At 39.6% G+C, this 555,594-nt stretch overlaps 8 protein-coding genes and 1 long non-coding RNA gene across 26 annotated transcripts; 4 read left to right on the top strand and 5 right to left on the bottom strand.

Annotated features, from left to right (window-relative positions):
• Positions 1 to 457: 457 nt before the first annotated feature.
• On the bottom strand, positions 458 to 14,567 carry MSANTD3 (Myb/SANT DNA binding domain containing 3). 5 transcript variants are annotated; one of them, XM_058831706.1, is made up of 4 exons: positions 14,459 to 14,481; positions 11,039 to 11,192; positions 7,647 to 8,092; positions 458 to 6,332 (listed from the first exon to the last, which is right to left on the bottom strand). In XM_058831706.1, exons 3-4 carry the CDS (start codon positions 8,059 to 8,061, stop codon positions 5,923 to 5,925), a joined length of 825 nt encoding a protein of 274 aa, XP_058687689.1. In that variant the 5' UTR covers positions 8,062 to 8,092; positions 11,039 to 11,192; positions 14,459 to 14,481; the 3' UTR covers positions 458 to 5,922. The 5 variants fall into 5 exon arrangements, with proteins under 5 accessions (XP_058687689.1, XP_058687688.1, XP_058687686.1 ...); XM_058831705.1 differs by lacking the exon at positions 11,039 to 11,192 and having other exon boundaries at positions 14,459 to 14,567; XM_058831703.1 differs by lacking the exons at positions 11,039 to 11,192; positions 14,459 to 14,481 and adding an exon at positions 14,026 to 14,127.
• A 67-nt stretch (positions 14,568 to 14,634) lies between these two features.
• Positions 14,635 to 34,660, top strand: LOC131575775 (uncharacterized). The gene is made up of 17 exons (XM_058831701.1): positions 14,635 to 14,741; positions 15,406 to 15,484; positions 16,437 to 16,505; positions 16,966 to 16,996; positions 17,988 to 18,047; positions 18,357 to 18,455; positions 19,859 to 19,995; positions 21,834 to 21,956; positions 23,419 to 23,461; positions 24,358 to 24,471; positions 24,835 to 24,949; positions 26,964 to 27,009; positions 27,312 to 27,371; positions 29,444 to 29,551; positions 30,536 to 30,632; positions 31,636 to 31,833; positions 32,637 to 34,660. Exons 2-17 carry the CDS (start codon positions 15,434 to 15,436, stop codon positions 32,714 to 32,716), a joined length of 1,431 nt encoding a protein of 476 aa, XP_058687684.1. The 5' UTR covers positions 14,635 to 14,741; positions 15,406 to 15,433; the 3' UTR covers positions 32,717 to 34,660.
• A 2,811-nt stretch (positions 34,661 to 37,471) lies between these two features.
• On the top strand, positions 37,472 to 92,315 carry TEX10 (testis expressed 10). 6 transcript variants are annotated; one of them, XM_058831900.1, is made up of 16 exons: positions 37,472 to 37,539; positions 37,975 to 38,200; positions 40,860 to 41,048; positions 41,637 to 42,343; positions 47,862 to 48,105; positions 50,070 to 50,182; positions 50,943 to 51,181; positions 55,642 to 55,777; positions 58,361 to 58,536; positions 59,268 to 59,445; positions 74,532 to 74,620; positions 75,791 to 75,924; positions 87,514 to 87,594; positions 90,073 to 90,254; positions 91,189 to 91,399; positions 92,079 to 92,315. In XM_058831900.1, exons 3-16 carry the CDS (start codon positions 40,869 to 40,871, stop codon positions 92,190 to 92,192), a joined length of 2,784 nt encoding a protein of 927 aa, XP_058687883.1. In that variant the 5' UTR covers positions 37,472 to 37,539; positions 37,975 to 38,200; positions 40,860 to 40,868; the 3' UTR covers positions 92,193 to 92,315. The 6 variants fall into 6 exon arrangements, with proteins under 6 accessions (XP_058687883.1, XP_058687886.1, XP_058687887.1 ...); XM_058831903.1 differs by having other exon boundaries at positions 55,645 to 55,777; XM_058831904.1 differs by having other exon boundaries at positions 50,946 to 51,181.
• Positions 92,316 to 92,549: 234 nt separating this feature from the next.
• On the bottom strand, positions 92,550 to 178,122 carry INVS (inversin). 4 transcript variants are annotated; one of them, XM_058831929.1, is made up of 17 exons: positions 177,988 to 178,122; positions 174,249 to 174,418; positions 168,477 to 168,643; positions 141,740 to 141,913; positions 139,350 to 139,517; positions 129,378 to 129,558; positions 125,686 to 125,795; positions 120,423 to 120,594; positions 116,199 to 116,354; positions 114,511 to 114,740; positions 113,387 to 113,493; positions 109,981 to 110,193; positions 102,950 to 103,251; positions 100,827 to 101,634; positions 96,571 to 96,803; positions 95,500 to 95,580; positions 92,550 to 93,443 (listed from the first exon to the last, which is right to left on the bottom strand). In XM_058831929.1, exons 2-17 carry the CDS (start codon positions 174,352 to 174,354, stop codon positions 93,328 to 93,330), a joined length of 3,324 nt encoding a protein of 1,107 aa, XP_058687912.1. In that variant the 5' UTR covers positions 174,355 to 174,418; positions 177,988 to 178,122; the 3' UTR covers positions 92,550 to 93,327. The 4 variants fall into 4 exon arrangements, with proteins under 4 accessions (XP_058687912.1, XP_058687913.1, XP_058687914.1 ...); XM_058831930.1 differs by lacking the exon at positions 177,988 to 178,122 and adding an exon at positions 177,362 to 177,912; XM_058831931.1 differs by lacking the exon at positions 177,988 to 178,122 and adding an exon at positions 176,826 to 176,845.
• Positions 178,123 to 178,144: 22 nt separating this feature from the next.
• ERP44 (endoplasmic reticulum protein 44) lies at positions 178,145 to 226,421 on the top strand. 3 transcript variants are annotated; one of them, XM_058831937.1, is made up of 12 exons: positions 178,145 to 178,360; positions 197,490 to 197,562; positions 199,346 to 199,385; positions 200,814 to 200,929; positions 209,672 to 209,856; positions 210,255 to 210,370; positions 214,246 to 214,303; positions 215,622 to 215,738; positions 219,949 to 220,060; positions 220,526 to 220,667; positions 223,671 to 223,773; positions 225,835 to 226,421. In XM_058831937.1, the coding sequence occupies exons 1-12, from the start codon at positions 178,304 to 178,306 to the stop codon at positions 225,934 to 225,936; spliced, it is 1,221 nt and encodes a 406-aa protein (XP_058687920.1). In that variant the 5' UTR covers positions 178,145 to 178,303; the 3' UTR covers positions 225,937 to 226,421. The 3 variants fall into 3 exon arrangements, with proteins under 3 accessions (XP_058687920.1, XP_058687921.1, XP_058687919.1); XM_058831938.1 differs by lacking the exon at positions 178,145 to 178,360 and adding an exon at positions 178,714 to 178,732; XM_058831936.1 differs by lacking the exon at positions 178,145 to 178,360 and adding an exon at positions 184,994 to 185,140.
• Positions 226,422 to 228,566: 2,145 nt separating this feature from the next.
• STX17 (syntaxin 17) lies at positions 228,567 to 254,147 on the bottom strand. Of its 2 annotated transcripts, none has more exons than XM_058831940.1 (8): positions 254,009 to 254,147; positions 248,443 to 248,624; positions 244,366 to 244,431; positions 238,567 to 238,786; positions 233,331 to 233,449; positions 233,197 to 233,247; positions 231,519 to 231,605; positions 228,567 to 230,827 (listed from the first exon to the last, which is right to left on the bottom strand). In XM_058831940.1, exons 2-8 carry the CDS (start codon positions 248,563 to 248,565, stop codon positions 230,588 to 230,590), a joined length of 906 nt encoding a protein of 301 aa, XP_058687923.1. In that variant the 5' UTR covers positions 248,566 to 248,624; positions 254,009 to 254,147; the 3' UTR covers positions 228,567 to 230,587. The 2 variants fall into 2 exon arrangements, with proteins under 2 accessions (XP_058687923.1, XP_058687922.1); XM_058831939.1 differs by having other exon boundaries at positions 254,017 to 254,097.
• Positions 254,148 to 282,157: 28,010 nt separating this feature from the next.
• NR4A3 (nuclear receptor subfamily 4 group A member 3) lies at positions 282,158 to 311,528 on the bottom strand. Of its 3 annotated transcripts, XM_058831933.1 has the most exons (8): positions 311,121 to 311,527; positions 308,454 to 308,609; positions 304,981 to 305,867; positions 302,700 to 302,829; positions 301,577 to 301,749; positions 296,090 to 296,289; positions 294,747 to 294,925; positions 282,158 to 285,342 (listed from the first exon to the last, which is right to left on the bottom strand). In XM_058831933.1, the coding sequence occupies exons 3-8, from the start codon at positions 305,863 to 305,865 to the stop codon at positions 285,080 to 285,082; spliced, it is 1,830 nt and encodes a 609-aa protein (XP_058687916.1). In that variant the 5' UTR covers positions 305,866 to 305,867; positions 308,454 to 308,609; positions 311,121 to 311,527; the 3' UTR covers positions 282,158 to 285,079. The 3 variants fall into 3 exon arrangements, with proteins under 3 accessions (XP_058687916.1, XP_058687918.1, XP_058687917.1); XM_058831935.1 differs by lacking the exon at positions 308,454 to 308,609 and having other exon boundaries at positions 311,121 to 311,528; XM_058831934.1 differs by lacking the exon at positions 311,121 to 311,527 and having other exon boundaries at positions 308,454 to 308,681.
• A 179,132-nt stretch (positions 311,529 to 490,660) lies between these two features.
• Positions 490,661 to 493,262, bottom strand: LOC131575221 (uncharacterized). Its single transcript, XR_009276738.1, has 3 exons — positions 492,618 to 493,262; positions 491,465 to 491,581; positions 490,661 to 491,036 (listed from the first exon to the last, which is right to left on the bottom strand). It is a non-coding gene; the product is annotated as an uncharacterized LOC131575221 (long non-coding RNA).
• Positions 493,263 to 501,043: 7,781 nt separating this feature from the next.
• On the top strand, positions 501,044 to 508,150 carry LOC131575535 (endogenous retrovirus group 3 member 1 Env polyprotein-like). Its single transcript, XM_058831123.1, has 3 exons — positions 501,044 to 501,377; positions 506,014 to 507,926; positions 508,124 to 508,150. The coding sequence occupies exons 2-3, from the start codon at positions 506,520 to 506,522 to the stop codon at positions 508,148 to 508,150; spliced, it is 1,434 nt and encodes a 477-aa protein (XP_058687106.1). The 5' UTR covers positions 501,044 to 501,377; positions 506,014 to 506,519.
• Positions 508,151 to 555,594: the final 47,444 nt, after the last annotated feature.

Genomic DNA, 555,594 nt, shown 5'->3' on the forward strand with positions numbered 1-555,594 from the left:
AGACTGAAGCACACAACTATTCTGAAGCTGGACTGAACAACAAAAGGAAAACAAACAAATCTTAATCAACATTTTAAAAATTCACCTAAATAAAATAAGGACAATCTACAAATCTGTTTTGCTTTATTTCTGTTAAAACAGAGACTTGTTTTCTTAAATACATGTATGTCTAATGTAGGCTTTTTTTATCTAGTCAGCTCATCATTAAGAAGGGAAGAGACTGCTTCTAACAATTTGAATGATTAATTAATATATTTTGCATGTGTGTGTGTGTGTGTGTGTGACTATTTTGACAGACTAGAAGATTTGGCAAAAAATACTTCTTGATTCTTAGAGAAGTTGACTGTCTGTGTGTGATTCATCCACACACTCTCCTGAATACAATAGTTTTACAACCCACAGCTATGGAGTGGACAACCTTTTCCTTTTTCTTGCTGTATATCCTACACCATTTTGGCAAACTGTGTGCTGGACAGATTTCATGTGATTTTCCAGAGTGTGTGTGCATGTATGTCTGGATAATGTAGTCTTGGAAAACTGTCCAACTTCAGTTTTACAAAGTCTAAGGTCTAATAACTCTGGCGGGATTCCTACTCGAAAGTAGCTACGTTTCTTATTGTCAGGCACTTGTGAATGCTATGATAGAGGTGTCCAGAGTCTCAGAGGAGAGACAAGTGAAGACCATGAGGGGAAATTGTTTGACATGTGTGACAGTGTTACTGCTTGGGACAGCTAAAAGCTGTCTTAACTTTGCCTCATTCTGAAAACCAGCCCTTTTTTTTTCTTTTTGACTCTGCAAGTTTTTAATTTATTATTAACATGACTGATGATGTTGTCAGATGCCTAATCCCTTCACCATCAGAACAGTAAAGTTTTCAGAGCCACAGCTAGTACATTTCTATTTTATAGCTCTACTTTTAGGTCCAGCAATCTGTTCAGATTTCTATGTGCACCTTATTTAGATACCAGAGAATTAAGCTGATCATCAGTACAGAAGTCAGTCTGTGATACCAGAAACAGAGACCACTGCTTGCTTTCACTGGAAAACATATTATCCTATTCTTATAGATGGCAGAGTAGAAGAAGTATAGAATAGTCATCTTCCTTTTTATCAAATGTAAAAAATCAAGGAAGAGTGAAGATGTGTGAAGATACAGTCAACTGTCTTGAGAAGAAACAAAATAATAATGTGGAAAGACAGGTTTCCACATTAAATCTTATGAAACCAACTAAGGTGCATCAAACTTTGAAAACAGCAGGCTAGCTCAAAATATGAAATAACAGGACTACTTGTGTGGGACTTGTCTGGGAAAAAAAATGTTTAGATGTTATTTTAAGATTTACATGTAATTCCTCTACCCACAGAGTAGCAAAATACAAATGTGTAGCAGTTTATCATTTCAATGTCATAATGAGAAATACACCTGAAAAGATACTACATGAATGTGTGGCTGTACAGACTGTAACCACAGAGATTCAGAACAAAACAGGAACATCATAATGCAAGTGGGGAAGAAGAAAAAAGACTCATAAAAGCCACTGTAACTACAACCAGAAGAAAAAAAAATACCTGCAAAAGATCATTGAAAAACACCTATGCAATCATACAAATCCTTGGGAAACTATAAAATGTGGTGTTGGAAACACACAGAAATGAATGCTCGTTACACAAAATTCAGCACAACATCCTCAGCTGCACTTTATGCCCAGAAAAAGGCAGCCCTGAGCCATCCCTCTTTCTCTGGTCACAGGGCTGTAATGGGAATATTGCAACCCTGAGTAGCAATAGTTCAAAATCTGAGTGCTGAGTTCAGCCATGCGAGGTTGCACCTGCTCTGTAAGGATCGCTGCTCTGAGAGTGCATGGGGAGGGCTGTGTTTTCAGCTCTGCCTAAACACATCTCTGCATTGCAGGAAGGAGCTTCAGAGAGAGGACCTGTGACAAGTAGCAAGTTCCCTTGCTCTGGTGATAGAGAAGCCTGGGTATCGAAAGAAGTAGAATAGATGTCAGGATAGGCTGTTTGTCAAGGTAAGAACTTTCATTTGAAGAAGCTGTGAAAGGATTCCACTGAGACTTTTCAACTACCGAGAAAGAAGTTTTTTTGTCAGGAAACTTCAAACCTCACTTATGCAGAACCCCAAGGATTTAGGAAGAATCAGAATCACTTCCACAGCTTCAGCATCCTACATTATCTCTGGTTCCAGTGAATGACTTTGTGGGCACAGATTGTCCTTCCACCAAATAACATGGAGCTGGAGTGGAAGAAGTGCTCTTCTCCATACAGGCCTTTTCAATACTAACCTCTCTTCAAAATCCTCTGTTTCCTAGCCTGCGTGAGGAATCCAGAATGTACTGGCAGCTGTGTGGAAAAGGTAACTAACCATCCTTTTTGTGGAAAGGGAAGGTGACAGTAGAGGAGCACCAATTTCATGTTCAAATGCTGTGATATGGGCAGTCTGGGCAAGAGGAAGGAAAGAGCAAAACACACGTCTCTGAATGAAATCCCCTGCTCATACTGCTGGTTAAAAAACTAAGGGTGAACAGAAACATAAGGAAAAAATTCAGGAGGAAAAAAAAATCAAGAGATTAAAAAATTTATACTAGGTAACAGATTACCTCCAAGGAAAACAGCACCTGAAGCTAGGCTCATGTTAATTTGGGGAGCATAAAGGAATTCACCACACCTTGTCTAGAAGGCCATTGTTTCTCTACATAAGAATACAGAGGCTGAGAACAATGGCCACTACATATCTGGTACACGTTTTCGTATGAAGTTAAGAAGGGATCATTTTGCCCTGTGTAACTTTTAAGTTAATTCTTGACAAAAAGTTTTATAGCAAATTGAGAAAAGAATGGGGAATATTCCTCTTAAAATACTGCTGTATTCTATCAGTGGAAAAACCTGGAGAATATACATATATACCTTGGCCAAATGGTTAACAGGAAAACACAATTATGTGAAAGTATTTGAATAATGTGAGAAAAAGGGGGAGAGAAACAAATGTACATATTGTCTGAGATGGCTATATTACATATATGAAAAGTCAAACACAAGAAAAGATAAAATCTACTACCAGAGGGAGTAATTGCAACAAAAACAACAACAACAGCAAAGGCAAAAGTAATTTCTTGAGTAATTTCAATTCCATCACATTGATCACTTTATAAAGCCAAAGCCTGGCAAGGAGATACTTACTTCTTCCTGTTGATATTTTAAATTTTTCTGTGTTTATCACCCAATTTTACAGCAACCAACAGTCAACTATAAATAGGAAGGCAAGAGCCTGTGTCACCTGTGAACCATCTATAGCCTGTACCACAAAACCATCTTGTATAATTTATGTTAGGTGTAACATTCCCATTCTTCCTCTCTGCATGTAATGATCATTCTTTCTTTCATACCTTCATCTTGGCCCTTTCTAATATTTCTCTTATGATCTTCCTTGTTTAAAATAGAACCTGAATTAAAAGGGTCAGTTGTTCAGCCTAGGGACTGTAACTTTTTGTCTCAGAATAAGAAAATACACCAAGAAGCAAGGCATTTTCCACTTAGTACAGTTTGAAAACAAGCTTACTTTAAAGGATTTTTAAATATAAAAATAAAACCATCCTTCATGAGCAATTGTATAACTTCCAGGAGTTCAAGCTATCCTTATCTCACATTTTGTGATATCCTCTCTAACTATTTCATAATTTTCACAGGGCTGTCTAGACCCGGATTGTCTCTATTCTTACCCTCTTCACAGTGCTGAAATTGTCTCCATTCATTACCTTCTAACACCTGGTTTCCATTTACTCTCACTTAGAAGGAGTGCAGGTTAAGACAAATTTCTTTCCTGTCCTTTTCTTCTGGATGGCCTGAACAATTGTCACAACCAGTCAAATAACTGACTCATCTTCCAGACCACAGAATGCAATCTCAGAACAGTAAGGTCCTCACTTCTGTTTACTTTTCTTTTGCCTCAACTGTTACTACACCTTCCAAAAGTGTTTTTGTTCAGCAGAAAAAGTGCCCATAACAATATCCTTCTTTGGAATTCCTGCACTTTCTTCACACAGCCTATTTATAAGAACATGGAGTTTGTAGTCAAAAAGATCTGTCTTCAGATTCCACCCAGGCCCTATATTTTTATCTTGCAGCAGCCCAGCATATTGTTTTTCTCTGTCATATAAAATGAGTTGTAATAAATAGCTCCCATTGTGATTGCTGGTTTTAGCACATTTAAGAAAGTAGCGCAGGTACCACACTGTTAACCACAGCGAATCCTGCGGCTGATAAAGGCAGTGCTCACAAAGATGAATCACCAGCAGTGAAAGCAGGTCAAAACACACACACACACACACAAAACCCTACTCAATCCAAAACAAAACCAAAAGGAACTCGCTCCACCAGGAAGGATATCCAGGGAAAGAGATAGGAGTGTAACTGGGAATGCATGCCTTGTAACATACTCTGCTTTGAATACATTGCTCACAGTATGGACTTGCCCTCAGGAGTCATGATCTGAAAATACTTTATTGAATAATGTGATACTCATATTTTTCAATGAAAATGTATGGTTTTGTCCATTTTTCTCACTACTTCAAATGATGGTTGTACACCTTCCTGTAAAGCAGGTTTTCACACACCGGAAGTTCTTATGAATCCTAAAGGGGTTCTGCATTTTCTTAGCTCTTGCCCCACTAGAATAAATGATTGCCAGGGTAAAGATTATCTTTATTTGTGCTTTCCTACTATCTACTATTCTGGACATCCAAAATTTGTGGGGACCTTCATGTGAATGCCTTCATTCAAATCATGTCCATCACCCCTCACTGACAGCAAAGGCAAGAAACACACCACCATAACACACAGGACATAACAAAACAGAACAGAACAGTGCTTCAAGACAGGAATGATTCCCTTGAACTGCTTCCCACCCTATCAGAAGGAAAAGAGGGTGAGTCTTAGTATTTTCTTCTAGCTAAGGAGAAATAATCAAGATAGCTGCTACACCATCAAGTATTGCATAGGAAAATACAGGGAGACTTTGCCAATGGACTGGCTGGCTCACTGCATTTTGAGAGCTTTATGAATCCTTAAAAAGCTCTTCTCCTCAGAATGACTTCAGGTGAACAGCACACAGTGCAGCACACAGTGGCAGCAGCATTTGACCCTCCTGTTTGGGTATTCTGATGGGTATTCTCTTTCAATACAAGATGGGCCTGGGAATGACAGAACAAGCACAGTGGCTTTTGAGGAAAAAGTGACTTTCTTTTTAACTTCTCAAGTGTCAGAGCTCAAACAAGGAGGGCCATTCCACAACCATTCTCTCAGTCAGCCAGCCAGCTGGGAAATATTACTGTTCTTCAGAAGGAGAGGGCTGTTACTACAGTGGCCCTCTTGCTACATCATTCATTTTCACATCTTCTATGAAGAGTAAGTTATGGACTGTATTAACTAGTTTATTTTCCCTAAACCTCAGCATAATGATCCAACTAATAGCTGTCAATTACCTTTTGTCTCAATAGGAGAGAGCAACTCCAAACCTTGCCTCTATTTGGGAAATGGTAGATAGGAAGAGATAGAAATGAAAACAAACACTACAGCCTGGTGTTTAAAGCTGTTAAGTTTTCTTATGAACACCCAATGTAAGAACACCCAGAGTACCTTAAATTTGACAAGGATCAAGGGTGTTCTGAGAGAGGAAAATACGTTCACATTCTAGAACACTGTGCATGTCTGTGAGTTAAACAAATCAGAACTACCTACAAATGAACAATAGAGTTTTCCTCTTGTTTCCCTAAACATTAAGAGTCATAGTGTGTTCACTATCAGCCAGGCACCTATCCTGTCACTGTACATTCACAGTAGAAAACCCTCTCTCCAGTGCTTGTTACTCATAAATGTGCTAAATCAGACTGCCTCTGCCCTTCTGTGTTCTAAGGTGAATTAGGAAAGGGTCTGTTATAGGATGATACAGGCCATTCTTTTGTAATGGTCTGCAGTTTTCTCTCCCAATACATTTTCTTTTTATTTAGCACTTCCATTTTTATCCTGTGCTCTTCTTCAGCCATCTCACACTCTCTTTCTATTTGCTGTATCTTTGCCACATGGACTTCATTCATTTGGATTAACTGGAGTTGCAAAATTGACATTTGCTGATGATGCTCTTCCTCATGCATCTTTTTCAGAGCACTCTCCTGAGATGCTTTACTTCTGTAGTTCTTATCTGCTGCTATTCTGATATCAGAACATGAAGGCTCAGGCTGGGAGGTACCTTCACATACTGGAAAATGTACCATCTCTTTGTCTTCATCACAAAGTTCTCTGTTTGACACAACAAACGACTCTATAAACAAAAGAAGAAAGAGCATTATAGTATTCTCTTCCCTTCCTTCAAGAAACAGAAATGTGGTAATATAAGTTACTGACACATGCATCTAAACTTTGTGCTCCAGTAGCAAAGCACAGGAGCCACTACATAATGCAGTTCTGCTGCAGAATACTAAAGGCATAATAGGCTGAACAGAACCACTTGGGGCTCTGTTGAAAGACCTTCTAGGCTATAGTGGGAGTTCAGAAGACCAAAGTGAATGTAGACACCTGTAAGTGGACAGCTAGATTTAGGTGGCTGAGCCTGGAGCAAAACCTTAATGCAGCCATTTAAGTTAAATCCATACATGACTTGCGATATTTTTATGAAAGATCTGAGTGTCAGGTGAAGCTGTATCAATATGAATATCAAAGGACTGAGGGAATACTAGGAAGAACACTTCTTATTACTTCCTTATTTCTGCTGTAGATATTGTAAACACAGTAGTGTATATTTTTAGGAAAAAAATCACATTATTCTAACTTTGAGAAGGCTCTGTGAATTCTTTCGAAATAAAAGAGACTATGCAGGGAACAGAATAATTGCCACTGCAAATGAGGGCCTCAAAATACATTCCTATCCAAAGCGCAATGATTAATTATGGTAAATGCAATTATGAAAGACACATTCTAAGAATGTTATCTAACAATGTAGCTGCTGTTGTCTTTTGAACAAGGACAGTCTTCTGTGTGAGATCCTGACATGATAAAATTTGCAAGAAACTGTTGTAGCTGTGCTCCCTTCTGGTATTGAATTATTCCTTCTGGGTATGCTTGCCAAACAAAGAAGAATGTAGAGCTGAACTTTTTCAGAAAGGCCATTCTCCAGTGTGGACTGCAGTGTGAAATATGGCTGGCTCTACGTATTCTTTTTAGTCCTTGAAAACAAAAGAGGAAAGACCTGCAGGGAACTGTTGCAGCAAGCAATTGTGTATCAATTTGCTGCTGGTGGCTTTTGTCTTTTTCTTTTTTTAAACCAGCAAAAGGATACTTTAGGAACGATAAAGATAGCCTTGGGACTGTTCTCTAGAAAGCCAGCAGGATAGCAACTGTGATGCTTGCCACAAAGCAGCAGATATGTCAAAAACAGATGAAAAAAAATTATGAAAAACCTCACACCCGTTTAACTCCCAGAGGCCAAGGGAAATACACAGAGCCTTGTAATATCATAGCTCGGAAATTACTTTTCTATATCCAGCAGTCACAGCTAAGTGGAGAGATTTGAAAAAGAATCACTGGCAAAATCACATACAAAGCAATACTACTCACATCATTACAGCAACATTTATACCTTGACTAGAAGCATCAGGCTGATATTCAGAGTCTTCTTCTGGTGGGCTCTGCAAAAAGTACATTTGCTCAGGCATTATGCCAGCAATCTTCTCTTTCCCTACGATGTGAGTATTTATAAGTGGGCTAATACTTCTTTTTACCTTCTCCCGCCTTTCATGTGCCATTATCTTTTTTGTCCGTGCCTTGATATTTTCCCAGCATTTCTTTAATTGTTTGAAGTCTCGCAGTGATACACTGGGCTGTGAATTATATTCATGAGCTAGTGCTTGCCAGGTGCGTTGTTTCAGAGCAATAGTTCTTGCATCGCTTTTTTTACATTCAAGCACGTATTTGTATTTTTCAACTAAGGCAAGCAGCACACTCTTCTCCACTTCTGAGAAGTATTTAGCAGGCTTTATTATTTCGTTTTGCATTTTCTACTGATTCTCCAAGAAGCCAAAATTCCTATGAAAACAACAATGAAAGAAAAAAAGAAAAAAAAAAAAACCACAAATTAGAACTGGTTGCAGTATCAGGAAACTGATATCAAGGTTGCAGTGTTTCAGCAAAAAAACCCTCCTCAGGATAGCTTCTGATTAATCTTATTTTCTAGAATAGCTTGTGAGTAGTTCTAGAGTACGTAATGGAATGATCAGGTAAGATATAATACAATTACGCATTGGTTTATGTTGCCGCTTCAGTGGATACATAGTGCCAGAAGTTAATAATGAATAGTTGTCTTTGTTACAATTTGTCTTGCTACAAAATACTCAGTATATACTTAGTATCCAACTCTTAATATCTTGTTTTCATGTTCATTGCACGTTTTGACTCGCAGAAAGTTTTCAAAGCCCTGAAGGTAGGAACAAATTCTGAAATCCAGCGCTCGCTAGCTTCAGGTTTATGTCTAAAGCCACCTTCAGCATGTTTGGGCTGCCTTTGGTATACAAAATACCATTTTTTGTCCTTGTTGATTGTGTATAACTAATTTATCCCTTCTCTCTACAATATTTGAAAGCTGTATGAGCAATGATAGCAAGAAGCTTTATTTTCAAAGACTTTTCAGGTTGGTTCTCCCCCGTGCTCTGTCCCCCCACCTCCTACTCAAGTAGGCAGCAGGATCCTGACCTGTATTGCAGTGCTGAGAAGCAGCAAGAGTTGCAAGGAGACAAGAAATAACTACAGGAACCAGCCACGTGGAATGTACAGGTCCTTCGCCCTTGACTGCTGGCCCTGCACGTGTGGCAATTCCTTGCACTTGTGCAGCTGATCACTCTGGGGAGCCAACAACCAGGCTAAAAAGAGTTTTGGCATTACTCAACACAGCCACTGCTATACACTTAGAGTGTGTCAGCAGCCGCTTCTCTTCTCAAGCCTGTTAGTATATACTACAGGAATAGTCAATAGGAAAAAGGTAGCTGATAACAGGGAATTCTTGGCCATTCAAAAAAAAAAAAAAAAAAAAAAAAAAGGCAAAAAAGCAGTGTTGCCTTGAGTTAACATGACTGTGAAACAAAATGTATTTTTGCTTCTTTTATCTTTTCACACTTCCCCCCCCCCCACCCTTCCTTTCTGCTGTAACTATGTAGCCCAAATTACTTTTAGATTTTGGACAGAAATGCTGCCTTAGCTCTCATTTATTTTATTTTTAATCATTAAACCCAGTGATACAACATATATAACTGGTTCATATCCCTAACAGTCTAGGATTCTCCCAAAATTAATTTTCTAGTCTTTTGCCCATTGTTTCTACTACTACTCTCATAACATTCCTTGACAATGCTCTAGATATCACCATCAGGTTTCCTCCTCTCAATATATTTTTCCTTAATTCCACTTCACTAGGACTTTCTTTGTGGCATCCTTGTAGCTCCTTTCCTCCAAACATCTTAGTACTTCGAGTTATTCCCATCTCTTTCAGTAAAGGTAACTACTTATATTTTTAAAGCAAGCTAACAGACAAGCTAATAGCGAAATGAGAACCCAAGCCTGACATAAAAGCAGCATCTCTCTCGAGTAGCCCATAAAATATGACAAAGCCCAGCTGCCCTGATTTCAGTGCGGACAGACTAAATTTTCTTCCTGGAGGCTGGTACTGTGGTGTGGTTTGGATTTAAAGAGAATAATGCTGATAACACATGGATGTTTTAGAAGTTGCTCAGTGGCGCTTATTCCAAGTCAAGGATTCTCAGTTCCCTGTGCTCTGCCAGAAAGCAGGTGCACAAGAAGCTGTGAAGGAGCACAGCCAAGACAGCTGATCTGAACTGATATTCTATACCATAAAATGTCATACTCAGTGTATAAATGAGGAGGGAGTTGGCCAAGTCCTGCAGGTGGTGGGCAATTGTATTGTGCATCTTTTGTTTCTCTTGAGTTTTCTTCCTCTCTCCCCCTCTCTTTTTCACTACAAGTATTATGATTATGATTATATTTTATGTTGTTTCAATTATTAAACTGTTCTTAGCTCAACCCACAAGTTTTACTTTTTTTCTGATTCTCCTCCCCACCGGGCAAGGGGTGAACAAGCAGTTGCACAGTACTTGGTTGCTGGCTGGGGTTAAACCATGACACCAGCAAAACAAAGGAGTCAAAGAACAGGGGACACAGTGAAACAAAGCCTGGAATAGCAATACTGAAGCAAAGTGAATAGAAGTAAGTAACAGTCTAGGTCAAGTCAGTAGCTAAGTTGTACCCCTACTGAAAAAGGCAGCAAACACTTGGTTTGCACTTTCTGTCAGTGTGTGACTGGTTATCTCTGGCCAGCAGCTGGGGCAGCTGGCACCTATGTGGGTCCTGGATAGTCACAGTTCTGCTCTCTCTTACCAAATCCTGGTGTCACAAGGACATGGGAAAGATGAAGTTTTTTGCAGCAGACAGGATCTAGGGGACTAAGGGGAAGATCCATAGGAAAACAGAAGGTAATAGTGCTACGGCTCATAGAAGAGCTAATTTATTTTACATGAAAGCAAAAGGAGGAAGAAAAAAGAGAGCTGGGTGGCTGAGCATAAGGAAGAGAGTTTCTTGATCCAATATTTCCTCTGTCACACTGTATCAAGTTATTTTTTATGGTCTGTGAAAACTTAAGCCACCCCCAACGTTGGTGACAAGAATTCTTAAACAGCTATAAACTCACAGAATAAACTAGGTGTAAGAAACTTCTTTCATCGCATACCAGTCATTATGATGTCTAGGTCTAATAGAAGTGAATCTGCTTCAGTAGCTCCTTAAATAAAATACAAATTAGGAAGAAAAAACAAAACCAACCAAAACGTAGTCAGGAAACTGACATCCTAGAAAAGATACTGAAAAATGGCAAGTTCTCTCCATGAAACCACTCTGAGAACAAGTAAAATAAGACACCTATAATGGAATCAGCCTCTATCTATTAATCTGCTTTACTTACATACTTACTGCACCATTCCAAACCATTAAGTTGCTTTAGACAGCTGCTAAAATGAAATTCTTGGGACTAAATATTGGTTCTCTATCTTAGCCTCAATTCCACCAAGGAATGAGGTGAAATGCAGTCCCACCAGTAAGTTGCAAGGCTCAATAGCTTATGACCCTGAAAAACAGGGATCAATCCATGTGGTTAGAAAGGACTGATTCTACCTTTCACTGATGCATGTAAATCTTACTTCTAGTTTTGAAAAGGTGAGAGAATCTCAGACAAAAATCGTTACATGTTTATATTTAGAAGATCCCTTTATTTAGAAAAACTGGATTTTCAGAACTTTGGAGACTACATTCAAAAAGTTAAACAATGTTTCTAGGACTTCTGTATTCCAGGTGCTCAATATTTAGCTCCACAGACTGGCTGAGATCAGCTGATGTTAGTAAATATCTGACATCATAATCATCAAAAATAAATCTCTATAACCATTTATAAATATGAATTCTGATATATTACCAAGTGATGTACTAGAATAAAAGCTCATCTTTCATGGATGGAGCAAATTTAATTATCACTTTCATACCACACTTTAATTTACTTCTATTATTTTTTTACAGTGGCAGCATCTGAGATCCCCAGTCATAAGTTCAAATACTAAATATTAAAGAATGGCAACGTAAGTCCTACTCTGAGAGAAGACTGTATCAGTCTTTCTTTACAATAATTACATTCCTAGTATTTGTTTTCCTTGTATTTGTTTCCTAAACATACACATTGTACTTGTGTCCTTTCTGTGAAGAAGTCAGGATTACGATCTAGGATGCATAAAGGAACTCAAGAATTGGTGTGGGTAGTTTAATACACAGAAGAAAAAGACTTTTGGAAGACTCTTCTCAAGCTCTTACATGTTTAGCCTACTTTCTTCAATGTATTAAAACCCATTTGCAATTAGGTGAACAAGAAAGCACTCTGAGATGTCATGAGAATTTAGAATACCGAGAAGTTGCGTCAAAACACCACCATATATTTATATTCACCCCTTTTTTCTTTATGCATATTATTCACCTTCTTGCAGCCCACTGGCTCCTCTGCAGAATATGAGAAAGGACTCTCACAAGCCCACAGAATTTCCATTTTGAGGCTAAGCAGTCCTTCTAGGACATATGCCTGAGATATAATTTAGCAGGTAGGAATCTGTGCTAAAATCAAAGTAGTTTACTGTGTATAGCTCATCCCATAAACCGGATTGATTTGTGTGGGCACATGAGGACAGCTGCAAAGTAAATTTTAAGAAACAAAGACTAGAAAGCTTGTCTCACTCTTACAGGTGCCTAGGCACCAAGACACATGCAGTAAGAAAGCACTTTATCCTAAATATCTTCTCCTGGCATGACTCAATTCAAAACTTGCCTTACAACAAAGCAGTGTCCTAAGTATTTGTCCTCTCATACAAACCTCTACAGCTTTAAGATAACAGAAATATTTCTCAGCTCCTCATCTTTACTGTGAAATGTTGTGCTGCATTCTTCTTTTAAAGACTATAAGGCATGTGATGTGATCTTCTGGAAGAATAGCTTGAAAAAAATTTACACAAGTTAGGAAATGCACATATGTTCATAAAAATGTCATACACGTGCATTATTTTGCTTGCACACATCTAAATAGACACCCAAGCTCCAATCAGTTGCAAAGAAGCCCAGAAAAAGGAAGAAATTTGGTTTAAGTTGGCACATGTGAGCATTTTTAGTCAATGAAATGGTTTTTTAGCCATAAGAAAATGAAGACAGAAAGTTATGGTGGAAGATTTACCCCAATTGTTAAAAAGGTTACACTAACCAAACCTAAAGAAAAGAGTTCATTCGCAAACTGTGGTCACTTATGGGGTGAAAATGAAGTTTACTGACCAGTGCTAACAGAATTACTACCAGAAATATTCAAGGATTGATAAAAACAAAATTTATGTCTCTAATGTAAATTGCAGGTGAAGCGCTAAACCTAATCAGCCAGTAATTAACAACACTGCATATCCATCATAATTCTGTCCTTTTCATCCAGTGCTTGAGGACCAAAGAAAGGCATGGAAATGCAATGACCCAAACTAGTCACAACAGGTTTATATTTCATTTGAATGACAGAACCAGCAGTAAACAGTGTTCTTCTTCCTCAAATGTTAGGTTTTCCTCGCCAAGCTTCTATCAGTGTTCCAGGCCTGACCCTGCCTACCTTGAGACTTGAAATCACTAGGTAATTAAGAGCACATTGCAAATATGAATGAGATCTATACTCATAAAAATGTGTTTTAATCAGATTTTTAAAAAATCCCACCTCCTTGGGTGCTTCCCCCCACGCTTTAATACAAATGATGTTATCATGGATCATCCAGCAAACAAACAAGATAATCTATTAGTAAAATTCACAGTTCTTTACCCAAATTTCTCTTGCCAGATTTTATACAGCTATACACGGAAAGATATTAAAATATATACGTATCCATATCATATTATACTATAGAAAAACACAGATAGGTTTTAAGCGGGTCATCCCGCTACCCATGGAGGACATCCAAAGCACTTCCCGCAAGCAAGGTAATGGATGCAGGTTGTTATTCCGAACGAATGCCAGAAATCCATCAAAAATAGGCATAATGTAGTAATCCTACCAGACTCTCCCGCACCCGAACTTCTCAAACATTAACTCGAGCTTGGTGGGGTTTTTTTAAGTCTCCTCGCTAGCTCCTCTTCTGCTCGAAGGAGAAAGGAGAGCAGGTCCAGGCTCCACAAAGGCGGCGGCTCCCCGCCGGGCGGGCGCGGAGGCTGCGGCGCGGTGCGGGCGCATCAGCCGCGGCGGCGGGGGGTGCTCGGCGGGCGGGCGGCCGCTGTCACCCAGCGCCCGCGGGGACGGGCGCCGGCGGCGGGGACAACCCCACCCTGCGGCCCCGCTGGCTCCTCGTAACAAAGCGCCCCTCGGCTCCCTCCCTCGTTCCCTCGTTCCCCGCCTCCCTCACCTCCCCGCCCGCAGGCCGCCGGCACCGCTCCCTCCAGCTCCCCGCAAACCCCGCGCTGGATTCCCGCCCGCCGCAGCACGGGCGGCGCGGCTCCGGCCTCTCCCGCGGGAGACACCGCCGTGCCGCGGGGACAGCCGGCCCGGGCGATCCCGGGCCTGCAGGTGCGGCGGCGCTGCGGGAAGGCGGCCGCGGGGAGATGCGCGAGTGTGTTTGTGTGTGCGTGTGTGTGTTGTGCGGAGCGGCGTGCGAACACCCAGCGGCAGCCAGGAACGGGGTGGGAAGCCCCGCCTGCACCGGGCACGGGCGGAGTTCCCGGGACGCACGTCCCTGGCGCGGTGTGCCCATCCGCATGCCGATGGCGGGGCCCCGGAGCGGAGCGGGACGGGGAATCCCCGCCCCGGTGCGGCGGCCCCGGACCCAGCTCGGGCTTTACCTCCGACAGCGCCCGCCGGCCCGACGCGCCTGCGCGCCAGCGCCCCCAGCGGCCGCCGCGGGAAGGGCCGGGGGTGCCGCGGCCGCCCCGTCCCCATCCCCGCCCGACGCCGCCGAGCTCAGGGCCGCGGTACCGGGGCTCCCGCCACCCTTCCGTGCCTCTTCCGCGCCCGGGGTGGCGCAGTTCCCGCCCGCAAGCGGATCTGTGGCAGGTTCCGGTGCGGCGGCGGGGAGCGCCCTCAGCTCCTCCTGGCTCTGGGCGCTGAGGCGCCCGGCCCGCTGGGGTGAGTTGCGCGCAGCGGCGGCCCGGCCGTCTCCCGGCTCCGGCGGGAGCAGTGTCTGTGCCCTCCTCGGCTTGGCTGGAAGTGCCGGGAAGGGCGCTCTCCGGCGTGATGCCGCTCTTGGCGCGGGGCTTGGAGCTTCAGGGCTTCCCTGCTTGCCTTCCTTCGCTCCTTTCCCTCCCCCCTCCTTTACTTCCTTCCCCCCTTCCTTCGCCGCCGCGATTCGTGTGGGAGCGTGTCCCTTTTCCCAAGCCCCGCCGTGTGCCTCCTGTTCCCCAGGCACGCCTCGGGCGCTGCGTGCTGGCTCGTCCCGATGTGTCTGTCGTCTGTCCCAGCCCATGGCCGCAGTCCTATCCCAGGAGAGAAGGGGGAAGCTTGAAATGGTTCGGGTCGGGTTTTGTTCCTGTAGTTTTTGTTCTGCGTAATCTTCTGGTGACGTTAATGTTTCCCGAGGGAAGCTCGCGGAGTACAGTTGTTTCCATGCTGTAGTTTTGCTCTCGGTTTGAAAATGGGATCATTAGCCTGGAAATTTAAAGGTTGAATATAACTCAAGGCGAGGCACAAGTTAAAGCTGGAATGTGCCCAGCCTTCATATAGGCGGAACAAAAATACAAATAATTTTGTGAAGCTAAAATAACAGTTTGCAATCTTTCTGCAATTTTCCTAGAGTTTTTTTTATCGTCTAAAGACTCAATATGGACCCTGAAAATGAAATAAAGAAGCGAGTAAACCCCTTTTACTGCAATGTAAGTATTACTTACATTACATTACATTTCTTACATTACTTAAGATTGTAGCTACTACAAAGTAATTTTGGTGGAACAAAGTTGTACTAGATCAAGTGTGAACATTCTTTTTGCTCTTGAGGAAGCTTGAAAAATAGCACTGGAGCTGAACTTATTTTGTTTGCTTTGTTATGTTTGACTTGGATGTGTGTTAAGAATTTCTTATTAAAATGATTATATTAAAATTATTATTAAAATGAATAATGTTATGTTTCGAAATAAAGACATTCTTTTTAAAAGTGCATGGTTAAGTGTAGGTAGGTCCTTTTCAGAACAAAAAATCCTGATCTCTCTGGTTGTCAGGTTTATTGCTGGTTTTTTTAAAGCATACTGGGATTTTTTGAGGAGAAGAAGGTAATTAGGCTGCTGTTGTTCATACGTGTGAATTTAAACTAGACTGCTCGCATTCTGAGCTGGCCTAGACATAAAACAGCTGTGACAGGGAAGTTTTCCAAAGTGAGTGAGGCAGGCTCCAAACTGATCAGAGTGTGTTAGTGTGGATGCAGCACTGAGGGGAGCTGGCTCACCTCAGGCAGGTGTGTCCTGGCTTGTCACAATTATACTGTGCTTGCCTGTGGCTTGCCCTTTAGAGTGCGTGAAGAAGGTGTTGGATCTGTCTTCACTTATCCACACGTGCCCACACAGAAAGTGGTATGAGATAGCTGCAGAGTTCTGGAGTGTCTGAAATTCTTACATGATGTGGGGATTCTGGTTCATTCAACTGTGTTTTGGTGGTCTTGGAGCCTTATAAAATTCAGTTTTAGGAGGCTGCTCTAGGTCATTTTTGAAGTAGTATTACTTTTATAGAACTTAACCTATACCAACAGTTTGATAGTAGATCTGTTCTGGTATCAGTGGTATTTTATTTCTCTTGGTCTGTGTGCAGTGCTAGAAATACTTCTCTTTAATCTAGATTTGCAAAATCTGGTGTTCTTCTGCATTAAACTTGCAGACTCACTTCCTTGGAGCAAAACACAAGACGGTAAGATCAGTTTTTGAATGCACATTTTGTCAGATTTTACCAATTTATTTAGCAATAGATTATGGGGTTTGAAATCTAGTTTTTCATGTGGTGTTGAAACATACAATTTCAGATATTTAACTAGTTTGCTAATTTAATGTCTTTTCTACTGTGATAAAGTAGAACTTGATTTTGTACATTAGTCCTGTCAGAAAATGTTATAACTTTGTGTCTAGTAAGGACAATACATGAGAATACTTGGCTGTTAATAAGGGGAGAAAGGAGTTATTTAAATCATAGACAATCTCCAGTAGAAAAAGGGATGTTTTTAGTTTTTCATTTTCATGTAATTGTTCACCTGAGATAGTCGATGCTGTTGGTATTAATCTAACTTACTTTATATATAATGAAAGATTTGCATTGTTGTTTTTTGGCTCTTAAGTGTCTTTCTTCCTTGTTGGTTGATAACTTGGTAACTTAGGTTGAAGAAGCATTGAAACTTCATGGCATGTGTAAGTGCAAGATTTTTTGCTTCCTGCTGTGTTCTGTACCTTCATCTTTCTCCCCACCCCAATGTAGTTTATGAAGCAAATAAGAAAAAAGACTTTCCCAAGACTTGTGCTTTAAGACCTGTCTTGTGTTTTTTAATGATATAGCTACCCAATTAATCAGTAATTTGAGCAAGAGGTATGCATAGTTGATTAACAAGTGATAACTAGGATACTAAAAATCACCTACATTAAATTTTTGAGAAACCCTCAAGAATTCAATGCATTAGAGACCTTCGAAATTTAAAATATAATTTAAAAACCTATGCTTCTTAAAGCATGTAGAAATACTGTATATACTTTATATTTGTTTTTGAAAATGGGTTAATTTGCTTCAGCTAATTAAGACATTTTTAATAGGTTTAATAAATCATTAAACCTTCTCTGGGTCTTGATAAACTGGTTTAGTTCCAGAAGGAATGAAGGTCTAACGACATTCACAATTGTTCTCATAATTTGGTTTCATGATTCACCAAAATGTATTTTCAGGTTTCTACAGTTCACTGCTCCTAGAATTGAAAATTGTTGTTCAAGTCAGACGTAGTCATTGGACCTACCATAGTCCTTGGTCTGAGAATTTTGTTTGGACTGTAAAGGAAATTTAAGTGATGAAATATTTAGCAGGTGTATGCTGCTAAATGTCCTGAAATTCCTGGATGCCCTGAAATGTTTAGAGACATTGAACTTGATTGATCTTTCTCTTTGCCTGCTTCATAAATAACTTTGTTGTTGTTTGGTGTGAATGTTTTTTGTCCTGGAGCACGGTGCTAATGACATCAGGGTAATTGGTAACATAGTTTAGTTTTCCCATATCAAAAAAAGCTCAAAAATTTTTTATAAAGTAGTCAGTTATTTTACAAAATTGTTCTTTCAGTTGTACTAACAATTTTATTTCCACTTCTTTTGGGTTCTTTCTTTTGTTTTCTTCCTTGTTTTTTTGTTTGTTTTTTTTTAGTTAAAACAGAAAGTTGCTTAGGAAAGAAAGTGAAAACACCTGCAAAACTTCCTGATTTTGGTAAGAAGGTTTAATGCCTCTCCCCATACCTCCCTGAAAAAAAAAAAAAAAGTGGAAGAAATAAAAAATTTTGAAGTACAGCATTACAAGTGGTGTCTAGATCTTAGCAGGTCATTGGGAATTAATTTCTGATCATTGTACTTTCAATTTGCAGTAATATTTTGTAATAATACTTAATTTTTGCAACCCAAATGCTTTAAAAAGTTTTATAATGTATAATTTTTTTAAAATGTTTGATAATAACTGTCTTAATTTATGATGTGGTATCATGTATGTACAGGGATTCACTTATATGTGAATTTCTTACAGTGCCACTCAAGCCAGAAAAGTTTCATGGACCAGAGAAGTTTCATGCACAGACATTGGAAGACCAGCTTAATACGTGTAAAGATTCAGAGCCTGCACTTGGTGAGGGTTTTTATTGCTGTTAATTGCTGGTTTTATGATATTTACCTTTAAAGAGTTTTTTTAAAATGTAAAATTAGGTAATGTGTAATAAAATCTTCTTATGGGTACACTGGGTACTCAATAGTATGGTATGGAAGTGACATATCATAGTGACAAAATAATTGGATTTGGCCTGGAACTTACTTGTTTAGATATCTCATGTTGACAATATCCTCTAAGAACAATCTAAAGTGATATGACAGAAATTAACTTTAACTTAAAAGATCAGTGTGGCTCTTTGCAATTTTAACTACCCATCCAGTGGAGGGGAGATAGGAGTTGACAGAAAAAACAACCGGGGACGTATATTAAAATATGTTCTAAATAGTTAAAAAATTATTGTTGCTATTATTTTTTAGCCTTTTTTTTTTTTTTTTAATGTTGAGTCTTATGTGGTGTCTCAGTTTGGAAGACAGGTGTCTGCTAGGGAGGGCAGGAGCCTCCCTCGGAATGAAAATGTAGACACCCCCCCCCTCCCCCCCCTCTGAATTATTATAATTCTGAAATCAAGGGGCTCTCAGGCAGAGATCTGGGGATAGGAATAACAGTTCTTTACTAGTATGTATAACAAGGCAAACAAACAACAATAACTACAGCGTCAGCAAGAAAACAGAACCAGGGACCCCATGACGGCTTTCTCGGCTGAGACGGGAAGGGATGGAGGAGAGGCTTTGTTTCACAAACCCTCTCGGGCGGGCAGTCCCGGTGCTCGTGCGGGGCTCTGCGGAACAGTCAGCTGGACCAGCAGGGATGAGCAGAGATCCTGGGCTGGTGGATGAGGTGGATCAGCAGCTCCACGGCGGTGCCTGGCACTGCCACACGTCCCGGCAGGACAGGGGGTGTGAGGCCACCAACGAAGAGGGAAGAAGGAGAAGAAGCAACAGCTCCGTCTGGGTGATGGCGAATTCCCTTCTCTCAGCAACAGGTCTGAGAGTGTCTCCGTCTCCAGCCCAAGAAACCAGCCAGCCCCCAGCTGTCCCCGCCCTCCCCCCTGGGCCAGCTAGACTCCCTGTGTTTCACAAGCACCCACTAAGTACCATCAATCAGGTTTTACCCGAAATTAATGGGCAAAAAATTCCATAGGTAAGACAGAACAAAAGGAAGAACGCCCAACCCCCAACATGTGGTAAACGTAAGGCATCCTAAAAACATCAGTTTTATATCTTTGATGTTCAAAAAGTCTAGACAACCAAAAGATAAAATATCTGATGGTTCTAAAAGTTCATTGATGTATTTGACATGCAGTAGTAATCTTTTCCTTATATGTCAGCCCTTCAAGATCAGTTCTTTTGCAACCAGCATTGATGATTTGTTCCAGCAAACTTAAAATTTCCTAAGCTGTTTGTGTTTTTTATTCAATACAGGACTTAATTACATAATAGAATACCGAACAAAAGACAATGTTCCTTTTCTCTATGAATGTCAACTATGCTACTGTAAAACAGGACTGAGTAACATGTTCATGCATGTTTGTGGTTCCAAGCACAGACTGGCATACTTGGTAAGTTTGTTTGTTTGTTTGTTTGTTTGAATGTAATAATTTAAAGGGAGAATTTTTTAGTAATATTTTGATTTTGTTAAAAAACTAAAATTAAGGTTTTACATTAGCTTTTGTGAAAATCTTGTATTGCAATTGTACAACTGTGATGAATAGACTTAAAATTCTTATCATCAGTGATCTGTATGTCTGTCCATTGCATCCATTGCTTGAAACTGAGTTTAGTTTATTCTGTTTTGGTCAACCAGTAATGAAATCTATGGTTAAAATGGACTAGAAATAGATATTTGACTGATTTTTGTATTATGTCAAAGAACAGGATCAGTGAAGAAAGTATTCCATCTTTAAGATGCTTTAAAAGGAGCGTATTTATAAATGAAAGTGATACGTATTAGATAATGTAATACATGTTAGATTCTGTGAGTTGGAATCAGTGGGGGGACGCAGCTGCAGGGGGAACCCAGCTCCAATTCTGTTTTGAGGCTGGACAAGACATGTCTGTTCTGTTGCTTGTTTTATGACAAAGCTCTTCAGGTTCATGCCAGCTCACAAACATTCAAACACATTATCATTTCCAATATGTTTAGAGAAATGAGGCTCTCCAGTCTTTGAGTATTTGCTTGAGTCTATTGACTTAGGATGGGCTTTAACAAAACTGAGAAAGCATAGTCTGAAAAGTATTTTGATACTTCCCATAAAAGCCTCTCAAAATTGGTATTATATTCAGCATATCTTAAAGTCATAGACAGCTGAGTTTACACAGTTTTTTGGGGCAGCTTTAGTCCTAATGTTGGGTGTGCTGCTATAAATCTACAGTGATGTCTTTCATAAACACCATGCTGTTTCTGGTCATTAATTTAGATGTATATGCTGAGTTCTGATGTTCTCAGCTACTGCATTTCTTTCTTACTTGGAACTGTTTCCTGCAATTCTGAATCTTACACATGTTAACTGCATCTCTGCTAAATTCCTAAATACTATAAAAATATAATCATTTATGAAGGATAACTTTTAAGTCGTGAACCTGAGCTGGATTAACCCTAGGTAGCAGAAAAAGGCAAGAGACTAAATGACTGGAATTTGTTCTGCTGAAAAAGGAGCCTGAGGGTCCTGGTGGATAACGAGCTCAGGATAAGTAGTGTACCTTCAAGTCAGTGAAGGCTAGCAGCAAGCTAAGCTCTACTAACAAGGGTACGGCCAGTAAATCAAAGGAAGTGATTGTTCTCCTGTTCTTGATCCTTGCTAGGCCATATCCCCAGGGTATTGTGTTCAGTTTTGTGCTACTGCAGAAAGGAAGCTATTTATGAAATTGAGCTAGTCCGGTGGAGAGCTGCCAAGATAGTCAGGGGGCTGAAGCACACTTGTACTATGAAGAGAAGTTAAGGTAATTGGGTTTTTTCTGTCTGGAGAAGAAGAAGTGTCAGAGTGATCTAACAGTAACCCTCCAGTACCTCAGAGGAGGTTATTAAGAAGGCAGAGCCAGACCCTTTTTGGAGCTTCTTGGCAGGAACATAAATTCAATCAGGGGATTTTCCTACTTGACATAAAGTTTTTGCTCTGAGGGCAGTCAAACATTGGAGCAGGTTGTCCAGAGAAAGGGGGAAATCTCACTCTCCAGATATTTTAAGACACAAGCAGGCAAAGCCTGGTGCAACCAGTTCAGCATTCAGTGTCAACTCTGTTTTGAGCTGAAGATTTGGCTTCAGTTCCCTAAGTTATTCTGTACATAACCATTTTAATAAGTTCTGCTATGTATATGTAGAAGTTATCTCCCATGATTATTAACTGTGCTAGATCTGGAAAGAGTTTGTGTGACTTAAGGACTTGCATTTTTTTTCTAGAGACGACATTATCCAGAGATAGCACAGTCTGATGAAGTTAAGGGTAAAGGCTCTGAACTGAACAAAAGAGTTAGGGAAGTTGGATTAACAATTGAGAAGAAAGAAGGAAGAAAACAAATACAGGTACGTTTCTCTTAAGAATTCCAGAAACTTTATATTTAATAAACAAAGAATGTAATTTCCATTATGGTTGGAAGGTAGGAAAATACTGTTTTTTAAAACTTTATTACAGGTGCTTTTTGTCATTTTAGTAATCCTTCCAGGATTATTCTGGACAAAATTTCCCTATCTGAGTGCATAAATAATTCAAAATATATATACTAATATTTAATCAATTCTCAGCTTTGTGTGTAAAATAAGTTGTTTCTTTGTTGCTAGGAAACTGCCTTTATAACTTTTCAGAATATTTTCTGCTTTGTGAGCAGCTTGTGGCAATTCTCAGAGGAGCCAGGTAGAATTTCTGATAGTACAGATGGAAGTGTGGGAATTCTCAGGTTGACATGAGATTATCAGCAGTGCTATGGGATCACAGAAGTGCCATAAGCTTAAATTCTTAGTGAGCTGCACCCTTAGAAATATATTCTTGTGGAGAAATCTTCATATTGCTCTCTCTTGGTACCGACAATGCAGTATTATTTATAATACCTTTATGTGGACAAGATATTGGTGAAGTTTCTTCTTGAGGTTCACCTTACCACCAGTTCATGAGAAGTTTATTGAGGTGCTTACTGTTCTTCATGGTGCATGATAAATTTGTTTTCTCCAACAACTTCAATTTCTGTTAGTGTCCTGCTTGTTAAGCAGTGTTTGTTGACAAGATCCTTTGTTAATGCTACTTAATGTGCACAGATGTCTCCTTCCAAAATGGAGTTCCCAACGTTCCTATACTAAAGCTGGCAGTGTTACGCCCATCTGAAAAAAGACCTGTGTTTCTTTCTGTGTGATAGTTTCACACTTAGGCTCAAGAGCTTGTTCTGATCCTATCCTTTTCTGATAAAAAAACATGTATTGAAATATTTTAAGATCAAGTCAAGAATGAATGCTGTAGAAGGGAGAGATTTCAGATTATCAAATCCATTCTGTCTGCATATCCTTAATTTTTAACTTCTGAAAAAGAGGTCAAAAGAAAAGCAGCTGACTGTTGGCAGCAACTTTTTCATTTGACATACTTAAATTTCTTCTTGGCTTGAGACTGTTTATTTTATTTGAGATTTATGTTCATAGATTTGGAAATATTTACTTCCATCTATATCTTCTAGACCTTTTTGTTTTTCTAGGTAGTTTATTATATCCATAGCAATCCATTCTTGATTTAAGGAACTTTTAAAACGTGTGTCATTTTACTCCTATATCTTCTGAAACCAGCTGTTTAATTTTCTTTTTTTTTCTAAGCTCTAGAAGAAATTTATTTCTGGTAAATAAATGTCCAGGCTTATTGACTTTTTGAATATCCATTGAGGGATTTACACACGTGTTTTACACTACTGGTCATATATTCTTAAAAAAAATAAAATTAATGCTGATGAAATATCTACAAAATATTTTATCCACAAAATAATGAACATACACGGGTTTTTATTTTTAGGTTGTTACAGGTGTTCCAACAATGAGAAGGAAATGGCAAGAATGTAAGTGTGCTCAGTGGGGTGCAAATTGTCCATTTCTAGTTTGGTCCTCCTTTGATCTAAATCAGACCAGGGTAGTCTCTCCAGTGCCACATACTCACAAGCATTTTGGTGAGCTGGACAAAAGGAGCGGGTTGGGGCTCTATGCTAGTAGTTAATTTGCAGTACAGAAAGCCACACAGAATTCTTAAAGCACAGCTATAGCTCTTATCCCTGGAAGAAAATTTACTGTTTTACTAGCCATTCATACTCACAAAATTGTAGGAATGTGGTATCTGTGAGATTTCCCCACTCAGTTTAATGTTTTAAAATTCATTACACTACAATGTTGTCCAGGTGGACAGACTGAATGCCACTTGAGGAAATGGCTAAACTTTGCTATGATTCTCATTGCCTGAAAAATAAAGATTTGAATCAAAACTAATGTACTTAATTTTAATGTATATTAGCATGTAAATGGTAGTTTAAAATAGCTCAATAGAAGTAATGAGGTTAAATTAGCAGTGTTCTACTCCAAAGAGGAAAAATAGCCATTTTGAATCTAGGAAAGTGGTCTGAAATAAGCTGGGTCCTATTCAAATTAGATTTCTCGACTGTAACCCATTGGTAAATGTGTCTTACTTTGCATGCAACTTTGTGACACTCTACTACATTTACAGTATTTATGTATTTTAGGAAATGCAAGTATGTAATTATAACCAGGCTATAAAATAAACTTTGTTGCTGATTTGTAGTTCGTATTTAATATGCTAATACATAATAATGCTTGTAAAATTATTCTTGGTGTTTGTAAGTACTATTGCACAGAAACAGAGCAAGGTGAAATTGAAGTGCAGTAGTATAAGCAGCCATTATCAAGATAATGTCCATTGTACTACATTTCAAGCATGTTTGTTTAGTTCCCACTGCAGAGGACAGCCCTTTAAAAGCTAAAGTTCAGCATGTGGATGCGCCCCTTAGTAATGCAGAAAAAACAGATAATAAAGATGGGAAACTGACAGACCTTATGCAAGGTAAGAGGAAAAATTATTTCTTTATTGTTTGTTTTTTTTTAACTTTCACCAGTGCATGAATTATTTACTACTGTATATGCCTGTTCATGGCTTCCACAGCTGAGTTATAAAGGTGAACTTGCACAGTTGAGTGGATGGCCTTGGGGTCTGTGGCAAAGGAAGGAATAATCCCAATGTTTGTGAAGAAAATATTGTATTTCTATTGATTTTTTTTAGGTTCCATTTCTATTTTACTTCTTCATAAGATACTTTGCCTCCACCTTTAGGTTTTATTGATGTCTTTAGAAGTATTCTTTGTTTAGAATATTTTTAAAATTAAGACACTGGAAAAGCATTGCTTAATATACTTTTTTATTTTTTTAGATGAAAGTAATGTTCAGGAGGAGAATGAAGAAGGACAGAAAGAACAGGCAAAACCAGATGAAAACTTTGAACCTAATAATGCTATTGAAAGCAGCAAAGTCAGCAACTCAGAAGGGTAAAAGAAAAAAAAAATCACCACCTGCAAACCCATTTAAATTAACTTAAAGGAAAATGTTGTGCATGACCATTTCTTGTAATGGATTTGCATAGCAAAATCCATGTCTACTGAAATTGTGCTCAGCTGCAAACTTCTGTCATCAACAGAAAGCCTGTGTATGTAAAGTGACCTCAGACTTTGCTCTGGATGCAGCTGGCTTTTGTATTTAACTGTTGTCCTTAAGGTATAATTGTCATGTGCTGTTCAAAATATTCAAGAAGAATGTTTCCTCGTGGTTTAAAGCTGCCTCTGTTACAGGTTCATGTCATGTAGTTAGGGTGGTATGTGAACTGATCTTGGAAGGGAAAGACAATCAGTAATAGTTGACACAGTTGGGGTTTCTTCTTTACAAATGATTGTAGGAATACTAAGTGTTTCAAAGGAGCAGCAGTGTTTTAAAATGGTGAAACTGTGCTGGCTGCTTGTGAGCATCTTATTAGTAGCAGAGTTGTGAGTTGAATAGCTGTCAGCCTTTGTGTAAGGAGGACATCTCCAGCATTGGTCATCTTTGTGTAGCACCAGGAGCCACAGGAGGGCATTTGGTAAGGGATATACAGGCATCAACCCAAACACAGAACTTTTGTTCCAACAATTTAGTTATTTATTTTTTTCTTAATGGTGTTCCCTTGGAATGTGTTCTAAGTTTAAACCAGTAATATCTCTCCCAGACATGGAGGGCTAACACCTTTTGCTTGTTTATTGTTAAAGGAAAAATTTTCATGCTCCTGAAGTACATTTTTTCAGACTTGCCTCTCTAGAGCAACCATTATGGAAAATGATCAGTTGAAACCAGATTCAAGTCCAGGTTTATGAATCTTTGTGTTTACTTACTGACCTTCAAATAACTAACAGTTCTGAATCAGACCTAGTTTGTGGAAACATGAAGAAGAATAGGAAATGAATAAAAGCTCAGCTATCCACCTTTGGAGATGCCGAGGTGTATGCCTGGTACTGATCTTCACTGTGCAGTCTCGTACTTCTAAGAACAGCATCCTTTGGAATCACTTAATGTTTTTCTTTTAATCTGGCTCAGATGGATTCTGGCTGATTATTAGCAGCTAAGTGTTTCAGTGAGAGACTGATTTGGAAGTTAATTACTAAATTAGGACTTCATCTTCTTCCTTTACTATTTATTTATTTTTGTGAGGCTATTGAGAAGATATGAACTCAATATATAGTGTCTTAAAAGAATTAAGATCAGATCTTCATTGACAACTTGTTTCCACTTAAAGATTCTGCAGTGTCTGTCTGAGAATTTCTATGATACCTCATTTCTTTGTAGTTAAGTTTCTGAACAAAGAGTCATCTGAAGATGTAAATTATTTTATCATCGTCTGCTTTTACTAAACTTTTGATTCCTAAGAAACATTTCAAGGCAGAAGAGGGCTTAATCTTGGCAACTATGTGGCTTTGGTTAATTTAACAATCACCCAGCTACTCTCAGCCCAGGTTCCTGGGCTTGCAATGGGATGGAATGTATCTGTAGTAGTTGTACTGGCAGAACAGCACAAATATGGCACAGAAATGTTTAGGCATACAAATAATTTTATGCCTATTATTTGTGTGTCTGCATTGTAAAACACTGATTTTTAATAGCTGAATTTTATAAAGGCAAGTTTGTGAAGTGCTGATAAAAATCCAGATGTAATTAGGAGCCTTGTCTATGTGTACAATGTGTACAAAAATCTTAAGTTATTACCACCAATGTCAAGCTTTTTTGTTAACTCTGGGTTTTAGCGCTTGTGTGCTAAATAATCACACTAAAAAAAATCCAAACCGCATGGATAATTTTTATGATGATCTGGGATGACTGGGATTTCTCTGAGGAAATAATATGTGACCTTTCTTTCAGAGTGTGTCAGAACTACTGTAGTAGTAGTGTGTCAGGAATTTAAACTGATTATTAGTTATTGGCTGGCTACGACATTTTGCTGGATCAGCCAACTGAATGTTTTATTTATTCTATTTTAAGGTGTGAGACCAGTAAGCAATCAGAGGAAGAAAACAAGGAAGCTCAGGTGAATATTTTTCTGTTAATGGGTTACTACAGTTTCCAAATAGCTGGTGAAATAATTAATATATAACTGGCAATGGTGTTTGCTTATTCAAATTAATATTGCTCACAATAAATTAGCTACAAAGTTACTAAGGCAAAACTACTAACAAGTTTTTTTACTACTTTGTTATCAAAACCTATGTAGACATTTCATAATAGTACAAACAATTTGAATTTTAGAGTAATCATAATTATTATGATTACTTTATTTGTGTTTACTGCATATAATGCATCTCAACACCATTTTCTTTTTATGTTAAACAGCAAGAACTTACAGCAAATCCTGAAGAATTCACTAGTCAAGAAGAACTGTTGGGTTATTTGGTGAGTGTTAAGTCCTACCTTGCAAGAAAATTTTTGGGAAAAAAAAATAAAAAAAGTAGTCACTGGTTTGCTAAGTCAAAAATGTAGCAAGTAATGAAAGGCAGATTGTAGGCACTCTGGTAATCTAACAGATTACCATTTTGCCAGAAGGCAGGATTCAGAATAAAATGAATGTCAGTGAATTTACAATGTGTCTATTAATTTTCAAGTTTCTAGACATTGTTTTTGCCAAAGTACTGGTCTACTGTCAGACGAATTACTTGCATTGAAAATTCATTTTTTTCAACTATATCTTAGCTTCACTCCTCAATTACATGTTTAGGTAATATTACCTTTATAAACTTCTTTTCTCCTTTGTTTCTATAACTGGTCTATAATTTTCAAATGAGGAATTTGGAAAGATGTAATTCAGTAATGGAAAGAAGCAGAATGAAGATAAATATCAGAGATATGTAGAAAGGAAAGAAGGGGTTTTCAAGAAATAAAATGCAAGCTGTGTATTTAAAACAGGGCTTTCCCCCACTGCCCTTTCCCAGAGTGCCATAACTGCAAAATCTGCCTCTCTAAAATACGTGTCAGAACACCAGAATTCTGTTCAGTTGTTGAAAATGTGTACTATGTACACATGCACAGCAGTGATACAGTGAATAAGTGTGGCAAAAATGTTAGTTTCCATTTGTTAGATGTATCAACAGCAGTTGTGGTCTTGCACACATAAATAGTAATTTTCGTAAAAGCACTGACAAACTCCACAGAAATCTTTACTGATAGTTGCTTTACTGATCTTGACTGAGTTGCATGGTAATTCAGGCTCTATTGGCTGCCATAAAATGGTTTTTTCCTTTTTTTTTATAGGGAATTATTAGGTATAGATATTACAACTTGTTAATAAAACTTGAATTTGTTTTGAGGCATCTTCTTGCTTAGTATGATTGTCCTCTGAGAGGAAAAGAGGACTGCTGGGAATGTGATTGGAACAGTGTTCTGTTTTGGAAAGTGTGAAGATCATTTATTTTTGCATCTACAGTAATTTTTTCAAAAGCTGCTTTGTGTTTCTATTGTTGTTGATTCAAAGGTTTCTTCTGTGGTGAAAAGTAATTTTACAGGTATCTTTTTTGCACTTGCTGTTTGTATTCTCTAGAGCTGTCCAATAATTATCCATGCTATATTTCTTTTATTACCTCATAGCAAAGATATTCTTGCCACAATTTAGTCTTTTTTTTCCAGCTAGCTTTTGACAAGATCTTAATTAAGTACAATTTGTGCAAACCAGGAGACAGAAATACTGTTAGTGTTAAAAATACAGTCCCTCTTAGGCTGTCTCATACGAACTTAATGCTAAGTTCTTATTACTTATTTTCCATTGTCTGGTGTGTTTAAATGTGTTTGTTTCTAATCCAGAAGACTTTGAGCCGTTAGTACACACCTGGAGTTCTGTTTCTTTGTCCCCAAGAAAGTGTTTTCAGCAGAACTTTCTAGGTGTAGACAAGTGGGTGGCATATGTAGCCCTCTCTGTGAGTGCTGTTGGTGCTGGAACTTGCTTCCCTAGTACAGCTTCACAGCTTCAAGACTGCCTTTTCGTCAGACTTCTAGGGAAAAAGAAGGTTAATGTAAGGCAAGACAGCATGTATTTTTAAATTCAGTAGCACTCTGGCTTTTTGCTACATTCTAGAGAAATATGTTATGACTATATTGCCTCAGTGAAGGTGTACACATTCATTTGTATGCAGATGTCTTGGCAGGAGATCAAAATACTTAAGGAAAAGTGTTATCTTCTATATATTTCCAGGCATATTTTTGTGTTACTCCTTTTCAAACACAAATTATTGTGTTGGGTAGCTGCATCTTCCTTCTCTTAGGATTCTCTTTCATTGTACCTTCCTCCCCCCATTTATGGGTTTAAAAATAAAAACTGTATTTGTTTTGTCATTCCATTCAAGTCTGACAGAAGGGTAGAGACACAGAGAAAATGAGGTGTCTGCAGGTGTTGTTTATAAATTTTGATACTTCAGTTTTTCTGAGAAAAAATGTTTCATGGTGTGTTGTTTTGTTTTGGTTTTTTTTAACCCTAGCAAAGTTTTGAGATACTGAATGAAGACGATGCTTCATTTATCCTGAAAGTTACACAGACTCTCACAAGTGCACTGGTGGAATATCGTCAGCAGGCTGCATCAAACAAAGTAATGAGGATTTTGTTTTGGTTTTGTTCTACAAACCTGTAGATTCCTGTGATTGTGTTTTTATGATTCAATAAAACAAAAAATGATGTGGAGACTGTATTAGAGACTATCTTAATAGTTTCTGTACAATGGTGCTTGCTTATTTTTTTGTTTATGATGGAAACTAAAAATCATATTGTCACTTATTTCCCCTGCTTTTCCTTACATCAAAGTTTTTCTGCTACTTTTGCCCATTTTTAATTTTAACTTAAGCTTTTCTCATCTCTACTGGCTTGCCTAACACTCCTGTTCTGTATCCCATTTCTATTCCCAGGCTTCACTTCATTCACATTGTAATCATGTATCAGTGACATGAATTTTTTTCCTTATACAACTTACGGTCCCTAGTCTTACTCTTTGGACTCTTCTTTCTGAGGTCTCATTCTTCTTCCATTGTTAGAAGCCCAGTTTTTCCCCTCTCTGCTAATACTTCTGACTGACTTATCTTTACATAGGCAGTACATATGGAGGTGTTTTAAGTACTCCTCTGAGGTTGCTGACATGTTACAAAACATTGAAGTTCTAACTGAAATGACTTCTAACCTACAAGTTGTGGAAGACCAAAATGTTTTCCCACATTAAGCCTTGTTAGTATTCTAAACTGTGATCTTTAAATTGGTAATTTTTTAACTAAATTTTCTATTTTGAGTGTAAAATGCTTCCTTTTTAGATCTGGCAAGTTGAGAATTAGGCTTAATGAGTATCACTTTATTGCCTAATGCAGAGCTTTTTCAGACATAGAGAGATATGATGGGCAGTGTATACACAGAAGTTATTTGCCCTATGATTTGCAAAGAAATACTTGATTTTTGCAGATTTTGTAGCAGAAAAATTGGTCTTTTATTTGGTTTGTGACCATTAAAAATGTAGTGGCTCATTGTTCCAACAGGTTATCCTGATGAGATTTCAGACCTTTTTTTTTTTTTTTTTTTTTTAAACTCATAGGACCACTTAGATACTGGATATAATGGAGAAGCAGCACTAGAATATTCCACAGAACAGCCTGGCCTGCCTTCAGCAGATAGTAATGACTTTGACACTGGTAATGTTTTGCTTTGCAGTCTTTAGTGTGCTTTAATCGTAACACCAAACTTTGCATAAATGATAGTAAGCCTTTCTTCCTGCTTTTCTAAAAGCCGTGCTTAAGAGAATAGCCAGAGAGACTAAAGAAAATAAAGCCAGAGTCAAGTAGCATAAATTAATAACTTTTGGATTTTTTTCCCCATCCTCTACTTGTATTAGAAAGAGAAGAGTATTAAAACACATTGATCCTACTTAACTGTAGGATTTGGGGAGAAATTGAGTTAGTACCAACTCTGACATTCCTGTGTTTGAAGGCAACTGTTTCTGAAGAGACTTTCAAAGTCTCTTTGGCTTCTTTTTTCCCCCCCAATATTTTTTTCCCTTCTTGATGGAGGAGATGTTTCCTTCAGGTTTAGTCAAATTAAGATGTTAGTAGAAAGTTATATAGTAGAGGATGGATAATTCTCTTTAATACCTGAATACTCCAGCTACTTGGCGTCAGTACATCTGATTAATTTTTTCAAAGAATCCTAGACTTGTTGGAGGTAATATTCTTCTGATAGAAACAAATGGCTGTTTTTCTTAAACCTAGGAAGTACAATCCTATGCTTAGAAAGACAAAATACCCATAATACTAGTGAAGCTATTTTGTGTGACCTTTTATTTTCCTGTACAGTGTCAATTTTCTAGTTTTTGAGAAAGTTTAGCTTTTGAAAACCTCAATTTTTACAATAGTAATAGCAAAAATTGCAGTGACTTTGAATATAAGAGATGTGAAACTTTAATTCTGTTTTTGTAAGCGTAATGGAAATAGCTTTCACCTACCTCCCCACCCTTGTTTCTCTAGGATTTTCTGTAACTGGAAAGCATTCCTGACTCTTGGTGGTTTGATGTGAACCCTACCAGCAATGCTGCTGTACCAGACTGGACATGCTTGTTTTGAAAAATCCTATCATGAGAAATAAATAATGAAGGCTCTTCAGAATCCTTTCTTACTGAAAAATAATATTTCCCTTCTTTAGACTACTCAAGCAGCCGATCAGCTGAGCAGTTCTTACCAGTCAATGAAGATGAACCCCAGAACTTCTCAACTGGCTCTTTGGAAATAGCATATGAGAACAACATCACAACCGAATTTTTGAACAGTGTAAGGAACATGAATGCTGAGGAAGTTACTGCCACCCTACGCAAAATAGCAGCATCAAATCCAGCTTTCAGAGGTAATTTTCATAGACATGTATACGCAAATACACACATATATATATAAAAATAGACATACACATAACACCATTTATTAGCTCTGTGAAATATTAAGGATTTATATGGGTCAAAGAACCTTGAGGTATTAAGAAGGGCTGAAGAGACTTCTTTTTTCCCAGCCTTTTTCAGGATCCAGTTTAGGAATGGTAAGTCAGAATACCTGCTTTCCCATAAATGCAGTAATAATTGCTGATTTTTTTTTTAATTCTTCTCTCATTTTTGCAAAGTAACATTTACATGGCAAGAGACAGTAAACTACAACCAAGCATATTGCTATTAGAAAATTAGAATCTTCTCTGTGCTATTAGTGGAGAAATGCTAGTATTGTGAATACCAACAGTGAAGAATTTTTTATTTACTAGGTCCTGAAAGAAGTGTATTCGCACAGTAACATAGAAATAATAATGAATCAGAAACAAGTAGTCTTTTGCTTGCAACTCTCTAATGAGTGTCAGCTATTAAACCTTCCCACATCTTCAGTCAACTACCGCTCTCTTTGCAGAAGTTTCCTGTGTACTCAGAATGTGTTTAGGAATGATAAAGGTTAAAAAAAGAACACTAAAGATGAGTACATTGTAGAAAAGTTACAGTTTCCAGGCACAGATTGTTCTCAGTTAAGGTATTTTTCTTTTAATAAGGAAAGATCCAAAACTCATCTCAGCATCTGAATGTCTCAATATAACTTGTTTTTAAGTTTTTAAGCGAATTTTATCATAAAATTGCTTGTTTTCTGATTTTGTTTGTTTGTTTGCCTTTAACTAAGGAATTGATATACCGAATGTTATAAGGATCCTGACTGAAAGTGGAACTCTGAGAGGACCAAGCAATGGCAGCACACAGTGACACGGTATTTAATAGAGATATTATGTGGGGACTGACAGTGGTCAAATAAGAGATTTTTCGGCTTCAGACACTAGCTTGAGCATGTGGGAAAGTCAAGTACACAACACTCTCACTCTGGCCTGAGAAATCACAAGAGGGAATCCAAACAGTCCTTGGAGAGGGAAAACAACCTTTGCAGGTGTTGTTTGTTCCTTGTTGTTTACTTGTAAACTTGTAAATGGTCAAGGGGCGATGTTCCTAACTGTCCCATGATGGTGATGTGTTAGTTTCATGACCAATGAGAGTTTTACCTTTTTGGACCTGCTCAGAACTGTTTATAGAAGAAGATCTGGAAGCATAAAACTTGCTCTCTTTTGCAACTAAGGCTAGAGAGTCTGTGTTGTCACTTTGCGGTTCCTAATACAGTGCAACAATGTTATAGCAATGTTTACTTTCTGTAAGTTTGTTATTTTACTTCATTTTACCTCAGTGGAGTTATTTTGTAACATTTAAGTTTTGTACAGTGTTTTTTTAAATTAAATTCATAATTTGGGTTTGATATTCTTGTTATTTATTTCTCCATTTAGCTGAAAGTTCTGTATTGTGGAAAGGTTGTAAAGCTCATGTTCATTCTTTCCATCTTAAAACAGCTCTTTAAAACAGGTAACTTGTATTTTTCATTATTATTAAACACTGCACATTGACAGTCTGATCTCTTGTTATTGTTGGTTCTTTTAAAAGAATTATCAGCAGAATGAACTACTGCACTCAGCAAAACAAGCTCATCCTACAGCTAATAATTGGAAGTTATTCACTGTGTCTGTTGGGACTGATGAAAAACCATTTCCCATATAAGGGTTACTAACAGGGTCTCAACATTTTTTTTCTTAATAAGATGAAAAATAATAATAAAAAGTCAGCGCTGTAAGTCTCATGCTGAGATGAGAAGTGCCTGGATTATAGCCGATTTGGGGAGCATAGAAGCTTCAGCAAAGTTAGTGGAAGTTAGGTATGTTTTGCAAATTTAGAGATATATCCCAAGGTGTAACCAGGCTCTGGCTAAGAGGCACTGATGTGGTGGTAAAAGCATCTTTTGTCATTTATCCTGCCAGTATGAGAATGAAATGAAAGCTGGCTTATACTGTCCTTCAGGCTCCTTTAACATTACTTTTTTTCCAACTAAAGTAGTACCGGTTCTGACTGAATGTACATGTCTATATATTAATGACTTCTACTTTTGTAGGAGGGTGAAAAAAACATTTTTAATAGTTAGAAATTTGCTTGGGAAAAAGTATTTTTTTTTTTAAGTGAAGCTGTCTGAGTAAAATTCACTTCCTGCTTGTGATGCTGGGTAGCATTCATTGGTTCTAATTAAAGCTCTTCAGCTTTGCAGCCAAATACTGGTATAATTTAAACATGCTGGGGCCAGATGGCAAATGAACTTTTTAGTGTTAACTTATATTTTTTTGGAGATCTGGATGGAATTTGAGAATATTCATCCTGATGGTTTCACATCTCCATACCATGGAATGCAAGATGCAGTAAAACCAAGGTAACAAAGAAAGCGGCAACAAAATTTATGAATTTTATTATATGAATAGACCCAGGGAGGAAAACAGTTTACAGACAAATCACTGTTTTAAAGCAACTGAGGAATTTCTGGAATGCACCTAAATCTGTTCTTATCAGAGGCAGAGATGGAACCAGAGTTCTTACAGTTCATTTACTTTGTATAGGAAATGTTAATGCCTGCTTAACAAAGGTGAAATTAGTCAGTAGGAATGCTGAAAATATAAATATCTTTTTCCTGTTTGTTTTCAAGGTGCAGAACTCTCTTTGTATTAAAACAATAAAACCAGAATATTCAGCTGTTGTAAATGGCCATGTCTGAGACAGCTTCTTTTTCCTCTTACTGTGGAATCATTCCAAGTGGAAATAAAGTTACAATAAAGTCGAAATAACTTGGATTTGAGGTGGATTTTTTTGCTTGGGTGCAGGAGGGGCATGCTGAAAAAAAAAAGACCCCTAAATCTGTAGTACACAGACATAAAATGGTTGAATGGTGTGCTGCAGAATGCTGCTGTACCTCTCAAAGACATCTGAGAAACCTGAACTGGGTAAGAGTCACCAAGTGTGTGTTTCTGGAAACACTTAAAAAGAACACAGTCCAACGTAGTTAATGGGGGTTAGGTGTCCTTCCTTTAGTTCTGGCTCACCTGTGGAATTTTTACCCATTAGCTGTGGGGAAAACCTGATTGATGGTACTTAGTGGGTGCTTGAGAAAGAGTTCGGCTGGGCCCAGGAGGGAAAAGGGGCAGTAAAAAAGGGAAGGCAGAGGCAGCTGGCTGGTTTCTTCAGCTTCAGAAAAAGACACTTTTGCTGGGAGCTGTTGCTGCGGAGAGAAGGGAATTCGCCATCACCCAGACAGAGCTGCTGCTTCTTCATCTTCCTTCTTCGTTAGTGGACCTCGCACCTCCTGTCCTGCCGGGACGTGTGGCAGTGCCAGGCACCGCCGTGGAGCTGCTGATCCACCTCATCCACCAGCCCAGGATCTCAGCTCATCCCTGCTGTTCCACCTCATCCACCAGCCCAGGATCTCAGCTCATCCCTGCTGTTCCACCTCATCCACCAGCCCAGGATCTCAGCTCATCCCTGCTGTTCCAGCTGACTGTTCCTCAGAGCCCCGCAGGAGCACCGGGACTGACTGCCCGAGGGGGTGTGTGAAAACAAAGCCTCTCCTCCATCCCTTCCCGTCTCAGCCGAGAAAGCTGTCACGGGGTCCCTGGTTCTGTTTTGTTGTTAATGCTGTAGATGTTGTTTGTTTGCCTCATTATACATACTAGTAAAGAACTGTTATTCCTATCCCCAGATCTCTGCCTGAGAGCCCCTTGATTTCAGAATTATAATAATTTGGAGGGTGGGGGGTGTCTACATTTTCAATCCGAGGGAGGCTCCTGCCCTCCCTAGCAGACACCTGTCTTCCAAACTGAGACAGTAGTCCATTCAGCTGTACAATTACTTCTGTTTTTATTTTTTTCTTTCTTACCTGGTGCAAATAGAGGCTGAAAAAGCATTGTATTATTTTGTTCTTGTATCTGCCTCTGTTTTGCGATGGTTTGGTGTATTCTTATACTAAGAGAAAACTGTATTTTTGTTCCAAAACACATTTTTATGTTTTACTTGTGCCAGTACTGCAAAGTAAGGGAAAAAAAAAAAAGGCATTATATTTACTGATAATATTTAAACAATGCTGTTGTCTGTATTTAATATTATACAATTTTGGTTTCTCACAATAACAGCAAGGCAGACTTCTGTGGTAACTGGAGAATTAATAAAATTAAAAGTTAAGCAATAACAAGAAAAATTAAACCAAGAGAAAATTAATTTTGTGTAAAACTTCATCTAGGTTTTACGTATTTTACTGAGATCAGAGAGATTCAAGGAAATTATTTTTAACAAAAAGCTGCAGCACTCCTATTCCTTGCAGAAAGGGGAAAGGAGAAGGGTGTTCACAGGTTAATTGACAAGAAATGAAAATTTTAAAGTGTGTAACTGCAGAGTTACTGTCCGGTGTGAATTGAGACTATCTCTGTTGTAGAAAGGTATAGAAACACCCTCCTTGTTTGTTGCTTCCTGGGCCTCCCAGAGTTTTGCACTCTTTCTGATACGGGAATTCCTTACCCCTTGGGAGCAGCATGTCCAAAAGCATGTAGCATGCCTCATGGTTTATATGTGATCTCCTATATGTGAAATAGTAACAACCTCAAATGCCAGTGCTGACTCTGCAGTGCCTTTACTGGAAGAATCGCTGGATCAAGTAGGTTGGAAAAGGCCTCAGGTCAAACCTAACCCATGACCCAACACCACTACTATACTGTGGCACTCCTGTCTTTCCTTAAACACCTGAAGGGATGGTGACTCCATCACCTTCTTGGGCAGTCCATTCCTGAATTCCTCCTGATGTCCAACCTAAACTAGCTCTGGCACACCTTAAGACTGTGTCCTCTTATCCTGTCGTTGATTGCCTGAGACAAGAGGCTGACCCATACCTGGCCTCACTCTCTTTTCAGGTTGTTGTAGAGAGTGATAATGCCTCCCCCTGAGCCTCCTTTTCTCCAGGTTAAACAACCCCAACCCCAGCTCCCTCAGCCGCACAGGATTTGTGCTTATCTGGGTACTGGTTACTCTTAGTGTGTTCTTGTTGTCTGCTGTGGTGCTGGAGCAGCCATGCTTCAGGGCAAGGGAGTACATCTTCAAAGAACCACAGAATAAACCAAGGTGGAAGGGACCCACAGGTATCGTCGAGTTCAGCTCTTGGCCGGGGTATATCCCGCACAGGATACCCTTAGAGTCACACTATGTGCTTCAGAGCCTTGTATAAGCACTCCTTGAACTCGGCCTTGGCGCTGTGATCACTTCCCCGGGGAGCCCGTTCTGGTGCTCAGCCACCCTCGGGGTGAAAAACCTTTTTCTTACACCCAACCTAAACCTCACCTGGCGCGACTTGGGGCCATTCATTCCCTCGGGTCCTGTCCCCTGGTCACCACAGAGAAGAGATCAGTGCCTGCCCCTCGTCTTCCCCTCTCGAGGAAGACGTACAGGGCAAGAAAAGCTCTATCCCAGCCGAAGTCTCGGCGCTGCGTTCCCGCCGGGCTGGGGACACCGGCGGGACCCCCGGGGCCGCCCCGCCTGCAGGGGGCGCCAGCGCGCGCGGTCGCGGCGGAAGCGCGGGTCCCCCTGGCGCGCGGGGCGGGCGCTGGCGGCGCCGCTCACGTGGGCGGCCGCTTCCGGGCAGGCGCTCGGCGGGGGCGGAAGCGGGGCTGGCGCTGCCGCGCGCGTGGTTGGTGAGTGAGCGAGCGGCCGCGCGCGGGAGGAGCAGGAGCAGGCGGACGAGGAGGAGGATCGGGATCCCGGCCCCGGCCCGGACCCCGGAGCGGTCTTCATCGGTCCGTCCCTGCTCGCGGGGGCCGCCGCGCTCGCCCGGCCCCTGCGCTAAGGGCCGCCCGCCTTTTGTGCGACCCGCCCTCCCCTCACGTTCCTGCGCCAGGGAGGCGGCGGGAAAAGCGGGAGCCGCCGCGGCGCGGGCCGGGTGCCGCTCCCGGGGAAACCGGCGGCATCGGCTCCGCCGCGCGCCGCCGCCCCTGCCCCACCTCCCCCGGCGGCTTCTCCGCGCCGCCGCTCCCGCCTCACCCGCCGCTGAGGGCGCTCCCGGGGGCCGAACTCGCGGCCTCCCCGGCGCCGGGCCGGCACTGACGCGCCTTTATTTGAACGCCTCGTAGAGCGACTGGAGCGGGGCGGAGGGAAGCGGCGCTCGGGGAACGAACCGAAGGATGTCCCGGGACGGCGTGGAAGGCAGCGTGACGGCCTAGACCCGCGGGAGGAGCGGCCGCTTCGGCGCTCGGGTACGGCGTGCGCGGGGTCGGGCGGTGCGGTGCGGTCCGGTCCGGTCCAGGCGGCGGCGGGGGATGCGCTCCCGGCGGGGGAGCCGCGCGGAGGTGATCGCCTGTAAGTACCGCTGTCCTGTGCCGGGAGAGGGCTGGCCCCGGGGGAAATCCTAATCAGATAGGAAGAGTTTGTTAGGGCGTGTGCCTTGCCTTCGGGTTTCTCAGGATTTTCCTGACTGGGCAAGGTAATAAGGTTCCCTAAGGATGCCGCTTGTGAGCTGCGAGGGAGTGAAACTGGAATCATTTGGTTGGAAAAGAGCTCCAAGATCATCGGGTCCGACCTGTAACCGAATTTTTTCTCTGAGCCTGAGTTGAGGATGCCTGAGTGATATCTGAAATTGTGTCTGAAAAGCGCTTCATGCTACTTTATGTTTAAGGAAGCCTGCATCGATGGGAGGTAGTTTTAATGTTTTGGTTTGTAAAACCTTGTTGGTGCTTAACTGTGAGGTGCACTTAGCTCAGTCCTGTTAGAGGAGGGCCAGGTGAAAATACACAGAATCACAGATTACTTAGGGTTGGAAGGGACCTCTGGAGATCGTTTGGTCCAGTCCCCCTGGCAAGGCAGCATAACCTAGACCAGGTGACATAGGAATGTATCCATGTGGGTTGGATTGTCTCCAGAGACCTTCCTAGGCAGCCTGTTCCAGGGCTCTTATACCCTCAAAATAAAGAATTTCTTCATCATGGTGAGGTGGAACTACTTGTGTTTCAGTGTATGGCCATTGCTCCTTGTCCTGTTGCTGGGCACCACTGAAAAGAGTCTAGCACCATCTTCTTGGCACCCATCTTGGAGAAATTTAAATGCCTTCATGAAATTCCCTCTCAGTTTTCTCCAGACTAAACAGGCACAGCTCCCACAGTCTGTCCTCATAAGATGCAGTTTGTGTCAAAGGCAGTTGTTTCAGCAAGAAGTTTCATTGAAATGGTTACATACTTTCATCAGCTGTATGCAGTTTTGGCTGATGTCTTATTATTTAGTCACTGTGGTGTTTACACGACTTTGGTTTTGTAAGGATTTTATCTTTTGATATAGCATGGTACATATGAATTAGAAATGGATAGTCTTAGATTACCAATTATTTCCAGAATATTTAATGTGAGGTAAGCCATGCTGCTTTTAGTAGGAGAAAGGATATTTTACAGGCCTTCTCATTTAAAAGAACATAATTGACTGTTCAGGTGTGTGCACAGCTGTATTGTGAAGTTTTTATGCTGATTGGGAGCCAAACATCTACTCTTGTAAAAGCAAGCCTTGTGAGTGGAAGTAACTTGTGCCTCAAAAACTTCTAGCTATTTTTATATGTCAAGTAGTGAAATTCTTATAATTTTTTCCTAAAAGAGGCATATGGTAAAAATCAAACGTTTATAAAGCCGTGGTTGTTATAGTTGGACATTAAAGGACATTTTTATTTTGGTGCCAGACTCCAAGTTTTTTAAAAGTATTTTGAGTTGATAGGTTACTTATGCCTAATTTGTACTTAAATTAAAATGGTCTTGAACATAATTTTTTAACCTAGTGTGTGAAAAGCAGAAATTAAGTTGTAGTCAAATGTTGGTGTAATCAGTTGTTTAAATTGTTTTAAAATAATAGAAAATGACAGTTTGCTTTAAAACATTCTTTAATGATTATCTTATTGGCGTATATATGAAGTACTCTAGTACAGCACGAATTTCAGCTTGAAGTCCATTGGGAAAATCAGCTGTAGGAATGATGATCACATACACCAAAATAGAATCATTTTTCGGATATGTTATTTGGAAATTTCTGGGTTTAGACAACTGTATTGTTGGGGTTTCTGGCTTGGGTTTTTCTTGATTCAGTTTTTTTTGTGGGAGAAGTGGATAGTGGTTTGTTTGGTTTTTTGGTTTTTTTTTTTTTGAGAGGCTTAAAGGAATCTGGTGTGGTGTTTTTGGGGGCTTTTGTATGTTAATTTTTTTCTTTTTTAATCTAGTAGAGGTAAAGTACTTTAGTAACAAAACCAAAAAATCCATTTAGAAACTTATGGGGGTTTTAATTTGCTTTAGTTATTGTACTTCTATTCCCATATGTTTGTACAGCTAACAAATATAGAGGCTCAGATACCTAATTTCTTACGCCTTATTGAAAGCATCTTAGTTTTCCATTCTTTTTACTCTGTTGTTGCGCATTTGACCTCTTCTTCCCCCCCTACTTCTAGTAATTTTTAAATGCGCACTTGATTTTTCAGCGTGTACTGGAAGTTTTCTTAGGTTTTTTGTGTCCTTTTATTGATGAAGGCTTGTTAAAACCTGTAATTGTACATGTGCAGACTGTGTGCTGTTAGTGATGGACTGGGTAAGGAATATACAATTGAAAGGGAACAGTTTTCTGGGCTCCTTGGCTTGGCAGTAATAAAGTATGTAAGAAGTTGCTTTGTTGCCAGGAACTTTTTAAAACAAAAACCAAATCAGCAACTTAACTCTTGATAAAGCAATGGCAGATGCAGATATCTGGATGCTTTATAATAAAGTAGTTCTCAGAGCATAGACGACCAAAGGAGAAGCAGAATGTTTTCTGGACATGGAAGAACAGCTTCATGGTCTGCATGTCTGTTTAGTCTAGTATCTTGTCTCAGGAGTGGACACTCGTTTATGCATAGACAAAAGAATAAAAACAGTAGCCATTGTTAGGAAGTTGCTGCTCATTGGTGGAAAAACTACTTTTGTTGTGTATTTAATCAAATTAAATTCTCTTTTTGCAGAGAATCAGGATGACTAAAAAAAGGAAACGTCAGGAAGATTTCCAGAAAGTAAAATTAAAAGTTGGGAAAAAAAAGCCTAAACTAGAGAATGCAACTGATACTACCTTCAAGACAAAGGCCATACAAATTCCTGAGCAGCTTAAAGAAGATGGATTGCTTCCTACGCAAAATAGAAAACTTAACATAAAGGTATACTGTGATACTGCATTCTGAAATGAAAGAAAATTGCTTGCCTTTTATCTAGGTTTACTATGTTTACTGCAATTTGGGAAAAAAGCATTTATTTAAAAAAAAATAAATGCAACAGGCTATCTGAATGCAGCCCCATTTTTAAAGAATCCTGTATTTCTCTGGGGGGTGAATTTGTTTTCCTTTCTTTGTGTCATCTTCTGTCTCTTTCAGCTCTCTACTTAAACTGAAAAAAGCTATTGAGGCTGAGGTTTTGTAGTTCTGCTTTTGAGAACGAGAGTGAGAGGACTTGCCTTTGGTCATCCCTCTATTGAGTCAGTAGGGTTGTGCATAAACTTAGGACCGAGACCTAAGGACAAGTCACTATATCTTGTTTTTCCTATTACTGAATTCTGGTTATTTGTTAATTGTTGTGCTATAAATGCATACCATGTTTGTTCTAAACACGTTTTGCTGTTGTGAACAGCAGTACATTGTAAGAATCTTCTGTATTTTTAACTGTTTAGGAAAAATGTGCAGAAAATAATGGGGAGGAAGTCTGAACAGCTTAAATAATGATGGCACGTGTATATGTTTGTTTCCTTATAGGATCTGCTCTCACAGATGCATCACTATAGTCCTGGGGTTAAGCATAATGCACTTCTTGGACTCAAAGAACTCCTGTCTCAGTATCCCTTTGTAATTGATGCACACCTTTCCAGTATAATAAGTGAGGTGGCAGCTGTGTTTACAGACAAAGATTCCAGTGTCAGAGGAGCAGCTGTTCACCTGCTGCAGTTTTTGGCTTCAAAAATAAGAGCGGAACAGATTGCTCCATTTTTTCCTTTGGTAAGTGCCCATCTCTCTAGTGCCATGACTCATATCAGTGAGGGAATTCAGGAAGATTCATTGAAAGTCTTGGACGTTTTATTGGAAGCATACCCAGCTCTTCTTACAGACCGCAGCATTATATTGTTGAAGAATTTTGTAGAGCTTATTTCTCACCAGCAACTCTCAAAAAGACTGAAAAGCAGGGACAAACTTTCCTGGATGCTCTCTGTTAACCCAAATCGCAGAGTAACTTCTCAGCAGTGGAGGTTGAACGTACTTACCAGGCTCAGGAAGTTTCTCCAAGCAGTGGTAGACGGATCCAGTGATACAGAGGATGAAGGGCTTCAAGAGCAGAAGGACAACTCTCATTCTGTGAGGAACCCCATATGTATTAGTTGGAAGCTCCATGCAAATAATCAGCAACATATACAGCTGTTTGAAAGTGGTGGCTTACGACCAAAGATCAACTCATCATTTAGACTGAGGTGAGAAAATGTTATCTAGTTTGGGAATTAATGTCAACTGTGATTTCAGCTTGATTTTTTTTTTGTGGGATTGTCCCATTGCCATATTGTAGGACATTAATGTAATGTGTAGTCTTACTGTAGAGACTTGAAAATACACAAATACTCAGCAGATAACTGTATTATGCGTATGTCACAAACTTTTCCATTATAAAGTCTTTATTTTATGCTATTAGTAATAATTTTGGATTACCAGCTCCATTGGGATATTTGTGAAATGCAAACTGACAACTTCTTGCAGCATGTCAAACAGACCTAGGGACAAGTAGGCAAATTTCTTTATGTGAAATGTAAGCTTGTTTGTGATAATGAATTTTACTGAAATTTTGTGCTTTTATCTTCAAGAGTCTGTCATAAGCTTAGGAGTCTGTTATCTTTGACTGTAGTTCCTTTTGAAAAGGACAGCAGGGTGAGACGTGTCTGGTGGTATTAAGGCTGAGTTTCCAATTCTAGATGTTTTAATCACCAGTTTATATATTCACTGTGGATGAAGGATGTCTCGGCTGAGACATGCTGATGAGTATGAGAGTGTAATGTGCTTAGTCACAGAAAGGTTTGTGTGGGTTTCAGTAGTACTCTAAACAGATGTAAGTTGAAGTTAAGGGAGAAATAAACAATTGTTTTGATTTCTCTTCTTCCTCTCCGATTCACCCACTAGAGGGGAACCTCCCCACCTCACTTCGTGGTACTTTTTGAACAGTGGCATCCTTATATGCATTACTGTGGATGTTACATACCTGCTGGCAGGAGACCTGAAATAGCGACTTTAAAAATGGAAGCAGTTTAGCTGTTAAACAGCTCTGTTCCCTGTAGACACCAAGGTGGTTTGAAGAGAAACCACAATCCTTTTTTTACTGCTGAAGAGGACAAAATAAGAGGTATAAAGCAGTTATACCAAATTCATTTAGAAAGTTAGTGACAAAAAAGGGTATGAAACCCACTGCATACTCCACTACTATGTCCGTCTTATGCCTTTGAAGGAATGAAGTGCAGAAGGTGTTCTCTTTGAATACCACAGATGTGGAACAGAATTAGCGGGTGTTTTCCATCTCTGTCAGGGAGAGACATCCATTCCTGCTCTCCTAGGCTTCCTCTTTGGAGGTAGCATATTACTTATGGTAGGTATAGAAACATACTAAGCTAAGTAAAAAGTGCAGCTTATTCTCCTAAAAGTGGTTGTCAGCATAAATGTTCAGTCACGACCAACAGTATCTGCTGCAGATAAAATTTTAGCTGGCAATTAGGCTGGTGAAGCCCCCTTGAGGCAGGGGAAGGTTCAGTGCTGAGCACAGAATTATCCTGTTGGGTTTCGTCTTTGCAGTCAGAAGCACACAGTTGTGGACCACTGTATATCAGAGAATGCTTGTATTGTGCCCTGGGTGATATGCGGTGTACCAGGCCGTGTAATACCATTGTATCCAAGGTCTAGGAAAATAAACTTTACATCTGGTGTCACCTGAATTGGATTCTACTTTTCTGAGGAGCTAGATTTTGGTGGAACATCGTGATATACTTCTGGTTATAAATACTTATGAAAAGATGTTTGCAAGCATGAGGAGGAGCCAGAAGAATAGAAGGAAGCATGGCTAGAATCCAAGGCGAAATTGGCAAAGCAAGCTGATGGCAGCAGAACAGAAGAATAGAAAGGGAAGGATCATCTGCTGAAGGTACTAAAATGTTCTTATTTTATTGCATTTGTGCATATTTTTGGTGTATTCATTTTTCACAAAGGGCCAGTACATCTTGTTTTAGTGACGATGTGTGAAGTTCCAATAGAGAAGAGTTGTGGTGGTGATTTTTGTATTTGCCACTGAAATAATTTCTAATAATCTAAAGGTGTTTTATTCTGTTGCTTCCAATCCCAGTTGTTGCCTTTTAGAAACATTCCCAGGCCTCTACTGTGGCCCCTACTTCAAGGACAAAAATTAGTTGTAATAAGAGGTGCAATACCCTGTGTATGTGTTTAAAGTCAAATAGTCAAGTCTAGGACTATCTAAGCATAATGCGTTGACCAAATAAGTACCTATTTGCAGTGTGTATGTATTGATGGTCTTGTCACTAATACTGCAAGTAAGTTTCAACTTTGTTCTTTAACAAAGAACAAAGGCTTCCAAACAGCATAATTGTTTGCTAAATTTTTAAAGTTCCTGTATCTGTTTAATCTTGAAAGTTCATTGGACAGGACTGACATGTCACTGATAAGCTGGTGATTATGGAATGGGATTTTTCTGAATCAGTTTGCAGTATTAGTGTTTAATAAAAGGGATAGATTCTGGACTTTGAAGGCTGGGTGATTCAATTATGCAAGTCTTAAGACTTCATTATGTTATGTTGTGTGCTAGATCTTCCTACTGTGTGTAAATTAAAAATTGCAGTGTATTAGGAAATTGTTGGAATGTATTCTTTGCATTATGTGCTGACTATGCTGCTTTTTGCATCAAACTCATTTCAGGTGTGGAAAAACGGAAAGCCTTCACAACTCAAATGTGGTGGTACCAAGGCATGCGGTGATGTTTTTTTCACTGGAAGAGAAACAGCTGAGCTTCAGATTCTGCTGAGGACGATATGAAGCTGCAGAGAAAAGCTAACTTGAGGGACTGAAATGAAAGATGAAGCATAGCCAATAAATACGTATACGTGCATCAAAGAGAAAAGGAAAATGCAGTTCACTCAGTGTGCTGTGTCTTTGCTGCATTTGGCAGTGCACACAGAAAAGGAGGACAAGTAACCTGGCTTAAACTGCAAGCCATAAAAACTTAACTTCCAAAGACTTTTTCTGTTTTAAAGAACAGCAAGTTGTTTCCTTATTTTCTGTTTCTTTTACATTTCCTTGACTTCCCTTTGCTGAATTTCTGTTGTCTTCATACTGTCGAATGGCAGATATTTACAATTTTTACAATTTTTGTTTGTTTGGTCCTGCTATATAAAAATACTGTCATTTTAAGGAAAAATGACGGCTTTAAGGGGTACACGAATATCTTGCAGCTCCCTCCAATAATATTCCATTCTGATATAAAGGTAATATGCTTTGCAGTGTTTCTGAGAGTCATACTGCCACTCAAGTGTAGTGATAATAGATATGTGACAAGAGTAATTGATATCAAACCTGCCCAGGTCAAGTGAACCTGTATTGCTAAGGATACTGTACTAATCAAATAAATGTTGGACAGATTGCTGTAATACTTGGTCACCATCTGTTACTGGCACTTAAATTTTATTTTATGCTCTTATTGTTAACTTTGAATATGTGGAGGAATCTTACCTTGAGAGATAGGGGCTTCTTCTGCAGGGATACATGAAAGCCGTGCTAAGTATTCTTACCCAAATGCTTTCAGCAGCTGTGAGAAGTATCCCTTTTGGCATGAATTTTCCCTTTTTCCATTCCTTGTTTCAGAAAAGTACTGAAACAGTTGTGTGTGTGTTATACTTCTGTAGGAATTTTCAGCTGTGAATTACCAACTTCTCAGGATTCATGCACTATTCACTTTTTTAATTGGGAAATTTTTGTGTTCCTTAAATAGATTGCTGGAATTCCAGAGTTCTGCTGTAATATTAGGTATTTTTAAAAAAGAAATTATTAAAGACTACTACTTCAGAACTATTCCAGCCAACTACTGAAATTTCAGACTCTCATCTGGGAGTGTAATCCTGTCACAGCATAGCATTTACAGGGCAACTCACTTTTTCAATGGGATTATAGTCTTGTTATCAACTGTCTTTAGAATTCATTGTGGTTGTAACTGAAAGATGGGGTTTGTCTACTGTATTTGAGATGACTGAGAGCTAAAAAGTCTAAGATAGAACCATTCACCTTAAACTCTTTCTAGTCTGAGAGAAACTAGTGTCTACTGCAGTGCCTGCACCACAGAAAAGGAATAAGGCAACAAAAGACAGATAAACCAAATTATATTTAATGAATATGTTGGTTGCTGCAGTTAAAGCTAAACTTTATAAAATGTTTAGATGTTAGATAATCGTAGTAAATACTGAAGTAATGCAAAATTTTTTTCTTATGATCACTTGTGTTTCCAGTTATCCCTTTTGTTTTGTGCTGGAGATCTAAATTCTCTCCCCCATCTTGCCTTCCTTGAAAAATAGCTTGTATTTGTCTCACACTTTGTTTTTATTCCTTCTCCCTGTTCCTTTGACATGTCATTAATACCTGGGTTTGTTTTGGTTTAGTAATTTTCGTGATCAGTGATATCATCAAGAAATGGCAGAATAAAATTTTCTCTTATTATTTGTATCATAGATGATGGAAACAACATGTAGGTTCATAGAAGGATATAACTAATTGGATAATTTAGAAATTACTAGGGAAAACGGCTTTACATCTTCAATATAAAATTAAACTATTTGTAAACAAAACTTCTGCAGATCTGTGGAAAGTTTTTCAGTTCTTATTTTGAGAGTATATGAGTATACTCATATACTGAGTGTATATATGAAGAAAAATGACTTGGTGATCATCGCTGAAATGGAAAGGAGTTTAACAGGAGGTTCAGTTTGCTAATGTTAATGTACGTTAAGAAATCAGAATTACGATAAGAATTCCCTGCTATGAATTAGGAAGCTAAATCGTGGTGGAAAACAATTTCACAAATGATCAATTGAAACTGTTATTGTCTTGTTTTAAGGAGTCTGTACTCCTTAAAATTATCAGAAATTATTCAGTTTTAGCTCTTTAAAGAATCTTCTATTTGAATTGGATACAAATTGCTTAAATTTATCCAGTAGCAGGATTGGGTCTCATCTGCTGATTATCCCTTCAGAGACACAAAGTGTTATTTGAATGGGAGGAGAAAAAGAGTTTGTTTTCTTGATTTCTGGCAGAAGTTATTTTAATTTAAACTGTATCTTATTTTTAAATGTTTTTTTAACTTCGTTATCAGATAATTTTCTGTTTAGTTGCTTTTCAGAGCATAATGACTAAGCATCAGGTGGGAACTAAAGGTATATTTTTACAGGAACATTTTTTTCCACATTTAATATGAAAACCATTGTGTTTATTATAGTTTGAGATGGTTAACTGTAATAAACCTCATGCATTTGACAATACCTTGTAGTCAGCTTCGTTATTTTGCTTTAATTAACTTAAAATGTTTTTTTTATTATTATTTTGTAGTGCTGAGTATACTTAATTCCTTCCTGTTGGTTGAAGGTGATGGGATAATGCATATCACATTTCTCCATTTCTTAGACTTTACATATAACAATGGAGAAAGAAATACTGAAATCTAAGAAGTTGTTAAAAAGCCACACAAACTTGCAGGGAGACTTGGGAGCAAGTTTGCTGTAGATGGTTTGAACTCTCTTTTTGCTGTACTGAAATACCTAGCAAGAAAGCCAGCAAATATTTAATGTGTAAAAAAAATAACTTTTCCCGTTATTCAGAAAACAGGAAAGTGGTATTACTGTAATCTTGTTTTGAAAGGTGTGATCTTTATATTTTTATGCTTTTTTTGCTTTTGTTGTTTAGGTCTCTGGCAAGTGTAATGGACAGTGCAGAAAAAGGCCTGTCCTCGGCTGAAAACTTAAAAAGTTTTATTGAGATAATAATTCCATTACTGATTGAGTGCTGGATTGAAGCATCTCCTGCACAATCAGCTCCCATTCTTGGAAACCTTTTGGAATCAGAATCTCAGCAGCTTATGCATCAAGTTCTTAGCATAATACATTTATTGTGGAAACTCACAAAGCGACATGATGAAACATACAAAATGGTAAGGGAGAAATGGCATAATGCTGACAGTTCATTTTGTTTTGATAAGAAACTAGTGGTTTAATGATTTGAAGTAGTGAAGAATCTTTGTTGAGAGAAAAAGCCTAGGTGTTGAATAGATTTTGTATCTGGATTTTGTTGCCTCTTACTGTAGAAAAGATTCTGTTGAGCTGAGCCATGAGTTCCGTAAATAGTCTCCAGGAATCCTCCTTGACTGCAGCACAAAAGCTTTGGAAACTGGAAGTGATATTGGACAAGAGGGGCATTTTGTCTCCTAGATAACCTCTAGAATATAAATTGGAACAATGTCTAGGATGGGGTTGTTTGTTCCTTGTTTTAGTGTGTTGAAAAATTTCATGGGGTTGGATGGGAATGAACAAACCCTAAATGTTTGGAAAGGTAGAAGATAATAGTGGTCTGAGATTCTGTAATTGCTTGGTGCAATGTGTTGCTGTGTCATGATTGATAGGATCTTAAGACATTGAATCAAAAAGAATTTTAGGAGGTATTTTGCCCAAGTTATTTTCTCTGTCTTTTACTTAGATAAATGAATTGCTTTTTTTTGGTATCTTTTGCTACTTTTCCAAAAAATTTTGCGAATTGGAACCCAATTTCCACTTTGGCTATTGAGTAGTTGGAAGGAATGTCTTGACAGCTCTTGGTTTAGCCTGTGTATAGAACTGTGGGTCCCTTTGCTAAATGGAAAGCTATACATAGGGAATTATTGGAAAGCATTTGTGGAATCATTACATTAGGCCAATGTTATCAAACATACACAGCCTTGAGAGATGGATTCAGTGTGAATGAGCAAAACACTCTGTTCCTCTTTCTCCTTCATCTTTTCTAGAGGCCCTCTTGGAAGTGGGCAAAAAGCAGGCACTTCAGCTGGTAAATTCCTGTGGCAGCCTCCTGTCCCTAGCCTTTTTCTGAAGGATCCTGCAGAGCTGCTGCCCTTAGCCATAGGGTGCCTGTATTTTGGTCATGTGAATGGCATGCTCTTCTGTCAAGATATGAGCTGGTTTGGGTACACACAGTTGGATTATGACCTTAAGTTGTTTGTGGGGAGAAAAAAAATCTGACATTCATATAACTTGGTTTTTTTGTGGAGTGAATTTCATTTTAGATAAATGGCTTGTTTTGTCTTTATAGTTACCTTTATATACAAAATGCATTCAAATGGCTCAGTTTGAAAATGAAAGCTTTGCTTATTTAATAGCCTTTGGACTTACAGGTCAAAGTAGCTATTACAGTCACTGTGGAAAACCACTCTGAATATGCTTGATGGAAAGCTATTGATCTTTGAAATTGTTTAATGGCCATTCTCTGTTCTTAATGGTTGAATATCAAAAAGATTATTCTGCCTGATCAATTTGATAGCAGTTCAGGCTTTTTTTAGTGGTGAGTTCTGCTGGACACTTTGTGGAATGGTGACTGTTAACTTGCAAAGCAGAATTATTTTAAAATACTGAATAATTTTTCTGTAAGGGTGGCCTTTCTACTGAAAATATTTTGTCAGTAGGCTTTCAGCCACAAGTACATTAATGATATGGAAAGATGAAAGAAGTATTAGAGTACATTTTAATGGAAAACTCAGGACAGTCATTGCAAGTAAACAGAGTCCTCTCTGATTTTAAGAACACAGAAAAATTTATATAAAAGTACTTTCATTCAGATCTGTAATTCAGTTTAGTATTACATGTATCCACATAAATATGGGCTAAAAAATACAGTGGTTTAGTTAGGATTACATGTTGTTGCTCAACCTTAACTTACAGCATCTTGTTCCTCCCTTGTTTTGTGGACCTTTATGCACTTCACTTGAAAGTAAAGATGTATAAACGACTGGCAAACAGAAGTTAAAGTTCCTAGTTTCATTGATTCCAATAATGAATTTTGGAACATAATTGGTTGGATTTATTTAATTTTCTACCATGTTTTCTGTCTATCATCTGCTTTCCTTAACAGGAGCTGTGGCTTCGGATGAATTACCTTGTTGATTTCAAGCACCACTTCATGCGTCATTTCCCTTATTCTTCACAAGATACAGTAAAACACAAAAAGAAAGATCCGTGCAAAAGGTAAGAATAAAATCAATGTCATGTAGCAGCTTCTAATTTTGAAAGATAAGTGGGACAATGTGACATGTAAGTTTTTAATGGTGGAAAACTTTTTATTGCGTATTTCTTGAAGATCTTTAGAGATGCCATTATAGGAAGGTTGCATTGCTTCAAATTGAGAAGTTTTAGTTGCTCATTATAAGAGTATTGTATAGGAAGTTGTCTGAATAGTATCCAGTAGAAAATTAAGTGCTGCCTTAGGGAAATGAAAGTATTCAACTCTTAAATTGGAATTTGCCTGTTCCTAAATGGTGATTGTTTTAGGCTGACTGGTTTCATATTTCTCCATGTTTTCCTCAGCTGACTGGTGAATTACATTAAACATAGTTCAAACATTCTTTTCATCTCCCTATAGTCTTCTTTATTTGTATTTTGGGGCTGTGTGAGCACAGCTAGGAGTGGAGATATATGGGGCACACCATGTCTGTCCTGTAGGGCAAAGTGATACTAGAGCAGAAGCCAAATACACATTTCTTCACTATTGAGCTGTCAGAGCAGATGCACCAACTCTGTTTTGGTACAGGCCAGTAGTAAGTTGTCTCCTCTCTCTGCTCCCAGATCTGAGACTAAATTCATGCTAAAGTTGTTCTGAAATCATTCTGCACCTTTTCAGTCTACATAGAACACTGGTGTATGTACAAGGGGTATCAGATGGTGTCTATTTTTATTTCAAAAATAATTTTTTTAAATCTTTCTGTTCTTCCCCCCCTCCTCCTCTTAGCAACAGGAACTGTATGAAATCCTCAAACAACATAGACCATCTTTTACTGAATTTAACCTTGTGTGACATAATGGTTTCGTTAGCAAGCACTTCAACGCTTCAGACGGACTCTGGTTGGCTGGACATGATAAGGAAATTTGTGACAGATACTCTTCAGGATGGCAGCAAGTTGAATAGCAAGCAAGTGAACAGATTGCTTGGGGTGACTTGGAGACTAATGCAAATACAGCAAAATAAGGGTAAGATGAGTAGTTTCTAGAAAACACAATTATGCACAGAGAAAGTCTGAGTTGTTTTAGTGTTTTAATGTCTACACCTTATGTTCTCAGTTGTTACATCATAATGTATTTTGTCATAGAGGTAAAACAAATTTCATGATAATATGCATGTAGCATTTAGCATTGCAGTCTTTTATTTGGAATGCTGTTAGATTCATGCTGTTCATATGCAAAGTACAAATATATTTGTACCTGTTTTCTGGTTTTGCTTCTCAAGATACTCTTATAAATGGAAGATTAGCTTTATATTGAAAAAGTAACTACTAGGTTACTAGAGGTGCATGGTACTTTAATATCCCTATCCATATTTAAAGTCATTAACATAGCTGATAGACTCTCTTGAGTAGTGTCAGATGAACATTTTAGTTCTGTGATGATGTGAAATGCCAAGATACTTTTGATGGAAGCTGCTGTTGAGTGTTTTCCAAGGTGTTTGATTTGAATCCTTTTCCAAGAGAAAACATTTCTGGTTATGATTTGCAGGACCAGTCCAATATTTTAGCTTGCTTTTTTTCTTTCATTTCAAGTACTACTTGGTTGTATTCCAAATGAAACCTTCGATAGAGAGCTTCAAGAAAGGACTTTGTCAGTAAACAGAAAAGTGACAGCAGTCTTTTATGTTTTAGCAGTGTGATAGAAATGAATTCCACATCCAAGTAGTTTATAGAAAAGTCCTTAGCAACAGATATAATTGTTAGAGTTGTAAAATGAAAAGACGTCAAATGTACCTCAAATACATTTTGTCAGTTAGTTATATTTCCTGCCAAATCCATTTTAATTGGGCATCTGTCTATTCCCATGTCCCTGGTGACAAGGGTAATAACTACTCATTCCTATCTGCACTTCAAATTTAGCTTTGTGTTGAAGGCAAATAATAATGCAAAGTCAGGCTGTCGCACCACCTGAGCTAAAGCAGAGGAGGAAAGTAGCTTCCAAACAATTGTTAGACTGTTAGATCAGATACTTCAGGCCTTTCTTGGTAAAGAAATGTTGATTTTTTTTTTTTATTTATTTTTTTTTTAACTTTGCCAGACTTTTACCAAACAGTGGATAATGGCTTCTGTTTTTCTACTCAAAGTAGCCATTTTAGTTCAATAATTTACCTCAGCAATCCAGAAAATAAATAAGCTTAAAAAAAGTTAAAATGAAATTGTGCAAGATTAATATGTATGGATCTTTTCTGCTGATCCTGTAAAAGTTCAGTGTGAAATTAGTTACTTCACAAAGCTTTGCCTGTGTGGATGGTTATCTCATCCCTTCAAGATAATACTTGAGCAGTATTGAAAACCTGACTAGATGCTGGATTGTAATTAATCTACCAGCTAGTAGAGGAGACACAGCCTTGACATACTGGAGAAGCAAGAGGATGGTTCAACAAGAAGTGCAAAGCCCTGCACCTGGAGAGGAACAAGCCCATGCACCTTTACATGCTGGGGGACAACCAGGTGGAAGCAGCTTGGCAGTAAAGGACCAGGGCTCCAGGTAGAGCCAGCAATGGCCCTTGTGGCAAAAAAGCCCAGTGAGGTCCTGGGCTGCTTAAGGAGTGTTGGCAGCAGGTTAAGGGAGATGATCCTGCCCCTCTACTCTGCACTGGTGTGGCCACTCCTGGAGCAGTTTGTCCAGTTTGGGGCTCCCCAGTACAAGAGTGGCATGGACATACTGGTGAGAGTCCAGCAAAGGCTATGAGGATGGTGAAGACACTGGAGCATTTCACCTGTGAGGAAAGGCTGAGTGAACTTGAGATAAGATTCAGGAAGCACCTCATCAATGTATGTAAATACTTAAAGGAGGGGTGCAAAGAGGGGAGCCAGGCTCTTTTCAGTGGTGTCTGGTGGCAGGACAGGCGGTGGGCACAAACTGGAACACAGGAGATGCCATCTGAACATGGGGAACACCCTTTTCACTGTAAGGATGACCAAGCAGTGGCACAGGTTGCCCATAGTGATAGTGGAGTCTCCATCCTTGGAGATAGTCAGAAGCCATCTGGACATAGTTGTGAGCAGCCAGGTCTAGCTGATCCTGTTTCAAATGAGCTCAGAGTCATTCATTCCCACTTCAGTCATTATGTGATTCTATGGAATAAAAACTTTCTGTCCTTGATTGGTTTTTCTGATAACGCTCTAGAGATTTTGAACTGTGTTTTGTCAGATAGGACTGCAAAAGATGGTGCATACAAAAAAATTAACTCTTGATTTGTTGAAAACCTATTTGACATTGAGACTAAAGCCTGGAAGGGTATGTGTTTTTTAGAAGAGAAAGCAAAGTGAAAAATTAGCCATTACAGTAAAGAAAAATGTGTAGAGCACAATGGAAATCAAAAGAGGGGAAGTTTACATAGAAAAACCAAAAGAGCTAATGGAAAAGACATTAAATAAAGCCATGGTAAACCTCCTGTGCATTATGCTGCACAAGCATGGTTCCATTTTTCTGGATTGCGTGTTTTGAGTAGGGATTTATGCTGGGGTGAAATGCACATATCCCCCTTTTTCTGTGAATGTGTAGAAGAGCTTGTAGCTGTGTTGTCTGAAGATTTAGCTCCTTAAGCTTAAGATCAAACCTGGGACCTCTTTAGATCAAACTTAGGCCTCCTCTAAGGAGGTCTGCTCCTTTCTTGTGTTTCTCAGATATTACTTCAACAGTAGCTTGCCCACTATGTGTGTTTTTGATAAATTTTCTTCATGCAACAAAAGAGAGCACACTCAGTCACTTCAGAAGAAGGCTTGACATGTGTCAGTTAAAACTGAAGTATTTTAAAACCTCATGAGTTCTTCAGCTGTGTTTTGGACATCTGTATAATGTGGGCCTTTTAAAGTATTACTTTTTTAGAGTACATTTTAAAACTGCTTCCATTTTTAAACTTGTCCTGTTCACATGAAACAATTTAAATAGTAGGACCTGTTTTAATTAACACGCCACAGAATTACTAGGAAGTGAGAATTCTACTCACTTAGAGTATTTATTTATTTTTATATTTTTTCAGTTAGCAGTTCATCAATTAGCTATAAACTACATAAAGATGTAATTGTGACTTATTTAAGAACAAGCCATTATTCTGTTTAAAAAATGCTGTCCAAGGTGAATCTTCACCTGAAGAATATGTGAATTGAGTAAGCTGATACTCCTGATACATTGAAAATAATTTAGTAATATTTATCTTAGTTACATGAAGTATTAGAATGGATTTTATTTTTCTGTTGAAAAATATGTTAGAGTTCAGCTTCTAAATGGCTTCTGCTTCGTGCTTGCATGTGACCCATGCCATTTCAGGTGATTTTTATCCTTATATGGTAACTTGAAGTTGAGTAAGAGTTTTACAGACCAAGACTGGCCCCTGACTGGATCATTTTTAGAAAGGAACGTTCTTTTCTGTCTCTGTGGGCAGAAGTTGCTCTGTTCTTTGGAACACAGTATTTTATCTGGTTTTGCCACATAACTTAGACTGATCTGTGGCTCTGGACGAAAAGATGTTTCTCAGCTTTGGTTTATGAAGATTATGAAGTGATTGCAGCTACTTAAGGGTGCCTTAATTGGATTGAATCCCTTGGGACCACAAACTCTTCTGTGACAAACATCTCATACCTCTCATGTATTGCATAAGTTTTAAGATGCTTTCCTATTCTTTCCAGGCTTGTCTTCCCTGAATTCAGGTATTTTTCCATGCTTTGGTAATTTTTCCATCCAGTGGTTTAGTCTGGTTTTCAGAGAAAATGTTTGGTCTCTTTTTCAGTCTATTACAGTAAATTCTGTGTTTGCTGGCTAATTTTAGCCAATTTGGTCACAGTGGTAAAGCTTTCAAATGTTGTTTTAAGTCTGGTGATAACATATGGTTGATGAGTGCTTCAGAGAGGGAAAGGTTGCAGGGAAGTTAGCAGTTCTTGCAGAGTCTCACCAGCAGCTTCTTGAGGTATTTCTTTTCTGTTTAATTAGCAAGTGTAACTTGGAGCCAGCTGGTTCAGAGACAGGGAGAGCTGCTGGTGAAGTTAGCATGTGTGGTGGGGAGAAAGGGATAGTACAGAGAGAACTGAAGGCACTGTGTTAGTGAGGTTTTGGGGAAAGAAGTAAATGAGTAGAGAACATTGGTCTGAGGTTACTGCACTAGGGGAGAAGGATTGGAAGATAGCTGTGAAAAGCAGGAATTTTTTGGTTCTCAGCTACCTTGCAGCCTGTCTTCAGGAAGTTCTGAAGTTTTCACTTGCATGTTATCTCTATTCTTTTGTCTGTTTTTTTCACAAGCTGCACAAGAAAGTTTTGTTTCAATGGTTTAGAAGTCAGTCCAGAAGTTACTTCAAAACATTTTGATACTTCCCTCTGGAGTTCAGTGTAAACAGTTGTAGATAAAGATCACAGCTCTCTGTGTGTATACATGTATAAAATCAGAAGATTAAAAAGTATTACTTCCGTTTTTTTTATTTTTTTTCCAGTAGCAACGGAACCCTTGATAAGAGCAGTATATACACTATACCAGCAAAGGAATCTGCTCTTTCCAGTTCGTACATTGCTTTTGAAATTTTTTAGCAGAGTTTACCAAAAAGAAGATTTGAGGACACAAAGAATCAGGTAAAAAAAAAAAACAACAAAAACATATTCTTTTTCATTTCAAAACAATGTATTGGTTTCAGGAGTGAGAATACTGCATTTATATGTAGATGTCATAGAACTTCATTCTGAATCTGTTTTCACTGGAACTAGAAAGTTCGTGTGCTCTGTGAGATGGAGATGTATCAGCTTAGTCATCTATCTTAGCCTAAGTACTAAACAGATCTCAATGACATAAATTTTAGCTTGAAGTACACTGCTGCAAGCTTATTGTACTGATTGTGTGGCAGTCAGTGGGCGTGTCAAGATAGTGCAGCTGTAGCCATGGAGCATTTCCATCACTTCAGCCTGAGGTCATGAGCTTGTCACTTAGTGCCTTTGGTGTTCTTATAGTGGCCGTGTAGCCTTTCTGACTTACCTTCAAGAAAAATACTCTTTTGTTTTGAGGGTGTGGTTCTAAAGAGACTGGGTTTAAGGAAGTGTTCTTGTCCTTCTGGGCTCCTGGTTCATTGTGGGATTTATTAGATCATGGGCAGCTTTCAGATATCTGACTTGCTTCAGATGTAGTCAGTAAGAGGAGATTATTCTCTCTATGTAATGCTGCTGCAACAATTTTTCATTAATCAGATTGTCCAGATTGTCTCCAAATCTTAACTCTTCTAGACTGTATTTTTCAGCCAAGTCATCTAGTTCCAGGATGTAAAAAACCTTAAACCCAAATCATGTGTTGATGTGTATCCGTTAATCCTGCTTGTTTGGGAATGTTTAGGAACCCTTCAGGTACTGTTAAGCTGCTGTAAGGCTTTGGGAAGACCTTCTCTTCTCCAGGCTGAGCAACAGCAGCTCTCTCAGCCTGTCTTCATAGGAGAGGTGCTCCAGACCTCTGATGATCTACATAATTTCCTTGGACTTGCTCCAATAGCTCCTGTCCTTCCTGTTTCTGGGGACCCAGAGCTGGATGCAGCACTCCAGGTGGGCTCTCACCACAGCAGAGTAGAGGAGCAGAATCCCCTCCCTTGACCTTCTGCCCATACTGCTTTTGATGCAGCCCAGGCACAGCTGACTTTCCAGGGCATGTGATCTATTTCTGCCACTAAAAAAGTCAAACCTTAGATCTCTCAGAAGTCCTGGCATCTGCTAACACAGTAAAGTTTTGGGAAAATTGTTCCCTTCTATGGCTTCTTTGCTTTGTTACATTGTTGTGGTAATGCCTGAGTACATGTAATTAGATCTACAGCCAGAAATAATCTAATGCTATGCTCTGAACATTATAAAAAGTGTAGAGAATATGAAAGACATGGAAAAACACTTGGGAATATCCCATTTTCCTCCTCTTTTCACACAGAGTGAAAAAGAGATCTTTTTCATACTGACTAATTTCCCTGAGGTTACATAACCACTGTTCTCTGTACTTACCTGAAAGTCTTGAGCATCTCATTCAGTTTCATGTGATCATATGACTATCTGGAAAGCTTTAACCTTCTATCTTTAGACATCATAAACAGCAGTAGTTTTGCTGCTGTTCCTCCTAGTCTTCTACATGGTTCTGTGACATTTTTAGTAACAGAAGAATTAAATCTCAAAAATTCTTTGCAAAAAAGTATGACTACACTTACGTCTGACAAGACATTTTCAGACAACATAATATTTGTGTACTGCACTACTCCATTTCTTTCCTTTAGAAATAAGTGGGGTAGCTCCTGGACAACATTCATACTGTTCCATTCAGTTTGACGTCGTAGCTCCTTCAGCCCTCCTATGACTCTTCTCATTCTTTTAATTTATTTTTCCTCAGAAGCTTGTCAAGAGCAGTCTAAGAGGAACAGAATTAACATTGGGACATTTTTCCAGATTTTTTTGTGAATGTGTTTATTTTTTAGGTGTGTCTGTATCATGAGCTTTTCTCGTCATTCCTTGGACCAGTCTAAATCAAGAGCAACTGCAGCATCCTTTGGCAGGGAGTGACAAAGCTCAGCTGTGTCAAGACCCAACTTACTTTTGCTTGTTTAATCGTGGCTCCTAGCTTCATTTGATTCTAGCATCTGCTTCTTTCTGTGGAAGATGGATCAAATGTTTTATTCCCATCCACTATTTCCATTTCAAGTAATTTTAGACCTCTGACCTCACCTCCAACTCACCCACTTCAACGGTCTGTTCTCCAGGCTTTTCCTGCTACTGAGTGGTTCATGTCTATGCAAGGCTCTTCCCTCTTGTGTTATGGGTATTTAATATCCTTTAAAGATTTTTGATTGACAGGTCTTCAAGAGTGAAATATCTGCATCATCATGATGCTACTTTTGTTGACATCTTCAAAGACCTAATTTGAACTTCTTGATTTGCATTTGGCAGCTTTTTTTCTTGTGATCATCACTTTAGTAATAAGCTGATGTAATGCTTTTGGTTCCTAAATGATACTTGATTTGACAAGCCAGGGTGACATAGAAATTGTAGCTTATGAAAGATAGGATTAGTCCATACAGTTATTTCAGTTTGAGCCAGAAAGGAGAAATAAAAGCAACTTGGTCAAGAACAGGAAGAGGAGTTTGGAGTTTCTGTTGTTTTGTCTTTTATTTTTCTCCAACTGATTTTTTTTTCTTTCTTTAGAAGTCGAAGTAAAGTTTTATCTCGTTGGTTGGCTGGCTTACCTCAGCAACTGGCTCTGCTTGGCTTGAGGAACCCTGAGCTTTCTAATCAGCTCATTGATATCATTCATTCCGCTGCTTCTCGTTCAAACAAGGAATTGTTGCAAAGTTTACAAGCCACTGCATCTCGAATATACGGTAAGACTTTGGCACTACAGCACGAGGAATTTTGTCCCTCACCTGGCAGGCGGGTTGCAATAGGTGAAAAATCCTGTTGTTTCCTAGGTGAACCTAAAGACTGGATGGGGCAGGGTTGCAGATTGGTTCAGCTCCCTAAAGGTTAAAATTAACTGTGCGTGTCATTTACTAGAGAATAAAATGATCGAGACCTTTAGTTCAAATTCGTAGGACTTAAATCTGATAGACTGGAAACTTTAATTTTTGTGTGTCAGAGATTCACAGAATCATTTAGGTTAAAAATACCTCTTAAGATCCAGGTGGTAACCCAGCACTGCCAAGTCCCCAGATGCCACATGTGTTTTGAACACTTCAGGGGATGGTGATAGCACCACTTCCCTTGATCCAATGCCTGACTACTCTTTCAGTGAAGAAATTTTTCCTAGTATCCAATCCAAACCTCCCCTGGTACAATTTAAGGCCATTTCCTCTCATCCTGTCACTTGTTACCTGGAAGAGGCTGACTTACCCTCACCTGGCAGCAACCTCTTTCAAGGTAATTATAGAGAGTGATACAGTTCTTCTCCAAGCCTCCTATTTTCTAGGCTAGTATTGCCTTTTTTTTTTTCTCCTTTTTCCCCCCTCTTTCATGTCAGTTATGACATCCTTATGTCAGTGGGTAGCTGAGGTAGCTGGTCAGTGCAGCTGGGGTGTGTCGGGCGCGTGCTGACCGTGCGTTGTGTGTGCCGCAGATCCGCTCGAGGGCACGCTGGTGCTGCTGCCGGCCGAGGCGCAGCGGCGCCTGGTGCAGCTCGTGTACTTCCTGCCCTGCCTGCCCGCCAGCCTGCTCGCCTGCCTCAGCCGCTGCTGCATCATGGGCAGGATGTCCTCCGACCTCGCCGCCACCCTCATCGGCATCCTGCACATGAGGTACCGCGCTCTGTGCTTGGCTCTAGCCAAGCCTGGTGGGAATGTTTAGTCATGAAGTGTGAACTTGGTGTCAGTTTGCACACAGAAAATCAATATAATGTGCAGGAACTGATGGTGTGGTTGGCCTGTTCCTTTGACTCCATCTTTACACTGCCCGATTTTCTGCAATACATGCTGAGAAAATCATACTACTATTTAGGTTGAAAAAGACCTTTAAGACTGAGTCCAACCATTAATCTAGCACTGCCAAGTCCACCACTGTTTTTAAGTGCCATGTTCATCTATCCATGTTACTATACTGTCCTTGTGTATATTAATGAAGTCTGCCAAGAATTTTCATCTTGAAATACAAACATTAGTGCTTTTAGTACCTGGGTCCTTTCATTAAGGATGCAAAGCAGCATTAGCCCATTGCTTACAAGATCTGTAAGGCTGCACGGTATTGAGCACCTTCTACCCAGAACGTCATCATCAGTGGTCTTGTTCTGCACTTATTGCAGCTTTTCCTTGTGAGTGCTTCAAGCTGACACAGGTGATAGTGAAAAACAACCAACTAGTTTTTCCTCATGTTCTGCTTTCTTTCAGCTCACTTTTTCTCCAATTACCTCACCTAAATAGCCAAATTACAGTTGCTAGGCAAGTGCCTTGTTCAAAATTATTCATGCTCTTGTTTTTTTTTTTTCCCTGGCTTGAAAGAGGGTGGAAGTCAGGGAGTGAAGCTGTTGTTCCATTTAAGTGAGTGGAGGGCTTGGTGAGATTTCATAAAGGTGTTTTGCTTTGCTGCTTCTGGGAAAAATATGTTTCTCCATTGGTCAGTATTGTGAAACCTTGGATAAACAAGCAGGAATTAAGCTTATGTGAGTTATACTTAAAGCGATTCTTGATGCTTTTTGGATCTGAAACATTTTTAATTAAAATAGAACACAAGACAATGTGCTGTCAAATATAGACCTGTTTGTATTAGCTGTGTAACATGGGTAAGGTGAAGTAACATAAGCAATAATGGTCAAATTTGTATACTATATGTGTGATGCATTACTGCTGTAAAAGTGAAATTCTGTCTAGTTTTGGCAAGGTGGACATAGGATTTTATTTTTAAAAATTAAAAATTGTCTGCTGTATACTGCAAGCTCAGTGGCAAAGTATAACCAATTCAAAGGCAGTCATTGTAAGAACTAAAGTCAGTAATAAGGAATCAGGTGCTTATTTTATTGTTAGATCTTAGTGGATCTTCATTGTGGGAGATTTTTGTAGTAATGGAGTGGCTGTTTTCTAAAACTTACCATAAAGCTGGAGGTGGATTGTGGACATTTGATCCTTTTGGCAGAAGATGCAAGTGGCAGACGGAAGGCTGTGTTCTTACCAAAAGTAGGTTACATTCTGAGAACAGAGCAGGAGTAAATTCTTCGTTTTCAGAGGGGCAAGGGAAGTATTTTGATTTTATGGCATTTGGAACACATTTTAAACTTGATTTGGATACAAAGACTGTAGATAATCAACCCAAGAAGTCTGTCTGAAATCACTAAATGAAAGAAAAATGTACTGATGTTCTTACAGCAGTGCAGCTTTTTGTATTGATAATCCCTGACAGTCCTTACTTTCTGGAAACCTGCAAGTTTTGATGAAACTTGAAAAAAAAAGATTGCTGTTGACAGAGTATTGTTTTTATTTGATAAGGTTCTTCTCACTTCACTGTGAGGAATCAGTATTAAGAACAGGAAGTTGATTAGTTCTCTTTAGAAAGCACATCTGAAAATAATCAAGATTATTGGATAGATTAAAATGACTCTTTCATAGACAAAGTAAATGTAAGAGATTGAAAATACATTCTTATAGATGACACCTTTTTTAGCTTTGGCTTAGGTGAAATGTATTTTGTGGAAGACTTTCTCCAGCCCCCTCCCCCCCAATCATCATGACAGTAAATGTTTTATCCTAAAAGATTAATCTAAGGTGCCTTGAAGACTTAGGGAAACAAAGTGATAGAAATGCTTTTGGCTGAGGAGGGTGTCCAAAACACAGTTGCTTTGACTATGTAAACATGCAAAGATAGGGAGATAAGTAATAATAAATATTAACTTTTCAGGAACAGAAGAATCTGATATTTCTTCTCCATTAGAAAATAGGTTTTTTAGGAAACAATAGTAGGTTTTCTAGATATGAACCTTAGGTGGGTTTTATGAGCTTCATAACCTGTTATTGCACACAAGATAAACTGATTTTCTATCTTTTATCAGAAAGGCCAAGCTGAACTATTGTATCCAGTTTTGTGGCTTGTTTTTAGGTAATGACATGGACAGACTGGAGTGATTTTCAAGAAGAGCAAAAGATGCAATAATGGGGAATGACTGACAAATTGGCATCTTAGGCTGAAAAGGCTGGGAAGAAGTCAAGAGTTAGCTGTGTAAAAGGCTGTTGAGAAGGAATGGGAGAGTGCAGACCTTAAATGTCATGAGAATGTTGGTCTGAGTGCTAGCAAAGTTTTATGAAAGCAGAGATACAATACTGGAATGGGTTGTGTAGCAAGGGGATACAAATATACTTCACTGGAAATACGTAGTATCAGGCACTCAGGTTGGATATGGATGGCAGAGGGTAAAGCCTTGAAGGAGGTAGAGAGACTGGTTAATGCCTGGTCATCATTTACAGCTCTTGTGACACTCAGAATTAAACTTTGAAGTTTTTCAAATTAATGAAACTGTAAAAAAGCGTTTTAAATTCCACATTTCTGTGCCACAGCTTGGTTTGTGGGGCATTTTCTCTACTTATAGATTGTGACTTGGCCAGAGAGAACTGTCCCAAATCCATGGGGAGCCGTCATTTACGATTACCCCGCTGCTGTCAGTAGATGGCGCTGTTTCTCTTCCGGTACATTCCCGTTCTCTGTGCTGGGGTGGGACTCTGCATAAATTTCTTTTCTCCTATGGAATCTACTTATCCGTCAGGCTTTAAATGGATTGCATTCAGGAGCGTCAGAGGGTTTGGTACTTGTTCTTAATTTCTTCAACAGCCTTTTTTCCCATGCTATTTTGACGGGTAGAGGATGGCTGCTTTTACACTCATCCGCGAGTGCTTGTATGGAGCTGTATTTGTCAGGGACCAGCTATGTTAAGTACTCACTGAGAGTACCTATAGATCATAATAAAACTTGCAGTTTTTCCCTGAACAATCATTAGAAACGCAAGGAACTCATAGGTTTTTTTTGTGTGTAAACTATAAAACTAATAGTAAGTGTATTCAGATGGTACAAAGTGAAGCCCTGTGACAATATCAAGTGGTAACGTTAAGTTGTAATTATTTTTGTGTTGCATTTCAGACCTTTTTGTTTGGTTGTTTATTAGAAGTGAATTTTGAAAATATTCAATTTTTATTTTTGCAATGTTGAAGTGAATACCCAAGTGGTGTGTAGGAGTCCATTAAGTGGGCTCTGTGTGCTGAGAATGAAAATGATGTTAGCAATATTTCCATATAGAATGGGAAGGTTTTTGAGGCCCTGGGAGGTTGGTTACCTATACTGGTTAATTATTAGAATGATTTCTGTAGCGCTTTTGGTCTACATTCACTGAAACTGGCACAGACCAAGGACTGTTCTGAAAAGAGAGCTGAAATGCAGCCACCCCATTTTGCATGCTGGTATGAATGTGGCCACATTTGCACTAATTGGTCTCTGTGCCAGCAAACAGACATTGCTGGTGTTGGGGTCACTGGATGGCTACAGCTGGTGAGTTTCAGGTGAAACTGAGGATCAGAAGGTGTAGCTGCTCTTCTCATCAAATGCCTGCCTTGTGCTTACTGTATGGGATCTGAGATGTGAGTAGCTTCAATAAACACAGGTAGGTAGAGTTCTGAGAGATGGAAGTGTGCCAGGGTTTTGGGGTATAAGTCATACAGAAACAGGTGAAGAAGGGTGTGGAGCTACATGAGTGAACAGTCTGTCACTTCTGCCTGAGAAATGAGAGCAGCTTCTTGACAGGAGATGAGTTCAATGAGTTAGCCTCTGCTGAGCTTACATTTATGGAGAAAAATGGAAGGATAGTATTTTAGAAAATGTGTTGCATCAAATCTACCAGATGAATTTTTTTGGTGATCTTTTAGCTGGTATTATTTTGATATATTGAGATAGGCAATTCATCTTGATGCAGTGTGCCACATTTCTAGAAGAGTTAACTTCAGTATTTATTTTTCATTTATGAGTTATTGGAATAACTGTTAAGTAAGCAACTAGTTAAAGGTGAATGGTTTAAATGTTGGTTTGGAATATACAATATATGGCATGAGCATGACCCTCTTTGGCTTGAAATTCCAGTTGTAGCTTTTCCTTGACAGTGAAGTTCTGGTAATTCCTTGAGGCTATGGACAGGTAGACAGTTCTCTCCAGGACGTGAAGAAATATATAAATCATTGATGGTTTGATAAGGACTAAGGTAACAAACTTTAGCAGTATCAGAGGTAGAACTGGAAAAAATTTTGGTATAATCTTGCTGTGTCTGCTTTCTGCGTTAATAGGGTGGAAGGGCTACTTCAAAATGGTTTTAAAGAACTAGTGAGGCATGTGCTTATTTTTTGAGCACTTTTTGGAAGACTGACTTTGAAGCAAGTATTTTTGTCAAATGTGGAAATGTATGAAATGTTGTAAATGTACCTTCTTATGTAAGGTAGATTACTGTGTTTGCCTGAAAAAGTGGTCTGCTGTTTACCTACCAAATTTTGTACTATTACAGCTGTAGAGAAACCCATTTGTCAGGCTCTGTGGTTTTAGTTGCCACTCAGTGACTTTGTGGTGATTGAGGGTCAGATACTCTTGCAAACAGAATTATCTTTTTTCCTTTATTTTTTTGCATATGGTGATATGTTTAAGGTGATTAATATATAATCTGCATACTTACTGTTATGTGTTCTATTCTGTGAACTGTGGATTGAGAAATGCAGATTATGGGATTGTGATCAAATACATAAATCAGGAAGTTAGATTGCTGACTTTATGGGAAAATTGTGTCTCCTCTCATTCCTTGAAGTACAAATAAGGAAACTGAAATGCAATTTATTTATGTGCCTTATTTGTGCATAATAGTTATGGTTGTTTTACAACTTTTTATCCATTGGAACAGTGTGTCTGGAAATTATTTCACTGTAATAGAGAGTTGGACAGATAATATTTCACTGTCTAGATAAAAAACAATGGGAGTTAATTTATGGCATTTCTCTCTTGAAGTAGGGTGTCCATAAATGAGATCTCCAGTGGCTTCAAACAGCCATTTCTTATTCTTGTGGGACTCTTTCCCTGCTGGGGTCTTGCCAAGAGTTGTTTCTGTTTCTGTAGAAAAGGAGCAGGGTGAGTACCATATAAATAAAAGCTGAGTGCTCTCTGGCATAAATTGTGAGGGAGTTCCAAGTTTTCACAGGTTTGAGATAACCCTGGGGGTAACTTGCATTCTGCTTGATGGATCTGTAAATGGACTCTTAAGAGGTAGTGCCTTTAAAATATTCTGCTGCTTTCCAGACAATAATGAGGGAGCTCAGCTGGTGTCTCATCAAGCATCCAGGCATGCCTACTGGTTCCTGCTATCCTCTGGAATCTGGTGCTTAGAAAGAACTGAGACGGACATGTTAACATTTGTTTGCTGTACGATGTAAAATTCTGTGTCTTCAGATACATTACTCAGAGATGTTTTAGGGTTATAATAGAGTTCTTTATGGATATTTCCTTTGTAATTAAATGCTGCTTTTTCTTTATTTAGCCATCCTAGTTACTTTATCTGCAACCTTTGCCAGTACAGCATGAGGGAGGCACAGTGAGACTGCAAAATGTAGCTAATGAAGATCCTCTATACTACTTGATTAAAGAATTATTAAATGCATAACTGTAGTCAAGAAAAAGAAAAATAGCACATTTCCCCAAAGCGTTTGCAACCAGGAGAGAACTTGGAGAGGATATTGTAACCCATTGTTGTGGTTAGCAACACTGATAGAACAACCGAATTCAGTAATTCTCATGCAAGTAAAGTGTAGAAAATATTCCAGAACAGTATATTTATTTCAAAAAGATGTGGACAAAATGAAAGTTTTGCCAAAATAAGCTTACTTCATATTAAATAAATAACATAGAACAAAAAAGAGGAAACTCTAAATTCACTACAAATGATATATAATGGAAAGTCAGCTCAGTACATCTTGGAGAGTAAGTAAAAAATCATACATGTATAGACAGGTATAGTAGTTATGAATGGGTTGATAGGAAAAATGGAACAATAGTAAGGTCTTTGCTGAAGTACCTTTTCTGGCTATATTTTTACACCCCTCAATTAGAAACAAAAGTAAAAGAGGAAAGTATCAAAATGGTAACAAAAGTGCATAAGGCACTATTGAATAAATGAAACATTAGAGTGCTCTCAAAATTCTGGCTTTTTCCTGTTGGGCTACCACTGAGGATGAAGGGTAAAAAAATCTGTTTTCCTTGCTGCAAGATGAGAAAGGATCTGTAGTTCTTGAGAATCAGACCCCGGGGTGGGTTACAGCATTCCTTCATCCACATCTGGTCAGCAAATTTCCTTTTTCTTGCTCCCTGTTTTGTACATGTGTAGGACTTGAAAGAGGGAGAAGTCCAAGCTTGTTTTAAGGACACAGCCCCTAAGTTTTTCCCCAGGTTGGCTGTAGTGTGAGGTTCCTAATCAAAGGAAAAAGAATTATGTTGCTGCACTACAATTGCCGCCGTCAGTAAATGCCGTTTGCTCATTAGTGAATGTTTCTTCTGATTTGTGCTCTCATTTATAATGTGAAAGCAGTGCTTTGCTTCAGACAACCTCTGCAGCTCTGGAGCAAATGAGCAGCTGACAGGCTTACTTTTAACAATGCATAGCTTAAATTGTTGTTTTCTTAAAACAGGCTTCATATTTTTCCTCAAATCCCTGGTAATTCCTTTCAGATGTTTGTTGTATTTTGCTGCATTTTCAAATGGGAAGACTTGATCCTTTAAAAGAGATAATGAAAGTTAAAACAAAAAACACACACTAACAAACCAGTGGCTACACATGGTAACCTGATGGAGGAAAAGGAAGATAAAAGCTGAAAAGGAAGATAAAAGCTCTCACTTGCTCTTGGAGCTTAGATTCAGACCCTGTACTACCTGGAGCTAAGTTGGTCTGAATGATGAGATGGGTATATGGTTGGAGAAGTATTCAAAGATGCAATTTTTTTGGTTTTCTCTCTCTTTCCCCCCCCTCCCCCCCTTTTTTTTTTTTAGCAATTTCAACATAATTTTCTGACAGTCATGGTTTCCTGTCTTTTTCAGAACTGATATGAAAACTGCGAGTGCTGGTCCTCATTAGCAATAGAACTCAAAACTGATTTGATTAAGTTGATGCAGGGACATGAGTTTATACTTTATTGCAGTTGCATTTCAATCTGACAGAAATTATTTTTCATTAAAGCTGAACAGGAATAAACTGTGCCAAAGCTGAGATAAATATTGGCACAGGGCTTTTTAATGTTTTAAAATGTTTTACAGAAGTGCAAGTACATGCCTACACTGATAGAAAATGTTGTATATTTTTCTTCCATAAAGGTGCAACAGTGCTGGTATGGTACTTGGATGTGATTTTGCTCCTTTCAGTGTGTTTTCTTGTTTATACACACAGTTCCTGACAATGATAATATGGAAGTGTTTGGGATGTATTGTAACATACCTTCCATGCTCATAGGTAATTCTGTAAGTGATCCATTACCTTGTGTTTGACAGGTGTGTTTACATGTAAGCAGTGTTTTAAATGGCAGTCAGACAATGCAGCTGTCATTATTACACAGCTGACTGGCTGTAAAGCATGCAGAGCTCGTAACAGTCCTGTGAGAAGGCTGCCTAGAAGACACACCTGTACACTGTTGTCCCAATGTGGTTTTATCAGCAGAGCAATGTTTCTGGGCTCAGACTGTTCCTGGGCACTGTGCTGAAGGATTTGAATGGGTCCTCTAGAGCTAAGGGAAGGATGCTGCAGTTTCTCTGTGGAACTCTCCCACTTCTGATGCATACTGATCAGTAGCTGAACAGATCTGTGTTGATAGATAAACTCTGGGCTGATGCTAACCTTGCTGGGCTGAGACATCATAGATAGCACAGGTCATAAAAGTAAGAAGCCAAAAGAAACAAGGGAGCCTTTTCTCTACACTTCTCTGTGTATCAGTTAAGATTTTTTTTCTTAATGCAATTTCTGGTTGATCACAATGGAGGATTCACAAGTGGTAAAAGAGTGCTGTTCTACATACCTGTGGCCCTGGGTTGTGAAGGAAAACTCAGCTCTGTTTCATGCAGTGGAAACAATTCTTTATGATCCTTGGTTGCTGTGTGATTATTTTGGCTATTGGGGAAAAACCACTTAGCTTTTCATATTTCCAAGGCCTTAACTGAACTTTGGATATGCCAAAAGGCCTGCCCTGCTGTATCCTGATGAGCTGCAGAACATCAGAATGTGGGAGGTGCTATTGTATCATTTCCACTATTGGGTAGATAAAATGACCTAATTGCTTTGTCAAGAGACAAAAAAGACAGCCTTGTCTAATATAGCCTTATATATATATATAGACTTGATTAACTTACATGTCTAAGTACTTATGCTTACTAAATAATGTGAATGCTTGTGGACTTTTGTCACCAGAGATGTCTGTCTTCTGCTGTATGAGCTGATCAGTTCTACCCACCATCTCCTGCCTTTAAACCAGGTATCTCATGATAGAAGGATCTTTGTTTAGATTTTGCTTAGATTTATGGAATTTTTTTCATAAATGTTATAGGGTCTTTCATATTCATGTGCAGCTACCATTAACAAGACTTCTAAGAGGAGCCTTATGCAAAAATTTTTCTTTCAGAAACCATTCTGTCTGTTCCCAAGCATGACACAGGTGTTCATGTGTCAGCTAGTTTCATCTGTTACAGTGTCAGTTTGCCTGGTGCAGGCACTGATGTTACAGACCTTAGTTATTTTTAAAAATAAAGCATACCAACCTGTTCCAAAAACACCCCACCAAAAAGCAACTGAAAAACAGCCTAAAACAAAAATTTTATTTTTATAATAAAAATTTCCATACTCTTGCAGGTGTCAGGGAAGTTCTCAGATATCAGGTTGCTCATGGCTGCTAGTTCAGTTCATCCTTGCCTTCTCTTGGAGGTCTTCTGCAAGGTGAATGCCATCTCATCCTGGTAATTCCCTTTTGGTTTGTTTGGTTCCATAATATTTTGCGCAGCTGCTTGAAGTTGCAACAGGTTATCTTGAGGAGCTGTCCTGGGAACCAGAAGAGTTTCTTCTCCGGTGATCAGAGATGGGCAGAGTCCCTGTAGCTGCTCTCCTATAACCTTTTCCTGCTTGATTGCCATCCTCATGCAGTGGTTGTCTGTTTGGTGTGCAGAATTTCTCGAAATTTTCTGCTCTTCTATGTGTTTGAAGGACAATTTAATAATAAATTAATAATAGTATCTTGGTGGTTAAAGCACTTACTGAGGTTGCGGAAAGTCTGTGTTCACTGCCTTCATCTGAAGGGAAGATTGATTTCCTCTTTCTTAACACAGTGACTTAGTCACTGAACTATTCTGAGGATGTGTACTTAATAATTTTATTGAATGTTACTAAATTTTCATAGAGTTGAGGCCTAGAATGCATAGTTAGGTTTTTTCAGGAAATGAGTGTATCATCTACTGACTGTGCCTGTAACTGTTTAAATGTTCTGTGTGGAACAGAAGTATCAGTGAAAGAAATAGAGGGGAAACTCCTTTTACAGTGCTTTTATAACCTAGAATTTAACAGTTGTCAGAGGGCTGGGTTTAAGTCTTTGATCAGTGGTTGATAAATCAATTCAAAATAGGATCATTTAGTACAGTACAAATTGTGTATCTCAGGCTGTTGTCTTGCCAATGTTCAAATAATTCTGTAAAACTTCAGGAATGCTCTGCGCTAGATATTCCCAAATTCCCAATTATGATGCTGGGACTGTTTTACTGGAAGGTGAGAGAATTGGATTTTATTTTCCTTGAATAGAAAACACAAACCCTTGAACTTGCACTTCTTGAGTGTTAGAACCCTCACATTTATGAACAAAAGGGTAATAGTATTAATGCCTCTGAAGAACTGTGAATCTTGCATTTGCTTTTTAATGTTTCACTTTAAAATACTTGGAGACTGAACTCACGGTTGAAATTAGTCACATTTTTTCAATTTTATTGCTAAAAAAATAAAATCAAAACCCAACACCAATCCATATTCTGAGGAAAACTTGCTTAGCAAATGCTAGACAGGTGCATTGCTGTCTGTGCTGGATTTTGAGTTTTATAGGAGGACAAATGGAAGGATAATTTCTAAAATGAATCCACCAAGGTTCATTAGAGTTCTTCTGTTAGAGACCTCTAAATTACCCAAAGACTCCTTTGACTGTATAAGCCAAAATCAACACCTTAAATCTGAACCATAAGTCAATTAGTACCTAGTTTAGGTCAGGAGGCACAGAGATAGTAGTCTGCAGCTGAGGAATAACTACTCTTGCACAAACTGCAGTTTTATTTTGCAGCTGTGTGATACAGTCAACCTGAAAATAACAGCAGCATGAACTAAAGTAGTGAAGTCCATCTGGAGGTAAAAGAAAAGTTAGCAGCAAGTGATAAAAGGAATGTACTGCACACTTGCTTTGACAGAGAAATACTTGTTCTGCTACTGACAAGAGAAGCAATAATTTTTAAGTTAATTAGATTCAGCTTTTATTTCAATAGCATTTGGTGTACAGAGCAGGTTACCTAAACGTGCAATTCTAAACCTCAAAAGAGAAGTTCCCACAGAGAGCAGGTGACCTTATGGAAATTACAGCATGTAATTCATCACAGTTTATGTGGGTTTGGACTACATGACTGGAGAGGTCTCACTCACACACAGTTTGATAACAGGTTCCCATTGTCAGTAATAATTTATACAAAAAAGACAACTTATAGTATGCCTATTACCTCTTTTCCCTATATAAAGCAGATAATTTTTTTAGTCAGATGTCTGACATGTAATTTACAAGCATCTTGAAAACACATTTTAAAAGTGCATGCAGTCTCCAACTATTCATGGTAGTCTTAATGTATTAAACTAAGGTTTTAAAAATATTTTTTATGCACTTGCAGTACATCAACATCTGTTCTAGAATGGAATCTCCTTTGTTCTGTGTTTATCTTATTTTTTATTTTCTTTAATGTCAACTTCAAAAATTGAGCAGCTTTAACAAGTGTCTACATTATAGGCACTTGGGTTCTAAGGTAATTGAGGTGATGACAGCTGGTTAGACTTGTATTTAAACAAACCTCTGTGCTGTAATGCTGCTGTATTTGTATTATTATAAAGACATTGGTTTTGGTCTTGATTTATTGTGAGATTCTCATGTGGTGTTTCAATTACATGATTTCATGGTTTTCTTCCATCCTGCTTTCTGTGCGGAGTACATCATGAGCACTGAAGGAGCGTTTTACTTCATGTGAGAGTTTGGCCCTGTTTCAATAGGAAGCTCCATGTTTTCTCTATTGTATTATGTCCTGCTTGGAAAACAAAGGAATTCCCTCCCCCTGCCCTCACCCATGGAAGTATTTTGTTGTGCTCAAGTAATTTTCACAGCTGCAGGAGATGGGAAGGTGATGTTTTTCCCAGTTTAAAGATGAGGAACTGAGGCAAGGAAAGGTGTAGGCAGAAGTACGTAGAAGTACCTGGATAACTTTAGGAATTCAATGAAACATTTGGGTTCTGATTTTTCAGAATATGTAGCATCTTTTGTCTTGAAGATAAAATATTGACCTCAAATTTACTTTAAGTGGAGAAGTAGAGATCAGATTGGTGCTGCTCTTAGAAATACTTGAAGCTCTGTCTCTCCACAGCTGTTAGTGAAATTTTCATATTTTAATCACCGTTGAGCTGTTGCAGCACTAGAGATAACTAGGATGAGAGGAGCTTCCAGTATTAATAATATGAGCTTATTCTGTCCTAAAAGTAAAAAAAGAAACAAAAATCTGATGATACTTGAAGAAATGTGTTAACACTGATTTCTGTCCTCCAATTTTAAAAAGTATTTGTCTCGCATTTTGTATAATCTACCTGAATTTCTGAGCAAATACTTTCTTCTACCTTTTTAATTATGCCTCATACACTGCATGTTACAGATGATGCAATAAATAAGCACAGGTCAGACTATGTTATTCTTCATTGTGTAATCCTGACTGATCAATTCATCCGTGATTTGAATGAGACATAGTTTTGGGTTTTTTTCCTTGAGAAAATATGACACATAGTATTATCACACTCTAAGGTGTACTCTAAGTGTAAGAGAGGCCAAGCTGAAGATCAGAGGCAACCTTCTCTGTCACTTTCTAAATTTAATGCTAGATTATTTTAAACTGTAATGCTCTTTTAACATTGAGGCTTCTCGTATGTATGTAATAGCTTTCACTTTCTAAAAAAGTAAACTGCAGCTGAATTTAGTGATCTTGATTTTGTGTGTGTGTGTGTGTGACTCAGTGTAGCTCTGCTTGTAGAGATGAATCTTAACTTAAACCATTTAATAGCTCTGTCAAGGGTTTGTTCCTTATGCTGCCTTCATGTTCCCAGGGCAGAACTGCAGGGATTCTCTCTGCTTCCTCTTATGTCTGTAGCAGTGGCCCTTAGCCTGGTGTTTTCTTAGGATACTTAACATGCTTCTCCTATTTGTGAGTTTGTAGATGCATGGGAAAACAAAACTGATGAAGTGTGTGATTGCCAGATGTTTAAGTAATAAGATTTGGAATTATTTTTCCTGTCCAAGCATCTCCTGAACCTATTGCAGTTTCTGCTTGCTAACCTTCAGTGAATCTTGAGTTTTTGTTCAGTCTCTTCTGGAGGTTATGTAAAATTCTTGAGTGCACTGGTCCTAATTGTAAAGCATTCAAAATGGTTGCATATGGAAGTGGAATTTTTCCAATATTGAATTATTTTTATATATGATTATTTTAAACCAGATTCTAACAAGATTTGTCATGCAAGTCCCTACTTCCTGAACTGGGGCTTATCACATGTTCTTTCTTTCTTTCTCTTTTCCTACCCAAGACTTCTTTATTTTCACATTTGCCTGATTGCCTTTGCAGCTCCTCATCTGTCATTATCTCTCCCAGCCTCTTGCATTCCCACCATTTTGCTCAATGGTTGCATCACAGTTTGAATTTCTGTGTCTAGTCTAGCAAGTCCTAAACCCTCTTGAATCTCTCTCCATGCTCCTCAATGCTTACTTTGGTGGATTGAGTGACCTCAAGTCAGACTCATGGTCTCTGCATCAGATTTAAGGAGATTCTTCTGCTGTGCTGAACAGGACATGGATTTCACTCTCTCTTTTGGTGTATGGATCTGATTCCTGTGTAAATATCCACCTTATATAGGGAAGTAGTGGCAAGAGTTCTTGCTGATTTAGTTGAGTATGTGGGAAGTTTCTTCCATACTGTAACAAATGGGACTGGCACCTGGGCTGGGACCTCCTTGGAAGAATGGAAAAAATTCACTGTTCCCATTGCCAAGGGATTTGTCCTGGGAAAACCTGCCAGCCAAGTAGCAGCCTTAGGACTGGGGAGAGATTGAGAGACTACAGGTTAAGAAAAGGAAGTAGTCAGCCAGGCCTCAGGGCAGGACCAAAGGCCTCCTAGGAACCAGAAGGGAGCATGCAGAGCTAATCACATCACCTGAAATACAGCAAATCCCTACTGCCAGGCATTAATGTGAAGTGGGAGCTTTATTTAATAAAGCCTTACTTTGTGCTCTCTCACCTATGATTTTTCCCTCCCTAGAATTAACTATCCTACATGGTAATCTGATGGAATCCTGAATTTTTTCTTTAATTTAAAGAAATTCTGGGTTTTTTCTCCTTTCTTTTTGAGTAACTCCAGACACGTGCATATTCTAGCTGTCATTTTTGTGGATGCTGAAATAATATGGATGGATTTTTGTGGGTGGCAAAATGTATATGCCTGGCACAAAAGTATTCCAAATTTGATATTTTTGCTCCCAAAGCACGGAGCTGTAAAAAATTCCTGCGTAACAAGCTTTCCAGATTTTTGTTACCCATGAGCTAAGCCATTTTGGCTGTTGGCACAGAGAAATTAGGAAAAGAAAAAAAAGATCCAAGGCAGATAGTTGGCTTGGAAAATTGCATTCAGAAGCTCTGAAATTTCACAAGATTGTAAGAGTGGAAAGCAGCAATCTCTTACAGCAGAGATCCATAGTCTGCAGCACCAGTGCCAAAAGCAGCATACAAGGCAATTTGAATAATGTGCATTTCTGCATAATGTGATCTGGGTCTGAGCTGCAGCCTGGTGAGGAAAGCATGTGTTAGATGTCCTTGTTCCCAGCTCCTGGCTTCCTCCTGGTTCAGCACCAGCACATGGGCCAGAGTCTGCCATTAGGTGGTCACTGGTGTCTGTTTGCTCTGTGTTTCCACAAGCACTGGCTTCTCATTTGAGACACCAGAGTAGGCTGGTGCTTCACTTGTTCCAGATTTCCCTTGAGATGGAAAGTGTCAGACAGCTTTGATAACGGGTTTGCTCCTGTCTTTGCATATTGCTCCTTTTTGTGTTCTAAATTTCCAAACAACTTTTTTACTTAGCTGTGTTCAATAGCTTCAGCAGTTCTGAAAGAGATGCTGAGACTGCCTTCAGATGGGGTTTGTTGTTCATGTATTAAAAGTAGTGGATAAGATGAAAAATATAGCCCAGCATTTGTAATACAAAAACTTTTACCAAGTAAGGGAAATAAAATTAATTTAATTTATGGTGTCATCAGTGTACTGAAGATTATACCACTATTAATGAAAAGTTGCTATTGCAGTTAATTTAATTATCTTAGCAACCTAAGGCCAAGCAGGGTTACAAAGTTCAGTATGTCTTGTCTCTGAAAGAGCCAGTTCTGGTTTTGGAGCTATTTAAAAACCTGTTCTAACAACAACAGTTAGAAACAAGGATGCTAAAATTGTAACAATTTAGGCATGCTAATTGATTGTATTGTGCAGGTAGGTTGTGAATTCTTAATTATATGTTTTTTAATAAACTGTCTGCTATTGGTTTTGTGTAGATCATCCTTTGCAGGCTGGAAGTGCCAAGTGCAGGATAATTCAGTGAATGATGTGGACTATTTCAGCTTCTTGTTTTCAACCCTTATAGGTAATCCATATGAATGTAATAATTCAGAATTAACAAAATGAAATTTGTTTTGATAGTCAATTATTGAATTTAATTTAGAGTAAATGGTTTAGTAAGTACTTCCTGAAAGTAATTCTAATCTTGTTGTATATTTTTGATACGAGATTTTATTTTCTTGATCTAATTTTTGACACTCTATTTTTACACTTTTCCATTTGGGCTGAATATTTGCATACTTTTTCTTCATTCTAGCTTACGTAGGAAAGTATGAGGAAAGCCTAAATTCAGCATATGACATAAACTAATTTTTTTTTCCTATCTTGAAGTAAATGCCTTTTATTGGCTCATAACAATATAAAAGATTGCCTCTGGGATTTCCTGTAAACGTGCTTACGCTATTAAAAACATTCCATCAGAATCGAGTAATCAGAGTACGTTAAAGTGAGCTGGCCAAGGTCAGTGTGTGAGCAGAGCTACTTCTGCTACTTGTTCTTACTCAGCTATAAAAATAGCTGTATTCTGTGGTGATGCAACTTTGGGAAGTTACAGTGGTTAAAGTGGTGTAATATTGCTAAGAAGTAACTCCTGCTGACTTTTGCTGTGGTAAAAAATAGTGTGTTTTCTTCATCACCTTGGTTATTTGTAATGTTCAGCTACTTTGTATTCAAAAATTACCTTTTTGTTCCTAAAACGGTAAAAAAAGTGCTGAACTAATAGCAGAGAAAATGGAAGCAAAGCCCAAGTAACTCTTGTGGAGTACTCGTTTTTTTAACTAAAACACCTAATACCTTTTTAGAAATAATAAGCTAAATGATATTTTTTTTTAGTCCTGAGGTTATATTATTGATTACTAAGGTTGCTGATTTACTGTGACTACATGAAGTATTTTGCATTATACCCATTCTTGTTATTTTTTAAAAGATGCATAGATTTAAAATAGCATAACACCGGTCGTTTAAAATTTTTGTATATCACATTATAGTACTATTGGGTTTTAAAATATTTTTGTTTTCTGTCAAAAGTCAAAATTTGTACTTTGATGTACTTAGTTTATTAAATCAAGGAAGAGCTTCTAAGAAAAAATGATTATGTTGACATAGTGTAAAAGACAGTGTTTGTCAATGATGCTGTTGAAGTAGAACACCGTTTGGCTTGTTTTGTGATACTGTTGTACTGCTTCTTCTTCCCCAGGGTTTTCAAGAGAGGAGCTGACTAGTCTCCAGGGCATTAGAGGAAAACCACACATTAGCCAGACACAGCTTTCACCTATCCGTCTTTACCTAACTGATCTGGACCAGTTTTTACACCACTGGGCTGTGACAGAGGTAATACATCAACACTAATTCTAAATGACAGCATACAAACTCTGAGTGCTCTCCATCCCTTTTCCAGAGATGCCTAAATCCTGTCTTGATTTGAGTTGAAAAAAGAATGAAAAATATAAAAGCTGTCGAACAGCCAACATTTTTTTTACAGCCATCAGATAATATTTTGAAGGAAGCTGCTTTAAAAGTTGAATGTTTAGACACGTAGTATGCAAAGCAATACTCAAGGAAAAAGTTGGTAGAAACCTTGGTGGAAATTCTTAAGCACTAATATTAGAACCAGCAATATGTTTTGACTTTCAAGAACAAATTAATTTTAGAAATACTAATTATAAAGAGTTTTCCTGGAGAATAAGTGCCGCTATTAATTGAAAAGCACTTGCATTAAATAAAATTTGAACTTGGAAGCAATATTAAGTTGGCATTAGTCATTATTTTGAATGATTCCTGATTAGTATATGCTGGGATTAGAAACTTCAGTCTGAATTCAGTACCTAGCATCATAAGAGCTGAAAAATTAATTGGATTGTTGGTTCTAAAGGGATTTGAGCCACAAGATTTTATTCATAAGAGGTGGATTAGCTGTCTTTCTGCATCAACTCTTTTTATTGTTTAGCTCACCAAAAACCACTTCAAGGTGTGAAATCATGTTTTGATGACATGCCAATTTGACAGCATTTATGTAATCATAGTCCTGAATTCAGAAAGAAGAACTAAACAGAAGGTTTTAGTTGTATGTTTTTTCATTCAAGAAAGCAATATAGTAGATGTTTTCTACTTCATAGTGCTTAAGTGATAACCCTCTGAAATTGATGATAGTCTGAGATTACACATTGAATCTGTGCTGCTATGTATTAGAAAGTATTTTAAGCAGGGCTGTTGTTTGGTACCATGACTGACTCACATATTTAGGTGTTCTGCCTTCAGTCATTCAGCCTATGGAGCAGCTGAACTTTCTAATTTGTTTTGCTTTGTCTGTTTTATCACCAAAATACCTTTCTCCAGTATGGAGGGATCAGAATGTTCTCTTTCCATATCCTGTTGCTCTGTGAATGCACAGAGTGATTATTTGTTTCTCAGAGTTAGCATAATCCAGCATCTGAAGGATTTATGTACACCTTCCTTGTTTCTGAAAATGTCACCTTCAGTGTTTTCTCCTTCCTCTTTTTGCCTCTATTCCAAAAATCTTTCAAAATTGGCAGTGAAATAGGACTGTTTTCACACAGGGAACAATGAAGTAGTTTGATTTCTTTTTTCTGTGTTTGGTTCTTGGTTGCAAGTTTGAGTGTCTTCTACCACAATCTTTAGTGTTTTGGTGCTATCAATGAGAGTTAGTGTTTTCAGAAACTTGAGACTCACTTTTGTTAAAGTAGCTTTTCTGAGGAAAGATACAAGGTGCTCTCCCAAGTTGTTAGAAGGGGATGGTGATCACTAAGCAAAGAGCTAGATATCCTTGGTTAGTAATGAAAGATGATTTGGGCATCTTGTGGGGCACTGCACTACTTCTGCACTTTAGCCTGAAGTCTTTTCTGGAGAATGTTTTATGGAAGACAATAGGAGCAAAAATCCCATGCATCAAAAATCTGTGTGAAGAAGGATGAGACCTTCTAGCCCCACCTGATTTTGTAGGTTCTTAACCAAAGAGAGTTTTGAACTGTCACTTTTCTCAGTGAGCGTGGTCAAATACTGGAATAAATAGCCTGGAGACATTCTGGTTCTCATCTATGGATGTACTCAAAACCATGCTGGCCACAGCGTGGGGTGACCTGTCCCAGGTGACTCCAACAGGAGCCTTGGATTAGAGGAACTTAAGGATATTCCTTCTAACTAGGGATTCTGTGATTATTTGAAAACTCCTTCTGACAAAAAACAGGTGTTTTTGTTTCCCCATCAACAAATCTCTTCGTAATTTTTGCTTTTTAGACATAATGAAATTCACAGTTGAGTAAGGGTTTGTAGTTTTCTTTTATTTGGTAGGTTTGTTACAGTTATATTTGATATCAAACTGCTCCCATTAAAGGCCTGCCACGTACTGCAATGCTGTTTGGGGTGTGCCCCCCACATTTGCTAGTTTTCTTTTTTCCCCATGGAGTTTTGTGTCCCTACAAAAAAGTAGGGACACCTCCTCAATAGCTTGCTTTCGTGCTGGAGAAAAATCAAGACATTCTTGCCTCTGATCTGGTAGTAATGGTGACATATCTGATTGTGTTACAATGAGAAGTGATCATTGGTGTTGAGGCAACCACTTCCTTTTATGGGTTGCAGAATTCCATTCATTTTTCACTTGTCTGGTTTTGATTTCAGATGCAGTCATAGATATGGTAAATGACACATAAAAGCATTCTGAAGCTCTTCAGTTTTTAGATTACTTTTTTCTCTGTGTTTAAATATATAATACAGCAGCATGTTCTTTAAGTTTTGTGGGGTTTTATCTTTTCCTTGTATTCATCAAACATGTTGATCAATATGCTATATAATGCTCAGTTTCTGAAGAAATTATTGTGGGAACTGTAGTCCATTAAAACCTTTGGGATTTGGAGTCTGGACCATTTTTTAAAACCAATAAGGTAAGGAAGAAGATAAACAAGAAAGAAAAGGGCAGGCTTGGTTAAAACTTTTCCATTCAAGATTTGCCACAAGCTTCACAGGAATACTTTTCGTAGATTAATTAGTTTTCACTACGTACTGAACAAGCTAATTTGTTCTCAAACGGAAAAAAAAACAAACAACAGCAATAACAACAAAAAAATCCCAGCCAAAAAAGCAAACCCCAGAGTTGCAGGCTCCAGGGAAAAGAAAACTGCCAGCAAATCATGAGGCTCTCCAAAGTGTCTGGCAAGACAGTGTGATATGAGGGCTCTGTCTGCATTGAGTCTGAGGGAGGTAGGTTTGGAGACTGCCTTCTTCCAAGTGGACATAGTTCAAGGTATGCTAGAATTTTGGAGTCAAAACATTTCTAGCTGTGGCAGAAAATTACTTTATTTAGATAGAGCAATGCTACAGGAAATAATAAACCCCAGCTTGAATTAGTCATGCTTTTGCTGGAATTTGGTTGTAGTGCAGAGCTTCTGAAAGCTAACCTTTCATCTGTTCCCTTGCTGGAGAAGGAAGTTTATGGTGATGTTGTAATGTTAAGCAAAATGTTTGTAGTAGGTTTAGATACCTGCTAAATGAGAGCAGTGGTCGTTGGCTGCAGACCAGGCCTCTCTTCTATGGTGAGAATTGTTTGTTTAAGAGTTCTCATTATGTAGTTGTAATCTAGGATTTCTTCTCAGTGGAGAAGTATTCTAATGTGGGTGAAAATAATTAAGGAACTTTTATGGAATTAGAATTTAATACCCTGGTTTCCTATCAATAAATAAGACTGGTCATCAGATTCCTATTAGTCCTTCCACTGCCTTCTTTCATCTCTTCCATCTCTAGTTTTGTCTAAACTATGGTTAATTTTTAGCTTTCTGCTGAAAAGTTGCAAATACTAATTCCCCGTAAGTTTTATAAAAATAAGCAGGTGGAAGAGAAAAAGCTCTAGATTAGCACAGGGTGGGTTACGACTCTGCTCCAGCATCCTGCTTGGCTGTGACCGGCCTGCAGGAGCTGTCACTTGGCCAGCGGGTTTTTGGGGTTGTGAGGCAGGAGTCGGGGTGGTGGGACTGAAGAAGGGACCGAGGTAAATCTGGAGGCCAAAGCTTGTTTGCCTTACTGCTCAACTTTGTTTCCCAGTGCAGGAAAAGGCAGTCCTACCTTCCTGTCCATAGCTGTGCAATGGGTGATGTGTGTTTCTAAGGGTAAAGCGTTGTAAGAGGGAATTTCACGTATAACATATGTGTGCCAGAAATGTGGGAGAAAAAGCAGTGTGCCTCTGGAGAAGGGACAAGTTCTGGAAAGGAAGAGAATAACTTGAGGCATTTTCAAAGAGCAGTTTGGACTTCTGGAGTGTTATTATAGCCAGGGCACCTGGTAGCCTGTGGATAACAGTAAGCACTTCTGCTAAGAAGTAATGCTTTTAGGTAGTTTTTAACAAAACCTGTTTTGAGATGGATATTGTTTGTAAATTATTTTTCTTTTGTCTGGAGAGTGGTAACTGGAATGGTGGTAATCTGAAACCATGTTATTTTTTTTTTTTTAGAAGCTTTTAAGTAGTGATGATTTTCAGTTGAGGAGCAATGCTTTAGAAAAGTGTCTCTTTAAATGCTGTTTTGCATAGCTCTAAAGGTTAGTCTTCATGATTTGTCTAAAAGAGATGTTAAATGTGGGAACTTTGGTTCCTTTTCTGGAGGAACTTCTGCTTAAAATTACTTCTGTCTTGTTAAAGCCAATTATTTAAAATCACCCCCCTGTAGTTGAAATAAATGGGACTCCAGAATAAATGGTTGCAGCCCGAGGGAAGAGCTTCAGCCTTGGCTCATTTTAACTGTGCCCATAGTGTTTGTCAGTGATATTGTTCACTCCCCTGTAATTGAATTGCTCTGCCGGGATCAAATGAAAAAGCGCCCACAGAAATGAAGAGTTTAGCAAGGTAACCGTGTATACATGGTAATTTCTGTTGTAATATTTGATGTTTGTGACGGTTGAACGTTTTAGAGGGGGAAAGCAAATGATAATTTGAGTTTGCTTGAAGTCGAGATTCCAGAGCTGTATCAAGCATACAGCTGACATGAAGAAATAAAATATTCAACCAATTGTTCAGAATGTTTAAGAGCAAACACTAGGGAAGGTCAGCTGCTTTTAAAAGCAGACTTGAATTCAAAAACCTTGAGATGCATGTAGTATAATATAGTAATCTGTGTCAAAACCTGTTCTGTCTTATACGTGAAATACAGTTGGGAAGGCTGGATCTTCACAGATGTGCTATGAAAAATTACAGCAAATCAATAAAGATAGCGAGTCAGTGCATATAAATTAAAAGCCCTGCAAGGATGTTTGTCTTGAGAAGTAAATGGTGGTGCTGTAGTGCTGTATCTTAACTTGAAGCAGAGATTAATGCTCAAAAAAAACAACCTCAAAAAATTTTACAACATAGATTTTGAATTGAAGTTCCTGAAAGATTTCAACTTGTTGTCTTTATTGAGATTTGCAGGTTAGGGTTACACTAGGGAGAAAAGGCAGCTAAGGGTAAATAAATTTCCTTCTAAATAAAATTCCTTCTCAACTAGGAATATGGTACAATTTTAATTTTCTTTGAAGAAGACAAAAAAATTCTGTATAAGCCTGTTAGTGTTTAGTAATGCTACATCCTATCCCAGCTTTAATGTTTAGAAGTGAGAATAACTATTTTATTGGAAAGTAATGCAAAGTCCAGAGAAACAGAACGGAAATAATTTAAGTAAAAGGAATGCCTCCTAAAAGTAATAAAGCTCTTTTTCAGAAGTCTCTTTCATAAAACGTAAAACTTAAACCCAAAGCAAACAAAAAGCACCAAAACTAGCCCCCACCAGTAAAAAAATAAATAGTGAAACACAGAGTTCCAGAAAACCTAAGGCGATCTTCAGGCCAGTGCTCCATTGTACCTGCATCATATACTTCCAGTGTATCTTGTAACACCTTGGAGCTGGGAACTCACTGCAGTGTTACTGCACAAAACAACTCCACAGGTACTGTGTATTGTGCTTTATATTCAAATCCTGGCTTGTGATACCTAACCTAAATTTGCTCAGAAAGACTGGCTAGACTGGCTTTGTGGGATAAAAGCTAAGTGCAGGGTTTTCACTGCACTTTGTTTTAGCTGCTAAGTGCAGCTAAGTTTCTGTGTTTTCAAGCCCTTTTGTTTGGAGAAGAGATAGGCAGGTGAATTTGGAGACTTCAACATCAGATGTTCCTTTGACTGTCCTGCATTGTAGTCTGACAAGGAGGCATCCAGAGGAGGAGCAGCTGGCTCTGGTGGCATTTTATAGCTGTGAGGAAGCTGCAGAGCTGTGAAATAAGGGCATATTATGGCTGCAAAAGGATGAAACAAAAACTGTTTTGTGCTGTCTTTTCTTTGAATTATGTTAATAAAATGGCTCTGGGAAGAGAACCCAACCTGTGATGTTCTTCAGGTATGGCTTTGTAGCACAGTGGCTGTTGACCTTAAGCCCTGGTTTTGCTTATAACAATATTTTCAGAAAAGCCCCTCACTTAGAGAACCAGGGTGGTTGTCTCTAGCCCTCTCTGCCTTGTAGCACCAAATCTTGCTGGTACCCAGACTTGAGCACGTGTTCAAATTGTTGCACAGGTGAGCTGTGGTGCTTGCCATTCTGGTATTTGTATCTAGTAGCAAATAAAGATAACTTCCCTTAGTTTAATTGATACTCAAATATAGATTTTGTATCAGACCCCGTGACAGCCAAGGAGCCTGCAGCCAGGCAAGCATCACGGTTAGCAGATGCAAGATGAATTTGTGTGCTGCAGTTACCCTGTTTGTGACCAGGACATAAACTGTGTGTCGTAATTCTTCTAAGTCTTTGGAAATACCAAGTCTCTATCAATATGTGGAATACCATATATGTTCTTAAGTATATGTTCTTAAGTATTTGTAATTCTTTAATAAGCTTCTGCATTCCCATTTTGCTACCCCAAATGTAAAATTAGCCCAGCAGTGGGTTTTATACCCTTGTTGCTCACCTGTGTAATGTTCTCCTGCAGACTCTGTTACTCTTTTTGGCTATTTCTTTTTTTAACTTGGATTTTGTTTTATTGTGAATGTGTAGAGGTTTTGTGTGGAGGTTTTTATGTTTGGTTTTTTTTTTTCTGGAGTCAGTGAATCAGGAATACCTTTCACATCCGCCCCTGTGCGCTTACCCAAGGCAGATGAACAAAGATCTCTTGTTGTACGCAGCTTTCTCAACAACTCAGGGCACTGTTAATATTGCCCTGTCAAATCAATTTATTTCAGAAAGAGAAGCAGCACCTGTCAGGGGAGTACACTGTCTGATAAGCGAGGGTGCTTCGGGGGAGTTGGTCAAGATTCAGACGCCAAGCTTCATTGCCTGCCCCATCACCTGAAAACTTCTCGTTTTCCACGCTCCACACTAACATGTTACACTGGATACAGTCCTGCTCCAAACAGGCATTTCACTAGGGCTGGGGAATTCACCACAGAACAGCCTGTTACATTTTAGTTATCCATGTCTGAGGTGCATGTCTATGTGAGTTGAAAAATATATTTTAAAGTTCACCTTAGGTTACAGTATCTGGTGTGTGCCAACTTTACTTTTTTTAATAAAATCACTTCTCAGGGAGTCTGAACTGCCTTTGGTCGGACTCTACACAGTGGCTCGCTAAAATACTTGACCCATTATCTTTCCTGCTTGCTTGGGTTTCACTCTGTGCTCTTGCTTGTGTGTGTCTTCAGAGGAAGATGAGTACTTTTCTTTGAAAAAAGAGTACTTTGCAGCATTTAATGAACTTGAAATAATACAAAAATTTTCTCTAGACAGTTGCTGATAAGGTGTTTCCTTGAGACTTTGAATCAGGATTCTGTCGTGTTACAGGAAGCATTGAGGGAGTGGGAACAGTTCAATAATGAACAAAACGTTAGTCTCGGTTCATCAGGTGTGCTTGTTCCTGTTGCCATGAGGGCTCACACTGAGACTGGGCTTCCTTGGGTCATCCCAACTCTGTCTTCCGGAGGTGAGAGCATCTTAGAGATGAACAACATCAAACTGATGAACTCCTCTGGTTCTGCATTAGAACTGTGAAAAGCCTGTGTGGGATTGCATTGTCAGTCAGGGTAGCTGTCAGTGGCAAAAATGCTTTTAACTCATCCAGTTGAAGTAAAATACTCCATGGTGTCAGGATCTCCAAAAAACTTGGATCAGGCTGTGCTTCTGAGGGGCCTTTCTAGCCTTTTTTTTTTTTTTTTTTTTTTAATTTTTTTTTTTCCCTGTTGTGGTTGGCTGCTGTTGGAGTTTGTCTTCAGTGTGGCAGGCAAGGAGGCTTCTGTAGCAGTGACTTCCCAAAGCACTAGTAGTGAACCTGCTCTTGCAGTTGTATGGCTCATGATACTTGGGCTTGTCTGATCAATAGGGTTTGGCTTGAAAATCTGCCAGTGGGTCACAGAGCCCCTAGCATTTGCTGCATAATGCTAACAGATAAACCCTGTGTTTAAGAAAATGCTTTTCTTTAGGTTAATTTTTTTGAGTGAACATTCAAACAAAATTAAAAAGGACACCCCAACAAAATATCTAAGCTTAACCCAAACCTGTTATAAAATACTTATCTCAAAAAGAAAAAAAACCTCCCTGATCAAAAATGCCTGTTCTCAGTCCATTCACTTCAGGATTGCTCTGAAACAAAACTACTCTGGCTTTGGTCCAAAATCAATCTATGAATGTGCCAAAAATGTGATAAATGCTAATCAAATGTAATGTAATGAATCAGCTGTGACATTTTATTATGGAAATTAAACATCATGCAAAACCTTGCCTAAGGAAAATAAATTGTCAGGGAAAATACTAATTTTCATGTGATAATTAAGTTTTCTTTTCCTTTCATTTACATGTCTAAAAACGTTTCAGTTTCACTTTTAATAACAGGCATTTGGTATGAAAGCCATTTCAAGCAGGATTTAATTTATAGAATTGAAAAGAATCGCCTCTTGCACTTAATTGCAGGAAAACAGAACTGATGTAGGGAATGGTGGTGCTGTTTTGAGGGTCAGAAAGATCTAAAAGATTGAAAAATCAACTTGCACTTTACCACAGCCCTCCTAGGGAATTATGCTGCTGTCCAGTGGTATGATGCCTGTTTTCCTTGCCAGTTCAGGAAGAATCTTGAGGGTGGGCATATTGTACCCATTAAATGCTCCTACAGTTTGTCCTCTCAGGGAGGACAGGGAGAGCCTGAGGGAATGGTGGGCTTGCTCTAGGGACATAGTCCTGAGGGTGAAATATTAATAATGAAATGGTATTTTTGCTGGGTGGGACTGGTGGATTTGCCTTCAAGGTCTTTAGTTTGTGGGTCTCTACTGAATCAAAAGGAATCTCCCTGACAGACTGTGTCTGGTGTGATTTGCTCACAGGCATATGGCAAACCCCTTTGTAAACTTCCCAAGCTCTGTCCTATGATCAACAAATGCCTCCTGCATTTTCCCCTTTCATAATCATCCATCTCAATTTCCTTCTCATCTGCATTCCCAGCCAGCCATGATTATTGTTATGTTTAGTTGTTTGGTTACATTTGTTTTGGTGCGGCATTTTTCACCACTTTGTAAGTGACATTAAGATCCCTTCTTGGGTGTCATTTTTCCAGCCCAGGCATGTTAAGTTCTTTGCACTGACACCAGTAAGACAGGATCTCTGTGCAATTTTTCTGTGTCTGTTTGGTTTGAATTTGCCTTTCCTGAAAATGAGTGGCTCTTTGCACAGTATGTCAGAAGTGGTCTAATTCTTAGCAAGATCTTACAGAGTAGTATTGAAGAGATGATCCTTATTCTGTCTGAGCACTTCTATTTGGATTATCTTTATTTTTACATCCTGAAGTAACATTTGCCCATTTTCTGGTTGTCTCACAACCATTTGTAGTCAGCTGTTACAGAATTTCCTCCTCATTTCCAACTGGTAAAACTCATAGCTGCATGCTATGAGTTTTTATCAGTCTCCAAGCACATGACCCACCACATCTTTTTCACTGAATTTTTTCTGTAGCTGTTACTCATCAAACCTGTGTGATCTTTTCCATAGGTTAGTCCAGTCCTCCTGCCTTTGCAGGGTTTCTCAGCTTGAAGCTGTCATCCAACAGATTTCATCAGTGCAGCTTTACCTTTTGTGTAAGTGCTGCTCATTGAAATACCAGCTCAGACTGGTGTCACAGTTTGTCCTTGACATGACAGTCCCCAGTAATAACCTCTGTTGCAGCTTGACTTTATCCCTTGACACAACTAATAACACAGATGTTTTGAGTGGATTTCTTGGGAATATTCCAGAGTACCTTAATATTTTATCACTTTCAAATTGCAGTGGACAAAAGCCCTACTATATTTAGGATGGTGTACTCAGTTTTGTTTCATTATGTTTCATTATAAAGTAAATATATAGTAAAGATATTGAGTGCAAGAGTATCTATGAAATTGTCTTTTAAAAAGTCCTACTAGTCAAATGAAACACTTGCACTACACCTGTGATACTGACTAACATGAGCAATGTCCTGACAGCCCAATAATGTTGTGTTCCACTAGGCAGATGTGTTAAGGATCTCCTGAGTTTGGCTGGCATAAGCAGGGCTAAAACCAGGTGTGGCATGTAATTTTGGAAAAAGCTGAATGCGCTTTGGTATCATGACAAATGGTGCTGCTTGGCCATTTCTGATTAAACTAGCACTGGCATCCACATTAGTTAAGGCTGAGTTTTCATACCACAGGACCTTGAGTTAATGGTTCTTTCCCTAACCTTTCCCATCCTCCAGCTGCAAATGTTGTGGACTATTATTTTTGATAGTTGATATGTTCTATTTTGTCATTATCTCAGTTTTTCATTTTGTCATACTATGTTTTGGTGTCTTGACCTGCCTGAACTCAGAAGTCTCAAAATCAAAACACTGAATGACAGAATTTAATCCCTCAGGTCAGATCCTCCTGTGCAAATTCTCTTTAGATTTTGAGTCATGAAGCATCTTAGAGGAATGTGTCTTGTGTAGTTGAGATATTTGTAAAATGCCTGGACTTGAATTCTTTCATCCTTCGAACATCTGATCTTGCTACTCTCTGATTCCCTTAAGCACAAAGAGAAGATTCCATTCCTCATGTATTGGTTCTTCTGTTATCCTCATCCTTTACAGGACATCACAATTGCTCATGGTCTGATAACACACTTAGGCTGTGCACATTGGCTTCTCCAGAGGCTTTAGTTGCCACTCTGGTGAGATAAGCAGTGGATGTGAACAAAGAGAGGACATCCAAGCTATCCAACTAGCTTGCAAATTATTGGAGTAGAGGGGAAGGAAAAGAGGAAAAGAGAAAGCCATCTGCTGAGGATTGCAGTACAGCTTACCAGCAGTTCTACTGGAACTCTTGCTTCTTCATCCTATGCCCAGGAGACTTAAACATTTTATGGTAGTTTGCTAGTGCCTGATACATAAGCACCAGAAAGTTCTATGCAGTTTATAAAACTAGATTTTCCATAGTAGTATTACAATTTGTATTGGTTTTGAACATGACATTTTTGGTGCTGAAGAGGAAACTATGTTGCAAAATGGATCTTTGCTACAGTCTTTGTTGTATTACTTTTCTGTTTCACTGTGACCCCTCAGTTTCATGCTTGATACAGTTATTTGGGGAGTTGTTTCCTGAAATTCTTCAGCTCCAAGGAAAGGCATTTGGAGGCTTGGTGTGGCAGTCTTGCTTGATAAGAGTATTTTTTGCCTTCTATCACACAGAATGTGGAGAGCCGTTCCCAAAAACCCTAAAGGTGTAGACCATCATCTCTTTAAGCACTGAACCATGTATGTAGACAGTCTGTTCATTTAAACTGTAAAGAATCAGTACTTTGAGACAAAGCTGCTGCATGTCCCTGTAGGTTCTTTGGATTTAGGTCTGTCAGCAAAGTCTGACTGCACAGTGAGTGATTGCTGGTTGCATTTGGAGTGCTTAAATATAACTTTGTTTTGTTAAAACAGGTGATCTGTCACAGCTTGTCCACTATACCTTCACAAAGTCAGTGTTTTGACATTCTCCAGACTGGCATCTGTAAATATCTTGTAAGTACCATTTGTCTTCTATATTAAAACTTCCTTGTGATAAATTTGCTAACAGTGTCATTAATCCTCAAATACACTTATCGTACGTATTTAATGTATAATTTCAGCATTTGCAAAAGCTTTAAACAAGATTTTTGGGGGACTTTAAAAAATACATAATAACTGTTGGTATCTAAACTTATATGGGTAATTTTGCTCAGATTTGTGAATACTTCAGCTTGTCTTCAAGGCAGTTTGTCCATAAATGAAACACTTCCTGGTTTGGTTTGCTTTTCAAAAGAGTGACCAGCAGCTTTAGGTGAGGTTTTTTACCTCATCTATATATTTAAGTATCTAAAGCATGCTAAGAAGATGGAGCCAGGTTCTTTGTGGTGCTGAGCGATAGGACAAGAGGCAATAAGCAGAAACTGATGCTCAGGAAGCCCCACTTGAACATGAGGAAGAACTTCTTTACTGTGTGGGTGACTATGCCCTGGAACAGATTGCCCACAGACAATGTGGAGTCTCCCTCACTGGAGATACTCTAGAACTGTCTGGACACAGTCCTATGCCATGTGCTTTGGGATGACTCTGCTTGAGCAGGGAGGTTGGACCAGATGACCCCTTGTGCTCCCTTCCAACCTGACCCATTCTCTGGGTTTTACAGCCTGTATTCTAATCCTGAACGTGCCAGAACTGAGGATGGGGATGGCAAAGCCAGAGCTGGGTAACAGAGAAGGGTCAGGGACAGAATCTGAAATTCCCTGTGATGCTGCCTGATGAGAGGGAGGACACAGGGACTATCCCTGCCCTCCTGTCAGGGTGGTTCTGTGATCTAACCAGCGTCTGCCATTCCCTGTATGGAGCCATATTGAGAAATTACTAGACTGAAGCTTCCATAGGGAAGCTTACCTATAACCATAGTCTGGATTTTTAGGGGTGGATGTTGACTTAAATCAACTTTTAAAAAGGCTTATATGTTCTACTCCCCTGTCCCTTTAAGAGCAAACCATTAAGTGGGTTTTTATAGTTGGCAAGGCTGCTGCCCAGTCTCCAACTGGCTGCTGACACCTCTCAGGAAACAAAGGCATCATGGAGGCAGCATCCTATATGGGGACTTACCTGAGCAGCCTCATCTACTGGACTTGTATAAATTGAAATGTCTCTGTTTCTGTATCTTTCAGACTGGCTGACCAGCACATTCCATCAGTATGTTGGCTCAGTTGGTCTTCAGGATGGTTCTTTATAGATCCATCTAGATCATTGCCATTATTTATTTATGGCTGATCAGGAAGAACATTATTCATTTTAATTGTTTGGTGCCTCAGTGTCCTGTAGTATTCAGCAGGGTCGTGGTAACAGCTGCAGTCCCACCTTCTGTCAGGCAGGACCATTGTCATCCTCCTCCTGCCTCTGCACCTGACTGGCACAGGGTCAGCCTGGGACAGCGATCTGTGCTCATGGCCCTGAAATACACCCGGTGTCTTGGGCTGGAAGGATTTAAAAGTTTCAGCTTGTAGTTGTTCTGTATCCCTTACCTCTCACAAGTAATGGTATGAATGAAATACATTTCACATTTCTGTAGCTTGTACTTTATTGATCTTCTAAACATTTCTAAAAGAAACAGCTGACCTTGTTAAGTGAACCAGCTCCCTCTGTCAGTTTAAAACAGTGTACTTGCAGGTGAGCAAATTAGACTACTCTCAAACTCCTTAATAGTTTTTTAAAGGTAAATGGTGCCACACTAGCAGTGCATGATTTTTTTATGGCTTTACAAGAGAAAATTCTAGGGTACTTACTCCATAGTAATTCAAAATTTAAACTGCTTTCTAATTCACTGCCTCTACAAAAACCAAGATTTTTTTTTTAATTATTTATCATGCCTATAAAATCGTTACTCAAGATGATGTTCTCTCTTTAACAACCGCAGAGCATCACCCCACTTTGGGCTCACCATATATTTCATTAGCTTTGATTTACCTCAGTTCATAAAGCTCCTGTTGGTCTTCAAAGGAGACTCACCCTGGTGACAATTCAGTAGAAGCTTTCCTTTCTGTAGCATAAATCAGAGTTTTCTTCTACCTCAGTGACTGCTCAGTGCCATTTCAAGACTCAGAAGGCCTTCCCAGTCCCATGATATATGCTTAAAAGGAAAGACCTGTTCTGCCCAGAAGATTGTTCGTGTCTGCACTGTGATTCAGAGCAAGGCTCAAAGTAGTGCCGCTTTTCAGATATGTTTGAGATGAGTGTTTGTTTGGAGGGGATGGAATGAAGATGTCAATTTAACCTTCTGTTGGTATGAATGGCAATTTATTGGGAAAGCAGGGATCTGAAAAAATGCAGTGGTCTCTAGAGTTTGAACAGAAACAAAGTAATGCATGTCACCATAGGAAAGCTCTAGGTTTGTGTATATCCCAGCAAAAAATCTGTTGTATAAAGTGATGAACTTAGGTTGTTGGGTTTTTTGTTTTGTTTTTTTTTTATCTCATTTTAATACAGGTTGGATTGGTTGTAATACCTGATAGCACAGCTGGATCTGTTCTGTGTGCCATAAATAAGCTCTTGGATCAAGCCTGCATCATAAGTGAAAACCTGCACAGGTTCTTGGCCTCTTGTTGTTACAGTCTTCTGTACTTCCTGTTAACTATAGACAGAGAGGATGCAGAGCATTTACAGAAAAGGTAAAGCTGCTTTTCTTACTGTCTTGTCTCTGTCTTTGCAGCCACGAGTATTTAGAGATGTGAAATGAAAGGATACCGCCCTCCCTTCAGAGTTTTTTTCCTGTCTCTCTTTTGCTTGCTTCAAATCAGTACTTAGATTTAAGAAAAACACCTGCAAAGTTACCAGGAATTACTTAAAACAGTAACTGAAGAAGGTTTAATCTCAAATTGTTTTGCTTGGATGTCACAACTATCCTGATTTTGTAAAGTTGGATATTTATACCTTAATCTTTAACCTTAGCTTCATTAGGTACATTGAAAAGCACCATGCAAAGGATTTGGCTTTATGAGTACATTGATTTGATGTTTCAAACTTCTCAGGCATCATTACATAGACTGCAAAGCCATTTGATTTAAAAAACCCAAAAGCTACAGATAACAAATTCAAATAAATTCATCTGAAACACAGAAATGTCTTTAAACAGGTCAAACTTTTCCATATACAGAAAAGTTGTTGAAAGCTTCCTGAAAATTGAAAGCCCAACTCCTCCTTCTCTTACTGTATTTAATGACTTGCATTCACAAACAGCTGAGTCCATTATTTAATTTCTTATGAATCTTAAAGATTCAGGTGTACCTGAAAAATGACTGAAACAAAAACCTCTTCACAGCTGCATGAAGCAGAAATTCACTGTGTGAGAGATTAAACAATATTTGTAGCTTCCAGGGCAGGCCCTTAACTTTTTTCCAGTGCTATACAAAATTTTGGAGTATTTTCAAGTTTGGCATTTTCTGGTACAGATTTTCTGCTTTGCCACTAATTATGGTGAATGCAGCTGGTATGATTGAATCCACAGAAGCAAGTTTCCTTGTACAGCCATGCAGCCAGTTCACAGAAGCATCCTTGAAATGTGTGTCCTCAGTCATTTCAGTTTTGATTATCTTTTCCTCTCAGGGATATACTGTGGAGATCATGCATTTCTGCATTAGCACTCCTGCCACGGCTACTGAGGCTGATGCTGCAAAGTCTGCAAGTGAGCAGGATCTGTCGGGAGGAGCTGCCCGTTGTTGCTCAGTTGCTTCGCTTACTGATGCAGCACGGGCAGCTCAGGAGCCATATGATCACAAATGAGTTTCTGGTGCAACAGATCATCAAGGACATCATGGTATGAAAGTTCTTGTTTCCTAGAGACCACATGTATGTCATGTTTATTTTTAAAAATCATTGCAAATGTTCAAGAGGAGCTGTTTTTAAATGGTGGTTAAAGCAGATATAAGACATTAAGGCAAGGTTCTCTAACCTGCAGGTTAGGGAGGGGGTTGTTTCCTTTTAGTGTTGAAAATACCACAACCAATTCTTGTGTTGTTCCACCGCGGGTGGGTTATATGTGTTGCTGGGTTCTTTTAAGCCACCTATATAATCCTGAGAAGAGGGAATTCCTGGGCCTGGGCTGGGTGGTCTGTTGGTAGCAGTTCCCCTTAGAGTGGGTTGGGGAACTCTCCTGCATTGGTAGCACCCTGCTCATTTGCATTTTAATTGCCTATAAATTGCAGAATTGCAAAGTAAGTGAGCCACTCTAATTAAGAATAAGGAAAGCACATCTGGTGTTAACTCACACACTTGGTAATGTAATGACTTAGTGTACCCAGTTGTAACACTTTATTATTATTTAACAGACACACAGTGTTGAAATGTATAAAAGAGAGGAACAATGTCACTGTGTGCAGGGGAACAGGGCTGTCTTGTACCTTTAACAGTGCACCTGATTACCTGTAAAAACAAAGCCAGGTTTTGCAAATGCTGTTGGGGAAACTGAGTGTTACCTTTTTTCTCCTTCTTTCTAGACACTGAAGAGTGGTGAAGTTCAGGAGCAGTGGCTCACAGACCTCCATTACTGTTTCAACATCTACCTTGCCTCTCATCCCCAGACACCTGGCCCTATAAACACAGTATATTGAAGAGGTCAAACTGCATTTATTGTAAAGCATTTACTTCTATTTAGTTTTGAATGGAATATGTTGGAACAAAGCTTGTCAATTTTTTTGTAAGTGAAACAATAAAAATTTTACAGAGAACTGCAATACCTCTACTGCCCTTTTTTTAAGCAAGTAGATGTTACTGAAAGGGATTTTACTAAAATGTGGTGACGATAGTGAGGGGTGTTAAAGTCCAGTTCTTGATGCTGAAGAGCTTGCAGAGAAACAGACTTAAATTGACTCTGCTCATCTCTTACTGTGAAGCATCACATTATTTAAAAAAAAATAGAATTGTGTAGTACCAAGTAGAAAAAAAAAATCAAAACCAGTATGCTTTAGAGTAACATTTTTTATTTTTGCTGAGTTCATATTTTTAAATACTTTGAGCAAGGTAAATACTGTACACTGTGGCAGCTCCAAAGCTATTTAAAAAACTATTTTTCCTAGAGTAGGGCTCATCTTTTCTTGCTTCTCTAATGCACATAGAAAAAGTTATTAAAAAAATGTGTGATCATTTCAAAGGGTAGAAAACACAGCCCTAATAGTTTCCTTAGGTTGTGAAAAGCAGTTTCTTTAGTGTTTTTTGTCAACAGGTGTACATGTCCTTCCAGATCCACAGTTAGCTAAGGAACAATTGTTTCTTTAGTAGAGAAGTGGAGCATGAAGGCTGTTCTCACATTCCTGATTGGATTTTGAAATTAATTTAATGACCTTGAGGTAAAATTGAACACTGGTCTCTCAGAACTGTAATATCTTTAGTACAGTTTCCCTCTTCTTTGACACTCTGTTTGATGAACACATTCAAAATTCCTACTTTTTGCAATGGAAAGCTTTTATTGCCCCTGCAATGTTATTGCAATACTGGGCTTAGTGCTTCATTTTCTATCTTCAAATGCAATTCAGATTTCATCCTGTATTGGTGAAGAAATTAACAGTTGCATTTAGAAACCACTTTGTACACAAAATGAGTCCAGCTCCTTAGAAGTGTGCTTGGCATGTAATGCTGAGATAATACAAAACTGAAAATGTTCAAGTTTAATACATCATAGATGGCTTATACATTATGGAATATAACAGCTGTACTGGAATGGATTTTAAATTCCAAACATTGTTTTGCTTAATGCTTGAGTCTTGTATTTTTTGGTTTTGCAGCAGTGGTTGGTCTCATGTTGTATGAAAATTGCCTTGATTTTTCCATGTTCTCCAGCAAATTAACACACTGTAGGTTGCTCACTGTAAAAGAACAAAATAGTTTTGATGAGTAACTCTAGTGGGTGAAAAGCAGCTTCAAATACACTGTGTTCTAGATTTCATAAGCAGCGAATCTCCTGGGAGCAGAACATGCCTTTTTCCTGGTAATCACTGCTGATTGTCTCTCAATAGAGTTTGTTTCTGCAGCACTGGGTACAGCTTGTGTGGAACACAGATGATGATGCTGCTGCTGCGTGTGGGACTTCAGCAGCCTCTCTTGAGTGTAGTGAGGTTCACTCCCATAAATGAATGTAGGACTCCAGACTAACACTAGACTTGTTGAAGAGAGAGATGGTGTTGAGCAATCTTTAGCAACATGAAGTAGGCAGTGGGCTCTTCCTAGAAAGTCTGGGAAACTGGTCCAGGGGCTAAAGTGAGTGCTCTGAATTGCTCGTGCTATGTTTCTTTATTTCCTTTATTTCCAAGTAACATGCTTGTTTTCCTTTCCCAGGTTTGTAAAGATCAGCTGCAAACATTTCAGTGCTTTCCATTCTAGCCAGGGTCATCCCAAGTGCAAATCTAAATGTTTCACTGAGAGTGTGAGCCCAGCACATTTTAAGGACGACTTTCTAAAGCCAAGAGTTGCAAAACCTGCTCCGTTGCAACTCTGAACACACTTTAATGTCCAAAGTGAAACAAAGAACCAGGCTGTCTGGTTCTGCTGGAGAGCACCTCTTTAAGTGCCACTTGCTGAATTGACAAAAGGAATCTATTTAATTTTTAATAGCCAGCAAACTAGAAAAAGAACACATTTCAAGTTTTGAAAATGTTTTAATGGTAACAATTTTTAAAGGGCCTATTTGCCAGAATATTCCAAAGCATCCCTGTCCCTTTTCTACCTTTCTACCTGTCACCTGCCTTACTGAATATTTCCTTTGAACACCCTCTGCATATCCCCCCTTCCACAATGTTTGAATGAGTTGGGTGCCAGTCCCTGTTACAGATTTGTCACTGCACACTTCTTCCAGGAGCTCTATGAACATTAAAATTCGAGCTGACAGTCAGCCTTCACCTTCCCAGATGTACCTTCTGCAAGGGAAAATGAAACTGAACAGTCCATTCTGACCTACTCCAGGCACCTACGTCAGAAATGGAGTATCTGGCATTAGCCACTGACAGCTCTGAACTTTTCCAACAAACGTAATGTTGTCATGCACAAAGGCAGGCAGATGAAAAACATGTTATTGTCTTTTAAGTAAGGGCTAAAGTTCCCTGAGCTCCTATTAGGTGAATAAAAGTAGGTAGTGTTCTAAAGGAACTGGGCAGAGTTCCTATCACTAACCTATTCGTCACCAAGTTATGAAAGCAAAGGCCATTCCAGCCTCAAGAGAAAGCCTTTTTATTTCAGAAGACAGGGAGATCTGTTGTCCTGAAAAGTTAAACGAAAAGAACTAAAAGCTCTTTTAAAATTTAGATTTGTATCTGCATGAAGAGGTGGCAATCAAACACCTGTCTGGTCATGCCTCTTAATTAAAACAGTTCTCAGACAGTGAAAGAAAAAGGCCTCTGTCTCTTAGTGAGGCAGAAATTCACCTACAGTTCTAACAAACTCAAGGATAGGTCCACCGTCATATTTCCTTCTGACTTCAGAGTTGTGTTAAACTACTTGGAAAATGTATTTTACTTCCCTTTGCAAATTACCTGAACTCCTGTTTCCTTGAAGCAGTTGCTGTGTTCCCATCTAGCTGTGGCCTGTCTGACCGAGGTGTAGCACAACCAAGAACACCAAATGCCCAGTGGGGCACTGAAATTTCACGTGGTGAAACACTAACATGACCACAGCTCCCAACCCCAAGTAAGTCCATAATACACTTTAAACAGTCTGACAGATGGAATTTAGTAAAAATGTTTTTCATCTAAATGACTCAAGGATAGAAGTGCAGTGCTCAAATAAGCCCAAAAGCGGTGAAAGGAGGAGCGTGCAATCACAACAGTTTGGCAGTAGTTATGCATTTTGATAAGAGAGCCTAGTCCTTAAGCAGATTGTTTTCTCAGGTATATAAACATCAAAGTATTCTTAAAATGAGATGTGTCCTACCTGAGACCAGCTGCACATCAGAAAGTTTCAGCTTAGAAGGAGGTCTTGTTGACTGACACACTTTGCCTTCCTGAGAACGTCCTTTAACACACAATGTGAACAGCTCTGTGTTTATCACATGAACATGTGGCTACATACATAGCTACAAACTATTTCAGTAAGATACAGCATTATTCTAAAAGTTACTCTCATTTTTAATGGGGAAACTCATGAGACATTCTGTATGACAGAAAATCATGACAACCACAACTGAAATTTAAGTAACGTTAAAATACATTTTGCAGCTGTTAAAAAAAAAAAAGGAAAACAAATTTATTAGCTTTATTTTATCCTTTTTGGTTCTCAAAGCTACAGAGCCATGATTGAAGTAACTTACCACCTGTTAAAATACATATAGTTAGCATATCCTTATTCCATCAGTGATCCATACTGTAAAGGAACTCAAGGTCTAGAAGCAAGACCTCTTCTTCTAGGTGGCCTCTACCTTTTCTTGAAGATGCATTCCTTTGCACGTCCACATCCAGGCACAGTGCAAAGCAGTGCAGAATTATAAAAGACAATCTTGCTTTTGCCAGAAAGACCACTTATCTTCATACAGAAAGTTACCAGCATTGAACATATTCTTCAAATGAAAATATTTTTAAAACAGTAACAAACAAAAAGTTTAAAACAATGCTTTAAAGAACCAAACCATGATCCAGATAGCCACTCTGCATGGATACAGCCAGCTATCCCCAGCTTAACTGCTCTGTTCTCTTTCCACATTGATATATGGTGAGGAGCTCTGGCAATGGAATTATTTGATTGCTCAAGATCTGTGCTGAAACAATGCTGTGTGGGGATTCAAACAGCTTTAGCACCAGCCATTTTAAATCACTGGGTTGTTTGGTTTTTTAACCTGAAACAGAAATATAGCTGCCCAGAACACCTGAGATTCAGACTAGTTTTTATAAATAGCTGAAATCCTTAACAATTAGGTAAGAAATGCATAGACTAATACACTCTGTTATAAAAATAAAAGCACAGTCACTCAAAATAAATGATACAGAAAATTACAGAAAAGAAAATTACCATATATCTGCTTTAGGATGGACTGCTTGCTGGTTTTTATGGCTGAGCTGGTTTTGTTTAAGGATTTCAGATTTTTACATGAAGGAACTGATTTCAGAGGGCTATGGTTCAGCTGTTTCTTCCAAGCAACCTGAATGAAGAAGGCAGCTGTCTCTTGTCTCCATTTGTCTTCATCTTCCTTGCACTGCCGCTTAGCACTAAGGAGCTGAAACAACTCCTGTCTTAGCTGGTAACTAGAGAGCAGAAAAGAGAAGAGCACTTGTTTTAGGTGACCTGTTTTTACTTCTGTGCTTTCCACGCATCAGTTCACATGGTGGATTACATGAGTAACTGGGAAAACAGAACTCCCACTGATGTGCTAAGTCACTTGGATGAGAAATGTTTGTTCAGAAGAAAAAGTAGGAGTTGGGTTCAATTTTGGATGCATCCATTATTTCACACAGTTACTAAAGAACTGGCATTACAGGTATCAAAAGTTACAGTGCTTCGACATCAGCTTATCAGCTGTTTTATAAATAGAAAATCATCAGAAGACAAAACTATAAATATTTATGGCAATAGTATAATCAGCACTGCTTCCCCATTTTCACTATATTCACAGCTTAATAACACCAACCTTTCTCATGCGCCTTAGCACTTCATGTCCTCAGTCAATCAGTGCAAGAGACAAACCAAATCTGCCTCCTGTGGGTTCAGCTGCACATTTCCTCTGCAGAAAACTGAGCTGTTCTCCACCCCTCCTCTGAAGATGCTCCCCTCACCTTGTTTTCAGCAATCTGTGTTTTTTCCCTTCCCTTCAAAAGCTCCCTGTTTTCTGATCCAACCTTGCCTCAGCTGCTTTGATCTTGCACGCAGTCACAGCCCTCTGCGAGTGGCAGCAGCAGATTGTCTGTCCCTCACACTCCGGTGGCAAATGGCACCAGCAGCAAGGAGTTGTTGGGGTTTTTATTTCCCTTGGATCAGACTTAAGTATTCAATCGGATATTGGTGTTTCACACTCACAAGTCAATTAACTGGCTTAGCAATTAACTCTGAATCCTCCCAGTACAAACCTGTCACAAATGAGCATTGAGTCACACTTGTAAAATATGAATTTTAAGTGTTTGGTAACAGGCCAAAACACATTGATCATCATCCCCTCTGGCATTCAAAAAGGCTTCTACTGGATGCCCCGGTAAAGCAAAGGAGGAAGGAGAGAGAAAGAGGTGATTTTCTTCTGTTGCTCCCTCTGCAAAAAGTTCTACATTAAAAGACAGCCAGCCAGATACAAATTGTTTGAATATATGTTCTGAGCCAACGAACTACCTAATTCAAACAAAGCAGCAGCCATATACAAAAAATGAGTACATAAAAGCACAACAGAATGCCAAAGGGGGATGATATGCTCCGTTACAGCCCAAATAATTTTAAACCTCCAATAAGCTTAGTAAATTACCTCCGTGAAATTTGCTGGGTGAGACAAATGTATTTAATCTTAATTTAGTGAAGCTTCAGAATTCAGGCATGTACTGTTATGCAGCTCATTAAAGTACATAACAAATGCAGGCAGCAACTGCATATTGTCAGGGCCTGCAAGTTTTGAAGCATGGTATGAATTCAGAAGAGGAGTGTTATTGAGACACAGAGGGAAAAAAATGATCCAGTTTTCTTAAATAACATACCACCTTTAACTTTTCAGAGGGGTAAGAGAGGAAAAGAAAGTGAAGAGGGAGCACAGTTGCAGTGACTTGCTAACATAATTTGAGCTAAGGATGGGTTAAGTGAATACTTAACTGCAGAAAAAACAATTGGTGAACTGTTTTATGCTGGAGCAGAAAGCTACTGTCTTGGAATTCAGTAATTGCTGCCAGAGGCCTTTGCTGATACGTGAAATGACCCACTCACAGTCCCTCCACCTTTGCACCCAGCTGTGATTTCAGTTTGTAGAGAACCTCTGGTAGTTTTTAGCCACAAGAGAACAACTGTGAGGTTCTGACACTGAGAAGATGTAGGTAGTTATCTGTAGAGCAAGTGCACATTGTTTTAATTCAGCTCTCTCATAACAGATCATTCTGATCCTAGTGAGAAAAAAGGAGAATGGGACCAACTTTGATACAGTATCAATCTGACATGGTCAGAACGCTTAGTCAACAAAACTACTGCACATAAAAGAAAAGTGGAATATTCATGTGCAGAACAAAGCTGGCAAGTGGTATTTTCACTCATTGTTACAGAAGCTCTAATCTTAAAAGCCACTGCTGGCCAAAGTATGCACACAGCAATAATATATTAAAAAAATACAGCTTGACTCCAGTGGGAGAACAACAGCAATCAACTTATTCCAGCTTCTGTTGGCTCCCTGTGGGCCCTGGAGCACAGTACAGGCCCCGGTGGCCCCCAGGAGAGAACACAGACACAGAATCTGTAAGCCTCAATGAGCAGGATAAGCAATTAACCTTTGGCAAGCCACACACCTTAGAGTACACTTTTGAGGACTAGATTTATAAAGTTTGCAGATTTGGGAATTGAAACATTCTCTTGAGAACGGCAAGTTTAATACACTTAAGTAGACCAGTACCACTCTGCTGTTGTGTTTCCCTTCAATAAGTGATTCAGGACTATAAATCTGCAGTGAGACAAATGCATTTAATGCAAATTTAGAGAAATTCCAGAACTCAAGTATGTACTTTTACCTTTTTCTAATGTAGAATTACACAATAACATTGTATAATTTTATTGCTGTCTACAAGTACACGCTATTTACCATGTGCAAGTTTGGGAAAAAAGCAAACACAGGACAGTGAAAGAACTGCCAAATGAATGTCTCCTGCAGCGTTGCAGAATTTATGACCCTTGTTAGTGTTCTATGAGTTCTTGCAAACAGAACAGAACAAATATATTTATTTTTCACTATTAAGTATTTAAATAACAAATGTAACTTAAGCAATCTTTAATTCCCACAATTTCCAAAATGCAAAGTGTTAGTAAGCGCATGCGCTTCTTGGAGAGAAGGCACACCACCCCTGTTTCAGCAGGTGGACAGTTTAGAAAGGCCTATCCAAAATCTGTAGTGTAAATGGAATGCAGATTTCTGTGCAGGTAAGCCAGCTTAATGCTTGGATCCCAGTTCTTGTGGGGAGATTTGCACAAGCACTCGCTACACATCGCTTCTGCTTTGTCTTAAAGCCATGGCACATGCCTGCCCCTCTGAAAGGATTTTTAACTGGTGTTGAGTGAAAGCAGCAGAGCCAGCAGCAGCAGCAGCATCACTTGCAGGTACACTCTCCCAACCTACTCCTGGCTTCATTTAGCTTTTGGTATCTAAGAAATTTGAACACATAAGACAAAAACTTGGGATCTACATCAGAAAAGGCCGAGGAGCAAGCAGCATAGAGGGCAGAAGTGGTGGAACCCTTGGAGAAAAAGTAGCTGCTTTGCTTCACAGTTCAGAGGAACATGGCATGGAGTCACAGAACCACAGAGTGGTTTGGGTTGGACCATCTTGTCCACCCTCCCTGACATGGCCAGGGACATCTTCAACTCAGAGTCCCTCAGAGAAACTGTTAAAACTAGTGGGAGACATGGAAAGAATACTGGTAAACACAAGCAATTTATAGTTTTCTGCATTCAGTAAAATCAAAGAAAGTTTAAACAAAAACAAGAAATAAGAATAATTTGCATATTATATACTTCCCTTACATACTCTTCCTGCCGATTTTGATAAGAAATTAAATATTAAGGAGCATGTACTTTTAGAATGACTGCATTTCTGAGGTTGAAACTCACACATTCATGAAAGCAGGATAATGCTGTGGAAAGCATTATGTACATTCTTCTGTACAACAGTTGTTCCTGCTTAATCAAGGCATTCAAGCTACCTCCAAGTTTTGGCAATGAACACTCAAAGCTCTCAAACATTCCGTGGTTTGGTAACGTGGTTAAATGTTAGGTCAGAGCACAATTTCAAGTTTGTCACTGAACTCCAGGTTTAGGCAAATCCTGATTTGCACTCTCTAAAGAAATATCAGTGCTTGAAATAGAAGTTTAACGATTTCTCTATTAAAAGTCATCACTTACACCTTGCAGTTTTTATGAACTTTCTAATGTAACTGTATGCAACTGAAACCCACTTCCCCTTGTGTAGAGAAACATTATTAACTGCCTCGTTTAGCACTGGCAACATTGAAAGCCAAGTAAAGCACATTGCCAACAAGCCTAGTTTCATTTACATCTACTTGTATCTCACTCTTCTCTACTCACTGAAACAGAAACCTTACCTTCTCCACATCCTCTGTATGACTGTGGCAGCATAGTTCTTCTTCCGAAAAAGCTCTTTTCTTTTTCTTTCTTTTTCTATGATCTGCATTCGAATCTCTAAAGGGATTAGTTCAATATTTGTACTTTGCCATGGAACAGAACATAACTGATCATCTGCATTCCTGGATACAATTATGCCTGTTTTTTCCAAGTTCAAACTGTCATCAGAAGCAGAACATGCTATTGGGTTTCTTGGCACAGTCCTGGTAGGATCTGCCTCAGCAGACAATAATGAAGAGGGCTTTTTTGCTATTTCATTGTTTCCTGCTTTGACGGCTTGTTCTACAGCATGCAGGCTGTCATTTCTGGTGCTTATAAATACTGTTTTGGCACTTCCTGGTCTGCTAGAACCAGCTGGTGAACATCTCTTATCGTTTACCTCTTTATTTCTGGGTTTCTGCTGGCGCCTCTTGCCTTTGGAAGAAGCTTCACCCGGCTTTGAGTTTTGTGCCATTCCACTGGTACAACCAACATCACAGAAGAACACAGACCTTCCTTCTCCGTGGTCCCTCTTGCCAGAGGGAGGCTGACTTGGATCCCTCAGCTTCTCCCCAGCACTGGCAGTCCTATGGGCAGAAGCAGAAAGCCTCCTGCTCCTCCGAGCACAGGCACCCGTTGTGTCGACAGCACGTTCCTTGCGCTTTTCTCCATCCAGTTCTGCAGCAGCCACAACCTGATGTTTCACTTCAACTTTTGTTCCCTCATTTGCTTTGCCACAATGGAAATGGACACAACTTGACTTGCTTTTGATGTGTTTCCTCAGTGAATCTTTAGACAGAGAAATTGAAAACAAATTCACTCTCTGATCCAGCAAAACACAGTTTTTGTCTCTGTTTTTTTTTGCTCAGTTACCTTTGGGGCACATTAGGATTCACTGAAATGAACAAAAACTGCAAGCAGGAAGAATCAGAAGAGGACATGATTGCCTGTCACAGTAGAATCCCAAACACCTTCATTTGCTTAATGTTTTACAAATGGTTTTCTTTCTAACATGACATTTGAGTTACATGCCTGAAAAACTCCTGCGGTATCCATGCTGTATCCTGGCACAGGATAACCCACTGACCCAGGAAACTCAAAGCACTTGGCTTCTCAGTACTTCCCTTGACATCCTGAATGAAATTCTGAAGTCCTTCCTATTCCTCCCTTGCTGCTGTGTGATCACTGCTCCTAAACACTCTGATGAGGGTGACTCGGAAGCCTGGAGAGCAAAAGTGAAAATTCTCCATCTTCCATTCACCTTCCATTCTGCTTGGAAATTAACAGGAGAATGAAAAAATAGACCAGAGAGGATGAAATGTAACAGACAGGATGTTACAGGGCAGGTAGGAGGGGAAAAAGAAAAGAAAGAGATCTCTGAAATACTGTCATTTCAGAAAATCATCCAAAACCTGGTGAAACCATGCTATATTCGTAATGCCTTTACAGGATATCCTTTTGACTGGATAACCAGATCAGAAAACACTCAACAACTGAATCATAGTTTTCACAGGCCAAAGGGTCTAAATTTATATTTAATTCCAATAAAATGCCCAAAGTCCATTAAAGTTTTGGTCACAAGAGGATTGATCAGAACACCTAATGAGAGCTGAGTATACAACTTCATGGTTTGATCCTTATTGCATCAACTTTCCTGGCATCACTTCAGTAACAAGAAGAGGATGGATACCTAAAAAAGGCATAGCATTCTTTCAAACATGGATTGTTTGGATTGAGTGAGAGGATAAATCTCGTTCGAAAACCGGAGTTACCATTTCTCCATTAACATTCTTCGTGTGCACCACAGATAGGTCAAATACCTTTAAACTTATTTATCCAAAGAATGCAACTAATAGAACAATTGCCCACAGCCTGTTTTTACATATTCTGGGTATTTTTATAGACACCATAAGACACTGTACTGGTGTTTTTCACTACTTCACACAGACTAAAACAATCTGTATCTAACTCTACCCTGCTGCACAAATTGCTTAGGTGATGAAAGAATATGAAATCAGAGAAAGACGAAATGGGTTCTATATATAAAATCCCCCCAAGAAGTGGATGAAGCAGATAAACAGCACAATTAAAAAAGATCACAAACCTTGCTTGATCTTATGACCTTCGCTCTGAGGCTCTGCTGACAGGCAGCTCTCCTTTGGGGTCCCTTTGTCATGACCAGCTTTAGGTGAACCTCTGCTGTTCCTCCCTGCCTGGATCTGTGAAGCATTGAGGGACAAAAGCCTCTTGCTCTGTGTGTCAGCTGCTTTGTTGGGTAACACCTGGACACTGGTAGCTTTCTCCCGATTTGTGGTATTCTGTGGTACCCGAAACTTATTTTGTTCCATGTTCTGCATCCCTTTCTGCAGCTTGGCTTCTTTCCTCTTACTTTCCTCTTCACGTTTCCTGCAATTACAGTCCATACCATAAGAATTCTGAAGATTAAATCTAGCATGTATCTAACTTGAACACACTCCTCTAAAAATCTGACACTGCCACAACAAATCCCTGATTTGACATCCTTTTCATGAGAAAAGGACACATATTGCACTGAAATGTCTTAGCTTGATCCAAAACAACAACTGACTTGCAGCTACAGCATGATGAAGGTTAAGTCCTTGTCAGCCAGCTGCCCATTCAGTTTGCAGTTGTTTTGACTGATCTTAAAACACTTTACTTATTGAAAACAACTATATTTAGGGGGTTTTATAAATACAGAAAAATTAAAAGCAGGATTTAAAAAAGAATCATAACACTAATAATTGTGTTTGTAATTAGTAATGAGCAATATTTTCATGTGAGTAGTAATGCAATGCACTGTATTTGAAAAGCAAAAGACTTTAACAAAAGACACAATATCTTTGAAAATTACTTTTTAGTACTTAAATGTGTCATAGTTAGTACAGACAATTATAAACCAACTTTGAACTAGCTAGTGGTACTAACATGCTGCTATGTATTTGTCATTGGTAGGTAATTAATTTTACATAAACATTATATGTCATATAAACGACAAATACTGATAATATGAGATGTGAATTAAAAACTTGTGTGCACACAGTTTGTCATTACAATGGTGACATTTGGATTTCCAAAATGAAGTAAGTCATGCATCTTTTAATAGTGTTGCCATGAAAGAGAATTTTGGATGAACTTAGGAAGGGTGCATCCATTGAATAAAATTTTGCAGCCTATTTTGAAACAGAGTGGGCTATCATTACACTTTAGCTTTTAAATTCTTGCTAGTGCCAAGCAGGATAAACCAAACAGCACACGGCAAACATTACATACCTACCTCCCACTGAATCTGTTTTTATAAATTAAGCCCTGGTTGTTGGATGAAGTGACACTTTTCCTTTTGGAACGGACAGGCGGTAAATGCCGTATCATGTAGCTGCCTGGTATTTTAACTTGCTTCCAGTGCTCCAACACAGTGTGCAGGCTGTTGCCACATCACCTCCCAGCATGGCGTGTGACAGGTGAGTTATGCAGCACGCCAGCCCCAGTTCCTGTGAGCGGTGTCACTGCCAGCGCATGTCACTGCAGCTTGAGCTGCCAGCCAGAAGCCCTAACTTTATCTGTCAGTGCTATCTTATCAACTATGCTCTGCAGAAGAAGCTGATTGAACTTTGCACCTGAAAAGCTGCTAATTGATCTAAAAAAATACACTCCTAGCAGCCTGGGATTCAGTATTCCCTCTGGCATGAAAAGAAGAAGTGGCTACTTTCAATTAATATTGGCATTCCACAACCGGACTATGTGGGGATGTTGGGACTGTGTACAGTATGGATCCCACTGCCATTACTGTGCCATTTGAGCTGATAAATCAGATTTTGCTATTCACAGAATAGTAATTTTCTATTCTTCACAAGAATAGGCCACCTATTACCAATGTCCTCTATTCAGGGTTTCAGAGAAGGAAGTGTGAGATGGGCTGTGTGGTACACAATCAAGCTAGAATGACCTGCAGTCCTCTGATGAGCAGATCAACTCAAAACAATAAATTCAGCAACGTACCAATTGTAAAGTTATTGAAATGACACCGGACCAGAAACCAAGAAGTAGCAAAGGGTTGTTTTTTTTTATTTAAAGGTCTTATCTGTGTGCTAATTTTTCAGATTCAACTGAAGAAAGAATAAAGGGAAGGGATTTCAAAGCTCCCTATTTGTAAAGCATCATCACAATTGTCACAGTACAGCTTAGTTGAATAATAGACTCCTGAATACATAAGAACCTCCTCTTGTGTTTTGCTTTATTTAATCAGAAACTCAGCTTGTATTACAGTGAAGGATCTCTTTGAAATTAAAATTTCCAAGTTTTACTGTTGTCCAACTTGAGAGGCTAGGTTTCTTGAACGAGTGAAGGAAGTAGACAAGATTCTAACTTCAGGGCTCTCAGACATTCTCAGGAGGTTCTGGCAACCTAACAGGATCCAAATTTGGGCTCTCAAGTTAGACAGCTACAGCTCAAAAGTGGTAACAGAGCTGGCAGGCCAACATTTTACATTGTAAATGCAACACAGTTTTGTCCTGAATGGTCATAAGCTTGCATTTTGTTGCAAAAGTGAAAGAATGAAAAGTGAGCCTTTAGCAGATGGAAAGGAACAGTTTCAGCCTTACACACACATTTGTGAAGACACAGAGATGCTTTGAATTTTTGATTCTGCTAAAATGAATTCAACCTTTTCTATTCTGTTAAGAATAGAAACTTAACTTTTTTATCTGCACACTGAAGATTATTTTAAAAGAGAGTGTTTTTAAAGTTATCCTTGCAAAAAAACCCCCAAAAACTTACTTAAAAAATCTCAACTGAAAAGAGATTTCCAGGTATGATCCTACTACTGGTAGAGCTTTCTTGGACTAAGAGGAGTTATATTTCATGTTGTATTAACAGTATCTCCTGCTACACAACTAGCATGATGATTATTTTCAAAAGAATGATACCACTGACTCATGACACATTCAGCTTCTGATCTATAATAATCTTTTAACCTGATAGTTCTTAATAAATCTGTTAAGACAATGGTTAATTTCTGTCCAGCATTCCTATGTTGACGGGTCTTCCCAAATGTGTAGAGCAGTCTATTAGTTTTTACCTAAGTCCTTATATTTTCCTCAGTTATTTCTTGTATATATTTTACCACCATTCCAATTTCTAATTTAGTCTTCAATGTGCTTACCATCTTCTGCATCTTGGTGCTATTTTCAAATTCAAATTTACTTTTTTAAGTGAAAATACAAATTCAGGATGGATTTATGTGAAATTCTCATCAATACACACTTCCAGTTAAAAGGTGAGAAATGAGAAATTTCCCATGAGGATGTATGAAGACTTCAGGCAAGTCTGAATGACAGCTACTGTTTCTCCATGGCCACAAAACTTGTTATTCAGACACAGAAGAAAATCTAGTTGGTTTCATGTAATTTCTTCTGAAGTAAAAAAAAAAAAACAACCCACAGATCAGTTCAGTCTACTTAGCATCTCTCATGGACCAACTGTTTCTTTACTCTTCCTCTTCCATTGAGTATGTTCATAATGGTTTATTGTGATTACCTATCACACATCCTTTGCCAGTTCTTACTTAGCACCTCAGCTTGTTAGCTTCATCATTGTATGTTCTTATTACTGTCAATTTTAGTAATTACATCAAATTTCCAATATGTGCTTTTCCCTTTTCAGGTTGCTGAAGAGCTCATTATTCTCTCTGTTGCCACACTCCCCTATCTTTTCTAAGAATGCAGGGGTAACCACCAGTCTTTTGTAAAACCTCATAATCTACTTGTACTCTCTTGGAATGAGAACATTTTTCTAAATCTACTGAAGGCCGTTTAATTGAACTGCTTATTTTCTTACTGTTCTTCTCTTCCTAAATATCATGAGCTACTTATTCACTTTCATCCATTTCCCTTTCACATCCATATTCTCAATCAGTTTCCTTCAATTGGTCAGAATGAAAAACAGAAGTACGGATTCAGGAACTCATCCTGAGAAAGTGAAAGGGGTGGTGAACAAATGAGGAATGAGTTCTGCAGTCTTTTCAAATCCAATATATTGGAAATGAGTTTTCTCTGAATATGTTTTAAACACTTAAATATTATTTTCTTGAATACCTGGTTTTGCAAGAAGTAAACCAAAATACTCTTTTTGAAGTCTGGAAGTCTTTTTGACTCAGGAAGTCAGCAAGGCTAACAGGTTGCTCAAAACAGGGTCAGATTGGGTGGCCCAGGTTTTTATCCAATTATGTCTTGAAAACCTTTATGGACAGAGACCATATAACCTCTTTGGGCTGTTCTACTGCTCAATTGTCCCAAGGGTGAAAGAATTTCTCTTTATTTTGCCTGTTAAAAGTTCCCCAGAGACCAGAAACACCAATCAGACTACAGTTCCCCAGATAACTCTTTTGGTCCTTTTTGAAGCTGGGTGCAACATTTTCTTTCCTCCCATCATAGGGGACCTTCCCTGGTCTCTGTGACCTTTCAAAGACATTGACCTTTTAAGGGCATCAGTTAGTTCCTTCTGTAGCCTTGGATGCAGCCAGCCTGGTTCCTTGGACTTCTATGGGCTGAGTTCTCTCAAACCTGACTTAAGCCTCATTCACAGCTGGCAGTTCTGCTTCTCCTTGAAGCAATTTTCTTAGCAAATAGGTGTGGGAGACCTTCTTCTGGTAGACTGAGGAACAGGAGGCATTGAGTACTTCTGCCACACCCATGTCTGTTGTCACTAAATGCACCATTCAGCAACAGGCCCAAACATTCTTTGCTCAGTCTTTTACTAATGTATTACTGCTTTTATTAATGTAGAAGCACAAACTCACTTCATAACCTGGAACATTTCTTTAAAGTCTCAACTCCATTTGAGTTTTGGTGTTTCTGACATCATTAACATGCCCAAGGAATGCTTCTACACCCTGCCTTTGCAGTCTGTCCCAGCTTCTGCCTCCTGTAAACTGCATTTTTACATTTGAGCTCTGTCAAGGATTCCCAGCTTACCCAAATGGGTCTCCTGCTGTGTCTCTTTGCTCAGTGATGTAAGAGTAAGCATGTTGTTCTGGCCTTCATCAAACTTAATTTTATAAATTACAGTTTATTTGATATAGGTGACAACATGGGAGAAGATATTTGTATATAAATATTTCACAGGCTTTAAATACAGTGATTGTAATTTTATTAGAAAACAATACATGTATAAGATGCTGGCTTTTTGTTATGGTTAAAAGGAAAAAAAAAGCCCCACAGAAGAAGAACAGATTATCTAAACACAAGCAGATTTAGGAGTGATTTATCTTAGAGATACTCTCTAAAGTAACATATTTCAAAGCAAGATTTAAATATCTACACTGAAATTGTTGGGGAGAGGGTGTGTGTGTTCAATCTAGGAGTTCACCATCATTCTGGATCCCCACATAATGTCTACTTTTATCTGGAGACCAGATTTTTAAACACCAGTAGGGATAATAGTTTTTTGTATGCAGGAACACCCTGGCGAATTTTAGCTGTGGAATGCACAGATGGGTACACAGAATGATGACAGCATAATGTCCCCTTCAGTTTATTACAGATCATAAAATTGCAATTAAATAAAATTTGTTATGTGACAACCTGATTTGCTTGTACACTCCAATTGTACTGTAATTCTCTTTTTATGGTATTTGGTACACAGACTTTGTTTCTATTGTTTTCAAACAAATCAACAACAGCTAAGTAAGTTTCAGAAACTACATCAGAAACTCACAAAAGAAAATTATTATAAAAATATCCCCAAATTTCCATGAGGCAATTCTCTTCCATTTAATCTTCTACATGGTGGATCAGAGATTCCTCTAAAAATGACTGTCATCACAAAGGATAAAACTATCTCATTTGGTAAAGTCAGTTGTGACCACATAGCAAGAAGCAGAGCTCTCCACTTTAAAAAGAATTATTTTCCAAGGCAGCTTCTCCATGCATGGTTTTGACTTACATTGATTTCAGCAGAAAAGACAAACAGCGGGAGAGCTACAGGTTACAACTTCAGGATGTAAAGATGTGAGTAAGAGATGAGTTATCTGGTATTTCTAGCTTTGGTTGTTCCTGGGGAATAATAATTGTTTTATAGTAGCAGCAATCAAACCCAATGAAGGTCTGACTGGCCAATTATGCAGAACATCAAACTACCAAATTTGATACTGAGTGGAGCACAGCTGAATTTGTCTGTGATACACAGATGCAGCAAAAATACCCCTAGCTGCAAAAATTATATTGTATGCTTTTTTCATATGATCTCTCTTTATCAAAATGCTCCTCCCAAATCATGCAGAAATCCTTTCAGACTATTATATTTTTTCATTTCAGAATCAGATTTCTTCAAGAGAAACCAGGTGCTAATTTCATACTAAGAATCTTAAGGATGAACTCCAAGCAAGCAAAGTATTGTGATAATCATTTATCACATACCTTCTGATTCTAGAATTTCACCACTGTGTTACCATTACCACATTCAAATTGGGTTGAAACTCAGCCAGACCCTACATATCTTGCTGACAACAATTTGAATTGCATGTTAGTTATCTGCAATCCAATATAACCAATTCATAGGAACTCTCTAATTCAAGACCAGAAAATACAAGTGCAGAGAATGATAAGGCCCAAAATGAAGTTGCAAATAGAAACCAGGAGTTCAGATTGCTAGAGAAACAATAAGTTAAGCCTTACTAAACCAGGCTTCCCTGGTTTGTTTCCATCTTTTATCTCAGCTACTGATTTCTGTTCAAAACCGATAGCGAGACTTGATAGGCAAATAATTATTTCTTCCACTACTTAAAAGGGGTACATGTTTTCCAAGCCTTTTCATCATCATGCAGAATATCAGCCAAAGGTTCATGGATGCTAACATGCTATTTCATCAGTTTTTGGTATTTTGCCTTGCTGTGGTACATTATTAAGGTGGTTATATGGTCTAAGTTTGTTATTTAAACTGGGATTATATGGAAAATAACTTCCATCTGCCTATAGTTACATGGAAGTTATATGCTTCCTTCAGTTTCATGAATTTTACCAAGAGGAACAAAAACCGATGAGCAACAGATAAAATCAAACACTGGTAAATACAAACATGCAACTAATATGTGCTGGAGTAGATTTAAAGTCTCAGACTTACTTGGCAGCAGCATCTTTTCTCAGCTGTTCATGTTTCATTAAAAGATTCTTCCTCTCTTGAAAAGCCTTTCTAACTTTGTATCCTTTGTAGACAGCCTGAATTTTGAAAGCAGCAATATCCTGAATGGCAGCTATAGACAGAGCCCCGTGTTCTAACATGAACTGAATCACTTCATGGTGTTCACCAAGCAAGGCATAATCAAGTGGAGTATATCTAAGAAAAACAAAACACAAAACCACAATAATTACTATGGATCTAGAATTCTAGCTATAATGTGCATTTCTTCACCCTCATTTCATAATAAAGCAACTTCTAGTATGAAGACAGATTAAACACTGTGCAGTAGGCTGTTTTTCTCATCTTTTTAGGCATTATTTTTCTACCTTATTTATTCCACACACTGTGGTTATGTTTAAAACTTATTTTAGCCTCCTAATATGGAAGAGGGGAGAGAGGACCTGAAGTGTTTGGACAAAATCTCCCAAAGCCCCACCCACAGAATTAACTGCTTTATGAAAGCAGTCTTAAAAATGTGTTATTGAGGTTTCCATATAGAAATATAAAGGAAAAGTGAGCTAAAATATTTTTGTGTTATTTCCATAACTTCTAAAAATCTACTGTTAAATCCGGTTTCGCTTCTGTAATGTTGGCTGAAGACACCATGACTGACAGAGCAGCAGGATTAGATCTGTATCAAAGAATACTATCTTTTTAAGGCACTAGGAAAACTTAAGTCTGTTTTCAAATGAACAGAGGTGTTCAAAGTATTAAATTGCTTTGGGTTTTAATGATGCCCGAGATGCCTAAGCCTTTTTCAAAATAATTCCCAAATTTCCCACTGTTGACATGGGAGCAAAATTTACCTAACTCCCTCACCAACACTGAAACTTTAGGGAAAGACATTTAAAGACAGAAAATTATCAGTCACAAACCATAATCAAGACCATATAACATGAGACTATCCAATAACAAGTGTCAATGCATGTGATTGTGAAAATTAGGGCTCTTGTTGATGGTAACTTGCTGGGACACAGTGCTGGTAAGCAAAGAAAGACAGAAAGCACAATTAGACCTGCCACACAGCAATGGTTTGATGGAAGGATAAACAGTATCTGAACTGAAGTGTCTACAGGAATAAAGACAATGACATAAGATGAAAATTTGGATGTCAAGGTGCTGATAGCATTTAAAGAGATACAGACTTTTGATAACCCAGAAACGGGAACTTCAGAAGGAATGTTGTTTCAGAAAAACACATTTTTTAAAATATTCAAAATTAGGAATACTTTAAGACACAAAAGACACTAAAGTAAACTTTATGCTGTACTGTGTATCTACCAAGACAATGTGTTCTATTGCAAATCCCAGTCACTAAGAACCTTATTTTTAAATGTGGATTCTCCAATTCCATCCAAGCTACATTTGAAATTTAAAAAGAAAAAAAATCACTCAAATCTGAAGAGGGATTTTTATGAATGGACACTTACATACACTCCTCTGTTGTGTCAGTTCAAAGCCTGATGTAAATTTCCTTTTCCCTTGGTTCTCTCTAAAGCAGATAGCTTTTAAATCAAACTGGCCTTACAGGGAAACACATGAAGACATCAGCCTTCAGCTGTTATAGGCAATTTAACAAGAAGGTGGTCAGGCAGTAGCTTGATGCACCCAGGACATTAAGTTGGATTACGAAATAAATTTTCAAAGAACAACAAACCAAATACCCTCCAGATTTGCACTTGATCATATAGCTGGCAAGCAAGCAGGCACTTTAAAATTCTACAATCTCAGTTCTATCTTTACTCTAATCTTTTAGTTATAACCACTGTGTTTAAATTTTTAACTGATATCTCATACTACACTCTAAGAAAGTAAAGAAGGGAAGCTTTTTTTTCCCATAGGAATATTTGGGGGAAAAAAAAAGTCACATGTACTGAAATTGTTACTGATTAAAAAACAATTTCATCCAACTACAGGTGAACTATTTCCATGAGGTTGTTTTTCCTCTCTCTTACAACACTCAACTTGATTTTCCACTTTCCAGACTTCCAATATCTTAACAATAAAACAAGGTTCATAGATATTCATCAAGATGCAATTGTACAATTTATATATATATTTTAGGAGAATTATATTTAAATATTGATCCATACTGGGGATCTCTTTTGTTCTGCACATGCACTTGTGCTTATCAGCAGACATTCAGAATACTGCTAGTTGTATTTTGAGTAATCTACATTTATATATTATATATATATTATTAATTCCAGACGGAAAACAAAAATACATACTATCTGAATGACTGTGATAAACCAGAGCTAAGGTATTTTCTTTTCATTTGAACATCATTAGTGTATTTCCACAAATAAGGATAACACCAGTTTCCAATCTGGCAAAACTGTGGCTTTTAATCTTACTTATTAAAAGTAATTTAATTAAAACAGTTTTTTAAATTTTCAATCAAAAATTACTAAAGAGAGCCTTAACACTACTTAATTGGAAACAAGTTATATTTTCATTTGTGTTTCTCAAGAAAAAATAAGAACAGAAAAAGAGGAGAAATCTGAGTGGTTTAGAGTGGAGAATGAAAGAAAAATGATGGACGAAGAAAGCATTTAAAACCTGGGGTTAAGTACAGAACTCTCAAATTTAGCACTGAAATATGGGGTTGCAAACACCTTAAGTTATTTAAAATGCTGAAATATTCAAATTTATATGGCATGCTGTTCATAATCTTATAATTATGAGGAGGTCATCTACTTTAAAAAAAGGCATTAGAAATTTCTGCTAATAGTAATTATCTTCATGGTCATGTGATTAATTCGAACTCCACAACCCAAATCATTTTTAAAAAACTATTATTTATATGTCAATGAAAGACAAAGAAAAGAGATGCAAATGTGCTGTCTCTTTGTGATTATAGGAGACTTTTTTTTAAAACCAAGCCTTTAGAATACAGGTAGCCACCAGGTACTTTATAATCACCATTTTAAAACATAACATTACATTTCTCCCATTTTCTTTCCTCTTGCTGTATTTGTGTCAGATATAAAACAAAAGATTCCAGTCTATTCCAACAGCAGAGCTGCCTTTTAATCCTTTGTCCACACATATCTGCCTTCAGCTCTATATAAATGAGGAAGATCTTTAATATTTCCAACAAGGCTAGAGTGAGTAAATACTTCCAGAAGTTCATGGTTCAGAAGTATAAAAGTTGAAGCTGCAACATCTTAGCTAAAGAAGGGAACTTTCACATTAGAAAAGCTGCTTACGCTGAAGCCCAAGGTTACAGCACTCCTTTGAGATACAGGATGACGATTCCCTTGCAGAATCCGAACATTTAACATTTAAATGGAAGGCAGCAGCGCTTTGGCACAACTACAAAGTAACACCTTCAGACAAGCAATACCTCTCCTCGCTGTTCTCCATGTGATTAGGGAAAGCATCAAAGCTGAGCAGTAACTTTATAGCATCAAGGTAGCCATTGTTGCAGAGCCAGTGCAGGGCAGTTCTGCCCTGTAAAACAACAGCACAGAACAAAAATAAATATTAGCCCCTCCATGCCACAATAAAAGTCATAAATCATAGTCCAATTCAGTGCTTTTCTGGACATGAAGATAAAAAAAGTTCCTCTAAATAAACTTCCTTGTTAAAAAAAGAACACAGCACTTAAAAAAATTTTTTTTTTCTTTAAGAAGATTTCAATACTAGTGCTTTTTCACCTAAAACAGCTGAAAAGCAGCAATAGAAGATTAGCCTTAGAGTTGCCTTCTTTGCAAAAGATGCACAGCGTGCTCTGTAGAACTCATAATGAAAACCACATTTCCATTACCTGGAATTATCTATGCCCTACAACAAACAGCTACAGAAAATTTCAATAAATTGGGTGAGGCTCTTTTGACTGATGAGGTTCTACTGACTTCTGAGAAATTACGTCATATAACAAAGAAATCTGTTATAGGTTGCACAATTATTCTGGCTCCTAATTCCAATTACTGCCTGAATAATGGCACAAAAGAACGTATAAACCAATCAGTATTTTTTTTTTTTTTTTTTTCACCTGGAAGAGTGATACATATTATTTGGGTACTTAATGTGGACAAATAATTGAAGCAGTTATTGTGCCATCTCACTTGCAGTACCTTACTTTCTTACTTGCTTTCTCTCTGTATGCTGAAGAACAGACTAAAATCATATTCCCATGTCAGCTGTTAATAAGGAATGATAGAAGAAATCAGATCATTAATATGATTCCTCATATTATCACGCTTTGATAAGGAAAAACCAAAAAAGTGATCTGGAAAAATACAAATCTTCAATTCATGTTACATATTAAAACACTACTTTTCTTTCGAGATTTTAGAAGTGAAGGCACAGGGAAAATGACATCAGGATGCATTTCCTTTAGTGACAAACAGCAGCACAGATGTTACTATGTCCTGGAAAAAGAATGACCTTGAAGAAAAGGAAAATGTTTTGTTTTATGGTTATTCTAAAGTTAATGCTATACCTCAGTGAAGAAGAACAACGTACCTCTTTATCCTGAATATTTGGATCTGCATTGTTTTCCAGTAGCACTACCATGCAGTTAATGTAACCTCCATAAGCAGCACACTGCAGAGGTGTTCTACCTGCATAGTCCTGCACATTAGGGTTGATTTTATTTTCTATCAGGATTTGGCACACATCAGCATTTCCTCCCAGGGCTGCCCAATGAAGGGGTGAATGGCCATCTTGGTCAACCAAATCTACTCTTGCTCCTCCTGTAGAAACAAATACAGTTTTGAGCACAAAAAAAATATTGTTGAATGCTAAGAAAAGAGTGAGTTTATGTTCAACTAGAAACTTATTTCATAAACTAACAATTCAGTGAAGTATTTCGAAAAGCAACTTCAATTTTGTTACTCAAATCCTAAAACTTAAATCAAAATTAATTTGGAATGAAATAGTTTCAAAGAGACTCAGGTATCTACCTTTTTTACAACCTTCCAACTATCCTCTAATATGCTTTACAATATCAAGACTTACTAAATGCCTATAAAAAAAATATTTTATTTGTTTCAGGTTTATGAATTTTCAGTAGAACTTCTCTCTCTTAACAACAAAATAACTTCTAAAAATTAGATTTCAGATTAAATGTCTTTTTAAATCTCTAAAGCAGACAAGATAAAATATTCACAATGTAATAATAATTTTTAAAATAAACTTATTTTTTTTAATTCAAGCCTACTAAGACTCTTTTATGCAGATAATTAATTTCTCTATATGTTCTTGCAAGGTGTAAAAATTCTGTACAAAAGTAAAACTCCACAAATACAAGAACTTGAACCAACCAGCAACAATGACTCTCTGTATCACAAAATATTCAATTAAACATAACTTGGATTCTGACAGCCAAGCTTCTTCCATCTACAAAGCTAAATGGCACGGAGAGTGGGAGGAAGAGCTTAACAGGAGGTTAAAATATGCCCAGCAGATCATGGAAGGAAGAACACTTTTCAGTAAGAAAAGCTGGTTGATGGAAAACTTGCAAAATTTAACCTGGATACTATGTCTATCCTTAAGTGGGATAATGTCAGAAGTAGGAAGGAGATGTTTCTGGGAAGCTGAAATGACAGAATTTTGCATCTAAGATGCCACTGTTCTTTCACTGTACTTCTTACCCTTCAGCAGATATTTTACAATTAACTAAAACTGTGTACTTTGTTAAATCCCATTTCTGTCTACAAAAAAGCAATCAGAAGAAAATATTAATGATGTAGGACTTTTGATATCTATCTACATTAAAAAAAAATAAAGAGTCACTTATAAAAAGTGTTCAAAAAAAAACCTAAAAATGGTTTCTCACAAAAGTGAAGAAAGCTTAAATTTGTCTTATTTACTGGGGGGGGGAAAAACAAACAAACAAAAAGAAAAGAAAAGAAAGGAAGGACTTGCTGGGGGAAGAGCTGGTTTGAGAGACTGAAATGTACTTGCAAAGGCTTAAGCAGAAACAAACTGTGGAAAGAACAATCCCAATTTTGAAAGTTTTGTATTTAACACTTCCAGCCATTTTGCACAACACTGAAAATCTTTTAGATTCACTAAGGCTATTTCAAAAGGGGAACTTACAAACAAAACCTGCTTTAGGAAAGCAATTTCCTACCCCACCTCTTGCTCAGCTGCTTATTTCCCATTCCCACAGGAAGCAGCACCAGAACTCTGAAGTCCTGAGAGCTGACCTTGAATGAGTGTTTGAATCACTTCCTTGTGACCCATCTCACAGGCTCGGAAAAGCGGGGTGTGTTTCATCACGTCCAGAGCATCCACCTGTGCTTTATGCTCCAGCAGCAGTTTCACTGTGCTGACGTGGCCAGAAAGGGCAGCAGCGTGCAGTGCTGGAAGAATAAAGTAGTAGGGGAAAAGAAACCACAATACCATGAGCTTTAGAGGTCCACAATTAGAACAGTCAAAATAAAAATGAATTATGACTATTTTGGTGGAAAAAGTAATTTTCAACCTCAAGAAACTGAAAAATCATAACAAATGATGATGTAACAACACTTTCTCGCCATACAAGCAACAAACAGAAAAACTGTTAGCCCTGAAATATGTTTCTAACTTGCACAAATAGAAATTTTACATTTAACAGCACCAAGATTGGCTTACAGTGAGGATTTGTGGAAGAATAGCAGATTCTGATTAAGAGAACATAACATGATTTACTTCTGCCTCTGTTTTGTGCCATTTCTGAGATTGCTCACCACCAGTGAAAGAAAGCTTTCATTATTTCTTCAATGCTTTCCTGAAAATGACTTTTTTCTTTCAAATAAGAAAACTTGACTCAATTAAAATTAACTTCAGAAAACTACCCAGCTGTTCCTACTCCTCCCTGCCACCTTTTTTTGTTTCAAAATTACCTGAAGAAAATTTTATATGAAATTATGTAGCAAGACCATCATATCTTGTACAGTATCTCTGGCTCCCTGTTTCTTCAAGAAAAAGCAAAATATTACAGAAGTACCAGATGCTGCTACACTCCAAATACTTCACAACTCAGGTAAAGATGTGTTGTCCTGTAACTGGAGTTGCTATTGCCTAACACAGCATTTTGCAGGCACTGGCAGCCAGAGTTGAGGATGACCAGTTCACAGCTCTTTTTCTAAGAAAAAACTGCACAGAGCAATGAGATTTCAAAGCAATGGAGAACACATGTATTGGTGGTTTCACTTACAGTTTGACTTCAAAATGCTTTGGGTTATTTCCTATACTCAGCAGTCAGATCAGACAATCTATATTCTCAAGTTGCCTTAAATGTAGAATATTTTACAGACAATAAAATCAAAATAATATAGAAAACCACAAAATAATGCTGTGTATAATTGTGCATCTAATAAAGTGAATTCATATTTCCCCATCAAATTTCAGAAATATTCATGCTTAGTGAGAACTGAATCTGTTCATGCAAGCAAAATGTGGGGCTGTAAACACTACCTACATGTCTGTATTCATTTAATGTTAAAACAGATGGGGTCAGGATCCAGCAGAGGCATTATACAGAAATGCACACCACAAAGACCAGCATTAGAAGAAGCAGCTTCTTGAACCATAGCCAGAATATAAAAACAGCATTTTTGTATTTGTCGGCTTCTGTTTACAACCAGTAGCAGCCTATGAGACAGTAACCCAGCATAACCTGTTACACAGGCCCTACTGAAGCACTCAGGTTGTTCATGCCATCACTGACCCGAATCCAGCTGGTGTGCGCTGCCTTAGAGGAGTCACAAAATAATCGATAGTAACACTGTGACACGGATTAAGCACTGGGGTCAGAGACACTCTGAGAAGTGAAAATTGAAATCATGCCTTTGACAGGACGCTGATTTAAGTGCAGCAGCCTAAAAGAGCAGCGGAGCTCACCGCGCTCATGAGAAGTGAGTGCGGGTGCAGCAGCTACTGTGAGTGGGTGGCTATCAGTAGGAATTGGACAAGGATGAGATCCCTGCTGCGTCGTACATTTGGATGGGCCTGGTTTTCATGGTCTGACCTCACAATAAACTCTAGGTTCTGGTTTTTGTCCTGAATCCCTTATGAAACCAAAGGCAGTAAACCACTCCATCGGATGACACATGGGGTGTGTGTAACAATACAATAGAAAAAGAGCTGCTGTGTCAGCTTGGCCAGTTCTTCCCCCCTATCACTCATTCTGACGCAGGCATCTTGTTTCGCACTTTGTGCTCAATATTTTCTTGTAAGCCAAATTTTCTGTGATGGAGTCACGGTGACTGAAGAGATTCTTCAGCCAGCTGGTCACAATGGGCCCTTTGTTCAGCCGACAGACAGAGCCCTCTCCATTGTGCACAGTGACGGCAGAGCTATAAAGCTGCCCCTGTAATGCTCCTGCAGCGCTGATCTCTGAGAGGAGGGAAATTCCTTTCCCTTGGTGTCATTCTCCTACACAATGCCGAGAGTCTCGATGTTCTAGCGGAGCTCAATGGAGAGCTTGCTCTTTTTGAGTAAATGCAAAAGGCTGCGTTAACACAACATTACAACCGAGCTGAACTGAGTTCTGCACACAAAAGTCAGAAAAACTGCAGCCTTGAACTCTGCTCAGCAACTGTATCCCAGGCACGGAGGCATGTGTGCTATTTTCTATTAGTGCATAGTTTCCCCTCCGAACACAACACTGCTTTTCCCTCACGAAAACTTGGGAATGATTAAAGCCCTTTGGAAAAAAAAATAAAATTAAAAAAAAAAATCAGAGAGTGATTTACTGGTGGGCTTCCTTTTATGTTTCAAGCTCTTTATAATAAAGCCCAGGCGACGCACTCGCTGGCACAATGGTGCAGCTCGGGCTGCTCGGCAGCACAGCTCCCCACTTCCAGACTATTCCTGTGCTCTACACAACGACACTCCCAAGCAAATGGAAAATCCATTCATTTCCTTGGATTAAAAACCCTACAAGGAAACCGAGATTAAAAGGTGATTACATATCACCGCTACAAAAGGTTTAAGACTGAAAGATAATAAACCCAACCACCTGAATTATTCAAGCATGAAATCCACACCTGAGTAATTTCAGAAACACAGTATGTGATTACCGATTACTGCCTGCAAAGAAAAAACCCCTTTGTAAGGAGGTTTATACAGTAACAACAACATTGGTGCACCTTAAGGTCTGAAAGAAATACTGAGAGGTATTTGAAAGGGAACCGTCACGAAGTAGCAAGTGTGAGACTGCTAAAAGGTAAAATAAGACTAAAATTGTAGAATATTTAGTTTGTAACATCATCAAATATGAAGACTGAGATTTTAATCGTTGCACAATTTCTTACACTCAAAAATGTCAAACCATCACAACTTGGAAAGACTGATTTATTTTGTGTGTGTTACATTGTGAAAAAACAAGAATTTATATATTTAAATAGAATTTTATGTTAACTGTAAATTGCTTTTTGTTAAGATCCAGCACTAAGTTTCAAATCCTGAACCACAGAACCCTGACATATATATTTTGTGCTTCTAACCCTGTGACTGTATCTGGCATTGGGTAGTTCCTGATCTCCCTACAGAAAGCCTACCTTGAAGCCCTGCTACCAAACCTCCCCAAATTTATACCAAATATATCCACATTCTCCTGTTTTTTCATTTAGATGCCATCACCATACTATACAACTCAACTACTTTTCCTAAATTTCCAATGCTGTTGAATACATAAGCACTTCAACACCTGACTCTCTCACCTGTCAGAACTGTTATTCTGTTTTTGTTGAAACTACTACATAGGTACAATATTTCTACCAAAAAAATTTTTTTTTTTTTCCTTAAAGGAGATAAATTCATAGTTACTACCAGAAGTTCTGTATTTCATTACTTGTACGCTTGAATACTGAAACACTGTGTTGCCTACTTATCTTTTGCTTCAGGCAGATAACAGGATGATAAACTTGGGGGATATCAAGTTTGATCTTGTTCGGACAACGGAAGTGCAATCCAGTTTTTATTTCACTATCTTTACAAATAACTATGGAATGATTTTCATGATGATAATTTAGCTACTTCAGTAGTTAGCTTGCTCCATATTGTTTCAAAGTATTTGTCACTGTACTGTCAAATAAATTTTTGAACAGGCATTTTTATGCAACTATGTTCCATTTTATTCTTCAAATTACAGAACAGCTTTTCCTTTCACAGGATTAGAGAACTAACTAAATAGCATTGCAGTACACTTCCTCTTGCTACGTTTCAAATGAACTATTCCAATCTGTGCAGAAAAGGTTCGTTTCTTTCCCACAGTAAGGGAAAATTGACTCACACATATAATTAAACTAATGCAGAAATGTTTTCAGGATTGAAGTACACATACAGAAAAACATTAATACAGATTCTAACAAGGTTTCCACTTGGTGTAAATCACACAGACTGGAAACATGCAGTGGCTCTTCACTGTAAAGAAAGCATCTTACCTGTGCCAGCATATTTGTCTGTCATATTGATATCAATATCCAATTTTAAAGTCAGCATAGTCCTAATGACATCATCACTGCCTTTGCCAGCTGCCCACATGAAGGATGTTCTTCCCTCAAGATCCGAGTCATCTTTTACAGAAGGATGTTTCAAAAATACTTCAACTGTTTCCTGAAAAGATATACTGTTGAAATTAACATTAAAAGGAATCTGCAACAAGAAACCATTGTCTCATGGAGCTGTTTATGAAGCAAATCAAAGCTTCATTTTTTCCTTTTATGTTTATAAAGAGTAATAGCTCAACAGGAGCACTGTAACTTCTTGTATGCCTTTTCCCTTGCCAATGATCATAGTGCATCCTTAACTATGAGTTTAACAGTGTCATTTAACACTTTTTTCTTTTCAATGTCAAATATGATGTGTTAGTCACAAGGAAGCAAAAGATGCTACAATCTCTGTGAAGAAAGCAATGGGAAAAATATCACAGGTTCATCAAAACATGACTGTAATACTGTGATGAAAAAATTACAGAATCTTTTAAGTTGGAAAAGACCTCTGAGATCATCAAGTCCAATCTATGACCCAACACCACCGAGTCAACCAGCCCATGGCATTGAGAGCCACATCCTGTCTTTCCTTAAACACCTCCAGAGGTGGTGACTCCACCACCTCCCTGGGCAGCCCATTCCAACATTCCACCAGCCTTTCTGTGAAAAAATTCCTTCAGATGTCCTGCTTGAACCTACTCTGAAAATAATATTCTTTCAAAATATTTTCCCAATATATTTTTTCTCTCCAATTATAAATACAACTGCACATGCAAGTATTTTACTTTGCCTATCTCTAATATTTTGACTGTTAAAAAAAATAAAAAGGGTCAACATAGACACATTTCCTAATGTTTAATAACATCATCAGGTTACTAATTACTGAAATACTATAACTCAGAAAATATTAAGGAAATCTTTACAGCTGAGTCCAGTCTTTCTACTGTAACTGTTAAACTAAAATCTCAAATCAAGGCAAAAAATATTTTATTTCTCCTTCCTTCCTTCCTTCCTTCCTTCCTTCCTTCCTTCCTTCCTTCCTTCCTTCCTTCCTTCCTTCCTTCCTTCCTTCCTTCCTTCCTTCCTTCCTTCCTTCCTTCCTTCCTTCCTTCCTTCCTTCCTTCCTTCCTTCCTTCCTTCCTTCCTTCCTTCCTTCCTTCCTTCCTTCCTTCCTTCCTTCCTTCCTTCCTTCCTTCCTTCCTTCCTTCCTTCCTTCCTTCCTTCTTCCTGCCTTCCTGCCTTCCTTCCTTCCTGCCTGCCTTCCTTCCTTCCTGCCTGCCTGCCTTCCTTCCTGCCTTCCTTCCTGCCTTCCTTCCTGCCTTCCTGCCTTCCTTCCTGCCTTCCTTCCTGCCTTCCTTCCTGCCTTCCTTCCTGCCTTCCTGCCTTCCTTCCTTCCTTCCTTCCTTCCTTCCTGCCTTCCTGCCTTCCTGCCTTCCTGCCTTCCTTCCTGCCTTCCTGCCTGCCTTCCTGCCTGCCTTCCTGCCTGCCTTCCTGCCTGCCTTCCCTGGGTTTGTGTTAAGCTGTCAAGCAAACAAGTCCACTTGTTTAACCTGCTGCTAGATTCTTAGTGAGTCACCCAGGAAAGGAAAGGAGAGAAAATAACAACTATTAGAAAAAGAATAAAAGGAAGATTTTCCCTTTTCTATCTAGTGCCTTATAAGGCCGTGTATATGTAACAGCTGGGAAACATCTAATATGAATCATTGGTAGGCTAGCCAATGAAAACATTAAAAAAAACCCATGTTTCATTATTTTACTTTCTATTTATATTTTATTATTAATGCTATCTTAGTCTTTCTTCTGTGTGACCCCACCATAGCTCTATCACTGCTCTGGGTAAGACAGGAATTTCCTGGCTATAATGAACTAAATTCTTTTAATCATGAAGACATTTGAATGGCCTAAGTACCATTGATCAATTTGGATTTGTTTTTTCGCTACTACTTACTATGTCATCCTTCTAAAGAATTAGGAAATTTCTCATTTATCTTATGCTACTGATCTAAGTTCCTTACAGCTTTGTGAATTTAGGTCTGAACTAGCATTTTATTGTGAAAAGGTCCAGGCAGAAGCAAGGAGAGATGGAAGCATAAAGCTTTCCACACAAACCCAGCTTGAGTTTATAGCTCTGTGTACTCACACTGACCACCACTACACCTCAGACAAAAACAGCCTCTCATTAGGCCAGAAACTCAGCACCCTCCCAGGGCTCTGCACTGCTGGAAATCCTGCAGAGTGAAAAGCACTGCAAAGGCTACGCTTCTTCAATACTGAGGCACACGTTCTACAAAATATTTTATTTTTTTATTAAGTTTTGGCAAAGCAACGCTTCTTTCGACAACTCTTTATTTTCTACAGCTTTTAATTGGAAAAAGTGGAAGGAAATCCCAGAGTGCTATAAGCATTATTTTCCAAAATGAAGTTACCACAACCTGAAGACAAAACAAAATTAAATTACATCAAGATAATTAACAAATCAAGAAATAGAAGTATCAATCAATTTAATTCTACGTGTATTGCATTATGAAAGATCATATGTATTCTACCACTACTAAAAAAAAGTGGCAGAAACAACATAAAAAACAACAAAGCAGAAAAATAACAGTAGAGGAGAGAGCTAAATGTGAAATATTTAATTCTGTGCTATCAGAAAACTGAAAAATACTACATATTATTTTTGAATATTTAAAAATAAGACATAGGTATCCACATTTCATTTACTAGAACAACCTATATAAATACATGAAAGGAAAGTATATAATTTTGAACACCTCTGGGAAAACTCAGAAAAAAAAAATTAGTCCTGCATACTAAAATCAATATAAAGAGAGCATTTTAGCTCAGTTGGTTAGAGCATGGTGTTAACAACACCTGGGTTCAATCCCTGTTTGGGCCATTCACTTAAGAGCTGGACTAAATGATCCTTGTGGGTCCCTTCCCACACACAATATTCTGTGATCTGGAAACGAAGACTCTCCTAGTTCAAAAATTTAAATAGCAACATTTCTTGGGACCTCCTCTGGGATACCCAAGACGTCTAAATTTGGGTGGTTATATTAGGGAATGTCTCTTCTTCCAGAACTTTTCCTGTCTATAGTAAGTGGGGATAAGCTAGTCTTAAGGAACAAATTCTTCACATAAATAAAGCACTAGTTAAATCTCTTCAGTCTTTAAAAAACCCAAAAATGTCATATTATAGTAAGTAAGCCACAGAGAAACAGAAAAAGAACAAGACATCAGAGCAAATAAAACTGAAAGCTATGCAAATATTTACCATAAACACAAAATAATAAACTTTCTTCTTGCTAGGGACTAAGAAACATCACATTTTAACTGAGAAAAACTACACCTAACCAAAATTGGGCACGCTGAATAGAACAAAAATGTGGCTCCCAAACCATGATTATAGAGCTGCTACTGCCAGAACAAACATAGATGTATCTCCACTCAGTTGTTTGATCATGTATATGGAGCTCAGTGGTGGGAATTACTCAATGATATGCATGTAAAGGAGAAAAAAGGCAAATAGCGGTGCTCAGAAAAAACTGGACAGGTGAAAACAGACTCCAGACATAATTTAGGCAGGGGCTGCTGAGTACAGCACCAGCTAAAAGAGACTTGCAGATCTGAATGAAACTCTCCTGTGTGATTTTTCATCTAAGATGGAAAACAGTAAACAGTTCATTAATTGTAAGTAGACAAGATTACAAAAGAATGTCTGATTCCACCATGTACTTCATTTCCCCTTGAAATGCAGATGATATCACAGTTTGGCTGGATGATGGGATCAAAAGGCAGCAACATAATGAAGACGTTTCATTCAACTGAATCAAGCCCAGGGAAAGAAATCCAGTATGAAAAATCTTTTTAGGAATACATCAATATAGAAAAGAAAAAAATAACAAGATAAAAGAATGTGGAGATAATTACCAGATAGCAAACAAAACCTTTTTTTTTTTCTATGAGTCTAACTCAAACATGAAAGAAAGGCTTTTACAACATAAATATTTCAGATGTGTAAGTTAGGCCCAAACTGTACACAGCCCTAAATGGACAAAAATCAGCATCAACAAAAAATTCTTTAAAGTGAAGATTACATAGACAGATATGCTTCAATAAAGGTCTGAATTTAAAAAAATATCTGGATGGTCTTAGTAAGACCACCGCCAAAAAAAAACCCCACTGAAGCCCCAAAATTCACTCTCATAAGGGAGTAAAGATATTGGTCTGCTCTCTCTTTCAATACTTCTTCTAGACTTGTTAACTTGAATTGTTCTCAAGAGCACGTAAATTTTCCTTTTTTATTTTCCTTGTTAACATGTAGGTATGCAAGAAAGACCCAAATTACTATCCCTGTTAAGAAAATGTTGCAATGTGGATTACATAACTATTACATTAACTAGGCACTAAACAATCCTTTCTGTAAAGGGAGGGTATGAAAACTATGAGAGGTAAAGGAGCTTAAGAAAAGCTTTCTTAATTTGCAGTGCTTGAGAACTACTTCTGCAACATCTGTGACCAGCAATCATTGAAATGCTGAGTTTTATACTTGGCTCTACTGTATCTGATCTTGGTCTGGAAAAAAAAAATTACCTATTATACCGAAGTATAAGAATAAAGCTGCCTGAGAAACCAACGTTCTTTGTTGTCTGAGTTTAAAAAATATTTCTAAAAATTTTAAAAATATCGTGTTTGTGAAGAATTATGACAAAAGGCACTCAACTCAATAGCCATGCTTCAGGAGACAACAGTTCATTCATAATGCCAAATATTCATAAATCAATCACCTTCTTGAATGCAAAGACTGGTTTGACCGGTCCTGCAGCAGCTGTGCAAATACTCCTACAAGTCATCTTACTCTAGATACCTTATAACTACTTAGACTTCATTCTAATGAGCCCTAAAACCTGAAAGCACTGTGAAATAGTAGGTGTCATTCTGCTTTCTCTTGAAGTAACTGAATGAGTATTGTGTATTCTGATGCAAACATATAGCTCAAAGGGCCTTTTTTTGTACAGAAAGTTAGTTTTTGTAAATCGATCATTTAATATTTTGAAATTAACTACATTTGTATCACATAACATAGGAGAACTCTGAATGAAACTCATGCCAACAACACTGTGTTTATGTGATTTCAAAAACAACTCAAACACTCTACTAAACTATAAGGATTTCAGTATATATTTACTTCACATTTAGGGTATGTTCTACTTACAGCAAAGTTGCTCTGAGCTGCATAATGTAGGGGTGTTGCACCTTGACTATCAGATGGGATAGTTCCAAACTTATTTCTTTCCAGTAAGAGATGGACAATCTGTGCATGACCTGAGAAAAATAATATAATAAAACCAAATTTGTATAAAACCCTAAAGTCAATAAAAAGCTTAAAGTAAAAAAACAGTAAAAAACAATAAAAAAAATAAAAAGCTTTAATTATAAAAAGCTGACAAACAAAAAACCTAAACTCAAACAAAGAAAGAAAATTAAGAGTTTAATAGATAGCTATATATTTGTGTTTTAGCCATTATAGTTTAAATGTAAGAGAGAAACATTGAGAGATTTGAAATTTGGACTATTAAGTCTGGCATGTACTTTTTTCCCAATAGTGCTCCAGTGCCATACTCTGTATCATCATTTTTGGGGGGCATCTATAAATTAGAATGACCTATAAACACAAAATTTCTTTTAACAGAAAACTCTAGAGCTTTTCCCTAAATAAAGAAACCAGCAGTAACTGGCCAGATAGCTATGTAATGAATTGGTTGAATATTTTCAGAAAAAGCTTATAATAGCTCAATTGAGATGCTGCATTTGAGTGACAGGTCAGTCAGAAACAGTAAAGTGAGCATAGGCTGATGATAATGAGCATTTGTCCATCTGCATTAAAAGACAAGCTAAACCAATGTTGACAATTTCATCACACATCATATTGTTTTACAGAAATCAAGTGTAAATTCTTTACTTAGCTTTTATTTAACGAAAATTTTATCTGAGAATGTATAGCAGGATCAGAGGCTAGTCTACTTCCAGCTGTTATAAACAAGTTCACACACAACTCCTTCCATAAAAACAGATTAAAATATTTTGAGTTTAAAATCACAGAGCTTTTGGAGGATGGGTAAACTTTATGTTCACTTCACAGACAGGAAAACAAAGACAAATACAGTATATTGCCACTAAAGTCAACTAGTCCATTCATATATTTGTTTCTGCCAGCATATGCAGCTCACGGAGTACCTTAATGATTTGGTATTTTAAGCAGTACTATAAAATCACTCTGATTTTACAGGTGAAAACTCCCAGTACCTCATATGTCAGAAAAGCAATCAATTTTTCAGCTTGTTACTTTTGCACAGTTGTCTTGAATCACTTTAGAACAAATGAAAAGGTAGGTAAACCCTCCTGCTAGCAGTAGACTATTTTTAATGAAAACACCAAAAATTACAGAATGAAGCTGTGCTACAGTTGTGGTCTGTAGCTCTTAAAAACCTAAGACATTGAGGACTTGGCAAACCCTCTTTTGTGAAATGGTACTTTGAGACTTTATATGTACAGAAGTATCAGAAATGAAAGAAAGTGGTAATTTGGGTCAAAAAGGATAAAGACTTATGTGAGCATTTTTTTTTTCTAGGGGACTTAGAGTGTACAGGAAGTTTCCTCTTTCCTGTCAGCCATTTAGAGAACCCTGGATGCAGAACATGACATTATTCTGTCCCTATCTACAACAAAAAAACCCAAAAAAAAACCAAAAAGAAGAGATATTATGTTGCTATGCTATTCCTACCTCAAGAGTATAAGAAGTAAATTGATGTTCACTGGAAGAAATCACTTTGGAGTGGAATCCTAGCAGAAAAACCATAGGAGTACTGAGCCTGAAAAAAAGATTCCTAAACTTTCAGGACAGACAACTAGAAAAAAGGAACCTAACTCCATAACCAGGACAGGAAGTCTAGCTAAGTTATCTATGAGGATAAGGCTTGAGAGAGTTGAAAGAAGAAATTGTATTGGGTGCAACAGTAAATAAATTGGTGCAAAAGTGGATCTCACTTGGCCATTAATGTAAATATTAAAATGAATTTCTTGAGGTCAAGAAGCGTCATTTCTGTTGCATTTCTATTTAGCAGAGATATAACTTGGCTGAGATTTTATCTACACAAAAGAAAAGGTATGAGGAGCAACAATGCCCTTAAGATGCAGTCACATGCAATCCATCACATCTAAGAAAACTCATGTCAGAATCCCTGCACTGCTTTAAATCTCCTGCTGTTAACCTATATAGTAACATCTCACTCTCTTTAAGACATATTTAGAACATTAACTTCAACTTAAAACCCTAACCCTGAAAATTAATAATGATTTACTAACCAGAAATTCCCAAAGAGCATATGCCTCCTAGAGACTTCATCAAGTTCAAAAAATAGTCTGGAGGTCTTGGCACATCTTCCCCCTTTATTCTACATCGATTAGACAATCCATTTTTCCAACAGACAAGACTTCTCTCTTAAATACAATTAATTTCAAAACACAATAAATTTTGCATCTTGGACAGAACCAAGTGATAATGACTATTTATTTGGTGAGCTGATCCTATGACACTTAAAATGCTTCACAATTTCTCTGTTAAAATTCAATATCCCTAAATATATGCAAATTTGACAACATCCTTCTCTCTTTTTTGTTTTAATAAACATAATCAAACTACATGTATATTGCTACTGGAGTTGCAGTAACTCGCTCCAGTGGACATCTGATTCTTATACTGGCATTCCTTGTCTGCAGTGTCCCAAAGGATCTTTGGGATGAAGCCTGTTAAAAGGGGAGAGAGACTGTTTGAAGATTCTTTTATCCAGTGGTTATTTTTTCCCCCTGAATGGAAATAGGAGGTAAATTTTCTAAATCATATTATCTTTGCGTCTGTCATTTTATGGATTGTGCTTCCCTGCATTTAGACTATTTACATTTAATTAGATTTTAATTTGTTTTACAAGGATCTAGTTTTTGTAAATACAAACCAAAATTTACAATTTACAGAGTATCTGAGTCTCAGGGTAACAATCTAAACAGAGAAAAACTCTGTACAAATGAAACCCGTTGTCAGGTTTGATTAGATTGTCATAGCATGTCTGATGAAGAGCTTGTACCAGAAGTGTCAACTCTGCAATTTTTTTGCTGTTTACTTGTGCTGGCATTGTCAGAGTATCTCCATATTCTCTGTGGGAATCTCCTTAAGCCTCTTATTTAGCTTGTGAGGGGTAGTTTAATAAAAACTAGATAATACAATCATAAACCCACTTAACCAGGCAGAAACAAACTGCAGTACATCACTGTAGGCTGAAAGTGAGCATGTGACTCATGATGCCACCATCAACCGCTCTGCATTGTGGAGCAGCTCAGCTCCCTCAGGCACCTTGCAAACCCCATGTGACCATCTTACATGTGGACCAAACAAGGGTACTAGCTTAAATCTGTATTTGAAATATTAGTCAAGTTATTTTTTCAGATAAAAAATACACAGAAGCTCTGATATTTTCTTCATGCACTCCCATAGACTGTGTTGCTTTCATGCTGGGCTGTGTATACCCCACTTCAGACACCACTTTCCAGAGTATCTGTTTTTTTTAACCTATGATCAAAGCTGCATATGCAAGAAGAATCTCAATGTACCCTAATTGTTCTTAAATCATCAGCATATATAACCTGTTGAAGTAATGCATTGTTCAATGCTTTGGAGAATCTGAAGCTAAAATAAGCAGTCTACACACAAACTTCTAATCCTGGTTGAGCAGAAACTCTTATTGCTCTAAGAGATTAGTTATCATACTGCCAGGCTGGAATGAAATAAAACACAGAGACAAAGATTAAACAGTACAGTTAATGACTAAGTCACTTCAGCAGTGTCCAGTTTACCAAGTAAGGCTGCCCAGTGGAGGGGAGTTCGAAACAAGTTGTCATAAGATGTCACATTGCAGCCTTCATAGGAGGTCAGGACATCCACAACTGCTACATTCCCATCTGCAACAGCAAAATGAAGAGGAGTTCGTCCTTCATAGTCTTGCCAGTTAAGCAGAGATTCTGTCGGTGCAGCTTCCTTTAAAAAATAAAAGAAACAACAAAATTTTAAGAGTACTTAAATTGAAGAGAAAACCCATACAATTTTACAGATGCTTTTTCAGAGAGATACACTGTCCTTGTTCAGTAGAATGTAGCTTTACAACCAAATGATTTTGTTACAGTGTAGGCTACTTTCAAGTACTTCTTATGGAATCCTTTTTTTATACTTAATTATTGTAAAAGACCTGATTTCTGGTGCATTCATACCCCACAGTTTTACCAGTCTGCTATGCAAGTGGTTCCTTAAACAGATCTTTAAAAGATTAACTCCAGCTCTTATGAAAATAACTAGAAATTCTTACATTATTTACAAGTTGAAAATGACATATATATCTTCAGATTTTTCCAAAAACACTTCAAGTTTTGCACAAGTCAATTTTATGACTTTCATTATAATATTCTTCTAGTGTTTTATACCCCTAAAGTATTTCCAAAGGAGACATCCACACCTCTAGTTGACAGGATAGAAGTGAGAGAGTACTTCTAATAATGCATCTACTTCTAATAATGCATCTACTTCTAATGGGCCTAATTTTGAATTTAAAAAGTCTTTTAAAGTTTCATGATTAGTCACTTGATCATGTAACATAGGCTTTAATAGACATGACTTGACTTTTCATGATATTTTCTTAAAAAACACGCTAAATTATTTTCACATAAGGTCCTGAGCTATATAGTTTCATATTATAATAATTTCATCTCAAATGTTTTTCTGTACAGATCTCTCTTTGTGACTTTCTTTTCCAGAGAAAAGAGCAGAACAGGTACAAATGAACATCACCTTGGCATTTGAGAGATCTTCAAATAGCAAATATCATAAAGGCCCATGAAACACAAACTTTAATCTTTTCTGAAAAAAAGGTATTACTTAAAAAAGTGATAAACAATAATACAGTAGGAACTCAGGATGCAGGACACTAAACATCTAGAGTAAAAGCAGATTGTCAAAACAAGAGTTCAAGTAAACCAGAGCGATAGAGTCTGCTTTTCTATCTCCAACAATTCAGGACAATTCACTGAAGTCATGGGAACCCTGTGCAAATTTAAATGGGATTGTAGTCCTGAGATTTTTAACTTCCAACACTAGAGGGGATTTTAAGCCATGATAAGTGAGAAAAGCAAACCTCCTGAAATACAGAGCCACACTATATATCACAATACATTTATGAAAGAGGAGCAAGGGACTGTGATCAGTGCAGCTTGTTAACTGTTAAATTAAGTTCCTGACCCCTTTCTCACTAAACTAACTGCAATCTTTCCTTTTCACTCCTTGTGACTAGGTACGCAAATTGGCTGTAGAATCACTTGCATTTGCACTATTTGATGTGTAGTAGCTATTACACAGAAAACAAGTATCTAACATTGAGAACAATAAATCAAGAAGAGGAAAGGAAATTCCAGAATTATGGTTTCTATGCAAATATTAATTGACCAAAGTTGTACATTCTATATTTTCTATGCAATGGATTAAAAAAAAAATATCAAAACCCCGCAAACATTTAGTTATATTTCACTATATTTTCTAAGTGCAATCTGACTTAGTTAATACAGCAGTAGTAATTTCAACTCTGCAATGCCCTGATTCTTTGTTTCTTACACTGCCAAGTTAAGCCTCCTAACATTTGGTTAATGTAAATTTTTCTAAATCTAAGGAGCTACATACTTTGCACACTCTATGTAAATCACAGAATTATGGAATGGTTGGTGTTGGAAAGGATCTCTGGAGATCACCTAGCCCAACCCTCTACTAAAGCAGGTTCAACCACTGCAGTTTACACAAAACTAATTCCAGGTGGGTTTCAAGTATCTCCTAAGAAGAAGACTCTACAACCTCTCTAGGCAGCTTGTTCCAATGCTCAGTCACCTTTCATCTCAGTGAAGATGCTTTCCTTCATGTTCAAATGGGAATAACATATTTCGGTTTGTACCCACTACCCCTTATTCTGTTGCTGAGCACCACTGAAAAGTGTCTGGCTCCATTCTCTGGACATCTACACATAAGGTATTTCTCATTGGTAAGATTCACTCTCAGTCTTCTCCAGACTGAATGGTCCCAGCTCTCTCAGCCTTTTCTCACAAAAGAGATGTTCCAGACCCCTCCTCATCTTCATAGCACTTAGCTGGACCCTCCCCACGAACTCCTGGTCTTTCTTGAACTGGGGAGCCCAGAACTGGACACAGCATTTCAGATGTGGCCTCATTAGGGTTGATCCTCTAGGGAAGATCACTTCCCTTGACCTTCTGGGAATGGTCTTGCTAATGCATCCCAGGGTACCAATGGCCTTCTTGGTCCCCAGGGCACACTGCTGGCTCAGTGGACAGCCTGTTATGCCTCAGAAGCTCCAGGTTCTTTTACTGGAGCACAGCGTGATTCCTCCCCTGGTGCAGGACTCTCTATTTACCTTTGCTGAACTTACATGTGACTCTTCTCTGCCCAACTCTCTGACCAGTCCAGGTCCCACTGACTGGCAGCACCCTACTATGGTGTATCAGCCACTCCTCCCAGTCTGACATCAATGGCAAACCTGCTGTGGGTACAGTCTTTCCCTTCATCCAGGTTATTAATGAATGCATGGAAAAAGACCGGGCCCAGTACTGACCTCTGGGGAGAACTTCTAGATACAGGCATGTAACCAAGGCTCTGTGCCACTGATCACAGCCCTCTGAGCTCTGACATTCAGCCAGTCCCCAACCCACCTGCTGCCCACTCAGAGAACCCACCCTCCTTGAGCTCACCTATGACAATGCTAAGGGGGACAGTGTCAAAAGTCTTGCTGAAGTCATGGTAGACAATACCCACTGATCTTCCCTCATCTACCCTGCCAGTCCTGCCATCACAGAAGGCTCTGTTGTTGATAAGGCATGATTTCCTCCTGGTGAATCCATGTTGACTACTAATTAAGAACCTTTTCCTTCACATGCTTAGAGATGAGATCCAGGAAGAGCTGTTCCATCACCGTTCCAGGGATTGAGGTGACACCTGTTGTTTCCTGGGATGTTCTTCTGGCCCTTTCTCAGGACACTGGAGTGGCATTGGCTTTCCTCCAGTCCTCAGGCACCTTTCCTGTTCTCCATGACTTTTCAAAGATGATGGACAGTATCTTAGCAATAACACCTGCCAGTGCTAATTAAATGTAATTAAGTTGCCCGTCTCAGACAAAAAAATTCATCTGTTTTAGATTAGGTATCAGAATTGTCAGCCATGTTTTATTAGAGTCAAAAATTAACATACATAAAACATACTAGTGTTCACTAATATATGTAGTCACCAGAACAATAATAAATCATCTATTAAAAACATAAAAAATTGATAAAATGGCTCTCAACTAAAAGTGCAAAGTTAACATTGTTACATGAACAAACCACAATAATTAAAGCATGTGTAGCACTTCTTTTGAATAGCATTCAAAAGCATTTACCTGAACCACTACAGCAAAAACTTGTATGTTCTTCCCTAACTTTAATAATTCTCAAGGGAAAACTAACTGATAATATGCTTACTTTTTGTCTATTCATAGAGCTCAGCAGGGGGAGCATAGAGCCTACTGCAAAAATTCACTTTATGAGAATTACTTTTAAGAACAGCCAAACATGAATTATGATCGGCACAGAAGTTATGACTGAAATTCTAAGCCCACCAGAGAAAAACATGTTTGAACAAAATGGACAAACAAGAAAACAAATGCTTCTTCACTTATATGCTGATGTAATCCTGACAGCTAATTTACAAGCCTTCCAGAAGCACAACAACATCCTAAATAAATGAACCCTAAAATTTCTGGCTTAAGTCATTAATGCTGCCAAGAAATATCCCCATACTCGAAAGTGTTACTTTTGCAAAATGGTAAAGAATCGCCGATGACAAAGCCACTATTTATATTCTAGTCTTAAAGTATTCATGTGTTTTGAATTTTTTGGCCACTTAAATAACAATTTTCTAGGCCTGTTTCTGCCTATATTCACAAGTATAATTTCTTTAGATTTTAAGTGGGTTTGGTTAGCTATAATTAAACTGTCATACTGTATTAATATTTTAAGCACAATATAGAGAAGAAACAGAAGCTAACCATTTTTCTATGGCAATTAGAACAATGGAATTGCAGGCAAGAATGGAAAGTGTGGTATAAACAAATGTCATGTCTCTTACCATGAAGAATAAATAAGGAGAAGAGATACAAAATAAACAGAAAGCACTAAGCTGTTGCTTCCATCATGATAATGGAACCTTATTCTGGTCTCTTCTCTTTAAATCTTCCCAATGTTTTTAATAACCAAGCACAATCTGGAAAAGGAAGCTGACCATGAGAGAATCTCCAGATTAGAGTTGCTCTCTACTTCACATTTTACTTTCTACACATGTCAAGTCTCTTTTTGGTTGTATTTCATGGATTTCAATACCAGATATAACCAATTTGTGTGTAACTGTCACCCATGCATACCCAACCTACTTTCTCAGCATTCAGCTGAGCTCTTTTCATAATGGTTTATTTTGACAATATCAATGGACTATGTACTATTCAATATCAAACAGAAAGATGACCCTTAATTTTAAGAATTTATAAACAGGAGACAATATCTGGCCACACCCAAAGGGCAGAGTACAAAAAACCAAGACAGTATTTTTCAGTACTATAGACTGTGGTCTAGATAAAACCAGCAGCTAAACATTTGTCAAGTTTTTGTAAAGCACCACTTAAGAATTCCAAGTAGGATACTAGAGAAAAAATAATTTTCTGTGAAATTTTTCCAGTGTTAAAGAAAACAAGAGAGAAACAACAGCAGTGTTGTTTTTCGTAACTTGGCCAGCAGGCACCAAAGGTAGTCTGGAAGTAGACATTGATACCTCACTGCTGTCTGGGCAATGGCACAGTGCTTAGAGAAAGCAAAGATAAATGGTTTGGTTGGATATGATTAAAAATGGGGAAGCAACAGTGACACAGACATTTGCCTTTTATACTGCTAACATCACAAGACAATATTTTCACAAACTTAAAAATACAATTATATGTTAAGACAAGACGACAGAAACCTTCACTCTGTGGGTACATCCATTAGAAATACAATGCAGAATGTGAAAAACTATAGTTAGAAGACCTGAGAGGAATGAGAATCAAATGTGATGCTTAGACAACAGACTTGGAACAGTGTAATACGGCAAAAGGTAGCTAAGAAAGGAGAGGAAGACTCTGACCTCTGCTGTGTCTCTGCTGTAAAGCTCTGTCACTTCAAGACAAGTAAGAAAAATACTTCAATTTGGAGAGAAGATCTTACTACAGGATAAAACTCAGGGCACCACCACCACCACAAAAAGGTATTTCTAGTCAACAATAAATTCAGTCAACAGATTGATTACCTATTAATATTTCTGTATCATCAACTTTACAGCTTAGCTAAATTACTTTTTCATTTAAACTTGTTATTAACCTACTCCATTAGTAAGCACATATAGATGTAACTAAGTGCAATATAAAGAAGCAAGCTGATGCATGAAAAAGCCTAGATGAAATCAAGAATACACTCTTTTCAGCCCAGCCAAAGTGCCTCTATATCACTGCACCCAGCATGAGCAACAAACAAGAAGAATTGGAAGCCTCCAGAAGAAAGCTATGACCCAGTTGCCACTACTGGAATTTGGTGGGATGAATCCATGACTAGTGTGGCTACAGACTGTTCAGAAGCGACAGGACAGGAAGGAGCGTGAAAGGGGTTGCTCTCTACAATAGATGGATAGAGTGCAACGTGCTGCCCCTGAAGAGCAGCCATGAGCAGGTAAAAAGCCTTTAGGCAGGAATCAAAGACTGAGGCAATAAAGGGAACATTGTGGTCAATGTCTACTACAGGCTGCCTGACCAAGGGGACCCTCCTGACAATGTCTTCTTGCTCCAGCTGCAGGAGGAATTGTGCTGGAGGCTCCTATCCCGCTGTGGAATTTCAACCACCCTGACATTTGCCAGAGAAGCAGCACAGTGGGCTATAGGGAATTCATGAGACTCCTGGGATGAAAGGATAACTTCTCAAGACAGGTGACAGACATCCCTAACAGAGGGAATGTGACACAGGACCTGATGCACTGCCTGACCAACCCAGTGGCCTTCTACGATGGAGTGACTACATCAGTGGAATGGCTATGGATGTTATTTTTCTGGACTGCTGCAAAACCTTTGATGCAGTCCCCCACAGTGTCCTTACCTACAAATTGGAGAGATTTGATGGGTGGACTGTTGGGTTGATAAGGAATTGGCAGGACAGTTGCATCCAGAGCACTAGTCATTGTCTCAGTGTCCCAATGCATAACAATGATGTCCCTCAGGAGGCTGTGCTGGGAACAGTGAGATTAAATGTGTTCTCTCCTTCACACAGGTGAAGGGATTGAGTGCACACTCAGCAAGTCTGCAGATGACACCTGAGTGATGCAGTTGTCAAGCCTGAGGGATGGGATAGCATCCAGAGGGACCTGGCCAAGCTCAAGAAGTAGGCCCATGGGAAACTCATGAAGTTCAATGAAGCCGAGTGCAAGGTGCTGTACCTGGGTCAGGGTAGCCCCAGTATTAGCACAGGCTAAGAATGAACAGATGGAGAGCAGCCCTCCCAGGGGCTTGGGGGTGTCGGGTAAAGGATGAGAGGCTGGACACAAGCCTGCAATGTGTACTTGTGACCCAGAAAGCCAAATGTGTCCTGGGCTGCATCAAAAGCAGTATGGTCAGCAGATTGAGGGTAGGCATTCTGCTCCTCTGTTCTGCTCTCCTGAGACTCCACTTGGAGTACTTTATCCAGCTCTGGGGTCCCCAGCACAGGCAAGATAGCAACCTGTTGAAGTGAGTCCAGAGGAGGCCACCAAGATCATTAGAGGGATGGAGCATCTCTCCTATGCAGAAAGGCTGAGAGTTCTCACATGCAGAAGAGAAGGCTCCAGGAAGATCTTACAGCAGCCTTGCAGTACCTAAAGGGGGCCTACAAGAAAGATGGAGAAGGACTATTTACAAGGGTATGTAGTGACAGGACAAGGGGGAATGATTTTAAACTGAGAGTGGGTTTAGATAGGATATTAGGAAGAAATTCTACAGTGAAGGTGGTGAGGCACTGGAACTGGTTGCCCAGCTGTGATTCCCCATTCCTGGAAGAGTTCATAAGGCTGGATAGGGTCCTGAGAACTTGATGTAGCTGAAGATGTTCCTGCCCATGGTAGGGTGGTTGGACTAGACAACTTTTCAAAGCTTCTTACCAACTCAAACTATTCTGTGATTCTTTTAATTGTCAGAATTTAAAAAAAAAAAAACAAAAACAAACCAAAAAAGTCCTCCAAAAAACCGGGACATGATTGTGATTCTGGATTACTTAAAGAGAATTTTTGAGTACACTTTCAGTAAGAAAGCTTTGATTCAGTAGGTACTTTTGATCTTTTGCAGTACAGCTGTCTGAGATGCAGTTAATTTTCCTTGCAGCAGCTGGGCTTTGTATTTGTGATTAAAACTGTTGATAACACACCCATGTTTTGGCTATTGTGGAATAGCATGGATTCTTATTTTTCATGTCTTCCCCTGCTTACCCCAGAGAATGAGCTGGGGGTGGGCAAGAGATTGGGACAGGACACAGCTGGGACACTTGACACAAACAGACCCAAGCAGTACTTCATACCATATGATATCATGCTCAGCAAAAATCCTCAGGGACAGGGGAAGGGCAGGAAGGATGCTCATGGCTGCACTGTTTTCCTAAGCATGATTAAGCATGCTGAAGTTTTTTTTCTATTTTTCTGGAAGTGGCTGACATCCATTCGCTGATGGGAGGAGTGAATAAACCTCCTTTTCTGCATGCAGCTTTTGCTTTCTACACTGGACTGGAATTATCTTCATCCACAAGTGTTTTGGGTTGCAATGCAAGATGTAACCAAAAGTATGTGTTCTGTTACCATCTGTTAAAAACAGCTGGGGCAGTGTTCTTTATCTCTTCCATGACCCATCCCTCATAACTCCTGGGGGATTTCTTCTGTTAATGGACCATTGAGTTTCACTGCATGACTGATAAAATTACATCATCCCTTTGTGAGATGCTCCACCCAGGGGGAGGAGCCAACCATTCCTACCTGGATATAATCTGAGACTTGGAACACCACAGCAGCCTTTCTCCACTGAATTCCCAGAGCAAGACTGGACCCATCTACACCACCACTGGACCTTCAGAGGAAAACTACACCCTTCTGCAGGATCATTGCTTCAACAGAACCACATCTGTCACTGCAGAAGGACTGCAGCCACCATTTAATTGGACAGCTACCAACACCCTGACCAACAGGGTGTCAGATTGTATTCTCACTCTGTCAGTGGTTTTTTCTACTACTGCATTTTTATTTTAATTTTCCTGGTAAAGAACTGTTATTCCTATTCCCAAATCTTTGCCTGAGAGCCCCTTGATTTCAAGATTATAATAATTGGATATGTGTGTGTGTGTGTGTTTGTGTGTGTTGTGTTTACATGTTCCCATTTCAAGGGAGGTTTCTGCATTCCTAAGCAGACACCTGTCTTTTCAAACCAAGACAACAAGTCTTCTTGCCTTCCTTCTATCTTCTCTGCCTTGAAAGAAGGCAGGTGAGTGAGTGGGTCTTGTCTGAGCCCAACACACCACAACTTTAAAATATATTTGCCTTTTGACTACCGAATGTTTGAAAAAGTCTGTAGTTAAATAGAGAGATCCTTATATATTTTGCAGCAAGTTTACTTCTCCAGTGTGGCAGAAAAGCAGATACAAATCCAAAGTTTGTGACAAAATTTTGTTTCTAACAAATTGTTTCACAGCTGGATACAAATTACAAATATATTGAACAAAAAGTAGTAATACCTAAATACAATATCTTTGATGCTGGAAACTTCTTGAAAACTATTTTTATGATAAAAAAAAGTATCAGTAACTAAGATTGTCAGTGTAATTTGAAAGAAACAAAGGAAGTTCATTTTCATATTTAAGTTCTCAGCTTGCAAGCTAATTAGACAGACATATAAGTCCTTGTAGTTAAAGTACAATCACTATAAGTCTAGTTCTGAAAGACATTTCAAAGACAAAGATACAGGAATATTGTTCTAAGGTGATAGAAAATTTAAATTGAGGCTTCTGCATCTTTCCATATTAGTGAAGCTCAGAGATTTTCACAAAACAAAAATCAAGGTAAAAATCAAGCTGAGCACATTATTTCATTATACCCATTATAACTGTCATTGCACAAGATAAACTGAAATAGTGAAGAGAGAGAAAATATGGTATCAAGGAAACAGTATTAAAGTCATATGCAAAATTATGTATAAAGTCTCTTAGCAAACTGATTGTGGCCTGACTGGTAATTGCTAAGTATTTCCCAGAATTCTAACTTGAAAAACCAAATTCAACTAAGATTTTCAGTACAAATTACTAGATATAAACTTTCAAATAATGAAAGACACATAACCAAGAAATCAGTGTGCAAAATGCAACTGAAATGAGCAATATGACTGGCCATTTTATCCAGTAAAACTTTTAAGTCTTTCCTCTCCCTTCCCTTACAAAACTTCAAGCAAAGACATTCACCCATAGAACTCAAAACAAATTGTTTTTGAGAGAGCAAAAAATATTTAGGATTATTTCTTACAAAGTTCTGGATATTAGGAAAAGCAAATAATTTCATTCTCGAAGAGTCAGTGGACAAAAATGAGAAATCTCAAGAGAATAAAAACATATTTCTATTAGAGGAAAGTAGTAAGGACAGAAAGTGTTATATACATATATAGCAGACTTTCTTACCAGAATACATTTCACTGTGTGGATCGCACTAGGGTCCTTGTTGTTAGCTGCCCAGTGAAGTGGGATTTTTCCTTCAATATCAGGAATTCCAATATTTGAATCATGTTTTATGAGAAGTTTCACATGCTCTGGGTTATTGTAGTAGGCACTCCAATGCAATGCAGTTTGCTGCAATACAATTTTCACAAGCTTTTTCAACACTTTGAAAAATTGTTGAAACATGAAAATTAAAGTTGGCTAAAGCCAGGTTTAAACAACAGGTAAATAAGCAAGCTTTTGTTACACTTCAATAAAGAGGACTGACAAAATCTGAGCACATGTACCTGGCATGGCTGACAACTGAAAATTTGTGAAAATAACCTTTAAACAAAGCTGAACAAGTGGCCCATCTACCTCAGTAAGAGCAGATCATCACACACCTTTGCTACTGAAGTCTAAATTAGGTCTAAGCTGCACCACCTTATACAAGAAAGAAACTGAGAAGCCCTTATGCTTGTAAGTATCTCTGGTAGGAGACTAACTGCTTTTTATGAAGATCTGTTGGACTATGGTAAAAGAAAAACGCGTATGCCACTTAGCACTGCCCTGATGGCCGTTTGGTGCAGCAGTTCAGACCTGGAGAAAATATTTGTCCTCAGTATTAAGCAATGACATCCAAGCTAGAACAATCACCTGAACCAGGTCTCAGCACCAGAGATGCACTATAGAACAACTACAGTGATTAGTGTGGTAACTCTTAAATTTCAAACTCTGCTGGGATAACACAAATTGACGGAGACTACTCGCAACTAGGGGAAGGTGACACTGAATGCTGACACGAGATTTAGATCCATCTTGAACAAAGGTTTTGACTTTACTATCTGTGATGACTCAGAATTCTGAGGTTGAATATTAGTGAAATTAATGCCCAATGACCCAATGGCAGTCCAATAAAACATCAGAAGGCAGTCCATGCTCCGATTGCAAATTCCTGACTGCTAACAGCTTTTTTACAGGCCTTATCAATGTTCATAACTACATAAGCAGAACAATGTGTGGGGGTTTCTTAACCAGCAAAACATTGGCATATTAACAAGTATTTCATTGACCAGACACACCTCTCCCAGCTGCCAAGTAACAGAGAGTTATAAGATAAAGAATGAATTTTTTTTCGCAGCTCTCTTACCCCCCCACCCCTACTAACATTACATAGTGCTTTCATTGGAAACAGAGAAATAACTCCAGCAGGACATTTTTGTATAGAAGTACAATACCCTGGATTAGCACCCTTAAACTGTGGCATGGAATGTGTAAGTTCACTATCATATCCTTAACTGCTCTGTAAAGGAAGAACGCAAAAAGGAGCCTATTTGTGTCTGTTGCTGCCAGCTGTTAGCTTAGTACCATGGTAACAGCAGTAAGATAACACAGCCTTTTTTTCTACCTGTCACTCACTGAAGAGGGGCTCCACAAAGTGCCACCACAGCCTTGTACCAGTAAAAATTTGTAATAAATTAATGAGTGTTACTTATTAAATGGAGCTGACCAGTATTTGCGGAAACTAACAGTTGCAATGAAAGCAGGAACTTTTGGTTACCAGAAGGCCAAAATAGCCTTGGTTCACTCCTTTTTCTCACCCACAACCAGTTTCAGTCAGTTATCCACATGGAAGCAGATGTAAAAGACACTTGTTCTCCCTCCCTCATGTTCAGGAATTATATTTGACAGTTTTAATGTGCAAAGTCACAGCAAGGAAACTGAAAAAACCATGTGCCCAACAGGGTCAAACAGGTTAGACTCTGTGCCCAAGATCAGTTTTCACCAATCTGAACTCCATTTTTGTTACTGTGACTACTCATGATGTGAACCAGGAGAAAAGCACTCCATGTTTTGTGGGGAACCTGGCAACACTTTAAATACTGGCTTGGAAATCTGCTGAACAGGCAAGGTTGCTAAATGGTTTTGGCTGGTTTATGCATACCTTTGTTAATTAATTAGCATGGTCATGAAGTCAGCATGACCTCTCCAGAATGACTGCTGCAATTACAGGCAATTTTCTAACGACTCTTATCATTAAAAGATTCTAAATGCGAGGTTTTTCAAAGCAAGAAAAGCAACATAAGCACATGCTATGAAGACTCTTAACAAGGATCATAATGTTACAGAAAGACTTGGATGGTTTTTGAATCCTCTATTGTCGTAACTACTCTTAAGAAGAATGTCACTGGAGCCAGTGCAACTGAACTTTGACATCATTACTTCAGGAAAATATTAATATTTCTACTTCAAAGACCTAGAAAAAGTTTATGACAAATGATTTTTTGCACATAACTGCTTGATGTAAAACCAATTTCTAAAGTTGCTACAAATCTTAAAATAAGCAGTTGTCTTAAAATAAGCAGTACTTTTACCTTGTTTCTGTCCTGGGTATCCACTTCTCCAGGTGCCATATGTTTTAACAACAAAGCTAAACATTTTGGGCTTTTGTGACGTGTAGTTAAATGTAATGGTGTCATATCCTCTAAGTCCTTCTGCATCCAGTTCCCTCTACGAGCCAGTAAAAGTTTCATGAAGCGGTAATTTCCCTGGGCAAAGAAAAATATCAGAAATTTATGTCAGTTTATCAAACCGAATTATGATACTTAGATATACATATATGTATAGATATAGTATTACAGTGCCTAAAAAAGCTTGCAGCAAAACAGCTCAAAGCTTTGGAAACATGCAATGAAGATTTTTTTTGTTAACATGAACTCTTCATTCTTAGGTCTCTTGTGCTACCTGGTTTTAGATATTTATATTCCATTAGCAGAATAAGACAGGGTTCGTTAATACCGAAAATTCTGCAATATTAACAGAATTTTTTAACTTTGCCTCAGTAAAAATCATGTAAAAACTGAAGTAAGATCCTTACATGCTGGTTTCAGCAAGGCAAACAGGTATCAGATGAGGAACAAAACTAAACATGAAGAAAGAGTATAATTTTCAAAATGAAAGTATGAAAAATAACTTGGGATGATTCAGAAAGATAAAATGTACTCATCTGAACACATAGCAAATATATGCAAAAGTGATTGTTAGTTTTCAAATTGCGAACTGTATGAGTTTTGGTCTACAATATAAATAATAAATGGATGGAACAGCTAGCTTTACAACACATTGAAAATACTTACTAGGACTTTCACTAGGTTTTCACTATGTTTTCAAAAAAAAGTAACATAGATATGCTTCTTTGATATAAATACAATGATAAAATAAATGAGGGTGGATCCCAAAAAACCCAATCTGCTTTTATTTCTCAAATCATTGAAGAAGACAGTGAAAATTATTGACATGAACATGTAACCATGAAGAAGCTGTACTGATTTAGTAGTACAGCCAGCCTTGACATGCTTCTACCCCTTGCTTGAAAGTTATTTTCCGTATAGGAGAGATGTTACAACATTTTTATGCTTCCACTTCCCAAAGCCTGTGGGTTTATCAAATCACCTTCAGCAGCAGTAACTCACTAAAGCAAAACATCCACACCTGCCTTCAGTCATCACGGTTTAAACACCCCTGCTCCTTTCACACTAACTTTTAACCCTTCCTAAAGTGAAAGGAATGTGTTGTCTCCTAATTTTGCTCACTGTCTTCCAATTTTTCCCCAAGATACCAGTTTTTGCCAATTTTCCATACAGATCATTACCTATAACTATAATGAAAATAGAAAGCTCAGAAGAGAAGATAAATTGTACTAATTCTCCCCCACTCAGGGAAAAGCTGGAGCATTTGATGAAGCTTTATTAGACAATGTACACAGGAAAGGTGACACTCAAATCAATAGAAGCCATGTCTTTGGATTCTTCTGCTTATGAAACTACCTGCAAATTAACATACTTCAGTCTGCTACAATTCTTTTATAAATTCTGCATGTTAGCTTAGTCCCCTTAGGCTGTCTTTGGAAAAACAATGAAAAAAGAGAATCAAGTAGACAAGGGCAAGCAGTACTACTGCACAGGGGCACTTTGGTATCTCATAAGGCTCAGAATTGCAAATCACTTTTGTCAGCAGAATGGTAGGATGGAGACACGCCAAAGGATTCCAGAGGCCTCCACAGTATCCAGTGCCAGGGCATAAAAAATATTCAAATTTCATTTTTCAAAGCAGCCATGAACTTTGGAAGGGCACACTTTACAAAAATTAGTGTTCTGTTTTTTTTGTCTAACAGCAATGGAAGACTTAAGTTTTATGGATGGAGAATGGATTTAACCAGGTATGGCCAAAATAAATGAACATGACTTTTTTTTTCTCTGCTACACTATTTTATTTTAAAATACAAATAGGGAAAGCAAATCATGAATGAGCTCAGACAAAATTACCTTGTCCTGCTTCTACCATTTATTGTTACTAGCCTTTGCTCATCAGTGACAGCTTACAAGAAAAGCCTGTCACAGAACCTACCACAAACCTTCCTGAACATGCAAACTTTTCTTGCCAGAGACAGCATGGCTACTGCACAGCATTCCTAGTCAGAAGTGACCAAATACATCTTTTTCTTCTGCTGCGTGTCAGGGAAAACATAACCTCAGGATTTTGTCCCTTTAGTACATAGACACATATTAAGGCATACTCCAAAGTACAGGGACAGAGCAGCATGATGTCTGCAGAGCTCCTAAACCACAGAGAACACACTCAGAATTAATTCATGATAAATTTGGGGTGGAGCTGAGGATGAGAATACTACTCATATTTGCCATCACACTGTACAAATATGTACAAAAAATTTATAAATATGTAAATATAAAATTTACAAAATTGTCATATTTGGCAAATATGACAAAAAATTTATAAAACTCATTAAAAAGAACAACTAAAACTAGCAAAAAAAAAAAAATCTCAGCGTATCTTGATGTGGTTGGCAAAAGACTGGAGGAAGACAATATTAAATAACTCGAGAGAGTATTAGTCTTCAAAAAAATATAGCTGCATTTCTCCATCACAGAGGATAATACATTTGGGTTGTTTTCAATATTTCCTGCACACAGTGCATGCATACCCATGAGAGAAAAAAAAAAATAAAATTTTGTCTTGTTGATGGGTACTTATTGGAAGATTTAAAAGTATATTCTGCTTTTTGAATGAATTCCACTGTAAAGAAGACTGAAAGTTAAAATAATGCATAAAACTAAGGAAACATACCCTTTTATTATTAGAATTTCTCTCTCTATACTGTATTTTACATTTGCAATTACACATTTTTCCATCAGTTACTACTACATTATTCTCTTGCATGCTTAGTCAACAAATCCTTTTCCTTAGAAAATGAATTTGTAATAAATCCCTTCATTCTCAAACACAAAAGATTATGTTTCTTCCAAGTGATTTAAGTTTTTTTAACACTACCACAGAAAACACCTGTACTTACATTACTTATTTGAATTATCTTATTCATGCTTTTGCTTCTGACTGCTGTTCTTTTCTTTAGTAATACCATGAATTTTGCTGTCTTCCTTTCACTTGTTAGAAAACAATGTTGTGCTTTTTAATGACAATCCACCTTCAATTGATTACTACTTAAGCTTGTAAGTATGGAATGTATCAACATGCCTTGAAGGCAGATGGAATTTATGTCTTATTAGGTGGAGGGAGGGAATGCTTAATTTGAAAAGCAAATTCCTCCATTTTTATAAAATTTTTGTGTATAACAAGTCTTCAAGCTGGCTATGTTTCTGCTCATAAATAATGCACTTGACTGGCCTAAACATTCCTGGGCAGCATGAATCTCCCTGAGTCAGTCCATGGTCTCTTACCATTGATAGTGACTCAAAATTTATTCTATTATAAACAGAAAACATTGTGAGCAAGCAGAATTAAATACTTGTACAGAAAACTCAGTTCCTGGCAGCAAAAATTTACCATTCCAATCCCAATTCTGAAAATTCCTTTAGATTCTCTTTAAATTATTCAATCAAAATACTTGGCTCTGCAAACTACAGCTGAGTTTCAGAGCACAGCTGACTTCAACATAATCAGAAGAAATACTTCTGCTATTTCAAAAATTCACCCACAGGTACTAACTGCACTGATGTAGAACACATTTTTGGTAGACGGTAAGCATATAGCTCTGCCATCAAGTAATGACTTCAAAGAAAGTTCTGGACTCCAAGCTAAACTACTAAGCAGTCAGAAAAACTTTCCTTTCCTGAATGTTTTTATGGAAAAAAAGTTATGGAAGAAATATTTTAGTCAGAATCAGTGAATTTGCCAGAATTTAGATTATCTCTGAAATTGAAAAAATTATCCCCAAAACTGCAAGTCATTAAAACTGGTCATTAAAATAGCTGTCTAGTATATTCAAAATTATTCTACTGCCAGGGGAAGGTTTCAGTGGAAAATCACTGGTAAACTTTTCTACCTAGTTTTTTGGGTCTACAAGAAAATGTGTTTTTTTCTTTATTAATCTAAAGTGGCTTTTTCAATTTTCTCTCCCTGGCTTGTTGAGGAAGTGTAGTGAGAGAGCAGCTGGGTGGGCATCTGTCAAACAGCCACAGTCAGGCTGTCCCATATGGTCACCTAAGTGAAAGGCTAAAGAAAAAATGAGCTCTGCTCAGCAGAGCTATAATTCTAGTCATAGGTTGCTGCTGAAACTACTGGTTTTATTGCCAGTGCACTAAAATCATTTGCCTCACACTTCACATCTTTCCACTCCCTACAGCCCACAGAGTCCTGTTTTGAGTCACTTAGTGCCACGTGCGCCTCTGTTTCAAACAGTTCCTCAGAAGTTAAGTACTTTTCACAGCAAATTTTAGGTATTTCACAAGCATACAAACTTGCTTTAAAGAGTACACCTGGTTTCCAGAAATATTCTGCTGATATGCAACAGAGCTCTGTGAAAATTTATTTCCATTCTCATCCCACTCTTTCTTGGTGAGTTAACTTGGTCATTATATTAAACTGTGTGCTTCTACACTCTGGCTAACCACTTCTCCTACCCTGTAGTGTGGCCACATCTCTGACACTAAACTTTTCATATTCAGATTTTAAAAACACACTGCACAGATGTATACAACACATTTTATAAGGGGAGAAACTTAGCTGTACAAGGTAAGGCTAAGAGTCAGAGGCATTTGTGCATCTCTCCAAGCACATCAAAAGCATACCCATAGTTAGGCTACCATCACCTCATCATCAGTGGGTTAAAAGTGGACAATTAATCTAGAAAAATTGCTTATTCCCCTATTAGTTGCTGAGACCACGTATTAAAAAAACATAACAATTCTAATCCACATGAAGCACTTAACACAACTTGAAAGACTGATCAAACACAACTTGGAAGACTGTAATAATTTACAATGTAGGGCACATGAACTGACAACTGTTAAAGTACAGCTAGGCTTGATTTTCGGAATACCTACAATGGGCCTGTGAAGATTTAGTGCACTGTGAGGGTTGCCAGAGGAACTGGGGAAAAGCAGCCCAGCATCTCTATACAACCTCCTGGTAAAAACAGCAGGGGTCATTAAAAAGAATGCCAAGCTGTTAAAGCGTGAAGATGCTACCTTGGCTCCACTCCAAAATTACATACCTGCTTTCCCAGGACTGGGAACAGACAGACCAAAAGAACACAAACCCTTACAAAGGAGGTGGTTTTCAAGGGCTTTCAATTGCTGACAGTCATAAGCACTGAAGATGCAGTCAGGGCATATACTTGCAGCAGAATAGAAAGCCTTAGAAGTATTTATAGATAAACCACAAATTAGAACTGAAGGTTAAAATTGACCCTCTGGATTAGTAAATCCATCCTCCAGCACCATAGGGAGTAAGAACATCTAATCCTTTTCAAAAAATTCCCAGCGATTTCTTTTAAGTGGAATTACAGCGTTCAGGACTTTTTTCCTCCCAGTTCTCTGTTTCAGGCTGGGGCTTTTAGGTTGAATTTCTTGTTTGGGTTTATTTTTTTTTTTTTAAAGCCAACACACACACAAAGACACAATTTCATTCTTCTAACCATGAAAATACAGTGTGTCTTTTAAAATCTAAACAAGCATTGGTGATTTTATCTCAGGAACAAAGAATACACCCTACATTGTCCTCAAAAAATAATCAGCTCTCTGCATTCATTCTAGTTAGAACCCTTCTATTTTGAACACAAGTAAGCAGAGATTACAGAGCTACTGGAGGGGGTCTCACAAAGTACCCTCCTGAATCCCAGTGACACTTGTCTACTGCTACTGCATATATCTTGTCAGATATACTTAAAAGTGCATTTCTCCCATAAATTAAGTACAATCTCCAATCAGTTAGCACATTACATCCTTCTCAGACATGTTCCAAATAATAAATTCATAACACACAGAACAAATCATTACGTGCGTCATCTGTCTCCCCCCCGGGACTTGCATTTTGGACTTTAACATTTCTAATAACTTCAATTACTTTCAGTATTCCTATTCTTCTGATATCCTGGCCACCGCCATCCTCTCTTTGACTATCATGCCTAACACTGTGCCACTCTTAAGTATCCTTTAAAAAAATACTACTCATGATTCTAAGTTAGCTTGTGAAAAATATTGACTAATATTAGATTCAAGTGCAACTGTTAAGGAATTCTAATCCATGCCTTCTGATCTTACAGCTCATATTTCAACTGTATCTGTTTTCAGTTCATTATCAAATAATCATTAACCATTGTCTTACATTTTACGTCCAAATTTCTAATTAAACTTGCAATTTTCCATCTAGCATTGTTAATAATTTTGTACATGCCTAAAAAGGCAGCCTATTGAATTTCTTTCTATGAAATAAGCTAACTAAATATCCAATTACTCTTAAAGAACCTACTACTGGCAGAAGGTGCTCATTTTACCCAATTTTCTATTTCTGCTTACATATTTATCCCCATAATTTTAAATTCTTATATGCTTCTGAGGTCAAATAGGCTGCCTCTCCCAACTGCTTCTTTCTTAAAAGATTACTTACCACAATTTTAAAATGTTATTGAATACCCTAAATTCTGTAATGTCATAATTCCTAAAGGATGATTCATTGATTAAAATACTTTTGTACCTTATCCCTTGCTGTTCCTGTACTTGTAAGATGAGATTTACCAAAAATCAGGCATTAATCACTGACCACAGCCCCAAACACAGAGCCCTGCAGTAACTAAGCCTGGTCAGCAAGTGTGCAGCAGAGGACAGGGAAGTGGTAAAACAGAGGCCTCCACAAAATCAGAAGCACAAAGGTCAGCCTATTGAAAAGGGTGTGTTTGAAGACAGCAGTGCAGCAAATCCACCAACTATGACAGAAAGGATTTCAGAGATCTGATAATTATACATCTCTACCATAGATTAATAATTTATTAGCTTATTAAATTTTGATTATTGAAATATATTCATTATTAATTAAGCAGCACTTATGTAAGACATTTTAGCAAAATTTTCTTAGCAATCTTTTGTAAAAAGATAGACTATTTAACAATCAATAAATCCTCTTCAGAGGAATATAATATATAATTCAGTTACTTTTACTCTTTCACAAACAGAGCAGCAAAAAACTATTACAGTCAAATTAATTGCAAAGATAAAACATCTGCTGTTCTAATACTGCACCAATCATAACATGGACAGTGATTATACAACTATTAGATAATTATTATTGCATTTAAATATTATTAATGGTTTAATTTTTCTTTTAAATGCTTAAATAGTATTTAAGAAAGTAGAGCTGGATATATAACAGCATCTTGAGAACAGAAAAAATACTTATATCATGGGTTATTGCATACAAAGTCACTCATGTACACTGTTAATTTACTTTAGACCCAGATTAAGAACTGGTAACATACATTGAAATTTAGTATACCACGCCCCACTCATCTCCTTTTCCAGAGAAGCACATTCCGCCCCAAATATACAAATAAATAAATAAATACATACATACATACATGTAGAAAAGCCCAAACAGATTGCTATGATCTTTTAACAGTCAGATTAGATTAGTTAAGCCTTTTAAACCCCAGACTTCTTAGGAGTTGGAGTCAAGACTTAATTGTTGCTTATGCCTGAAACATAAAAATGTCTATACTTTTTAAGAGTGACACATCAGTTTCTAAAGCCAGTAGAAATCTATACATTGACAAACACTAAATTATATTGTACAGTCAGACACTCATGGAGGCAAAATATGTACAACATGAAAGTATTTCAGATTTTGCCTTAAAAACCGAAGCAGAACATATCAGCCACTTGGCACTGCATTAACACGCTTTGCCAACAGATTAGCACAGATGCTAAAGCCAAAGTTGAGAACAGTTCTTCGTTGTCAGATGCTTTCAAGAAGAAGTGAAAGTCAAAAAACTTGAACTCCTTAATTGCTAGCTAAGCCTTTGAAAGATAAATACATCCACGAGGTTTCTCTTTAAAACAAAAATGGCAACTGAATTTAACCTGCTTATCTTCACAGAGTAGAAATCGCTCTTTGATCTATTCGATCTTATAGAAGATAATCTTACTATATACAAACGTGCTCGCTCTCTTTCCAAGTGAGAAGGTGCTGAAGAGAGGATGCCTCACCCCAGAAATAAACTTTGTACAAAATAAACAAATTTTCAAATTTTCAAAATTTTAATAACTTCAGAAAGGGACTGTGCACATGGTTTCTTTAGAGGTTGTTTCATCTTTCAGTGTCTCTTTGAGAAGAGGCACATTCTAAGAATGTCAGAAACCACTTGGAATGATGTGGACTTCTGTCACTAACACCTACCAGTTTCAGTAGCTTTTCAGGAAACAAACTAAGCACTTAGAAAAACAGAATCTGTTCTATCATACTTCTAATTCGATATCTATAGGAACAGACTACTGTTCCAAAAGTAACTGAAATCCATACATCAAAAGGAGTATTTTGATATGCTTACATTATGAGCTACTTGCCAGAAATCTCACAAGAATTCTTCAGAAGAAAAACTACTAAGAAGCTAGCAAGTAGATAAATGAATTTAATTACAAATAAGAATTACTTGGATTTATAAATTAGCACTTTTGTTTTGAAATATTACCTATACACGAAATACTACAACATCTTTTTTTCTAATACACTGAAACTGAATTCATATTGCCTGGTTACAACAGCTAAAAGCCCTGTAAAAGCTACCCTTTACAGTATATGACTGCACTGTTCTTACACTCCTTGAATATTAGTAAGTTTGTTTGAACAGCTCCTGAAAAAAACCTGAAAAATAAAGTCAATGTTGTTACTTAGAACCCCAGTTTCTAGTTAAAATTACTGAAGTCACCATCAAAGTATCAGGCTGCCTCTCTGGTTATCATTAACTAAGGGTTAACTCCTTGATGAACAATATAACTGAAAAATAAAAGTAAGAGAAAATCTTTAGGATTCTTGTTTTAGACATAACCCTTAGCAGTCATCCATTGGGCTACAGCTTTGAAAAAAAAAAAAATCTGTAAGGGCTTTATTATTTATTTATTATTATTAATACATTAATTTTATTATTAATTAAATTATTATTAATCCGTGTGGACAAGGATGATGCCATGCCTTCTATCTAACAAACCACTGGCAGATTTAAATATGTAATGTTCTGCTAACCCTTCTAAGCCGACCATGATGAAAACATCACTGATTTTTGACACTGGGTTTAATCTCACCAAGTACCCTTTTAGCAACTTCCTTAGCAGCATTCTAGACTCAAAAGTAAAACACTCAATTGGAGAAAAATCTCTCAGACAGCTGAACAGAAACCTTATTTACCAGTTTTCAAGCTGAACGTGTTCATCTGTCTGGCAAAGCATCTTAGGCAATACATCAGCGGAGAACATCAGCACAACTTGAGGCCAGTTCTGACTATCAGACATTTTGACTGAAAGCAAGGCAGTGTCTCAGCTAAGAGCAATTCTCCCTAAAGCCTCTTGCAAGATTGGCTTTACTCTCTTGGTTTCCATAGGAATAGACAGAACTATCAACTGGCACACAGTTAAAGAACACAACAGACAAGACAACAGACCAGTGCTGTAAAAGCCAAGGTAAAACTGTTTCCCAGCATAGGCTGAAAGAAATAGGTGTTTGTATCTTACAGCCTCTGACCTCATTTATCCATGGCCTGTACATGTTGCTTCTATGTAGTGTTCTCAGCTCTCCAGCAATGAATGCTATGGTCTACCTATAGAAATTAGCGGCTTTCATGCAAAAAACACTTCAAGGATGAAAATGCAATTAGCATTCTCATTTCCAGTTGATCTCTTCCACTGTTACTGAACTTGTTTTCCTGTAGTGTTCTTTTGAAGTCACTCAGGCAGAAGTCCCCACAACACACAATCTCTGGGGATTTACGACAAAGCCTGAGACACATCATCCATATTTACAGGATCACTGCCCACCTCTCCATAAAGAATCAAACACTAAGCTTTCAAAAAATACTGTATTTCAAAAAATAGTGATTTGAAAGATTTCTCAGAAAGTACTGACTCCCTTCTCCCCAGAAATACAAGTACTAGGAAATAGTCACTGCATTCATTTTCCTTATTTTAATGGCTTTGAGTTGAATTGTCTTGAACTAAGAACACCGTAACAAAACTATATAAGAAAATATATCCCTGAAAGAGATGTATGCCTTTTAAAAATCTAATTAAAATGTTACAAATCCTGTGATTTGCAACATTTTTATTAGATTTTCAAAAGGCATAATATAATCCATGACAGAATTCTACCTGAAAATAAATCTAAATAACAGCCCATTAGTCCAGTCCAAGTCTTTTTATCCTACCTTTGCACAGTACTATTTCATTCTGGAAGCAAACTAATTGCCATTACTACTAAGCATCACTCTGACTAGTACTGTGTCACTACTGCCTTGTATTTCTTAATTGCACCCCTCTATGTGCATGTCATGTCCTTACAGACTGCTGGAAGCAGCAACGCTTGCAAAGTGAAAGTGCTGCATATATGCTCATTTTTAAGCACAGCTTCACAGAATTTTTTGTTACTATTTTAGCTGCTGTTCTATCTGCAAATAAATGCATGCCTTTCATGTGATTTAAATATGTTTCAAACCTATTAAGTTCTAAAACAAACCACTATGTGAAATAATTGCAAATCTACCTATCAAATTCTATTGGCTGAGAAAAGGTTTCGAGTGAAGTTTCCAGAACTATTACAGAAGTAGACAGACAATCCATATTAAAAACAACCAGCAATAAAGTTTTACTCTTTATTTAAATAATTATTCAGACACTTCAGGCTACTTTTACATATGGCATAATTTTATAAGTTCTATATACACTGCAGTGGTGTTTGATATTTAAAATGAAGCCATAATTTACTTACAGTACTAGTAAATAAATCAAAGCCTTCATAATCTACTCAAACTGCATCTTAGCAGTAATAAAAGTACTAGATTTATTTTTCTTTTTTCAGACTAGAGCCAGATAAAATAACAATTCAAGGTCGGTGCCTTCCCAAATCCACACCATATTAACAGCTTTGAAAAAACACATCCTTTGTGAATATCTCTATGTTTAAATGTTCCTGTCATAAGGCTGAACACATACAGATGATATTCATAACATAAATCAGTTAGTATTTCAGTAAAAATTATTCCTTGTTAGTAAAAACTGGTAGCATTCTTCCTTAATCCTTCATTAATAAAAAAAAAAAGTATAAGAAAAGAGGGTTCCAAACTGCTCTACAAAGAGATGAGAAAATCTAGAATCTAAATAGGCAAGTTAAATTAATTTTGTATTTTATGAAATGTGGACATTGGTTGTTATTTTTCAGGCAGCAACAGAATTTGCTTATACAGTTCATACATATCCATTTTGACTTAAGTGTGATTCATTTAATTCTCTTTAATCAACAATTTAACCAACTGTTTACAGACAAAGAGAGAGACAAATGAAAGATTAGTGCTCCTGGAGTTTGTGGCTGGCCATAAGATCTGAATTTATTTTTCAAATACCTCCTATAGCAGTAGCCTTGCATGCTGAAGATATCCTATCTAGTATCCTATTGATTCAAATGACAAGCCTGAGCATCAGATTAAGGATGTGTCAGACACCTGATAGAAGATTCCTGGAGATTTCAGCAGAAAGGTGTCCTGTTTCAAAATCATCTATTGCTGGCACTTCATATATTGAAGTGTATGTGGAAACATTTAACACAAAACTAATTCACTTATATTAGAATAACATTTATAATCAGTGAAAACAATTATCTTCCCTTTTTACTGTAGAATAATTAGAAAAGGACATCTTATTCCAACAGAAATCACCCTACAGTTCACAGAATGGGACTAAACCAAAGTGATGAGCTAATAATAGTGGAAATCCTGTTTTAATTTGTCAGTGCCAAATCTGGACACAAACAAGTAAGTGGTTTCTCAGGCCCAACAACAATATTTCTTCTCATAACCATTAACGATCAGTTGTGAGGTCAGCTGCAGAGGGGCAATTAATGCAGGAACGATGTTTTAGAAAGGACACTCAAACAGGGAAATGTCTTTGTCTGCAGAGGTACTTTTTAAGGTACAGACTTGGCAGCAGATATCAATGCCCAGGGAGAAGAGCTGGACAAGTCTCTTGTGCACTGAGGGATGCCACAATACTAAACATGCTCAAGGAACAACAATAAGTGAAACAAAATGAATTCTATTCAGATCTGAAGTGTAACTCTCTAAGTACCATATGCACCAAGTTGTTTTTTTTTTTAAAAAAAAGTACCATTTTGAAGCTACAACCATTATCTTCAAGATCAAATGATAGAGAAATTTTCACCTGCCCTTTGAACAAAGCAAAATGAGAGGGGGCAGCTGTTGGATAACAGTATGGAGGAGCAGTTGAAACCCAGGATAATTAAGTCAACTTAAAAGAGCCAAACCTCAAGTAATATGGAATAATGTTCTTATACAAAAAACACTGCTCATGCCTGAACAAATTACTTGTGTCTTTGCTGGGCATATTTATATCCTGTTCAGTTCTAGCTGATCTTTGCAACAAGATCTCTGAGTTTAAGTTATGCACCAATACTTTTTCAGACTTAAGTACCCATTTAAGATGTTTTTTTAAGACAGGCCTATTTTACCTATTTGCTCTTGGTAACTGAGAATCTTCAAAAATTAATATAAATTATTCTATTTGTTGATAGTAGCCTGAAAAATTATTGTTGTGGAACAGGACTTAGCAAAGATCAGAAAACGTAGCAATAGGTGAGTCATCAGTCCAGAAGCTCTTGCAAATTTTACTCACAAAAGTATGCACTGAACTCAATAGATGAAAATAAAGTAATTCTACCAGCTGGCTGTACAGATATTTAAGATATCATTCCATATGCTATGCAGAATTAGTTCCTTTTCACTGAGAAACACAACACAAGCAGAGCTTCGCAATGTTCTGCCACCATGGTTTGCACTTAAACCATATTTTCAAAATCTTTTAGAAAAATCACTGCAGTTGGAGACATTGCTTTTCTGATTATTTTAATGGAATTTCATATTCAAATTTCAAGTGCCTGAGAGCAAGACTGCTCAACAGGGGCACAAGGATGATAATACAAAATATGTTCTAGGCCTGACAATATTGTCCTTGGATTATTTCAAGCACAGAAAGCATGGTGGCAGAAGATATAAAGCCAAGTAGAGGAAAGGAGGAGAGTTAGCAGAGCAAGAAGTGGAACAGAGATGCAGAGAAATAAAATTACATCAAGTTTGAAAATGGGAGAGAAGGGTGTGCATAATGAAAATGAATAAATTAGATTAATGAAAATAGCTGTAACATTGCTGGAGCAATAGAGAAAGAAAATATCACCAATAGTGATGTTTGACCTTGAGAAAAAAGGGAAAACTAGGGAAACCACAGATCACTGCCATGGCAAGGAAGCTGTATGGGAAAAAATACTGGGTAAGCATTTTCATACCAACTGTTAGGTAAAACTCTAGAAATTAAGATACCGAACTATGACACTTTTTTTTATCATAATGAGTAAAACAAAAGATGGAACTTTGCAAAAAAAATTTCAGGGGAATGGACAGATTTTCAATAAGCTAAATATATAATTAAAAATAATAATAAATAGGCCTGGGCTTATTTTATTAAAAAGCTCATTTTATCACAGTGTCTACACTGCAGACAACCACACAGTGCAGAAATGCTGGGTTAGCTTCACGGATATTATGGATACTGAAGCCAATCAGGCCAGAGCAGCACAATACTTCTCCTGTAGCTCAGCAACCTTCAACACGCTTCAAGCTGTGAGGGGTAGGCTATGATGTCACTTCTTCATCTGTCCATCCTGTAGCTCACACCAGAAGGTTAAATGTGCTTAAACCAGATTATTCAGACTCAAAAAATAAATATCAAGATCATGAAGTCTGAGTTGGGGAAGCAATGAAACAAAGCAGAGAAAGATAAGTCAGGAGAACTGGATTATCAGAAAATAAATGACAGAAGTACAGCAGCTGTCAGATAAGTAACTGCAAACCCAAAAATTATTCAGCACACATGAATCCAATCTCTCACACAAAGATGGCTCTCTGAGAGCATGGCAGTTAATCTCAAAGGGATAAAAACCCCATGATTTCTGACACATAACGCCACTAAAATGTGATAACAGACAATCCGTTTAAGATTTCTGCCTTTGGAATACTTACACTATTCTACTAATCTATGAAGATAAACTTGTGATTAAGGTTGGGTTTGCCAGTATTTACAGCAGACTACCAGTAAAAACAATGTTCCAAGTCCACATGACCATCAATAAGTGCTGCAGAAGAGAGGGGAGCAGCAGGGGAATCAATCCAAATTGAAACACAGAGTAAAACCACTACTTCAGAATAAATGACCAAACACATAAGAAAAAAGAAATTAAAAAAAAAAAAATCTGTGAGTTTTGAAATACCTACAAGTCCATTAAAAAAAAAAAAAAAGATAAAAAAAGAAAATTATAAAAAATTAATTAGCTGATGCAAAATAAAGAGCTATATTCCACCATCTAAAAACCTTGCTATTTCCAGATCCATTACACAGATATCTATGGCCAAGTACTACAGATCGCCAGGCAAATGTGTTACTTAGAGAAGAGGAATACTGGCATGGTTACAGTTAAGACTTACTTTGAAGAAAATGGAAAAATAAGACGACAAACCACCATTTCAGAAATTTTATAACCAAATCCTTCATAAAAATGTAGTCCTAATATTTATTCTGGTAAGGTAAACATTAGCACATCTGAGACATTAAATTATTTATTTTACCAGCATAATGGGTCTTTCATCGGATTTATCTTATTTAGAACAACAGAAATCTTTCTCCAAGAAACAGGCAGAAAGCAAAGATCAAAAGCAACAGTAAGAAAATGTAGACAAAATTCAACTGATGATTTTAGAGTCCGGTGTAGGACTGGATCATAATACTTACAGCAACCTTGAAACAACTGCTTACATCTCAAGAAATATACTGGTATTATAAGACTGACATTTCTTTACAACAAAATATGAAAATAAAATACTTGATTTCCTTACAGCTTCTATTAAGTGATTCCTTTCATTGATGGATATTTTCTTCCCTCATGTCATAATCTTTGGCATTTATATTCCCTATCTGAGTAGTTAACTGGCTTTTTCTCAAGACATAAAACCAGTCTGATCTGGTATAACGCTGCCAAATCTGTTTCACACAAATTCTGCTTGTCTCAGAGAGAGAGCAAGAGAGAGTGCACACCACACATCCTCATTAACTAGAAAGATCAGTAATTAAACAAGAAAGGGTTAAAGCATATGTTAGTCTATTCTACTTTTCTATCTACTACTTTTTAAAAAGCTTTCATATGTCTTCTTCCTTGTTTCTGAAAGCTAACCATTCCTTCTTCCTTTCAGGAAGGCTGACATTTGACAGCTTAACATAGCTGACAGGGTTACCCAACAGCTCACCCTCCCTATTCTCAATCCAATTAGACCTCTAATCCTCCAGATGAAAGGCCCAACTACTCACGTTCCTCATGACAACGACAGCTATTGATTATTTGTCACTACAGCTAACACCTTCTCTGTCGAGGCCACTCTGACAGAAGCAAACCTACCAAATTAGACAGCACTTTATCTGCCCTGGAGGCCAAATGGCACAACAAGTAAAGGCTAATAAATGGTATAAAAATGAACAAATCATAACATTATGACAGGTTGATCGTTGCCAGCAGCTTCACAGCTCAAGCTTGATGCTCTGTTAGACCTGTTCCTTCTCTTTTCTCTTCCACTCCTGCACCAACTTTGACTGAATTAAAGGCCAGAACAATTAAGGCATTTGACCAGCAAAGATAAGCTAGGATAGAAGTATCATCAAGGGACACGAATGTCAATAGCACACTACCGTTTGTCAATAAAAACATTCCAGAGATGCAAATGCTCATGACTCTGCTCTCCACTAGGCTGTACTGACTCCCTTTGTACAGGGCTCTTTGAAAGCCCAAGCAGACACTGCAAAAATTAACCCCAGAAAACCAAGCTTGAGCTGGGAAACATTGAGGCAAGGATCTGCATCACTGAAAAAGGAATCACAATACTGTGCTAGATGGCAGAGAGATGTTACAGGCATTATTCCATTTAATATTTACACTTTTTTTTTCTTTGTAGCAGAGCAATAGAAACCAGGATTGCATAATTTGAATTTATCACTATAAATTTGCTTCAATTGTTTTTTTTTTCTAGGACAATATGAGGTATCTAGTAATACAGGACCTCACAAGTCACATCACTCTGAGGCAAATTGAAAACATTTATTATTCTCAGGGCGGTACTATCCCAAGCTAGTGAGATCAGAGGCACAATCCTAAACTGAGGCTTTTGCTACAGCAAACGATAGAAGACAGCATTAAAAAAACCCAAAATAAAACACCACAACCACAGGAATATTGTTAACATGAGGCAACCAAAAGCATAATGCAAGTAAAAATGCGCAAGTTATTTAAACAGTTAAAAAGCAACTAATACTGCCCTGACAAAAATAATGAACTGATCCCTAAAAGGATGTATGCTGCTGAATATACTTAACAATAGAAAAATATTATTAAATCAAATTACATGAAAACTTAATTTAAACTTAAAGTTTCAGTTAAAGACATAAAACATTAATATCTGCTATTCTACTTTAACTGAGGAAAATATTCTTGCAAAAAATACAGGTTGCACAGATAAAGGAAACAATATGCAAGTGCAACAATATTAATTTAAGAAATCTAAACACTGTGAAAAGATCTGTTTAGTTAAAAAAATAATAAATCAAAATATGTAGTATTTTATTGTTTTAACTTCTTAGGCTTACAAAATATTCTTGGGAATAAATACTTTATTAATAGTTTCAACCAGACACAGATGATTTAACACTTTAACACAGATGATTTAACAGATGACTTAACACTTTAATTATGGGCAGTACAGCACAAAATACAGATATTTAAATAAGCAGTTTGGCAAATGGATCCTTTGTGACTACTACTGCCTGAAGAACACTTGAATCTACAGGACATTTGGGTAAGTTGGCTCTCGCAAAACTCAAGCAAACCTATAAATAAAATTTGAAACAGTATATAACATTTCTACAAATAAAATATAATTATTACTATTCTACTCAAAAACGTGCTCCAAATATAATAAATCACTGCAAAGAGAAGATGAATATTGTCATTTTCAAATACCACAGAGTAACATTTAGTAGACACATTTTTATTTCCACTTTACACATTTTTAGTAGCCTTCTGTCCTTTCCAAAATGAGACCAGTTCAGAATTCCTAATGCTGAGCCCCACAGAAGCACCTGTGTGAAGGAGACCTACAGAGGTGCAACTGGCCTGGCCCAACCCTCCACACCAGGGAAGACTGAGCAAACTCTTTCCAAACTCTCACCCATGTTAAGGCATCTACGCCTATGCTGGTGACAGTGAGCCCACAGTGTTCTTGGAAGCTGTTTGTGTTTTACAGGATCAAAGACTCCTTTATTATGTTACAAACATTATGTTTATGTTACAAACCTCCTACTTATCCTAGGTTATAGTCATTGCTATGGTTTGTTCTTATTTAGCAGACTCATTCTTTTTAACCTTTACTTTTTAACATATCTTGATTAAAGAGAAATGGAATATAAACGTTCTCCCAGTTTGCTTTTATTTTAAAAAAAACCCCACAACAATGCCATGCTGGAGGACTAAGTGGTGCCAAATAGTGAAGAAAAGTTACTGTTCTTAACACCTAATCTTATCAGCAAAATCTGTAAATGTCTTTAAGATTTAGACTTACTAGCCCAATGAGTTGTCTACCTGTTATTACTTGTGACTTCCCTGCTGCAAGCCTTATTTATAGTATTTGGTTTATGATCACTGTGTTTGATAAGTGAGAATCTTTTCCACTATTGCAAGTCAGAATTGGTACACTATTGTATTTTTCAAGTTGTGTTCCAGACATGCCTCTTTGAGAATCATACTGAACATCCCTTATACAGGGCAAGAACTAATCCACGCATCTTCCAAAAAACCTTAGACGTATTTATTCCTTCTTCTCTGTTTAGATTAGTTTGCAACCTCACAATTAAAACAAAATCCTTCAAAATGTGGATGCTAAAATGATGGCTGCCAGTCAACAACTGCCCCACGCAACTGGAGACCAACACTTCAAATGTATGTCAAAAGGAACACAGTCCATCCCTTTCCATGCAAATATACTCTACTGTTGGGTAGACTGTTGGGGAAAATACTCCACATGTGCTCCTACTGCAAACCCTTTTCTTAAACATCCTCCATCCTCCTTCAGCTTTTACTTCTGCTATTCTAAATGGGGGAAAATACTATTTTCCAAACAGAAGTAGGTAGAACCATTATGTCTACAGCAAGCTATAGAGCAAATCTGTCAGATATTTACAGAATAATTCATTTTAGCGTCTCAGCCAGCTTTATTTGTTTTCTTTCACCATCCAATCCTAAACACAGACAGTAACAGATGCCATGTTTTTTGGGTAGCCATGCTATAACTCCTTTGATGTATAAAATAACTGCTGGAAAGTAACTATAGTCAGGGAGGTAGCCACACTTCCAACATATTTTACCAGAGTAAGTTAGTTTAGTAACCAACTGCTACTAAAATTATTTAAAAGTCAACTCTACAAGTTCCATTGACTATAGACATTCATATCATATTTATCAGTGAAGTCTGTATAGAGACCAAGTTTGATCTTACAGCTAGTCTAAAATTCTGATCTTAAACTTCAAGTCAAAAGAATACTTTGGCATGTAAATTTTTGCATAACCTTGTCTTAAAATATGGTTTCATGCTAAAATAAAACCAGTGAGAAATCAGATTCAGATGTCTTAGTATCTGCTGTGCAACTGAAACCTAACACGTAGAACAGTATTTCCACAGCTTTATCTTCTGCAGAGAAAAGAATTGGCTGGATTTTAACCCACATTTTGACAGTAGAGACAGACAATTGCTGGATACCATATGATTATAGCAGCTTAACACTTAATGAGGAAACAATAATGTGCATGTTCTTGCCTTGTTACAAGACATGACAGCGTCTGCAAGCTGAAAATGCACTGCCTGAATATATGAGAATCGTGTATCAGTCTTGCAAAGTAGTGCCCAAAATTTCACTCTGAATCAAGACACAGCAGAGACAAATGGAAGTATTAATGAAATCTAAAGAAGAGTCAAAAGCAGAATTAGGAGAGACATACAAGATCGTGAAAGAGAGTCACAGCTGCAATTTATCACACACAGGAAAACACCAATTTCAGAAAGGTTCCTGTCCTTCCTGAACTCAAATAGGATGCTAAAATCCTTACCTATAGTTTTAAGAGTATTTTTCATTATGTCAGCATTCATTTAGGAAATTCTAGCCTTGCAAAGTCTCTGTTTTATTGTTCATTCTCAGCAGTGACAGCACAACTTTCTTGGGGAGTATACTGGGAATCAGATCTCTGTAACAACCCGAGTATTCTCCTCTTGAATTTTTCCTGTAGCTATTTTTAACCATTTCAATAGGGCTTGCGGCAGAGATCAATGGCAGTATCAAAACAAATAGCAAAAAGCATTTGAGAACATGAGGCCTTGTGTTAAATAGGCAGAAAATTAATTGTTCTTTTGTAGAATTCATTTTCTGTCAACTCATTGCCTGTTGAGCAGTGTTACAGCTGTGAAAAGGGGTTGGGAAGGCCGTGGGTGGTACCAACCCCTTGGTATCTAGGGCAGCCTCTGTAGTATAAGACACACAAATCACACACAAGGAACTACTCTGCCTTCCACCCTTCAGCAACTTCAGGCTGCATTCACTAGGGAGAACTCCTTGTTTGGGAAAGTGAAGAAAACATTTGTATCATGGTTATTGTCTGTGGCTTGATTAATCACAGAGGAAACTACAGTCCCACATGTCAAAAAAATCACCTCTTCTGACAGGTCAGCAAACACTCCTGTTTCACATCCTGGTGCGTTCAGATTTCTCACATTTAATCAAATTGTACATTCACATGAAAATGTCACAGAATTAATGTAAAGCTCATTCACATTTCTTGAACCTACATGCATAGAATTAATATTACTCATTACGAGCTCTCACTTAAGGGGGAGCATCATAAAAGGTTATTGGCCTGAGGAAAAAAAGAACAGGAACTGGCAGTCATTGTCTCTGACATGATTATTTATTTTCATTATACAGATTGGAAAAGAAAGTTAGAAGCACATGTGCTCTTTTATACAGATCAAATAAAGCCTTATGAAAGATCTGAGAGACTACAGCTCTAGGAAATACATCTTGGAAAAGGTAATGAAGGAAAAATGTAAAAACTTGCTCTCAGGCAAGTTAATTCAAGAGTTTTTAATACAAACACCTTTTGTTTGCTCAAGAAAGAGGGGAAAAAATGTTCTGTTTTTGCAGCTCTTGGACTAACCTAACTGTACTCATTAGATAAGACTTGGGAATAAACTTTCATAAAATAAGTGAACTAAAGACTACCTTGTGTTTCTAATTTTCTACCATGTCTAATACTTGCCACAGACTGTCTTTTTTTACTTCACCTTTACTGTTACTGCTGAGTATACAGGAACAACCATTTTTTCTAGTTTAAGAAAAACCAAAGACCATTAAAATATATCCTATTACTTTACACAGAATTCCTAACTGCATCCTGGAAGTACTGTTATTTATCAACAAGCATGTCAGCAAATAAATAACATAATCTACGCAACATTTAACACTTCTAAAGTCACATTTTCCCACTGGGGGTGTATTCATCTTCCTGAAGACAAAATTAATATCCTCCTGACATTTAAGCATCCTGATTGATTATTTTAAGTGCATAATATTAGAAATCAACCAAAAAATATTGATTTTTTTCTTCTATCCCTATGAACACAGAAGGCTGTTCCTAAAGTATTCAGGAAGATTCAGGTAGGTTACTCCCCAAAGTAAACAGATTGTTAGTGAGTACTCCCTGTGAGAAATTTTGAAAGAGGCAGGCCTGCTTCTCAACACCCCCCCCCCCTTAAAATTAAACTGGAATTACTTAATGAAAGATAAATGACAAAACATATACAGGTATTTTGGGTATGCAGAAACATTTTCATTCATGAGTATCACATGTGGGTAGTATAAAAAAGTTGCAATTTAACACTAGAGAAAATTGCTACAAATGCAAAATGCCTACAACTGAAAATGAATGCCTGTTGTTAAACTGTAATCCCAGTACTCAAATCTCCACAGCATGTTTATTTCACAATAATCTAAGTTCTACAAACTTAAACAATCTGTACCCATATAGTAGTGCTACAATTCCTCAGTACAAAATCACTGGCAAATTATGCTAATGATTCTACTTCTGTTGCAATCAGTCACAGTTTCAGTTCCCAGTAAATTACATCCGTGTTCAGGAAGTCACAACCACCCTCTGAAATCTTTGCAGGTGCACTCCTGCAATAATTTGTATCATTTTCTGGTGGGTTTGAATTTTTGAGGGGTTTTTTGTTTGACTGCTTTTAATTTAAATTTTATGAAGCTAATGACTTGACCTCCCCCTTTTCTTGTTGTTTTTTTTTAAGGGATATGCACCCTTTCAAAATTGCTTGTGAGACCTGTCCATTTGAAAAGAGAGACCAAAGGAGTGGAACAAAAGAAAATCTGAAAGGAAAAACACCAAGTAACTTAATTTACATGGCCTTCTGCTTACAAAGACTGAATCATCTTCATCATAAGGCTGATGAAAAAAAGACAGATACTATGAAAGATCATGTCAAGGACAATTGTAAAATGAGTTGCTAAAAAAAATTTATGCCTTGGGTGAGATTAATTTGTCACAATTACAACACTGACAACACAAAAACCTCCATTAGACAAATGCCCAAAAGAAAGAATCAGCTAGTCAGTGTGCCCTAGAGTACTCATCTCACTTTAGGGTGAATGACTGCACCCTCAAGTACATTACTTTTAAGTTATCTATATGACTAACTTATATGTAAATGTCCGCAATGTAGATTTTTAATCTACATGAGATTCTTCTCAGCCCATCATCTCACATTGCATTGTACCATATCATTTTCCATTGAAAGAAGATATACTTGTTACATTTAAGCACCCAGAAAATTAAACTATCTCTTTATTCAAGCTAAAAATATTTTTCAGACCAACAGATGTATAAAACTTAAAAGCTGTAGTACTTGCTTATTAAAAGGATGCCCATCACTAAACAGAAGACTAACCATTAAGAACACAATTATTAGCATGAAGCACCCACTCATTGAAGGTTATCATATCTGTATTTAACCACAGGTGCTTTTCAAAAAGCATGAACATTTCTAATAGCACAGCCATAATTTCTGACCTTGCCTTATTAATTTCAGGAACTTTCTGAAAAGAAAGGTGTGGGAATGCTTAGTCTTAGAAAGGTGACAAGGATAATAAGGGAATATCCTAAGCCTTATTTCTTGAAAATAATCCATAATGTCACTAGTGAAGTGTGAGGCAGAGAGATTATAAGAATCTTTTGTTGAGATGAGAACCTGAGAGCTTTGCACCTAACTACTGCTTTGTACACGTGCTCCAGTGACAAAAACTATTTGAATGAAGCATGGCAAGACCAGGATGACACAGCAACGCTGAGTTCCAAGACATAAGTTTCCTCATTAACTAGTAAATAGGGCCTGGTTATTAAAACAGCACTAGACAGAGGTACTGAAATCATCAAATCACCTTCACTTCTTACCTGTGTTGAAACCCTTGGAACAGAAAGAACATGTGAGAGCACTGGCCAGTCTGCCTAGGTATGCTATCAGAAATAGTTTTGGTAGAGACTGTGAGCTGCTTTTATATCAAGTGCAAAAATTTTGGTACTGCTTTGTGAAACAAAGCAAAGGCACTTGGAGCACACCAGAGTATGGGGAGGAGATCAACTACACAACTGCAAGTAACAAAGTAACTACTTCAAAAGGAAGTACCTTTTAGGTACCATTAGGAACAGAAAAAGGATTAAGGAACTATTGTGACACTATCACGTCAGATAACACTTTATATGACGATATGGATAGTGCTGAAATCTTTACCTATAATTTCAGAAGAACTCTGTACTATCAACACATAACAATCTGCATTTTGAGCAGTGGATGTGATTGCTGGCATTCTGAAGGACTGGAAGAAATGCATTCACAGAAAGAACTCCTTATGTAACAGTAATGACAAGCATGATGGAAGCATAAGGCTGTCTCCTGCTCTGAAGACAATAGCTGGAGGCATAAAACTTGCCGAGAGGTGGATGTTAAGAATAAAATGTAATGTAGAGCTGATATGTACATATGTGTATGGATTCACACACTTAACCAATACAGCCAGGTTTGCAACTCACACAGGTTGAGTCGGGAGCTAGTTATACAAGTGTTGATGGCATGATATGTTACAGTTGTTCATTTAAGTCCTACCCAACCAGAAATCCATCCTAGAGAAGAAAAGCAACTAACGCCCTAATTCATTTTACTTAATACTGATGATTTATGACTGAATTCAGGTCAATGCCACATTTCTGAATGTTTGTTCTATTATAGGGATTAAAAAACCCACAAGCAATTTTACTAGGACTGAAATACATGAACTGGCAGTTCTCTTACAGTGAAATCTCAAGACAGAAAAATGGCAATAGTTTCATCTCATCCTGCAGAGAACAAAACCAACTGTTTTTATGATAACCAGGATTACTAATGGGAGAGACACCATCTTGAATCCAAACACATGAATGAAGACATTCAGCTCTCTTCAGTCCAAGATGACTAAATCATTGCTTCTGTTTGGCATTAGAAGACCATTTTCTCACAAACTCTTTGCCTCTGAGACAGTTCTGTGATTCCCAAAGAAAGGCAGCAGAGACAATTTTTTGTCAAATCAGCTGCGAGACTGTTTCAGAGGAACAAGCGCAAAGGGACACGTAAAGGCAGCTTGTAGAATGATGACCCAAGGAGTCTCAAATATTCTGGCAACAAACTCTAACCCTCAGAATGTCTGTCAGCTGTGATCTGATGAGCAAGGTGTCACAAAAAGCCCTTCTCAAAGATACAGCAAAGAACAGCAAAAATAATCCTGGTACTTAGAGAGGAAGGTTCTGACTCAGGAAACCTTACTTCATTTTAGCTCTATCTGCTTTAGTTAGCATCAGTATAGAAAGAAGTGTCTTTTCTTCCTACATCTTCACTGGTTGAATGTAAAGGTCTGTAAACCTTAGCTTCTCTCTCCCAAGAAAAGGAAAATTAGGATGCAACACAAGTACAATTACTTGTGTAATCTCCAAGTACTGTCCTTTCAAGCAACTTGTACTTGTGACTACCAATTAATGGGTATTCATAAAGTCATGTGAATCTGTTTTTGATGAAGCACAGGTCAGCTACTGACTCACAAGCTTGAACACAACAAAAAAAAATACAGTGGCCCTGGTAAATATGTATATTCATGATTAACCAACACGGACAAAACAACTTTGGAAATGGGTGATCTCACAGCATGTTTCTTTTTCTATCTGAAAGTCAACTCTACTTAGAAATTTTATTTTTGGAGAAAAAAAGTTAGAATATAAACCAAAAGTATCAGCAAGAAATAAGCAGAATGCAAAACATTATTTAACCAGCCAAAACTGCATGAAACATTAAGTTGTTTTGAATTTTAATTTTACACATTTTTCAGGAGACACGACAGAAATGTAGATCTTAAAATGTTAATATGGAAAGAATACAGACAAAATTTTACACACATGAAATGTTCATTTCATAAGATGGCATCAATACCAAGTAACTGTTCAGAAGACACAGAAGGGAATTTTAAAGACAGCTAAGTGAGGCAAATAAAAAGCAGTTGCAAGGGCTGTTTCCTGACCACTTCTTACTATGGGGTGAATCACATCTATCTAGTACATTACACAGTAGAAGAGTGACTACATAAAATCTACCGCTACAGTCTTTATCTCATGTTGTTTTACCTTCCTTTTCATCTGCACTGTCAACTGAAAACACATCTAAGATGGTCCAAGTATCCCATATTAAAATTTGCACTTTCAGGATTGAAGCAAGGCGTAAAGGAAATGGAAAGCACATGCAGTTTGCAGATATTATACCAAGGCAAAATCTCTCTTGCCTTTAATTGCTATAATATAAATATCCACAATATGAACATTCAGACAAAGATTTAGACAAGACTTTATATTGTTTCAATATGCTAAAATGTATTTTAATAATCTGGGGAAAACATAGTTTTTATAATTAAGTTTTTAATATGGTGAAAATGTTCATGTGTCTATCACACCATAAAATCTGAATGCCTGTATGAATACCAGGCAAGTAAAGTATGTTACAGCAATTTTTTAAGTCTCTGACATTGCTGCTTTTATGAAATACCTATCTTTGAAACAGCAACATGCACAGTAAGCTGGTTGGGCCCTTAGAAATACAAAATTAATCCCGGAAACAAGGTTATGATGATGACTGAATTATTATCTTCATCAGAGTGTAATGGTATGTAACCAAGCAGATGAATTAGCCTATTTCAAATCAACTACAACCTACAACACTTTACTTCCCTGCAAGGTAAATAAAGTGTTACTCTGTGTTACCACAGGCCACACAGTCCCTATGGACTCCCATGCAAATGTACCTGGAGAATATCACTTTATTATAGTCTTCCCAAGTCGTTGTTTTATTTAACTGCTCCTTACTGAATACCATGACCATACTATAGCGGCCTTTAATTAAATCTATTTAAAATAAAATAATAAAAAATTGCAGGTTGTATTAAAACATCAGAAAAATGTGAACAATTATGAACAGGTGACAAGATATATATAGAAATGGCTTGCTATGAAAACCATGGTAGATGCTCTGATACCAAAAGACAGCAAACACAGACAAAAAAGTGTTAATTTTTGAGCAGTTACAGTTTTAAACATACTATAAAAAAATAAAATAGTAAAAAAAAAGGCTGTTTCCTTCAGTTTGAAATTCTACTCTTCTCTGTGGAGTCTTTTTCACAGTTTTTGTACTCAAATGTCTTGGTTAGCAGCCAAAGCCGCTCCCCCCCTTTTCCCCCGCCCCACCATCAGCAGCCTGCTTAGTGTCCTGTGGAGAGACTGTGGATACTTCCCCCAGGCCTAACCATGCTCAAAATTTCTTGCAGCTCTGAAGTTACGCTTTCAATTACCTTTTATTTTATTGCTGAATACTTCCTTTAGCACTTTTTCAGTGGGACAATATAACTGGACAGCATAATAGACTGAGATTGTAGAAGGAAAAACAGACAATAATGGACAGACCACTGGCTGCAGGGTAAGGTAGAGAATTCAGGAGTTAAGTTAAGCCCAGGAAGAAGGGTGTGGGGAAGATGATTTTAAGGTTTGTATTTATTTCTCATTATGCTACTCTGATTTGACTGGTAATAAATTAAACTAAGTCGACTCTGTTTTGCCTGTGACAGGAGCTGGTGATGGATCTCTCCTTGCCCCTATCTCAGCCCATGAGCCTTTTGTTATATTTTCTCTTCCCTGTCCAGCTGAGGAGGGGAGTGACAGAGCAGCTTTGATGGGTGCCTGGTGTCCAGCCAGGTTCAGCCCACCTCACAGCTGTGGTGAAAACCCTTACTTTGTAAGCACTTATAAAGTAATTACCTTTTGTGCAGCAAGATGGAGAGCAGTTCTTCGGCTGCGATCAGCTCTGTTAACATCAGCTCCAGCCTTCAGCAATGCCTCTGCACAGTCCAGCCTGTCAGCCAGCACACAGTACATAAGTGGAGTTCTTCCAAACTGGTCCTCTTTATCTTTCAGCTCAGAGTTTCCTAAAAGCCAAAACAAAGCGCCCACTTAAACCAGTAAAGTATACTAGTATCTAGCTAAAAGCAGTACTTTTTAAGAAAAAGTAATCTTATTATAATATGAACAGCAGGTATGTCACTATAATCTATCTGATGTGAACAAAAAATGGAACATGTGATAAACTCAGAGTTATTGCATTTTATCCTACTTTTACTGACAGTTACAGAATATTTCAAAATATATTTACAAAAAAAAAGTATATTCAGAAAACATTAGTTCCATAAATATACCTACCACCAGTAATCTTCTGCAGTGGCATAACTACAAATAATTTTCAAAAAGTAATATGGATCTCGGCTGCACAGATTAGTTTCAAAAATATCAACAATAGCACAGAAACCAAATAGACCTCCTGAAACCTGCAAACACTGTAACTAAAACAAAATTTGAAGCCTACGCACAGTAATGTTTATTTTAAAAGCATAAATGTCAATATTACATCAATACCATTATTTATTTCAGGGTGCCTTACCATATGGAAACTACTGAAATACTTCTCAAGCTTTATTAAATTGATAAGGTTAGTAAGGCAGTAATCTGAGATCCTATTCAAAAAAGTCAAAACATTCTTATTCTTATTCACAGTCCGAAAAACCCTCCAAGCAAAGCAGTTTCACTATAAAGTTTCATATTTCCATGATGTCACCACATAAAGCACCTTTAACTTCATGGGTACCAACACACCCAGACTCTCCATATCTCCAGTGGAGCAACCTTGTCTACAATTACCCAAGGAACATTGAATTTTACAGGCAAGTTAGTTTTGCTTTTTAATTATTCCTTTGTCTGCATGACTGTTGATGCTTCAAAAATACTCCAGCAGAGGCATGCTGCTTCTTCACAAAGTCTTTGCTCTCCCCCAGCATATTATACTTATCTACATATCCAGTAATTTTATTCTTAATTATAATTTCTATTGATTCACCCAGAAGAATCACGTGGATTAAATATGAATCAAGGGGAATATCAAGAATTAAAATTCATTCCCTACCAATCAAGCCACTTAAAAAAAACACTGTCAAGTAGGATACTGCTAGTCAGAGAAATCATTTACTCACTCGGTACATTTTTAGTTCCTTTAAAACTATAGAGTGAATACTATGTCAATCACATGACTCATTCTGTAACACATTTTTTTTTGCCTTGAAAGTGTCATTTGCATTAACAAAAATCTTTTTGCTCCGCAAGAAAAAAGTTTAAGAACGTTTCCAAACGCCTCTGTGATGTAGATATAGTAAAATTATTTTTATTCTTCACCTGTGGACTTGTCTTCTCCGACTGCCACTTCACCTTGGCAACCCACTGGTTTTCTAACTAATTTTTATGCCACTAGCAATTTACTGAAAACCAAAACAACAAACTTCTTCTACTGACCTATATCTAGATTTCTCAGGAACAGACTGGCAGAACACCTTATTGCATTATAACACTAACCTTCACACTGCTGTTTAGCCTGCTCCTCTGCATTTATTGTGGTTCCAAGCATGATGTAACATGTCACTGTTCCCAACCAACAGGCCAGATTCTCTAATTAACTAAGTACAGACATGTGCTCTTCCAGTACTAGTTCAATGTGGTCACTTAGACATCACTAAACCACATTTCACTGCTAAGTTCTAACATAACCTAAACAGTGTCTTAAACTGCTTGAAGCCGATGGGACTTGAACACTCAAATATATTAAGAGAAATACATAAACATTCATTTCTTCCAATAAGACACAAGCACATGGGATTATGCTCAGATAACATTGGTTCTTAAATTGGCAGTGTCCAAAACCAGTACCTTTCTCTCAAATTCCAGTTCCCTTTCTGTTACAGAATGTTAGGGGATATATATACACACATATATATATATATATGACTTAGAGACTAACAACAAACAAAAATGGCCTAAAGCTCAAGTGCAACATAACTAAGTATAGCAACAGATACCTATGTTCATTTTCAGTTCCCAAAAAGTGATGTAGCTGATGACAAGGAGTTTCCATGACTGCATACAGTCTGAGGGAAAAAGGAGCAAGAGCTTCAAAATTAGATGCCAGTAATTTGCCTGACACTCCTGCACTGTTTTTTAAGGTAAAGAAACTATCTTTAGCTAGCAGTAGGTTTTCTCCTGTTATTTACCAGGGCTCTGTAAGGCCCTTAGAATGGCTAAAAGAGCACTTCCCTAAAAGGGTGTCTTTGCACTCAGGCTGAGCTGCTATATCACCATCAGCTGCTAAGAGGAGATTAAGCTGATGAAAGTCACTAGCCACAGACCTTGTGAACTTCACAGCTGCAGCAAATTGCTATTTTCTGCAATCAAGAAAGCACAGGTAGCCTTCAAAATGTCCGCATATTAGCGTATCTAATGAGTGCTTTTGCAAAAACAAATTCTCTTCACATACCTGCCTAATAAAGGAATTTTTTAATCCCCTTTTAGAAACAAAGTCTTCAGCCCACTAGAATGTGCACTCCATAAGCTTATTGCCAACAGAGGTCATGAACACTACAGAATCCAGGGCCCAAGTCCAAAATTTAAGTCTCACAGCTGTACTTCATCACTTCCTCACACTCTATGCAAGCAGTTATATCAGACTCTTAACATCTCTATACATTTTTTCAAACCAGAAAAGGAGAAAGGGCAGCAGGAGGGTGTGAATTCTCCCTAATTATTAAAGGATAGATAATTTCTTCTCACTTGCAAGAATCTTGCCTGCAACACCTCAGATTTATTCTACCTCCCACAATGTAGAACAGGCAAGAGAGAAGTAGAGAGGAGGATCAAACAATAGCACACAACTGCATATTTGTAACCCATAGTTTAGTTAAAATTTACAGTGAAACATCACATCCGAGATTTAGAAGCATTAGGATGCAAGCAGTGCATGATAAGGGTTTTAGAATGAGGAGCTGGACTGAACAGACACTTCAGTAAAATGACTATTGTAATCATTATTATGTTTTTCTAAACAATTAAAACAATTAGATGCCTCTTCCCAAAGCATAAAATGGAAAGTGATCCTTAACTTTTTCTCACTTTTTTCCCTAGGATCAAAATCATAGAGATGGATTTTAACACTGATGAACTGTTAATTAAAGACATGTTCAGTGTTGTGTAAAAACACAGGAAAGAAAATATTGTGAGCATTTCACAAAGCCCAAGAACATACAACTCTAAAACAACATGATACAGTACAGGACAAGCACACTTCTGTTACAACACTGGTTATACATGACATGTACCTCATGGTATTTAACCCACAGGCTTTTTAGAAAGTCCTGTGATTAAGCACTAGCAGCAGTTAACATACAGAGACACTTTTTTCCAAAGCCCCCTTTCTCTAAATAAATTTTCTACTACCTTTGATTCTGTCTGTGCCTCTTTCTGGCACAGGGTACCAAAAAGAACACAACATCCAGAACACACTGTATTATTTCAAACACTTGTTGCTTTAAAATTCATCCATACTCTAATTATATGCAAATAAAGCATCTATGTTTGTATACAGCCGCACACACTCCCCCAAGCTACAGATGGCAGAAGGAAAAACCACCAAAGAGGTTTGAGGGGCTGCTCTAAGAGACCATTTGGCTAGCATCTATGCCCCTCCTATGTTAATAACTGAAGAAGAAAAGTATGGAGAGGAAAGTAATAATGAATTTAGGGGTAAAAGGTCCTCCCTGAAAGGAGGAGAAAGTCAAGACTTTTCATCACTGCATCCACCAGTAGCTACGTATCTAAGATATGCAAAGCTTGGCTGTATTAGAAAATTGGTGAATAGCATCGATCGCTCAGTTTGCTTCTGGCATCAAGTTATACTTTCAACAGTTACTGGTAAACAGCTAAAAATATTACTCTAATGCATTCTTCTTCTGCTAGGCAATATGTGAAGTTTTGGGGTTTTTTTTTTCCCTTTTTGGTCCAGTTCTGGCAAAAGTAAGGTCTGTGTCATATCCTGTAAAAACACGGCAAAGCAGAAAAGCCAAATTTTGCTAGTACAGCAAATGTTACAAGGATTGTGCAGTTTTCTCTCCCATGCAGAAGTAAAATAGCATCTTTATCTTGTTACTGCATGATCATCATTAAAAGAAGAGCAATTTCCTTAACTGATTCTAATGGCTGTTTTGTGGTATATTTGACAAGATGTACCAGCAACAAGAAATAATCTTACCTTAGTGCTTTCAAAAATATGTCTTTTGGCTGAGATTAACAAAAACACACTGAAGTTACCAAAAACTCTTTGTTGCTTCTTCAGGATTTGAAAGCCCAGACCTTTTTCCACCTCCACATGCAGGCAAAAGGATTATTTAGAAACCCAGGTATTTAAAGCTACTTTGTAGTTGAATCTCACAGATTTCTAGAATATCTCTGTATCATCTGCTGTTTATAAAATGTTTTTAAAAAGAGCAAACAGATAGCATTAAATGCAAACAGTATATGTTTGAACCATTATATGACAAAATAAAGTTGAAGGTCCAACAAAAAATAACTGTTTCAACAAGCGCAGCTTCTCTAAGTTCCCTCCTTCTATCCGTTCCCTCAAATGTGTTCCTGTTGGAGTCAAATCAGTTCTAGTTATGTTTTGACAAAATTAGATACATCTCGTAAAGAAGAGCCCCTTGCTGCTTTCTGTACAGCTTGGACAACAGATCCACACAGGTCTTCACCTTGCCTTCAACACAGGTCAGCAGAAGATACATAAAGAACCCTGACTGCTGGTTTCATGCTATTAACATTAAATTCTTCACACACATTAAAACTGACAGTAAGTGGCATAAATACAGCTGGTGCCTCTTACTATTTCACAGTCCTTCAACCCTTGCTAAGCTCTGGGAATAGGATTTTCCAAAAAAATGCTGAGCATATGGAACTTCTTCAGTATCACCTGGAATTGCATTTAATCAGAAGCTCTGAAAAATCCAAATCTTCACCTATAATATGACAGCCTTCCAAATATATGCAAGACTGTTTTTGGAACATAGAATATATACTGCTTTTGAAAACTCTTAACCTGGAATGTAATATCACTCCTGGAGAGCAAGGGAAAGCAAAATCCTGAGCTTTTTAATGGATGGGAATTATTTTTTTTTACTTCAGATTCAATAGGACTAGACTTTCCCACTACCTTTAATTTCTCTTGAGAAACACTGCCAGTCTATCAGAATCAAAGTAACAAGTAAGGCTGGCTCATTTTGTTCACAAATACTACACAGTGACAAGACTTCAGAAACTGTAATAAATTTTGTGTAAAAGTACGTTTATCAAATTTCCCGAAAAGCAATTTAAAAAATAAATATTTGCAGCCAAAGTATTTCAGCACAAAGCACTTCTCCAGAACTTCAAATTTTGTGAAAGGGGTTCTATAACTTACCAATTTTCTATTTTACTTCACAAAGAAGTACCAATCAAAGGCAACAGGCAATAAAAAGTAAGAAAAATATGTCATATTTTCAGGGCAACATTTATTCTAGAAGCACATATAATCAAGAAATCAAAAATATCTTAAAGATCAGAGCTGTAAGTCAAAACCACAAAGCTTCAGTTCTGAAGTAATCCAAATGCATCTACAATGAAAACATTTACCTGCTATTAGCTTTTGGAGGGTACTCTTATCTCCATTAACAGCAGCAGCATGCACTTCAGATGCTAATGAGGAACCACTGAAGAGGCAGTTTGCTGAAATATTCATACTCTTTCAAGGTATTACTATAGGTCAGATCTGTGCCACCAACATTTTTTGTAGAATTTCAGTTCTAGAAAAAAAAACCAAAACCACATTAATAAAACAGAATTATTTTCATAGTAAGTCATTAACATTATTCAAACAATCTAAAGACAATAAACTTCTGTTAAAAACAGTAAAGAAAAAAATGTGGGGTTTATCTGTGAATTAAATCTACCTCTAGCCGAAATTCACCAGAAAAATAGCCTGCATTAAGAAATACCTACCTATATATTGTGGTTTCATTGCCTTAAACACAAATTTCAGTCCAAAAGCATTGCAAAATTCAATAAAATGTTTCTCTATAAATCAAACAGATTATTCTTCAGAATGCTGCCATGCATGCTTTAATTCCGTAACCAGTGAAGTTTGTTATGAAGTATGAACTTATTATAATTCTGCAGTATAGAACGACAGAACATCCTAAAGTGGAATGGACACACTGGGACCACTGAAGTCCAGCTCCTGGACCTGCATTGAACATGCCCAAGAATCACACCATGTACCTAAGAACATTGTACAAACACTTCTTGAACTCTGGCAGGATGGTGCTGTGACCAATGAGTGGGGAGCCTGTTCCAGGGCCGAAATATCCTCTGGGTGAAGAACCTTTTCCTAATATCCTGCCTAAACCTCCCCTGACACAACTTCAGGTCATTCCCTTGGGTCCTGTCACTGGGCACCACAGAGAAGAGATCAGTGCCTGCCCCTCCTCTTCCCCTCATGACGAAGTTGTAACTGCAATGAGGTCTGTCCTCAATCCCCTCTTTAGGCTGAACAGACCAAGGGACCTCAGCTCCTCCTCACATGGCTTCCCCTTGAGGCCCTTCCCCATCTTCATTGCCCTCCTTTGGACACTTTCTGATGGATTAATACCTTTTTTATATTGTGTCACACAGAATTGCCCCCAGCACTGGAGGTGAGGCTGCCCCAGCTCAGATCAGAGCAGGACAATCCCCTCCCTTGCCCGGCTGGCCATGCTGTGCCTGATGTCCCACAGGACAGGGTTGGCCCTCCTGGCTGCCAGGGCACTGCTGACTCATAGTCAACTTGCCATGGACCAGAAGCCCCAGGTCCCTTTCCACACCACTGCTTTCCAGCATCTCATTCCCCAGTCTTTTCATACAACCAAGTGCAGAATCCAGCACCTTGCCTTGTTAAAATTCACACAGTTGGTGATTGCCCAGTCCCCTGACTTGTCGAGGTCTCTCTTACAGGGCCTCTTTGCCCTCGAGGGAGCTAATAGCTCCTCCAAATTTTGTACCATTTGCAAACTTGTTTAGTATCCCTTCCAGCTGCACATCCAAATCAATAAGGAAGATAGTGAAAATCACAGGATCGAGGATGAAGCCCTGCAGTGCCCCACTAGCGACAAGTCCCCAGTCTAATGTCACTCCATTCACTGTAACCCTTTGTGCCTTACCCATGAGCTAATTGCTCACCCAGCACATGCTGTGTTTACCTAGTTGTGTATTGGACATTTTGTCCAGAATACTCTGAGAGACAGTATTGAAAGCTTTACTGAAATCCAAAAAGAGACCATCAACTGATGTGTCACCTGACCCTACTTCCATTGGGCATACACCTTCTTTTTTCCATTAGCTTCGAAAGAAGATCCCTGGTCAGCCAAGCCAGCCTTCTACTTTGTGTGCTTGACTTCTGACATTTTGGAAGTGACATCTCCCGTGCCCTTAGGAGGTGATGCTTAAGAAGTGACCCACCCTGATGGACCCCAATACCTTCAAAAGCATTTTCTCAGGGGATCTTACTATGTAGTTCCTCCATTCTCTTCACATTTTACCTCTCAACAAATAAACTAAAATATAAGAAATCCAGGGCCAATATCATAAAGTTCAGCAAATACCAAAGAACTTAGTGAAGAACCAGCAACATCCCAATAACACTGACAATAATTTTTCCATAAAACTGACTGCATACAGAAGAGAATTAATAATGAAAGATGTTAATAGTTTCCAGATGTAAGCAACAGTTACTTCTGCATAAAGTGTTCACAGTCGTACAGGTGAGAGAAGCAGCCCATTATCTCTACAGCAGCTCTTAGTAAAGTGACATGATTCCATTGAATGGGCTAATTCTGCATCATAGAAGTTCTGAAATATTAAGAGGGACTAGAAAAGGAAAATTTTTTAACATTCCTCAGGTATTTTTCTCATGTATATAATAAACAGATGAACTGCAGTCTGGAGGACTTGCTTTAAAATCCTCATTAACAAAGCAATGAGACATTTTCAATAAAAATCAAGAAATAAGAAAAAGATCTGCTTATAAAATGCTACATAATTGGCATTATTTACTATTATTATTATTATTATATGCATCATATTACTGGAATCAAATAAATAATTCACTTTACTTCTTTAAGGTAACTTATAGTAAAATATGAGCCTTAATAAGTCACAAAATGAAGGGACACTCACATGGACACCAAGGCCTCTTCAAGGTGTGTGAAATTCCATACCAAACTACGATATGTCTACTTTGCATTATGCAGATAGCAAGATTTACATCATTTTTCTATTCAGCAAAACATGAGGTTGTGAAAATTTGTACATAATAGCACAACTATGCTATCAAATTTTATTGATAGTTTCCAAGTGAAGACTGAGCTTTGAAAAAATATCAAAGATTTTTCAAATGCGAGTTAGCGCACAAGATGTTCATTCTACAGATCAAAGAGCACAAGTTCTTAAAGTAGTCATAGGTGAACTGATAAAAGCCGAGTTTCAATTTCAAACTATAAAAAAAACATGACTTGTATGTACATCTTTGTGTGTGAGTATTTGCAGCTCACGAAACTGACAGGCCACAAGATTTTTGCAGGGTCTTACAAAGTCGGAGCTTGTCAGGCTTTCTTTGAAACCAAGTCAGTCTTGACTCGGAAAAAGGCTGATGTAAAGGATTTTCTTTTAAATGGTGTTATACCCCCTCTCCCTCCTTACACTCGGGTACATACTGGAAATGTGACAAATGCAAAGCGCAGCTTTCTGTGATCTTTTTGAGACAGCTCTGTAAGGTCTCAGAGCACGTACGTATTCTGCAAGGTCCGAAGTTTTACTGGAAGAGGGTGAAGCCCTGAATTTTGGGTGTTCTTCATTTTCAGCACTTACAACTGAGGAAGCGACAGAAAGCGCAAATCTATTGAAGCGCCAAGGGATAAACATCAACGATGACGTCCCGCTCAAACTAAAGTTTCCCGACCCTCCCAGCAGCCGCTCTGCCCCGTCACACACAGGCTTCCAAGCAGAAAGTTTCCTCCCAAACTCCGAGGACACGAAGGCCACAAGGCGCACAGTGCCCAAATATCCCCTTCTCATATTCCCTACAGCCAAACCCGTGTGCCCAGTCCCGGCGGCTGAAGGTACAAGGCGGGATCCGAAGGAAATGCGGACAGCCTGTGGGGGCTGGCAGGGAGCGATCCAGAGCGGAAGAAGGTGCGGTGTCCCAGGACACCCGCGCCACCGAGGCGGGAAGGGTTAACCCTCCCTCAGCCAAACAGCGAGAGCCGCCTCCGCCACTCCCTCCCTCCTTCCCTCCTTCCTTCTCCCCTGCCCGACGCTGCAGCTGCGCCCCGTAACTCACCTCCACCCCGCCTTTCTCATCGCGCCGCCGCCGCCTCCAGGCACCGCCCCGCGGGCAGCCCCGGTGCGCTCTGGGATCCACTCCTCCTCCGTCCCTCTCTCCTTTCCTTCCTTCTCCCTTCCTTCTCCTCCTCCTAGCCCTCCCCTTCCCGGAACTACGGCTCCCGGCGTGCCCCGGGCGTGCGCGGCGGAGCGCGGGGCCCCGCGGTGGAACTTGCCCGGGTGTTTCCTGGCGACGGGGGGAAGTGGAGGAGCCGCCGCCGCGGAGAGTGGGAGCCGCGCTTCTCCCCTCCCCGCTCCCGGGCGCCCGATCTACCATGAGACCCGCCATCTTCCCGCTCCTGCCTGACCCTGGCTGCCTCCTGCTCCTCCTGGTAAAAGCCGCCGGCTCCCTGCTGCCCTTCCCTTCCCCGCGCCGGCTCGGGCAGGGCGGCGCTGGGGTGGCCGGCGGGCCCCGCTCGGGGTTCTGCTCTCGCTCCCCTCCCCCGCCCAGCAGGTGCCCGCGGCCGGGAGGGAGGGAGGGCGGGAGGTCGGGAGCGGCCCCGGCCCCGGCCCCGGCGGCGGGGCCCGGCGGTGTGGCCGAGGCCGATAGGCTGCGCGCACGGGGTGGGGCCGCGCCCGGGCCCGGGCCCGGGGCAGTGGCCGGGCGGGCGCTGCGGCCTCGCCCCGGCTCCTCGGGTGCCGGAGCCGGCGGGAACGGCCGTGACGGGGCCCCTCTGCAGCCCCCTGAAAGGGGGCTGTGGCAGGTGGGGGGCGGCCTCTTCTACCAGGCAGCCAGCGCCAGGGGAGGTGTAGGTGGGATGTGAAGAGGAATTTCTCCACAGCAAGGGTGATTAGACACTGGAATGGGCTGCCCACGGAGGTGGCGGAGTCACCGTCCCTGGAGATGTTCAGGAAATGACAGGATGTGGCACTTAGTGCAGTGGTCTAGTTGACACGGTGGTGTTGGGTCATAGGTTGAACTCGATTGTCTCAGAGGCCCTTTCCAGCCTCATTGATTCTGTGATCTTTAGTTGTCAGACTACAGCATTTTTTTTTAGGCTGGCATTACATGCATGACCTAAGCCACCTTCCGGCTTTGCCAGTACACAAATGCAATCACTGACGTGTGTGTTTTGTGGAGATAAGTTGCCTGTGCTATAGTTCTTTTTTTTTCTGTTGTTTTTTTTTTAAACAACAACAAACTAACAGACTGGTCTGATGATTCTTACTTTTCCAGAGATGTATTGGGCCAAATTCTGCACCTTTCATAACATGACTTGGAAAAATAAGGAGGACTTGGTGTGGATAAATTTTAATGTGATTTTTCTCTTAAGATACTAAGGATTTTAATCAATCTATTTTAAACATTTGAGAGAATAAAATGGGCCAGAAAATGAAAGAATAATTGGAGGTAAAGGTGGCTAGATCTCTAGAAGTCCAGAGAGGAGCACAGAGTAATACAGCTGCTAAGGAATGGAGGAACTGGTTAGGAATGTGAGGACACATCCGCAATGAACAGAACAAGTACTCATTATCCCTTTGAAATGTGCACTTCTACCTGGGTAAGCTCTGGTTAAAGTAAAATGAATGTGCTGTCATTTCAGGGTTAGAAAACATGTGTGATTGGTAGGGTTTGAAAAAATATATTGACAGCAATAGCATACTAAAATATGAGAGACTGAAGTGAGGAACCTCATACTTTTTAGTCACATCTGTGTATTAAAACAATATTGTTTATGTGCTAGATTGGTTTTCACTATTATTTTAAATACAGACTAAGGAGCAAAACCAAGTGTGTACTGTTTAAAGACACCAGGGAATGTGTCCATTAAATAGACAACTACAAATTTGAAAAAGTGGGCCCAAGTTAGTGAGTTTTTCTTTCTTCATAGCACAGTTGATCAATGCAAATTAAATATGCATCAATAAGAACTATATTTGCCAATGAAAAAGAAAACCAGCAGGAAATAGCTATGATCTACAACTTGTCTGTATTTTGTCTGCTGTTTCTTTGTGTATAGGTCATTTAACCCATTTCTAATGTGATTTAAAAGAACTGTACACAAAAAAAATTTAAGAGAAATACAGTTCAAAGTTGTTTTTTTAAAAAAATACAATTAAGTGCAATGTTATCTGTGTAATTATCTAGTGTCATTATAACAGCCATGGCCCTGTGTTGTAAGGTGCCTGGTTACATGAGTCACGCCAATGAACCATTCCTTTTAGCAGATTTGTTAAGAGTTTTGGAGAAGTTGTTCTGAGCAGTCCAGGACTGTGAGGGGATCCTCTTTCTTTAGAAAGGCTGAAGAAACTTTGTAGAAGTGTGTTGTTTATTTTCTTGTGCTATTCAGTGTCTCTGATAAGGTGTATCAGATTAGCTTTAAAGTTCTGGTAACTTTGTTTTTCTTGTCAGCTGCCGCAAATACTTAAGACCAGCAATGCAACTTGGCTTTGTGCTCCACATCTAAAGGATGTGCTGCCTAACAGAGGCTTTTGGAGCATGGCATGTTTTGTGGATAAGTGAATTTATTAGTGTTACACAGTGGTATGTAGCTGCAAAAACAGCTTACCAAGCTGGTCTTGCTTAGTAGTAGCAATGAAGTTAACAGGAATTATTTTCCAGACTTTTGGATAAGCATATTTATTTTCCAGATGGGAATTTAATCTGGTGAAAAAAATAAGAAAAGATACAGTGTCAAATCAAAAGAAATTCTGTTGTCTAAAGTTTGACAGTAGGAGATCACTACAGTTGTAAAGGGCTTTGTGTCTCATGCTAATATCCTTCTTCCCTGGTCTCACTGACGTTTGGGTTGGCATGAGGGAGATTGCAGTGCTAAGGGGATACCTGCAGTCTCAGCACAACCCTTTGCCCTTCTAACTTTTCCACATTGTACTGGGCTGCTTGGAGTTGAAAGGAGACTGGAGAGAAGACAGGGAAGATACAGGCTGGCACGACCTCTGCCTCCAGAGCTGAGTGGAGGGGTGAGCAGTGCATGGCACAGGCTGTGGAGGGTCTTGTACAGCAGTTTGCAAGACTGGAATAAGAGATGCGTAGTAATGCCATGGGGGCCCTTGGAGAGTGAGATGTTTCTGTCTTGTTGGTATGTTGCTTAATACTGGGCAGGACAGATCTTTAAGATGAATCCAAGACAGTGGAATAAATGCTGATGGAGGAGTGGCTCATCATATTCTCCCCTAAGGCAAGGTGTGGCTTTTTGGCTTTGCTCTATCCAATCATTCTATATGTTTGCCTGTACTCGCAGTCAGGTATACTTTGCCTTTAAAGAAGATTCTAGAACAAGACACTGTTGCACCTACTTCTTCTGCATGTGTTTGAGAGGCACTTGTATTGCTTAGTGCTTCCCTGGGAGGCTCGTGCACAGTGCCCCTGAGCAAAAGCTGTGGCTGGAGGAAACCACCAACGAATAGTGAGGGAATGTGAAATGAATGTTTCATTGAGGGAATGAGGAAATAAAAAGGGAAGTTCCTAACTGGAAAAAAATACTGTAAGGTAGTATTTTTGTTTCTTGTTTTACTGCCACTGCCTTTCATGTCTTGATAATATGACACCAAGTACCCAAGTAATGCAAATAAAATTAAATAAAAGTTGTCTTTTAGCTTAGTGTTAAATGTGTAGTGAGTTGCCCAAAGAGAAGTTGAACTCTAAATTTTATGCCTAGAGTGTATATCTGTGCATTTGCCTCTCTCTGCATTTGTATTAGAAAACTGATTTTCTATTTGAGACTGATGCTCAAAATACTATATTCTGAATGTGAGCATGAGTCAGAAATTGTAATTACAGGCAAAATTTAGACCACTGAGCTTTATACGATGAAATGGGTTTCCTTCAAGAGTAGCACAGGACTTTTGAGTTGTCCATCATCTGCCCATGATTTCTAAACAAGGAAATAGTAGGCAACTGAGGAACAGTCCGCTTTGGAGAGAGGAAGCAGGGAAGTCTTGAATTCTTATGAAGACAACTTGTATTCTTTGTGCTACGCCATAGGATGGGCAAGTTTCCTGTTTGGAGTGCTCAGGAGTGAAGAGAGAAGAAACTGAACTGTTTCTTGGAACAGAAGACTCAAACAATGCTGGAAAATGTATAAATGAGTTATTGACAGTAAAATCTCAGAGATTCTGTTGTTGTGGCTGTGACAACACACTCCTTGTTTTTTCTTGTGATATCCTTACTGTTTGCCTCCATAATCAGCTTTGGTTTTTGTTTGGTTGGGTTTTTTTGTCATTTTTTGTCAGGACAGCTTTCTTAAGCAAGAGACTAGTCCTTATATTGCTTTCTCAAGAAAGAAGAATTACCACGTTCTGTATGTGCAAATCAAACCTATTTCATTTGAAAGACTTAAGGATTGTATGCTGCTATTCAGGAGAACCAATTTTTCACCTTGCAGACTCTTTTGTAAGCCTCACTTGTATAGCTTCCAGATATTTTGTTTGCTTAAGGGGAGCGAATTGTCTTATGCATAAGGCAAGTGTACAAATATGCTGTAAATTTTATACCAGGCCTTCTTCAAAACCTCTTCAGGAGAGTCTAGAGATAGATTCAAAAACAAGTGCTTTAATAATGCTTAAAGTGGGTTTGGATGCATTAACAACAACTTGTTCATTGAATAAGTTCTCTGGTGGTCCAGAGGAGGAAATGCAGGAACATTTGGGGATGTAAGAAGAAACAATACAGGCTGCAGAGATCAGAGCCTAAGGAATATTTTCTTCCAAAACTCCAAGCTGGAGAAAGCTCCTGGAGAAGTAGAGGAGGAGAGGTGTGTTATAGAGAATTAGGAAAGGATGTGAGATAAAATTTCCTTTTGAGAATTCTGCCTTTTACATTCTTCTCTCCCTAACATGTTCCTTCATCAGGAGCATCCTAACCATCAGTAGAAACACATGCAATTTTCTTTTCCAAACCTGTTAGTAATGTCAAGTGCTCAATGTATGTTAAGTAAAGTTAGTAATGTCAAGTCTAATTACAAAAAGTTCATAGATAAGATTTTAGAAGTTTGAATAATTTTATTTTCAAATTCACTGTCTCTCAGGTATTTCTTTTTACATTGTTAAGGGTTATTCTGCAAAGTTATTGCTATACTTTAACACTTACTCAGAATGTTTTTTTCACTGCTGGTTGAGGATGCTGTGTTTTTCCAAACCAGCTGTAGCACTGTTTCCACATTTAATCATGCTTTGGTAAAAGTGCCTTACAAAAAGCAACAAGGCATACTCAAAAACAATTTTAGATTTTTTCCTATTTTTACATATGCTATTACTGAGAAACTGCTACCCTGACAATAGTCTTTATAGCTAGGAGCCAGCCGTTCATGCCATTAAAACATGTGCAAATTTCCAGTACTGTCTTCCAGACAAGCACCTGTGACTTGGAGCTTCTTCTAGGAGTGAACCAAACCTGGAAGCTCCTTCACATGCATGTACATAGACCTTTCAATGGTAGTGATCCACAAGATCTGCGCTTTGGGTGGCTGATAGGATGTAAATGTTGTCCTCTACAGTGGCACTAAGCAAAATACAAAGTGCAGTGCTCTGTGCCTTAAACTGTATAGTGGCTGGAATGGTAAAAGCAGCAAGGACAGAACATTCCACATAATTACCTAAAGGCAGGTGCTCTGGGCATACTTTCAGCAAATAACGTAATCATATGTGCAGCACAAGGTTTCTGCTGAACATAGTAAATGTCTGAACGCAGTAAATCTCCTTTTCTTCTGTTCTTATTATGTAAATGTTCTATGTTTCTTCCATCTCTTCTTTCTTGACCTATGTCTGGCTTTAGCAAGAGAGCTTTCATGGAGGGGGATATTGAGAGTCTCACTGTGTTTACCTGATAGGATCAAGCTGCAGAGTTCTGTTTTTTGATTGCCACTGGAAGTTTGATCATTTAAATTTTAAAGGACTTCTTAAAGTCATCTGGTATTACTCCCTGCTCAGTGCAAGAGTAACTTGGATGGAATTGCTCAATTTTTTTCCAGTTGTCTCACATAACTCCACGGATGGAGGTTCTGCAACTTCTCTGGTCACCTGTTTTGGTGTTGAATGGAAACTTTATTGCAAGTTTTCTTTGAAAAGTCTGTCTGGAGATGTGGATTGTGTACATTGTCTCATGTCCTGTCACTGCATCTCTGGGAAGAGTCTGGCTCTGTCTTCTCTATAACCTCTGATTAGGTTGCTGGTAACAGCAGTAATAGTTTTTCTTTGAGGCTGAACAAATGCAGCTGTCTCAGCCTCTCCTTGTATACTCTGATCTCCAGTCCCTACTCACCTTCGTAGCCATCTGCTGGGCTTCACTTCCATATGTTAATATCTTGTACAGGCGGTCCCAAAGCTGGGCAGAATCCTTCACATGTGCTCACACAAGTGCCAGATGAAAGAATCACTTCCCGTGGTCTGCTGGCTACACTTTTGATAACACAGCCCAGTGTGTGATTGTCTCTGCTGCAAGGTCATGCTGCTGACTCCTGTTCAACTTGCTCCCCAAGACCTTTTCTGTAAAGCTGTTTTCCATCTGGTTGGCTCTCAGCCTGTATAGGGCTATTCCAACAGAGATACAGGACTTTGGCTTTGTGGAACTTTGAAAGGTTTCTGTCAAGCCACTTCTCCAGCCATTTGAGGTGTCTCTGAATAGGGGATATTCCCTCTAGCTTATAAAGCACTTCACCCAGTTCCTGTGTCCTTGGGGAACGGCTGAGGAGGCACTCTGTTCCATCTCGCTGGTCATTACCACAGACAAATCTTATACTCAGTATTGGTCTGGAGTAACTTCCTTAGAGGCCACTTGGATGTGGTATCTTTGTTTATAGCCCTTTGAGCTCAGCAGTTCAGCTGCTGTGTCACTCACTTTATAGTTCACTTATTCAATTCATGCCTCAATAATTTAGGTCTAAGGATCCTTTGAGGTGCTGTGTTAGAAGCTTGCTAAAGTCAAGGCAAACAATGTCCAGTACTCTTTCCTTGTTTACAGAGCTAAATGTCTTGTCACAGAAAACAGATTGATTGACTTATTCCAAATATATGCTGGATGGATGTGGCTTCTGGAAAGAAAATTTGTTTCCATAATTCTCCTGGTGACCCAGGGAGAAAACATTTGGTCTGGTTCCGTGGCTCAGTGTATGTCCCAGTTGCTGAAGAGCTTTCTAACTTGGTCTTCTACTCATGTAACGTTTCTTTTCCCTGGAACTCTGCTATGGGCTCAGACCTCACCAGTATAAAATCGGCCAAAGACAATATTTAGTGTCTAAGCCTTTTCTGTGTACTTGGTCTCTCTGTCCCCTGCTAGCTGAGCAGCAGGCCTACAATTTTCTTACTCTTCCTCTCTTCCTTTTGTTGCCAGCCTTCCTTAACATCCCTCTCTCAACTCCAGCTGAGCTTGGACTGTTGCCAGCTCAAGCAGTGTTTCTCTCTTCCTATCAAGTATTTTTCTTACCTCTACCTTCTGCCTTCTGTCTGCTCCCTCTTTTTTTTTTTTTTCTTTTTTTTTTTTTTTTTTAACTCATCCAGAAATTCTGTGTTGACCCATGCAGGTCTTCTGCCATACCAGCTTTCTGCCCAGTAGAGTGGATTGGTTTTGAGCTCTGAAGGGATTCTCCTTGAAGGTCAGCAGGCTCTTGTGGGTTTCTTTTGGCTTTCAGAGCTGTGTTTTATGAGTGAACTGAATTAAGACCCAAGTGCCTTCAGTTCTTGTCACTTTATTCCATGGTCCTGTGAGGTACCATGGAATATACTTCTAGGTAAAAAATACATACTTCTAGGTAAAAAATAAATATTGTAGTAGATTATAGATGGGATTTAGTATGAGCCCCAGTCATATGTGTAAAAGTTGCATTAGCAGTGGCGATGAAATGAAACACAGGAGGTCCAAAGTCTTGTCTCCTGGAATATGTAAGTTTCCACATTTTATGTGGTGGAATCTCCCAGCTGCTTCACTTTGGGTCTAAAATGAAGGATATGTTAATTCACAGAGAAATTTCAGGTATATGGTTTACTACATTGTTTCAAAGCAAGATGCTTCTCTGTGGCTTCAATTTCTTTTAATGACTCAAACTTTGTATCCTAAATGATGTTCATGAAACAGGAACATGAGCAGACCATAGAAATGTAGAAATGAAGTATGGTCAATGACCTGGTTCCTTGGCATGTTTTTTGCAGCCAGCCGTCTTCTGTCTTGTTTGGCATCTGTGATTCTTGCCTGTTTCTTGTGTTTTTCATTGAGGTGCATCCAAAAAAAATATGAATGTCTGCAAGGACTTTTTGGGTTTTATTTTCATAGATTTGTGAAAAAGAGAGAAGAGCAGTCTAATCTCTGTTGTAAAATAACTGGCAGTAAAGCTTATATTTTGTCTCCAACTGGATTCCTGTGGCAATTGGGCATAAACACAGAGAGAACTTGTTCATTAGGAACTCTGCAAGGAAGTATTTTGAAAGGCAAGGAATAGGTGCCTGTTCCAATGGTCTGGAAAAAGCAAACAACAGCTGTGATAGTGTTTTTCTGTTTCCCATAGCTGTCGTGATTATGAAGTGATGATATAATTAACTTTCTCAAAAGCTGCACAAAGGGAAAGCTTTTCAGTGATGTATCCATATTTGTAATCCCAAGAAAAGCTTTTTGTTCCTTTAGTCAGTCTATCACTTCTGACTCTCATAATTTACTGAAATCCCCTTTCTTAACTTTGCTAGAAGCACTTAGCTTCTAGATGCTTTGCCAGTCATAAAAATTATGAATTTTCATAAACGTGAATATGAAAAAAACTTTTGTCCTTTTTTTTTCTTTCTCCCTTTTGAGTCAATTCACTTGGGATTTTGGACACAATAACTGAAAGACGAATTGGTTGCTTCACGAAGGTAATTAAGACAGTATGTGGTGCAGGGGGTGAATAGTTAGGGGTTCTTTCCTACTAATGATCCGTTAATTAGTGAAGGGAGCTCAGCAAGTGTTCAGGCCTCTCAGGAATTACCTTGGAATGGCATTTAAATCTGCTTTGGTTAAAAAGGTATAATTGAAGGGGGAGAGGCCTTTTTAGAATTTTTTTCTGTCAATATAGGCAAGCAGAATTTGCTAAACCAATGCAAATGTCTACATATAATTGGTGTTATATACATAATAAATATTTTTAAATAAGCCAGTAAATAGCTGTGATACCTCACTGAGGATTTTGGTAACAGTTTTGGTTGCAGCAGCCTTCCATGTTGTGAGCAGTAAGATAGCTGTATAAAGCTGGTTGACTGCAGAGCCAGGGTGTCCAAACCTTGCTCCCAGTTCAAGGACTGCACCATGTTAGTGTGTTCATACTATTTTTAGGACCAGTCTGGAATACTTGCTTGGATGTTTTTGTGGTAGTCAGCTTGAAGCTGGCAAGTTTAATGTTCCTTGAATCTCTGTATGATTTTCTTTTGTGCATTTCAAAATATCTGTGGCATGTGTCTTGTCCTCTGCATTTTTTATTCTTCTGTCCAGAGTTATCCAGGATAAATTGACTGCATATGTGCAGGACCTTAGCAGCTGTTTAGGGCAGAAAGAAAATAGGTCTTATAGTCTGAAATTAGTCTCTCATTCTTCAAGGTACCTGCAGCTGTGGTCCCAAAGGTGAATTTTTCTCTTCAGGTTCAGGAGGTAGCATTGCTTTAATCAGTGCTCTTCCCTAGAAGATAGGCAATGGATTAATTTTGTAAAAAAGGTATCTTTTTTTTTTTTTTTTTTTACCTCCTCATTTGAATTGGGAGATTTTTCCAATGCCAACTTGTAAATTAGAATGCAGCTGTGGAGTAGTATTTCTGTTACACAGACCCACCACTTATTTGGAAAGATCTTATCCGTTATCATATACCATTCGTATGTTATTTTAAGGTAGCAAATAATAAATTATCCCTAAAAATTGCTTTCTAGAGACAAGCTAATGGATGTCCCAAGAGCTTTAATATGCTATCATTAGCAGTTTGCATGTGTAGAGTGGAAGTTTGTGGAGTGTGCATCACAATTATGCCTGGAATGAAGAAAATAAAATTATCAAAGTAATGTAAGTTTTGATTATGTTTTAAGTGGATTTATTCTGCAGTTCTGAGTGTTAAGGGAATGCCATTGTATTTTAGAAAGCTTGTAATATTGAAATTCAGAGGTGTTCCTCATTTTGATTTCTCAGAAAAAGGAGGAGGAGCAACACGGCTGGACTGAATCTCTGTAGTTTCAGTGTATGGGCAAACTCTTCATACACCACAAATGGCTAAATCACAAGTTACTGTAGTTGTCTTTTGATAGCTGTAGAAACAAATCCTTAGCCTCTTGCTGCAGTATTAGGAGGTAATTTGAGGAAAAGTGGCATCTCAATCATGATGAAGGAAAAACAAAATCTGTAGCACAAGGAGAGTCATAGTGATAGTAGAAGTTATTAGTGCTGAAAGCTCTAGATCTGAGCTTAGTAAATGGAGTAGTTACATGTGGGTTCGTTGTGGTGGAGATTGCAGAGCTAAACATGACTATGTAATAGTAAAAGTGGAAGAGAGTCAGAATTTAACTATAGCTGCCAATTGCCACAGAATCATCCGTATGTTTACTGCTCTGCTCTGTTGTTTAGTTCTAACCATCATAACCTTCAGCATCAAATAAGGATGAGCTGAATCATGGTGGCTGTAATTCTGTGCTTTCAAAAGGATTTTGTTATTCAGAAGTACAAACAAGCAGCTGCATTAAGGTAAATGGTACAATTTAAACAGTGTTATCAGAGACTGGCTTGTCCACTTGTCTTCCCTTATGTTCTCCTTAGAGTGCAAGTTAAACCAGTATGTTTTGCATCCCTTTGGATGGACTAGGTGAGGAGAATGACCCAGCTGTATTTTTCATTTAAGTATTTTGTTTGTCTCTTTGTTGCTTTTACAACCTTTTTTTTCCCCTCTTAACCCAGGCTCAGCTGCATGGTTTAGAGCAGTGTCAGTCTAGTGTGGGTATTTTTCCTATGGAGGGCCAGTTGCTGTGTGTTTATGGTAGTCCTTATATTGGCATTTGAGCAGTTGGTTACAATAATTCATACCCACTCTTAAAACAAGTTCCAGCTGAAAGGTAAAACTGAAAAGGTTTGTCTTGGCCTAAAGTTCCCACCTTTCATGATAACGCAAAGATCTGGAGATGTTTTGGAGAAGGGTAAAAAATTTATTCAGTATTACAGCTACATTGTGTAATTAATAAAAAGCTAAGCATCTAGAAGCAAGTAGGTGTTGGAGTTGATAATTTCACTTTAAAAAAAAGTTGGATTTGTCTTATTGAAGAATAATGTCAATATGTAGTAAAGTTTGTCAAAATAGAAATTGTGTTTATTTTTATAGTGGTAGAATGTGTATAGGCAGCAGGGATAGAAAATTCAGTTATCCACTAATATGTTCAATCCTTCAAATTATTAAAAGCTAGCCATTATTCATGTGATATAAGAAATATGGTTTCTTATGGAAATGCTACTTTTGGTTTCTTCCTCTAAGATTATGCATTAAAGGAGAGATTCTGAATTCCATGGTCAATCCTCCCACAGAAAGACATAAAAATTTTTGTTTCATTTTAATGTGCCTTCTCACAACCTGTCCAGGAATGAACAAAACATAAATACATTTGTATTATTTAAGAAAAATAAAAGCTAATTTCTTGTTCTGTGATGGCCCAGTGTAAAAACTACAATAAAGGGCACAGGAAGGCCTGTAGATTATAATGAGTAACAGGACTAGTGTTTGGCTTTCCTAATGAAGAATGGGGTTAAAAGTACACAGTCTCTAACATCTAAACTGTCTCTAACAAATTTTTTGGTAGTGGGTTTTACATTTAATAGCAGTGGCCAAAATAGAGAACAGGGCCTTTTTCCTTGACTTAGCGAAAAGGGGCAGCAAGCTACTCCGCTCTGCCAGCCTTACCAAAGTCTTGACAAGACTGAACTGCCTTTTATTTCATATTGCTGGATCATGCTTTAAAAAGTTGAGGACCTTGAGGGTGCTGGCTTTCATACACAGCAACAGCTGCTTAATTTGTGCTAATCATTTTGGAGATTGCATTTGTATTTTATGTGTGTTACTCCTTCTTGAAAGTGTATCCTTGTGTTGTTGCCAAATAATCAGAGCAGTTGGCAAAAGGGAAAAGAAAGAGTTATTGGAACATGAGGTGTTTTTTCCTAAAAAGCTGCACAAATGTGACCTTTCTTTTTCAGGGGAATTCTAGCTGCTTGTTTACGAGAAGCAGCTTGGTAAACAAAATATCTAAAGATTCAGAGTTTTCAGTAGTTTCCTGGGGAGCTTAATTCATCGCTTTATATCTGTGAAACAGGCTTTAAGGTAGATTCCTATCTGTGAAGATGTGGGGCACTCTGAACATTACTCACAAATTAATACAGATGTTCAGACATCTGTTTACATCTTTTGAAGGTATATGGGCTACATTCTCTGTATGTGGATGTATAAGGCAAGGAAACCAGTGGATCATAACCCTGAATGGAGATTACTCTTTTCCCTAAAGGCCAAGAGAAATAACTGAATGTTACAAATAGTTCAGCTGGAAATATATTACAGGTCTTATCTCCGTGACATTTTTTTTGACACGCCTCGTGTCATTTTTTTGAGCTGTTGCTTAAACATTTCTATAAAAGACCATAATCCATAGGTTTGTGCCCAAAAACTTAAGCTTTAGAATTGTGTTTGGGTGCATAATTCTGCTACTAATAGCTTTGTGGAAAAAAATGCAATACATTGGACAACATGTTATGTTAATGATGTTTAATTCTCATCTCTGCAATGGACTTTCTGAATGAACATCTTGTGTCCTCTAATGATTGTTTGCAAACTATTGAGAGGTCAACTGACCCATTTTTCTGGAAATCCTTGGTGCTGTGGTATCAGGTCATTAAGAGATCTCTGCAGCTGTGAACCATTCCCTGTAAATGGGACAATCCTGCAACTCCTTTGCTTATGTGTGAAGTTCAGTTTTAGGAACCATTAGCTGTGAGTTCTTTTTCCTAATTTAGCGTGTCAAATCAATATAATTTGGATTTTCAAGGATAGCATTATGAATTGTGGATTCTTCTGTTTCCAGTATTTTCATTTGAAAATAAGTTCTTTTGTATTAATAAGATATACACTTACACCAAATATTCCTTTCACACACTTAAAATGGGAATATACAACAAGATATGTGGAGGACAAAAAATTTCATTATTTCTTTTTAATGTGGTAGTCTCTACTTAGCTCTGTGTAGTTTGGCTAAAACAGCATGAAAGTGAACTGTTTATTAAGGTTGAAGAAGTAAGTTTACTTTTCTAATTATATATTACCCATATTTCTGTTTAGTTAGATTTTTTTCTCTGTTCTTCTGAGCATTCGTAACTGCAATCTTTAAATCTTTTTTAAGTAGCTTATTTTGAGCATTTTTAATTTCTGTACTAAATTTAAGGTATGGCTTTTAAGTGAAAAATTATAAGAAAATTACTTTTTGTTACCCATTTAAAAATTGCTCTGAAAACTTGAATATAATTGAGAAGGGATCATTAGTTAATGTTTTGAACTAATAGATCTTTGTCTCATAGTCTTATAATGAAAGCAGCTTATGTTACCAATTAAAACCCTGCATATTCATCAGGGATGGCAGCAGTCAGTCTAAGTTATGAAAATGTTTGGGCACAGTCTGGAATCAAGTGGTGACAACTAAAAGTTGAACTGCTCTCATTGAGAGGGTGAATAATGTTCTTTTTTTATTTCCCCTCAGCGTTCTGTATTTACTGTTACCTCTCTCTGCTCTGAACTTTGTGGTTCATTACGGGGCTTCTGGGAATGCCGCCAGCAAGATGTTCCTGATTGATGGTTCTGAAGCCAAAATTCAGGGGCTCTTACAATGTCTTGCCAGCTTTGGCATTGCTGTCTTCTGGGACTGCTTTCAATTTGTATCATCCTACAGCACGCTGTAAACCCGTCTGCTTCCTGCTGTCCAGGCGTTTAATGCAGACCTCACAGCAGCAGCAGATCAGCAGAATGCATAAAAAAAGAGGTACTCAGGGACTGAGAGTCAGCAGCAGGGTCCTGGGGGGCTTGGACTTCAGGTAGTAACTTCAACATGTCAATCTGGATTAGGTGTGGGCTAGACTTGGTTGCCAAATGTAAAATGATTTTGTGTTAGAGGAGAGAGATGGTTTAGTTGTGTGCCTTTAGGAGTTCCCAGCAGGAGGAAAAGGTAAATGAAAAGTTTAGCAAGTGAAAATGAAGGCTGCTCTTGTTGATTGCCTTGCAGGTGTAATACTAATTAGAAATCATAATGCTCCATGAATACATTTTCTATATTCTACAGATAGTTTGCTTTGGAAATGAGGACCTCTGTTTCATTATGTGCATTAAAAAATAAAGGCACAAAGAACTAGAATGCAACAGACCTGGGTTCTTGTTTCCTTTTCTTGCAATTTTAAGGTTATGCACATTTAGACTTAAAATCTTCTGCAAGAAAGCGGCATGTTAAGTATAATAAACTTGAAAAGGAAATACCTTTAAAACTATAGGTCTTTCTTTCCTTTCCAGTTAGCAATTAAAGAAGTAACAACACTAACTGGTACTGGTAAAATGTTTATAAAAAGTTGATCTAAATCTCTTGAATAGACGAGCAGGCGTGTTAATTGGATGTGTGGAATGACAATTGAATAGCAATACTGTCAGCAGAAGGTGAGTCAAATTGTATGTGCTTTTAATTCCTCTTTGGAAAAGTGATGTGATGTCTAGCAGAGATTCAGTGTTGGGTATGAGTTTAATAGGTTCTGTCCAGGCATTTTGTTTTGTGTAAGGATACTTGTGTGGCTTTGCGGGGTGTGTTTGAGAGGATGATAGTGGCTTTTGAACAGTTCTTTGATGTCTTCCATTGGAAACAATCAGAATAAGTCTCAGCTGATTTGTAGTTATTCCTCAGAAGTGACTGCTACTGGCTCCCTAAGCTATTGGATAACTTCAAATGAGGACCAAAACTTGATCAGAAATACTAAGATTTCTGTGCTAATTAAACTTTCCAGTAAAGCATGACCTCTGTTATCTTCAGGAACTCCCAGGAACCTGAGCCATGATGTTCATGCTTTATTTGTCAGGACCAGAAGAGTGAAAATGTATGTCATTTCCTCTTCTTCCCTCCCCACCTATGAGATAAATTTTATCTTTGTGAACACATTGTTCAGTTCCTGATTTTTTTCCCCCCAGCAGTGTATTCTATAAGTGTGTAAAGCTTTCTGCATTTGCTTGTTTCAGTCTACATTTGTTTTGTCATTTTTCTGTAGTGTTAAATTATTGTGGGTAGATTATAAATATCCGAATCTAACTTGAGCAGCTTCATTCGAGTATTTCTCATATTCTACTCTATTTTAAAAAATCTTTTTATTTCATAGGTACTTAGTTTTACCTTCAGATTTTCAGTTTGAACATTTAAAAAATAGAAATGTAAAAAATACTTAATTTAGTCCAATGTAAGTGCAGAAACCTGAGTTGTTTTCAGATGTGCTTAAGTAACCAGTTTTCCTGTTGAATTATTTTTTCAAGATGCTTTCTTCAATGAGTTTGTAGATATCTTGTGATGCCAGTTTGAAATTTATTTTTTTTACTTCAGTTATAGATATGAACTATCATCCACATGTCCTACTATGAGCCAGTGGAATGTAAAGTTTGCATTTAAAAGTGAAATCTGAATACTTTTCTTAGCCAGCATATTTTTCAGAACTTATGTTCAATATCTGTTCTAAAGCGTATAGCTGATATTCAGAAATTACTTCCTCAAAAATATCTTGTTTTGTCTTCATGGCTATCAACCACAAGCCTCAATAAAGGTCAGAAAATATTCTCAAAACAGTGTGCCTTCTTAGAAATTTAAATACAAATTTGTATTCCTTCATGATAAATATTAATACTAATATCATAAAGCCTCTTGCATCCCATGGGACAGCAAGATTACTGGGTCAGAAGGAGGTGTTTTCTTCCTTACAGGCATTATACCTTAATGGAAGCTTCAGCTGGAGTGTGTCTTGCATATTTATTGACATTTCTTCAAGGAATGATTTTTTTTTCCCTGAGTCTGTCTACTTATTATTAGAAGTTTGGCACCCACAATTATTTAGTCAGTATAAAATGTTTGAGAACATGATTATGAATATATTTGACAAAACAGAAATTTTCATACTTCTAGTGAAAAAAGTATTTTAATTATCTCAGGTTTTGTGCAACTTTTGGGGAAATGTATTTTTAGTGTCAGTATTTTTCCACTTCTGTAATGTAAAGGGACAATAGGATATATGGTTAATTTGTTTTTCACCTTCAGTACATGAAGATGTTTGGAATATTTGTTTTGGTGTTAATGTCTTAGTACATGCAGCTTGCACATTTCCACAGTAAGAGTTAAGAAAGCAACCACAAAATTTATTTGTGCTATAAAGAAGTATTAGTTTTAATTTCTTTTTTCTGCATATAGCACAATCTAGAAGAGGATCTCATTGGTTAGTAAGTCCTGTGCTTTCATGGTGCAGTTGAATATTTGCATTGCAAGTTAAATGTATTTTAAGTGTATTGTGGCAATCTACAAATATGACTACAGTTCCTGATCCGTTGAAGTATATCTGCTAAGTAACAGAGCCTATTTCTCAACTGCAAATAATACGTTTATCTATGTTATGTTTAATTTATGTGTAATTTATCCTTTGAGATAAGATTTGTCTTGCTGCTGGGAAGTTATATTAGTAAAAGCCAAGAGGGTTTAACAAATTGTTATCTTACCCATTCAGTTTGTTTAGACAACATGAACTACTACTGCTGAGCTCCTGTGAAAACTGTTACACCAAGACCTAGTGTGGAAGCTCTTTTCAAGTGTGAATGGTGATGCAGAGCTTGTGTGCAGCAGCTGAAAAGTTCCTGCTTTCTAGAGGCTTGTGTGGATTTTTCTCTGTAAACAAACCTTGTCCAAGATTACAAATAAGTAACTCTGTGGTCTTCAGGGTGATCAGAGGCTCTTGAGGCCTTGCAGGGCAGCTGAAGCCTTTAGAACACTGAATCTGCAAAGTCACCTGCAGGAGGATCAGATGATGGCCAAGACAATTATTGTTGAAATATCCTATCCATTATTGTCTAGAGCAATGTTCCAACTCTTGTTAATTGTAGCTACTGCTTCAATTGTACATGTTAGGTCAAACTTAACATTTGCAACGAAGCAGCGTGTGTGTGTACAAACAAAACCTGTGCCAGCACATGCTGACCTGACCCATTACTCACTACAAACATAACTTCTACTACCAGAACCTCCCCCCAGCAACACCATGGAAGCTGTCATCCCATGCATCACCTAAGGGTTGATGGGGAGGTGTCTGCACTAATGGTTGCCATGAGCTGTTACTTCTCTGGGGATAATTTGGCCAGTGTGGATCCAGGTCCATACAGGTAGCTTCTCACTCCAAAGGCAGAGTCCTGCCTTCTTGCTACTCAGTAGTCAGCAGTGACAGCATCTGCAGAGGAACTCCCTGAACGCTAGCCTGCTGTAACTTGTGCATTGCATAGCTTGCTTAATCAGGTAATTTTTTTGGCAGATTGTGTTGTTACACTGCCTGTTTAATCTCTGGACTGCACAGCTCAGCCATTAGGTTTGTTTCTCTACAATCATCTTACAGCCACAGTTCAGACATCTGTCTCAGGCAGTTGAAGTGCCACAGGAAGACTGTTCAAACTCCACCATAAATCTTAGATTTGCATTTAAGAATGGTGTCTTGTTCAACTACCAAGAGAGAAGCACCGGTGCATATTTTATATTCCAACAGCTGATGTGTTTTCAGCCTGTAGTGTCAAAGTTATATGCTACCCAAGGGACTCCATATGGGAAATGCGAAAGGATCAGTATCTTTGCTGGGAAGTGATTAGTGGTCCACATTACTAATCTTTCTGATTAGTGGTCCACAAATCAGAAAGAATTGAAAATGATTGCTGCAAATATCAGCTGTATGCAATTTACAGTGATTGTTTCAGAACCATTGACAGTGTCTCTCTGTTGAAGTTTCCCACCATTTTTGAAGCTGATCTTAAAGCAGGGATCCAGTTTGGTGGGTTTTTTTCAATCAAATATTTCATATACACTTGTAATAAATGTTAGGAAATTTTGTGTGTGACATTATATGAGTCTTTTGATAAATTGTAAACAATGTCCAAGGCAGATATATCCTGGAGGCTTGTTCTTTATAGTCATGTCCTACTGTGGGTTCAGGATAGATCTCAGGCTCTTCCATAAGTGAGGAGTACATTGTATCACTGGTTCCTGCTATATAGCTGCTCTATATGTCTTTATTTAGATGGTCTTTATGCTTTTAGCTGTGTTTTTTCTTGGTGCCTCTTGAGCCATAGGCAGATTTTCTTTGCACCTCAAGGAGTAAATAAGTCTCTAGAAACATCAGTAGCATATATGTTGTGTCCTGCCAGATCTCAGTGTGGGCTGTCTGTGTGAATCTCTGGTCTCTCCCCAACTCCTTGACCTGTGCATTCCTGTCAGTTCTCTTCCAAAAACCTTCATTTTCCTTTCCTGTTACCTCTGTCAGCTAAGGAATCATACATCAATTAAAAATGTGAAGGTATCACAGCAGAGCATCTGGTCCAAGCCCTGACTGTGCTCAGAGAAGCGATGACTTTCTGACTGGCTTGCTCAGGATGGAAATGTTCATGTCCCAGACAAGAATGTATTATCCTACTCAAAAATTTTTATTTGCACACTTGTCTCTCTCAAAGCAAAAATAAATTGTAATTCACTGGTGCCTCTCTCACCTGGGATAGAACTCTACCTATTTCTTCCACTGCATTTTAGAAAAAAATATATGGGCCAGTTGCACTGAAAATGAGTGTCCTTCCATAAAACCGTGTATCACTATGAGAGTTGCATTAAGAGTGATATAAATGTTGCTTTGGAATGGAATGATTTGGCTGATGTGTTGTCTTGGTTTTTATAGTCTGATGAGCCTATTGAATGCTGGGACTGAAGCAGTGTCAAGTGGAAATACAGAAAGAGATAAAAGACTGTAGTGAGTTGAGTTAGATGTATTTAAATTGTTTCCTAAAACAGCAGTAAAAATGCAGGCAATTGAGGCTTTACTTAATGAGAAACTTTTTGGCCAGACAAGTCCTGTAAGTGACAGAAGAAATTACTTCTCTGGGTAAAACCTCTGTGCCCACATGCTTCTGGCCTGTGTGAGGTTGTTGAAATGGGGTTTCATTTTTTTCTTCAGAGTGAAGTTATGACTATAAGTTACTCTTAAAGGTGCAAAATTTACCTGTAACATTTCTGGCTACATACTAGAGAATTGTATTAAAAGGACTAATTTTGCTTTAAATGCAAAAGCGTGTTATATCTGTAGTTTGTATATTTGTGGTACTGCTGTCATCTAAAATGCATTGACTGAATTACAGTTCTTTTACTGTTCTTCTCCAGCTTTTGAGCTGCAACACTTTAAAATCACAGACTTTACTGCTGAAACATACCTTACCTGGTTTGCTTTCTCTTTTTAGGTGTCTTGGCTTTTTAATCCAGCAAGAAGTGAAATAACAAGTCTAGATAGTGGAAATATAGATGACATTTTAAGTGAGTACTTAGAATAATTTTTTTCTTTGTATGTCTGCAGTTACTTATCTGTGTGAATATTGTAGTGATATTAAATGAATATTCATACCCTAGCTTTGAATATATGAATTGCAATCAGCTTAGAAATATTAAATGCCTGTGGTTGAAATTAGCTGTCTGAACTAATGTATTGCAATGAGAATTTGAACTATCTTAAAAAAAATAACTGTTAACTTGTTTGCAGAAGGGAATGCTTGATTACATAACCAAAACCAGTCTAGAGGGCATTTTAAAAGTTCCCCCCTAAAAACAGCAGCAAGTGAAACCCATGGTAATGGACCTTAAGTATCTTGCTTGTTCAGCTCTTTCTTTCCTCAGGTTAAGCACTGTCCTGATTCTGGTGGCTTATAGAATGGAAATCTTTAAATTAAACAGATACTGTTTCTTGTCTGAAACCTTTCTCTCTGAGAACTACACAATTTGTCTGTATCTGGTTGTCTTTGCAGGAAAAAGTTGTTATATTGTTTCAAATATATTCAAGGGGGAAAAAACCCTTTATTAAGGTTTCTGGACTAGAAGCTGCCTTATGTTATGGGATTGCTTTGTGATACGAGAGCTGTTTGTAAATACCCTTTCTACAGTGGACAATATAAAATTATTTTATACAATGTAATTCACAAAAGGGAATATATGCTAAGTGTAAATGCTTTTAAAATTCATCCTATTACTTTCAAGAAATACTTCATGTGTTGGAGGTAACCTTGTTATTTACCTATTCACCACTTGCATCCCTTGCTGATAATGAAAATCTTAATGCCATAATTGTAACCAAACTGTGGTGCTCTCCAGCCTACTCAAGAGTTGTCTTTATCAGCATGTTGTCTTTTCCAGGCTTTCAGCATCCTTATCTTCACATATAACTGCTCTGTAGCATTGTCAATTTTCTGCTTGTCAGCATTTCTGCTTTATAAAGCTGTGGCTGATACTCTGTAGTTTGATTATGTACTTAATTTTTTTTTCAGTGTCTAGGCCAGTAGCACTGCTAAAAATCAATTTAAAGCATGGTTGGTTATTATATTCTGTAAAGATCATACTTTATTTTTGAGCAGGAGATTTATCCGTTTTTGATTTTTTTTTTTAAATATGTGGAAAAGGAACGCATAAGAACATTATTTCATTACCTCATTATATGTATCGCTGTAGTACTGCATTTTTTTAGTATTCCTTAGCATTTTTCTATTTTTGGTGACTGAAAATTTCTACCTTTTGCCATAGTATCCAGGTTAAATTAGACAAGTAAGGATAAACCAGAGCAAGCTGCATAAACAGGCTGCCTGTTCATCAGTCTTCTGCCCCAAATAGTAGTGGGATTTCAGCTTTTAACTGGTTTTTAACTGTTATGAATAATAGAGCTAGTGCTTAAGAGCTACTAAAGTTCAATTTCTGGATGTGAGTGCCTTAATTTTCAATCCAGAAATAATTTTTACTGCATGTGTCACTTAATTACTTCCTGTGTGTCTTAATGCCTTAAGTATTTACATTTTTTTTTTGTCTTGTATATCAATAAAGTCACTAGAGCACTTGACTGAAGGCCTCTTTCATCTCTTTCCCATTTATTACAGATTATATTTCAGATAAGATTTACCCCATCAGTTTTCTAGCAATCAGACTAAGCTCTATGCTGAATTATCTAGAAATATTTGCTTTTGTAGTTTTTGTGCATACTTTTATAATCTCAGATGAAAGAACTGAGAAGTTTGCCTCACAATGTGACATTGGGCTTTTTCTTTTTCTTTCTTCTCAGACAATGCAGATGTTGCTTTAGTTAATTTTTATGCTGATTGGTAAGTTATTCAAGTTGGTTGTTGTTTTTTTTTATGTTTTAACTTCTGTCTTTTGAAAACTGTCATGTTTGCCTATAGTTTTCTAATTGAAAATACAGTAGTCTGTTGCTTTCAAACTAGTTCTTTCCTGGGTTTATGTCTCGATTGCTTCTCCTTCTGTCTATGTTTGCTTCACATTATAATAGGCTGCAGTTTTAAACATTACAACCTTAATTATGATCATTACTTTTAGGCATACAGCAATAACCCCTCAACATAGCACACTGCCAGTCTGTGATGTAACCTGAGTTTTGAGTGAGAACAGATCAGTTTTGGTCATGAAAGTTCTCTGTTTTAAGGGTGGAGAAGAATGAGGGACAAGAAGCCATTGTAGCTTTGTATACAAGCCATTTGTAGCATATGTATTCATGGTAACATATACATGCTACATAAATGTGTAGCATACAGCTGGGCTGCCCAGAGTCAGGTTTTTTCAGAAGATGGACTTCAGCTCTCTTGGCATTTTGAGAGCAAGTCTTGCTCTTCACTTACATGTTTGCTGTTGCAGACATAACTGCATCCTCAGGCTGTCACTGTTAAGTTTAAGGTGGGTTTCAGTGCAGGCTGGTTTTTATTGCAAGTCTACTTCTTGAAATCTCATTCTCACAACTTCTACAGTGCCATTATGCATCTCCACTTTAAAAATCTGTCATATGTTTGGAAGAACAGAATATAAAATAATCTTATTGACATATTAGTAATGGGCTTGTGCACTACTGTTATCCTAAACTTCCTAAAGCCACTGAAGCATCTTTACAATCCTACTGCCTTTTCTGTGGGCAAAAAGAGAGAATTTGCTTCAAAATCTGACATTACCGGGAGAAGGGACCCTTAGGGTTCTCTTTGTTCTTACTGCTGTAAAAGCAGTCTGCTCAAATTCTGCCTAAACTGAGCAATAATATAACACAAAATACTTGCAACTTGTACTGTTGACCCGTAGAAAATTACATGTGATATTTCTTGAAGGTGTTGGTGAATATTTCAGTCTCAGCAATCTAAGGAACTTCTTTTTCTACATTTTTAAAATCACTTTCCATGGGTAATTCAGGTAGAAAAAAATGAACAACATACTTTCTGAATAGAATATATTTCCTAAAGGCTTATAATTGATTAATGGTGTTTCCTAGGGAGATAAAGCAGGGGAGCATATCTTGAGCTGTGTATTCTTTTCTAGTTACTTTTTTTTCCACACCTGATTTATTCAGTTTACTTTTGAACTGATTTTTATCCAGTCAGTTGGATGATTAAAGGTAAATGTGATTTTTCCAATGGCTTTTCTTTCTTTTCTTTTTTTTTTTTTTCCTTCAAAGATTGGAATGTTCCAGTAGTCATCAATTGAACTATTTCAAAGTGATATTTTGGAGTCATGATTTTGTGTTCTATTTACAGGTGCCGCTTCAGCCAAATGCTGCATCCTATTTTTGAGGAAGCTTCTAATGTAATCAAAGAAGAATATCCAGATAAGAATCAAGTGGTGTTTGCTAGAGTAGACTGTGATCAGCATTGTAAGTAAATCCTGATTTAGTTTTGTCTGTGCTGTTTTGGTACCAAGTTAGTAATTGTATTGAAAAATATGCTAAATAGCCGTGCAAAGTGTAGCTGTAGTTGGCCCATCAATTAGTCGAGGGTTGCTTTTATTGCATCAGCAAACCTCTTCTTCCAGATTTGTCAGGGCAATTTCCGATGTTTCTTTCTCATTGAATCCATCAACATCTTTTTTTTTTATCAGTTCAGCCTATCTCATTTAATGAGGCAAAAAAGGCTGTGATTATAAATTGAATTGGCTCATTGAGGTGTCAGAGAAGCACTAGTGCAACAAATGATGCAAGTCTTCACAACCAAGAAGAGGAAGGGGTAACCTACCACTGTTAGCATGAAGAATATGTTCTGATCAGATCTTCCTTCCACCTTGAAGTCAAGGTGGGGCTGTAAGTTTCCTTTCACGCAGCCAGGCAGGGATCAGAGCTTTGCTCTGCTGCTGTTACACATGCCAGCAAACAGTTGCCTATTTGGGTTTTCCCCATGCCCAGACATACGTGAAAATGATATGCAAAATCTTATTTTATGCTGGTACTAATCCCTTAAGTTCTTTTTAAATCCCTTAATAAGTAAAATGTGAGGAACATCTGCTGCACATTGAAAGGCAAATGGATGGTATTAGGATTTTTATTACACTATTGGATCAGCTGTGTTGTTTCATGCTTCTTGGAGAACAGCATTTCTAGGAATAATTTCTTTACAGTGGCTTGTGATTCCCAAAGAGTATTAACAGTACAAATTCAGTTTAATCAATACTGATTATACTATTTGGGCTTTACAAAACTGTTTTTTTGTAAGAGCAAGCATCCCTGGAAATTGGCTCATCTTATCGTATCAAGATAACAACAACAAAACTATAGAAAGTTCTCACTAAGGACCATAGTAAAATCAGCCTGTGTTGTTGTGTTTTATTGTTAAGATTTAAATTAACTGCTGAAATCCTTACTTTCATTCTCCCTTAGTTGTTCAAATAACTCAGAGAGTCTGGGCTGCTGGATGCCTGGTGTTTAGCTATGAGATGCTCTCGTCTTAGCCGTTATAGTTAAGAAAACATTTTTTTGCTCCCCACCAAGTGTTTGAAACACTTTAAAAGTTTGTTGCTTAATCCTCTCATGTGCTCTTTGAATTACGGTAATTGGCACTTGTTACAGAGAGTTAAGAGGAGGAGATGCTACAGAAGGGATTGTCATCCTTCTCCTGGGAGTACTTGTAGTGGCTAAGTAGTAGGAGGCAGCCAGGGGTTGCAGTTTTTTCTTTTTATTTCTGGAATACCATTAGTTCTCTGTATTTACTATTTTTGTCCTTAATTTAAGTAGAGGAGCATGGCTGCTATTGCAGAAGATGTAAAATGTGAGAATTAAAAATAAAATCATTTAATGACAGGCAATTGCCTTTTTGAATTGAAATAACAAAGTTGTGTATGTCATTCCTAGTTTCTAGTATTTATTTGCTGGGTTTTAAACAACAGTACATTTCATGGCACACAGTTACTGGGCATGTACTAAAGTTTTATGTATTTTAACATGTGCAATACCAACTTTTTAGTAAGAAAGTGGATATTACTATATTATCAAGCTTGGGCCTGCTGTAGTATTTTGCTGAATGCTAGTGTCAAGATTGTTGGTGGTTTGGGTTTTTTTTCTCAAGCTTTATATTTTTGTATGTGTTTACATATTTTAGCAACACTAGAGGTTTTATGTCAATATTTTGGTGGTTTGTTATGCCTGTAGATTTCATACCTCTAGTAATTTGCTATTAGAATGGCGTTCTAGAGATGGTGAATTATTTGCATTACAAATGATCTGGTTCTTTTTGAGGCCAAGGCTCTGTAGGGAATCCAAATAGCTGATTTCTGGCCACTCAAAAACAGCTTTCAGAATGGTTATTCAGGCATAGATACTTTCTATTTAATGCACTATTATTGAAGCACACTGCAGGGCCCAACAGCTCACACCAGCTTCTGAGGGTAAAGCAAATTAAAGAGAATTATTGATGTACTGCCAAATGTTTGATGCCTAATTACAAAACCATCACTCTGTCTGCTCTTATAGCCAATATAAAGATGTTTTTATGGAAAGTGATAGTATCTTATGTGATAAAATACAAAATATAGATATTAACACTATATTAAGCCTCTGTATGTCTTATATTTTACACTAGTTTATAATATTATGGGAGATAATTATACCTGAAATGTATAGGCAAAGTCACCAGGCTGTGTTTAAGCTGGTGTGTAACATACACTAAAGGTAAATCTGAAGGAGGTGCTTTTCCAAGACCACATCCTTTTATAACTTACAAATATCTGAGTTCTGCTACATTATGTCTTAAAATCTTTGACGATTTTGGTATTTTTCACCTATCTTAAATATTAGACACCTTTCATCTAAGTATAATACCTAGTAAAAGTGATCTTCCATATAAAATTACAGAAGATTTTACTGCATAGAAATTATTAGGAAGGTTTTATTTCATGGTTTGGGGTTTTTTGTTTGTTTGGGGTTTTTTGGGTGGTTTTTTTATTGCTTGTGTTTCAGGGTTTTTTTAATCATTTGTGCTAAGCAGCAGTGTTGGAAACTCACTTGGTACAGTAGATTTCCTATGCTTCTCTTCTCTGTGAGTGAATATGGAACTCAATTGCAATATGGAGCTCACATTTCTCTTGGGGAGAGTTTATATTCTGGACAGTTTCTCTAAATTCAACATTACGAGCTGTGGTACAGAATTATTGTAATTGAAGTATATGTATTGGGGGTTTGATTCTACTGCACCATGATTTCCTTTGGTTTCTGAGTTAAATAAAAAACAGTAGCTATTTTGAATAGATCTTTGTGCCTCCAAACATAAATCAATTTCTCACTGAGGGTATGTAAGGAGATACTTTGCTGAACAGACTGTTTAGGGAACTGTTATTCTTCCATTCAAAATGTGTCTGGGAATGGTATTTTCCGTCAGTTTTGTGAGCTGCTGCTCTCTCTGTGTTTGTTTCTGCAATGTGTGCTCATGTTGCTAATGTTAGTCTGCAGAGATGAGATTGTGTTGCTACTGTGCCTTTGGTAAGCAAAATAACTCAGTGATAACAAATTTGGAAGTTCATAAAGGAACTCAAAATGAGACTCTAAACAAGCATGAAGATTTCATTGCATTCTTGTCACTTTGCTTGGGAAAAAAAATCTGTCTGAGAGAGTTATCATTGGATAAAACAAAAAGTAAGTGAATTGGAGAGGTTGTTGATGGCACTGCTCAGGAGAGACATTTTATTAGTCTGTCAGAGAAGGTTATGGCATGCCTACTGATGAGGCCCTGCTTAGAGCAGGCATAGCTGTTGTGCATGCTCCTTTGCAGCAGAAGGTGGTTTAAATTTGCTGTTACCTGAGTTTGTTACAGAATATTGATTGCTTTCCCTCTACCTGTTTTAGTCCATCATACAGATCACCAGTATCACAATCATTGGAGTTGGATGCCTAGTTTAGATGGTTTCCCAAGTTCCTCTCTAATTCTGCTGCTTCTGAGTATTCCTTCAGGGCTTATGATTTCTTGCAAGTGCCACAAGAGAAGTAGTTTAACCGGGGAGAATTTATGGTGTATTATGAAAGTAAAAAGTACCTATCAAAGTCAGATTTACTTTGTCATCTGTAGTGCGCCCTGGTGAGTAGCCTGAGGGATTTGAAAAGATGTTGACTGATCTCAAGTGAGCAAGCAGAATACTCATGTGGTCATTCCAGCTTCAAATATACAGCTGAAAGAATTTGTTATTTTTGAGATGGAAGATATTGCAGAAGGGTAAGGAAGACTCAAGATGATTTGACATACAAAGATTAGTGTTAGATCCAGAAAATTCAAGCTCTCTCTATATGTAGCTGTGCAACTCCTACAACCATCATGTAACACCGAAGTTAGGAAATGCAATATCTTGGGTTTGTGCTAGCTCTTCCTGAGACAACATGAAGATACCACCCCCCTCTAGAAAAAGGGACAGTGAGTATTTTCAGAAATTATTTTTACAGGGTTTGAGTTTTGAAACTTTGATTTTCTTTCAGATAACTTTTCAGGCTGTTATAGTCCTCTGTTCAGCATGTGAATTCTTCAGGTGGTGCCTTATATGATGAGGTAGGCATTTAGGATAATTATCAGTATTGTTGAAATCCTACTGGACATATTTTTTGAGAATCAGTCCTGTAGACTAAAAATCTAAATACTTGTTTAGTCATAGTGTGAATTATGACCCTGAAAAATTAGAACAGTGTACTGAGTTAATAGTAACCTATGTAAATATTGCTGGTCCTTCACTGGGAAGGACCTTCTTAGCCACATTGTGGGTGAGCGCCTACTTCAATATAGTGGGTTCAGCTTTCAACACATTATTCATTGTACATTTAATTACAACTTGGTGGCAATGGAATTGAGATTCTTGGTGGCACTGAACTTTGGATAGTGTATTGTGGTGTTAACCTAGAATGGTGGAGTCTGAAGCATTCTGGGAAACAAGTCATTGGCTGTATGCTTGCTTGAAGCTGTAACTTGGGTAATGTGTGTACACACCGTGAGAAAAGCCTGATGCACCCCAAAAAATGGACTTTAGCATTCCTTTGAATAGAGGAGCACATGATGCTCTGACAATGGAGAAATGGCTGGTAGTACAAGAGATTTGATAAAGATATGTGTCACAAATGATAGCTTACAAAGCTGCCTTTGTAGAGGATCTTACTCAGAAGGTGATGTGGGAGACTGTCTTAGAAAACATGAGTGTAAATGTCAGGTTTCACATAAAAGTTTGCTTCAAAACAAGAGCTGTGTCTTCCCCATTGTAAGACAGAGCTTTGCTCAGGAGAAGTATCAATCAATGCTGTGCCTCTCTGAAGAGAACTGGGCTACTAAGATATTCCTAAGATATTCCTGTTGGAGTTGGCAGAACGGATAGTGGAAAAAAGTCCTGGCAGTTTGGAAATGGTTGGATGTCAACAGGTAAATGTGCAAAATGGAGAGGAGAGAATCATCTGAATCCAACAGTCATTGCTGTGCTCAAGTTTCTGATGTGTAGAAGAAAAGATGATCAAGTCTGTTGGTAGATTTCTATCATAACTAATGTGAGACTATCCTGGTAGTAAAAACACTAGATTTGTGATTTAATGATTAATTCAGCAAAATACAAACACAAGGTTTATTCCTTTTAGGTACCTTCATATCTGAAGAAAATAAAAAGTCATAAAGTTGTAGTTGGGAGACTTTTTTTTTTAGGTAGATTGCCCTCATCTGTTTCAAATACCTCTTTTCATCAGAAAACGGCCAGTGGGAATGTCAGGAAATATTTTGAAATTTAATTTAGGATTTACTATAACTAATGCAATCTGTGAATGAGCTCAAACAATATTCCATGTATTTGCATTATGTATTTCCAATTTTAAAAGGAATATAATTTTGTAGTTGCACTGCTTATGCTAACTCTACCTGTATCAAATGCCAGGGCTTAATGAAGCATTTAAGGTTTACTCTGTTTGACTTTTGAATTGATTCAAACAATTTTTCATGTACTTGCATTTTAGGTTTTGTAAAAAGATGGTTTTCAAATACTTACTTGTGTAGGAGTGTCATTTCTCTGTGTTAGTTCAAATACCAGCATTCATGGAATCTCAATGTAATTTGTAAAGATCATGCAAGTACTGACTTATGAAATGTTTGAATTCAGCTTTGACAGTGGGCATTTATTACCATTAATTTTTTTACACAACTTCAGCCCTTGATAAAGACTCACATCCTTAGGTACTGCAATCTCCATCTTGGAGAACCTGCATGGCCCTCTGAATGCCCATTCTTCAACCCTTGCATCCTCCTATAGCTGTGGAAATAATGTGAGGGAAAAGTCCAAAGTGTGGGCTTTGGTGTTCTCTTGCCGTACAGTTCTGTAACAGGAGGAATTGGAGGAATTGTTAATCTCAATGTGTTTCTGTGAAACCATGACACGTTGCTCCTTGTCCCTTATCAGACCCTGGTCAAGGTAGGATCAACTCATGTACTGTCAGACAAAAAGTCCTTCTATCACAGCAGGGAGAAGGGCAGCAAATGCCTGCCTTGCAGATGTTGTTTGTCTTCTACCAGGCAAATATAAAGTGATTCCTCCCCTGCTGTACTTGCCACCTTCTTGCAAGCAGCTCTTAGGTTCTTTAACTAAAACATGGTAGAGTTTGAGGAGAGAAAACATTATTAATCTAATGTTCATTAGTGTTGAATATATTGGCATCCTCCCTGAAGAAATCTGTATTAATTTGAAATAAAAGTACTTTTCACTGAGGACATAAAATGTTTTATCTTAATTTTAACTGTAATTAGTGCATTAAGAAACGCACTTCTGTGATATTTAGGAAACAAGTCAAGCCCTCTCGGTCAAAATTGATAGGCTGAATTCTGTGCTATTTTATAGTGATGCAAAGCTTTTTAGGAGCTGGGCTAAGGTGGTGAAGCTTGGAAGTTTGCTTGGGAGATGTTAGAGAACATTTTTGTGGAGTAGACCTGGTTCTTATTATTTGCTATGCACATTTTGTTTTCAGTTCTCAGACTCATCTAAGCTTTGCAACTGGTACAGAGACTGTTTTCAGTAACTAAAGCTGCAAGTAGGATTGGTATTGTTCTAGCAGCAGTTGAAATTGCTGATGGTTTCACTGAGAGTTCTCCAGGCAGCATGGAATTCAGGCTTCTGCATTATCTTTAAAAAAGAGTAAGTGTAAGATGGAAAGCAAATCTGCTTTCTGGTAAATATATAACTGAAAAGGGATGTTTTTGTCAGAGTGGATTTGCTCTCACATCATTCAGTACTATGCCACATGTGCTCATGGACCCCATTTGGTTGCCTTCCTACCGTGAGCTAATCCTGGTCACCTGAAGGGTACCCTGTGAGTTGTAAGGAGTCCATGAAAAGTAAGGACGTGTACAGGCCACACTTGCAATGCCTTCCTCTCTCTGTCGACTGGATGAAACTTCTCTGTCTCCAAACGATAACTCAGTCTGCTGAATTCACCACCTCTGTCTTTCCTTGAGAGAGAAAAGAAAGGGAATTGCTGTGGGTGTGGTTGACTGGAATGAGTCTCCTCAAATGGTTAAGTACTTTGGGGAAGGTGGGCATATTTGTGGGTTATTGAGTTGAGTCCAGAGGTATAGGTAAATGACGTCCCACTCTGTGAAAGGAGATAAAACCGTTTTCACAGGGTCTGTGAGATTTTATTTTTTTCTAGATTTATTTCCAGGGGAGGAGTGAACAGGAGGGAATAATTAAGCAAAGCAAAGGCCAAAGGAAAGTGCTTGTGGAAATCTATCTGACATTATATACTTTGTTTCTATTACTTGTTTTTATTCTTGCTTTCCTAAGAACCCAAAGTATATCTGGCTGCCTCATTTCTTCAGTTCCTCCTCATAAAATCGTGAAGTTCTTTGCTGAACTTCAGCCACATCTGAAAGGGGGAAGTGCATTCAAAGCTATTAAATAATTTAAGACTTTGATTAAAGCAGTTGCTGAATATTAGAGATGCACAAACCCAATTTCTACACCATAGCAAAAGTTGTTTTAAAAACTCAAGGCAGCTGGAACCTGCTCAGTGTGCCATGAATCACTTGCTAGTTATGTGTAAGCTTCCCCATCAATGTATGGCTGGGAACCAGCTGTGATTCCTATTGCAATTTGCTGTGTTCCTGTGATTTAGCAAGGTGGAAGAGGGACAAAAGGGCATATTAAGAACTCTGGTGGGGTGCAGTAAAGAACCACATTAGTGCCTTAGTAGTGGTTGAAGTTAAGGGGCACAGGATGCACATGTGTGGGGAAACTGGACTGTATTGTTTCTGCCTAACTTTCTTCTTTGCTGCTCTTCTAATTTTCCTGTAAAGCCTCTTCCTGGTTTTATTCTTTTACATTTGTAAGTCTTGTGAATAAATAAATAGCTGACCTGTTACATAAAGATGAAAAGAGCTAGTGCTCTTCTCCTAGATAATGCCAATGCATGTTACTTTATTGTGTGAAGCTCTGTATGGTCCAAGTCTAGAAGAAGACTGGACTGCATGTACAGATAGGAATGAAGACCTGTCTTTAAGGGAATGATGAGACCAGTTGACCGGAGAGTTTGCCTTAGTTTAGAAACCTGGAATTAAGGTTTTGTTCAAAACCTGAACATCTCAGAACTGTAACAGCAGTCTTCTGGCCTTCACAGCCTTCAAAAAATACTTTGCACAGGGTTTACATTCTCAAACATTTTAGACATGACAGTTATATTTCCATTATTGCAACTGAGATGAAAATGACAAGTTTAAAGAATAATAAGAGGTGATTTATTTTATTAGCATTTTCTCAAGTAGAATAATTTACTGAGATTGGCAAGCTTTGAAGATTCTTGCTATGCTCTTATTTGTCTTCCTAGTTGCTTGTAGGAAGTGTGCTAAATGAGTGTACATGACCAAGTTGAGTCTTTGCTTAGCGCAGATTTTGGTAATTTTTTTTCTTTATGAAGATGAGTACATGGGATGAATATAGGTGTGAAGGGTTTTGGTGGGTTTGTTTGTTTTGTTTTTTGGAGTTTTTTTGTTTTGCCTTCTTGTTGTTTAAAGATGTAGAGTTGCTGGTTCAGAGATTCCACAAACATATGTATAAGTGCTTAAGAAACCATGTTCTGTAAATGTTATGTCTGTATTTGTATGGCTTTGCTTTCATTTTTTAAATTTCTTTTTAGCTGATATAGCTCAGAGGTACAGGATAAGCAAATATCCAACTCTGAAACTCTTCCGGAATGGCATGATGATGAAGAGGGAATACAGGGGCCAGAGATCTGTGACAGCAATAGCAGATTACATCAGGCAGCAAAAAAGTAACCCTATTCGGGAGGTCCAGGATTTGGAAGAAATCAGTTCTCTTGATGTAAGTGTTTCAATTTTATTCCTTCTCTGGATTTTTTTTTTCAATGTTGAACTGTGGAATGTTCAGTAACTTGTGGGTTTTTTTTAAACTGAGTGGCAAACTGAATCATTGGCAGCATTACAAATTAGTCCAGTGTAGTCATTTTGAGCGGCATTCACTCCACTACTTAGTTATTTATCTTGCTTTTAAAAATTTCAAAAGAATCATGTTATATGTAATATTCCTCACCAAAAAGTGCTCACAAATATTCTTCTGAATATTGAAAATGCAAAAAAGAAATAATTTCTGCATTTACTGACTGTTGAATGAATGGCATCTCTGTATTTAATATCTGTGGGGAGTAATGACAGTTTTTGATTAATTTGATGCTAGTTATAATTTAACCTTTGTTTTTACAGCGCAGCAGAAGAAATATTATCGGGTACTTTGAGCAAAAGGACTCTGATAATTACAGAACCTTTGAAAGAGTAGCAAATATTTTGCATGATGATTGTGTGTTCCTCTCTGCCTTTGGGTAAGTTTTGTGAAAAGTCTTGATTTTGTGACTTTATTATTATGAGGTCTATATAATTTAATTAGATAGACTTCTTTATTATCCTCAGCATGGCATAACTGAAGAGACTAAACATTAATAGATAAATACACTGAGGGGATAGAAGGAGAAAACTGTTCCTAGCCTAAATGTTTGCTGTGAAATTAAACTTTTATTTTTTGCTTCCTTTTTCTTTTTTTTTACCATTCTTTGTCAGTATAGTTTAAATGTACTTGAGGAGGTTTGGGTGGGGGAATGGTAAACATTTGTGTCCCAAAAACCTGTGTTATTAGAAGGAAAGGGTTTTGGTTTTGTTTTGTTTGTTTTTGTTATGTTTTTTTTTGTGTGTGTGGGTTATTTGTTTGTTTGTTTGTTTTGGGGTTTTTTTCCCTTTTCTCTAAGGAATGCAGTTGCTTACTTATTTCCTCTTGGTGTTAGGGTAGCAGACTTTGTTCCAAAATACCTAATTTCTGTGCCTGGGCCTTTTTCATGAAAGTTTTATGTCACTGCACAGTTTTATAGCTTAGAAAGAAAATTGCATTGGTGAGCTACACAGTGTAAGTCTAGAAGAAAAACCTCCAGGAATTCAGATTTCTCCTTGTACAGATTTACAGTGATATTTCAAAATATTCAGTGGAAGAAGAACAGATTGGGAGTAATTCACTTTTTAAGTATCAAAATAAAAATCAAGATTCATTCTGCAGTTTAATGTGCCAGCACTGCCCAATTTGAAGTGATTGGCCATTAATGTGATTATAGTGGTATCCAGTCTACCCATAGTCGCAAAATCAGGAATTTTCATAGGTTATCCTAGATTTTATGCTGCACAAAGTTGCCTCAGGGTTTTTTTTAATTGGATGTACTGGAGATTAGCAGAGAAACTGAGAGTATGTGTCAAGGTAGAAAATGTTTCATCTGTTTGAACAAAACCTGTTGTCAGTCACTGATGCCTCTTCCAATATGTCTCTAAAAATAGTTTGGGGGTAGGGGAAAGTGTTTGCAAAATGCAGGAGTGCACGTGTCTTTCCGTTCCTTTGGTCCTCAATTAGGTAACGCTATGACTGTGTAAGCAGCCCTGGCCATGACTTGTAAATCTGTGGTCTCTCGGTCTGTCAGTCTTATCCCCGGTGACTGCCAATATCTCAAGTGTTTTCTGAGGGGTGCATCCGTCCTTGTTCTCAGCACAGCCAGTCTGAGTTGCTTTTAGAATTTAAAATTATTTTTTTGGCCCTCATTCAACTTCTCAATCTTTTCAGAAATAACTTTAAAAAATATTAGTAAATAGCACTACTTTTGACATTCACTCTGCTGTTTTTTGATTCTGTTCATCTTTGGTTTGCTGTTTGTCAATTGCATATAATGAGAAATAGTTTCCCACCGCTCAGTGTTAGCACATGGTTGTTGGACACTGTTCTTGAAGCAGGTACTATAGGGGTTTCATATTTGTTTTTTTTCAGATATAAGCAATATGCAGACATAGTGGAATGGATCAGAGTTTGGTTATTCGTAACATGCCCGTGTAAATACAGATTGCACAGCAGGTTTATCATTGTTCTTATCTCCAGACACCCATTCCCTTTCTAGCCTGGAGCTGTTAGTGTTTCAAAGTGCAGCCTTCCCAACAGCAACCTTGGGAGCTAAATGTTTTCATCTCTCAGTAGCTGAGGCTCTTCAGCTTCCTAAAAAATTGTATGTGAAAAGACTTCCAAGGGAGATGCTGACTACAGATCAGTGTTTTTTATTCAGATTATATATATAGCAAAATTCTTCATGGGGAGCTGGCATTGATCAGTTGAACTCTTCTGACTGAACATCCTAACAGCCCCTGGAAAGGACTTTTGGTTTTGATTTGGACAGGGTTCAATGGCTGCATGTTTTGGGGATGTTACATGAGTGATTATGTTCAAATTTCTCCTAAGCTAAAATAAAACAGTCCATTTGACAGGAGAAAAATAGTTGTTTGACTAGCTTCTGTCAAGGCAGAACTGTCCCATTATGCCAAAATTATTCTGGCTTTAGGTAACTGTAATAGCTTATTTAAAAACTCTGTTAATAGTACTTAGTTGAGGATGATTTTGATGGTTAAAACTGTTCTTAAATCAATTGGTCCTTACAGTTCTGTTAAGATCTGAAGTGACCACAGAACAAGATTATTGAAAGACTTTTAAGCAGGAGATAGATGAGGAATGTGATGAAGAGATTGTTAGAGGTGGATTTTAGAACTATAGAGGAATGAATCCATAATGTTTGTAAACATGGAAGAAAATGTTGAATGGGAAAAAAAAAGACAAAAATACCTTTTTATCTTAAAAGGCTATGATGAATTTTAAGTAGTTCTTGGAAGAAAGTGATACATCTAGGAACTGTTTTAATTTTACATTAGCAAGTAAATATGGCAGGTGAGGGCGGGGGGTTTGTGTGCTTTCCAGAGATTCACCCTGTACATTAGTGTTTCAAAAAAAGACTAAATGCCAACTGAAGTGTTTCCATTTTAGTAGTTGTTTTAAAAAGGTGTATCTTCAGGCATTTGGGATTTTCACATCATGTCCCCACTTTATCTGAGTTATCTGAAAGAAAAAAATCAGTCATAGCTGCAGCTACTGGAGTGGAAGAACACAGAAGAGGACATTTTGGGTTCTACCACAGGGTTACCCTAGAGCATATATTTCATTATAGATTATCATCAGTTTAGCAAGTAGTGATTGGGCAGGTGGCTTCTATGGCTTCACTTTCTTATACCATGAAGGCTTATTTGGAATGCAAGTGGTTTACCTCAGTAATGATTGTCACTAGGAAGCCTCATTTTGGGGAGAGTCAAGTTGGGAATACAAAAAAGCATTTTAAAATACACATCTCTAAACTGATGCAAATACTGGTGGTATGTTACTGGTGTAAGTAGCATAATTCTGCAAGGCACCTTTTGTAGGTGATAAGAAAAAGATAATTAGATCAAAAGAAAACAATAAAACATAGGTACTTTGAGTTAAGCCTTATGATATCTGTATTTTTCTTTACACTCTAAATGGTTCAGACTACTGGATGATGTAGCTCAACTTGCAATGAGGTAAATTCAGATAATTTGACTTCTCTCTCTTTTCTGTCTTCTCCATTGGATGCACAGCTGTTCCAACTTGCTTGAATAAGAGATGATAATTTTGGGGTACAAACTAGCAGCTTTCAGGGCACTCTGCTGTGATTTGGGGTAAAATATTCTAAAGGCAAAAGAGGAACCTACCAAGGTGAGGTAGTAAGCTGAATACCAAGAAGGAACTGAATGTCTTAGAGTACACACATGCTATATCATCAGTGGGCAGAAACCAGAAACTGCATGTTGTGTCTTCTCTCTAGATGTGTTCTGAGGGTAAAATGGACAGTGGGGGCTCAGTTGCCATCGGTTTTCTCATTGCTTGTGCCTATAGAGCACCTCAAAGCCCTTCTCTGTCAGGGTAGAGGAGATGTAAATTCTTAGTGTAAACAGTGGAACAGGAAGAGTAAATGCAAACAAGAATCCACCTTTCTCCTAGCTTCTTCAAGACTATTTTGTTTTTTAATTCTCTGATGGGCTATACCTAAAATTGTCCTGGCATTTATCACTTGTCACTTTGATGCCTTTAGTCCAGACTTCTGATCTTAGGGATGCATCTTGCTGACTCCATTAATGCTGTCTTATCCAGGCAGGCCAAGTTTCTATGGAGTCACTTTACAGTTTACTTTAAAAATGAAGGATTTTAATTCTCAAATTGTGAAAGGGGAAAATAATAAGTAAGGAAAAGATAGCAAATTGAAATATAAATTTTGGTATCTCAGTTATTTTATTTGTCTGTACCAAGACATGCTTACTGGTTGGTTTGTTGTAGGGCTATTTCAAAAGCAGAGAGATTTAGCGGAGACAATGTAATCTACAAGCCACCAGGGGTAAGTGTAACTATGTATTTGTTTTGATTGTTGTGATTATGTGTGAATACAAACAAATGGAGTCTGTATTCAGATCATTCAGTATGTTACTGCATCTCAGATGTTTTATTTCATCACTAAATAGTGTGAGGAATAGGATCATAGAAATTAGTGTTTCTGAGTCAGTCTCAGAAAAAGATCAGTCTTGCATGTTAACAGTTAATGTGCAGAACCTAAACTTATCATTTGAAATATCCATGTCAAAAAAATTAATCTCTTTTTTTCTGAGAAACACAGTCAACACATCATGTGTAGAGATACTGTGTGTTCTGTAGAACTCTTTAAAATCTGTGAAGCTGGTACACTTCATGGTTTTCAAGGCAAGTAACAACTACTGTGTATTTTTCTGACAGTTACTTGACTATCTTGTAAGCCTTAGTCTACAACAGTTAAGAGCTCTTCTGTTAATTAAAAAAAAAAAAATTAACTACAGATTAACAAACTCTCATAAACATAGTTTTACTGGAAGAAAAATTCAGTACAGAAGAAAATCTGCAAGAATTGCTTTATAGAGATATACTATCTAAAAATCTGTTCCTTTCTCAAGTTTACTGTATGAAAAGAGCTGTTTACAAAAGAGGAAATAGATGCAAATGGACCTGAGGAGGAAGGGAATTTCAAAGCCTTTTTTTTTTTTTTCCAACAACAGAATTTATTACGTTACCTATTTTATATGGCATTTCTGAATTAAGGTGTGCTTAATCATGGCCACAGCTTGCGAAGTCATCCTTCACTTCATGTTAACCAAAATTGTAATTAAATTAAAGGATGCTAGCACCAAATTGCAAGTTAAAACTACTAGGAAATAAAGGAAAATTATTATTTATTCGTATGTCTTTGGCAAAGCAAATGTAAAATACCAGTTTCAAGTTCTGTAGGGTGTTAGGAGCAGGTTTTGATGAGCCCTTGGAACTATCAGCATGAAGCAGCTCACTATCTGCATTTAGTTTAGGTCTGGAGATATTATTTCTCAGCCTAGCAGAAAGCAGAAATCTAAATAGCCCTTACTTGAATTTGTAAACAAAGTATCTCCCATTATTTATAAATTGTCTTGTAAAATGGAGTTGACTGCATAAATTATCATATGTAATATTTATTTTCTATTTGTACTTTTTTCACATAGTTAACAGAAATCTTGCATGCACAAGGTTGAATATTGGTATAAGATTTGTTTTCAATTTTATATGAATATTGTTATTTTATGTTGCGTAGGTAATCTTTGTAGGTAGCAATCTAATTTTTACTGTTTCTCATCCTACTGTATTTTTCTTTTCAACAGGAAAATGCTCCAGATATGGTGTATTTAGGCTCATTAACTAATTTTGATTTGATTTATGCATGGACACAAGATAAATGTGTACCATTAGTTCGAGAAATCACATTTGAAAATGGGGAGGTAAGACTTTTTCTACTATTCTACATTTGGGGTTTCTTTCTTAAAACAAAAATGTCTCTTTCAAGATCCCTAATCCACATCAAGGAACTTTGTGTGTTTTATTTTAGGCAGAAAATGGCTGTCAGATAATGCCTTTTCATTCTTTAGTAGCTTTTTGGTTACTCTTGAAATTCACTGGAGACAGATCTGTAGTAGTTTCATACACTACCAAAGTAAGAAGTTATAATTACAGAACTATTAAGGTTGGGAAAGACCTCTAAGATCATTGAGTCCAGCAGTTAACCCAGCCCTACTGTGCTCAACACTAAACTTTGTCACGAGGTCCCACGTCCATGTTGCCGCTGAAGATTAATAGATCACATGGACACAGCTCAAGGTGTGGTAAAAGGAAGAAACATCCACATGTTTTTTTTGAGCATTTTACAGGGATGGTGATTCTACCACTTGCCTGAGCAACCTGTCCCAGTGCCTCACAGTCCTTTCAGTGAAGATTTTTTACCAAATGTCCAGTCTAAACCTATCCTGCTGCAACTTGAGGCCATTTCCTCTTCTGTTATTGAGATGAAAAATGAGGGATGGGACCACAGTGCTATTTAAGATGATTTATTGCTTAAATAAGCCACATAAGATACCAGTCTCAAAGGCCTGAGATTTGGAGAGAAGCAACAAGTCAGCCATAGCTTAAGGTAGTCATGGGTTTCTTCTTCACACAGCAATATATAACATTTTGCTCCAGTAGACAGAGTGAAACCTGTTTCTACTTAATAACCCATCACCTTTGCCTAATTCTGCTGCAGTGCATCTGTCTTTCAGCCAATAAGCTGACAGGTCACGTAACCACACACACCTCTATTGTGGCTTCTAGATCCTTAGCCTATGCTGTAAGTCACATTATTACAGCTTAAACCTCTCACTATTTTACCTAATATAATTTCTTACTTACTCTAGGCATATTCTGACTTACAATTATAGGAACATAAGTTTATAATTTTTCTACTTAATGTTTGTGTACCTTTATCATTACGTTAACCCAAGATCTTTCCAAGGCTGCAGATTGAACCCTTCAGCATCTGTGGAAGTTTCTATTTTTCCATTTCCCTCACTTGTCACCTGGGAGAAGAGCCCAACCCGCACAAGGATGCACTCTCTTTTCAGGCAGTAGTAGAGAGCAATAAGGTCCCCCCTGAGCCTCCTTTTCTCCAGGATAAACACTCCCAGCTCCCTCCCAGTTAGGTTAATGTGAATGGTAGAAAAATATTACTGTATTAAACACTTCCAAGGCATTATCTGATAAATAAGCACATTAAATGGTGGCCGACCATTTAATCTTCTGGGAATGGTAATGAAAACTATGTGGAGTTTTTATTTTCAATCTGTGTTAAAGCACTGGTACCTTAGTCTTTTTAGTTTCATGAGTCGTTTCTAATGCTTTTCTTCTTTTGGCTGTAATTTGTCAGGTGGAATTTGGGAAATTTGTTTTTAAACATCTCTTCTCATTATTTCTTTTAAGACTTTTTTGTTTTCTTTTGTAACTTGGTCTTCTTTTGTCCATTTCCAACTCCATGTTTTATTTTATTCTTAAAATAACAGGAAAAATAAAATAAACATAAAATAACAGGAGAAAAGTCCTTGAAAAGTTATAAAGTTTGTAGCATCTCAAAAGGAGCATTTGTACTTAGATACAGAATCTGTTAAAAAATCTGCCAAGGTTTGTCCCAAATTTCACTACATTGTCCATACTGGATGAGAAGCCAGAGAATCAGTAATGTGATTCATTCAGTTTGCACACTTAATTCTTTTTATCCTGAATCTGCTGTTCTGAGCACATGCAGCACTTCAGCTTTCATATCAGAGAGAGGGACAGGGTGGTTTTACTTAAGCCATTTTTATTGACTGTTTTCTAGTTAATCTTGCCAGCTTTTATTGGAAAGTTCTGATGGTTAACAAATCTTAATTCTTCATTTGCAACTCAATATGTAAAAGATGCCACATGTGGTAGATTTTCAGTGTACTTTTCCCACGGTGAAACAGGATTCTGAGCCTTGGAAGCCAAGGTTCATCTCTGTCAGCTTGTATCACACTGTTGTGGTTTCTCTGGTTGTTCCTTTAACCTTTGATTCCTGTTTGCTTAGGCAGATAGTTACAATTGCAATGTGATATTTTGCCTGGCAAAGTTTAAAAATTTCAGTGTTGCTGGTACCCAAACAAATTTAAACATGCCAAAATTGAGATATTTCTGCATGCTGAGATTGTACAACTATTTAAATGGTCTCTTATTGTGTATACTGCTCAATATTACAGGATAAAAATATGAAGTGTTGTGATTGTTAAACTGTATTGATGGCATTAGAATACACTTTAAACACACAGTAATTGAGCTCTGAAGCAGGGTCTTCTGCTCGAGGAGACTGCCCATTCAAAACAGTTCCTGTGCTTGACTGGCAAGGGCTGTTGGGATCAGGATATCATTCAGAAGAAATCCCTGTCTAACCTATAACCAGGCTCTGTAGTTCTGTGTTAAATAAATGCAGTGAACCTGTGTGGTCTTAACGGTGGTGCTGAACCACTAAGAAGTTTCTCAAAGGTGCACAGAAGTGATATGGGAAGCTGAGATCTAGTGGAAAGTCTTTTGATTTTCTTAGTGCCAAACAACACAGTAGCTTTTGAGGGAGCTTCCACTTGTCCTGAGACGTGACATGAAAGCTGGAATAGCACAGGAAATAAAGGGAGGTACCTTATAAGAGGATTAAAATTAGCAAGCTTCACGCCAGCTGTTCTTACAGCCTATTTGGAGATAAATTGATCTTGTGAGTGTAACTTGCTGAGGTTGTCATTCTAGCTGCTTGCAAGCAAGGGAGGATCTTAGAGCCAGAATACCCTGTTTAGGATTTCTCCCTCTGGAAATGTACCTGCTGAAGTGAGTGGGGAAGTGGAGCCATAATTGTAGTGGTACAAAACAGACTTTTTCCCATCCTGTAGTAGGAGAAAGGCTGAGACCCAGCTGAATCTGTGTGTGTAAAAATGAGAATGAGCAAATATGATTAGTTGTTTTAGGGGTGGATTGGGAAGTTTGGATTTCAAGAGCACTGAAATGATGAGGATCTCTGCAGTCTTCTGTTTAAAAGACTATGCTTCATCTTACCTGATGGGCTTGGTTGAAGGGAGAACAAGAGCCATTTCATGTACCCTGTGTAACTGGCTGCCTACTGATAAGGAAAACATTTCCTTCAACTTACTGCAAATTGAAGATATCTGAAGAAATGCTTCAATTTGGTAGCAGAACAAGCCACTACTATCTTTCTCAAAAAGCATAGTTTTTATGCTGATGTAGGCTAGTATCAAAACAATAGCAGCACTTGCTTGTTTTACCTGTTGTGGAAATGAAAGATGGGCAACTGTAGGCATTTCTTAGATGATACATAATTATTTCTTCAATCAGGTTGTAGTGAGTTGAGCTGACAAAAACCACTTTTGGAGCAAGCAAGTGCATGTTGTTTGTGTTTTGTTTGTGTTTGAATAAAAGAAAAATCCTGAATAAATTATTCAAAGCAATTCTGTAATTGTCTGTGGGCAGAGATCTTTAGAAGGCATTAGGCTGCAAGAGCAACTATGAGCATATATGAGGAACTAAAGTTTGCTGTCCAACAAAGGATGACCAGCCAGGACAGAGTTACTGGCAGGAGAGCAGTTCTTGATCGTAACTGCTCTGGCTGTGTCATTAGCTTCTGCTTTTCTCTGTTTTGGTGAGGAGGGGGTAGAGTTATTCAAAGACACTTGTGTTATGCTAAGAAAGCACTAATTTACTATATGAATAAGATAGAACTGGATTCTAGAATATACCCTCAGCCTTTTGTAGCATTTAACACCATGGTGCTCAGGCCTTATTGTGGTTTCTCGGGAGCTGCTGTGTTTCCTCAGAATCAGGTTATTTCTTTAGCGCAAGTATTCCAGTGAAAGTGTAACCCTTCCCAAAATGCTGATAATGACTTGCTCACATCCTTTATCTGTTGTATATGATAAGAGCAAGGAAACATGGTTAACTGTGTCACTCAGTATCTCAGAGGAAGGGTCAGCAGTTAACATCATTAGTCTTGCTCTTTCATCTGTTTTTGAAGTAGACATCTCACTGAATTTGAAAATTGTTGGAATCTCTTAATTTGCTGCCCTGAAGAAATGGAAGAAATAAGTTTGTCCTTTGTTTTCTGTGCAGGAACTGACAGAAGAAGGTCTTCCTTTTCTCATACTTTTCCACATGAAAGATGATTTGGAGAGTTTAGAGAAATTCCAACAGGAGGTTGCACGGCAGTTAATAGGTGAAAAAGGTTTGTAATAATTCCTACTATTCTTGGTTTTACTGGTGTAATTTTTTTCAGACAACTCAGTGGAGTGGAAGAAAAGGCCATACAGAACTGTAGCTTTCAAGCTCTTGAGACTGAAGGGCTTGATGCATTTTTGACAGTGAGGATCAACTCCTCTGGAAATTATTAAAATAGATGAACAATTTATTAGTAAGTAACTTTCAGAGATCCTTCTTGTCTAAATGATTTAATGTGTTTTAAGAGGTCAGTAAACAAAGCTTCAGTTTGTAATATGGGAAGAAAAAACACTTTAAGAAAACCTGTTATTTTGGTGGTGTTGTTTATTTAGACCTATTTTCAGGTTTTGCATGTTGTATCTACCTAATATTTTCACCTTTGTAATACTTAGGAAAATGGTTTCAAATGGGTTTCAAGACAATAATAATAAAAAAATCCTAAAATGGGCTTTTGTCTGCTCACAATGTTAAGGTACAATAAACTTCCTCCATGCTGACTGTGACAAATTCAGGCATCCACTCCTCCACATTCAGAAGACTCCAGCAGACTGCCCTGTCATTGCTATTGATAGCTTCAGGCACATGTATGTCTTTCCAGACTTCAGTGACTTGTCGTAAGTATTTTTCTTGGTGCATTTTAATTTGAGAAGAACAAATGAAAAGGCTCATACTTTAAGCAGTACTGTGGTGGGAAGATGAGTAAATCTGGGATAGGTAAGGCTGCCTCTCTGTAATTTAGTGTCAGAGCCTTAAAGCAGGATGAGCTGGCGTGAAGTCATTGTTTAAGTGGAGTTGTATTACTTTATGCAAGAAAGGAATCTCGTATGAAGTTCTTAGATGCTGGTCTTCTTTTCTTCTACAGTTTTCCCATTTTCCATTATGATTAGGCATTTGGAGCCTGGCATGGTGTTTTTAGTAGTGATCTAGACATGTCAACTTTAAAAGATTAAAAATACTACATGTAATGTGAAGTACTGTGTTATTCAGGGATTGCTGTAAAATGCAGCATGTAATAAATCCCAGCCTGCTGGTTTGGTTTTTTCTGCAGTGTAATTCTAGCCTTCCTGCATTAGTCTACACCTGGAAAGCTGGTGTAGACTAATGCATCAAAGAAGTGGTTGTGTGTGTTTGCGAAATTTTCCATGTACAACTTGGAAAATGGCGAATCACTGGCATGTTTATCTGGATAAAGTACGTGACAGCAAAGTACCAGGGTGCTTAGGTGAAATACTGTTGTGGTAACCCTCATTACCTCAGCCTGACTCTTTATGGAGCACTGCCTTGGAAGCAGATGTTCTGTCTTGCATGGATTGGTCAAGGAATGAAGATATGTAAATGTTCTCTTCAGGGTCTTTCAGCCTGAAACAAGCACTCTGTCTTTATCTTCTGGTTTGGTGTTAAAACTGCAGTTCCTGTCTCAAAGGAGGCAGCTGCACATACACTGCCTGCTAACTCCTGGTTAGATGTCTAGGCTGGGTGTTTCATTTTTGTCAAAACCAAGGATTCAAAGCTCAGACTTAGCGTGCAACGTGAATGTAATATCATGTCTGATTCTGCTATTCCAGGAGACATTTTTCTACCTGAGATACTAACATCTGGGAGGAGAGTTCGAACTTAGCTTCTGTCTATAATTCTCCACAGGCTTATCTATAAAATGTTGTCTCTGTTTGATGTATCTCGAATAGTGCTTTTCAAATACTTGAAGCTATGTATGTTGAAATTCTTGATAAGTGACTATTTTTCACCCCGTGTTCCTGTTTCTTTGGAAAATTGTATTCACCACACACCCAAGCAAAAAAATAGTAGGATATTTGCATTTTAAAACCACTCTTTTTATTGTCACTTTTTAAACAGCCCTAAAACAAATTAACATCTCGTATAGAGGTAGTAGAAATGTTTAGTTTAGACTTTGATGTTATGGTTCTTAAATGTTCAGTTTCTGTGAAACACTGTCAGAATAATGAGAGCTACTTGCTTGATGTGTACCAGTTGTCACTTACAAATGAAGCTGAAAGAGATGTCAGGATTGTAGACAGTTGTCTAATGATAAACAATTACTCAACCTTACTCTAGGAGGTTGAGCTGATACACAGAAATAGCAAAACACAGTTTGGGAACAAGAAGAGCTTGGAGCTCCTGGGAAGATATTATTTTGTGTATATGTGGTTTGGATGCTTGGTTTGGTTGTTTCTGTTGTTTCTTGGGTGGTTTTGTGTGGTGATTTTATTTTTTAATATGTAAAATCTTAATTCTGAGACTTTCATCTACCACTTCAGTAACCTCCCAGACTCTTTTACAAACTGGCCCCGGGCTGTCCCTTGTAACCTCAGTGCTGCCACCAGCCAATAGGGTTTGGATTTGGCACTTTTGGAGCTGGCCCTCTAAAAGATATCCTCGCTCTTTAGGGAGTTCATTGTCTTTTTGGAGAATAGGCACTTGGCAGGTAAATGAGACCATCACTATTCTATCCTTTACTGTTGGCCACCTGGCCCTATTCACCATGCTGTTCCAGGCTGGAAATGATAGCAGGGAGTGTCCTACAACCAACAGATGGGTGCAGCTTCTTAGCAAGAACAGGCTGATCTACACGAGGCTGCAGGCACTAAGTGCCCTTGTTGCATTAGGAGAAGAGAATGTCTCCAGCAATGTGCTTGACCTAGAACAGGGCAGGAGCCCGAGGAAAAGCAGGGAGTAGTAAGTCTGCTGTTCCTATAACCAGGCTGGAATGAACCCCTTTTTCTCCACTGGTAATAATCCATGATCTCTTCTGGGCTGGGAAGAGGCCCCTTAAATTACTAGTGTAATACTGATTGGTTACAGACACTGCTGTAATGATACCCTCTGAATCAGTATTGCTGCATTTTATCCACAGAGTTTTCTGATGATCTTAAATATTGCTGGTAGTTTGTCTGACCACACTTTCTTCCTCTTTCCTAAATGTAATAATTAGTTTGATGAAAGACTCCCTACAAAAACCTGTGTGCATTCACACCTTAGGATTTTTTGTGTAGTTCTCACACTGTAGATTTTTTATCTCATCTCTAATACTTACTAGATAAACTCTTCACTTTGAAATTTTTAGTTAGCCTGACATTTCACAAATAAAACTCGATGCTGTAGTTTAGTATGTTTGCTGTGGGTGACAGTAGATGATCTCAGATTAGATTTACATTGATATCCTCTTAGTGCTTATCTGTGGTGTGTGTGCAGTTGCTGAGGCAGTAGAGAGCCTTTCAAAGATGTTTTGTCAATAGTGCTCCCCAAGTGTCATTTGTATCTGTAAACTGTGCATTTGGAACCTGCTGTTCCCTCTTACATTATGGTTAGTGGGGAGCTGAAGGGAGTTCACAATGAAGTTATTGGCTGGTACAGCTCTGTGGGAGTTATTGAAAAGATGAAATAGTTGCTGTGTTCTCAAGAGACAGTGGAAAGAAAAAGAAGCTGGTGGGATACCTTAGCAAACCATGTGGCTCCCTGTCCTCTATTAATCACCTAAAAGTAGGCATAGTGTGCTAGATAAACAGAAGTTAGCTACTCTAAGCAGTGCACTTTAAATCTTCTGTGTTTGGACTTAACTTGTAATAAACATGTGGATGTTTCTATTGAATTTGTTCCAGAATTCCAGGTAAACTGAAGCAATTTGTACTAGACTTGCATTCTGGAAAATTGCATAGAGAGTTTCATCATGGCCCTGATCCAACTGATGTAGCACCTGGTCAGGTAAGGTTACAACAAATACATTTCATTTGGCCGTTTAGTTAAGACCTTTTTTTTACTCCTTGTCAGAGCTGTACCTTCTAGTATATTTGTTCTTTTAACTTCTGTCTTTTGAAAGAGAAAATCTGTTAACAGAACATAACATTACCACCTTTGCTTGGCTCTTCCAACCTTCTTTGGGTAAAGGCACGGAGTATTAGGGGTAGTAGGCATTAGGGTTAGTATGGTACCTATTTGCCTTGAATAAGGGAAGAGCATAAGAATATTTATTTTTTCCACTGAAACAGGAGATCTTGGGCTTGGATGACTGTTCTGACTTTAGAGCTGCTCCTAGGTTCTCCTGTGACTTCAGTGCAAAAAACTGATAATCCATCATAGATGCATTATTTTTCACACAACACACTACTAGAGGATGCTTCTAAGGGGAAACAACAATTGATTGAATGTTTCATATATTTACCAATGCGAGCAGGAGGCAAATTACTAGAACATCAAGAAAGAATGGGTGAGCAGTAATAGGCTTTACTGCTTTTGTTAATGCGGTTGACAAACAGCATTAGCAGTGCTCACAGGCTGCACTTGTCAGTTTGATTTCCTCATGGTTCTGCTCAGAGCTTGTCATGTTGTGTAATTACATGCCTGGAAGACACTTCTGGGATCTCTTCAGAAACACAACTACTAGATCCTTCTTCAGACAAAAGTCAGAAGCAGCTCAGTGTCAGAAAAGAAGGGACATGACCAGCCCCAATTCCCTCTGCTCATCCCAGTCTTGTAATGGTGTCTCAATCAGCCTTCTATCTTCTTGATACTCAGCTCACATGGTTGGGGTCCTGCTGAAAAGTGCAAATTTAACTGTCAGGGAACATTTTCACTACTTTGGGCACTTTCCAAAGAAAAAGAACCATTTTCAAACACTTCTTTCAAGGCTTGCATTGTATTATCTAGGGCTCAAAGGGCCCTGGTGCTCTTGTGTTGGGGAGCCTTGGGCCATTCCATGGCTGAGTTACAGAAACTATTTATAGCTATAGCCTCCTTTTCCTGCTCATCTGTGGGATGTGGTAAGGATGGCACTGCTCTAAGTCAATTGAGTGCAGCCTCCTGTTGCCCTGCTCAAGATTTGAAAGTGTGAAAGCCCTGGAGGGCTTGCCTTGGCCAGGAGAGTAACTGCTTTTGAATGTTGTTATGACTGGCTGTGAAAACACGTGGGCTGAATTGTCTCAGCAGTAATTCATTTGACTCGTAGTTCCCTGTGTTTCTCAGAAATTCATTGAGCAACCAGAATTCAGGTCATCAGGAGGAGGGGCCGAAATAAGGGCTGGAGACTGCGGCATAGGCCAGGCACTTGCCCAGAGGAGGCTTTGCCAGAGAAGAAGGAAGCCTGTGGAGTGCCTGGATCCTGCTGCCTGCCTGCTGGCACAGGCACAGGACCCAGAGCTTCAGGCTTGCTCTTGCCTCATTTCTGCCTTGAAAAATGCACACAAAACCTGATGTTTGTTCCCATCTCTGTATGGCATCCTGCCATCTTGTGGAATATGTGGATGCAGTGGAAATAAGTACCAGCCTTAACTAAACTGGAGGCTGTTGTCATGGGTCACCTATGCCCATTGAATTGCATGCATTTTTGTATGGGGTGTTTTCATTTCCATGGAAAAGTAATTCTAAAATACTTTTGCTATGATGTCACTTCTGTCCTGGTGTATCTGATAAAATAAATGCACATAAAACTAGAATACCTCCAAAGCAAGTGGTAGATTCAGGCAAATACACAGTGGGGTACATTTGAAATACTTCTGTGTGACTTGTACAGAAACTCATGTGATGGCTGTTGCCCTTGAGATGTTACAACAAAAGGAATATCCTTAACTGGAGTTGCTTAATTAATGTGTGTTTGTGTCTGTGTTCCATCTACTTGGGACTTGGAACATGCCTTCCAAAAAAAACCCCCAAACTAAATTTGTGAGAATGCAGGACATTTGTGTACTCCCATAATGCTAGAAATTTATTTAATGGAGGTGAATGGTTATTAGTCTAACAAACAGTTTTACTCTTTGTTCTGTTTTTCAGCCAATTCAGGATTTAGCAAGTAGCCCACCAGAGAGCTCATTCCAGAAACTGGCACCCAGTGAACATAGGTACACCTTATTGAGGGAAAAAGATGAACTTTAAAAAACTTGAAATAATCTTGCAAGCCTTTCAGACAGCAGCATTGACTTACGTGTGGTGGAAATAGTAAACCTATATTTTCATAATTCTATGTGTATTTTTATTTTGAATAAACTGAAAAATAATTTTTTTCTCCCCAGGCTTGTAAATACATTTGTTTGGTGGGTCATTCTGTACAGCATCTTTCAAACAGTACATTCTTAATGCTATAGTAAAATACCAGAGACCCATCCAGACTCTTGATCTAATTCTGTAAAACTTTTATAATCCAAATGAAGGTATCCTTGCCAGAGACATGCTGTTAACTTGCACTATCCCATTAAATAGGACTTTTGGGTTGTTTTCTGTGTAACCTTGGTAGTATGTGCTTTTTCTTCTTCTGTGAACAGCTATTCTGGTAATCTATTTCTTTGTCACATTTTTCTCCAACTTAAGAGGGTCTTCTATTCTGGATACTTGGGAGGGGAATAAATTAAAGTTTTACAGAATGTCGTGTGGTGCTTTACTGGCTGTAAATGTCTAAGCAGTTAACCAATCCCAAATATTAACATACCAAGTGAGGAGAGGAAAAGTTCTGATGATAATGGCTGTATTTTCAATGAAGGGGCTGTACTGACCTGCTCCAATTTCCTGGAACCAAGATTGTTATGCTGTCCACGTGGTTGTGGTAAAAAGACAGGAATGTTAAAAACCTTTCAAAATCAGAGAGGACAGGACAAGACTGGCATCTGAGTTTGTCAGTCCTAAATTTATACCTGTATGTATGTTACCATTAGTCTCTGGGTATTTGAGGGGTTTTTTTCCCTTCAGAGTGTCCCTGACTTCCTGGCAGATACTGTTCAAACCACCATTATAAATTTTACTCTTTTCACCTGGCTTGTGCCTTACTTATTGTGTAGTCTTTGAATTCTGCTCTGAAGAAGGAATTAGCACTTTCCTTGTGGGCTTTCTGTTATGGGCTTTTCTCAATGAATCTTCAAGCTGCTGGGTTCATGAGGTTAACATATAGAGACTGAGATGGCAGAATATCTGTTGATTAGTTCTGCATTGCTGGAGATGAAACAGTACTGGATTTGTACAGTGCACTTACTGCACAGCTGTAGGTCTGTGACTTAGGCCCCAGCGTTCAGTGTCCTTGGAAGTAAGTTTGTTCTCTGGACAGGTGAAACACTGGGTTTGGGTTTACTTAGGAAAATGCCCCACCCTGTGCAGTCACTGCTCAGGACCACTTTGCCTCTCAGCTTGATGCCACTGGCTCAGTTATTGACAGAGGACTTATGTGGTCTGTGCAGCTGGGACCTGCAGCACCAGGCACAGCAGATTCCTAGGGAGCATTTCCGAGGACAGAGTTGCTGGTACTACACTAAGCTACAGCAGACTAAGCAGCTGCTGAGTTGGGAGCTAAAATAGTATTGTAAATCTTTATTTACAGCTATACTTTTTTGTTGGTTTTGTGAATCTGCATTTTGGAGTGCACATGAAATGCTTGAAAGCCAGGTCTTCTGTCCCGTTCCCCATCTCATCAGGAATCAAGCATTTTTGGCAGCTGAGTCATACTGCCTTCCAGCTGGCATCAAAAGATGTGAGCAGGGTGTGGTTTTAAGGTTGACACTTGTTATCTGCAGGTTCTGTTACACAATTTCTGGAGGAGTTCTGGCACCTGAAATTTTAGTCAATTCTTACATCATACCTGCAAGTACTTACCTTACTCCTCTGAGGTTCCTATTTTTCCTTAGGATTCTTGGAGGAATGGGATTTATAACTGTTGTTCGGTGGAAGATGTCTAAACTTCTCTTTCTTAAGAGAGATGGTTATTATCCACCCAGCAGTCCAGTGGCTGGTGCTTTCAGAAAGAAAGTGAAAGAGACGAATCTCCTCTGTCATTCCTTAATCCAAGTTTGCTTTCGAGGGTAAGGACTCGCTCCCAGAGCTTTGGCATCCCAGCATTAGGCTGACAGTGAGATTCAGTAGTTTTATGACAGTCATATGCACAAGTAATTTTGGTGTGTATTTATTGGAGCTGGATCTGATTCTCCTGAGTACTTGATGACCACTGACCCAGCTGCACCAGTGCTCGAGTGCCTTTTCTCTTTGCAGGCAGGAGGTTGAACAGGTAAAGCTGACCTGGGCTTACCCATTCCACTGCTGAGGAACACGAGCTTTTTACCTGGTGATACAGAGAATTTGCCTCGAGAGAGCCAAGTGCTTGTCAAAATCCAAGTTGTGTTTCAAATTGAGCCCTTCCACTCTGATCATCTGCATCTTTAACCATTTGGTGCTTAGCTTCCCACTCAAACACTTCTCATGGCTTTTCCAGGAGAAGTTGTCAAAAATATTAGTGTTATCTCCTTAGGAAACAAAACCATTCCAAACTCTTTTCCATTGAACTCAAGTCCATTTCTGAGCTACTGTGTGTGTATGAGTTACTGGATGCTTGTGACATTTTAGGAACTTGTATTCATTTCAGTCAATGTAAATATTTCGATAGCTGAAGTATGTTTTGGAACTCATTACAGAATTCTTATATCTTGGTAGTGCAATTATTTTAATAATATAAAATTTGGGAGGGATAAATCTTTTAGATGCCAAAAGGAAATAAACCCTGGTGTTCTCAGTAAATGCTCCAAGCAATCTCATAGGCAAAAACTTTTATTTGGTCTGAAAGAATTATTTATATCTTACAATTCTTCTCAGTAACATGCCTAGCAATTTAATTGCTAGTTTGGTTACTCACATGCTGATGTTTCTTCACATATGTAAATAACCCACCTTTTAAAAAATATCATAGCTTAAATAACAGTCTCCCACATCTAGTGTGTACACAATGATTTCAAATTGCTTACATAAAGACGCAAGGGGGAAGAATAGTTTTTGTGGTAGACATTTCATACATCAAGCTGAATTTGTATAAGCTGGGGCAGGCATTCAGTCTTATGAATTTAGATTGTCCTGGCATTATTCCAGTTTGGGGGGGAGAGGATGGAGTCCACAACATCGCTGATGTGGCTGTTGTCATTTAAATGCATGAGGTTTCACAGCATACAGCAGGAAAGCAGCACATTTGAAAATCATACAAATCAACCAGTTTCTGATTAAGAACACTTTTTTTCTCAGTGTCTTCCTTTAAATGTAGAAAATAAATATCAAAGGAATGAACAGCCTTACTGTGAAGTTACAAGCTTATTAACTGTGTTTACAGCTGAAGGAGATGCATTGAAAGGAAAGGGCTTTTTGCCTGTCAGGAGCAAATGAGCTGAACTACTCAGGTCATGTTTTGCACTCCAGCTGATTTTACCAGTGCAGGCACCAAGGCTTCAACACATGCAGTTTTGACAATGTCTGCAATTACTTGTGAAAACTATTCTTGCACACATTGTTTCCCTGAATCTCAGACCTACTTAAAATAGACATAATGCTCTGGCTGATAGCAATTTCAGTATTTTAAAAGTAATAAGGAAGCACTGCTTAGAAGAAGTTATTTGTGCTGTAACTAACAGTTGCTTACAATGACTCTAGGCACAGAACCCCATCATCTGTCATTAGCAGACAATGATTTCCAGTGATGATATCAAAGTACTGGTTATTGAAAGGGAGCTCTTTCTATAGTACACTTTCCTGGACCATGTTCCCTGCTAGGGAGCCTCATCTCAATGCTGACTTCACTGTGCACCTGAGAAAACAACTCAAGCAGAGCTCAGGATGAATTGACCAATTTAAAAACTTTAAAAAGCAGCTTCCCAACCTCAGTTCCCCAAACAGTAGCAGCAGTAGTGTGGGAAGTGTCCTGAAAGGGTGGAGGTAGGACTATGTTTGGAACAGTAGATTATGCGACAACTGTACAATTATATGAAAAGAACAACACGTTAACACTTCTGCATTTAACAATGGAAGTTCCAGAAGCAAAAGGCTTCTTAAGGAGGATAACAGTTGTCCACTATAAAAAGCAAGCAAAAGCACTGCCAGCATCTCACACCATGCAGGCTCCACAGCATGTCCCAAAATCTTGAGGGGAGAAGCTGGTTCCAGTGCTGATCTGATATAGCTGATGGAGGCAGATGTGATATATACATAACTTTTTTCCACTTTGCTCACTCAACATTCTCACCTTCTCTTATGACAGCACATGCTTCTCTGTGCATGTGCTTCCTTCCATGTGCCTAAACAGGCATAGTCAGTCATATCCTGGGGAATCACAGGAAGAGCTTGGGAATCCAGATAAATGAAAGTAAATTTAAAATACTATGAGCATGAAAGAATGATGGCATTTATTTCTTTTTCTTTGGAGCACTACAGTAAAAGCTCCAGCTTCTCATGGCATTCATGGGAAAGCACTTGGATTTTCCAGGTATCTCTTTGCATTGTCTGCAAGACACTTTGTGCAAATTTGGCATGAAGCACCTGTCACTCATTATTACAGCTGTGAATATAGCTTACCTAAGAATTATGTAATTAAAAGTTATCCATATAAATTTCAAAGGACTGATGTCACCATGTCTGAAAAGAGAAATTCTGACACGACTGTTTCAGCTCACCCAAGGAACAGAACTGTTACTGAAATTCACACAACTCAGCCTTATATATAAAGCATAAGGCTGCACGTCTGTCACCAGCTCAGCCACTACACTGTTGTTCCTGGCCATAGTGAATCTGTACTTCAGCTGGATTTTTTGGCACTTTGGTGAGAAAGCTCTGGACAGCTGGAAGAGACCTGCTCAATCATTTTTTGTTTTTTTCTTTGTATCAATTTTCCACCTGTGAAGCCCAAAATCCCACCACCAAGTGCAGCTGCAATTCCTGCTACTTTGAAGCCTGCAAGGAGACCAATAGGACCCCCCACCACTCCACCAATGACTGCACCTGCTACAGGCAGAGCTGCCAGCTTGTATTTTGCAGCCTGTAAAGGAAAAAAAAAAAATTAGAATACTTGCCTGTGGCGATGTGCATTTTCCCCTCACTGCTCTTGGCAATGACTTGAATGCTCAGTGATAAATAAACTTTACAAATTAGTATTTTAAAAAGTACAACAGGACATGCTAAAACCAATTCAAAATCAGCTGTCTTGTGTATGCAGTTGTGAACCAGGTCCTTTCACATGGTTCTGGCTGCTGTGCACACTGGGTGTTACCTGGTCACCATCATTAAATCAAATAAGAAACTGAGAAAATGCTCAGACTTTTCAGTGATGGGCCTGACTCCAGCTTTGGGGTTTATTTAGCAACTGACATGGAACAGGATGGAAATGACAAGTTATCATCTGCCTCTTGTTTATGTGATTCTTATGAGCCAGTCACTGACTGCACCTGTCTTTGCAGGTAAACCAAAGTAACCATCAGAATAGTGTTTAAAAAGGCCACCCCCACCCCGCCCCCAAATAAAATAATTGTATTTTCTAGCAGCCTGGATGCAATAGAAAATTACAAGAGAGATTGATTTTTTTCTTTTCCCTGCTACCTGTGGGTCATTTCTTCCTTATTTCCTTAATTGCTGGTTCCCTCAGCATTAAAGAAGGCAGATCAATGGGGTTAATACAGAGGGTGGCTGGCAGGCAGAGCACCATTGATTCACCAGCAGGAGCAGATCCCTACCTTCCCCAAGTTTTTGGTTCCCTCTTCAACATTCGCAGCAGCACTGTTGACATGGTCTTCAATCCTGTCAATCTTCTCCTGCTGGGACTAGATGCAAAGGAATTATGAGTGAGGGAACCTGCTGGGAAGCAGCAGTGAGCCAATACACACCATTTTAATGCCTGTAATCAGGGCCCCACAGCAGCTTTCATCTGCACCCGGCAGCCTTAGTGGTGCTCCATGATTAGCATCTGATAAACTCTGCTGAAAGTACAGACTTACTTTAAAAAAATCTAAACTATTAAGTAATAATATGGGGTGGATATTAGACAATGTCCAATGTGCAGTTAGAGAAAACAACTCAAAACAAATGATTTCTAAATATTTTCTATGGATAGAGGAATTCGCATTCCAAAAGGAAAAATAATCCAAACTGGCCTGTTTTGTTTCATGCTGAGTCTCACATTTAAAAAAAAAAAAAATTCCACAAAGGGCATTTATAAGATCAGTACTAACTGCAACATACAAAGCTGAGATCTAAGAAGAAAGATTCTAGATTCAAGAAATGTAAGAAGTGTTTGTTTAATTATTACATTCTAGAACAATGACTACAGAAATAGTAACAGCATGGAAAATATACTTGATGTTGCTCTGTATTTTACTGTTTGATTTTACAAAAACATTCTATCCTTTCTCCAAATGCAGTCAGTCAGGTTCCCCTGCAGCCTCTCCCCAGGAACACTGAAGCAGAAGATAAAGGGGTCTGTAGGTTTGTTTGTTCTTATTCTAATCTCAGCAGTACGCAGGCTGTTTTATGTCACAAAATAATGAGATGGCTGATGTTCAGCTTAAACTAAAGGGCATTCTGAACTTTTTGCCTCTTTCTAATTCAGAAACTGCTGAGTGCACCAGCTCTGGTATTCACCTACAATGCAGTCCACCCATCTTAGATGGTTGCTATTGCTATTACATCTAATGATGGTTAAGTGCAAAATCCAGGAAGTCCTGGGAATGAGACCTCTTCCTTTAACCTTTAGAATACTGAATGAATATTGCTGAAGTCTCGCTCTCTGGTCTAATGGTTCTTACTTGAGTTTTTTTGTATAGATGAAGCAGCAACTACTCAGCAGAAAAATTAAAAGCTAGGTTATTTATCCCTACTAACCCAATAGCAAGGAGATTAAAGAACTCTCCTAGGAGATGACAATTGTGCATTGAAATTCCCTGTGGCATGGGAAGAACTAAACACTGGGAACCGACATTTTGGCAATGTAGTGAGAGCTGAGGAAGGGCATGATAAAGGTGAGGATTTTTCTAGCACTCCTGATTGAGTGAGAAAAGGCACCTTACAAACAGGTACTACACCCTGTGCAGTAAAAGCTGGCACCACCATTGCAATTAGAAATTGTAAAATCCAACAGGACCTGGGTAGAAGTCTGCAATCAACACTGCAGAGCTTCTGCTAAGGTTCAGCTCGTGGCCATGTGCACTGGCTGGAACATCATAGCTGTTCCAGTGACAAGAACTTGCGAGCAACTCCCAGCACTAGTGCTGAAAGAGGAGACTGCTGCCTCCTCAAAGTGTCACCTTGGCAGAGCCTGAATCACAGGAGAGACACATCCTCAGCTTTTTTTGTCCCCACCTAGGAGTTACCCATTCAGCCTGTTTTTGTAGGACAGAAGGCAGAATTAATACTTACACAGACTAGAAGAGAAAACTCAGTCACCAACTGGCTGAGCTCAATCAAGTCCTACAAATAAAAAACAAATGTTATTCTGTGATAGTTGCTAAATCCAAGAGCACCAATATGGCAAGGAGGGAGTTCCAACATACCCCTTCTAAACTTTCCCAGGACTCAGCTGCATTTTCTTCCTGAGGTATTTCCGGAAGGTGGGAGTAAATCTGGATCAAACTTTGGGAGCCATCCTTTGCTTCCGTGTTACAAAAAGTTTCTGAATGAGAAACATGATGTTTGTAAATAAATGCACTGAAGCAGGATGCAGGCATTGTGCAGACTTTCTCACTCTTGAAGTCTCTCAAGGGTAACCCAATACTTAACCTAATTCAAGCCAAGCAACCGCCCCAAAAATGATCCTATAGGGAGAAGCCTTACAGTACTACACAGTTTCTTAAAAGGATGTTATTGACAAAGAAATAGATTCATTTCTACCAGCACATTTTCACAACCAGTCCTGAAATGATACTAAATTATACTCCTGAATTCAAGGTTATTTAATTCATTTTGTATCGACCAGGCTGAGAAAACTGAGCTTGGGACAAAAACTTTGCATTTATGGATGACACATGAAAATGCTGCGCTCCCAAAACTGAACAGACAGTTATTCATCTTACAATTGATTATCATGCTACTGGTTTGATTTTCAGCCATTGGGAACTAAAAGAAACTGGAGGAAAAAGCTTTCAAAGCAAAAGCAGTGAAATCCAAGTAATGTGATACCCAGCATTCCATGCTGGATCAGTTGGGTAAGTGGTACTGAGGATGGCAGACATTCGCAGCTCAGTGCTGTACACGAGATACTCTCAAGTGTGTTCCTCCCTAAATTCACCTGGGATGAATGCAGAAGACATTAGGACAAAGTATGGTGCTAGAAAGGGGAATGACAGACAGTGAGGTGGCACTGGGGAGCGCAGATACAATGAACAGGCACACACACACCTCCTCCAGTCAGAGCCCACTCTGGAGCCACTGCAGATGTCACAGTGTCACAGTGCCTGTAATTGTGGACAACAAACTGAGTGGCAATAAAGAAAGACAACAAGTTTGGCTTGTCAATACAAGGACTGAGGAAGAGCTTGGGAGTCTGAAGGCAGACTGGAGAAGGTGTGTATGTAAACAGTGCAAAGATCATCTCAATTCAAACAACTTCAGCTTCTGAAGGGAGATCACTCCTTCAGTGGGACAATGGTGTCTCCTTCCTTGGGAAGGCAGTCCCAAAAGGAAGCTTATTATGGGGAAGTCTGGTTAGATATGCCTAACAATACTAAAGTGTAAATACTGTATTAAAATCTTTGGATACAATGATTGTGCCAAGGTACGATAATATTATATAACTGTTACAACAACAGATATGACCAATGGAAAACAAATAAACATAATCATATTCATAAAAAAATAAGAAATAGTGCATGCTTATTCATGGAATTAATTTAACATAAAATAAAAATGATACATTTTCATAACATTTGTCCATATCTCAACATTTTTATCCCAATATCTCAAAATAGATTAAGGACCCAATCTTCCTACTCTCAGCTCTGTAGAAGTCAACATGAATGAAGTTGATATTTTATATAAGTAAGCAGAGTAACAAGAATGAACTAAGCAATTTGGGGGCTTAATTTTGGCTGGTTATTCTTTCTAATTATTTCTACCCCTTTTCCTTTAAGAATCCAGACATGGAAGGCACTTCATGTTCTACAATCATCACCTATTCTTCCAGAATATATTTTTGATTAATAACCTCAGATTAATTAAGGTTGTATACTCAGTTCTAAAATATTCCTTTCCCTTTTTCAATATAATTAATTATATATCCAAATGTGTGAATTTTTTGAGAAAATTGTTCTGCCACATACTCTGACATTTATCACAGATTTTGGGGTTTTTATTTTATTTCAATCCTACAAAAACGTACTTCAAAATCAAGTTTCTTCTGCCCAGAAAGATGTACTCTTCCCTAATCAGCCACATGCATCCTAAGTTGGTTATACTTGGAGTACTCATAATTCAAAAGCAAAATAAAAATCTCACTAAGCAAAACTGCCTCCTCCCAAGATCTTGCTCTGGTCTGTTCCTAACAATCTATGCTGTAGGGAAAAAAAAAAAATCTACTGTAGAAAAGCATATCCTTGAAAGTATATAAATGATACCAAAGTTTTGCATGACACACATTCCAGAGAAATTAAAACTGTAAGTAGGTTTACATGTTATCATTTTGTAATAACTTTGTAATAAAAATCAGTGAGAAAAAATTCCTCACAAAAATTCTTCGCTTTAAAAATCTAAGGTAAAGAACAGGAAGGGTATGAGGTGGTCACATTTGGGCTGAAAGTATGAATAAGAAATTTATATTCACTACTTCACTTTTATCAAGTCTAACCAATTTTAATAGATTTGAGAATGGAAGTGACTCCACTAGTTCATTTATACAGCATCTCCACAGAAATACAAGAATACAAAACACCTCTGGAGATTTCACAGAGGAGCTTTACACCTCATTACACTTGAGATAAAAATCTAATGCTCTGGAAGATTCAATATGTAGCTTAGAAGATTTTAGTAATTTTAAGAGTGGAGTCTCACCTTTTGTTAATATTTGTTTAATATGCAATTAAATTCCACTTCTATTGGCCCTCAGTTGAGGATGGTGAATGGGAGAAGGGACTTATCATATCACTGACATGCCTTCTAAATGGGAGATCTGAATTTGTAAACTCCTTCCTTCTCTATGAGATGGGAAGCAACATGTGCTACAAAGAATAGGCACGTATTGAACCTCCTTTGATTAAGATCAACAGCCGAGATTTGCTGTCAGGACTGCAGCCTCTAAGCACAAAAGAATAGGCAATATACTGTGTCTGGGTTAGCAATTCAACAGGACTGCTTGCACAGGCAGGCAAACTTGAAAAAAAAAAAAATCTGTTTAATTGTATTTAGTTGTCTGCCTGTCTGTCTGTTTCACTTTAAATGGGGTGAATTATTTCCACATTCCTGAGCAGACTTGCAGATGCCTATCATTCCAGTAATATTTTTGTGTTCTTCTCATCCCCATCTTTCTAATCAATTTATTTGTCTTTTCGAAGTGGTGTTATACTCAATGTCCCCCATACTTCAAAGGTATTCCAGATTTCAGAAGCAATCCTGTTCTTTGAAATTAAACTCTAGTTCCCATTTGCCACCTGTGTGTGTAAAAAAAGAGAAGCAGTAAGCTAGGACAAAGTCTTTCCAATGAAATATTGGAATGTACTGAGAACAACTGCACCAACAGAAGAGGTATCTTAAATTTAGTTCTGATTGTAACAGAGAAGAGCTCACAAAGAGACTTAAAGTAATGGCTAATATATATGAAGGGAATAACTGAATATTGAAGACAATGAGCTCTCCACAAAAGAAATGTCAACAAATTGGGTAAAATGATTAATAGAAATTATGTGGAAGAAGTTCCTAAGAGGTAAAGGACTACAGAATTGCTGGCAGACACTAAAAAGCAGGCTGCGCTGAAGATGACATCAAATTGTCCTGATGCAGAGGAAGATGTTTAGGGCTTCAGCAAGAGCTCTTCTGTGCCCTGGATGTCAAGTATTTGACACACAATATAAGTACAAAGAAAAACATAAGCATGGAAAGCAAATATCAGGAAGACCAGGACACAAATCCATTGCAACTACTAAGAGGCATAAATGATAGCAAGGGAGTTTCTGTGAGTGTTTTTGAAGTTAGAGGACAATGAAGGATATGGAACTCCATTGCCAGATAAAAAGGTAGCTTTAAGTCTGCATTTAATGCAATTAATTTAAATAAAAAAGAAAGAGAGATGCTGAAACATAAGGAGAACAGGTTAAAAATATTTAGATGACCTTGACCTATTTAGGGTCCAAAGGTTTGATGAAATTGACTCTAGAGCATTTTTAAGAAACAGCCTCTGAAATTTCAAACGTTTTCTTGAGAACTTGAGTAAGGTGGTCCCAGAGGACTGCAAGAGAAGAGACTTTGAAATGCGCAAAGATATTAGAACAAGTTACTGAACAACCAACTACAACATGTTGAAGGTGTTGAAGAAGTCGAGATTTTTATGTCAGAAGCAAATTCAGTCTGTTCTGTTGGCCTTGTAAGAAGAGAAAAGTTTTTTACAATGGGGGTGGTGAGGCACTGGCACAGGCTGCCCAGAGAAGCTGTGGATGTCCCCATCACTGGAAGAGTTGAAGGCCAGGTTGGATGGGGCACTGAGCAGCCTGGTCTGTTGGAAGTGTCCCTGTCAGTGGCAGGAAGCTTGGTTCTAGACAACCATCAAAAAGTCCCTTCTAACCCAAACTGTTCTATGACTATATTTGATACATCTTCATGTTCACAAGGTTTTCTGACTCTACTGCACATGACATTCTTGAAAGCAAGCCCAGTTGTCAAATCTCCTTTTCTCCCTGCTCTGCCACGAGGCTCAGTGGTTTGTTAATCACACTTGAAAGAGTTCTTGTAGTTCTGCATCCAGCAACAAGAACAGTCATGAAATCAAATCTGACAGCATGTTCTCCTACAAGGCTAAGGACTAAGTGCTACTAAGTGCTACTGCAGCACTCAAACTAATTACAGATATGTGTAAAGGTTTAATCCTGATGTAACCAACCTTCTCCCACATCATCAGGAGAGAGCACTAGCCGGCACCAAAGCATAATAGAGACTTCTCTTGAAGACAGAGTGGTAGAACGAAGATTGAAATATTTTATACAGAAAGGAGGAAAGGGAAGCAAACATATCTGACTTCTAGCATGTCACAGTGTGTTATCAAAATATTTTATTTAAATGGATTTATACTCCTTTCTGTCAGTTACCAAGTTAAAATGCTACAGGAAGAGATGTTCTTTACCTAGGGACTTGCTCCCCTTTTCCATATATTTCAGCAATACTGTATTACACTGTCATATAAAAATCTGGTATTTCTTCACTAATTCAGTGAAAATGGCCAAAATGATTACTTGCACATGATCGAGTGATTTGCAGGGTGGAAAAAAGAAGCCAAGCTACCTTGAAACATGAATGTAAGTATTCTGCTTCCTATGAACAGTCCATGATTTCAAGATTCAAGGCTACAGGATCTTTGTCATGAAAGGCCTAGATATTTAATTTTTTAAGCTATTTAAGCATTTTCTGCTTATCAAAATTCAGTCACAGGTCAAGACAAAAGTGTAGTGTAGGGAAAAAAATCTACTTTTTCATTAACAATACTCTTCAACTGAAATCTCATTTGTTTACTTCATTTATATCTGGTCAGAGAAATTACATACTGGATATAATGACAGAGACACAATAAATACAGAAATTAAATTCTACTACCTTGTCCTAGAGTTGCAGATCTGGTTAAAGAGGCATCCTCCTGTCCTTTGAGTTGCCTTTTAAGTTCTTCTGCAGATTCAGAATGCAGCTGCAGGAAGTCTTTAGTGGCAGCTGACGCCTCCTCTTTAATGGGATTTATCATTCTCTGCAGAACTGGGATGTCTTCCTGCCGGACTCGCAAACAGAGTTTCTCCATCTCTCTCATATTGGCACGGAGTTGCTGCAAGAGTATTAAAATTATTTTGTAGCTTAGTGTGTGAGCACATCAGACACTTCCAGTGCCTGGGAAGCACCTATTGTCAGGAGCAAGGGAGAAACATTTTTGAAGCCATCACCACCAATACTTTCATTTTTCTGGCTGTCAGTTCTGTACTTTATCCACTTCTTCGAGACAGTTTAATTTTGGGTTTCAATTAAAGTATTTAATTAATTCGCTATGTAATCGCTGAAGTTATTTATGTTTCTCTGGTCAATTTAGGTCTCTTCCAAAATATTTACACAAATTTCAATAATATCCAAGTAAGGTAAGTGACTACTTCTCAAAATTTGCTTTTTTTTATAATAAGTAGTGACTGTGGTCATCACAGGACTTCAGGATATAGTCATTCATAATCCCCTACTACCCCAAGACAACTTCAGGGACAAAGGAGAAAGATTACTTTTTTCTTTTAATTTTTTTTCTTCAGATGAAGGACAAATATATTTGTTTGATTGGAATATCAGATTTAATAAAATATATTAATATTTCTTTAGTTACAAGACTTCTGAAAAGATATAAATTGTTCACGACTAGCAAGAAGAGTATATGTGCAGGAATCTCTCATGAGATAAATTTCTTTCTGAATTAAAAATAAAGGGCTTTTTCATTGCCTGGGCATTAAAAAGGCACACAAGTTTTCTCTTCCCACAAATGAAAAGAAGAAATTTACAGTTTAAATTACACCACTTATTGTTTTAGGACAGAGTTTTTATCTAATTATTAAAAATAAATAAATAAACTGTAATAAAAGTATATTCTCTGCATTACTTTACAGTGATACAATAAATTCTATTCTTTGTCACATTATTTACCAATTGTTTTGCATATTCTTACAACAGAACAAGAGAATGGGTTGACAGCAATGAGTGGTTAGAAACAGAAAGGTTTTCTTCCAGAATACAAACCAGGTACAGGTAATGCCTTAGAAAGGTAAAACTGGCCATTTGGAAAAGCAAGAACTAGATGGAACTAAAATTTGATTTATATACACTAGTGGAATTAGTTGTTTTTAATAATTATGAAAAAAATAGTAGAAAATATAATTAGAGAAGAAGGAAGGAAATTATTCAACAACATGGTGAATTAACATTGCACAAGCTTCCAAGAAAGAACTATTGATTTGTTAAAATCATGTATCAAATTACTAAGATTAGATTATATTGTATGCTTAAATTAAGAGTACCATTAGCCAAATTAGGCTGCATTATTCAAGACTAACCTCAGGTAAAACCACTGATTGGCAATTTTAAAAAGGGAGATACAAAAAGAAAAAAACAACATTGGAAGACACTGAGCTGAGTTAGAAACATGGTAGCCAGTAACTTTCCTCAAACATTGCTCATCTCAGTCTACCTCATGCTCCTGGTATCTTCCCCCCGAGGTCTGCCCCTAAATACTTAAAAAATGAGAATGTCACCACTGTCATAGTGTACCATGTGCCAAAACTCCTGGTTTATAGAGTCTTGGAATTTCATCTAAGAAACAAATTGGGACTATCTAAACACAACACTCAACCATCTAATTTCTTAGAACTATATGCAATGACTGAGATTGATCATGCTGTTTTATTTCATGAAAAAAAGAAATTATTATTATCCTGTCTTTGGCCACAATGAAGACAAAAAAACCAAAAAAAACCCAACCCACAAACAACCCAGACATGTCAAACAAAAACTTGTGGAATAGTGACAATTGTGAGTTTGGGGTGATATAAAAATGGTTCCACAGTAGCTTTTTGAAGAAAAAAGAGAATTTTGCCATTGAAATTGAGTTAAAATGTAGTTCTGGTTGGGATCTGTACCATTACAAGTTTGTGCAGTGACCAACACAACACAACTGGCTGATGGGAGTTTACACAGATCCTGATTAGAAGTTTCAAGAGGTACGAGGTGCTCACTGATCCTCACTTTCACTGTTCATTATTACCTTGCTTTTCAAAGAGAAATATTTCTGAGCAAGAAGACAGAGAAATCAGATAATGATATTTTCTTATTTAGTAAAATTTAATTTTAGTAGCTCTTCCTTTGTGGTTTTGAAGAGAGGAGTCTTGTTCCACTTACTATGAATTAAACAAACAGTGAATGGATTCAGCCTAGCAAGAAAGTTCAGCCCTGCTGTGAGGAGACACATCCCAGGAGCTCACCAGGGTGTGACATCATAAATGTTATGGATATGCAAACGTCTGTGACTTCTTATCATAATAATTATAATGGCACTGAGTTTAATTTCTAGGTAGAGCATAAAAGTGTATCACTATCATCCCAACTGTTTGTACTTTTAAAACCAAGCTTAGCGAGGAAGATAATTCAAAATTCTCTTTTCATTTGTGGGAACTCCTGAGTTTCTAACTCTGCAAGTTCAGTCCAAAGCACACAGAATTTTTCTTTATAATAATTGCAATTTTGGTCCATTAACTTCCAAAATCAAACTACAATTTTTGTTTCAAGTGGCATTCTCACAAAAACTGTAAGAAAATAGAACTGGTGAAAACCTTGTGAAGTTATCCCTTCAATTCAGGATTTGCTGTCCCTATATTATTTCTGTCAGTTGTTTATCTAATCTGGTCTTAAAAGGACTTCTTCATGAAGAGCTACAACCTCCTTCATACCTCACTGCCAGAATTCAGAATGCTATAGCATTTCCTTATGTCTTACAGAAATCTCTTTGGCCTCAGTTTAAACCAGGTATTTCTAATCCTCTTTGTTCAAAACAGGGAAAGACAAGCCCCTGTCCTCTTTGTAACCATCCTCTCCACCTTTGCAGACAGACAGCATGATGTTGTCAGGTGCTCTTCCGGCAAAGTAACGAATTTGTTGATCTTTACAAGAGGTCAGTTGTTACAATTGTTTTCTCAATTTCTGACTGGTCTCTCCCTATTCACTTCATGCCTTCCTCAGAAGTGTGGTGCCCAAACTGGATGGATTATTCTACCTGAGATCCTACTACTGCTGAGTGAAGTGACTGCTTTCCTGTTTATATATCCCACTAAGTTATCTGGCTTTTTTGGATCACTACCACACAATCAGTTCACCTCTACTCTGTGTCCCTTAAGTCTTACTAAAGTCAGACTGTTAATCTACTCGATTTTTCCTTTTTTTTTTTCATTTAATATCTTATTTCCTCTCTAGTAACTGCAGCATTTCCCTTCCTCTCACCACCAAAATGATCAGAAGGGCAGTCCTTAGATGTTACAACAAAATACTGCTATTTCATTGAAATTAGCTTAAACCTTGCAATAATTAACTAATTGTGTGATTACAGTTGGCATGTATGTGGACAAAGCCTAGAAAACTGCAAATTCATTCAGGCCCTAACGTTTTAAGAAGTCCATGGACTGTCTGTAAAAATGAAAATATACAAGAGCATGTTCAGAAAAACTAATACATGATATATAAGAGCCATTTTCTCAGTATTTTTGAAAGGGTCTCTTCATGCCCTGTGCAAAGATTTATCTGTTTTCTTCACCTTCCCTTATGGAAGTTTTTTATGTGACACCCAATCACTTGAAAGCAGAGCAACAGATTTACTCTCATCTATACTTCTATTATAATTTTGACCATCATCAAAATTACAACAGAAGTAATTATTCTGGGTAAACTGAAAATTCAGAAAAATGGCTAATTATGTGCACATGGATTAAATGTAGAATGGCTGTGCATATATTTGTCTAAAACCTGTGGCGGATGCCTTGGGTCAATATTGACTTAGGGATTCCTAATGTATTTTTACAACATCTAATTTTGAGAGCAAAGTGTGTGCTGCAGAGAACATTTGGTATCACAATAATTAATCTGATTTCTTTGCAAACAAACAGATCACAAGTCCATCGGTAAACATTTAAACAGCTTACAGCAAACACATTCTACATGTCATATAATTTATTATCAAGTACTCCAGACTCCTAACTATTTAATTAAAACAAAGAGCCAGTCTGCTCTTCTTGCATGGACCCAGATACTTACTCTGCTCTCTGGGTATCAGAATGTGAACCACTTTAATGTGTCTAGATCTATATCCAGAGCTAGAAGCAATAAGCATTAAATAAAACCTAAGAAAATTTACTTTGACTGAAAGTGAAAACAGCAAGCCTTAGATTCAAGACAAATATAAATGCTTCTACAGACAAATAAGCAGTTTTCTTATTAAAGCACTTAAAATATCTAAAAATAACATCTTCAACACAATTATTTTTTCTCTAATTATTGATAGATTTTTGTCTCACTAAAGAAATTATACTGGCAATTTAAAGTTACAAGAGAAGCCTCTCCACAACTCACATGTGAAAACAGATTAGAGAACAGACATAAGCAAACATGCTTTCTACACCACACCTGTTAAAATGCCATTGTTTTAACAGAACTTCCACCTTTGAAAACCTCCTTGTATATGAAGAATAAACTTGTATTAAAATTTCAAAGTACTTGGTGAAAAATCAAAATACACATACAAACCTCCAATGAGCAAGAATATCAACTGGATTTCATGTGTCACTTCATGTCATCTACACTAAACAAAAAGTTCACTACCACCTTCCATTCCTCAAAAAAGACACATAATTCCAGTTCTGCCTACCTATTAAGTTTTTCTTTCTGAGGTGAGTTGGTTTTGTCTTGTTTTTTTGTTTTTTTTTCATTTTTAGTCTGGTCTAATTTCCCACAAGAGTCAGTAAGACACTGAAACAAATGTAGGAATTCACAGTATTAGAACTGTGAGCAATGGTTTAGGACTGTGCCACCTCTGCTGGCAAATCCCGCTTGTTCATGTGCAGTGTAGGTCACTCACAGTAGCAAAGACAAGTCCCTCCTCTGAACATCTACGTAACCAACACAAGATGCCTCTCCTGGCCAGCACATGTCTGTCCCTAGAACACTGGCAGTGCAGCTGTTACAGCCACCAGATGTTGTATCTGCCTCAGCAAACTTTGTGCTGCAGATGTGGTCTTTGTGTTCTTCTGTACTAACAATCTACTTTGCCTTTGGCTGAGTTTCTGCATCATTTTCATCAAGACATAGGTATTTTTAGAAACAGCGTATGATTCCCTGTGTGCTGAGTTATGGATGACTATGGATGAAGTCACAGATGATGCCCGTGCTGACAAATGTGCTGGTATTTCCTCCCCTGATGATATCATGTACCTAACAACAGATGTGCACACCAAAGCAGTAGTCCAGATGTTCTCTACATCTGAAATCATGCTTTAAAATTAGCAGTATCCCTTATTGAAAGAGCTGCCTTTTAATTGAAAAATATAAGAGGATACTTTGCAAAAGATCACAGCCTCCAAACATTTGCTTCTTCAAGAATATGGAAAAATTTCTGTATTTTGTATTTGCCTGTATTTATATTTTGCCTGACTGTATTTGCCTCATAGGACACAATTAGGAAATCCCCAACTTAAACGAAGGCAAAACTGTGTGCTTGCTTGTCAAACCCACCTTGTCAAATGTATGCCTCTCTGAAGATCCATCCCTGAGGTAACCAACCAGAACTGTGCCTGTAATTCAGTCCCATCAGCAGCACAGCCATTTTTACATCCTTACCTGAACTGTTCGTCCTGCATTGATGTGCTCTTCGTGCAATCTGTCCCAGAGCCTGCATCTCTGATACTAAAAGAAAGGAAAAAGACTCCTTAGAATTGCTATATTTACCAACTGGCTGTGAAGGAAAAAAAACACCTTTGGTAAATGATCACTTAAATTTTCCAAAACTGAAAGTAAAGAAGTTGAGTCAAACAATTCCACTGCAGAATTAGAGAGGTAAATAACAACGTATTTTGTGAAAAGTTTTGTACAATGTATTTTATTGCATTACAGACAACCAGGGTTTCAGCATCAGTTTTTAACACCCAAGTCATATTGCATCCTGACACTGCTGTGGCAAAATCACTTGGTAGGAAGAAGAACAAATGGTAGAGGAAGGACAAAGGAGTGGAATAGTGGATAAGCAGTACTGGTTGCATAGGACAATGAGGTATCTGATACTATTGACATGGAAAATGGCATTCATTACACAATGCTCCTGTCTACATTTACACTGAACATTTCTATATAGTTACAAACAGCTACAAGAACCATCAGGCCAGATCTGGCATCTCCATGAGGCTTCACTAACTTCAGTGGGAAACCATCCACACGGTACTTCCAACAGGACAAAGACTAGACTAACTATTACACTAGCAGTAAGTTTGGCAAAAGAACTGTGTATTATCACATATCAACCTTTTCATCATTAAAATAAATCTGTCCCTGCTACAGGCAGTTGACACAAATAATATAGAGACTTTAGCATGAAAAAGAGTAGTAAAATAATAAAAGTAGAAGCTGTGATTCCTGCAATGTGTGCTGAAACTATCAAAGAATGTATTTACAATATTACACAATATTAGAATATTTGTTTAATTGCTTAGATAACAAGGCAAACTATTTACCATGACTTGTAAGGTATTTTTATTTAAAGTTTAATTCCTCAATTTCCTAGTAAGTTTTGTCACGAATAAAAAACTTTATCTACAGCCTCTATCTTTCCATAACTATTTTCATAATTTTAGGCACCACAGCAATAAGGATCACAAGTTACTCAGCTTCCTAAAATACAAGGAGAAATCTAAGGTTACTACTTATTTTCAGAACAAAAAGTTATTTCATGTTAGGACTTTGTAGTGCTATGGAAGATAAAAGGTTTAGTGTTCAACAAACTCAGATTAACATAATTCTTCTAGGACATTGAATAATAACAACCCCTGAATAAATTGCAATGCCATTAAAATTACTGCCAGTGTTTTTTAAAATAAAATGGATGAAAAGTCCTGTATCTGCAGTAGACATTCCAATTTAGTAACCCCTGAAAGAGCACTGAAACAAGAATTTCTGAGGTTTTAACAAATGGGGTTTAGGGAAAAATCACCTATTTGATTTCAGCCGACTGTAATGCATTGTCCAAATAATAATAAAAAATCCTGTTATCCAGTGAAGAAAAATTCCTCAGGAAACCTTTACTGCTCTTCATAATTTCTACTAGAGATGTTCAGCACATTCATCAGCTTAATATATTGTTCTATTACTTTGCTTCTAAATTCAGAATATGCTCATGATGAGCCCAAAGTATGCAATGACTTAATACACCTACATTCATGTGGTCAGAGAATTCCTCCTTGTTGATTTCTCTTTGCCATGCAAGACAAAGTAGGTCATACTCCTGGACAATGTCACCCTGGGGGCCTCAAGGATAGTAAAGCTTGAGAAGAGATGGTATTGACATCATTTATTGTGGAAATTGGGGCTGTTCAGCCTGGAGAAGAGAAGGTTGCATGGAGACCTCATTGCAACCTTCCAGTATCTGAAGGGGTCTACCAGGAAGCCAGAGAATGAATCTTTATGAGGAGCTGTAGTGACAGGACAAGGAGCAATGGGTACAAATTGCAAAGGGGGAAATTTAGGTTAGAGATTAGGAAGGAATTTTTTACTGTGAGGGTGGTGAGATACTGGAACAGGTTGCCTGAGGAAGTACTGGATGCCCCATCCCTGGCAGTGTTCAAAGCCAGTTTGAGTAAGGCCTTGAGCCTAGTGGAAGGTGTTCCTGCCCTTGGCAGAGGGGTTGGCACTAGATAATCTCTAAGGTCCATTCCAACCCCTTAAAATTCAATGATTTTATCCTGAACAAATATGTGTAAAACTAAGGGAGGTCCATGAAGTAAAAACATCTATGGAATCCTAACCTGTTATGTCAGGTCCAGAGGAGGGCCACAAAAATGGTCCAAGGGCTGGAACAGCTCTCCTGTGAAGAAAAGCTGAGAAAGTTGGGATTGTTCAGCTTGGAGAAGAGGAGGTTCTTGAGATATCCTATTGCAGCTTTTCCATAAAAAAATAGGCTTAGGAGAAAAATGGAGACTTTTTACTAAGGCCTGTAGTAACAGCATAAGGGGCAATGCTTTTAAACATTTAGAGGGTAAGAGGAGAATGGATATGAGGAGTTTTTTTTTATAATGGGGGTGGTGAGGAACTAGAACAGGTTTCCCAGAGAAGTTGTGGATGCCCCAATCCTGGAAGCCTAGTTTGGATGGGGCTTTGAGCAACCTGATGTAATGAAATGTGTTCCCACCCCATGGCAGGGGGTTGGACTAGACAATCTTTAAAACTTCTTTTCCAACCCAAATCACTCTATAGTTCCATATTTCTGTGATATTTAATCATAATTGTGCTGTAGCCAAATAGACGGTATTTCACAACAGAGATATAAAACATTAGGTTACTCTTAGACACTCAATCTCTTTTGCTCTGTGTCCATTCTCTTGAGTGCGCTCTTTAGAAAGAAACTTTCATACTTCTGCTTTGGATCCCTTCTGTCTCTCCTTGAAAGTATCCAGTGGACATGGAGAGAACTCAAAAAGTTTGTCATAATATCTCCTGCTAAAAGCTCTTCAATAAATGCCTTACACAAATGTCCATACTTGGATGAGACTGCAGGAAGACTCAGATACCCTCATTTCTTGTTTTATGTCACCTTAACATCCCTTCCCACCATAACAATGGTTCCCCGACCAAAGGTAAAAAGTGTTTCACACAACATCCTTTGGCACAGTCACAAGAAATGAAATTAAAACTGAAAGCAAGAGAGAGAAAGTGTCTTAGAGCACTTTTTCTTTTTCTAAAGGATTATTGCATATCACCAACAAAGTTTAGGGCAGTGAGCCAAACAAAATCTCCACCTTCCTGTACTACCAAGTAAATCACTGTTATCTAACAGAGATCTATAGACAGCTATGCCTCTTTTGGATACCCATGCATTTTACTCCCTCTTGGAATGAAACACCATCCAATCCATGGAATGTGCTTTAGAAAACAAGAATTTTCATGGGGAAAGCATGGAAAGAAAGAAAAAGTACAGAGAGCTTATTTCTCAAGGCTATAGGTTTTTAAGTCTTCCAAAACTGTCATACGGAAAGTTTGACTCTCATATAGTTGAGAAGCAATGATGATGAATTTATGGTAGCCACTTCCTTGAAAAGGTGTATTCAAGGTCAAATTTCATTATATATTGATTTTATAGTTTCTTCAAACAGTGATTTAGGAGATTAATTGTTTGGACTATCTCTGGAACCTAAGGTTTAAATCAATATTCGTGAAATGAGGTTAGAGATATTGGCTTCATCATAAGTAAATAATGCTGCTGCTCTAAGCAATTGGACATAATTAGTGATTTTTGCTTAAAAGTAGCCTGTAAAATAAACAGGATCAGATTCTATAAAATTATCCTTTTACCTCTAGGGATATTTGGTTTACATGGCTGAAAGTTAATTTTACAAAAACTATTGAAGAGAAAATCATCATGACAGCTCACAAAAGTACTGTAACACATTCATTATGGCTAAAATGCACATAAAAGACATAAAATGCAAATTATCATACAAGTATTTCAACCAAACTACCATTAACATTAGTGTTTACTACAAATGTAAAGGCCTTTGTGCACACAATTATAAATACAGAACTTTCATCTTCAGCCAAATTTGAATCAAAGCATTTTGTCATCAACTTCTCATTGAAAACTCTACATGATCTTTCAGTGTGACTGCTTCTATACTGCAAAAAGAACTAAGTTAATAAAAAGTGAACACTAACCTTCTCAATATTTATTTGGTGTTTTCTTAACCTTTCCAAATCTGTTGGAATTGCCACTTTAATGAATTTCTGAATTGCAGGTTCGATTCGGCGGAGTTTAACTTTTTCCTCATCTTCGGACATCCTAAAAGCAGCTTTCAAGTCAACAGTTGTCCAATATACCTTCACCAAGGTAAAAACCCCTAAAAACCCAAAAAGTTAAACAAGAAAGGTAAACTTCAATCACTTCTATAGAAATCAAAATAAGATAAATCAGTCTCACTAATGATCACATATCCCCCAAATCCACAATTAAACAACATTAATACTTAATATCTGGATGTTTGCATTTAAATGTATTATCTCTACTTATTTGAAGGCGTTGGTGATCATTTTTCATAAAGCTTAACACTAACAAGAAGATGAAAAACAGCTAAGTAATTAAGGCAGAGGCAAACACGCTTTGCAGCATAATGATACATGAAAAGGTTTGAAAGAAACTTCCAATTAGATGTTTGATTGATCAGAGTTCACATTTTGCCAATTCACATTCAGAATCATAAAATTTGTAAAATGTGTCCTGAAAAGACACCAGAATAAAATTAATTTTGGAATTCCATTTCCTGGAAATGTTAAGAGCTTCTGAATAAAGATTTGCACTGCAAATTGTGTGTTTCCTGCTGACAATCCCTACTAAGGCATCACCTAATGAGGGATACAAACAGGCTGCTGAAATATTTGGAGGACCAGTTGGTACATAAGCAGCCTGACTTCTGTTCCCTGCATAGTGTAAAACATAATTTTTGAGTTTCACTTCTCTAAAAGAGAGATGTGTAGTATTGTATGTAATAGCATTTATCTACAGAGCATAGGAGTAACATAAAGGAATTTCATTATGCTGAATGCACACAAGGGGAAAGAAGACACATATGAGAAAGTTTTTTCAAAGTGTCAGCAGAAAGACATGAGCTAACTTGGTCATATGGAAGTACCTGAAGTACATCAGCTACCGTATCAGAAAGCTTTCTCTGATTTTCCTCTTTCAGTAACTAAACTGATTTAAAGGAATGAACCCAGCATAATCCTCCTGCTACAGGTGAGGCATGGCAGAATCTAACAGGTTAAAAAACACTCCTGTTTTTCACACAGACAAACATATTATCAACAGTGAAATTAGATATCACTTTTCTCACATCTACCTATGGTGTGAAAACGCAGAGGGAGGGTGTTGATGTTTTTTTCTGAGATCTGTGATTCCAGCAGACAGAGAGAACATGAGGACAGACACCTTTGACTGAACTGCTCAGTGCTCAGCCCCAGCCCTCTCATGCAGGCTGCAGGGAGCACACGTACAAACCTGCTCCAAACTCAAAGGAGCCAAGTGGGGAGCATCTTCCAGCAAGAAAGGGAAAGCACCTCTGGTATAGGGAGGAAGACGGTTGCAAATAAAACAATGCTGCATTTTTCAGAAGAACAGAATGCTAACAGGAGACTCTCCTCCTTTATCTATCCCACTCAACAAAGAAATTGAAAACTGTGGAAAGCTGAATATTTACTGAGCATAGACCAAGTTAAGGGAAGTCAATCTCTAAGGTTTCAATGACACATCTTTTCTTTTTTCAGAACCTCAAAAGCAAATTATTTCATCAACTGACGTTGCAGTCATTGCAAAATCATCCCCAATTCAAATTACACAGACACTCTATCAAGCAGTCTTACAAATCCCCTTCTAACCCAAGGTATTTAATAACAACCTTCAAATAAATACACAGTGGATGGGTGACCTCACACTTCTGAGGTTGCAAAAAGGACTTTATGCTTTTGTATTGATTCACTCTCTTCACCATTCTAAAAACAGCAGTTTAAATGCAATATGATAAAAAATACATTATATTATACCTTGGTCACTACAGTCCCTAACTTTTGAAAGAGGCACTAATATACCACAGTTGAACTCCATTCTGAGTCTAGAACTGATTTCTTTTTTTTTATAATGTCCGAAAGATAAGAAGCATCATACTCCAAATTGCAGTACTTCCTCTTCAAACACACATTTAATTTCCTGGCAGCTTACACACTAATCCATGAGTTTATGAGCTAGAATTAATTAAAAATTGGTTTCCTGAAGATATGTAATGGCCATGTCATGCATTTCCTTAATACTGAATCATTTTGAAGAAGTGTTGGCACAAATTCTTCAAAAGTATAACACAACATGAACTCACAGAAACACACAGCCCATTCTGTCTTAGAAGAAATACAGCAGAGATGAAGCTAAATTCACCATAACTTTGTCCTTAACCTTTCATGGCATCTGGCGACTGATGAGAGTCAAAACTAACAGTTTAGATGACTTACAATATGGAGCACTGTGAAAGCAGAGTTAATATAAACAATGGCTATGTGCCTTGGGTAGATTATCTGAATTCTCAATTTTGAAGATTTGGCTGTACGCAGGGCTCTGGGGTAGTCATTTTCTTCTCATTAAGAATTTCCAGACAGCAACTTCTGTGACAGTGTCTACCAATCTCTTAAAGACACTGCTGCCTAAAATTCACTATGCAGCAAGTTTGAAAACCTAAGATAAAAGTATAAAAACTCCTTACATTCTCATTAGATTTTCTGCTTAATTTTCTTTCATATAGTATAGTAGCTTCTGCAACAAAAAATTCTAAGCCATAAATTATCAATGCAATGTCTTACTTTTTTTTTTTACAATCATATAATATTAACATTAAACAAATAAAATTAACATTATGCATTTCTGCTTGTTGCTAATGCAATTTCAAGGAAACCCTGCATACTTTATTTGACTTGTGTTCTCCTAAGCATAACTTTAACAACTCATTTCTGAAGTAATGCCTGTTCTTCCAGCAATCACAGAGTAACAGGCCAGTTTAGGTTGGCAGGGATTTTCACATGCCAGCCAGTACAAGCTGAATGAGATCTCATTTCCCAGGTCCTTGTCCACTCAAGTTCTAACACCTTCATGGATGGACACTCCACACTCACTAGACCCCTCCTTAGTGTTTGACTGTTGTCCAGGCTGAAAACAAACAAACAAAACAAAACCACAACCACAAAGACCTTCCTTGTAGTTAAACCAGCTTGTGTCCACTACTCCTTATCCCACTGTTGTGCACCTCCAAGAGCAGCCTGCCTCTACAGCTTCTACCTGCAACAGCAAGATCTCCCCTTCCTCCACCTTCTCTTAAGGCTGAACAAACCCACCTCATTCTCCTAGAATATCACGTGCTCCAGCCCTCTAACCAGCATGTAGTCCATCACAACACTCAGGTCCTTTTCTGCAAGGATGCTCTCCATCAAGTCTTCCCAACCTGTTCTAGGTGCACAGCTTTCCTATTGCCTCTGCTGGAATTGATGAGGTTTCTGTCTGTTCGTATCTCCATCCCAACAAGATCCCTCTGAGTAGCAGCCCTGTGCAGCCTACGAACCCCTCTCCTCAGGCAAGTGAAAACACAGCTCCTTGGGTGATTTGCCTCTGCCCTTGGACCTGAGTATCAGTGACTGAAATAACACTAATCCAGAAGTGATCAAGACCAAGATGCAGAATAAGTTTCAGTCAACTATGTAAATAAAAAAGATATATCCAAAGCAGGTTATAGCAGCACAAGTCACATAACTGCAGCCAACGAGAAGTAAAATTCTTCCCAGGTATGGTAACATACTTATTATGAATTTCAGAAAATGCTAACACACCTCAAGACGGTTAACACTCATGAACATTTGTTTGTTAACACTCATGAACTTTTGCTAAACTGCCCAGTGTTCTCCATTGAAACCCAGTACAACAATGCACAGCAAACCTCAGGAGCTCTGCTTGCCCAGGGAAACACAATGTAATTCACTGATTTTAACTCACACCACTTTAAACAACCACTGCCACTAGAAAAAGCACCTCTAGCATACATGCCTTGTTGATAAGGGTTGAAAGGCCAAAATATTTTTCCCTGTAAACAAAATTAATTAGAATATAAGGACGTACAACAGCTTTCTCCCTAGGGTGACCTGAAACATTTCCTAGAGTGGTACTGACCCCAAAATTGCAGTGACACTATTGCTCACTTGGCTGAGGCCTGTACTTAGGAACGCATTCCTGTGGTAGGCTACAGCCAAACTGCGCTTCGGGACTAAATTACATCTTTTTCTTTTTGTCTGTAAAATGACCCGAAAGAAAAAAACTTTGTTAGGCTGAAACAAGGCACAGTCACCAGCCCCAGCGTGTTCACAAAGTAACATGAAACTGCTTAGTGGGATAAACAGCCACACGTGTGGGATCTCCCACAAAACACCCAGAATGACCAGCTGTACGTGTCAGGCTGTGGCTCCCAGTATTATCTCTGCTCTTGTGGGACCTGGCAACACAGACTTGATCCAGGCAAGGCAAGGGCACATGGCTGCATTCTGAGAAATCAGACCAGACAACAGGCATTTTGTCTTGGATTTATATGTTTAAGCCAGTTGCAGAAGGGCAGAAAATACCTAATGACTAACAGGTGAACACCTTTTGCACAAAGATGAACCGGTGGAGCAAGTCTGCAATGGGCTGACGCCTGCCATAAGAGGCCACAACAGTTCAACCTGCAATCAGAGCCCTAATACTGAATTCTCAGCATTACCTGAGCTGCACCTCTGGTCTCACCCCGGAAACACACAATCAGTTAGGTTGGAAATGACCTCTGGGATCATCAACTCCAGCCTATCAACACAACCCTGTCAACTAGACCACGGCACTAAGTGCCACAGCCAGTCTTTCCTCAAACACCTCCAGGGACAGTGAATCCACCACCTGCCTGAGCAGCCCATTCCAATGTCTAATTAACCTTTTTGTGAAGAAATTCTTCTTGATGTCCAACCTAAATCTCCCCTGGTGCAGGTTAAGACCAACAGGTTTCCAGAGGCCTACCCTGCCTGTACCGTGCCCTGGAAAGGCAAGGCAAACGTGAAGAGAGCAGAAGCATAAACAATAACGATAGGCTTTAAGTCTTATATAAAGGCTTCAAGCAGACAAAACTAGTTCTTTTTTCCTGACTTACAGTTTTAAAAGCTTGGGCAATGCCAGTGCTTAACGATTTGTCACACTGCAAAGAACACGTAAACAAACAAGCAAATAAGTAAGACAATCCAAGCTGGTGTGACAAGTTCTGTCCCGATCAGCGCCCTACAGCCCGACCGGGGGGGGACCTCGGGCCCAGCCGCTGCTGAGGGCATCCCCGGCAGGGCACCCCCAGCCCCTCGGCCGGGCAGGGCCGGCAGCCGGACGAGCCCCGCCGCTCTGCCACCGGCACCGGGCCCGGGCCAGGCCGGGGGGAGCGGCGGCCGCCGCGGCCTCGCCGAGGGCCCGGAACCGGGAGTGGCGGGGGGAGCCCGGCCCTCGCTCCGCGCTGCGGCTCGCAGCGGCCCAGCCCAGGACTCACCGTGCGCCCGCCAGGCTCCGGCCCGGCCCGGCCCTTCCCTTTCCTTCGCCTCGCTGGCACAGCGAGCGAAAGCGAAAGCGGAGCCGCCCCGGCCCCGCTGCCCGCTGGTCCCCGCTCCCTCCGTCCCCCGCCCGCCCTCGATCCCTCACCCGCTCACCATGGGGCGGCCGTGTGACAGGCGCCGAGCGCGGCCGGCGGCGGCCCCGGGACGCTGGGCGGGAGCCGGCGCTGGGCTCCCCCTCCACCGCGGGGCGCGGTCCAGCCCCCGCCGCCACACGCACACCCCCTCCGCTTCCCCCGGGCCATCCTCCACGTGTTCGTGGCCCTTCGGGAACCACCGGTCGGGGGCGGGAAGGGGACGGAGAGGAGGAGGAGGAGGAAGAGAAGGAGGAAGAGAAGGAGGCGGAGAAGCTGTGCTCGCCACGGAGGGGGTACCGGGAGTCTGAGATAAGGACTTATCGGGAGGTAAAAGTTACATTTACTCTTCTAAAAGAGACCCAAAGATTCCCGACAAAATTTTAAGAGCTTTTCATAGAATCATAAAGTGTTCTCAGCTAGAAGGGACCCACAAGGATCATCGAGTCCAGCTCCCGGCCCTGCACAGGACCATCCCCGGGAGCGCACCGTGTGCCCGAGAGCGATGTGCAAACAATCCTTGGACTCTGTCAGCCTTGGTGCTGTGACCACTTCCCTGGGGAGCCTGTTCCAGTACCCGGCCACCCTCTGGGTGAAGCACCTTTTTCCGATATCCAACCTAAACCTTCCCTGACACAACTTCAGGCCATTCCACTAATAAGTTTTGAAAATTAACAAGTGTAACCTGTTAGTGCCTGACACACTGATTATTGTATTTTACCCCGACACCACGTCCCCTGGCTGGCAGAGCATCTGCTTTCTGTAGGCGTTCCCTCACATGTGGGACAGATGGAGGAGAACCTCCGAGGGCAGCCTGGTATCACTTCTGATCAATTTATCACATATGAATAGAAGTGTAAAACTGTCTGGCTACCTGGTAATATCTGTAGAGTGACTACATTACATCAATATTAGACCATTTTTTAGCTAAACATTAATAAAACAAAGTAAAGAAAGATCTTCAGAGTAACAAATATGAATGTTTGTTGATTGTGATGTTCTAAACAAGATTTACGTTATCTGTTCATCGGTTGTTCCGTGACTTCTTGGCCAGTTCCAATCTAATTTGGAGGAAGTCATTATGGTCCTGTAAGTTTTGTGGAAATTGATATGTCACTGAGGAAATAAACCTAAATTTGTTTCCTCAGTGAAGAAACAGTAAGCAAAAAGTTCAGCTCTTACACATTCTTGTAGCAACAAACAGCCAGTCATTGTGTATATATTAGCCATCCACTTTATGCAGACATAGTTCCAGACTGCTTGATAGGATTTTCAGAGGGCTAATGGAGAATAAATTTTAGTTATGATTAAGCCTATTTAAGGGCTGAAGAATCAAAATTAACAGAATCCCATGGCTTCATTAGTTCTGTTGTTCACAGCACAGTTTCTGGAATGGCAGTGGAATACTGGGGAATGCCAGGATACTAAAAAAAAAGCTGACATTGAACATATATTTTTAAAAGGTTAAGGAGGACGACAGTCTCACAGTTTCACAGTTTGACCCAGATTAGGAACAGAATCACAGAAGTGCTGACCTTGGATACAGTCATTAAATGCCAATAATTAAATACCAGTCAACATATTTTTATGAAAAGTATTTGATTAAATGTGTTTGAATTTAACTTTGGTAGATAAAGGTGGTAATGTTGAAGTAATAGCTTCCATCTGATGTGAAGCAGTATGCTATTCTCATAAATACAATGAGGAGTGCAAATTCTGTGTACTTCACAGAATCACAGAATTACAGAATGGGTCAGATTAGGAGGGACCACAGTGGGTCATTGGGTAAAACCCCCCTGCTCAAGCAGGGTTGTCCTACAGCACATGGCACAGGATTGCATCCAGATGGTTCTTGAGTATGTCCAGTGAGGGAGACTCCACAACATCTCTGGGCAAGCTGTTCCAGCACTCGGTCACCAGCACAGAAAATAAGCTTTTCTTTGTGTTCAGGTGGCATCAATTTCTTCCTGTTGCCTCCTGTCCTGTTGCTTGGCGCCACCAAGCAGAGGCAGGCTCCATCCTCTTGACACCCTGCCTGAAGATACTTATAGAAATTGATGAGGTCCCCTCACAGTTGTCTCTTTTCAAGGCTGAACAGGCCCAGTTCCCTCAGCCTTTCCTCATAATAAGTGATAATAAGATCACAATAAGTGATTCAGGTGACAGTTCTTGAGAGGAGTGATTCTAAGTGAAGATTTGTCATTAGGTTGTATTGGTGTCTTTCTTGGCCTGGTGCTATTATAGATCACTGAGACAAAAATAACAAATTACTAGTTTGCTCTTATAATTAGAGATAAGAGCAATTTGCTTAGATAAACTCCTTTTAATTGCTTTGTAAGCTTTTCTGCAAAAATACTCCTCTGAAGCCAGTCAAATTGGAGGTCATGCATTTAAAATAAAGCCTTAAAAGGCACACCTGGAATCTGGGAGAATGGCTGGCATGAGACAGTGCTAAAGAGGACCTGGACATAGTCAGCTAAACATGAGGTCTCAGAACTAAGTTTTTGATAGCTAATACTCTGAAGAAAACCAGAGGAACATCAAATACAACTGGAATGGATATTTCTCCTTTCTATAGTACTGATTAAATCATTATCAAAATAATGCATTCAGTTTGAGCATTAACACTTTAAAAGGATGTTAAACCCTGAAAAGAGTCCACAAGAAAATTATGAAAGGTGTGGAAGATGTGCATTAACATGAGATATTTAAAAAATATAATCCAATGCAGGTGAGGAGGTACTTTTGTCATAAGCATAATAGCACTTGTTTAAGTAGTACTTAGAGATGTTTGAGGAGAAGTGTTGGTTTTCAGAAAATTACAAAACTCTGGAAGCAAAACTAGAATAAAAATGAGACAAGAAATGTGATGCATCTTAATTTGCTATAGGATCAAATTGTCTGTGAAACTCTTTTGGAACAATGCAAAATTGTCAGTAAAAACGTGGAGTTTTTTTCAAAGATACAATGTAGCTCAAGCATAAACAGCAGAATATATTGGTACAATATGGAGGTGGCACAACCAATCAGCCAATCCTTTCCTTACACTTGATGATTCCAGAAAAAAAGAAATCTACTTGTATAACAGCAAAGGAAGGAACAGGATCACAATATTTCCAAAAAGAAAGATTTTTTGTGTGTGTGTGTGAGTTCTAACAGGCAACATCTGAAGAACTCCTGGCACGTTTCATTGTGAACATGACGTTCATGCCTGACTATCCAGTTCTTCTACAAAGGCTAATGTGGTTTTCCAGACAACCCAGCAGTGCCTCCAGAGAAGTCCAAATCTCCTCAAGCTAAAACTGACAATGCAGAATGCTATGTCACTCATGTAAAGATCATCAAAGGAACAAGAGTTCCACCTTCAGGTCTGGGAAAATACTACCTCTGATGGCAAAAGATATCTCAGGGAAAAAAGAAAAAAAAAAAACAAAACCCAAAAAACCAAAAAAAACCAAAAAAACTTAGATGGACTTGGACTTCCTGAATTACAAACAGAGTAAGACTTTTATTGCAAGTCAGTGATCACCTCTGAGTGGCCCCTTACAGAGCTGATGACTGTGTGCATCCCTATATAGTTATCAAACTGTTCTGTATTACCACTAAACATGTAGGAGAAAATAGTGGAGAATCCTAGAAAGGCACAGAACTTTGCAGTACATCTGACTAAGGAAGAGCTTGCAGCAGTTCCTTTTTCTTTTTCTACATGAGCTCATTCATAGCTTTCAGATACATGGTTTCAGAATGTGCAATTAATTTAACATGCTTAGCTCTATTCCCAGCAATCTTTCTTTACACACAGACTCTCAGATAACTCATGCTGAGTGTTGCTCAATAGACACAGAACTTCCAAGATGCTTACATTATGTTCCCAAAGATGTATCTTTTTCCAGTAGAGTGTTTCAAAATTCTGTTGCCTTTTTCAATGCGTTATTACTGCAGAGACACTGATTTCACTGTCCAACGGCTTGTGCTGGCAAGAACCACTCATAAAGTTTCCACTGTGTCATGGAAAACAGCGTTACAGTGAACACTGCTCTCTCTCACAGTCTTTCAGGAGCACAAGCTTCTCTGAAATGAGATCCCCTTTTAACATACATCAGTGGAAAAAAATCAAACTCTTTCCATAATTCTTGATTGAGGGACATTCTCTGGAATATGTGGCAGTGTTTTATAAAACCATATTCTTGATGTAAGCAAAATACTGGAGGTTAATTTGGGGGCAAACTCTTTCCTCTCGCTGGCAAAAGTTGTGCTATAATTTTTGACAGATGCTAGAATTCTGATCCAAAGTTCTTTCTGTCTACTTTGTGGCAAAACCATCTCAGATTTGGTTGAGGATCATTTGTATAGTGTTGCAGAAAGTAGGGCTCTCAAATGGGCGTGAAATGGAAGAGTTTTATCGTACATTATATTTACAGTGTCAGTAATACTGCAGAGTGTGTAAAAGTAGGAGAGAAAGAAATGAGGGCAAAGCAGATTCTATTTTGATAGAAGCACTTCCTCACTTGTTGCACTGGTTATTTGGGTCTTTTCCAGCATATTCACAGGTCTCACAGTGTGACCTTGATGCAGGAATGGTTTATAGTCCTTGCCACTAATGTGGCCCTGCAAAGGTCATACAGGAAAAAGCCTGTACAGAGAAGATATTGGGTACAGAGACTGTCTACAACATCTGGTCTGCAGTAGGATCTCCCTTCAGACAAGAGCAGGGTGAAACAAGCGTTGCTAGCTGGTGGGAGCACGTGTTGCTGGCGCTTAGAGAATGTGCACCTGTGGCACTTTGCCTGGGGTGCCTTAGGTATCTGCTGCTGGCATAACCAAAGGAGGTAAAACATTAAAAAATGTGCTACCGGGGTTGTGGCCATACCTGGGGACTTACCTATGACTAGAATTTCATTAAAATCCATGTTTGCTGTTTTCTTCCCAATGTCTTTTTGTTCCCACAGAAGATTTCTCCCACTCAGAACTACTGATCAGCTTTCAGCATGTGCTGTAGCAACGGTTTATGAGATATTCCCAGTTTTGTTTGTTGGGTCACCTAAGCACATTTGTTTCAGAAGGAGATTGAGCTCACTCAGCTGAAAAGCTTTCAGTGGGAATGTCTGTTGTGAACATTTGTCTCTTGTTATACCGGATTGTATTGGAATCACCTTAAGCTAAATCCTGACAAGTCACTCTAATTAAAAAAAACCAGGAGTTTCCAAACAAAGCAGTTTTCCCAACTAAAGGAAGTTGGTCCATTTCCTTGGGGTTTTCATTCAAGACCTTAGAAATTCTCTATCAAAACTTAGTGCCAATCAAGACAATGGCAACATTTCCATTAAAATCAGCATGGTGAGGATTTCATTCTTTGTCAAAGTTCCAATGCTTCCCGAGTCAAAAGAAAAAAAAGAATACTAACTATATTCAGGGATAAAAAACAGAAAATGGCAAATCAACTGAACAAACATTCATTCATCCATCCAGTTCATCCGTGATATTTACCAGAAAACATTCCTTTTCTAAAACCATTCAGCCATGAAGGAAGGATTCAGGATGTCATGTAATTGCAGAACCAGAGGTGTAATATCATCATCTTACATTCATAATCAATTTATATTAAAATCTTTTTTAAAGCCATTTTTAATTTTTCTTGCTTAGTTAGGAATGTGCTTCTGATTCTGTTTCTCTAACATGAGCAGATCATGAACTGCCTGTTCAATAAAACCTTCAAGGAATTTGAGAAAAAAAATAAAATTTAGAGTACTTATGTTCATTTAGGGTCCTTTTCCACTGACTTGACGTTACATGTTTACTTTTAAGATTTGTAGAGTTGTCTTTGCCTTTTCTCTCCCCCGTTATGGGATAACCAGAAAAACCTTGTTCAGCTCGGCCAAAGAGGTTCCTTGTTCTGAGAGGTGAGTAAACAAGGGTGCAGGGAACCTTTCACTACAGCAGGTTGCTTAGACCTCCATCTAATATGGTCTTGAACACTTCCAGGGATGGGGCATTGACAGTTTCTCTGAACAATGTGTTTGAGTGTCTCACAAGCCTCACAGAAAAGAATGTCTTCCTAATACCTAATCGAAATCAACCCTCCTACAGTTTAAGGCCATTGAGTTGACATCACATTGATGAGGAATTTACCTGTCAGTACAATGACCTATTAATCACACTGCTGATTCAAAGGCCTTGTGTGCTGCAGAGCCTTGGATTGTCTCCAGCAGTGGCTGCAAGTGCACGGTGAGGTCAGAGTAAGAAAGCATGTGTGCTAGTTCCTCTTTCTTATTCTCCCAGCCTTCACCTTTTCTCTTGGCGGGTCTTCCTGAACCAGAATGGGTTTGGGTTATCAGTAATCTCAGTGGATCTCTCTTCCAAATGCTCAGCCAATCTCCCCTAGAAAGAAAGGCTCTTTGGGGCAGAAAGGTCCTTTGGCAAAGATTTTCACAGGTCTGCTGCTGTCTGTATAAAGAAGCTGATTCTTCTGACAGTTCATTGCTGCCCAACTTCTTCTTGCTACTCATTGCTCCAATGACCTCATTTCTGCTCTGCATTGCCTTTTCTTAGTCTCAGATGCTCCTTGTGGTCAAGGTACTCAATAACTTTGATCAATCATCCTTGTCGTTTTTCTCTGTGTAGTTTCCATTTCTGGTTGTTCTTTTCTTTTCTTTTCTTTTCTTTTCTGGTTGTTCTTTTCTTTTCTTTTCTTTTCTTTTCTTTTCTTTTCTTTTCTTTTCTTTTCTTTTCTTTTCTTTTCTTTTCTTTTCTTTTCTTTTCTTTTCTTTTCTTTTCTTTTCTTTTCTTTTCTTTTCTTTTCTTTTCTTTTCTTTTCTTTCTTCCTTTTTTTTTTTTTTTTTTTTTTTTTTTTAATAAGGTGAGGAGCCCAGAGCTGCACACAGTATTCATTTTTTAGGCAAATACATGTTTATGCAAGGTTATAATTTTATAATTGTATTTTCTATTTTGTTGCCTATTACTCTACTAACAACTCCTAGCATTTGATGTATCTGTCTCTATTTTTTTAAACCATGTCTGAGAAGTTTTACTGCAAATCTTCATTCTTACCTCAAACCCTTACTTTGAATGGTAATGGCCAACAAAATGGTTGTCTCCTTGCCTTAGGAATGGGCCACACAGTTGCACTGAAAATTATTGAAGGCAACATAATGAATAAAGCAATTTACAGAGGAATACTTCTGCTCACAGGAAAGTCAGGGTGAGTCAGAAGTGAAGAGAAGGAATGGCTGAGATATAGTTCAGAATCTATTGCTAGAAAGTATCTGTCATTTCTATTACATGGCAAGTGGTATACAATTTTAAATGTAACTGAGAAATTATCTTAGCAAGATAAAAATAGGTCATAAAATATTCTTTCTCAAATAAAAGACCTCTTTGGCTGCTTTGATTATTTCTGTCTTACACATTTTTCAGAATCATCAAATTCTTTGCCACAAAGGAACCCCTCATGACCTGTATCTTTACAGTGATGCTTGCTGTTATTATATTGAAAAGTTTAATTTGCTTCTAGCAGAAGTCAGACCCTTTTCTCTGAAAGACACAAAATGAGAAGGTAGTCACTTACAATTAACTCCTTCACTGTCTCCTGCATCCTTGAAGGTCATAGATGTATCTATGCCATAAAGGAGGATGCTGGCATAAGACAAATGGCTTAAGTTCACATCTCAAACTTGTTTCTTTCTTCCCTGATAGACAGTTTTAGTGCACAGGTGCTCATCAGCACTTATTGAAAAAGAAAATCGATGATCTGGCATCAAAGATACAAAGCTGAAGGGTATCAACTCAGTTGTGAAGTCAGGTAGATGTTTACATTACTTCTTAGGCAGTGCCATGTGTGCACTAAAACTGTGAAGTGCTCAACTTCTGTAACAGTAGATACTGAAACAACTGCATAAACGGATATGCAAAGAGACTTGATTCCATAGTAAGAATTATTTTTATAAATAATCTTAGAATCTTATTCTATTTTCCTTTAGTATGGCAGTAAGAGTATGAAGACCTGAAGTTCAGTCTTTTAGAGACAAACCTACTTTAAAGTTTTGTCTCAGAGAAAGAAAGCCTCTGAAGCCTATGTTACTTTAAAAGGTGATTGCAAATTTGGTTTTCTTGATAAGTACTTTGGGATAAATGTTCAGCTAGCTATGTGGAGAATTAGCAGTGTTAGTCTATTCTCTGCCCCATTAGTCTAAAGCTACTACTAATTCCCTGCACATCATACTGAATATTTACATCTTTGTTTAGTATTTAGATGAGCCATGATAATATTGTTTTCTCCCTGCTGCAGTTTTCTGTAATACTAAAAGGGAAAACATAAACATGTAATAAAGACCATTTTTAGTTAAATGTGTTCAATTCTATTTAAAAGATAGTATAATTACAGTTTGAATTAAACCCTAAATTGTGACTAAAATGCCTTCATTTCATGTCTTGGAAATAGCAGATTGGACTAAAGTTCTGTGGGCACTGTGAATGTAGATAATTTCTTTGTGTGCAAAAGCTCTGAGTTTCGGAGAAGCTTAAGAGGGGCATTAGCCTAACGCTGGGGTGGTACAGAGAGCGAGTTATATTAGCAGTTTTATATCTGGTGGCAAATACTGTCCACAGGATGGATTTCAATCATTTATGAATGGTTGTCTTCTACATCAGCTGCAGACAAGTAAAACACTGGGAAAACAAAACAACTCTAATTGTTGTGTTGGCAACATTGCACATTGATTGCACAGTTTGAGGAACATGATTGGATCTTATTTTCAGTCTATCTGACTGCTTCCTGCTGAGGGTCATATCTGAGCTGGACAGCAGTCCCAAAGTGAACTGAATGGAGGTGATCAACTCAAAATAGCTTTTATGAGCCCCAGGTTTTAAAATAAACCAAGACAGCACTTCTATTGAGCCAAGTGCTAGTTATCTTTCTTTTGCAGGTAGTTTCTTGGGTTTCTTAGCTGGTCCTCTCAATTGTAACTTTTAATGTGACTCTGATTATCTTAGGATTTTATTGTAAATTTTAACTGCTCCACTGCTGTACTTATTACTGACTTGTCCAATAATTACTTATTACTCATTACTTGTTACTCTCTTGCTTTATCTACAGCAGAACTATGGCTTAACAGAAATAGGTGCCATCATTTTCCCAAGCAATTCACCAAAAATTTGGAGGGAGAGAGGATCCAGTGCCTCAGGACATCATCACTGTTCTTCTTGATTTCTCTTGTGAAAAATAATCAGGCTCTCTCCACCAGTCCCCTTCACTCCTCAGCATCAGGCCTTGGAAGCAAATGGGGAATCTGCCAACACCTCCACTTTTAATATTGGAAAAATTAGAGGTAAGACCAGGACAAACTTGATGTGTAGGGTGTTCTAGGTATGGGGGCTGCAAGAAGCAGACCAGAAGTGATGCAGTTCCTGGATGAGAGCAGAGGACACCTGATCTGCAAGGCAAAAGGACTACAGTGAAAGTAGGAATGAGTTCAGATTCAATTTGTTTGTCTGGGAAGTCTAGAGGACGTATGGGAGGAAAGTAGTTCAAGAACTAAGCTAGAGTGAGCCTTAAAATTTTGCACTGGTATGTTTTTAACATACACACCTACATCCTAAACAACACACCTAATGCTGTGTGGGTTAAACTTCTGGTTTGGGATTGTGACTCAGGGCTTTGTCAAATTAGAATTTGGCTCTCCTAAAAATGATTATTAGCTCTTTAGTGAATCAGGTGAAAGTTTGCTGGGAATTTAAAAGTGCCTTGTGATTCTCAGGACTGTTTCAGACCTGTTCACTAAAGAAATTTCCTGGGACTAGTTGAACCTTGGTCTTAGGTTAATGGACTCACAGCAGAACTTGATGTTCAGACATAATAAACAAGATTCCTGTAGACTGCTTTAAGCTCCAGTTACTCTGTAAGATTTATGTTAATGCATACATTTCTGCCATTTCATTTCAAAATATATTTCTGGAGAACAAGCTAGTCTTTTGTGAACTCCCTCACTGTAACCCTCTCTCCTCTATGACTTTATTTCCAGCATTGCAAGAATGGAGCATGAAAAGCTGTCCCACCAATTGATGCTCTTCATGCAACACCCAGCTCTCTACCAGTGGTTGCTCCTAGGAAAAAAGCTGCATGCAGATACAAGTGGAGGAGCAGTGAAGTGACTTGTGTTTCCTGTGGAAGTCTGTCTTCACAGGTAGTTCTGCAAAGAGAGAACATAAGTGGGATGGTAGTTTGGCTCTGCATCCTTTGGATAAGGAAGGAGGTTTTCAGGGAGCAGTAGGATGAGCTTGCTGATTGGAATGTTGGGATCTGCCATCTTCCAGCCCACACCCTACATGTGTTTCTTGTTATTAATAGCCTTGTTCTTTACATTGCCACCCTCTTCTCTCTGTCCTTCTTGTTCCTTCTCCAGCTCTGTTACCCTATGGATGACTCATGCCAGAAGCTTTTCCTTCTTTTCCACTGTCCCAATGCCCTGGGTCTATACTGCACTACCACAGACCTGGAAGCACTACAGCAGTGCTAGAAGCATGCATAATAATCCAAAACAAGGACAATATTATAAGGACAGGAAGAGGTGTCAAAGATACATTTTCCCTGCCACTCTTAGCAGGATGGAGTCTTCTGTAGTTCTGTTCTATTCACTCAGTTGTTGAAACAACTTCCAAAGACCAGGCAAGCTGCAAGATATAGCAACATTTCAGAATAAAATGGTATGAAAAGTTAAAATTATATTGTCAAACGTTAGATAGATGTAATTATAGAAATGTATTTATTTTATCAATTTGTTTTATTCTTTTGTGGGTTTGTATGTTATAAAACAAACTGGAAACAACAGAAATTCAAACTATATAAAACTCTTTGACTCTTTAACAATATATCATTTCATTAGCATGAGGCATGAAGAATGAAGATATTATGCTTTAGAACTCATATTTTTCAATTTAAATTTCTCACATAATGGTCACATTTTATCACAGTAAGTGGGAATCTTGCCATTAATTTCAGTCACCACTATTTGACTCATTTGAGAATAAAAAATATCCTATTTCAGTTTTGGCATATTGGAACTCAAGCAAAATATCATGATTACACAGCATAGATGTGTACTTTAGAATTTAGGTTGGGTTGGGTTCTTTTTTTTGCTTCACACTGCAGGTGGGCTCTTTAGTTTTTGTAGTGTTTCTTCCCTAGATTGATGTCCAGTCTCTCAGCAACCCTTCAATAGACATTTTCTGCTAAGGCAGAGTGTTATTTGTCACTAAGTGCATGTGGATACAAACTGAATCATCAAATCAGGACTTTAAAAAGCAAGAGGAAGAGAGAGAGAAAATAAAGGTGATTGCTCTGTATGAGACAATTAACACTGGGACCTTTAAAAAAATGGGGAAATGGTAACTCCTAGAAGATGAGTTGGATATTCATGGACACAAGCAGGTTAGCTGCTGTTACAGAGAGTGTGAAACAGAAAGCTTTTGTAGTTTTTCCCTGCCCTCTACTTCGTTTAATCATTTGCAGCAATGAGGAGTGACAGTAAAGGCACATACAGGAAAATCAATGTGATAATGTGTATATATGTATTGCACGGCATCCGTGAATACACCAGGGGTTATCCACCATCTACTGCTACACTTCTGTCTTATAAGAGAAAATGGAAGCATAGTCTGAATAAAAAGAACAGTGGGAATCAATCAATTTCCTGACAATGTGCAGACATCTCTATTGACAGTCTTTTGCAAAATTACAACATGTTGTCCAAGATTTGGGTGTGGCAGAGATGGCTGATGAACCTTCAAGGTAATGTGATGATTTTTTTATATCTACTTTTATTTTTTTTCTCTAACATGGGCATTGTTGCTGTGGTCTGTGACTCAGCTCCATCTTAGCTACACTGAAGGTTTCGAGAGACTGGGCAGTTGTAGGAAACATTGACTGAAAGGTGACTAGAAAGAAGGGGAATTTTATCACCTAATACTGAAATTACCCTGACACGCCTTGTGTGTAGAATTTTTACCTCAAACTTCCAGGCTGCAAACCTAAATAGCACAGCTCAAACATTCAGCTCAGAGGGGGAGTTTTGATGACAAACTGAGTGTGCAAGGTGAGGGAGAACTATAGAGCCAAAAGATGATTAGCCAGACAAAAGCAAAAGGCTGAGGCCAAGGGAAAGAAGAAAAGTGTGAAACCAGATTTCTGGATGTAAATCTGGTTGTAGTGTAATCCCTGTCATCCCAGGCTATAAGGTAACACACTTGGAGCATTTTTTGGGTCAAAAAATGCTCAGATTTTCAAAAAAATGAGATTTTAACAATAAGCAGATGCTTAGAAAAGAGAGGCCAAGTGAGAGGTGCAGCAGGGATGTGGGTGGCCCAGGTGAGGGCAGGTGTCCTGAGGTGCAGGACCTCAGGGCTGTGCCACCTGAATTCCAGCAGCAGATCAGGGTTCACCTTCAGCCTTTACTTTGATGAAGGCATTGATAGGGCTTTTGCTTTCCCCTGTTTGTCCTGAAACTTGAAAAGAATTTTCTTCTTTAAAATCTCCACTTTCCCATTGTATTCAGTATCATCCAGTGGGGTCTGAGGGACAAATCATAGCATTAGATTTGTTTGCCTAGAAAACCTGGCTAGAGGGGATATTAAATAATATTATAGATGTCCATGGCACAGGTGGCTGAAGTAAAACAATTTGAAAAGAAAAAGATGTTCTTGGGCTTAACCAAGATGGATTCCTGTGTCGAAAAAGCATATTTTTCTGTAATTGTGGACTATATCATAATGCTTATGCAGGAGAGAAAAAAGTTTCTTCAGGCACTGAAGATTCTTCTTTACTCTTATTTCCTAACTTCTAAATGCTTGACTACAGCTACATAACTTTTTTAACAATTTTTTTCTGAGTGTGTGAAATACATGTATAGAGTACAGCAACTGTTCAAGTGTGAATTTATTTTTAAATAGAGCTGACTCCTTTTATTAGTATAGGTGCTATGGAAGTAGAAACATTTCTATATTATCACCATCTATCTTTTGAAAAAGAGATATATATTTTTACCTTGGAAATTCTGGTAGCAAGGTGGAGGCAGTTTTACAATAATCTGAATATATTTGAGGTGTGCAGTTCATTTTTGTACCTAATGAATAACTGTGTGCTTGAGTGGGCGGATAGAAAATAAGAAGCTTTTGGATCAGATAGAGAAAGTGAAACATGTTACATCTATGCACATAACGTAGATATTTCAGTACATTTGATAAAGCCACTGTTAAATACCATTTTTAATGCATGTGATGGCAATCGGTTTCCTTTGAAAACCGTGATTCTGGGGGCGGGGAGGAGAAATGTCTGTACCTTTCCGATAGGAATACAAGTGTTTCATTTAATTAAAGCAGAAATCACATTATTTTGCAGTCAGATTTCTCCTATGGCCCCTGCGGTGCTGTAGGAAGCGATGGAACAGACGCTGGCACCGGCTGAAAGCACTGCCAGCAGAGTGGGTGCTCGCTGACGGGGCGGCACCGGGTTCTCCTGCACCCACCGGAGTCCAGCACCTTTGCTCTGCAGCTGCCCCGTGCAGCTACAAAAGACAGACTACCAAGCGCTTTGCTCACACACATTTGGTAATTAATAGTGAAATGATGACGAGGAACGCTGAGGCAAATTAAGAAGCGCGTTATCAAGAGAGTGCTGTGGAAATGGTCCAACAGTCTGCACCAGGGAGGCTCAGGCACAGAACAGAAGGAGACCTGCAGAGATGTCTGAGGTTCCACGTAAGAGTCTTCTGCCCCATTCCCATGCAAAAGGATGGACAGTTCAAAAGCGCCTGTCAGTCCTGCCAGCTGGGAGGTCTCAGCTCCTGTCAGGGCAGCTGCTGTCCCTGTTGCCCAGCTAACCAGCAACTACAACTAAGCAGCTAACCAGCTAGAGTTTGGGGAACAAAATGCTCCCTGGTTACTCAAAAGTCATCTTTTGGGAGGACTACAGAGCTTTGCTTCTTTCAAGCAGTCCCATTTGTGAGCCGGTGCGATGAAATTCTCTGTGTTCTTTAGCGCTTCCTTGGTAAAACCAGCAAAAATTTATCTGCAAGGGACATTATGTATTGATACAGAAAAAGTAAGCATCCCTTGGGAATTACCTGTGGTGGCTGCTGTTCCATTATTTTCTCTAACCCTTCCTTTGGCAACAGAAAGGGGTCCTTCATTCATCAGGAACATTTAGGTTGATATAGATTATCTGGAAGAAAAAGAAACATCACATACAACAATCAGGGTGGCATTGATTAAGCTGTGCTTTTTTTTTTGTCACCTGTGTGATTTTGATATAAAATACAAAACATGGTTCCAGCAAACCACTTCTGAAAGACCCTGTGGCCTCAGAGCTTATAGTCTTTCTGTGTGCTGTGCCTTTTAGAGCAATTTCATCCAGCCTTTGTATCAGCTTCCACTGAATGTCTTAGAAATGTTAAAATCATCTAATTCAGCATTATTTGATTGCTGCATATCAATACAGAGAACAGTGCATTGCAACATTCTCATCCTTTGTGCAAAAAAAAAGCAGCATTAATAATGAGAAAGGAAAGTGAAGTGTGACACTAAATTCAAGAGGCTGTTCATTTAAGCAGCTTCCAAATGAAACATTTGCACTTTGTGAATAAATCTACATCCTGATGCCTGATATCTGGAGCAAATCTTGACACACCTTGGGTACCTTCATGTTTGGGAGATAGATCCAGTTTTAAGGGTAGAATTGCCACCTTCCACATGTTTGGCTCTCAGTACTCTCTTCTCAACAGGGTTGCATCATGAATTCTGCACTCAGTAGTTCATGTTTCTGGAATGAATGAATCCTGGGAAGGAGACACAGCAGAGGGAAAACAGATATGCTATTTCTTGGCTTCCAGGTCCCATGTGAGCTATTAATTACAAAGCAATCTTAAGAATGCTGATATCCGTGTATAGCCCCCTTACCAAAACAAACTTTCTCCAGAATACACATACACCATTAAAATTCAGATATAACTTCAACATATTGAAATACTAATTTTAAATGCATTTCCCTAGGATAGTAGAACAGAGGGTGAGACATGGGAAAGGGAGAAGTACCAGGGGAAAAAGTTCATGACAGAGATGGATTATTCTACTGAAGGCTTGCCCATTTTCCTGGTTCTGTGTCTCTCTCCCATGGATGCCTTGGCCACAGCAAGTGGAAGGCTGCTGCCCAAGCTTAGTACACCCATAATCTATGCAAAACAGCTAAATCCCAGCCACAGAGGGTACCAGCAATTTTTAGCCAGAGCTAGATTTAGCATTTTCAAGTCTTCAGATCATTTCCATTTTATCTCAGACAGGGATGTGGTCAAGCCATTGTGTGGAAAATATTACTTAAAGTTTAGGGAGGGACTGGTAAACTGATATTTGTAGAGAAATTATTCTAAATTTTGTGATGTGCATGTTAGAAGGAGAAATAAGCTCTTTAGATCATACTTGCTTCCCCTGACTGTTAACAAACTACCACCATTTTGAAACCTAGTGGTTAGTTTATTTATGCTTTCAAGGTTGCCTCTGGAAAAATAAAATAGAGACAGAAATTTGATTTTAAAATGACATATCTCCAAAACTGATGGTATTTAGGATGCCTGTCACTGAAAAGGTAGCGCTTGAAATAAATTGCAAGTGTGATGTATATCAGGGTAAACCTCAGAATTTTCCCAGATATTCTGAAAAGTCTAGAAAAAGAGATGGGTGCCTGGGGCCCTGCTTAGGCATCTGTTTGCCATATGTTTTCACTGAGGAAATAAAATAAAATGTCAGAAAATCTGCAAGAGGTAAAATGTAGGAGGCACCAAACTAAAAATAGCAAGGCTTACATGGAGACTGGACAGCTGGGTCTTCATGGGCTCAAAATGGAGTACAGCTAATGCAGTTCCTACCAAGTGCTTCTGAAGCACAGTGGTGCTGGTCCTCACAGAACACATGGCTGATCCAAGGACCTCCCCCAGACCCAGAACAAGGAGGAAGACTGGATTGATTGCCACAGTGGGATACAGGAGACATTAGAGCAGCAAGTTAAAAGGTTATGTGTGTCTGAGGTGCAGGTGTCAGACATGAAGGGAAACTTGTCATGATACGGGGTGCAGGCTATCATGACACCACCCCGGGGGAGAGAAATGTCAGTGTGTACTGACCACTACAGACCACTGGCAGTGAAATAAAGCAAAATATTGAGGGCTCAGCTAGATGGGAAACCACTGGAAAGACAAACAAGCACAGGGAAAAATTGCCGAAGAGAACCTTATGGGAACAAAAGAGAAAACTTGGAGCAATAGGGGGAAAACAGCACAGAAATCGGAATATAAATATGTACAGTAAGGTGCATAACTGTATACAAAAGCCGTACACAAAGCCCATTAAACCTATTAAAAGCTAATATACTTCTGTCCTTCAAAAAACAGGCAATCCATAATATTTTATTGCTATTGTGGCTATCAATGTTATTCCTTAACTCTAGATTTGGAGCTGGTGAAACTGGAATAGCCCTGTAAAAACTAATAGAGACAGCAGCTTGCACCAGCAGGAAAATCAGGTCTTGTCTGTTTGCACAGAACCTTTTTCAAGGTAGTGTGTGATGAGATTGCTCTGCTGTTTCCTAAAAATAGAGTAACTGGCTGTGTCAGTGATGCAGTGTCAGCATGGATGTTACTAGGACTGGATGAACCATTTAGACTTTTTTCGTTATTCATAAATCATCCATTGACTAACTGATCTTCATTCCTCAGGATCCATTAATTTTTCAAAGACCTCACCTGAAGATTTAGAAGGAAAATATTGTCAATGCTTGTGAGCTGTTAATTGTGACTACTTGCTGCTTGTGATGTATAATTTGTCACTTCAATTGCATTGCAGTTTTTATGCTCCATGATGGGACATATGAATTATTATGCAAATTTAATCAGTGGAAACTGTAGCAATGACAAAATAATTCACTAATAGATGGATAGGAAACAATTCCAGAGTTACCTCCTTTTAGTTCCATATAATGTGATGTCAAAAATCCATGGATAAATGATTTGAAGTAAAGGCATGTGAATATAGCATATGAGGACAGTTGTCATTGTCAACCAGAACAATAGCTGTGAACCAAAATAAAGTAGTAGAAGATAAAACAAAGAAGGTTTGTTTTACAAGACCTGCATTCCAAGTAATCATATTGATTATTGTTAAATGCACCTGAAGTGTTCAATTCTATGTTACGGGCTTCTAAATGAAACTTCTCGTTATGTGTACAGGTTCAGCATCTGAATAACACACCTATATTTTCCTGTATTATCTCTCTGCTCTTTTAAAATAATTGGAATACATTGGGAATTCAGAGGTCTTTGAGGTTTTTCCTGTTTTCCATGCTGTGTTTCCCCTGTGTTTCCCATGCTGTTTGATTTGTACATCTGTAATTACAGCTGACTCTGCATCATATTTTTATTCATTCTAGATGCCAGGTTTTCTGGACCATCTAAAATGTTTTATTGGGCAGATTTATCCTCCTGCTTCCTTCTGAAATCAGAAGAGAAATAGTGATGAACACATCTGTCTTTTCTGAGCCGCTGTTCAAAATTGTAATAGCTGTTTCTAGCAAAATGTAATACCTGTTTCTAGCAGTGGACCAATATTTGGTGCAGAAATTTTTTACTCTGTTTCTTGCATGTTCCTTCTAACTATGTTGCCCATTGTTTTTTATAATATAGCTATTTTTAGCAGGGTACATGCTTTTAAATTCGCAGTTAATTATCCTTTTTCTGCATTCTCTATATTTTTATTGCTAATATTTGACTAGAACTTCTGCATCTTCTATATTTCACGATTTTTTTCTTTCACAGCATGAATTCTTTTTTTTAAATACCCAGTAGAATGTTCTTGAACAATTTCCAGTTCCTATTAATATTTCCCACATTAAATTGATGTTCCTAGCATGTTAAACCAACAGGGTTTCTTAAGCTTGGACAAATTGTCCCTTTCTTTTTCTGAGTGGTATCTAATTCAATATGCATGAAGTAGATGAGAGAGGGTTGTGATTACAGGTAGCCAAATAGGCAGGCCTTTACCATCTTACGGTGTCTGTACTGGCTGCAAGATGCCTATGAAGGCAATGGTCCAATGGGATGCAGGAAAAAATACAGAACTTCACTAGTACAGGTATGTAGTGTATAAATAAATAAATATATGCATGTAGTTTATACATAAATATGTGCATATTGGGGGTGCATGCTCAAAAGTTTTTTAGTGATAGTGGCTCACAAAAGCAAAAGTCTAAATTTTTGTTTAGACCAGCACTGGATGAGTAAGTACTCTGTTAGGTTTCAGTGATCCTAAAGTCATGATCAGCCTGCACAGCCCTGGTTTGTCCTGGCCACTCTCAGATGCTGGGATAGATGGACCTTCCCTTGGAACTATCATGACTCCTTATATAATCTTAATCCATAGAATTAAAACCTTCTGCAATGGTGGCTCATCTGCAGCTTTCTGAGAATATACGGGTTTTGATTTAAACTTTCTTTCTCCCTCTTCCCTCCCTACTGAATTACTATATTTTAAATGGTCCAGTCATAAATCACCCTTTTACTAGTCAGTATTGAAAACAAACCCATTATACAATATTTTATTTATTTTTTTTCGCTACCTAGTCTGATTGTAATAAATATACAGACAGTTACAGTGACATCCTTTGCTTTATATATTATGACATGCAGGTTTCTGTGACTGGTTTGGACTCCATTGACTTGATGGTGACAATCTCAGAGCTCTGTGAGCTCTTCACAATATGGGGGGGACTATAATTTGAGATTTAAATCAGTAGTCCACTTCAAAGAGTTCCTATGGTCTAGAAATGTATAGGTTTAAAAACAATATTGAGTCAACTAGACTCTTGTTTTAGGGCAGACTGTCCATTGCAGCTTCATCTCTCTCTCTCTCTCTCTCTCTCTCTAAGTGCAGAAAACACATTAGTTTTGGGAGGATTTACTTTTTAGGCCATCTTAACATGCCTTCTAGCCCTGCAAACCTGATGGGTTTTGCAGTCCTGGCTGAGTCTGATCGAAGCTGACATCTGTGGGCTTCTGTGAGGAATGTGGGAAGAACGTACTAAATATGTCAAGTTAGAATCTCCCCAAGCAATTTGACGATTGCTAGTTCAAAAGCACCGCTTTGGAAAAGTGTGCTGACTCATGGCATGAGAAGGGAAGGATTTTTGTTTTTTAAAGCAATGGGCTAGTGTATGGTAGGATCTGGATTCACTTCTTAACTTTCTCAAAGTTGCCACGTGACAGAACCAATCTCTAAAAGCCTGTGTCCATAAAACTTCTCTCCATACAGCAACTATAATATTATTTTCCTCTGTCTCTTTTCATTTATTGTAAATGTCTTTCGACCTGGAGGTGTCTGTGGATGTCTCCAATTATGTAAGTGAAGAGAACTTGGCATAATGGGCCCCTTATTTCAACTGGGAGTTCTGCAGACTACTCCTGTGCAAATAATATATGGCATTAAGAGTCAAAAAAGTACCCATGTCTATTATTGCTTCTATTTGATGCTATGTGTATGCAGCAGATCTAAAAATTCAGCCAAAGTATCCTGACAGCAAATGGGTAAATAAGTGTCTATTAATAGCATTGCAGACCTATCAGGAAGAGACAGGAATCACAGAATCACAGAATGTCTTTGGGTTGGATGGGACCTTTTTTGGTTGAATGGATCCTGTCCCACATCCCTATAATGGGCAGGAGCACCTTCCACTGGACCAGGCTGCTCAAAGTCACATCCAGCCTGGCCTTGAGCAATGCCAGGGGTGGGAAGCCTACATTGAAAGTCTACAACCAGGTCTCTGTGGACCCTTCTCTTCTCCAGGCTGAACAACTCCAGTCTCTCAGCCTCTCTTCATAGGAGAGGTGCTCCATCCCTTTGATTATTTTCATGGCTCTCCTCTAAACCCTTTCCTACAGGTCCACGTCCTTCTTACACCAGGGACCCCAGAACTGGACAGAAGGAGCACGGACAAGATCCCAGCTTGGTAAATCCAGGTTAGTTTTAAGGCAGATGAGTTTCTTCCTCTTTCTTTTCCCATTCACATGGTCCCTGCTCTGGCCCAAGGAAGGGAAGGCACTGCAGAAGGAAGATGTGAATGTGGTGTGCTGGTGTCCCTGCTGCTGACAGTTGTTCTGCCGTGTGCTGGTCACATCTGCAATACTGAGCTTAAATGATGCAGTAGCCCAGACAAAACCAGGCCTTTACTTGAGCTGCAAGAGTAATGCAGTATGGAAAAGTGGAAAATGCCAACACCAAATAGTATTTTCCACCATATTTATTGGATTTTGTGGATTTTCCTGCCCCTGAGAGTCCAGTAGCATGATTCTGAAGCCTTTTAATGTTGCATTAACAACTCTGTCTGCTGGGAAGAGAGGCCACTTTGGAGGCCTGGAGTAAAACAAGCTTTTTTAAAAAAGTGTCTTGTTTCATAAGAGAATTTGAAGATTTCAGTTAAGTTCATGACATATATTTTAATTTATATATTATCTGTATTTATCTCCATTTTTAGTTTCTTGGGTTCAGCCATCCTTGTTAACTTACCTTGAAAAGTATTTCACTGAAACCTAGAACTTAGGTTCAAAGTGAGTGTAATTCTGCAGCTGAACATGCAATGCATCCTGATTCTCTTTCCAAAAGACTGAAATGTGCCAGTTTGCCCAGTGGATGGAAATACTTTCCACTGTGTTTTCCTCAAGAGATCAGTTTAAAACAGAGAGTCGTTGCTTCTGTAAAATTTGAACCCAGAGCCCTCCAGCTTTGGCATTTTATTTTCATGATTTAAATTTGTTCCCCAACTCCTTAATTTCAAAGGGGCAGCAGTCTACCAGAGTTTCCTTTAGCAATCAGACAAAAAGCAGATGTTCATGCTGAATATTGCTCTGTACAGCAGGCAGGAAACTTCATGTAATAAAATTACTCAGTGTGGAAATTCTTGACTGTGGCCCAGTTCACAAAGCTTGCAGAAAGCCCTGTCATGAGTTCGATCATGCCCTTCGAAATTAAGGATAGGGGGAACAAAGTTAAGTCATGAAAATAAGGTCCCAAAGGCTGAAGGACTCTGGGTTCAAATTTCTCAAAAGCATTAGGACTAGGTTTTAAAACTGATCTTTGCAGTGAACTGTGGCAGGAGGCATTGTCAAAAACTGGGCAAGCTGGCACAGTCCAGTCTTTCCTCAAAAAACAGGAAGGCAAACATAAACTTCTGAAGCAACAGGCTTTTTTTCCATTAAAGACTTTCTTTAAATGTTAATGTCAGCTTTCTCAGTGTCTGTGGGAATACCATTCTTCTAATGGTTCACTCTTGACTTGAATGTCCAATCTAAATTTATTTTTTTTTAACACATCATCCTGTTTATTTCAATAAGATCTCCTTATAAAGTATAGGAAGAACTAAGAAGTATTCTTCCCTGGTTTCAACAATAATCTCCTAAAAAGATTCAGTAATTTACCGTCAAGACCAACTCTCAATTCCTTCATACCTTATGAGACATTTTCCCAGAATTTAAAGGTTTTTTACCTCCCCATCACATAAGGAAAGAAGATGGCAATCAGACTCAGAATTTATTCTTCACATACTCATTTTCCATTAGTAATAATAACAAAATCCTTTCTGTATTAGGAACAAATGATATGATTTCATCTGTAACAAAGAATGATTCAGGTGGTTCCATATTTTTTCTATAAAGTAATTTGTAGTGTCTTTGAGTATAAATATACTCTAACCAATTTGATTTATCATATCCCTTTCCAAATTAGATTTTCTGTCCTTGGTTTTGTTTGGTTGTACTTTTTATTGGGAAGCCAGTTTGCCAACCAGCTGGGACTTGTCCTCAAGTGAGCTGCAGAATGGGAATCTTTTACTTTGAATGGTAGACACTTCTCTTTCTCACTCTGAGCATGCACAATGAAATAAAACCTCCCCTCTTGCTGGTGATGCCATCACAAATTTACCTTCTTCCTTTGTTAACAAATGAATACATTTTGCTTTTTGAGAGGCTCAAAAGTACACTACCAACATAGGGCTTTATAAGACTTTTGAGATAAGACTTTTGGGCACTAACTCAGCTAGATAACCATAATATGTGATTAGTCAGAGAGCCATAGAATGGTTGGGGTTGGAAGGGATCTTAAAGATCATCCAGTTCAAAACCCCCTGCAAGGAGCGGAGATACCTTCCACGAGACCAAATTGCTCAAAGCCCCATCCAACCTGGCCTTAAATCGGGATGGGATATCCACGGCTTCTCTGGGGAACCTGTTCCAGTGTCACACAAACTTCAGAATAAGGAATTGCTTCCTACAGTCTAATATAAATTTATCTTCTATCAGTTTAAAACCATTGTCCCTTGTCCTATCACTACACTTCCTGATAAGGAGTCCCTCCCCATCTTTTCTCTAGGCCTCCCTAAAGTACTGGAAGGCCACAACAAGATCTCCTGAGGCCTTCTCTCTTCCATGTGAACAGCCCCAATTCTCTCATTCAGTACGCATGGGGAAGCGTTCCAGCCCCCAGTCTTCTTTCTGGGCCTCTTCTGGATGCACTTGAGCAGGGCCATGTCCTCCTTATACTGGGGGCTCTAACCTGAACACAATATTCCATGTGGGGTCTCACTAGAGGGGAGTGGAAGGATCACCTCTCTTAACCTGCTGGCCATTTTTCTTTTGATGAGTCCCAGGGCACAATTGTCTTTCTGGGCTGCGAGCACACACTGAAGGCTCATATTCAGTTTTTCATCTGCCAGTCCCGCTGGGTCCTTCTCCACAGGGGTGCTCTCTGTTGGCTGATCACCCAGCCTGAATCCATGTTTGAGACTGACCCGGGCACAAGAGTTTGCACTTGGCCTTGTTAAACTTCTGAGGCTCATGTGGGCACAGCTCTCTATATTATTACATAATAAGTGTCCATAAATGCTTTTGATATGCCTGAATTAAAATAGTTAATATGATTTTTTGGATGTTCACAAAACTTAGACTTCTGTGAACAGAAGGTTTGTAGTCCGCCTTGAGCAAGATTTAGCATCTACCTTTAAAAGTATCTTGGAAGATACAGCTAAGCCTCCATACCTTTCCTTACTACTTTTGCACATGCTGGTGTAGAAGCCAGCTGGTTGTACTGAAACTTGGACTAATTTGACATGGAAGATATGGAGCTTAACACAAATGCAGGTAGGACTGCAGTTGCTTCTTAACTGAGTGTGTGAGAGCGCATAAGAAAAGTGGCTGCAAATCAGAGGAGGTATTAATTGAATCTGGAGGTCATGAAGGAAAAAACCTGTACACAGACTGAAGAAGTCAATTGTTGAAGTAAGGTATAATGAGAAAGGAATAAAAGAGGGAAAATTATTTGGGACCACACTGAAAACATTCCAGGTTGCCAACCCTAATTAGTGTTTGTGAAATCCCTGACTGTTGCTATGGCAATAAATGTGATACTACAAATGCAGCATTCTGACTTCTTCACAGGATCAAGCAAAGTTGGAAAGGAGCAAATCCCTATGTAAACATCAATATCGTCAATTAATTAGGAAACACAGCAAGATAAATAATAAGAACCCATCAAAGGTAAATTAATTTCTGTTTTCTGCCTGCTATATTTGAAAGTTTCCCCAGTATCACAAATTTTTGTAATTCACTTTCATTCTACGGTAATGTTTTATCACAGACCACTGTGGAAGTTGTCATGATGAGATTTTTTAATACGTTATTTAGCAAGTTAAAGACTTTGGCTTATTTGAGCTATTTCAGCTACTTAAAATAATTTCTTCCTTTAAATGCCACTTAGCATGTTTATTTATTTGTTTGTTTCTTTGGGATAAAATTCCACCTGAATAAGCCCCAAGTTCTTCTCTGTTCCTTTTTGAAAAATTGGTAAACAATTTAAAATTGAGCAGATAGTCCTGAGTGCCAGCAAGTGGTATGTGCAGGACAGCTAGGGAATCAGGTCCAGAGAACATGGGTTTATGAAAGACATGTCCTGCTTGACCAACTTGATCTTCTATGACAAGGTGACTCAGTGGATTAAAGAAAGGTTGTGGATGCTGTCTACCTAAACTTCAGTTACAACTTTGACACCACTTCCCACAACATTCTCCTGGAGAAACTGGCTTCCCACGTCTTGGATGGGCATATTCTTTGCTGGATAAAAAGCTGTCTGTATGGCCAGACCCAGAGAGTAGTGGTGAATAACATCCAGCTGATGGCTGGTCGGTCACAAGTGGTGTTCCCCAGGGCTCAATACTGGGGCCAGTTCTGTTTAATATTTGTATCAATGATCTGGATGAGGAGATCAAGTGCACGCTCCATAAGTCTGCAGACTCTCATCAAGTTGGATGGGAATATCTATCTACTGGGTGGGAATATTCATCTACAGAAAGGCTCTGCAGAGGGATCTGGACAGGCTGGATTGATGGCCTCAACAAGTACCAGGTCCTGCCCCTGGGTCACAACAAGCCCAGGCAGAGCTGCAGGCTGGGGGCAGAGTGGCTGGAGAGCTGCTGGTGGAAAAGGACCTGGGGGTGCTGATTGACAGTGCCTGAACACGAGCCAGTGTGTGCCCAGGTGGCCAAGGAGGTCAGTGGCTTCCTGGCCCTGATCAGGAATAGTGGGGCCAGCAGGACTGGAGGAGAGATCATCCCTGCGTACTTGGCACTGGTGAGGCTGCACCTCAAATCCCAAGTTCACTTTTGGGTTCCTCAGAACAAAAATGACATTGAGGTACTGGAGTGAGTCCAGAGAAGGGCAGTGGAGCTGGCGAAGGGTCTGGCTGGGAAGTGCTTCGAGCAGTGGCTGAGGGAGCTGGGACCGTTTGGGGAGAAAAGGAGGCTCAGGGGTGACCTTATCACTCTCTACAAGTGCCTAAAAGGAGGGCTCTTCCCCTTGGTAACAAGTGACAGGACAAAAGGAAATGGCCTCCTCTTGGAAGGTGCCAAGGAAGGCATTAGATACTAGGAAATTTTATTCACTGAAATTTTATTCACTAGGATATTAGGAAAAAAATATTCACTGAAAGGATTGTCAAGCACTCAAATGGGCTGTCCAGAAAAGTGATGGAGTCACCATCTCTGGGGTATTTAAAAGGCATGTAGATGTGGCACCTGGGGACATGGCTTTTTCATGGACTTGGCTGTACTAGGTTCTGTTGGACTCAATGATCTTAGAGGTCTTTTACAACCTAAATCTTTAGATGATTCTATGAAAATATTAAACAAATGGGAAAAAAATGCCTTTTTGAAGTCTTGTCTTCGGCATGACTTCAGAACTTCGTACTACTTGAGTAGTTCCACTATAGACACATAAGGATCTTGCCATATACAGAACATCATTTTCATCTGTGCTGTGGTTTAACCCCAGCAGGCAACTCAGCCCCACACAACCACTTGCTCACTCCCCACTGGTGGGCTGGGAGACAGAAGAGTAAAAGGGAGAAAACTCTTGGTTTGGGATAGAGACAGGTAAATAGAGTGAGCAAAATCTGTGCATGCAAGCAAAGCAAAACAAGGAATTCATTCATCCCTTCCCATGGGCATGCAGGTGTTCAGCCATCCCCAGGAGAGGCCTCTATCATGCTTGGGGCTTGGGAAGACAAATGCCACCGCTCTGAATGTCCCCACCTGCCTTCTTCTTTCCCCAATTTTTATTGCTGAGCATGATGTGTGTGCTATAGAAAATCCCTTGGGTCAGTTGGAGACAACTGTCTTGGCTGTGTCCCCTCCCAACTTCTTGTGTACCCCCAGCTTTTATTGCTGGCAGGGTGGGGAACAAAAAGAGCCTTGGCACTGTGTAAGCTCTGCTCAAAAGTAACGAAAACATCCCTTTGTTACCAGCACTGCTTCCAGCACAAATCCAAAACACAGCCCCATACCAGCTACTGTGATGAAAATTAACTCTATCCTAACTAAAATCAGCATAAGGTGGAATTCCATGCTTCTTTATAAAGAAAATCCTTGGTTTTGTGGGGTTAGGTCAGAATCTTTATCTCATTTGACTTTCACAGCCACATCACAATTTCAGGTTTTTAAACTCCTGTAATCAAATGCAGCCAGAACATTCCATATAAACATAAAGATGACTAATGCTAAAAGAGAAAACAGAGTAAAATTTGCTATAAGTGTTTCCATTTGATAAACAAGTTTCTTTTGCTTTTATTTGACAAATCACCACATTGGTAATACTTACAAACGCAGGTCTGGAATACAATTCTCAAATATGTCCTCTACTGTTAAGAATTTGATTAGCTGGCACCCCATTTATTCAATTACTACATCAATAGTTTGGCATTTTTAAAAGTTAATCCTTTTTGTCCATTATTAGTTATTGTTTAACCCATATCTTGCAATATTCCTAATGGTTAGCTTCATTAATTTAATAAAGGACAGATAAGTATTTATTTTCTAAATACTATCTATTGATAATAAATAAGATCTATTGATATTGACAAAACATGAGATTGAGTTTTTTTGAATAGTCTCATGGATGACTTCATAAGCAGGGTGAGAAAGGTCAGTTTGAATACCTGGATTATTTTGAATTTTTCAATGTTTTTATCTTGATTTTATAATTCATTACAGTGGCAGCATAATGGGAAAAAAAGGAAAACTAGATAAGAGTATTCACTGGACACTAGCTCAGCAAACAGAATGTTTTATGCCCAACTCTGTGACTGAGACGCTATATGCCCTTGGGTTGGCATTCTCCTATTTCTTTTTATTTTGTCTATTCAGACTGGAGCTTCTCCTGGGTGGGTACTGGAGGTGCTAATTAGAGTAGGTAGCAAAATGGGGTCCTGATCTCTGTTGTGGCCTCTAGGTGTTGCTATAATACAAATAATTAATCAAAAGACATGTTTTAGTGTCCACAGAGGGTGTTGCCAATTTTTCCAGAACCATGCTAAATTTTATACAGTTAAACCCCTCTCTCTGCCTCCTCTCTACAGCATAACAGAAATTTTAGCTTTGTATATTGGGCAAATGAACCTGAATGTGAAAAGTAAAAGTAGGAAAGCTGTAGAAAGATATTTGACTCACCTCTAGTCAAAGTCCCTCATTTTTGGGTGCCTTTGTGATAGTCTCTTGTCCAAGGGTGGTTGCTACTAGAGGAACCTGCTATTATATTCCTGTCTCAGCCCAAACTTCCACTGCCAAAAACCATTGGGTATCACATCACTTAACAAGGCCTCTGCTGCTGATGTGGTTTAGGGGTATAAGCACACAAGGCACACATAAAGACACAAGTGCAGGTTAGATCAGGACACAGACCTGTTCTCATGTCTAAGTATACGAGGCGCTAAAATAATTACAAACTGAGATACTTGTAAGTTCAGTAAGGATAAACGAACTTTGCCTTCTAGGGTGAAAATTCAGACCCTGGTGTAGCTTGATCTCAAGGTCTGCATATTTTGCTCAACAGGGGTCTAATATGCAAAACTCATTGTCATTATCATTAACAACCTTAAGATTTGTAGTTTAAATTTTAAAAATATGGCATAGGGGAAAAAAAAACCAAACAGAAAATAATTTGGAAGTGTTAGTGCAACCATTTTGTCATATTTCCAAGGAAGGGGCTGCCAATCCTGCAGCCCAGCACATCATTTGATGTAACCTCCAGCCGAGCAGCTCCTGCAGAACAGCCCTTGCAAAGGTGCGCCAGAGCCATCAGTACTCATGGCAATGCCTGGAATAGTGGCAGATGCCTCTCAAAACTGCATTTGTTGGAAATGCATTTGTAGCCAAACAGTCTGGCAGGGGATAAGTGATCCCTCCTGCAAAGCAACGGCACAGTAAGGAAAGGAGCTGGATGCACATTTGAAGAAAATGATGCAGGTGCCTGCTGGAGCGATGCCTTAGCAGGATTTACTGACGCAAAGGAGCTGAATACGGCATGGGAGATCTGTCCTCTTTCTGGCCAGACATAGATACTGTGAGCCCTGTAGCCATCCACTCCCTTCTCTGCAGCCTCATCAGCTCTGCATTAACTATAATCCCTTTTTGTCATGGAGAAGAAATACTGTGAGGGGTGAATAGTCTCTCTGCTCTGGTCGTTATGTGGTTCAACCTCTGGGACAACCACGGTCCAGCTCTCAATATCTAATTGAGATTGCATAACCAGATACTGCAGGCATATGTTTATATAAAAGCTATTTTAATCAAAAGATTAGCCATTAAATTGCCAGTGTTCTTAAGCATGCTTCACCAATTTTTCCACTTTTAAGACTCAAGTAGACAATTTTTTTAATGTTTTATAAATGATAAAAAATTCACATCAGATTTTAACAGAATTAAGCATACTTATTCAACACACATGGGGCCTCTGAAAAAAATGTTATTCAATTTAATAATTTTAATTTACATTGTATATGTACATGAGCATTTCTTTCAACCCACAGGTTAACACCACCAAAAAAAACCCAAAAAACCAAGAAGAAATAAAAAAAGAAAAAAAGTACTGTGGTTAGCTGAGTGAAGAAACTCTTGAGACACGGTTGTCTGAAATAAAATCAAGGCACTCTCCCTTAACACCTGATATATTCCTGAATTCTGCCTAGACAAAGGCATGTTCACACTGAGAGAGCTCTAAGAATAGTAGTAGATTTTTTCTGCATTAACTCTTTCTTTTACCACTGTGACAGGTCACCGGTTGTACTCTAGGATGAATCAGTGTATTGAAGTTGACATGAAGGACAATTCCACAGATGATGGGATTTGGGAGAGTATCACAGCTAAGACTATCTATGGAAGACTGGAGGACACAGACTACGTGAAATCTCACACGGGGCTCTCAACCTGCTTCCTCCCACTCACATTCCACTTAATAAATAAACCTTGCTCAACAAAAAAGCAATTTTACTGTACTATGCTGATTTGCTTGAAAATCCTTGATAAGGGCCCGCTTGCAAAAAGCTCCTGCAAGCCCCTGTCTGGCTGGTGCTCAGCACCTGGCAGGATTTGTCCACAGATAAAAGTAATTTCTCAAGGGACCTTGTGTCTTACACAAGGAGACAAAAGCAAACGTTCTTTTTTTGGATTTAATGTCAGTATGTTTTTGTATGCGCACATGTGTGTGAGTGTAGATATATATATATGTGTATATATATATATATTTAGTATATACAAAAGCAAATTCAGTCAAAATATATTTGTCTTGCTGGTCAGGCTTGTTACAGCAACCTACAAGAAACATTAGCTTCTCTGATATTTAATTATGCTATTATGTTTGCACATAAGCTTAAAAGTCAATACAAAAAGCAATACTTTTCCAAATATTATCTGCAGGTAAACCAGAAATATTAACTATAGTGATTAGAAGTCTGTTTCCCTATTGACACTACTATAAATCTTGATATAAGAATAATTTTTTCATAAAAGCACATCCAAACATAGTAAGTGATAAAATACCAGATTACTTTTTGAAAACCATACAGTGACTCGATATCTGGGTTATCCTTTGCAGCAATTAGGCAATTCATTTGGCATCTGTTTGATTGTATAATTTAATTTCCATATAAACAGCATAGTTTAAAAAAAGACAAAAGCTAGAATGTTTAAAGCTAACAAAAGATACAGTGACATCAGGTTGACATTCAAAAATTTTTTTAGCAAAATGACCAACAAAATTTTGACTTAATACAGTGCATATAAAGTTTTTTAGAACTGAACTTTTTAAATATTATTTGAATTTAGCAAAACATGAGCAAGATTTTAATATCAAAGTGCTAAACAGTACTGCCTTAGAAGTCACTGCAAATAAACTGTAAAACAACTCTGCTCGTGATTTGACAGATATTTTATATACAAATGGTTAATAAAAAGACACGCGCGCACACACACACACACACACAAATATAGGTATATACATATATATACATACACATTATATATATGTATATAGTTTTCCAACTGGTGTATCTGAGTCAGTGTGAACACCCCATTTAGTTATCATGTGTAACAGGGTTCCCATGAGCTGGCAGTCATTGCAATAAATACAGGCAAAGCCATTACAATATACCATGCATACAAACATTTATACAAATAAAGACACTATGCAACAAATTATCTCATATTAATATGGCATCAACAGTATAAACATACAAAAAGGAGTACGAACACGGAATGTTTAAACGCAGCCCACTATATCCTTCCTAGCACTTACATTCATACTATTTTACAAGACTTGCTTGTTCTTGAAAACCATCTTCTGTCTGTTTACTAACAAGTCGCTTGTGTTAGAAGTCTAGAACTGAACTATCCCTGATACTGACCCTGTATGCTCCAATCACTACTTACTCGGGTTTCCTTAGCTAAGGAACAACTGAGCCACAATTGCTCCCGTGTCTTCCACATACATTTGTCAATAAGTCACGCTACATGGAATCAAGTTTGGAAAACTCTGTCAGGTAAGTTAGTGCATGTAATTTTCTCCCTTGATTTCTTTTGTTTGTTTTCCTAGTAAAATAAATTAGTTAATAAACGAGACTTAGTAAGACAGCACTTTAAAAAATTGCACTTGAACATGGGAGCTAACAGCCATTGTCATTTTGCTATATTTGATTTGTATGAAATGTTTAATTGAATGTACTTGCTAAAAAAGTGAATTTTTGTTTAGATTGTGCTGATGTATGTGCCCTTGATGCAGGAAGTATGCTAAAGGTATCCTCACAAAACACATACTACCCTGGCAAACAACAATTTGCTGTTCTTTCAAACACAGCTTCTACAATTTCACTCCTCATAGACCATGAGGTGTTAAACAACAGATTTAAAACAGTCATGTTAACCTTTTACTGCTGCTGGGATAGCATTGTCCAAAAGTGCCATATTAGCCATTTAAAAAACCCAAATCACACAAAAGAAAACAAAGAACACAACCCCAAACCAGTAAGCCAGTAAGTTTCAGGCCTCAGGTTGTAAGGACAAAGCGCCAGAAAAGACCTCATGTTAGACTCGGAGCGGCTTTTCTGTTAAGTGAGGGCAGAAATGTTAGCTATAAGTCACGATCCATTTGCCTGCTCTGGTGGGCGTTTGCCTCTCAGGAGGGTGGTTTGACTCAGAAGGGTAAGGTGTCCAGAAACAGCCTGTCGATGATGGAAGGGGCTGGCACCAAATCTTCCAGTTTCAGGTAAAAGATGCGCTGCAGTCCCAGTGTGCAGAGAGAACGCAAGTCAGCCAGAACACCCAGTACCTTCGGCTCTGCAGACTCAAGCGGTTGTCCTTTGTTTTGGCAACTGAAAGTTAAGTGATCTTTCAAACTGCTTGTGATCTTGTTGCATAGCTCTTCCACTTTCTTTGGTTCTTTTAATCCATGTCGTTCTGCAAAGCCAGAGGAAAAACTACATCAGCATCCCTATCACAAATAGAGAGAATGCGTTTTCTTAGGTATAACCCAGGTGCATACTCTGGAACTCAGAGCAAAAAGTGCTCTGAAAGTAAATTTCTCAGAACAGCTGGGGTTACATGGTGTCAGTTAACCTTTTTGCCACACAAAATAAGTGCCCTTTTCTCTTTATCTACTAAAACAAGCGACAGAGATGCTCAGTTATGACTGAAATTCTGATACAAGGAATCCAAGCATCCTGCATATCTGACATAATTTTCATGATATGAGACAGAATTAATTGGGTGATTTGCCAGCAAAACTATCACAGGAGGTGTTTTGGACAATTCTATGCTTCCCCACCAGTTGTGAATGCTCAATAACTATGGCAACCATTATTTATTCAGTGAATTCAAGTGGTGATCAATATCCTTAGCTAGCTCCATCAGCGCCCAGCCTAGAATTCCACCAGGAATTTGCAGACACTCTTATAAGAAACTAAAGGCACCTTACTACCCTTTGTTATTTTGATCAGCTGCTGCTTTTTAGTTTATTCATCTTTAAAAGCTCTAAGATAAAAGAAGCCTGGAAGTTAACTATTTTGCTTTGAGTGAGCAATGCCTGAACAGCTGCTATGTTATCCATCACAAAAACCTCAGCACTCCTAAAAGGAAGGGGAACTGGGGTTTGTTCCCCTTCAAATATCTTTCTAAAATACTACAATGATGTTAAATGCATTCACAGTGCTTTATGCATAAGTAGAATGAATCAGATTTGTGATTCATTAAAAGCAGGCTTTTTACAGGGGAGAGGATTCTGTGTTGTTTGCTATCAAGGCTTAGTGGATGAGCTAAAATAACAGAACAAAAAAAAATTTCAGAACAAAAATCTCAAATTTGTGATGTATTCATTTGTCTATGACTTTATACACAGATAAGTAAGAAATGGCTTCACAGCAAAGCTTTAATAATTTACACATGAAACAGAACTGTGCCAGATATGGTAATCAAAGAAAGTGCAGGTTATATTAAATCAATTAGATATATAAAACAATGACAGCAGTGGATAAGGAGAAATTGTGGCAGTTCTTGTATTGGATGATTTTAAAGTCATTTCCTTCCCTTCTCTCACCCATCCCTGGCAGCCAGTAGCCACATTGTGCCCACTGTCCCAAAGCCTTGTTCCTCCATGGCAGGAGGAGCCAGCAATAGACATGTCATCTGTCTGTCCCTTAAAGAACAGTGAAAAGAGTACAGTTCTCTTTACTTCCAGAAGCAGGAGTAATGCCTGCACCAGGTGCAGTAATGCCTTGCCCAGGCCTGTGTATATAAACTCCTTGCTCACCACCTGTTTTGGCTTAGATACTCTTTACAAACCAATAAAACAGATGGGATTCAATGAGGGCAGTCAGAAATGCAAAGGTCTGGTGTTCCACTGATATTCACCCATTTTACAGGTTTTTTTTTCAAGTGTATTTACTTAGGCAGAGTTAGCTCCTGAATAATACTGGTTTGGGATCAGAATCAGAGATGTGCAGACATGGACATATCTGTCCAGAAGCTACTGTGCTCTATCATTTAAGTACCATCAATCTGCCCTGTTGTTTGAAAGCAACACTTATCCACCCAATGACATCTGCTTCAGACATCGTTTTCACCTTGCAGGAATTAAAAACCCTAGGTATTCTAAGTGCCTTGTTTACATTAAAACATGAGAAGTCAATGAATATTTAAAGCCTTTCCAGTAAATGGTGTATAGTGTAATTATGTAAGCCTTAGCTATACAGGTCACTGAGAGTAAATACTTAGGCAGATTCTGCCATTAAAAATCTTGGCAGATAAATATTTTATACAGGTTGGAAAAGCTGTAGGGGCTTTTTTTTTTTTTTTAACTAGCCTACTGAGAGAATCTGCAGGACATTAAATTAATCTTGCAATCTTTGAAGAGTTCCCATCTTTTAATCTGTTTTGTTTTCTAGCTGTGTAAGTGAAGATATTTTTATAGATGAAGGGAGCTGGGATACTAGAATGAATCCAAAACTTGACTACAAATTAGCAGAGCACATTTTCAAACCACTGCCTCAGTAGGTGTGTAGCTTGCTGCAGAGTATGGAAAATTATCTCTGTCTCTGGAGCACGCAGCAACTACTTTGTTAGCATTCCCAGCCAGAACTAAACGGCTTGTCTCCCACTGACAAGTTCAGAAGGTTTCATGAAAAAATCATGTCTTTTGTGAATAGCCATGAAATGTAGGTAAAACACTATGTATGCAAAGATTATCATATTAGTAGCCTTACTTTACATAACAAAATTGTGGAAATTCAGAATTGAGAGATACTCTGTCCTTAAACTCTGGTGCTACAATATTGAAGCAGTCCCTGATAAACCAAATTTGTTCTCCCCTGAGTGAATTGCCATACAATGGCCTTCTCTACTTGCAAATCTCCATAAGGGTCAATTCCTCATCCCTGGGACTGCCTCTAGGGGTTTCAGTCTTAAATTCCTAAGGCATCCATAGAAAATCAAAGCCATCTATGTGGAAGCCCTTCTGCTAGGGAAGGACACCACATGCACTGCCACTGCCACTGCAGTATCTGGTGTTAGAACACAACTACTTTCTGAAGAACACACCCATCTAAGAATAGGCTCCTCTCCTTAGTAGACTTTAGGCATCTAGGGCTTAATTTGCTCAAAGATTTAACAGGGTTCAAATAACAGAAAACATATTTTCTTGCCTTTTTCACATGCCCAGTTCTGTTTGCACAGAGGAAGAACCACAGTCTTTCTTATACAGCCTAGAGGGAGCAGCACAAGGCCCCTGTGGTAAGGGTGTGCAGTGGCACTGAAGCCAAGGGCCTCTAATCATTCGCTGTCTTCCACAGGATGTTCTTATCCACATGGGAATGATAAGGCCAAGATTTATCCCAAGAAGTACAGCTGGTCAAAATAGATTTTCTCTAACTGATTGAGGAGATGTGTAAATATTATCGTAGTCAGATTTTCTTATAATGACAAAGGCACATGTAAAGTGAATATAGGATTTCTCAGCTTGTAACAAACCAGGATTGTGCTTTAGGATATCATTGATTTTTGTGAGAAAAATGCTGATTTATGGCAGAGATGCTGTCAAAAATGACTCATCAAAAGTCTTGCCTCAAAATCTCTGCAAACTTAGCTCATCCTAGTAAATGGAACACAGCATGTTTTTTACACCTTTTTCCTTTTCTCGGGAATCTGAATGTGGTTTTGTGCTATCATTACACTGATCAGCAAAAACTCAACAGGAAGAAAACAAAGAAATCCATCCCCAGCTGTGCAAGTCCTTCTTTCCCTAACCTCTGACCTGAGGTAGATCATGCCAGGGTCAGGCAGACTGAGCACTACCTTTATAGAAAATGCCTCTCAGAGAGCACAAGTAGCTCAAAGACCCTGGGCTCTCCACTCTGTGTCACAGGGTATCACTTTTAGTCTCAATTCTGAGGTGTCCAGAAATGCAATGGATGAACACTGCAGACTTAAAATAGGCCTCTTGATTATCTTGGTTTCAATGTAGTTATGTGATTTTCTCTTCCCCCTTTACATTCCTCTTCCCCTTCTATAACTCAAATAAGCACAAAGCTCAGTTGCCTACAGCTTTCTCATGCGCACACACACAGGAACATTGCAATTTGGCAGATCCAAGAGTCTCCTTTCCTCTTGCAGTCTGGCCCATATTTATCCTGCCTAACTCTCAGACACTTCACAAGGGACCCCCAGCCTTGGTGCACAGATCTCCCAAACCCCTCCTAACATAAGTGTAAGGATAGGCGTTTTTAGAGGATTATTACAATTTTGGGTGGATGAATCATCTTCTGGAGGTGCCCTATATTCTCCATCAGCTGTGCAAGGTACCTAAAGTCAGGTGAGATGAGTGGCCACACAGAACACCACAGTTTGCTCCCTCTTTTAAGAAAACCACAATGTAACACGGAGACTGCTGGTTGCTGTAGAAGCAAGGAGTTCTTGCCTCAACAAAGAGGTGGGAGTGAAAAAGAAGGAGTGAGTACTTTACTTTGACACTGACAGTATTTCCCTCAGCTAAGTGGTGGGGGGAACGCAGACAATGCAATCTGGAGGGTATTTTTTTTATAACTAGCTCTCCTACACTCCTCCAGTCTGCCACCTGCTTGTATGTAGACCCAGCACATGAAGCACCCACTCCAGAGGATATCCTGAGAAGAGGACTGAAGGATATCTGCTGCTGAAGAGTAGGTAAGTCTCGATTCTGTTGGGAGGTTGGACAAACGCATGTACAGAAGGAACTGCAGCAGTCATACTCTTTTTAGCCAGACTGGTCTCATTACTGTTTCTTGGTATGACTGATGGTGCTAAAAATTGTGTTTGTAAACTGGAACAGAAAGCCCAACAGCAGGAAGACAAACACAAACTCCTAATTAATTGAAACCTCACAATATTCTTCAGTGGTCTGGTGCCAGTCTAACAAAGCATTAGGAGTATGAATAAGCCCAATATATATAGTGGTTCTAGGCTGGGCTGTAACGCACTTAAAATAAACCATATGCTGAAAGAGCTTGGCTGAATGAGGGCTAGCATGCTCTGTACTCAGCAGCGTCCCACTGAGAGTGTCAAGTAGGCAAAATAATAATGGTTTGATGTGGATAGAGAAAGGAAAGGGCCAAGAGGGAAACCTAATCAATGAGGAGAATGAGAGAGAAAATACCAGCAGTTCTAGAGCAGGCAGAAATTTGAGGCTAAATTAGAACGTGCCCTTGAGATGATCTGCAATGGACTCTCAGTCTTTCTATTTTCACACTGTTAAAACAAACGTAACAAATAGTCATTTGGAAGTTTAGGAAGCATTTTCAAGCATAGGCTGAGTTAGTATCTAGTCTACTCTGCAAAGCTTCATCTTCAACACCACCCAATCCATCACAGAGTGACTGTGCAGGAACATTTGTGATCCATAAACACACTAAACTCATAGAAATCGTCCATGTGGAATTAACAACAGAACTTGACCCAAGATGACCAGCATCTCCTTTCCTTGCTGGCACTCTTCTTTAGCTCATTAGAGGCTACATATCAACAGAATAAGTGATCCAAAGGAGAAGAGCATGACAGACCTAGTTTTTTGTACTTTCATAGTCATGTGAGGTGAGTGTCATGCATTGTTTCCTACCTAGTTTCTTCTGGGTGATGCTTAGAGCAATACTCATATATTGTGGAGGAAGTTGTGTCCAGCCTTTCTAAACCAACTAAAGGAAGTAAAAAAAGAGAAGAGAGACAGAGAGAGGAAGATCCTAAAGGAGCACCTTACAGTAAAAAGATGTGTTTTGGCACAACAGAGTTCTAAGTTAACTGTTTGCAAGCCTCCACAGTAAACCAGATGCCACTTCTTTCATTCTGGGTGCTCTTTTAAGCTGATGTTTTATCTGAGAGGACCTGAAAATTCATCAGCAATCTGACATAATGATTTTCCTTCTAGACAACATACCACAGATTTCCAGGACACATAAAATAGATAGAAAAAGCAAAAATATATGGACTTTCTAATGGAATATATAATGCAAAATATTGTACATACCTTTAGTTTTACTCAAAGCAAGCAATGTAGTGAACTACATTGAAAAGAACAAATGGCCCTACATGCCTATAACCATGCATCCTATGCTGTCACCTGCAGCTGTGGCTGGGATAGGACAAGGAGCTTTGTGGCTCCAAACAAGTCAGTAGGGTTAATTGAAAGTCACTGGAACTACTGGGGAGACAATTTGACATCCCAAAATTAAGGAACAGCCTTCAGTATATCTTAGGACACAGGGACCAGTGAAATGTCTTTTAGTCTCCGACACCGAACTCTACATTTATTCCCTCTTCCTTCATTGGGAGACAGATGTTAGCTCTCCCTGTCACTCTTGAAGAACACAGACAGAATATGTGAGAATAGTGACTTGTCTTACTCTTCTCCCTCAGCAAAAATGTCAAAATTACTAGTATACAAGAGGTTTTGCTTTCTAAGAGCCCATCTTTGTTCGGGCTAAGAACAGCACTCATGAAATCAAGAAGAGTGAACAAGTCATTATTGCCAGAAGAAATTCTTCTTTGAATTCGATGCTACCGAAGATGCTGTACAGTATTAAAGCAGGCTATGACTACTACAGATCACAGGGCTGTTTTCTTTTCCTCTTTTTTGGTTAAGTCATCAAATCATAAGCAATTTGTGTGATAATCAAGAAAATTTTGTTCAAGGCAGCATTCTGGTTTTGCAGTGTTGTTACTAAAGGCAAACAACTAGATTCACAAAAGAAAGCTTTCCCACTCCTTCTTATTTTAAAGCCTAATGACATGGATATCCACCTGGAACATGGGAGAACCATGGTCAGATTCCCTTCCTGTTGGAATCAGATCAGAGATAGGGCCTTGGGTGTCTCTCTGACCATCAGCTTGTCCACAAATCACCAGACACATCAGCCATTCTGTGGCCTGTGAAACATTTCAAGTTGTCTTAAGACAAAAGACAGTGGTACTCAATAACTGGATATCCTGTGCTCCTGGGAAAGGCTGCTCTTCCTTGGTCTGACTCACAGAAAGGGCTTGAAGCAGTTTGCCAACTACCCATTGCTTCCAACAATCCATTACAGCAGAAAAGGGTGCCTTCCCTGGAGATAAAGAATGGCAACTAAAACCCCCATCCAAATCTAAGCCAAGCCTCAAAACAATGTTTAAAAATGTTCAACATTTCAGACTTCGGGTTTCGTTTTTCCAAATTTTCTCTTTGTTATTTTTTTCTCATTTGGTGTGACTAGCGGAAAACCAATGTGTGGCCTGTCATACTCAAACTGCAGGGAGGAGACAAGAAGCCATTTCTTGTGGGATGCCACATCAGAGCCAAATCTCAAGGTTTTCCTGAATAAAATGTTTCAATATGCTAGCTAGAATCACCTGATTTCCTCTTACTTTATCATTAATAGTAATAGTAATACTTATTACTTACTTTAATAATAATTTTAATATTGCTAATCATTATACAATGCTATATTTTTTCAGGTTACCAAATTTCTGGCTGAGTCCCTGAGTTAGCTAACTGCCCTTGGACATCTGAAACCTGTGACTATTAAGTCACTAGAGCTTTGGTCTAATTTAGATCACATGAAAATACATCCTGTCCTTAGACCAAATCAGCAGAGATATACCAGCCTCATGAAATAAAAGAATAAGCAGAAAACAACATTATTTTTAAACGCCATCTCACACAGGAGAGAAAATCAAGAGCTTCTTGACAAACAGAGAAAAATCTTAAAGCTTGTATGTACAAGGAAGTTGTATGTACAAAGAAGTTGCCTTTTAAAGGCAACTACTGCTTCCATTTGTTTAGAAACTTTGGGAAGACCAGCACAATATAGCAAACTCCTGGAAGTGTTGTGATCAAGGAAAAGAAGAAATGTGGGTTATGTCCAACTAAAACCTATTTCTAATTATCCTAGGGTGAACTGCACCAGTCACTGGACAACTTTGACTCCTCATGAAAGGGCAAGCAAGCAGTGCTTTTAACTGAATAAATTACCATGTTAAAACAGAACATGGTTTTGCAAGGGGAGTAAGTTTTCCTCCTATACATTTGCTTTTGCTACATTCACTTAGCTTGCTGGGAATCCTGTTCATCAACCTGCATACTCTCAGTCTCCAGGAGGATAATCAAGAACTACCTATTGCTACCTAAAAAACACATATCTCATATATAGAAAATAATCTAAATTATTCATATGTGCTACATATATGAGCATATATGCTTGTATGTAAATATATAGAGCGAGGGACAGCACCTGTCCTTGATTTAGAGATCTCTAAATGCATATACATACATAAAAACATTATGTATGTATATAATTATGCTTACACATACACATATATGTAGGTGTTTATAGCACATATATGTAAGTATGCGTGAACATATGCAAGTGGATGTATACATTCAGGAGAAAAAAAGTGAATTGGGAATGTTCTTTCTGACTTTAACATACCACTCATTTCAGGAATTTTTTTATACAGAGTAAAGCAGCTTCAATTAGTTATTCTGGTCCTAAATGTTTTATCAAAGAAAACAGAATTTGGACCTTAAAGTACCCTTTCCAACTGCAGAAGAAATGAACAGAAATTAATAAAGAAACTGAAAATACTTAAGAAACAAAGAGCTACATACATACATTAACCCTTCACCAAAATGCAGGAAGGCAGCATACCGTGCAAACTCTGAAACCAAAATCTTGGTCCCACAAATGTCAGCAGGAATTGGCCAATTTTATTTTTTATATCTGTCATTGAGTGTTTTATCTCAGGGTTGCCCTGACATCATCTCATCCTGGGTAAAATGAAGACTACAGCTGGTATTGTTGAGGCCACTGCTTGCAAAGTAGTGGATGACTGAAAAGCAGAAGGAAATCAATATCTATCCCAGTGGAGCTTACATACATCCCTGGGAAGATTCAGCTCAGGGCACACTGAAGCCCTGTCTCACACTGATGACACAGTTGCACTGTTAAACTACCAGTTTTTCTGGTATGAGTGTGAGGCTCTTTGTGGAGATGACTTCTGCTCCAAATTCTGCTGAGTGGTTGTCAGACACCCTTTCTCCCAACCCCTTCTGCTGCCATCAGCCATGACTCTTCTATTGCAAGATGTCCAAGGTATGCAGTGGCTTTATTGTTTCAGGAATGCAAAAATTACACTTTAAAAGGTTATGTTCCTCTGTTTTGTACTTACTGGACAGATTTGGCAGATTCTGACATTAGTTTCCTGCTGTTCACCCCAGCAGGCAGAAAGGGTCATATGGTCACATGCACACCCAAAAGCTTTTGTACTACTGTGGAATGTGACTTTTTTCTCATTATTCTCTGATTTTCCTCTCTCAGAAAAGCAGTACATGGAATACCTAGGCTGGCCTGGCTATACCAATAAGCCTGCCTGCCCTCATGGAGTACTCTTTCTGGTCTAGCTATCTTGCTGAGAGATGAGCTGTGCTAGCTGTATGGCTTCTAGGTCTCAAGCTGCCTTGATATTACTATTCCTACACAGAAGACCTAGCTCTGGTAATTTCATTAATATTTTCTGGGACTTCAGCTAGTGCCTTGAATATTTTTGTAGGAACTACACCATTTGCTTGGAAGCAGTTTGCTTTTTAGAGACTACTCCAAGAAAACAATGAAGTTGCAAAGAAACAGTTTACATTTTAAGAGGAGTGTCTGATAGCCTAATGTCAATCCACAATTTCAGGATGGGCATGTTAGTGCTTAAAAATCAAAATTTCTTCACCCTGAATATAGCTAAATTAACTGAAATGCTTGAATCTACAATAAAGCACAGCACTAGAGTATGAAGCTTTCTGTTGGCAAAGGAGCACTTACCTGTAATCATAGTTAGAGCTGATAGACTTGCTAAGGCTGGGATATCAAGGTTAAGGCTCTTTAAATTTAAGGAAAAGTCTTTAATAGAGTCGAGCCACTCCCCAAATCCACGAAGGCACTGAAGTCTATGAAGCACGAGTCCATTGCAGAATACAAACTTATCCTCAGCAGTATCAGACCTCAAATAAAAACAATTGAAAAAATTACAAATGCGTCTTCTACTTTACAGAAAAATGCATAACCAGTATTGAAGCGTCTGTCATTTAAAATCCAAGGCATATTATCCTGAGACATATGTGGGCATTCACGTTTGACAATATGTTTCTCCCTTGGGGCCAAAGTACAACAAACAAGCTTCTGTGATTGCTTACTTGGTAGAGTTATAAGCCTGAGGTTAGCTGTAGCATGTGGTGTAGACTGTCTAATTAGTTAAGATTTTGGTCCTGCCCAAAGGCATAAACAGAGAAGACATTTTGCATTAAATACTGTATGTTTGAACCAAAGGAATACTGAGTGTATTTTGACATACAAAACTAATAAAAAGATAGGTTCTGCAACTCTCAGCATATACTTAGTATCATCTGCTTTTATCAGATTGTAAAAATTGGCAAGCAAAAAACAACGGAGAACATGTGCAGTAATGCAGGACAATACACATAACTGCATAAACTCTTTTATTTGAAAACCTGTCAGCAAGAGGGAAATTACAGCCAAACTCTCCTCTTTTTCCCTCTCCATTACCAATAATTTTGTTAAAAAACACATGCAAAGGTTGTTTTCAACCTAAATAAACAATGGCACAGCTGAAATCACCAGTCTGCAATTTTGCCAGTTCCTGAAAGTGGATTTGGTAAAGTGTCTTAACTAGTTCTAGACTGACAAACAGCATCTCACTCTATTAAATGACTTGGCTAAACTAAAAAGAAAACCAATCTGAACAAGATTTTAAATATTTTAAAAGGGAGATGACAAAGGGAAAAGAAAAAAACTTTAATACTTGAGGTGTGTTTCTATATTTCATACTTAAGAATATGAAGAAGGCTTGGTCAAATAGTACCTGAGGATCAATTTTGATTATTATGTAGGAAAAAGATGGGACAGATCAAGTAAAAGAAGCACATAAGTGACACCTATGATCTCTTTTTAAATTACCATCTTGATTTTTCCTGCAGTGTAAAACAAATTAAACATTACAACCTTTGTATGCAGACATTGCTGATTTTTTGTGCTTTTTTTTTGGTACAAATGACAATGTTCAAAGATAGCGCCATATTTACTCCTTAAAAATATTCAGATAGATGATTTTTCACATCATCTTAAGAGGAAATTAAATACATAGTTACCTGATGGAGAGTCTTAGTACAAACAGCTCCAAAAAAGCTGATTCTATGAGTAATGTCTGATCTTCTTTTGGGAGGTCAGTAAATCCTGGGATTTTTTCTGCCCAGCCTCTAGTTATGTCAATGGAGGCAGTCAGAAGATTATAGAACTGTTGTACATGTTCTGCATCTGTGCCTGCAGCAGCCTGATCAGTGGAACAGTACTAAAATGAAAGCCACAGAAAGCAAGGTTATATGCATTTAAGGGCATTCTGTGAAACATACAGCATTACTTGCCCAACAACATTTCCTTCTGTGGCAAAGCTGGTATTATTTACAAAGACATAAAAAATCGGTCTACATCTACCTACTTATTTGGTTACCTACGGGCATTTTGTTATTCAGATATTACAAAAATATTTCCATATGTATAGAAGTAATTTCAAATTTATAACTAAAATACAATATCACATTTTACAAGTATCTATATGCTATTAGTAAACAGAAATAGAAACCTGGTGGGTAGGATAATTTGCATCACACTAGAAGAGGAACATTATTTAGCTTACTACAATGAAACACTTTTCCCATTGATGAATTTGTCTGAGTATGTCATAAATGCAGATTTCTTCCAAAACCTCACAAAGTGCATTTTATCTGACAGTGATAGAGACACATAAGATAAATCACATTTTATCTAACACATGCAGCATTGCTTCATTTGAATACAGAATTGGTTCAAAGTAAACCAGCTGCCCCATATCACCTCTTATCCTTCAAATTGAAGCATTTGAGGTTCAGCAGAACCTATTATCCTGCTTATGTGGCCATAACTCTTCCAGGCAGCCATTTGACAGTCTCAGCTTGCTCAGCTTCCCTGTGACCCTCTGACAGCTCCCTCCCCACTATCTCCTACTTCATCACCAGTGGATCCCTGTCACTCCTTTGACACTGCTCTCTCTCTCTCTTGGCAGAAAATACAACAGGAGCTTTTGTGGCTTAGTTCAATTCTGTGCTTGGAAAGTGCTGCTGGTTTTCTGAACAGGTACTGAATAATGTGGCATTTATTGTAGTAACATCCTCATCATCAGACAGGGATGGGTTATTTCTGGGAGAGATTTCATACCCAGGAACTCTCTTATGAGTTCAACCAAAGCAAGGCTGAGGTAGTCTCCCTGGCTAAAAGAAGCCTGCATACCCTTTGGAAACAACTTCCCACATGCATTTAGGCTTGAGTCCATCAGCCCAAAGGCCACTCTAGCAACTCTCCAAGCCAGAGTGGAAACAGAAAAAAACTCTTTCCCTATCACTAACAGTGGTCTGGCAGCCTGGGAGGACCATATTACAACTGTGGGCTGCAGATATCACCCAAGCTGCTAACTGCAACCCAAAAGTCACCTCTGTGCAGGACTGAGAGATGGGGCAGCAAGCAGAACTTCTCAGGTAGCTGCCCTGTACTCTGCCTCTCCTAGCTGGAGCTGGTTGCTGTTGGCAGGTAAGGGATGAAGGACAAAATGTCAGAGTTGCTGACTGATGGAAGAACCATAGCAACCCTAGAGACCTCTGTCTGTATCTAGGTCCTGGTACTAGCTCTTAGTGACTCTGTTCTGCTTACCCAACACTAACTGCATGAGTTTATCACAGTAAGTTCCAGCTCACATCCCTAATCAGCTGGTGACACATGTGCAATCCTTCTTATAAAGTTCATATGGAGACAAATTTTGCCTCAGCTGCTCCAAAGGATCCTGTGACACTGAGGCAGGTAGAGATCACAATACAGAGAAGGTGGGGAGCAGCAGTAGAGAAATCTGTATGCTGCATCATCTTTGTGTTCAGACCCCCACTTGAATGGAGCAGTTGAGGATGCTCAAGCATCAGGAATCAACTACTCCTGGCACCGGACTGCAGCAAGATGCACACAAGTAATTAATGGGTAGGAAAAGACAATTTGCTTTTTCAGAGACCATGCATGTTCTGGACCCTCTCTAAGTGAAGCTGCAGAGCAAGCCACAAGTGTGCATTCTGGCTCTGGGAGATATGCTTTGCTACACAGCGGCTGACCTATGACTCTTTCTTACTGCACAGGGAAACTTAACAGGCTGATGGAAACTCCTGCCTCATGACAGGTATTGCTCAGCCAAGACATGTTCTTGGTCCTTTGAGCAGTAAATGAAAAAATATACTACCCATTCTGAATGAGTTCATTCTAAATATAACTCATCACAACAGCATAATTATGCCAGGTGTTAATTTGTTCCCAATATTTATAAAACATTCCTTTGGCAAAAGTAAGGTAAAGTTTAAACATTTTCTAATGAAGCTGAATGCTGCATTATGTCATGTAACTGTGAATGCTACAGTGTGGTATACCCCATGCTGGGCACTGAATCAAATTAAATGCATCAAAAAAAAATTATAACCTGTATTTTTTAACATAGTCTATCCCACGAGACCAATTTTAGAAGAAAGGTAAAAGATTATATGGAATTGTATAATTTTCAGCTGCTTGCTATAAAGTATTAGAACTTAAAAAGAGTTGTCAAAATAAAATATTATTTACTTGTAACAGACTTAGGAGGATACAAGTAACAATAAACAATATGTATGTTTCTGTTTCATGAACCACAATTATGGGTTTTTTCCATGATTATTTCATGGAGAAGAAGTGATATTTGACCTAACTTGTGACCAAGACAGCTGGCAATCCTGCCCTTGGTCAGGAGGCCACAGGACGGAAGGGCTTCCTCCGATCTGCACTTCTAAACCTGCCCTATGTAAACTGGAGCCAAACGGGGAGAAAGACAAGAGGCAAAGCTCTGCCCCCCTCTCTTCCTTGGAGCTCCTTTGGGAGTTAAATTAAATATGACTGTTACTTAAGGAGGGATCTGCTTGTGCAAGCAATATTAACTTGTATGTTATATCTGAAGACATTTGGAAAGCCTGAGGTTGGGGAGCCTGATAGCACAACTTAGCTCTGCCCTTTGCCTGCTTTCATCAGTTGCTCATCAATGGCTATAGCTGCAAAAGCCTAACAATAACTTCTCTGCACAGACGAAAGCCTACACTCATTTTTCCAAAAGCCACGATATGTGCTTAATTTTGTGGCCCAGGAAAGGGGGGGGATGATTGCCTAAATGCTGCACTCCCCCTCTGAAAAGGCAACATTTCTATTCATGTTGGTGCCTACCCTGCATGAATAAGAATGGCAAGATATTGGGTCTGTTTCTCATCTCACTTCCTTAAAAGCGTAAACTCGGAATTGTACCAGTAAACAGGTGTGAGACCAGACTACGGCCCTTGGCAATTGCCTTTTGACACCAAGTACCTAAATATACCACTGCTGTGGACTGGTAAGTTAAAACCAGCGCTGAGATGAAAAGCAGCCATGTTCTGAACAGAACTGTTTCCAACGTTTTGGTGTAAAGTTTGTAGCTTATGTAACTTATTTTTTGTTTTGTTTTCTTCCTGGGTTGCTCTGTGTGTGTGTGTGTGTGTGTGTGTCTGCAGGGCTTTCTGGAGGGAAGGGATACACACCTTTCTCCGAAACTCCTATCAATATTTTTAAGACAGTCAAGATATTACAGCTTGTAAACATTAAGACCATGCTAAACATTAAGGTCGTATCTGCAGAAGTGTCAGGGCTAACTCCGAAGCCAGGTTTCCAGATCTGCCCATTTGTGGTGCACAGCAAGGTCACAGCCTAGCTGAACATGCCGTAAGTTAGTCTTTACAGGTACACAATTATTCTTCATAGGAATATCTTAGCATTGCAGTGTGTTTATGGCATGTTTCAATAAATTCATTAAATTCAGTTGATCTTGCTCTTTACATAGCATTTGTTTCTGACCTCCTCTAACTTTTCAAAATAAGTATAATGGTCTATGAAAAACATAAGAATCTACTAATTTGTTGTAGAATATTTTTGTCATTTCAGTACCGCTGGGCATAACAGACTATTATATATTTTAGTGTAAAGAAAAACTTAGATATTAATATGTTCTAACAGATAATCATACTTAATCTTTTAGCTACCAAGACTAAATTAATTTACTGTCAATCATACGCTCCCTGTAATGTCCAACAGAATTGCTCAACAACTAAATCTGTGGATTGTTTTCATTAAAAGAGAAATAATTACTGTAGGACAAAGAAAAAAAATCACATAAAAGTACATAGTTTTTGTTCAGTTTTCTGTAAAAGCAAAAGAACTTTATATCAATAAATAAATACAAACTATGGCCTCTGGACTCCTGTAATTCTGTGGAACCCAGCAGATTTCTATCAAAGAGCACAGCTCATCACACACCTTGGTGTTTACAGAATGAACCCTGAGACATTCTGGGTAAGTTAAGGCACATGTAGATCTTGCTAATGCATTCTACCCATAGTACGTTGTCATACACTGAACAGCTAGATTCTTGATAATAACTTGAAAAATTATATGATTTAATACTTACAGATTAGTTTGAAGAAAATATGTTACAGCATGCTTTAAATTGCTAAATTATATATATAAGTATCGTTTAAAATAGCATAACTTAATTTTTATATAATTGCAGTAAATATGCTTTAGGATTAAATATTACTTAGCAACAAGTGATAAATGGCCAATGGAGCTATTGTCTGAGCACAGCTGCTATTTTTTACAATCTCAAATTTAATCATATTTCTTTAAGGGGGAAGAATTTGATCTTGCTTTTCCATAGCTGTAGTCTTTTCTTATCCTGTATCAACTTGCCTAAGAATTGCATTTAACAAGCCATTTCAATGCTGTATTTTGATAACTACAGAATATTTTTTTCAGCTTTCAGAATATTCAATGAATTTTTATATTGTGACTATGCTACATTAAAGAACAAGGTTACAAAAACATATAACCTCTAGTAAAGCTTTGCTGATTTTTCAGAATTTTAATTTTTAAAGGCTTGTTTTAAAAATGTGAGTTTTACTGAAGGAATATTTATGCTGGGGTATCCAAAGCCAACCCTGTTGCCATTAAAATAATGGCAAAATTCCTATTATTTCAACAGGAATTGTCCTATTCATCCACTGTCACACTCTGCAACCCTTCTATCTGAATATTAGGGAAGTGCTGTTAGATTTTAGCCTTCAGGAAATGGAAGTTAAGATATTGGACATTCAAGTACCTGCTCCTGGTTAATCAGTTACATCATAATTGATTGTGTTTTGTCACAGCCTTTTTGCAAGAAGAGTGCTATATTTATCTATGTATTTTTGCTTTCACTCAGCCACTGAATGTACTGCAGATCATTAGATTATTTTGTGATTGAGATCCTCACAATGAATAGTTACAAACACTAATATCTACGGCACTTCCTTTACTCTCATTGTCCACCTATCATGAAAAGACAACAGCGGGCTGGACAAATTTCTACACTCGTCCAAATTTCACACTTAATTTCATTTTGGCAAACCAACTGGTCAGGAGAAATGCAGCTCACAAATTATTTCTGTGCGGAAAGCAAATAGGGAAAGAAAAGTGAGACATACTCTTGAATAGTCCAGCTCCCTGGGCGTGGAGTCGGTTAAAGCTCGAACGAGGGCATTCATCATGCTGATGGGAGGAGAGGGCGGGGAGGGCTGAGAGGGTTCTTGCTGTAAGGGGCTCTTTGGTTTGGAAGGCAGCCGACCTCTTCTCCCTTTCAGGCTGTCGGTACGGACAACTAGGTGAAAAAAAACCCAAGGGAATCAGGTGTGAAGGTACTGGCAAATAATGTCCATCAGAATGAACACCCTGCTTTCCTTACAGTGGCCAGACCAGCAAAAATAAGAGCATTTTCCAGTTTCAGCACATGCTCTTTCATTGCAAAGGAGCACAAATGGCACCAGAACTGTGTCAGACCTATGATCATAAGCAGCAATGTAGCTGCTTAGTGAGAGCCCAGCTGTGTTCCTTGTGTCCATGCTTTGTTCGCAGCACGTCAGTGTGCCCGTGTATGTGTGCCCGTGACACTCCACTGCTGAAAAAAAGCTGAATGTGAAATATAGATTTTAGTGTTTCTACCACCAGTGTCCCTGTTAAATGGCAGAGGCATTCATTCAAAGTAATTTTAGCTTTCTTGAAGCATTTGAAAAAATACGGTCACACTATATAGGTTATATTATCCATGTCAGTATTTGCAGTGGGGCTGCTCACACAATATTATTCACATGCTTAAATATTTGCAGAATTGGGACTAATGAGTTGATCCTGTTTCCATTTAAATTAATTGCAAATTTACAATCAGCTTATGGGAATGAAGGGAGATCCTATGTTAAAATGCACACAGTCCAGTGCAGCCCCCAGTGAGCTAACAAGGGGAAGCCAACAGCATTATCGAGCAATGTTCAAAGTTAATAAAGGAGACATTTTGGCCACTGTCAAATTATCCTCTTGTGACCTTGCTGCTCTTGAACTCTGGGGTCTATAGTCTAAATATGATAATTGGGGTGAAAAGCACAAAATCAATACATTATTACATAAATGCACATATTTTGGGGTAAATTATGAATCTCATCACTGTCAAATTTATTGTAGAGACATCCATGTTCACACACTCACACACACAGAGACACAGACTCATTAAACATAATATTTTAGTTTTCTGGGATCATAAATAGCCACAGTCCTTACCTTCTTTAACCATGCCGACACTGAGACACTTCTGGAACCGGCAGTATTGGCATCTGTTACGACGTCTCTTGTCCACTGGGCAGTTTTTATTTGCCAGACATACATATTTTGCATTTTTCTGAACTGTTCTCTGTGAAAATGCAACACAAAAATAGTAAACTGATTGTTTCTTGAGCAACTTAGAACCTGACAAAATGCGTTTTAATTACAACATGAAAAGTGACAGTGCAATTCATATAATTAGATAAAATTAATTTCCTAACACACTAGCCTGCAGGAAAAACAATTTTATTAGTGCTAGCTGCTGACAATGAAAATCATCTAGGATTGTTCTGAAGCAAGTCTCTGGAGACAGGCAACTTTGAATGATAAAATCATATCTGAAATTACCAGGTCATCACATCTACCTTTGGGGATTAGATTATCTCCGCTTTTAATATCCCTTTGGGAACAATTTTCTACTTGGTTCATTCCCTTGATTATTGCTGACCTTATTAAAATAAAATCAAAATTATCTGCAATGTATTTCTCTTGCTATCACTATTGTTAGTCAGATACCACAATAACTGGTTTGGTTAGCCATTAAAATCATCAGAGAGAAAAATAAAAATACAAGAAACCCCTACAAAATATGTTTTGCTAAATGCTCTCTGAAAGTTAACCTGACCTGAGGAAAAAAGACAGAATGATGACATAGTTATGTAAATTTAAATAACTCTAAAGTCATGTTGAAAAAAATAAAATCAAAATTTGTAGAAACCTGGTAAGCTTTGGAAGAATGTAAGAAATATTAATGCAAAAAGCTATCATGCTGCCATGCTTAAAATGAAAGATACATCAATAAATAACATCCAAAAAAGTATTACTAGAAAAAACACCAGGAACAAATTTATCAACTCAACAGTCAATATTAAATCTTTCACTGCAATTAAATTAATGGATAAATTTTATTCCATAATTTGTGTTTGTTATAAAATAACAGCCTCAATGTACTAAATGTAAGAGATACTGCAAATATTGTTCATTGTGATTTGGAGCTGAAAACAGTTTAATTTTGCAGAATAAGTTACAACTCAAGGACATGCTATTGATTTCCACAGGGGCAGGTTTGGGATAATAAGAGTTGCTTTTTCCATGTTATTTGTGTCCCTTTTCTAGTTATATCTAAATAACAAATTAGTTTTATAGGATATATGTATGTTGTCATATGGTCAAAGGATTATTATTATTAATAGCTCCACCTACAATAAAATAATGTTGTAAGCCCTCCCCCCAAATATTTAGGGACTGTTTTTGTTCCCATTGTATCTTTTACCAGAACAGAGGCATAGCTGCTATCTTAGAAAGAAGAAATACACAAAATCAACCCCAAACATTTCAAATCTTAAACTTGCTGCCCAAAACCATCCTACCAAAAGTCGATTGCAAGGTCTTCACTTAAACAAGCTATTTCTGAAATTAATACTGGAATCTCAACTCAGTCTGCTGAAAGGAAAATACAAAGCACCCAAACCTAAGATAAAAAAAGAGTATATTCAGCTCTTGAAAATATAAGCACAGAGCTTCCACTGAGAAACTGCTGTGTGCAAGTTATTCGCGTTGCTAGTCAGCTGCAAAGCTGCCCTCATTGCAGAGCAGGCACCAGGACCCTGTGCAGTGCTTAGTCACTGCTCTGCAAGCAGCTTTACCCTGGTAAGGACTCCCCGGGCTCCTGAGCTGAAGGGTAATGACAAGGCAGCAACCAAAAGCAACAAGAAGTACTTGGGTTTGTCCCATGAGTGAAACCAGTTTCTTCCTGGTGCTGACCACCCTGAATTCCTGCTCACACCGATCGCCCCTGGACAACAAGCGGCAGCGCTGCCACCACCTAAAATTAGTATTTATTAGTGGACTTTACGATTTCAGGGATTTTTTTCAAAGTGTAATTGGAATTGGAGTAAAACCCAGGCTGAATGTACTCCAATGAGTTCCAATGCAGTTTATAGCTTAAACTGGGGCGAGCTATGTTCCATTGAGGAATGCTGGCAGACCGGAGATATGATTCCCCCAGATCACTGCCATGGCCTCTTCCCAGCAGAGACTGCCTGATCCTCTCATCCTACAGAAGGCTCTCCTTGACCTTCCTCAAAAAACTTTGGGTCTCCCTCCCACCCTGCCAAGGGGACCCTGAGTTTTAACACACCATGTCCCTGAAGCCCGAGGTCAGGACCAGGAGCATGTGGGGACAGAGGGAAGTGAGGTGGGAGCAAGCAGGGAGGGAAGCGAAGCGCGGAGCTCTCACCTTGAAGAAGCCCTTGCAGCCCTCACATGTCCGCACCCCGTAGTGCTGGCAGGCGGCATTATCTCCACAGACAGCGCAGGTGCCCTCCCCAGACGAAGAGCTCCTGCTGGGCGGAGACGGGAGGCCACTGCTGCCGCTCCCGCTGCTCTCCCCCATCAGGCTGGAGGTGGCTGCGTTGAGGCCGAGTGGTGAGAAGGCTAAGGTGGCTGGTCTTTTGGCCAGGTGAAGCCCGTAGGAATGGCCCTCCATGGGAGCCTGGCTGGCGGCGGGCCTGTCGGAGCCCAGGGGCAGGCTCAGGGAGGCAGGGTCGTAGCACATGTGGGCGGCCGCGGACGGCGTGTGCGGAGGCGAGTGCTTGAAGTGGAAGAGAGGGAAGCGCGGAGGCACGGTCTTCATGGGGGTGGCGTCCATCAGGTGGCCGGGAGGCAGGCAGGTCTGAGTGGGCTGCAGCGGGGGCTCGTCCCACAGGCCCTGGTGAGCAGGGAAGCCGGGTGTGGTGGGCGTGGAGGGTGGAGATTGCTTGAAGTACATGGAAGTGCTGGGCATGCCCTCATCTGTGGATGGGGGCAGTGAGGGCTGGTATGGGGACAGCCGGGTGTCTTCCATCTTTATGAGGGGCCTCTGGCCAGAGGAGGCAGTTTGCATTTGGTAGAGGCAGGAAGGCTTGAGCTCATAGCTGCCAGAGTAACCCTCCATGAAGGTGCTGAAGCTGGGAAGGGACGTGGTGGCAGTGGCAGTGATTTCGGTACTGCTCAGGTCCATGGTCAGCTTGGCATAGTCAGGGTTCATGATGTCTGAGCTGTACTCCGAGCCATACGCGTAGGTCTGGGATGCATAATTCGAACCGGGCGGTGAAGGACTATACTGCGCTTGCACACAGGGCATATCTGCGAGGGCAAAGGGGCACGTTAACAACAGGCACAGTGCACCAGGCCGTGGCCAGGGCCCTCCCAAACTTCTTTCCTAGAAGCTTTCCCAGAGCTCAGATAGGCACCCAACTCCCATCCAGACATTTAAATTAGCCTCGAGCCTTTTCCTTTCAACAAGAAATATGCGTCAGGGACCGACTAAGCGTTCGGTGCTATGGAGCCTCCTCTCATCTAGTTAAGGAAGAAACTCACATTTATACCAGTGTCAGTGAGAGAAGAATCCATCTCAAGCTGCCCTACATCTGCTGCTTAATATACATAGGTGTCAATGAGAATTAGATAAGCAGAATGAGAACAGTTTATGACTCTAAATCTATCTCTGTATGCATGCAATCATGCTGTAAAATTTTCATGAAGGGTAAAGAGATTATCAAATACATAATATTAAAAATTGTAGTTATTTTAAAAGAAACAGCATCTGCTGTGCATGTCAGAGGAATTACTCAAATCACAAGGTTTCCTACTCAAGACTTGCAAACACCAATTTTGCTTAATCAGCTCTGGACCTTTGAGGAATATTTCTGGTCAGCTAATAATTTAAGGTTGCTAATAATTTAAAGTTGCTGTCTCATTATTAGTTTTAAGGCTTATCTCTGGCAAAATGTTCTCCTTTAAAAAGTGGAAGGTACAACAACCCCTTCAATTAGCAAAAATGTAGGATAAAAGGTATGTGGTATTTCTGTTTTCGTGGGAAAGCAAAGTTGAGGCCAGTAACACAGTTAGTTTTATTCATTAGTCATAAAACTTAATGCGGTTCACTGATAGCTGGGATGGTTGAAGCAACACAGTGCCTGGCTAAAAAGATCTGATTGTTATTTTCTTTTACATTTCCTACTAGTCTGCCATGTAATTTGCTGGTCACAGAAAATAATAGACCCAATTCTGCAATTCACTGAGGTTTGCCTGACTAAACACTGTGAGGTTCTAGACCAATATTTGCAACTCAAACTAAAAGTGTGTGGTGTATTTTGTTTCTACAGCAGAAGAATAAAATGCATCAATTAGTATAAATTTTCTCATAAAGAGAAAAGTAAATAAGGATTAAATGTATATCTTAATTAAGTGCAGTTCATCTCTTCTTAATCATGGTAATTTATATTCCAGAAGCACTTGAGAAATAATTCATGTTAAAAAAACCCAACAAACCTGCCTTGAAAATAATGAGGTTTTCCTCAACATTTTAAGAACTCTTTTCAGTTACAATTCTGAAATATTCACTCCTGGCATGCAGGAATCCAAATTATTTGTTTTAAATCAACTTTTAATTCTTTCCTGCCTGCTTTGCAGATAAACATATTTATACTAAGCACCAAATTTGAATTATCACTCTGTCACAAACCATTCACATCCTTCTTCTTCTTCTCCTCGAGAAAACACTAAAATCTGAGAAAAATATTAGTGCTGTTTCCTGAAATTAAGAACTTCCTTGCCTTAAACCCAAAAGCTTGAAGCAGAAGGCAGGACAACCCTCCCCCAAGCCTTGCCTCACAATGTTATTTATGTATTATTCTACTGTTCTCTTTTTTTCCCCTGTCAATTTCTGTCCATGCCATTCCACGCACACACATTTCCTGGCAAGTCGTATCACTATCATTTGTTAGTTTAAGGACTGGCTCTTAAAACATAGTGATCAGTGCTTAATCAAATAAAAAAGGAAAGAAATTCTTTCCACACACCTCCACTGAGAACTGACGGAGGAACACAACAGAGTGAGTTCACAGCTAATGTCACAAGTGGACGTGTTGATACACAGCTCTGTGAAGGAAAAAGGCTTTTTTGCTAGCTCAGAAAATGAGCAGGAGTTCAAGGGAACAGATCATTATGCCCCTTTTCTGCATTTTTCTGGGCATAACAGAGTTATGCCACTGAATTCTGTGCGAAGCGGAGTAGAAAAACAGAAGTCTAAAATAACTCTGACCGGAGGACTGAAAAAATATCCCTAACCTAAAGGTCTGGTCTCTCCTGGCTCTGTGGGACTCCTCCTACCTCGCCTTTTGCCAACGCACTTGTCTAAGTCTAACCCCTACTTTTCCACTTAAGGCACCAGTATTAATTCCCCTGGCAAAGTAAATAACTTGGGAATATTTTCTTTATCCAATGATACTTAAAAAAGGGAAGAAAAAGCCCCACAGGAGGTGCATTGAAGAGCAAGCTGTCATCAAAACCCAAATGAATGGGTAAAAGCATCCAGGGACATTAGGAGCAATTACCATGGTGTTCTGCTTTCTTTGCGAGAACTTGAGGTAAAAGATTCCAAATTTAACGCAAGCTGGACTCCTCACAAGGGACACTGGCACCCCCAACCAGCTTCCCCTTAAATCTGTCACGTCTTTGGCGAGGGGCTCGCAGCCCCGTGTGCCTAGGCACGGCATCGCCAAAAGCGCTGCGAAAGGCATGCGCTTCTCTCATCCTTTTGGGATTTAAACTCCCCGGGACGTCGGGCGCCGATGATGCCGAAGGGATTTGGGAAGAGTAGGGGCCCCGCCAGGAGCTCCCGCACCCCTCTACTCCTCCTCCTGCCCTTCTCCCGGAGCGGCAGCTTACCTGGTGGGTATCTTGCGCGCTGAATGGTGGGGCTGGAGGTGCGGACGGAGGCGGCGGCGGGCTGAGGCGGCGGCGGGGTGGGTGCCGGCTGGGACCTCTCTGCGGAGGCGGGCCCGGGGCCTGGCCTGGGCGGGGGGCGCTCTTCCGACCCGGGCTCTGTCCGCCGGCGGCGGGAGACAAGGCACAGTCAGGGGCGGCGGTGCCCGGAGGGCAGAGGGTAGCCCCCCGCCTCCCCCCGGCGCGGCGCTCGGGGGGAAGTGGGGGTACCGTCCCCCGCGCTCGCACGGCAATCCCCCGCCTCGCCCCGCGGGTGGGAAGGGAGAGACGGCCGGGGAGCGCATTCCTGCCGGCTCCCGCTCCCTCCTCACACAAAAGGCAAGAGAGCACCGGCTGAGACAACGGAGCCGCCGGTTTGGTCTCCGAAAGAGGAGCTTGGGGAAGGCAAGAGGAGAACCCCGGGCGGGGTGACTACAACAAGCGGGACAGCATCCCCGAGCGTCCACTTCCCCGTGAGAACTTTCTCTTTTTGTGGTGCAGAGACCGCGGAAAAGCAGGCTGGGAGTTTCTATGCAAGGTACCGGCCAGACTTGAGCGGTGTCCTGCCGGCCTGGCTAACCCTTTGCGGTGTCTCCGGGCCCATCATTGCCGGCGCGGGGGAGGGAGCGCAGCCCAGCTGCCTCCCCCGGACCCTCTGGGCGCTGCCAGCCGGGCTCCGCGGCAGCGCGGGGGATGCGCGGCCGCGCCGGCCCCTGCCCACGGAAGCCGCTCCCCGGCGACTCTTTCTCCCTCTCCTTGTCTTTCTTTCGCTTGACCCGCGCCCCTCGCCTTTGAAGCCCCGCCAGCTCCCGGGGTGTTAAGTGCCTGTCAGCTCATCCCTTTCTCTCCCGAGGTTTTCTTCCCTCACGAGCTCCTGCGAAGCGGTTTCCCGCTCGGCGCGGAGCGCCCTAGGGCTCCTTTCTGCCCCCCCCCCCGCCCCGCTCCCCCGAGCCGCTGGTTACCTAGAGACACTCGCTGCGCTTTTAACCACGCAGCACCCCTCCGGGCTGCCGCCGCCCGAGCCAGGAGCGCAGGGCCGTAAGGGCTGTAAATTAGGAGGAAATAACTACCCTTGTCAAAGCTCTTTTCTTCCTCCTTGCACTTTACATTCAGCCCCGAGTGACACCCCTCCCCACCCTGTAATACGAGGAGGAAACCGTGAAATACTCCATTGTGATTGTGACTTCTTCAGGCGAGTTTCGAAACCTTCATTTACCCGGGAGGGACTGCGGAGGGGGAAGCTCCATTCAACTAAAAAGTTTCGTGCTGGATTTCCACCGCCGGTTAGCTGGCGATTTTTTTTGGGGGGGAGGGTGTGGGACGGATCGCCCCGAGCCGCACGGTCACTCCAGCAAATATCCACGAGATCGTGTGAGATTCACCTCCGAAGAAACCGTCTGGTCTGGTTTAGTCCATTGTTTTTAACCGGGGCTTGACTCCAGCATACAACGGTCTCCACGGAGGAGAGAAAAATAGGGCGAAGAATGTAATCGAGTGAAGCGGCTTGGATAAAAGTTAGCGATTCATTCCCAAACTTTTTTTCCTGGAGAAAAAAAAATCCTATCCCAGCACACCAATCCCCCTACATAAAACAGTGTCTTACGCCCTTTCCCTGAGAAATATCCTCGCACGGATTCCATCGTATGCAAAAATTGCAAGTTAAGTAACAGCGTTCTCAACTAGCCGCGCTAAGGTGAGCGGCATCTCCGCCCGGGACAGGCTATCGCGACAGTGCTGCCCCGATAACTGTCCCTCTACATAATATCACAACCCAACACCCGCGCTTTCTCGCCTCTTTCCAAGACTGAAACTTCTTTCGCAGCTATTAAAGCGAGAAGGCAAAGGCGAGAGGCGCCGCGGGGGCAGGGAGCGGGGCAGCGGCGGCGCAGCCCAGCCTCCCCGCACGGTAGCGCCCGTGCCGGGGCACCGCGGCCCCTCGTTACCACTTCTGACCTCCGAAGGGAAAAGTGCACATTTCCGAGGAGCAGATGCCGGGCAGACGTGCCGTGCAAACATCCCGTCTCATTTCAATACAATATGTCACATTCCAGCAATTACCTCTTGGGCGAGCTCTTTGGGCTGCCGAGTGGGGGCTGCTGTCTCCCAAAGTGAGATGAGCTCAACCTGCCCCGCCGTCCCTATTAGACAGCTGAACTTGTGCAAACAGAACCACCTATTTCCCAAGCGCGGCTAAAGGAAGGAGACAAATTGCTGCCATTCATCACCGGCGCTGTAAACTCCCCGCCGCCGCCGGCAGCATCATTTCCATGACAACAACTAGCAGAAATACCTTAGTACCACCGGCTTCGGCTCCCGCTCCTCTCAACCACAGCCCTCCCGTTTGCAAGGGACAGCAGTGCCCCGCGTACGGCAGGAGTTGCCGAGACGGCAGGCTGGGAGGCTCGGAAGACGAGCGGCAATTGAGCATCCATGGGGAGGATGGGGGAGGAGGGGGGGAAGGTGAGGGAAAAGTTTCAGCGAGAGCCCGGCACGGCAGCGCATCGGCTGAGCCGCATCGCTCGCCGCCGGCATCTCCCCAGCATCTCTACCCCGGCGGCGTAACTTTCACGGAGTGGGGACATGCCGCGCCGTCCCTCTCCCTCAGCCGCTCCCGTTCACTCGCATACGTACTCGGTTGCTGTGGAGGTTCCGTCTTTACATCTAGTTTGTAGGTGCCCGCTTCCTTAAAGGCGTGTGTAGGCGCTGTCCAGCGGCAGGACCCGAGACACAAAATCCCTCAGACTCCGGGTAGCTGCAGGTCCAGAGGGTGCGTTATCCCGAGGCATGGAAAAGGATTGAAAAAGCCTGAGGAGCCAGGAGCCCGTCCCCGGGCGAAGGGAGGGAGTGAGCAGGCGGGCGGGCGAGGGATGCCGAGCGGCCGCCGCCGCCGCGATGTGTCTTTGTGTGTGCGCGGCTGGAGCCGGGCCGGGACCTGTGCCCGCGTCCCGGTGCGAGTGCCCCGGGGTGCGCGTGTGCCTGCGCCGGAGAGAGGGGACGGAGGCGCCTCTCTGCGCTGCTCTCCCGCTCCCTCTCTCTGAACGTCATTTATGTGAGAGGAGCCCTAGCGGCCTCTCCATAGAGCGGCTGGAATGCGAAACGTCAATAGTGACGCCATGGGAGCCTGACGCTACTGACCCCCCCCCCCCCCCGCCCCAGTGTGTGCGCCGCGCTCCCGCCGCACCGCGCCGCGCCGAGCCGTGCACAGCCGCGCACAGCCGAGCGGTGCGGAGCTCCGGCAGAGCCGTGCTGAGCCACCGGCAGCGGGACGGCACGGCCGGCCGGCCGCCGCGGGGCCGCCTGCCCGCCGCAGCCTGCCGAGTCGTTCCCAAGCATAATAATAATAATAATAGTAATTGTTATTATTATTAAGATAGTGATAGTAACAAAATTAGTATATCTTTACTGAAGTGGCTCAAATGAAAAGAGCTTTGCTTGGTTACTTAGTGGAACTTTTAGGATGAACTAATAAAGGATTCTTTCACTTTATTTTTCATTTTTTCAAAGTGCTTTTTCTTTTTGCCTTTTAAAAATTTTCCTTATTATTTTCTCTTCTTTCACATTTTTTTTTCTTTTTTTTCCTCATTTTTCTTTTTTTCACTCTCTTTTTCTTTTCTTTCGAAACTTTCCAGTGCGCAGGAGCAAGGAGCAGGTTGCGGAAGGTGCCGCTCACAGAGCGGGCACTAGTGCGAGCGGCGCCGAGAATCGTCCGGGCTGCCGCCTGCTTTTTGACTACCTGTGTCCGAATGTCTTTCGGTGTCCGTGTGTCTGCCTGGGGCACCGGGCTGGCGGCGGACGACGTCCCCGCTGTCTCCACTGGCAGCGGCCGCCCGCCGCCGTGTTTACATCCACCGCCGGCAGCCGGGATGTTCGCGACTGTCACCGCAGCCGTGACGGCCGGTGCTGCGCTTGTGCTTCGCACAGAGGGACTCTGCCAAGCGAGTTCTCCCGACGGACGGGAGCCTGGGCGGACGAGGCGCCTGCCGCCCCGAAGAGGAGGGATCGGCGGCAGCGCCGGCACTTTCGCTTTGCCTCTCGCTCCACCATCCCGCCGCCGGCACCGCCGCGGAGCGCGCTCCCTCCCCAGGAGGCAAAGCCGGGGCTGGCGCAGGGCTCGGCGGACGCCGCGGACCAGCGGCGCAGCGGCCACGTCCGAGCCCGGAATCCCCTTCCCGAGGCGGTGCGCGCCGTCTTCCCGCGGGCGCCGGGGCGTCCCTCGCTCCCTCCCTCCCTCCTTCCCTCCCTCCCTCCCTCCGGGGCCGTGGTGCTGCCAGACCCCGCTCCCCCCGCGGGGGAACCCGCCGGGCTCCCCGCGCGGCCGCGCTTCCCCTCCGGACGCCGCCGGCCCCCGGCGGGGGCCAGCCCGCGCCCCCACGTCACCGCCCTCGTGCCGCCGCCGCGGCCAATCCACGCACAGGACGCGGCGGGCCCCGTTCCGAGGGGCGGGGCGCGGCGGGGCTGACGCACGGCGGCCGCGTCATTGACGCAAGCGGCGTTGCTAAATTTAGCCCCGCCGGGCCCCGCGCGAGGCGCTCGGGATCGCGCGCGAGGGAGGGGGCGGGGCCGGAGCCCATTGAGCGGCGGCGGCGGCGGGCGGGCGCGCGGGGCTATTTTTGGGACACCCCCCTCCCGCCCCCCCCCGGTTGTGATCCGGCCAAACCAAATATAGATGCGGGCGGGTATTTATAGCGCCGGCGAGTCCCATTGTCGTGGGGCCACACCCCCGCCCGGCTTCCTCTGCGCAGGGGGTGGAGTGCGGGCCAGCGCACGGGGACCCCGGCTCGCACACCCATCCTCCGGGCAGCCCCCCCCCCCCCCCGGGGGGGGGGAAAGCCGCAGCCGGACGCTGGCAGGGGGTGCCGTACCCGGCTCCCTCTTAAAAATAAATAAATAAAAGAAAGTCTCCTGGTGGCTGTGGCTGGAGTTCCCCTCCGCGTGGCCGCCTCGGTGCAGTGCGCTGCCTTCCCTCCCCGTCGCATCGCATGTCGTCCCTTCACGGCCCCCCGGCGAGCCATTGCTGACATTCCCGAGCGACGGCCGAGCGCCCGCTGCGAGAAGGGTGTGGTGGTGCGGAGGCGGCGGAGGGGGTGCAGGCAGTATCACCCCCCCGCCCCGCCGGCGAGGGACACGCGTGGCAGCGCCGGGTGTTTCCGCGGCGGGGATGCCCCGCTCGGTCGGCCGCGGCGGGGATACCCCCTGCCTGACGCAACGGAGCGGAGCAGGGGCGGCGGCGGGCACAGCGCATAGCGCCGCGGTGACCTCATGGCAGAAGCGGCGCTGGTTGGGAGTCCTCCCCCCGCCCCCCCTTCAAAGCAGCCTCCCTCCCCTCCCGCCTGTTGAGTAAGCGCCGGGAGAAGCGAAAATGCCATGACGGGCCGGTGCGCTCATCCCCGGTGCTGACACGGCGCGACAAGGGAGATTCCCTTTGATGCCGCTGCCGGCGTGGGCGGCTGAGGGCAAGGGAGGAGAGACAGAGAGAGGGTGGCACTTTCCGCCCACCCCTCACCCCGGGCACTGGCCCCGATAAAAATACTCCGCTTTCCATGGTGTCATTTCTCCTCTGCATCTCGGGCCTCTCTGCTGGGAAAGGGACTCCGCGGAGCGCTGCCGCCCTCCGGGCCCCTCGCCCCGCTCCGAACGGGTTACCCCCGAGAGGGGTATAAAGTTCCAGAGTCATCCCGAAACTTGCAGCTCCGCACTGAAAGTGTGTGCAAGAACAAAACGTCGGTGCCAGGTGGACTGTCCTAGAAACCGTATTGCCCCCCCCCGCCTTTCCTCCCCCGGGTACTCCGTGCAACTTCGCAGCTTCCTCGAGCTGTTCCTGTCTCCCACGACGTGAAAATATCGTCATGCAAGAAGGCTAAAAAAAACCCCCAACCAACAAAACCCACTCCAAACCCAAAACCGGCGGCAAGAGTGTTTTGAAAGCCTTTAAAATAATCTTTGAGGTGCTATTTAAAGAACAGGAAATGGGATGTTTGGAGAAAATGATTAGAAAGTGGCATTGAGTGTGCTGTGTGCTTTGGGCAGATATGGGTGTTGCACAGGGAGCCGGGCACTTGCTCACCCACCGACCCAAGCCAGCGGTTCTCTCTAGGGAGAGCACGGTCTGCTGTCCTGCAGTTATTTATGACATGAGAGGTCACTCACTATATGCTGTGTGCTTCCCATGAGGCGAAAAGGAAGTTCTTCGTGCAAGGAACTCCCAGTCCATTAAGCATAAACAGCGAGGCGGGGGGAGAGATAAGGGGACAGGAACAACAGTAGGCAAATTGTCTAACTGGTGTGTACACAGCTTGATTCGCTGGAGGCGGCGGTGCAGGAGTGAGGGCCAGAAGGATGTTATTCCCAGGGCTTACTGGATAACTTGGAATAATAAAACCAGGCACTGCAACAACGGGAGGAAGCCTGCAGCAGTATAAAGGAGGCCTTGGGTGAAATAAAATTCCAGGAAGGGGGGAAGGTTGTTGAGGGTTGTTTGCTGGGTGCTGCTAGAACTGGGGAGACTGAAGGTTACGCTGGGAGCAGACAGTGTGGAGAAGCTGAGAGGTTCACTTCCAGTGCCCAGCCATGCTTTTGCATTTATGGCCAAATAACGTGATGGCAACTCATCAGAATTTGCTTGGCTTCCCCAAGACCAGAACCATCTTTAGGCTGCAGATTTCTGGGGCCAAGGCCATGAAATGTCATTGTTTTTAGGGTTAAGATACCCAAATCAAACTTCTGAAATCCTGACTGGCTGCCGTCTATCCAGAAGTGCCTAAATCAGACAGTGGCAAGACAAGGGGGAATGGCCTTAAGCTGAAGGAGGGCAGGTTTAGATTTGATATTAGGAATAAATTCTTTACTGTGAGCATGCTGAGGCACTGGAATAGGTTGCCCAGGGATGTTATGAATTCCCCATCCCTGGAGGTCTTTAAGACTAGGCTGGATGGGGCTTTGAGCAAGCTGGTCTAGTGGAAGGTTCCCTGCCTATGATGGGGGTTGGAACTAGATGATCTTTAGGATCCATTCCAACCTGAGGCATTCTATGGTGGATTCAGTAATACCATAGAAATGGCATCTACTCTAACCTCCTATGCAAAGAGTATCTCCTGGCATTTTTTAAAATAAAATTTCCTATCTTCCTCCAGGATGTAGAAAACAACTGTTCATCTGCCTAAATGCCAGATTCTAGGGAAACCCCAAAGAGGAGTCGGTTGGTGAACCTAAATTACACAATAACTCAGTAGTTTCAGCACTTGCACAGAAAGCAAGACATTCAGATTCACCTAGTTTGTGTGGGGCAGGGAGGCAAGGGTGGGAATGGGGAAACTCAACTTACATTCCCCATCTCCCAGGAGATTGCTGTAACCCCTACATCATTCTGGGTGGTATCTCAACCACTTGTTTGAAGTGGTGAAAGCACTTTCAGGTTTGTGTGCAAGCTCTGTAGTCTAGTGCTTCAGGCTGTCTGCTAGGATGGAGAAGATCTGCCTATCCTATCCATTCCTGCTCCAAGGATGGCTCCTGTTATTTTATATTACAGTACAAAAATACTGCCATGGCCTTAAGAGAACTTTCTTGCCTGACTGAGCATGATTTCTATGTTAAAGTTCCTTTTCTCCTCCATACCTTCCTAGACAACCAATAAACTGGTGATGAGGCCATTATTTCAGATAAAGGTCAGTGTAGATTTGAGTCTTAAGATAAGAAATCAGCTGAATCACAGATCTTCTGTTTTCTAGGGAGTGCTGTAATTGTCAGATCTACAGTCAACAGAAACTAGCACCTCTCTCCTTCCAGCTGTGTTTTTGAAAAATCTCATCGGTGAGGTAGGGTTTTACTAGCCTAAGACTTCCTGCTGTCCTAAGCTACATCTCCTTGCTCCAGAGAGGTGGGATTTGGGATGCGGCCCTTATCATCGTGTTGAAGTTGGTCTGTTTCGTACCCTTTCCTCACCCTGCAAGCATGTGAAGGGTTAGATGATTAATCTGGATTTCTGAATTTGTGGGCATGGGGCATTAGAAAAAACTTGGCAGTTTTTAATCTCATCTAAAATGTCGTTGGATTTAGGTGTGAGTTATGTGTGAATCCTGTCCTTTAGAGGTATTCTGTTGTTCAGAAAATAAATGTAACATCTTCTGGTGCTGATCAAAGTGAGTAAAGTCTTGAAAACAGGGTGTGATCTTGGTCAGAATGACACTTAGCAGAGTTTGATAGCCTAGAACAGCAGCTCTGCCTCAGCTGCTTTAAAACATTAGGCCAGCACATTTCTAGATGAGAGGCAGCATGCCACAGAAGGTTGTTAGAACACCCAGTTTATCACTGCTCTGTTTCCAAACTGAAAGAGGAGCTCATTCCACCCCCTTTGCTTGAAAGGAGTCTTTGTCACAAGAGGTCCTGATGAGGAAGAGGGGAAGGCCTATCTTAGTCTTTGGTGGTGTATTTGCCCTGCTAAAACCGAGTCCTAGTCTTGAGTAAATGAAGTCCCAATATAATCCAGCTTGCTGTCATACTCTTACAGTCAAACATTTATCTTTTCTTTTCACAACTAGTTAATGACATGGTTGCATGGTTTATGCTCAGATTTTCCAAATGACTATAATTGGATCGTGGCCATGCATTGGAAATTTTTGCCCCAAAGGAAGAAATTTTGAGAAAGATTCAAATGATTCAAACCCAGTCTTTTATGAATGTTAGAAATATGTACAGTATGCTTTGTTCACAATAGCTCTGTTTTCCCAGACAGAAGCTCCACCAACTGGTGGAATTGCCCTGGAATTCTGCAATACCACAGATGGGGAGGCTTGAATATTCCTGGACTGACTCAGCCTGTTCACTTTGCCTGGCTTGGAAGACAATAGACGATTCTTCCTTGGTTGTGGAGATCCAAAATTAAAAGTAAAGGAGGTCACATATTAACAAATGGAACAACTGCCTTTTAGACAAGCCCACAGACTGAACTGTGATCACATTAAGTAGAGGGGCTGTTGAGAGTATAAGTCCTACTGCCAACGTAAGAGCTGATTAGGAACGGGAGAAGCCGGGACCAGACAAGGTTCAGACATGCAAGCACGGCAGATTATTAAATAAGGAGATGAAGGAGTATTCGGAGGGATCTTAAATTAAGTACATTAATTATGTAATAATGAAGCAGCTTTAAACTGGATTTATAATGGATACAGAAGAACTACATTTTGCATTTGCCTTGATACTTTCAAACGGACAATATTACTTGATTGTGCTCACTTAAAGAAAAATGAGAGAGTGGGGAAGAAAAGAAAAAGGCTCAAGCTCATCTTATCCTAGGCAAAGTTCTAACAGACTTTAATGTTTATTTAGAGATATGGATTTTAGTAAAGGATCAAGGCCATGGGACTGGTTTAGAACCCCCAAAATTGAATATTTTTCCCCTCTATCTCATAACTAATAAAATTATAGCAATTATAATTATTATTTTAAAAATTATTTTTTATGGCTTCCTTTTGGGCCCTTCATTTCTACATTTAATTCTTGACTGGATTGTCAATCTTTATTCCTAAGAAGGAATCTCTTTACTTACCACGTGAAGTAATAAACAAATGCAACTCTATCACTGAAAAAAAAAAAAAATAGTTTATATCAGATAATCATTTAGGCTCATTTGCAGGCACTGCCTTTTTGGCAGACTTCCAATTTGTGTTGATAAAGGATAGCTCTTCAAAAGCAACAACTTGTTACTTAACTTACTTTTTCAAAGACCTTTTAAATTTCACCTGCTTTTTATTACATTGTCTTTCTGGCTACCCTGTTTGTTTTGCTCCTAATGATTTCCAAACCTATGGATCTTCCTATGTTACTGAGCATTGCATTTCATTTACTATCTCTTTTACCTCTTCTTGGACTGCATTTTCTCTGTTTCCTACTGCTTCCCTGTCTTCTCACTACTGTGTTATCTGAACTGCCCATTCCCAAGACCCAAGGGGTAGCAGTTCTTCACCTGTGGTAGGATGAGGGGTTTGAGGAGAGAAGAGAGAGATCCCAGCTGCCAGGGCAACTGCCTGTCCAGGTTTGCTTTTTGCTTCATCTCTCTTCTGGCTTGTGTCTTTGCACAATTTCATTTACCTCTGCCTGCTCTGTTTCCCCATCTGTAAAATTACAACAGAGTGTTTAGGAAATAAAGGCATAGAAATGAAAACTGATTACTATTATTGTTTATTTCTTACTAATGCACAAGGCCTCAAACCCCTCAATGGCAGTAATTCCTTTTTTTTCTCTTATATAAAGAAATGAATCATTTACCTGAGAAGAACTGCACTATTTCTTTCAGGCTTATGATATCTTAAAGATCAGAAGTGGGCACCAGTATCACGTCACAGGTTAAGAGAGTTTAAGCATCCGCTTTCTTCAATCGTGTCTAAACCTTCTGGCATCTCTGAATCAGCTGAAATACGCTGCTAGAATGAGCTGATGAAATCAGTTCCATTTCCACCCCCCTGCACTATATATGAAAGACCAAATCGTGGTGTATGCACCTGAACTTACAGCCCCAGCTCCAGGAGTAGGGTGATGAGCTCAGAGTCCAGTGTTTGGGGTTGTGAAAATCGTCTTGAAATCCAAACTTGAATGAAACTGGCAAGTTGGGGCTGCTACAGGTCATGGTGTGCTGGGAATGCCATGCCTGGAGCTGTGTTATGCGTGCTCCTCTGTGCAGCCCTCTGGAGACAGTGGGAATGAGGAGTGCCAAAACAAACTTAGGAACAAAAGGAGCAAAGTGCACTGAGTGCAGGTGTGCTGCTTATATGTTGTGGTTTAACCTGGCGGGTAACTAAGCACCACACAGTCACTTTCTCACATGCCCCCCACAGTGGGATGGAGGAGAGAATTGGGGAAAAAAAATAAAATTAATGAGTTGGCATAAAGACAGCGAAACATACAACAGAAATGGAAGGGAAGGTCTTATTCCTACTACTACTACTAACACTACCACCACCAGTTAGAATATACAAAACACGCAATGCACAGTGCAAACCCAAACCTGCTGACCAATGCCCAGCCTGCTCCCAAACTTTCCCTCAGCTTTATGTAGTCAGCATGATGCCATATGCTATGGGATGTCCCTTGGGTCAGTTGGGATCAAGTGTCCTGGCTGTGTCTCCTCACAACTTCTGCATGCCCAGTCCACTCACTAGCGGGTTGATGTGAGAAACTGAAAAGTCCTTAACTTAGTATAAGCCCTCCTCAGCAACAAGCTAAACATCAGTGTGTGTTACCAAAAAACTACACAAAAACTTATGGGTGGAGTGCTGTATGAGATGACGGTGTGGTTCAAATAGCAAAAAATTTGAAGTATTGCAACAAGAAGTGAAAGTCAAATTCATCTAAGTAGTCTTAGAGAACAGCCATCACTGCTTCTGGGGCACTTAGAGAAGAGATCCAGTTACAGAAAACCTATGAGTCTCAATGATGAAGATGAGGGGGAGAATGGCAGTGAGGAAATTACATTATTTGTCTTCTGCTTGCTTAAGATATCCTCTTCTGGGTGTTTGAGCCTCACAAAGGCAAACAGGAAGCACCAAGTGGAACTGAAAATCAGTGGAGGTGCTCACTGCTTCACAGATGCATTGTCCCTGAGCAGTGTTCAAAGCTGGGTTGGACAGGGCCCTCCCTGATCAACCTGTTCTAGTGGAAGGTGTCCCTGATCATGGCAGGGGGGTTGAAACTAGATGATCTTTGAGGTCCCTTCCATTCAACCCAAACCATTCTGTGATTCTGTGTTTTTCTAATAAAAGGACCTTTGCATTTTCCAAAGCAAGAGGGCCAGCAAGTATCTTCGCAAAGACCTTTTCCTGCATAGTTTGGGCTGATCTCAATACTCTGCCTTACAGGAAAAAAGCAGAATGTTGCACAGCAAGAGAATTAATGTTTGAACAGTCTCCTATTTTTTACTAGGATATGTTATTTTTATAAGAAATTTGTTGTGGATGATGAGGCAAAAGCTTTCTCATGTTGCAGTTAAAATTGGCAATAGAAACTAATTAGAAGTTCTGGGCAATTTAAAAAGCAAATTTCATTCCCATTTTCTCTTTCCTTCACCAAAGCTTTCAAGTGCTGAGTGCAAGAATAACTGTGGTGTTTTCACCCTACCAAAATTCCCCACTGATCATTCTGTACAGTTGTGGTTCCATGCAAGGGGAAAAAAGCTTCCTGTCATCTGTTCTAAATTAGATATCTTTTCCTATTATATTTCCCTGTTTTATTGTTTTCGTTGTTGATGAAGTAGTAAGTTAAATTTTCAGTATTTCTACCCATAAGAGTATAGGCAATTCCCTTTATTTTCTAGGTTGCTGCTCTTACATTAAGCCATATCATCATGCTTTCAACCGACAGGTAACATCACTGAGCTTTACAATTTTATCATTCATTATACCTGTTCCTAGCACAGTATTTAAATAATGACAAGCACATGAAACCTCCAGTTGGGTCCTTTCTAACACTGGAAGCCTTTGGATTTCCTCTTTCCCATCTCCAATAGCATCATCAACCTCGTAACCAGATTGTCTCACCAACAAACTCCTTGACTATTTACTGTTTTTCAACCTAGGCAATAATGGATCTTCCTCTGTCTGTATGCACGTAGCTCTTGATGCCCGAGAAAGTCCTCGGTTGAAGGTTGGACTGGATGATCCCGGAGGTCGTTTCCAACCTTGATGATCCTGTGGTTCATAAATAGACTTTTATTTAAAATTGTGCCATTTCACAATTCCTTTCTTTCTAGCTGTCCAGTTGGCTCTTTAATCGCTTTGCCGTATTACAAACATGTCTGGGGGGCTCCACGTTACCTGCAGGATTTGTGTCACACCAGCAACACTCCACTAAACTCCCTTTAATCCCTCATTTCTGCTCACGCGCTGCTTTCGGGTTTGTTTTTAAACCTTCGCCGGCGGTGCTGCTGCCGCTTCCCCACCTCCCCGAAGAGTCTGCTGCCATTTGCCATGCCGTGGGGTGGAACCCAGCCAGGATTAAGTTAAGCGCTTGTTCCCAGGCAGAGCAGGACGCCAGCTGGGACTATTTGCTTTAACCCCTTTTTCCCACCGTTTACCGGGGGGGCGCCTCGTGGAGGGGGGAACGGGGACCTTCCACTTCCCCGTTTCCTCGGGGCTCTCCCTGCGGGCCGCCCTGTCCCCCGCGGGGCGCGGGCAGGTGACAGCGGTGGCACGCGCGCCCGGTCCCGTGACGCGCGCGCCCGGCTGAGCGGCGCGTGACGGCGGCGGCGGTGCCAACAGGTGTCCCCGCACCGCTTCCCGGGACACCCGGGGCGCCCCCGGGCTGGAAGGGACCGCTGGAGATTATCTAGTCCAAAGCCCCAGCCAGGGCAGGGTCACCTAGAGGAGGTTGCGCTGGAACGCGTCCAGGTGTGTTTGGAATGTCTCCAGAGAAGGAGACTCCACGATCTCCCCGGGCAGCCTGTTCCAGTGCTCTGCCACCCCTAATGTAAAGAAGTTGTTCCTCATGTTGGTGTGAAACTTCTTGTGATTTAGTTTACGGCCATTGCTTCATATCCTTTTGATGGGCACCGCTGAAAAGTCCGGCCCCACGCTCCTGGCACCCGCCCTGGAGATATTTACATGCATTAATGAGAGCCCCTCTTCAGCCTTCTCCAGACTAAACAGGTCCAGCTCCCGCAGGCTCTCCTAATAAGAGACGAACTCCAGATCCCTTTCGGGTCTGTTCTCGGAGCGGGGAAACCGAGAAGCCTCTTTGCAGCTTTCGGGAGCTGGGAAGGGGACGGGGACGGCGGGGGACACCGAGAGCAGCTGTGGCTCCGTGGGGCGCCACATCCCCAGCACGGATCTGCTCGGGTCCCTTCCCACAGGGGGCTCACTGTCGCCACGCTGGGACAAGGCAGGGGGAGGAAGGCGTTTGGAAGCTGCCGTGGGGCTGCTCGTCCCACGCAGGCGGCGGGAGGAGCAGCGGCTCCGGAGCGGCACCGCCAGACCCGGGCGGCTCCGCTTCCCGGAAACCCGAGCACCGCCACTTTGACACTTTTTATTTTCCATGGGGGGGGTTTCCCCGCGGGGGGGGTGGGGGAGAGAGGGAGGAGGGGGAATCCCCCCGCGCGCGCCGCCAGTTCTCGCCCGCCGCCTCCCCGCCCCCGTCACGCGCGGTTCCCCCCGCTCCCGACCCTGTCACCTGACGGCGCCCATGCCCTCCCCCCACCAGCGCGTGCGGACGGCGAACAAACGGCCCTTTCCTTTCCTCTCCTTTCTTTCCTTTTTTTTTTTTTTTTTTTTTTTTTTTAATTTTTTTCCCTTTCCCCTCTCCGCCTTCTCCCGACTATAAATAGCTCCTGCGCGCCGTGCGTGTGTCACGTTCCCATTACGTGCGCCTTACGCTGACGCACGGGGGCGGTGCGCTCCGTGACGTCAGCGCGTATCCGGGCCAAGCTATAAATAACCTTCCGGCGGCCGCTGCCAGTGGCGGGCGCGCGCTGGCGCTCCCGGTGCAGCTTCCCTCGGGAGCGGCAGGCCCTGGCGGCCTCGCTCCCTTGAGGGGCTCTGGGCTGCGTGCAGACAACCCCTACGCCCCGGGGCAGGCAGATCGCTCCTCTGTGAGGGCCGCGCTGCGCTCGGGCAGCAGGTGATGCTGGCTCTGCCTCCTTCTCTCACCCGGCGACTTAACGGGCCCTGAGCGGTGGCGGTTCACAGCCTGTTCACAGGTCAACATCACGAAGTGTTAAAGGGTTTGGAAGGGACCTTAAAGATCAGCCAGTTCCAACCCCCGCTGCCATGGACAGGCACATCTCCCACTTGACCAGGGCACTCAATGCCACATCCAACCCGGCCTTGAACACGGCCGTGGATGGGACATCCGTGTCTGCCCTGGGCAGCTTGTTTCAGTTTCTGACAACCTTACAGTAAAGAATTTGTTTCATATATCTAACTCAGAATTCCCCTTTTTTCAGTTTGAACCCATTACTTCTTGTCCTGTCACTACTCCTGATAAAAATTCCTTCTCTGGCTTCCATGTAGGCTCACTTCAGGTACTGGAAGGTTGCAATGAAGTCTCCACACAGCTCCCCCAGGCTGAAAGCCAGTATATTCTTAGCATGTCTTTTCAGACACACAAGTCATTATGTGCCCAAGTGTTGGCTGTGAGTTAGTAATTCAGGAGTTGCCCTGCAGTCAGCCTGAGTCCATGTGCGGCTGAGTTGGGAGTACATAGCAGAAGCAGTAACTTCAGTGCTGCTGTTCTCTGTCTAGTCTGATATCCCAGGCAGGGTTAAAGAAAATCTGTGTGTATTTCAGTTGGTTATTGTAAACATAATCAATGTATTCCTAGCTGTACAATGGGTGTCTCAATAGGCTTAGCTGCAGCAACTTCCCAAGAGGTAGGCAATGTTTTTTTTGGATCCCTTTAGGTCCAGGAGAAAAGTGAATGTTCTCACTGCCTAGGCAAGTGCTTTAGCCGGTGGTCTGCTGTATAGAAGTGGCTGTGATCACTGGTCTCTGTGTGTCAGCAGGCACTGGGCCCCTAGGGGCTAGGAGTGTAGCAAGATAACTCATTTTGCAAGCAGCTGTGCTGGCTGAAGATGCAGCTCTCCCCCAGCGATTTGCTGCCTTTCCTCTGCCAGAGTTACCACCCCCACAGCTCTTGAGTTGATGTTGGATAAGCGAGCAGCTGGATGAACTGTACTAATACTGCCTGAGGCGCCCTAAGGAGCGTTTCTGTGATCTCTCTTGCTGATAGAGGTTTGGATTTGGTTGTGTATGGCTGTCTGTGATAGGACCACTGTATGGCAATAATACCTGTTGCAGTGATACTCAAAAGAAGATGCCTGCCTGTCACTTTAGACATTGGGACAGCTTTCCTGTGAGTACATGGGGTACCTGGGGTTCAGGGTGGGTACACAAATCCTCAGGTCAGCCTAGTTGGTAACACCTCTGGGTCTGCTCACAGCAGGGCTGTATGCCAGGTAATCTCTTTGGGTGAAGGTGTAGGCAGTGTGTTTGGCTTTCCTGTCTGGCTGTCTCACTTGCATCCTAAGTGCGTAGGGCTAGGTTCAAAGATAGGCCTGTCTGAAGACTCTAATAGAAAACAGTTCTGTAAAAATAAATTAAATTCTAATGATTAGACAGTTGCTAAATAGTGTTAAAATTAAATCATCACCTAGTTTTGATTGTAAGCTTTCTGGGTACAGGAACATCACAGTTGTCTCTCTTACCCCTTACTTAGCACCAAAGTGTGTATTTCTTCCAGAGAGTCTTTGCAAACCAATAACAAAGAAAATGTAAATAGTAGATTTACTTAATAGAACTCTTCTAGTGCTTGGGGTTTCAGGAAATCCAACCATTTTAATGATTTTCTAGTGTGTTGTTTGTTGTCCTTCGTGCTTCTTTTTGTAGGTTAACATTAAAACTTGATTGGTTTGCTTTAATTACAAAGTACTTGATGTTACATTTCTCTTGTCTTGTGTTTTTATATCAGTGGAGTTCAAAAAAGCAACTTCTCTCATTTGGGGAATTAGCCAGTTTGGCGATTTAGGGCTTCCACCAAGTTCTGTGCATTTGAGGAGTTTTGTGTGTGTTTTCCAGCCCTGGTGGAGGGGACAAATTCACTTCTGTCTGCAGAAATTTTAAAGCTAGTAGCGTGTTGAATAGTGATACTTGTAATTTCCAACTGCTAGTCAGCTTTCTAGGGCATATTTGACATAGTAATTTCTTGGACAAGTGTGAACATTTTTAAATCTCATGGCGTTTTGGATGTATGCCCTTCTCTGAGGTACATGGTCTGTTGGAACATCATGCAGAGGCTACGTCAGCCTTCTAGCATCATCATTGATGCTAATATCAGCTTTATTTTTCAAGCAAAATGGTTTACTTCAGTAATTGCATTCATGGAGAGAAACTCAGTGGTTCTGCAGTTACTTTATCTGTCAGGAGGAGAATTTTCCTACACTGGAGATGGATGCACAGGTAAGCTGAAACTAGGAACAACGCAGTTGTCAGTGACAGATTTCTTTTGGCATATTCTACCATTGCAATAAGAAAGATTACCTGTGACATCATCAGTGGGATAGATGGTATAATTGCCATTACCTAGTCATTCCCAAATTCTGAATTCCAAGCCATTGGCAGCTGTCTAGAGGCAAGGGAAAAACATGAAAGGATGTAGTTAAGAACAAGCTCTCAAACAAGCTTTCTGAAAATGGTGGAGTTGTGTCACAGCATTGTCTTCTGAGGAAATGTTGACTTAGGATCTATGTCCTGTGAAATTTCAAAGAGAACTTGGATGAGAACTGTAGTGCCATGTACCACTGGTGGGTGAAATGAAATCTTTAGATGTATTTGACCAAAAACACTCTTAGCAAGCTTCCATTAAACTCATCTTGAGCTTTTTGTTTGAGGTTCAAGTGTTTAACTGATTGGCAATCGTCTTGGCTTGAAAAGACAGGTGTTTGCTAAGGAAGTCAGGAACCTCCCTTGAAATGGAAAAATGTAACACCCCCCCGCCACTCCAAATTATTATAATCTGGAAATCAAGGGTCTCTCAGGCAAAGATATGGGAAAAGGAATAACAGTTCTTTACTAGGAAAATTAAAATAAAAATGCAGAAATGCAGTAGTAAAAACAAACAAAAAACCAACCAACCAACCAGCCAAAACCCCCACAAAAAAACAACCACAAAAAAACCCCACACCACTGACAGAGTGAGAATACAACCTGGCACCCTGTTGGTCAGGGTGTTGGTAGCTGTCCAATTAAATGGTGGCTGCAGTCCTGCAGTGACAGATGTGGTTCTGTTGAAGCAATGATCCTGCAGAAGGGTGCAGTTTTCCTCTGAAGGTCCAGTGGTGGTGTAGATGGGTCCAGTCTTGCTCTGGGAATTCAGTGGAGAAAGGCTGCTGTGGTGTTCCAAGTCTCAGATTATATCCAGGTAGGAATGGTTGGCTCCTCCCCCTGGGTGGAGCATCTGGCAATGGGATGATGTAATTTTATCAGTCATGCAGTGAAACTCAATGGCCCATTAACAGAATGTACCCCCAGGAGTTATGCGGGATGGGTCATGGAAGAGATAAAGAACACTGCCCCAGCTGGTTTTAACAGATGGTAACAGAACACATACTTTTGGTTACATCTTGCATTGCAACCCGAGACTTTAAAGGTTTTTGATTGCAAAAGGTTTAGGTGTGCAGTCAGCTCTCTTCCTGCAGAAAGTCTAGAGTTGAGACACTTGAGAGTGGGCCAAGTAAAGATAACTTTAGCACCATATCACTTCTTGATGGTGGGTCCCAAGGCCTTGAATTAAGGAGGATAAAAAAAGTGGGAAGTCAGAGGTGATCTTGGTGGGGCTCAGCCCAAAACAAAAAAGTAGCAACTCTCTCACTTCTTGTGCATAGACAGAAATTTTACCAGTGTAGTGATTTCATTTGAATAGAAGAGAAATTCTATTTTTTTAATAGAAGTTTAACCAGAATAAAGATAGAGCTCAGGGAAAAGCAAAGAAAGATGAGTATGACACAAAGTCATACATTGCAGTGTAATAAAGCAAAATATAGCTGTCTCCTTTGGTTTGGATGTTTCTTAATGCTCAGTGTTGAGGGTAAACAATCTCATACAGTGATGCTGTCTGTGATCAGGCTAATCAGAAGTGTTTCTGTGATTGCAAATGGTAAACAGTAAAAATATATTTGCAGCAACAATTGGTCAAAAGAAAATAATTTGAGTACTTCAAATTAAATTCTTGAGCTTTTTTTTTTTCTTTATTTCCAATATCTATTCTTTCTAAAGGTTTGATCTCTAACTTCAGGTAGACTGAGATGCTTGCCAGTGAATTCACTTCAGTCTGTTTTACAGAATTCAATGTGTCAGATACATTTTCTAAATACAAAAAAGAAAGGCATTCTATTCCTTCTGTCATATATGTCCAGGAGCAGATTTGCAAAGTTTTATCTTGAGCAAATTCCTGTTGATTTTTTTCCAGAAATGTTTCATTTGTTGAAGTGAAGAAAATTAATTTAGAAAAACATGTTTGGATGGAATGCAACAGTGTGCATGATTGTATTAAAATCCGGTTTGGTATCTAAATTGCAAACAAGTGTGGCTTGGTACATTTCTTGAATATGATTGTAACAATACTGTATGCAAGGGTTTCATGTTCTAAAAAAGATTTAAGTGGCATTGTTTTCTTTCTTCCCTTGTTTTGCATTTAATGAGAAGCAAAAATGGGATAGAGTGGGAAGTCTTAAGCAGACGAACACAAGATAATGTGGTTTGTTAATGTCAGCCTTCAGCTTATGTCTGTGGTCACACGTTAAAATGCCCTTCTCGGTTTCTATACTTTCTGTTCTTCTTTTCATTCTAATCTCTCTTCTGCCTTGTACCTCTAGAGTTTCCAGTCTCTGTTTTGGGTTTCCTTTCTTCCACAGTAGGCCAGTTCTGGACTTTCCTGCTTCATACATCCATAATTGATGGATTTTTTTCATTTATGTAGTAAAATTAAGAAGTGATTTCATGTTAACTTTCTAGGGTTTTAATAACTCTTATTTACCTTTTTTTTCCCAAGCTGGTCTCCTTGTGGGAGAAGTGCTAATGAAACCTGCTAATGTCTAAAGCATGTGTGGCTTTTTCTTTTCTACATTAATTGTTTTTCTAAACATTTTTTGACATTTGGCTTTCATTATGAACTCTTTACTGACTTTGTTGTTCAGAGCTCACTTCAGTCATGAATCTAATCTCACTTCATCAGAACTAGTAAGGAACTCTGCTCTAGAATCTGGTATGAGAGGGAGACAGAGCTACTTACGTATGATGAGCTCTGCACATGCCTTTATGTATCATTGCCTTTTCTACTAGGGAGTAGATCTTTCCCACTTATTTGGTCTGCAACTTGCTTACTCTTCCATGACAAAACCAAGACTTTTGCACTGGGAAGAAGATGCAGGCCTGAGAATGTGATATTCTTAAGGCTTTTAGAGCTAAAGAGCAGCAAGCAATTGCAGAGGACTGGTAACTGCTTTCCATTTCCCGTTCTCCCAAGCTGATTTGAAGAATGACTAATCCCCTCTATGTGAGGAGAGGCAGGTGGTCTTTCTTTGTATGAAGGGCACTGCTTACTATCATGCTGGCCTTTTTAATTCTGTGTGTCAAAGTGATCTGATATTGTATGCATTCTCAGTAATTTACTTACAGGAATATGCTTGGGTAAGTTTATTGGTTGCTTGGAATTAATTTGATACCTAAAAAGTGCATGATACTCTTAATTAACTGCTTGCACTTAGTTGTGGAAGAAGTTCTACAAAACTAATGGAAGGCAGAAGTAACCCATACAGTCATCTGCAGGTTGTTTTAATTTCATTTGAATTACCTCAGTCAATGGTGAGGGAAAAGCTAGAAAATGAGTGATTTAGGATGTGATTGTGATTATTTGGGCTGGTTATTCGTGGACATGGTTGGGTAGGGTAAGGGTAGATGAACAAGAGAAATTATTTGAAAATTTTTGTTTATATAACTTGGTAGGAGTGATAAAACAGGAAGAATAGAAGAAAAGAAGTCTTGGTAATACTGGGCAAGATCTCTTAGAGGTTGTAAGGGCTAGAATAAGTGCATTGGGAGAACCAGAAGAAAAATATGGGAAATATCACACTGAAGTTCTACAACTTCAATAAAGATTTTGGTTGATTTAGAGCTTGTTTTTTGCAAGATTTTATAATATAAAATAATATAACCTGATAGTTAACTGCTGCTTCTGAATGATGCTTGAATTGCCCTCATAAAATCAGTTTGTGCATCCTGGTATAATAATTGTATAGATGTAAAGATCTGAGCTTCGATGTACACTCCCACATGAACTGTAAATGTTTCCTTTTTGAAAACTCTCCTAATTGTTTTCTAAAACTGAAGAAAGGAGTTAAATGCTAAGCTGAAGTAAGTTCTTGGCTGAAGTGTGTGAGATTCAGTAGATTCATGGATGCATAATTGTCCTGATAGGAGGAATGGGTGTGTATGTCTTTACAAATGACTTGAGAACAAGTATTTGAAAGAATGGTTGTGTGTGTAGGGGAGATATGTAGTATTAGGATTGGGAAGGCTGTACCTTCCTAGTACCTCAGCCAATGGGGAGAGGAGGAGGGCAACAGGTGGTCAGGAGTTTAGGATAAAAGGAGGCTGTGTCCTCCAACAACTCAAGAGACCCCACAGGGGTATGGCCCAGTGCAGTCTCCCATTATTTGAATAAAGCTGGTTTCTGCATAACTGCTCTGTCTCATTTGTGGACACAGGCCTTTGGCAGCGTGATTTTCCACACAGTATGGATTTATTTCTGTTTAAGCAGTTTCCTGAATTCAGATTGTGCCTCTCACTTTTATAAGTACTGAACCACTCCCTCCCCCCATAATTTCACAACAACCTTAGAAGCTACAAATCCTTGTGCTTGGGTTGGCCACTGACTTTTAGTAGCCAGTCATATGGTATAGATTTGCAAAGCTGACGCAAAATGGAGCCATTCATCTCCTTCCTATTACAGGCTGCTGAAAGCATATTGCCCTGAAGTTCTGCTCATTGCACTGTAACCCCGCTGAGCACCAAGGCAAGTTCAAGGTTTTGGTTTTGGTCTTTCACTTTACAATGCTTGATGGCAGCATCCCAGGCTGCCTGAGGGAGCACCTTCTGCAGTCACGGCTGCTCATGACAGCTGCATTCCTCTGGAACAATGGCATTGTTGGTGAAATGGGGAATGAATGGGAGAGACAAACTGCTTCTGCAGCTAGCCCACAACTGAGGGATTGATTCCTGGAACACATCAGAGCAACTATAAACCTCCCTGTCCTCGGAATTAAGCGAAAATTCACTTGCTTCAACCTCGACTTTCCACAATGACCAGGGGAAAAAAAAATCCCTAGGGCATAGACTAAGATGATTTCCGTTTATTTTTTAAAAGCCCAAATAACAATGTACGTGAAAGTATAGGGTAAGAATAAGGTAAATTTTGTCTGCTCTCCTGTGCAATTTTTGGTAGTCTCAACCTCATAACTCCTGCCCTCACAACTTTCACTTTGCTGGCCAGCAGTAAAAGTGTTACTTAGGCTTGTTTTTTTGGGTGAGGAAAAATCCCAATCAAAGAGGAGACAATAGAAAGACAAGCAGAAAGGCAACTCAGAAGAATGTTTCTAAAACTTATAGCTTAATTTTATCTGCTTCCTTCTTTGCACATCTATTCATAATACACTTAAAATTTACAGATAAGTTATATATTGTTGAAATGCAAGAGTCTAATTTATTAACTGCAGGAGTGTTGCAACTGCTCTTGGGACAAGAACCTTACTGATCTGTTGCAGCTTGCATTTAAATTATAGATCAAATATCAAGGAGCAAATTGCTACAATTTTTTCCAGAAAAACATTGGACAATGTTGATAGCCCATCCAACTGTTGTTGTCCTTTGCTCAATAGCTCAGTTTTGAGCCTAAGCCTAAAGAAACTCTGAATCAGTTCACAAATAGCTGACAAATGGCTCAGTCTTCAAAAGCAAAAGTCCACCAAATTATGGGTGTCATTGGAGGGTGACTAGAGCCCAAGTGTCTGTGGTGCCAAAGGAAGCTGGTGGGTGTCACATTCAGAACAAGAGGAGGTGGTTCTTTGCACAGTGTGTTGCTAGGCTCTGACATTCCGTACCCAATGACATGACAAACACTGGAAGTTTCTCTGGGTCCAAGGAGGCAGCAGTTCGGAAAACCAAGCCAAAACTATAAACACAGCATGCAAACTCAGGAGTAGTCAAGAGTGGTAGGTGTTCCAGGGTTGTGTTCTGATGCTATTTCCTAGGCATCTTTGGTTTTAGTCAATGCTGCACAGAATGCTTGGGGGATTACTGATCTGGCACAATGCAGTTGTCTGTATTTTTACATTTTTATTATGTTTAAAAGAAGTATTTTAAACTTCTTTTAAGAGAGAGTGAGGGGAATGAAGAAGCATACACAGACATGAAACCTAAACCTGGCTATAAAGCAGTGCAGAAAATCTTTCAGTTCTTGCACGACTGAGTGAGAGAATGGCAGAGGAAATTCAGAACAGATAAATGTAAAATATTGAATGTCCACTAATTATACATATGTAGTGATGTGATCTGGTTTGCTTATTATCACTCAGAAATTATCCTGGACTCACAGTTAATAGTTATGTGAAAATGTCAGCTCAATACTCAATAGGGGTCAAAAAGACAAGCAGAACCACGTTAGGAAAAGGTAGAAAGAGCAAAAAGTAAAAAAAAAAATGGAAAAAAGGAGAAAATTCCATAAAATTGGTATACGAATACATGGAGATCTTCAACACGGCATGCATTTTGAGCCACCTTATCAAAAGGAAGTTAGAGTAGAATTAAAAGAAACCCAACCTCCGCAAAGAAACAAGAATCATTGTAATAGTTTTCATATAAAGACAGAAAAGTTTTTCCTGATAAGTAATAGATTTCAGAGGAGAGGAGTTGATAGCTCTTTACAGAGAGATAAATAGTGAATGGAGGACACACATAAATTAATTTATTTCTCTGTAATAAACCACAAATTGAATTTAAGTCTTCAGGATGAAAGTTTAGAAACAAGCAAGAGGGGTGCTTTTAAAGAAAAAAACAAAAACCCATAAGCAAAGGTGGTGATGTCACTTTTGGTTCAGAAAGACCTTAAACTGGCTCTGGCTAAAGAGGAATGGTGCTATGCTTTCCCCAAAGTAGCCCGTGTTGGCCACTGTCAGAGGCAAAGTCAGTGAAACTTCAGCCTGTTCTAGGGAACTAAGCCCTGACATCAGCAGAAGTTGCTGTGATGCTCCCCAGCGTGACCTGTAGTGGAGGAAGTATCTTGAGCACAGGATGTGGTGTGTGCCTGTAACAGTTGAGAAAAGGAATGCTTTGTTTCTGAATATAAATGGAACTGAATCAAATTCAATGTAGAATCATACAGAAGACCATGGCCTGGTTTGTTACTTGCCACACCTTGGTTCGATGGGTGATTACAATATCAAAATGTTTATAAGCTTTCTGTAGGTTGTGGAAGATTATCAGTGGGATGGTCCAAAGCCACATACCCTCAGGTGCATCTTAATGTCAGTGTACCCATTTTCATCTCTAAGCCTTTAAAAAGCAAAAAAGGAATGAAAAAGTTGTTTTTACTGACCTTCTGGGTATGCTAACTTCATGGACTCAGGGGAGAACCTAGCAACAAAGACAGTCTTGTGAATACATGTCTGTACAGTGTGTCAGATGCATTTGCTGGACCACAGGCTAACAATAAAAAGAGAAAATGAAACTTATAAAGTTATTGCTTATTGTCTGCAAGATTTAATCACTCACACTGGAAGTAACTTTACTCTTACCAATGCGTTCTTTTTCCTCTTTTTTTTTTTAAGAACACTGTACAAAGCAAGTGAAATAATGTTGAAATACATGTTTTCTAGTGCCTACCTGCTCAGCACCTGATAGAAACTATCAAGCAGCTGTCCCCATGGAAAGTGTCTCCTGAATCAGACTGAAGGCAATAAGAGAGAGTCTGTGGTTAAAACTTCTGCCTACAACCAAATTCTGAGAATTGGTGTTGTGACTCCCATCTTCAAGAAAAGCACAATAATTAGATAACGAGGAGAATAGTCCATATACAAGGAACAAAGATGCTCCATGCAAGTATACCACTTTTTACAATTAATATACAATGCTAAGTGGCTTTAACTCTTAAAAAAATAATGAAAATATGTGGTATATGTATGCTGGTTTGAGTAATTTCTTTCTTCAAGTTACTGGTCTGAATTTATTTTTTATTTAAACATAATGTCACACTTATCTCCTTTAGCAAGGTCTTTGCAGAGGCCTTTACATGTCCATTTTTGTCAGACAACTGTTTTTCAACTTTTCAGTTGGAAGGCCCATAAAAATGTGCAGTGTAGAACGAAGAGCAAGTTTAAACCTGTGAAAGTTCTCTTGGTGAGTTTTTGGTCCTTGAGTCCACCAATGCTTTGAGGGTCTCTGGAATTTGAAACAACTTATTAAGATTCTTAATGCTTATAAAATAAGTAAATGAAACTTACAAACCCCTTCTCTGCATGGACGCTATCAATTTATTCCAAGTACGTTGCTGACTTTGCCAACAGCTTGCTTGGCACATTCATTCATGCATTAACTAGAGATTTTCTTTCAAGTAACTTGCTGGCATATATGTGACTGGCAATGGAAGATGGTCTGTCCATGTGTGAGTCTTCACCCCACAGATGTACCTCTTCTCTCTTGTTGATTGCCTCTGATGTCCTAAGACAAGATGCCAGGAGGACCTCTCTGGATGCTCTTGTAAGGAATACATTCACTTTTAGGCAGGTGAGTAAAATGCTAAGATACGGTCACAAGTATCATAAAGTAGCTCCATAGGTGCATTGCGATTGTGTGTTCTGCAAAGCCAAAATCTGCAAACCTGTAAATTTCTAGCTCAACCGGTTTATATTGTTACCCTTTAGACCTGCTTATATTCTATACTTCATTATCAATATTTAGATATTGTATTAACAGTAAATGTAATCATGATCATCCACGTAATCAGTGGTGTATTTCTGGTGCCTGACTAAGATAGTTTTCTTCTACTACTCTGTTACAATATAGTCGATCAAATTTATTATTCTGGACTAATAGCTTCGGTTTAAGTTTTCCTTTCTGCAATACTAAGGAATTTATGAGCTAGTAAGAGAGCTGCTGTTCTGTTCACATATTACTCCATGAATTCTTTATTGTTAAAACAAATGACCTATTCCTGTATGCTATTTTTCCCTTTCTCTTTTTCAGAAGTCTCTAGTCAATTACTAGAGGCCTTTACTGATTTGGTCAGTAGATCAGACATACTGGTCTTTTGGTTTCTAGGATCCTCTTCAAGTCATTAAAAATCTTTCATGTTCAGTATCTGTCATTTCCAGAGGCTGAAACAAACTGAAGTAAAAAGTTACATCACAGACATGATAGTTTATGATTTGGGAAAAGTACTTTTACATCTTTGCTTTTTTCCTAACCTGTCACAGTACGGGATTCAGCTGACTCCAGGTTATTGGCCTAGTGTTCAAACTGCACTGGCCTTATAAAGAGCCTCATTCATCCCTGATAGTAGTGGCTTCCAACAATGTAACTGCATCACATTATAATTAAAATAGTGTAAAACCCCTACAATTTAAACCAACCAAAAAACCCAAAAGGTAGGGAGGTCATGAGAAAAGACCCAGATTCCTTTTCCCAGAGTTAATTCTGGTCAGCCTGTTGAAGAAGGGGCAAGCTTATTAAACTCACAGCATTATGAACTTCTCTGTAATTTTTTTTTTTTTTTTAGTAAAAGTTGTCTTTGCTCATCCATATTTTCAACTCTTCCACAGTTTGTTTTTTTAAAAATATGAATCACAAAGGACTATGAAATTGCTGTGTCCTTTCTACAGGGGCAGAGGATCAAAACTGTGATGTGCCCTTGGATGTAGGCACTTAGCATCCATGTCTCTAACACTTTCTCTCTCTTTGGTCTGCTTGCTCCTTTGCTTTTTCCCTCCCTTCTGAGTGGTAACCAAGAGTACAGGAAGGTAGAGGAGGAGTGTGTTCAGCAGAATTGTTTTCCCCTGATACTCTCCTAAAGAGTATCTCTGGAAAAGGGCCCTTCTGCTTCAGGGCTCTCACACATTATTAGTGTGATGTTCTGACTCTGCCTTTGGAGGGTACCCATCTGGCTTTGTGGTTTCTGCAGGGAGCTTTTGTGTGGTAACAACTTGCCCAGTGAAGTAGGCTCACCATGTGTGAAACTAAACTGGGCCAAATTGAGAAATTCTGCCAGCTAGGTGGAGCTCCCCCACTAAGTTTCTTCCTGTCTTGGTTTGTACAGCCTTAATCACTATTGCTGAATATGTGAGTTCACTTTAAAGATGGCCAGTTTACACAAACTAAAATCAAAAGGTGAGACAAGCTCTCTCTTTGCCTTTTGACACCTTTGACAGGTGGAGGTGAGCACACAGTAATCCAGGGATGTATGGATCTGCATTGTTGTTCAGCCTCTATTTCTCTGTGGTGTTTTCATTCAGTGCAGTCCTGGAAGTGCTGATGACACTTTCAGTAGTTTTCTTTGTGGATAATAGAATTTTAAAAATACTTTCCAGTTACTAAAACATAGTCTGTAGGTTGTTGTAAGATAAACTTACCACTTAGCTGTAACAAACACCTGCTCATGGCAAAACTTATTCTTCCCTCCACAATCAAAAAGGGATTCTCTAAGCTAGGCATCTTTTGTTTCCATACTTGCTGGGTCTCTAGAGAGCACCAAATGAGGAGATTTATGTCTGTGTATGATGAGGATAAGACTTTCTACTGCAGTCTGAGATCTGAAGATCAGATGAAATTCACCACACGTTTCTATTCTGTCTCCACAGTAAAAAAAATTGCAGAACATTTTAGGCATTGATCTACATTGGACCACATAATTTTTCTGTAGGCCTTTAGTGATGCTGAAGACACTTGTCTTCAGTAATTTTCAGTAAATATATGAAGTGAAGCTCAGTACATAGTTTTGCTGATAGTTCAGGAAGAAATGCAGAATCTAGACTGCTGTCTTACAGCAAATTTTTATTTTGGAAAAAGAGCACTGCATTGTTGGGGCTGTGAGAAGAGCATAGTGTATGTCCTCACCACTGTTCAAAATAATGGATCTGATTTTGTTAAAAGCATGCGTGGGGTCAGTTACTGCTGCTCAGCTGCTGAGCAGTAATTGTTATATTCCAGTAATATGTTTGTTGTTTGCTGTGATATCCATATGGTGGAGTAAAAAGTTATGATTCTGGATTTGAAATGTAATAAAATAGAGCTAGTAAGAAGCTAATTTCTTTTTCCACAGAGCTACTTTTTATAGTATGTTTGAAGTTTTAAGGACCATGTTGAAGTATAATTAAATAAAGCTTTTTTGGGAAAAAATGAAATAGTGAACAAATAACTCTTTGTGCCAATAATGAAAGACATTTGTTTGAAACCAAATTTCTCCAACAGAAATTGGTGTGTATATGTTTCTTCTGTAATTTGACAGTAGACTGTAGCATTGTGTGTGATATGTATGAAATATATTGAAACACTAGCATTGTTTCAATTCACCAAATAACCAGCTACAAGGAGAAAAACAGTGTCATGTTGTAGCATTAAAATTAGCAAGTCCTTTTTTCTTTTTCCTGAGGATATGCATACATTAGTAATGTTGAAATTACTTTAATTCCACCCACATTGTTTGGGAAAAGTTTAAGGAATTTGAAGAATCCCTTTAGTTTAAATAATAGCAGTCTCTGAGATACCTGCTGACTGATTTCCAAAAAACAGTGCTAACAGGCAGTAGCAGCCTTCTATTACTTAATGTCTTACATTTTAATCAATAATGGTGGCACATTAACACATTTTGTCACAACTTGGGTATAACATGGAAGATGAAACAACAGAAGGAGAAGGCAGGAATTAGGAGAAAAGTTCAGCAAGTCATTTTCACATGCCTGATTTGGAGCGGTAACTACATTTATTGAGTTGGGGAAAGAAGGCTATTTCACTGTAATGCTAATTTAATTTTATAAATACAGAATTGTATCATGAAACCAGAATCGATTTTTGTATATTTGTCATTCCATAACATTGGGATAATTTTTGACCATAAAGCATATGCAGTTGTTGAAACTTAGCAACCTGTGGATTTATTTAGAAATGCAATTCCCACTACTTGTTAACTGAAGATTTTTTAACATTGTCTGTAGAATGAGCTCACGTATTTTGTGTATTCTGCGCATGATGTACCTTCTCATCACAATGTAGACCTAAGCTGTGCAATGATGACTTTTTTCTTGTCTCTATGAGCACATTTAAATTTTGGAGGAAGATGAGGGTTTGGGGCCTTGGTTTCAAGGAACAGATTCAATCCTCTCTGCAGCCTAAGTACAGTCTTTCATCTGATGATTTTGAGCTAAGGAGTGACCAGATGTCCATTGACTACCACTGCTTTGGTTCAAGGCAAACATTCAAAGCATTATCTGCATCAGTGATTAAGGATTTATGTCAGTCCCATAAATTTTGGTTAGAACAGTTCATTGAACATAAGGATTATTACTTAAAATAAAAAAAATAAAAATTAAAAATTGACTTCTTAAGCAGAGCTGTGCAAAAAGATCTTCATACTCTGGACAAAGTCAGCAGAATATGTCAGTGCAAGTGTTTTACTTTTCATGGAATCATGGAATCACTCTGTGAGTCACTCAGGCAAGAGGTGGGGCTTCCTCCGCTGGTGAGTAAGTGGGCTGATTAAAAGAGGCCTCTAGGGAGCGCGGTGAACAGGAGCAGGCAAACAGGGGCGTGGCAGGGCTGTTTGTAGGGCAGGGAAAGCAGGCAGGTTGCAGGTTTTTCCTGCTAGTAAGGTTAGTTTGTTGTTTGCTGTGTTTCTGTTGGTTGGTTGGTATTTGAGGTTTTTGTTAGTAATGTTTTTTTCACGATCAAAAACTGTAGTTAGTACAAGTCTGTGTAACCAAACAGAACCCTCCAAAAAGGATGTGTCTGTACAGACCCATTCCTGTGTGGAGTGTTTGAGCTTGGTTCTAGGGGCCATTGCAGAAGAAGCCTGCCTGTGATGTGGACAGCTGAATGATCTCGTTTCACTGGTGGCCGGGCTTAGGGAGGAAGCTGAAAGCCTAAGGAGTATTAGGGAAAGTGAAAGGGAAATAGATTGGTGGAGTTCCACCCTTACACCCTTGAGGGAGGCCCACCAGGAGTCAGAGGACTCCCATGCCTCCCACTGTCAGGCAATAGGAAAACACCTGGTTGATGAAGGGGAGTGGAAATGCCTCCCTGCTCGGGGAGGTAATAATAAAAATTGCTTCTGATCCCCATCACCTACCCAGGTACCACTTCAGAATAGGTATGAGACCCTGGATCTAGAGAATCAGCCAGATGATTTAGAAGAAAATTATCTGCCCAGTGGGCCTCCCAATTACGCTTCATCTGTAGAATGGATCACCACCTCTAACATCAAAAAGAAGGATAGCTGTAGTGGGTGACTCCCTTCCGAGGGGAACAGAGGGCCCCATATGTTGACCGGACCCATCCCACAGGGAGGTCTGCTGCCTCCCTGGGATCTGGGTACGGGATATCACTGAGATACTCCCTGGGCTGATTCAGCCCTGTGGTTATTACCCACTGCTATTGCTCCAGGCTGGCAGTGATGAGATTGAAAAGAGGAGTGTCAGGGCAATTAAAAAGGGCTTTAGGGCACTGGGTCAGGTGGTTGATAGGGAAGGAGCACAGGTAGTCCTTTCCTCAGTCCATTTGGTGGCAGAAATAAAGGGTGAAAGGAGTAGGAGAGCTCACATTATCAACAAGTGGCTGAAGGGTTGGTGTCATCAACGGAATTTCGGGTTCTTTGACCATGGGGCAACTTTCATGGCACCTGCTGGAACTGGATGGGCTACATCTCTCTGTTAAGGGCAGAAGGATTTTAGCTCATGAACTGGCAGAGCTCATTGTGAGGGCTTTAAACTAGGTTTGAAGGGGGAAGGGGATGCAGCTGGGCTATCTGGAAGCAGGCCCAAGGATGGTGAGCCAGAATCAGGGGTGAAATCAGTAACCCAGCTGAGGTGCATGTTCACCAATGCATGCATGGGTAACAGACAAGAAGAGCTGGAGGCCATGGTGCTACACCAAAGCTATGATGTAGTTGCCATCACAGAAACATGGTGGCATGACTCAGATAGCTGGAGCGCCGCACTGGATGGCTACAAGCTCTTCAGAAGAGACAGGAAAGGGAGAAGAGGAAGAGGGCTGGCCCTTTATATTAGGGAGGCTTTTGATGCCATGGGTATTGAAACTAGTGATGACGAAGCTGAATGCTTATGGGTGAGAATTAAGGGGAAGGCCAACAAGGCTGACATCCTACTGGGAGTCTATTATCATCCACCCAACCAGGAAGAAGAGGTGGACAATTTATGTACACATGCTGCTGGAGAATGTTTCAAGATCATCAGCCCTTATTCTTGTAGTGACTTCAACCTGCCAGACATCTGCTGGGAACTTAATACAATAGAAAAGAGGCAGTCCAGAAAGTTTTTAAAGTGTGTGGAGGACAACTTTTTGTTGCAGCTAGTGAGTGAGCCCACCAGGGGAGGGACTATGTTAGACCTGTTGTTTGCAAATAGAGACGGGCTGGTGGGAGATGTGGTGGTTGGAGGCCACTTGGGGCACAGTCATCATGAAATTATAGAATTCTCAATATTTGGTGAAATCAGGAAGAACATCAAAAAGATTTCTACAATGGACTTCCAGAGGGCAGACTTCGGCCTATTTAAGACTTTTTCAGAGAGTTCCTTGGGAAGCAGACCTTAAAAAGAAAAGAGTCTAGGAAAGATGGGAGTGCTTCAAAACAGAGATCTTGAGGATGCAGGAACAGACTGTCCCTGTGTGCCAAAAGATGAGTTGATGAGGCAAATGTCCAGCCTGGATGGGCAATAAGGTTTTGAAGGAACTTGGAAATAAGAAGAGGATGTATCATCTTTGGAAGGAAGGTCAGATCTCTCAGGAAGTATTTAAGGGAGATGCTAGGGCATGTAGGAAAAAAATTAGGGAGGCCAAAGCTCAGTTTGAACTTAAATTGGCAACTTTTGTAAAGGATAATAAAAAACGCTTTTACAAATATATTAATGATAAAAGGAAGGGTAAGACCAACCTTTGTTCTCTACTGAATGTGGGAGGGAACTTAGTAACTGCAGATGAGGAGAAGGTGGAAGTGCTCAATGCCTTCTTTGCCTCAGTCTTTAGTGGGAAGACAGCTTGTCCTCAGGACAACTGTCCTTCTGGGTTGGTACATGGTATCGGAGAGCAGAATGGTCCCTTGGTTATCCAGGAGGAGGCAGTCAGAGAGCTGCTGAGATGTTTGGATATTTATTAATCTGTGGGACCAGATGGGATCCATCCCAGGGTGATGAGGGAGCTGGCAGATGACTTGCAAAGCTGCTCTCCATCATTTACCAGCAGTCCTGGCTCACTGGTGAGGTTACAGATGACTGGAAGCTGGGCGATGTGATGCTCATTCACAAAAAAGGTAGGAATAAGGATCCAGTAGTTTTAGGCCAGTTAGCCTGACCTCAGTACCTGGTAAGGTAATGGAACAGTTTATACTGAGTGTTGTCACACAGCACTTACAGGATGGCCAGGGCATCAGACCCAGCCAGCATGGGTTTAGGAGGAGAGGTCATGTTTAAGCAACCTGATCTCCTTTTATGACCAAGTGACCCGCCTGGTGGATGTGAGAAAGGCTGTGGATGTTGTCTATTTGGACTTCAGCAAGGCCTTTGACACTGTATCCCACAGTAAACTCCTGGAGAAGCTGGCAGCCCATGGCTTGGACAGCAGAACTCTGCTGGGTTCAGAACTGGCTGGATGGTCAGGTCCAGAGAGTGGTGGTGAACAGTGCTGCACCCAACTGGCAGCCAGTCACCAGTGGTGTCCCTCAGAGGTCTGTGCTGGGGCCAGTTCTGTTCAATATTTTTATTGATGACATGGATGAGGGTATTGAGTCCTTCATTAGTAAATTTGCAGATGACAGTAAGCTGGGAGCGTGTGTCGATCTGTTGGAAGGTAGGAGGGCTCTGGAGGGACCGGGAATGGTTGGATGGATGGGTGGAGTCCAGTGGGATGAAGTTCAATAGGTCCAAGTGCCGAGTCCTGCATTTTGGCCACAGTAACCTCCTGCAATGTTATAGGCTGGGGACAGTGTGGCTGGACAGGGCCCAGGCGGAAAGGGACCTGTGGGTACTGGTGACAGCTGGCTGAACATGAGCCAGCAGTGTGCCCTGGTGGCCAAGAAGGCCAATGGCCCCTGGCCTGTGTCAGGAATAGTGTGGCCAGCAGGAGCAGGGAGGTCATTCTTCCCCTGTACTGGGCACTGGTGAAGTCACACCTGGAGTGCTGTGTCCAGTTCTGGGCTCTCAGTTTGGGAAGGATGTTGAGACGCTTGAGCATGTCCAGAGGAGGCAACGAGGCTGGTGAGGGGCTGGGAACACAAGACCTGTGAGGAGCAGCTGAGGGAGCTGAGGTTGTTTAGGCTGGAGAAAAGGAGATTCAGAGGTGACTTTATCACTCTCTACAACTCCCTGAAAGGTGGCTGTACTCAGGTGGGGTTGGTCTCTTTCTCCAGGCAGCAACTGACAGAATGACAGGACACAGGCTCAAGCTGCACCAAGGGAAATATAGGTTAGATATTAAAAATTCTTCATGGAAAAAATAATAAAGTACTGGAATGATCTGCCTGGGGAGGTGGTGGAGTCACCATCCCTGGATGTGTTTAAAAAAAGACTGGATGTGGTACTCGGTGCCATGTTCTACTTGTGGTGTTAGGGCATGGGTTGGACTGAATGATCTTGGAGGTCTCTTCCAACCTAGTAATTCTGTAGAATTCTGTTGAATCACAGAACTATAGAACAATATGAGTTGGAAGGGACTTTTAAAAACCATCTAGTCTAATCCCCTCTCCCATGGGCAGGTATGTCCTTCATTAGATCCAGTTACTTAAGGCCTTGTCCCACCTGACTTTGAACACTTCCAGGGATAGGGCATCCACAGCTTCTCTGGACAGCCTGTCCCAATGCCTCACCACCCTCATCATCAAAATATTTCTTCCTTACTTAGAGTTGAAATTTACCTTGTTTCAGTCACTTGCTTTGTTACTACAGGACTGGTAAAAAGTATCTCTTTTAGCTCAAAGTAATAGGCCTTGCAGTGTAGTGTTTCACTGTATGCTAAAACACTCTCAAAAGCTCTATGTAAGATTGGCCATAAATGGTAATGAGTGCCATGATATTATGTGCTGAGGAGGAGAGTTGTTAATTTAAAACCACAATGGAAAAGATATAAAATTAGTGTATCAGAGCAACTTATTAAAAAAAGGTTCACTTAATGAACTCCATTTCTGGAGCTGACACTTCAGTGTTAGTGATATTCTATTTCTCTAGACACATAGCAGAGAATTTAAATGACATTATATAAGCTACTAATGTTTCAAACCAAACAACAGGGCTGTACATTTGACTGGAGAGGAAGTTTGACTAAATATTTTTGGGAAACCTTGAAAACTAAAGATGATGGAAGTTTTGCCCTTATCTAAAGGCATCACTGGTGTAACTGAATGATTTCTTACCTGTTGGTGTATGACATCGCTTTCCTCCTGGGTTGCCATAATCAAATTGCACAATAATGGAATAGTCAAGCTTTCACTGGCACCTTATATTTCAGACCATTACCTGAGGACGTGAGGGTGTGTTTCAGTCCTTCTAAGAAGATGGAGCCACTGTTGGAGTCAGAAGCCAGATTTCCATCAGTGATACAAACAGTGATTTTTATGTGTCTTTATATTTATGGCAGGTGATATTACCTATCCTTGAAAAAGTATGTAGGTATGAGGTTGTCAGTCACTGTCTTCAGATCTTAAAGGTTCGCCATGGAGGTGAAGCCTTGAAGGCTGAACAGGGTTAAATGCTGGACCCGCCAGGCATTGTTTTCTTCTGAGTCACAGTCACTTTACAAATAGCTGGACTGGCTGGGGATATTAAAATACCATCACTTCATTCATTTCCCATCTTGCTGCTGAAGAGCATCACCCTGGAAAATCTTGTAATGGAAATAAATGTGCCTATGTTATCCACTACAGGCCCATCTAGAAAGTTTGATTAAAACAGCTGATAACCTGCAGATGAGACTGATGTAAGTGACGTAGGGCTCTATGTCTTTTTGATAGCGAGGCTCTGCAAATGATAACTAGCACCTGATGGGCTATGAGGAGCAACTAGGAGTGGTAGCAACTTCATTCTACACAGCTAGATCTGAAAGAGGATGCATGCATACAGAAGAATTCATTCTTACTCAGAGTGCTACTACTTCAGAATGAGTACAACTTCCCCTTCTTCAAACACAATTATTACTAGTACAGTGTTGTGTTTTAGCTGTGCCAGTGTAATGCCAGATTGGTATCCCTGTGCTTCCTAACAGTTTTGCTTAAAACAACACACCCTTTATTGAAATCTTCAGCTGTCTACAAAAATAAAAATAAAGTTGTATAGTTGATTTTTTTTGTTGTTGTTTCTCAGTAATGTTGCTCTGGACAGGTAAATAATTTAAAGTGTTAAGTCAGAGAGATTTCTTAATAGTGTAGACTGCTCATAATAAATGTATTAGAATAAATAGGACAGGTATTTGTTTTTACTTGTTGAGTACAATATTTAAATATTTAAATTAAATACAAATATTTAAAAGGTCCTTAATCCTTGGTTGACTGTATTGGTTTTGTTTGGCAACTTGTGAAGAGAGACTCAGAGAAGGAAGTGAGAAGTATTTTACAACTTGAAGTAGTTGTAACCTCCAACAGACTTGTTACAACACCTGTGGCAGGAGCCTGTGAGGACATGAATATTCTGAAAAGGAAAGCTTCATACCTACTTATAGAAAACTGTATATTTACTTGTTTAGCATCAGCAAATGGAGTGGCCTTGGCACTTCAAGGCTCTTGACTGGAGAATGGTGTACTTCAGAATGACTGTAGTTTACAGACTATTTTACTTACTTCTTTATACTGATTCAGTAATACTTATATATTTTTTCTTTACAAAATACATTGCAAAACCATAATGAGATAAACATAAATATATATATTGCATAGCACATACTGAAAAGATTATACCTCATTGGGGGTAGAAAGGGATATCAGAATAATTTTAATATAAAGAGACTACTTTGAATCACAACATCTTGTTTCAAAGGCAAATGCATTAGTACAAAGAAAACTTTTGATGTCTTTGTGTCACATATTTAAATTATTTCTGCTGCCATAAATGAAAGGCTATTAAATGAAAGCTATTAAGGTAGCAAACAACAAAACAAAGAAGATACTGAAATATTTATCAGGTAAGGAAAAAGGGCAGTACTAGGATGATGAGATTAGTGAGGCTCGATGTGGATAGGGTTTACATTAGCATGCGCTGTGCAAGTTGAAGGGAATTTTGAAGCACTGAGGAGCTACCAGCAGGTGTAGTTTTGATTTGTGATGATGGGTCTGGTAAGTGAAGAAAAATACATACATGGCATAGTTTCTCTGATATTGACCATGCTCTGCTTGCTTGCAGCTACAGATTGTCCTACACTTTTGGTTACAGCTATAATATCATCCAGATAAAAAAATTATGTAAGTTTTTCCCTGGTTGCGACACAGATGCAACTGCTTCTGCTTCTCTGCTCTCTACTGTTGTCTACACTGATGAACACTTGTAATGTGACTAATATCTCTGAAACAGTAATGATAGGACTCCCTATCTGTGCTGTGCTAGGGAAAGAGGCTGTTGCAAGGGTGTTCAGGACCTCCAATGGAGTAGTTTTCAACAGTGACATTCTTTGAAATTATTGACAATTCACAGAATATAGGGCAAGTACTTCTCATTGTTCTTGCTTCTTGATGACAGTTTTCCTGCATGTGTCTGCAAAAAAATGTCCTGGTGAGTACAGAAGTAGGCAGAAAGGTGAATATAGTAGTGCCAAACACAGGAAAAGGATAGGAAACTCTTAACTGTTAAGAAAAGCTAAAGCTTTCTGATGTTTCAAACCCCATTCAGTGATTTATCTTCTCAATACACGATCTGTCTCTAGTTTTCAAAGTTTGCTAATTTCTGATGTGTCCCTGATCATATTTTAAGAATACTAGGGCAAAATTTCAAATCAGTGAGGAAGTGTAGTAGACAGCAAGTCTAATTTTGGGTATGATGGTAATTCTCAGAGAAGTAGCAAAACAAATTCTAATACTAACTTGAGGAGCAGCTTTGCTTTGTTCCGTTTCTAAACAGGATACACTTGGAGATATGGTCAAGGTCAGATTTAAGTATTGTATTGACCAAGAAGACATTAGAAGTTGGTATGTTCTCCATCTGTGCATCCAGGAGGGAGTTTTAGAAAGTTACTTCTTTTAGAGATGGTAATGACATGTATTGCAGAATTTGTAAAACCATGAGACAGGCATCAAACTTACATCTAAATCTGATAGTAGCGGTTCCACAAAAAATATAACCTAGAGTAAGTCCATCTCAAAAAATATCCAAAATGAACATCAAAGATGCTGTATCTCCTGTCAGACAACTCACATGGCATTTGTAATTCCATAATCACATTTTTTCTTTTGATGAGTGAATCAACTATGTAAAGATTCTCCATATTGGTTGCAGTACAGAAATGTGTAGAAAATACAGCAGCACATGGTAGGAAGAAATATAACCTTTATGGGAGTAGTTTTTGGGCTTGTCCATAAGTGAAGGCTGGGTTGAGAGTAGAGGTCAGAGTAATACCAACTGTGAGATATACCCTCAAGCCTGAGCACCATCTGCTGAATGACACTGCATTTCTGTGACCTACCTGTGTCACAATTACTGGCTGATTCAAATTTGTAGATACACTTCTTCTATCCTTAAACCACAATGAATGTGTCTTGGAAAGGCATCTTTTCTCTTTCGTACTTGGAAGGAATACCCATGATTAAGAGCAGTTTCTAAGGTAATGATCCAGGCATTGCGGAAACCACAGTGTGGTTTCAAGCACAGAACATCCTGGTCACTCCTTCCATGAGAGAGCAGATTGGTTAGAGAGTGCAGGACAGCCCTCTGTAGCAATACTGTTTGGTGTGAGCTCCTCTCGATTAAAGGACAGTCATATAGTCTGGCATGCTGCATAGTCAGCAGCAGGGAACACCACCACTTTAATTTCAAGTGCCCTCTTGTAAATGACAGGAGACTTGTAGGTGTCAAAAATCCATCATTCTCTTTCTTAACCACAGAAATCTTACGCAAGATGAAATCAGATAATCTAGTGGCAATAAAACTAAGTAGGGAAAATGTTGGGCAATACCTGTTGACATCACTGTCTGTAGACAGCCTGTATGCAACTGTATTCAACTGAAGTATGTAAACTTCACTGAGCTGTGGCATGCTGCCAAGGCTAAGGTTACTCATGCTGGAACCCTAGTGAAAGGTCTCTTGAAGGAAGCCCACTTTGATGACTTTTAATACCCGAAAGAACTGAAAAGGCAGAGTTTTTCTCTAGGCAGAGATACCAACATCAGCAGGGTGATCATGAAGATGAGCATTGATGTGGCTCTGGAACCTGCTGCTCTTCAGAAGAGCTAGAGCCTTGATGGAGAAGGGGAATCCTGGTAAGGATGTGCACATGCTGGAGCTTTAAATCTGTAGAGGTGTAGCAGGCCAAGGGGTAGAAGGGGTCTGAAAAAACTAGCAGGAGTAGGAGGAGACGGGGAAAAGTAGTTTAGGTTGGTAGTTGCCAATGTTTCTGATGGATGGATGCTTGTTAGCCTCATTCTTTCTCTGGTACCACCGCTGGGCTGTCTCATCAAACCTTTAAAAGAGACACTGTTGAAAACAGTGTTTTCATAGACTTTTGCCGGCCAGCCTTAGAGCATTTAGCCTGGCCTGCTACACTATACTTTGTGAATGCCTTCTTAAGGGGAATTCTAGTCTACTTATTGTAATAAAGTTCTTAATTCATTGTCAGAAGACTGAAACTCTTTTGGGGATTCTGCACTATTGTCATTTGACATGGTGGCTGTCGGGGATTGTGGATGGTTTTGAGGCTTATGGGGGGTATTGGCCTATCACAGATTCCCTGGAAGCTGCTGTGTACCATGGGGGGCCTTGGAGTCTATTCTGTCTTGCAGAAGGAGCATGCTCTACCACCCCCAAGGAACAATAACTTTCAGACAAAGAACATTTTTCCCAGATCTCTTTTGCAAACATGGAGCTGAGTGTAGAACTGTTTCTGAGCTGAGAGGTAGCTGAAGAACTTTGTGCGTCTGCTCAACCATGAAGCCAGGATGAATATTGGGCAGAAGCTTATTTGGAGGGTGATGTTTTGAGACTGTCTAAGTGCAGATGATTCTTATTACTCTAAAATCAGAAGAAGAGCTTCTGAACCCTAGACAGAAGGTTTTCTATCCTTGTTATTGAAAACAGATCCACTGAATTATGGAATAAATGACAAAACACCTAGAAAAGCAAAATGGAGTGCTCTGAAGCGATAGGAGGAAGTTTGATTCCTGAGCAAATAAGCTACTTTTGATGGAATTCCAGGACAGCTAGTGCACCACTGAGATAAATTGAGGATCTAGACCAGGTGTGGAATGTGTGGGACAAAGACACAGATATTTCTGCTCAAGCAGTATCTGTTTTAGGTTGATGAGACAGAATGAGCAGGCACACCAGCTCACCACTACCAAAAAGATGAGATCCTCTACCCTTCTCTCCCTTTCCTTTTCTGTCATATATTTAGTGCTTTCTCTGACTTCTTGTATTTCTCCAGGAGCTTATTTAATTCACTAAAATGGAAGACCTATGTGTCATCTATGTTGTGGGCAGTCTTCTGAAATTTCAGCTGTAAAATGTGACAGTGGACTATGGTGGCTTTCAGAAGGGGAAGAGAAAGACAAGAGCACAAGGGCACAGAAAGAGAAAGGAAAAGAAGAAAAGGACACACAGACTTCATATTTTCAGCTGCATGGAGATATTTATTGCCTTTATCTACCCGTTGAACTTATGCTGTGGCTTTATGCCACTTAAAACAATTTTTCCAATTAAAATTGAAGTTTTCCTTACTAATTTTTGCAAATGCCATTTTCCCCTTTTTTTCACTTGCATAAGGAACTGATAGATATACTGCATTTTTAGCTCTTCACATGCCTGACTTTTTCTGAACTCACTGAATTCCATGACCTAGATGTTGGTCTTCTCTTGTTTCATGAGGTATGTTCCATGTCTTCTGTAGTTTTTTTTTCACATGAATTACTTAACATCTAATAAAATCTCCAGCTGAGGGAAAAATGGATAAGTAGATGTCAAAATACAACAAAAAAAAGCAAACAAAATACTGAATGTCAAGCATATGGAACTCCGATTTAAAATGTGGAGTAAGCTTCACTGCTTTACCCAGTGCTTTGTTCCTGTGGACATTCAGATTAGAGCAAGAAGAGATGGGCCATAAATACAATGGTCTTTAGAAGCAATGACTAATAGGGAAACATAGGTCAAATATCAACCAACAAGTTTCAGCCTGAGACTCATGAGGATTATACACTAACACCTAAATATAGGATCATTCTTCTAAATTCAGACAAAATAATTAAATTTTATGTGAGAGAATTTTATGTGGTTCAGGGCCCACTAGGAAGAGCAAAGTCAAGTAATATATTTTCATAAGTCTGAATACTTGTTTTCAGAGAACAAATTTACTTGAATGACTGACAGCTTCAACACTCAGTTGGCCAGAATGAACCTGTCCCTTTTACTGATGACTGTAAAATTTTCTTTACCAATGAAGTACTTTCTCCCTGTAATAGAAACTTGGGAAAAACTAGATTTTACATCTGGGAGTATTAGACTACCTAGGTACTTTGCTTCTTTTGAAAGTTGTGTTATTTGAATAAAAATAAAAAGCAGAAACAATAAGACCTCTTTTCAGCAAAATGAGCAGTAACCTTTTTTGTGCTGTAAGCTTTAGTGATTCAAGGATCCTACATTTAGACTTTAGACTATCTCTCAGGGAGTGGTTCTGTCTATAATAACATTAAGTAAAAAAAGGAGATATTTTTTTAAAAAAGCATTCAGAATAATATATCTTTGCAGCCAGCTCAGACCTTAGGGCATGCACCTTCACCTTGGCCCTAGGTAGCGTTTTGCATTGATGCAGGTATTTCAGGGTTCCTTTTCCCCTTACATGTCAACTCAAAACTGTGCTTGCTCTTTGGATGGGACTCTGGAGTTTTTTGTCTTTAAATTATTAATAATAATTACCAGTGGACACTGAAGCAGCAATCAGTAAGAAGGGATGAGGGGCAGGCAGCCCCTCTGGCAGAGAAGAGGCTAGAACAGTTGGACTTGGGGCAGTGAATGTGTGCCCTGCAGAGTCAAAGACATTCGTATCAGGATCAGGGCAACAAGGATGGGGTCACACAGAACAGTAACTGAAGATGAAGAATGGGAAAAGCAGGTATAAGGCGCACATGGAAAATGAGGAGCACGAGAAAAAGGGGGGAATGGGAATGTGGCGTGTTAATGTGGTTCTACTGCTTTAGTCTGTCGGTGTGGTGTGACAGAAAAGGAATGGGATGCACATTTTTGCAGTTCCTTACACTTGCTTGTCATATTGCCTGGTTTGCAGGTATATATTAGAGAATTCATTTATGTTTTTTATTTATATCTGAAATCTGCTCTAGTGGAATTTGTAGGTCCTTTGCCATAGATGTTTTTATCCTTTGTCTTTGTAAAAGCAAAGATCAACTCACCAACTTTCATATTTCTTTACTAATTTAGTATTGAGATGTTTATTACATGTCTCTTGCCTGGGGAAAATCCCATTTGTCTGGAGCACACAGTAGTTTCCTCTGTTTCCTGTGAAAGCTGTTCTCAGTAGGCTGAGCGTCAAAGATACTTGCTCTAAAAGGCAGGCTCAACAAAAGCCATGCAGTTTGCTCGATCCTATCTGCTTTAAGCAATCACACAGCAAGAGCTTCTCCTAATACAAACAAACAGTGCATTCTGAAACCTGAGTATCTTTGAAAAGGTGTTGATGGAGAAATGTAAATTAAAAGAAATCAAGTTGACAATATTCTTAAACCTACTTTTAAAGCTTACTTTAAACTTACACTTGGATTAAGTAGAAGAGTTGGAAAGAGGTGGGGGAGGAAAAGGATCTCTTGCTCTTTCTTTCTCTCTTTCTCTCTTTCTTTCTCTCTTTCTTTCTCTCTTTCTTTCTCTCTCTCTTTCTCTCTTTCTCTCTTTCTTTCGCTCTTTCTCTCTTTCTTTCTCTCTCTCCTCTCTCTCTCTCTTTCTCTCTTTCTCTCTCTCTCTCTCTCTCTCTCTTTCTCTCTTTCTCTCTTTCTCTCTTTCTCTCTTTCTCTCTTTCTCTCTTTCTCTCTTTCTCTCTTTCTCTCTTTCTCTCTTTCTCTCTTTCTCTCTTTCTCTCTCTCTTTCTCTCTCTCTTTCTCTCTTTCTCTCTTTCTCTCTTTCTCTCTCTCTTTCTCTCTTTCTGTCGTTCTCTGTTTCTTTCTCTCTTTTTCTTTCTCCCTTTCTCCCTTTCTTTCTCCCTTTCTTTCTCCCTTTCCAGTTTGTTTACTCTGTCCATGTGCCAGCACAGTGTGGTTATTCAGTTTCACTCTTTTCATATGGGTTTTATACAGACTCACTGAATCATTTTAATTTCTATAGTTATGGAATAAATTAGTGGGGGATGTGGAACCTGTTAAAAAAGTAGAGGTTCCATACTACAAAGTCACAGAAAATATCCCATGAGATTTAAGGACAGATGTGGGATTTTCCATGTTTCATACCACCTTTAGATTGGTTAGAATTCACCATGGTGTAATTGCTTTGAAGAGGTGGTTGCCACAGTCTGTATCTCTATGGACTGCTCTAAGGGTGACCTCAGGGCACAGTAAACTACTTTTGGCTGCTACTAGGAGCAAGTTTACAAATTTTAGCTGCAGCAGCATCCTCCCCCTTCTTGTCATGTATGCTGGGTAATATATGACAGGGGAACAGTGTAATGGTTCTCTAGATATCCGATCAATCACAGGAAATAGCTGGCACACAGCCTTGATAATCTTTAATCTGAGATTGGCTGCATAGGAGAATTTTCTTGTTCATTCTCTCCATGGTTATAATCTGACCTTGAGTTTTTTACTCTAGATAATATCTGATAAGAGATTAAGGATGCGATAAGTAGCTGTTTTATATGAAATTTAAGAGACCATTAGCATTCTACTGAATTGTAAAATTGTCAAGCTAAAAACAGCTCTTGGCGTTCTGCACAGATGCAATAGCAAATCACTGAGTCACAGGAAATGATTCAGTCAACATTTCTAAACTTTCAATGTGTGTTTTATGGAAGAAACTTGATGTAAATGTTTAGACAGTTATGGTTTTGGAGATAAATATTGCAGTTTTATGTAGTGTGGGGTTTGACGTACCAGAATTGTGGTGCACAGTTGTCAATTTACTGAACTAAAAAGCTGTTCGATCATTGTATTTGATTCCAGTGTGGGATGTATTTTCTGTGGTTAATGAAATGTGGTGTTGTGTTTGGGCATAACAGATTACACATCAGAATATCAAAGAAAAATTATCTTTTAATGACCCGGGATTCCCTCTGCACTGCTGGGAGAGAACTTGCATGGGCCTCCACACTTTTTTCCTTAATTGCTTGTCTCCTCATCCTGTAGATACAGTACTTCAGTGATATGACCTCTCATGGCAGGTTATCCTCTGCCCTAGGTGATCTCCCAGGGTTAAACTGTTTTAGAAGGTTAAGTTAAAATATTTCCTTGCTTCTCATTTTAATTTCATTAATTAAAATATACAGAGTGTTGACAATGCAAAATTCACCTTGTCTTATGTTATTTGTTTCTAGTTAAAGTATTTATTGTGTTTTTCAAGTAATTTTTTAGATTTAAAGATTTAAAAAATGTTTTACTTGATAAGTAAATGGACCTGCACTGTGCTGTGCTTCAAGAAAATTAAATAAGTGTTATGGTTCCTGTATAAAAGTCTTAGGTATACTTCTGTGAAGAAGGCGTGCTATCACCAGCATGACAGACAAATTCCACTTTCAACCATATAATTTCCATGTGCCTAACTTCTCTGTACAGGAAAATAATCCCAGGAGACAGCTTCTGCAGGTGAGCAAGTGTGTTGCCATGCTCCGCTGGTGTATGGGAATCAGTATTTGAACCTGAGACAGTGGAAGAACAAGGTGTTGAATGTTTCTGGCTGTAACAGGTGAGGACAGATGTGTCAAAACTGGTAAGGTCTTTATGGTTTCAGATTTCCCCTTAGAGGTGGGCTACACTGCAAAGATGGAAAAAGAGACCCTTCTGAATGACCAGGAGGAATCAGCCATAGGACCATATGCACCATAGGACACCAGAGGGTGACCAAGCAGCTTGATTCTGTCTGGGCCATGCTGTACCGGGTGTGGGTGCCCAGGTGCTGGCAGGGGGTGCTGCAGGGATCTCTGTGATAAGCAGCCAAGGCTGCCCTTTGCAGACCATTGCCCATTTTGGACAAATCCAATGGCCCCAGCACAGCCCTTGGCTAAGCCCTTGGCAGCCAAGGTGGTGGTGCTTCAGAAGTAATGTGCGTAAGAAAGGCCAGAATGCTCCCTGGCAGTGAACAGCCCTGAGAGCCTTGAGGGAAGAGCAGCAGGAGGGGAGGAGGTGCTCCAGGTGTCCCAGCAGAGACTCTCCTTCAGTTCTTAAAGAAAACCATGGTGATGGAGGCTGACCCCCGGCAGCTCACAGGAGAGAGAAATCCACACTGCAGCTCATCAACTCACATGCACAGGACCCCATGCTGCAGTAGTCTCATCCTGAAGGAATGGCAGCACAGGTGAGTAGCCCAAACTGGACCAGTCCGTGAGGATCTGCAGCCCATGAAGAAGACTCAGGCTGGAGCAGGAAACAGCATGAGGAGGAAGGACCAGCAGAGAGAAGCTGTTATGGACTGACCATAGATGCCATTCCCCATCCCTTACACTGCTTGGTGAGGAGAGGGTAAAGGAGTCAGGGGTGAAGGTAGAAGTGAGGAGTAGATGGTTCTATTTTTGTCATTGTTTCTTGATGTCTTATTCTAGCCTGTTTTTCCTGTGGCAGTAAAATAGCTGCCCTCCTTGTCTTTATCCTTTCTACTTTTGTCCCCCTGTCATGCTGAAGAAGGGGAGTAAGACAGCTGCTGGGGGGGCATCTGGCAGCAGAGCAAGTTCAGTCCATTGTAAACACATTTCATTATATGTGGGGACTATGAATATTCTAATTAAACCATATATCTGCTGTATAATTCCTGAAGATGAAGTCTGATATTTAATTGTTTTTGAGGGAGATATAAAGAAAAGGTGAGCAGGGAAACAGACCTAATATTGAATAGATACTCAAAGAGCAAAACGAACACAGGTAGCTTCCAATGAAAGTTGCCTTAATTTTCTTGCAAGATTTGTAATGACAATGTTTCTTGATTTTATTTGTATCTCCAGGGTTAATTTTCTTAATTAAAAGGCAATAAATAGTAAAAAAACCAAAACCAAAACAAAACAAAAAACCCCAAAAAACCAATATGCTAGTGATATGTAGCAAAAAACTCCAACCAAACCCCCATAGCTTCAAAAATGAAAATATGTCCTTTGTTCAACAGCCTGTAACAGCTAGTTTTGATAAATCAATCCTGAAGCTTTTGCATTTCTTTTAAAAACGTTTAAACTAAGTATTGATATGGCCACTTGGGATTGCATAGTCTTCTTGAAAGGACAGAGAAAAGCATCCTTATAGGGCTTATACGCTGTATTCAGTTTTGTAATTTGTAGCATTTTTTTGAAAAGTGCAGCATTCATTGTGAAATTTGACAGGCAGCTGTTGGCCAGAAATAAATTATTTTTACAACAAAACAAAAAATTCCTTTTGTATCACTGATACATGCAATTTATTGAAACTTAAAGAAACTACTCTTAATTAACTTGTCAAACTTGCATTCCTCACCTATAAATCCTTTTCAATGTATCTGTTGCAAGCTAATGTTCACTTTTCCTGCAATTACTTACTACTATTAATATAAAGTTTTCTTAAAGTAAATAACGTAGTGATTATCATAGCGAAGGTTTAATATTGAAATAGTTGGAAGTGTATGCACATAGAAAGTACCGTGACTCATGGCTTATCAGACTAGCTCAAGAAACAAAAAGTTGGGGCTTTTTTTAGTATAATGCTTCTGTAATTCTTCTGGGTCTGTCAAAGCCAAAGTAGTTACAACAAATGTAAAATACACATGTCAAGTGGAACACAGTTAAAAAGAAATTCTGCATAAGAAACAGGACAGACTTCTTTATCTCCCATTTTGAACAGATTCTACATTTATCCTGACTTATGTGATCCTTTTCTTTCAGCTAAAGTGTAGTAAAATGAGTCTGCAGTAATACAGTAAAACAGAAAGGAGGAAAATGTTAAACTCCTCTTTAAAGAATCATTCATGAAATTATCTGTCAAAATGAAGTTAATAGAAATTCATCAAGGACAAATGCCAAACCCTGTGACAGGGAAGGAGGGACCCCATGAGGATCACAGGCTAGCGACAGAGTGAGCAGCTCTACGGAAGGCGCATGGAAGGCTCATGGACATTGGGTTGAACAGGATCCAGCAATCTGTCCTGGAAGCAAGGGAGGCAAACAGCATCTTGGGCTATAGCAACAGGAGTGCAGTGAGTAGCTGGGGCGAAGGGATTATTCCCATGTGCTCAGCACCTGTGATTTGGATACTGTGTTCCGTTTGGGGCTCTTGAAAACAAGAAAGACAGTGGTAAACTGGTGTGAGTTTCGTGGAGGACCACAGTCCTGGACTGGAGCCCTTGCCCAGGAGAGAGAGTCTGTGAGTGTAGGGTTTGTTTAGGCTAAGAAGGGGGAGAATGTTTTGGGGCCCCCAAACAGCAGCATCCCCCTATGTGGGTCATAAGGTCATAAAGACAGTGCCTGGCACATCTCAGTGGCACAGTGTGGGGGAGTGACAATCAACAAGCGGAAATTGAAGCAAGAGAGGTTCACTGTATGAGTGGGGAGAAACCTTTTCATATCAAAGAAACTCAAGATACTGGAACACATTTTCCAGAGGGGGTTATCTATTGCCCATTCTTGAGGATTTTGAAGTCAGATTGAATGGAGTCATGAGGCTTGTCATGCTTTAAGGAAGATATTAGACTTGAGGTCTCCTCTAATCTGAATTATTCTCTGATTCTATGTGATGAAAATATTATTGGGTGAGAGACTTTGACAAGTTAGGGATCTGGGCAATCACCGAATGTATGAGTTCAGCAAAGGAAAGTGCCAGATTCTGCACCTGGAATGGGACAACTCTGGATGTACAAACTCAGAAATGAGATGCTGGAAAACAGTGCTGTGATAAAGGACCTGGAGGTCCTGGCTGATGGCAAGTTGAATCTGAGTCAGCTGTGCCCTGGCAGCCAGGAGGGCCAATCCTGTCCTGGGGGGCATCAGGCACAGCATGGCCAGCCAGGCAAGAGAGGGGATTGTCCTGCTCCGCTCTGAGCTGGGGCAGCCTCACCTCAAGTGCTGGGGGCAGCTCTGGGTGCCACAAGATAAAATATTAAACTATTAGAGAGTGTCTAAAGGAGGGCAATGAAGATGGCGAAGGGCCTCAAGGGGAAGCCGTGTGAGGAGTGGCCAGTCACTTGGTCTGTCCAGCCTGGAGAAGAGGAGACTGAGGGGAGACCTCATTGCAGTCACAACTTCCTTGTGAATGGAAGAGGAGGGGCAGGCACTGATCTCTTCTTTCTGGTGACCAGTGACAGGACCCAATAAAAGGGCCTGAAGTTGTGTCAGGGAAGGTTTAGGTTGGATATCAGGAAAAGGTTCTTCACCCAGAGGATGTCTGGGTCCTGAAACAGGCTTCCCAGGGAAGTGGTCACAGCACCAATCCTGACAGAGTTTGGACACTGCTCTCAGGAACATGGTGTGAGTCTTGAAGTGTCCTGTGCAGGGCCAGGACTTGGACTTGATCCTGATTGGTCCCTTCCAACTTAACATATTTTATGGTGATGATGATGATGATATTTTAAAATTATATTCTGTGAGAGGTTGAAAGACTGTTGGGAAAAAATGTCCTTTCCAGAATTTACATTTAGTCTCATTTCAAAAGTACTCTTAAGTACTTTTCGTTTATGCTGAATGTGATTTGATATAGATGAAACAAATTGTATCTGACACAGAAGACTTCAGAGCTTTTAATTCTATAATCTCAAGACATTTAGATAATTACACATTTTTCCTCAAATAAAAATACTCCTCTGCTCATTTTGGCAAATATTTATTCATCTCCCCTGTTTTAATTGGCAATCAAATGAATGGAGCATGACTTTTTTATCAAATAAATACTTACTTCAGAAATTAAAGATATAATTTGAAAATAAAATGTAATCTTTGAGTTGAACAGATTGCTAATATTCAACAACTATTCATTATCTATTTTCACTTTGTGTCTTGGCTGTTTAAAAGGATTTGGGAATATATTCCTAAACTCAGCATTAGATGCAGTTTTCTGCATCTAATTTCTGGTTGGAAGTTCTTGAACAGACCTTACAATAGGCTCAAGTGAGCTAAAAATAAACTTCTAGCAGTTCATATTAACTGGGTAATAACAGGCAACAGCAAAAAGCAGTATTCAGCTATGATGAAAACAGGAAGCACATTACACAATCTGCCCTTTCCAGATAGGTATGAATTCTTAAAGGCTTAACTAAAATAATAATCCCTCAAAGTTTTTAATAAAAGCAGAGAGTTTTCTATTGTTCACAGCTGAGTGGAGACAAAAAACATGCACCCCAGTACATTGTGAAAGATCTGCTGTGTCCTGGGAAACAATACTATTTCCATTTGGTTCTTGGTAACCCTGATTCAATTTTAAGTAATGGAATTGATCCTGCAAAGGACTGAGTATCTGGGCCTTATCCAGCAAAGCTGCATGATGCTGTTAAGCCTGGGAGCATTCTGAGGTAGAAACCCAGAAGGTGACCCTGATTGACTGGGATGAGAGTGTTGAGCTTTTGTCATTGATGCTGAAGGTATCTGCTCCAGCATCTCCTAGGAAATCATATTCCTTACTCTGAAGTAGTAGCATCCTCTTCACCTTATTTTGGCAGGTAGAGGTGGCAATAGGGTCCTTTCCTTAGAAGTGAAGAGGGAAGAACTATCTAGATGTAGACCAGCCCAAGAGAGGTTATGGTACAGACATACTACACATTTTATTTCTGTGGTCAGGCCAGTAAAAGAAATAATGCCTCTGCTGCCAACGCAAGGTACCTACAAAAGGTTTGTGTTTTCTCAGGTCCTTTTTCTGCTTGTGATATTGTAAAAAGTAGTGAAAAGTAGTCATGTGCAGAACCAAATATCTGGTGTATCCAAATTCCTGTTGTCTTAAGTCTGACACAGATCTGAGTACCTAAGTGTTTTGGATGCAGGACCATCTTGTTTGCATTTTTTGGGGTTAACACTTTTTCTGACACATTAACGGGACAAATTACAGTATCTTAAGCATGAAGTGTTTCAGAAGTGGCCCTTGCTTGGTTCAGGACCCAGGCAGACTTTAGTAACAGAGGGTGTTGCCTACCTGGGAAGGGCATTCCTCAGCCTAGCTATGGCCTTCTTCTGTCCTGGAGTGCTGGCTGGTCCCTGCTGTGCTTTTGCCACTGTTGTCCCTGCACCATTGGGATGCCTCCTCAGGGAAGCTCTTGCCCCTTTTCAGGAGACCAGCCTTTCACACTGTCCTCTGCCTCTGTAATAGCCCTATAATAGGAGTCTCTGTGTAAGTGGTAAGCATGATACAACATAGCTCTCTTTAACCTGTGTGTTCAGGATACATTTGCATGGCAAAGATATGTCACTGTGTATTTATCATACCAAACAAAATCATGTTAGACCTTTAGGTTTGCTCTGATTTGTGTGGGTTTTTATTTAATGCTGCCCATTTGATAAACTGACCTCTGAAATTAGAATGTTGGAAAGTCAGAATTGACTATTTCCACCCAAAAGGATGGATTACAACCATATTATTAAATAATGACTATGTCGATTTACTCCTATCAAATTCTTCATAGAAGCTAAATGCATTAAACAGTCTGTGCAGATAATACTGGTATCAGCCCAGACCCATGGATGAACTATTTGCCGTTATGATCTTAGTCTTATCATACAATTTTGGTACCTTGGTACATTGGAAGCAGCTGATACTGTGTGTATTCATTAAATGATTATGTTGTCTGCCATTGGTCCTTATCATTTTTCAGAAATACATAGCCAAAATCATTCTTATACAACAGCAGAAAGCTTCTTTGTAAACTATAGATAAGTTTTCCTGTGGAATCTCCTCAGGTTTAAAAATTGGAAGTCACATCATTGCCTACTTAATTTGTTTATGTTTAGTTCATGGATTACAATAAGTGCTTCCATTTCTAAGCACATCTTGCTCCAATGTATTTCTTTTTGCTGCTTGTTGTGGTTTGGCTCTGGCTAGACACCACGTGCCCAAAAAAAAGGAAGAGAGAAATAAATGCCCAAGAGAAACAAAGAATGATGCACAGTACAATTGCTCACTAACCTCTGAGAATGATGCCCGGTCTGTCCCTGCCAGTGATTGGTGCCCCCCAACTATCTTCCCCTAATTTATATCCTTTTGGTGAATTTGGATCAGCAGTCCTGGGTGTGCTCCCCTCCTGCCTCTTTTGTGCCTGCTCACTGGCAGAGCATGGGACGCTGAAAAATCCCTGACTTAGGGTAAGCATGATGGATTGAGGTAACAACAAATCAGACAAGAACAAGCTAGAACAAGTTTGTTTTATTAGTTTAGTGGTCACTGGTGACAACATTGATTTGCTTTCTCTCAAAGCTGGTCTGTTTGTTCTTAAAGTTGCGTTGTGTGATACCCAGCTTGCAGTAGGTGTTCCCCACTGTGCTATTTGTCACCTGTGGGAACTGAGCCAAGGCTATCATGTTGTACTTTGTAACTCTGGTTTATGATATGGTAGAATTGCTGGCTCTGAAATGGATCTTGTATTTGTGCTCAGTCTTGCCATCATCTCTATACTTTGGAAGAATCTATCAGAAATTACTAATAATTGTACCTTTTATTTTTCCTTCTTGGAGACCCAATCTGTGGTGGAGATACCTCCCTTCATCTTCCTCTTCTCCAGGCTAATTACAACAGCTCTTGAGAATTTTGAATATATTTGGGATGTTGAAACCAGCATGTTTGTATTGCTATGTGTCCTGAGTGGATTCCAGGTTTTGTTTAAGAATAAACAACTGTTTAAGAATACCACCCAGTGGTCTACCCTGAGGACAGATAGTTATCAGTGGCAGGGTGTGTGGGATAGTATGGGCAAGTGCCAAAGACTGTGGGCACTTAAAGTATTTTGGAACTTCATCCCCGAGCAAGTACGGAATCTATGCAATGGAAAAGGTAATGAAATATTTGGAAAAAAGTGTGCTGTCACCCTGGAAATTTCAGAGACACAAAAATCCCTGCAAAGTACTGGACCATGGCTTAGACCTTCCAAACCCTCTTCAACCACATTTGTTACCCTTAAGAGGAGAAAAAGGTCTATGGATCAGACAACAAAACTACATCCTGTTCCAACCCCTGTGACAAGCACTGCAGCTGAACCAGAGAACCAGCCTATACAGAGGAAGAAATAGAGCCATCACTTTTAGTAAAGGAGGACTAAGCAGAGCCACCACAAGAACATGAGGAAGAGGCAGAAAATGAGGTAACCACTCGATCTCTATCCCTCAGTGAGCTGCAGAATATGCAAAGTATTTCAGCTGTCAATCAGATGAGCACATCTGGCTGCCTTGATGATGGGGTGATGAGGGTATTAGTCTGGAATTAGTGAGCAAGAAAGCCAAAGAGCTGGGATCATTTTCTAGGGAAGGGGGCATTGGAAAGGCACTTGGAAAAGGGATGCAAGTTCTCAGCCTCTGGAGACAACTCCTGTCAAGGGTGAAGGGGGAGTATCACTTCAAGGAAGGTATTTATGTCATTCAGGAAAATGGACTTCCATGGAGAGAAGTCTCCAGTACCTGAGGGAATTAGCCATGCTAGAGATGATTTATTACGACCTGAACAATGTACAGCCACCTACAGATCCAGAAGTCTAATTCACATGTCCCCTGTGGCAGAATCTGTGTGTATGTTGCAAAACACAGGAAAGGTGATGGTGTATTGGGAAGTGTGGGACTTGAACATGTCATAAATGGAATAGAATAAGGAGTGGGTACTGTCCTGGTTTCAGCTGAGATAAGGGTAATTTTCTTTTTAGTACCTGGTACACTTCTGTGTTTTGGATTTAGTATGACAGTAATGTTGATAACATGGTGATGTTTTAGTTGTTGCTAAGAAGTGCTTACCCTAAGTTAAGGACTTTTCAATTTCTCATGCTCTGCCTGCGAGGAGGTGCACAAGAAGCCTGGAGGGAATGTGGCCAGGAGAGTGCTATTTAACCAAAGAGTGATACAGCTGCTGAAAGTTTCTTTGAAGGAGCTTTTTTGAATCCTGAGGAAGCTGGGATGTGACTGGCAAAGGAACTTAACTTTGCTGGGTCTCTTTACCTTCATTTTGCCTTCTTGTGAAAGACTCCCTCAAAATTGTGGTGGGGTTTTGAAGGCTTGGAGAGTTCTCCACCATCTGCTGTCAAAAAATCCATAATTAAACTGCAAAGACTTAAGGACTGACACTAAGATGGCACATTCTCAGTGGTTTTGACAGATGAACATGGAGAAATGCCAAATTATGAGAATTGTGGGTGAGGTCCTGTCTCTGAAGAGCTGTTTTATTGTCTCCTGCTGACAGAATACTGAGGAGGAAGAGATGCAAGGAAACCTTTCTGACTGTAGTTGCTTGTCCTTTGCAGAGTGCCTGTTGGAAGTGCTGCTGCAGTGGATTGTGGTCAAAAAATGCCCCTCAGCTGCTGCTTGGAGGGAATAGGCAACAAAAGAAAAATTAAGTGACTAAAGAAAGGCATGGGAGAAGGAAAGAGCACATCTGGAAGAAGAGATTTAGAAATAAAGTTGTAACTGCAAATGACAGTGACAGAATTTTGACATGTTAAGGGGAGAGGTGAAGAAGTACTTATTATTTTCCAAAACAATTTTTGAAAGGATTTAAACAGTTATTGATACAGTTTTCTGTATACTCTATATATATACACCCCTTGCTATACTTAACACCCCCCCTCTCAAAATTCTTAAAATAATGCAATCTGAAATATCAACAAAGAAAAATTTTTAATAAAATGGCTGTTTAATGAAAAAATTACCAACCTGGTTTGAAATATATTTTCAAAATTGCTGATCAAAACCCCTTGAAGTTTCTTCATATATTCCCTGGTTTTCCTCCTGCAAAGCAGGATCATTCCCAAATTTTAATGTTCAATGCTAGCGTTTATCTAATCTACTATTATGCCTATTAATTGAGTTTCAGAGACCAATTAAAATTAAAAGTTTTTCCTACTGTTGAACTTCAATGCACATAACTTAATTTTTCCTCTGTGTAATACTCTCTTGTATCTCTGTAAATGATCCTGCTTATGAACCAGTGTAGGGTTTGCTTATTTTAAATATTTGTTGTAGATGTATTTCTAACTTGGTGTCATTTAATCAACACTATACGTATATTTTCTTGTAGTTTGGACTCCCCTAATTATTTTTGCAGCTTTTCTTTGAACTTAATCCAATTTGTCTGTGCTTTTCTGGTAATTAGGTGCTGATAGCAGAAGAGCTTTTGGACAAATTCCACCTGTTATGTGAAGAGTCATCTCCTTTTAATTCTTCAAACCTGTGTCTTACTAGCTCTCACTAATGCCCCTAATTCTTCTGTTTGGGAAACCAGCAGTCCCTTAATTTCTTGCCATCTTTCCACAGGTAGTGTGATAGTTTTGCATTCTGTAACTCCTTCACAGTTCATTTATTTTGACTTCCTAAATTGCTTACCTTATTATTTTTTCTGTAGGAAATAGGTAAGGTTTGTTCTGCTTGTGGTTTCTGGAGCAACGTGGTTTTCTTTCTTCATCAATAGAACTGTTTCTGTTTTACTCTAAACTTCTAGTATTTATTTAGTTATAGAGTCATTCCCTAACAACTTTGGCAGTTGTTGATGCTTGACCTTTATCTATGATTATACAAACAGTTGACCTGTTAAAATAATGTTAATGTGTCAAAGTGAAGCTCTTAAATGAAAAACAGAGTTACAGCTTCCTGGACAATACTAATTTTGGACCTCTCTCACTTGTATGATGATTCCACTTTTTTTTTTTTCCTTTTACATAGGATTCTGTCTCACTAAATGCAAGAATAGATAACACCAACCAACAAAAAAACAAACACTCCCACATATCTTCCTTAGCCTTTAGCTGTGTCATCTTTATTTTAAAGACAAGAAATTATGTCAGAAAGTACTTTTTATGAGATAACAGACTTTTGCTAACAGGATAATGTCTGTCAGTGTGGAAACTCCCAGCACTGCTCTGGTCTTCAGAGCTGGCCATAAGCATGCTTAGGAATGCACACTTTAGGAAGTCCATGGTCATATCACACCTCTGAAAGGCAGCACTTCAAACAAGACGCACCAAAACTGAGGACTGAAAAATATTTTTATCTTGCAGACAGGGAGGGAAATCTGGAAATTTCTGTGGAATTTCTGGAAGAGTCAGGCATGGAAGTGAGTTCACCTGTCTCAGACCCAGGGGAGATCAGAAAAATCAGGATTTGAATTATAATTGAAACCATATTGTTCTCTTTGTGAATAGTGGACATTATTCTTGCTTGGGCAAGAGTCTTAATCCTGGACTTCTGAAGCCTTGAGTGCTATGTCTTAAAACTATTCTTCAAATGTTAGTTTAAGGAAAGAAGGAAGGAAACAAGCAAAATTAATCAATTCATTAGAAGGTGGAAATTTGGTTTCTTCTCATTGCTTTTATGTATAATTCTAACACTGCTTTCTGGAAATCTTTTTAGTCAAACAGAGGTTAAAAGCTTCAGAATATGTCTACTACTCTTTGTAGACCAAACAGAGGAAGATGATGAAGCCTGTGACGCACTGAAACCCTGTGATATGCGTTATACAAACCCATAACTTTTATTGTATTGATTCTAAAGGTCATCCTGAGATTGTCTACAAAACCAGCTCTGGTCTCTGTTGGCAATGACATTGCAAGGGAGGGCTGAAGTGAGGCCAGCTTATGGCAAATATGATGTGCAGATCTCTCTGATATGATGACTGTGTATCACTGTCATGTTGGACTGGCAGCATTTCCCTTCCCTTCCCTTCCCTTCCCTTCCCTTCCCTTCCCTTCCCTTCCCTTCCCTTCCCTTCCCTTCCCTTCCCTTCCCTTCCCTTCCCTTCCCTTCCCTTCCCTTCCCTTCCCTTCCCTTCCCTTCCCTTCCCTTCCCTTCCCTTCCCTTCCCTTCCCTTCCCTTCCCTTCCCTTCCCTTCCCTTCCCTTCCATTTCGCACTTAAAAAAAAATTACACCAACCTTTCCTTATCAGGAGGAACATTTATTGTGAGTTGGACAATGTTATGATGTGATGTCGCTAGAGGACATGATTCACACGAACACCTCTCAGTGTCAGAACAGAAAAAACAGTGCCTTTATTCTCTGACTCCAGTATTTATACTGACAGTTATACTGGCTCAACAATGACCAGGATTGGATAATTAAGTTACCACCTTCCCAAGCACACTGGTCATGTGAAATTTCCATCAAAAAATGTTTCTTAGAAGGAATGTGATAAACAACTTATGTTTGTAGGACTTCCATGGGAAAGTAACTAAAACTATGAAACTATTATCAGAAGGCTTAATTTTCAGAGTGACAATGTGAGATACATTTTGTTATTTTCTTTTCCCCCACCAGAAATTCCATTTCTCATGCTGCCATTCAGTGATCATTATATGCTCAGTCTGCATGTGTCTACACATTTTTACAGCTCCCTTTTGCCTGTAAACCAGTACCTGCTAAATTCTGCATCCCCTCTTGCCTGCCTTCCCTGAGTGCCTGTAGAGCTAGGTCCAAACTGCTGTAAAGAGCTGTGCTACAAGAGGACAGTTAAGGGCAAAATGAGTCAGTAGGTAAGTATCAGCCAGAGCAACAATCAAGGAGGCAGTCTATGTAAATCACGTAGTTGGTTTTGTTCAGTATTTTTTCGAAAGAAGCAGACACCACAGTAGCAGAATGGACAAATTAATAGATAAAACCTGTATCAGTTCAGAATACAGCGTAATGTACAAAATAACTCCCTGAGGTGCTAGGGATTTCCTTCATCTCACAGTGGATTTTTGTATAATAACCAATTATGTGCAATTGTAAACTGTATAATATTTTATCAAATGTCAGACAAGTGCCTTAAATTTGCTCTAAATGAGAGATTATCAAGGTTCTGGGAAAAGGGAGAAAAATTAGCAAGTGATTTGAAAGGATTTAGAAATCAGATGTTGAGGACTGGTCTTTCACAGAGTAGTTGGACAAAGAAACAAAACCTACAAGTACTATGGACTATCATAAGTGCTCTCTGTTATCATTTAAAGTGAGATAATTTAAGGAAGTATCTGAGGAAGATTATTCCTTCCAGATCATAGCCATAGAAGGATGCCAACTGAGGAAATTTTGTATTCCATGAGGTTTGTAAGAACAAAGCAAAAAACAGGAGTCTTTCTCTATTTTCTCTATTTATTCTCTTAATTAACAAGTAATTATGAACACTGGGTGCAGATTTTTTTTAGTAATGTAGATTTTAGCCATCCTTAATAGTTCCACTAACATGTTTATTTGTTCATTGCTCATGGTTCTGCTGTGATGAAAGAACTTGATCTTTTGGCATCCAGTAATATTTTAGCTGTGATCCTGTAACCAAATGATGCTAGCCAAAATTAAAATTCTTTTAATTTTGTCATTATTTAAGTTCCCAGTTGTGTGTGCCAAAACCAAACTAAATAATAAGTATACCATTATACTTATACCATATACAACATGGAAACTTAACCCAAATAACCAGTAATGTCTTTGCAATTATGTCGAGCAATATTTGGCAATTATTTCACTGTTTGTTTTTGGCAGGTGTTTGACACTGACCTGATTTCAAATGGGAACAATTGTGAGTTTATGAAACCAAGCATGGAAATATAAACTAAACATCCAGTCATCTCCGGCAGGAACACAGCAATTATACTCTTCCAATAATATTTAGTTTTAACTGGAAATCAATACACAACAAGTAAGGGGTGAATAGGAGGCCAAATAATTCCTTCTAAAGAGGCTAAGAAGGTGTCTAGGCAAGACTTTGTTTTGACCTTTATATTTCATTTTAATTCTGTTTCACTTTAGAGTACTTAACTGGATTTTACAGTATACTTGAATTCATTCAGCCTGCTCTAGAATAATTAAAAGAATGTTGATTGATGTGAGTTGCTGTATTGGAAGCCACTGATACAGTGTTTGTACAAAGAGTGTTGTAGAGGGAGTTATGTGCAAACCTTGAGTTTTGTATCACAATGAATTTTTAAAATCAATTTTTGATCTTGCTAAATGAAGAAAAGAAAGATTATTCCAAAACACAGGCATCCTATAAGTACAGGTGAGTCTAATAGGTAAGGTAAGAAAACAATACATTGTTTATGGAAAGAATAGTTGATACTACCTGACTGAGGACACAGTCTAGGAAAAAAAATATGAAGTAATATAATATCAGTCTTGATAGGACATTTGTAATGGTTAATAATATTGACATGTAAGAGGAAAGTTTGGGACAGAATCATTTAAAGATACTTGGTAAGGAGCAAGACAGTTCAGGGGTTTTAGTCTGGTTAGATTGGATTACTAATCTCAAATCCTTATTTCATTTTAGGGCTAGTTTACATGTCTTCATCAGCCAGGTAATATCCACTTTTTATAACTTAAACATATAACTAAAAAGATTCATAATATCAACATCAACCAGGTGATGGGGTTTTGAGTCACAAATGTGACTAGATGTGTAGATGATGGTATTCTTGTTACTGTTGTTACTGTTATCATCCTTGCCATCATCCTCATAATTTCAGATTTTCACAAGATCTCCAGTCAAACTTGTTTAATCTGGATTTAGGTGATAATACCTTCTGCCAGCTCCTAGTGATTAAGCATAGTGGGGATAGGTACATAAACTACATCTCAGTCGCATTATCTTGTGGATACTCAAAGTTTTATTTCACATAGGTTAGTCCTGAATCTGCCAAGATATAAGAATTGTTAGGTAATTTTCTGTTTCCTGTTGAATTCTGTGATAACCTGAGAAGAAGTTGCCTGGGTTGTGCTCTTTTCATATCACTAAAACTCAGAAGTGGAGTGGCAGTTCCACAAATAATATACTTCAACATAAAAGAAACTTTCAGAAAAATCTGAAAAACTCTTTGCCAGAGATGAAGTATTAGATGGTAGAAGTGCTGCTTTGATTTTGTTGCACAAGTCCAGGTCTGCTTCAGATGCAAGAAGAATTTGGTTTTAACAGGATAGTTCCAACCATGAAACCAAATGCTGTCTATGAATTATTGGTTATAATTTATTGTATTATTTGTTAAGTTATAGTTTAAGATAACATGTACAATAAACCTTTATGTCTGTCCAGAGATATTTAAAATTAATTACAAATAGCTGTTAATAAAAAGTTTTCTGAAAGAATAGACATTTCTGGTTTGCACTGTAGAGGAAAATGCTATCATATTGCTGAATAAAACCCTTACCAACCATAACTAGTGTTGATTGCCCTAACCTCTCAGTTTTACTTGGCAAAAGGAAACATGGAGTGTTGTTCCTGTTACTCTTTCCTTTGCCCCTGAATGTCTGCAAGACTGTCTAGCTGAGGTGGCTACATGAAATTTTGGTATTGTGCTGAACTGAAACTGCCATATCTTCAAACAGCACCACATTTTTTTCCTGCCAGATCCAGACAGTTCATACATGCAGGTGAAATGTTGCTCTCACTGGTTTTTGGGATATTGTTCTCAGACTCCTATCAGCCACATACATTAGGGAAGTGGGAAGAACTTGAACTGTCATTCTCAACAGGCACAGATATTTATTGGTGAAACCAATGTGAAAGACACTACTTTTACTTTGACATTTAAGTCAACACTCCAAAATTGTGGCCTCTGCTTTCTAACAGACAAATCCTAAAGAGGAATTATGAACAAGTTAAAATCTATTGTAATTTTTCTTCAAGCATTCCTTGTGTGCAGGAGGCACGGATAAACAATTTTCTCTAATAATCTGCATCACATAATATATTAGTTATAATGAATTCTTGAAAAATTATTCTACATAGTTTGCATTCATAACTTGCATTGTTTGTCATAAAAAAGCACTTTTGACATATACTTAGGGCTAATTCAGTCTTGTCTTTTTGTTAGCTCAAAAACTTGCCTTTGAATGTGGAGAAAATGCAATAGATGGAAACTTCCTAGAATTGCAAATTACTTCAAATTTGTTTTTCCCAGCATTTACAATAGCTAAAATTCTTTTATTTTATTAATTTGTACTGGTTGTTGTTTAAATTGCAGGCACTGAATATCACACAATTATACGGTGAAGGGGCAGGGGAACACATGCATTGCTGGAAGAGAGTAGGCTCTATAAGGACTTTCCTATTTAAATATTTACTTAAATACTTAGAGTTTTGAATATTTTAATTTCCATATCACAGAAGTACATTAATTATGTTAAAATACAGCATGAGGGATAAAACCAATCTACTTTCCCTAATTCTGAAGAGCAGAAATGATGATGGCTGTCTTGGTGACCTTTTGCTTTCCTCAGAATCTCCCAGAGGATGTTGCAGTTGTTAAATATGGGAATTGCTCACAACAGAGCTGATAAAGGAAATGATTTATGAATCAAAGGCATTGCTGGACAGTGTCAACAAATTCCCTGTCACTTTTGTAAGACCTATTGTTAATGACTGTTTTGAGTTCTTAAATGGGACTTTGTCACAAAAAAACCTTTCGGGTTAGTCTTCTGCAAAATGGTGAATATCCTTCTCCATTTCCTCCTTAAATTTTCTAGGATTGTTTTGTTTCCTCCTTCATGTTTTGTAAGGCTCAGGGTGGTGAATGCAGTATTCAGCTATTCTGACATCTAAACATTTCAAACAGTATGTCTGTGCTCAGAAAGTCTTATTTTTAAGTGAAGTGTTCTTTTATTGATACCTTGTTTAATATAGTCCTACCATTCAAATTCAAGTTGATGAATATCCTGAAAATATTTGCACAGAAGCACTTCCATTTTTATCCTGTTCTGGTGAAGAAATACTTGCATTAAGCAAAACTATTTTCTTCCAACCCTCCTCCAGTCTGCTGGAAGTCAATGGGCTGATGATGTTGCAGCAATTGCTGTTCTTGCTGCCAGGCTGGGGAAAGGTCTACAAAAGCCCTCTCCTGTCTACAGTTATGTGCATGTGCTGTCGTCTCTCTTTCTCCTTGAACTGAGGGAGGCTTCTTCAGAAAAGGGATCCTTGCTGGCCACATGGGAGTCTCTAAAAATGCCCATTGCTGAGGTGTACTCAGGCTCTGTCCAGATTGATTGCCTGGTTGTTGGGGCTAGCCTTATTTGCAGCAGGAAATTTTTGAATGTGGTAACACTTGAAGAGTCAGAACTTGAAGCTTGGGGTGTGGAATTTATTAGTTGCTGTTCTAATTAAAATTGCTGCATCAGAAAACTCCTTGTGAGCAGCCACAGTTGTCTGATGAATGCTGAAATGAGGTGCTTCTTTTTTTTTGAAAAGTCTGTCATACAAGACCTGAAATAAAGTCCTCTAGTCAAAATGCACCTATTAGAGATATTTATAATTGGGCTCAGTTAAAAAAAATATTAAATTGCTACATTTTGAATGTAAAGATTTGGAAAAACCAAGATAAATTCCTAAATGAGGTAGACTGATTTCCCCAAGGGACTACCTGATTGTCTTATTTCCACTGTGGTAATTTTTAAGTGTTATTTTTATGTGCTACCCAAAATATTTTATAAAATATTTTCCCCTGAATATTTCAATAGAAGAATCAGTTGTCTGGAAAGGTAGGCTTCTTTTTTCACTACCTTTGGTAGGTATTTCTCATAACTCCAGGGTCTGGTACCAGTCCTAAAGAATGGAAAGGAAACATGCCATTGTTAAATGAGAGGTGTTGAAAACCAAAGCAATTAGCTGTGAGCATTAGACATGCAATTCAGCTTTTTTATACACATACTTTATTTTATCTTAAAGAACAGTTTTTCTTAGATGCAAAACTGCTGTTATAATATTTGTCTATGATGTGTAAGCTTAACAGACAGAAGAACTAAAAATGCCCCTTGTATTGTGTGAAACACTTGGAGAATACTTGGAAATATGTACACTTGCAAAACAATTGCTTCTTTGTTTCTTGGAAACTTCAGTAAGCTTGAAATTCCCCAAATGTCAAATAACTAAATTATTTATTACATAGAATTCATAGTCTCCTTGCCTTCTTAAGTTGTTTGGTGGCTTTTGTTTGTTTTTATGTTTTTTGTTTGCTTTTTTGTTTGGTTGGGCTTGTTTTTGGGTTTTTTTTCACATTTTAAGAAATGTTAAATCACATGACAAATATTAACTGGCAGTTTGGATGTATTTATACAAGACTACCTGGATTCCATGGTCTAATAATCATAATCAGAGAGATGGTTCTTGTGCTCAAAGGTAGAGAAATGAATTCATTCTTGCTAAATAATGTGATTTTACAAGACAAACAAGATGCTGAAGTTTATATAAAATTCTTATATCAGCCAAGAGGTTTGAGATTTCATGAGATTTTAATTTATTTTTTTTTTAATAACTAAACAAGAAGTTCGGGAATCACACCACAGCAAAAATTGTAATTACTTTTATGACATTCAAATCTCTAGCACTAATTCTAGTTGAATGACTGCTTAGAAGAAATTATTTTTTAAGCTGATTTCAAGGTTTTTGGAAGAGACTTATGCTGTGGTGTTGTCTGTCCCTCTGCCATTTTTACACTACTATCTCTCCTTTAAGTCATGTGAAAAATTAGGGGCTGCATGGAGGAAAGAGAATTAGACATGTGTGCGGCTGAGGAAAGGCTGGGCAGAAAGCAAACACTCCATGCTTTACTAGGCATTGATGGGCAGAGTCTAACTGCACTATCCACATTGCATACACTCTCTTGCCTCATCTATGGGTTGAAGGAGACCATTTCTCATTAGTACTACTGCTCACAGAAGATCTCATTTGAATGGCATTGCTATAGCTACCTTAGCTCCAAAAGACAGGATTTTGAAAACCAATATCATATGCTTTAATAAACTCAAGTCTTAAGTAAGGCTATATATAATCATTTTAATTTCTGAGGTTTCACAAGTAATCCTGCTTAAATATATAGAGAAGATTTATTGTAAGTTGTTAGAGCCATTTTTCTTGGTTATCACTTACTGAGGCTTCAAAGTACTCACTTCAAATTGCTTAAAAGCCAAGTATGTTTTTTTTTTCTTGCCACAGCATCCAGTAACCTAATAAAAGACAGATTATCTGATTTACTGTGGAGTACAAGGGATAACTGAAATATTAGGGTTGTTTTTACATGTTTGTCCCATAGGTTTGTGAGTTATTCCAGTTCTACCGGTAATATAGATAATTTTATATTACAGGTACAGAAAATTCATGTTTTTTAAAAATCATATTTGGCTTTCGTATGACAAAGGGCATGACAGAATGGGAGCTTTCCCTTCAGTCTTGAAGCCACAGGGACTCATGGTCATTTGGCATTTCTGCAAGAGGAATCTGTCTAAAGACAGAGTCCCTGGAGAAGCACTGTCCTGCATGGCTTTTGGCAGGAGACCATGAGGACGCTGCCCTCGGAATGCAACGCTGTCTTGCAGGCAATGTTCAGCTGGCCACTCTGGTTGTGCCTGATGTGCTAGCAGGTTGCCTTAGGCCGCTCTAAGCCCCTGAGCATCGTTGGATGCATGCCTACCTTCCTCCTTGCAGTTCTGTAGGGACAGAGACACGTACAGGCATCCTTCAAAAGTCAGTCAAGACCTTTTCCTTGGCTTCCCAGCACACTTTAGGTCACTAATGAAGCTGTGGATTTCACTCTTTGAGAAAGCTTCAGTGTTAAATTATTTTCCTTTAGGTGAGAACTTAGAGCCCATGGAGGAGTCTGAAAGGAAAAGCAGAATCTTTTCATTCTGGTTTAACCTGACAGTCACTGTGGTAGGTGCTGGGTGACTGGTGTGGCTGAAAGAGTTGGGCTGATGCACGTTGAACTTGCTGAAGCAAGTCAGGCATCAGTTTAAAATGGCAAAGCTGTTCTTGCAGTGGCCAAATCTGGAAGCTACGCTCAGGAGAAGGAACTTTAATTAAATCCATCAGGATTGGACAGAAAGGCTACAAAGTGACTGAAATGATAGGTAATACTCTGCTATGTAGTATTTGTAGTTCTGATTTCAGTAGCACTGCTGAATACAGGCTGCTACATTTTTCACCCTTAAATTCTTTCTTACTTCTTAGCAAGTGTTAGGAATCACCCAATTCTCTCGGTTGTGCTGGAGTCATGGAAATAATTATGGGATCTCAACATACCAAGAGTAAAAACATTAATTTAGGAAAGTTATCAGCAACCAAAAATAATGTAAGAATTGTATCAGACTAGACTGATAGTACATAAGGATAATCCTACTATATATGTATATATATGCAATATATATGCAATATATATACAATATATATAATATTTGGATTGCTGCAATGACTTAGATCCACACTCTTCAAAACACTTATATATTATGGTTTTGAATATGTCTATGAGATATTATTTCTGTTATTTCTTTTATGGACTGCTTACATCACAATGACTCTGGAAAGACAAAAAATCTCCAGTCACAGTGGGAGGAATGGGTGATTGCTGGACCATGCAGTCCAGCCTGTTTTTCGAAAGAAAATGATGCATGGGTAAGGTAAGTAATTTCTGGTGCAGGGATCTGAGGCAAAATTTGGAATGGTCAGGTATCCTGAGTCCTGGTTCTCACTATCATTGTATTACATACAGCACTTTTGCAGGTCCACTGTATGATATTACTTAAAAAATGTAGTGTGGATAGAAACTGGGTCGTGTTTAATACTTCACCACTAATACCCTGATGGTTTGGAAGGCTGTGTTAAGTTTTCTGGAGCAGATCTGCAGAACTGCATGGAAATGCAATGTTTATGAACAAACCAGTGCCGTATGGTGGATATTGTAGTCTGCCATCAGTATCTTCCTTGCTGTGTGACCTCACATGACTGATAACTCCCCAGCATGTGACAAGTCCCACATGGATGGTCCACAAGATTCCAGGAGTGGTTCAGTGCTCCAGAGAAGTTTGGGAACTTTGATTTATCCCGCAGATAGAAAGGGATTATCAAAGTTTTCTACTGTTTTACTCTCCTGTTAATTGCTGATGATGTTTGTGGAAGAATAGGATCACTGTCTTTGCTGTGCGATCAAATGCTTCTACAGCTGGTGACAAGGCTAAAGGGTGGAGAAGAATGAAACAACAGCCCCCCCTTTTCCCCCTTTCTTTTAGCAGTGTATTTTAATTCTCCATTCATTTTTCAACTTAATAAAGAAAGCTGGGATTGAATCTGTGAAAAATCTCCACAACTTTCTTCCTTTTCCTGCAAAGATCGTATCTGTGCTCAGAAGAAAACTTGAGGTCTTAGTTATATCTCATGGTATTGTTTTCTGGTTTTATGATACTTCCTTTCCCCTGGCGATGTTGAGAAATTTGGATTAAACTTTAGGAAATGATAAATGTTCTGTTGTATGTTTAATGAACTAGACATGTTAGTCCTTGTCTTAGTATGTTGTGGAGGGAATAATATGATGTCAACCATGGAAAATCGAAATAAACTCACAAATAGGCATTTCTAAATTTTCAAACCAAGGGCACTGTAACAAATAAGACAAATAGCCTGGAACTGCGGGCCAAAGCCTTACTTCAGAAAATTCTTTCTTGCAAAACAGAACTTTCATCTCATACTTTCTGTATTGTGCCAGTGGGCAGTCAGCAGTGTTTCAGCAGTCAGCAGTATTTCTTTGAACATACAGGTTTGAAAGGCCTCATAGAGACTTTTTTTTTCACTATCTTGGAGATGAATCTGTTTTTTCAACATGGATTAGTGGATTAGTTTTATGCTTGAAAGCAATCAATTTTATGCAGTGAGATACAAGTGGAAGTTGGGCTGAAGATCAGTGATGGATGGTGTTTTATTTTTACTCTGCTGCTGTGATGTTTTGGTCCCTCACATAAAAAGAGTGAAAGATTCAGGTAGAGATCTGTGGAGAAAGGGGCAAGTCACTCCTAGAGATCATCTTGAGGGTGTTGGAGGAGAAAAAAGCTTTTATACACATTGGTTGGGCAGAGGAGGGATGTCTGAGGCTGAGAGCTGTCCGAGGAGCAGGGAAATGGTTGTGGAGAGCAGGGAGCAAACACACAACTAGGCCTAAGTGATTCTCAGAATTGAAGGGGGCACTGCACAGAGTTGAGCTCCAACCTCAAAAAAATAGATTGTTGGGCTGCCAAAAAGCCTAGAAGAATGGATGTAATTCAGGAGAATAAGATAATCAGAGGACCTTATGTTGCAAACCATTTTAAAATGTAATTTATGCCTTACCTAAGAACTTGATTTAAGTCCATTATTAAAAAATTTACTCTTCTTGTTTGCATTTTACTAGAACCTAGCTTTTCACTTGAAAAATATTGCAATTGTTTTAGGAGCAAGGGAAATTCTTCCTGCAAACTTTAAGCAAGTGTGCCTCACAGTTCCTATCTAATTGGAAGTTTAGTCTTGGCTCACCTGAAAAGTGATTTTCAGAAACTGCTTCTAACTTAAATTTTTCTAACCACATGTTGACTGCATCATGAGAGTGCAAGTTTAATTTGGAGGCTTAATAATGGAATACTAAATCTATTGTTTTGTTATGGGTCTTTTGTGGGGGGGAGGGCAGGGATGACTGTTTTTTCTGACCTTTGAAGGAGATTCCTTATTTCATTAGTTTGTCATATGAATCAAACATTTGCAGAGTGATGCTAAAACATATGCTGTTGATTAAACTTTGTTTTCAATGTGGAACTTTTCCTGTAGGAATACTGGTACTATATAGAGCCATTTGTATGTGGCACAAAATTTGAAACATCCTCTTTTCCAAGATTTATCCACAAGTAATACTTCTTGGTAGAGCTACAACTTTGTGTACATGATAATAATGTGTTCTCTTTCAGGTGAGAAAATAATTAAATTTGTTACAATTACAATTAAGTTGGTAAAAATACTTTCTTTCTGGCCACAGTCTCAAATTATGAAAATATCAATGTGTCTGCTAGCTGTTCATTAACACAACGTTGAGCGTGCAAACAACCTCTATTGATTAATTTAAAAAGAAGCAATGGATCTGTATTAGGAATAATTGCAATTTGGAAATGTACAGTGCATGAAAATGATTTGTCTTTTGAAAACATATAAGCATTTATACTCATAAATCTAACACTGACTTTGCAGAAACAATGGTAGGTTCCTGATCCCCTTGCACAGCAAAGTATGCTATACATTAGTTATTACTCAGATTAAAAGGAAAAGTGCAATCATGTTCATAGTAACCTTTTTTCAATGGCCAGAAGAGTTCCAGAGTTGCTGGAGATATTTCATCAGCATTGAATATTTGGAACTACTGATGCATAACTCTACAAAACTATTATCAATGCTATAAATTTAAGATAAATGTGTTAATTGTGCAGTTGAAGAGATCTTGAAAAGTTTCCTCACTATTAGAAGTTCATTTTCTACATTAGGCGAAGATTGCTTAATTGCAATTTCTAATTTCTTTAAGGATGAGGAGGATGGGAGTGATGCTTTCAATGACTAAATAACTACTTACAAGGTTTTTTTAATGACACACTTAAAAATCATAACAACCTGCTCTTCTGTGTGCTGAAGTTAATGATGTCATACTTTTTCTGAAGGGTAATCTAGGAAAAGAATTGACAACTGATTCATGCGTCACAGTCTAATTCTTAAATACACTTCACATGAAAGTAGAAAAAACAGCAAGCATTTCATTCACCTTTCAAACACTAGTATCTGTATGAAAGCCATGACAAACATAATTTAAACTGAGCCAGTTGCTTCCTCTGGAAAAAACATTGTCCTTTCAGGAAATCGCAGATGTTTGATGTAGACTGAGTTTCCAAGTCTGGGTAAGGAACTTTTGGCTGAAGAATTTTGTGGAAGGCAAGCATGTCAATAATACACCTGTGGCACGAGCCTTGTGTAAGGAAATTGTCTATGGCACTATCCTTCAGCTCTTGTTCATTCAATTTTTCTAAATTCATTGACTTTAATGTACCCTCTGCTGACTTGAGTGCACACTCTGGAGAATATTTTCCTTTTAAAAACAGATGGTATGGAAATTTTTTAAATATTACGTCTGTTAAGCACAAATTATATATTAATGTTAACCTGAGCTGAACAAGGATGTGCATTTTAAAAAATACCTTAAGAGCTAATATATATAAAAAGGTATTCACTAGTGGATTTATCTCAATAAATTTAATATGATTGTATAACAGTGAAGGCAACAAGGATGCTGAATGAGAGCAAATTGGAATGGAAATAGTATTTCCCTTCTCTATTATGTCTTCACTCATGAAAGATGATGAGCCAATTTCCAAGTCAATTAAAAGCTATGTTGTCAAGAATATGGCATCCCATATGGATCTCTGGTAACTGTACTGCTGGTCTGCCCTTTAATCATAAAAAACCTTATCTTTTTAAGCTGCACCTTGCATATAGGTATCCATATTAAGTGGCAGTAGTTTCAAGCTTGTTATATTAGATTTTTGCTCTTTATAAAGCTTCTACTCATAAACAAATTCAATTTTTTTGTTCTGGTCTTGTCTTCATTATATTGTCATGTGCAGAGACTTCATTTAGGTGTGCAGGGACAGTAATTAAATATATCTAGATAAACTTCATAGGTTATGTTTTCTAATTCATTGTTTTAGACTTATTTTTGGAGGATTCTTTTTCATAATCAGCTTCTAGAACTGTGGTACTCAAATCCAACTTCTTTATTGCAATTAAGGCCTACTTACTGATGTCTAGACTGCAGTAATGTTGTTGGTTATTTTCCTGTAATAACCTTATTGACAGGCCTCAAAATAGCACTGGTCCTTTTTTTGGCAGAGCTGACGTTTGCTGACTGTACAAATAATGGACTAGCAGCCATTGCATGTAGTGTAGATTTTTGCCATAATGGGAAACTGCATTAAAGATAGAAACCATCTTGTAAGTAAAGGGAAGTCTTTAGGCATCAAGATGTTTTTCAGCCCTACTTTGGGAAACTGTAGTTCATAAGCTCTCCATATCAGGGTTGTGTCGCTCTAGGGAGAGCTCTGCTCTTAATCCCTCAAGGCAAAGGGGTGAAGGTGAGGGCTGGAGTCTAATAAATTGCAGGCTGAAGGCAAATTCACCTTTCTGTGAAAACTGTGGTTTTATTATTTTTCAACAAATTGGGCATCAACCTGAACCTTACTATATTATTTCTTGCTGTTTTATGAAAAGCCTTCTTAGTTAGCTGAAGCACCAAAAAGATCTGTTTCTGGACACTGAGAGTCATAGATCTCTGCTAAAAGCTGGATTGGTGTGATGGAAGGTTGTAAGTGCCTTGTCTGGCACTTAAATGTCTGAGGAGGAAGTTCCAGAGGGCATTTTGGCATAGCAAGAGAACTTCTACAGTAGCCCTCCATGGTGTCAACATGTTCACATTTCAATTTGAAAATCTCCAAATCACTTTAGTCTGAACACTAGTCTTAATATAAGGGCAAGAAAGTACAACTGAACAAAGCTGTCACAGGCTAGGCCATCCGGCATCGCTCATTGCCTTGGAGTCTGCAGTGAGTATCTTTGCATGTGAATCATTCTTTCTTTTGTATAATTTTGTTATTAATATTGTTGCTGCTACTGCTTATTTCTTAGCCCATTGCTGTTTCCAGTAAATTGTTCTTATCTCAGCCCATGATCTTCATTTTTTGTGCCTCCAATTCTTAACTTCATTCTACTGCAGCAGAAGGGACAAGGGAAGGCATAGTGAGAGGGTGGCGAGTAATTTAGGAGAGTCTGAGTGAGGGCACTGAATTGGGAAGTACCATTCTTAAACCATGACAACTGCACAAAAATCCTTTCCATATGTATCTTTGGATGTGAGAGAGACTTATCTTCCGTTTATTTGCTATTGCTTTTTTTTTTCTTTTTTCTGCATTAGTATTCATAAATTAATAAAGCAATAGACCACAATATATATGTATCTTGAATTGCAGTATTTGTTATAGTTAAGGAATCCACACAAAATCACATGAGATGAAGAAAGGGACATGACCAGCTTCCCACACAACAGAAACCCACAAATATGTGCAATAGATGAGTAGCTAAATCAAATGCTTTGTTGGTCACTGTATTGGCTTCACATAAGGTGCTCTGCTTGACTGACACTCAAGAACTTCAAGACTAGAAATCTGAATTTGTTTCAGACCCTCCAGGGTTCTTGGGACAGTAATCCCACAAAGAAGGAGATACCAATCCTAGGGAATGGGGCTCTTATGTCAGACTGAATGAAAGTACATAGGCTTGAGTTGACTTCAGCTGGCTCTTGAGCATATCAAGCAGGGTGATAGAAATCAGTACACTCTTCCTGACTCTGTCAATGATCTTCTGGTGTTTCCTGGCAAGCTACTTTATCTTTCTCTGTAGCTTCAAAAAAGGAATAATGTTATCTTAGGGAAAAGTTTCACCTAGAAGAACCAGTTCATTGTAACAGAAAGGTTTGTGCCTGTGATGTTGTTATAGAAATTACCATAAGCTTGTTGCAGAAAAAAAGGTTCCTTGCCTCTAAGCCATCCATTTCCTTTATGCATCACTTTTACACAGTAGTTGATTCAAGCTGTTCAATTTTAAAACAAGAGAGGACTGAGTGGCTTCCGTGAAGATTCCCTTCAGTCAGAGACATGAGTGGATAGAAATGGTGCACAATGCAGCTGTGTTTCTAAGAGTATTCTATCTAGGATCAGTTTTCACTATCAAGGAATCACTAAAAAGAGAAGATAATGCTATTTAAATCTATTCCTATTGATGAAATTTGTACAAATATAAGATTGTGGGGGTTCTTTTGTGGGTTTTTTTTTTTGTGTTTCTTTTGATAAAATTGGTATTGCTCCAGGGAGAACAATTATGTTTAGCCGTCTTGGTAAGGAGCTGACTAAGTCCTGGCCTGAACTTAGGCTAACAGAGAGATTACTGGGCTCCAAATTGGAAAATCCTGAACATGATGCAATAAAGCAAGGGGCTGGCAAAAGCTGCAGCTGATACTATCAGGAATGGCAGAATCACCTGGATTAGAGTATCAAGCTATTTATAACAGCAGTGGGGCCTGTTAGAAGAACAGTAAGCTGGGATGGTTGGTGTTTATTTGGGAGAGAATGAGAAACAAATTAGAGTGAGAAGGAGAAAGGGGAATATAATAGGTAGTAAGCTGTGATTAGTGTTGTCTGGGGATACGTGTTGGGAAGTCTTGTGCTTTATCACTGTGGCCTAAACTAGGGCCATAAACCAAACTTCTTGTCCTGACCAGAGCACACACAACAAACTTGCTTCCCTAATGAGGAGGAGCAGGAGGGGCAACATGTTTTTCTAAAGCTGCCAGGGAACACCTGAGTCAGACCAGGCACCAAGGTATGACTATGCCTGTGCCAGGCCTGAGGGCACTGGCATCCTCCTAAAGACTTCCTGCCAACATCCACAGGTGCCAGTGTAGACCTTTTGCAATGAAACCCAGTAGCAGCTTTTGAGTGTGTTTCTTCCTGTTTCTGGTAGAATGAACTTCAGGAAGTGTATAAGATAGTGGGAAGGACCTCTGATCACTATCTGTTCCTCAGTTTGGCTAAATATAATTCCCCTAAAACTAAGATGGTTCATTAATGTGCCATGCTTGGAAAGCACTGGTTCATCAAAAGACCTCTGCAAATACTTCTGATAGGGGTGAGACTTAGAAAAATATGAATAGAAGAATCAGCTTTACTTTGTTAGGATGAATCTGTAAATCAACTTGCCCTCTGAAAATCTCACTGCTAACAATGCACTTTCCACCTGTCTGGAACTGATGGTAAAGATGGGTCTGAAGCTGGGTGAAACTCCTGTTTACCATGTGGTAACACTGTCCTGGCACACCCAGCTAAACTTTTGGGGAGACGGCTGGAGATTTTGGTGGCAGCGAGACAAAGTGAGTCACAAACTACTTTTGGGATCTCAAATGGTTAATATTGCCAGAGATATCTCTGTTCTGTTTTACTCAAAACTAGACAGCATAACAAGATTTTAGAGTCTGAGATGGACCATTTGAAAATTAGTGTTTCTCCTCTGTGGATGGAACAGAATTAATTTTTTTTCCCCTCCAAAGGACCTACTTTGCAGCTGCCAAACAGCCCTGTCTGCAGTCATCTGTGTGTTCATAAATTTACAACCAAGTATTTATTATTCTATTAGCTACAGAATTTTTCAAGATTTGGAAGACACTACTACTTGCCCACATCCATGTTGACTATGCTTGCTGATATGTCCAGATGCATGGAAAATTTATAAATTTTCACCATCCAGAATTCTGCCACTTCTGGCAAAAACTTGCTGAAATTAATTTTTTTAAAAAAATGTTTAACATGAATTTTGATTTGTGTTCAATTTTAACAAAAGTGTTTAACTTTCCCTCTCTGCAACATTTTAAAATCAATTATAGAACTTCTCAGAATTTAACTAAGTTAAAGAACTTGACAGTTTTGTGGAGAAATTCTCCCTCCTCCTGTCTTGTTTTGTCACTGTTGTGACAGACTGTAATGGCTTGTAGGATGGTGGGAGGCAACTCGGAAGAGCAGTGAACTCAGGAGTATTATGCTTATCCTCTGTGAGCTCTCAAATGATGTCCCAGGAGACTGATGGAATAGTGTTTCTCGAGAGAAAACATTTTCTCTTTTGGAGGTCACTGAATCCGTAAGGCTCCATAACGATTTGTGCAGGAGCAGGTTTAGCTGGCAAGAAGGGGGAGCTACAAACTGGTTTATGCATTTCCATCTGAGAAGAATCCACTGGTCACCTGATGGGAACTGTGCCAGAGAATATTTGGAGCTGCCAGCTTGGTGTTTGGGGGCTAACTGCTGGATTTAACTATGGAGTTTTAAGGGATGGCTGGTCCTCAGCTGTATCATTTCCCAGGGATTAATGCTTCTGCTACAAAAGATGCAAAATGCTTTGCTACTACAAAAGTAGCAAAGCAGGATTCACATCAGTTCCTTGGCTGCCCCAGGTCACTTCTAGGATTTCAGCATAAAAAATCCACCTCAGCTTATAAAACTGTGTTAGATAGTGGACTGATGGGCAGACCCATGCACTCTACCACTGCCTGCTCTATTGGGGTAGGAATCTGTGGCAGGGGGTGCACAAAAGAAGCATTCAACAAGCTACAGTTGACTCAGCTAAATATATTTTGCAGAGTTTGTCTCCCACTTATCTTGGAAGAGGTAGAATCAAGGGAGAGCCTGGTAGTGAGCAGGGGCCAGCTGGAAACCACTTCTGCCTTCTCCTGTACCACTGGCACACTTCAGAGTATGAATTTCCTAAAATAGGTACAGGGTGTTCTTGAACATCCCTACCACACTGACCTGCATAATCTGAGAAACTTCTGCCTCAGTTTGGTTGTTGCTATGAAGTTCTTTTTATTATTCTGGCTATACACAGTGTTGTATCATAAATGATTTTTTTAACCCATGTGTATTCATTTTTGTAGGTGAGACTCTGTCACATCCCTTCAGATGAAGGACAGTTGTTAGCTCCTAAATTTTGATGGCTAGTGATTGAAATATAAAACATTTGAGTCAAGGATTGAAGTTTTTTTTAGAACAGACCATTCTGGTTGTCTTTAAATGTATGGGTTAACAGAAAATTATAAGAGATAGGAAAAAATGCATATAAGTGGTGAAACACAGAGAAAAAAATATTTGAGACCGATAAGATGCTCTAATGGGCAGGTTGGGTTAGAAAAAAAATGGTTGGTTTGAGAGTTGTGTTTCAGGAGAAGGATGTGACCTGATTGGAAATTCCAAAAGAACTGAGCTCAAAGGAAGACTCTGATAGGTTTGTGAAAAGGAGAAAGGCCTTGTTCTTTTATAGATCCATGTATTTATTGTGGCATGAAGTAAGCTGTGGTGGAATCTAAGTGATCTTTGTCCATAAGCCTGATGTGTTTTTTCACTTTACTTTAGTTTACTTAGCTCTATTCAGTACTTGTGGGGTGCTGCATGGTGTAGTGGAGGGCTTGCACCTTAGCTGTAAGTTCTGGGAGATAACATATTTCAACCCTGAGGGAGCAGCCTTAAATCCTGTGGGGACAGAAACAGATTCCATCTTTTGGATGCCAAGGAGAGGATACAGATGCTGAAAACTAGAGCTATCAGGTGAGTAAGTGTGCTGATCCTTCCCATATTCCAGAAGTTTTAGATTGGAAGGAGATGACTGGCTGGATTTTGTCTTGTTTGGCCATGCATAACTTTGTAGCAATAAAGCCTTGCTCTGTTCTGTGTCTTCCCCTAAAAATGTAAAGTAGACCTATCTTTACCAGCTCATAGTTATTTTATGCAAGACACCCTATGTTTATTCCTTATGGCTTCCTTTCCCACATCTTACTTGTTGTGGCAAGGGTATGAGGCTGTTCCCAGGATCTCAGTAGGTTTGCATTAACAAACCTGTGATCCAGAAAAAAGGTCTTAGCTAGGGAACTGCGATATGGATGAGGAAGGCTCGAAAGACTACTGATAAAATGCCAAAGCATGGCCAGATATTGCCTACACAGGTGTGTGAGTGTATAAAGAACTGGGAAAACCTAGGACAGGAGTCCTCTACTTGCCATACAGTGGAGGGAAAGGATGGCTTGAACTGTGGCTCCGCTGTCACAGAGCATCCAAAATAACCTGAAGCTTTAAGTGCTGGTCCTGTAAATTCCTTATCCCTCTCTAAAAATACTCAGTGGTCCTTAGGATAGTTCCTTCTGGTGTTTGCAGGCATCCACTTAACCCTGATGTCTGAACCACAGTTTTCCTGCCTTTAGGGTGGCTTCTTGGGACTCGAGTGTAGTTGCATTTCCCAGAAGCAGTAGAGACCCTGCTCTGAGTGAATTGACTTCTGTGGGCTACTCATGCTCACAGAAGCATAAAACTGCAAGGAAATGGCAGTTTTGATAAAAAAGCAGCAGGCTGGTGAGCACTGAGCAAAGAGGAGCTTGGTTAGGGCTGTAGGGCTGCCTTCAGTAGGAAATAAAGTTAATTGTCATCTGGCCTAAGCTAAATGGATGACCTCATGAGCAATAGTGTGTTTAATCACAAAGCCACTAGAAACATCTTGACATGAGATGGAATTGCTTTGTCAGAATTTGTTCTAAAGGGACTGGGAACAGGAGCAGTGAGGATAAAACATGCCATCAGTACATAATAAACCTTGCTGCGTCTCTCTCCTTCCTCACTGGTTTGTTGTGAAACAGTGGAACAAATGTGCTGCCATCTGAAAGGTACATCCTGCCTTGAAAATTTAGGTCAATCCCACAGTAGAGAAATGGGGACCATCACAATTACTTCATTGTAGAACCACACTTCATGTCTGAGATCCTGAGTGAGATTTTCAAAATATATCTGAATGAATTACTCACCACTTTTGTGGTGGCTGGAACTCTGAATGAATTGAAGAACCTAGTGATTATCTTCAGTAAAGTACAAAAAAGGGGAGAGAAGGGGAGAGAAGGGAAGGAAAAAGGAAAGGAAAAAGGAAAAGCAATGGAAATACAGTCTTCACAAATCTCTCAAAGAAACTATCATTTTCTTTCTATTATCCTCTTGGAAGAACTGCTCTTGAGTGACTAAGTTAAATAACACAAGCAAAAGATGATGATTCATGCTGCTTTTCCTGATAGTTTCTAGTGTTCAAAAGCCAGCTGCAGCTTTGAATAAATGCGTGGGGAAAGGAATAAAATTATAGTAGGTATGTTAGCGTAATGTTCCCAATGTGCAGCCTGTGTATGTGATTACCTAATATTCCTTACCAGCTGTTTCTTAACATTAGTCATAGTGATCTAAAACAACCACCCTCTCTTCATTTATCTCAGTAAACATTGTTCTTTTTTTGAAGAGGTAAGCTGTTTAGGAACAAAAGTTGTTCCCTACTCCCCTTCAGCTTTTTCGTCTGCATTTCGTAATCGTCTTGAATTAGAAACAGCTATAGCTGACCGTGTAAGTAACAAACAGTGAGAAAATATTTAAATATGGTAATAGCTATATTTGAGTACCATTATGAATGTGTTTCCTAGTAGTGTCTAGAAAATGCAAGGCTCTGTTCTCATGCCAGGACAAAACTACGATAAGAGGAGGAAATGTTTTAATTTTCTTGTTTAACACCACACTTCTGTCTTTCCAAATGGAATCAAGATACCCTCTGTAATTCAGTGTTTACTTTCTCATTTGAAGCTTCTTGTGCAAACATTTTGGTTTTATTTCAAATGTGCTTTGTCATAATTCATAACCTGTTCATGCTAGCACTTTCGTAAGTGTCTTTCCTACTTACTGATGGTGAGCAGTGCTTTATTACTGCAAAACTCCCATGAAACTCAGTGGGACATATGTTTCCAAATACACCGGGACACATTTAGTGGAGACAAGTGCTGCTCGGGGTGAAGAGAATCTGCTCAAGGTCTGTCTGAAGAGGAAATGATGGGAGTACTTGTGAGGCTGAGGAGAGGCAGCAAGTGGATCTCCTCTGTGGCTTCAAGCACACTCTCTAGGCAGGGTGGTGACCTTCAGTGACAAGGCAAGCTGCAACCAAAACCTCTCTGTAGCTGAAACCACAAGACTTGTTCCTTTCTCCAGAAGAAGGCCAGAGTCAAGACATGAAATGATAATGGGTCATAAGCTGATCATAAGCAACCTGGGTTGGACCATGTGATCTCTAAGAGAGCTTCTTTGTTTTTGTATTACATCAGTGTGAGTAAAGCTGAAATTCTGTACAGTACTTAAAAGCAATTATTTCTCAATGGTTTGTCTAAGGAAAGACCATATTAGTCTATATTCTAATACAGTACTGAAGTAAAAGCTGAAATTTCCTACCTGACCTTGAGCACAGAACTGATTGACAGGAATTCTTTCTTGTCAGCTGTCAGCAACAAGAAACCTTTGTGCTTCTGTGCAAAAATAAATCATTCACGAAACAGAATCAATTCTATCTGAAAAAGTTTATGAATAAGTATTTAGAAGAGGCTGAAACATCTTAAAACCCTGAACAAAAAGAAACTCAAAGGACTAGCCAGTGTGGAGAAATAATGAAACTGGGCATATATGGAGGGAAAAAATACCCTATTTGCAATTTTTAAAGCTGGTACTGATATCAAGGAAAAGTTTAGAGAAGGGCTCAGCTGTGGTCTGATTAAAGACCAGCAAGGAAGCCTCACTAACGTGTAATGTGCAGTGCACATACCTCTTTGTCAACCTGTATCTGGTGCAAAATGAAGGTTGATTTCTGAAAAAAAATCCCACATTTTTTCTTTTATCTTTCTGCTAGACTACTCAAACTGTGTCCTCTTTTTCTGTCAGCACCGTGTTCCTGATCAAACTAATGGACAACACAGAGGAGGAGTCTTCTAATCTCAGATTATGTTTGTTCTTTTTTTTTTTTTTTTTTAGAAGAAAAATCAACAGCTAGGAGAAATTAAAGTAATTATTTTTCAGTATTTGCTGCTATGTAGTTGATAGCCAAAGCTCTTTACAGAAAGCAATGTTGAAAATGAAGTCCCAAAAAATGAAGTGTGCCATTCATAGACAATAAAGAAGCCTTCAAAACCGAAGTGCATTGATCAGTGCCACACATTCTGCCCTTAAAGTTGTTTAATATATGTGGAACACCGGCATGAAGCATGTACAGTCATTGTTTCTCTTTGTACATAACATTTATAGATTGGCTGCAGCATCAGAAAGAGATGTGTCAGCTGAAGCATATGTTGGGATACCTGACAGAGTAAAATTCCAGACACAGAATTCAAATACTAAGTTCAGGTCTTTTTGTGTAGGTAACCAGATGCTATTTAACAAAAAGATGCCACATAATTATTCACAGGGAAAACATTTGTAGTGAACACATAAGCAATGAAAGCATGCGTTCTCGAATAGTTTGAAAACAACAGTGTAAATGCAATTTATTTCCAAGGAAGTTTAATCCAGCATACTGCCATACCAGCTTACACTCCTGCTGTTGCCTGTACATTGTGTTTATGAAAAGGAACAGCTGCAACACAGCATATTTTCAGCACAGCATTAACACACATTTATACCATTTATATGGTCTTTCTCTTCTCCTCACCTCTTCCTCTGAGACAACTGCCCAACCTTCAATATAAGCATACTGTGCCTATATAACCTGAGCCTCCAGAAGATGAAAGACATTTGCAATATATCTGGATCTATTGCCAAATCCTTCTTTACTGGGAGCATACAGATGACTCTGGCTGGGAAAACCTCTGCAATTAAAGCATTCAGGGTTCTTGAAAATTAGTACTTTCTTCATTTTAGTTTATCTGATTCAACAAGGATATCCCCTGAAGTCAAAATGTCAATATTTCTGGGGTGTCGGCAAAGACAGTAACCTATCTCCTGGGTTTCCACAAAGAATGTTTTCTTCTAACAGTAATTCATACACTCAAATTTCATGGTCCTCTCATGTTGTGCTCCATATTTATAAATCTGCTGTGAAATTTACCTCTAATTTTAATAGGGCTTTGTCTATTAGAAAGATGAAGTAACAGCTGTTTGTCACCAGGCTGTTACAGATGAGGAGAACCGAGTCTGATGACATAACTTCGGTCTCCTTTTTCACTTTCATTCAGTTTGGAGGTGTTTGGTTTTCACTCAAACCCTGACAGTTTGATTCTCGGGTTATTTGAGCTGACCAGTGCTATCTAATACCAACCTCTATGCAACACAAAGGGTCACATCTGCACATTTAGCTAGCTAGGTTGGTGTTGCTCCACATATCCTCCTTCACTACTCGAACATAACAAGAGTTCATGATCAATATGAGCATAACTCTGTTTCAAAACCATTCCAAAATGAAAGCCCCAACACTCAATAATCTATGACTAATTGCTGATGTCTCAGGTGATTGCTTCTCTTGGTAAACTCTGGCAGAGTTTAACTCTTTATAGTCATTGACAATATTGACAATCATGGATAATCATCTAAGACTGCTGTCTGTGTTCACCCTGTCTAGGTAAAACAGCCAGTTTAGAAACTCATATGTTTCTTCCTTATATGATCTTAAGAATGTATAGTTGAGATGTCTGTACTGTAGGACTGTTTGAAATTATGTTAGTGTTCATCTTGGGTCACCAGTGCTATCTGTGATCTGTCTTATTATAAATAGGCACAGCATAATCTTCACGGAATAATAGTAATACTCAGAACCTCATATTAAAATAAATCTTGTTTTTACACTAATCTACACTGTAAATATCTGCAAAATCCCTATGACTCTGGTAGTAATTTTCTGAATGAGAGAATAACAGGCTATTGATGATATACTTCAACCTGGATAACACTACAAGCTGCTTACTCCTTTGTTAGTAATTGGTGGCTTGCTATGAAACAATACTGTGTCAAGCATGGTGCATCTAGAGAAAACGCTAACATAAAAACCTTATAGAAATCGTATTTCAGGGAAATCAGGTGTGCATACAATACCTCCTTTCCTATTCAGTATCTAGAAGTATGTTGTTCTCATCATCCTGTGCTTAGATTTTTCACCGTAATCTCATGTACAGCAGCAGTTTCTGAAAGTCACAGTTTACATTTCATCTAATAATGAAATAGAAGGTAAATAAGGACATGAAGCTTTGTATACTTATAGATCAGGATGCAAGTCTGTGTTTGCACTCATTGCCACGTACATTTCTGAATTGATCATGTTGCTATAAGAGCGAACTCTTTCCTGAAGAGTTTGATACCAGCTACGCTTGTTTGCAGAATGCATGAGGCTTAAGGGGAGTGGAGGCAGTCAAGGGTTCAAGCAACATTTGAACTGGCAATAAAAATCAATAGACATTATTGAGTGATTTTAACAAATATTGTATACACAGTTTCCATGTAATAAAAGTAATATGCTGCGAGGGAAAGGCAATAGAGCTAAACTGAGACCTTTGATAACATGGCCACCCATTCAGATAAGGGAAAGGTGAAAGGCTTCTTGGAAACCATCCATCATGTGGGAAAACATGCCTTTGCTTCCTGTGCCACAAGGAACCATTGTGCAACTTGAGCAAGGACAGTCAAAATGAAACAGAGTGAAGCTGTTCACTGTCAGGGAGGTGACACACACGGGGTCAGGCCAGAACATGTGCTCAATTGCTTCCCTGCCATGTGTCCCAGTGTGCATGTGAAATCACAGCCAGGTTTCTGCAATGCCTCCAGTAGATGGTAAACTTGTTCAAACTCGATGTATGCCTTCTGTCTGCATTTAAGTCACAATTTATAACATAATTTATTGTTTAATCTTCTAAAGGATTTTTTATCATTTTACAGAATGACTGCCATGTAAAGACAATAAAATATTGATGGTGTTCATGCAGTAGCTGGGAGCAACTCTCCTTTATCTCAAGAAGTTGCAGGATGAAATTCTATGTCTGGTGTTATACAAAGAGATCAGAACATGTGGGCCCTTGCTGGCCTGAGTAACCTGTGAAACATCTCAATAAAGGTAGCACCTTATACTCTAAAAAGACATTTCAAACCCAGACATTGAATTTTTTTGTCTTTGTTTAATAGCATACGAGAATAAAGAAATGAGAACAGGGGTGACAAAAGTAATGACACTTTGAAAGTAGAACATATAAGAATAAGAGACAATAAAAAGTTATGAGAACATATTAATCACACAGTCTCACCATCTGTTGACTCCATATATATACCCCATCCTACTACTCCATATGCTACTTGAAGATAAATACATATAATGATGGATAACAAGCAAAAAATAGCACACAAAAGGTCTAACATACACATAGTAAATAAGCATATGGCATAATGACCCCATTTTGGTGTATCTGGTGTGACCTCCCAGAATACATAAGCAAGGAAAGGAGCTGATCAGCGATTGAGCAAATGTGGCGTTAAGGAGATCTAGTGACTTCAGTCATTGAAAACTCCAAATGCCTCATCCATGGAAGAAGCCTAAACTGAATAAACTGTCTAGGGACATTAAATAATGGGGCATAATACTGACACAGAGCTCTGCCCAGTTCCTGTCACTGCTCTTCCATCATCCTCTCTCTTCCATCCATACACGTCCAAATATGAGTGACTTTCTTTGATCACAAATCCTATTTTGCTCTGTCAGTGGGTGTCTTCAGTGATGGAGTCTCATGTTTAAGGAACTAGAAATCTTTGAAGGTACAGTTTCGTGGACTGTGGAGCAGAGAAGAGAGGTGGAGAGTCTGTGCTTCCTCTTTTCCCGCTGGCTGTTCCCTGTATAAGGTAGAATATCCCTCAGCTAAGAGCAATGTCCTCTTGCATCAGAGCACAAGGTTGGCCTCTGTATGGCAGGCAGAAGTGATATTGCTCTGAAGGTGCTTGGTGTTCCAGAGGAGCTGGTAACTCTCATTTTAATTTCCCTCCTTTTGCTTCTCCAGCCTGCCAAGTTCTGGGTGGGAAAGAAGTTGAACTCTCTGCAACATGATGGTTAGCTTTGCATCCAAGTTCTGCATTATCTTTGCAGTCCCTGCCAGAAAAGTTGGCATTTTTCCACCTGCAAACTCTGGGCACAAAGTAGGAGCATCTTCAGCATTTCATTCTGGTTAGAGAAACTGGATTGACAAACATCCCATGGTCTTTTCCAGATGTTATTTTTGTGCCCTCTAGTCCCATTACTGCTTGTTTGGCCAAATATGTAGTCCCACAATGCTTCATCATTTATTGTATGTGTAATTAATGGATGGATAGGCTGTTTAGCACTGTCTACATTTCCCTCTCAAATATGTATAACCAAGGATAGAATTTGTCTTGCTGTAAGTAGTATCAGTTCCTAAATGAATTTTCGTTTGAGGATCACCTTGCACACCAAGGAGCTGGACTGTGCCAAACAGATGCAGATCTGATAGCAGCTATCTGTTCCCAGTTCACAATAGCCTTCCTGATTTGTAAGGAAGCAGGCAGTAGCCTGGTGTGCAAATCCCCCTGGAAGAGAGGGGTTTCCCTTCTTTTGCATTCTCTTTCCTTCACCTCTGTTTGTGGGCCACCATGTCATGCAGAAGAGATGAGCCTTTGGCCATTGGTTACTGTGGCTTTTATGGCAGCTACAAAGATTATTTTGAAATAGCTGGGAACTTCAATCTTTATTTCTTAAGGAGTTGTGCTCAGTGTACAACTATTTATATTTCTGCTTCTGTTACAACTCAGAGGTTTCCCTTTGCTTTTTAAGTGGGAATACTTTCAACCCAGCAATAAAATTATGCCTGTGCCTGAAGGAAAGCCACTGTGAACTGCTAATTTAGTGGCTGTGCTGTAGGGTTGCTGTCTTGGTGTTGCTGTGAGCTGCATGTCAAGGGACTGACCATTCTCCATTCACTTGCCTGGTCCTGTGCAAATGATAAACCTGGTGTGTGCTTAGATTCTTCTTCTGGAATGTGGAAGAAGAAAAGCCCTGCTGTAGTGCTCTACCTTTCTGTGTGAGTAGCTCCAACATTTAGAGCAAGTGAATTTGCTACCCTTTCACAGGAGAAGGAGGGGATTAAATCTGGTTCACTTCCTCACTACTTTTGTGATTGAAAACACAGAGCTCTTGTTAAGCTCTGTTTACTGTCCTTAGTTATGTTTTCTTTTCTTGCAGCTATGTGATCCTGATGGATACTTATGGTCGCAGATTCTCTCTTTATCACTTCTGTTGTCCGAGCAGTTATATGTGTTCTGCCAGGCAAAATTTAGGGGTGTCTGTCTTTTTGTGGCAGAACAGTGAGCTAAGAGAATTTTATAAAGGAGTTTCTTATGAGGATTTTCTATTTGTTGACCACAGGTAACAGATGAAAGATCCAATAAGAACTTTCATTTCTTTCTGGAAAAGTCAACTTTTTATTATTTTTTTTTTTTTATTTTTTTATTTTTTTTCCCTCAGTGGTTGAGTGCTTGGTTGCCTTCACAGACAACCATATTCCCTGCCTTTGCCTCAGGCTGGCTCTGGGTGGGTTCTGTTCGGTGCGCTAGCTGTAGAATCTGACAGACTCTGGCATTTACAGAGTTGGGGAGAAGGATTTCAGTATGGACAAAGAAAAAATCACCCTCATGAAATCCTTTGCCACTGCGTACTATGACCATTGTGTACTATAACTATTCCAAAAGACACCCATCTAGAGTAACACTCACATAGCCTCAAGAAAATAAGACTGAGTTTTCCTCTGTAATATTTTTATTTTACTTTGTTATGTTTTTTGCAAAAAAAGCTCATACCTGATCTACCTAAATGTGCCATCACAGGGGACACATTATTGACTGTTCTACATCTGGAGCTGCACTCAGACCTAGACTGTGCAAAACTAATTAGTGTAAATACATATTCTTATCACCTCTCCTAAGGTCCACAGCCCAGTCTTTCCCCCACCAATACCCTACCTGAATGTCTGACTGAACCTAAGTTTTTCAGAAAAGAATACACTTATAACAGTAGTATGTACAGTGTGTAGCACAATGGCCTACTTCTCCTGTTAGACCTTTAGATTCCAAATAAGGAATATTAACACAAGCAACAAGTAAATATCCCGTGATTATAAGTGATTTTTTTTCAAATGGATCTAATGTGACGCTTATTAACCAAAACCTTTGAATGACAGAAGAAGCTGGCATCACTTCCTGATTCCTTTTCAGTTAGGAAATGTCTGTGGTCAGAGCATTTTCATCTATCATGAACCCAAGATTCTAGATTAAGAGAAGTGGCTAAAATGGATTTTTATAAATTCAGTGCAAATGCCACTATTTTGAGGAAGTGAATTTCTGCTACAAGGTGCACTTGTTGTTTGCTATCCAGGTTTCTTGATCTAAATTATTTGGTGTTTATTGCCTCCTGAGGCTGAGAAATTTCATTCTTACAATGAAAACTCCTGGAGACATGCACTCATTTGTAGAGTGCTTCAGTTCAGATGAGCTATATGAGTGTGTATATAACAGTACCAATGACAGACCTTCTTGGCTGATTTTTTTCCAATGTACCCTTGTGTATTTTTTCTTTTTATAAATTTTTATTTTTGGGGCATAGTATCTGGGGATTATAATCTTGATTGGGACTTCCAGTTCAAAAAAGGAGCAGTAATTCTTTCCTTTGTTTGACCGACGTTTATCAGAATGGTGCTTACTTAACCTTGTGGGCGTTGTCGTGTGATACCACTTTTGGGTCTGACAGGCTTGGGAGATTTCCTCCTCTACCACCTATGACTTAGCTGTGCAAATAAAAAAGGGAACTTAGTTTACTTCAGGGAACAACTTGCTCCTAGTCTGATAAGATTTGGTGTCTTTCACCTCTAAGCTTACCCAGAGTTGTGAGAGAATAACAGTGACGGTAAACTGAATTTAGATGAGGTGTGCTTTTAATTCTGCCATTTAAAAAGTAATACTGAATGCTTTAGGGGTTCTGTTTATTTGTTTGTTTAGCTTTTTTGATTTGGTTTTTTGTTTGTTTTACTTGTTTTAGAAGTCATTTAGCAATCAAGGAAACTTTTGATATGAAGTGGAAATATTTCAGGCCTGGGACCTGTCCTACAGTGTACTTTCCCCCTTTCTCCATTCCTTTTCCTCCTTCAGTAGCTTCTTGGACAAGCAAAGGTCTGAGGTCCTAAAGAGTGTTCCCTACAGAAATCATGAAGCTGCATGAAACAGAACAAGGTTATGTGTTCTTTTAATGAGATGTTGACTTTGGTGACCTGGTCTTCTGGACACCAGAAGGCCAAAAAGAAGAACATTTTAAAAGCCTCAGCCATGAGAAAAGCTTCATCTGCATCTCTTGCTTGGCTGGATTCCAAATTCAGACAAGTATAAATGTGCAGAAAATGTGAGTCTGGGTTGATGAAAGAGCATCATAGCCTAATGCTCTCTCAAGGCCCAGTCTCAGCTGAAGATTTTCCCTTTACTATCTCCATGTCTGTCCTCTTCTCCCAGTCCAGATGAGGAAGGATTAATTTTCCAGCCTTCAAAAACAATGAGTAGAAATGAATAAAAAAGAGGCCCACAAGGGACCTGAAGAGAGAAGCTTGTTGCCTCATCTTCACCTTGGCTGCTGTCTGGTACTGTGCTTTGAATGAATCCCTTTCTCCCTTCTGAAGGAAGCCTTGTGCTAGAGTCTGTGCTGCTGGGGCTCTGCATGGCTCATTTGTGGGACATGGACTTAGATGAGAGGTGTAAGAGCTCTGCAATGGGGATGCCTTGGACCACACAGTATCCCTGGGGTACAGACCACATCTGTTCTTCCGTAAGAGACCTTGCACATTTTTTTGAGTTCTGTTGAGAAGGGTTGAATAACTACATCTCTACTCTGTGTTCTGTGTAGAGAAGCATTAAGTCTCAGCTAAAGGACAGCAATGAACGTAATTTTGAGACCATATGTGACAGATAATTTCCTTTCCAGGCAGATCAGGAGCGTGTATCAGCTGTGCTGTGTAATATGCTAGACCTATATATAGGTTTCTATAGAAAGATATTCTTGCCTCTTCACTTCAAGAAGGCTGCAGGTTAAGCCCAAATTTCTGTTAACAGAAACCATACATTGTGTAATTTATAACCTCTGAAAACTCTCTGAAGTGTTTGCTATGAACCCAAGCAACTTTTTATTTCTGTGGAATTTCGGTGCATAACTCTTACAGCAAGGTACAAGTCTGGGAGTTACTGGCACTCTGCAGGAAAAAAAAAGTCACCAAAAAATTTGTGGTGCCCTTCTTGAATTCTTAGTCAGTGGGGTCATGCCCATGATCCACAGTTTGTGTTAGAGCATTTTCAGAAAGGGGTACAACACACACAATAATATTTTCTGTCATGGTTAAGTCCACGTTTCATAAGCAATTTGAAAACCTGGATCTCTCAGTGGGTTTCACCTTTATACACATAAATTGCAACACTTGTTTGAAAGTGATGACACGTAACAGTCTTTTCTGTACAAGGACGGGGTTTCAATTTTCCCTGATTGGTGATATAAACAAATGGTAAGTGGCTTTGGAATGTGCATTTGAATAGGTCAGCTAAGGAGTAGAGATGGCTGCTCTTTCTGTCATATTTTCTTAGCTTTTGCAAGTTTCCTACAGTAGAGGAGGCAGGGCTTCTGCTGAGGCAGGCACTGCTAGCTTCACTAATGAATGGAAAGTGATGTCTGACCATGTGATACAAGAACAGCACTTTCCATGTTTGCCTGATTATCGAAGAGCTGGAATCAGCATTGACGAAGATAATGTGATGTCACTCTTTAATCTGGCAAGCCTGCAAAACCACTTCCTCCTTGTGTAGGCTGGAGGTCTCATGATTGCCATTTCACTCTAAAGCATTCATTGAAAGTGATGTAAGACAGAAGAGCTTTGAGTCTCTCCTGTTTTTTAAATGAATGAATGCTATTGTGAAATTCCTTGCAGCTATATTGGGAAATACACTGGTTATTCAACAGAATATAATGATTATCAAGCGAGAAGGGAAAAAAACCCGAAAAGATTAGCTTCTTCAAAAAGTTTAGATTTCTTTTTGAGCTTTAGCTTTGATTTCATTCAATATAGATTAATAGGCAAGCCGTCAGGTTAAAATTCTTTTTCTGAAACACCAGAGCCTGGACATTGCCAGGATTTAAAGAAGCTGGTCATCATAAAGATGTGGGACAGGTGGGAATTTTATACCATGAGGATCCTGTCTGTAACTTTATTTTAATATAGTTTTAATGGAACCCCTGGAACAGATTCACATTTCTTGAGATTTGTAGATGGAAGACCTCACAGGAGATGACTCCTGTCAGGGTTTTGCACAGCTGTGACTCATGTAGGGGGGGTATGTGCTTTTGCAAGGAGTAGTCCCAGGCTACTGCTGGTGGTCAGGGTTCGCTAGGGATGGCAGTAAGGTTTCTTAAGTCCTTTTACATTGCACAGTGCCACAGCTGTTATTGAATGCATGCTGCTACTGCAATATAGATACATTATAACATATATATATCTATATATATATATATAGATATATATATAAAATTATATATATATACAACGAATGTTTGCATGTGCATTTCACTCCTAGTGGAATGCATCATTACAGGAGCTGGCAGAAAGTTTTCTGTCCTCTCATGGTGTTCTCATTCTGCAGTCCTACTCTCTCCTGCCACTGAGGGTTGTGGACTCCTTAGCTAGGTTGTCAGCTTCTCCCAGTAGATTCACCGTAACATATAGAAAGTGAAACTGATTTTTTGGGAGGCCTTTGGGACCTTATGCACTATGAATATGAATTTCTGTTTCCTTATTAAAATAGTTTAGTTTGCTAATTAGGGATGAAAGTGTAAAGCAAAACTATTAATGTAAATACTGAAATTTTGTTTGGAAAATAGATAAAATGGATGGGAAAACCTCCAAACTCTTTTTCTTAACTTGTGTTTGTACTAGATCCTTAAAAGACCAGTAAAGCCAATACTGGATGCTGTTTGAACCAAATGATGAAATGAAAGATGCCATAGTAGTAGATCACCAAATTAATTAATCAATTTTTCTATTAATGTATTTTGAGGAATGTAGTTTGAAATTGTGATTTACAGGATCTTCTGGCACGTCATATTGTAAAACAAAGAATGTGTTGTCTCTTTAAAAGATAGCTGGAAAATATGAAATCCTTGGAAGTCAGTTATTCTAGGGCATTATCCTTTAGGAGAAAGAAGTATGATAGCTATATATGATAGATACTTAAGAGTTGGACCAGATGATCCTGTGGTCTCTTCCAACTCATTTTATTCTATGACTATGTGATACTGTTGTTGTTGAAGGAAGTGGGGAAATTGAAGCAGAAAAATTATATCCTGATTAATAATCTTTATTTTTTGTTTGCTTAGATTGCTGAACTAAAAAAAATAAGCAATTACTGGCATAGCCCTGTTCATTTCAGGCTTCTGTGAAAGCAGGCAGCAAGAGGCTCTGTGAGCTGCATTTATACCACAACTGTTACAGAATAGGACAATCCCTCTTAAAATTATTCTTTATTGTAAGTGACATGAGACACAAGCATGCCTGCACACGGACTGGGACAAAATGTGACACGGAGTCTGATGGCAAGGTATGCTGGGTGCAAACACCAGAGCTGGAGGGCACAGCTGAGCCCTGTGTGGTCACATCGTGTGTGCTGCTCTTACTCTGCTGGGGCTTGACGCTGGCTGAAGGGCACTGAGAAGGACACACTGGTTAAAAGAGTGGACAGTGACAAGGTGTTCTCCTGATGGCTCAGGGAGGAAAAGAAAACACAGGCTTATCTAGAAGGCGAGGATTTATAGCTGTAACTTGTTTCAAAGCTTCACCCTGTGCTCAGAGAGACTGCCCATAATCATAACCTTCAAAGTCACTGGTTTCTGTGACATCGAGATGAACCTGAGGCTTGCTTTTCTTAAAGGAAACCATGGAGTCTGAGAAGTGTGTAAATTCTGTTATTTAAATTCCTGGCCAACACCTGTCAGATATTTAAATTTGGATCCATTCCCTGTCTTTAGTGACTAAAGTCTCAGTGGCACAACTGAAAGTGCCAACAGAAACAACTTTTGAACCCCAGCCCAAGCCATTACTTTGCAATTCATCTTGTGTAGTTACGCAAGGTCTTTGATGCTGAACACCTGCCAGCAGGTTCCTGAGGTAATGCTGATGATGCCCTTGAGAAAAGCTTATTCTTTCATTGAGTTGGTGCTAAAACCACAGCAACAGAAGGTATGTTTGGGACATTTCAGAATGGATGTATCAGGGACCAGGAGGAGTGGTATGCTGCAGTGTGCCTGGCTGGTGCAGAGAAGCAGGAGCGGCCTAGACAGCTTTTTACTAAATAAAGCATATAAAGGCCTTCTTAAATTCATATATTGTACTGGGATTGTAAGACAGAAGCATGCCTTGAGAGGTAGAAATATGATGCTTTTAAAGGTCTAAAAGCAAAGGTAATTTAATGACCTTTTTTCAAGTTTCTCTGGTGACACAGCTTTCTTCTGCCATTCACGCTTTGTTCAACTTCTGGTAAAGTGCCTTATTAAAAGATACCTGTGTACCACAGAGACTCCTAAAATTAGGGTTCCACATACAAGTATTCTTCATTTTCTTCCTAAACAGCTGAATAACCTCTTCTATGTCCTTTGCTGATTCTTCCTGAGTGGTTTCTTAGTCCTTGAAACTTCTAGCTCTGGACACACAAACCAGGCAAACTTTTAACTGCACAAAATGTGAGATGCATGTATATGACCGAATGAATTCATAGAAACCAATCTTTGTGAGCACAAGGGGAAGTGTGTCTTCCTCACTCTTTGAAAGATATGAAGAATCAGTTCTTTCAATGTAAGAACCCTAAAATCATCATGTGAGAGAACTTCAGGTGCAGCTGCCTGGCTCTTATTTTCTTTTTTTCTCTCCCCTCCCCAGAGCAATGACAGCAGCACTGAGTGGACCATTGAAAGCTAAGCAGCAAGATGCACTGTGTGAGGAGGTCCTCCCACTGACCATGGCTACAAATACAGCAGTTTGGTAGTTTCTGCGGGAGAAACTTCAAAATATTGGAATTCCTCATCTTGTGCTGTTGTAACTGCAGGGAAATTTCCCCTCCACATTTCCCCTATGTTGGAAATAAAAAGAAATAGAAAATTTGAACTAGCTAGTGATCAAAACTGATTTATAAATCTGTTCCTGTCCCCTCACCTTATCCCTCTACAACCTTTACTACCATGGAATGCATAATAATATGTTCTGAGTATATTTAAAACTATTGTTTTGTATCTCTTTTTGTATATCTGAACCAGCTCACTGGGATGCTGTAGTTAAAAGTTTAGTGTCACTTTGGAGCTTTAGATGAGGAAGGCTAAGAATGTAGATACTTTGGGATCTACTCTTCTAGCATGTGTCTGAATGACTCACTAAGGCTAATTTTAAATGCTGGTGGCATACCCTGTCATGTTGGCTTATTTTGGCATTATTCTTTAACTCTGAACCCAGGGCCAGTTGTAAGGTCTGTGTCCTGCTGTAGTCTGATGGTTGGTTTTAAAAGTTCATGTCACTGTTCTCTACACCAGTTGTTTCACTGCAAAGTCCTCTAATAAAATCTTCAGAGTCCAAGATAATACCAAAGCTCAGAAAGAGGTCAGATGACGAGCTTGTACATACCAATATTGTGGTTGGAAGAGTTATGTTGATTTTTACAAGGGAACAGAATATCCAGCAACACTAGAAGTAGTAGATGTATTAATTCTTGACCTTTTAATTGAGTCCATTTGTTGTGCTCATCTTCTTTCAGAGAAATATGAAAGGTACCTACCCTACAAGCATTCCCAGTTTTGATCTTTTTTAGGGAAGCCATTACAGGATGCTCCTTTTTTCTAAATTTATTTTCTTTCCCTCTCTTCTAGGTTTCTCCTAGAGCTTCTATATGGTGGTTGTCTTACAAATATTAATGGAATAATCTTGACAATTTCCTATGAGAAGGCTTCAGCAGATATTTAGATATCTGTCACGGAAATCTGATTCTTTGAGTCATTGGAGTTATTCTGAATTCTTTTGTTGATTGAGAGAACAGAATTTTTTTAATGTTTAGTATATATCCCAAAGCAGACATTTTTGCATTTCAAGAGGAACCAGAATGTAGAGGGACATACTGTCTTGTTTATTGTGACACAGGAAGCCAGTGGAAACACATCATTTGTAGCCAGATCTCTGTTCTGCCCTAAGACTTTTGTCCTGGCTTGTGTCTGAAGGCCAGATGTCAGGACTTTAAGAAATAGAAAGCTGTCATGATTTATTACTGTGGAACATATCTGATGAGCTGACTGACCACTGTTTCCTTCAGTCCAGAAATGGTCATTGTCTTCTACTGTCATCTGTCAGATGTCAGTTTATAGCAGCTTGACTTGCAAGACAAGAAAAGTAAGCTACAAGGTTTCCTAAGGAGAAATTAGTTGAGAGCTTGCATAGAGCTATTCTTCCAGACATTGCCTGCTTTTAACTTGCAGTGGAGAGTGAAGTCTGTCCTGTCTGGCATCTGTCACTGGCTGGGGTGTGGGTCTGTACTCTGCAGCAGGGATGTTGAGTGAGGGAGCTGTGTCTCCCTAGGAAGTATTGGGGGACACTGCCATCTACTGTCTCCCTTACCTGAAATGACTGACTGGTTATCGACTTTAGAGAAGAGTTTCTTGTCTCGCTGCCACAATTTAATTTTTTTTAAGCTATTTTCAGTTTTCTTGAGTTTACTACTGGCACATCTCTCCTAAATGTGGAGGGATTCTTTTTGAGGTGCAGTAGAGAGAATATGAAGCTGGGATTCAGAGAGGAGAGCTTCTATTTCTATCTCCACCACTTGGCATACTGGAAGACCTTAGGCAAATTCCTCTGACCCTATTTCCATCCTGCTAAATGAGATGAATGATGCTGATCTGCCTTATAAATTGCATTAGTGTTTTAGCAGCAGGTCACCATCATTAATACTCTTTTTAATACTTACAGATTTGGACTAGTCCAGAGGAGGAGTAACTCCAGTCTGGGAAATCCATGCACAGGTGTGAGGGAAGACATTGCCACAATATTATCTTTTTGGGAAAATTAGCCAGTGTGCTCTCTTCCTTTCCCCCTGGTGATGAGGACTGTAGCATGACATGTTATCACACTTCTTTTTTATCCCTTCATTGGTCTCTGTACCTTGCCTCTGTACCTTGGACAGGGCATAGACAGAATCTCCATCCTCATCCATACAGTGGGAACAGCAGTTGAGGGGAGCACAATTGAGTGGTTCCACAATCACGATATCAGAAAGTGTTTGCAAGGCAACACAGCCACCCCAGTGGCCTTAGATTAGTTATACTGCTCGGTACAAAACCAATACAAAGAAGGCTGGGTTCAGTTCTAATTATCCATTCATAATTCATAATTAACAGCAACAAACGGCACTGCTGTCCCACTAATTTAATGCCTTCAATATTGAAGGCTCTGAAGCAAATTTTTTGTGTATTTGTCTCAAAATACACTCGTGTGAAACATCTATAATTCAGCAATGTTCTCATCTTGTGGAACTGATTATCTTGGGTAGTAAAGCTAAGCATTCATGATAGGGAATAAATAAAATTGCAATTCCTTGTAGAAAGCTTGTTAATTTTTGTGGGTCTCACTTCTGGCCTATAGTTATCACTGGGCAGTAAATTACTGAGATCAGGTCCCAGGCATCAAAAGACAGAAAAACTGAGAGCAAGCATTCCAAGATGTTCTCTTATATTGTTTCTCCACAGGCACATGCATCTGGTGAGAGCTGGATGAATTGCTCTTCCCTGCTGGTCAAGCAATATTTGCAAACCTGTGTGTTTCCAAGCAGTCAGTACTACAAGGATGCTCTGGGTACATGCCATTGTCTGACAAACTCTTCACATGGCTGGGAATTAACTTTTTACCTCATCTACAGTAAATAATAGGTACAAGCCACCAGGTCACAAGGGTTCCCTGGTACTCAGATAGAAAACTATGTATTTCATTGTGTGTCCATCGCTCTTGTCCTGTTCTTGGGCTATAGTGAGAACTATCTGGGTCCCTCATCATTCCTCTGATCATATGTTTGATAAGATCTCCCCTGAGCCCTCTCTTCTCGAGGCTTAATAGTCCAGCTGCCTCAGCTTTTCCTCCAGTCCCATAACCATCTTCTCTACCTTTTTCTGGACTTGCTGTTGTAAATCAGTATTTTTCTGTACTGTGAAGCCCAGAGCTGGATGCAGTTGTCCAGACATGGCCTCACCAGTGCTGAGCAGAGAGGAAGGATGATCTTCCTATTCCTAATGCAGATGGTTGTGCCACACAGTCCTGGGAGAGACCCTCCCAGATGAGAGTGACAGGTAGTTGTGGTTGAGTGCCATCATGCTGGACATGTTTGCTTGAGCTGCTTGTGTTTGGAAAAGACAACCATGAAATCTCTTACCTTGATCATTGTGGTACACCTCCTCTCTGCTATCGTTTTGCATGGAACTGATAATACACAGACCAAGGTTTCTTAGAACTTCTAGACAAAATTCTCATTTTTCTCATTTCTCACTGTTTATCATCTCTTTTCAAGCACTTGGGTGCTTGAAACTTACATTTTTATTTTCAGATGTATTATGGAAGAAGCAGACAAGCAATGAGAACTGTGAGGGTTCTGAATCCAACTATTTTTCAGTGTGAGAAGCATAGAAGATTTATAGAACTAGAAAAAAATAATGACCTGCATATATTTCTCAGTTTCCTTACCAGATTATAACATTTTAAGGAGTCCTATAGGCTATCCAGATCCAGAATACTAGCCTTTGCATCTCAGAGCTTCTCCTCACACTACAGTGCCTCTCTCTCACTTTCCCACTCTCTGCTTGTCTGTCCCTTCTCTCTTTCTGTAGGTAACTTATTCTTTTGACCATGACTAGCCTAGAGATCAGTCCCATATGCTCCTTATGTTACTCTTGCTTGCTCTTTACTTAGTTTCTAAAGCCTTAATTCTTTCTGTGGTCTTTCTGTTGTCTAGAACTAAAAATCCCAAGGGAGTTAAAAAAAATTCTCTTAAAGACATCCTTTCTGCCTATGCTAGTGAATGGTGTTTCTTCTAGAAAAAGATTTGTACCTATGACTCTCCCATCTCCTTAGCATAGACCATGAAAATCACTTGTACAGCTGTCTTCTAACCATGAGCACCACTTTCTGCAGTACCAAAATTTACTGTCTTCACAGAACTACTCCTACGACCTTTGTTTCATCTCTAGTGTGATAGAGTGCATCAAAAAAGAGTTTATGCAGAAGCTAATAACTGATGATCAGATACATGAAATAAAATTGCGGTCTTAAAAAGCAGTGAAATTATTATGGCTGACCTGTAGAGAGGGGAAGGGGAAAAAGGGACAGAGTTTATCTATGATAGATTAACATATATCTATGGATACCACAAAGTAATTTTCAACCTCTATCAGTAGGTCATAGTAGTAAATACTGCTTTTCTGTTTATTATGTCTTTAAGGAGAATGTCACCTGAAGATAAAACATGAGGCAGCTTTACTTATCTGAGATTAAACCTTTCATTTTCTGTTAAGACTGCAGAATTTATAATAAATAAAATGGAAGGCTACCATTTTTTTACCATTTTACCATTTTTTTGCTGGGTAGTGCCACATTTGAGATCAAAAGTAGATGAGGGATGTGGTTCAGAATTCAGTTACTGAACTGGGCAATTGTGATAACATCTTGAGTGTCTTCCTGTATTTTGTGGAATCATCTATACAGCCAGGGCAGAAACACTCTTCATCTCTTAAACCTGCTGCTGTAAAACAGACCTGACTCCCTGGGAGCTTCCCTGTTTTGATGACATAAGGTTAGATCTCCTAGTGTTGACCAGATAGTAACAGCTACTGAGAGTATTTTATAGGATCCAGACTATTTTAAATTGGTTGGTTTCTAGTCAGATTAAGTCTCTTACTACACTTACAAAAGAACTACAGAGAATTACAAAACTCAACTGTGCTATCAACTGTGTAGCAAACTGGAAAGAACTTAATAGCATACATAATAAATCCTGTGATGTTTCCACCACTGCGTAAGATTATTTGAAGAATTACTCCTCTCATCCCTTGAAGTGGTTTGCAGCATGTACCGCTGTGATGTAGGAAGTTGTTTAACCAATGAGCTGATTATATCCTCAGGCATTTGAGTCTGAATGAACAGAGGGCAAAATCCTCTTTGTTGAGTCCAGAAAATCCTCCCAAGTAAAGGGCCTCAGCTGTGGAGCGTGACATACTCTGATCATGAGGACTCTGACATGGCAAAGTCAAGAGAGGATACGTTTGGTTCAGTGTAGTATCATTCAGCACAAAGTAAGAAAGTGAAATATCACTCGTAAGGTGCCAAGAAAGGATTGTGCAACTTGGACAAGGAAGCACAAGGCAAAAGAGGAGGATACCATTAAGAATAAGCCAGTCAGCAGGAGAAAAAAAAAGAAAAGTAAATAAAGCCTGAGGCATGGTGGAGACATAATATAGAAGACAATACTGGTCCTTAGAGCAGTTGGCACAGATGAACATAGATAGTCAGGATCTATGGAGAAAACCCTAATTTTCCTGACTTATAATAATAACAACAGCAAAATTATTTTAAATAATCAAAGAACTAGTTGAGGCAGTCTTAGCATTGATCAATAGCCATGTAATTATTACATTAAATGCATGGTCAAATATTAGCAGTTTCTGCATAGCCTTACTTGTGGTGGCCCATGCACATATTCTTCAATTTGCTTTTAATGGAGGATGTCCTACTGTTCAGTGCAACATTTCACAGTTTAATACAGATAAATCTCCTCCCTTTCGGTCTTAGAGGTAAGCTGACCTATTGATTTGAAAAGTGCAGCCACTGAAGACTGAAATTTGTTTTCACTGTAGAGTTTTCAAGGTATGTGGATCTTGCTGGCAATCAGGAATTGTCATTTTTTTGTCCCCTAAGTATGAATCCTTTTCCAAAATTGCCTGTCACTGATGATTCAGGACAAAGAGAAATGAACTATTAATGCTTTTCTAGCAAAAGTCTAAGTAGTAGAATGTAATGTAGAATGCAGTAGAATGCAATGTAACTACAGTCTCCTGAATGTCAAGAGTGACCCTTTATGACAGTGTTTTGTTCTGCAAATAAATATCCGCTATGTTGACATTTTTATAATGTAACAAGTAGTCATCCAGAAATCCTGACTGCTCACTACTTAGCCAAAGGCTCTCCAACTGCTTCTGCTGGGGATTGTCACTGTTTTAGTGCAAGGACTCACAAGGTTAGTCTTGGCATAGCCATAGTAACAAGTGTGTGTTTTAAACCCAGTCTCTGAGTTGTTTATTGCCTGCTTCTTCATAAAAAACAGAGTTCCATAGCCAAGAAACCAACAAATCTTGGAATTTAGGGAGCTTTCTGTAGACATCAGCCCTGCTCTTTCCTATGACAGTGGGGCTCTTGTGGTTGAAGGTAAAGCTTAATGTCTGTGTCTTCAGCTCAGCTGTGAACAGCAGTTAACTATCATTGCATTTCCCCTTTGCTTTGCCTTCAGACACAGGCAGAATGCTCCTCACATTGACACAGATCATAGAGTCTCTGTCAGAACTGATAAACTCAGCATCCAAACCCCTCCTGAGCCATAAGGAATGACATACAAGCCTGTTGGTCCTGTTGGCTGATCTCTAAGAATAGCTGCACCAGTGTCCCTCTTCTACAGCCAGACTCTTATTAAAGATACGCTCAGTCACAGGAAAGATGAATCTTCCTGAAGGGTGCCTGATAGCATTTCCCCTGACAGGTCTTATTCTCTAAGCATATTTTTGATTTAATGGCTGTTCTCTATCAGACTCTGAAATATGATATTCTGAGTTTATCTGGTAATCTGGCCTGGACTTCAGAGGGGGATGAGTAGGAATGTGACAGCATTTTGCTTTCACTGGGGGAAAAAAGGAGGAAGAGTGTGTAGGCTACTTTTTCCTCCTTGCAGCTTTTCTTCATTTAATTATAACTATTCTGATAAATCTCAATTTGACACTTTATGGACTGGGCTTATATTTGAGAAAGCACCAAAGAAATACAAGCTTGAGCCTCTGTCCCCATCCCACCAACCAAGAAAAAAACAAACCTGGGAAAATGAAACTGACTCATCGGTTCTTCAGTGCTCTGTTTTTCCCTTGATGTGCATTATTCAACTGATTAACAAACACCAGTTTATGAAAGAGTAAAGGAAACAATCAGGAAGGCAAATTGACAGAGTAACAGGCAATGTTAAATGATGTTTTTCCTGAAATCTAGCAGTTCACACTCTTCCTTTGCTTTTTTACTTGGGCTGCTGATAGGTCACCTCATGACTTCCCACTCCCACTGCTAGCATGTCTCAGCCTTATAACATCAGATGGAGGGGCAGAGAGAGGCAACCGAGAACAAGGTGATGTGTTAACTTCTCTTCATGTCCTGTCTCATGTGTGGATAATAAATGGAAAGAGATGCTGGACTCATAAAAATTATGAAGACACTGGATCAAATCCAATTCTTGTAACACAAAGGACTTTGTATTATGAAGCCCAAAAATGGAGGCCAGTAAAATCCTTCCTCTGAAAGTTCTCAGAAGACCAGGGAATTAATATTTTGTCTTTGGTATACCTGTTTTCCTGATCAATGGCTGGCAATACCATTAGACCATCCTGGTGGTGATAGAGCCACCACCAGAATAGAGCACCTATGTGTTTGTCCCTCTTTCTCTCTACACAGACTATGTGTGGGTGTATCTGTCACATGCCTTCACATTAACAGGATATCAGAATTCTTTCTGTGTTCAAACTGATAAAACTCCCTGTGATAAAATTCCCTATGAAGCAGTTTGCAAACTGGTTTCTTCCAAAATAATTAGTCTGAAAATATCTTCAAAATCATTCCTTTAGGATGATGCAACCTTGTGTCATCAGGAGTACAAGAGCACCAGCTCTCAGAAGCCAGCTTTGCGAAATAATTCTTACAAATTCCTGAAAGGTTTCCAAAAACTGAAATAGTTTGCTTAGATCTGCACTAGGAGAGGTAAACTAGTACAGCTCCTTGGAAAGCCCTCTTTAATTCTGTTTCTGCTTCAGTTCTTTCTAAAGATTTAAAAATATTGTTCACATTTTTTTGCTGACCGTTAGAGAATTCCTAGGTTGTCAGCAGAGCTCACTGTTTTTCAGGAGCTGGAATTAATCATGGTTTATTAACACTGCAACATTGTCTCCTGCTGGCCACTGGCAGAAACAGAGTCAATTCTTTGGTGTGCCAAATCCCACCTGATCCCAGCCCATTTCCCTGCATTTCAAGAACATGCTAGGAGTGTATTTCCTTGAACTCACAAAGAAAATTAAATATTTGGCAAGGAATACCCTCTCTTCCTTCATATCTACGTGGTGCTTTAATGATGCAGCAGTGAAAAGGACGTAAATGGTTTTTGTGGTTTTGGGGGTTTCTGGCTATTCCTGTAGACCACTTTGCTTTCATGTTAGACCAGAGGACAGGAAAGAAATAAGATTTATTTTTAGCCCACTTCTTCAAATGTAATAATTGGTGGCTGTGACAAACTCCCTGGGGAGCCTTAAGTTTGAGCATCTGCTCCCCACAATCTTTTCACAGAGACAGCCAGAGAGCCTCCTTGGTTACTGCTGCCCGCCAGAAGACACTTACGCATCTCCAGACTCGTGTGGTCCGGAACTAAGACTTCTGCTTGTTTTCTTCAAAAGAAAGCCAGGAATGTCAAAACAGCCCAAAGTGCTTTAAATTCTTCAGCAGAGCTGCTATTCAATTGGGATGCCTGTGTACTACAACTTAACTTATAGTCTATATACTTGAGTAATAAATGTATTGTCAGTGCTTACCTAGCTTGGAATTACTCTTAACTCATTATTTTAAGGTAAATGCAAATAAAAATTTTCAGAGAAGATGATGCAATTAGAAACATTAGTGACTCTTGTTTGAGACCTCCAAGATCATAAAATAACAACAAAAGGGATGATAACAGGGTGACTAATCCTTACTGCTTTTTTTTCTAGACATGAGCAGTGAGTAAAAAAACTCAGCAACATTTCCATGCTTTTCTTCATATCTTAGGCAAAATTGAAAAATCAGAATCAAAGAAGATGGCTTTCTCGAGTGCTATTTTGACATTGCATTTATTCTCTGCTTCTTTCATTTTTTGGTCTGACATTGTTCAGAACTGGGACATCCATGTCTTGGTCCCACAGTGACAGATTATATTTTATCTTTTTGAGTGCATGGTGAAATTACACAATTGTTTTAGAGAAAAAATAAATGTAGAGGTAGAATAAAAGGGCCCAGAGGGCCAAATTCTGCATAGACTAACACCTGTTTGCCTTAGAGATTTAAATTAAGATAGAATTTCTTTCTTGTGCTAAATTCATCTCTCTTATGTGCAAGAAACTTTCACTTAAGCAATTTTGAGTTATGCAGATCTAGCAAAACAAAATATGGCTTTTTAAGAAGAAGTGCCAAGTTTTATTTAATTTGAAACCCCACTGACTTCATTTGTGCTACACAAGTAAAGGAGAGCATTTTTAAACCCAGAAGCTTATTGGTGAATTCATTATGATTTGGAATACTTACACACTGTAACTCGTTCTTCCAAAGGCAGACTTTTTCAACCACTTCACCAGAAAGTAATTCAGTGGGTTAAAGCTATAAAGAGCTCAGCTTTAAAATCCTTCTTGCTGCTGTGAAGAATAAAATCAGAAGAGGAAACTCTGTCTAAACCAGAAGTAATGGTGGACTGAGTTTTACTTGGAAAAAAAGTGGAAAGGATGAATTTACGTCCCTAGTTTAGAGAGTTCTCTGAACTAAAATATTTGGCCTTCTCAGACATCCTTTCAAACTGAACTAAGTAATTGCAAACAAAGGCTGCAACAAAATGTGAAATTACTGAGATTTAAAAAAAAATCTTATCAGTGTTCAGTATCAATGAAATCTAGCTTCTCATCTTTTAACATTGGTCCTATGCACTCTGGGCTTTTGCAGGAAAACTGGATTCCCACATTTAATCATTAAAGTAGCTGTTATCTTAAAAGCTATCAAAAAAGTTGAAGTGCTCAAAATAATTAATGCTCTCCTCTTTCTAAAGGCTGGTTGAACCTCCAGGTACTTGAGTAACACGGGCAAAGTGCTGGTAACACATGCTGGTAACATGCACATCTGCTGCTAGGTATACCCATGGAAATTTTGTGGCTTGATTAAAGGGTTTTCAACCATATTTCAACAGCTACTGAAAGTCTGGAAAGGGAAGATGACTTTCTGAGTAGTTTAAGTGAAGGGGTTAAGCTGTGAACGTTTGCCTATCTCCTAAAGACAGACAGTAAGGTCACACAGGTGTGAGGGAAAATTATATTGCATTATTATTTTATTTCTTTATTAACTATATTAAATCATATTCCCCAACCTGTGTGTATTATAGGAGCTATGAGCAGGTGCTGAGTTCAGTACCTACATTTGGCAGCCAGTGATTGGTGTCCTTTAGCTATTTAGGATAAATACTGTAGCTCCAGTAAGCTTTGCCTAATTGCTTGTGCCTGGGACTTTTTTTTAAAGCAGATATGAAGTGAAACAATATTCTGTAGGAGAAATACGGTCAATCTACTGGGCAGTTGTTCTGGACTCTGAACTGCAGCTTGTATCACATCAGACTGTAATTTGCTATCATAAACATGGTTGTCCTCTTGTCCAAATCAGCACTAGCAAGAAAGGGAGGAATGGATGTGATTTTTACAGCCTTGATTGCAGCATGCCTTCTGAAAAGGAAAGGTATACACACAGTTAAATTATGCTTTCACTTCTCCAAATTCTAAACTTTGCCCAAAGGCTTGGCCATTGCATTAGAGGCCATCTAGGCCTCTGGGCAGCATGGGAATGGCAGGTAAATTGCCAAGCTTTCCAGCCAAAAAGGCAACATTCACAATGCTCATGATAATGTGACTGTTTCAAATCATCCAGCCCTTTATTTGAGATTCTTAGATTAGTTTGTAGAACTTGTACTGAAAGAGATTTTAGCCCTGAGAGCTCAATGGAAGAGAAGTTGCTTTGCTGTAGTTTTTCCTTTGCAGATCTGTTCTGAGAAAAAAAAACAAACCTCCTAGTTGAACAACATTGCTAAAATTATTTTCTATTTTGAGCATGTGTTTAAGCTAATCCTTTTGTTCCATTCAGAGCTCATCCGGTGATGCAGTGTTCCCTTTTTTAGTTCTCAGAATTTTTGCCCATGGCTAATCTATGCTCATATCTAAGCCTTTAGTGTTTATACCCTCTTTACGTGGACACCTCTGATTTCAGCCAACTGGACTGGACTATGTGAAACTCTAAATGAATAGGCGGAACAAGGCTCTGATGACATCTTGTAGGACATGCAGCTAGCAGGAAAGCATGAATCATGAAAGAAAGAGTATACAACCTCATCACTGGTCTAATTTATGCTACAGCCCTGCAGTGGGGCCTCTGCATAAGGAGATCCTTCTAAATTTTCCTTATACCCCTTAAAAAACATTCTGCTCCCTTCACAGTGGGCAACGAGCATCATCCTCAAATTGCTCTGATCTGGATAGATTCCTATGCCTAAAACATAAAAAAGTTATTTAAGAAAAAATACAAGTACTTTTTTTTTCTTTTTGGGCTTGATTCTTTTAGATGGCTTCAACGCCTACTCAAATTCCATGTATTATGTAAGGTCAGTGCTTAAAATTACCTTTCCAAGAAATACTTTCATTTCTCAACTGCTTCGTACCACCCCACTGTTCCAGCCTGTGTGGCCTTAGCTCCCAGCTACATCCTACACCATTTCACCATTTCTCCCACTTACTACACTGTCGTCTAAAAATAAAAGATGGAAAAAACCTCTGGATTGTGACTACTTTAGTGTTATCTCCAGACACTGAGTTGCTTCCTATCCTGCCCTATGTGGCAGTATTCAGCAACACAATCTCAGCTTTTAGGGACAACTAAAATAACTCTATGCTTCCAGGAAGAAAAAGGTCTGTTTTGGAGCCACTGGAAAGGTTTGATGAAAGTGAAAGGTTCCTTCTAGTTTTCTAGTCTTTATGATTTTTCTGTATGAGCATAACACTACAGGAATCTGTGAAAGTGCAAATAATGTTGTACCAGCTATCCATTATCTCATGTATCACAATTTCTCCACAACTCTTGGAATTTCCCAGTAAATCTTTAAGTCATCTGGAGCTATTTCCAAAGCACAGCATCCTGTCCTTTAATCAGTCCCCACAAGTCTTGAAGACTTTTATATTTCTCCAATTTCCAAATGTTTTTAATAGATCATTGCAGTGGCTTTGTAGCACTGTGAAGCATCCAACCCCTGCTGGGCAGGCGAGTGACTCGGAGTATCCAGGGATCCACCACAGGTAGGCAGATACACTCTGTTTTAGCAGTACTGACAGCTGCAAACCTTTTGTCTCAGAAACTAGGTGCTACTCAGATGACTGGATGCACAATCCTAGTCCATGCACAATCTCTTTTGGGCTGGGACAGGCCATGGGAGCAGTGTCAGTTATTCCCATGGGTGCTCTTCTGCTAGCAAAGGGCATGCTGACATCCCTCTTATTCTGTGGTGATTTATAATACCCTAAAATGCTCTAAAGCAGTCCTCTCTGGATGAGCTTCCAAATAGCTTGCTGTGATCTTGTTGTTATATCTCTTGCCAGTTGAGACCTACATCAGTAATTTCTCTTACTGGTCCTGTCAATTGTTACATATTTATAACAATAGTCTTAGAAAAATATAAAACTACTTAGTGGTTAAGGTAAGCCCTTTGGAAATGGATCAGGTTCTTGTGGTAAGAACAAGAGTGAAAAGAAGGGATCAATCCAGTCTTCCTGTCTAAAAGTTTTGTTTTTAATACTAATGCCATTTTCTAAGAGATGCCTTAGGGAACATTGTACTCATATTGTGAAAAACAATGGCTTATGCCAGACACAGCACTTTATATGCTCATTATGACACAGCCTTTTCTGTTACTGAATGTTGTTAAAAATAAGCAAACAAATTGAGACTACACATCTGTAACATCATGAAAGCTACAGAGTAAATGCAGTGCTGCAGATTCAGATGAATTTTTATCCTAGTTATTCACACAAAAAGATATTTTTTTTAATACATAATGACTGTATATATATATAATAAATACATGCCAAAAAGTCTCAAAAGTGGATATATTGCAAATCCCACACTTTACAAATAGATGAACTTGGAAATCTTTAAAAAACTCCCTGAGAAGTTTCAACAGGACTAACACTCAGTAGGAACACTTGGAGAAGCAGAAATGATGGTCAAGTGCCTGAAAAGGATCTCTGCATGATATCCTGAAATAAGCACAGTATCTTAATACTGCCATCTATTTGTATGTGCATGCTTAGATATCTATACATGCAACTAAGAAAATAGGCACCTATATGATTGAGAAGTGACCTTTTTCTTTCCATCTTATAGGTTTTAGACTGCAGTTCCATTGAATTTACCGTAAATAACTGTGAACTATTACTTAACATTCAGAGACTCTACCCATTCATCTCCTCAGTCTGCTAGGGCTGATGCTATCAGCTGCCGTTGCTTTTATGCCCACTGTAGATACTACAAAAATCTTTCACTCTCCAAAAATAATTCTGTTTTGGGCCTATAAGAGGTAGAAAAAAGCTTTTACAAGTAACTGACATCTGTTTCAGCATGTCCATAATATCTAGTCTCATAGAATTTCCTCTTTTACCAGTGAAGATATTGTTTTAGAATTTCCTTCTTTACTAGTGAGGACACTGTTTAAAAATATAGATAAATTTGAGGAGAACACAGCAATTTATATTTTCCTACCAGAGAGAAAATGTTCTGCATGTTTTCAACTTTTTTTGTAAGGCTCAATAAATTGAAAATGGATATAAATCCTAGGTTTTATGCCATGGAAAGATTCTTTGAACAAGGCCAAGTCAGAGTATTTTAAAATTAATAATATTTAGGGCACATATTGACACAACCGGAAATATGTATCATGTATAAGGAGTGCTCAGAAAACTTATAGAGATGCTAAAACAAGACCATAAAATATCTGAATTTGAAAATGTATGAAATGTTCCCTCCCCATGGTGCTGGTTCATTCTGTTTGTTTGTTTTTATTGTTGATTTTTCTTTTTGTTTTCTTCTTTTTACTTTCAGAAAGAAGAGACATCTCCACTTGCATTCCTTTTTTTCTTTTTTTTTTAATTCCTTCTAGAATCTGGAGACAGGAAAAATATATTCTGTATCTGTATGTTCATTTGCATGTCTTGTTCCCTCCTTCCTCCTCAATTCTATGCACGTGTCCTTGATAATATTGTGCATCACTTCATCACCGGCAATTTTGTGAGCAGGTGAAATGTGCTCTTCTCAGGTGTGCCTGTTTCAGTCACCTGCCCCTTAGAATACACTTTAACCATTTATTTTGTAGGGATAAACAGCCTAAGCAAGCCCCAAAGGCCAGTCCTGGGATCCAATCAATGGGAATACTCCTACTGACTTCAATGGAAGGGAATGAAACATCACTTCAGTGAACCCCTAAGATTTAAGTGGTTTAGATAGCTCTCTTCCTCCAGCTGCACCCCTGAGCCCACCTCTGCATACACCAGCAGTGGCTGCTCTCTGGCCATACTCAGGCTTTGTATGAAGCACTTCAGAAATATTTCACTGGGATGCGCAGAAAAATCTCCCAACAGCTGGGGCAAAAGAAAACGGTGGTTTTGAGGAAACTTAGTGTCTGAGGAAACAGCTGATGGCAAGATGTGATCCTCTTTCCCTGAAGCCAATGGATCTTCTGTCATTTACTTCAAGGGATGCAGGACCAAACAGGTGGGCCATGACTTAGAGTTTGATCCTCGTGCTGATCCATTGGTTTCTAAAGCTTACATGATGACTGCTGGGGAATTCCTCTCATGAAGGGACAGCACAGGATTGCTCTTTGTGCTCTCACAACATCCTTTTGTCTGTCTGTCCCTCTTTGCACTGTCTCTTTCTAGCTGCCATAGTCTCCCTGTGGCATTTTTCTCACTCTTCTTCCAAGGCTGGTTTTAACCCCTGCCTATCCACAAGTCCAGAGAGACACAGAGCTCAGCGGGATGGGTGATGCAGAGCAGGCAGAGCAGGCTGTGCTGACAGCCTGCTCAGGGCCTGCTCCTTCAGTCGTGTGCCACAGCTTCACTGTCTCTCTTGTACAAGAACTTCCTCCTCTTTTTCATTTGGGACTGTTCTCAGCAACAGGGCTATGAAAATGCCTGCTGACAGTATCTTGTAACAGAATAGATTAGCATGTCTTCCATACATAAAAGTGGTCATATTTAATAAATACATTTTAATTTCAGACTTATCCTCTAGATCAGAAAAATGTTACTGGGGTTTTTGACAACATCCAGTACAATTTGAACTCTTATTTAGAAGAATAAAGCAATATAAACATGCAAACATGAAGAGGCAGATAGTTGTCATTTGCCCTGTCCTGCAGAAAACACTACAATGATCACAGTGGCAAAATGTGAGTGTCTGAATCTAGCAACCTCTCTTTGCATTCAGTGTGATCTGTTTTGGAAGAGGTTTCAAATACTTCAAATACATCCTGTTAGCTTGTTTAGAGTTTGTTTTTTGTTTTACTTTTTTTTTTTTTTTTTTTTTTTTTGTCAGATGACGAAGATCTCAGCCACACACTCAGCTTTCTCTTGGTGCCGCTGGTATCACTGCTAATTTCAGGCTCTAGCATGGTAACGTCACTTCTGCATGGTTCCAGGAGAGCTGAAGTAAACACTCCCATGCAGTGCTCTGAGAGCCCACATACAGTGGCTCATGCTTGTTCTGCCAACAGAGCTGTTTCATCCCAGACACTATATTGTCTGCATAAATAAACTGTAACAGGAATTCATACACCAGCAATTCGTCAGAGATTTTACTTCTATTTTTGCAGCTTGCTGTAATTATTTCCTCATAGGGAAGCTGATTCCGCTTATATGGACTTTTCTTGAGATGGAGCATCTTTTCTGTACATTTTCTTACACTTGTTATAAAGAAAGATTATTCATCTCTAAATTTATAGCATCTAGACATGTTCCCACTTGCAGCACCCAGACAGACAGTTATTCACTTAGCTCTTCTCAACACCCATTTTGAAAAAAATAAGAACTAATATTTTCTTTTTGAAGACTACCAACGTCTCTCTTTTTCATCAACAGCTTTTTGATCTTATGATATTACAAATCCATGTTTTTCTTGCCAAATTCCAAGAGCCTTTTTGAACTTGTTTACTCTCCTGTGTAAATGCTGCTATCAACCTGTTTGTGACCAAAGTGTAATAAACCCCTAGAAAATAAAATATGCATTTAATTAGTCAAATTAATAACTAGCTTTTAACATGAACATACATAAATGAATGTATTTTCGATTAATAGAACCTTGTAGAACCCTGTAGAATGTGATTAAGCTTGTCTCTGAGCTTTGCTTTCAGACTTCGTAAAATTAATCCCCGGTGATAATTTCTGGAAGAGAAATTGTTCCTCATTGACCAGCTGATGCTGCAGATCCTTGAGGCATTTTCTGCATAGGGAAGATGAAAGGTCTGAGTTGCAGGGGGAATGTGCCAAGGTCTCATTTTCTTGTGTATTATGGTTTTCCAACTCACTATTCTGGTGGAAGGCATAAGAGATTGCTGGTAATATGTAGGGATGTGAAAAGGCTCACAACAGTGGGAGGAAGAAAGTGAAGTAGGAGTTTCTCATTGCATCAGGTCTGACCAGGTCTAAATCTGCCCTCTGACTTGTCTGTATGTTCAGTATGTAGTACTTGCACTCATGTTTGTTCCTGTCATCAGGGGAAGAGTGATGGCCCTCAGCTCTGCTGTCTATGTTTGCCACAGAGCCTCTCTTGCACTCCTGACATGAGGCCAGCCCAGGGTTAAATTCAGGTAGCTCCATGGCATGGCATGATACAAGCCTTTTTGTCACACACACGACTGACCTGGAATTGGGCAGCATAATGGCATCCCTGAGGATGAACACTGAACTCCTCTCTGAGGAGAGCCAGTCAGTATGCCAGGGTCAGAAGGGAAACTAAGGAAAAGCATTCCAAGTGGCACAGCTTGGGCTGCAGTGAAGGGAACATGGAACCCTCAGCCAAGAGGGAAGGGCCAGAGGAGGTCAGTCAGAGTCAGTATGGCATGTTGGTGTGCCCAGGGCCCCAACACCTGCTCAACTGGGGGCATGAGCTTGAGCTCTTGACCATGAAGGAGGAGCTTGTGAGACGGAAGAGGGAGAACAGGTCTTGAATTCATGATCTCACATACTGTTGACTGAAGTTTAGTCTTTGAGTCACTGGATCTCAAGTCTTTGGTATTAAGCCCAAAGGTCACTGTGGGGAAACCAAAGTTTTGTGAAACCAGCCACTCTGCCCTTGCTCAGGTCCACCAGGTCACTGGTGTATGCTAGGTTTTGCCTTGTGGTCTCTAAGTCCATCTCTTCCAGGGAGGCTGTGCTGTCTTCACAGGCCAGCTCTGTCACCTATGACTTTGTCAGACCCCTGGCTACAAAAACTGAGTCTTGACTTTCACCTCCTCCCTGACCAATGTATTGAAACACATCTGGAAATAAGGTAAAGGGACAGAAAAAGGGGGAAAAAAAATGAGAAAGATGAAAATTGAGAGGGAAGAAAATTATCATGGAAACAAGGATCTCAGTTTTCTCCTGCTAGACACTAACAAAAAGCTTTTGAAGTGTTAGACCACGTATTTTCAGATGGGATCTCAGCTAAAGCTGCTGATCACCTGCTTTTAGCTGTAAGGTTGACTCTTATGCTAAATGCCCGCTCTGCCAAATCCATCGTCAAGGCAAAATACTTCACCTGCTGTAATTAAATCTCATGATTTTTAAAGCTTGTCTCCTGATTTTTGGAGCCTGACTCATGGTTTCTGCGGAAAACTTAGGCTTGGCAAATGCTGAAAGCAGTGGGAGTATTTGCAGCTTGAAGGCACTGTTCAGCGAGAGGAAGGGTGGAGGAATCTGCCCCTCAGCAATTAGTAGACTCGCTTTCTACGAAAGGACGTGTCATTTGGTAGGTTATTTTAGCATGCTGTACAGATGCAGATTATTTTTTAGAATTTTTAATTGGTGATACCATAGCAACTTTATACAATGAAAAACAGTCCAGGCCAGATTGTGCCTGACAACCACCCGCCTGTTTGGGGGTGGCAGAAAGCTGTACCGACCCAGGAGGACTTGGAGAAGCTCTTGACGCTCTGAGTCCTGGTGAGGAAGGCTGTCAGATAGGTGAAATGGGCTCTCAACCCCACAGCTAGAGGGGACCAGTCCATTGCCTTGTGACCTTATAGTCTTTTCCTCAACATTTTGGATTGGACAAGACGTTACAGCTAAATCCCTGAGATGCCAGAATATGATTTAAAATTCAGGGCTCTGATGGATTTTTGCCTTCTGTGAATCAGAGATGGGAGAGAGTCTGAAGAAGTAGTGCAGGGCAGAAATACATGTAACAGATAGTGTCTAGGCTTACTGATGCTGCAGCACAGAGTAGTGATCAATGGGAACTAGGATTTTCCTCTGTGCATTTGTCTTAAAACATTTCCTATCTTCTGATGAGAAAAATCTGCATGGGATTCAGTGCTGGGCCCTCTTCCCTTGGTATCAGTTTAACAGTAAGGGGCAGAGAAGAGTGTCACATCACTACCCTGATGTAGGTGTTCTCTTCTTGGCCCTTTGGAGTTCTCTTCTTAGCTAAAGGGCTGAATCTCATAACTTGGTGCACATAAATCTCAGCAAAGAGATAAAGGAGCCATACTCATCTCTGTGCAGTGCTGTGCTCCCACGCACAAAGTCTTTGTCTTTCTGCCATGTCTAAGACATGTATATGCCTTAGACATATACATGTATGTGTACAGGCATATATATGACTCTGAGACACCCTAAAGTCACTGAAAGGAATGGAAATGGACAGGGCAGTAGGCTGGGAATCATCACAAAGAGGTTGAACATGTGAGGTGAACAGCATTGATGTGAGTGTGTGTATGAAAGGGAAGGATCTTGACTAAAAGATGGAGAATAGAATAGAATAATCATAAGAGCATTGTGGTTCCCAGCCCACCCAGGGAAGCTGGAGAGCAGACAATGGCTTTAACTGAGAAACCCACTACATAGTAATGGGAGAAGAGACTAGGGGAAGTGGAGGGTCTTTCAGAGGAAAGAAAGATGTGATGCTCAAAGCCAGGTTGGATGGGATTCTGAGAAACCTGATCTAGCGGAAGGTGTCCATGCTCATGTTGGGGCAGTTGAGTTAGATAGCCTTTAAAGGTCCCTTTCCACTCAATATCTTCTGTCATCCTTACACTGTGATATGTAGTTAAGATAAAAGAAGATCAAGGCAGTGCTGGATATATGCTGTTTATTGTAGACACATATGGCAGCAAAAACAGTCTCTTAGTGAATATAAAGTCTTTACCTGGAGACAAAATTCAACACATGATTAAATTGCACCAAATATTTGGAGAATGGTGACTACTGGGAAGGAATATAGTAACAAGAGAGACAGATATTTTACAGATTGTGCAGAAGCTTGAATGCAGAGAGCTGAGACTGATCCGGGGAGTGAAGACATGAGGGAAGCCTCCTGAAAGAGGCCTTTAAAAACCTGACACCACTGATTTCCCCCTTTCTGTATGGAAAGAAAATGAGAGATATGGAAAGAAGGTAATTTACCTCGATAGCATCAGACTTCCTTTTGCAAGGCTTCCATCAGCCCTCTGTTGAACATTAATATGTGTGTGAGAATGGAGTTTGAAGGAAGAGCAAGTCCAACACTTGGGAACAGTCTGCTTCATTCCCAATGTAAATTCATAGAAATGCTAACATGTACTATAACCATGCTAAATACTCATACTCAAATGTTTCCCACCCTTGTGGGTAGCCCTGTCATACCCCTTGTGGTAGTCCTTGGTCATTCCCTAGAGATATGTACAAATTGGCTTGAAAAATACAGAGGAATGTTGCTGAGTATCTTTTAATTCAAACCACTTCCCAATGGATTTTCAGTGTAAGAAAGAAATCTGACTGTGGGAAATTAAACACTTTTGAAGCTATGGGCAGAATTTATCATAAGCTAATGCTATCTCAGTAGAAAAACACCTGAAAATATCCCCAAGATTTTTTTTAATAATAATATCTTAATGGATTTCTTCTTTGAAGATGGAAGAATATGCTGCATCTCTGTATATTTATGTAATTATTCATCTATAGGAATTTAGTATTAATTAACAATTTAAAGAAATCTACCAAACACTAATTGGATGTATTTTTATAAGTTGCTGCCCATGAAAATGAAGTTCTGCATTTTGAATAGTGGTCTGTGAATCATGGAAGAGTTTCTTTTTTAATTAGGGAGATATTAAATACAGATCCTTTATTTTGCCAATGTGGTCAATGAATACATCCCTGCTAGAATATCACAGTTTAAAACATTTGTGGTGGTCATCTATTTTTCAGAATGCATTCATGATAAGAAACTGAGTTTTTCACTCAAAATTAATTTTTTTCTTAATGAGATGCTAAATAGGAAATGAAGCCAAAGCTTATGTATTTACTTATTCATAATGCCATGCTCCCCAAATCCCTTCTCTGCTTTATGAAACCCTAGATAACTGTTCTCCTTCCCAAGTAATCTCAGTTTGGTTGAAATCTTTATATCAGTTTTTGATAACAGATTATGGTAACAGAATGTTACCGTTTTTTGAAGAACCGTATCACTTCATTTTTCATAAATACTAATTAAACAACTCAGGCTTACGTCAGTGCCAAGATTCATGTCAGCAGTTAGTGCAACTTGTTATTGTAAGATTAGTTCTGACACATTCCTTCCAGCACAGCAAGCAGTGGGATCCTGTGCAGCACTGGGAAGAAGTCATCTCTCTAGAGACTGCTGGTAGGTATCCAATAGGAAGGAAGACTGCTTTCTTTAACAAGATTAAAAACTCTCTGCTGACATCCTCCCTAACTGAATCATCCTGAACTGTAAGTCTCACCACGCAGAAGGAACGAGCTCACCCATCACCCAAGGCTTCTCCCTTTACAGCACTCAGGCCCTTTCTATTATCATGTCTGTGCCCAATGGGACTGGCTTCAGGAGCCTTCTCTGGTCTGGTAAGGGATCATTCACAGCTGCAATAATTGGCAATGATTTCTTGACTACAAGAACATCGAGTGAGGCTTACTCCTCTGAGCAATTTCTTGCTGTGAAAGAGATGTGAGGGAGAGAAGTGACCTTATTCTGTCCAGCTGGCACATACACTGCTGATTCAGGGGTATTCCCTGGGCTCTGCTTGAAGGGGTGCTGGTGGTATTGTCACTGTCTAAATGTTACTGTTTGAGCTGAGCAACATGGAAACACTGGAATTTCAAGATGTGTAATTTTAAGGCATCTCCTTAGTAGAGGTCATCCTCAAGAGAATTGCTTTCATTGTTCAGATTCACAGGTGTTGCAGTGACCATTGAGCATAATTTCTTTTTACTCTGAATGCTTGTGAAGACACAGAGTGTGGTGACAGGGAGATAGGGATAGAAGGAATCTGCTTGTCCAGCAGTGCACTGTGGGTTCACAGAATACTGGTTAGTATTGTGTCTTGTTTCACAACAAGTTAAGATTTAGATTTTTCAGAATGGTGGAAACATTGGTGTTGTGTCCAGCTGACATATGTGGTAGCCATGAATATGTGGCAACTGCAGGAATAAGTAAACTTAAGGGACAGAATATCTATCTATTGGCCTGTGTACCTAAAGTGATTCAGTGAGTAGGGCACTCACATGAAACCGTATTCTAATCCCGCTGCAATTCTGAAAGCTTGGATCCTCACATGGACTGAGGCATAAACTAGCATTACTGTGTATGCTAGATAGTATTCCCTCTTTTTCTCTTTTTAATTTAATTTTTCCTAATCGGACGCCGTTTATTTTCAAAAAGGCACTGCATATCCTCAATCAGAAAGTTATTAAGTAGGTAAGCCCTCTATCCTCCTGTTGCTGCTCTGACTTAAGGTGACTACATAAGGCTTTGCTCTCAGTTTGGGTAGTTAAGTTCAGACCTCAGCATTAATGTGAAGAAGAAAACCATCATGACCCAAAGTACTGATCCAGGAACTTCATCAGATTAGACCATGCCAGAAGGTGCATTTAGACCCTGCAATCTGTAATCAAGTGATACTTGGATTCGAGTGTATAATTCAGAAACTGTCTTTGGCAATGTGTCTAAACACATATTGGAAAATAAGCAGTTATGATCAAATTACAAGATATGTGTCTTTCAGGTGGTGCGTGTATGGTGCTTTTCTGAGCATGCTAGTGCATGGAAAAGAGTTATAAACATGAGAGATGGCACAACAGTTTTCAGTTTCTTTCTGCATCAGAACAATTTTCAGTTTCTGAACTTCAGGGGGGAAACCAAGGCATCTTTACAGAAAGCAAAGCTGTGAAGTGTGATGGTACTTTTTGGCTTTGTCACATGTTCTCCATGAGTGACAGATTAGTCTAAGCAGTGTCTTTTTTGAGGAACCTAAGTGTGCACTACTGCTGAGGCTGAGCAAGACTTGGCCTCAGAGACAGATGCATGAAGAGTTTGAGTTCTCTGAACCTCCCAGACTGGAAGGTGCTTCTTAGAAACAGTTTATGAAATGAGCAGAGATACAGTGGTCCTGGCTGGGTGCATCAATCGTCATCTTTGTCATTATCCATCCAAAATGGAGGGGTGTTGTGATATTCTTTGCTGGTTTTAAATCTGCAAGTGTGGAACAAAAATATGCTATAAACAAGTCCTCTTGTTTTGGGTTTTTTTTTCTAAAAAAGGCTGAATCCCTACTCCGAAGAGAGCTTTCCATTAGTAAATATATTAAATAGAGAAGAAAACCTTTATTAAGGTTTTTATGAACTGCAAGGGACCACAGCTATTTAATATGACTTTTAAAAAATGTCTCAAATACTGTCATAAAGATCACATGGATATTTTTTTTTTTTTAACATAGAGAGAAATAATTTTAGTCTATTTTAAGCTGATACTAAGACTCCAGTCAAGAGCTCATACTGCATTGGCACATATGGGGCTGCATCCGGAGACAAAGGCAATTTGGGGAATATTTTTAAACTCTTTGAAAATTATTCAGAGGTTTTAATGTGTTTGTTTCTTTGATTTATTTACTCCAAGGTCTGCATATTATAGCTTAGACAGCATGTCCTTACATGCAGAATAATATCACAGAGTCATGGGAGTGATGATGCTAAGAAAGGCTCTTATGCTAAAGGAGAAAGGAATGGAAAATAGAAATTAGTCACATTAATGTATAGGAAAGAGGTGGCAAAATTAATGATGATGCAGACATTGCTGAGATGAAATTTGAAGTTTGTTCCTTCAGGCATTTTTGAGTTCTGAATGTATAAATATTTTGTGTAGAACATATGGAAGAAACAAAGCTTTATTTCTACTTGCATAACTCAAAAACTGTTGAGTTTATAGGAAAGGAAAAAGAAGAAAAGGAAAAAAGTAAGGAGAAAAGCAAATTTGGATGAAATCAAGCATGAAGGATATGCATTCAAAAGAAATAATTTTATTTTGTTTTGTTTTGGTAGAGTATATTAGAAGGAGTTGTGAGTGACTGAGAAGGGGAATCTGAATGGGAACCAGAACACTACCTTGACAGCTAATCAACTACACATACACCCAGATATATTTAATGCTTGTGAAATTTAAAGAGTATGTTTTATTCTGTCCTTATGCTTAAATTAACTGCATTTCTAAATGCATAATGTGCATATACTGTAATGCTAGGCATGGTAAATCAGAGTGCTTTTTAAAGTGTATACCACTCCTTAGTATGTTCCTTATATTGATACATGACAGGTATTCAGTTCAATATTACTGAAAGCTGACAAAATAACTGGACTTCCCCAGAAGGAATGAATTTATTCTCTCCCCAGAGCGGAGATTGGTGTTAACTATTCCAGAACAGTAACTGTTAAAGCATTCAGTGTCAGAGATACTCTAATGAAGACAGGAGGTTTATATAGGCTTGGCTAGTCCCCATGGAAACAGCCTTTCTACTGGGTTACCATAGGAATCGTCAAAGCCTTTGTAAGCCTCCCTTAATAGCGCATATACGCTTTCCAGGCAGACTGGAATATCTGCTAGAGGATACACCTCCTGTTTTTAAATATAAATACAAACAGATTTTGTTTTGGAGTGGTACTCATCTCTGTTTAACTAGCTATGCTATTCTTTACGTTAGAGTTATATTAAACATTGGAGTCACCTGTGATTACAGGAGAATGTGTGAGGGCTGGATGGGTTTATGATCAAGGCAAGCCATGTATGTTCGTGCCTAACCTGCGGGGAACCACCAGTGAAAATACCATTCCATACAGCACTCCTGGCATAGCCCAAAACATGTCAAAACATTACCCCTCCACCTTTCTGTGGACCTTGCAGTGCTTTAGTCAGTCTGAAGGTTTCCTGGACAAAAGTTGTGCAGTAGGAAAGAAACAAGCAAGAAATGGAGCCAAAGGAAACAAACAGAAGACTTTGCTGAATGAAACTAGCAGAAAGCAAGCCATGGGGTGACTTCCGCTCTCTTTCAAGACAGTTTCTGTTTTGATTTCTAAATAATGTTCCTTGAAGTGATTACCTGGGCACAAGATGAGTAGTTTCTTGGATAACTAATGAGGAATTGCATTTTCACACTCTTGATCCTGAGGCTTTGTAAGAACAGAGAAGTACACTAGAGAGCAGCAGGTTGTGAGGGAACCACGCACCTACTTGCTGGTCTTGTCATTGTGAGTTTAATTTTATTCAAAGGACCTTTATGAATGAAAAAATTAAATATATAATTTTGGTTCTGTTTAAACTCCTGGGATTAACACAATGTTCTCCATACAGGAGATTAACATTAATAAGACTACTTGTTAAGGAAATCTAGCCAACATCTTCAGGGCTTGTTATTTTCCCAAACAAATGCTAGCTACACAGCTTTCTACTGTAAAGCCTGACAGCATCATAATGCTTTTATATTCCACTTTCCAGTTGGCTAAATTTCATTATGCACTTTGGGCATATAAATCAGTGGAGCTGAATTGAAGGATGTGGTCTTTACAGGATGACACTAGCAGAGAATTTGGCCCTCGAGTTCCAGTTACCAAGGTACCAGCTCCCATACATGTAGACATCCCCATGAAAAGCAGTGGGACTGCTTACATGTTTTGGTTAGGCATCTAGGCATTCCTTCTTGCCTTTCCAGAGAAAGAATTCTGATTGAACAGAAGTTTTGGATTTAACCAAAAATGTATTTGTTTTAAAATGGATAATTGGAACTACAGATGTGAAAACTGCCATGTATTAAGGTAAGTTTGCACAGATGGTATAGCAAGGCATACATCATGTATTACTCTTTTCCAAAGCTGGTAGAAAGGCATTATATTTTTTCCAGGAAAATATTTCAATGAAGCCAGAAATGTCTTTGATTTCCCAAGTAACTGAGTTACCACTATTAAGGACATTTTTGGACACCCTAGACCAAAGATAATCTCTCTAGTTACCCAAAAGTAGGCAGTGAAAATCTGAGGGGAGAAGAAAAAAAAAAAAAAAAAGAAAATTTGTGGAGGAGTTAGTAAGAGATTCTTCTGTGCCTTGATAATTTAAAGGCTGCTTCAACTGTCCTCTGCCAATTATGAGTTCCTCTTACAGGCAAGTTGATCCCATAGTTTTGGTTCCATTTTAGGATCTGACAGAGGTGTCAAAAATGGTGTCTGGAGCAGCAAGAGGCAGGATTATATTGGGTATGACACCGTGAGTGCTCTCTAATGTGTTCTCCCACCAAAACTATAGAATGCTTACTATTTTTGGAGGTCTGACTCCCCATGCCATGCACTGTCTTGCCAGAGACAAGACAGGAGTACCTGAAATGAAGTTCTAAAAATAAAAGCATGAGTAATTTGTTGTATGGTTCAACTAGTCATGTGTCCACCAAATGGAACAATGCAGCTGTAATCTCAGGCATTTTGTTCTTTGACCATGAAAACAAAGAGGATGATGTGGCCCACATAACATTGAACTCACTATTATTACACTTTCCCTAAAAGGTCTTGTAAGAATTACCCTACCTGTAGGCTTTCTCTAAGAAGTGCACTCAATATATAAACTGCCCGATTACCATGCTTGTTGCCACTAAAACATCTTTACTGGTTCACCCAGAGGAACTGTGGATGCCCTGTCTCTGGAAATGTTCAAGGCCAGTTGGATGGGGCCTGGATCAGCACGGTCTAATGGTGGGTGTCCCTGTCCCCAGCACAGGAGATTGGATCAGATGGTCTTTGAAGCCCCTTCCAACTCAAACTACTTGATGGTTCATGTTGCAGAAACCATCACTAAAACTTTTTGCTGGTGAGAAATCCACCTAGCTTGTGATTTGTGTTTTGAGATTTTGTGGCTGGAATTTTTTGTCAAGTATGTCAGGTTGTGAAAAAACTGCTGCACCCCCTGCAGCCTTCCAACAAAGTAGACATCATGTTTTTATGTTTGCAAAAGAAATCACTGACAACCAAGTTGTATCCTTGAGCAAAACATGACATGTGAACAATTTGCTTGGCCTGCAGGGCATGCACCACCTCTGCTCCATTACTGAAGGTGCTAAAATGGGTGGAGTAGATTAAGCATATTTGGCAATTTAATGGTAAAAGGAGCTCATTCTAAACTCCACTTGTAGGCTAAGTGCTGACAGATAAACCATCTCAGTGGGAAAAAAATTTGGCATAGCACTTATTTCTGGTGTCTGTGTCTATCTTCCCTTGGTTCCACTTGTATTCCAACTCCTTTGTCTCCTCCCCATTTTGTCTTCTTCTCCAGAGACAAGGGTCTGGAACAGACCTCACAAAGGGCTGAAATATGCAGCCTTCTGTAGTTCTCTCTCTGGTGTGGGTTTTTTGTAGCAGATGTTTCCATCTGTGGACCTTTTTCTCATTTCCTCATGATTATGGGTATACATATGCATGACAGTGCATTACCTTTGTCTTTCTGATTTGGAGAACCACTTCTCCCCCTGGCCATTCTCAGGAATATATAAATATACCTACTGATCCAGCCATGTCTGCTGTAAATCCTGACAAGTGAAATCGCCTCTCCTAGGCACCAGAAGTACCTATATGGAAGAAGTAGATGATGAATTCTTCAGACAACAGGAAGAAAGAAGCCTCATGTTCACAGGCCCTGTTTCTTATAAGGGAACTTCAGCCACCACAACAACTTCTGGAGGGACAACAGAGAAGGCCACAAGTGATCCAGTGGTTCAGGAGGTCTGTGGAGTGCACTAATGACAGTTTTCTAGCCCAGGTGGTTAAGGAGATGACAAAAGGAGGCACCCCTCTGCACTTTGTACTTACAAACAAGAAAGAACTGGTTGAGAATGTAAAGTTCAGGGAAGCTTCTTCTCAGAGACAATGAGCACAAACTGTAATACAAGAAACTCTACTTTTGTGGGGATGGTCAATCATTTGGCAGTTGCCCAGAAAGTTTGTGGAATCTCCATCTTGGGAGGAATACAAAATCTTACTGGACAGAGCTGGGAGCAACCTGCTGTAAGTGACTCTGCTTTGAGCAAGGGGGAAGCAGCAGAAAGATTCATGTAAGAGCGAAGGAGAAAAGGAAAAAATTTGGATTGTATTGGATCCAGTGTAGTAACAAAAGGAAGGACATAGCAATTTCAAAGAATAAACAGAAGGACAGTAAAACAGGGAAAATCGAGAATGTCCTATTCTATTGTCTATCCTTTCTAAGCAATAAAACATTAAATAGCAGCTCTTTTCCAAAGGGAAATGTGGCATACCTGGGTTGGAAGGAGGTAGTGGGAAGGGACCCACCCAGGGACAGTACTGTTCTGCTGCCTGTGTTGTATCCTGTCAGCTGTAGATTCCTTCCTTGTTCCCAACGTGGCTCCTCACATGCCATATGTGCTGTATGGACTGGTGGGACTTCATGCCTTTTCCCTGCTCCTCACCACATCTCTCTTGCTTTGGAGCTACTGTGAGCTTAGGGGCCCATGGCAGCATCTCCTCTCCTCATCGTGACCTGACAGCACTGTCCAGCTGGCCCTCATATCTGCTGGACTGCAGAGCAGTCACGCTGTGGTGCAGCACTAGAGGGACTTACTTCCTTTGCTTCTGTGTCTGCACGTGTCTCTTCAAACTTGTATGACAGTGCCTTTTTGCTGTCTCAAAACCTTTGTATTCTGCTGATGTCTGGGTATGTCAGGCCTGAGCTGGTTTAATGTTCATGGATACTTTTTAACTTGAGGGAGGACATGTCTTAAACAAAGAAAACCAAAAAACTGCTGAACGTGATTATATCCCTGTTTGGAAAAGCCTGGGCAACCATCCCTAGGGTAACAAGGAAAAGAGGTCACTGAAGAAATACTGCAACCTACAGCAAGAATGGGAGGAGGGTTGAGGTATCTGAAGCGTAGGAGCTGCTGACAAGTAAAACTGAAGGCTTTTTAAAGGCAAGAGAAATTGCGTCAAGGAATTCTGCCTGTTTCGTCACAGGTACCTTTCTGAAAAAAACTAAAGCACTGCTACAGGAAAGGGCTCATGGTGACACCAGCAGTGGCAACTTGAGTGCCTAGGGAAAGTGATCAGTGTTAAATGTAGTTAAAGAAACTGTGTAGTGTTTTTCTTGCTGCAAATGAAAAGTGAACGAAAAGTGAATGCCAATTATAAGGTCACAGAAAGTCAGGAAAGTAGCTTGTTTTAAAAGATTTAACACATGGAGAATGAGGTGAAGACTCTAGCCCAGACAGCAGCCCAGAGCTGAGAGTCAAAGTGAAGGGAGCTCTAAGATCTTTTGAGTTCATTCAGTTTTGTTTGTCTAAGATATTTCAGCAGCTCAACAGCCTGTAGAGCAGCCTTAAGTGCAAATGTGCATAAGTCTTTATTGATTTTTGTGGAAATGTTCATGTGAATATGCTCTAAAGGATGCATGCTTGAAAATCATTGCTTCATTCAGTAATGCCCATTTCTTAAAGTATTAACAAATTACATATCAGAAATAAAGAAAGAAAATAAAATGGATGTATGTGGCATGAGAGGACAGACAGTTGAGGTAGAGGTCGGGGTCTGGTGTAAACAGGCAGAGAAGTGTGTGTGCCAAAGGAGCTGTTGAATGGAACTGTGCCAGGAAAGACATTGGAGAATTTACGCTGCACAGACAAAGATGATCTTACTTTCTGCCCACAGTTAGTCTGTTAACAGCTTGCAAGATCACAGTAGACATGAGGAAGAAATAATTTTAAAAGATCCCAGAAATGCTGAGTTGAAAGCAAGGAAGTGAAAGTTTATGAGAAACATTTATGAGAATATTAACGGTTGGCAACGTAGGCATCCCTTTCAAGTTGAATGAGAGGAATAGGGTTTAAAATTGTACGGAACCCTTTAAAAATTAATGCCAAGATACAGCCTAATGGGAGCAAAAGCGTACTGAAAAATATTTGAGAGTATTGGTTGCATCCTTGTTTCATGTGTGTAGAGTAAATTAAAAATGGTATTTAGTAGGAATGATAAGAAAACATCAGGTGAAAAATGCACTCACACAAATCTGTCAACAGTCATTTATCTATTATTAGTTGGTCAAATAACAAAGCCCTATTGAAATGTTTCCTCAGGTTTTAATTCCTTTATTCTGGAAATATTGATTGAGTAAGGAAAATTGAAATAAGAAATAATTGCTTATGGAAAAGTGCCTGCAGTCTCTGTGTGGACATTATATTGTCTGTATGGACTTTATAAATATACCTAGTGCCTGGTGATTGAAAAATTTCTTTTCCAGAAAAGGAAAATATTGCTACGGGCTGTAGAAAATATTGATACTATAATTCCAACTTTTTTCTTAATTTTTCTTATACTTTCTGTGGCATTGCAGAATGGAGATTTAAGAGACAATGTTGGAAAATGAAACAAAATTATAAATTATTTGTTGTAAAAACAATATGAAGAAGTTAAAACTTTTTAGCTCCCATACTTCTCAGCAGGAAAAAACAGGTCATGGTCTTTTAAAGGACTTATAACTTTTCATATACATATGTGTATAATTTTCCACACACATGCATTTTTTTTTTCCTCAGCAGAATTACCAGGTCTGACACTATGAGCCTGAGGACAGGCAGCAAACACTCACTAAAGGCTACACCTTGTATGTCGTTCTAATTGGGAACGGCAGGAAGAACGACACGGACTCTCAAGGGAGTCAGAACAGGAGAGAATCTCTAGTTTATTGTTACAGCCATGTTATATAGACTAGTTCGTCGAAAGTACAGAAAGGAAACTCTTATTGGTTAGTAAAATACTACATTACCATCATTGGTCAGTGGGGTTCACCACCCCCTGACCTTCTCCTGCAAGGAAAACACGGGAATCAGAAAACAGCACTTGCAGGCTGTTTTCTGTCTTTGAGGATTGTTTTGAATCCTCACATGAATTTCTCAGGCTAGCTTCTCAGGCAGGCCTGTCAGGCCATGGGGCCTGCAGCTTGCTCCAAAGCTAGCCTCCACACTTGTAGCCATCACTTTGTGCTGTAACTTGTTGTAAAAGACTTTCTGTAAATGCTTACTTTTCTAACATATTCAAGTTAACCTTTTTACTTAAATATTTTGGGATCTGTGTTACTCATATTCCGTAAGAAATGGCTCTGCTAAACATAATTTATGTACATACTCCTCCACCCCTACTGCAAAGGACTCTGTTGAGATCCCCATCACCTAGGAAGCGTTTAAAACTGGTTTTTAATTTTAACAAATAGAGTAAATATGTGTTGTTTAATAGATGGTTTTACTTGAGCATTTTGAGTGATTCACACAGAAACTGAATTAGAAGAATGAGAAGTCACAGATCATTTTGGTGTCAAAAATCAATTTCTTCTAAGCCTTGTGTTTGCAAAGTATGTGAATGAGCTTTGAGACTGAAATTATTATCTTCTACCTCCTGAGCAAAGATTAATAATATGGATTTTAATTGGAGATTTTGCTGCCCATCTAAGTAGAAAAATGTGAGCAAATGGAGAAAAAAAATCTAGAACTGAATTTTCTAAACTAGACTGATACCCATATCATTGCAAATATAAACATTCACTGCCTCAGTTTTTAGTTTATCAGCATTAAAGAAACACATTAAAAATTCATGTGCACTTCAGCATCTGGTAGCCTGTGTTTTTTTATTTCAGAGCAATATTCCTGACATACAATCATAATAAAGCTACATCTCATATAACTGGTAGATATTTTGTGTCTTTACTGGTCTTGGATATGCATTATTGCATCCAATCCTATTATTTAGCACTAAAATATTATGGGCTGACTCTCATTTGTATTTCTGTTCCTTTCTAAGTGTCTGGTTGTGTAAAAGAGATGCAGATTTGGCAGGAGCTTTCATAGATATGGCAGCCTTGATGAGTTCATAATGCCTTATAGTGCCCAATATGTGAATGATGCAGAAAAAAGACAGTGGTTCATTTACTGTCACTTCTTACACTTGCCTCTGCTCATGCAATGTGGCTGTGAAATATTTTCATATTCACAATAATGTGTTTTGCTTGCACTTTGCAGTCATCTTCCACATGTAAATGGAGCAACAGGTGTAAGATTCCTGTGTTTTCAAACTTAATCCCTTCCCACAGATGAAATTGTAAAACATAATAGAAGATGAGGGTATACATGCAGACAAGAAAATGTCTGTTCTTATGTTTTTTAAGATATTATGTATTAAAAATGCACACACTTTTAACAAGCCCAGTCCTTTTGATATGAAGACAACTTTAGACAGAGAAAATTGTAGATGTAGGAATACGTCTACAGTAATAGTATGCACTCAAATGCATGTCGTTCTAATTGGGAACGGCGGAAAGAACGACACGGACTCTCAAAGGAGTCAGAACAGGAGAGAATCTCTAGTTTATTGTTACAGTCATGTTATATAGACTAGTTCGTGAAGAGTACAGAAAGGAAACTCTTATTGGTTAGCAAAATACTACATTACCATCATTGGTCAGTGGGGTTTACCACCCCCTGACCTTCTCCTGTAAGGAAAACACGGGAATCAGAAAAACAGCACCTGCAGCCTGTTTTCTGTCTTTGAGGATTGTTTTGAATCCTCCCATGAATTTCCCAGGCTAGCTTCTCAGGCAGGCCTGTCAGGCCATGGGCCTACAGCCTGCTCTAAAGCAAGCCTCCATAAATGCAGGCTTGGCATAGCACCACATAATAAATTAGCAAATGTTGTTCATAATGCTTGATGCAATTAGAGATTGGATTTAACTGCAGTGAGTGACATGACCAGATGACATCAGGGGAAAATAAAAGCTCTTTTGTCAATACTCTTGTTTTGTATCTTTCTACTTGTCATTATGAAGTCAATATTAAGTCAAAAGTTTCTATTTAATAGAACGTAAGATCATATGCCCAGTACCCAGCTGACCTAGGGTGATTTTCTGAAACCTGTATCTCAGTTGTAAATGTGTGTTCACTGTATTCACAAATAGTGGTCACCACTGTATATTCAGTTTCTCCTGTCATATCTGTTCAGATCTGTAGATTTGTAGATGCTCTTCTGCTTGAATAAACTGGTGTAGTTCATGCAAAATTGCACATAACTGAGCCCAAAAAATACATGCTTTGCTTTAGTTTCCTGTTTGGGTTCAGTTGTGACTGAAGTTTTCTGCTTGTGCCAGTTATAGTTCACTGTGTGTAAATGGTATATGTAATGTATATGTATCCTCAGTCTTACCACACCTGGGAGACTCTCCTTTCTGATACCGTCATAGAAAAACCTAAAATTTCTCATCAACAAAGCATTTAAGACCACAGACAACTACAAAGTGAATCTGTTAAAGGGATTCCCTGTGAGCATTTAACATTCAGTTTTCAAGAATTCTTTGCAGGAAGTTTTGTGTCTTGGGATAAAGGCAGAGATCTTTACAGCGAGTCACTGTATCACAGGAAGTGGGGAGAAAAAAAAAAGAAAATTTCTGGCCTTATAAATTCTCTGATGAGTTGAATGAAGAAGAAAGGAGTTACTTTCTTGTCTATTTTAAAAACAACAAATCTGAAAAACCAACAATAAGTTTCAAAAGTAGTTAACCTTTCAAATACTAATGTGGTTGTGAGAATCAAGAGCAACAAGTCGTGAAAATCATGGTAAAACATGTGTTATACTTTTACATGGTTAACTGAAGCCTGGTGTGAACCAACAAGCTTTTGTGGTTAATTCATATTCCTCTGGTTGAACACTTTGGGGTACTTTGGAACATTTTTAAAAAGAACCCCATTAACTGCATTATAGTTTTTTTTTTTTTGTCCCAACAGGTTAGTTTGATGAAGTAAAAAACACCCAAATTCTTCCTTGTAAACATGCAATATTAGATGACCTATGAAAGGACTAGATACTGTTTCCAGGCATGGTCTGGAGCAGAACCAATGGATAAAAGATTGTCTCAGGGGAGGCACAAGGAGAACCTATCAATTTGAGACACCCCTCTGAGAATGGTTCCTTTGCTTTTCCTTCTTATTCTGTCTCGGTGATATGAATATAACAATGCAATTCCACCTTAAAAAGGCCAGCATTCTCGATAGATATCTTGTCAGTGCAACAGGATGTGTGCATGTGTGGCGGGTTGCCTGGGACAGAGCAGAGAATCTTTCTATACATTTGTCAGTGGAAGGGCTCAGAAATTTTGAGCAGAATGTTTTTCAGAAAATGCCAATTAATTCAGTTGTAAATGTTATGTGGGAATGTGTCAGGATTGACTATATTTTGTTTGTTTTGCTTTCAATCAAAACAAAGCATTCTGATAACTTTTTTTATAATCTAGTCATGACAGAATATTTGAATGTTTCATTTTGGAAGACATTTCATTCAGAATTGTGTTCAATATTATAAATTGGGGGAAAAAAGGGTCAGAATTAAAACTTTTCATGTAAGTTTACTTTAGGTGAATTAAAAAAAAAGTAGTTCTACTCTTTACTTTGCTTCAGTTTAGGATTGGTGAAATTTTAATGTGTAAGTGCTTTCCAGGAAATGAAAATTCTACTTTCATAAAAAGTATCTGACAGAAGTCTATCTCCCATTGTTTAAAAACTAAAGTTTTACATTTTCTAAAACAAATTAAATGTGTAGTTAAATGAGTGGAAATTGCCTAGAAATAATTTTTGGAGTTCTATATATATATATATATATACACATACACATACACATGCATACATACACACATACACACATACACACACACACACACACACACACACACATATATATATATATATATATGGGTCTTTTATGTATTAAGTTACTGAAAATATTCTTCTAAATGTCCAAACCACTGTTTGTATATTTGAGTCCTGTCACTGGGCACTACTGAGAACAGCCTGGTTTTCTTCATTGCCTCCCATCAATGTGTGTCTGCACACATTTGTGAGACTCTCCCCTGAATTTCTCCAGGCTGAAGAGTCACAGCTCTCCTCATCTGAGATGCTCCAGTCCTTCAGTCATCTCCACAGCCCTTCACTGGGTTTGTTCCACATCTCTCCAGTACCGGGGAGTCCAGAACTGGGCTCAGTATTTCAGACATGGCCTCAGCAGATGAGAAAGAAAAGGTAACACCCTTCAGTCTGCTAGTAATGCTCTTCCTGATGCAGCCCAGAATGCTGTTGGTCACCTCTGTCACTATGGTGTATTGCTGGCTGGCATTCAACTTGCTGTCCACAAGGATCCCAAGCTCTTTCTCTATGCAGCTGTTCCTCAGAAACTCAGTGTGTACTGGTGCATGGGGTTATTGTCCTGCTTTGGCAGAACTTTGCATTTCTCTTTTCATATTCCTCTCTGCCCAGTTCCACCCTGTGTCAATGTTCGCTTCCTCCAATTTTATATCTCTGAACTTGCTGAGGGTTCACTTTGCCCCATTATCTAGGTTTTTAATTAAGAAGTTAAACAATATTGGCCTCCCTGTTGACCCCTGGGGTACACCACCAGTGAGGTCCCTCCAACTGCACTTTGTGCTATTGATCCTCACCCTCCAGGCTTGGCTGTTCAGCCACATTCAATCCACCTTATCCATATCATGCACCAAACCCACACAATGTCACCTGTTCTGCAAGACTGTTATAGGAGTCTGTGCAAAAGGTCTAAATAAAGTTGAAGCAAACAACAATTATTATTCCTCCCATCATCTGACTGACAAGGTAGTCCTTTCACTGTGGGAAGGTATCTGCTTGGTTAAGCATGACTTCCACTAGGTAAAGCCACACTGACTTCTTCTGATCACCTTGTCCTTCATGTGTTTAGAAAAGGCTTCCAGAATTAGTTGCTCCATTATCTTCACAAGGGCTGATGTGAGCCTGACCGGCCCGCAGTTCCCCAGATTTTCCTTTTTGTCCTTCCTGAAATAACATTTGGTTTCTTTGAAGATAGGAGTATAGCAGATAGGAGCACTTTTTTCATATTTCCTTTCTTTTCACATTTTCCTTTCTGCTATGAACAGACACACAGTATTCCTGTATTCATTTATTCCCTTACTAGATGCACAAGCAGGGTTATGCATTGTCTTGACATATGCACAGTCATTGCTGTAGACTCCTGCTCAAATCAGTGGGTAGATTAAGTAACAGAATACTCAGATAGTACCCTGAAAAAGCTTTCTTCTTCACCCAGCTTCTGTTTTTAATGTACATCCAGAGGTTATTTAACTTTTATTACAGACAAGAGAAAGAGAGACAGAGGGCTTCTTCCTTCTCAAATAAAGAAGTTCTCTGGACCCCTTGGTCTTTGTGGCTGAGCCTACAACTGACCTGGATTGTCTTCCTGGTTGGGGTTAAGAACTACTTCAAGAAAAGTGACTTTAACTAAATCCTGTAATGTAACTGCTCTGTCAGGAGTTCAGTGACATATGCAGCCCAAAAACAACAAGGTTTTTAAATTTATAATAGAGACAAGTAATAGGGAGTTTGTTGCTCCATATAGCACTGTTGCCTACATGCTGGCTCTGAACCAATCTGTCAGCAATCTGTCTAAGGCTGAAGTCTTTGTCAAGGGTAGGAAACAATACAAAGATGTAGAAAACTCCTGCTCATGTGGAAACTTATAAACATGCAGAACAGGGACACCAGAGAAATATCTGAATACAACTGTTGAGATAAAGGAACATTAAACCCCAGAACTATGTCCAGTGACAGTGACACATGATTTGATGGAAATTTTTATTTAAATGATTATGGGAAAATAAGGAAAGAAGAAAGTAAGCTGAAAATAGAATTGCCGTCTTCTAGAGACCACCAGGCTAGATCAAAATAATAAGATATTCCAGATAACTCATCTGGTACTCAAACCACATAGTTCTTTTACCCATGGGGAAATTTTAAATATGCGGACATCTGCTGGATTACAAACATTCAAATTTGGTTTATATAAGTGCAGTTCTACTCTTTAAAGTAGATTAGTGAGAATGATATCTAAGACTTTCATGTTTTGTGATCTCTCAAAGGTCATGCTATCAGATTATTTCTACTTAGTGGTTAAAATATGCTCCTGTACTACCACTACACAACCTTATTTCCTCAAGGTAGTCTGAATTTTCTGCTTATTTGGTGTTGCCATAAGAATATTCTCTGCATGGTACATTTGCACCTTAAACTTTTCTAGACATTTTTAAGTAATCAGAAGGAAGAAAACATCACTGTTGGAGAGACAGAAGGAGAAATAGAAGCAGTTTCTCACTTGGTCTTCCTATCTTTATCCTTTGGGGACTATTTTTTCTGTACCCTTACCAACTGTGATCAACACATGCCACAGAGGGGACATGGCTAAAGCAGCCCCTTTGCCTCTTGCCTTTAGGAGCTGATTTCTTACCTTTACCTTACTCTAGAAGTCACAGCCTGAACCTAATATTATGAAAAGCAGCCATGAGCAATTGTTTTGTGGAGAGCTGCTGTACAGTCTCCAGAAGAGAATAATGAAGAAATTTTAATTTACTCTACATACCTGAATTGGATCTTAAAAAGAAGGTGCTCAGGAGTGAACTATGAAGAAACCACAGTGTTGACCTATGATGAAGGAAACAAATTAAAATCAAGGGGCTTATTTGTGATTCCACCATCCGTTCTGCTTGTTCATCAGAGATGCTGCGCTTAATTTATTTTACAGGTTATGACAAGGGCATATCTTATCTGTTGAGACATTTCTGAAATGTGCTTCATACAACATTTGTTGTATTAATGAATTAATATCATTAAAATATAGTTTAACAACATAATTTAGTCCTACAAAGGAAAATAAAAATATTGTATTGTTCCAGGCCTCAAAGCTCCATAAGAGCAGAATCCTAAGCAAAATCACATTGTTGTTAATATTATTAAAAAAAAAAAAAGGAAGGAAAAAGTTTTTCTACTACTTCATATTGAAATATGGACGAGTATCCAATTATATTTTGTGCCATTCTTTGCTCCCCTCCCTGTTTTTACACAGGATGGACTGTGCCCTCACAGTGGAGAAGGCTTGCACAGCCAAGGAGTCTGCTCCCTGTAGTCTGCCTTCATTAGCTGCAGAAACTGGAGGATGCACAAAGAGATTGGGGGCGGGGTGGCCTGGAAAACAAAAGTTCCTCATTGGATGCTGTTCAGATAATTGAATTTTATTTGTTGTAGACATGTGAGAACTCCCTAAATCAATTGTTTTATGCATGATCACTTGAAAATTGTTCTGCTACCAATTTACACTTTTGCCTGTGGATGGCACAGAATCAACGGGATCCTAACACTGGGTACATAACATGCTGCATATCATCAAGTGCTCTTAAAAACCCAACCATGAGGCATCCCAAAATGGACACCCATGTTTACTTAATATTTTTGGTTTTAATTGCCCTTTGTTTCTGCTGTAGCTCTGCAGCTTGGGAATAACCAGCCTTGTGTCTTCATAGCAATGCTAAAAACATAAATTACTTGATATTTTCAAATAACTTTCATTCAGAAGCTGCAGTGATGAATGCCATTAGTGAACTTACGGAAAATTAATTGTAAAATGTTGCAGATTTCCTCACTCACTGACTGACTCAGTTTTGAACTGAGGTAGGAATCCTGAATAAAAGCAGGTACAAAATTAATTAGTTCACTTACGAAGTGCTTTATGAAAGTACAATGGCACTCAGTTAAAGTTGCACAGCAATTTTAATTCCTACATTACGTACTTCCTAAGAAATTTACTTTGCAAATTTATTATTCCCCTAATGCAGATACTTGTTGGTTTACCGCACAATGTAAGCTCTCTTATAATGCTTTATGTGAAGGAATTTATACTGTATTATGTGTAGTAACTGGTTCTTTATTCTTACCTCAATTACACTCATTATTAATGACAACTAATACTGTCATGCTCTTTAGGTCACATCCTAGAAGGCCATGTGGCCATTTCTTCTATAAAAATATGTTTATTGTGGATCACCATCAACTTCTGCAATGCACATGTAAAATACTGTTACGTGAAGTTTTGCAAATGTGTATGCAAAATTTTGTTTCCATAAACTTTAGCATGAACAGATGTTTGTAAGCCCTTTTTATTCTAAGAAAAGAACATAGTTACAATTTAAAGATGTAACGTGTTAAAGCAAACATATCAAGAAGAGAGCTGAAATGATTCAGTGAATTAACTTTACCCTCAGTTTTCTTTTGTTCACCTGACATACAGATTATGATTATACAGAATCTTATAAGCCACAGAGAATGAGAATTCTATCTTCATGATGTACACTTTGTTCATCAAGCACATCCCTCTTAGTGACTCCAGTTCAACAGGGAACTTAGTACACAGTAACATTTAATAACTGAGGAAGCCAGTCAAATTTAATGATGCCACTAATGGATGTAAAAATTAAGTATGTGCCTAAACACCATGTTCTGGACATTACCTAACACATACATACAGTCCTTGATTAATACGCAAAATTTCAGTCAAATATAAAATGGAACAGCTTTTACAGGTGTAAAGCTGTGATAAGAGGTGAAATTGCAAAGCTCATATGTAAGGTACAAAATATAGGAAGATAACTAAATGAGTATTCTATTTGTAACAAATCCCATTCCTGTGGGTGATGTAGTACTGGACCTGTGCTTCTAAAAAGAAGCAGGAGTGATACACTGAGCTAAAGCTGCATCTACTTTTTAAGAAAGACATTGATTCCGTCCCACCTGTTCTCAAGAGTTTGATTTCAATCTCCAGGAATACAGCACACTTCAAATCCAGTAAGGTTATTATCATTCTTTTATACACAACAAAATACAGAAGTTAGGAAGGCTGTTGTTTGTGGGTTTGTTTTTTTTCCTGGAGAAATGCTTTCATGACACAAAGAAATCATTTAGGTTTCATCTGCACAGAAGGTGAATGTTCTAGCATGCAGAAAATTTTCCATGCTGCTATGACACAGCCAGAGGCACAAAGGTAGCTCTGTTACACCTGTGTGTTCAGTGTTGCTTCTGGCATGTCCCTTGCTATAAAGTCCATAAACTCCCCTTCAGTACTTTTTACAGAGCTACACTTCAGCTTAGCTCTGATTTGTGTCCCACTAACAGGTGTTCCTTTCAGGAATTTCTTTGAAATTTGACCTTTATCTATCTATCTGTCTATTTATTTATTTTTAAGTGGATAACATTTAAAGCAACAGTTGAATTCTGGCAACTCTTAGAACTCAATTAGAAATACATCCTATTCAATACCATCATTTTTCTAAAGCATTTCCTTACAAGGAATGTGTACCTGTGATGGATTTCCACATTTTTTCCAATGTACCAACACTGCACCTTCTGTGATATCAGCACCTTGGTCCTCTGTTACAGTGTTCTCCAGTTGTGAGGTTTTTAGATGCAATCTTTTTCATGGAGTCTTTTGCTCTTTTGAGATGTGATGTGTTATAATTCTCTTCCTGAAAAAAGGAGTTTTTTAATATTATTTTTTAATATTGTGGGTTTGTTTAGCAGCTCTTGACACCATTTACCCATTGCTTGCTTTATTTCTTTTCTGTTTGAGAAATCTTTCCTTGCTTATCATAGGATGTCTCTAACCTTGCCTGCTGAAATTCTATTAAGCTGATAAAATATTAATATTTCTATATCAGTACCGACTTCAATATGCTTAAAAGTACTATGTGCATCCTTCCTTTTCTCTTGACTCTTGCTGCTTTTTTTCTGCTCTCTGTCTTTCATTACATATAGAATTTTTGCCTGGTCTTGTCATTTTTGGAGGTACTTCAGAGAAAGTTATATTTTGTTGTTTTGTTTTCTTCCTTTCCCCTCATTCTACTTATTCTTACTTCTCCAGATTTCTATATGGCTTATATGTAAACAAGACACTATTCTGATAGGTTTTGTGCTGCCACATGAAGAAAAGCTATAGAAACAATGTTTTTTGGTAGACTTAAATTTTAGTACCCAAATATTGTTCTTGAGGCAAATTTGAATTTGCTTTAACAATATGTCTGCTCATCCAGTAACTGTCTCATTGCAGACGCAGTTTTTCTCCTGAATTCAAACATATATTTATGAACCATGTTTTTATTTTTAATGCTTTATGAAGGCTGTGATTTAAAGGTGTTGCTGCTATTTAATCCTGTCTGTTGTTTTCTTCATGAATTGATAGTTTCTTGTTATGCATTTAATTACCATTTAATTTGTAAGTTCTTTTCCAACCACTTTATGAAGCCCCCTTTCTTTTGTTAATTGCTTTGTAATGAGAAGCATGTGAAAGAAAACATAAAGGTCATCATGTTGTTGAAAAATGTTCTTGACACATCTTGGCCTCTTTTATGACTGCTGGACTGTTGCCATTTGCTTCGAGGGTGGTGTGAACAGGGTCTGGAGGGTAATCTTCCTCTCTCATCATTGCAGCATGAATACACCTCCAAGTCAAGACTAATATCTGATATGTGTGTTTTCTTATTCTCTCAAATAGCCACAATCAAGACCCAGGCTCTAAATGTATTAATTTCATTGCACAGCATGTTTTACAAATTCTGGTTGTTGTGAACTAAGTGTGAGCTTTAGAGCTTGCCTGGCTCTCTGTAAATTCCCATTTAATTTAGGCATGTGAGTGGGTAGTTTTGGTGGTGGTGGTAAGCAGCAAAGACACACAAGAGTAGCTGAGGCCTTGGAGGGAAAAGCATTCTTCTGGATAACCCAGGATGAGATCAGGTAAAGTTTAAAAGGGATTCACAAAAGCCCAGTGTTTCAAAACAGACATCAGTTTTCAGAAGGGGCTCAGTACGTACAACTTGCACAACTAAACATGCCGGTGTTTTAGGGGAATGTAATCCTTCAAGTGCAGAGTGAAAGATCATTGTTGGCTGTACACCCTGCTGATGAATTTTCTTTTCATTATATTCCATATTAATCATTCTGCAGTTGATTCTCACATTTAAAGTTGTATATTGGGACATGATGGGAGCACAGTATTCCAAACTTGTGGACATCTGTAGCCCTGCCAATTTCAGTAGGGCTGCAAGAGTTTTTTAAGTATAATCTGGAACAAAATGCTTTAATTGTGTGTGAAATTCACACAGCATGACCACAGATCAGTTAGAAAAAATATTAATGAGCAATTTAAAATGATTTTTTTAATTAATGTGAATACAGAGGATGTTGAGTAGGTTTTCCTACAGCAAAGATAAACTAAGTTGGACATAACCCATTAGCTACTTATGATACTTCATTGACCACTTAAAATTTCACCTTTCTTCACTCAGATGTATCCAATTATGCCCTTTTTTTTTTTAGGTTAACAAATGTATATTTGTCAGATTTTCTGAGCCATATTTACTACCTTCCATAAATATTCAACTCTAATATTAAAACTTATTTTTAAAAATGGCTTGCAGCACATCTAGTAAAGTATTATTCTTGGGTTTGGAATAATGACTGGCTTAAGAGCTGTTTAGAAAACATAAATAAAAATGGTAAATGAATATGGTTCTGCTTTTCAAAGGACTCAAGTGTCCTGCTTGTTTCATGCTACAGTAAGTTATCATTCATACATACCTTAAGTTTGAAGTTCATTTTAGTATTAAAATAACCCAGAAAGCTATATTAATTTTATGTATATTGTGACTTAGGATCAAATCTGATTTAAAATAATTTTCATAGCTATTGGAAAGAATCTCCTGTGCCTTCCTTGGAGAAGCCAAATCTTTCATCTGGAATTTAATTATTCAAACAAATAAACAAACAAACAAACAGACAAAAAGCTTTATTTTGGGTGAGTTAGAATGTTGCTCCATGATATAGTCAGAAAAATGTTCTCAAACAACCACTGCAGAAAAACATAATTATGCTCACAAACAGAGTCGTTAGAGATGAATGAGCAATGAGTGGACAGAATGTGTTGCTTGATAAATTTAGCTCTGCCTCTGACTGCCGCTTGTTTGTGAGCTGCTTTGGTCTTCCTTGAATTCGTTTGTTACTCTAAATTAGCCTCCAGTCATGGTGGCAGCTCTCATGTGTTCCCACGGCCCTGGGAGCTATGCCAAGCATGTTCTGCTGCAAGCAGAGCCTTCTGAACAGGCTGGAGGGGATGGGCCAGAGTCAGGATCTGGTCGTTTTAGCTCGGCCTTTGGGCAAAGCCTGAATATTCATCTCCTTTTGATATAAAGCCAAATAAATATTACTGATATATAATAATACAGATACATTATCCAGGTGTAGAAAACAGACTGAGAACATGGAACATCTCAATCCCATCAAAGGCAAAAATCTCGGCCAAATATGGTGGAGCAACTATCTTTAAAGCACATCCTAATCTCAGCAGAATGGAAAAGAAATGGAACCTCTGAGTACGAAAATCTGTTGGTGCAGTTACTCTCTTTGAAACAAGCTGTGAGAAAACTTGCTACCAGCATGTGTGTTCTCACTGAAGAAACATAAATTGAGTCTATTGAGAACTTGAAGGAGCCCATACCAGCTCTCAACACTGACACTGAAATGATCCTTACACTAAGGCATTATTGTAGGGAAATAAGAAAGAACTCTACCTGTAGCACAGCTGCCTACACTGGGTTCAGAATAACCAGCTCATTGTACTCACAGTGGTATTTGCAAGAATATGTTAATACCCAGAAATGGAATTCTTACCTAGTAGATCAACCACAAGCTGTCTTAAGACAACAGACTAACACAGAACCTAAGGGAACCCAGTTGTGGTTCAGGCCACTGTTGTGCAAGAGAGAAAAACGTTCCTGTAAACACATAAAGATAAGAGACGAGGCACAGCTAAAAAAAGAATCCAAAACAGCCAGGAGCCACACAGTGGTGTTGGTTACCAAGATCTGGCTTTAAAAAAGCATTGATTGAAATATACAGACAGCATTGATATTGTAGCTCTGTTATAAGATATACAGGCATATTAAGAAAACAGTTTTAATTGTATCATTGTGAGTATCATTGTGGTGAAGTGAGCAGAGACACAGATTCAGAGACATTTTCTAGGTTGTAGAACCACTTGCGAAAGCAGTATTTTTAAAAGAACATAAGAAGGCAAACAGGTAATAAAAGTACAACAAAGTTTCCAATGAATTCTGGAAACATAAGAAGGTATAAATTAAGTCTAAGCTATTTCTATGTCAGGAATTCTGAGAAAAATACAATTAATGGAAGGGAGTATTTAAGTAGGTACAGAAACTTCTTACCTCACAAGATCCCTTCTGATTTTTACAGTTTTATATAGGCTTAAGAGTTACATGGAGGTTTTAGTAAGAAAATATAAAAGCATGACAGAAAAACAAGCATATTGTGGCTCAAATATTTTCAGTTTGTCAACTGCTTGAGAAAAGATGGAAATACATGATTTTGCAAGAAGACATGGGATGATTTAGCTTAAGAGAGTACTGTGGTCACAATGAAAAGTTTGGATTCCCAGGAAAAGTACTAAACTTTGTCTTTGCAGAATGTAACAAGGAAATGAGATCTCTGCCTAATTTGTTATGAAGTGATGCTACTCAGAGTCTACAAGTGACCAAAAAGAGGTTGTAATGAAGAGGTGACTGGCCTCTTCTCTGAAGTAAGAAGTGATGGCACAAGAGAAAATGTCCTCAAATTGCACCAGGAAAGATTTAGGATGGATATTATGAAAGCTTTACTCATTGGAATAATTCACTGGAAGGGTTGTCAAACATTGGAACAGGCTGTCCAGGGAAGTGGTGGAGTCACCATCCCTGGAAGTATTGAAAAGATGTGGGTGTGGCACTGAGACACATGGTTTAGCTGTGGACTTGGCAGTGCTAGATGAACAGTTGGTCCTCATGATCTTAACTGTCTTTTCCAACCTAAATGATTCTATGATTCTATGCCATGATAAGGTAGGAATTATTATAATGGGAAGGGGAAAAGTGCCATGGTAATTGCAAAAATCTGTCCTTGTTTTAGGTGGCCTTTATTGACTTCTAATTTGTGCTGACACATGCTGGTGGTCAATTTACCATGAATTAGTCAAAAAACAGGATATAAATGACTGTTTAAAAGCTGTGCTTGAAGCAGCAAGAAACTCCAAATAAATCTAAAACTATGAGGGGACGCTGAGCAAGCTTGCTAAGTAATAATCTGATAATAACAAGAAATCAGTGTAATACTTGGAAATATTTCTTGCTAATAATGCCTTGTGAATGATGTGCAGCAGAAACATGATTTTCTGTTTTTCTAATGAGCATATTTAGGCACCAACAACCACTGGGGAGAAGTAATGCTGTGTGTCTGTATTTTGCTCCACACATTTTTTATGAGGATGTGTGATGAGCACATATAATAAGGATGAGAAACACCTGATGTTGAGACACTTTTTGGTGAGGAAAGACAGCTGATATATAAAAATAAATCTTTGATAAAGATTTCAGGGGGCTTAATGAGGATTAATACCTGTGAAAGTGGTGATTTCTGATCATTTATGTAGGCTGAAGTGCTGTGATGTTAGAATAAAAGCTGATTGAATATCTTGTGGTGGGCTTTTTACATATTTTTTAAATGTGTGGCTCACCACAGTAAAAAAGTACAACACAGAGTGAGCTAAGACTGAGAAGTTTAAAGTAAAATACCTGCAATAGGAAGAATATGACTATGGTAAGTTGTTAGAGTGGTCCAGGATGCCTAGCACCCTTTCTGCCTCATTGTCACCCCTGATTATTATCCATTTAAAGTATGTGATATGAAGAATTTAATAATATTTCTGTTCCTAGATGCAGACACAGCTAATGGAAGATGACAGTGGTTATATCCAGCTAAAGAAAAATCTGTGAACCATGCTACCTGTGTGTATGTCTAGTATCTGCACACTAAAACTGCTCTTCAGTTTTTACTGAATTTGCTGTTTTGCAAAGCAAGTTCCTAGAGCACACCTATGAATACGTGGATGTGGAAAACAGACCCCACAGAGTCATACAAGGTAAAGTGAATGGAGTTTTTTCTCTTATATATATATGCAGTATTTTACTACTTTTGCTCTAATTTATTTTTTACTTTCTATCCCTTCCTGGGCCTTGAACTTTACTTACTCCTTATGGAGGTCAGAACTTCTGGAAAAATCCAATTAATTTGTGAGCAGTTGGTATCTTCAGAACACATACTACATCTTTACATTAAACCTCTTTTGAAATAGTTGTTATTGCATATATAACAACATATAAAAACAGTCAGCGTTTGAACGTAAATTTTTTGGTAGAACCATTGTGCACTAACAGAAACAAGATCTATTAGAACTACATTTCCATTCATTTCTAACTTTTTAAAAATTAAAAAATATCCAATGGATTAGTACCTGTTCCAGATATCTAAGCCAAGCAAACCACTAGATTTTTGAATAACTGAAAACTAGTTAATTGACTATAAACTCACAGTGCTTTTTGTGATATGATTCCAGATTTATCTGAGGGAAGAGGCTCTGGCAAAAAGGACTCACATGATTTGGGATAAGGGATGACAAGTGGCCAAGAATATTTGCTGTAGATACAAGGGCATCTACTCACAGAGGACAGTGGAACATAGATAACAAGGTTACAGTTCAGCTTAGAATTAAACTATAAGAAAACATTTGAACCTAATGAGTTTGTACTTGAAACAAAGAAACCAGAAAAGTCCATGTGAGAGAATATTTCATACCCTCTCTGCTGTATCCAGTTTAATACAGTAACAAGTAATATATGTATTTTTATTTCTTAAAAGAGCTATTTTTCAGGCAAATATTTCTTGGTTTCTTTTGATGTCAGAAGATATCACCTGAAATTTTTCACTAAAAAGATTTGCTTATGAATTTCACTATTTTTTCACTGAAAAGACAAAAAACCCTATTTAAATTAAACCGTTAATGTATGCTGTTATATTTACTATATATGTACTATTACATTTAAATAATATTTTTAATCTGTATTTTCCCTGGTGGCATATTTTTCATACATCTGGTATTAATACACTTGTGTGAGAATTTTCTTAAAGATTCTCAAAACTGTATTCCCCGTGGTTAACCCCTATATTTTGGATAAAATAAGCAATGCATCATTTAGCAGACACACTGAGTTACTCTAATTCATGGGATTCAGAGTTCATCTTATTATTTGAACACTGCTAGCTAGCACAAGGCTACATATTGCGTCCTCAGTACTCAGTAAAAAAATAAGAAAGTAAATTCTATGATGTTTCACTCTTTATGGCGCATCAAATTTCCTTGGTGCTTGAAGTTTGTAAAGGCATCCATTAGACAAAGGGAAAGGGTGAATAAGAAAGCCATGTTTATAAAGTCAGGGTTCAGGGCAAACCTTAGATCATCTTTTCACAGGCAAAAATGGTACCTATAATTCAAAGGAACTACATCAGAATAATTAAGATCAGAGAATGACCATCCAGGACACATCCTGCTGACTCTTTCTCTGACCTTCTGTACAGCTCTGTAGCAGAAATGGGACAGGGAGATACTCCCAAGAGGTTACACAGAGATCCTCATGACATGAAGGATATGTGGGTGCCATTAAACTGATGCATCATTTCTGTCTCTGCATTTCCACCCAAGGGATGTCTGAGCTCGGCTGCGATCAGTGTAAGTGCTGGGTAACATGATAGGAATTGTTGTGTGAGAGAAAACCCTATAAAAGAACAAATAAATTATGGGTATAACCTAGTTATGTAAAATACTCCCAGATACATATAGAAGCAGGAGGTTTGTATAGCTTTCTGTAACCTCTGGCTGGAAATGGGACAGATCTTTCCATAGGAGGCAAAATATGGCCCTTCTGAAATAAGGGTCAAGGGTTAGCACACAGATTTTGTTTTCTGGTGTGGGGCCTGATAAGGCTTTCAGTGTTTGCCTAAAGGTTTCTGGAATGGTGCTAATTGTCCCCTTTTGAGGGAAAAACAGGGAAAGGAAGAAAAATAATTATATGGTTGCTCCAAAAGCTTTTGCTGACTTGACAATCACCTAATTCAGCTCTTTATTGACTCTTGATAAGGAAGCAGATCAAAGGGGCTTTCACCAGAATAATTTAGGGGAGAGTTACGTGTGGCAAGAGGAACAGCAATTTCAAAGTTGTTCTGGTTCTGCAGTGAAATACTGCGGGAGCTGGTTGTCTATTGGAACAGGGATTTGTTTTCTGGGTATGCATAACAAAAAGGAAATGACACCCCTTTCTTTTATCAAAATCTAGGTCTTATTTTGATAATGACAGTAATAAAGAAGGCCAGGAAAGGGCAGAGCTGTAAAGAAAAAAGCTACATTATCACTATGATTTCTCAGCAATGCTCATATTGATTCCACTACTTAGAGAGAAGTTTTTGGACCTCAAAAGGTACATCAGAACACTTCACTGGCCAGAGGCTATCTCACACTGCAATGTGTGTTTGTTGCTCAGTCACCACTTTTTGTTCCCAAGAAGGTAACACATCTGAGTAGAATGTAGATCTTCACTCCACTGAAAGTCATGTATCTGAAAATGCTGTTTGTTAACAAATTCTTAATCCTTTTTGTGTCTGAATCTTGCAACTTTGAAAAGCTCCCTGTAGGTGAGTACAGACCATTGCTAGCCCAGGTATATCCTGAAATTCAGTAAGGCTTGGTCACTTTGAAATTATATCACCCTCAAGTAGAGCATGGCCAGATTTCCTTTGATTTCAAACAGCTGTAATTTTTTCATACATATTAATGTTGATGGCATGTAGTAAGTCTCAGGAGTTTCCTGGAAGCTGGAAAATCTTTTCTATGCTAGTAATGTGAACCAAGAGATGTCTAGTGTGCCTAAGTTGAGTGAAATGATTTTTACTGCTTTCTTTGTACAGAGAATAAATAAAAATATTTGTTAAGTCTAGGTTGTTTTAACTCAAAAGGAATCAACTTGATATTGATGTTTTCCAAACAGAACTTTTTTCTTTTTTCAAAAAATTCAATCTTAGAAATTAATTACATTTAACAGTGAAATAGATGAAAAAATGATAAAAAAATTAAATAAACCCACAACCAACAAAAAAACCCCACCTAAATTTAACAATTTCATTTGATCAGAAATGGAGCAGCTTTCACCCTTTTATTTTACTGTGGAAAAAAATGGGCAATTGTCAAATGGTATAAGTCATGTTTGTGCTGCCATAGTTGTAATCACCTTTCAGTTCTGTGACAATGAAGGCAATTTGCCTGTTTGATGTTCTTTTTCTTATGGCCCATTTTTACAGAAAACATATTTATTATCCATGACCTCATACAATGCATTGTTTTTTTTAATAATGAAAAATATGCTTAATTACAAATATTAAAGCTTGAAACTGTGAAAAAAAGTGGTATTTTTACCAGTAACACAAGGCTGCTGGTTTTCTGTGGAAGGTTGTGTGCATCCATGAAAATGATTAATGTTCAGTCCTGGCTGCAAAGGGATAATGACATTCTTCGACATTTTCTATCTTACATCACGCTGTGTTCACCCTTTTTCATAAGCAAATCTTTGTAAAAGAGAAAACTAACTGTATCTGCTGTCCCATCCAACACAACTTTCTTCATGTGAAAAACGTTATTTTCTCTACCACTAGTTTAAAGAGTAGTAGCAGAAATTGATGTTAGTGTTGTCGTTCTCAATGCTAACTTGTTGGCCTTAATTTTTGTAAAATTGCTGAAGTGCTACCTAAATTTTAAAATACTTGAATTTTACTTACAGTATCATTAGAATATTGATTTATTTTTCAGTATAAATATTTTCATTAATTCAAACTTAAATGAAAAAAAAAAAGAAAGAATTTTCCCTTCCCCTTTTCTAAGGAGCACTTAAGGAAATGTGTTTAGAAATGCCATACTGAAAGTTTTCACCCTTTTAATTGCACACTGTCCAGTCCTGCTCTTTGTGGTTCCTGGAGCTTCCAGCTGAGATCTGGGTCTTACTCCTGTAAGTACTAAATGTACATGATCAGAAGCAATCCTGTTTCCAAGACCTTCAAGGCAAATGAAGCAAGACAGGAAAAATAAGCACCAGTGTTCCTTCTTTTTCCAGCTGGGCACTAAGGGACTGAGTGATTAGGATTCTTGCCCAGTGTCAGTAAAGTTTATTGCAGTAACAGGAATTGAACATATGTCTTCATTTTCCCAGGCTTCTGCTTTAAATAGAGACCCTCTTTCCTTCTGTGAAACCTTATTCTGTCTGAAATGCTGTATTCAAAATTCATAATGGTTGAACCTGAATATTTGAACATATGGTTTTCAAATTTGTTATATATTTGAAAACTTCAAAAAAATTTGCCTGCTAACATTGTGTCTTCAAAGGCCGTTAAATAGTCTGGGCCTAGATGTCAGGCCACAGTTTCAAAAACTTTTGCCAGCAAAAATATCTTTCTATGCAAACAAATCAATATTCATGTGTCCTAGCTGGACATTTACATGAACAAATATGAGTTTTGCCTGTGCAAACACTGATGCATGAAGCCTCCACTGGTATGTCTCAGCATAGAGTTTTAACTAAACATGTTTTCTAGCAATAAGTAAAGTGTCCATTTTGCAAGTGTAGTCTTTTATTATATAAGGAGGATGATGAATTTCATATTAGTAAAATCTAGAGAAATAAATACTAATGGGACAGAGGAGAAATGTTTGATTCAATGTTTTCTACTAGCTTTTGAAGTTTAGTAAGCATTCCTCTTAGAAAGTTATTATTTTCTCCTTTTGCAGTGTACTCTCTATTTTTACCATAATTTCTAGATGCAAGTTCTCCTACACAAATCATTAATTCAATGTCTATTTAACTTCTAGGTTTTGAATTACATGCTTTGATTCAGGACAATAAATGAACAACTTTTGAGGGGGCAGGGAAGAGAGAAAAATCCTGTGATTTTAATTTCCAGAGAAGGGCTGTTTGTGTTCTTTTGCTTAGGATTTGTCTTGGGTTATCCTTATTAGCTGTAACTGCCCACCAACATCAAATAAAAGATCCTAACTTGAGAAATGGAGACTGTCCAAAGTTTATGAAATTTAAATAAATTTAAATAAATATCATCTCACCTGCAGTGCAAGTCTCCTGTTCAGACTGGGAGGTCTTGATGGAGTCTGTTTCCTTCGCTCCTTCTAGTGCCCTGGAATTCAATCCAGAAAAAGAAGTAGGTGCCCAGATTTAAAACTGCAATCCAAAAAACCTCTGCTTACTTGCTACCAGCTTCTAGAAGTGTCTAAACTCCACAGTGTGATTTATTTGTTTCTTCAGACATTCTTAGGTATCTGAAACATGTGCCTCTCCTTTAGATCATCTTATGAAATCCTTTTTCAGCCACTTTTTTCAGTGAGAGACAGAGGGATGATCTATCTGACAAACTAGATGATTTCTATAGAGTCAAAAATCTGAATCAATTTCTCCCTTGACTATTCCTTTCCTTTTAAAATTCAGTTAAACCAAACCTTCCACTGATCCCAGCCAGTAATGGAGCAGAAGCCTCACATTTTTTATTTGCTATTTCAGACAGCACCAGAGATGTTTCCCAACTTCTAGCCAACTGCAGAGGTGTGCCCCCAGGCTCACTGAAAGTGTGTTGATACAGATATTGCAGTCCCTGTGGTGTTGCACAGTACAGTCACACCCTTAAGAGCATTGCACCCCTACTATCATCTCCCGTTCCCTTTGTGTTATCTGGCAGCAGGGATCTTCAATATATTCTCCTCTTTCTCGTGGTCCAGCAGGTAAAACAAAGCCAGATTGGCCCACTTTTGGGAACCCTCCTGAAACAAACCACAGCAGGGGTTTGTTTTCAAGAATGTTGAGCAGCATAAGCTAGCCTGGCCTTGAGAGTATTCTTACACAGTATTTCTTTCACACAATAATTTTACCTTTGTTGAGAGAATCCATTCCCCTTCCTATCTTTTGTTGTTACATAATTGTCACAAGAGGAATGTGAGCTTCAGACAAGGCGTGCCTTAGCCTCAGGTTTTGGCAACAGTTTAAATTTGAGGAATCACTCTGACCTGCATATTCTAAGGCTGGCAGATCAGGTCTATTTATAAAATGAATTTTTCATTAAACCAACAAGAGATAACAGATAAAATATCCTAATCAGAATTTCTTACTACTTGGTATAAAACTAAATAGAGCTACTAGTAGATTATAGCATAACATAAAACAGGGCATGAGATCAAGATATCTATGTTAAATCTAGTAAAATAAATAGTATTGATTAGGAGCTGAATGTAATTTATCACTGAAATGACAATAACATGCACAGATTCCTTCACTTAATCCCTGGGGAGTAACCTCAAAGCAGGCTTCTCTATACACGGGAAAAACTCCACACATTTCCAGGGAAATGTATGGAAGATTTCTGCTTTGTGGAAGTTTGGTGTAAAGTAAGTGTCTGTCAGTCAAAAATCCAGTTTATCTTCCCAGTTCTCACTTAACAAATGGTAAGATATTTACTGGCAGCTGGAGATGCCAGACAAATGTTAACCCTACGGCACAAAATAACTCACTAAAAAACATCCTGTCCTGTTTGAGTTATCTGACTGGTTAACAAGCAACGGATAAGCTCTGGTGGGGGTGAGATGCCCTGCTGCAATGACATAATTCTGCTTCCTCCTTCACATTTTCACCATGCAACAAATAATACTAGTTGTTACCTGTCACCACAGGTGTCCTGGGCCACAGACAGTGGATTTATTTTCCCTTCATTAAAGGGTAATCCTCTGGGCCTCAAAATTAAGGATGAATAGTTAATCCCTTAACTTCTACCATAGTTAAAAGCAAATTGAAGCTTGTGTTAAGAAAGAAGGTTGTAAAAATTAAAACGAATACCTCAGTTACTTGTGCTACTTGAAATATAAGGCAAAAGAACTTCAGGATTTCTCTTTTAAGACATCTCTTCATTTGGACTGATCCCAGTCACTTCACAGCTGATATCTCTTTATCAGTAGTCATGGTGTCAGTTGCTGGGTGTATTGGGTGATGCACCTAATGTGCAGAACTTGTCCTCTTGCTCTAGGTGTGTCTTATGGTTTGCAACTCAAAATGAGTCACAATCAACTTAGAATTTTATTCCCAAGTGCTCCTTGACTGTAAACTTGGGGAAATTTTATCCTTCCTGCTCTCAGAACATGCCTGAGAAAATTGACAAGAACTTGTCACAACTCCTAATAGCTGAGTTTGACTCATCAAGCATAACTTGATCCTCCAGAGTTCAACTTTTCAGAACAGACGTTGTATCAGGAGATATTGCTTTCATCTGAACAAAATCAAACATTAGAAGTATTTGAAACATCCTCTTCCTCCTGCCTCCTTGACATAGATGAAATTCAGTAGCCCATAATTCTACTTAAATGATCCCAGATAAACAACAGAGAAAGTGGAGGAACCAAGCTCAACACCAAACTCATAGAGCAGGCAAACCACACATGCAGTTTGGGCTTGGGTCAGTTGCTCATTAACACAAGGCCTTAATTTCATTTAACTTTCTAGAGTATCTAATGAGATGGTCTACTGCACAGCTCCAGCAGGCACGATATAAGAATATTCCTCAAAAGCTATCTATGGCCTAGCAAGGAAAAACTTCTCTAGTTCCCTTGTAATCAAGGGCCCAAGTTTGGCTGTAGCTTAAATACAAATTCGATTAAATTCTATTGATTAATTTCTAAAGGACAATATGGTTAGAGCCTTGGTCTAAATAACTTTCTAGAGAGCACACCTTTCAGTGGTGACTTCAGAGGGCTGAGAGAGATTAGCTGTTGCGGAGGCTTTTGCCGTGTTAATAATAATTTATCATCAAAAAATATGTTAAATATTAACAATTACATGCCTGCTCCAGTAACGTTTGTTCTTAGAACTACTTAGAAGTGAAGCAAAATACATTACTAATACCAGGAAACAGAAGTGAAAGTGTACTGAACAGATACTTCCCCATTAACAGTTTGGGGAAATCCAGTTACTTTCATACCACCTTTCTCTTCTTGCTTGCTTGCAAAACATGAATGGCTGACGTAGACAAATCTCTTTTAGTTTTTAGATATCTTACTTCAGATAAGAAGGAAGTGGTTGTTCACAAACATTTGACTATATTACCTTTAAATCTTATGTTTAAAATCAGATTGTTTAATATGGTTTTGATGTTTTCCACAGTAGGCTGAAGATAGTAGTAACTCAGGAAATACAAAATATAAGATCACCTTGTCTGAGTTTTCCTTCCTCATTTAGTACTCTATGTGCTGAAGTGCCTGAATGAATAAAACTCGTGGAGAAGAGACACTGAGAATTGTCTGAGCAGTCAGAAAAGAGAATAAAATGTGATTAATGCCTTCTCATTCATTCACCTTCATACTGGAAAGCTTTCAGAGGCCTCAGTTCAAAGAAGCCTACAAGCTACCCATTAGGTAGAGATCATGCCATAGTATATTGACTCCATACTTACCCAGCATTAGTACACAGGGAATCAGGAGATGCAATAGACCTGTGAGCATTGACAGGTACAGGGGGTTGTGGGGGAGTTTTTTTATTCACCACACAAAGTTGGTAACACCAACTTGCACTGTTCATAGAAAATGTAAATACAGGAATGAGATAAAACTAAAGCTGTTGACTTATCTGCATTCTCATTTGGTCAACTACTTCATACAGAGAGGAAAATCCCCTTAGGAGCCATCAATATTCCTTCTAACACCCTCCTTTTCACTGTTTAACTGAATGTCCTCCACTTTTTTTAGGGTTTAGGAGAGCTCTCTTCTGCTCAGACAGTTTCCAGATCACAGCTGGGAAACTGACTGTAAACAAATGGCAATTTACACATAGAACTTATCAAAAGTGTCATCTTTTTCCTATACTGCAGTCCTTCCACCCTGCATCACAGGGACTTGTGAGAGAAGTGAATCTTGAGGAAAAATTAGGACATACCTATAGTCATATTTATCACAGCTCTGTGCAACTTTAAATGTAGCTTCTGAAGAAGAGATCATTTAAAATGGAATTCATTCTCATTTGAAGATATTTCTAACCCTAAATTTTTCATGCAAAAAATACTTTCCATTTTCACAAGACTTGGCTTTCTTCATAATGTTAATATGCCTTGTTGTGCACGTTCCCCAACCTGACCATGAGGACTTCATCCTGCTTCTTTGAGTCTGCCCATAGATGTGGTTTTGACCCCAGTAGCAGGCAAAACATAGTATCACAAATTTTGGAATGTTTTGGCAGGAAAGGGAGCTGGGAGCTCAGCATGGTAAACACAAGGAGAGATGGTGTCCCCATCATCAAGGATGCTACCCTTAGGCACCTGAATATGGCAAGTGGAACATGTTTTATGATAACACCTTCAGACAAGAAAGAGTCCAGACTTCCAGAGAAGCCCCCAGTGACATGGAAGGTTCAAGGTCAAGCAAGCAGGTCAGGTCAGCAACAGGTCATCAAGTCAGTGGGAAGATCACTCTGTGCTGGGTTTCAGCTGCCAGGGTAGGACACAACCTCCCATCACAGTGTGAGGCAGGTCCATGATCAAGCCAGAGAATCAACTCATGAGGAAAAAGGTGCAAATTACCAGGATGCCCTAGCCAGGACTGGACACGACTACAATGCAGCCACTCTGACCAAAGCTGAGACCAAATCTGTCTGCTAGGGCATGAAGGAAAAAAAATAAAATTATTATGCACAAAGAAACTGGCACTGTTTATATAAAAGTTCATTCACAGCCCCCATTAAAAAAAGGTGCTTGTTATTTCTCATGAAAATTCCAGTGTTCACAAAGGAAACCCCCATTTAAATAGAAAGCAATTGGCTTTTAAGAGCAATCATTTCTTGCACTTTTTTCCTTAAACGTGAACACAACTTATGAATTTGTACCGTCACATTAAAACCCAAAATTGTATGTTAGATATTAATAAATCATTTGCATTTTGTTTTAGTTAATAGCTCTGCTTCAAGCATGAAAGGGATTTTATGAATTAATCCTTCACATGTTCTATGGTGCCACACAACCCCTCAAATAGATTATCATAGATAAAGGATGAAGAAATGGCCATCAGATCTTATGAAAGCTCTGTGTTTTTATCTCTGACAAAAACTGCCAAACTTCAGATGCACTGCCTTCCTATACTTCTTGTTAATGGACTGGTGCTCACCCAGTAGGTCTATGCCCTATATTGATGTAGATAATGAGTTCAATTTAGGTATCCTTCATGAATTTCAGACTATTTTTTCAGCTCAATTCTCCAGTTTGTAGACATCCAGCACTCTCATAGATCTCACCTCTTTTGTGTCATTGACTAATTAATGTAAGCATCCTATCAGTTTCTTCATATTAGCTGTTAATGAAAATATCAAACATCTTTAAACGCAGAAGAGCCTCTCATGGATCTCCATTCGATACTGTCCTTGGCTTGATGGTGAACCATTATTAACTACTTGGTGTGCAAACTGTGCTGTGTCTACACCCATGATTTGACTCGGAGGAGCAGTCTCTTTGTCCTGCTTACGCATGTTGATTTAGTTTTATGGAGATTTTGGATTGTGTGACATAGACTCCTTTAAGATGAAATCTTAAATTTAACTCCAGACATATAAAGAGGCTCTGCAAATCTGTGCAGAGACTGGTGGAGTGCAAACTAGTGATTGGTTCTTTTGGTGTTTTTCAACACAGGCCTCTAGTTGTCTGCTCCTGTTGTGTCAAATTAGGTGTTGTGTACGCATGTGTTCCACATTTGTTTATCAGACTATCACCAAAGACAAATTTGAGAGTTCTATTAAAGTGAAACACGCTTTGGCATGATTCTGATTCCATAACTATGCTACAGTGACTCCACTCCCTTGCTTTAGTGTTTTCTTTAATGTATGAAGGCTCCTTTGTGATTTGTGACTGACTAAAGGAGTATAAATCTACAAATGCCTAAACTGCCTCTTGATATGTCATGGGAGCTACAAATCATCACATCAGTCAGAATTTTGTGAAGTAGAATTATAATCTTTCTCTCTGAAAGCTGCCAAGTTGAGCACAGTACTTGTCAAAACTGTTACCCCCCCGCCCCCCCCCCCTCAGCTCACTTTTATTTGTCCATTTTACAATCAAGCAAATAATATGTTTAGTATGACAGTTCTTTCATCTGTCTTGGTCCCTGAGAACCTGTCTACTGCAAGCCTCATGTAGGAAATTGAGCTGGTCACTCATTTTTGCTGCTAGTAAAATGAATTGCAGGATCTTCTAAACAGCAGGAGCCTCTGTAAAATTCTTTCATAAAATGTGTCTTTCCAGGGCAAAGTACCAAAGCATGAAACTGGGTGAAACAAATGAAAGAAAAGACAAGTTTCCTGTCCCTCTTTCTACCTTCAATGAATGCTTCATGTTGGGAAGTATCATGTTTCTTGAGCCAGCAGAACTGGGATGCTGAAAGTTTGTGGAAGGAAGCTTTAGTTGAACACAGACCAAGATGCTGGGCCCAGTCCTCTTCTACCATAAATAGGTGGAGCCCCATCCATGGAGAGTGTGCCATTTGATACTATTTACACTTTTTCCATGGTACTACCAAGCGTCTTTTCCAACTACAAACTTTTGCTTTATTCTCTAACTCTGATTTGCTAAGAGCGGTATATTTGCTTAGTAGTATTTACTAAAAGATTCAGTGCCCAAAAAACTTCGATGTATTTATCACAATCTCTGATTTTGGGTCCAATTCTTCTCCTAAGCTTTTCATCAACGTGAAATAATGTGTGATGGTAGTGGCAGTGCCTTTGGTGAAAGCCACAGAAGACTCAGGCTACACGTATTTTTGTTGTTTATATACCTAGAAGTTCCTGCTCTGAGAGTGATTACGAGAGTGTCAGCACCAATAGTGACTGTGGCAACAGGACAACTTTGCAGACAGACTTATCTTCTCTTTGGTATCACTTTGGTAAATCAAGAAGCCTTCGCCAAATATGCCCAAGCCTCCCTGGTTTTTGCTGGTTGCATGGCCTAAATGGCCTGTCCTTTAGTTCAGCCTCGTGCTTCCTGTGTCTGGACTAAGTCAAATAGAAGGTCCATCCAGATTGCTTGTGTTCAAAATGCTATCACCAGGGACAATGCTCAGATCAGGCCATCACTTCACATGGTAGCCACGATGGTAAAACACAAGATTCAGTAAGAACTGAAGCAAAGGGGAGAAAAGGAGGGCCTGTGAGATTGGAGCCTTCCCTGCAGCAGCCAAATGAATTGTGTGTGGTGCCTTTCAGAAGAGTGACTTTGATAAGAGAAACAGCTCAGGCTGTTGAAAGTGATCTTCCTAGGTTTCTTCAAGGAGGAATTACTGATTTAATCCGTTGACTGGCCTCAGCATCAGATCATTGATTCATATGATGAAGGTCTTATTTAAGGCTAAGGTCTGCCAGTGCATGCAGCAGTCACTTTGTCTCCTTCCTGGGGATCTTTCAGCTTCAGGAAGGGGCAAGCAATAAAAAGCCCATTTTGTAGAGTTTCTGATGAGTTGTGTGGTCCAGTCAAAATGGAACAAATACTTCTGAAAAGGCTTTGAATGTCTATGAGTGAATCTCTGGTTATCATGCAATTAGTAAAAAATAATATCCTTTGTAACATTTAAACTGTTTCAATTGCTCACTGTTGCTTGCAGTTCTGGTTCCCAAGACTTAGTGACCATAAATCTTCATGTAAAAGCAATGACTTCTATTTTGATTTATGTGAGATGTGTTAATATATGTTAAGATATGGCAATAAAATTCCAGAGCAGACCAGACTTCAAGGGACATCTTAATGCAATCAGAGCAGAACATTTGCAGTTCTAGCTATAGTCCAAATCCTATTGGCTCAGAATTCTTTCCGTGTATCAGCCTTCAAGATTCTTTGCTGGTTTATTCTGTAGGCATCTTAGACTGGCTGGCCCATAATTTTGTAAAAGTAGATCTTCAATCAGAACTTTAAATATCTCCAGAAATGTCAGTTTTTAACATAGAAGAATCTTTATGTAAAAGATGTTGTCACTGTGGCAGAATAGTCAAGAGAAGGCCTTTTGCCAGGCTTGAGAAGTGGGACACAGTGATTTTGTGGATGATTATGATTAGATTTTTTGCTACTACCATATCTAAATACTGTCAATGCTGTATCTAAATAACAGCTCTATCAAGTACTAGAAAGGATTTTAGTATGTTGTTTTGTCACAAGCTTCACTGAGACCCCCTTGCTTTCTAAATTTCACAGAGATGCCTAGGTGTGGTTAGATCCATTTAGTCTCAGTTTTGATCAACACCTTATGTCTAAAGGATTATAAGAAGATCCAGCTAAAAACATACAGGTTTAACATTTTCGGCCTTGCAGGTTTGCCATTACAAAACAACAAAGCATCTATGTAGCTGCTTTAGGATTTTTTCTCCCCATTCAACCAGATCTTAGTCCTTTTTACTCACCAGTCCAAAAGTGAGTGTTCCCCATTTTCAAGTTGGACATATCCTGCAGATGTCCCTGCCAGAGGTGGGGATCTGTCCAGATAGTTCATCCTGAAATACTCACCTTGCATTCTTAGCTTAGGGCAAGCAACACAGCCCATCAGAGAGGGAAGGTGTGTGTGTGCATGAGGACACGTGCAAATACACAACTTCCATCACCATCACAGTCATTCTTAGTCTTGTCTACAATTTCTGTGTTCAGTGTTGCAACATGAAGTCATTTGTCCTAATTGCTTAATTAGCCTCCAATACAATATAACTGGTTATGCCTATAGCTGATATCTTGCCATTACTTTCACTTCAGCAGTGTGATAAAAGTGCCACACCTTTATGTATTTAGTTTCCTGGATAACATGGTTGACTGGTGATCATTGTGTTATTTCCATCATTCGAGTGGTTTAACTGAAAAATTTAATTTTAACCAAGAGATTTGTGTTCTTTTGTGCACCAACTAAATATACATTAAGACCCATATTATGTAATCAGTTACTATTCCATAGCTTTGTTTTCATAGTCATTCAGTGTGTTATATTAAGAGAAAAATAAAAGAAGGTGCTTCAGCAAACTCATCAAGACTTGTGGTTTATCGAGGAAGCTGTGCTTATTCTCCACTTTACAGTAAATTGTAACTCTTGAAACACTCAAGTAAAATCTGCTGCTTGAAATCTGGTGGGAACTCCAGTCTGCTCCCCTGGAATTCTAAGCATAATGCTGACCCATGCTCTTTGTAAAGCAGTGGGCAGCAATGTGGTGCTAAGTTCTACATGAAACTGAGTGTCATCTGTTGACAGCTGAGTCACACATGCCCTGCTGCTGGATCTGGGCAACTTGCTCCACCTGAGTCCTGCTGCTTCTGCTGGGTATCATAATTAGTTCTGTTAAGGTTCCAAATATATAAATACATATCTGATACACTTTGCAGTGAGTGCCATCTATGCTTTTATCTATCCTTGAGTGCTCAAATATGTTGGAAAATCTGGAATAACAGTCTGTATTGTCTACAAATGTTACCTACAAACACAGTGAAACAAAACAAAACAGACAAAAAACTATCACTGAGCTGAGAATGGTGGAACACTTGCCCATGCTCCACCTTCTCCTTCAATTTAAAAATGACCTCAGGCAGAGCAGCATTCATGGCTTCCTGGCTTTTGACACTGGGAGTAGTCATTTGCAATGACTTCTGGAAAGGATAATGACAAACACTGATTTATTACCAGTCCTTGCCACTTAGGATCCCTAAATTTCCATAGCAATTCTCTGGGACTTGGTTGCATCACCATGGACTCATCATCATCTTGTCCAGGCATTGGACATCAGTCCTAAATGGAGCTGTCATAAGATTTGCATACACTGTGTAATGAAGAGGGCTGGTATCAGCAGATTTTCGATAGCCTTTAAGATATACCAGCTTGGACATTCCAGCAGTTAAACTATGGGAAAACAGCTGCTTGTTGGAGTAAATAACCTGAATGATCTGGATCTTTGAATTATTCTCTAGCAGAAGCTCCTGGCTTCTTCTTGTCCATTCTGTTACTTTCTCTAGTCTCTTCTCCCAAGTGACAAGCAACAAAACAAGAGAAGATAGCCTCAAGTTGTGCCAAGGGGGGTATACTTTGGATGTTAGGGAAAAAAAATTCTTCACTGAAAGGGTTGTCAAGCATTGGAACAAGCTGCCAGAGAAGTTGCACAGTCATAATCCCTGGAGGTATTGAGAGGATTTGTATATGTGGCACTGAGGGACATGGTTTAGTGGTGGATTTGTCAGCGTTATGGTTGGACTCAATCTTAAGGGTCATTTTCAAACTAAATTATTCTATTAATCTACTCTATAAGGAGCTGTTCATCTTGCTAAGAGGTCTTGCAGAAATTTTTCATAACTGGAGAAAGAATTATTAATCCAATTCCTACTCTCACCCTGCTACAGCTGATTTAGTAATCCATGCTGGCAGTGGAAAACAATGAGAACTATTAGCATGGGATCCACTTTTAAGATCCATCTGAAAAATCTGCTTAAGGTGAAGAACAGTATCTCCACAGTTTGTGTTAATAAGACTGACTAGATGACCATTGACTCTAAGAACAATTTACAGTGATTAACTCCTGTGTAAATGTCCATGTTGTACCCTTCAACCATCAGGCAAATGGTGTTCCTAATACATGAAGTAGCTGATTCCACCTTGATTTATCAAGGTTTTAGAGAAAACTTAGAGAATACAAAGACTTGTATAAAATAGCTGTTATTTTGTTTGGTGCTCCAACTTCTGACCTGTTTTACTCCTCATACTGTTGTCATTGTTACTTTCCATTGGAGTAACATGGAACACATGTATCAGGACATACAGAAGAGAGCAGGGCGCATTCCGTCCCCCAGGAAACTTGGTTCTGGTTATCCAAGGCTGTGCTCTCCTTAGGCATTGATGGTGCCTCAATTGCAGAAAGCACTCAGCATGCCTGAAAAGCAAATTATTTTGACTTAGGTGTCTTCCATGCAGTTTGAGTGCTCTCGTCCCAGGCTTTAGCTGTGAAGGAAGGGTGGTTGTGACACTGGGCTTTGTGCTAGAACATAAAGTAAAGAAAACACTCCCATTTTCATTACCCAGAAAGGATTCTCGCTTCTCCCTCCTAACTGCTACTCAGATTTTAGAAGAAAAGGCTAGCACATTTTTTGGCACAGAAACACTTCCAGATTGTGTCTTATTTCTTTGAACTATGCAGGCTAAGATAATGATATAAGGATAATTATATTTCATGCTTCAAACTGAAGTTGATAGGAGAGAAATATCCTTCTGTGTGGAACTTCTACATCATGTTTAAAACATCTGTTATTAGCTGAAGCCAGAAAGACCTATGCATGTACTTAATGAATATATTTAAAGAATAGAGAACACAACCAGCATTAAAAAAAAAAAAAAAGCCTTTTTCTCCTTATATTAGCCAATCTGATATTTCAGTTGCATCAACAGTGAAATTGCCAATGATGTATCCCATGCTGATCATGAGTATACCAGAAAAGTAATTCACTAGCAGCTTCAAAACATGCTGTTTCCAGAAAAAGATAATGGTAAAATTATCTTTAGGCAAAAAGGCACAAAAGTTCTTATCACATGGAAAAAAAAAAAAGCTTCAAGATAAGTAGAGAATTCTTCTTTAGAAAGAAGCTCACCAAAAAGCAAAGAAAACCCATTAATTTAGTCTGCTCCTCTCATCATTCAACTCCATGTGCAGTAGAGATTAGGTCTAGAAATCTACAGGCTGTTTCCTGAGGGCTGCTAAGCTCCCTCACTGAGGGAGAGCATGGTAAGGCTGTCTATAACTTCTCTCCAGCCCCTGTCACTACTCAGGAAGATGAGTAGTGATGTACTGAAGGCTGCTTCAAAATGAGTTATTAGAAGGTTGCAAAGGGCCTGGATTGACCTTCTTTTAGGTTTTGCCCATTTTAAGACCATACTGAGTGAACATAGATCATGCAAATAAAAAAAATAAGAATAAGGAAACTTGGAACCTAGAAGACTTCTTCTGAGGATCTTTGTTGCTGAGAGGGGAGCTGGAGGTAGAGCACTCCAAAAATGCCACAATAAGCAGTGAGATGTGTTTGGCATTTGGATGTCTGCTGGAACATGAGGCAGCAGGACTTCTGTGAGACAATTGATGGGACAAGACTAGCAAAATGCCTTGTGAAATAAATGAAAGCCACCTTCTGAAATGAGGAATGGTGGTGGATTAAGACTTACTGATCCTTCCTCTTTTATAGTTTAACCTATAAGCTCTAGGTGGAGATGCTTTCATGAGAGGGAACTAGAATGTAATGGAAATTGCTCTGGAACCAAATTAATTCCTCTGGAAGAAGAAGAAGAAGGAATTCCTTTGTTGTCTTCATTTGTTCTTCAGAGTAGATTTTGTAAAATTCTAGAAATTTTGCTCTTCTAGTCCATTAAAGAATGATTGAATAACTCCTTATCTTTTTCTTTTCAGGCACTCACTGGTTTTGATGCTTTACATTTGAATCACTGTGAGGTCCTGAAGGTGTGACAAATATATCAATAAATAAAAAGCTGTAACTTTGGAGTTGGTTCCAAATTTGTGATTTGTAGAAAGGGACAGAATATCAAGATCACCAGAATCTGGTAAGGCTAACTCTTTCACACTATTAGGGTAATAAAGGACTGCAGAACATAAAGTGGTGCCATTTGGAAAGGAGCTGGGGCAGCATCTGACAGAATATTTTACAAAACAGTTTGTTTGTATGTCTCTTGCTGTACACAACATGAAGTTGAGCGCTGGCAGAAATCCTCTGACTGAAAGGATGTTATTAGGTCCCCCTTGCCTCTGCGACTGGCAACGTGACTGTAGCTGACTGATTAGTGAAACTGCTGGTCATAATTTTCAGTCTTGAAATTGTGGGGCTGTGGGTTTTGTTTTGTTTTGCATTGTTATTGGAGAGCAGGATAATAATTCATGATGAGACCATATAGGCTGCAATAAAAAAAAAACCCATAAAACATAAACCTGTGCAAAGCAGTTGGTATTCAGTTCTCCAACCAACAGAATTTAGAATAAAAGGTTGCTAACATTTTGGCAGTGTTTTCCTCAGGCTTTCTCTTGTATTTGTGCCAAATATCTCACAAGGCTCAGATTTGATTAAAATGGCAATGCTCTCTGCTACTTGAATGTAATTAGAGCCATTCATTACAGCTTTAGTTGACAGTTTGGCAACCTGTACATTTTTCTGAATATGGACAGCATTCCATGGAAACAGTTCAAGGGAAGAGTGCAAGAAGAGGGCCCTCTCTTGAACTGCAGCAAATGGAAGGCTGTCTATGTTTAGAGAAGTTTACAGGTTTCCAAACTGTCAATCGAAGCTGCAAGGAAGAGCTCTAATTAGATTAACCTAGCAGAGCACTGCAATTTTTGTCAGCCAGCTCCTCTGCGCCCCTGCTGTGTAGTTATCACATATGCTACAGGACCATTAAGTATTTCTATTGCAAGTCACTCTATTTTGCTGCGATTAACCCCAGCCTTAGAACACTGTTGGATGGAAAGTAAATCAAGAAAATGTGTTTGCCTATGAAAATCTTCTCTTCAAGACAGCTTTTTGCAGAATTGAGAAGGCTTTTAATCTGCTTGAATTTCCCACTCTTTCTAGTATGAGTAAAGCAAAATGACACCAACAAGGTCAGAGAGGTCCTGAGCTTCTTACAGGTTACTAATGAATTGTATCTTTCAGTTCAAAATAGTAAGTCAACTATTGTTATATTCATTTTTCATTCTTCTGTGCTGTGTCCCAAAACGGAAAAAAATATATCAAGAGATGTAATTTAAAGCATTTCCCAAATCATCTGAAAACATGAACCTTATTAATTCCAATCAACTTTTCTTAAGATTAAAATAGGAATGTGTTAGTCCAAAATCTGACAAGAACAGCTCTTTGTTTTCCCTGTGGCTCATCACTGTTAAAAGGGAGAAGCAAGACTGAAGATTAATGGATGGGGCAACGTGTAGTTTAGTTTTGCATTGCTTGTTGCTGGGCTACTTCGCTGTGCAAAGTGGGGGATGATAGCCTCATTGACCTTTTGGTTTCATGGCAAACTGAACACTGAGGCTTTGCAGGAAAGAGGGTGTGTCTGGATGAAAAATGGGTTCAAAGCTGCAAAGTCTTGAGATCATTTGTTTATTTACATAATTGTACACAAAGCCCAGCAGCAATAAGAACATGCAGACCATGAGCTTTTGCCAAAGTCTCCCACCAGACAGTTTAGCCATGTGCCAGAGAAACATCTGTCTCTTTCTGCCTCAATTCCTTTATCCTCTGACATTTAACTGCTTTCCTCATTCCCAGCCTTATTAGATGTCCCTGAATCCAGAATCTCAAAAAACCTGTTAGCTCTGGGTGGAGTCATGGCTTTGGGCTAGACACTTAGAATTGCTTTTATTCTGCTCTGCAAAAGTTGCAGAGCTGTCACAACTCAGGACATGGAAGACACCAGGAAGCTGTTACCTTCCTGATCCTGAACACTCCCCTTTCCTTCCAGATCCTCTGGACATCTCTGACTTAGCTCATGTAATTGCTTTTAAAGTACCTGTGATGACCCTTGCTGTAGTTGCTTGCTTTGTCCGTTTTATTGAATTTCCCTTAATCCTTGTGTAATTTTATACAGTGTTAAATACATTAGGTAAGAAATCAAGTCAACTCAAACAACATCCTTACTGTCACAAGTGTAATTACAAATGTTTAACTATTTATGTGGCATTCTCCCTTTCCAACTTTTCAACTCATCATTTGCAAATCCATTTTATTCCTTTCCCATTCTTGTTGGAACCTCCCTCTGTGTGATCCTCTTTTTTTCCCACACAGAATGTAAATAACAGCTTTCAGATGCTGTTGTTTGGCTTGGCAGAGAGCCTCATAGGCAATACCTGCTCAAGTGATTTTAACTCATGAACTGGGATTTTACTAGCAGGCCAACTGTACTTGGTGCCTACCTCTGTACAGAAGAGTCACAGTTGTGTTACATTCTCCCATGAGTGTCTTAAAGTCCTGCTTCTCATGGGAGTGCAGTGAATACATGAAAATGCTGGAAGTTTCTCTATGCCTTAGAAATATTTTTATGCAGTTCTATCTGAAATTTTCTCTAAAATGTATACGTATTTAGATGTAAGAAGGGCCTCATGTCATCTAAGAAGCATCCTAAGCTTCATGTATTCCACAGGCATTAATGTCTGTATTAAATATGAAAGAGAATTTGAAACAAATGTAGAAAAGTTTATGTAAGTACACAATTTGACTCTGAGACTACATAAAGTTGACTGAATGCAAAATAAAATGTTCTTTAGAGAGCTGTGTGGTTAGCTTTGTTTCTAGCAGTTTTCTAGTAACTAATTTGTGGTCAGCTCCTCTGTATTGCAGTCTGAAGACAACTTAGATATAGAGATGGTCACAAGTGGCCTTCAAAATGCATTCCCTACGTGGCTAGGATACTCAGCACTATTTTTTTCACCTGATGCATGGGAATTGTTGCGGCCAAATGTGACGCACAAGACTCCACGATTCACACTTCAGCTTGTCTGAAACTACTATAATTCATGAGTGATATTACATTCATATTGCATAGTTGGTCCCTAGCATTAGAATCACAAAATGGTTTGTGTTGGAAGGGACACCTTTTTCCCCAAGATGTCGCTATCTTGGCTTCTGGGCTCAACCATACCCTGTGTTGGGGCCACTGGAGCCATCTGGAATGGGCTGTGTCCAACTGGAATCAGCCTGGCCATTCCTCATGGAGGCTCCTCTGCAGAACCCACCGCCAGCGCCCATGCACAGCAACCCATATTCATTTCTAGACAGCTGAAAAAAAGCCATAAGCTGGCCTGGAATCACCTTTTTCAGAACACATATAAGGCAGATGTAATGGTACTACTTCACTGGCCTCCTTTCTCCTCGTTCCTGGTTGTTTTCATCCCTGATGCAATCCAATTCTGCCACAGAAACTCTCCTGCCGTCTGTGCATTTGATCTGCTTTCACTGATGTTGATATGTGAATTGAAATTCAGCTGAGTTTCTCAGTCTGGAGTACCTTTCATTTATCTGGGGTGGCCTCAGGGGTACATGGTGTGTTCCAGATATATCTCTCAGTTCAGTCTTCTTTTCTGCCTTTGCACTTAAGCTCATGATGAGACTGATGGCTGGATTATGTTTATACATCAACAGCTTTCTCTAGGAACAATCAATTTTTTTCTGGGCCAAGCTCCTCAGAACAAAACTGGTGTGTTTATTTTGGCTGCTCAGGTACCCTTTTGTCACCACCACCTCTCACATGGTTACTGAGGCATACTGTTAAGTTGGACTGCTTGGGGTACTTTTTCTCTCGAGTTCCTCAGGACCACAAAGGTGGGACTTTTGTAAATATCCTTCTGTGCAGAGTCTCTGATTGGCTTGTCAGCATATCTTGCTCCCAGACATCTGCACAGAGGAAGAAAGGATGCTCTGACAAATTGGTTGGTCTTCTGGGCCTCCCTGGTATCTTGCTACATGTCAGAGTGCTTTTCCTGGTCATCACCAGACAGTGGAAGACACTTTCATCTGTTTCCAGAGTTACCTACCTGAATTGCTCCTGACGTGATCTACTCTGCTGCTCTTTGGCTACTCTGGAAGGTGTGTTGGGCAGTGGCATGACAAGGTGCCTTGGGGCCCTGCTTAGGGATTTGCCACATTTGTTCTTCAGGGATGTACCAGTGATATCCATATAAAATCATAACTCACTAATGTCAGGTCATGTTAGGGTTACATGACTCATACATTTATATACGCAATGTACATAATTCTCTTATAACAGATTTTAAAATAAACAGGGAAGAAAACTCAGGGTTAATCCATTAAAAATTACATCAGAAAGGTTGCTTTTCCCCCCTCTTTCTTCCCTGTGATAGCTTGACCTTGTTGGGATGCCAGGTGCCCATCAAACCACTCTATCAGTCCCCATTCTCAGCTGGACAGGGGACAGAAAATACAATGGAAAATGACTCATAGGTTGAGATAAGGCAGTTTACCTAAGCAAAAGTGGAAGTTAGGGTGCACACAAGCAAAGAGAAAAAAATAAAAGTTTTATCCTCTATTTCTCACCAGCAAATGATGTCTGGCTACCTCCTGGGAAGCAAGGCTTCAGCACTTGGAGTGGCTGCTCCATAAGGAAAAAAATTGTAAATAAGGAATTATTCCCCTTCCTTCTTTTTCATTTAGCTTTTATATCTGAGCTGATGTCCTATGGTATGAGCATCCATTTGATTAGTTTGGGTCAGCTGGCCTAGATGTCTCCCTTCCCAGGGTCAGCCTTCTGATGGAGGGGGAAGGTTGCAGAGCTCTGTGGCTGTGCCAGCCCTGCTCAGCAGCAGCCAAAGCACAGGTGAGTTATCAGCACCATCCACTGAAAAGGTTACCCCATTCAGGACTTCATATATCCTCTACTTTAGTGAAACACAATAACTTTTAGAGCAAGATTCTTGAAGATGTTCTTGTTAAACACTTTATTTCACCACAAGGCCCACTCTAGACTATGTCTTGGCCACTCTTCTTGGTTAAATTAGATACTATTTTTTGGATCTGCAAATCACTCTCTGTTAAGCTTTCTGCACAGTTCTCCTGACTGAAAAAATTAACTCCCATCTTTGGTGACTTTTAGGCGCTTTTGTTTGTGAAGTAGATAGAAATCAGTATGTTAACAAACACGTTGGATGTATAAGGGAATTAAGTGCAAGTAGGTAGTTTGCTTGGTTGAAACCAGATACTGTGACACTTGCTCCCACAGCAATTTGACCATCCCCTTTAGCCTTTCTCACTTCAGCTCCCAGTATTGCAGCTGTCAGTCTCAGCTCCCCCTCTCCTCTCAGCCCTGTGACCAGGGCTGTGCCTACACTCTGGATGCCAGAGCCAGCTCCAGACTCACTGCATGGTGTTAATGTGCTGCCAGCTCCCCAGAAAGGAGGTGATCCCATCACATGGCAGACGGCTGAAATTGCTTAGGCAGCTCTTGTCCTCTAAGTGCCCACTCTCCTCTGAAGTTGAAGGGTTCATATGTGGGTATCTGCAGATAGTGTTTCAATGTTGTGTGTGTAAAACGTGAGAATTGCAGTGGTTTGTAACCTAACGGGGCAAAATATGAACATAAATACCGTGTCGTTTTAATCAGGCAATTGGCTAGACAGGACTTTTAAGCCTTCTGGAATTTTGTTCTGTAAATGCTCTCTGTTCATGTTTGCTCAACTGATTTCAATCCTTCTAGATCCTATGAAATCACACAATCCTAGAATTGTTTAGGTTGCAAAAGGCCAAGCAGCAATCTAACACTGCCAGGCCCACAACTAAGTCATGTGTCTAAGGGCCATATACACATGATTTCTGAACACTTCCAGGTACCGTGATTCCACCACTTTCCTGGCAGCCTGTTCCACCCTCTCAATGAGTAAGTTTTTCCTAATATCCAGTCTAAGCCTCCCCCAGCACAACCTGAGGCTGATCAGAATGAGGTACATAAAATAAATTTTGTGCATGCATTGATTCTTATCATGAGCTGGATGCATTTGAAGCAAGGGCAATTCATACCTGAACTACCTTTAAACAAAGTATGACAGCTGAGGCAACAAGGCCACCATTCAGCCTGTTTGACCACACAGCTACCCAGTACACTGGTAGGCTTCCCACTGTACTGAACTGCCCAGCACTGGGCAGGACACTTCTGTGGACACTTACATCTTTATCTTGCAGTCCAGTCTGAGCAGTGCCTTGCTGAGCACACCAGGATGAATTCCGGCTGAGAAACAGAGAACTGGAACCACGCCCCTGCATGTGCTCTGGGCATTTGGTGCAGGACCTCAGTAATGCTGCATATGAGATAATTATGGATATCAGCCTCTGTTTTGGCAATCCTGAGGGTTCATCACTCGTGTGACTCTGGCAGCACTAGGATCTGTTTTACCTTGCACAGCAGCGTGCTTCCAGAGCCTGGGATCCATCCACACAACTCTCCAAAAAGAGAAGCAGGTTTTTAGTGGATCATTTCTGATGTCCCAGATTTGTGAAGGGAATTTTACCCAACCAGATGGGTGAGTGGCAGCACAAGGGCAAAACCTAGCGAGGTGTTGGTTGCCCTGTCAATACACACATGCTGACTGGCCACCTGGCTCCCATCTCTGGCCACACAGTGGCTGGATTCCTTTGGCAGAATCAGCTTGGTTCTTTTTCATTTACCCAAATAAGTGTTTTATCTTTGATATCTTCATCATCCAGTCAAATGTGAATAAAAATATTCTGTTTTTTCAAAAGAAAGAAGGAAAGAGAAATGTATGAGTGGGCAGATTGTGATCATCTAAACCTTATTTCCTTAGAAACCATAAGTAATCATGGTCCTCCAGAATTCTGGAAAATAAGAAAAACTCTCTGGAATGTTACAAATGAGAATATAGTATAAAGGGTAAAATATGTTCTAGGTTTAATGTTTAGGTTCAGAGCAGTAGGGCTATGAAGCTAAAGCTGGAATACATATGGGGAGGGGATTTGATTTTGGTGACTAGAAGCCAAAACATGGCCATCTCAAACCAAATTTCCTTCCTTCTGTACAGTTTTCTGAGGTAGGATTTAATGTTTTCCCCGGAGAGAAAAATTAAATGTTTTCTTGAAGAGTATTTCTAAAACTGAAGCCTACATGCTTGTGACATCAAATCACAAATGTAGTGCTATATTGCCCTGTGGGCATGGAAATTTCAAGCTCCTGAGTACACTATTATAATAAGTTGAAAATGCATTTCTTGCAAACAGTGTAATTCCTGGAGACACTTTAGTTGTACATTGGCTTACAGATTGTTATCACAGTTATGTAAATAAAAGAAGAAAATATTTCTATTTCCAAACACCAGAATCAGGCTGACAGGCCTGTGCTCTCTTTGAGGGAGCAGCAGGGACTTCTGTTTTCCTCTGACTGTAAAAATGCCTTCCAATCCTTATGCAAAAGCATTAATCTTTGCTAGAAACAAAGCAAAGCACATCTATTCATTAAAATTCCTTGAAAATTTATCTCAGTATGTTTTCAAGTAACAGTTTTGAAATTATTTCACTAAAACAGGTTACATTAAAAGAAAGATTTGACCTGGAAAAATAGCAATGACTTTTAGTCAGATACCCATGTCTGGCCTTTCTGTCACATTCTGGTTACAAGGCCATTGTCAGCGTACTTGTCTGTTCTATGTATTTCAAGAAAACTGGGTTGTAATAAATGGGGACAACGTGTGACATCATAATGTTTAGCTCACCAAAGATATTTCTGATGATTTGGGTTAGAAGGTGATTTGGGTTAGTGAGTGGATTCCCCAGTTCATGTCTTTGCATCTTGAAAGCTCTGATTTCATTATGCTGAAGTGACTCCCCACAGACCAATATCTTGAATATCCCCTGTGAAGTTAATTTCATAGCTTTTCCTGGCATCTTGTTTCTGCATTTGCATCTGGCTTTATTTTGCTTTCACATAGTTAAGAAAATTTCTCAAATTTTTAATCTGCTTTTTCCTTTGTTAATGTTTTATTTTATTACTTCCTGGTCTTCCCAGTGGGTTGATAAGACTGATTTATCTTTTATCTGATATCCATTCATATGTCTGTGAATAATCCTACTTCCTCCTGGTCTTTCCTTTCCATGAAAGCTCCATGTTTGAAAAATATTTTCTCTTAAACTCTTTCAAATTCAACAGCATTTTTAAAATTTTCCCCTATATTAATAAAGGAATAGAAAAAAAAAAAAAATCAAGGAAGATTGATTGGAGCTAGATGTAGTTACATAGCTGTATATTTAACATGCTGTTTTTATTAACACTACCCAACATAGTGTTTGACTTCTCTCTGACAGTCACAGTAACTTGAGTTCAGTGTATTAACAGTTTTAATCTTCCTCTCATATAACATGATGATGTCTTTATAATGATGATTTTGATTAAGTCTGGATCAATGTGAATAAATTTTCCTCATTTGATTCAAGTCATATTTATTTCTGTAAAACCCTGGGCTTCTGTACAAAAAATCAGTAGTGTGTTTTAACTGTCTCTTTTGGTCCATGAACAGACTTCAAATGCAAAGTTTTTGATGCTTAATTCATGAAATATAATACATTTTAAAAGACTCAGTTCTTGAAAAATGTTAGAAAGCGCAAGCTATGAACGCCTGGCTTTGCTGACCTAAGGAGAGCTAACTACACTGCTATGACGTGGTAGAAACATAAGCAAAGGTAGGAGAAACTGCTGGGATAGTGGGAAGAAGCTGGTAGCTGCTACCAGGAAGAAAAACACATGTGAAGACAGTAAAACAGACCTAGGCTGGAACCAGCAGCAAGAGAAGTAGTTTTTTTGGAGCCGTGACTGAAGCTGAAACATTATAGACTCCTAAGAACCTTTGACAGCAGTACATGATCTCATAGTAACCTGCAGAAGGCAACTGGATAACGCTTTGGACTGGATAACAACAGTTTCTAGCCTGAATGATTTACCCATGCTAATGAAGATGGAAATGGGCTTTCACATCCAGCTCTTACATGGCTTTCCTGTATGTTGTCTAAAATGGATTTTCATTTTGTCACCGATGGCAGGAAATTACCCGGCTCATAACCAGGATGGAATAAACCTACCTAATCCAGGTATGAAATGGTATTCTTTGAAAATAATTTCCCCTAGCACTAGGGAGAAACAGACCAGTCTGATTTGTAGTACAGATTTCCTGCATGTTATTAATGTGAAATGGAATGCTCAGTAAATCTTCTAATTTGAGCTTCTGCTAGACTAAAACCATCAAGGATTGTCCATATCACAACAATAGATCTCATTGCTTGTTTTAAAATTCTGAATTGAGACTGGTATTTTAGACAATCCCAGAATTTGTTCTGGTTCCTATGAGAAAAATACTTAAATGCCTGTCTTCATTTCCTTATCCTGGGTAGGATACTGGATATCCCGGGTGGGACTGGACTGGATTGTAATTATGCATCAAAAAGACTCCTACAGGATTCCCTTGAGCAGATTTAAAAGTTCTTGCATACCCTTCCACTACAGACAGTACCTTTTCCATTCTTGCCCCAGATCTGCTGCTACAGAACCCGCAACTGATTTTCTGTGGCTTACTGGTCTTCAAAAAATCACTTAAAAGCTGTCCCTTTGCTTCAGCTTCATGCATCTCTACCTCTTTCTTGCCTCTTGCTAAAACAAATAATTTGTGTTGTTATGGAAGCGCTCCCGCTCAAATTGTGTATGCATGCTGATGATCTTCTGTGATGAGATACTGTACAACTTTACAGTGCCACACACTAAACACAGCAGCATGCAGGAGCTCACATGATGGTCATTTAATATCCATGACTCACAGTCCACAGGACTAGGATTCCAGCCAGATGGGATTTGTTCTAAGTGGCGTGAAATGACAAACAGTGCATGATATACAGCTGAGATACCAAACATGGTGGCCAAGCTTTTACAAAAACGTGGCTCCTTTCCCTCTCCATTAAAAGAAGTAAAAACCAAAAAAATTTTTAAAAAATAATTACAATAAATTCACCCAATGACTACTGAACATTATTTTTCAAAAACTTATGAAAAATTAAGTGCCGAGATAAAGAGCATGTTATCTTGGCCTTTCTAGGTGGTTTCTGCACCCTCCCTGGTCTGTGGTTCTTTTCCCTTTGTTTAATTTTTCAGTTTGAGTTTTATGTTGGAAACTGATAATTCCTCTAACTGTGCTTTGTGATATCTCTCCCTGATTTTTTTTTGTACGTAAAACTTCAGCTTATTTTCCCTGGCTTGATATTCAGCTGGGATGTTATACAGTTGCCGAGTGCAAGAGGGATTAGATGTTACTCTGTGATTCACCCAGTCCCCGAGGACAGCTATATAAAGATCATCCTTTTCCCCTTGGCCCCAGGGAAGCTAGCGGGCAGATTACGAGCTAGCAGGAAAGACGAAGGCATAAAGAAAAAAGCTCACCGTCTGCAAAGAGGCTCCTGGAGCACACATTCTCCTGCTCTCACGTTGGACAGAACTGGGAAAAAGTGCGCTCCACCGCTTGCCTACAGTTGGCATAGACATAGAGGGGCAGCTCAAGGGAGAGCAAAGCCACTAAAAGTTCTCTTTCCCACATTGGGACTGCTGCTTTCACAGAAGTTTCTCAAGGTTTCCTTTTCCAAGGAGAAGAAGGTGATGGGAAAGGCAGGACCCAGAGACCCTGCTGTTTACAGATGCTTTTTCCCTATGGCCTGGGAATCCTGAAATGTGATTGCCTTGTAAGGGCAGGTTATTTTCAGCCACTCCCTTCATTATGTTCCTGTTAAATCCATGGCTCAAGTGGGGCTTCTGTGCTGGAGAGATTTTGCACTGGCTCTCTGCCCAGGGATAGATTGCAGCAAGGGTAGACTCCAACAGAAATAGGTGGATATGTGTGTAGACCTCCAAGTCTTGAAACAGGAATATCACTGCTAGAGGTCAAGGTCTGAGCTTGCCAGTATTTCCCTCCTTTACTGAAGTCAGTTGACGCTCCCTTGCCAGTGCTGGCTATTTTTGTAACAGTCTCACAGTGGTGGGGATTTTCTCATTTTGGACTGTGTCACAGAAGTGGCACAACTTGGGATACTTTTGACTCTCAGTTAAGAACTGCAAACTCTGCATTCTCACGTTACAATTTTTTCTAGGTTACTTGCTTACAAGTAAGAAGTACTTCAGTTTTTATAAAATATTTAATTGTATTTTTATATATGTTATCTGAGGCTTTAATATTTTAAAACTATTATTTTTTCCTCTAGAAACACTTTCTGTCTTTCCTAATTTCTCAGAAACAAAGTTTTAAAACAAAAATCAAGATTATTGGGTTGCAGTTTGTTTTTCTTTTTAGCAGGTATCCAACAGTTTTAGACGGCTTTTCAAAACACTTGGAATTACAGATTTAAATCCAGAAGTCTCATATCTGGTCTTTTTCCATGTTTTTTATGGAAGAACCAAGATATGATTTGAAAAAATTGAAGAAAGAAGGGACCTGAAAGCTGACAGCTATGACAACACCTGCCTCAGCTTTCTGTGTTCTGCAAGGCACATTTAGCTATATTTATCCTTCTATTTTTGCATCACCATTTTGTCCTGCATCTCATCACATGCAGCAGGGTTTTGCTGCTTCAAAGTCTTTGTCAACTGTAAAGTCGCTGCTCCATGTAGCTTGTTTGAGATTAAAAGCCCTTCCAAAATGGGGAGGTTTGGCTTTTTTTACAATAGGAGAAGTGTATTCTTCTTAATTTTTTAAAATTTTTAATTATGAATTTTACTGCAGCACTACCTGGTACTGCCATTGGCTTTACTAAGCCTTCACTGCCTTAACTTTTGTTTTGAATGTTCATTATGTTCAAATGTGTTTTGTTTTAAAATGTGTTGCTATTCATGTTACTGAGAGCAAATTTAAAGTGCCCTGTACAAGAAGGTAATGAGATTTGTGATGATTCCCAGTTCCTTGGGGAATTATTTCAGCCTTAGATGGCACTTTGGGAGTGCTCTGTCCTTGCACAAGAAAGCTTCCCATGGTTATAAGTAGATACTTAATGTAGGGCAAGATTAAAATCCTTGGCAAAGGTTGTAATGACTTCATTGGGTCAAGGATTTTACCACAGGATAGTGAAAAAAAGAAATGAACAGAAATGAACAATGTACAACACTGTCTCCCTTGTGAAGGGAGAACACTTTTGGCATGGATCTTGGACCTCAACCAAGCACTTCATCTTCTGAGTGAGAGCTGTAGCGTGCATGAAAATGGATCCACACCATGCTACCTGCTGGACTTTTTGAATTGGTTTGTGTTTTCTTGGCAATAATATACAAGGAAGAGAGGTGTGAGTCTGTGATAATTTCTCTTCTATTAGCAGGTGACATTGTTAAAATGTGTTTAAAAATTTGTCTGTCTGGCCTCAATTTCTTTACTGATAGGCAATCTAAGCTATATTTGTTACAAATTGTTGGGCACTGAATCATGAGATATCTATGAGAACACTGCAGTCACCTTTTGAGAATAGCTGTTGCTTTCTATCAGTTTCCATTCAGTACTGAGCTATTCAAGAACTTATCTTGTGTCAGCTAGGCTCTGGAGGCTACTCCAGATGTTTTCTGGTACAAGTATGGGAAAAATGGCCAGGATTATAATTTTCAATAATATGTTGGGTTACAAAGAACCTAACAGACATTTTGCAGAATGGTTATCTCAACTCCCTAATGTCATATAATTTGGAGGGAAAGGAAGAAAATCTAAAAAAAAAGGAGGCATTGCTTGGGTTTGGAATATTCATTTCTCACTACCTAGCTCTATGCTTCCTTGATTTATTTTTCCAAGGAAGCATTTGCATTGGTAATGTGTTGACTGGGGGGAAATAATGGTATTCTGAGCCCTATCCTGTATTTTTCAGGGCTTGAGGTACTTTCTTACTCAATCTTGTGGTACCCTACTCTTGCCGCTGAAGATGAATAGATTACACGGACACAGGTCGAGGTGTGGTGAAAAGAAGAGAGAGTTTATTTTTCCTCCCAGGATTTATAGGTTTATGACCATGGCCAGGGATTGGATGGCCAGGATAACACTTTCTCACTGCACTGGCCTTGAAAGATGCCCATCACAAGACGTGTAACAGAAAGAATGTACACATATCTATGTTTACAGTTACTGTCCTGGGAAAGTCTTTAGAAAACTGTTAGCAAGCTCAGAAGCTGAGTTTTCAGGACGACATCTCACCCTTTTTGGTTTAACAAAAAGAAAAGGAAAAAGAAAAATGAACAAAGAAACTAGCAACACTATAAACAATCAAAAGGATAAATAATAGGAAAATACAATACTCCATACAATCAGAAGGCTGTAATTTCAGGGTTATATCTCACCCTTTTGTAATTACAAAAAAAACAAACAAAAAAACAAACCAGAAAAACAACAAAACTCAAAAAAGAAATGAAACAAATATCCAGCATCAACACCTGCTTGTGGATGGCTCCCAATTTGGTCATGGAGGCAGAATCCATGGCCAAATTGAAAGGTGCCTGAGAAAACTTCTGAAATGCTATGACAGCAGCCTGTAATTCTATCAATTGGGTTGATCCAGCCTCATGACTCTCTAAAACCTGCCACTCAGTTCCATCCTTCCAGGTAGCAATGGCATTTCCAGTGTTTTCATTGGCCAATGATACCTGTGGAATGCAAGTCTGGAGTGGCAATGAAAAAAAAAACCAGCGAGATCAATGGAAAGATTAATGTAATAAACTTGAGGAGCAGAAACTGCTCGCAGAACCTCCTCCAGCACCTACTGTGCCTGTGGGGTCAGTGTCAGAGGTGACTTTAAATCAGAGTCCCCCTTTAATAGACCAAACAAGGGAGACAGTTGTGTCATGGTCAGTCCCATATAAGGACACAACCATGTAAAGTCCATTAATATCTGGACATCATTCATGCAGTGTCTGCACTGAATGCAAAAAAATAATTGCACCTCCAGATGCGGGACTGTTCGTCCCAAAAACTATTTTGACCCTCAAATAATTTCAGGGAGGTTGTAGAGACAGAGACAAGCAGCAGGAAACTGCTTGCAAACTCCAGAGAGGGCTAGAGCCCCACATCATCGGCAAATGCCGGCAAATTTTCGCACGCCTTATGGCAAAATCTCCGTTGATATCTCTGTGTGGGCTCAGCATTATTGATAGCTGGCACCAGAAAGTCAAATTTCAGTCTGTCATCGGGATGCAGAGGAATTGTTAAAAAAAAAATCCTTCAGATCCACGATGAGGACTAGCCAATCAGCAGGAAGCATGGCAGGAGAAGGCATGCTAGCCTGCAACATCCCCATGCTTTCCATCACAGCATTAACTTTCTGGAGGTACTGTAGCAACCTCCATTTCCTAGACTTCTTCTTGATACAGAAAACAGGAATGTCCCAGGGACTGGTTGAAGCTCCAGATCATGGTGATCCAACTGGTCCTGCATCCAGTCACGGAGGGTGTCTAGTCTATCATGAGAAAGGACAACAGAATCTGCTGAATAAAGAGTCAGTCTCAAGTTCTTCTTTGTGTTGAATGTGTCAGCATCGGGTCCAAGGGTCACTCTGGGGGCCCATCAGCAAACCAGACAATCGTGATGTCCATGCCAGTGCCAAAAACCCATGGAAGAGAATCTCTGACAGCATCTCACCAAGGATGGACAGGGTGTAGACGCGTTCAGGATGATCCCTGGCTGTCAGAACAGCAGTCCATGAACCCAGGGAGGTCCAGGGAACCCGAAGCCACCGTCTCCCTGCAGCTGGTTCTCAGCTCAAGACTCAAAAGGCACAAGGTGAGCAGGGATAGGAACAGGAGGGGTGAGTGTGGAACCCATGGCAGAAATGCACCCCAGGAAATCCAGATCAACGTCCCCTAGGTGAACAATGATGCCCTGAGCAGTGGCATTCAACCACGCCAACAGAAGAGCACTCATGCCCTCACCCACCAGACCAAAGCATTCGGAAGCACATGGAATGCCTGATATGCTCAGCTTCACAGTCATTTGACAAGAGGACAAAGTCCACAGGCCAGCCGAAGAGGCTCCAGCAGCCTGGGACCCTTTGTCCATGGAGGCCACCAGCTTTGCCCCTGCGGCAGCACCACCCGAGCCAATGGTAACCAGTGCAGGACCTTGGTCTGCCGCGGCTGCAGGAGGCGACTGGGGAGGGCCGCCTCCAGCCACAGGCTTGGGCGCTGCCCGGGAACCCGAGGCGGGGTGGGTTGGAGGCAGCTCGGTATGACCCGCCTCCAGTGCCGGGGGGAACCGAGGCACCAGTAGAGGCACAGCCCGTGAAGCCACGACATTATCCTGCTCTGCTGCCAGGGGACAACCTGCGCTCGCAGGAGGGGAAACCCACAGCATGGGGCCGGCAGAACCTGGCCCGGTGTCCACACGACTCGCAGCACCCATCCCCACGCCCCACCAATCTGGCGTGGGGGGAACAATGCTCGGAATCGCCCCTAACAGCATTTCTTCAGGGGCAAGAGGTCCAAGAAGCGGCGCCAGCTGCTCGTCCACTGGAACAGTGTGCGTGGCCGCCGGCGCGGAGCCTGGGCCTGTCCCATCCCCCACCACGGGGTATGGCACGGCCCAGCCGCAGCAGGGACATGGGACCGACCCCAGAGGCGGCAGCGCCCCCCGTTCAAGCACCCCCCTATTCGGTCTGCGCCGAGAGGGCACACGAAGGAGGCGACCCCTCCTCAGGCTTCCACCGCCGGGGTGCCGGCTGAGGCGGCGTTATGCCCACCGGTCCCACGGCGCCCCCGTTCAACCCGCCGGGGGCCTTGGCGATCCCGGGGGAGCCGACCTCAGGACCCGAGACACAGCCGCCCCCCAGCTCCGTGCCACCAGGGGAGAGGGAGAGCCCCGCCCCACTCCCACAGCCGGAGCCAGAGCCAGACCTCTCACCCAGGGCAGAGGAAGCAGCTCTTGATCTGGCAGAAGAGGACGCGCAGCTCCTCAGAGCGCCACCGCACCTTCACTAGATCCCCAGCAGCCGGACCAGCTGGGGCTCATAATTGACCAGCAGAGCCTCGAGCAGGGAATCACCTAAAGCGTCCCAAGCTGACTTTGAAAATATTGCCTCAACCACAGGGAAAAACTCCTCAATTCTCCCATACTCACACAGTCGCTGAAAGTCAGCATACGAAACATCAATCCCTCTCTGATCAAACACCGCACACCATAGTTCCATAACCAGGCCCTCCGTAGGAGAGAGCCCAAAAACAGCCATAGCCACAGGCTAGACAGTACCCTGTAACCGTCACATGCAAGACACGTAGGGGTTCACCAGATATTGCCGCTGAAGGTGAATAGATCACACGGACACAGGTCGAGGTGTGGCGAAAAGAAGAGAGAGTTTATTTTTCTTCCCAGGATTTATAGGCTTCTGACCATGGCCAGGGATTGGATGGTCAGGATAACACTTTCTCACTGCACTGGCCTTGAGAGATGCCCATCACAAGACGTGTAACAGAAAGAATGTACACATATCTATGTTTATAGTTACTGTCCTGGGAAGGTCTTTAGAAAACTATGTTAGCAAGCTCAGAAGCTGAGTTTTCAGGGCAACACCCTACCTCGCACAGGCATGTAGATGAAAGGCCTGAATCAAATCACCTTGCTCATGTAACTCCCAACACTGCCTCTGTGCATCAACTGCTTGCCCACTGCTCCTTCTTTCTACTGTCCTGCACAATTTCTTCTGTCCTGTGATAGGAATACATGCAATTGTGTAGGTCTAGCTGATGCATGTTTTATCATCAGATTTGCTTTGCTTAATGGTTTTGGTGTACTCACTTTTGTTTGCCACCACCTCCCTAGTGTGGGTCTCTGACTGGAGGCCATGATTAGAGGGTCATGTCTATATGGATGTACTGGTTTCTGGTATTGGTGTAGTCAGGATGACTACCTGAACACGTGTTCTGGAGAAGACATATGAAGCTGTAGGGAAGTGGAAGGATCTGTTTCACATAACATAAAATGTTAAGAGTCCAAAAGGCTTTTAAATGGGAACTATTGTAGGAAACCACCTTCTCATCTACTGATGACTGAACAGTTTCTCTTGTAGAAGAATGCCCCAATGGAACTTGATATCTTTTGCATCTTTAGCTTAGCAGACATAATGAAAAAAAAAGACATTTCTAGTCTGCAGGAATCAAATTGTAGAATTCAGTTTCGCATTCCACTTGGACCTTGAAGGTCTTCAAAAATCATTTGAGGCAAAAGGAAAGGAAAACTTGTGATGATGTGAGACATAAAACATTACAGTTTTGTAGATCAAATTTCTAGATGGAGTTGGATTGATGTGTGTAGATGAATTTGCCAGGAATTTGCCATGTGAATGAAGAAATACCCAGCTTCAGGGATCTGGTATGAGGCTGGTGGTAGCTCACTTCAGTAAATTCTGTGTGTCCATGTGAATGCTGGTGACAGTGACATGAGTGGTGGCACTAACTTTTCTGGGAGGTGGGAGAAGGCACAGGGTGAGGGGATGCAAACAGCTTCAGAATAACACTTCCAGGAGGAGAGAAAGTGACTAGTAGAAAACTCTCCTGTTGTCTGTCTGTCACTCATGAAGACTGATTAACCTCTCTGCAGCTCTGTCCTGGTCCTTTTGGTGAAGAACACTGCTAGCTTTCTCATAGTGGCAAATTTAAAAGGGAATCAACTTCAGAGGAACATAAACCACAGCAAAAGCGTGTCTTTAATGATATCCCCTCCATATTTCACTGGCAGGCATTCTGCCAATCTAACTCCTCTTAATTATATTTCTAATCAGGTCTATAGCTCACCAAAGGCTGTTTCATACCTAACAGAGGTACGTTTAACTGTTTTAATCCTTGGCTGGGGAAAAAGTCTGTTGCTATGGAAAGAGATTTTAGAAGAAACTGGAAGACATGGCACACAAGACACTGGAAGTTCAATAGTTTTTTGTTGTTGTTCAAAACCACCTGTAACTTTTCTCTAAAAAATCCTTTTTCTGTTTCTCTGATTCTGCTGCATTTCTTCTGTATTTTTCTTTCTCTTCCTGGATTTCTCAGTCTCCTTTGGACTGAATTCTTTTGGGATCTTCCCTCGTGGGGAGCCCTGCTTATCTTAGTTCTCTGGCTTGAAGAAAACTCTCGAGCTCGCTAGATTCTTGTTTCTCGTGTTTATTAGAAGGTCATCACAAAACTTGGCAGGTCTCTCCAGACTGGCTGCACAAGTTTAAATCACTGCAATCTGGTACATTTCTTTCTTCTGATGGTACAACAAGTCTTGTGACTCACTTTGTGTTTGATAGCACAAAATGGCCCCAAAAATTGTCGCTCTTTTATCTTTATACTTATTTTTACCCAATTAATAATAGACATGTATATTATTTTTCTTGATGACCCAATGACCCATCGTCTATGTGCTGCACTGCAGCATTTTCTAACCAATCACTTACTATTATCCAAAAACCTCTAGAAGAAGAACATGTAGAAGAAAGAAGAAAGACAAGGGACAACACCCTAAATCCTCCACCTTGTCTTCTGGTCTCTAAACTACCTTTTTCACCCAGTGACTTAAGAAAACTCTAATCTACACACTTACACTTTTAGCTTTTTCTATCTAACTTTAACATTTGTTTTCATGTATCACCATGCTCATTAATTTCACATTATATGAAATTCGGTGATTTTCTGGATCTTAGAACTAAGTACCAGAAACAAGGGCACACACTCTGTATCTCAGACTCCAACACCACCATGGAAGATGAATGGAACTACGCTACATTGAACAGCCATGGATTTTATAGAGACAAAGTTCAACACAGTCGTAAATATATTAACTTTCATTACAGCTGTGTTTCCTGCAATGTTTGAAAACTCAGAAAATTAGGGCACTATGCTGTTGGAATAATGGAATTATGAATAATTCTCATTTCCCAGCAGCCCTCTATCACTCTAATGAGGCAAAGAGAACACTTGGCTGTGAGGTGCCCCCCACCCAGGGAGGCAAATATTTAGTTTCAGATAAGCTTTGTTAAAGTGAGAGGTGTGTCTTTAAAGTCAGGGAATGGAATTAATTCCATCCCTCTGCCTCGGGAGATGAGCCCTGTGAGCCTGGGAAGAAGCTCCATCCTTGACCCCTCATGGGGTGGCAGCCCAGGGGTTTTGATTGGGTTTGAGCTTCTGGGGTTTCTCCCTTACTCTGTCCATACTAGTTCCCAACCTTAAACTCCACCCTGGTTCTGTCAAAACCCATCACCCTGCCTCTGTTTGGGGCTCTCTATCTCTGGATCTAGGCTGAGTTTGTTTGTGTGCTGAATAAATGGTTTCCTGAGCAAAAGTCTGTCTCATTGGAGTCCCATGTTGGTCACTGGTAACTGTAGCCTGCCTGGACATGATCCTGCTGCTGCTGGGAAAAGACAACCTCTGAAAAGCAACTATATATGTATCTGTATGTATTGCCTCTTTTGAGGGCAAATGTACCTCTTTCAAAGTTAAGCTGAAGTTTGATCAAATATGGTTTGATCAATTAATATTTAGGTGAGGGTGAGTATTTCACAAGTATTTTTCATTACTTTGTAACTCAGGTGTCCAGTAGAATTCCTGTCTGAGTTGCTGGATTCCTGGTAAAGGAGATAACTCATCACTCAGGTTCATGGGAGACCCACATGGCATGCATATTGCCAAATTTTGGGTTCGTTATTAGAGTCTGAGGTTCCCCAAAACTATAAGTCTGAAGGCTTTTGGAGGAAGGATGCTCTGAAAGCTGCAAAGTTCCCCATCACAGAAGGTCCTGAAAATCCTGGAGCTGGCCGCCAGGGACTGTAGCTGGAGCACTCTCATGAAGTTAGCAGAGTATTATGAAATTATCATAGACCTATGAATCACATATGCTGCCCAGAGCCTACAGAAAGGGGTCTTCAAACATAGATTCTGTGTTGGAATAAGATTAATATGTATCCAGTGGTGACTAGATATAGATAATTTTGAAAACCAGGTGTCCTGGAGTGACTTTATAATACTGGTATCCCCAATCGTCTAGTTTATGTTATATATTAAGTTCTGCACCTTTAAGACTGGCTCTGAGAGCAAGAGAAGAGGGTAGAAAAAGCCGCAGTTTGTGTTAAAGAAAATATAACTCCCACACATCTCGCTCCTGGACTGTGGTGTCTGAAGCACAGACAAACAGTGGGACAGAGCTTCTCCCTGGCTTTTAGTTAGTTTTAGCTAGCTGAGGCAGAAGAGTTCCCTAGACCTTTGTTTTTCCCTTTTTTCCTAGATCTGTGCAAGCCTGCTCTGGACTGAACACCCAGCCAAACCCCGAGAGCTCACGCCTGTGGCCCACCGGGGCCTGAGCTTTGGCACTTTCCAGCGCCGGAGGGACTGATAAGAAACTGAGCGAGCCGTTCACCACATGAAAAAGACTTTTCTTCCTAGACTTGCCATCCCATCGAACAGCAAGAAGTTTTATTATTATTTAATATTACTCAATTTCTGTTAAATAAACAGTTTTTTCCACTTCTCTCCAAAGAATTTTTTTTTCTTTCTTTTCCCGGACCAGAAAGTGAGGAGGGGCATTTCCCTAGGGAAATCCCCATTTGGAGTCTTCCTCCCTAATTTGCCCTAAACTAGGACACCAGGCCATTCACAAATGCACTGATATGGCTTCATGTGCTTTATAAAATTTCCTTGCTAACAGAACCCCTTCTATTTTTAGCTCCACTTGTGTGGCTGGTCATAATCCTGTCTGCAATTCTTCCTGAGCAGCAACTTTCAGTGAGGTTGAAAAGTAATGTAAATAACTAGAGTTTCAGGAGTCAGGGCTGTGCTGTGGAACGCATTCCATCTAGATCAAATCTGAGTTGTATTGAAGGAGAATCGATGACAGTCTTGTCAAGAAAAAACAATTCTCACAATTTTTCAGAGACTTGCTGAAACTACATCTGGAAAACAGCAATCCAGGTATTCAGTCTTCATCCTCTTATTTGCAGAGATGGTTTCTTTACTATGTCATATCTATATGAAATAAGTATATGGGGCTTGCACAATTGTTCTGCTCCTGGAAAGGTCACACTGGGCTGGCTTGCATAGCATGAGGAACAAATTTCAGCGATTCACTGATGGACTTTTATTTGAAGAAAATTTGCAAGTATTATCACACTGGGGACAATCTTCTCTAAGGAACTGGATCTGAGGTTATAAGGAGAGAGGCGCCTGGTGAGTCTTTGAATTCCAAAGGATCTTATGGCCATCTAGAATGCTCATAGTAATGTAGGGCACCAATCAGGCACAAATAAGGTTGTATATTTCCTGTATGAACTTCTTGTTATTCCTAATAATAACAACTTCTAGCACCGTAATTCTGTTCACTTCTCACAGTTTGGGTCCCTCAAACTCCGGTATTGTATGCTTTAATCCTCCAGTTTTTAATTTGGTGCCTTATTTTTTCCCAAATATTCACATCCTTATATACTGACAGAGCTTGCACAAGATTAAATCAAGCCAAAAGAAAACATCTGGAGATGTCAAAATGTGGATGAATTGAAGTCTCAGCTGGATTGTTCCATACAGTTTTGGATACCATACTTCAGAAATATGTGGTCCAAATGGATGTACTCTGCAGAGATTAAAAAGAATAACTGGAAACTGTGATCAGCAAGGAAAACAAAAGCAGAATTAGGTTTATTTAGTCTGAAAAAGAGAACTCCAAAGGAAGGCAGAAGAAATATTTCTTAGGTATGCAAGCGCTTGCTGGGAAGTAATAGCTTGTTGTCAAAGCATTCACAGTGCGTAAGACAAAAGATAATGGATCTAAACTGCAGTAAAGGAGATTCATGGGCAAATCAAGGGGTAAAGTATGAAAGGGTACCCTAGCACTGAATTATATTGCCTGAGAAAGCTGTAAATCTCCATCATTAAGGGAGATAGTTGCTGTTGTTTTAGGCAAGTATTTCTCAGTTATGTCTAGACGTGGGTTAAAAGGAGAAACTAAGCTGACTTCTGAGAATGCTTCCAGCCGTATTTTTTAAAATATGTTTTGGAAGTAGGGAAGGAGGAAAGTAGTAGAGTTTGGAGGTGAAACCTGAAGAAACATCCAACAATTATGCTCTTTCACATTATTCTTTTATTGGCAAATAACACATATAAAAAATAAAGGAATTATTTGTATCTTCTCTGATACATGAAGATTTCAAAAAGTAGCTGTCTGCTCTTCTGTTTTGACAAATGTGACGAACTGATAGCCCTGTTATTATCTCTCTCCTTGTTCTGTTATGGAAAGAGCAATTGAATAAAGTTATAAAATTTATCTTTTAGTAGTTTTAGGTATTAAGGCTCAGGTATTGTTATGAACCCTGCAATGGACTCTCACTCTGATCTTGTGCAAGATTCAAAACTTTTTTAATGCTCTTCTGCCTTGCAAATGAGGCATAAGCTATTCAATACAGACAGCTTGATCTATTTGTTTCAAGAAAATACAAAATATTAGTATCTTACATTTTAAATATCCCCTAAAACATCTTTTTTTCTGTTTTTGCTTTTTCTAATAGAGATTTTACAACCAGTATGTAAAGATTAATGTAAAGATTAATTAGAGTGATTATCATGTAATAGGTATTTTTTCCTCTTAACTTGTTTTCCCATGAAATGGTACTTATGCAATTCCTTCCTTCCTTCCTTCCTTCCTTCCTTCCTTCCTTCCTTCCTTCCTTCCTTCCTTCCTTCCTTCCTTCCTTCCTTCCTTCCTTCCTTCCTTCCTTCCTTCCTTCCTTCCTTCCTTCCTTCCTTCCTTCCTTCCTTCCTTCCTTCCTTCCTTCCTTCCTTCCTTCCTTCCTTCCTTCCTTCCTTCCTTCCTTCCTTCCTTCTTTCCTCCCTCCCTCCCTCCCTCCCTCCCTCCCTCCCTCCCTCCCTCCCTCCCTCCCTCCCTCCCTCCCTCCCTCCCTCCCTCCCTCCCGCTAAATTTTATCATGCTTGCTTTAAAAATCTATTGCAACTCAAATCCTTTAATGCTCCTCCTAACCTCCCTTAAGAGTTTGTTTGTTGCTGGCTCTTCTGGATGTAAGGAAAGCAAATGTCACATTGGGTGGCTGCCTCTTCTCTTGGGCATGGCCCCTGCAGATTGGTGCTAACCATTATTTGCCTGTTTTTCAGGTGTTCTGGGGCAAAAGGATGAGACAGGAAACATCTGAGTCTGACACTCCTGTGGCATGGATCACACTGGAACAGCTGGGGTTTCTTATTTTGCTGGGTAACCCCTGGCTCAGGCCAAACTTCCATGGTACTTTTTCACCTCTCCTGTTGTATATGTCCTAGAAAAATTGTGTCGGGGTCCTGAGTGCATTAATGAACCTTAGCTGCTCTTATTAAACTTCCATAGGGCCTTCACCCACCTGTTCTGCTCAGGGGCTCCAATGCAGCACAGTCTCTGCTGAGTTCTGCTGTAGCTCCAGCTGTGTTTCAGTCACACCTGGCCATGGCCCCTGCTCCTAGCTTGACATGGGACCTGTCACTATGGTCTTGCCTGCTGATCATGAGAATGTGTTTGACTCTGGCTACTCCTGTCAGGTCTGGCTTGACCCTGACTTGGTGATTTGTATATAAATGTCACTACAAAATTCTTGGGACTACAGGAGGCCTCACTCCTCAAAGGTGCAAGGCTGTGGCTTGTCTTAAAAGGACTGAGGTGCTTCCGTAATCTGACTTCTCTGTCCCTTCTGAGAAGAAAATTAGCCCCAAAATTAGATAAAGAAAAACATTGTTATTTTGGTCAGCCTGTGCACATGGATTTTCTCTTATCCCTCATTCTTGCCCATTCAAAAAATCTTGGCTAAAATCAGATGTCTACCTGCACATACTGGTTTTTACACATATGGGGTGGCACACTGCAGCTAAGGCATGGCTTGTTATTGCTAACCCCTTCCCCAAGGAATGGAACTATCCTGATAGGACATAGTGGGACTTATTCAATTACAGGTGGGGGAAGAGAGAGAGGGAAGGAGAGCTGGTGTTGTTGCTGTCTGCTTCCCTGTGCACAGCACATATTTCTGCATGGGTTTCCAGCAGCAGCTATTGATGATCGCATCAGCAGTAATATCCCTTGATGCTTGCAATCCTTCTTAAGGAGTCCAGGGATGGTAGCACTGCATGGAAATGCACCTGAAATCAGGAAGGAATACAGGTGATAGGTGACTAGAGAGCAGAAAAGCTGCTCTGTCTGTGGAGAAGTTCTATGCAGCCTAGCACTTTTTCTCTGATGAGCCAGCATCACATCCCTGCAGAAGAACTCAGGAACGGGCCATTTCTGGAGTGACTCCTCCCTTGTTACGTCCTTCCTTCTAATCTCCAGCAGTCCCTGGGCTAGAGACTTACTGGTCAAGAATCCAAGCTCTGTCTGAAGACTCCCAATGGACATTACCATCATGCATGTGCTTTGGGGCAACCTAATTTCCGCCTTCCAATACCTGAAGGGAGCCTACAAGAAAGATGGAGAAACACCTTTTACATAAGCATTTAGTGATGGGACATGGGGGAATGGTTTTAAACTGAAAGAGTGCAGATTTAGATTAGATCTTAGGAAGAAATTTGTTATTGTGAGGGTGATGAGGCACTGGAACAGGTTGCCCAGAGAAGTTGTGAAGGCCAGGTTAGATGGAGCTCTGAGCAACGTGGTCTAGTGGAAGGTGTCCCTGCCCATGGCAGGGGTGTTGAAACTACATGATATTTAATGTCCATTCTAACCCAGGCCATTTTATGATTCTATGATTCTGTGTTCACTGTCTCTCAGAGAAGTTTATTATGCCTGCCTTGCACAGGGTAACACCAACACGCATGATTTCAATATGCATTGTGCAAATCTATCCTCTCTATTTTATTCTTCCATACAAGGTCTTCCCTTCTAGAGATCTACATAGACCTGCCTGGGTATATGAAGAAAAGTATAGTTTTACCAAATCTCCAATATAAGTCCCCTCAGAGCCTGAGGCTTCTTCCATTCTGTGAGGTTTTGCTGATAAAGTTTGGGTTGTCTGTTTTGCTGGGCTTTGTGTTCTACCATGGGAAAGGAAGAACCTTTTCAGCTGATATATGCTGATTCATTTCTTTTTCAGGGTGGACAAGAAATAACACATTACCTTGTGCCTAGCTAATTTATTCCTGGAACAAGTAATCTTCCATGGCTGACAGAGGATAACTTGACCTCACTTCTGAATTGCCAGCTGTGACTTGTGCAGCTACACATGCAGTGGGTAGAAGTCCAGCTTCCTTGTTTCACTTTTCCATGAACTTCCCAGTCTAGGAACTCTGATTCCTGTAGTTTTCCCACTGGAATACCACAGAAGATTATCTGACTTAGCCTACTTCTGTAGATAAAACCAGATCCAGACCAACAGCTCTTTTGAGCTGGCTGAAGCTAGGTCACATCTTTAAAGCTATTAGATATATGGCTAGATGGGCTGACTTGGTTATTTACCTTCATATATGGATTATATGGATTTATAAATTCTTTATTATTTTATTTATTATTTTTATTTAATGTATGGTGTCTTAAGGTTTTCCACAAAAGCCACTGTTACCCTCATTTGTATGCTCCATTCTTCCAGTAAAACCCTACCAGATGACAGTGGAGAAAGGAGGAATTTTCTGAGGTAATTTCCTGCTATCTGGAGATAAGCAAGAAGTTCCATTATATTGTTTCTATAAGATCTGCAATTCCCAGTCACAGGAGTTGCTTGTGTGACTGTTAAGCCCTTTGTGGATTCAGATAAGAAGGACAGTGGTTCTCTGGAAGAGATGTGGTGTTTAGGATGACACAACAAGTGCTACCAACACTCTCAGTGTGTGGCTGAACAACTTTTGTGTGTCATCCTTCTTGGCCCCCACGGAGATGGAGGATGAGGTTTACTATTTAACAGCTGTTGGTGACCTTCTTTGCTCACCAGTTTGGAGTCAATGATGCTCTAATACACTTGTTTACCTGGCAGTGACATTCTAGAGGCAAAACAAAGTTTGGTCAGTCTCCTGGTCTACATTCCAGTGTCTTAATAAAATGTTTCTTCATTGGCCTGTATTCTGTTCTGGTCAATAAAGCCCCATGGACTTTGCTTCTCTGTGTCCTCTTATTTTTGTCCTTATAATTTCCCAGGTAATTATTTAACTGGTGCATAACTTGGTTTCAATCCTTCCTGGCAAAAATGGAATTAATGAATGTATGTCCCTCAGATATGTGTTTCAAACAATTAAAACTTGCCTGAGATCTTAATTTCAAACTCTTTAAATAAAGTATTTTTAAAATGACAGAATTACAAGAAAAACGCTTAAGAAAATTAGTTTTCATTTTGGTTGCCATGAAGAATGCTTTTAGTTTAATTATTTTTCTTTGTATAGCAGTCTACATCAACCTTGGAAAATGGTTGAACTGAGGATATTTCCTGTCAATTAGAAGATGGGTTTGAGTTGAATTAAATTACCACTTAGAATTCCACCTTAAATTCTACAAAGATGGCACTTGCTTAAGGTTCTGGAGATGGGAATATGATCTGCTAAAAATCAGACAAGTGAGCAGAAACAAACTATGACTTCTGCCCCAGGGGTAATGGAGATGGAGATGAATCCTGACAAGCACACACATGACAAGACCTAGGCAGAGCAAGAACGCGTGACTCACAAATTGTAGTGGCACGTTCTCTCCAAGGGCCTCAGTGTGCAGTAATGCCTGAAAGATCTCAACCAGGATCACATGATGCATACAGTGGTTGGCTGACTGTTGAGCCATATAATAAAACCCCAACAAATTAAGTATAAAACAGCCTCTGGTGAGCTATAGCCCTAATTAGAAATAGAATTAACAGGTATTAGATTAGCAGAATGCCTGCCAGTGAAGTATGGAGTGGATATCATTAAAGAGACAGACTTTTGGTGTATGTTTATGTTCCTCTAAAGTTGATTCCCTTTTTAATTATTTCTGCCACTATGAGAAAGGTAGCAGGATTCTTTCACTGAAAAGACCAGGACAGAGCCGAAGAGAAGTTCATCAATATTCATGGATGAAAGATGGAGAACGGGGGAGTTTTCTAGTCACTTTCCCTTCTCCTGGGAGTGTTCTTCTGAAGCTGTTTGCATCCCCTTGCCCTGTGCCATCTCCCACCTCCCAAATGGTGAGTAAAATTAGTGCTTCCCCTGATGCCACTCACCACCATTCCCCTTGCACATTGGCATGAGGAGTTTCCTGCTGTTGGAGTCTACTGTGAAATGAGCTCATGTTCAGTCTCAGCCCAGATCTTTGGAGCTGGATATTTCAGTCTCCCAAGGTGTTTTTATCTGCTCTTACTTCCTTCACAGCTGCTTCTCTTTGTCCACTCTGGTCCTTCTTTTCTCTGCCCAGTCTCTTGTTATTCCTTTTCTTTCTGCTCTTTCTGGATATTTGTTTTTTTTCCTTTTCCTTTTTTAACTTACATCCTCATTAGTTTATCTCACTTTATCCATTCTGCACAAAGTGTGGGTCTCCAGTGCTTCTCCCTCATCTTGCCAGACCAGAGCACTGGACCGTCATGCCATCTGAATAAGGGTAATCCTGGACAGACATTGCACGCAAATCTTCATGCAAGCATGGATATGGCAAACACTCAGAGCAGAACAAACTGCAGTGGCAGTGGGGGAAATCAGAGGTTGTCTCATTTTCTAGTTCATCAGTGACCTCCTTCCAGCCCATAATCCTGAGATTCTGAGTCCATTAAAGAGACCCAAGGACTTTATCCCTTAAATCCATCAGAATGGACTCTGTGGCAAGCCATCTCTCCTGCTGTCTGCTGAACCTGTAAGCATACTGTTGGTCTGTGTCCCTGCCAGCTCTGCTGGGTAAAATAAAACCCACCAGTTTCCACACCTAAACATTGAAGGGGTCCTGTTTCCCACAGTCTCACTGCAATTCTGCTGTGTATAGCACAGATCACCTGTCAGGTGCAGTGGTCTTGCTGCACTTACAGTGTACAGTTTTTCTGTGCAGATGTAGTGGTTATATAGTCATGATTATGATGAAACTACAGTCATGTCTTTGACTTTCAAAGTCTGCTGCTCTTGCATGTATCCCTGCCCAGAACTCCAAACTTTTAGTGAAAGAGGGACCATATTTGATTGAAAATCTTCTGTGAAAAGGCCTTCTGCCAGAGCAGTCATGTCAAGGGAATAGATTGGCCAGACTACGATGTTCAGAAAAGTGGCACTTTTTACAGTGTCCTTTGAGAAAATCAGGTATGGGTTTCAGTTAACTGAATACCCAGAAAGAGTTGTTGTCTCCCAGGTTCTCAGGTAAGTGTAATTCATAGAATTAGAGTTTTAGAAACTGTTATTTTCAGGATGCAACTATGCATCTGAGTCTAGGTAGTCCAATTTTGCCAACATGAAGTGCTCCCATTCAGGGTCTGAAGGCATTATTTACTTTCTACTAGGTGAGCTCTGTGCAGATGGCTTTTGTCTATTTCCTTCCTATTATATGTGACTATAATTCATGTGAGATGGAGAGGGTTCCAGCTGAAAAGATGGATAGATTTTAGCAATTCTGTTCTTTTAAAGCCATGACCCCAAAAGGCACTCATGGTATGAGTTGACCAACAGTATTCTGGCAGATCCTGTAGAAAGCTATTGAAATCAATTTTTGTCAGGAATTTAGCTAGCTGGGTTGTGACCACACTTTTTATATAGCTATTGTGGTTTACTTTGACATGGAGGGAGTGATGTGGCACACACAGAGAAAGCTTAGATTGTTACCATGTTAATGCTAAGGATATAGACATCAAAGGGTGGCAAATGTGTTTCTGCAGTTCAATGAGTTTCTATTGTTTTTGCAAATCAGCTTGATATTGATCAGCTTTGAGTATATCTGGGTGTGGATCAGCCATCCTGAAGTATGAAGTGGAAGCTGCATAACTCTAAAATACGTGTCTTCTTCCCTAGTGCAGTCTCATTTTCTTTTTCAAATCTGTGCAATGATGGCTGCATTTACGTGGTTGCTGTCCTGTTCATTGACTATGTCTCAGCCAGCAAAGGCATTAGAGAATTCTTCTTCTGTATATGCTCTATGTATGCTTCTGTGAGGGCTTGAAGAAATAAGCTGTAGTTAGAAATTAAGGCTGCTATGGAATTAAATTGCTAGATTGGGTCATAGATGTGAAGCCTATTTTGCTGTTATTAGATATGATAGTTTCTGTTTATATATTTTCTTCCATGCAGAGAGACACAGAGACACACATACACAGTGTTTGTCACAATTCAGTACAGCTGGTAATTTTCAGTTCACCAGAAACTCAGAATAGCAGAGAAATTGTTCAGTCAGGCTTGATTTGGAGAACAAGTGTTTGCACACACTCCTCACTCTCTTTCTGGGAGGAAACTATCAAGAGAGGTTTAAAAAAGAAATGTTGAAGAGAAGAGAGTCAACACATTTGCCTGTTCTTTTTAATATACTTATTGCTGATACAGAGGTGCAGGTTTAGCTGAGAAGTGAAGCAGGAATTTAGATGCAATGTCGTTTTAACTGGAAAAGTGGACAGGAGTAAAGCAGGCAGCACTTTGCTACAGGGAATCTTCTGCTGAGTGTCATATCTACAGAAAAGACTTGAGAGGGTGTTCTTGAGAAATAACTTTTTTATCTTTTTCATCATTCCTACCCTAGTATACTGGAAATCTTAAGACCCATCACAGCCCTCTGACGAGGCAGGACTGACACATGACCAGAAAAGAGTTTGTTAGCTCAGGACATTGAAAAATACAAACCGTAGATAAACTCAAACTGAGGATAAAATATCTCTCTTCTACCTTTCCACCCACCAGACAATGTTCTAGAGAACGTCAAGTCTTTTGATTCCATGATTTCAGTCATACACCAAGCACCAGACGCAGGTCTCTTTTGGAGCTGTGTATTCAGTGTGAGAAAAGCCAATTTATCTCAAGAGTCACAGTAGATTTTGCTGTACCAAGAAAAGTTGGAGTTACGTAGACACTCAAATACAAATGCTTCCTCATTCTTTCTCTCAAGGACGAAATATTTCCTTAGACGTACATATTCATTTTCATTAAAGATAATGAGAACTAAGCAAGTCTCAAGGCAACTGCACAGAAACGGACTGTTATTTTTTTGCAGTGAAATATGATTTTATACAGAGTAAAATAAGTCTCTTTTTAAAAATGTAAATTCCATATATAAACTCCTCTTGATATATCAATGTTTCTAAAGAATCCCTCTCTCTTTGCTCTGTTAGCTGAGCAAGGAGACTGACCACTTTACTCGTTGGTCTTTTATGGCATTCGAGAAAAAAATAATCCATTTTTGCTATAATATTAACATTAAGATTTAAAACTGAAATGCATCTTGTCTTCATGAAACAAATCTGAAATTTCTGTTTCAGTTACATATATTTTATCTACATCCAAGAGCACCAGACAGCTTACTGAAATCCATCCTTCTCTGACATTGGCAATATCAAAGAAAAAATCTAAATGTAACACGAAATATGAAAGTATTTAACACATTATAAATATAGATAAGTGTATTTTTAATATGGATAGATTAAAGAGGCATGGCAACCAGTTAAGTTCCTTTGAAAATGCCAAACCAATTGTTTATCTGATGCATGAGGCTGTAGGCAAGTATCCTAGTGATTTGCTTGCAATGTATGAGCTTTTGTTCATATTACACAGTGAAGACAAACAAAATCTGCAAACTTCTCAAGTTTGTTTACAATATGATCCAATTAATTCACATATGATATTGAATTACCGTTTCTGCTGTATTTAGTTGCTAACCATTTTTGGCACCAAATATTTTTCCCAGTGGTTTTTGTATTCATTGTCAGGGACAGGAGAGAGGAAGATGTGAGATCTTGATGGGACTAGATAGGAGAGATCCATCTACACCCATGTGATTACCTCAAGCTCACCTTATATTCTTTAACAGGTTTGTTGCTCTGCATCTTTCTGGTGCCTCCACTTGCCAGGGTACATAATGTTCTTACATTTACTGTTCTTACTCTTCACAGACTGTAATAGACAGTGGAAAGTCAAATGCACGATATTATCTCTCCCATCCTCTCACAGACAGGCAGGCTGAGAGTTTTAAGCTGGAATTTCCTTAATGCTTTGGAAAAGTAAAAATAGTACCATAAAACTACACAGTATTTTAACTACAAGAATGACTTCATGGTTATTTTTCTTTCACTGCAACTTATGTGCATTCTCAGATCTTCCAAAACCTTTCTAGGGATTCCACCAGAAGGTAGTTGGCATTGCTTCTCTGTGGTGTACACACCGGCCAATTCATGCAGAAGACAATTTTGGCTGAGTGAACTGTGAAGCAGTGATGTATATTCCATTAAGTACTCTCATTCCAGCTGAATGTGGTTGCTTCAAACTAAATCTGTACTGAAGATAGCAAGGTTGGTTCAATTATTCATTTTCACAAAACTTACTCCTGTTCTGTTGTTTGAGAATCAATCACAAACATTCATCTGCAACATATAAATGAATATTGTTCATGACATGTTGAACTGCTTGTTTGCTGCAGGTTGCTGTCTGATGGGTAGTTTCTGTAAACACATGGGAGCCACTCGTTATGCATTCACTCTGTTGAGGAATAATTTCTAATTTTTTTTTTTTTTGTGACTGCTTTAAAAATATTTTAAACCAGCATAAAAATTTTAATGGCGGAAAATACTAAATAATTAATTTAAAAGTCTGGGGAAATAAGAAATTATTCCGTTTGTGAACAAGCCTTTGTCGACTTAAGAAATTAAGTGTGAAATGTGTGAATGCCACTTAGCAGCCATTGGAAGAATAGATGGACACAAGTGGTCCTGTAAAGGACCCTCTGGACTACAGCAAACATATTTGTTTCTCCCAACACCTGCACAGGCTGCATCACTGCTGCTGTTTTCATCCAAATCCTGCCAATGGGTAATCAAAATCATCGGGGGGCACTCACAACAGTGAAACATTGGCTGTCTTGAGTAGTTACAGTGTATTCATCTGGACAAAAATGTGAGTGTGGTGTAAGTCCATTTTGCAGATACAGATTAGAAGATAATAATAGAAGCAAGGGCTGGCCAGCTATTATAGCAGTTTTAACAATAAGGATGTCTGGGCTGTGTCTGCTCAGATGATCCATGCAGAAATAGAGTAACCTCATATTTGCACAAAGGATAATCTGGAAAGTGGTGACTCTGAGGGATACTCAAATGTAAATGAATAAACAAGTGAATGTGAACTTCTGTCATCTCTGCCAAAGAGTGCCAGAGCATGCTCTGTAAAAAGCAGTACTGTCAAGTAGAAATAGAAGATGCTACTGCCTTGAAAAGACTGCCACAAAAATTCCTATCTAGACATGTCATTAAGAAAGGGCTCAGAAGAGAGTAAAAAATCTGAAAAACCTATGTAAGTGTGATGGACGCAATATGCTATTAAGAAAGAGCTTAAGAGAAGAGTCATGCCAGAAAAGAACTGTTGAACATTAAAGAAAATGGCAGAAATGAGACTTCTATTTCTGGAAAGTAAATGTAGATAAATCAAGCTAAAATTAGGTGCCTGCTTCTTGGTGTGGTTAGTTGACCCCTGGAAACTTCTTACCTAGACATGAACCTTTCTCCTGTCACTTGAGATCTGTAAGCCAATACTGGATATATTACAAAAGCTGTATTCCATCTCAGTCAGGAGTTATGAGTTTGCAAGTATTTTCAGGTGTTGGACCAAAAAGATCAGCAATCCCAAAGATCTAGTTAAAAAGAAGAAAGTATTTAAAAAAACTTACTTGGAAAGCACTCAAGTGGAAATATTAGTCATGGACTGGAGCAAACAGATTTATACAATGCTATATATAAAAGCAGAATAATTTTTTGCACTGAACAGTAAGGAAGTTATCAATGCTGAAATTTTGAGCATTTTATCACAGTAAAAAAATAATAACTGGCAGCTTGCCTATAACAGAGGAATTTCATCTAAGCTTTTGTGCGGAAGCAAAGGGTCTCATAGCACTTGCAGCTGAGTTGCAATGCATCTCCGGCATAAGCATCATTTGATAACCATTATGCTTTCTAATCACTTTCTAATTAAGCTGTGTTATTACAAATACGATGTGCAGCTGTACTTTATTTGTCATATTCTTCCTTGGACTTATTGGCTCCAACCTGTAGTCTAATTTTCATATTTATGGGGCTGCCTGAAAAAATTCATTTTGTCAGTTGTGGCTTCTAACTTTATTCCTTCTGCAGCCTGTTACCTTTGCCCATCTCCTTTGATAATTTTTTTCCTTCCTGCCTGCCTTCCTGCCTTCCTTCCTGCCTTCCTACCTTCCTTCCTGCCTTCCTTCCTGCCTTCCTTCCTGCCTTCCTTCCTTCCTGCCTTCCTGCCTGCCTTCCTGCCTTCCTTCCTGCCTGCCTTCCTGCCTGCCTGCCTTCCTGCCTGCCTTCCTTCCTGCCCTCCTGCCTTACTTCCTTCCTGCCTTCCTGCCTTCCTTCCTGCCTGCCTGCCTGCCTGCCTGCCTTCCTGCCTTCTTCGAAACTAAAACAAATGTGTCCCAGACATCCAATGTAATTATGGCATGGCTGTTTCTGTAGCTGATGGCACCCCAGGCTGAGTCCTTCCACTTCAAATGATCAGGTCAGTTGGAAACAACCTTTGCTACACAGCCTTGAATTCCCAACCCTGAATTATCATGACTAAGGAATAAAAGGCAAAAAGGGTCTTTTGACAAAACCAAGCAATAGCAGCTTTCGGACAGAACATTTTATTCAACATTCTTACATCTGAATGATAATCACATTTTCAAATGTTTTGTTCATCTTCTCACCTAAAAATACAATGTATTCACATCATCAACTCTAATTGCATTTGTAAAACTCATTGACATCTTTCATGTTTTACACTGCTTACTTGTTTTATTTAGTGCAAAAAAACCCACTAAAGTGGACTGCAGCATTATAAGGCATAATGTTTCACAAAAGGGCTCTAGATATCATAATAAAAACCTACAAAATCCCAAATGTACACTATAAGTAAGATGGGGATGCTATAAGTAAGATAAGTAGAATGTACTACTGTATTGTAAATTAAAAGCATTCTACTGACTTCACTACTAATGTTACAAGACTGCAGTACAAAATATCCTCCCAAGATTTTTGATATTTAGCAAAATTTTTTATGTTCAAGTTTCTAAAGAGCCATTGTATGTATGTTTCTGCACCACTCATTACACAAAAAGGAAGGAAAAAAAGAGAGAGCATAGTTAGTTTTATTCACTACTCCTTGTTACTACTCTATTATTTCTGGGTTTATGTAACTAATGTTACATAATATGTGCGACAACTATCGTAATATTTCCATTGTAGGTTTCAAAAAAAATGAAGACATTTAGAATGTCTATTAACTACCAAGGTAATGTTTTATCATCCCCTTATTTGATGGTGAAGCAAATACAGAATTGAAAAGATGAATCTCCATATTCTCACGCTATACAAGCAACATTAATTAATTCAACATGACAAGCTTTGTGAAGTATCTGGGTAAGTCAATCTAGTATCATTTTGTTCATGAAGCCCAAAATATAGACTGACAAAGCACAAGTATGAAATGCATTTCAATCAGTTTAATCAAATGGAGTCAATGTAAAGAAAAGGGGCATTGTCAAGATGTGTCAGTGAACATTTGACCTGCCTTGCAGTTAATATTGTTTTTGTGCAAATTTCTCTTGGGGGGATACCCGCTCTGCTCTGCATCTCAGTTCTAAAAACTGAAAGTTTTATTTTTGATCTGGTGAGTGGAAATCTTTAGTAGGAATGATAAAGGAAAGATAATACTTGCAAATCATTATTCACATACAGTCTGAACTTGTGAAATGAGACTTTAAAGAAACTAGGCTATTCAGTGTGACTTGCACTTGTTTGTAGGAAATTCTGCTTTCTCTGAATGATCTTTTTTGTCTGTTTTGTGAGATGCTAAAGATGAGACTATAGAGTACCAAATACATAATCTGCTGGAGAGTTTAGCTTGTTCTCTTCTCTAAGACTTGCACAGGTAAAAGATGAGGGCACAAAGTGAACTTATACTAGAGCCAAGTGGCCACAGAACTTGCCAAGCTGTGACTTTTAAGGGCAGTGGAAGTGTCTTGCCACAGATGGCTTCAGTGAGACTTCAAGAGGGATTCCCTGGTAAAATAATTCAGTATTTCTCCCAGTAGAGAGTACCCAAAGCTGCCTTACTTCTCTGCATCCTAAATCTCCCTGCATCACTTTCCATGATCCCAGTGGAAAGCAAAGCAGAATGCAGGTCTGTATTTATTTCTGAAAATTTCTTCACAGATTTATTTTCACAGTGTTTGATCTAACACTATGGTTTCTGATCATGCTCAATATGCAGAATAATTTAATGGTCAAATCACGGCACAAAAGGATTCTGTTTTGTCTGTAAATCTACTCCTCCACCAAGGAATAATGCAGTTGTTTTAAGGGTTTTAAATCTGTCTGTTACTTTCTTTGAAAACTATAGATTAGGCAGGATTTAAATTCACAGACTGAAGGCACACATGTATGCTTAGCAGAAACCAGAAAAGTAGCTGTTAACTTTTTTTCTCAAGAGAAGAGAGAGCTATGGATGTGACCAAGATTTGGAGAATAATTTCAAAAGCGCATTTCCCACAACAGTATATATTTGATAGTCTTGTTTTGTTTCCTGGACCTTCAGCTTTCACTGCCTACAAAAAAATCATCATTGTCTAGCAGCTGTGGTGACCTCAGACACATGAATCAAGTTTGTCAGGATATGGAGAGATCTGCAAGGTCTCTAATATATGCCTGAGCAAACTTCTCTATCCACCCTTTGAAGTGTTGAGTGTTACCCCCCAGAAATGAATGCTGACTTATCAGTACTAAGTTTCATACCATTCTTAAGAGACAAGAGGAAACCCAAAAATTCTATGAATTTCATCCCCACTGATGACTGCCATTTGTACCCCCTCCCCTGATTCCTGGTCCCTTCCTGTCGCTCTATTAAGGAACGGCTGGGAAGAGATGACACAGACTCTCATGGAGTCAGAACAGGAGAATTTTTCTAGTTTATTGCTTCAGGTCTCTTTATAGACCGATACATGGAAAGTACAGAAAGGAAACTCTTACTGGTTAGTAAACTGCTACATCACCATCATTGGTCAGTGGGGCACAACACCCTCTGACCTTCTCTTGCAAAGAAAACAAGGGATAGAAAACAACACCTGCAAGGCTGTTTTCTGTCCCTGAGGATTGTTTTAATTCTTTCTCATGTTTTTCCCAGACTACTTTCTCAGGCAAGATTGAGGAGCTATGCCGCCTGTAATTTCTACAGGCACTCTGGTTCAGATTTAGCATCCATATCTTCCCCTCCCCAGACGTTGATGGAGCCATTCCTAGAGCACACCTGAGCCTATGAGAGCATGACCAGAGCACAGTCAAGCTCTGGGATCCCAGTGGGCCAAGTCGTACTTCCAATATGTGCACACTGATCTGAGCAGGGACCATTGTAGAGACTCATCTGCAGGGCAGGTTTTTGAAGCAGTGCTCCAAAGATCAGGACCACACATTTTTCTCAACCTCTTGATGGATGAACCTCGAGATGTTCACAAATCTGGAGAGCTCTCCATACAGTTCAGCTTCTCCTGGACCTCTGAACCTCAATACTATGTGGAAGGGTTCCAAGTTCTTTTAAACGTTTTTTTGAATGCTTCCTTCTTCAAGCTTTGATGGAATGAATTTAGAAATATGTGGAAAGAATGATTAACTGCTGTTTGATGAATCACAGGAAAGGTTGATGTCTAGTTCCAGCTCTGGAGATGCACCTGTATCAGTCTTATTTATTTGAAGTGGTTTACCCTGTAGTTTTACAGCCAATGAACTATAATAACCAAAATGGTCTGAAGTGTCTTATTTTGATATTAGCAGCATTTTCACCCCAATGTTTTGAAAACCTTTCTGGTTTTCATGAATATATGCTGCTTAGTCCTTGGCTAAAACATTTAACAATGTGAGAGTGGAGTATTTTGCTGCTACAGACTTAGACCTTCTGAAGAGCCTAATCAAAACCAGATTTTTTTTCCTTTAATTGGAAAAGAAATGAGTGTTTTGCACTACACACTAGCTAGTTAGTGCTATCATAAGCAACCCCCTATTAATCACGTACCATTTTTTGCAGCTGTGTACAGTAACTGACCTGCCTAGATACACTATAACTGAAGCAATTAAGGATCTTTTGTATTTTTTATGTAATTACCACTTCTGAGCTAGGTTGCTAAATACTTGGGACATTTGGGGTTATAATTTCAAGGTCATTATATTTTGTTCATCTCATTTCCTAGGAAACCTATTTGCAGACTTGCCTAAAGCACCCCAGATACTGTACATTAAAGTATGGCAAATTAATTTAATCCTACCTCCTTCCACTCAGTAGGTGCATGTCCATTTTTCCAGTGTCTAATACACAGTATATTTTTAAATTATAAACTATTGCATGTTTTAATGATGCAAACAATGGAGAGACCAAATAAGCTAAAAGAGCTAACACATTTATCTCTACATTCTGCCATCTGTTTGAAGCTGCTGATGTAATTCCAGTTTTAAATTACATTAGATCCTGCCTTCTGGACCCCTTTCCCTATTTACTTTTTTTTTTTTTTTTTTTTTTTTTTTTATTTAAGCCTTTAGAGAAAGCAGTGCCTTCAGGTTGTTGACTACTTAATAAGAAACTGTGTCTTTGACTGTTTTCAATCTAGACTTAAATTTAGGTTTCCTGGACAAAGAGGTATAGTGAAATAATAACAGTATTTCCAAAAGATGAAATTATTCTCTGTGTACAATTTGATGAGATCTGTTTTCAGCAATAATGCTAGCAACCAGCAGATTTGTTTATACTGAAGAAACAGCAGAGATTAAGGTTTGTGTTCTTGCATATTCTATTGTCTAATGATGGAATTTCCAGTTTTATCTCCGTGATTATGCTTCAGAATGAGTTTAGTTTCTTTTTTGTAACCTCTTCCCCTTATTTTATTGGCTTAATTAACAAACCTGTATTTATTTTTCTTAGCACTTGCTTTGCCTTTTCAGTCCACGTGGCAATTCTCCACTCTCTCTTCCTCTGGCATCTTGTGGCTCAAATCACTTATTTGTCTGGATCTGATACTAATGTTGATCTTTTAAGGATTTGCTTACAGGCATGTTGGTCAGGGTCTGTCTTCAGCATATCCATCAAACACATAGCCTGATTTTTAAACAGTTTTTTTGATGTCTTGAAAATTTGGATTTTAAAACATTTGCATCACAGAAATTGAATTAATGTATTCTGGTTTACATTTAATTTATTTTTTATCTTAATTTTTACTTTGTTTACATTCATTATATACCCACAGAATAGTCTGGATATAAGGACTTTGGAGAAAAGTTGTAGTAGTATGCCAAAAAGTTTTCAGACTCTTCATTTGAATTGATTTTAAAAAGAGATATCACATAATTAAAAATCAAGAAAAAATGAATTTCAAGCCACATTTTATTCATCATAGCAAAGAAATTTTTCAAAAGCATATTTTCAAGTCATGGTAACATTTAAAAAAATTATTTTGGATTTGAAAAAATCATCCAAAAAATGATTGGAACAACTTACCCATTTAGAATTTCCAAACCATACCAGGAAAAAGTCTGAAGAAGATGTTGAAATAAATTGGTTTGATTCTGTTTGTTTTCAAGAAAGTTCAGATTCTTAATGAAAATTACTTTCATCACAATATTTGCCTAGATTTAATTTAGAAAATTCTTTAAAATTTAAAGGAAACCCCATGAAGCTAAGCCTTTTTTTTTGTTTGTTTGCTTTGGAAGGGAAACAGACACTGGGTTCATTTTGAATTTAAACAGATGATTTTATCTTTCACTATCTGACTTAAAATGTAGAAAATTTGCTGTTAACAAAATTTAGAAATTTTAATTAATATGAAATGTTTTTCCTCTTACAGAATGGTATCTAGGACCTTGTCTGTTATCTTACATGAATCTTAAATTTTCTCATTGAACCAGCTTCCAGAATGGTAGCAAGTTCAGTGTATCAGTCACTGATCCATGCCAGTCTCTGGGGAGGAACCTTGACCAAAGTTTCAAAATTCCTAAAGCACTGCTACCTATAAAAATATACACAGTCAGTCACTCCAAATATCATCATGCTCAATGAAAACAAAAATCTGGCGATTGAATTGTGTCAAACTTAGTGTAGGCTTTCTACATTTCCTCTCCAGACACTGAAGGCAATGGTTAAACTAAAGTGGTGGCCAGCTGTTGGGAATGTGGATGACTCCTTGATTCTCTGTCTAGGCTGGCAGCAGGCAAAATCTGAAGCAGGAAGGTGTAATATTCCCTCTCACTCCAGCATTGCTAACCTGGGCTGGATGGATATGGAAAAAGTCAGCAGGTTCATCAATTGTTGAGGACTAAGTCAAGCATTAAAGTGTTCAATTCTGGATTTTCAGAGATTGGTATAAAACCATGTCAACCATTTATTCATATTTTCATATAAGACTATGTTATATGATGATACATCTTGCTATGAAAAAATAAGTGTATAAAAGTTAAACCAGAGATGTCCAGGTATGGTAAAACAAATACGTATTTTAAATAGATCTGAAGCTGATATCACAGATTCATAGAATGGCTTGGGTTGGAAGAGACTTTAAAGATTATGGAGTTCCAAATCAGAATCCCTGGGCAGGGATGTTCAGGGCCCTGTTCAACCCAGCCTTGAACACTTCCAGGGCTGAGACATCCACAGTTTCTTTGGACAAGCTGTTCCTCAGCACCCTATGAGCAAAGAATTTCTTCCTAACACTTACCTGAAATATCTCCTCTTTTAGTTTAAAAACTGTTCCTCTTGTCCTATTACTATCTGCTTACACAAAAGTCACTCTCCCTCCTTTTCTAAGAGCCCTTTGAGTACTGTCAGCCCCAGTGAGGACTTCCTCGAGCCTTTTCTTCTCCAGGCTGAACAACCCCAATCTCATCCTGTCTTCACAGGACAGGTGCTCCAGACCTGTGATCCTCTTTGTCCCCCTCCTCTGGACCTGCTCCAACAGGTCCACATCTTTCCTGGAATGAGGACCCCAGAGGTGGATGCAGGACTCCAGGTGGGGTCTCACGAGGGCAGAGTAGAGGTTCAGAATCACCTCCCTTGACCTGCTGGCCAAATATTGTCAGTTAAAACTTGTATCAGTTTTCCATAGATACAGAGAGCGGCACACATGAAAGGCGAGATTTTCTGCTTACAAAAATACTGCTAATTTATGGAGTCTGAACAGTGTTTCCCAAACAAAGAATTGACTCCACCCCAGCCTACAAAGGAAAAATAATTGAAGTCACATTATTTCTTCAAATACTCCTAATTCCAAATGTTTGGTAACCAGCTGCCTGTTGTGGTAACTGTTAAGAATAATTTGAATATTGTTACCATATTACTGTTTGTAAACCCCTTACTTACCTTGTACCCCTGTCCCAGGTTTACTTACCTTGTACCCTTGTCCCAGGTTTACTTACCTTGTACCCCTGTCCCAAGTTGCCTTGTACCCCTGTCCCAAGTTGCTGTACCCTGTGTTTCTTGTTCCGTGTTCAGCCAGGCCCTGCCCCCTCTCCCAAGTTGCTGTACCCTGTGTTTCTTGTTCGGTGTTCAGCCAGGCCCTGCCCCCACTGCTCCTAGACTCCCACATGGCAACATTGTACCCCTGCCCCAAGTTGCTGTACCTTGTTCAGTTGGGCCCTGAGGAGGAGGATGACATAAGGACTTTCATGTAAACGAGAGAGAGACCAGAGACTCATGGGACGCACCCAGACTGGAAAAAACCCCGAGACAACGAGCCACACAAAAGGGAAGGAATAAAACCAGTACCATCGAACAAGGAAGACCCAGAGGAGTCCCCTGACTTCCCTCCAGAGGCCGACATAACCAGGAGGGGACTCGACTGGGATGACACCCTAGGCTACGAGGCCAAGAGAACAAGTCTTCCCGGGGACTCCCGTGAGGAAGGAAGGCCCAGCTCTGCCCTAGTGACAAAGCTGCACGGATCCTCCTCTTCTGCGGTGTCCAAGTGGGAGCAGTGGCGGTGTGCGCGACCCCTCGGGCCCCCACCCCAGAGCTGTCCTGTTTAATAAAGGCCTTTTTAAAAGGAGCTGGTCTCCTGGCCCGTTCATCACAGCTTGGGGGCTCGTCCGGGATAGCCACGCCCCGAAGAGGACCAGGGACGGGACGGCCGCCCGCCCTATCGGGCCTCCGGGGGACAGCTGGCTATACTGGACCAGAAGGACAGCCTGGGATCAGCAGCGCAGAAGAGCGCCGGATTGGGTAAGCCACCGGTGGCGGGAGTAGGAGGCGAACGAGTGTGGTGTGAGTGAGACGGGGGCTGGCAGCTCGGACCCCCGGGGCGAGTGTGGACTGCCCAGTACCGCGGTTCCGGACTCCCGCGAGGGGGCCGGCCGGGAACGGCAGGAAGCGAAAGAGGCCCAATTGGGCCCAGAGAAACGAGTGAGGCGTCTCCTGGGGATAAAACCCCCCCCTCTGAGTGTGCAGAGGGTACCTGAGTGGATGAGTGGCACACATAGGGGTAGGCCCCTCTACTGAAAAGGGCTACACGCAGGCAATCTAGGTAACTCCCGGGGTGGTGTGTGGGGGTGCCTAGGTTAGGTGTGAGTGAACACACCCCCCCCGCTTGGGGAATTGGAAATCTAGGTAACTCCCGGGGTGGTGTGTGGGGGTGCCTAGGTTAGGTGTGAGTGAACACACCCCCCCCGCTTGGGGAATTGGAAATCTAGGTAACTCCCGGGGTGGTGTGTGGGGGTGCCTAGGTTAGGTGTGAGTGAACACACCCCCCCCGCTTGGGGAATTGGAAATCTAGGTAACTCCCGGGGTGGTGTGTGGGGGTGCCTAGGTTAGGTGTGAGTGAACACACCCCCCCCGCTTGGGGAATTGGAAATCTAGGTAACTCCCGGGGTGGTGTGTGGGGGTGCCTAGGTTAGGTGTGAGTGAACACACCCCCCCCGCTTGGGGAATTGGAAATCTAGGTAACTCCCGGGGTGGTGTGTGGGGGTGCCTAGGTTAGGTGTGAGTGAACACACCCCCCCCGCTTGGGTACTTGAGACGACCTGACCGGGGAATTGGAATTGGGGGTCCCCAGGCCCTACCGGCACCAGGCGGTCAGCGAAGGGCCCTCGCTTCCCAGGGTCTGTGACACAAGACGTGCTGAAAGGCTCTAGTTGTCGCGGCTCAGTCTCGGCTCAGGGGGTTCCTGGGAAGGGAGGTCGTCAACCTGCTGCCGGAGAGCACAGGGGCAGGTAGTCTGCGCGGGCGGGCAAGGCAGCTAGAGTAATACACTCACGCATCCCTTAGCCGAAGCCATTCCCTGGTGGGCGGAGTGGCTAGGAGGCAAGGGGGAATTTTCCCACCACTCACTTACACTCAGCCCTCGCGCAGAAGCTATTCTCACTGGGGAAGGGGGATAGTCAGGGAGCGGAGGGGCAGGGGGTTCCGGGGTGAGCCCTGCTGACCAAACTTTGTGGACGGCACTGAGACAGGGACGGGGGAAGGTCCCAGGAGTGTCTAGTGCTAGGGTCCCCTCGACGTCGACCCAGGAGTGCTCATAGTCTTCGCTGGCAAGGGGGTCAGGGAGGCGAGGCGCGAGGGGAACGTGATTGGGGTGTAGGGAGGGGCAAGCGGAGCCTGCAAGCCCCGTTGGGACCTAACCCCAGGGGCAAGCGGAGACTGCAAGCCCCAGAAAGGTTCGAAGTGTGAGTGGAAGGCCGGCCGAGTGTAAGAAAGGGTGCAGATTCCTGTGTGAGATTGAGTGTATTCCCTAGTGTGAAAGGAGAGAGTGAGTTCCTGGAGTGTAAGTGGTTTTTTTTGTTGAAGTTTGAAAAGTCAGTTGCCCGTCATTACAGATTTTCAGTTTGAGTAGGGGCACCTTTATAAAGTATAGTTTAAGTAAGGGCCAGTTTTAAGTTGTTTAGAGGTTGTGTTGCCTGTCAGTTCTAGTTTCGTTCGGGTAGAGGCACCGTAAGTTTTAAGTTAAGGCCCATAGACAAAAGAGCAATGGGACAGTGTCTAAGTAAGAGTGTAGGTCCCAAGGAAGATGAAGAGGCCACCAGAACCATTCCCCCTGATAGCCCACTAGGGCAAATGTTAAATTGCTGGGATGCACAAGAGGCCGCCAAGGGCCTAGACCAGATCAAGATGATCCATTACTGTATAGAGGTCTGGCCCAAACTAGAGATGCAAGGACAATGGCCTTGGTATGGTACTAAAGATCCTTGGATGTGCTCCCAACTGTACCAGCATCTGAAAACCAGAAAAGGCTCGAGTCCAGAGGAGATCAGTTATGCAGCCATGTGGCTGAAAGAAAGAGTGGACACAGAGATGGTGAAGGTATGCAAGTTAAAGGAACAGAAGGGAGAAGGGAAAGAAAGTAGGAAGCAAGAAAAGGAGGCTAGCGAAACAGGTAGTAGATGGGACCCCCTAGATCATCTACCCCCTCCTCCTGCATACCCAAGAGCACCCCAGACTTCTCCTCCTAATTCCCTGACTTTTTCCTCTTCTGCATCATCCCCACGAGACCCCTGTATTTCCAATTCAAACCCTTTCCACCCAAACCAATCCCCCTCTACATCTTCAGCCTCCTCTACCATCCCGATACCCTTCTCCTTAAACCCACCACCATTGGTGGCCCCAGTTCCTTCTAATCTACTTGTCACCTCTCCCTTACCTCCAGAAACCCCTATATCAGACCAAGTTTCTTCTCCTTCGCCTAGTACTGTCCCTTTGCCCCCTCCCAACTGGGAGCTGAGTACCCCCAAGGTTAATCCTCCTCCTAACAACCAGCAGGTCCCTATGACTCCCACCTCTAGTCAGGGACAGGATCTTGGAGATGGACCCTACTGTCACACACGATCTAAGACAACTAAGCTCCTTCCCCTAAGAGAAGTCCCTATGGGAGGAGTAGCTGGAGGGGTAGGGTTTGTCAATGCCCCATTGACAGCTTCAGAAGTCCGGGGATTTAAGAAAGAGCTAGGGAACCTAGTTGAAGACCCAGTAGGGATAGCCAACCAGGTAGACCAGTTCCTGGGTCCAAACACTTACACCTGGGGGGAGTTAAACTCTATTTTAAACATCTTATTTAACCCTGAAGAGGTCGCCATGATCCGTACTGCAGGGATACGGATCTGGGAAAGGGAGAATAGATCGGGACTCCCAGGAGAGTATAAACTCCCGCAGGTAGATCCAGGGTGGGATCCTAACAGGGAGGAGGGAAGGCGGAACATGAGGGACTACAGGTCCCTAATAGTGAAGGGTATTAAGGAATCAGTTCCCCGTGGTAATAACACAAAACTAGCCTTTGATGGGACCCAAGAGAAGGACGAGACTCCAGCCACCTGGTTGAATAGGTTGAGGAGAAATTTTCAACTATATTCAAACATAGACCCCGACAGTCCTGAAGGCCAGGTACTCTTAAAAGTCCAGTTTGTCACTAAGTCCTGGCCTGATATCAGGAGGAAGCTAGAAAAATTAGACGACTGGCAAGAAAAGGGGATCAATGAGCTATTGAAGGAGGCTCTAAGAGTCTACTTGAGGAGAGAGGAGGAGAAGACAAAGACGAAGGCAAGGCTCATGGTGGCAGTAGCCAGGGAGATTGTCAGGAATCAGGCAGATAGGGATCAGCCAGGTGATGGAAAGCCAAAGTCCCAGTTGGAGGGAGATAGGAAGAAATCCGTTATGCCTCCATGGACCAACCCTGGGAACCCTCGAGGGAGTGGGAGGTGTTATTACTGTGGAGAGACTGGGCATCTCAAAAGGGACTGCAAAAAATTATCTCTGGATGAGGCAATAGCTAGAGAGCAGGATGTCATGGAGAAAATCTTGAGGGGAGAGGAAGCTTGTGATTAGGGGTGTCAGGGGCTGTATGTATTAGGGGACCCGATGAAACACCGAGAAGAGCCCCTGGTAAACCTTGAAGTAGGTCCCCAGAGTGAGGAGGTTGAATTTTTAGCAGACACGGGGGCAGACCGTTCAAGTTTGAACAAGCTCCCAGCTGGAATGTTTTTAAGTAACAAAGTTTGTGAAGTGTTAGGAGCTGAGGGAAAACCCTTCATGGCTCCTGTGATAAGAAATGTTGAAGTAAAGGGAAATTCTCGGCAGTGCTATGCAGACTTTGTGTATCTACCAGATTTGGAGACTAACCTGCTGGGAAGGGACTTGCAGGTGCAGCTGGGGGTGGGAATAATACCAGTGAACGGAAAGATGGTGGTCCATATGATGAAGCTAACAACAGAAGATATAGAAGAGATTAACCCTGAGGTTTGGGCAGAAGAGGGAAAGTTTGGGTATTTAGACATTTCCCCAGTAAAGATAGAAATCCAGAAAGGAACCTCTCCTATCAGAATCAGGCAGTACCCAATGTCCCTAGAGGGCAGAAAAGGACTGGCCCCGGTCATTGATCACCTGTTGACAGAAGGCATTTTAGAGCCATGCATGTCCCCCCATAACACCCCGATTCTGGCTGTCAAAAAGGCAGAAGGGAAATACAGGTTAGTCCAGGACCTGAGGGAGGTAAATAAGAGGACTGTTACCAGGCACCCAGCGGTGTCAAACCCATACACCCTCCTGAGTCAAGTGCCTAATGAGCAAGGTGTTTGCCTCTCGCCCTCCTGAGAATCAGAACCAGGCCACAATCTGACCTTGGGGCCTCCCAATACGAAATGATGTTTGGGCTCCCCTTTCTAATGACCCCTTATAGCACTGGAGATCATATAGAAGGGGAAGAAATGGCTAAAAAGTACCTAGAGACAATTGGAAAGACCCTAAACAACTTAAGAAAGAGAGGATATCTCCCCCAAACCTTCCCACTTGACACAAACATTCACCAGATCAATCCGGGGGATTGGGTATTGATTAAAATCCTGGAAAGACACCCCCTTAACCCCAAAATCTGAAGGTCCCTTCCAGGTCCTGCTGGTGACCCACGCTGCTATTCGGACCCAAGAAAAGGGGTGGACTCACGTCTCCCGTGAAAAAGGACCAGTATCACCCCCTCCTGACTGTGGACAAGACACAGAAAAATACTCCACGAATTCCCCCAAGTGGACTGCCATTACAGATCCTACCAGTCTAAAAGTGACTCTTAAGAGGCAGCCAGAAATAGACTGAGAGAAAAAGAATTGAAACAAAGACTGCAGAACTCTGCTGAGTGTGTTGGTTTAAGCCGGGAGTGTTCTTTAAGTTGTTGTTGTGGTTATTGCTGTTAAGTATTTTGATGTTAGTAAAGTTGGTTTAATAGGAAACCCCCCCCATTAACTTCTCCCACAGAACATTCTCCAAAAAGGCAACTAAATTAAAGAAAAGGTGGGAAGAGAAGGACCATACCATCTCTCCTGATCCCCATCTCTCCCGATCCCCAAACCTAAGAGGCAAGACCGGGTGAGGCTAAAAAGGAGGTGAGCCATGAAGCTCCCTAAAATGAAACTAGCTCATACCGGACTCTTAGGTGGACTGATATTGGTCCAGCTAGTGAGCCTTGGGATAGGGGGTGGTGGAGAAGCATGTACAAAGTGCTACTATCCCCTATATGATGGAGAGGATCTAGGATCACTGATGAGAGTCCACACAAACATCAATCCCACCTGTTTTGATCATACCCAACTGGAAACCTGCCAGGAGGAGGGAAAGACATATTGGATTACTAGAAATACTGCCTCATTTAGGCAACGCCTGCTTGGAGAATGCCCTGTAGGAGAATCCTGGCTCTGCTTTGAGGAAGAGGGACTGAATGATGTAATAAAGGAAAAACAATTGAGGATAAAGAAGGGTAATCTGGATGAAACACTGGGTAAGAACCTATTCATTGACTTGATGGAGAGAATCAGCAGAGAGTTAAACTTAACCAATTGTTGGGTATGTGGGAACACCCAGATGTCAGATATTTGGCCCTGGGAAGGGATCAGCTTGGCACCTTTAGACATCTTAAGGTGGAAATTAACTGAGCAGAAACCCCAGATGGGGAACAGGGGACGAGAACAATGGGATTTGAAAACAAGGGTGATCGGGGAAGAATGCATTAAAAGGACAGGAAAAAAATACAAAACCCCTGTGGGAAAAATGGCCTGCAAAAGATACCTAACTGTGAAAGACTCAGGTAGCAGGTGGATCCCCCAAGAACCAAACAGGTATTGGGCCATTGGGAGAAAGGAAAGGGGGTGTATTTATCATGAGGGGTACAAACTGCATGAGTGTGCAGAAAAGGGAATAAACCCTTTTTGGGGGTTAAGAGAACTCTCAAAATATTGGGAACATCCTACCGACACACAGGACACTTTTTGGAAGGCCCCTGAGTATTTATTTTGGATTTGTGGGAGCACTGCCTATACCCACCTCCCAGGGGATTGGGCGGGAAGTTGCACAATTGGGATAATAAAGCCTGCTTTTTTCCTCCTACCCAAGGAATCAGGATCATACTTGGGAGTCCCCTTGTATGATAACTTAAAAAAAGGCAGCCGAAAGAGGAGGCATGTAATAGACCTAGGAAGTAATCAAAAATGGAAGGGGAAGATCTGGACCCCTGAAGAAATAATTAAGACATATGGACCAGCCACGTGGGCCCAGGATGGATCCTGGGGGTATCGTACCCCAGTCTATATGTTAAATCGAATCATCCGTCTCCAGGCAGTATTGGAAGTGGTGTCAAACAGAACTGCCCTTGCTTTAGACCACATTAGCACCCAATTGGCACAAACCAGGGCTGTAGTTTACCAGATTCGGCTGGCGGTAGACTACCTATTGGCAGATGAGGGAGGCATTTGTGGGAAGTTTAATTCCTCCGAATGTTGCCTGGAGATAGATGATAAGAGTGAGGTAATTAGAAACATCTCAAAGGAAATACGAAAGGTAGCTTATGTGGGCACCCAGGAATGGACTCCTCTGGTGAACTCAGACTGGTGGAATGACCTTTGGTCCTTCAAGGGAGGGTGGTGGAAAAAAATAGTCTTCATTGCTGTCTGTGCATTTGCAAGTTTTCTGTTCTTACCCTGTTTACTCCCCTGTATAATCAGGACAGTGACTACCACAGTACAAGCTAGCATTCAGATCCCTGAAATAAAAGATAAGAAACAGGCCAGGATCATGTTAATGGAAACTCAAAGTCAGGATCAAGAGCACAAAACTGCTAGGGAAATATATGAGCAATATCAAGAATTAAGAGAGAAATATTTCCAAGAGCCAGAAGTTAAAGGTTGATGCGGGCTAGAGCCCGATCAAAATATAAGAGGGGGGATATTGTTAAGAATAATTTGAATATTGTTACCATATTACTGTTTGTAAACCCCTTACTTACCTTGTACCCCTGTCCCAGGTTTACTTACCTTGTACCCTTGTCCCAGGTTTACTTACCTTGTACCCCTGTCCCAAGTTGCCTTGTACCCCTGTCCCAAGTTGCTGTACCCTGTGTTTCTTGTTCCGTGTTCAGCCAGGCCCTGCCCCCTCTCCCAAGTTGCTGTACCCTGTGTTTCTTGTTCGGTGTTCAGCCAGGCCCTGCCCCCACTGCTCCTAGACTCCCACATGGCAACATTGTACCCCTGCCCCAAGTTGCTGTACCTTGTTCAGTTGGGCCCTGAGGAGGAGGATGACATAAGGACTTTCATGTAAACGAGAGAGAGACCAGAGACTCATGGGACGCACCCAGACTGGAAAAAACCCCGAGACAACGAGCCACACAAAAGGGAAGGAATAAAACCAGTACCATCGAACAAGGAAGACCCAGAGGAGTCCCCTGACTTCCCTCCAGAGGCCGACATAACCAGGAGGGGACTCGACTGGGATGACACCCTAGGCTACGAGGCCAAGAGAACAAGTCTTCCCGGGGACTCCCGTGAGGAAGGAAGGCCCAGCTCTGCCCTAGTGACAAAGCTGCACGGATCCTCCTCTTCTGCGGTGTCCAAGTGGGAGCAGTGGCGGTGTGCGCGACCCCTCGGGCCCCCACCCCAGAGCTGTCCTGTTTAATAAAGGCCTTTTTAAAAGGAGCTGGTCTCCTGGCCCGTTCATCACAGTAACGCTCCTTCTTCTGCACAGAATTTGTATTCTAGAACTACATGAAATTAGTATACAAAATGAACTGAGTGAGTGATTTGTTGGAAGAAGTTTTTGTTGTGAAAATGTAATGAATATTTCATGGTTCAAATTCAAAGCAACTATAAAATATCAAGTTTTGCTCTGATGCATAAAAACAATTCATCATAACTGTTAAATACAAACCATATTCACTCATGGTATGAACCATAAATATGACAAGAGGTCCCAGAAAGTTGTAGTTATGGTTAAGAAGGAGTCTGTAGTGAATACAGTAAAATTCCTCCCAAATATTTTAAATAATGCTGTCTTTCCCGATGATAGATTGCATTTCACTGGCATCAAGATTTACAAACCAGTCAAGGTCACCAAAACTCAAATTTTTTTCACTGCATCCCTAAAACAATGTTGTCCTGGGTTTCCTCCCAAAATCTGTCCCAAACCAGAACAAATATAATATTCAAGTATATATAAGAATTTCTTTAAAAAGTCAAAGAATATGACCTGCCAAGTCCTGTGCCAGTTTATTTGCAAGAACCTCTGAACATTTTACCCCATGTGCACACCAGGCCTTTCAACACAGTTCTTGGTCTTACAGAGTCACTTTCGAAATGACAGATCTCATGGAAGCCAAAGGAACTGTTAGGAAACTGAAATGTAACACTAATACCATGGACTGTATTTCCCCTAGAGTAAAATATATGTTGCTGTTGTTCTTGAAATCTATGCTGTTGAAAATGTCTGATATTTCTTTAGCACAGTAGTGCATAAGTCCCCATGACAGCAAGGTTGATTTTTAAATGGAATGAATAAATTTTATTTGAATGATTAATTTATTTAGTGGTACTGGCATCTTACATTTTCCTGCAGTTCTTTTCTTACTATTGATGTATAGAACTGCATTTTTTGAATGGAGGCATCTGCAGCAGCTGGATGGATGGTGGCCTGCTATAGGCTCTCTAGAATAGTGCTACAATCTGTGTTGTTCTACAGAAAAGTCTCTCTTGTAAGGATTGAACTGCCTGATCTGAACATACAGACAATGTAAAACTTTGGACAAAGAGCAGTGGTTGCTGAATTGGTTCAGAGATATAATGGAAGTGGGGCCTATAGGGAGGAAGAGCCTTTCACACAGCCAAGATTCCAGCCTAGAACTCCAATCAGAATCCTTCAAAAAAAATCTGAAGACAATGAAGCATGAACACAAAACGCTATTCATATTACTGAATGAATATACTAATTTTCAAATTGCATATGCCTGAATGTATTTACTTTATAAGCAAGATTTTAAAAACTCTCAGAACATACAGCTTGATTCCAGCATGAATACAACTTGCAATGAGCTAGCTAATGAGCTTCTGGTTTTGAACAACTTGACTCTATTTATGAAAGATTAGACCCACTGAGGATCACATTATTCTTTTTTTCATAAAGTATTTGAATCTAGCTACTGTAAGGTTGCAAAATACTGCAGAACATTCAGATTCAGAGATTATTTAATCAGTAATAAAATGCCATTGTCGGCAGCATAGCAGTACTTCCTAAATCCCTCGATGCATGGTCGGCTTATTTCATTAGAATCTGTGCTGGCTGTTCTCCAAAGATGCAGAACTAATGCTATCTGCAATTATCGGATTTTGTTAAGCACAGAGTATTCGACAGTTACAGTGTTAATGAATGAAGAATAGCTAAGCAAGCCTCTAATCCATTGCTCATTGTATAAAAAAAAAATAAATTAGAGCCCAGCCCTATCATACTCAGTTACAATATGACTCAAATCAGCAGAATAAATAGCTCTGCACCTTTTCTCCCTGTGAGGCAAATGTAATGCATTGCTTGCTATTTTGCAAATGACAGACTTTTTACTGAGAAATCCTTTGCTGAGAAATAAAGTAAATAGATGTAAATAGATAGATGTAATAGATGTAAAGTTTTCTAACAAGTAGGGGTATGATATCTACCTATCATGGCCATATTTCTGCCTGTTGCAAAAATAATCTTTTGATAGGAGAAGGAGAAAATAATCTAGTCTGTCACTAGAAAAATCAGTGCCTTTTAATTAGCCCTCAGCAATTGTAAGTTACCATGGTGTGTATTGCACTGTGTTGATAAAGCTGTGAGGGGAAAAGACTGCAGCTAATAACTAGCTCTGAGTTCAGAATTGCAGCATTTTCTGTGAAGCTTCTGGATGTTGACACTTTCCAAGAGTCATGGAGACGTGGCAGAGCAAAAAGGTGAGCTTGTGTGTAACTGGATCATGGCAAAGGACTTAAACTTTGCATTTGTAATTGCATAGTATTTGTAATTGACTAATATTTGTAATTGTATTTCTTGTAAATATAGACATTATATATAATAGAATTTATAATAGAATATTAGTAATTCAAATGCTTTCCTTAAGAAAAAGAGCTGGAAACTTTCTATTTTAGAGCATATAGAGCTACTAAAAAAATTTAAAATTGTTCTGGGAAACAAAAGCTCCACGTGGCATTCTTTTACAATATGTTTCTTAACCATTGTCTTAAGACAATGCTACTATTGATCAATCAAATTTAAAATATTTTTTTGTTTCAAAATTCATCACCATCATTAATTCTGATAGTGACAGCTAAGTTTGGCTTCCTAATGAAGCAGTCTGGTGATAAAACACAGTGGAAAAACAATGTATGTATCCTGAATATGTCCTTTTCCTGTATCTGCAGTCCATCAGTCCCAATTACTCTGCTCTTTTTCCACTGTCTGATTAACAGGAGCCACAGAGAATGACATCAAAAGTGAACAGTTTGGTTACTTTTTCCTTGCAGTGTCTTGGCCTCCATCCTGCTCTTATCTGCTAACTGAAAACATTTTAGGCTAAAATGGGAAAATGGTTGTAGAAACCTACAAGGCAGGACACAAGTATGACCATTAAGAGCTGTTACTGGTTCTCATGGATGAGAAAAAAGTCCTATTGTCTCACATTTCCATTGGCAGCAGACGTCAGACAGCCAAAGTTGTCCTGCATAGGCACCAAAACTCTTGTCATGGAGGCGCATGGCAGGGCCATCGGTGTCCCTCAAGGGTCCCCAGCACAGCCCTGCCCCACGTCCTGGCACCCCAGAACCTGCCTGGGCCTTCAGCCCCTGCCTGAGCTCCCATCCCACAGTGCCCAGGTGGGGTGTCATGCTTTAGGAATGCTATGCTCCAATTTCTTACTCCCACTGAGACTCTCCTAACCATGGGTTGCATTTTTTCTCCCCCTCCCTCTTCCCTCAGCATGGGACTGGAGAGGGGAATTAGGGGCACAAAAGGTGAAGATCACATGGAAACATATTCATTGAGGTGAGAACAATTTACTGGAAACAGCAATGAGATAAGAAAAGGAATAGTAACAGTAACAAAAGTGTACAGAATGCTCAAATGCCAAACGCTCACTGCAGAGCCTGACCTGACCACTCCCTCCAGCCTGGACCTGTTGCCACCCAAATGCTCCTTCTGGCTTGGAACCAGCGCTACCCAAGTGCTCGCCCCAGCTCAGAACCCAGTCCCATCACTCCATCTGCCACGCTTACTCCACCAGCAGAGACTCCCTCCTCCCCACCTCCGGTAGTGAGGCGGCACAGAAGGGACTCCAGGTCCAGGCCATGCCCCTTCCTGGCAGCTGCAAACACCAAGTCACTCCTGGCCAGAACCAGGACACAGGGTGAGCACGGCTGCTCTGGGGCTGCTGCTGGCACCGAGGTTGCTGAGGAGCCCTGAAGGCGAGGGGCACAGCAGGGTCCAGTCTGGCAGGAAAGGCCCTTCTTTCCTCAATGAGAAACACAAAAAGCAGCCAGAGAAAGGCTGCACCACAAGGGAGGAGAAGGCAAAATCCAAGGGTGGTGGTGGCCACCCTTAGTGAGCACAGTGCAGTCCCACAGCAGCTGGCCTGGCTGAGCAGAGTGCTGATCCAGCAGGTTCATGCACAGGCAGAGTTATGGCAAAACCTGAGCCAGGTGCATGCAGGAGAACCAGAAACAAAGCTGCAGCATGGTCCAGGGTCCATCCTAGAGTCAGCTGTGTCTGTGAAAGGAATGAAGAACAGGGCTCGAGTTTAGATGGAGCTCTTTAGCCCATGGGCTGAGGATGCAGATGAAAGTTTCATTGAGGGCTATTGGTACACTCAGAGTCCTGACAGACAAGCTGAGCCAAATATTAGAAAAGATTCTATTATTTGATATGAAAGATTACTGCTTGGTAATGGTTATAATACTATATATATTTTCACTTTAATAAACTGGAATACTGAAATATCAAGAAGTTACAAAAACAGTTGTTTTGAGGAATTTTTTTTCTAGATTATTTTAAATGGTGCTTACAAAGCTGAATAATTTTTCTAAGTGGACACCAAACAAAATGTGAGTTTTACTATGATGGGATTTTTTCTAAAATCATATATTCATATGGAGAAAAGTCTGGTAGCTCACTGATCACAGGCCAGCCCTGAAATTCAAATATGCTTCTTCTGGGTTTTTTGCATTTTACCCACGCAGATTGCCCTCACTCAGGCTGTAGCTTTGGACAGCTGGCCCTGAAGACCATGGCCACAAAAGGAACTTCAGATTATCCCTAACCAAACATGACATGCACATTTTTTGTGGGATGAGAGTCACCCTCTATAAATACAATAGAGAATGAGAACTCTGGATGTTGTGTTGTGGCATTAAGGGAGTATGTGAGGAAATGTGTAGTTACAAAAGTAGTTGCCTTTTCTCCCACTAACTAGCTCTTCAAAATACAGATGTCTCTCTTGTAATTGTACTTTAGATAGTACAGCAATTCAGCTACAGTTATAAGGCCCAAACATAAAGGAGGCATCTCAGATTTCTTCCAAACTAAGAACTGGGAAGAACAGAACTTTTAAGGGAAACCCCCTGGTGAAACATTAGTATCCATTTTCAACAGACATCTGATTTAGCATTCTTGCTGTTCTTTCACACTTTGGAATTGGACATCTAAGCCTCTGATATGGTGAAAGTTTGCTCATTTTTCCCCGTGTGATGCTGTTTACAGGATGGAGAATTTAGAACTCACCTGAAGTTTGTTACATGGCCTGAATCATCAAAATTTTCTCTAATGAAAGAGTGTACACTGACTTTTCAATTTTTTAAATAGTTTAATACTTCACCACTGATTATTTTTGTATATAAAGATAAAAGATACAAATATATATACTTATAAAGATATAAAAATAATCATCATAAAACAAAATGCCAGCTTAAGCTGGAAAATTCTTACTGACTTTTCAAGCTAGTAATGGTCAGGCTATTCTTCTTGGGAGCTAACATAAAGCAGCAGAACCTGAAAAAGAGTCAGTCATTCACTGGAAGGGGCCAGATGGAATGGGTCTTGTGGAAAGATGGTGATATATGCCATCTGCTGGGACACCACTGCTAGAACATTCTCAGGTAAAGCTTGGTGGTCACAGAATCTGGCTGAAACTGCACCTTATTAAATCAAAGGTAATTTTTAGCAAAATGTTGCAATAAATGTCAACCATCAAAGATATTCTGACCAGGTTCTTTGTCCTCATAGACAGCTTGAGGTTCAAAGATTGAGGCCTGAAAACCACCGCATTTCTCTGAAGGCCCGAGACATCTTTTGTTACTCAGCTTCTCTCATTTTTAACCAGATTAATATCAAAAATGCCATACTCTTTCTTTCTGAAAAGTTGAGACAGGTTTCCCTAATTCCACACAAATACTGCGGTTGTGTTTTTTCAGCCTTGAGATATAGGATTGAAATTGCTGGATAATCAAAATATTTCAATGAATATGTGATTCAGATTGGTGTTCATGTTGTTCTATTTTTACTAGCTAATTCACTGGATTAGACAGAAATGCATCATAGGAATTCACTAAAGTAATTGTACCTGAAATCTTTATTTGCTGCTGTATGTTAAATCAGGTATCACAGAGAAACATATAATTTCATCCATGCATCCAGAGCAGCTCAAATTTTTACTATCAAAAATAGTGTACACGCAGTATACATGCTAAAAGTTATTTCCAGAAATGATCTGTAGAAGTCACTGCCTTTGAAAAAAATCTTAACCCTTCTGAGGTAACTAAGGCACTGACTGCACTTAGAAATGATATGATTTCACTACTTTTGGAAACTGTTCTAAATTTTACCTGCTATTAATGATTTGTTTACATTCTTTTCGAAGTTACTGACGCTTAAAGAAGATTTATCTAAAGCACAATTTTTGCTGGTTGAATTCAAAGCCCTTAAAGGTATTTTCTTGGATTTTCAGAATGAGGTTTTATTCGGCATGCCAGTGCTGCAGTTGCAGGTTTTGATGAAGTTGTCATGAAACAGCATCAATTCTTTTGCTGATGTCAGTAAATTATTTCTACGTTTCTGTTCCCTGTATATTTTGTGGTTTTCATCACAAGATCAGCCAACTTTGCTTTCATTCTTTGTAAGGCTAGTAATACTTACAATTAATGATTCCATTGCTGTTTGAGGACTCAGAAAAGATTCTCTAGAAGACCTGTGTCCAGCTGCCTACATCTTCCTGGGAGCCTCTTTGCATAGGTGGGGTTAGAGGAAGGTCTGTTCATGAAACAGAGGCCCAAAAGCAATTCTCAACAGAGGAAAGACTTTGCTCTAAAGGCTGTCTTATTCTTTGACATCTGGCAGTGAATATTTTGGCTTGTACCAAAAGCATTAATCTTCTTTGCGCAATATGGATCATCAACTGAGAAAGGAATTTACGGTAGCCTCTGGAGAAAGTTTTCTGTCAGAAAGTTTTTTTGACAAAAGGCAAAGCATCTGGACAGACAGACTGTGCTAAGACCATTTGCTAAGTTCTAACTTAGCAGTGTCTCCATGACAGCCTTAGTCAGAGCAAATGTTTAGGTCATACTACTCAAACAAGAGTGAGCAAAGGCAGAATGAAGCAACACAATAAAAGCACCAAAACTGTAACTCTGCATTTGACGTCCTGCAAAAACTTGTACAAACCCTATTATGAATTCTGTACTCGATATAGCTGGGACAGCTGTTCCATCTGGAAACTAATTGGATCAAATAGGAAGAAGGAGATTTTGCCAGAGTGAAAACTAGACTTACATTTTAGAGGCTGAAAAACCTAAGTACCTCAAAATACTGTATTTATCTCAGCTTCACAACATGATTAATCAAACCACTGACTTCCACGCATGCTTATGCCACCAAAGGCACAGGATTTTGACGTTAATGAGGAAACTGGACTTTCACAGAAGTATATGAAGATGAGTTTACTCAGAATACATAGCCTACTGAGTCAGTGATGCCTAACATGAGGAATAATGTTGCTTACAATAGTGAGACAATTATGTGAAACGTTGTGTTGGATGGATGAATGATCAATGAGAAAGAATGATTGAGAGTCCACATTAAAATTTTAAATTATCCCAGTTTAGAAAAAAGTTCAGGGAATTTTCTGTCAAAGAGAAAATCAGAATGAGCACCCATTACACGGCAGATAAACCATCTCAGAGTAGGCATTTTACTTATTATAACCCATATAGAATTACATCAATCCCATTAAAGTATTTCAGATAATGCCTGCTGCTTCATACAGTGTACTGGTATTTTCATTTTAGAGCAGCAGCTATATCCACTGGGCTTGCAGGCAAGCTTATTTTCCAGCTGCTTGTGGAAAATATTTCTGCTGAACCCCCTGGTGTTTTTCTAGGCATCTTATTTCTAAGGCTAAACCAAATACATACTATCTACTACTTTAACTTGTGTTTAGCCGAGCCATTAAACATACTATTACACTGTACTCTTGCAAACTTCATAGACTGAAGGATTTAGGATTAAATGATAGGTCTAGAAGCCTGAGAAAATTCTTGTAGACACATTGAAAACACTTACTCTCAACAGTCAACTTAGTATCAAGGCTACTTAATGATCAAATCAAGATCTGCAGACACCACAGCCTGCACACTCTTTTTTAGAAGATTTTAATCTTTGTCCTTGTCCTTCAGTAGAGCTTCTTTCCAGAGCATCTTGGCTTAATAAATGCCTTTGAAGAAGGCTTCAGCACAAATAAAAGAGTACTTGTGCAGCAATCTTGAGTTCTTATCAGCTGTATAGTGATCAGTTGAAGGAATAATTTATTTCAATCAGCAACACCTGTTTTTATAATTGCTCAAGTGATTATAATTCAATAATAAAAAGCCAATTTAACTATCTTAACTCAGATATTAACCTCTGATATACAGCATTAGAATGAAATTGCCATTGGTTAAATTCCCTTAAGAAAACAATTGCTATCATACATTTATCCTATTTTGGTTTGGTTTGTTTCATATTTCCCTTGTTATTTGACTTTTCTTTTAAGAATAAAATATGTTCACACATTCTCAGTTGGAAGAACCCCATTGTTATCCATTTTCTGCCATAGTCAAATATTCTTCATCTCTCAAAAGGTTCAATTATTTCCATTTTTCTTCATAGTTATCTTTTTATGATTTGTCATTTTCAGAACAGCATTACGTTTTTGACACATAATTCAACTTGTGATTTCCTATAATACCTAGATCCATTTCTGCAAAACCCCTGCTTAGCCAGGTATTCTCCTTTCATTTTTATGCCCTTTGTCTTCCTAATCAATATAAATACTTGTGGTTGTCCTAAATGAACTCCAGCCAGTCTCTTTTTCTAGGCATTCCTCCATTTTATCAAGATTGTTTGTATTCCAAGCCTGCATTTCTCCATTTTTTGCAGTCATTTCCAGCTCTGTGTTGTGTGTTTTTTAAGTTTTCAGGCTCTCCAGTCCATCTTCCATATCTCTAATAAAAATATGGAATACTAGGTGGTCCAAGAGATATTTACTACAGATCTGTTCTTAGCATGACTCATCATTCAACCTACAAAATTAATATTAAATACTTAACCACTAAGATACCACATTTCCTTCTTCTTGAATGAGACTTTTATTCTGAAAACAGAAGCAAAGGTAAGCTTGTTATTTCTAGTATGCCACCACCACCTTCTCCCTTCAGAAATTAAATGAGGAATTTGTATTTGTCAGTTTCTGGCTTTTCCCTCTCTTCTTTGGGTTCTCAAAAATAATAGCAAATCTTTTTGTGACAGATATCTGACCCAGAGTAGTCCACAGTGGATGTTTTTTGGCATAGCTGATCTGAAAACTACCAAGCATGTTCTGTGAAACCTGCTCTAGTAACCTGTTTCAGTCTTTCTCTCTGATCTGCTAGCCATTGGCTTGCAGCTGTGAAGGGTAAAGGAAAAAAGAAAGACAAAAAATGAACATGCTGCTGTTCTCAGTCTTGTTTACCCATTTCATTAATTATTCTCCAGCAACCAGACTGAAACTTTTCAGATCATCTGCTTTGCACTGTTATATTTTACAGAAAATATAACAAGACATTACTCATATCTCACATAGGCATTTCTAATTTTAACTGTATGTACTTAAACTATTTTTTGTGGTTGTTCTTACTAACCTGACCTGGTTTCTACCTTCTCCATGGTCTCTTTTATTTTTATTTTTTTTTTCCCCTACACAGAATATGGATCTCTTCAACTTTTGTTCTCAACATGATGCAGGATAAAGTCACTCAGCTTGGCCACCCAGTACTGAAAGGCAGCGACAGCATATTTTCTTCCTTTTGTTTCGTGATGAGAGATGTCGTCATGCTGATAATGCATCCAACCAGCAACCGGCAACCAAAAACCATAGTGTTTTACGATCCTACTGAAAAATTAACGTGTAACTGATGTTTTGCTTTGGCACCAAAGAGGAGCGGGAGGAGCCCAGCCGCCCGGGGACATCCGCATCTCCATGGTGCCACCTTCTGACTGGCACGCGGGAGAGCCGGCTCCAGGGCTGGAGCATCCCTGCAAGGAAAGGGGATCGGCCCCTTGGGAGCACATCGGCCTGAGGCTGGAGAGATGTGGGTCTGAGGCTCAAAAAGGGAGCCTTTGGGAGCACGATCCGGCGTTTATCCAGCGTTCTGTGCTGCACACAGAACAATCTAGGGGGTCTTCCAGCCTACTGGGGTCTAAGACTTAAGTACTGTGCAAGCATTGGTTGTCAGGTTTATGTCGTGTTTAAATTACCATAAATGAAAGAGCTACTTGGAAAGTGAATATTTAAAATATTTTAAAATTTATTTCACAGGAGAAAAAAAAAGTCCACCTCTGTTCATATCGGTTCCAGGGTTACTTTGCAATATGGTGACAGCAGGAGTAATAGAGTAAAATATAAAACATGACTATAAAATAGTAATGTTTTTCATGGATGCAGAAATGGTAGAGTTGATATTAAAGACTTTCCCAGTGACTTACCACAGCTCCCAAGCACCTTATACAGAGATGAGAGCAAACACACACCACTCTTTCATAAGTATGAAATGTCTTGCACTCTTGATTTATTTTCTTTGCCCCTTTTCTCTTTCTATTTCCATCTATTTAATCTTATGTATAAGTCCATGGGAGATTGTAGACCTGGGATGAATATTACACACTGACTCAAATCTTTCCTTGATACCTGAGTCCTAGGAAGGGAAATACCACAAACACCTACTGATACAAGTATTGAAAACTAGGAGAATCTATTCATTTTTCTTACACACTGGAGTGCTCCTCTGTGTACCTGACCAAAGGGGACTCAGAAAGAGGGCCCTGCCCATGAATGGGCTCTCTTGCTTATTGTTGACTCAAAACTTAAAGGCAACTATGCTCAAGATGCATAAGGAAAATTCAACCCATCTCAGTGCACCTTGACCTCTAATACTCCTCAAAACACTAGAATTACTGAAGAAACTTTAGAAAAAATCATTAGAGTATTATACATCTAGCACTTATAAATGTTTTACTGAGAAGCTTAAAAACAATTGAAAGTATAAATATGAACAGATGTGTCCATAAGATAGTGTGGGGAAAAGAATCTGATGGAAGAGTTACTCTTAGGAGAAACTGTTTCTCTTCATAATAGGGCTCTCTTAACCCTTCTGAAATGAATTAAAGAAAATTTGAATTACAAAGCTGAATGAATTAAAGAAAAATTCCTCACATTGTATGCTTTAAAAGATAATTTTCGTCTGACCTTTCTCTTGTAAGGGTTAGTTACAACTGGCTCGCTATGAGAAGTTGATACCTGATACTCTAGATGTCAATTGTTTTGTTTTGTTCTGACGTTTCAAGTAATTGTGTATTGTTGCCCATTCTAAGGGCGTAATGCTTGCAAGACAGAAGGCTTCAAGAAACTAGGGGGCTTGGGCTCTCTGTCCAACAAAATAGTGCTGCAGGGAGAGTAGCCTAGCAGTGAGCAGCCTTGGCAAAATCTAGAAACTATTCAAGAGGCTTTTCTTTTTGTTCATTTGCCTAGTTTTAAAATGATATTCTCAGTGGAGATATCTGGACCACTGCCTGTTTGCATCTACATGAGGCAAAAATTCTGTCATATTATTTCAGCAGAGTTGAATCTGATTGAACAGGAAAGGTACTCTTTGGTATATGAGTTAATCAAATATATTTGTTTTTTGTGGCTATGGCTATGTTGTCTTCCTCTCTTTAGAGAGCTGTCCAAAGGGACAGCTGCCATTTTGGGAATATTGCAACACATTATTGTGGAGCACATAAAGAAAATATTTTCTATCATATGATGCTGGGTTGTTTTTTTTTTTTGTTTTCTCTAGGTCTTGCTACCTTTGCTCAGTAATAGATCAGTGAAAATACATGAGCAGCAAAACTAGCACAGGTTTACTTACACAAGGTTTCTTTGTCTTACATTCAATCTGTAAAGAAAGAGAAAATGGCTTATTACGAAGCTAAAAAGGGATGATTTTGTGGTTCCCAAAAATACGATTTTTACAATGTGGGTTTTTTTCTTGAAGAGAGTGCCAAGGTCTTCGACAAAAATACATTCATAGGCTTCTCTTATAGAATAAGTAAAGAAAAAAGCCCAGAAATATGGATGTTTCTGTTCAGAAACTTGCTGAGTTTTCCAGGTCACAGAAGACCATTTCCTGTCAGTACAAGAAGAGAGCTAACCACTGATTTGCTTATGGGTGAATAAAAATATTATGGCTGCAAAGTGCTTTGCGTGTGGGGAGACGTAGAACGGGGGAAGTCCAGGAGTTGCTGGTGTTATTTTCCTCCTTCTGAAATAAAATCACATTATTTATGTGCTTGTTTCACCCACAAGTGACTGCCCTTACTACACCTTCAGGTTTTGGAATAAAATCCTACTTTAACAACTGTTACCTGTCCACTGTAACAAAGACCGGACTGAATCCAAGTGGAGGCCAGTTCCAGAAGCAATTATTTATAACCAGATCTAATCTTCATTTGCTGAGGTCTGAGATGTCTCTTTGGCTTCCCTAAGCAGGGAAAACACAAAATCTTGAATTTCAGATTCCTTCATGTGCAGGTTATGGGGCCATTGTCACCTTTGGGATTTACAGAGGGCTCCTGGTAAAGACAGTGCTTTGGTTTTAGGAAGCTATGTTTCCTGGTTTTAAGAAGCCTTGTAGTTTTCATCTGTTGAGGGAGGGAGAGTAGAAATCAGCTGTCTGTATGAGTACAGCTGGAAACATTCCTTTTCCCATCACATATAGGATCCTGGTTTAGTTGTGTGTGGGCACCACATTTTGGAAGGACTAGACCTACTGGATAATATGTCCCTATAGACATCAAAACAAAATATACTGGTCCTAAATAGGGCATTGATACAGCAATTGTAATCTGAAATAAGACATCAGTCTGATTGAGTTAATGAGGTTTTGTGTATGGATTTAAAAGAAAGAAAGAAGCTGGGATCCAGGAATGATTAATGGAAGTTAATCCAGAAATGTTGCCTTGCAGCATTCTAAGCTAGAAGAGAGGACTGATTCAGCCTCTGCAGTTTTGTATGCAAATTGATCTTGCAAAGGAAGGGAGATTGCTTTTGACAACTTGACTCTAGCAGTGCTGCAAGGCACCTAGAACGGTCCTACTTTCTATTTTCTCCAGTTCCTTATATTCCTTGAGGTGCTGATAATGAAAGACTTCTGCCCAAAATGAATGCAGCTCATGTTGACAGAGACAGCAAATACACATGGTAGCTTTCATATTTCTCTGTCAAATCGTTTGAAATTTTTCATGCCTTTTCCATAGGGCAAACTGAAACAACATATAATTTCTGTCACCTGTTTGAGATTTCAGCAGTGGGGTTACAAAAGATGTGCAGATCTCCAGAAAAACATTCAGAAAATGGTGTTTGAATGATCTTTGAACTCTCTTTAAGCTTCAAAGGAACTGCCACACTTTCTCAGTAACCTCAGTAATTGCTGATTAAAAAAAAAAAAAAAAGCAGATTTTAGAAAGAAATCATGCAATCTAGAAACATACTTTCCATCTGTGTATTGCGGCTGAAATCCAAAATAGGCCAGCTGGTCATAGCACAGCTCACATATTCACAGTATCTGTCCTCTGAATAAGTCATTTCATCATAAACAGTGGAAAGCAAAAAGCAGAGTCTTAGCTTCTCTGATTTTTTCCCCCTCTATTTGACACTCAAAGGACTGGCAGATACTAAAAGATTCCTCTCTGATGTTAAATTTGATATCGTCATTGCATTTTATTTGCTGCTCAAATATGTCTTTTTAAAACTGTGTGATCCAGGATGTGGAGTGGAATGTTTGTTGTGGCAAATGCCTCTCTTCATCAGAGCAGTTTGGTCTGGCAGTGTTCCCAGTTGCTGTAGATTTAGCAAGTAAGTTTTGCACAAACCCTTGATTTTTTGTTCTTGCTTTTTGTGGCTCTCTCCCCATATCTTGAGAGTTCCTGCAGCTTTTGGAACGAGGAAGTAGTGTCTTTCAGTATCTACATTTTATATCTAATCAACAGGGTCTTATCCTAGCAAACTAGAAATTCCTCTTTAAGTAATAGGAACTCTCTCCTTTATTTCCCTCCACATTATTGATTTTGCTATGGGGAGCAGACACTGTGCACAGGGGTTGCAACCTTCCCTGCTCCTTCCCTGGGTTGGAATGTTTTGAACCAGTGCTTGTCACTCTTGTGCTGAACCCTTTTGGATAACAAGCAGAGATGATGGATCAGGTAGGGGAGGAGGGATGAAAGGTAAAAACTGTAGTAGTAGCACTGCAGGATCATGAGAGGAAAGCCAGTCACTGTAGTTTTTTGAAGTGATCTAGATCAGTTTTGATCAGACAAAATGGATATGGAGTCAGTGATCAAGCTCTATCTGAAACATAACCAGTGAAGGAAAATTACACCTAAACTTACAGTCTGGTGCTTTACTATTTTTTCTGATTTTACATTCTTCAAGTATGAATAATCTGGACAGACTGTATTTAAAGTGCTTTCTCTACCTAATGGCCAAACTTTTGGCTAATTCAGTGATGAAAAGCATGAAGCTAAAGTCTCTAGCAAATGGATATTAGGCTCAGAGTGAGAACATATGCAAAAGAATGCATACTTTCACAAAAGTAATCAAAACCCTCCTTGCATGTATAGTGCAGTTTCCATGCACCCATATTATACCTCTATACCTAAATAACTACAAGCACAGCCTCACCCTGGGCTCTCAGAAGAACACAATTATGCTTTGTAATTGCAGCTGTGTGTTAATATGATTCCTCCTCCTCATTAAAAATGGTGTTCACTCTAATTGTATGGCCTTTTCTGTACTTCCTCTACTCTTTAAAGAACATCAACTTATTCCATTACCTTCCCCCCCCCCCTTTTAATAACAAAATGTCTCCTTTGGTAATTAGTTACAAAAATGCATTTATTTGATGAAGATTTACTGGCATTACAGAATCACTTAGGAAGAGAAGAACCTCTGGAGGTCTCTAGTCCAACGCCTAACCTTAGCAGGACTGTCTACAAAAATAGAGCAGGTTCTTTTAGGCCTTGTCCAGTGGGTATTTCAATATCCAAGGATTGAGGGTCTGCATCCTCTCTGAGCTATCTGATCCAGTGCTTGGCCCCTTCCATTATGCAGATTTTTTTTCTTAAATATAGTTGAAATTTCCCTTGTTGCATCTGGTGTCCACTGCCTTTTGTCTTATGCATCTCCAAAAAGAGTCTGTCTTCTCTATAACCACCCATTACTTATTTATGCTGCAGTTGTTTGCATGAATGGCTAGTGAAGAGAGACAGATACTCTGAGTAGCTGTCAGGCTGAAGTAAATAAAATCAGAACCTGCTGGGCAGAGGTGTCTGCAGGTCAGGAAAGAGGTACAGCTGGTCTGAGTAGCCCGATTAAGTGCAGATGGTCTTACTTGGGAACACAAAAAGAAGGGTGGTATATGTACCAAAATGCTTCTCTCTGGCTCTGCTTTCTTACAGCTAGACAAAATATCCCCTTGTGCTTGTTGTGTGAGAATTGTCTCACTAGTGCCACATAATGGTTTTTCCAAATGTTGTAGCTTGGAAAACTTGGTCCTTAATGAACCCTGAAGGTTCATATGAACCTTCATAATGAAAGTCTTACTGGGAGTCTAGAAGGGCTCTTCTCCTCTGTGTGGTTTTGGGTGGGTTTTTCCTTAGTGAAAATTAATGCAACTGTTCAAAACAATTGAAAATGTGTGTGAGCCATACCTGTCTATTTAATTTGTTCTTAACTCATGGTGGACACACTGGAGCATATCCTGCTCACTGCACTGCTCACTCCTGTGGTAGTTCTAATATGAAAACTAGAGAAAAGTCCCTCCTTCATAGATTTTGTGGTATAAAGTTTCACACAGGGTTGGTATTGGGACTGGACAACTGATCCCTGAGATAAGGTCTGAGGTCTGAGTCTCTCTGGAATGCAGGCAGAACAGAGGTTTCTGTGCATTCTCCCACATCTCCGGTCTCAGTCTCTGTGGTCTGTCTCACACCGTGTGTTCTTTCCTCATTCATACCTCCATGGCAAGGTACGTGCTACGTGCCCCTCCTAGATCAGCACCAGAATGAGCAGCTCTGTGCAAATGCATTTCACATCTTTTGAACTCCCAGTGAGATCAGGTAGCATATTCAAGCAAATTTGGCAGTCTTTTCATATTTACTTGGACAATAATATATATGTACAATAGATTCTGCTTTCTGTCCCAGAAATGGTTTGTTCAAATCTGGTTGTGTGTGAGTGCTCAAGCACAAACAATTGCTGCCATTCATGCAGGATTAGGTGTGGTTTATATCCCTTCAGATTTGTTTATTTGTGGTGTGGTTCCATCCTTAGAGATGCCTGTTTATTGAGGACTGTGCTTAATTCTTCACCTCTTTACCTACCCATATACTTAACTTTACTCAGATAAATAATACTGCTGAAGTTTAGCATGAATTTCTAGATTGAGGCCTGCCTCTGTATTAACTTACTGTAATGAAAATGTAAAATAACCAGAGCAAACCCCTATTCTATATACATATACAATCAAATATGCCCTCAAGTAATTGGATCTGTAGAATAGAAAGCAAAACATCGCAAATGGTACTGGTTTGCAGTAATTCATAATCCTTTAAGCATATAAATCCACCAGACAGCTTAGAAGTGCAATTTCTGCCACCAGCTATGTTGAAAATGCACTTGCATACTTAGTACTAAACTATGGCATCAAGCAACAAGCTACGCTCTAGGGATGGTGTAGAGCCCCTATCGCTCCCGTGCCAGTCCTGGGAGTTGTCACGTCTTGGGGAGGCACAGTGCCTGCAGAGCTGCTCTTGCATCACTATTAATTAGGGCGCCGTTTGCACTCCTTTCTGAATCTTGTCAGCTTCTGTGGCTGGTGTGAGGGATGCGATAGCCTCGTCCCCTTAGTGAATGCCACGAGAGCTGCTGCGGTGGGTCACAAAGTCCAGCCAGCCCAACACGCGGTTTCTGACAGTGGCCTGCAGCAGAGGTTTAGAGAAAGAGAAGCAGAGCGAGGCAATTACAGAAAGATACTTTTCAGTGGTTTGCTGGGAAACCAGGAATGTGGAGGCTTCTTGAGCCAGATATTGTCTCTATGCTTTAGCATATGATGGCAGTATAGGCTGCCAGTGAGCTTGTTTTAATCTCCCTTTGAATTACTTTTTCTTTTCCTGCCTCACCAATAACTGATGGCAATATATTCCATAACGATTGTCTGATGTGTGAAACAGTCAGTTCTTCCACTGCCTTTCACCTACTGCCTGCTAAGTGTACCGGGTAATTTCCACCCTGGTCACCTTCCCATTCTTGCACTTTGAGAAAAAAGATACTCGACCCTGGTGGGCAGCAGTATCTTTGGTTGGAAAGATTCCACTTGTCCTGTCCACTTTCTTGTACAAGGGGTACAAGTGGGGAAAAGATGATTTTGTGCCCAGGTTGAACACAAACAGATGAAAAAGAAAAGGATACAATCTGACAGACACTCTCAACAATGACCTTATTTGTATTTAGAAGTGGAGAAGGCTCATCTCTGTAGCTTCTTGCCACAGAAGCAAAGATCAGGGCAGAGATCCCTTTCTGCACTGAGAACAGCAAACAGCTTTTAGTGACAGCAAAGCCTGTTTCTAACAGTAGAATGTGGAGGGGATGTTTTCCCTTTAAGAAATATCTATTCAAGTTAATTGAAACATCTGTGTAAAATTCATTACATTGTTTTCTTTCAAAAAGAAATGACAGTTCAGTTCAAAGCTTTTGAATTATACTTAGATTTTTCTTAAGACAAATGGTTTTTTTCATTTAGAAATTAAGTTGACTAGAGTTTAATTTTAAAGAAAACAAAAGAAATGAAGAAAAATGCAGGGAAAGTGAGAAAGCCTGTCTTCCCCTCCACAGTGAACTGCTCCTGATAAAAAATGCTCCTCATCAAAATAACAAGCCCCCTCCACCTTCTCTAATATGAAGGATTAGACGTGCAAGAAAAGTGCTAGATACTTTATCTTTAAAACGGTCTTTGTCAGGCTGTGGGTGCTATGCAGTCCAGACCTGGTGACTGATAATTATGATTAAAGTTACATTTTACTGTATTTACATATTTTAAATTAGGTTCCAGGTAGAAAATTACAAGAGAACCAGAGAAGGATATTTACAAAACAGCATTTCATTCTTTCCCCCCTTTTATGCTTTATTTGGTGAGAATTTTCCACTGAGGAACCAGGATTTTTAACCTCTCAATTCTAACAGTTGTAAACTGAATAACAAGCGGAATTTAACACATAACTTCTGCCTTTTTTTAATATCTCAGCTATGGAAAAATCTCCTATTCATCGGCCTAGCAGATGTTGAAATCAAAATAGATTTCTCTATTATTCTTAGAGGAGACCAAAATGTGAGCTGATTCTGAAAGAGTGACTGAACAACAGTCCCTATCTCCCCACAGTATGGGAAAAGATACTACAAAAATTAATGTCTTCCAAGGCCTTATTTGACATTTCTTCCTCCTATTTGTTTATTTAATTCTAGGAAAGGCTCAGTGAAGTAAAATAGAGGTTAGTTCTGCTGGCAGACTAATGGAGACTTTGCAGGTGCAGGAAATAGATACTGAGAAGTAATGACTGAATATTCTTGTTAATGCTCTCTCTAGCAATGGATTAGTATTTATTTTAGGAGATGTCTGAAATATATGTAATACCAATAAACCTCAAAGAAGTGTTCTTCTGTAAGTCAGTGTGATTGCCAAAAGACTACTGCTACGTAAATGAAAATCTGCTGATTGTTTAGTGTTGCCAAATGTTTAACTGGCCTCTGAAACTTGGCATACACAATGAAAATTAGTTACCAAATGGATAAAACAATAGAAATTACCCAGGAAACGCAATCTTGAGTGGTGTGCTGAGATGGATGGAGTTCTCTGCTGCTTTTACCTCCTGCTGCATGGGTTGGCTGAGCCCCTGGTGAGAAGCCCAGAACCCAAAGGCTGCAGTGGGAGGTCACAAGCTGGGCAGCTTGTGACAGCAGATGCAGCTCAATGGCTCAGGGCTTGGTGAAGGAGTGCACAGACAAAGTATGGCAGCACTAACAGCACCATATTTTTCATGATGAGAGGCCACTATATGCCTCTGATCTACAAATCTCAGCAGAAGGTCAGGGGGTGATTGGAAGTAATTGACAGGAATACTTGTGTCCAGCTTAGTGTCTTGATCTTGGAAGACATCAGTCTTTGATGGTTTCTGAAAAATGGTAGTCTGAACTCAGGTTCTTTTGTCAGATGTCTGGACTTAGGATAATTCTGTGTCAAAGTGATGAGACTGGGGTCCACATGTGGCTCTCTGGCTCCAGTCAATCTCACATAGCCTCAGACGACTATAAAGAAATTCCCTTTGGGGTCTTCCAACATGATAGAACTAAAAGCTCATAATTTGTTTAAGTCCAAAAAAAAAAATGGTGCAACAGAAATATTCATTTTTGCTCCCCTGGCTAAAATGAGAACCTAGATGACTGGTTCAGCTGTGTCTGCAATGTAAAAATACCTGCAAGTCAGGGGAGATTAGGGGCCCATTTACAATCTCTGTGGATTGTAGCCATTTTGAACTTCTGAATACACACACCATTCTGGCTTTGTGTCAAAGATCTGGCATGACGTTGCTCAAAGGGGAAAAACATTCATGCTTGGTTTCTTTGATCCAGATGTGGAAAGCTCAGTGCAGGAACCAAGCCTGGCAGCAGCAAAAGATTGGGCTCACAGCAATACTTCCACTTGGCTACATTTGACCTTCCAAATGTCTCTCTTTCAGTATACCTACAAATAATATAGGTATTGCAGGTATTATGTTGCTAATCAAAATATTACAGTTTTAAGATTGCTTACACAGAAATGGAACAGAAGCAGTGATGATGGCAAGAAACCCCAACATTCACTGTTTACATTACACAGGTTTTGTTCTTAAATGCCAGAAAAGAAGGGTGAGGTTTAAGGGACTTGTTGGAATTTGCTCCTTGCATCATCCACTGTACTTTTCTTTGCAGGATTACCCCATAATATGCTGAATTGCCACAAGGTAATTTTCAGGTAGTTTTCTGATACATGACCACTGGAGTGAGCACTGAATATGCAATTTCCAAGTTACTATCCAAATGTATAGTTAAAAACTATTTATAAAATCCCTCCTTATCTTCAGCACAGCCTTTTGTACAACTCTGCAGGATGAAGTAAGCTTCTCAAGTTGATGACATCCTTTAGAAGAAAAATATATACTATTGCTTCCCATGGAAAAAAAAAAAGTTCATTACAGTCTCTGAAGTATTAATGAAATTGCCTAATTTTGCAATCATTAAGCTTCTTCCATAGCTTTTCTAATCACCGATTTTAGTGTGATTAAGGATGGATACCATGAACCCGGTAACACATTTGCATGTGTTCAGCCAGGAGATGTTTCATGCTGATCTCAAGCAGCCACTACCTCAAGAACACTGGAATTCCAAGTGGATGATTTTAAATGCAATTTATCTGCTCACAGCCTATGTTCAAAACTATCCTCAAGGTCTTTCCAAACTGCCCTGTGGTTATGCCCCAAAATATATTTCATGCACCAAATGTAATTCAAATATGCCCAAAAGGACTTGAAGACCAAGATGTGAGCTCTGATTGAAATAATTCCTCAGGGGAATGTTTGTTGCTAAGAAGTGGCTGAATACCACAGAGATTAATAATCCCAGCACAAAATATTTTTCCATGCTTTTTCATTCCGCTCATTTATTTAGAACATATGCCAGAGAGCATTAATGTTTAAAAAAGTCTCCACCCACATCCCTGTACAATTTTCTGCTAAGAAGGGCCCAAGGTTATTGCAAGTGTAGTCTTCTGACTGTGCAGTTAGGTACATTTACATCACTGACTTCCTTCCCTCACGTCCTCACTACCAAGAGCGTGAGCTTTTTTTCCAAATGCCCTTACTAGAGATAAAATGAACCCTGCAACATGTACGCTTTTATATCTGGGAAGAGGGAGAAAACAGTTTCTGTGGCATAAATGATCTGAATTTTTCTATTGTACATGACGTTATTAGGATGAGATGAATCCACCCCAGAACTGTCTCTTATGCCTCAAAATTTAGGTGACTGGCACAGTGGACATGTGGAGCTTGGAAGAGTGAATTCTGATGTGTAGTTCAGATGTTTGTGGCTGCTCATTTTGGGGGTGGGAGCCTGCCTGCCCACTGTGTTGTTTCTCTACTAATGCAGGGTGATGGTACAGGATACAGGGCCAGCAGCCCGTGTTCTCATTCCATACTGACACTGCTATGGAAAGACACTTTATTTCAAGAGCTGGTCTTAGCGACCAGCGTGGTTCCCCCCTTCCACTGCTGTTCCTACAGCTCCCTCTGCCCTTTCCCTGCCTCAGTGAGAGCCAGGCAGGACTGCAGCTCTGCTTATTCATTAAGCAAGAGGAAACACGTAGCTGACAATACCAATGTAGTAACAGAACACAGCAAACTTTTTTGGCCCATCACTATTTTTGTTTCTCCTTTGAGTAGGTATAAATGCAGCAAGAGAAACTGTGTAACTTTTTTGAAAATGAAGGTAAGAAAAAACTGAAATATGGTATCACTGAAACACGAGGGTTACAAACAAAATGAGACACTTCATACAACTGTGCAGAGAAAGCAGCTCTTAAAATTACAATGATAATCCCTGGGTCAGATCCAGTACTTGGGTGATTGTTTTAATTAGAACTGACATATATTTGTTTCTAGATGCTTCAGAAAGTAGGGAAGAAGGGAGATCTTGGCAGAAATTGTATGTATCAGGAGGCACCTGATGCTTTTGAGCCCGAAGCAAACCTCCCCCAAACACTTCAGGATGTCATTGAAATACACAGATGTAATTATTTGAAGTTTCTGAAGGAATTGATATTGCAGTAATTAGACAACTCATTACATCAAGAAATGAGGAAATAAGACTGACACAGGTAAAATGGAACACACTGATAATTTAGTGCAGGATTGTAAGAACTTTAAGGTAAGGCTTTATGAGAGAAATAGCACCTACAAGAGAACCAGGATTGCTTTTGTCAGTCCATCCAAATTATAGATACAATAAAGAAAGAGATGTCAAATGAGCAAACACTGCTGCTGTCTAGCCTAGGTTTTCATTCAGCATCTTGCTCCCCAGGCCTCCAACTTCTACAGCCTCTTGCCAAATGTTAGTCCACAGTACCTCAAATGAAGGGTAACATGTGAGCCTTCTAGAACTGGTCTTGTCATGTTTCCCATCCCAGTCCACAGAGTTCTTCCTATTATTTCAGGTAACTTTGAAACAGGACTCCAGGTGGCTTATACTTACACCCTGCCTTGAATGAAAACCCCAAGAGTGTGCTTATTCTACAGTGCCACAACTTTCCCTTTTTTCTCTTACTTTTTTGAGCTCTGCAATTACTCTTTGCTGGAACTTCTAGTGCACCATTTCAGATTTTCCACCCCAAAATTGTCCAGGTTAATAGTCTATTATACATTCTAACATCTGTTATAAGCCAATTATTAAAACAAACTTTTTCCTGGGGGAAACACTGGTGGTAATAACATGAGGCAGGGAGGTATTTTTCACATGTCAGTAAATATTTTGAGAGTTATGGTGTAACTAAACTTTCACACATGACATTCTTACTTTAGCAGGAAACTTTAACCACGTACACAGCACTTAATGATTGTCTTTACAGGTGACATGGGGCTGTTCAAAACTTTTGAACAATAAATTATTAGCACGTGCTACGTCTTTGCAATTTCTCTTCCCATTAAGAGAACAAACTGAATAAAACTATTTCAATTTTCCTCTCCCTACTTTCTTAAGTCTCCTACTAACTGTGCAATGTATTTGAATTACCTTTAGATTCAGTCTTACAATACAATCCTCAATTGACCTTTTGAGCTTCCTGCTGTGTCACAATACTCTTAATCTCTGCCCTTTCTGATGACAGATCCCCACTTTGTCCGTCCTTTACCTGTGAAGAGTCATCACCAGTTTTTCTGAGGAGTGTTGGGTCACTCTTCAGATCTAATCAATTAGATTAATCTTAATCTGATTTAATTTACGGTGCAGAAGGGCCCTTAGGACCAGTCACTAACCTGAAGGCAAACTTAGTTGGCCAAAAGTGACCAGAAATGATTTCTGAAATCTTCTTGGCAGCTATACAGAAATGGAAAATAAAGCTGATAAAATTGGTTTTGGTTATGCTTTTATGAGTTTTATTTGGTGGTGTTTTGGTTTTTGTGGGGTTTTCTTCTTTCTTAACAGAGCATGTCCTGTGAAAGTTTTACTGGAAATTTTTCAACAAATCCCTCCTCCCTCCACCAAAGTGCCTTAATTGAAGGTAGGGGTGAAAATTTGTCTTTTTTTTTTACTTTTCCTGCCTTTTGCATTTCCTCACATAACCCAAGTTTGTGGTTTTGGCCATAAAAATGCAGAAAAAACCCCAAACTAAGTACAGAGATGGAAAACTGGGAAACGAGGATAATCTCAAAGACAGTGGTGACCAGCTGTCTTGAGCAGCAGCTCAACACGGCTCATCCCAAAACAAGATGAGGTGTTCTCACATTCGTCCTGCTGGCATTGTACCCCACCTGGCACAGGGAAGAGATGGGGAACACACACAAGAGGAGCCAGAGGCAGCAAAAACTCCATTATCCCCTGGCCCTGAACACAGCCTCTTTGGAAGAAAGCAGCCCCAATTAGCAGCTTGGTGAATTTCCGTCGCTGCTCGGCAGCTGCAGTTTCGGGGTGGGATTTCAGGCTGAGCCAGCTCCCCGGAGCTCGGACACAGCTCTCTCTCCCTTGGAGGTGCTTGGGGAGGGAGTGCTCGGGAGTTTGCACAGCTGCTGCTGGCCCTGGGAAGGCCGGAGCTGGGAGCCAGCAAACCGGCTCAATTCAAGGCTTGTCATTGACTCCAATGGGCTGCAAGTGAGCGCCAGAGCGAATAAAGAGTTTCAGTTCCTGGAGCAGTTCAGCTGGCACCTTTCACCGGGAAGGGGCCAATTTTACAGTTTTAAGTAAATAAAGTTTAAAGCAAACAAAGCTGTTTTTCACCAAAACTCTGGATTCTTTGTAGGAAGAAGTGGAGGCTGCTATTGCCTCAGAGAAGAACTGACAGCTAAAAGGAGCAGAAGTAGAGCTTGTGAATGAAGAAAGCCGTACGACACATTGCAACTCCCCTAAATCATGCGAGGAAGCCTCCTGCAGTAATACCTGAGCTTACTCCAGAGCTGAGGAGCTTTGTAGACCTGTCAGCACGGCACCCTGCCTGAAACACGTCTCTCCCACCTGATGCAGCTGTGCTACCTCTAGGACACAAGCTGATGTCCATGCTGTCCTGGTGGGACCAGCCCTTGCTCCTTGATGCTCTGCAGACACCCAGCATCATGTCCTGGTGCATGCTTGCACGCATACCTGTCCCGGTTTGATGCCACACTTTGGAATTTAAATCTGTGCATAATCAATACACAGACCCTAGTTTGACTGGACAATTCAGCAAATAAGTGTTTGAGCAGTTAACCTCATAGCTTATTTATTTATATATTTATTTATTTTTACCTGGAGTGAAATGGTGCACTAATTTCACTAAAATCCACCTAAATTCACCTTTTCCATTACAGTCACACCAAATAGACTGTGTAATTTGAAGATCTGGATTCATGTGCCTCTACTATGCAAAGTAGAAAGACTGATACATGGATTTCTTTGGGACATTTGTCACATTCCCATTGAAATTCTATCATAAGAAAGGTGCAAAAGGGAGCTATAATTAACCATTTGGAAGTCTGTGATGTTTTCACAAGGAAATAACAATTTCCTCTTCTTCAGCTTACAGTATGTTAAGTATTTAGTAAATAGTCTGGAAGGAGACTCTTTCGAAGATTTTCATTACTTAACACCTACTGTTTCAACTATTCCTAAACTGCTGTAATAGTGCAAGCTAAAGGGATTTCAGATATACAGACGTCATTTTTTTGTTCCATTCCCTTCCCCTCACCCGATGCATTCTCCTTTTGGAGAATTCCTCCAAAAACACAACCTCAGTAATAACCAGAATGTTGAATTTCTGACAAATGCCATCTGCTGATTTCTTTTTTCCCTCCCCAAAAGACAAGATTTTGGATAGGGCTAGTAAGTACTTTAGCTTCTTTTACTTTATGGTAACAAAATAATCACCATGGCAACTCTTTAAGGGCAGTCTTCCAAACAGATTTATTGTGAATGCAAGAACTCAACAGCACTCTCTAGCAAGAAACAAGACGGCATCTATTGCAGGTTATTTTGGTACAATGCATGAATGATGACTAATAGACACAGGCATGTCTGTCTCTGAACTTTTTCAGTTATCCCTAATACTTTAGTTTGCCATATTTATAGGTGGTGGAGGATGCAAGGGTGGGGGAGGGAGGGAGAAGCAAACAGTATTAAGCTTACACAGATTATGTTGTAATTGCCTTTCCTGAATACATTTTTTTTTTTTGGCCACTGATGGCTGTAAGAGAAGAAAGCCAGAGAAACAGCACAAATACTGGGACAAGGATGCACTGCACTAGAAGGAGGTTCAAATTCTTTTGAGATAATAAGTGAAGGTTTTGGCACATCAGTTCTCTCCTTCCCTTCCTTTTTTATTTCTTCTTTCTTAGCAAAACAATGAAAGTAAGGAAGAGTACAAAAACTATTGTTTATCATGGGAAGGGAAGGGAAGGGAAGGGAAGGGAAGGGAAGGGAAGGGAAGGGAAGGGAAGGGAAGGGAAGGGAAGGGAAGGGAAGGGAAGGGAAGGGAAGGGAAGGGAAGGGAAGGGAAGGGAAGGGAAGGGAAGGGAAGGGAAGGGAAGGGAAGGGAAGGGAAGGGAAGGGAAGGGAAGGGAAGGGAAGGGAAGGGAAGGGAAGGGAAGGGAAGGGAAGGGAAGGGAAGGGAAGGGAAGGGAAGGGAAGGGAAGGGAAGGGAAGGGAAGGGAAGGGAAGGGAAGGGAAGGGAAGGGAAGGGAAGGGAAGGGAAGGGAAGGGAAGGGAAGGGAAGGGAAGGGAAGGGAAGGGAAGGGAAGGGAAGGGAAGGGAAGGGAAGGGAAGGGAAGGGAATCTTCTGTATGGTGATGAAGACAGGCCAGGATAAATGCTAAATTAATAATCCTAAACAGTCATGGTAGTAGGATTTATTAATCCTAAGCATTCCAGGTAGATACTTTTTGTCTCAGATGTTGGTAGAAGTTAGCAGGTATTATCTGTACAAACCCCAGAACTTTGAAAACCAGCCATCATTGGTGTGTTATGTAGTTGTGTAAGAGGTTATATATGGTTCTTGCTTTGCATTTGGCAAATGGTTCTCACTTAAACATTCATTTAGCATGATTACTTAAGTGAACCATATAAGGCTATTCCTTGGAGCTGCAAAATTAACTTGTTATAGTGATGCACTATGCCAAAAGCTAATTTAGGATCTACTTAGGAATTTATAACATTTATTTACCATGCCATTTGAATAAGGCAACTTTGCTGACAAGTCTTAGCTGACCATGGATACATGCTGTATCTCATCTAATGCTCCCGAACATTTATTTTTCTGTTATGCACTGTCACCCGTCTCTTCTCAATGCAACGTGAGAAAATAAGAAACTGTGTAGAGAAGCAGAAACCCACTGAACCCTGTGAAAAGTGTCCTCTTCTGCATGAATGAGGGGAGGACTTTGGACTTTTGAGAGTTAAGCTTTAATTTAATTGAGCATCAAAAGAAATACAAAGGATGTTTCCCACTCTCCCTCTGGTTTGAGTTGATCAGAGACACAAACCAGGGAATTGTTTTTCTCTTTTTTGTCAATTCAACCAGAAGAGAATGTTAAAAATATTGAAGGATTCCCTGCCTGCAATGTCATGCTTGGAGATAACATCCTGGGGAGATTACTTAAATATACACATGCATTACACAGCAGGTACTCTTCCTCAGGTGTAAGATATCCCACAGGTTTTGTTTGTGGGCTTTCCCCACCTCAACTGCACAGCAGATTGTTTCTGAAGTAAGACATGAGGTAGAGCAGACTTACTGATTTAGTGAAGCAAGTTCTGCTATCACTAAAAAAACTTGCAAGGGTTCCTTGGAAGAAAGGAGTAGAGGCAGGGGAAAGCATTGGTGTTGCTTTCTGCTCAGTCACTTCAAAAGCTGGTTCACTGGCTTATGTTCAGTCAAATGAGGGAAGCAAATCCAGGAGAGCTCCCTCTAGCCAGGTTATGATGCTCCTTATTTGTCTCAAGAGAACCTGAGATCACAGTCTGTCCTATTGTATCTTTTTACATTTCATTTTCTGTGTGACCAGCCTTTTGTGCAGAAAGCTCCCAGTGTGTTGCTCTTCAGTGCTAGCTTCAGCTTTCTCCTCAATCGCAGATCCTTTCCACTTTAGAACTGTAACAGTTCTCAAACAACAAGAAAAATAACGAGGGGAAAAGTTAATTTGTGTCTCATTGTAGATACTAATTACAGAATGCGTCGTCTTTCTTTTCTCCCTTTTCTCCCCTTTGCTGACGCACATGCTCTATAATAAGCTCTGTTACTTGGAGCCTGTAAGCCTCTGTAGTAAGCTGAAACTGCTACTATATTTACTCACTTTCCACATTTAGACAAAGGCTATTTTTAACCAGAGTTCTATTTGCGGGGGCTGCCAACGTCACTTAATGTTCACATGCATCTTGGGCATCATATGCTTGTTATTTTTATTTACTGTGCCTGTGCCAGGTCTGCTTTTTTATGGGAAGAAAGAATGAGAATGCTTCTTCAGGCCAGTTCTTGAAAGCTCTTTTGTACAACAGCCGATACAGAGATAGGCAAAGAAAAAGCAACTCAGCAGTAGATTTGGCAAACCTGCTTTTTAATGGCTGGCATTTTTTACCTCTTGGTCTAGTCACAAAGCTGTGTTCTTAGTCCCACTGCATTTATTAAAGGTGAAGATGTTTCAAAGGTATGTTAATTATTCTGGTGTCTCCTGGAGGAGCCATGAGCTCTTACTCTGTGATTAGGGATGCCGGGGACCAGGAAATTATTATGATTCCAGTACTGCTACCAGGTAGTTAAAATAGATTATATGTAAACAATCAGTGCTTTTTTTGATTCTCCTTGTTAATAGGTGCATGCTTTGGAACTTGAATGCAACAGATGTTTTTTTCAGATAATTAGTTCAGATTTTCAATGTAAGAGTCCCCTGAAAAGGCTGAAAGTACTGTGTTGCAGCCATAAATCAAGCCTGTAAATCAGGGCCTGTACACAGTGTTTTCCTTATGGGTTTCCCTGCATTGCTCCAGTGACCTGAACTTGACCCAAGGGAATTGCCCTTTGCAGAGGTTTGGAACACTTCATTCAGCATGCTGACTCAGGATGCCTGATTCACTTGATATTGCTATCATCATATGCCCAGGATTTTGAGATACCCACTACCCACATGCTTTTGTAGGCAATAGGTTATTCTCTACACACAAAGTGGTATCTTTAGTCACACTAAATGATTAGTTCCTAGAAAGGGGTGGAAGTTAGGGGAAAATCCTTTAATGCTTTGCTGTCAGCATACTTAACTGGAAGATTTTATCAGGGAATTAAATTACAGAAGAAACCTACAATGGAACCTCCTAAGGTGGATTTTGTTTAAGTTTGAAATGTTTTGGAAATCTTACGGGTTTGGTTTGTTGGTTTTTTTGTGTTTTTTTTTTTTTTTTAATCTCTCTCAATACTTCCTACTCTCAACATTATTTCCGTTTTCAGAATGATTTCAACACGGAAGAGACTTATCAAGCCTCACATAAGTCAAGATTTCTGTGTGCTGGTCATAACAGAATCAAATCTTTTACGTTTTCCTGTAATTAATTTTTGCAGTGCTGTTTCTTTTCCCACTACAGCAAATGTTTTCATTTTCTTAAAAAAACCCCAATGGCTTCTAATTGTCAGTAAAATAAGGTCTGGGTTTTAAAATCAAAACTGCTTATTTCACATCTGTGTTTCCAGAACTGGGCAGTGAAATGCCCACTAAGTCATGGACAAGTGTACAGACACAGTGGGAACTGCACACACTTAATTCTCTGTGGGTTAATCCATTTACTTAGGTGACTAAGTATGAATGAATTTACATACCTGCCTTTATTTAAAAACATGTCAGCCTAATGATATTACCCTATGTGGGGTTATTTCCATGGGAAATTATTTTCCTACTACTAGCTGATGCTTTTTTAAAATATTTTGGAGACTAAAACCAAACCTGAAACTAAATGCCAGGAAAAGAAAGGTTGTTGAAAATCCCAGCAAAACACCACATAACTGTGTAACATACCTTTTATTAAAAACTGTGTTATAAAAAACTTGTCTTTTTCAGTCCTCTTCAGTTCCCGCTAGGCTTTAAATTTACCCATAGACAATAAAATGGATTTTGGACCTAAGGGTCACCCCAGGCCAGCACAGTGTGTGGTATCTGTGTGGCTCTCTTGCTATCTCATGGTTCCTGCTGGTGGGGCACAGTAGCAAGGGTAACTGCTGACCTGACTTATTGAGATGAGAGATCACATTTAAATTTTTTTGTTACAACCTTGCTGGGCGCGTAATTGTAAACAATCTGTCCCATGTGTGGCGTCTCTGATATCCTCTGCCACATGACAGCTAAAATTGTACAAGAAAGAGCGTATGTAAGCATGCTTTTGGAGGCAGAACCCATCTTGCCTTTGTCATGCCACCAGCATGTGATGTGCACATGGCTCACCAGTGACACACGGCTGTGCGTTTCAGGAGCGGAGGGGAGCTCATCTGTATTTTCAAGGTAAATCCATCGGTTACGTTGCACTGATAAGGAACGAGGACAGAAAAACCATGTCTAATTAAAAGAGCCATTAGTGTCTGTTGTCCCAAGCTACATGTAGCAATAACTTTGCTGTAGGGTTATGCCCTCGCATAATCCTCATCTTTCTTCCACAAAAGTATTTTCTCCAATGTTTTTAATGCTGTGCCCAGGCAAGTTTTTGTGGTGTATGCAAAGATATGGTATGTTTATGCATGTATGAATGGGTGTTTTCCTGCCTGTTCTCCACCCAAGGGTGGGTGTGAAGAAGTCTGTAGAGATCAGGAAACTTCAGTGACATCCTCTCACTGTGTGATACAATTTTCTATCTTCCCTCAGCAAACAGCAGCAAACTTTGCAATTTTTGTAGTAGTACTGAGCTTACTCTGTGGCCACAAATGGCAGGCAGGTTACTAAAAGAGAAAATAGACTCATAAGTGAGCCTCAGCAGCCTGCTGCCAATATATCTGATTTTCTACAATATCAAATATTTGCACTAGACTGTGTCAGGAGGAGACTTATCAAAAGCAAAGAGAATCTTTTTCATCTGAAGAGCCACTGTGGAGGGGAGGCAATGGGTTAAGCATTACAAGAGTTTAAGCTGACAGCCAGCCCTTGTGCTCTGCTGCTTCGAAGAGGTTTCCCTTTGATGGAAAATATTTCAGTGACAGAAGACACTGGCAGCTGAGGTAATACACTGCTACTGCAGGAACCTTGTGCTTGCCAGAGAAAGCCAATGGGTGAGACAGTCCTGACAACAGCAGTGGCCGGCTTCTGTCCCCTGCCATGCACTGCTCGCGTGAGAGTGCGTGCGTGGTGGGGTGGATTGCACTGGGAAATGCACCAGAACAGGGCAAATTTGGATTATTCACCTGTTGCTACAGTGAAAAGCAGTTCAGAGTCATGGCAAACAGTCCCCTATGTTATTCACTATGGAGAGGAGCACCAGGAAAATGATTATGGATCATTTCAGTGCAACTTGAGCCTTCAGAGCAGATGTTTTACTGCCTTCCCCATTGATTTTTAGAAGCATTCAATCTATATATGAGTATATTGCAGCTTAATGCATGAGCTGTCAGGAGACAAAACCTGTAGCACCAGTTCCGTTTCATGCGACTAATCAAACTTGCCCCCTTGTCAACAACATCCTTTGTTGTAGGAAGAGCGTTTTGTTTGTACTGTTCAAAATGTTCATTATAGTTCGCCAGAGCACACAGAGGTCTAGAGCCCCAAAACTGAGCCATATACCTGAAAGTATACTTACCTTTTGTAAGTTGTGAGCCTGTGCTGTTTGAGCAGTGTAAGAAACACTGCTGGCAGTACAGGAACATGTACACAAACCGTTCACCCTCAGTACCCCGGTATATTTAGGTACACAAAGGATTTGGAATGGTATGTGAGAGATATAAGGTTTTATTTTCCTCATACTAAACTCTGATTAATTAAAAAGAAATTGACAAATTAACCTCTTTCAATCCAAAAAGAGGAGGTTACATTATTGGTAGGCAAATCAACAGACTGGAAATTTTTGGTAGAAAAGACTGCAATCACGAAAATTGATTGGCATTTTTCAGAGCAGTTGAAGAAACTTTTCCTTTTCTATTGAATTCCAGTATTTAGTGGCTTTGAGGAAGCATTACAGTCCAGGCATGTGAATTCAGAAGCCATTTTACTTAGAGAGTATAATTAGTGCTTTTTAAATTCGCAATATTACTTGTGGAAAAAACTTGCAGAAGAAACAAGACAGTAAAAACATTATTTAGAAAAAAAATTAGTCTTATATTATTTGACATACCCTGTTTTAGGAGTTTCAGAGACAGGTTTTAAGTAGAGATGGCCTCATTTAAAATAGATCCAGATTTCACATATCACAGAAATCAAAGCATTTTTTACCTGAGGTTATCATGTTCCAAAGAAAAAGAGTATTTGTACTGTTTGGATTTGGACACACTTAGGAATATACATGAATATTAGAATCTAGGCGTAGAAGCAGGGTAAAGGCAGCATGAGCTGCCATGGAAGGAAGTTGTGAATCAAGGACCTTCATTTCCAGGCATTTCCAAACATTTCTTTTCTTCAGAGAAAGAATAAGGTGGCATTCAGTCCTTAGTCTTCATTCAAACCAAATTCCAGTTGCAATATTGCCAACTCTAGCTATTAAAAATCAGGAGAATTAAATAAACAAACAAACAAACAAACAAACAAACAAACAAATAAATAAATAAATAAAATAAATTATTGCATATTTCTGTTTGCTGTCTGGTGTTTGAGACTTAATATGGGTTATGTTTTCAGTCTTTTCTCTGCAACCAGAAGAGACTGAAACTCTGAGGGCAAGAAGTTGAGGGAAAAAGGAGATTCTCACAAAGCATTTGACTCCGAAATCAGTGCTTGAACTGAAGTCCCAAATATGAGGAGATCCACACTACAAAATCCCATGTGTCAGAGCACATTACAATAAGCTTGTGGGAATTTTATTGAATAATAATTGTGAAAAGACACCAAGAATAATTTTGTTATATTCCATATTACTAAACAACAAGACTCTCAACAAGAGTTAAAAAAAGATATTTTTTAAGAATTAGAAGCTCCAAAAAAGAGCTTTTATTCCCTGATCTGGCTTTTATAGAGACCTGTCAGCAAATATACAACATTCAGTGTTCCTGACACATTGGATTCTCTGTATGCCACATGTCTGTCCCCTGGAATAGGCTGTAGCATAAGAACAAGCCAGGATAAATGAGGACATTTGTTATAGCCTGCAAATCCATCCAGCCCAAATCTCCTGATACATAAACAACACCAGGTCCAAACATCTTGTCACATCTGCTTTGTACACCAAACAGCTGGGTGCACAGATGCTTTGGTCTACTGGAGCATCTCAGGCTGAGTGCATTCTTCTGTGTGCTTACTTATTTGTTTTAATTGGTTTGGATGATTTGACCTAAATCGCTTCAGATCTAGCTGGAGCACAGGTACTTTTGTGGCTGATTGTGACAGCTTCCACAGGCACATGAGAGGCAACAGCAGTCACCTAAAACTTCTGGGTGAGAGTTCACCACAAGCAGGCCCTGAGCTTAAGGACACTGGCTTCAGAAACAGAAGCATTGCTCTCTGAGCTAGAAAAGACACTTCATCACATGTGATGAGGCCCTGCCCCCCAGAAAACAGTGGAAAATCACACTTAGAAACACATAAACAGTCTCTGGGTAAGGAAGCGAAAGTTAAAACAGCTAAATTACATAACTGTTTACATTATGCATAGATCAGACATATTTATATATACATAGATATATATATGTGTATATATATGTATTACATACATATGTATTTTAATGTGTGATGGAGCATCTTGTTGATTTGTCCCTGCCCTGCCCCCCCAAACCTGTTCTGTCATTCTACCAAACCACACCACACCATTCCACACCACAATTTACTCTCAAAGCTGTTTGAAGGCAGAATTGGGTCTCTCTCATCCACACGGGTAAACAGACAGAATGCCAATGAAGACTCTAAGTAATAACGAGCATTTATTCTGAAAAGGGGTAGGCCCAGTGGCTCAGTGATTCCCCACGCTACTCAATCTTTTCTTGATCCATTTCAGACTCACTGGGAAGAGCCCTCTTGCAAACATCACCTCCCCAAGCACCTGGCATGCATATCAGTACTCCCTCACTGGAAGTATTGAACCAGTCCAATGTTCTCAACTAACAAAAGCAGAAACAATCACAGAGCTAGATGGCCTGGCTTCTGGCCAACTTTAATTAATTAAGTTCTACCAAGCATCACACATTTACCTCCAAAAAATTTCAGTTCATATTAAAGGAAAATCTTCTGGGGAAATGAACCACCAAATCCCTGTCAGTACCTAATCCCAGTGTCTCCCATTGCAGGACAATATGCCTTAAATTGCCATTTCAACCTCAGGCTGCTCCCACATGGTGCTGAGCCCACTCCCTCCATCCCATGTTTGTTTTCTCTATCCGTTTGGGAAGATTCATACTTGAGGACATTCCACATGTGTCCTCCATGCCATAAGCATCTACACAGAAGTGACCCAGCTGGCACAGACCTTTGCAAGTTTTCTAGCAAGCTTCATAAACATGTGAACAGTCCTTTTCCATTTGATGTGTTTATTTTAAAATCTAATATCTAATCTTTTAAAAACCAAGAGGAAGGGGTCGTGCTGGTTGGAGAGGAACTTTCCCTAACTGGCAGGCCAGGGAAAGTGCTTTGTGTCTGTTGCCAGTAAGCAGGCAGGAGGGAATCCTGTCCTCTGTGTCCCTACCAGGACATTGGCTCACCTCTAGTCATTCTAGATGCACCCTGACATTTGCTAAGTCAGACTTCTCTTATGTCTCTGAGCACTGTCCACGAGGCACCAAATTACTTACTTCTGTCTCCTGGGAACACCTCGCTGTCATCAGTCCTGTGCCACAGTGATACTGCATCACGAGTCACTTAAGATTAATTACAATTGCTCCACATTTACTGAACCTTGAAGGATCAGATATCGCTCCTCCTCCTCCTCTTGCCTTGCTGTGATACGGAATTCACACCCAGTCCAGCACAGCTACCCGATATTCTTTGAAGTTACCTCCTGTTATTTATAAGCTTTGAGATCTTTGTGACACACTATTAATTTTTGCTTTGACTAAATTTTTCATTATATTTAATTTTCATGATTTCTGACCCAAACCATGGGAAAAAATCAGTCTTGTTTCATTCAGTGCCAGAACTTGCACAAATTAAGTAAGCACAATGTTGTCTCTTGATGTGAATGGCAGAAAACTACCTTAGCGTTCACCACCGCTTGTATAATTTTTTTTTGAACATCAGTGCAAACAGTTAATTGTTCAGCTCACCATGCACCAGGAGCTGTACTATGCCACCAAATTAGAAAGGCTGATAAACATTTTTGCCTCGGGTAAATAATTTGCAACAAGAAATGTATTCTGTGAATGTAGTTTCTTTTCTGCTCAAGGACTGTCTCTGGGAATGTTGCTGTTTCCTGGAGATGGCTGTAATAAAAGCTAAAATTAACAAAATAGGCGTTACTATAGGCATTGCCAGTAATCTTGCAGGAAATGAAATAAAACCCCTCAATCTATGCATATTTGTGCATGCAAGATCATGGTTTGATTTCCTCCCATTGCTCAGGGTAGTTAACCTCCATCACCCGAATAATCATGCAAATCAAACAGGAGCCTTGTGAGAACGCTAGTAAAGTGTCTTGAATCTGTTCAGACACCATAGGCTTATCTTTATCCTTTGAAAGGCTGTATTTTGTGAGGCTGAGATGGTGCTAAATGGTAAAATTTCTACTTCACAGGGGTTTGAGTGCCAAATAAAGGTAATGCACAAGTATGAATGTTTGCTATTTCCCGCTGTGGAAAGAAGATGACTACATTTGCAGTGCTGGAGGTTCAGATGGGAATGGCAGAGAACGTATGGTTGATATTATATATTATCATTTTGTGTCAAGGATTTGGAATGCCATCTCATGGGTGATGGGGTGGGCAGGAGGGTGAAGATAGAAGAGTGTTAATAAACAACCTTATTGCTTCCTACTCCTCATAATTTGTTTGCTTTTTTACAGAAGAAATCCTCTTCGTACCTTATGTCAATCATAGCTGAGAATATGAACTATTTTTCCTGTGAATAAATGAATGTGAATGTATGTGAATAAAGTAACATGCCATTTCCTATCTGGAAATTATGCATACAGTTCATATGGTGAAAATCCATTTTCTCCTTAAGCCCACATTGGTGTTTCAAATGCTGATGTTCTTGTAGACACGAGGAAAAAAAATCGCTAGTTGGAGTTGGCTTAAAGGAAAACAGTCAAGATTCGCAAGACCATCATTTGGATTGAGCGAAGTCCTTTTCCTTTTCCCTCCTTAGTTGTATTCAAACAGCCTGTCAGTTTTTAGCCTTCTTTGGAAAGTAACAGTCAACAGTCGTAGCTCTGCCATGCCCGGGGACCAGCAGCTCCGAGCCGTCTGTTGGCCGGGACGGAAACAAACCTGGGGCTGGGATAAGTGTGAAAATTCTCAGTAGGGAAGCAGCTGTGTTTTGATCCTCCCAGAGCATCTTGGAAACTAGCAAGGGGAATGATAATTACGAAGACGATATTATAATATTCACATTTAAATATATAGGTTTTATAGTTGCTCCCTCTTCAATATGCATTTGCTCAGGCACAAAAGGTCACGTGTGTGCGAGCTGCATATGCTTTGCCCCATGCCACAGCAGACAGGAATCACGTGGATGGTATGTGAACATAGCTGTGACAAAATAAATACCCAGAATAGGGTTTGGGGGAAAGTTTGTTTCCCCATTCCTTGATAAGTGCCACAGTCGTATCAAAATTCAGTCAGTACCCACGTTTCTGATGCTGGGGAGTGCCTTGGAGCCTGCTTGCAACATGGAGGCTTGTTTTGAGCACAGCTGCAAAACCCATCACCTCTGCAAATGGTAGAAACTTACCCTATCCCCATAGATAATGCTGCATCGGGTTAATTGGGTTACACCTCGTAAGAAGGGGAGTTGTACTGGCTGCCAGCAGGGAAGAGAGGACATATTATAAGCACCATAGAGTACTGAATCAGATATCAGGTTTCTCACTTCGTTTTGTAAAGTTTTAAGGCCTGGCCCACCTATGCAGGAAGACGAAGAGCTTCACACCTGCCTGATGAAACACACACACTGAGAGTATGCATGCAATGCATACAATGCAGTTAATGTGTCCATTAACTGCACATATCAAATGGACAATGTCTGTACAGGCCACAAGTAAATGTGTGGTAGAATCTGCCTTGGATGGGGTAGGGAAGAAAGGTGATCAAGAAGGGCTGATATGACTCATACCACATCACTCAATACTGACAGAAGTAGACCTGCTCCAGTATTTCTGTGAGTTTGATTCTCCTTTTAACTCCCCTCCTGAGTTTACAGTATGTTAGTTTTTGGTGCTTGAACTTTCACACATGTTGTTTGTACACAGAGTATTAGCACAATACTCCCAGATGTGCCTGACTTTAAAACTTTGTGCTGCCATTAGGCTATTTCCCTTTCTTTTTGTGAGAGACGGACAATTAAAAACATTCCCACTATTTGTAAATTCTCCTTGTGAGGAACACAGCAGATTGCCTGGATCTTCTGCTTGTTGTTCTGGCTTCAGTTTCAGAACTGAATGCACTCCTTCTGCTCCGTCTGTTTGAGTTTTGACAATGCAAAGGATGAAGCTGGAGGAAGTCCCATATATAAGCGAGGTCTATGCTTCTGCTTTATCTCATTTTTAATTGAATTTCAATTGGATTCTGCTCACTTTTATGTAACTCAGTGCAGCAGGATACAGAATTTTTGTAATACACTTTCTGCAACTACAAGTTTTCTCTAGTCACGGAATGATAACATATAATGGGCATTATATTTAAGCACAGCTGATGTTTTCAACTAGTACCCTTTTCCTGCAAAATAAGTTGTTTTGCACACATTTGATTTATAAAACATATATAGGAGTAGCTAAAAACTTCACTTGAATACATTAGCATACATTTTTCCTTTTAATTAACTGCATGTTAATTATTCATCCAGAAGAAGACAAACTAGTGCATTTCCTTCAGCTGACTATGCAGTGTGCTTCTGTAATATGCCTTCTTGTTGGACAAAGGACCAAATCTTCACTTAGTTGATGTATATAGGTGTTCCCCTTCATTACAATCTCTCACTAGAAGCCTTTTCTTTCAATTGTATTTTTTCCTACAGACTTCTCCCTAAGAAGACTGTGTCTTCTTAGCCTGGCTTTGTCTTGTAGGTTAACATTCTGCATCCTTTCATTTTGCAAGAGTACTGTGCTGATAAAGCCAGTGCTGCAATAAGTGCTTTTATTGTCAAAAAACATTCCTGTAAGAAAGTCTATCAACACAAGCATGATAACTCGTCTATGCAGTATCTTTATGATATTTCAGATTTACAGATGACTTTAAAAATTCTTAATTGTGCAATGAGTCTTTTAGTTATTAATTAAATATTAATAGCATTCTTTTGTAGCTTCATATATGTCAAGTTTATTTTGTAGAATATTTTGCAATGAATTACAGTTGAAGTAAGGAACACAATCAGCCTGAAGTAGGAGTTTCAGTTTGCTTGAATAGCCCAGTTACACATTTCTGTGTGTATTATGAAACCAACAAACTTTTATTAGCAAACAACTTCATTTGCTAAGCACTGGTTCAAAGAACATATGTCATTATACACTCTTTTTATAAAATGAACAGGCAAATGTACAAAACTTTATAAGCTCATCTTGCAGCTTCTTTGAGTGTATAACTTAGCAGTTTGCAGGATTGAATACTATAAAAGAAATTAAAAATTCAATTAGAGCACAGCATTACAAGATCATTAGAAGTAAAGTGGTTGCATTGTGCTAACCGAAAAATTCTGCTCTTTTGGGGAGTTGTAACTATGCCTGCTGCTAGGGTGGACTACATGGGTGGACCTGTGAGTTAGATGACAGCTGTCTGCCTGGGGAATTCAGAATGTTTGTTCTGCTGGAAACACATAAGCCTAAAATTTGTGACATGCAGTGTAAATTCATAACATATTAATTCAAACCATTAAAAAGAACTACTAATAAAAAACCCTGAAAAAATTCTGCTACCAAGCCATGCCAGCTTATCAAATTGAGACAAAAAAAACTGACCTGGTCAAAAACTATCAGTCAGAGAAAGAAAAGCTTACTGTACAAGCTTGGATTCAAGCAGAAGAAAGGGAAGGGTCCATCTCCACAAGTCCAAGCTATAGAAAATCAGGTTTCTGATCTTAAGCTGTCATGGCAAGTGAGAGAAGGTCAACTTTACAGGTGTGGCTCACTCAACCCTTGGAGAAGCAGCCCCCATGAAATGGGTCACCCCACAGGGCTGCTGGCTTTGGTGAAACATCAAGCTTTCCAATGGCTAACCTGTGGGGCAAATCCTTTGTCCTTGACCTGAGCCTGTTCTCCTGACTCTCTTACAGAGATGCACTAATTTTACTAGGTTGTAAATCTAATTTAGACATTCTCAGGAAGGTTATAATTTGTCACTGAGGGTTTTTTTTTGTAAGTGTACAGTGTTTCAGTGTATTGTCACCTGTGTTTCAGGTGGAATAGTTTGCACCCAGGACACGTGCAGGCAATGCTGGCAGTTTTCTGCCTTTGGTCCCAGATTATGTCCCTGCACCCCTTTCTAAGCAGTTGCATTATGCAATCAAAAGCCAGAGCACGCCAAAGCCCTTTGGCATAGTCCTGCTGACAAAGTCCCCCATTCCCAGGACAGAGAAGGGCAGGGCTGGTCTGCAATGGCCCAATCACTGTCTTTGCTGCACAAGGCTTTGCAGCCTGCCGTCTGTGTGAGCAGGAATAATGAGAAAGGCTTCTCTCCCCACAGATCCCAGCCCACCATGAGTTTCAAGGTGGACAGATGGAAGCCCCATTGGATCTAGCTGTGTAGGGAGTGCAGATTAATTGCTATCTGACTGTCACAGAACGGTACCAATTTCAATTGCCTGGGAAGCACTGCCTGTTCCAAGCCAAAGGAAGAATAACATTTGCCTGATGCTATTACTTCTCTGGTTCTCCTGACTGCAAGAGGAAGAAAGAGGCATGGTACTGCTCTGGAAGCCTGTTCCCCCAGTGAGGAGAAATAAAGGCACCCTATCCCGCAGGCAAGTAATTTTGCTAGTCTGCTATGCCAATTACCTGTTTCTAAAGCCCTTTTAAATTAGATTCAACTTAATTCTGTTTCACTTTCAGGTCATAATACTGTTTAGAAACAATATGGAAAGACAGACACAATAATAAACGATCTCTGTGGTTAAAAACAGAGAGGGCTGAGGTTTTCATCTTTGCTGCTAGCCCCTTCACTGCTGATGGCCCCTTCACTAGGCTTCAGAGGATATCCAGTAGAGTGGCCCTGAGTACCTCTTAGCACCTCTGCCCCTGGTGCCCATGCTGTGACTTCACAAGGTAGATGCTGTGTGTCAGCACATTATGGGACCCACTTAGGCGACAGCAAAGGGGACTTGCGAGTTGTAGCTCAAAATGGCCATGAGACTTTGGTAAACATGAACAGAGAGGGTGTGTGAGGCAAGAAGGGAGGTTTGTGCCTCTTGCTGCTGCCCTGCTTGCTGAGCAGTGATAACAGCAGGTCTCACCTGAGATGTGCCAGGGGAAAGGTATGTGCTGTCCCCGCTGTCTCGCGGGCATAGCTGCCGATGTGGCGGTGACTGGTTACGTCTGGCAGATGGGGTCCTGGAGTGAGAGCAAAGCTGAGCTGCTGTGCAGAGTAGATATGAGGCACAGTGCTAGCAGCAGAACAGAGGGAAAAGACCCAGTTGTGTGAATTTCCCTGTCTCTCAGACCTTGTAGGTCAGCATCTATTGAAAATGGTGCTTATTATTCTGGCTCCCAGGCTTCTTTACTGATCATCTTGATGACATTGCCTTGCAGCAGTAAAATAATATTTGCACAGTGCAGGATAAAACTTAGAACTCTTAGTTCTTTGGACAAGGCCTAGTGTTTTTTCAGAGTATATCTTCAGAGCTTAGACAAAAGCTCGGGTGCATCTTTCTGTTTAAATTGATGGATGTGTGCACAACTCCACTGAAATTTATCTCGATATAAATGCAGTTAATCCAATGTAAAATGGGTGTAAAGTCAGAATCAGGTTTCAAATAATTGTTTGAGTCTTGAAACTGTTACATGTTAGTATGTAAGCCACACTAGCTTATTTTTACCATTAGCTAATGCAATAAAGTATTTGAATTTTCTCCTTGTAGAGGCATGTAATGGCCTTTAGTGAAGTTAATCATGTGCAGCCTCAGGTGACTACTGCTTGTATTTCTAGTTTATTTTCTAGTCTTCTTTTCATTCTCCCTTATTAATAGATGTACTGAGGTTTCAGAGGAAGCTTAACTTTCTAAAAGTCATTTCTCTTCAACTAGCTGTGACACATGCCTAGCTGATGGATGTACGGGACTTGTTCTCTCTGCAGATGAGTATCTGATTTCATTGGGAGTCCTCGCTGACTTCAATATTGCTGAGACAGCTGCTCATCTCTTTTTTTTTCCCCAGTGAGGAAGCACCATGTACTCACTCTAATTACAAATCCTATGACATTGCCATTCTTCAGGTTATGCAGCCTGCCTATTACTCTCCCTGCTGAGGTTTTAAAGACGACCTGGAAGTGGAACACCTATTCACCCCAAAATATTCCACTTCATTTATTGCTTCGTTTTGTGATGATCCCACTTTGATGTCTTTACTGGGGGCAGAGGGGTAATAAAGTAAAAGGTTGTTTGTTTATTTCTCTTTTCATTTTAGGGAAAGGGACTGAGAAAGCAAAATTATGACTCCCTGGCCACTGTTTAGTGTGTGAGGATGCAATATCAAATGTATGCTTTGTGCCTGGTCTTAACAACTTTACAGAACCTCCTCATTTTTGATGGCAGGAGGAGTTCTGTGGTTCTGATAGATGCTGGTGGCTATGGTGCAAAATACCTATTGTAAATGGTGCCCACGGGAACCATGGTAAGGATGAACATGCAAAAACTATTTGGTGTATTTGTGATTTTACTAACCAGTTACTGTTTGATGACTACGTAATTAAAATTCTTAAATAAATAGGTGGCAAATAACATTAGAAAGTCCATCCCAGTCATATGGAACTGTTTTGATTGTCTGGAGCTTAGTGATGGTGACAATATGGTTGAGTGTTATATGGTGAAAGTCAGAGGGAAGGCCAACAGGACACATATCCTGGTGGGAGTCAGATACAGGCCATCCAGCTAGGATGAAGAGGCAGATGAAATATTCTGCAAGCAGCTGGGAGAAGTCTCACAATCACTGGCCCTTGTTCTTGTGGGGGACTTCCACATGCCAGACGTCTTCTGGAAATATAATACTGCAGAGAGGAAACAGTCTAGGCAGTTCCTGGAATGTGTGGAAGATAACTTTCTGACACAGATGGTGAGGGAGCCAAGGAGGACAGGCACCCACTGGTCCCAGTTTTTGGGAACAGAGATGGCCTGGTGGGTGCTCTGATGGTCAGAGGCCACCTTGGGTAAAGTGATCACAAAATGATAGTGACCTTACTTCTTGGAGAGGTATGGAGGGGTGCCAGCAGAACTGTCACCTTGTGCTTCTGGAGGGCAGACTGTTTTTAGGAGGCCAGTTGTCAGAGTGCCTTTGGAGGCACTTTGCTCTGAAGGGCAAAGGTGTCCAGGAAGGCTGGACGTTCTTCAAGAAGGAAATCCTAGAGGTGTACAAGCAGACCGTCCCCACCCGCCAAAAGACGAGCCAGCAAGTTTATATAGTCAGTCATCAGAGCCCCTTGGGAGGCAGCCCTGAAGGGCAAAGGTGTCCAGGGAGGCTGGACATCCTTCAAAAAGGAAATCCTAGATGCATATGAGCAGGCTGTCACCACGTACCGAAAGATGAGCCAATGAGTTTATATGGTCAGTATTCTCTGGTATGGTTTTGCCCAATATGGTTCATTTTCACTTTACAAGATGATGGTATTTCTTACAACACCTTTTTGGCCATATGGAATTCAAAGTTCTTGATAAACAGGCTACTCTTCCATGCTTTTATCTTGTATTACTCCTTCTGATGTTTGGAGCAATTTCTTTGTTGAAATAAATAGATAGCAGAGTCTGTCCAGTAGATCTTTGGTTTGCCTTCATATATCTACCTACATGTACCTACAGCCCAACACAGCATGACCTTGTACTGATCTTGTGCTACTCTGAGTGGCACTTCCATAAGTTTATTTTATTTTCCAGGAGATAGTGCTGACTGCCATCTGCCCATCTAAACAATCCAAAAAAAATCCATTCAGTTAGCTGTTAGCATCCCTGTTTTTCTTTCCTAAATTGCATTGTTTACAACTGACCCTATACTGATGTATTCTTTTTTAAAGTATCAGTCATGTGGCTGAACAGTTTGAAAGATACACTTAAAAAAATAAAAGTCCCCCTCCTCCCCCTTCATTTTGGATTAACTCCATGCCCTCTAAAACAGATCCTGGCATTGGCTGCTGCCATTTTACAGTCTTTGTGCCCTGTTGTGGTTCCATCCTTTTCCTTTCTGACAAAAGCTTCTAATATGCATGTATCTGGGAAAGTTATTGTTTGATCCAGAAGATTCCAAAATGATGCTATTTGTCTCGTCTTGCAAGCAGCCTTGTGCAGATAGTATACCTTTGGCCCCTATCTGATAAGCATGCACGACACCCAGAGACATGCAGTTGTGGTTAACCCCTTAAGTAGTCTTACTAAAAAAGACTGTGTAATATAAATCAAAAAGCAAAAATTAAATGACTGAGTGAAATCTTCATCTCACTGAAGTCTATAGCAAAGCTACTTCCATGGAAGAGAAAAACTGCTTTATTTATTTTGGACCTCCATATTTATTTTGCCAATTTTGACTTAAAGGAAAACTTTTTGCATTGACATCACAGTACAAAAAGTACTGTGCGACAGAACTCATGTCTTTGAATGGTAGGTGACATGATCATTATTTCTACCTTGTCATGTGAAATTCATTTAGAGTTTGCAAACTCAGTTAAAGAGTTTGCAAGTCTCAGTTAAATCACACCATAAGGGAAATATCGATGTATACATTTAAAATGTGCTTATACATCTACAACATAGTAATTAATCCAGAAAACTAGAAAGCAAAGCAGCAGAGCATATATAAGTATCCTCTAAGTCTAGAACAAATGGGTGCTGTAAACTGGCATATATTAATTTTCCCCATTATTGTTTTTAATGTCTTTGTAGCTGAACTTAGAAACAGTGCAAAAATCTGCTAAGTTTTTATTTGCACTTTGCTGCTCTCTGGTAGCGTAATAAGCAGCACAAAAGAGGAGCATTTGAAATAGTCCCAGATGTTCAGCTTGCTAAAGCACTGCACATGTGTCGGCTGTATTTGTCGGCTGTATTTGGTATTTTTAGATTTCTTTGAGATCCGAAACCCTATCAAACTCCAACAGCTTTTTCTCTGTGAATCTTCAATCCATGCTGTGTGGCACTCATTTGTGTTGTATGACGCCAAGGCAAGGGCTGAATAATCAGACACCCTGGCACTTTGATAGATTTTTCTGAAACTACAGAAAAAAACTGGGCTTAGGAATACATTCTTTCATTCCTCTGGTAACATCCATAGCTAGTAATGTTACCCCTAATCTGTTATGGGGTTAAAAAGAAAGAAAAAATCCTCTTAATGCATTCTTCTTCCTTGTAAACCACATACAAATTTTTATATGCCTCCTGCCCTGATTCCTCAATGCTCCCCCCTGCCCACTCTGTCTTCTCTCATGTAAGTTATAAAAAAATTATAGTGTTTCTCCTGGGCACCACGAGGTTCAACTGGAAAGCACATTTAAAGATGACACCTGTTCTCTATTTAGAGCAGATTCTGAATTTCAGCACATACGCTTGCTTCTCAATAAATGCAGTAAAACAAATTGGACAAGACTTTGCATCTCCTTCCTTCCTCCCTCCCAGAACTTCTCCATCAGGCTTTTCATATCATCTCCTTCTCCTTCCACTTCAACAGCTCATCCCTGCTAGGAAGCACATGGTGATGCTTGTTTCCCACGCTGCTCACTGTGAACATTAAATGGCTGATGGGATCACCTTGTTACACCGTTAGGAAACGTGTGGTGCCTCTGGGGGAACACTCACAGCTCCAGGAGCCTGCAGTGGCTCGGTCGAAAAGCGAACTGACAACCAGGAGCTGTAGCTCAAGGAGAGGTTCCTCCCCACCCCTGAACCAGCATGGGAGGTGTTTTCTCTGCTATTTCCAGCTTTGGTGTGAGGAGTCTCCTGAGTTATTTTTATGATGGATTTTTTTTTACAGCCTCTGCATGCCCCTCCTGTACACTCTGTGCTGGCTGCCCAAGAGCTGCTGAGTGACAGACAGAAGGAGGGACAGTGGCCAGGGTGGTGGCATGAGCCAGCGGGACGTGTGACCCACGTGGAGCCTGTGTTACGAAGCGGAGCATGCCTTGGCAGGACTGCCTGGTCACTGACCCCACACTGGCTCAGATCACTCCTTGGTAAAAGATTCCTTTCTGGGAAAGGAGTCTTAAGATCCAGGCTTTCTGGGTGTTGCACTTTGAAACCATATTAGATTGCTGCTGCTGCTAGGGCCAACTCTATTTGGAAGGCAGGTATTTGTGTGTTGTACCATGTCTTGTTAAAATAGGTGGTGCTTCTGTGCAAGCACTGAGGCTGGGACTGCTGGCCACAGCAGTGTGGCACATGCAGCACATCTCATTACATCAGAGCTTATGAGCTGAAGCGGCCTTAATGGGAAATACCTACTACGACAAAGAACCTTAGCCACCAAAATAAAAGAGCTATAGGGCCATAAAACCATAGAAAAATTTACATTAGAAGGAACCTTTGAAGGTTTCTACCTCCTGCCTAGACAAGGGCCAGAGCAGGTTGCTCAGGGCTTCATCCGGTTGAAAACTGGAAACCTCCAAAGACAGAGATTTTCCAGCCCCTTTGAATGCATTTTCCCAAAATCAATGTGTAATTTTGAAGTATATCTCAGGTCTTCAGGTAAGAGTAGGACACACTTTGCTCCTCTGCTTGGAGAATTCTGCAATACCTCAGCTGCAAGCATTTAGGTCAGAAGTTGCTCCTGTGACTACAGCAAATGAACGTGGCTAAATTCCAGAGAGTTTTCCTGAAGCTTTTACCAAGGCCAGAGGATTATAAAGCCACCAGTTATGAGGACAGTGTGAAAATATGCCTACGTAACAGAATCTGGACTAGATGTACCTTTTGGATTAACTTCACCTCTTGGATGCTTACCAGCTTGCTGTGAGAGGATCCAAACACTGGATCTTCCACTTGAATTTTTATGAGGTAGAGAGAGAGCCCAGGCAAATACTCCAAATGTCCCTGTTTGTTTCTTCTACCTACTCCCTAACACCTGCTTTAGAGACTTCATGGCTGGATTCCTTAACCTGTGTCCAGGGCTTATTCTTCTGTATTATTTTGTATCAGTATTTCCATTGTTAAGGTCAATACTCAATTTCCACCTAATTCTTTAAGAGTTAGGGATGTTTTAATGGGAAATACATACAGGTGGGCGCATAGAACCTTCATGTAGAGTTTCTGAACTTAAAGGAGTCAGTTACTTAACTCAAAATTACGGAAGACTTTATTAGTTCTTGCTGACTTGAAAAGATCACAAAATATACTGAGTGCTGTCTTTCCTTGGGAGCAGGGCAGAAAGTTCAAACATCAGGAAGTTAGGATCTCCCATTGTCCCACAAGGCTCTCACACAGGCCTCTTGTTCAGGAACTGTTGAACCAAGGAACTGTTGACCTGAGAGCCCAGTTTGGAGTCTATCACAAAATTCATAACAAATTCTCAACCTTGTCACAGTTAAGGGTCTGTCTTGAAAAATTATGGGTTTCAAGTAGCAGGGGAAATTCACAATTATGTTACATTTTTAAGAAGAGGTATTCATCTAGCAAAATTTGCCAAGTCTATGAAGTATTTGTTAAGAAAGGAATGGGAATGCCACTTTACTGCAGCCAATAAAAGTCTAGCAGCATTATCGTGCAAATGATTTGGAAGTGAGATACTTGCATCTATAGAACTGTGAGAGAATGAGCAAGTGAAGAGACATCTCAGCACCAGGGAGAGCAGAGAAGAGCAGTGCTGGCCCATGCCATAGCCAGAGCAGTGAATGTA

This window comes from Poecile atricapillus, chromosome 2, assembly GCF_030490865.1.
Source record: "Poecile atricapillus isolate bPoeAtr1 chromosome 2, bPoeAtr1.hap1, whole genome shotgun sequence".
Lineage (NCBI taxonomy): Eukaryota > Metazoa > Chordata > Aves > Passeriformes > Paridae > Poecile > Poecile atricapillus.

What these genes read in the sequence shown, in the direction of transcription:
- NR4A3 (XM_058831935.1), bottom strand. Translation starts at nt 305,865, where the DNA reads ATGCCCTGTGTGCAAGCGCAGTATAGTCCTTCACCGCCCGGTTCGAAT. An exon ending in TGTCGGCATGGTTAAAGAAG is followed by an intron (nt 301,750 to 302,699) that starts GTAAGGACTGTG and finishes TTTTTCACCTAG; the next exon opens with TTGTCCGTACCGACAGCCTG. An exon ending in AGCTCTAACTATGATTACAG is followed by an intron (nt 285,343 to 294,746) that starts GTAAGTGCTCCT and finishes CTGGCTTTGCAG; the next exon opens with AACGACATGGATTAAAAGAA.
- TEX10 (XM_058831900.1), top strand. Translation starts at nt 40,869, where the DNA reads ATGACTAAAAAAAGGAAACGTCAGGAAGATTTCCAGAAAGTAAAATTA. An exon ending in AACTCATCATTTAGACTGAG is followed by an intron (nt 42,344 to 47,861) that starts GTGAGAAAATGT and finishes TTTGTTGTTTAG; the next exon opens with GTCTCTGGCAAGTGTAATGG. An exon ending in TTGAGGACACAAAGAATCAG is followed by an intron (nt 55,778 to 58,360) that starts GTAAAAAAAAAA and finishes TTCTTTCTTTAG; the next exon opens with AAGTCGAAGTAAAGTTTTAT.
- STX17 (XM_058831940.1), bottom strand. Translation starts at nt 248,565, where the DNA reads ATGTCCGAAGATGAGGAAAAAGTTAAACTCCGCCGAATCGAACCTGCA. An exon ending in CCTGGGAAAGTTTAGAAGGG is followed by an intron (nt 233,248 to 233,330) that starts GTATGTTGGAAC and finishes TTTTATTTGTAG; the next exon opens with GACTTGATTGAGCTCAGCCA. An exon ending in AGTTTTCTCTTCTAGTCTGT is followed by an intron (nt 231,606 to 233,196) that starts GTAAGTATTAAT and finishes CTTTGCATCTAG; the next exon opens with TCCCAGCAGGAGAAGATTGA.
- INVS (XM_058831929.1), bottom strand. Translation starts at nt 174,354, where the DNA reads ATGAATATTTCAGCAAACTGCCTCTTCAGTGGTTCCTCATTAGCATCT. An exon ending in CAAATATTCAGGATAAAGAG is followed by an intron (nt 113,494 to 114,510) that starts GTACGTTGTTCT and finishes GTTGTTTTACAG; the next exon opens with GGCAGAACTGCCCTGCACTG. An exon ending in TGATGTGCAGCTGGTCTCAG is followed by an intron (nt 93,444 to 95,499) that starts GTAGGACACATC and finishes GTTCTTTTACAG; the next exon opens with TGAGCAACCTACAGTGTGTT.
- LOC131575535 (XM_058831123.1), top strand. Translation starts at nt 506,520, where the DNA reads ATGAAGCTCCCTAAAATGAAACTAGCTCATACCGGACTCTTAGGTGGA. An exon ending in AGATAGATGATAAGAGTGAG is followed by an intron (nt 507,927 to 508,123) that starts GTAATTAGAAAC and finishes CTGTATAATCAG; the next exon opens with GACAGTGACTACCACAGTAC.
- LOC131575775 (XM_058831701.1), top strand. Translation starts at nt 15,434, where the DNA reads ATGGACCCTGAAAATGAAATAAAGAAGCGAGTAAACCCCTTTTACTGC. An exon ending in TTGGAGCAAAACACAAGACG is followed by an intron (nt 16,506 to 16,965) that starts GTAAGATCAGTT and finishes TTGGTAACTTAG; the next exon opens with GTTGAAGAAGCATTGAAACT. An exon ending in ACTGACAGACCTTATGCAAG is followed by an intron (nt 24,472 to 24,834) that starts GTAAGAGGAAAA and finishes TTATTTTTTTAG; the next exon opens with ATGAAAGTAATGTTCAGGAG.
- ERP44 (XM_058831936.1), top strand. Translation starts at nt 185,009, where the DNA reads ATGTGGCTTCTGGAAAGAAAATTTGTTTCCATAATTCTCCTGGTGACC. An exon ending in GTGTTCCTCTCTGCCTTTGG is followed by an intron (nt 210,371 to 214,245) that starts GTAAGTTTTGTG and finishes GGTTTGTTGTAG; the next exon opens with GGCTATTTCAAAAGCAGAGA. An exon ending in GCAGTTAATAGGTGAAAAAG is followed by an intron (nt 220,061 to 220,525) that starts GTTTGTAATAAT and finishes CACAATGTTAAG; the next exon opens with GTACAATAAACTTCCTCCAT.
- MSANTD3 (XM_058831705.1), bottom strand. Translation starts at nt 8,061, where the DNA reads ATGCAAAACGAAATAATAAAGCCTGCTAAATACTTCTCAGAAGTGGAG. An exon ending in GCCTGATGCTTCTAGTCAAG is followed by an intron (nt 6,333 to 7,646) that starts GTATAAATGTTG and finishes TTTTGTTTATAG; the next exon opens with AGTCGTTTGTTGTGTCAAAC.